This window comes from Delphinus delphis, chromosome 10, assembly GCF_949987515.2.
Source record: "Delphinus delphis chromosome 10, mDelDel1.2, whole genome shotgun sequence".
NCBI classification, from domain to species: Eukaryota; Metazoa; Chordata; class Mammalia; order Artiodactyla; family Delphinidae; genus Delphinus; species Delphinus delphis.
In genome coordinates this window covers 73,338,403-73,805,592 of record NC_082692.2, presented here as the reverse complement: position 1 = coordinate 73,805,592, position 467,190 = coordinate 73,338,403, and the positions used below count along the sequence as shown (strand labels likewise).

General features: G+C 41.4%; 2 protein-coding genes across 6 annotated transcripts; both read left to right on the top strand.

Annotated features, from left to right (window-relative positions):
• The first annotated feature begins 16,655 nt into the window (after positions 1–16,655).
• Positions 16,656–366,525, top strand: CFAP20DC (CFAP20 domain containing). 2 transcript variants are annotated; one of them, XM_060022783.1, is made up of 21 exons: positions 16,656–17,099; positions 19,495–19,584; positions 22,058–22,151; positions 29,257–29,329; positions 110,021–110,135; positions 135,638–135,794; positions 157,491–157,628; positions 187,426–187,562; positions 188,235–188,397; positions 190,011–190,127; positions 191,277–191,396; positions 193,754–194,088; positions 206,380–206,757; positions 229,966–230,169; positions 239,604–239,665; positions 277,144–277,238; positions 351,286–351,334; positions 353,491–353,586; positions 361,908–362,031; positions 363,380–363,438; positions 366,475–366,525. In XM_060022783.1, exons 1-19 carry the CDS (start codon positions 17,079–17,081, stop codon positions 361,972–361,974), a joined length of 2,511 nt encoding a protein of 836 aa, XP_059878766.1. In that variant the 5' UTR covers positions 16,656–17,078; the 3' UTR covers positions 361,975–362,031; positions 363,380–363,438; positions 366,475–366,525. The 2 variants fall into 2 exon arrangements, with proteins under 2 accessions (XP_059878766.1, XP_059878767.1); XM_060022784.1 differs by lacking the exons at positions 188,235–188,397; positions 190,011–190,127; positions 191,277–191,396; ... (7 more) ...; positions 363,380–363,438; positions 366,475–366,525 and having other exon boundaries at positions 193,754–193,951.
• A 15,567-nt stretch (positions 366,526–382,092) lies between these two features.
• FAM107A (family with sequence similarity 107 member A) lies at positions 382,093–461,822 on the top strand. 4 transcript variants are annotated; one of them, XM_060022786.1, is made up of 5 exons: positions 382,094–382,491; positions 423,536–423,599; positions 456,690–456,864; positions 458,695–458,851; positions 459,342–461,822. In XM_060022786.1, the coding sequence occupies exons 1-5, from the start codon at positions 382,468–382,470 to the stop codon at positions 459,447–459,449; spliced, it is 528 nt and encodes a 175-aa protein (XP_059878769.1). In that variant the 5' UTR covers positions 382,094–382,467; the 3' UTR covers positions 459,450–461,822. The 4 variants fall into 4 exon arrangements, with proteins under 4 accessions (XP_059878772.1, XP_059878769.1, XP_059878770.1 ...); XM_060022789.1 differs by lacking the exon at positions 423,536–423,599 and having other exon boundaries at positions 382,093–382,491; XM_060022787.1 differs by lacking the exons at positions 382,094–382,491; positions 423,536–423,599 and adding an exon at positions 425,490–425,691.
• The last annotated feature ends 5,368 nt before the right edge of the window (positions 461,823–467,190 follow it).

Sequence of the window (467,190 nt, the reverse complement as noted above, 5' to 3'; positions counted from 1 at the left end):
CCTAGGGTTCTACCTGTCCTTTTTTTTTTTTATTATTTAAAAAAACTTTTTTTCTTAAAAATTATTTTTTTTAGTTAATAACTTTATTTTACCTTAATTTTATTTTATTTTATCCTCTTTCTTTCTTTCTACTTTTTCTCCTTTTATTCTGAGCCATGTGGATGAAAGGCTCTTGGTGTTGCAGCAGGAGTCAGTGCTGTGCCTCTGAGGTGGGAGAGCCAATTTCAGAACACTGGTCCACAAGAGACCTCCCAGCTCCACGTAATATCACATGGTAAAAATCTCCCAGAGATCTCCATCTCAACACCAACACCCAGCTTCACTCAATGACCAGCAAGCTACAGTGCTGGACACCCTATGCCAAACAACTAGCAAGAGAGGAACACAACCCCACCCAATAGCAGAGAGGCTGCCTAAAATCATAATAAGGCCACAGATAACCCAAAACACACCACCAGACGTGGACCTGCCCACCAGAAAGACAAGATCCAGCGTCATCCACCAGAACACAGGCACTAGTCCCCTCCACCAGGAAGCCTACACAACTCACTGAACCAAATTTAGCTGAACCAAGATAAGCAAAATGAGAAGACAGAAAAACACACAGCAGATGAAGGAGCAAGATAAAAACCCAGCAGACCTAACAAATGAACAGGAAATAGGCAGTCTACCTAAAAAAGAATTCAGAATAATGATAGTAAAGATGATCCAAAATCTTGGAAATAGAATAAACAAAATGCAAGAAACATTTAACAAGGACCTAGAAGAACTAAAGATGAAACAAGCAATGATGAACACCACAATAAATGAAATTAAAAATACTCTAGAAGGGATCAATAGCAGAATAACTGAGGCAGAAGAACGGATAAGTGACCTGGAAGATAGAATAGTGGAAATAACTACTGCAGAGCAGAATAAAGAAACAAGAATGAAAGAACTGAGGACAGTCTCAGAGACCTCTGGGACAACATTAAACGCACCAACATTCGAATTATAGGGGTTCCAGAAGAAGAAGAGAAAAAGAAAGGGACTGAGAAAATATTTGAAGAGATTATAGTTGAAAACATCCCTAATATGGGAAAGGAAATAGTTAATCAAGTCCAGGAAGCACAGAGAGTCCCATACAGGAAAAATCCAAGGAGAAACACGCCAAGACATATTAATCAAACTGTCAAAAACTATATACAAAGAAAACATATTAAAAGCAGCAAGGGGAAAACAACAAATAACATACAAGGGAATCCCCACAATGTTAACACCTGATCTTTCAGCAGAAACTCTGCAAGCCAGAAGCGACTGGCAGGACATATTCAAAGTGATGAAGGAGAAAAACCTACAACCAAGAAAACTCTACACAGCAAGGATCTCATTCAGATTTGATGGAGAAATTAAAACCTTTACAGATGCAAAAGCTGAGAGAGTTCAGCACCACCAAACCAGCTTTACAACAAATGCTAAAGGATCTTTTATAGGCAAGAAACACAAGAGAAGGAAAAGACTTATAATAACAAACCCAAAACAATTAAGAAAATGGGAATAGGAACATACATATCGATAATTACCTTAAAAGTAAATGGATTAAATGTTCCCACCAAAAGATACAGATTGGCTGAATGGATACAAAAACAAGACCCATATATATGCTGTCTAGAAGAGACCCACTTCAGACCTAGAGACACATACAGACTGAAAGTGAGGGGATGGAAAAAGATATTCCACGCAAATGGAAACCAAAAGAAAGCTGGAGTAGCAAGTCTCATATCAGACAAAATAGACTTTAAAATAAAGACTATTAGAAGAGACAAAGAAGGACACTACATAATGATCAAAGGATCAATCCAAGAAGAAGATATAACAATTGTACATATTTATGCACCTAACATAGGAGCACCTCAATACATAAGGCAAATACTAACAGCCATAAAAGGGGAAATCAACAGTAAAACACTCATAGTAGGGGACTTTAACACCCCACTTTCACCAATGGACAGATCATCCAAAATGAATAAGGAAACACAAGCTTTAAATGATACATTAAACAACACGGACTTAACTGATATTTATAGGACATTCCATCCAAAAACAACAGAATACACATTTTTCTCAAGTGCTCATGGAACATTCTCAAGGATAGATCATATCTTGGGTCACAAATCAAGCCTTGGTAGATTTAGGAAAATTGAAATTGTATCAAGTATCTTTTCCGACCACAATGCTACGAGACTAGATATCAATTACAGGAAAAGATCTGTAAAAAATACAAGCACATGTAGGCTAAACAATACACTGCTTCATAACCAAGTGATCACTGAAGAAATCAAAGAGGAAATCAAAAAATACCTAGAAACAAATGACAATGGAGACACGATGACCCAAAACCTATGGGATGAGCAAAAGCAGTTCTAAGAGGGAAGTTTATAGCAATACAATCCTACCTTAAGAAACAGGAAACATCTCGAATAAACATCCTAACCTTGCAACTAAAGCAATTACAGAAAGAAGAACAAAAAACCCCCAAAGTTAGCAGAAGGAAAGAAATCATAAAGATCATATCAGAAATAAATGAAAAAGAAATGAAGGAAATTAGAGCAAAGATCAATAAAACTAAAAGCTGGTTCTTCGAGAAGATAAACAAAATTGATAAACCATTAGCCAGGCTCATCAAGAAAAAAGGGAGAATTTCAAATCAATAGAATTAGAAATGAAAAAGGAGAAGTAACAACTAACCCTGAAGATATACAAAAGATAATGAGAGATTACTACTAGCAACTCTATGCCAATAAAATGGACAACCTGGAAGAAATGGACAAATTCTTAGAAATGCACAACCTGACAAGACTGAATCAGGAAGAAATAGAAAATATGAACAGACCAATCACAAGCACTGAAATTGAAACTGTGATTAAAAATCTTCCAACAAACAAAAGCCCAGGACCAGACGGCTTCACAGGACAATTCTATCAGACATTTAGAGAAGAGCTAACACCTATCCTTCTCAAACTCTTCCAAAATATAGCAGAGGGAGGAACACTCCCAAACTCATTCGACGAGGCCACCATCACCCTGATACCAAAACCAGACAAGGATGTCACAAAGAAAGAAAACTACACGCCAATATCACTGATGAACATAGATGCAAAAATCCTCAACAAAATACTAGCAAACAGAATCCAGCAGCACATTAAAAGGATCATACACCATGATCAAGTGGGGTTTATTCCAGGAATGCAAGGATTCTTCAATATACTCAAATCAATCAATGTGATACACCATATTAACAAATTGAAGGAGAAAAACCATATGGTCATCTGAATAGATGCAGAGAAAGCTTTCGACAAAATTCAACACCCATTCATGATAAAAACCCTCCAGAAAGTAGACATAGAGGGAACTCTCCTCAACATAATAAAGGTCATATATGAGAAACCCACAGCCAACATCGTCCTCAATGGTGAAAAACTGAAAGCATTTCCACTAAGATCAGGAACAAGACAAGGTTGCCCACTATCACCAATCTTATTCAACATAGTTTTGGAAGGTTTAGCCACAGCAATCAGAGAAGAAAAGGAAATAAAAGGAATCCAAATTGGAAAAGAAGAAGTAAAGCTGTCACTGTTTGCAGATGACATGATACTATACACAGAGAATCCTAAAGATGCTACCAGAAAACTAGAGTTAATCAATGAATTTGGTAAAGTAGCAGGATACAAAATTAATGCACAGAAACCTCTGGCATTCCTATTCACTAATGATGAAAAATCTGAAAGTGAAATCAAGAAAACACTCCCATTTACCATTGCAACAAAAAGAATAAAATATCTAGGAATAAACCTACCTCATGAGACAAAAGACCTGTATGCAGAAAATTATAAAACACTGATGAAAGAAATTAAAGATGATACAAATAGATGGAGAGATATACCATGTTCTTGGATTGGAAAAATCAACATTGTGAAAATGACTGTACTACCCAAAGCAATCTACAGATTCAATGCAATCCCTATCAAACTACCACTGGCATTTTTCACAGAACTAGAACAAAAAATTTCACAATTTGTATGGAAACACAAAAGACCCCGAATAGCCAAAGCAATCTTGAGAATGAAAAACGGAGCTGGAGGAATCAGATTCCCTGACTTCAGACTATACTACAAAGCTACAGTAATCAAGGCAGTATGGTACTGGTGCAAAAACAGAACGATAGATCAATGGAACAGGATAGAAACCCCAGAGATAAACCCACGCACATATGGTCACCTTATCTTTGATAAAGGAGGCAGGAATGTACAGTGGAGAAAGGACAGCCTCTTCAATAAGTGGTGCTGGGAAAACTGGACAGGTACATGTAAAAGTATGAGATTAGAACACTCCCTAACACCATACACAAAAATAAGCTCAAAATTGATTAAAGACCTAAATGTAAGGCCAGAAACTATATAACTCTTAGAGGAAAACATAGGCAGAACACTCTATGACATAAATCACAGCAAGATCCTTTTTGACCCACCTCCTAGAGAAATGGAAATAAAAACAAAAATAAACAAATGGGACCTAATGAAACTTAAAAGCTTTTGCACAGCAAAGGAAACCATAAACAAGACCAAAAGACAACCCGCAGAATGGGAGGAAATATTTGCAAATGAAGCAACTGACAAAGGATTAATCTCCAAAATTTATAAGCAGCTCATTCACCTCAATAACAAAAAAATCAAACCACCCAATCCAAAAATGGGCAGAAGACCTAAATAGACATTTCTCCAAAGAAGATATATACAGACTGCCAACAAACACATGAAAGAATGCTCAACATCATTAATCATTAGAGAGATGCAAATCAAAACTACAATGAGGTATCACCTCACACCAGTCAGAATGGCCATCATCAAAAACTCTACAAACAATAAATGCTGGAGAGGGTGTGGAGAAAAGGGTACAGTCTTGCACTGCTGGTGGGAATGTGAATTGGTGCAGCCACTATGGAGAATAGTACGGAGGTTCCTTGGAAAACTACGAATAGAGCTACCATATGACCCAGCAATCCCACTACTGGGCGTATACCCTGAGAAAACCATAATTCAAAAAGAGTCATGTACCAAAATGTTCATTGCAGCTCTATTTACAATAGCCCAGAGATGGAAACAACCTAGGTGTCCATCATCAGATGAATGGATAGGGAAGATGTGGCACATATATACAATGGAATATTACTCAGTCATAAAAATAAATGAAACTGAGCTATTTGTAATGAGGTGGATGGACCTAGAGTCTGTCATACAGAGTGAAGTAAGTCAGAAAGGAAAGACAAATACCGTATGCTTCAAACTCAGGGCTTGACTGGCTTCAGCATTTGAGTGAAAAAGCTTCATTCGTAACCACTGAACACTAGGGCCCAAGTAAGACTCCCCTACGTCCAATCCTGGCAATTGATTGGAATTCACAACAAGCATTCGGTTTGCTTCCTAAGAATGAAAACATACAGTTCTGGATTTACTGGTGTTAATGCCCACCAGCCAAAGATCAGGAACGTACCAGTCGATGAAGAAGTTAGGTTCACAGCTTGTTGCAACAAGGAAAAAAACACACCAATGGGGAACTACAGGCATTTCAGTAAGAGGGGGTTCGAGTTTACAGGATTTGGGCTTACGTTAGCTGATTTGGGGGAGGGTGTAGGGAAGCAAGGCTTTGCTCTGGATTGGATCCTCTGAAGAAGCAGGGGTAATTCAGTAATTGTGAACATTAACAGATCTTATCTACATGACAGGAGAAATGAAATAAAGCATAGCTATAATTGGTAAAGAAAGACCAGTCATTCGTATTAGCCAGAGTAGGGAAATGTTTGGTCATTTGTGTGGGTTAGATAATGTTCATGTTCTTGTTTCTACTTAGACATGATTATGGAGTGGTCTTGTTTTGGTCTTGACCCATCATGGTCACATAGTAGCCTTTTCTGATGTTGGTATTCTGTGAAATGGTTCATTCACAACAACAACAACAACAATCACAAGGCCTAGCTGTGAGTGGCAGGCCAGCTCCCAGAGTCTATGTTTTATTGATGACGACATTAGCTAAAGTAGTTACATTCTAATTTCAACAACTTCAAACACGACAGGTATTCATTGGCAATAGTGGCAACCAAGTAGAATCCTTTATAAAAATGTTGGGTCTGAGGAAAACTGCAGCCAAGTAATCACTTCCAAAGTGATTCCTGGATACTAATATCTTCCCAAAGATTCTAGAAAATACATAGGCATCCAATAACATTGGATTTCCTGTGCCTATGCAGGTGGCGTCACAGAGAGCCTAAGGGTTAATGTGAAACCTGGGACAATCAAATGTGTGATGATGACTCTGATATTTGAACTAAGCATATATACACTGAATCATTTAAAGAATGTTAGAGAAGCTTTGTTTTGTATTAAATTCATTATAGTTAGAATTTTGAAATGTTGATTTGTCTGTTATTTCTAAAAAATTACCATATATATGATGACATTAAAGTGGACATCTGCTTTTGGCTGTCCACCCTCTTCCTTCCTTGTAAGAGAACCCAGAGTTTCCTTTGGGAAACAATCCCTCCCCATTCCCAGTCTGGGTTTGGGTGGGCCCCATTCCCAGTCAATCAACATATCTCATCTCCTTGGTTGCAGTGACTGATTTAAAAACAGACACAATCCAGCCTTAAGCCAATTAGGATGCACGTTTATCTGACCATACTGATTGGTTCAGAGGTAGGCATAGGGTCGCAGATGACACAAATGAAAGTGAACTTCAGGACTTTGGCTCAAAATGCTCTACTTTAAGAATATGAGATTTAAGAATATATTGAGAATGCTACAGCCATCTTGTGAGCCCATGGAGAGCTAGCATAGGGATTGAGCCAACCTAGAGGAAGGAGGGTAGAGAAAGGAATCTTGGCAATGCTGTTTGATCTGGATGCAGGTGGATCTGCTCTGAGTTGCTAAGTTATATGAATCAATAAATAATCAACCATTTATTGTTTGAGCCAGTTTCAGTTTAGTATTCAATCACTTTAAATACAAAGCATGCTGATAGAACGAACATGCAAGCTAGTATCTTCTGATTTGGAAAACTTACTCAAATAAAGCAAAATTTCTATTATACATATAAAATAGCAATACAATAGCAAAATAATAACATGATCACCAAATAAGTTAAAGTACCTTCAAGGTCCAAAATTCTGTTTGCTCTGATGTGTTTTCGCTTGTTTGTTAACATTATGAGCTAGTTCATAAGTAATATCATTGTCATAAAAGGGTACTGATGCAACTTCTTCTCCAATGCTAACAATGACTGAATGACTTTTAAAAGTATATAATAATCTAAATTGTAAAAGAAGAAGTAAAACTGTCACTGTTTGCAGATGGCATGATATTATATATAGAAACTCCTAAAGATGCTACCAGAAAACTACTAGAGCTCATCAATGAATTTGGTAAAGTTGCAGTATACAAAATTTATCCGCAAAAATCTCTTGCATTCTTATACACTAACAATGAAAGACCAGAAAGAGAAATTAAGGAAACAATCCCATTTACCACTGCATCAAAAAGAATAAAATACCTAGGAATAAACCTATTGAAGGAGGCAAAAGATCTGTACTCTGAAAACCAGAAGATGTTCATGAAAGAAATCAAAGATGACACAAACAGATGGAAAGATATAGCATGTTCTTGGATTGGAAGAATCAATAATGTCCAAATGACTATACTACCCAAGGTAGTCTACAGATTCAGTGCAATCCCTATCAAATTACCAATGGCATTTTTCACAGAATGAGAACAAAACATTTTAATATTTGTATGGAAACATGAAAGACCCCAAAGAGCTAAAGCAATCCTGAGAAAGGAAAACGGAGCTAGAGGAATCAGAGTCCCTGACTTCAGACTATACAGCAAAGCTACAGTAATCAAAACAGTATGGTACTGGCACAAAAACAGGCATATAGATCAATGGAACAGGATAGACGGCCCAGAAATAAATCCACTCCCTTATGGTCAATTAATCTATGACAAAGGAGGCAAGAATATGTGATGGAGAAAAGACAGTCTCTTCAATAAGTGGTGCTGGGAAAACTGGACAGCTACATGTAGAAGAATGAATTATAACATTCTCTAACACCACACACAAAAATAAACCCAAAATAGATTAAAGACCTAAATGTAAGGCCAGATACTATAAAACTCTTAGAGGAAAACATAGGCAGAACACTCTTTCACATAAATTGCATCAATATCTTTTTGGACCTCCTGGAGTAATGAAAATAAAAACAAAAATAAACAAATGGGACCTAATTAAACTTAAAAGCTTCTGAACAGCAAAGGAAACCATAAACAAAACAAAAAGACAATGCACAGAATGAGACAAAATATTTGCAAACAAAGTGACCGACAAGGGATTAATCTCCAAAATGTACAAACAGCTTATGCAGTTCTATATCAAAAAAATAAACAATGCAATCAAAAAATGGGCAGAAGGTCTAAATAGACATTTCTTCAAATAAGACATACAGATGGCCAGAAAGCACATGAAAAGATGCTCAACATCACTAATTATCGGAGAAATGCAAATCAAAACTACAATGAGATATCACCTCAGACTGGTCAGAATGGCCATCATCAAAAAGTCTACAAACAATAAATGCTGGAGACGATGTGGAGAAAAAGGAACCCTCCTACACTGTTGGTGGGAATGAAAATTGGTACAACCCCTGTGGAGAACAGTATGGAGGTTCCTTAAAACACTAAAAATAGAGCTATCATATGATCCAGCAATCTCACTCCCAGGCATATATCCGGAGAAAACCATAATTCAAAAAGATATATGCACCTCAATGTTCATTGCAGCACTATTTACAATAACCAAGTCACGGAAACAGCCTAAATGTCCACCGACAGAGGAATGGATAAAGAAGACGTGGAACACATATACAATGAAATGGTACTCTGCCATCAAAAAGAATGAAATAATGCCATTTGCAGCAACATGGATGGACCTAGAGATTATCATTCTAAGTGAAGTAAGTCAGACAAAGACGAATAGCATATGATATCACTCATATGTGGAATATTAAAAAATGATACAAATTAACTTATTTGTAAAACAGAAACATATTCACAGACTTTGAAAGCAGACTTGTGGTTGTCAGCAGGGGGAAACCTGGGAGAGAGGGATAAATTAGGAGTTTCGGATTAACATATACACACTACTGTATATAAAATAGATAATCAACAGGGACCTACTGAATAGCACAGGGAACTCTACTCAATATTCTGTAATAACCTATATGGGAAAAGAGTCTATAAAAGAATGGATACATATATGTATAATTGAATCCCTTAGGTATACATCTGAAACTAACACAACAGTGTAAATCAACTATACTCCAATGTAAAATAAAAATTAAATTTAAGAAAAGTATATAATAATCTGTTTTATAAAACAATAAAATAGACTATTTGTAAACTGTGTTTAAGGTTTTTGATAAAGTATGAAAAAGGTAAGTTTCTGAGAGAATTTATGATTGCAAGTAAGTTTTATCCTCTGTCCTTTGATTTTTTAAATTAATTTATTGCATAATTTTGACCCTTTAAAAGTTCTTGCACTAAACTTTTTATTTTTACCTTCAATTGTAAATTCCCCTATTGTTCCACAAAACTATGACAGAAGGACATTTCTTTAAAGATCAGCACATATACATTTCTATTCATAATATCTGAACAAAAACATCAATTAGCAATGTGGATAACGAGTCTTTAATACTCAATCAAACCACACTAATTTAAGGCTCTAATAGAAAAGATTTTATTTTGCTTTTGTTCCTTTTTGTGGAAAAAAAGTATAATTGTAGCCTTCAAAAGAGTCTGCATACTAAAATATTATTCAAGAATATCAAATTAAATTTCAAATAATCTAACAGGTAATGTAGTAAGAGTCCACCTGCTAGCTTATCTATAAATTATACATTGTCTTTCATTAAAATGGATCATATACTTCTATCTAACCATAATCCTTCCCCCTGTGCTCTAAGTCTCATCACTTTCTCCTTTTCAGGCATCTCACGGTCATTTTTCTGTCTCGTTTGTATCTTCAAAATCCAAGTAACTCCCATTGGGAACAAATTGTAAAAACTCTCTGCAAAATGCCTAACGCTGTAGCTGTTGTAGGTCCTTTACTCCTTTTCACTGTCAAACTTATTAATTGTTGTCTTCATTTGCTATCACCACTTCCTCTCTTGCCAATCACTCCTCAATCTACTGGAATCTGGCTTCTACGTGAATGGCTCTACAAAAGAAATCTTGCAGAGGTCACTGTTGATCTTCGTGTTACTTTTCAAGACTTATTTGACATCTTAGAAGCAGAGACATTTGTTGGCCTATCCCTGTTTAACTGAAAGGCTGTTTTATTTTATATATATATCTATCTTTATAGGAGTATAGGAGTATAATTGCTTTCCAGCGTTGTGTTAGTTTCTGTTGTACAACAAAGTGAATCAGCTATAAGTATACATATATCCCATATCCCCTCCCTCTTGAGCCTCCCTCCCATCCTCCCTATCCCACCACTCTAGGTCATCACAAAGCATCGAGCTGATCTCCTTGTGCTATGCAGCAGCTTCCCACTAGCCATCCATTTTATATTTGGATTTCCCTAATGATTAGTGATACTGAGCAACTTTTCATGCCCTTTATCGGCCATTTGTATATCTTTTTTAGATAAAGGTCTATTCAAATCTTTTGCCCATTTTGAATCAGGTTGTTTTTTGTTGTTACTGTTGTTGTATACATTCTTTGTATATTCTGAATGTATACATTATCAGATACATGATTTCCAAACATTTTCTCCCATTCCATTGGTTGCCTTTCAATGCTGTTGATCATGTCCTTTGAAGCAGAGAAATTTTAAATTTTGATGTAGTCTAACTTGTATTTTGTTTTTGTTATTGCCTGTCCTTTTAGTGTCATATCAAAGAAATCATTGTCAGATCAAATTTCATGAATCTTTTCCCTTTCCCCTACATTTTCTTCCAAAAGCTTTATAGTTTTAAGTTTTATGTTTAGGTCCATTTTGAATTATTTTTTTATATATTATAAAGTAAGGGTCCAACTTCATTCTTTTGCATGTGGATATCCAGTTTTCTATAGCCCTCTTATCACAAATCAACACTAACTGGTTTTAAGTTAGGGATAGTCATGTAAGAAAAACTTGCTACTTAGATCTAACAACTTTCATGACAAAATAAGAGCATTTATGTTATTTTAAAACAAACTGGCATTAAGTATCAACTCACTTCATTTAAACTTTTCAAAGATACATTTTACAAATATGTTCATTTTTTGAAACTTAAGTGCTTGCTATATAAAATTGATTTATTTAGGGAAGTATTCACAGGGAATACATAGGGAAATATTCAACTACTGGAATAGGTTTTTTTTTTCCTGAGAAAATCTTCAGGTAGTAATTTGTTTTGGAAATTTCGAGTTTATGCATGAATTTTGGTTATCTAAAGGTACAGGCAGGAAACAGTCACTGTAGAGTCTCATAGACCAGAAAGAAAAAAAACAAAAAGAAAAAACATTTAAGGAGAAAACCTAGAAACAGTAAAGCCCTCAGAAACTTTCCCCACACCGCACCTTCCTAAAAAATGATATCACTACTCTCAAATCAAAGGTCAAACAGATGACTCAGGTATCACTAATTTTTCTCACCTGCTTGAAACTACAAACTAGGCACCATTTTTAAATTATTCTATCAACTTGGCATTAATGTCATTCATGAAGTTAGTTCATAATGTGGAATAAAATAACTCCCCAAGTATTAAACATTTCTAGATTATTGTGTAGCAAAAAAATTCTGATCATCAAACCAATATCTTTTTTCTTCCCATTATGCCAAATAATTAGATTATGAACTGCAACCAAAATATAAACTTCAAATATATTAAGGTAAATACTGTACATTCTTAGTTCAAAAGAACACTATTTCTTGTCAAATTAATAACCATATTATCTAACTTGAATGACTACATTGTCATACAAAGACTCTGTCACCCTTTAAAACTGTTTCTAGTCTATTCCATTTTAAATACTATCCAATATCCTTTAATAATATTAATACACCGCCGAATTACTTTCTTTGTAGAACAAAGACAAGCACTTTAAAGCTTATAAAGTGACTAAGTCTTAATGTTGCCAAATTAAGTTAAGCAATTTAATGCAATTACTAATTGTACCAGCTTCTTTAAAAATTGTAGCAATTAGAGAAACTGTTTCACTGCCATTTATAATGTACATAAAAAACTTGGCTTAAGCAAAGTTGTTTGAGCAGGCTGGCTTTTTTCGGGGTTTGAGAGTGGGGGTGAGTGGGTGGTGCTGAATTCTAGTAGCCATTCTTGAAGTCATAGCCAAATCCAAGTTTTTGGTCACAGCTTGCATTCACCCACATCAAACAAGACTATTTGGTATTATAAAATCAAATCTCTTCCTACCTCTGCTTTTGAGTTCATATTGTTAAAGTAGGGCACATGCTTATTTCTGCTTTATAGCCACCACTGTCAGTGTTAAGGGTAGTTCTCGCCATAGACAAAACAACTTTGATCTAAGTTGGGCTGCCTTCAGAGTTGTCCTATGCCTGGACAGGCCCGATACCACACTTGCTAATGAAAATCCAACTGTAAGTCTCCTGAACTTGTTATGAGTTAGGAGGATTAGGAGATGACCCAACCCTTGGACAACTGGGCCTTGGACAATCCTTTCTCTCAAGGAATTAAGGAGACTGAAGTAAATTTTACTGCTTCTTTCCAGCATTAAATTGAATAAATAGGTCATTTTTAAAACAAAACACCTGAGTAATAAGACTTACTGATACACTGTGGTTAATCACTTCAACTCTGTAACTAGTTTTTCTATCAATAAATTGAGGTTATTAATATGTTTTCAATTGCTTTTTCCTTGTTTTCTCAACACCAAAACCTATGGCTGTCTTTTAAGAATATATTCATCTTTCACCTCCTCCCACTTTCATGCACTCATTCATTCAATTACTATTTTGTTATGCCAGGTACACAGTTGAAGTAGTATACCAAGCACTAGGGATTCAAGGGTAAACAAAACAGACATGGTCCCTGCTCTCTTGAAATCTACAGTCTATTAGAGATGGCTGATACTATAGACATATAAAATTTCAACAATGATTTCAATAATACTAAGAGCTAAGATGCTATGAGAACATATAAACCGGGGATTTGATCTAGTCAGGGATATCAGAGGATTCCCTTAGAAAGGGACCCTTGATGTAAACTCTATAGGATAAGTAGGCCTTAACCAAAGAAAGAAGGGAGCAGAAGTAATCCCTGCAAGAGATCAGTACAAAGGCCTTACGGTGGAAGCAAACATGTTATACGTGAAGAACTATGAGAAAACTCAATGTTACTAAAATGAAGGGGGCCACATAATGTACAAAGAAACTGGAGAGGAAGACAGGCTCTATAGTCACAAAAGGGTTAGAATTAGGGGACCGATATGATTGAATTTGTGTTTTATAAAGATGACTGACTGCAACGTGGAGATAGATTTGAAAGGTGGCTGACATGGTGTGTAAATTAGGAGGATATTATAGTAGTTCAGAGAAGATTACAGGTAAATCAGGGTAGAGATAACAGTGGAGGGAAGGTAAATAGACTTTCAAATTATTTAGATAAAATGAATAGGTTTGGGTAATGGACTGAGTATGAGGAGTATATTAGCAGTAGATACACTGCTGTGTAAAAAATTACCCTAAATCTTAGCAATTTACAATAATTGTCTCATAACTTCTGTGCGTCAGGAATCAGGGTAGGACTTAGCTGCGTGCCTCTGACCCAGGCTCACTAAGCTGCAGTCAAGGTGTCCACTAGGGATGTAGTCACCTCGAGGTGCAACCAGAGGAGGAGTCACTTCCAAGCCCACTCATGTGGCTGTTGACAAATCTCAACTCCTCACTGACTGTTAGCCAGAGACATCAGTTCCTTACTACCTGCACCTCTCCAAGGGGCTAACACAGCAACTTGCTTCCTTCAGAGTGAGGACTGGGGAAGCTGAGGGATGGGAGGGGGGAAAACCAGAGCAAGCAAGGATATCAGAGTGAAAGGCGGCAAGCAAGAAGGAAATCAGAGTCTTTTTGCAACCTTATCATGGAAATAACATCTCGGAACTTTTGCCATATTGTATTCATAAGGAGTCACTAGGTTCAGTCCATACCCAAGGGGAGAAGATTACACAAAGGGCATGCCTACCAGAAGATGGAGATCATTGGGGGCCATTTTAGAGGCTGCCCATTGCAGCTAGTGAGGAAGCAGGAGGCACTGTGATATTAGTGAGATTGGGAAAGATAGGAAAGGCGCATGTTTGGAGAAGTTTTGTTTTGGACATGGTGAGTTCAAAAGGACAGGTGCCTTTAATCTGATCAACAAATATGTGTTTATAAAATATCTACTATGTGCCAAGCATTACTCTAGGACATGGGAAATAATGATGAACACAGAAGTCCTTGCCTTCATAGAATTTACCTTCTAACAGGTGAAGACAGATGATAAACAAATAAATAAATTCATATAATGATAAGGGGTAGAAAGAAAATAGCATAGGACAAAGGTTCAGGGTTTCTCTTCATCTGTGGTGTCAAAATACGTTCAGAGACTCAAGTATATTGTTAAAAGTCTTAGGATGTTCCCTAGATTCCTCCTGTACTCTCACTGTACTTTTTTCCACTCTTATAGTATTTATGAAAGACTACTTTATATTATAGTGCAAGTCATCCTTTGTGTTGACTTGAATCATCCAAAAATGCTATGCCTCCCCCCCAAAAGATATCTACATCTACCCCCTGGAACATGTGAATGCTTCCTTATTTGGCAAAAAAGGTCTTTGCAATGTAATTAAGGATGTTGAAATACGGAGATTACCCTGAATTATCCAAGTGGGCCCTAAATGCCATCACAACTGTCCTTTTAAGAGACACACAGAGGAAAAGACACACACAGAAGAGGAAGAGGCACTGTGACTATGGAGGCAGAGATTGAAGAGATGCAGCCACAAGTCAAGGGACACCAATAGCCACCAGAGATGGAAGAGGCAAAGGTCAGATTCTCCTACAAACCCTCCAAAGGGGGTGCTACCCTGCTGACACCTTGATTTTGGATTTCCAGCCTCCAGAACTGTGAGAGAATAAATCTGTGTTGTTTTAAGCCACCCAGCTTGTGACAATTTGTTACAGCAGCCACGGGAAACTAATATACCCTCCAATGTTAATTCCTACCACTGGATCCATGGCATTTATCACAAGTTGTAATTATTTGTTTGTTCACTTCTTTATTGTGCCTTGCCCCATGAATATGCAAGCTACACGAAGATGGGGGGGCCTTCCCTATACACCTAGCTCTTAGTATAGTGTCTGGAATATACTGCATTCCTAAGAGTTATCTCTTGAATGGATGGATAAATGTCTCCCATTAGATAATAAGATAGACACCATGTCTACTGACCATAATTCCCAAAGCCCCCAGCAGAGTCTTGCCAAAAACTGTTGTTGAACTAGGTTTGAGCTCTAGAAACCAAGTCTGAATTCTAGATATTCTAGACATATGCAGATACGTACTGCCATTTACAGCTATGTGACAGCCCCACCTCTATCTTGTACACATCCAGTATTAGTGTATTCAAGTGAATTTGTTCCTTATCTTTCCTTCTTAGCCCTGACACGAAGCAGGTCCAGAAAGCATTCATTTTCTCATCCTGTACATGATGCATGATGCCACAACTAAAAATCAACACTGCATCCTTGAGTAAATTCCTAATCAACTCAGAACCTCAGTGATCTCAACTGAAAGGAGACTAACCCTTACTTCACAGGGTTGTGAACCACTTGGCCTATAGCAGGGGCTCCAGGAGTGGTACCTGACTACTGATTAACCCTGAGCCACTGACCTAACTCAGCTTTGAGTTAGGTACGAGCTCCAAACCAGCTCCATCACTTACTGGCCATGCGAGCTTAGGCAAAATATTTTACCTTTCGGAGCCACAGTTTCTTAACCAAAAACGGACGATAATACCTACATTGTAAGAGTGGTTCAGACACAGAACCAGTTAAACTTAAGAGAGCGCCTGGCTCAATAACGTATGTAGTTATTACTTTGGGCAAAAACCTTGGCTTTTTGAAGCGTGCAGTGACCTTCCTTGGGCCTTCTGAAACAGTGAAAGGAGATGGCGGACCCTATCAGTGCCTCAACGAAGCCAAGTTTGGGAACCTTGAGCGAAAGGTTCCATGAGGGTTCCACGATTCCACGACTCCATTTCCTTCAGCAACCTACCAGTTATCAGTGTTTACAACGAAGAGAGACCAAGCCGACGTGACACATTTCCTAGAAGAATCCAGCACCTCTGGTAGCTCTTAAGCCAGGTTAAGTTTAGGCTTTTTTGCGGACACGGGTCACGACTTAACGCGGGCGCTGGTCACAGGTACAGCGTCCCACCCTTTGAGCGAAAGACGGTCAGTTGCCTGGGCAACGCCTACGTCACTGCGTAGTCTCACGTGTCCGTCGGCGTGAAGCTCGGCCAGCGCCACGCGCAGGCGCCTCGTGGAAGCCAATGGGCGCGGTCGGAACGGACGCCCCGCTCGGCCCTCTTCCGAGCGGATTCGGGGGCGGGGTTGGGCGGCGGCGAGAACGCGCCAGCTTTTCTCCGGTGAGCAGGCGGGCGGTTGTCGGAGGTTCAGCGTCTGGGCTCTCTGTCACGTAGGTTACGCACACGCTCAGTCCCCTGGGGCCGCCCGGAGCCCGCCCAGGCAGCTGTCCCCTCCCAGACTCCGGCGTCCCGGAGGCGGGGTCGCGATGATTCGGGTCGGGGGCCCGAGGTGGAGCTGACAAAGGGCGGAGAAGAACCTGGCCGAGTTGGGGCCGACCACGAAGCCCTTCCCCGCCCGTCGGGCCCTGGCTTCCCGCCCGCCGATTTCCAGCCGTCAGGGTCACGCTACTCTCTGGAAGCCCTGAATTCCGGTGCCCCTCAAGCCCCGGGCCCCCGGCGGGAATGTTCAAAAATGAGTACCAGGTAACCGGAAACGGCTCTCCAACCGGTCTAGCTTTGTACTGTTCGGTGAGATAGCTCACGTCCGGGTGAAGAGGAACCCCCCACCCCAAGTAATACTGTCTTTCTCGGGGTAAGAAGGAACTAATGGATAAGTGGTCTTGACCCAAAAAGAGAAAGAAAAGAAAGCAACTGCCGTGTGGGCATATGATTTGACGTTCCCTCTCCAGCTCCGTGCTTCTCAAGGTGTAGGGATTCCCTGTGTTTCTGACTGAAATGCAGCCTTAAACCCCAACCAGATCTCCGGGATCAGAACCTTAAGGGCAGGACCCATAAACCTTGAGTTTTAACAGTACTGAGGCACACTGGTATTTAGGCACAGAAGCTATTTAGCAGAGAGTGAATGCATGAATGGGTTAAGCCAAGAAAGAAAATAAGCACTTTGGCCGTGTGCTGTTTTCTTTTCCCCCCAAATTGGGGGCGGGTCAGTGATTCTCAAAGGCTGTGGTACATTAAGATCATTTGGAGTACTTGTAAAAATACAAGTACTTGTAAAAATACAGATTTCCTGAGCCTCACGTCAAATAGAGTGAATCAGAATCTCTGTTGATGGGGCTAGTTAAATTACCTTTATAGCACCTTTCCCCATTTGATTCTGATGCAGGTGGTCTAAATACCACACTGAGGGAAACTGCTTCTGGGTCTTCCTCAGTCACTTTGAGTATCCTAGAGGGTCTCCAAAGCGCTCCTGCTTTCCTCACTTCACTGGGCACCTCCCTGATCTTCCTTGACCCTAGTCTCCTCCCCTCCCCTCCCACCTCTACCTGAGGTTACACTCTCCGTTTACAGTCTGTCTGCTATCCTAGTACTGCTGTTACGAACAATTTCGTCCCTGTGCCGGAGCAGTCCTCCACTGGTCACCTCTTCGTTGCTTCTACCTTTTCATCAAATACTACCTGCCTTCTTATGAGTGCCCTCAGGGTATTCTGCAGTTCTCTTTCTTCTATTCCGTTTGATGTCATTAAATCTGTTGGAACAATTTTAGAGAGTTTCTCTTGCTTAATATAGGTAAAATATATTGTTATAAAAAAGCAGGTGTCTACTGTGGGAAACAGGTGATAGCAGAAATGGGGGCGGGGGAGGTATTTTTCTATCTCACCAGGTATAAGGATTTTTCTCTTTTAAAAAAAAAAAAAAGAAAAAGCTTCCTCACATTTAAAATTCATAGTGAAATATGACCTGACCCCAGAAGCTATAGTAATTCAATTCCACACACAGTTTGCACATAGTACTGTCTACAGAAGACGGTAAATGTCTTAACTTCAAGTGATTACTTGTTAAAACTCAGAAGCAAAAATATCTTTATATTATTTGGAAAAATTAAAAGCAGGAAATTCTTTATGAAAGTCACACAGATTTGCTCATGTGCTGCTTATAATTTAACAGACCATAAAAGAAAACCATATTTACTCTCATTTCAGGTTTTCAGTTTCTTGCAATAAACTCTTCCTTAGAGACAATCATCTTTAATTCCTCTCTTATAGTTAAAGCATATGGACACTCAGTAATGTGTTTAGTGTTTTTACCTGAGCATGTCCCTCCATGTTCCCAGGTTTATAATAGGGAACACTTAGCATGTCTATGGAAATGATTCCCTATTTTTTTGGTACATATTTTATAGATCACCAAATTAATTTGTATTAAATATATAAAAAGATCTTATAGGAATCCTCAAAATAAGAATCACTCCCTCTCCAAGCCCAGGCTTCTTTTATTGACCCAGTACTAAACTATCCAGTTTGCCCTTTTTTTGAATGATCATTGCTGGTACTAATGAGCCCTTGCTTTGTGCATCACACTTTATTGAGTGTGATGGTTTATGTTTACTATCCTATGTAATCTAACAACCCATTTTACAGATAGAAAATCAAGAGGTTAAGTAACTCCAAAGTCAGATAGTTAATAAATGGCAAACCTGGTATTGGTGCTCAGGTTAGTGTAACTAAAAAGCTTGTAGCCAGAGATAACTATCAGATTTTATTAGCCTGGCTTGACAGTTGAGTTTAAACCCATTAGTGTGTGTTGAATAGAATATTTTGTAAGCATGAACTATACATGTGAAGTAACTGAACCTTACACTGAGAGACTGTAAGGTTTGTATGGCATGGAGTTTATTTAATGTTTATCATGCTTTTAAAAACATTTCTTAAACCATTAATCCAAGGTGACCTGAATCAGAACAGTTGTTGCTTAGATGCAATCAAGATATAAAGTAGGAGTGATAAGAGGGATAATGTTTCCTCTCAAATCTACTTAACTTACAGATGCCTGGAACAATGGGTATAGACTATGTGGTGGATAGTATTTCCTCCTTAGCATTGTCTTTCACTTTAATTTTTAATATTTTTTTTTTCCCTAGGGAGGTGCATTTGTTGAAATCTTTACTGCTCAGGGAAAAAATCCTGGAGCAAAATGGAAGATCCTTGGCAGTCCCTCTGTGATTTGGAAAGTAAGTGTTAGAAATTAGAGCCACCTAAATCCTGGAAAGAAATGAGAGTAAAGATTATAACAAGAAGGGCTTGGTAAGATTTCAGAACCGGTTTTTCTGTTCATTCACTTCAAAACCCTTCCATGATATCATTGGCTGCAGCCCTCACAGACACCCCTCCTTGGCCATTGAAGACCTTGGCACACAGCTCATAACCCATCTCTATATGCCAAGTCCTGCCACTGTTTTAGGTGACTTCAGTTTCTGTGAGGAAAAATCTCCAAACCCTGGGCTTCTCAGCTTCTTGATTTCTTCATCTCTGATGACGTCTTCCACTCTACTTCAGCAGCCTTTCCCACTCTCACACCTTGTACCTTATCATCAAAAATTGCAGGGCCTCTGAAGTTACTGAGAACTTGAGACATCCCTCTCTGAGTCCAGTCTTCGATTCTTAATGTTGCTTGCCTAGTTACTCCCACTGTGTTTGTTCTTCAACCTAATTGAGACTCTTAGGCCATTGACCATTCTACTTTTCTCCCTGTGTTTAGATTTATTTACTTAGTTAACCTACTTACTCACTCATTCTGTCTTCACTCTTTTCTCTCCAGCCCAGAATCCATGTTCCATTATTTCAGTCACTGCCCACTCAAGACCTCGAATGCCCCTGTTCCTTGTCCTTTCATCATGCCTGCCTAGCAAACGCCAACCATTTCTGAATCCCTGATTCTCTCTTTTCTGTGCCTGCATCTGGGCTTCTCAATACCTTTGGAAAAATATCTATAGTCTCTCAGATTGATAATGCTATAAATTCAGTGTCAACAGCCCCGGAAGTTCTCCTGTTCTCTAAAATGGTTCTTTCTCCATTATCTTCAGGTTTCCAGCCACTAACTTCTTACCCCCATCCCCATCCCACACCCAGGACAGACCCTCCTCACTCATTCACCAGAAGACCTCACCCCCCATTTCACAGGGAAAACTGATGTCAGCAGGTAGAAACTACCTCATCTTGCTGCTACCAGATCTAAAAATCTGTATCCTTCCCTGTTCTTTCCTCTTTCTCTTCTCTCTTGTACAGTTGAGAGAAAAACACCTTTCTAGGGACTTTGTTCTATGGATAGTTTTTTTAAACTACTCTTAGTTGAGTGCTTACTATTTGCCAGCCATAGGATTCAGCACATTACATGTTATATAATCCATACAATAACCTTGTATCTCACAAGGTACCCTTAGCCTATATTATAGGCATAGTAAGGTTAAGTGACTTGATCAAAATTTTATAGCTCTTGCTATGAATAAAAGTTAAATGTGGCTGTGAGGATACAGAGCAGAGAGATTAGGTAAGGCTTCCCTGAGGAAATGATACTTGATCTCTGAGAACTAACTAGGCACCAGGTGGAGCTGGTAGAGAGAAGCACATTTCAGACAATGAGAAAAGCAGGTACAAAGTCCTTGCTTTGGAGGAGCTTAGAATTTTTAAGAAACTGCTAGAAGGCTACAGAGGCTAGGATTCAGAGTGAAGGAGAGTGCGAGGCAGGAGATGAGGTTTGAAAAACTGGGCAGGGGCTAGACTACACAAGGATTTGTGGCCATGCTCAAGATTTTGGTAAGCTGTTGAAAGGTTTTAGTATATGCCCAGCTTGTGTGTAGATGAAATAATACACTTGATGTGTATGTTCATTTGGAAGACATAAGAGATGCTATTGTGATGGATATGATACAATTTTATTTAAATGTTAATTCTTAGCAGCCATTAGTTACGATGTATTTCTTAACATATACAAAAAGGAAGAGTGGGAGGATGTATGAAATATTTTATTGTGAAAAAGGAGTCTTTATACTTAAAGATTGGAAATTTGATCCAAGATAAAAAAATAACCATTTACATTAGCACTTTGACTGATGGAAATTAGACTCTCATGTGTAAGTTTTTTATTTCCAAGCTTGTTTGTTTCTGTTCATTTTTTAGGTAACCTTAGTTGTAACACTTTAATTTGTAGTGATTTTAAGTAAATAATGTATAGAACTTCAAGTTAGAGGACTAGTAAAATAAGGCACTGATTAATTCTATATGAGCCATGGCTTGAAACCAAGGAACTTCCAAATTGGATACAACATAGATTAGATGGCTTATTGTACTGTTAACAGAAAGTGATGTTCAGCCTATGCTATTAGACAGAAACACATAGGTTAAAGGAGGGAAAGGGTAACTAAACTCTGGAAACTTTAAATTAGTAACTTGGGAATCCCTGAAGTTGGAGAACTTTTTATCATCTAGAGGAAGAATGTCTTGATACAGTAGAGAATTTGCCAAGTGGCTAAGGGTGGCTTCTATATTCCAGTTCCCAGCAAGTCTCAGTGTAAGAGTATCATCAAGGCCTGAGCTTATTTTAAGTCATTTCAGTGTAGGGCTTTTTCTGTGGGCTTGCTTCTCCAGTTTTATAATAGAAGTCAAATAAAATATGCAGTTACCACTGTTTTCATTTTTGTTCTGTAGGAATTTGATAAAGAAGTTAAAAGTTTTGTGTTTGTCCTGGAAGGCAGCAGCCAAACAAATAAAATTCAGTTACCAAAGGAGAATAAGCAAATCCGTAAGTAAGACTTTTAATATTGAAGCTTAACATTTGATGCTTAACATTACACTTTTAAGTCTCATAAACAGGCCTATTAGTTTGACTTTTACTGGCATCTGTCGATGTAAAGTAATAAGATTTTTTTTAATTTAGAGAGTAACTTTATGCCAGTCTTTTGAAAAGAGATTCTGCTTCATTGTTTATTAGAAATTTACTTATATGTTAAAGAAGATTTAGAAGATTATTCAATTAATTAGACTAGTAATGATATTTATTAAGCACTTACTGTGTGCCAATGACTTTCTAAGCATTTCATATTTTTTAATTTTTTCAGTCCTCACAATAGCTCTTTTACAGATGAACACACTGAGGTTGGTTCCTCATCAAGAGACCATGAGTTCCTAAATTATCGTAAATCAATTTGTGAGAAAAAAAATTTATGTAAAATGCTATATAAGGCATTATTTAGTAAGATATCAACTTATATACCTTTAGAAATATTAGTATCTAATGAGTAAAGATATGAATACGTGATTTAACAAAAACCCCCAAAATAGACTTCAATTCTTATCTACTTTGGAAATGAGGATCAGAGGGTCTAAAGCAGAAGGAACCCTGAGAGATCACCTAAATTTATGATCAGAAGCCCAGTTTTTGGCCACACTGGGGTTAAAATTCAAGGCTCTGCTACCAAATTAGGCTTTGTGTACACTGATGTGATTTAAGAAATATAATTTATCAAAATGCTTAATCATATTTTCATTAAGTGTATCCAATATTTAACTATTATGACTTAGCAAATGTAGGTAACCAGCTGTTTTTTTACATTCATTCTTTACTTCTTCGTTCATTAAGAACATTTATTGAATACCTGTTGTGTACCAGGGACTATGAAAAGACCTATTCTTGATATCTGATTTTCTCCTTTTAATTCGGTTTTCTAAACTTTTATAGGCTGTGTGTTTTATCTACTATTTCAAGCTACTACATGCATATTTTAGATTTCTAAGACATAAACCAAACCATAGGAATTATAGATGGAAGATGATTTATTTTAAAGTGGTATCTTTCTAAATAAAATAAGAAACAGAACCTCAAAGAGAAGGGGTAATCATTGTTAAAATAATTTTTTAAAATTTACTACCATTTTAAAATCATGATTTCCTCATAGTTTGCATTTTTTAATAGCAAAGATTTTTGTCATTTCTGCATAAATTTGTACTGATAAATAAAGTGAACTAAGATGAGCCATGGAAACATGTCTGAAACTGGAGGTTATTCTTTAACAGGAAACATGGTCCATCTTTTTTTAAGAATATTGACTTTGTAAAATAGATATATTTGATTTACAGGAGCATAACTTTATTCTAAACCAGTGTTCTTTTGTTTTTTCTTACTGTTGGCTTCTTCCATATGATGCCGTCAGCATCTATGCATATGATGATGTTATTGACAAAATCAAATCACTTCTAGTAACGTTTCTCAGTTGGCTCTGAGAAAGATTTCTCCTCTACGAAATGCTCAGTGATTAAAGAGAAGCTCCCCTTTCCCACTTTTATCTAAGTTTCTTTTTAGAAATAAAACAAATTTAATGTGTTATAATTGCTTTTTAAAAATGGAAAGATGATAGTTTTAATTGGAAGAAAGGGAAGAATCTTTTAATGTATTTCTTGCACAATGCCCTGTAATTAAAAATTAATCTGGCTTTTCAGTAGCACGTGCAGCCCTGTAACAAATGAAACAGTTTATATAGTCTGTCCTGCACCAATGTTTTTAAGATTATTTGGAATTTTTGATAATGGGAATTTATAGTTATTTTCACTTGTATAAAATGACCTTCTATGTGACATTGTTATGGTTAATTTAAATTTAATGGCATGCCTTGAATAGAGAATTGGCTTTCTGTTAACATTTCTAAATTAAGTTCAGTTACCATTATGTATTCCTATTTTAAGAGTAAACATCCACTTTATTTATGCCAACTTGACATTAGGTACCTTGTATGTGTTTCCTACTATATTAAGTACCTGTGAAGAAAGTCTAATAGTGAAATTCAGTATTTTTAACTTTTCACTTTAAATAGCAATATTTCTGAATTGTACTTGAGCATCTCTAAATATGTCAAAGTTTTTTTTTAAACTCAGCATCTGATCAAATAAAGGAAGGTGTGATACTGGTTATCAGATTGTGTACTTCTCCAGGGCAGGACTCTTGCATCATCTACTTTGTACCCCTAACTTAGTGTGTCATATATAGTTGGTGTTTAGTAATTTTGTTAAACTCGCCGTACTAAGAAACTATAACAATTTAGGTTATAATTTCTCCTGGTAACCATTTGGCATTGATAATGAGACTTGTAAATCATTAGCCAGTTAAATAAATAAATCCATGTTGCTATTAATGCTGGAACATGTTATATACAGTTGCCCATAATGAGAAGCAGCTCTGTTACATGTAAACATCTATCATTTGGATGGTCTCTCCGGGGACTTTCTGTTTGAGGCTCATGTTTGAAACCATTGTTTTCTCTGCCTGTGGCATCTGAATCAAATGGTGTGTCTGTCGGGATCAGCATCCCTGAAGCCCTGTGTTGATCTAAGTTTCAGCTGCTCTGGTGGATGAGGTCATCTTTATGAGGTTCCTCTCAGCCTCCCCCTGCCCCAACTTTTGGTCTTTTTTTCTTTAAATAAACTCATTATGACTTCCTCTTTCTAAAACCCTTCAGTGACTTTGACTTCACTATTCTACTGATACTGCTCTTGTCACAGTCACTAGTACTCTCTCTGTTCCTGAATCCAATGACCAGTTTTCAGCCCTCATCTTGCTTAACTTAACAGCAGCATTGACAAAGGTGACACACTCCTCCTTGATATAGTACTTTCTTCACTCATCTTCCAGGATGCCCATACTCATAGTTTTTTTCCTCCTACTTTGCTGGTCTTTATTCTTAGTCTCCTTTCATGGTTCTTCCTCTTCTCCCTAACACAACTTAATGCTGCAATGCCTCTGGACTCAGTCCTTGACCTTCTTGACCTTGAACTACATTTACTCCTTTGGTTTTGGGCTCTAGCCTCATGGCTTTAAATATCATCTCTGTTATATACTAGCTTACATTTCCATCTCTGACTTGCGTCCCAAACTCCAGATTTGTATATTCAGTTGCTTAGCTGACATTTATACTTGGACAGCTTTACCCTAGAAATTTTTCTTCCTCTTCCTGCAGACTGCCCCATCTCAGTTGTTAGCAATTTGTCTTTCAGTTGCTCAGACCAAAAACTCTTAAATCAGCTTGATTTTTTCCTTTTTTTCATGTAGAAAATCTTATTGGCTCTATCTTTAAATTAGGTTTAGAGTCTGACTACTTCTTGCCACCTCCCTGCTACCACCCTGGTCCAAGCCACCATTATCTCATGCTTGGATTATTGCAGTAGTCTTCTAATTAGTCTCCCTGTTTCTGACTTGCCTCCCTACAGTCTGTCGTCAACTTATCAGCCAGAGTGATTCTGCTGAAAATAGTCCATCTCTCTCAGGGTAAAACCCCAAAATCTTTAGGACCCTGTGGTATCTGCTGCCCTCTTAACTCTCTTTACTTAACTTTAACTCTACCTGCTATTACTATTTCCTTTTTCACTCTGCTCAAACTATACAGGTCTCCTTGCTCCTTTCAACCATAGCCTGGTACCTTAGCACCTTAGCTCTGGTGCACAAGCCGCACCCTCTACCTAGGGCTTTTGTTCCCCAAATAGCTACATGGCTCACTCTCTCCCCCTCTTCAGGCCTTTACCAAATAAAATGTCACCTTCTCAGTGAGGACCCATCCTGATCTATACTTAAATTACAACCTGTGCTTTGTATCCTTTCCCCATTCTTAATCCCCTTTACCCTGCTCTCCCTTTTCCTATAGTAATTATCACCATTTAACATGCTGTTTATGTTCTTTTATTGTTTTTTTCATCATCACCAGAAACTAAGGCCTACCAGCACAGAAATTTAGTCTATTTTGTTCACCTAGAACAGTGCCTGGCACATAGTAGACATTCAGTAAATCTTTGTTGAGTAAACGAGTGAATGGATGAATGGCTTCCCATTGATTTTAGGATGACCTGTATCCTTCACATGGCTTTCAAGGCCCCACATAATTGAGTTCCTGGCTATTTGCCAGACTTATCCCCTGCTACTTTTCCCCTTCTGTCTCTCCTACCAGTCCTTTAGGCCTTTAAGTTCATGCAATCTACTATAGCCTCTTCCATCACATGATGGAGTATTCCCTCTCCCTGCAGTATTTATTCCTCTCCTCTACCCCTATTTTCCTTGCCCAGTCAATCCCTGCTATTCTTCCCAGCTGAATTCCAATGTTACTTCTTCAAGAAAACCTTCACTCATCGTCCTCTTCCTCTCAAGGACCCAGGATTATATGCTTTCATAGCACCCTGACCTTCTCCTTCATGGAACTAGTATATAAGTTCTAAGAGGGTACTAGAATAAGACCATGCCTGTCTTATTCAACACTGAGTCTTGAGCTTCAACACTGAGTCTTGCATATAGTATATGTTCAGTGAATCTTTATTAAATGATAGATCTAATTTAATCTACACAAATGATTCTGTGAGGGGTAAACCTAAATTATCAACTCAGTTTTACACATGAAGAATAAAAAGTCCCAAACAGGTTTTCTGATTTGCCCAAGGTATATGGAATAACACGTGATGAAAGGATAATTGTTCTCTGTGTTGCAGTGGGAAAGGTGCACTTTAGTGTGCTGTTTGTGCTGGGGCTGTGATAGAACCAGGAAATATCTTCAGTCATGATTTATCAGGTCACTTATAAAGGATTACTGTACTGTGGTCTACTCCCAACTCTTTGGACAGTGTAACACTTGCAAAATGTATATTGAGGTATATATATACAACTGTCATTTGTGTAATGAAACAACTGTAAAAACCACTGTTTAAAAATCTAATGGTGTTTTACCAGATAAATGTGTCTTAAAATATTCGAAAGAAGAAAGGATCTGACCCCTTAAAACATAGAGGTAGTTTCTGTCTCAGGCAGAGAAGAGATTATAAAACTGCAGAAACCTGGATATTTCAGTTAAAGGAGTGAATTTTTATGAATTTTATGTACTTGATGGGCGTTTTTGACTAACAATAGTTTCACATTCAGCATTTTAAATGTAGATTTTAAATTCAAATTTTAAATATCATGTAGACATGAGGAGTCAGTTTATATTTACTAGGCCACTGGGGAAAAAATGTTACTGTAGAGTTTATTTAGCATTTCTGACACACAGGATCAGTGTATGTCAAATGTTATTAATGTACTTTTTTCTTTGTCAGATGATCACCATATGGTATTGTACTTATTTTAATCTTAGAAGTGAAGCCTTTTGGAAACCAGGGCTTCTATACGTGAGAGAGTTGAGTTACAAAGCTCTCTTTTGGGGGGCAAACATCTTTCATATCTAAAAGTGTTCATACAAAAATGCCCTATATGTGTAGCTCTTTGTGTTTGAAGAGAACAGTGCTGATTCAGTGAGATTTGTGACATAAATTAGGGACCTTTTGTAAAGAGTGACTTCATTTATCCCAGTGCTCTCTCAGCTCTATTTATGGGGGCCTTTGTGCAATGGAAAAATACTGTAGGTCCAATCAATGGAAGATGCAAGAGAGAGAGAGATTGATTAACGGTGGTTTATTTAAGTTGGCCTCATTTTGGTATCTCATTTTGGTTTTGTAATCCAGAACTCTGTTTGTCTTGTTGGCTTTTCCCATAAATATGGTAGAATCTGATTCCTAGAGAATTTTCTAAGTTCAGAGGCTGTTACCCCTATTTCCATTATGTTGCTTACTCTGCTGTTGGCTCTTTGCAGCCGTTTATAAGCTTAGTATTTTAAGTGAAAGTTACCTTTGTATGTTTGATTTTTAAAATGTTAAGCACATTTGGTCAAATATGGTTTTGTTTCAAAACTAGATTTGGGGTAAAATATAGGAACTGTTTAAGTTGTTCAGGAATGTTGTAAAACATTTTACCATAGGAATTCTAAACCAGAAGATCTTTATATATAGACTACCCAAACATGTACTGTTACTTTAAAAGACTTAAATTTGTTAAGTCTACTAAGTTGGAATAAACAGAAAATAACGTGCATGTTAGACCAGTTGCCTTCCTTGAGGCCTTTCTCCACATATTGGCCTGTACTGTTAGATTTGTAGGAGAGGTTCACAGATATATCGACATTTCCATTTCCTACCCAGTGTCTCACATTGGGAAAAAAGTTCCTAGAAGTCATGTTTTAGGAGGAAGTGATACTAAAACGTTTATTAAGAGCATCATAATTGAGAGATCAAGCAAAAGTTCAAAAGCTAAGAGGAAGGGAATTAAGTGAATGGGTCTGAAGAGGTAATGTGAAATCAGTTGATTTTTGAAGCAGTTGTAGACTTCAGTTATCAAAAGTACCATAGGTCTTTCTCCAAATATTTTTTTAATCCAGGTGAAGCTGGTGATGGGGAATAAAAACTATCAGGTCTTAATTTGTGAGCATTAACTTAATCAAAAATATATTAAATTAGCAAAAGGTACTATAACTGAAAATATGTTCATCTATCTCATTTTAGACACATTTAAAACCATATGAACTAGATATAGCTCATCAAACCTTCAGCTGCAGTTGTCATAATTAGAACTGTTTTTTTGATCTATTGTTTTTCATTCAGTTGTTAAGTACAGTTAAGTACAGTTAAAATAATTGCCACATGCTTTTATAACTGCCTTAATGAGAGTCCGTAGTTCAATTTTATATGTGTCTATTGAATGTGTGCACTTTCTTGCAACCTAATAAAAATAGTAAATAAAAAATTATTATTTTGTAAATTTTCATTAAAATTTCACCAAGCCCACAGATGCGACTTTAAAAGACAGCATTTGTTGTTAGAGTTTGATTTGAGTTCATCATTTTTTTTTGCTTTTATAATGAGATTGTAACTCAGGGGTAGTGCCGTTGCAGTTCTCTGTATTACTGAAATGATAAAAGCTTCAGCTTGTTGATGACATGTGATTGTTTTGTTTATATATACATATAAATGGTTTGGACATATAAATGTATATTTTCCCCCTCTCGTTTTAGTTGGACTGATCCAGAGGTTTCTTGTACTTCAGATTTACATACCCCTGGGACAAGACTTCGCTACTGAATTGCTGTAAGATATACAGAATTTCTTTCAATGTTTTATGTGTATTAGACATTTGATCAATTGAAGCAGTACGAAGAGTCATTAATTACAAGTGGCAGTTTTTGCATTAAAGAGCAGTGACTTATCAAGTCAACATGAAGTAATTAAACTAATTTAATGGTATTTCTCAGATATACTGTAGTCTGGCATTTCCCTGAGGGAAGAAAGCAAATTTCATCTGTTTTAAGAAAATATCAAAGGATTCTGAATTTGACAATAAAGAGCCTATAATTTGAAGAAATAAATAATCCAAAAGTTTGAGATTTTATAGTTCAAATGAGGGGTGATGTTATCTTTTGTACTGTCTGCTATTGGAAACTGTGTTTGGTTTCAAATTAATTGAAATACCTCATTTTAATATTATTTATTTTTTATTTTTTAAATTTTACTGAAGTATAGTTGATTTACAGTGTTTTGTTAGTTTCAGGTGTACAGCAGAGTGATTCAGTTATACATATACATATATTCATTCTTTTTCAGAATCTTCACCCATGTACGTTATTACAATATTGAATAGAGTTCCCTGTGCTATACAGTAGGTCCTTGTTGGTTATGTATTTTAGATATAGTAGTGTGTGTGTATGTTAATCCCAAGCTCCTAATTTATCCCTCCCTCCCACATTTCCCCTTTGGTAACCATAAATTTGTTTTTGAAATCAGTGAGTCTGTTTCTGTTTTGCAAATAAGTTTATTTGTATCATTTTTTAAATTAGCCTCCACATATGAGTGATACCATATGATATTTGTCTTTCTGTCTGACTTACTTCACTTAGTATGACAGTCTCTAGGTCCATCCATGTTGCTACAAATGGCATTATTTCATTCTTTTTTGTGGCTATATTCCATTGTGTATATGCACCACATCTTCTTTATCCATTCATCTGTTGATGGACATTTAGGTTGTTTCCATGTCTTGCCTATTATAAATAGTGCTGCAGTGAACATTGGGGTATATGTATCCTTTCAAATCATGGTTTTCTGTGGATATATGCCCAGGAGTGGGATTGCTAGATCATATGGTAGTTTTATTTTTTTAGTTTGTTAAGGAACCTCCATACTGTCCTCCATAGTGGTGGTACCAGTTTACATTTCAACCAACAGTGTAGGAGGGTTCCCTTTTCTCCACACCCTCTCTAGCATTTATTGTTTGTAGATTTTTGATGATGGCCATTCTGACAGGTGTGAGGTGATATGTCGTTATAGTTTTGATTTGCATTTCTCTGATAATTAGTGAGGTTGAGCATCTTTTTATGTGCTTTTTTGGCCATGTATGTCTTCTTTGGAGAAATGTCTATTTAGATCTTCTGCCCATTTTTGATTAGGTTGTTTGTTTTTTTGATATCGAGCTGCATGAGCTGTTTATATATTTTGGAGATTAATTTCTTGTTGGTCACTTTGTTTGCAAATATTTTCTCCCATTTTGTGGGTTGTCTTTTTGTTTTGTTTATGGTTTCCTTTGCTGTTCAGAAGCTTTTAAGTTTAATTAGACCCCATTTCTTTATTTTTGTTTTTAGTTTCATTACTCTAGGAGGTGGATCCAAAAAGATATTGATGCAATTTATGTCAAAGAGTGTTCTGCCTATGTTTTCCTCTAAGAGTTTTATAATATCTGGCCTTACATTTAGGTCTTTAATCCATTTTGAGTTTATTTTTGTGTATGGTGTTAGGGAGTGTTCTAATTTCATTCTTTTACATGTAGCTGTCCAGTTTTCCCAGCACCACTTATTGAAGAGACTGTCTTTTCTCCAATGTGTATTCTTGCCTCCTTTGTCATAGATTAATTGACCATAAGTGAGTGGATTTATTTCTGGGCTTTCTATCCTGTTGCATTGATCTATATGGCTGTTTTTGTGCCAGTATCATACTGTTTTTATGATTGTAGCTTTGTAGTATAGTCTGAAGTCAGGGAGCCTGTTTCCTCCAGCTCTATTTCTTTCCCTCAAGATTGCTTTAGCTATTTGGGGTCTTTTGTCTTTCCATACAAACTTAAAAATTTTTGTTCTTCTGTGAAAAATGCCATTGGTAATTTGATAGGGATTGCATTGAATCTGTAGGTTGCCTTGGGTAGTGTAGTCATTTTGACAGTATTGATTCTTCCAATCCCGGAACAGGGTGTATCATTCCATCTGTTTGTGTCATCTTCGATTTCTTTCATCCGTGTTTTATAGTTTTCACAGTACAGGTCTTTTGTCTCCTTAGGTAGGTTTATTCCTAGGTACAGTAAGTCCCCTACATATGAACAAGTTCCGTTCCAAGAGTACTTTCGTAAGTCCAATTTGTTTGTAAGTCCAATGAAGTTAGTCTAGGTGCCCAACTAACACAATCATCTATATAGTACTGTACTGTAATAGGTTTATAATACTTTTCACACAAATAACACATAAAAAACAAACACAAACAATAAAGAAAACATTGTTAATCTTACAGTACAGTACCTTGAAAAATACAGTAGTACAGTATAACAGCTGGCATTAGAGGGGCTGGCATCAGGTGAACAGGCAAGAATTACTGACTGGAGGAGGGAGAAGAGGTGGGAGATGGTAGAGCTGAAGGATCATCAGCAATAGGAGATGGAGGGCAAGCTGCAATTTCATTTACACCTGACATTGGTGGCACAGTTTCTGGTTCCTTGCTGGAACCAGATACACATTTGCATCTTTGAAAGTTTGCAGCTTGAAGGTGCATGTGTAGGGGATTTACTGTATTTTATTATTTTTGATGCAGTGGTAAATGGGATTGTTTCCTTAATTTCTCTTTCTGATCTTTCGTTGTTAGTGTGTAGGAATGCAAGAGATTTCTGTGTATTAATTGTGAATCCCGCAACTTTACCAAATTCATTGATGAACTCTAGTAGTTTTCTGGCAGCATTTTTAGGATTTTCTATGTATAGTATCTTAATGTTATTCACTTTAGTTGAGAAATACTGGTCTTTTCTGTTGACATATAGATGTCTTGGGATATATTTGTTTTAAATGGCCTTGCTATGAATTAATTGTTTAGCAAAAATTAGCATATACAAATTTTACTCAGTTGAGCTACCTGTTGTCTGATACAATTCTGAGAATGAAAATAACATTTAATTTGTATATTCATATAGAATGGAATATTGTTTAGGGTCTCAGTAATAAATTTGCATGCTTTCAGTAAAACATTATATTTGGAGTATGCTATTTTCTAATTTTTCTTTGTAACTAATAGCTGTCCAAAGTCAAAGCTTAGGCTTTTATTTTCCCTGCTGGAAGAAGTGACTTTTCCTATTAATGACGTTAATTTTGGACTAGTTACACCGGTGTGAACCAAGGGGAAGGAAGAGCTTTCGTAATAAAATGAGATTAACATAAACTCGAGGTTATTAGTTTCTCTTTGTTTATGTGAATTAAAATATTAATAATGTGTGCATATGTTGGTAAAATATGAATTTTAGCTAATAATATATTTAATTTTGTTTTCTGGAATGATAAAGGATAGATGGAACAATTTATATTTTTATTTTATTCAACTTTAAATCTTACAAACTTCTAAGATTTTCTGTTATCATCTGCTATGGTCACCAAGATTCTTTAAAGTAGTTCTTATAGTAACAAGACCAAAGCAACATTTGATACTCTTATGTATTAGGTTGGCCAAAAAGTTCATTCGGATTTTTCTGTAGATGGTTTGGAAAAGCCCAAACGAACTTTTTGGCCAACACAATATCTTTTTCTAGTTCTGCAGAAAAAGTATTTTCAAGACTCTAAAAACATTCTAAAGTTACAGTGTACCATATTTTGTACCAAGTTTTATTTTCAGTGTAGGGGAAAGTGGTTTCCTACCAAATGGAAGAAGACACATTATATTTTATTTTTAAGCTTGTTAGGTTCCTTAAATAGAAATCCAATCCAACCCTTTTGTTCTCCTGATCTCTACCACCTATACCTTGAAGCCATGGTAGAGGTGCTGGTAATTGGCCTTTTGATCAAAGTTGTGCAAGACACTTTGCTGAACCTTGGGACGTAATCTTTTGCTGAAGAGCACTCTTTTCCTATGCAAAATTAAGCTTTGTTTGTGCCCCCAAACACTTGAGCTTATCACTCTGGCTAGGCAATATACTGTTTTAACTAAGTTAATAATAATTAAAGCTTTAATTATTGAGAAATCAATAGGTATCTTAGGTTTAACTTAGTCTAGCAAGAAAGTTGATATAAGTAAGCCTGACCACCCCTTTGTTACCGTGTGATTAATGCTCTTGAAGGATGGGAAAACATTTTTATGGGTGATGGAACTAACGGTCAGATTTTAAATTCAGTTGACTATAATCCTAGTCTCTTGTTCTCATAGCCACATGGACAAACATTTGTATTTTTCAGATTGTTTTAGTTTTATAGTTTTTGCAGAACAAATGTCTTATGGACAAAAGGTCAAAATTATTAAATAACATGGGTAAAACATTCTCTGTCCTGACAGTGAAATTATCAGATTATGAGAAAATGTATTAACTATGCATTTGAATTTGTTGCTAATAGATAATCAAAATATTTTGCTATTTTAGGAAGTAATGACAGAGACTATGTTTTACAAGAAAGAAGGTAGAGTAATAAGTATTGATTGCCTTTCTAACTACAGCTTTTTCTTTTTCTTAAATGAAAGGGCTTTCTTTCAGAACCCTTAGTGTTTTACTGTGTTTCTGGCAGCATAGCTCCAGGCCATTTTAAATAATACATTTCTCTAACAAGCTTGGAGAGTCACAGAGCAGAAAGATATCTGGCTTTTAAAATTTTTCATTGTCAGAATGGGAGAGGCATTTTGTTTCACAAAGATACACTTACACATCAAGAGTTTTTCATAAGTGGAGTCTTGCCAGCTGTTTTATGAGTTTGATACTCATTTCTTCAACATCTTCCTATGTATCTTATGTTCACTGGATGATTACACTGCTCAGTAGAAGGTCATACATCTGTGAGTTAGTGGATGCCTTAGAACCAGCCACAGCTCTGCTTGAGGAATCACTCATGATTAGTCAGTCAACAAATTATTGAATTCCTGTTACTGTCATACAGTGTGATAGGCATAGGGGAGTCAATCTATGTTGAATCTGTTTACTTCTTCCCACCCTCAGTACCCTCCTAGTCCCAAACCACCATCACATTTCCCTGATTTACTGTTAGAGCATCCGAGTAGATTTCCCAGCTTCTTCGCTTATCCTTTTACAATCCTATCTCCACACTGCAGCTAGAGTGATCATTCTAAAAAACAACTGGAATTTTCACTGTACCAAGGACAAACTCCCAAATCCTTAATGCTCCCATGTGCTCTGGTCTCTCACCTCTCCCTGAGCTCACCAGCTGTCAGCCACACTTGCTTCTTTCCAGCCATATTGGCTTTCCCTTCCTCACACACCAGGTGCGGTCTCCGCTTAGGGTCCTATGCACAAGTGGTTTATATCCCCATTTCTTTACCTTGTTAACTCTTACTCAGTCTTCTCATCTCAGCTTAAGTCTCCCCTCTCCAGAAAGCCCTTCTTTGACTTCCCCCGAATAAATGAGAAGTAAATCTTATGCTCTTTTCTAGCACTGTACTGCTTTCCTTCGTTACAACTATGCCAGTTTGTAATGGTATATTTTGATTATCTGTCATTTTGAGCGGTCTTTGAGTTCCATGATATTCTAGCACCTAACACAATGCCTGGCACAAAAGCTCTGAAATATATATGAGTGGGCAGGAGTGGAATGAGTAAACAGGACCCAATCTCTGTCCACATATAGTTTGCTTTGAGGGTGAAAGATCAGTTAAAAGGCAATTTAAATACATCTTTGTAAATGTTATGATGGCATAAGAGCAAGACATAGGGAACATGTGACGTATTAGGCAGAAGTAAGAGCATAGGCCTCAAACGAGACAGATCCAGAGTCAAATTCTGCTTTACCTCTGTGGGACTTTGGGCAAGTTACTTAACTTGCCTCACCTATGGGATGAGAGTAATAATACCTACCTCACAGATTTGTGATAAGAATTAAATGAGAAAATTAACATAAAGTAATAATGGCTAACATTTATTAAGCACTTATTATATACTGGACATTGTTCTAAGCATTTTGTTTTCACTCAATCCCCAAAACAAGCCTGTATAGTAGTCATAAATATTGCCTCTGTTTTACCATTGAGGAAACTGAAGTCCAGAAAGGTTAAGGAATTCGCCAGAGGTTACAGACTTACTAATAATCTTAGAGCCAGAAATCAAACTTGTAGTCTAAATCTAGAACCTGTGCTCTGCACCACCATACCATGCCGCCATATTTGTAAATTTTCTATCTAATTACACATACGTACATGTATGGTAGGGATATTTAATTTGAATTTTTAGAACAAGATGAATGTGCTCAGCCTTCTACATCTTTAGGGGCTTCCCATAGCACAGTGCTATCATCAGAGTTCCACAGAGGAAAGGTTTTTCTTTCTGAGCTGTTCCTGTTTCTGTAATTACCCATTTAAGAAATAAATGCTTGAAAATTAAAGGAAGAATTTTACTCACATATTTTTTGTTTAATATTTTGCATCATAAATGTGACAATACTTGTATTACACTTTTTTTTTTCCAAAAAAAATGAGAGCTGAGAAACAACTTCATTTCATCTTTGTTGTTTCTTTACTTTGGTCCATGCCTAGGCCTTTTTTTCCTTTAACATATACATATTATATTATTCAAAATCCTGCATCTGTGGGTAAGGCGGCTTCAGAGCTTCATAACCTGACCAGAAATTATCCAAACACATTGCGTTTTGCATATAGAGCAAATGGAGTGTTTACTGTGCTAACACACAGTATGTTTAGCATTAAAGTAACAGAATTCTCTCATACTTCTCTTTCAGTGTAAACCCACAAAAGAAAATATCCTCTCTTGCTTTTTACAAATAAACTCCTCATTTTGACTTGCTTATTTCTTAGTATTAGTTTTCATTTTTAAAGTATTTTAGTGTATCTGTGTCTCACTGTTTGACCTGAAGTTAAATGATTTAATAAACAACAGATTTTTAAGAATTCTTTCATTTTCTGATCTCCTCTGTACTGCTTCATCGTAGCAGTGGGAAGCCAGCCCTGTGTGGGTTGTTAGGTGTTTCAGAGCCTGGGGGCAGAATCTTGTGTACAGGAGGAGCACCAAGAACCTGAGCTCTTGGAAGAGAACCAACTGCATCTTGAAATAGAAATCCGTTTCACTATATTTGATGCTGCCAATCACACTAAATGATTTTGGAATATTACATTTTTGACAGGAATTTCATTCATTTTACTGAATATTGTTGAGCATTAATTCCTTTCTCTATCCTGATTTTGACAATTATCTCGATGAATTCTGAGAGACATTTTGTACTGTTAATGCCTCTAGTGAACTGACATTATTTTTCTCATTTTCACTCAGCTCGACCAGTGCTTTTTCAATATATGGGATGAAAACACTATGAAAGCTGGTGGTGGGCATCGTGTGCTGTTTTGGAGAGGTTGAGATTCTTAGCCTGCAGATCCTAGGGAATATCATTGCCAGAAGGTTTCACGTGTTGAGCCCTCATCTATTTGGAGTACTTCTTTCATTTGGAATCTAATAAAGTAAATTCCTTAAAAAAGAGAGAGATCCTTAAAAGGGTCCCTAGTCCTTAGAAATTTTAATTGATCCTTTGTGATCTCTTCATTGCAGTATTCTGAATTTGAAAATTATATCTGAGTAGAGTTTAATGATTTTAACCTAGAATCCAATCTAGTACTTATGATGCTCATTCCAGAGTTTTTGTCTTGTCCTTTTGCTTTATCCCCTGGTTTTATGCCTTTGGGCTGGACACTGTCTCAGTTTCCTCTTCAGTAAATGGTAATGTGAACATTTTTCTTTTAATTCCAGAGCTAATCGGTGATATTGTTTTTTCTGTAATTTTAGGAGGTTTAGGTTCATATGGATCTTAAAGCTTCCTTTTCCATTTCTATAAAATGGAAAATTGAAACATACCCTTCCTACAAAACAAAGCTTTAGTCTCAGGGTAATTTAATGAAAGTTACTCTTATATCACTTTTTCTGTATTGTTACCAGTGAGCTAGACAAATAGGTCAAAAGAGAAATTTAATAGAAGTGTCAGGTCCTTCTACCCTATTGAATTTTGCTCCTTACCGTCCCTTCTTCGGTGACATCGGAGGCACTAGACTCTTTTGAAACTTTAAACCAAGGAAAGTGAATATGTCCTCACAGCTGCAGACCTGTTCTTTTCACATGTCATTTGTCTTCTTCAGCCACTTTAAAGCCACCAGAGTTGAGAGAATACCTAAATTTAATAACTTCAGGTCAGAATGATATTGGTGAGAGCTTTTGAGATTGTGTCCATTTACCAAGCACAACTCTTCCTTTGGAAAATTTACTTTCTTATCTTTTTGGTCATTTTGATGCCTACCTTTGAAGAAAATAGTGGTTGCTCTATAGCTCTTAGGTTATTTGTAAAGAAGGTTTTATCCAAGCACAAAGTCTTAATCCAATGAAATATTTTATGTCACTGAGTAAATACATCTCTAAACTGTGTTTAGAACTGGTTGAAAATGGCCAGTGATTGCTCTTTTTTAAACTAGTAGTATTATATACTAAAGTGGTAATGACATTGCAAGTTTCATTAACATTTTGAATGCATCTCATGTCTAATTCCAACTTCTATTTTTTTCGTTTTAAAATCATCAGTACTTAAATCTCATTATTTTAATGATATCCAATTAAATGTGCTTGCATAATCAGTATATTTTGTTACATGCATTAGTAAAGGAGCACTTTAAGATACTTTGCATTACTGACTTCCATAATATATTAAATTTGCATGCCTTAAAATAGGTTTTATATGGAAGTTTTAGATAACATATGTGATAGGTGTATAAATCAGAGGCCATAGTCTTTATCTATTAAATAAATGTTCTTTGAGAAATCTTTTCTTCCTGGTTCTTAGTTTGGTTCACTTTACTTTTCTAAATTCTTTTTACAGTACTCTTTAGATAACCTAGATCTGAGAGCTAAATAAGATACTAGCAAAAGAAAAACTGCACATATACAAATATTTGGAAGTGTTCTTCCTCTGTAAAATCATAACAAAAGGCCATACATTTGTTAAAGCACTGTGCAGTTAAATGATTGTCATATCCATTATCAGGGATAAAAAGTCAGGGCCCTGTGACGGCTCAGATTATAAGCCTGAGAGTCAGTGGCTCTGCCATGTATTAGTTTGATGACCTGGGCAAGTTGCTGGGCTCTATGTGTGTTACAGCTTCATCTGTACAGTGAGGATGGTATTTATACCTATTTATTGAGTAATTATGAGGATTAAATTGGATAATGCCAAATGGTAATTGTACAGTAAATATTAATTTATAATTTTTATATCTCTAAATATAGATAAAAGTGCAGGGATATTTAATTTTTAAATTGCTCTTGTGAAACATTTTGGGACAAGTTGGGCATGTTTCCATTTCATGTGAAATTTTCATGGTACTCGTCCCTGAAAAGAGGTAGGAAAGCAGCTTTTTCCTTTGGAGCCTTTTATTTGCCCTGCCAAGTATAAAGTGCATTTCTCTTAGAAACACCTCTACTGGTGACGGTGACTATTTCAAGAATGAGAAAAGTCAAGAGCACTTAGGGAAGGAGAAGTAAATTCTTTTGAATTTTCTCAAAATGTTTATGTGAGTAGGAGTTATATGCAAATAAATGTTTTCAAGATTGGGCTAAAGCTAAGGAATGCCACACTTGGCTCTTAGATGAAAACTGTTTATAAGCCCATAATGGAACTCCCAAAGAACTTTTCTTATAACCAATAGTCCGCCCTTCTTTATTGGAACAGATTAGTGATCTTGCATTTTATATCTATTTCATACTTAAAAAGCTATTACAATAAGCTGTTTGAAACAACAACAGTGGTATGAAATTCTCAGTATAGTTGGAGGTCGGTTGCCTTTGTTAGCAGTAAATAGGAACAGCTGTTCTGTTTGATGCACATAGGTATTACCATGCCCTTTTTTCTGAGGTTAAGTACCATTGATTTATAAGGTGAGAAATAAAATATCTCTTAGAATTATTTAAAGCCAGATATGATTATTGATATACCATATACAGTGATTTGTAATAAATGTATGAATTCACTGTATTTTAGCAATGGATGTGTTAGCATAGATATTTAAAACATTTTAGTGGCTCAAGTTTCTGTTATTATAGGGAATCTACAACTCTTATCCAACTCCCTATTTTTTCTAAATTCATTTTATTGAAGTATAGTTGATTTACAATGTTGTGTTAGTTTCTGGTGTACAGCAGAGTGGTTCAGTTATACATATATAATAGTTTGCATTTGCTAATCCCAAACTCCCAATCCATCTCTCCCCCACCCTCACCTGACCCCCTTGGCAACCACAAGTCTGTTCTCTATGTCTGTGAGTCTGTTTCTTTTTAACAGTTAAGTTCATTTGTGTCATATTTTAGATTCCACATATACGTGCTATCATAAGTATTTGTCTTTCTCTTTCTGACTTACTTCACTTACTATGACAATCTCTAGGTCTATCCATGTTGCTGCAAATGGCATTATTTCATTCTTTTTTATGGCTGAGTAGTGTTCCATTGTATATGTATACCACATTTTCTTTATTCATTCATCTGCCGTTGGACTTTTATGTTGTTTCCATGTCTTGGCTATTGTAAATAGTGCTGCAGTGAACACAGGGGTGCATGTATCTTTTCGAGTTATAATTTTGACTGGATACATGCCCAGGAGTGGGATTGCCCGGTCATACAGCAATTCTATTTTTAGTTTTTTGAGGAACCTCCGTAGTGTTTTCCATAGTGGCTGCACCAATTTACATTCCCACCACCAGTGCAGGGGGTTCCCTTTTCTCTACACTCTCTCCAGCATTTATTGTTTGTAGACTTTTTGATGATGAACATTCTGACCAGTGTGAGGTGGTACCTCACTGTAGTTTTGATTTGCATTTCTCTAATAATTAGCCATTCCAGCTCCCTATTTTTAATAGAAAAAACCCTGAGACCCAGAAAAGGGGCGTTCCTCAGGATACAAGGTTTTTAGAGGCAAAGCCGACACTAAAATTCAGAACTTCTGACTCTAGCATCTTTTGTTGATATCATTGCTGCCTTTTAGTGCTTGAGTTGGAAAAAGCTGACGATATAGTATGATTTTATAATCATGGTTTCTGATAGTTTTAAATAGTGAAGTTATTTCTGCCAGTGCTTTGGACTCTAAGTTGCAAAAAGTTAATTCTGTCACTGTAATCCATATTTCTACTCCTCCCCCACCCCTGTCCTCTAAAATTAATCACCAGAAATAAGTTAAGTTCTTTGTTTGGGTCAGGATTAGAAAGGTCATAACAAATCAAAACAAAACAACTACTTCTTTGAAAGATTATTTCATTGTTAGGGACAGAAATCTATTTAAGTTATGTCAAGGAAAAAGATAAGTATTGGAAAAACATGGAGAGATCATATAGAACCCAACAGCAAAAGTTGTTACAGCACTTTTGAGAGGTGATAGTTGTCAGCAGCTTCTCTCTCTCTCTCTCTCTCTCTCTCTGGAAGCTACTCTGTCATCTCTCATTCTGTTTGTAAGTTTGCTTCATTCTTCTGTTTCATCCTATAAACCAGGTTTTCTAATTGCTTGTCATTGTGCACGTGGGCAAACATAGCTTCCAGTACATCCCTCTGTGACCCTACAACTCCAGTACACATCACTGACAGATCAGGGTCAATCTGTGTATCTTCCAGTTCAAAGATTTGAAAGAACCATCAGGATTGGTCCTTGGCCAGTCATTGGGTTTCAGCTAACTGCTCCTCGTTGTTTTTGTCTTTGGAGGCTGTAAGCTGGAGCCAGTTCCCTAAGAAGTGGGTGTGGGCAGGGCAGGCAGATGGACTGATAGACTTACTGAACTACCTTTGAGTATAGACACTTGGTAGTCACTTTAGAACCTCTTTTTTTCCTCAGTCGCCTGCCAACGACCTCTACACGTATTACTAAGCCTTTCTAGCGGTATTTAGAAGTGAATGGTAGCTAGAATTTTTTATTAGAGTCAAATCTACTTTGATGCAATGATTGTCCTAGGTCATATATTTATTTCATTTACCTGGAATCCTAAGGTTACCTGAATAGTACTGTATAAACTATCTTAGTTAATCGGGGTAGACTTTGCTTTAGTGCAGTCTCACTCAAGGACTAAGTCACATTTCTTTAGTGCTTCTCTAGCTAAACAGTAACACTGATTAGAATGGTTTGGTTTATTGAACATATACAATATGTTAGGCTCGTTTCATACTGTATTTGCCAGATTTGCTAAGGTGGCTTACAACAATTCCATATATTTCTGTCTCACATTGCCTGAGAGCTACAGGTGAGCTGCAGCTCTGATTTCGCTAGAGGTCGACTATGTGTCTTCTCATTCCAGAACCTGGATTGAACAAACAACTCCTGTCTGGAACATGCTGTTCGTGAGGCATAGGCAGAAGTGCAAGAGCCTGAACAGAACCACCCAATCTAATTTAAAGCTTCTCCTCAGATATGTGTGGCACAAGTCACTTCTACTTACATTCATTGGCCAATGCAAGTCATATGGCCACACCTGGAGTCAGTGGGGCAGGGATGTATATACCTCCTACGTAAAAGGGAGATAGTGAATAATTATGAACACTGATATATAATCAAACACACACATGTAATACATTATCTCATTCACTTATCACGATACTCTTAAATGTGAATATCATCACCATTGTACAATTTATTAATTTAACAATTATATTATTGAGCACCTACCATGTCCTGGACACTGAGCTCTTGAGTTAATAAGGGTCAACTGGGGATCCTCACTATCCTATTCTTATATTTCAACAATATGGGCTTATTTTGTGTAAAATGTCGTGACTCCCAGAGATACTCACACTTTGTTGCAAAACAGTGATTCTCAAACTTTTTTTTGTCTCAGGACCCCTTTACATTCTTAAAAATTATTGAAAACCTCAAAGAATTTTTGTTTATATGGGTTATATCTGTTAGTATTTACCATATTAGAAATTAAAACTGAGTAACTTAAAACATATGTACTATTTAGAAATAATAACCCCATTACATGTTAGTGTAACTCTAAATAGCTATAGCATAAAATATCTATGTTTTGCAAAGCAAAAAAACTTAGTCAACAGTGGCATTGTTTTACATTTTTGCAAACCTCTTTAATGTCTGGCTAAATAGAAGACAGGAGTATTCTCATATCTGCTTCTGCATTCACTCTCATGATATATCATGTCACCTCTGGAAAACACTGTATACTTGAGAGAGAGTGAGAGCGAAAGGGACAGATAACATCTTGGTATTGTTCTTAAAATAGTTTTGGCCTCACAGAGCCTCTGAAAGAGTCTTGGAGACCCTCAAGGGTCCCTTAAGCACACTTTGAGAACTCCTATGCTAAAGCGTATTCTGAAAGCAAATACATGACATCCTTACTTAGCGTATTTTCCTGGAGCATCACTCTTCTGTTAATCTATTTTATAAGTTAGATAACTTTGTTAGGTAGGCTCACTGCTATAAGTGATAATCCCAAATCTCAGTGGCTTAACACATTCATTTCTTGTTCATATCTCAATCCAGTGCAGGTCAGTGGTAGGGACTCTACCCCCCAATAGTCATTCAGGGACCTAGGCCCCTTGGGCCTCAGAGTCTTCTAGCAGATCCTCCATATCTGGTCAGCAGACAACAGAAGAGAGAACCTAGAGAATCACATAGGAGGATATATGAAGTCAGATTGCTCTTGCCAGAACTCATACCACCCATAACAGTATTGGAGGCTGAACTGTGTATCTGGTTCTTTGTCTAGAAGAAAAGGAAGCAACAGAGTTTGGCCAGGACATATTGTCCTCTACCAGAATAAGCAATTATGCTTCCACTAAACAAGTTAAAAGAAAACTTTATGATTTCTTTTCACCTTTTTTCCCCTATGACACTTAAGTGGTACATAGTGCAAAACAGTGCTTCCTCATGCTTTGAGAAAAGTTGTAGGGACATGCAATCTAAAATTAATGTTTAAATATTTAAAACTTTTTATTTTGAAATAATTTCAAATGTAAAGCAAAGTTGCAAAAAAAAAAAAAGACTGTACAAAGAACTGCCATATACCTTTTACCCAAATTCACCAGTTATTAAACATTTTGCCACATTTGCTGTTACTTTTTTCTCTGTGTATATACATACATTTAGGAATGTATGTGTGTACATACACAAATTTCCTCCAGATTATTTGAGAGTAAAATGCAGATCTCATACCCGTTTGCCAAACACTTCGATGTCTACTAAGAACAAAGAAATTTACTTACATAACCACAGTACAATTTTCAAAATCAGGACATTGAACATTGATGCAGTACTATTATCTGTGGTACAGACCTGCTGTCCTTTATAACAATTATGTTTTTGGTCCAGTATTACACATTACATTTAGTTTTCATGTGTCTTTAGTCTCCATCATTTTAGAATGGTTCCTCTGTCTTTCTGTGTCTTTCACATCAATGACATTTCTGAAAAGTGCAGACTGCTTATTTTGTAGAATGCCCCTTAATTGAGTTTCTCTGATGGTTTCCTTATGATTAGATTTAGGCTATACATTTTTTGCAGAAATACTATGAGAGAGATGGCATGTCCTTAGTGCAGTTTATCACAAGGCATGTGACTCCGGTATGTTCCATTATAGGTGATGTTACGTTACTATTTTTCTCTTAAAAATTAGTAAGTCATTTGTGGGGACATACTTTGATACTATGTAAATATCTTGGTCCTCATCAAGCTTTCCTTCACTAGTTTAGCAGTTCGCTTCTTACCTGAACTAATTATTACTAAAATGGTTGCAAAATAAAGTGAAATTTTAAGTTGTTTTCCAATTACATGTATAAGAAACGAGTGTGGTAGACATTTGTTTTCTACCTAGCGTACTTTGCCACATTTTTCTCTTCCTAAATTAACCTGTTTTGCTTGGGTATCTCCCCCTGCCTAATGGCAGCCTATGTACTCTAGTAAAACTGATTACAACACAGCCCCTGGTGTGGGCTTTGATTTATAGATCAATTAGCACATTCCATCCATTTACCTACATTTATTGTTTTAGGACTGAGAATCTGACTTACTCTGGCCCAGTCAGAGTGAACTTCAGGAGTCTTGTTTAGGATGCGGGACTAGGAGCACCATTTCCATCTAGCGCCCCTCTTGTGACCAGGAGGATAAAATTGATCCACGTGGCAGAAAGGGAGAAATAGAAAGAAGCTGGATCATTGAGGACTGTTTTGAACCGTTAAATCAGTCAACCTTGAAGCCTGCCCTACATCTGTGGTTTCCAATTATGTGAGCTAATAAATTCCATTTATTAAGTGAGCAAGCTTAGGTTGGGTATTCTATTAACTTTTGACATAAAGAGTACTAACTGATATTCAAATAAATAGTAATGGCTGTTTTACCTTATATTTAAAAAATGGTAAGAAGGATGTATGTATAAAACTTTTTCAACACCCAACAAAAAGAAATGAGTATAAGGGTTTTGTTGTTGTTGTTGTTTGTTTCCTCACCAGCTTGGTGGTAGAACCGTGGCACAGGCTACTAAGGAAGGTTAATGTATCAGACTCTGCAATATATATCCCATGTTCCAAAGAGCACATGAGTTCATTTTAGTAGTAAAGTTATTGATGATTATGGAGAGGGGCTAGATTCATTTGGACTCATTTCAGTTAACCAAACCAACTTGAGTGAATTAAAACACAGTAGTGGGGGCATCAAATGCCAAGTTTGTGGGGTATCATATGAAGTCCAAGGACAGTAATGAGCTGGGCATGGAAACCAGCACTAGAAAGCCTTCAGCACTCACTCTCTTTTTTCATCTCGGCTTCTTCTGTGTTTCTGCTTCATTTCCAGTCTTACCAGGCAATTTCAAATACCTAGAGAGAGAATATGATTGTGTTAGTCTGAGTCAGGCATTCACTCCTATTCAGTTCAGTTGTGCTCATTGGTGTAAAAATGGTTTCAGGAGACCTATCCCAGAGGTCTATGGAGAAGGGTATGGAGGGTATGGAGAAGATTTCAGAGGGCAATTTAGAAAGAGACTCTAAGAGTTGGCTAGTAAAGAAACATTTATGGATGTTACATCCAGCTGAGGGCATAAGTGAAAGCAGGAAAAATTGCTCCATGATACCTTTCTTCTTCCCTCTCAGGACTCCTGTACCTCATTATTAGCCTGTATTTCTCTCATTTGAATTCTCGTTAAGATGCTCGCTAATAAGGTCTTAAGGTCTGGGTTGTAATTATTTCCAGGATTTTTTTTTTTTACTGGGTTGGCCAAAAGGTTCGTTTGCTTTTTTCCATTAAGATTGCCCTAGTAGCCCTTAGTTGTCTTTAACTTCATTCAAAACAGTTTTGTTAGATTGTGTGACAGCTGCCATATCAGCATGCATTTAAAAAAAGACTTATCAAAGTTGGTGAATTTTTGTGTAGCCATTCTAATATTGAAGATGGAAGAAAAAAAGCAACATTTGTGTCCTATTATGCTTTATTATTTCAAGAAAGGTAAAGACGCAACTGAAACGCAAAAAAAAGATTTGTGCAGTGTATGGAGAAGGTGCTGTGACTAATCGAACATGTCAAAAGTGGCTTGCGAAGTTTCGTGCTGGAGATTTCTTGCTGGACGATGATCCGCGGTCAGGTAGACCAGTTGAAGTTGATAGTGATCAAATCGAGACATTAATTGAGAACAATCAACATTATACCACGCAGAAGATGGCTGACATAGTCAGAATATCCAAATCAAGCGTTGAAAGTCATTTGTACCAGCTTGGTTATGTTAATCACTTTCATGTTTGGATTCCACATAAGTTAAGCGAAAAAAACCTTCTTGACCGTATTTCTGCATGCGATTCTCTACTTAAATGTAACGAAAACGTTGTTTTTAAAACAAATTGTTACAGGCGATGAAAAGTGGATACTGTACGATAATGTGGAACAGAAGAGATTGTGGGGCAAGCGAAATGAACCACCACTAACCACACCAAAGGCCGATCTTCATCCAAAGAAGGTGATGTTGTATATATGGTGGGATTGGAAGGGAGTCCTCTATTATTAACTTGTTCCGGAAAACCAAACAATTAACTCCAGCAAGTACTTCTCCCAGTTAGACCAACTGAAAGCAGCACTCAACGAAAAGTGTCCAGAATTAGTCAACAGAAAATGCATCATCTTCCCTCAGGATAGAGCAAGACTGCATGTTTCTTTGATGACCAGGCAAAAACTGTTACAGCTTGGCTGGGAAGTTCTGAATCATCCACCGTACTAGCCAGACATTGCACCTTCGGATTTCCATTTATTTCGGTCTTTACAAAATTCTCTTAATGGAAAAAAATTTCAGTTCCCTGGAAAACTGTAAAAGGCACCTGGAACGGTTCTTTGCTCAAAAAGATGAAGGGCTTCCCTGGTGGCGCAGTGGTTGAGAGTCCGCCTGCCGATGCAGCGGACACGGGTTCGTTCCCCGGTCCGGGAAGATCCCACATGCCGCGGAGCGGCTAGGCCCGTGAGCCATGGCCGCTGAGCCTGCGCGTCTGGAGCCTGTGCTCCGCAACGGGAGGGGCCACAGCAGTGAGAGGCCCGCGTACCACAAAAAAAAAAAAAAAAAAAAGATGAAAAGTTTTGGGAAGATGGAATTATGCAGTTCCTTGAAAAATGGCAGAAGGGTGAATACATTGTTGAATAAAGTTCTTGGTGAAAATAAAAAATGTGTCTTTTATTTTTACTAAAAAACTGAAGGCACTTTTTGGCCAACCTGATACTAAGGCAGTGTTTAACACCAGCAGCGTCAACAACCTGGGAATTTGTTAGAACTACAAATTCTTGGGCCCCACCCCTGAAATACTGAAAGAGAAACTGGGAGCAAGGCCCAGCAGTCCTTGTTTTAACAGATCCTCCAGGTGATGCTGAGGCACTTGAAGTTTGAAAACCACTGCCACCCAAAAGGTGGCCACAACCTGGGATGTGTCTTCTTCCCAGCGTCTCTTCCTAGCTAGGTGCAGTGGTACTGCTTGAATATAGAATCATGGCCAACATTCACTTGTTGCTTCAAAAGAGAAACCTAGTCTCTGGCCTGTAAAGAGTAAAACAGACTCCAATAGCAGAAAGGTTGCCGTCCCCAGTTCTGGAGCCTCCATCTCGTCAGGTTATCCCCAAGAGACCTCCATGTGGCCAGCAGTCTGGGGACATTTTTCTGCCTGTGCACAGAAATATGAATATCTCCTCTCCCTTCTCCACCTCCCTACTCCTCCTCTTGTCTTCTCTTCCTCTCCTTTCTCCCCTTTCTGTCCATCTTCTGTTTCTTCTTCCTCTTCCTCATCCTTCCTCTTTCCTGTCGTTTACTTCTCCTTGCCTTTTTCTCTCCATCTTTCTTTACTCTTGCTCTTTACCTTCTACTTTTTTCTTTTTATTTTTCTTTCTCATTTTTCTCCTTCTTCCTTCTCCTTCTCATTCTCCTCCTGTTCCCTCCTCTCACTTCTACTCCTAATAGGGGCAGACTTACTCAAGAAGAGGTGAACGCCCAAAGGCCATAGGAAGTGATAAATGCCATTTTTCTAGTCCTGGTTGCTCATCCTCAGACACCCAAGGCACCTTGAGGATTATCTGGGGTCTGAGCCTGCCCACTCCTGCACATGTTCCTCAAGACCTCAACTTTATGCCCTTGAGCGCTCAGTCCCCCCAGCCTCCTATCCCACCCCCACCCTGGCCCCAGGAATGAGCTCACACTGTCCTGTGCTGGCAAATGTTTACCATTTACCTCTGGGGTGGAGGTAGGGTATTGAGAAGCCCTGATGTTTAGAGTTTGTTAATCTCTGTCGTGTAAATGCTCCCACCATGACCACTTTCAAGCTACCAACCTGACATCACTGAATGAGGAGCTGCAGAAAGATGCTTACAGGGCCTCTCACAAACCAGTCAAACCTGTTGTAGCATACACTAAGGAGGGCTTTGCTAGCCATGGTCCAGATGCAGTACTACTCCTTCCCTCATCACTGCAGATGTTTTGGGGTTAGCCATTAATGAATGAAGTTGAACCATCAGATGTTTGTTTACTCTTTAACAGATTCATTTTTTAAGACAGCCATTGGAATAATTTAAAACAGTGCAGTATATAATAATTGCCACAACAGTGCTTTTAGTTTAATTAAGTAAAATCAACTGCAAATACTGCCAAAAAAATTGTAGCCCTTTCAATGATTTGTCATTGGATTGTATATAATGTATATATAACATATATAACAAAGTTTGAATTAATGTTCAGTTAAAATGTAGAATATCATCCAGTTGCCCTGTCTTTTTTATTTACATTCTACAGCATCTTTGGTGGATTTTTATAATTTTTAAGTAGGTTCACATTGTGTTTTATGATACATTTCTTCCCGCAGCAGTTTTGCATACAGATGGAAATGTTGGGAATCTAGTTTAAGGCTGATCTTATTTATTTTTTTTATTCTGTTATGTGATTGATCTGGTCAGTGAACAAGAAATTCTTCAAGGCCATCCATCACTCCAGGCAGGAGCTGAGCTAAACCTTCTAACTCACTGCTTCCAGTCAGTCATGCAAGATTCAGGTTATAAATATTGAATGTGCAAACAACTGTTTAAATTAGCTGTCCTATCTATTTTATGCAGTTTTAGTAGAAAAGCAAGCTGATGTATTGTTTAGTGGTAAGAACTGGAAGACAGTGAATACAGTATTATCTTTCCATACATTGTTGAATTAATCCTGTTGGCAAATATTTAAAATAGATCAAATTAACTCTTCTTCCCTTAAATTAAATTAGAAGTAAAGTAACTGAGCATGTAATTTATGTAGCTTTTTGGTTTTTATATTCAAACAGTAGCAAGACTGTTAGTAATTGTAGATGTAGCCATCTGTCATAAATATAGTAGCCAATTGTTAAATGCTTTAGTTCTGTGAATTTTGTTACCTCTTTGCAATAACAAAAATAGCTTAATATTTGGAAAATATTTGGGCAGGAAGGAAAGTAGCATCTGGTTTGCTCTGCCATTCCTGGTAAGCATCTAGAATATTGAATATGTGCAGGTGTTTGTTCTTCTGCTACTTGGAGTTGTAACAAGTATGCATACTTTCACTGGTGTTGATAAATGCAGTAGATAAAATGCCAGCCATTTGTACTGACTTCTAGGAGCCTTTTTCTATGTAATGAATTTAGGTAAACTTCCAAAATTGCTCTCTGAATCTTAAGTTTATTCTTCAAATTATATTATGCTGGGAACATTCTTTCAAATAGACGACATGTATCTAAGCCCACATTAATAGCACACATGAGCTGCTTACCAAAGAGAAGCATTTGTCTCCCTTTAGAGGTACACAAGGGTGTTCAGCAGCTTGTGTCTCTTAGTTCTTGGATTGCAACCTAACAGAAAAGCTGGGCAAGGTTTTATGTTACTTTCTCTGCCAAACACTGCTCGTTGCTTACCCATATCCATTTTTCTCTTGTCAGGATAGCCATGGGCCCGGCTAAATAGACTCACCTTCCTAGATTCCCTTTTAGGTAAAGCTGGCCACATAACCTAGTTGTCACAAATGAAATGCAAGTGGACTTCACTTGGTAGTACTCCTAGGCAAGCTTTTTAAGGTGGACAGGTTCAGCTAACTTGTCCCTTTGCCCTGTGGCACTTTGCTTTTTCCTTGTTTTCTGCCTAAAATATGAATACAATACATGAAAGTACAGCAGCCTTCTTGGGAGCATGAATGCAAAAGCTATTATACTAAAGATGGCACAGTGGAAAAATGGAGAAGATATCTGGGTCTCTGATGGATTTATTGAGCCACTAACCTTCCTGACCTGCCTATCCTTAGACTTGAGTGAGTAAATAATCCTCCTTCTTGTTTAAGCCACTATTTTTCAGGCTTACTTATAGCCTAGCACATTCCTAACTGATACACTTCTTCTCCTGAGTTATCTAAGTTGGAATGAAATTATGCATTGTGTTTTTAAAAACATAATCTACTTTGGAATTATAAAAGTAATTTTTAGATATGTCTTTATGAGGAAATAAATCTAACTAGAGTTGCCATATTAATAAACCTCATTATTGATAAATATAAGAATGGTATTGACTAATGATTTTTGTAATAAAGATCACAATTGCCAGAAAAACATCAGAATTTTCTTAATCTCATCCATCAGATCTTATTTCCCTTTGTCTTTGGTCAATTTCCTATCATATTTTCTTACCCTTTAAGTGCTCATAGTCAGGTGGAGCCTAATTTATAAATATTTATAATGTAGTGTTATAAGTCCTAGAAATATTTGTAACAAATATAAATCTGATTTTATTATTTCCCTGCTCAAAAGCTTTCCTTAATCTTTGATGTGGTATTAAAGGCTGCTTCATTCTGTCTCTCCAATTATCTTGTTTAATCACATCGCCTTCCTTCCTCTCTTCCTTTCTCCCAACATATTCCTCAGCCCTGTGCTGTCTAAAACCACTGGACTATTAGTAGGATTCTAAAACTATCACATACTTTCATTCTTTCATATCTTTCCTTATCCTTTCACTCCTGTGCCCTTTCTTTCATCTCCACTGTTAAATCCCACTCATTTTAAAAAACTGAGTTCAGATGTCTTTCTCTCTGAAGCTATCCCTGACTCTTCTAACTTCACGTTCTGTGCTTTCAGTAACATCCTTTTTATCCTTCTATGATAGCACTTACTAGGTCGGATTATAGTTATTTACAGATCTGTCTTTCCCAGTAGCCTGTTGAGTTCCATGAAGAGACAGACGAGCTATGCTTTATCTTGCACCTCCAGTATCTTAAGTCAGTATCTGGAATGGAGTAAATACTCAGAATTTTTGATATGTTTTTGTAAAAAGAATATTAAAAATTTAAACTTTAAATACCTTTCATTGAGTACTAGTATTATTTACCTTTTTTTTTTTTTAAATTTTGGCTGCGTTGGGTCTTCGTTGCTGCGCACGGGCTTTCTCTGATTGTGGTGAGCGGGGGCTACTTTTCGTTGCGGTGCGTGTGCTTCTCATTGCAGTGGCTTCTCTTGTTGCAGAGCATGGGCTCCAGGCTCGTGGGCTTCAGTAGTTGCGGCACACAGGCTCAGTAGTTGTGGCGCATGGGCTTAGTTGCTCCGCAGCATGTGGGATCTTCCCAGACCAGGGGTCAAACCCGTGTCCCCTGCATTGGCAGGCGGATTCTTAAACACTGCGCCACCAGGGAAGTCCCTACCTGTTTATTAAATGTATCCCTGTGAAGGATGTGCTACTAGTGATTAAAGAATATTCATCAATTACATAACAAATAGTTGTCCATCTGGGTCATCTCTGCATTTGCTTTTATTGACTTTTGACTGACTTTCTTGCCTCTTTGCCTGTAATTTTTGGCTTACATACCACACATTGCATGTTAAGAACAGTAAAGCCTGAAGTAAGTATCCTTTACCTCCAGAAAAGAGCATGTCCCTTCTTTTAGGCTGGTGTGGCTGGGGGCTGAGTCAGTCTGTGGTTGGACTGGGGCCAGGCTTTGTTGCAGCTTCAGTGTGGTTTAGTTTGTTACTAATCTTTTGAGGGCAAGGTCAGATCTTTCCCTTCACCAGGGCTTGAACTCTGACCAGCAGCAAATTTAACAGGTTAATAGAGGCATGGCTTTCCAAACTATGAGAGATCACGCTCTGCTTTATAACCTAGGTCTTTGGGCCACTAAGGAGTTTCTGTTCTCAGTCCTGCCCCTGACTTTCTTTGTCTCCGGAGAACTTTTTCCCGATGCCTGACCCAAGCCTACTGAGGAAGGCTGCCCTACACTCTGTGAAGGCGTAGAATTCCTTTAAAACGTCTCTCTGTTGTCCTGGACACCAGTAGTCTCTGGTACCTGAAATCCCAGAGTGTCTTAGATGAATTTCTCTCCACTTTTCTGTTCCACCCTCTACGTTCAGTATACTACCCCCAGCACTTGGTAAAGACCCATGGGGAAAAGTTGACAGGTAGAAAGAGGCTTGCTTTATAGTGGGGCTTCTTGGAATTCTGATCCATCATTTCAGCCTGCATGCAGCTGTTAAAAATTAGGCTGATTTCTCCTTCCCCACAACCATGGCCAATTCTTTTGTCTTCCTTCTAACCTGCTAGAAATAAGAACAGCCATGGGTCTCTCCTTTCCTGTGAAGGGCTCATTTACTTCTGGAATTTAGTTCATATAGATCTTTTTGCATCCTCAGCTCTCCAATGGATTTTTTTTTTAATGATTTTGTAGTTTATCAGGCTTGTTTTGGTTATTGGAATGAGAGTAACAATCTTTTGCCACGTTCTACATCCTAACCTCCCCCTCCCTCTCTCCCCTTCCACCAATCCATCCATCCATGCTTATGTGTGTGTATATACACAAATATATATTATTTAATGTAGGAATATTTTAAATACTTTTTCATTGATGAATGACAGTGTATCTTGTGTATCATTTTCCTTTCTCTATTTCCCCAAATTATCAAAAGTATTTTCTTACTATTTCTTATATTCTTATCTACATCTACGGCATGTAGAAGGAAATAGTTTCAGTTTTCCTAAGGAAATAAGAAATTCTTTTCACTGAAAATCACATTTGTTTTACCATTTTTGGCGTCTAGGATATTTTACAAATGAGAATTTCCTGGTTCATATTGTCTTTTAGGCTTCATCAAATCTAGAAATGAGAATAATTAATGCTTAAATTTGATTAGTTCACAAATAATGTGGTCTTTTTGACCACAAGGAAGATTAAGAATCAGATGATGAAAACATTCAATTACATTAACATATTGAAACTTTTATGACAAGAGCTAATGAGAATTTTATAACAGTCATTGCCTGTCTAGGAATAGAGTGGTGGGATATTAAACATGATGTTGTCAGTATTATTTCATATCAGTTGAGTTTATCTGAAGTGGCTGAAGTGATATAAAATGACTGAATCTAAACATGAAGTTTATTTCGTATAAAATTTACATGAGGGCTTCCCTGGTGGCGCAGTGATTGGGGGTCCGCCTGCCGATGCGGGGGACACGGGTTCGCGCCCCGGTCTGGGAGGATCCCACATGCAGCGGAGCGGCTGGGCCCGTGAGCCATGGCCTCTGAGCCTGCGCGTCCGGAGCCTGTGCTCCGCAGCGGGAGAGGCCACAGCGGTGAGAGGCCCGCGTACCGCAAAAAAAAAAAAAAAAAAAAAAAAAAAAAAAAAATTTACATGAGAGCAAAATGTAAAAATTATATGAGAGCAAAATTTGTACATGATACATTTTACATATACTATAGTCTCTCAATAGAGTGGTATTTACTACAGAACACACTGTTGTGTAGATGAGTTTGCATCAGTTAGCTCTTTTTGCCTAACCAACCATTCCAAGATTCAGTGGCTTACAAGTATTATGTATTATTTCTCATGCATCTGTGGTGTGGGGTGGAGTCAGCTGATCTTGGCTGGGCTTGCCTGGGCCGCTGTGCTTGAAGCCATACTGGTCAGGTGACCTGCACGCACCCCTCTTATGCTGCAGCAGAAGGGCCCTATCATCTCCCCACAGGGAACAGATAGTAGTGAGGTTGGCCAGATGCCATGATGCCACAGGCTTACGCAGAACAAAGAGAAGCATACGTTGAGTCTGAAACAGGGAAAGATACTCCCACAAGAGGTGACAAGTTCAGTACAGGCTGTGGTGTTCTCTATTTCTTGGTAAGGAAGTATTCCAGGCCCAAGGCCCATTCTTAGGCAGCCAAGCAGAGGTCAAAAGACTACACACATGAGTTTGCCTTTCCCGGCAGGTATGTTTTGCCAAGAGAAGACTGTCAGTTAATTCAGTGGGTCTTTTAAGAGACCTTCTTCTATATTTAGTTTAAGCAAAAAGCAGTTTGTTTGTTTTGCGGTACGCGGGCCTCTCACTGTTGTGGCCTTTCCCATTGCAGAGCACAGGCTCCGGACGCACAGACTCAGCGGCCATGGCTCATGGGCCCAGCCGCTCCACGGCATGTGGGATCTTCCCGGACCGGGGCATGAACCCATGTCCCCTGCATCGGCAGGTGGACTCTCAACCACTGCGCCATCAGGGAAGCCCCAAAAAAAAGCAGTTTTGAAAAGAGCCTTTAGTAATGGGGGCAGTGAAAGTGAAATTAGGAAATATTCATCCGTTGTATGTTCTGTGCTTTGTTTTAATTATAGGCTCCTCTACTTTCTTCTTGCAAGTTCGTTTCACAGCTCTCCTGGAATATGCTATACAATGGTGAAATTAGGATTGACTAATTTTTACCATCATCAGGCATAGTCTATCACTTAGATATATTGATTGCTCAATTTTCATATCTTGTCTAGAAAATAGAAATAGATGTTTTCAGATTTTTGCCCATGGAAAATGAGATTTCATCTGTCTGTATCTGGACTCTACCATTGCCAGCACCATCTCTCTGGTATTCTTTTTTTTATATATAAATTTATTTGTTTTATTTTTTATTTATTTTTGGCTGTGTTGGGTCTTTGTTGCTGCACGCGGGCTTTCTCTAGTTGCAGGGAGCGGGGCCTACTCTTCGTTGAGGTGCGTGGGTTTCTCATTGTGGTGGCTTCTTTCATTGAGGAGCGTGGGCTCTAGGTGCACGGGCTTCGGTAGTTGTGGCTCACGGGCTCTAGAGCGCAGGCTCAGTAGTTGCAGTGCCTGGGCTTAGTTGCTCTGTGGTATGTGGGAATCTTCCCACACCAGGGATCGAACCCGTGTCCCCTGCATTGGCAGGCGGATTCTTAACCACTGCACCACCAGGGAAGTCCCTCTCTGGTAGTTTTAACTTGGATCTTCTATGGGGATACAAGTGGATTGCTTTGGCATATGTCTGAGTGTTGGTTTAAAAATGTAAGGAATGGTACTATAAATATAATCCAACTATACAAGCAGCCTTATAGCTTGCTATTCTGAAACACATCTAACATTTCAAGTATTAACTCTGTGTCTGAATCTGTTAAATAGATGAGGTTACATAACACCTATAAAAACCAACAAGTTTCTGGCCAATAGATCTGTGTAGCAAATTTCATTTCCTTCTTTCCTATTTAGAACTTTTGTAGAACTGTGCTTGCCCTGATCCACTCATTATATCTGTTGTCTTGAGGAAAAAGAGAGAGAAATAAGAAGTAGATTGTTATGATGCATAAAATGAATATCTACCTTCAGATGACCGAGAGTCTTATCTACAGTGTTTCATAATTCTTAAAGCCTTTCAATTTTTTTCCCTTCTTACTGTGCTGCATTTTTAGTGTGAGTAATCAGTGCATTTCCCGCCCCCTCTGAACTCTGGTAACTCTTGAAATGCTTGTAAAATAGGTCTTTTGATTCATCATATAACCACAGGAAAGAACATAAGATTTTCAGTCAGACATTCTGGGTGTCTCACAGCTTTGTCATTAACCAAGACCTTGGGCAAATGATTTAATTTTCTAGGAGCCCCAGTTTCTTTATATGTAAAAGGAGAAAATGCCTACTTAATGTGAGGATTAAGTTTAATGATAAAAAGAAAATGCTTTTCAAGCTATACAAATGTTAGCTCTTGTTAAAAGGAGGTCACAGGTACTCTCCTTTTCATATAAGCTTTAAATGGCAACCTCTTTGGTAACGGAGAAAGGTGAAGAAAAACAGAACCAGTCCCAATTGATAAGCCCAAGAACATGGATTTGGCCTCCCTCATTACACCTAGAGTTCACACCAAGCACATCAGATTTGTGATTGACAGTAGGAATGATAGAATGTAAAATTCAGTAGTTCTCTCTATGGTATTAATTTGTGAGTAACTTGTATTGGTCTTTCTTTATGGTGTTCAGCATGCACATCACTATTTCTTATAACCAAAATTATATAGTAGTATTATCAGTGATAGTTCTGAATACATAAAATTACTAAAGTTGTTTTTAGAATTTTGAATTTTTTGTGAGATTTTAATTAACAGTTGCTCTATAAAATTTATTGAATGAATGAGTGCATGATTTCACAGTTAAAGATACTTCCACAACCTTTTTTTGCTTAAAGCCATTTTAGTTATGCTGGATGTAAAGTACATTGTTAAAAAACATTAATTTTTCCCAATGACCTTTGTTTAGAAATTGGAAAGGTGACCCCTGGGGTAAGATCACATATTCCGTAGGAAGGGTGCTAATGTTTATTCAGCACATGTGTGTGAGAGGCACTCATGTTAGCACAGTCTCAACCACTCGCGAGTAAGAAGTATTTATTAGTTCCCTTTTGTAGATGAGGAAACGGAGGTTCTTAGAGTATCTCTCCCAAGGATTCTGAGCAGATTAACAGAACTGGGATCTCAGCTCAGTTCTGTCAGGCTCTGACAAGCCATGTACTTTTAACTTCATTATTCTGCCTTCTAGGCAAATAGTTAAGATGGTGTCCAGTCACTTGGCTTTAGTAACACTGTGGGTATTTTTAAATGCTAAAAGTTAGTTTTATTTAATACCGAAAGTTATGGTGTTGTTTAATACTTCATTTTTTCTGCTTAGAATATTCTCAGTTTTGGAATCCTTTCTTTACCATAAGTCACCTTTTTGTCCTTCCCCTCAAGCTGCACTAATTGGCTGAGGGCCTGGGGAGCCCCAGACTCCTCTGAGACCAGATAGTAACATCAGGTGCTTCCCCTTCCTCCCTCAGGCCCCTCATCAGAAGTGTGGCCTGGCTAGTTCACTGCTTTCGAGAGATTAGAAGACTTTTTCCTTCAAAGGCCAAACCCCTAAGCATCAGGGTAACTACCCCCTTTTCCCTTGTGTGCTTTCTTGTCAATCCCTGTTGTCCTGTAGAGATGATGTACTGAGCCCAGGGTTTTTGCAAAGAATCTTTGAGTATCAAATGTCAATATTAAGCACATAAGTTCTAATTTACAGTGCCGTGTTAATTATTTTACCATTGATTTAAATCTTCTGGGTCTCCTCTCTTTCCTTTTTTTCTGTTTCTTTCAGCAGGCCTCAGCTCTTTGAATTTACTCTTTTTTCTAACTCTCTTATTTCTTTGATTCCAATATGCATCCTAGTTTTAGTAACATTTAATTTTTTTAAGCCTCTTGGAATTAAGAAAATAGGTGAATTCTTTTTATTCTCTAATTTAAATCCAGTTTTCTCTATTTCTCCCCCATCAGGTTCATTTCACCCCATTTAGCTGTCTCAATGGGTGATGTCCTTTTATGGCTGAGTTTCTAATCAGTGCCTTCAGTTTAGTTCAAAATGATGTTATTTTCCTACTTTATTCACCTAAGCCCCAACTCAGTTGGTGCCTCTTTTGTGTGTGTGTGTGTGTGTGTGTGTGTGTGTGTGTGAGAGAGAGAGAGAGAGAGAGAGAGTGTGTGTGTGTGTGTGTGTTTCTCTATAGTTGTTCCTTGTCCACAGTTTTTTTTTTTTTTGAAGTTGGTGCCTCTTGAACTCTGCCCCAGTAACTCCCCAAATGGGCCTTCCTTTTTGGAGGGACTCAGCACACTGCTCTGTACCCTGGAATAAAACTTCTAATACTGTTCTTCACCTCCTCAAAGCCCTCCAATTTGCCTGTCCCCCTGCCCCACTCTTCTTCCTCCATGTCTATCAGTCTAAATTTTCCAACCCTTCCAGTCTTCTTGGATTCTCCTTGAGTCCCCACTGTCTCATGAACTGACAGGTCCAGAAATGTTTCCAGTTTCCGCCAAAACCTACTTGGAAGACCTCCATCAGTGTTCCCACATCTCCTAGCAAGCATCACAATCCCTCCCTGTCCACCGTGATAAGGATTTCATTTCCAGATCTGATCATCAGGTCATTGTTTCCTCTACTGAAAAAATTAATATAGGGTTAATGTCCTTACTGTTATCACAGCTCAGTTTCTCTGACTCCAGCCAAATTGGATTGCTAAAAGTTTTGACTGGCATTTGAAGCTGAAACATTTCTTCACCCCCTTACCTCCACCTCAGGTTTTATCCACACCCCATTCCTGGCCATTGCAGGGAGCTCATGCAAATGGAGAATAGTGCAGCAATAAGTACATATGGGGCAAAAGGGTGAAGAAGTAAAAATTCAAATGTGGTATTTAAATATTAAATTATAAATTTGGTAACTGATGTTTTAGATACCAAATATCAATAAGTATAAACTTTAGATACCTGATAAGACCTGTTAAAACATTTTCTGAGTTAGCTTTAGTGACTAACCACAGTGTGGTCCTTTTCTGGGAACAGCCCAAAGAGAAAAATATGAGAGGACCAAGGGTCCGTTTAAATGTGTAAGATGTGTATCTCCCAGGCTTGCTTACCATCATTATTGCAGTTCTCCCAGGCTCGATACTTTAGAATGCCTCTGTCTATTCCTCCCGCATTCCATTTAACAAGCACCAGAGGATTTGTGACTCTTGTACATCTAAATAGTCACTAACCATCTTCTGTCTTGTCCCCTCTGTTGACACTGCCAGTGCTCGCTGTTCTAGGTCCCTGTCTCAAGCCTAGAGCAGCCTCCTTACCCAAACCCTGGTTCCTGGTTCATGTTTTTCATGACGATTTGAATGTCTCTTAGTCTTATTGCTTCTTCTCTGGCCCACCAAACTTCAGTGGCTTCTAGTTTTCCACCACATAAAGCAGAAGTTCCACTGACCTTGTTCAAATAACCCATAATCTGTGTTCACACTAATCCTTGCTCCTAACCTTTTACTATTCTAGTAAACTGGGAAGACTCCTAAACTTTATGAGCCTATTTCACTGCTGCCACTGCAGTCTCTACCACCCTTGCAGACTCTGCCATGACCTTGAAGGACTTGCCCTTTGGCAGCTGCCCACCCAAAGAAACACAGCAGCCAAAGTCCCAAGACTTTCGTTATAATGACCTTCAAATTTGTCATTGGTGGATTCTGTGGAAGCCCAACTGAGTGATTGGTACCTGGACTCTGAACCTCTCAGTCCCATGTTTGGAGAGCTACATTTATATACCACCCCTGATTTTGCTTTCTGTGGAATCCAACTTGTCTACTTTTTTGCTGGGCCCCACGTGTCCTCTCCTCAGCGCAGAAGTGAGACCCCACAGGGAGTCCATCTAAACATTGTTATTGAGAAAGTTACTTGTATGTCCCTCTTTCTGTATCTCATTAATGGCCGAATGGCAGAATAAGGAATGTGGGTGTTTGCAATCCTGTGAGGTTAAGTTAGACCTGTTCACCTCCAAGGTTTAAGGTTTGGAGTATGTCCTTAAAAGAACATGTTGGGGGACTTCCCTGGTGGCTCAGTGGTTAAGAATCTGCCTGCCAATGCAAGGGACATGGGTTCAATCCCTGGTCCGGGAAGATCCCACATGCCGCAGAGCAACTAAGCCTGTGCACCACAACTACCAAGCCTGCGCTCTAGAGCCTGCAAGCCACAACTGCTGAGCCCACGTGCCACAACTACTGAAGCCCGCGCACCTAGAGCCCGTGCTCTGCAACAAGAAACGCCACCACAATGAGAAGCCCACGCACCGCAATGAAGAGTAGCCCCCGCTCTCCACAACTACAGAAAGCCCGCGTGCAGCAACGAAGACCCAGTGCAACCAAAAGTAAATAAATAAATAAATAAAATTTATTTTAAAAAAAAGATTGCTTAGAGTATAACCTTTAAAAAAAAAAGAACATGTTGGGCTTCCCTGGTGGTGCAGTGGTTTGGAGTCCACCTGCCGATGCAGGGGACACGGGTTCATGCCCCGGTCTGGGCCCATGAGCCATGGCCGCTGGGCCTGCGCGTCCGGAGCCTGTGCTCCGCAACGGGAGAGGCCACAACAGTGAGAGGCTCGCATACCGCAAAAAAAAAAAAAAAAAACATGTTGCCCCTCACTCTTCCAGGCCCAGGGCCGGGTAGCCCTTTCATTCTCATACTTGGTTCACTTATTGGTAGTGCTTCGTTCATGAGAATATGAGCTTCACAAGGGGAGAGACTATGTTCCATGATCCTTCTGCATTTCCCCACAAAGCCTACAAGCTTGGGGACATCATTATAGGCTGTCAGAGAGAACATGCAGAGATGACTTAGGTACAGCCCCTGTCTTTGGGCATCACATTGTCTCTCAGCTCTAAAATAGAGACAGCTATGTCTGCATCACTGAATTAAGGATTCAAATTTAAGGAGAAGGCAGCATAGTGAAGTAGTAAGAGCGTGCTCTAGAGCCAGACTGACTGGTTTATATCCCGTCTCACTACTTACTGTCTGTGAAAACTTTGAGCTTCAGTTTTCTCATCTATAAGGTGGGAATAATAGTACTTCTTTTACAGAGTTATTGTGAAGATTATAAATGTTAGTACAAGTGTTGGGCACATAGTAAGAATTCAAGAAATGTTAGCTGTTATAAATAACACAGATAAAAGCACCTAGAATTACCTAGAACAGTGCTCCTCAAAGTGCCCATCTGCACTGAGCTAAGGAACTCGGGCCATGAAGTAAGTCAACACTCTCCTTCCTTCTTTGTTAAAACTGAAAAACTCTTGTTAGGAAAAAAGTGTATGCTTGGGGATAAAGATTTACATTCTGGCTCTAGCTGCTTTTCTGCTTTATAAACAGTAACAGTTCACAACCACACCTTTTGTTTCCCTGACCTAGGACATAGCTGGTAGTCAGTAAACTTAATTATGTACTCTAGCCTAAAAAAACCCTCTATTTAAGATGTCTTACTAAGGTAAATGAATAAATTTCCTACTTAAAGAATTTTGTAGATTTGAGGTTCCCAGTATGTCACACATTATAAGTCTATTATACTTAATTTATAGTTTTTCTGTATCTTCAAGTTTACAAATAAGGTAAATCCAAAACTTTTTTTTTTTCTCGTAAAAGTTGTGAATATTTTTCCAGCAGTGAATAGATCATGGGAAGTCTAGAATGGGCTTCTCCAGATAGCATTTTCTTTTGTCATCATGTTAGCATTTATATACAGAGTCAAATATAAAAAACTAAGCACAATTTTTACAGGTAAGAGTTATTTATATAAATTAGTTTAATACTATGGCTATTGTTTACCAAAATAATGTATGTGTTGTTACCTAGAAAGAAATTAATATTATAAGTTAACTTTTTTTGCCTCATTTATAGCAAAGCAATTTAATATGAAACTAGTAATTGTATTACTCTGGGTTCTCCAGTGAAAAACCAATTATATATATATTTTTTTCTTCCAATTTTATTGAGACATTCCTTACACTATGTAAGTGTAAGGTAGACAGCATAATGATTTGACTTACATACATCATGAAATGATTACAATGAGTTTTGTGAATATACATCATCTCATATAGGTAACAACAGTTGAGAAAGAAAAAAATTTTTTTCCCTGTGACAGGAACTCTTAGGATTTACTCTCTTAACAACTTTCATATATAATGTACAGCAGTGTTAATTAAGTCTATCATGTTGTACGTTATATCCCCAGTACTTATTTATCTTATAACTAGAGGTTTGTACCTTTTGACTGTCTTTGTATAATAAAAAATATTATAATATATAATATTTGTGTTAAATAATATATAATAAATGTTATATTTTAATATGTTACATATTATTAAATATAATATTATACATATAAGATTTATTCTAAGGAATTAACTCATAAGATTATGGAGACTAGGAAGTCCCACAATCTGCAGTTGGCAAGCTAGAGACCCAAGAGAGCCCCATGGTACAGTTCCAAGTCTGAGTCCAAAGGTCTAAGAACCAGGAGGTTACATAAGCTTTAGTCTGAGTCTGAGTCCAAGTGTGTGTGAGTCTTAGTTCTAGTCCAAAGGCAGAAGACCCGGGGTCCCAGCTTGAAGACTGTCAGGGAAAAAGAATGGATTCTCCTTTCTTCTGCCTTTCAGGCTTCCAACAGATTAGATGAGGCCCACTCACATCAGGGAGGGCAATCTGCTTTACTCTACAGATTTCAATGTTAATTGCATCCAGAGGCACCCTCACAGACATACTCAGAAAAATGTTCAGCTGGCTATCTGGGCATCCCAGGGCCCAGTCAAGCTGAAGCGTAGCATTAACCATCATAGTAATATGAGACACAGTGCCCCCTGGAACTTATTTGATCCCAATGTACACTTTTTTTGTTAAGATTTTTTTTTTTTGATGTGGACCATTTTTAAAGTCTTTATTGAATTTGTTACAGTATTGCTTCTGTTTTATGTTCTGGTTTTTTGGCCCCAAGGCATGTGGGATCTTAGCTCCCCAACCAGGCATCGAACCTGCACCCCTGCATTGGAAAGTGAAGTCTTAACCACTGGACCACCAGGGAAGTCCCATGACTCCTATATACTCTTAAGGATGAATGTTTTTCCTATTCGGTGTCAATTTACTTAGCCTAGTTTTGGATTTTAATTCCTTATTTTTGAATAAGATTTTTTTTGTTCTCTTTTTAATTTCTACAAGTAGTGTATTTTTATGAGAGGTTATTAACGATCATTTCTGCTGTATTATAATTGAAAACCTAAAGACATATGCCATTGGTTGTTCTGAAAGGTCTTCAATTGCAGGAGAATCCTGTCTCCCAGCTAAAAAATAGATTTGATAGATTATAAATGAAACCTTTTGAGTGATGGGGCAGAGGAAGGCAGGCTTCTTTGTGCAACTGTACCTCTGAATATTCTCAAAATGGCATTGTAAGGGTGTGCGGTGAAGGATGTGGTGGTAACCCTCTGCCATTCCAGAAAAAAAGGAATGTAGGCAGTGCTGGCTGAAGGTTCTCGGGGCATAGAGGAAAAATGTTTCAAAAAACAGAAAAGTACCCTGATGAATAGTACCATAGTGCCACCTACTGCATAGAGAGGCAAAGAGGCAAAATACTGTCAGTCAGAAAGAACCTTCTTCCCCCAACCCCAGGATTTTTTTTTTGGTTTGTTTTTTTAATCTTTTGGTTCTTTACCCAAACAAAGTCATTGAAACTGTGTTTATTTTTCGCTTCCCATCATTCTTTCTCTCCTCTTCCTACAAATTTCATGTTTGAAAGTTTTATGGGTATCATTTCAAAAGCTAGCATTTCAAAGAAAATCTAATAGGAAATTATAGTTTGACGATTTGGTTGAGGTGTCTGGAAATGCATCACATAAGGTACAATTTACATATATATCATTCTTGAATAAAATATGTGTGAGAAAGACCAAGAAGAGGGAAGGCAGTACTGTTATCTGATGAGAAGAGTGCGATTTTAAAGACTTGAATTCTCCAACATTAATTTGCTTGGTGCCTTGGGCAAGTCACTGAACTTCTTTGTGTGCTGCAGTTTCCCCATTTAAAAAATAATGAGGATAATGGTATATGCCTTTTCTCTGCCTCATAAATTTCTTATCAAAATGATAGAAGATCAAGTAATGTCCCACTTATCCAACCATCGTACTTCCAACCTCATCCATCTGTAAAGAATCTCAGAAGCAGGCGGTAAAAGGCCTGTGAGCCAGGAAAGCACTGCACACTTTAAGAAAAGCAAAATCCCTCGGCTTAGAACAGTGTGTAAAAGTAAGCTCAGTGATTTAAAGCTGGTGTATGTGTGTTTGTGTGTGTTTCTTCTCTGGAGTTCTTTCTATAGTTCTTCCTTTTCTGTAGTTACCTAGGAAAACAAAAGTTTTTACAGTGGAAAGGTAGGAGAGGAGGATGAGGCGAGTATAAGTTTCTCCTTAGAAGTTCATCATGAAAGTAACTGGAGAAGAGATTGGAGAAGCCCAGCGGCATTCTAAGGCTAAAACTGAGAGTAAACAACTTTCTGAATTTCAGTTAATCACACTGTATTGGGTTTCTGTTTTACAGGCCTTTAGGAAGAGTTCCATTTTAAAAAAAAGTCTTTAAAGATTTATGATGAAAATCAACATGTATGGGCTATCTAATTTTTTCCTACCTGATGGTGGATACATTCAATATCACTGTATTATCTTAGATATATTTTGCCTTCCTCAATTAAATGGAAAATTACTTCCCCAGGTTTCTTTCCTTATGGTTTCTGATCTGATTTAAATCACTTTCCAAATCACTGTTATCAGTGAAAAAATGTTGCCTGCCATATCAGTAAACAAAGGATGTTGTAGCCATCTAGCCACCACACCACCCCAGACAGTGGGCCCTGAGGGAGCCCAGGATGGAAACAAACGGACTGTCCACTGCCAAGCCCCCAGTCACTGCAGCCACCCCCAAGCAGTGCCACCTAAGGAGACTCAGGCTGAGAGGGCACAAGATACTGGCCCCAGAGAGCTGAGGTGCACATATAAGGAATGATTCCAGTGAGCCCAGACTCTTGCATCTTCCCATGCATAGAAAAGCCCTAAATTCCTTAACTTGAGATGTCTGGTTTTTTTACTTAACAGTAATCTTCTGACGTTCCACTACCTGGTCTTTGTTGCAAAAACTCCTATATAATCCTGGCTCCTCCCTTACCTCTTCAAAGCAGTCCCTCAGAGCTGAGAGGCTGTGTCCTGTGCTTAAGTCCTCGGTTTCGTCTGCTAAATAAAACATAATTCTCAACTTTTAGATTGTGCTTTTATTTTTCAGTAAGACATTGTAAAGCCAAAACAAGGAGTTAGATTCTGGAAAACTGATTTTGAGGGGTAGAGGGTGTATGTCTTACAAAATAAAAATGTAAATTAAATATTTTTCATTGTACTTAGCCTTTTGGAAAAAAGTCTTTCTTTTTTGGGGTAGAACTGAAAACTTAGAGCTCTGGATGGATATTTATATAGTTCTTTTTATGCACTTTAAATGACTAGCATTATATTTTCATGCAGTAAGGGCAACAAATTATATGTTTCATATTAAATGCTTTTATGTAACATCTTCATTAAAATATGTACTAAATTTATAAATGTAAACTTGAACAAATCTTGAAATTCTTTCTGTTTACTGTATGGTGGAGGCAGGCCAAAAGTGACACCCTTGGTGTTCTTGCCAATCTGAGATGAGAAAACCTGATAATTCACATGAGCTTAGTGTAGATCAGGGATTCTCAAACTAATTGAAGTACCAGGTTGTTTTTTTTTCTTTTTTCTTTTATTTTAATTTCCTGTTTATGTAAGACCAATATGTTGTTCAACTGACTATACATAGTACTAGTGCATAGTTAGGGCCACATGTTAATTATGTCCCTTTGACCCCTAAACTGGTTGGTCTATATCCTGTCCAACTAGATGAGTCCAATGATTGCATAATTGGATGTCACAGCAATGTCAAGTTGCTATATGTTTCTGAATATTTTCTCTCAATTTTGATACTTCCTGGTCATGAACTGATAACAACCTGCTTGCAAGCAAGCACCTTGAAATAGCACTGGATAGATTTGTGATTAACCACACACACCCTGGAACCAGACTGCCTAGATTTGAATAACCGGCTTTGCCATTTGCTAGCAGTGAGACCGCAGACACATCATTCAACTTCTTTGTGACTCAGGTTCCTTATTGGTGAAATGGGGATAACAGAGCTAACCCATCTCAGAGTGTTGCCACAAGCATTATATGAACAAAGTACTTAGTCTCTTAACAGTTTGCTTACTACATGTTCAGCACATAGTAATATTAGCACCAGTGATATTGTTACTAAATCACCCAAGCTGAATTTTGAACCTACTTAAAATTTTCATATTTTGCTGATTTATCTAGAATAATTGTTTTGAAACCTAATTTACTTTTAAAGCTTATATTTTAGGCACATATAGACCATGAAAGTAAGTAATCTAAGTCAAGGATATTATTTTAGGAGGATATGATTCATTCATTTAATATGAATGAATGATTCAAACATTAAATACTATTAGATAGTCAGTGAATATGTATTGAACACACTTTTTCATTGGGACATCATTAGGTTCCCAGGAGGTGACCAGTTTGTCACTGAGCTTCTGTTGAGGTCACAGCTGAAGAAATCTGGCTGGAGATGGGTATATCTGTTTTCTTAGTCACAGAGATGTTATTTACAAGTTCCTTCATTTGAACTATTTTACTCGGCCTTGAAAACATTTGTTGGCATGCTTGGTACTGTACCGACTAAAGCAAATGCTAGCTCTTTGAGTTATTTATAATGAAATATCATTAATAGTTCTGCGTTAGTGATGTGCCACTGCCAATGATGAGTTCTCTTCTTCAGTAGGTAACGATGTTTCTTCTGGGAGAAATGATGAGTGTTCCTTTCTTAAGGAAATGACTATAATTTGTTGAGAATGTGGACACAATTGGACTTGACACAGTACAGACCAAAAGGTATAGAAAATATTACAAATGCCTTCCTTTGAAAAAAGACTTTTTCATTTGTTCATTTGTGATTGTGTACCTACATAATTGTTTAGTTTTTTTCTTACATTTACTTGATAAATACTTATTAGTGCTTACTATATACCACATACGGTTCTAGGTGCTGAGAGTATTTTCAATGATCAAGGCAGATAAACCCATGTCCTCCTGAAGTTTACATTCTAGTAGGGAGGCAGGAAAGAAAAGCACATTTTTAAATAGCAAAGCAAAATAAAATAAGGTGTTATGGAGTAAATACACTGAGTAACAAGAAGGTACACTGAAAGGTCTACTTTAGGAAAAGTGGTCAGGATAAGCACTTGTGAGGGAGTAAGAGTTGAACTGCACCCAAAGGGTGAGAGGAGGCAAACCCTGTGAAGAGCTAGGAAGAACATTCTAGCAGGTGGGAAAGCTGTTGTTTACTCTGTGCTGTACCTTGTACCAGGCATTTCAAAGAACTCATCAATACTGGTAGATGCTGTCTTTTCTCCAGCTGTTTATAACCTGTGGTGGAAGAATATAGAAATGACTGCCCCCCAAAAAAGTCATTTCTACTTTAATTTACTATGCCAATATTTCTGCCTCTTTAGAATTGTTAATTTCTTCTTCAACTACCATGTCCTCCCAAGACCTCTCTGAGGGCTGATCAGGACTGCAGTTCAGAGTTCCCCAAGGCATTGTCAGAGCACAGAATGCATTCCATGTGCTCCTGACTTTGTTATCCATCAGTACACTACAGGCATCTCTCAGGCATTTAATTCCATTGAGAGTTTTTCTTGATACAAATTACTTTCAGTTACTGTAAATTTTATACGTTATCCACAGGATTAACCAGTTTTGAAACTCGACTAACACTGTTCTCTGAGGTCATAATTCTTTTCATTTCTGCTGTATCTCATACCTTGTCTTGTCCTTTGCTAATAATGAATCATTATTTCTTATTTATTTCCTATGAATGAATCTCATTTCTTATTTTCACCCAAATTAAGCCATATATGGTAAGCATTAATTTAAAACAATTTTTTTCTGGGTCCAAAAATCCTATTGCTCTTTGAAATTTTCATATAAACTATGGAAATCAGTTTACTTCCATTATTGAAAAATAATCATCTTCTTGTGAAATGTAAACTAAGTTTTGGCTTATTTTCTTGAAAGTAGTATGCAAGTCAAACTTTTCTTTTTTATTTGTACATTAATTTCTGTAGATTTGTGACAGAACAGAGATTTAGATTACAGAATTCCTTGAGTAGAGTGAGAGTGCCTAGAAAAGTTCATTAATGAATCTTGAAAACTTTGGTCATGAACTACTTACAGTGTCCTCTTAGCATACTTAAGTGATACTGAATACCTGTTAAAGACAGGATATGAGTAATGCTGTATCTAGTGAAACTCTAGGAAGAATTTTAAATGTAATCATCATTAACAACAATTTTAAAAACGGCATGTTCTTACTCAGTACTTTGGCTTCCTTGCTATTTTAATTCTATATATTTGCTGTCTTTACATAAGATGTGCCACTATTAACTTGCCAATTACTAATGCCAATTACGATAGAATGACCTGGATTCTGTGTGTCTTATACATCATCAACTAGATTTTTTAACTAGTCTCGATTTTAGTAACAGTGAACTTATAAAAGGAAAAAATAAACATGGTGTAAATTTCAATTTTTGATAGATTTTTGAGTGTTGAAAGTCTTTAAGATGTTCACTGACCTTTCATCATGACTTTCCTTGACTTCTGCAGTTTATCATTAATTTTTTATTGTCTTGTTAAAATGTAATACGCTAACTTCATCTCCTATTATCTAAGTTGGGGAAAAATGGTTTTAAAAACAGAGAATAGGGCTTCCCTGGTGGTGCAGTGGTTGAGAGCCCGCCTGCCGATGCGGGGGACGCGGGTTCGTGCCCCGGTCCGGGAGGATCCCACGTGCCGCGGAGCGGCTGGGCCCGTGAGCCATGGCCGCTGAGCCTGCACATCCGGAGCCTGTGCTCCGCAACGGGAGAGGCCGCAGCAGTGAGAGGCCCGCGTACCGGGAAAAAAAAAAACAGAGAATATAAATATTTTAATAATGATTACTCTCTGAAAAGTTTACTAAAACTCCTGGAAAAAGACATCATAATAACATTTAGAACCGTAGGTACTAATATTCTCTTGGATAATTTTTTTTTCTTCAGGCTTTCATTTCCAAACTAATAATAAAAAATATCTTACTAAAACCGGAAGTAATTTTTAAATGACAAATAATGATTTAGAAACAGAATAAAGGTGGGAAAAATTTAGAAGTAAAGATGTCTAAATATTGTACATTTAAATTTCCCTTTTAAGACCAACTGAAAATACAGAAATATAATAGTGTATAATTGAATGTGATGGATCTCAACTCTAGTGTATATAATAATCATCTGTCAGGCTTTTAGTTGGGGGCGGGGGGTGGTTAATGTGATAATCCTGGAATCTCAACTGGGTGTTCAACAACTGAATTCAGTTCTGACACTGACTCCAGGAGTGAGTGATAGATCCCACATGTTAAGGGCTCAGTCCCACAGGACTGCCACCACTTCAGATGTCCACTGCAGTCAGGTGCCCAGGTCACTCATAATTCTGACCAACTGTCTGTAAACTGGAAGTTTTCATGACACCTCCTGAGATTCAGTAATTGCTAAAATAACTCTAGAACTCAGGAAAGAAAGTGCTGTATTTACTATTACCAGTTTATTGAAAAGGATACAACTCAGGAACAAATGGAAGAGATGCATAGGACAAGGTATGAGGGAGTGGGGTGCAGAGCTTCCAAGCTCTCATGGGACATACCACTGTCCAAGCACCTTGATGTGTTTACTAACCCAGAAACTCTCTGAACCCCATTGTTTAGGGGTTATTATGCAGGTTCTAGTAAGTAGTTACTAGGCTTTCTAGTAACTGGGTACTAGTTGATTAAATCATTGTCCATTTGTGGTAGGAAGTGCTAATCCTTTACCCACATGGTTGGTTCCTCTGGCAACCAGCCCCCATCCTGAAGTATCTAGGGACGCACCAAGAGTCACCTCATTGGCATAAACTCAGGTAAGGTTGAAAGGGGCTTGTTATGAATAACAAACAGAAATGTGCCTATCACTCAGGAAATTCCAAGAGTTTTAGGAGCTCTGTGCCAGGAATCAAGGACAAAAACCAAATATATGTTTCTTACCATACCACAGATAGGCATTGGGATTATTTACAAATATTAGTTTTCCTTCCAGACATATAGTAGAATTTCACTCCCCCCTCCCCTTTTTATTATGTTGGCCATATGACTTGCTTTGACTACTAAAGATGAGAAGTGGCATTGTCACTTTAGGAGGAAGCTTTAGAAATTAGTGTACCAGTCACCATGTTCCCATCTCAGTGCCCTAGTGATTATGGAAGAATATACCATCCTGGGCCCCTGAGTTACTGGAATAATCAGAACGTCTTGCTGCCCCCATAGAACTTTAGTGTGAACAAGAAATAATCTTTTGGTATTACGTTAGGCTTCTAAGATTCGGGGGTTACTTATTACTGTAGCCTAGCCCATCCTGACTGATACAGGGTTTAAAAAATAAAACTCAGTCACAGGTTAAAGTGCTTATTTTCCTAGTTTGCTAAGGTTTGTTATCATTAATGAGTGTTGAATTTTATTGAATACTTTTTTTCCGCATTTGTTGAATTGTTCGTATTTTTTCATTTTAATCTGTTGATGTCATGGATTACTTTACAGATATTCTCATATTTAAACATCTTTCCATTACTGAGATAACCCCTATTGATCATCATGTATGGTATTTTTATACATTGCTAGATTCAGGTTTCTATTTTTTGTTTAGGACTTTTAGATACATGTTCATTAATTAGATTAACTTATAACTCTTTGTTTTCATCCTTATATGGTTTTAGTAACAAGGTTATATTTTATTAGATTGGGGAGCTTTTACTCTTTTTTTCATCTCAAACAATCTGTATTGAGTTCCTTAAAGTTTTGATAGAGCTTGTCATTAAAACATCTGGACCTTGTGCTTTTTGGTGGATGTATTTTTGACGATTGATAACAATTGTTTAGAGGTTATACGTATTTTTAGTTTTCCTATTTCTTTCTTGAGTCAATTTTAGTAATTATTTTAGAAAAGTATAGCTTTGTTTCAAATTCAATAGCATAACGTTGTAAAAGTTATATGAGTTTTATATAGAAATATAGTGTATATTATATGAAGAATAGATAGAGTTTTTTATCCTTTACTGTACCTATACAATGTTAATATGGTATTTTTATTTCTAATATTGTATACTTTTCTAAACCAATCTTTCCAGAAGTTTTCTATTTCATTGGTCTCTTCAAAGAATCAGACTTTGGCTTTAGTTGATGCTCTACTTTCTATTTTGATTATTCTCTTAATTTTTACCTTCTTTCTACTTTTATGAGTATATTATTTTCCTAGGCTTTTGAGTTGAATATTTAATTTAAATATTAATATTTAAGCTAAGAAGCTTAATCTTACTTTTTTTTTTTAAAGAAGATGTTGGGGGTAAGAGTTTATTAATTAATTAATTTATTTTTGCTGTGTTGGGTCTTCGTTTCTGTACGAGGGCTTTCACTAGCTGTGGCAAGTGGGGGCCACTCTTCATCGCGGTGCGTGGGCCTCTCACTATCGCGGCCTCTCTTGTTGTGGAGCACAGGCTCCAGACGCACAGGCTCAGTAGTTGTGGCTCACGGGCCTAGTTGCTCCATGGCATGTGGGATCCTCCCAGACCAGGGCTCGAACCCGTGTCCCCTGCATTAGCAGGCAGATTCTCAACCGCTGTGCCACCAGGGAAGCCCAATCTTACTTTTTACAGGCAATTTAAGGTTTTACATTTAGATGCATATCAAGTTTTTATATGTAGTACTTGAAATCTAATCTTGGCTAGTTTGGAAGTTATATGTTTCATTTCTACTCTTTTAGTGGTCACCTTTAAATTTATAACATTCATATTTGACTTAACATCACTGAAAACAAATGGCTCATCTCCTTACAAAACAAGAGAAAGCTTTGACTCCAGTTGCACCCACCCATCTCGTCTTTTCTTCCTTTCTTTCTTGGTACTCCATTTTGGGTAATTTCCTCAGATCATTAATTCCTTAGCTACATCTAATATGTTGTTTTGCCTGTCCTTTTTTAATGAAGGAAACTTTAATTTCTAGAATCCTGTTTGCTTTTTTTCCAAATCTATTGTATTTGGTATCCTGATTGTTATGGTTATAAACATATGTATTTTATAGTGGTTTTCAGATTGCACTATTATCTCAAGTTCTAAAGAAAATAATCTTTCTATTTGTTGTATTTGCTTTCTCTCGTGGTGTATCATTTCCTCATTTACAACTAACTTTATAATGTGCGTTTATCTTCATAGCAGGGCTGTTTTATCTGTGGGAGCACCTGTAGCATAGGATTGCTGAAGTGTCCCTCTAGAGAAACTTTGCATTTTCTTCTGCTGGGTACTTCAAGGTTTTTACTGATATAGAACCAGTGTTTAAATGTTTTTCTTAGCTTGGGATTTCCCCACTGTAAGGGTGAAATCAGACTAAATTCACATACATGGCTTGAGTTGGGGGTTTTTATTTCTCACAGTAGACTTTTCCTCAACCCAAAACCTGGTGGCCAGAGACAAGCTTTTTTTCTGCATGGATCAGTGAGCAGAGGTTTCTAGAACCCTTCTCACAGAGGGAGGCAGTCGTTTCAGGGTCTGGCTTTATGCAGGAGTCTCAGTTCCAGCTCCGCATTTTATCTAAACATGAGGGCACATCTACTGTCCCCATATAGGTGTTACAGTCCTGGGCCCCTGTCCTTAATTTTAGGCCAGATACCCGCCCCCACCACACACATACACACTTTGGCATCAAGTCATAGTTGATCAGCCCTGGCTTTTATTTCCTCTTCATTCTGACACCTGATCAACATACTCTCTTATCATTTATATTTCAATTTTCTTTTTCCAGACTGTCTACATGTTTGTAGCCAGCAGAGAATACATTAGCTCAATCTATCACATTGATAGAATTCCTTACTTTCTAATAAAGGAAAAATAATGGTTAACCAAAATATAGAAATGTAATGATGGCTTATAGCTGACAGACTGAATCAGGAATGAGAGTGAACTAATTGGAGAAAGCTGCCTAGACATTCTCTCATTTAATGTCTATTCAGAATGTACTAAAAAAGATGCCAGAAACTGTTCTAGACTGTAGAGATACAAAAAGGAATACGATATAATTTCTTTCCTTAGGGAGTTCATAGTGTATCAAAGAGAATAATGTAGAACAAATAGAATGCAGTGATAGAAGTGCTAATAGAAGTGTATGTAATTGCCATGGAGCCTTTAAGTAAAATGCAGTTCTTATTTTTGTATTTGAGAGTTAGAGATGTGTTGATCGAGTAGATGATGTTTCTAAAAGATTTTATAGAACAAGTCAAAACTCAAAAAATGTAAGGAAGGCATTTTAGGACCAGAGCAAGACGTGTAGCAAAACTACTGGGGTGTATTGGTTTGGTTAGAAAATTAGGAGTGGGTGAAGACGTGGTGGCACACAAATCTGGAGAAGTAGGCACAGATTTTTGGACTTTATTCTGTAGGCAAGGGGTTCATGGTTTTTGTAAATTAGGAAGATAACGTTAGTGGTTATCTTTCTAAAGACATGTTAAGCTGCTGAAAGAAAAAACTAGAAGCAGTGAGTCAAGTTTGGAGGCTGTTGCTGTCAGTCAGGCCAGTGATGATGGATTTTGAAAAGCAAGAGTACAAGTGAATAGATCAATGGAACAGGCTAGAAAGCCCAGAGATAAACCCACGCTCATATGGTCACCTTATCTTTGATGAAGGAGGCAAGAGTACACAATGGAGAAGACAGCCTATTCAATAAGTGATGTTGGGAAAACTGGACAGCTACATGTAGAAGAATGAAATTAGAACACTCCCTAACACCATACACAAAAATAAACTCAAAATGGATTAAAGACCTAAATGTAAGGCCAGACACTATAAAACTCTTAAGAGGAAAACATAGGCAGAACACTCTATGACATAAGTCACAGCAAGATCCTTTTTGACCCACCTCCTAGAGAAATGGAAATAAAAACAAAAATAAACAAGAGGGACCTAATGAAACTTAAAAGCTTTTGCACAGCAAAGGAAACCATAAACAAGACAAAAAGACAACCCTCAGAATGGGAGAAAATATTTGCAAATGAAGCAACTGGCAAAGGATTAATCTCCAAAATTTACAAGCAGCTCATGCAGCTCAATAACAAAAAAACAAACAACCCAATCCAAAAATGGGCAGAAGACCTAAATAGACATTTCTCCAAAGAAGACATACAGATTGTCAACAAACACATCAAAGGATGCTCAACATTACTAATCATTAGAGAAATGAATTTTGTGCAAATCAAAAGCACAATGAGGTATCACCTCACAGCTGTCAGAATGGCCATTATCAAAAAATCTACAAACAATAAATTCTGGAGAGGGTGTGGAGAAAAGGGAACCCTCCTACACTGTTGGTGGGAATGTAAATTGATACAGCCACTATGGAGAACAGTATGGAGGTTCCTTAAAAAACTAAAAATAGAACTACCATGTGACCCAGCAATCTCACTACTGGGCATATACCCTAAGAAAACCATAATTCAAAAAGAGTCATGTACCACAATGTTCATTGCAGCTCTATTTACAATAGCCAGGACGTGGAAGCAACCTAAGTGTCCATTGACAGAGGAATGTATAAAGATGTGGCACATATATACAATGGAATATTACTCAGCCATAAAAAGAAACGGAATTGAGTTATTTGTAGTGAGGTGGATGGACCTAGAGTGTCATACAGAGCGAAGTAAGTCAGAAAGAGAAAAACAAATACCGTATGCTAACATGTATATATGGAATCAAAAAAAAAAAAATGGTTCTGATGAACCTAGGAGCAGGACAGGAGTAAAGATGCAGACGTAGAGAATGGACCTGAGGACACAGGCATGGGGAAGGGTAAGCTGGGACGAAGTGAGAGAGTGGCACGGACATATATACACTACTAAATGTAAAAATAGATAGCCAGTGGGAAGCAGCCGCATAGCACAGGGAGATGAGCTCGGCACTCTGTGACCACCTAGAGGGGTGGGATAGGGAGGGTGGGAGGGAGACGCAAGAGGGAGGGTATATGGGGATATATGTATACATATAGCTGATTCACTTTGTTATACAGCAGAAACTAACACAGCATTGTTAAGCAATTATACTCCAATAAACATGTTACATTAAAAAAAGAGTAGAATTGAAGGTGAATAGGCAGGAGCAGTGGATTTCAGAAATGAGGACTCTTGAGAGAAAATTTCAGAGTAGCATAAACAGAGAATGGGAAACCAAAATTTATTAAGCAATAACGCCATGCCAGGCATTTTACCAAGAAGTTCCCTTAACTTTCACAACTCTGGAAGATAGTGATAATTTATAGATGAGAAAACAGGCTCAGAGAAGTTCATGAATAGCCCAGCATCACACCTGCAGAGCCATAACCCAGGGCTGTCCAGCTCCGAAGCTGGTTTTCTTTCTACTCCTTTTGTTGCTTCTCTCTGGGAATTTTTTTTTTTTAATTCTAAGTGTTTTTGTCCATGGAAGTCTGCTTCATATTGTAGTTTTATAAGGTGAAATGATGAACAATTCAAGAGTTTCTAAATAACTAATTTGAAGCTTCAAATTACTTCTCAACTGTAAGCTAATTAAGTCTTGCAAGGCCAGCCCCTCTAAAGCTGAAAATAATTTGGCATCACTATCCACATCATTAGGCGACATCTGTCTTCGCAGTGTGACAGTTCTGCCCCCCTGCATTTTCTGTTAGTGTCAACACGTGGTCTGTGGGGCTCTGGGGCTAAGGGTAATAATTATTCCCAGAAATTTAATATTTCACCAGAAATATTAAATTTCTGGTGAAATTTATCAGAAACTAATTCGGAAGCTGTACTCTCATCACTAAGCCAGTTCGCAATTCAGAAAACAGTGATCACTCAGGGATGTCTGACAAATACAGTGCCACCATAAGTTGAAGAAATAGGAAGCCAATAACAATTATTGATAGTTTATTGCAGGAGAAGTTCTTCTGGACTTTTCAAAAGAAAGGCTTTATATAAGTAGAGAAGATCTGATTATACTAAGCAGGCTGGAATACTATCGCCAACTTTTCCTGCCAAGTGGATTCTTCCTTTCCTCCCCAACAAAACTCAAACAAGCATTTTTCGCCCCCTTTTCCCTTAAAGACTAATGATGGGAACCAAAGGAACACTAAGAGGCACTTATGAAGTTCAGAAATCGCCTGAGCTCACCCCTGAAATAATGCCTTACACAGGTTAAATTAGAATTTTGGGGTCAAAGGTGAAGAGAGTATATGTCATAGTGGTTTAGAAGACAGATGCTAGAGCCAGACTGTCTGCATTTGAACCCTGGTTCAACACTCACTAGCCATGTAATCCTAAGTGATTTACTTACTGCCCCTGCGCCTCAGTTTCTTCATCTATAAAGTGGGAATAATAAGAAGACACATCTCATTGGCTTGTTTGAGGATTAAACAATATACATAAAGAACTTAGAACAGTGCCTGGTACAGAGTAAGTTCTATATAAGTGTTTATTGTTGTTACTATCAATCTTGATATTTATAAGCAATCTTTTCTATTTCGAGGTGTTATGGTGATTATTATTAAACATAGATAATAAAATAGTTGATATCTTATTTCCAGTAAGCAAATTTTTGAGTAGAATAAGAATAGGTAGTCTCTTTTATGCTTATCCATTATGGTGTTTTGCTCTGCTTTTGTTGTATAAATCTTTCAAGTAGAAAAGATTTAAAACTGAACCATAAGCTCTAAAACTGCTTTCTAAATTGAGTATGACTTTTGTGCTTTTTAAAAATGTATTTTCTTTGTTAAATTGGAAACAGTTTAGTGCACCCACATTCCTTCTGCTTTAAGTAATCTATAGAAAATTAAAATGACAAGAAAGGTAGGATAAACCAGATTTATGATTGGCAAAGGAAAGTTGTCAACGGCTTCCATGTAGCAGGTGTAGCTATTTTAATGGATGTACCAGACTGGTCCATAAACCCACCTAGTTGCTATACCGTTCCACAGATGGCGACTTAAACAATTTAATGTCACTAAAATGGTTCTGGTAAAGAATTCTTTAAAACAGACTGCAATGATTTATCATTTGGGGCTGTCTGAAATGCCATCATTATCCTAATGGCCCATGGTCACAACATTTTTCTTCAAATTTTTTTTTCCTCCTTCTGGCTCTCCTGTTTCTGTTCAAAATTCCTTTCATCTGCATATTCTTAATACCACGAATCAGACTTAAGTTTAATTCATATTATCTATCCTCCGCTAGATTTCCTTGCCCTACTCATTTGGCCTTGATTTGAAAAACATCCTGTCTTCTAATCTCATCCTTTGTGAGTTGATTTTAGTAACTTTTAGGATAACCTTATCTTCAAGTTCTGAGGGTTACTTGTTTGTGGGAAGAGGGCAACTTAACAGAGGGATTAACATGTTCAAAGGCGCAGTGTTGAGAGGTGTATGGCATTGAATTTAAGAAGGGACATATACATTTAGCAGGTCCAGAATGTTGTACATGTGCCATGCTTTCACCTACGGTAATGGTAGTGTGGGTAAACATGTCACAAAGGCACCACACTTCCTTGTCGATGTCCGTGGCAGACAATGCTAATCAATCATGACAGCCTTGCAGTTCTTCTTAACAGACCCTCCAGAAAGTTACTACCAGTCTTTTGACATTGGAACTTAAGATGAAACCTATTTGCTATCGGGAGATGATTTTTGCAGGGCATAAAGTTTTCTTCAGATGGAAAACTTCTTTTTTAATTGATTCTCCATAAAAAAAGAAAGAAAAAAAACTGAGGACAAAACATTAAATCTCAACTTCGTGAAGACATTTCTTCAGGGGGGAAATATAATATGGTTCAGAATATCAGACATCTCAAGCAAGCCTTTGGCAAGTGCCAAATTTAGTCAGTTCGTAGTTGAATTTTCTGACACGTGTCGAAAGTGCTCAGACTCGGTACTGTTGCTTACGGTGGGATCAGTATAGGTTAGGTACCAGACTGGAATCAGAGTTGACCTGAATTTCATTCTTGTCAGACTGAGAATCCTTATCTTTTGTGCAAAGATGGATTAACAGGAGTGGCTCATTTCTTCAGAGCTTTGATTATATGCAAGGACTTGGATAAATACTTTGTTATAACCTCAGAGTTCTGGAATATATACAAAATTTAGTCAATAACAGCTGATACATAAAGTGCATAGATGCCTTATTTAGCCTATGCTATGCATTTTACATACATTATCCTCATAAAATTTAATCCTCATATCAATTCTGTAAGGTAGACCCTACTTTTATTCCTAAGTTAAAGGTGAGGAAATTGAAAAGAGGGAACCCTAACTTGCCTAAAGTTTCTAAGTGGAAGAAACATGATTTTGGTCCAGACAGTCTGACTGCAAAGCCTGTTCTCCTTTTTTTGTTATTAACCATTTTTTTAAATTGAAGTACAGGAAGTGTATAATGTGTTAGTTTTAGGTGTATAGCAAAGTGATTCAGTTATATATATATGTATGTATTATTTTTCAGAGTCTTTACCATTATAGATTACAAGACATTAATATGGTTCCCTGTGCTTAAAGCTTGTTCTCTTAACTTCCACACTGCCCCTCCTTCGTTTGCGTTACAGGTTTTGTAGTTCTCTTTGTTTGAAGGATCATTTCATCCAGTCCTGCCTCTGGTTTCAAAGAAGCAAACCCTTTGGTCATGCAGGACCTTCTTGCGTAGTAACTTCTAGAACTTCAGCCCTGGGGTAAGGTACTGATGAATCACAGCCTCACCACCACCACCAGGATAATAAAGAACCGTAGTTAAGGTTAGGCTTGAAGAATATAGCAAGAATGCTTCAGGGCCTGGAATTAGAGTGGATATTTATTATCTAGCCAAGAAGAGGCAAGAACTGATGAGAACTAAAAACCAGAGAAGTACTTTTCCAGTGAAGTCAGCCATGTTTTTCAAAATGTGGTCTTTGGACCACCTGCATCAGAAGTACTATGAAGTCCCAAGTCCAGAAATACCTCCTCCATATTCCTTCGTTCTAATTAACAAAGTAAGACTTTTCTTAACACTCATACATTTGTGGAGCTATCAACTATGAGACAATTAGATTGCTTTTTGTTGAGATTTGTAGTCTGAGAAAATAGGAAAAGGGAAAAGCTTCTGAAGCTTAGAAAGAAGGTGAGAGGTGTGAAGCTCAGAGACAGGAGGTATTAGAATGCAGGGGAGTGGGGAAGCCAGAGGGCTGGCGTACTAACATTGAGAACCTGAAAAGAAGGGCAGGCAGGAAGGTGAATGTAAGGAGAAGCTGCCTCATGTCACTTTTTTTTTTGGTCCCTCCCTACTCCAGCTCAGAACAAAGAGCTGTGCAGGCATCTCTAGACCCTGTCCTCTTGGATTCCATTAATTCTAGGAAGGAACCACTCGTGTCTTTCCCCACTCATTTCCTGAGAGGAGGGGCTGGGGTTTCCCCAGGCAGAATTGCTCTTTGGAAACGCCAGTGGTGGAAGATCACTCTCCTCTCCTTGCATTCACCTTCTCACGTTCTTCTGCAGATTTCTAGCGGGCCTTGCCACCAGTGTGGAGTGGGGAGAGACAAAGGGGAAGCATGAGACAGCTCCTCTTTGCCAACGGCAGTTAGTTTCGTATGTCTCCAGTTTCATACTGTCTCCGCCGGTTTTTAAATCTGCTGCCTCCTTTCATCCCACTTCACTTTTTTGTCTTCACCATTCCAAATATCAGACAAGAAGCTGTAAAACTTTTACCAAGGAATAAACTTTGTCCAGAATTTTTATCTCCCTGATGTCTTGCCACATGCTTAGTAAGCCCTCAAATAAGTACTTGTTTTCGGAGATCACTGTTTGTGACACACAGGCTACCCACAAAGCCAACATGCACAGTTTCCTGGCTAAGTCAGGTCTTACCCCAGTATTTGCTAGGATGACTGGTGTCTTCTTTCAGAAATTGTTCTGTATTTAATGATTACTGTTGCTTATGAAAAATATTTGCTTCAACTGTTTTACCTCCTTTAATTCTGATTGTAGGCCTTCATACATCCACATAGGAATTTTTAGCCAAGAAAGGCTAATGGTTTACGTATTTTGGTTTAATTTAAGTATCAAACAAAGGAAGGGCAGCAAGGGTTTGGTTGAGCATAGGAACAGATTATATTAAAGAGGCAAGCTTCCTGTTTGCACAATAGCCTGGCAAGTTAGGTATTAGCCCCATTTTACAGATGGAGAAACTAATGTTCTTACAACTACTTACTTGCTCAAGTCTCACAGACAGTAAGTAGTAGAACCAGGATTTAAAGCCAAGTTGGCCGGTGTCTGTGGCCTATGGTCACTCCAGTTGCTCTTTCAGGATGCCGGGTGATGACAATAATGGTCCTAATAACATGGACAGCTCTCCTAAGCCGGTGCTGCTGCCCTTGCTCCTTTAGCAAGGATGATGATGTCATCAGGCCTGGTAGCAGCAACACAGTGTCTTGGCAACATTCTTTCTCATCCCCTTCTTAGCCCTCCATTTTCCCTTGATCCTCTATTTCCTCACCTACTTTTACTTCCACTTTTACCTCCTTCTGGAATTAGAATATTTCCTGACTTTCCGTCTCCCACCAGCACTCAAAATTACTTTTAATCTCGGTTAACTGCTTAGATGTTGAGGTGCACTTGGTTGAATGAACCGTAAGTGGAGGTTGCCCATTATAAATGCAGTTGCCTTTAAAAAATAACACGCTAGGGACTTCCCTGGCGGTCCAGTGGTTGGGACTTTGCCTTCCAGTGCAGGGGGTGCGGGTTCGATCCCTGATCAGGGAGCTGGGATCCCACATGCCACGCAGCCAAGAGGGCCAAGGCATGGAACATAAGCAATATTGTAACAAAATTTAGTGGAAAGTTTCAAAATGGTCCACATCAAAAAAAAAAAATTTTTTTAAATAAATAAATAAAAATAATATGTATAAGTGAAGCCAAAGGTTGCTTTTTACAGGTTGTTTCTGCAAAAGCAAATAGGCCCTTGTCATTCATAATGAAGGTTAAAATGCTCTGAAATTTAGGATCAGCTGATGCTCTTCTTTCAGAGGAGGTAAGGGAAGCACTTGAATGTTTAAATATACGATAATGTGCAAGTGTTGTCACCACTGCAAATTGTGCTTTGCAGTTGCCGTCTTAGCACGTCTAAATTTGTTATCTACAGTCCAGTGTTCCTACATTCAAAACTACTTCCTGTTCCTTTGTTCCCTTTCTTCAGTTAAAAGAAAAAAGAAAAAAAAAAGATGTTGAAATGACTAATACTCCAGTACCAAGAGCATCACAGACCAAAACAGGTGCTTTTACGCCATTGCTATATAAACAGCAGTAAAAGAAATGAGTATAAACCTTGCTTTTAAATGATTCAGTTATTCTCTTTTAGACCATTGTGCCATAATAGACATTCCCCTTTTAAGTGAACAAGGAATGGAGCATCTGTTAATGTAGATTTTTACTTTACACAAAAACTTCTTTTTTTAGCTAAAACCATGGCACATGGAAAAATAAAGATTAAGTGGGTTTTTCTAAATGCTGCCTCAATTTAGAATTCATGCAGATGTTTCTATGAACCTATTGTCTCTATACACAGTCTTACAATTTTGCTATATGATTTGGCCAACATTCATTCAGTTAGTATTTCCTGAGTACCTATGTGGCAAGTATCTGTTAGACACATCACCACCACCCTTATATTCCACAGAAGACAGGGAAATAAAACAGATTTTGGTATGTACTCTGAAGGAAACAGGCAAATGATTAAGCAAGGAAGTACCTGCTCCTTGATAGGGTGATACCAATATTTAAGTTAAGACTTGAAGAAGGGTGAATAGCCCTCCTTGGCAAGAGTAGAAGGAAGAGGGAGGGTACCCACAGAAAGAAAAGGCCTGTGCAAATTCCTGTTATAAGCACACACCAAGTATGAAGTTAGAGAGCAGTAAGGAAGGGGGATAGTTATGAATGAGATTGGCATGTATGCTGATTAATCCCCCTCCACCCCTCCAGATCCATGCATTGCCTTCTCTCATGTGCTATGTGTTCTGGGAGGTAGATCCCTCCTGTTCTCCCACATCACACTGTGTTTATCACCCAGGCTCCTATGACCCCAAGGTTTCCCAAGCAACAGGAAGTAGCAGTGGGAGATCGGAGGGCAGGAAGAGAGAAGGCAACGAATTTCTTCCCTTTCCTCCTGCTGATGTCCCCTCCTATTAAGATGCAGTTGTTCTGGCTCCAGTCCTCCCCTCTCCCCTGAAGACCTAGGAATAGTAATGGCTGCCCACTGTTATTATTTTTCCATTTCTGACCATCCTTTGTTTCTTCAACCCTGCCCATACCTCTGTAAGGAGTCATTTCATAATCACCTCTCCATTTGAACCATGTGGTGTGAACTCTGTTTCCTCTGAGGTCCCTGACTATAGAGAATGAGGCCTCATGAGTGAGGAAGAATAGGTAATTTATAGACATTGTAAGCTAGGAATTTAGATTTGTTTTTTCTCAGAGCAGCATAAAGCCACTGAAATATGATGGGATAATTGATCCCCGTTTAAGATGGTCACTCTGGCTGCTCTTGAGGGTATTGGAAGGGAGGATGAGAATGGAAGCAGGGAAGCTAGTTGGAAGGTTGTGTAGGCAAGTAACAGTGGTACCTGAGCCAGAGTGTGATAGCATAGGAAATAGAGAAAGGAGTGGATTCAGTATAGAACTGATAGACTTGCAGAGAGGAACTCTGAATCAAGAGTGACTCTTAACTTTCTGGTTTGAGCCACTAGGGAATGGTGAGGATGGGAAATTTGGGCTCTTTTCTTAATGTGTTCCGTTTGAAATGTCTGTGAAATATCCAGGAAAAGATTCAAGTAGGCAGTTTGGAGTTCAAGAAATGAGTCAGGGCTAGAAGTGTAGATTGAATTGTCAACATAAGGATAACATTTAAAATCAGATGTGGGAGTGGAAATAGTCCCTAAGGGAAACAGTGTTTAAAAAAATAAAGAAGACAACCCGGGAGCTCCCTGATTTAAAGTCTTTAGGAGCTATTTGAATGCACATTTTAGTTCCTCCCAAAATATTTCTTAAATAATATATAAATCCAGCTTTAGAGAAAAAAATGAAAGTATTGAATGCTTCAGAAATCAAGTATGAGAATGCTAGGTATTATACTTCTCCCTATAAAATAAACTTGATATCTAATTGGACGTATTTTTTAAAAGAGCAATATAGTCCTATGCCTTCTAGAAACATAGTTCTCCTGTGAATGTTGGCACAAATATAGCTCATGTGACCACTTTAGCCTTGTGCCGGAAACTTGTCGATTGACAGTAGAACTGAATGAGTTAATTTGCCTCCTCATCTCAAGCTCTTATTTCTAACCAACAGGCTTATGCTCAGGTGGTGAATTCTGCATATTGTCTAGCTTAATTGGGAAATGTGTTTACATTGATAAGCTTCCAGCCTAATTTAAATGAAGAAAGCTTTCTAATTTCACCTTTCATTTACTAGAATTTTTTAAGATAAAAGAATATATAAAAATGGCACCGTGTTACCACTAATGCAATCCATAATAACCAAATCTGTTTGCTTTTTTACTTCGAAACAATCATCAGGCCCTGCATCGAGACATGTCTTGGTGTTTTTCTTCAGGTCTTCTACAAATTTTCATCCCCCTGACTCCAGGGGCCTATAGATTTTATTATATGGCCTTCTAGCTTGTACATTATAGCATCGAACTGTCATCTATAGCATCCATTAGAATGTTATTGACAACGTGTCCACTCGTATTGAACTAAGCACTCGATAAACCACTGTAAGTAAATTGTGCTCTGACCTCAAAGGATAGTCTGTTGATTCCCCACATTGAGTATGGGCCTAGTAGAACGACCTTAGCTACAATTCCCTTGTGGTGCCTGTAAATGTTGCATAACGTCTTTTTTGAGGTCCCCAGAAGTAGAGAATTTTTTAACATTCTTTTTTTTGTATTGTCGTTTGCATAGAATATTTATTTTATTTCAGATAGTTAACCGCTAATCAGTGTTTTGTCCTTCTGGGCTAAAACTCTTTCATTTATAAATTACATGTAATTTATAAATAATTATGTAGTTTATGGGCATAAATTATATGCCCATAATAAGAAAATTTGGAGAATCATTCTTCAAAGGTAACTGCTTTTAATAGTTTTTTTGTAAATACCTTCAGAGATTATGTATGTGTGTGTGTGTGTGTGTGTGTGTGTGTGTGTGTGAGTGATATCACAGTTATTTTTTCCATAAATAGAATCATACCATTCATACTCTCTGGAAACTGGTGTGGTGTGATGACAGTGGGGCTTTCTACTTTATCTGTCTTGGGAATCTTTCTATAATACTATATATTAATCTTATTCTTTTTAGCTGCAATAGGTATCATTGCATGGGTATAGCATAGTATATTTATTCCCTGTGGTGGACCTCTAAATTTCCCATTTCTTCATTTTTCTATTAGTGTTATAATTAACATCCATGTAAGTGTATCTTTATGTACTTTTGAAATCTCCATTTAAAGATATGTGAGATTTTCATGTAAAAAATAGAACAGGAGAATGTATATATTACCTAAAGTGCCAAAATCTTCTATACCTGTAATGATGCATTTAGGAGAGCAGAGGTGAGGAGGGAGAGAAAAATCTAAAAAGTGAATGTTGGAGGTGTTCAGAGATACTTGACAGATATCCCTCTACCCCCTTGTTGGACACTGTCAAATTTTCACTGACTGGCAACTTACAGCAACTTTCTTTTAAGTTTTCAAGACTCTAAATCATTGGAAATCTCTCATAATCATAGTTTGTGCAGTTTTTTTTGTTAGTTTTTTGGGGGGTTTTTTGTGGTACGCGGGCCTCTCACTGTTGTGGCTTCTCCCATTGCGGAGCACAGACTCCGGACGCACAGGCTCAGCGGCCATGGCTCACGGACCCAGCCACTCTGTGGCATGTGGGATCTTCCCGGACCGGGGCACGAACCCGTGTCCCCTGCATCGGCAGGTGGACTCTCAACCACTGTGCCACCAGGGAAGCCCTGTGCAGTATTTTATATTGCTAACTGATCATCCTGACTGCTCTGTGATTTGTGAAAAATGTACTAATTTTAGTGCCAAGTATCTTCTTTATTGTAGTCTTCAGAAAGTGGTCATTTATGATTCAGTTCAACAGAATAATCCGTTACTTGGAACAAATAATGCCCTAACCCTATGTATAAACAAAAGGTTACAGTGCTTGGTGTTGTATTTCCTAAACTACAGGTGAATTCTTTGGCAATTTATGGCAACGTGTACTGATGGGGGGGGGCGGGGGGGTAGGAGAGTGGGTGATGTTAGAGTTCCATAATATTAATTCTCACTTTTTTGTTAGAGATGGTTATTCTTTTAAGTAGACAGTTTATACCCGAACTGTAGCTTCTCTAAGGAAAGTGAATGTTGGTTGAAAACAGATGATCTTGAAGAAAGGGAAGGAGATGACCCAATACATTAGAGCTGACAAATCAATTAGAAGCATACATCTGGAGGAGTAATATTCTGTATTTATAAAACACTTCACAATCGTTTTCTCTCAGCAGATGAACAGACAGATGTTATTATCCCCTAGAATTGAGACTCCAAGAGTTTGACTCTTAATTCCTGTAACCCTTTGTCTTTAATAACGAATGCATAAATATTACTGTAGTAGTTTCCTAAGTCTGCCATAACAAATTTCCACAACTGGATGGCTTAGAGCAATAGAAACTTACCATCTCACAGCTGAAAATCCCAAATCAAGATGTCAGCAGGATTGGTTCCTTCTGAAAGCATTGACCAAGAATCCATGCCATGCCTCTCTGTCTTAGCTTCTGGGACTTGCCAGCAGTCTTTGGCGTTTTTTAGCTTGTAGATGCATCACTCCAATTTCTGCCTCCATCTTCTTCCTGTCTGTGTCTGTGTCCAAATTTCCCTCCTGTTTAGGATACCAATCATTGGATTACAGCCCACTCTAATCCATCACGACTTTATCTTAATTTGATTATATGAACAAAGACCCTATTTTCAAATAAGGTCACAATCACAGGTATGAGGAATTAGGACTTGAACATATCTTTCTGGAGGACACAGTTCATCACCCCAAAATGACTGCAAGTCATTGAATGAATGAAGGAGTACAAGAGTGTCACAAAAAAATTGTCTGCTTCATACTAATGGAATTGAAATAATAGTTCTTATTCTTTTCTCCTAAATTTCCATTTATCCAAAGTCCCATCACCCGTAAGTGATTGAACTAGTAACAGCTTTCTTTTTCATTGAGATATAATTCATATACCATAAAAGTCTCCTTTTCAAAGTGTGTGATTGAGTGGTTTTTAGTATACTTCATAGAGTTGTGCAGCCGTCACCACTATGTAATTTTAGAATGCTTCATCACCCCCCAAAGAACCTCTACCCATTAGTAGTTACTCCCCACTCCTTTTACCCCCAGCCCTTTCTCTTTATAATATCTCTATGCCTATTTTGAACAATTCATGTAAATGAAACCATACAATATGTAGTCTTTCATGCCTAGCTTCTTTCACTTACCATAATGTTTTCAGCGTTTATCCATCCTGTAACATGTATCAGTGATTTATTCCTTTTTATGCCTGAATAATAATCCATTTTATGGATCTACTGTATTTTGTTTATTCACTGTTGAGTCGATGGACAATTGGGTTGTTTCCGCTTTGGGGCTATTATTAATAATGCTTCTGTGAACATTCATGTACTAGTTTTTGTGTAGAGATATATTTTCAGTCCTCTTGGGTATGTACCTAGGAGTGAAATTGCTGGGTCATATAAACTTTGTGTTTTAACTTTTGAGGAATTGCCAAACCATTTCCAAAGCGGCTGTACCACTTTATTTTCCTACCACCAATGTATGAAGGTTCCAATTCCTCCACATCCTCAGCAGCACTTATTATTAGTCTTTTTCTATTATCACAGTAGTTGTGAAATGGTATCTCATGGTTTTGATTTTTATTTCCCTACTGGTTAATAATGTTGCGCATGTTTTCATTTGCTTATTGGCCATTTTTATATCTTCTCCGGAGAAACGTCTATTCAGATTCTTTGTCCATTTTTTAATTGGATTATTTGTCTTTTTATTGTTGAGTTGTATGAGTTCTTTATACATTTTGGACACTAGGCCCTCATCAGATATATGGTTTGTAAAAATTTTCTTTCATCCTTAACTTTCTTGATAGTGCCCTTTGAAGGACAAAAACTTTTAGTTTTTATGAAACCCAGTGTACTGTTTTTCCCTTTGTTGCTTGTGTTTTAGGTGTCATATCGTTTTTGCTCTTAAATTTACACCCTTGATCCATATTTATAAACTAGGAAAAGAAGGGAATTTCCTTCACATATTAAGGCTATCTAGGAAAAACATGTAGCTTATTATACTTAATGGGGAAAGACTGAATGCTTTCCCCCTACAATTAGAAAAAAGGCATGGCTGTTTTCTCTCACCATTTCTATTCATCATTGTATTGGAGATTCTAGTGAATGCAATAACACAAGAAAAAATAAATAATATGACATCCATATTGGAAAGGAAGAGGCAAAACTGTTTTTAATCACAAACAACATGAATGTCTGTGGAAAAGTAAAACATGAGTTCAGCAAGGTTGAGGAATATGAAAATCAATATACAAAAATCAGTTGTACCTCTGTATACTAGCAGAGCAATCTGAAAATGAAATTAAGAGAACAGTTCTACAATAACATCAAAAAGAATAAAATGCTTAGGGATACTTTAACAAAGTTAGTGCAAGATTTGTATACCGAAATTAAAAAACACTGCTGAGAGAAATTAAAGATCTAAATAAATGGACAGCCATTTTATTGGAAGATTCAATATTAAGTTGACAGTTCTCCCCAAACTGACCTAAAGATTCACCAGCAGGTGGGTGGGTGGTTGTTTGTAGAAATTGATGAACCTATCCTAAAGTTTATATGGAAATTCAAAAGAATACTAAAACAGTTTTGTAAAAGAAGAAGAAAGATGGAGAATTCACACTTAACTGATTTCAAAATTTACAATAAAGCTACAGTAATCAAGGCAGTAAGGTATTAGCATGAAGCAAATAAATGAATGAAGCAGCATACAGAATCGAATAATAAAACCTTACATTTATGGTCACTTGGGTTTTCACAGAAGTACTCAGGTAATTCAGTGGGTAAAAGAATAGTCTTTTCAACAAATGGTGCTGAGATATTTGGATATCCACATGCAAAAAAATTTAATTTACAGCCTTACCTCACACAGTATAAAAAAATTTGCTCAAAATGGAATGTAGACCTAAATATAAGAGTTAAAAGTGTAAAACTTCTTCACGACCTAGGGTTGCTACAAAGGCAAAGCCCTTTTTAGTATGACAAAAACATAATAAAAGAAAAAATAATAAATTGGACTTCATAAAAATTTAAAAGTTTGCATTTCAGAAAACACCATTAAGTAAATGAAGACAAGCCACAGACTGGTGAAAATATTTACAAATCATGTATGTGATTAAGTTCTTATATCCAGAATATAAAGATAACTTATTGTTCATTAATATGAAAACATATCACCCAATTTAAAACGTGGTAAAAGATTTGAATAGGCACTTCATAAAAGAAGATGGACACATGGGTAAAAAGCACATAATAATATTCTTAACATCATTTGTCATTAGGAAAATGCAAAGTAAAGCCACAACGAAATACCACCTTATTATCCATCATAATGACTGTCTTCCTGGATATGTACCTAAGTAATATGAAAGCATTATGCCCACACACAGAGTTGAACATGAATGTTTTTAGTACCAATATTTAAATTGGCTAAAGCTAAAGACAGTGTATAGCTTCATCAATTCAGCTGGTGAATGGATAAACAAATGTAACATATCCATATATTGGAATACTATTCTGCAGTAAAAAGTAATGATACATGCTACAATATGGATGAATCCTAAAAACATTATGCTAAATAAAAGAAATCAGATGCAAAAGATTTTGTATATTTTCATCTCATCTATATGAAATATCCAGAAAAGGCAAATGTTTAGAGACCAAAACCAGATTAGTGATAGCCTGGTACTGTAGCTGAGAGCAGGGATTGACTGCGAACGGCATGAGGGATTTTTCTTTCTTTTTTTGAATTTTCTATAACCTACTTTATTATTTTTTATATCTTTATTGGAGTATAATTTCTTTACAATGTTTTGTCAGTTTCTGCTCTACAACGTAGTGAATCAGCTGTAAGTATACATATATCCCCATATCCCCTCCCACCCTCCCTATCCCACCCCTCTAGGTCGTCGCAAAGCCTCGAGCTGATCTCCCTGTGCTATGCAGCTGCTTCCCACTAGCCATCCATTTTACATTTGGTAGTGTATATATGTCAGTGCTACTCTCTCACTTCTTCCCAGCCTAACCTTCCCCCCGTGTCCTCAAGTCCATTCTCTACACCTGTGTCTTTATTCCTGCCCTGCCACTAGGTTCATCAGTACCATTTTTTTAGATTCCATATATGTGCGTTAGCATACGATATTTGTTTTTCTCTTTCTGACTTACTTCACTCTGTATGACAGACTCTAGGTCCATCCGCCTCACTACAAGTAACTCAGTTTTGTTCCTTTTTATGGGTGAGTAATACTCCATTTTATATATGTGCCACATCTTTGTTATCCATTCATCTATCAATGAACACTTAGGTTGCTTCCATGTCCTGGCTACTGTAAATAGTGCTGCAGTGAATGTTTGTGGTACATGTCTCACCCTTTTTTTTTTTCAAAAAAAGTTTTTAATTATAAAAACAATGCACAGCACTCACTGCCCTAGAGGCAGTGATGCCATAAATTCAGTACAATTCCATAATATTTTCACTAATTGTTTCTACTAAATCACGTTCCATTTGCTTTATTCACACAATAATATATTATGGACATTATTTCAGGGTAGTATGTACAAGCTACCCATTTTGTTAGCTGTTGTCTTGTATTTATTGCATTTGTGCCATAACTTACTTAACTCTATTAATGGGCCTTCAGATTGTTTTCAGTTTTTGCTTTTCACAATGGATAAGAGCAAACTCTAATAAGTGCTTTTGAGAATATATGTATAAATCCATACAGATGTTTGTAAAATTTATAAGGATTTATTCCAGGATTTCTCGGTATAGACTTGCTGGGTCAGATGTTATACATTTTTTTAAAAATCTTTATTGGAGTATAATTGCTTTACAATGGTGTGTTAGTTTCTGCTTTATAACAAAATGAATCAGCTGTACATATACATATATCCCCATATCTCTTCCGTCTTGCATGTCCCTCCCTCCCACCCTACCTATCCCACCCCTCTAGGTGGTCACAAAGCACTGAGCTGATCTCCCAGTGCTATGTGGCTGCTTCCCACAAGCTATTGGTAGTATATATATGTCCATGCCACTCTCTCACTTTGTCCCAGCTTACCCTTCCCCCTCCCTGTGTCCTCAAGTCCATTCTCTAGTAGTAGATTTGCATCTTTATTCCCATCCTGCCCCTAGGTTCATCAGAACCTTTTTTTTTTTTTTTAGATTCCATATATATGTGTTAGCATACAGTATTTGTTTTTCTCTTTCTGACTTACTTCACTCTGTATGACAGACTCTAGGTCCATCCACGTCACTACAGGTAACTCAATTTTGTTTCTTTTTATGGCTGAGTAATATTCCATTGTATATATGTGCCACATCTTTATCCATTCATCTGTCGTTGGACACTTAGGTTGCTTCCATATGCTGGCTATTGTAAATAGAGCTGCAATGAACATTGTGGTACATGACTCTTTTTGAATTATGGTTTTCTCAGGGTATATGCCCAGTAGTGGGATTGCTGGGTCATATGGTAGTTCTGTTTTTAGTTTTTTAAGGAACCTCCATACTGTTCTTCATAGTGCTTGAGAGATCTTTTATGCTGATGAGAATATTTGACAACTGAATTCTGCTGTCTGGTGATGGTTGCATAACTCCCTAAATATACTAAAAATGTACGCTGAAAATGGAGAATTTTATCACATGTAAATTATACCTCAATAAAGTTGTTTTTAAGAAGGGAATCAAGTGATATTCAAAGAAAGAGTCCAAGAGCACTAGTTATTAATTTAAAATCACATATGTGAAATACGCATCATAATAAATGTTAACACTAAAAAAGAGCTATATTGTGTTTTAATAAAAATGTGAAAGCATTTTACATGCAGAATTACTTCTCTGTTAAGGAGAAAAGAATCCTCAATGAATTTAAACTTTAGCAGAAGTGATCCAGAAAAAATAATGGAATAAAATTCCCTTTGATGATTGTGAAGCCTAGGAATGAATGTGTAAGGGAGGCCTTGTACATGGAACCACCTTCTGTAAAACTTTAAATTTCAGTACACAGCCATATTAGCTATATACCTAAACATCACTGCACATACTTAAATATGCTATTTTGCAAACTCACTTTTTCCTTGTAATGATACCTAGAGCTATTTGACAGCATCACTGAAGATGTACATTGAAAGTTTGTCCTTCCTAGATCATAACAAGAAAAATAAATACCATTTTGCCTTCTAATACATTAATCAAATCATCAACAAATGATTCTAATGCATTAATCAAATCATCAGAAGTCTGACATCAGTTTTGCAAGTTCATTCTGACCTGAAGTGAACATTCACAAATGGTTGTAAATGATTGAGGACCTTTAAGATGATAGAGGACCTTTAAGATGGCAGAAGAGTGAGATGTGGAGATCACCTTCCTCCCAAAAAGTACATCAGAAATACATCTACATGTGGAACAACTACAGAACACCTACTGATCACTGGCAGAAGACCACAGACTTCCCAAAAGGCAAGAAAATACCCACGTACCTGGCCGTATGGCTGACAGGGTCTTGGTGCTCTGGCCGGTATGAGGCCTGTGCCTTCGAGGTGGGAGAGCCGAGTTTAGGACATTGGACCACCAGAGACCTCCTGGACCCATGTAATATCAATCAGCAAGAGCTCTCCCAGAGATCTCCGTATCAACAATAAGACCCAGCTCCACTCAACGACCAGCAGGCTCCAGTGCTGAACACCCCATGCTAAACAACTAGCCAGACAGAAACCCCACCCATTAGCAGAGAGGCTGCCAGGAATTATAATAAGTTCACAGATACCCCAAAACACACCGCCAGACATGGTCCTGCGCACCAGAAAGACAAGATCCAGCCTCATCCACCAGAACACAGGCACCATTCGCCTCCACCAGGAAGCCTACACAACCCACTGAACCAACCTTACCCACTGGGGGCAGACTCCAAAGACAACGGGAACTACGAACCTGCAGGCTGTGAAAAGGAGACCCCAAACACAGTAAGTTAAGCAAAATGAGAAGACAGAGAAATATACAGCAGTTGAAGGAGCAAAGTAAAAACCCACCAGACCAAACAAATGAAGGGGAAATAGGCAGTCTACTTGAAAAAAGAATTCAGAGTACTGAGAGTAAAGATGATCCAAAATCTTGGAAATAGAATGGAGAAAATACAAGAAACATTTAACAAGGACCTAGAAGAACTAAGGGGTAGACAAACAATGATGAACACAATAAATGAAATTTAAAATTCTCTAGAAGGAATCACTAGCAGAATAACTGAGGCAGAAGAACGGATAAGTGACCTGGAAGATAAAATAGTGGAAATAACTACTACAGAGCAGCATAAAGACAAAAGAATAAAAAGAATTGAGGACAGTCTCAGAGACCTCTGGGACAACATGAAACACACCAACATTCAAATTATAGGGGTCCCAGAAGTAGAAGAGAAAAAGAAGGGAACTGAGAAAATATTTGAAGAGATTATAGTTGAAAACTTCCCTAATATGGGAAAGGAAATAGTCAATTCCAGGAAGCTCAGAGAGTCCCATACAGGATAAATCCTAGGAGATACACGCCAACACACAATTTTTTTTTTAATTTATTTATTTTTTGCTGCGTTCAGTCGTTGTTGCTGTGCACGGGCTTTCTCTAGTTCTGGCGAGTGGGGCTACTCTTTGTTGTGGTGCATGGGCTTCTCATTTTGGTGGCTTCTCTTGTTGCGGAGCACAGGCTCTAGGCGAACAGGCTTCAGTAGTTGTGGCACGTGGGCTCAGTAGTTGTCACTCATGGGCTATAGAGCACAGGCTCAGTAGTTGTGGCACACGGACTTACTTGCTCCGTGGCATGTTTCATCTTGCCAAACCGGGGCTCAAACCTACGTCCCCTGCATTGGCAGGCAGATTCTTAACCACTGCGCAACCAGGGAAGCCCCACCAAGACACATATTATTCAAACTATAAAAATTAAATACAAAGAAAAAATATTAAAAACAGCAAGGGAGAAGCAACAAATAACATACAAAGGAATCCCTATAATGGTAACAGCTGATCGTTCAGCAGAAGCTCTGCAAGCCAGAAAGGAGTGGCAGGACATATTTAAAGTGGTGAAAGGGAAAAACCTACAACCAGAATTACTCTACCCAGCCAGGATCTCATTCACATACGACAGAGAAATTAAAACCTTTACAGACAAGCAAAGGCTAAGAGAATTCAGCACCACTAAACCAGCTTTACAACAAATGCTAAAGGAACTTCTCTAGACAGCTTTTCTCTAGGGAAATCTGGTTCCTTGAGAAGATAAAATTGATAAACAAGAGAAACAAAAGACCTACAGTAACAAACCAAAACAATTAAGAAAATGGTAATAGGCATATACATATCAATAATTACCTTAAATGTAAATGGACTAAATGCTGCAGCCAAAAGACACAGATGGGCTGAATGGATACAAACACAAGACCTGTACATATGCTATCTACAACAAACCCACTTCAGACCTAGGGACACATAGAGACTGAAAGTGAGGGGATAGAAAAAGATATTCCATTCAAATGGAAATCAAAAGAAAGCTGGAGTAGCAATTCTCATATCAGACAAAAGAGACTTTAAAATAAAGACTGTTACAAGAGACAAAGAAGTACACTACATAATTATCAAGGATCAATCCAAGAAGAAGATATAACAATTGTAAATATTTATGCAACCAACGTAGGAGCACCTCAATACATAAGGCAAATGTTAACAATCTTAAAAGAGGAAATCGACAGTAACACAATAATAGTAGAGGACTTTAACAACCCACTTTCACCAATGGACAGATCAACCAAAATGAAAATAAATTAGGAAACACAAGCTTTAAATGGCACATTAAACAAGATGGACTTTATTGATATTTATAGGACATGCCATCCAAAGCAACAGAATACACTTATTTTCTCAAGTGCTGATGGAACATTCTCCAGGATAGATCATATCTTGGGTCACAGATCAAGCCTTGGTAAATTTAAGAAAATTGAAGTCGTGTCAAGTACCTTTTCCGACCACAATGCTATGAGACTAGATATCAATTACAGGAAAAAAACAGTAAAGAAATACAAACACATGGAGGCTAAACAATATGCTACTAAATAACCAAGAGATCACTGAAGAAATCAAAGAGGAAATCAAAAAATACCTAGAAACAAATGACAATGAAAACATGACGGCCCCAAACCTATCGGATGCAGCCAAAACAGGTCTAAGAGGTAAGTTGATAGCAATACAAGCCTACCTCAAGAAACAAGAAAAGTGTCAAATAAACAACCTAACCTTACACCTAATGCAATGAGAGAAAGAAGAACAAAAAAAACCCCAAAGTTAGCAGAAGGAAAGAAATCATAAAGATCAGAGCACAAATAAATGAAAAAGAAATGAACGAAATGATCACAAACATCAGTAAAACTAAAAGCTGGTTCCTTGAGAAGACAAAATTGATAAACCATTAGCCAGACTCATCAAGGGAAAACGGGAGAAGTCTCAAATCAACAGAATTACAAATGAAAAAAGAGAAGTAACAACTAGCACTGAAAAAATAGAACAAATCATGAGAGATAACTACAAGCAAGTACATGCCAATAAAATGGACAACCTGGCAGAGATGGAAAAATTCGTAGAAAACTACAACCTTTTGAGTCTGAACCCGGAAGAAACAGAAAATGAAACAGACCAGTGACAAACACTGAAATTGAAACTGTGATTAAAAATCTTCCAACAAACAATAGCCCAGGGCCAGATGGCTTCACAGGTGAATTCTATCAAACATTTAGAGAAGACTTAATACCTATCCTTCTCAAACTCTTCCAAAATATAGTAGAGGGAGGAACACTCCCAAACTCATTCTACGAGGCCACCATCACCCTGATACCAAAACTAGACAAAGATGTCACAAAGAAGGAAAACTACAGGTCAATATCACTGATGAACATAGATGCAAAAATCCTCAACAAAATACTAGCAAACAGAATCCAGCAGCACATTAAAAGGATCATACACCATGATCAAGTGGGGTTTATCCCAGTAATGCAAGAATTCTTCAGTATACACAAATCAATTAATGTGATGCACCATATTAACAAACTGAAGGATAAAAACCATATGATCATCTCAATAAATGCAGGAAAGGCTTTTGACAAAATTCAACACCCATTTATGGTAAAAACCCTCCAGAAAATAGGCATAGAGAGAACATACCTCAACATAATAAAGGCCATATATGAGAAACCCACAGCCAACATCATTCGCAATGGTGAAAAACTGAAAGCATGTCCACTAAGATCAGGAACAAGACAAGGTTGCCCACTCTCACCACTCTTATTCAACATAGTTTTGGAAGTTTTAGCCACAGCAATCAGAGAAGAAAAGGAAATAAAAGGAATCCAAATCGGAAAAGAAGCTGTCACTGTCTGCAGATGACATGATACTATACATAGAGAATCCTGAAGATGCTACCAGAAAACTACTAGAGCTAATCAGTGAATTTGGCAACATGGCAGGATACAAAATTAATGCACAAAAATCTCTTGCATTCCTTTACACTAATGATGAAAAATCTGAAAGAGAAATTAAGGAAACACTCCCCTTTACCACAACAAGAATAAAATATGTAGGAATAAACCTCCCTAAGGAGACAAAAGACCTGTATGCAGAAAACTATAAGACCCTGGTGAAAGTAATTAAACATGATACAAACAGATGGAGAGATATACCATGTTCTTGGATTGGAGGAATCAACAATGTGAAAATGACTATACTACCCAAAGCAATCTGCAGATTCAGTGCAATCCGTATCAAACTACCAATGGCATTTTTCACAGAAATAGAACAAAAAAATTCACAATTGTATGGAAACACAAAAGACCCCAAATAGCCAAAGCAATCTTGAGAAAGAAAAACGGAGCTGGAGGAATCAGGCTCCCTGACTTCAGACTATACTACAAAGCTACAGTAATCAAGACAGTATGGTACTGGCAGAAAAACAGAAATATAGGTCAATGGAACAGGATAGAAAGCCCAGAGATAAACCCACAATCATATGGTCACCTTATCTTTGATAAAGGAGGCAAGAATATACAATGGAGAAAAGACAGCCTCTTCAATAGTGGTGCTGGGAAAACTGGACAGCTACATGTAAAGGAACGAGATTAGAACACTCCGTAACACCATACACAAAAATAAACTCAAAATGGATTAAAGACCTAAATGTAAGGCCAGACACTATAAAACTCTTAAGAGGAAAACATAGGCAGAACACTCTATGACATAAATCACAGCAAGATCCTTTTTGACCCACCTCCAGAGAAATGGAAATAAAAACAAAAATAAATGGGACCTAATGAAACTTAAAAGCTTTTGCACAGCAAAGGAAACCATAAACAAGACGAAAAGACAACCCTCAGAATGGGAGAAAATATTTGCCAACGAAGCAACTGACAAAGGATTAATCTCCAAAATATACAAGCAGCTCAGGCAGCTCAATATCAAAAAAATAAACAACCCAATCCAAAAATGGGCAGAAGACCTAAATAGACATTTCTCCAAAGAAGATATACAGATTGCCAACAAACACATGAAAGGGTGCTCAACATCACTAATCATTAGAGAAATGCAAATCAAAACTACAGTGAGGTATCACCTCACACCTGTCAGAATGGCTGTCATCAAAAATTCTACAATAATTGCTGGAGAGAGTGTGGAGAAAAGGGAACCCTCTTGCACTGTTAGTGGGAATGTAAATTGGTACAGCCACTACGGAGAACAGTATGGAGGTTCCTTAAAAAACTAAAAATAGCACTACCATATGACCCAGTAATCCCACTACTGGGCATATACCCTGGGAAAACCATAATTTAAAAAGAGTCATGTACCACAGTGTTCATTGCAGCTCTATTTACAATAGCCAGGACATGGAAGGAACCTGAGTGTCAATTGACAGATGAATGGATAAAGAAGATATGGCACATATATTCAATGGAATATTACTCAGCCGTAAAAAGAAATGAAATTGGGGCTTCCCTGGTGGCACAGTGGTTGAGAGTCCACCTGCTGATGCAGGGGACATGGGTTTGTGCCCTGGTCCGGGAAGATCCCACATGCCGCAGAACGGCTAGGCCCGTGAGCCATGGCCACTGAGCCTGCGCGTCCGGAGCCTGTGCTCCACAACGGGAGAGGCCACAACAGTGAGAGGCCCACGTACCGCAAGAAAAAAAAAAAAAGAAAAAGAAATGAAATTGAGTTATTTGTAGTGAGGTGGATGGACCTAGAGTCTGTCATACAGAGTGAAGTAAGTCAGAAAGAGAAAAACAAGTACCATATGCTAACACATATATATGAAATCTAAAAAAAAATTTGTTCTGAAGAACCTAGGGGCAGGACAGGAATAAAGGCGCAGACGTAGAGAATGGACTTGAGGACACAGGGAGGGGGAAGGGTAAGCTGGGAAGAAGTGAGAGAGTGGCATGGACATATATACACTATCAAATGTAAAATAGATAGCCAGTGGAAGCAGCTGCATAGCATAGAGAGATCACCTCAGTGCTTTGTGACCACCCAGAGGGCTGGGAAATGAAGAGTGGGAGAGAGGCACAAGAGGGAGGGAATATGGGTACATGTGTATACGTATAGCTGATTCACTTTGTTATACAGCAGAAACTAACACAATAATGTGAAACAATTATACTCCAATAAAGGTGTTTTTAAAAAATCATTGTATATACAGAAGCAAAGTGAATAGGTAATCTGAATAGATGAGTTTATCTGTGCTCTTGGAAGGTTGCTACCATTTACTCAAATACTCACCGAGGTGCCACTGTGAAAAAAAAATTGTCAAAGATGAAGATAAAAAGGTGAATTGAAAATTGAATTGAAAAGTAATTTTACTTTCAAATGGTTTGCAAATGTAGATGTTAAGTTTGGAATGAATGTCGTTAATGACCATAGCTGGGAGAGTTATACACCTGCTGATCACTAGAATATTATAATAAATGAGATTGATTTTCCTGTTGACTACCCCATTTTTTCTCATCGTGGTCTCATTACTTTTTCTATCACATTGCTGACCCTTAGCTGTAAATGCTCAGTTACAGATATAAGAAAAATGTATTAACCCCTATATGTTTTTTTAAAAAAGAATGTGTCTTTAAGTGTAAGAGGAGTGTTGCAACTGTTGCTTGTCTTTTTCTGCTTTGTTAGGTCACAGGAGGTTTTAGATGGTGAAAATCAACCCTGTATTACAAGAGAAGAGATGTTTTACAAGCAGCCTTCCTTGCAGCAACTAAATTGTCCCCAAAAAAAGCATATAAGCGTAATGAAGCTTTTAAGTAGTCACATATATGCATTTATATTCTCTCTCTCTCATGAATGACTAATTTTAATTTTTTAAAGTAGCAATTCAGCTTACTTTCAGAACCATTTAAGCTTAGTACATGATTTTGTTTTCCCTCCAAAACCAACTACTCTTGATTATGAGATAATGTTTGCATATTTATTTTCACGAAGACAGTAGAATAAAACCTCATCATCATGTGAGTGGCTTAGTCCTCTAATACCTTTGTCCTAAGCTGGGCACATGATCATTTAGAAATTCTTCCAGAAGTCAGAGCCATAATAGTTAGATTTGACTGAGAACTGTTTTGTGCAAACCAACACCTGACCTCCACGAGGGCAGAGTCATGCCATGGACCCATTGTGTGGTTATCAAGCTTTTACAGCCCAGGGGACTCACCTTTCTTAATATATATTTGTTGGATTACATTGGAAGACCTGCTACAGAGAGGAACAGATTTCTGCATAGTCCTCAGGAGTATTGTGTCTGGAATCTCCCAGCTATCTGCATGGTTCCAACCATTTCATTCAACTCTTGCCCAAATGGCACCTTCTTTGGGAAGACTTCCCTAACTACCTCTTCGGAAATAATACTTTCCACCCCATCTCTATCACCTTTTTGTACTTTACTTTTCTTTATAGCCCTTACTGAGAGCTGACATATGTGTACTTGTTTATTTGTTTCTTGTTTATTACTGTCTTCCTCTATTAAAACATGCTTCATGAGGGCAGGGACTTTGTTTTGTTCACTGCGATATCCCCAGTATCTCCTTCTAGGCTTGACACCATGTAGGTGCTTAATAAATAGACATGCAAATATATGATTCCAATAGGGTTTCAACAAAGACAGTTGAGCAGCTGTTTCCCAATTAACTACAAAACTCTGAACCAAGCTCTGTGAGATGCTGTGATAACCAGGATGTGGTCTCAGTCATCAGAGACCTTTCAGGCCAGTAGAAGAAACAGACTGTAGGTAGCAGCCTACAGTGACACCCATATTTTTTCACCAAGACTCACCACGGCAGGATGAAAGATGTCTTGGCTCACAGCCCCACCCATTCCCACTTTCCAGTTTGGAGGTTGGGACATCAGTAGAGGATTATGTTGTCACGTATGGGCCAGTCAAATTTTAGTAATTAGAAAATTAAAGGCCAAAAATACAAAGCATTCAGTAAACAATCCACAGCCCCCCAGGTTGATAATGGTTAGTACTTAGGTAGAGCTTTCTGTGTGCCAGGCACTGTTCTAAACATTTTATGTATATTCACTTATGCAGTCCTCACAACAATCTTGTGAGTACTATTATTTTTCCACATTTTACTGATGAAGAAACTAAGGCACAAAAGGTTAAGTAACTTGCCTATTGTCACAAAGCTAGGAAGTGGTGAAGCCAGAATTTTTACCCAAAAACTCTGGCTTCAAAGTTATTGCTCAGTATTATGGCCTATTTCCCCACTTGTTGGTAATGAGTAGTCTAAAATAATAACAATTTATTATTTTTAAAATATATATACATATATATCAATTCTTGAAAACTACAATCAACTCAAGATGACAACACTTGATGATGAATTTGTAACAAATTGTCCTTCCCCTAAGTTGCAGAAATTCTACTTCTCTTGTGCTTGTACATTTGCATATTAGGAACTTTACAAATTCTTTGTGGAATTTAGAATGAGAGACTGCTTTAAACTCTAAAATGGGCTTTGCAATACCAAATTCTAGTAACCCTTTTAAACTCAAAATGTTACTAGCAAGTGGTAAAACTGAGATATATGAGACCACATGTTATTCACCTGTAAAAACAAAGGAAAAGATTTGCATCCTATCACGGCCTATGAAGTGGACTATATAGTTACTGACCTAAGAGCACCAAGGGGGAATGGAAAGAATTCAGTGTTAGGGGTTGAAAACATGCTGTTGTAAGTTTAAAAAAAAAAAAAAGTGATTATTTTTAATTTACAGATCCAAGACATTTTCAAGGAGGAGGTGACATATCTAATCCAAACTGTGATGGATGAATATAGTTCAAGTGGCATAATGAGGGAAGGGACTTTCCAAGGGAAATGCATAAGCAAAGGCATGAAAATACAAGAGAATGGAGTATGTTTAAGTAGGAGCAAGAATGCTGGTATTGTCATTGTGGCAGCCCACTCCAGTGTCCCACCTTACGTCCTCTGGGTCCACCTCTGGTATCAGCTGCAGCTGCAGTGAGCAGTTTGGTGCAAGCTTGATTGGACAGCATCCCTTATCTAGTGCCACCCAAGGGCTTCTTTGATGCAGTAAAAGCCTGACAGCTTGGAAATACTGGGGAGTTAAGCCCCCCAGAGGCAACTCTTAACCACTGGGGATTGGGAGTCAGTGGATATAGGCTCCCACCTGCCATTCTTCAAATGGATTATCTGGGAAGTGTTCTGTACCTGTCTCCAGATACCCTGGTAGAATGGAGCCCCTGTGGCCTATAGCAGTGTCGGAGCCAGTGCATCCTGATCTTGGCCTTTCCTCTTTTGCTCTCTTCCTCTTCCTGCTCCTTCATTCCTGCTTCATGGAATCACCTAAACTATGGGCACCTATGTCCTTTTCTCAGAATCTACTTTTGAGGGTGTAGTTTTTCAAGAGGCTGCACAACATAACCAGCCATATGAGATAGCTCAAAGGATTGAATTGTCAAACAGACTCAGAAGACTCAGAGATTTTAGCCAGTATTGAAGTACCTGTGAAGCAGAAAGAGATCCAGGACTGCCACTGAAGTCTTCCAGTCCTTTCTCAATGCACTTAGGCCCACACTTAACAGATGACTTCTCTTAAGTAGTACCTGAGATAGTGATTCTGAGAGAATATCACTCACCCAATGGGAGCTGTTACATTTATGGCTTATGTGACATTTTCCAGGGAGCCATGCCCCGTGAGTGCATGAATTCCAGGTTTATTAACCATAAGAAGTCCTAGACAGATCAGGTACATCCAGCAAAAAGTATTTCATTAAGGACTTTCACCCTGATAAATACCATTAGTGTATTTGCCGAAAGATCAGTCATGTTTACAAGGAGCTTTGGCTGGTCCCCTTTCTCTGCTGGAATGCCCTTTAGTAAAGGGGTAGAATGGGGTTCAGGCCTGTTACACACACCCTTTTCTTCCTAGTAAGCATGTTACTTTTCAAAAACGCTAAGCCAGACAACTACCATCCTTTATTCCTCTTGCTTTGTCTTTTTAGATCGATTTCTAGCTCTGCCACGTACTAGCTCTGAGACCTTGAACAAGTGGCGTAGTGTCTCTGAGCCTTTAACTACATTAGTAAGATGTGAATATTAATTCCTATTTCAAAGAGCGGTTGAGGGGAATAAATGAAATAACACTGGTGAAATGATGTACAGGCTCTGGCACATGGTAGGGATTTAGATGTTGCTCTTCCATTTCCCATCCTTTTCTGTTTGTAATTACAGCCTCGGTTTCTCCCCTATGGAGATCTTCTTGGTATCTCATGTTAAGACTCCCAACAACCGAACCCTAGCTTTATTCTGCAACTCCACTCTTTCTCCCACCCCAATTCTGATATTCTCTCCTGATATCTCTGAAATCCCCCTGGTTTGCATCTTGTACTCTCATTATATGATGCGTGACATGGAGAGGAACATGGTGAAAGGTGATATTGAAGTAATGGCTGAGGGTCAGATTTTGGAGGTCCTTGAATAACAAGATAAGGAGCTCTATTTTCAACTTTATTCCTTAGGCTATAGGATGACAAAGCGTGATGTTCAGTCCCCATGGCTGGTCCACATGAAGAATGGACTGAGAGATAAAAGATGAGAGGTAGAGAGACTAGTAAGGGAGAATATTTAAAGCAACAAGTGACCCGAACTAGCATTGTAGCTGTAGAAGCCGAAGGAAGAAACAGATGTGAAACTATTTGGGAAGTGACTTTGACAGGCTGTGACAGCTAATTGGACTGATGAAGCCTAGATGTTAAGGATAGGAAGCAATCAGTTGTTCTCGGTGGCCCTCACTAATAGCTGAGAGGATTATAAGTATATGAGGCCTATGGTGAGACAGTGAAGTGACCTGCAAGAACATGGAAATGAGTAAAGTAAGGTTAGCCTCTGAGCTTTTAATTGTAAGGTAATAGTTCTTGGATCTGAGGGTTTTTTAAACAAATCTAAAGGAAGAATTTGTCAATGGAAAAAAGATGTGCACACGCACACACAGAGAGGCAAATTTGGGCTCTTTTCTTCCAAACACAGTGAAAGGTAAGGGTGTTAGCCATCAGGTATTAAATATTTTTCCCCAGGAGCAAAGATTATGCTACTATGGATATGTTTATAGGCAGTGCCTGCCCCAGAAGAAAATAAGCATGTGGTTAACAATGTAGATGTTGGGATCAATTAGATTTGAGTTTATATCTGTACTCTGATAGATATGTGACTTTAGGAAAGTCACTTAACCATACTAAGCCTTAGTTTCCTCATTGTTAAGCAGAAATAATAGTAGTAGATATCTTGTAGCGTTTATGGGAAGGTTAAGTGAGATAATGCATAGAGCGTGCTTAATACAGTGTTGGCATATAGAAAATACCCAATAAATAATAGATATTTAATAATGATAATAATACCTTTGGGGACTGTACGTATCAGATACTGTAGTCTAAGTCACTTGTTCTGATTATGTACTGAGCAGACAACCTTCTGATACTTTGTAGATTTTTTTCTTTAGTTGAATTACCACATTCCAACAGATTACACTCCAGTCTTGCAAACTTTGAGATCACCCTTTCAGGAGGCTTTACATGGTATAGTGGTTGGAAGGCACACGTTTGTTACCTATTGGAAGATCAGATTCAGAACTGGAATCCAGAATGGAACAGAAAACGGTTCTAAAAGAGTGAAAAGGGGGGAGAAGTGAAAGGATTCATGGTTTTTATCTGATAAACAAGTATTCTATTGAAAATATTTGGCTGTGGTTCTGCAAGTACAGAAACCAGGCACTCTTGTCGCTGTCAAAACATGTCTGACAAATAGTAGTCACTCAGCATAAATGAATGAAAGAACTTAAGCCTGGTATAGTAGTGGACATAGAGTTTTATCACAGAAATGACAATGGATTCTGTAGAGAAAAGTTTTAATACTTGTCTCTGCTACTTACTAGCTGTATGTCTATGGACTAGAAGCTGTCTTGGTTTCTAGAGTCTAGTTTCATCATCTAAAAAATGGAGGATGAATATACTACCTGCAGTGAAGGATTGATGTGAGATTTAATAAGAGAATGTCTATGGAATGTGCTAAAAACAGCTACTTAAGAATAATTATTTTCCCCTATACCCACACTAGAATATGATTTCCATGTTTTAGCTACTTCCATGTCTCTAGTGCCTTGTACTGTGCCACTAAGGAATTGACTGAATGTTAGTTGAATGAACTAATGAATCAGGAGGAAAATTTGAACAGAAGACCTCAAAGTTTAATAGTTTCTAGTGATTGGCTATAGAGTAGGACTGTTCATCTAAGTTGCTAAAATGGAATAGAAGTATTGGTTGTGATTGTGGAAGAGGTTTAGGTTTAGATTAAAACATGTTCTCTTTAGGGCTTCCCTGGTGGTGCAGTGGTTGAGAGTCCACCTGCCACTGCAGGGGACACGGGTTCATGCCCCGGTCTGGGAAGATCCCACATGCCGCAGAGTGGCTGGGCCCATGAGCCATGGCCGCTGAGCCTGCGCGTCCAGAGCCTGTGCTCCACAACGGGAGAGGCCACAGCAGTGACAGGCCCGCGTACCGCAAAAAAAAAAAAAGATACTAAAACTTGTTCTCTTTAAAGTCACCCAGAATGATGACAGAAGAGGAAAATTGTGATTCAGGTGCCATAATTGCCCAGAAATATGAAGAAATGTCCTAAAAAGTAGTAGATGATAGATCAGTATTGACTGGATGTAAAGGGAAGGTAGTTTTTAATGGTTTAAAGTTTTAAAATGTTAGCATCAAAGAAATTCAAGTCCATATAAGCCATTCACCAGTCATATGCTGGGTCATACAATGTCTTATTACTTTTTTCTTAATAAAAAGCAAACTTGGGCTTCCCTGGTGGCACAGTGGTTGAGAGTCCGCCTGCCGATGCAGGGGACACGGGTTCGTGCCCCGCTCCGGGAAGATCCCACATGCCGCGGAGCGGCTAGGCCGTGAGCTGTGGCCGCTGAGCCTGCGCGTCCAGAGCCTGTGCTCCACAACGGGAAGGGCCACCGCAGTGAGAGGCCCGCGTACCGCAAAAAAAAAAAAAAAAAAAAAAAAAAACCTGACATAGATCTTGTAAGAAAATTACACACCAGTGTCCCTCATGAACATAGGTATAAAAATCCTCAACAAAAATGCTAGCACAATTGAAATATATACCAAGAATACAAGGTTGGTTTCACATTTGAAAATCAATTGATATAATTCAACATATGGAAAGAATAAAGGAGAAAAACAATAGGATCATCTCAATCAATGCAGAAAAAGCATTTGACAGAGTTCTACACCTTTTCATGATTAAAAAAAAATTCTCAAAAAGCTAGAAATAGAAGAGAACTTCCTCTGAAAAAAGAAACCTACATCTAACATCATATTTAATAGAAACATAGTGAACGCTTTCCCCCTATGATCAGGAACAATGCAAGATTTTCTACTCTCATCACTTCTGTTTAGTATATGCTGGAGGTCCTAACCAGGGAAGTAATGTAAGAAAAAATAAATAAAAAGTATAAAAATTGAGAAAAGCAAAAGTAAAAGTCTTTGTTTACTGAAGACATGATTGTATATGTAGAAAATTCTCAGGAATCTACCAAACAGTTACTAGAATTCACGAGTGAATTAAGTAAGGTCACAGGAAACAAGGTCTGTATACCAAAAATCAATGGCATTTCTATATACTAGTAGCATTCAACTGGTAAATGAAATTTTAAAATTTATTTTCAGTCATATCAAAAAATAAAATACTTAGAAATAAATTTAACAAAACATATGCAAGACTTCTAAAATGAAAACTATGAAACATTGTGAAACAAATTAAACAAGGCCTAAATAAATAGAGAGATATATCATGTAAGTAGATTGGAAGACTCAATATAGTTCTCCTTAAATTGATCTATGGATTCAACACAATCCAAGTTAAACTCTCAACAGCTTTTTTTTAATCAGAAAATGATAAGTGGATCCTAAAATTTATATGGAAAAGCAAGGGCCAAAAAAACCTTGAACAAAACCAAGTTGAAGAGTTTCTTTACCTAGTTTTAAGACTTACTGTGAATCTGAGTAATCAAAGCAGTATAACATTGGTGTAAGAATGGATAAATGAAACAAATGGATCAATAGAGAGTCCAGAAATAGACACACACGTGCACACACACACACACACACACACACACACACATTTATAGTCAATTGAGTTTCAACAGAGTACCAAGGCATTTCAGTGACTAAAGAAGAGTCTTTAATAAATGGTGCTGGGACAACTGGATAAACATACAGAAAGAAAAGAACCGCACCCAGTACCTCACACAATATAAAGTAATTGATGTGGGATGGATCGTAGATGTAAATGTAAAAACTAAATGTAAAAACTAAAGCTATAAAGATCTGGAAGGAAACAAAGGAAAGTACTTTTGCAACTTTGGACTAGGTGAGGATTTTTTAAGACCACTACTATAAATAATGATCAACTGGACATGATGAAAATTAAAAACTTCTGCTAATTAAAAGTCATCATTAAGCAATAAGCTAATCTAGATAAAGCATATAAGAGTCTTCTGTTTGCTATTCTTGATACTTTCCTCTAGCTTAGAGATTATTTCCAAATAAAAATTTGTTTTGTTTTGGTTTGGTTTTTTTGCGGTACACGGGCCTCTCGCTCTTGTGGCCTCTCCCGTTGTGGAACACAGGCTGCGGACGCGCAGGCTCAGCGGCCATGGCTCACGGGCCCAGCCGCTCCGCGGCATGTGGGATCTTCCCGGACCGGGGCACAAACCCGTGTCCCCTGCATCGGCAGGCGGACTCTCAACCACTGCGCCACCAGGGAAGTCCCCAAATAAAAAGTGTTTAAAAGATACCATTAAGATAACAGGCAAGTAAATACTCACTATAGATATATAGCTATAGATATAGCTATAGATATATCTCACAAAGGACGTGTATCTAAAATATGTAAAGAACTCTTAGAATTATAGTAAGGAAACAACCAATAAAAACTGAGTAAAAGACTTAACAGATATTTCACAAGACATACCAGTAAACACATATAAAAGCATTCAATGTCATTATTCATAAGAGAAATGCAAGTAAAATCACAATGGTATCCATTTTATACCCACTAGAATTGGCTAACATTAAAGTCTGAGGATGTGGAACCACTGCAATCACTTTAGAGAACTGCTTCTATAAAGTTATACATATATCTTCCCCAATGACCCAGAAATCCCATTCCTGATTTTCAAGAGAATGAAAAGACATATCCACAAGAAGACTCTTCAAGCATAGATAGTCACACAGGCTTTATTCATAAAAAACAAATACTGTAAACAAATGTTCATCAACAGGAGAATGAATAAATAAATTGTTGTTTTGCCATACAAGACTCAGCAATTTAAAAAAAGAACTATTGACTCATACTATAACATGGATAACTCTCAAACACTTCATGTTAAGTGAAAGAAGCCAGTCACAAAAGAGTATATTCTACATCAGTCCATTTATAAGAAGTTCACGAACAGACAAAATTCATCTATGGTGATAAAAATCAGGAGTGAGAACTGACTAAAAGGGACCAGGAGGGTACTTTTCTAGGGTAATGGAAATGTTTTATGTTTTATTTGGAGTGGTGATTACATGGGTGTACACATTTACCAAAATACATGAGATTGAACACTAAAATCTGTACATATCAGTTACTCAAATCTTACCCCAATAAATAAAAGAGACCATATCTGTTTATTTTTATGATATCCATTCATCATGCATGGTAGAATGTTGACCCTCTTATAGCTTCCTATTGTGCACAATAAATTTATAAACCCCTTACCTTAGCATAAAGGCCCTGCGTGATTTGGCTCTTACCTCTCCTTTCTACCTCATGTCCCTCCCTTACCTATTAATTCCTAGCCCTGCTGGCTTTACTGTCTGAAGTAGTTCATTTCTTGTTATTTTCTAGTTCAGTCTCTTTTTTGTTTCCTTCATTGCATTTAGGATAACGTGCATTTATTTTGTCTCTTTATACTTTATTCACCTGCCTTTTCCACTAGAATAAAAGCTCCTGGAGGGTAGAGACCTTGACCTTTTCACTGTTGTATTCCCCGATATATTCCCAGGATGTTGCTTGGCTCAGGGAGTATTGTTGAATATGTGAGTGAATGAAGGAATGAATGAATGAATGTTCCTGTTGTTCCATGTGTTGATAAAATGGGACTATACTCAGATGTTCCTCTGTTTGGAGTTCGGTCCTTACCAATTCAAATGAAAATGACATAGTCTTATCCCTCCAAGCAAAGCAAAACTGTGTCTCACGTAAGTTTTTCGTTGTTGCAATCAAACATTTTGTTTGATGCAAGGGAATTTTTTGTTCTCTTTTACTTTCCAGAATCGCTATATAGTCTTTCCTTTTATTTCCTAATCAGAACTTCTTATAGAAGCGACTTAATAGCATCCCTTATGACAATGCCTTCCAGACATATTTGATCCTGAATCCTATTGGTAAAATGTTTGAGCACACTAACCACATGGGTACATTTATTTATTTCAAACATATATAAATATGTTGCTGTACTGTATATGTAATGAAACATACCCAAATATAACATTTTAAAAGGATGGTATGAAAGATGGTTCTAATATTTTCCTCCTCTCCCATGTGCTCATCCCACTTTGAAGACACTACCTTAGGGCAAATATTCTACATTTACTTATACGTGTAAGTGTAAAATTTCAGTAGTGTTAACACTTTTGCACTTTAAACCTTACATCTGACCATGGATTGAAAGGGTTTATTGCTTTTTTTTCCCCCAACATCTTTATTGGAGTATAACTGCTTTACAATGTTGTGTTAGTTGCTGCTGAATAGCAAAGTGAATCAGCTATATGTATACATATATCCCCATATCCCCTCCCTCTTAAGCCTCCCTCCCACCCTCCCTATCCCACCCCTCTAGGTGGTCACAAAGCACCGAGCTGATCTCCCTGTGCTATGCAGCTGCTTCCCACTAGCTAGCTATTTTACATTTGGTAGTGTATATATATGTCAATGCTACTCTCCCACTTAGTCCTAGCTTACCCTTCCCCCTCCCCATATCCTCCAGTCCATTCTCTATGTCTGCGTCTTTATTCCTGTCCTGCTCCTAGGTTCATCAGAACCTTTTTTTTTTTTTTACGATATTGTTTATGCAGGTAGGGTAGAATTTTTAGGTCTGGGGCATATTTGAAATCATGTCACCTAATTTTTGCTGTACTTACTCTTAACATTGTTCAGTGATAGTTTTTCTACAGAAAAAAAATGTATTAGTATTTTAGTGGAAAGAAATAATGAGATTAGAAAAGTGCAAATAGGAGGCAAGGAAGAGCTCTGGAGAAGGCTGTGTTGATTTACACTATAGTTAATTACACTGTAAATATTGGTAGCAGTATATTTGAATGAAATGTCTTCTTGAGGAATTACTAATTTTATAATATTAGCAATTAGTACACCTAGACAAAGTTGCTAAAAAATGGGGGAAATATCACTCTTCTCCAATAAAAAGACAGTTTTTAAGGAAGCATCAATTCTTCAATATAGCAGCATGAGACAGGTTTGGAGATTTTAAGCCTTTTGTGTTACCTCTGAGACCTAAAGGAAGCAGAACATAAAAATGAGCCTCTATCAATTTGAATCAAACCTAATCTTTGTGATCATGGCTGTGGTCTAAATCTATTAAAGATGTTCAAATTCAGTGTCCTTGTTATCACTGCGGGTTGACCTGAGTAGTGAGCAGTAAACTTGTGTATTATAATTCTGGTTCGAAGATATGTGCTTGGAAAGTGAAACCGACAGTCAGCGTTTTGTGTCTGTCTATAAGCAGACTAAGAGTGTATATAAAGTGACAGGTGCATTTTTAGAGAAAGAAGCCCATAATGTTTTCCTATTTAGTAGGTGACAGTATGTCCCAAGATAACACAAGCTTAAGCAGCTGGAACAAGCATGGTTATTAAAGGCTAGCAGTTTCTCAGTTCAAACAAATTGAATTTTTTCATAGGCTGGAAGACTGGAAATATAGGGTAGAGTACTGAAATAAATTAGCATATTAAGTGAATTTATACACTCAGGCTTGTGAACACTTTCAAATTAAGGAAGAAATTTTATTACTTCTTCAAAGAAAAAGGCAATTTTTAAATTCTGTGTTTGATCTCCCTGTTGGAAAGGGCCTATATAATAAATTATATTATTTTGATGATTATCCAAAGAAGTGTGGTTATTATATTGATGGGAATCTTCACTTCTCTCTCTTTTTTCAGAATTACTGATTTAAGGAACATAAAAAGAAGATTGTATTTATCAACAGTCCATAAGGAACTGTCCTCAACCCCTCTTCATGCAAAAATCCCACTCTTCATGATCAAACGCAAAATCGTAAGTGTCATGAATATTGCTTAAAATATTAAATTTATTTCAGCAAATATTAATTCTGGGCCTACTCTGTGTATGAGGCATTCTGTTAAGTTCCATGGTGGTATTAAAAATGAATAGAAATTTATACTCTTCTTTTTCTTCCAGTGAAAGAGCTTAAGATCTACTAGGTGGGAGAATATAATTGTTTGAATATCTAGGGTATCACCAAAACTGTGATTGGAAGCACAGTAGAGAGAGTAAGTGCTATTGGTACAGTGAAAGGGAAAGAAATCCATCTGACTGCAGGACAAGGAAAGGCTTCATGAAGGAGATTGCACTTGGCATGGACTTTGAAGGACTGTAGAATTTCAACAGGTAGAAATGAAAAACCAAGCATTCCAAGCAGAAGGAACAGCATGAGTAGAAGCATAGAGGCTGGAAAGTGGCACATATTTGGAGAACAGAGAATGATTCATCATTGTTGCCAGATTTTTTAAAATAGCCTTAAGGAAACCTCAGTTCTATAATCCAAGAGCCTGATATAGGTTGGGAGATTTGTGTAACCTCTGAGACCTAAAGCAGCATAATATATAAGTAGGTAAGCCGTAGGTTACTGGCTAATAAGTTTGGGCCTGATACGACTGACTAGTCTTTCTCAAATGTTAGTCATTTCAATACTACTCTCATGACTACCATGTTTGTGTACTACCTGTTCCAGTATGTACATAATACTCTCCTTTAAACCAACTCAGCCTTTTTTGACTTAAATAAATTTATTTTAAAAAAAAACTTTATATCACACTTATAAATGGAAAACCAGTATAACTTTCCAGAAATAAAAATTAACCATAACAATAAAGATACTGAAAACAAAACAGTATTTTAAAGTCTAGCTAAGTACTGTTTCCTGTTTAGGGTTCTGTCCTGAGGTCTGCTCTTTATTAACAAGAGTTTATCAAGAGCTAGATACATGTTCAAGCTTTTTCTTGGGCATAATTAGGATTGAAAGAAAACTGATGGATGGAAATTTTTATTCTGTGATCTGTAGTCATTTAATGCCATGCCCATGTACCATCTAAAACCATTTCACAAACGGTGCACGTTCCATATTCTTTGGGAGCCACTTTAGCAGAGAAAAGGAAGCCATTAAAGCTTTTGGTTTGGAGAGGAACATATGGTCAGTTTTATGCTTTGGGAAGATTAATCTGGTAGTGACAATTGGCAATGGCTTAGAGGGGCTGGTAAATGGAGATCGAGAGAACATTTGCCGTACTCCAGATTAGGGTTAATGAGGACTAGGGTGGTAGCAATAGAGGAATGGATGTAAGGTAACATCAGAAGCTTATGGTCCAATGAGCTAAGACATACTTAAACAGACCTTTTCCATATCATGTGGTACATGCTGTGAGAGCAGGACCCACTGTGAACTATGGAGCACCAGGGGAATGATCAGAGAAGGGCTTCTGAAGAAGGGGATGCCTGAGCTAGGCCTTGAAAGGTTATAAGAAGAGAGAAGGCACTAACCAGTTCAAGTTGGGGTGGTATTCCTAGAACAGAAAGAGTAGCATTAAGAGTAGCTGCATGAGATGTGTAGGCACGTAATAATCCAGTGTTGCTGAGGAGAGACCAGAATAGTAGGGAAGTAGTAAGGCTGGAGAAGAAAACAGGGCAACCTCCTGGTAGGGCTTATATTTATAGGCAGGGAGCCTGGACTTTTATCTCATAGGTGATAGGGAGCTTTTGAAGGACTTGCAGCAGGGGGGCATGGTCAGATTTGCATTTTAGATAGAACATCGCTTTGGAGAATGGGTGGGAAAGATGAGAATGGAGGCCAGCAGGACCAGTTAGAAAGTCAGTGCAGTTGTCACAAGAAGGTAAGAGAGCAGCAGTACCTGGCTTCTCCTAGGCACTCAATAATTATGTAAGTGGATGGATGAGTAGATGAATGATATAGGTGTAAGAGAGATGAGTCCTAAAGTTGGGAAATAGAAATCAGAGTGAAGATGAGGAAACAGAGTTGAAAAATAACTAAAAATTTTAATTGAAGATTAATTAAGTGTCAGAAAGGAAGAAAAAGGAAAAGTCAAGGATGGCTCTCAGTTGACTTTCTACTTTGGATGACTGGTGACAGAATCAATACCTAGAAATCCAGGAGAAAGAGCACGGTTAGAAAGGGGAGATGGAAATGTTGATAAAACAGTCTGAGACATTCAGATTGAGAATTTGGGGGGTACATAACGTTAGAGTCCTAGAGAGAGGTATGAGCTGGATATTTGGGCTTCTTCAGCATACAGGTGGCACTTACAGTCATGAGAGTGATGAAATTGCCTGCCTGCAGAGAGAGTAAGAATGGCAACAACAACAACAAAAGAGGCTAGAGGAGGAAATGCAAGGGCCTACCCAAGAGGAAGGGTGGGCAAAGGAAGAAGAATCCATGAAGGAGACAGGGCAACAATGAGAAAGTTATGTGAATCATGAAGCAAAGTACAGTGTGGTGGAAACCAAGGAAGTTTTGGTAAGAGAAAATGTCAAGATGTGAAAGTATTTGGGATGTGGCAATCAGGAGGCCATTAGTAACTTCACTAACAAGTTTTGGTGTATGAGGAAGGAGTCAGGACAGTGGGCCCTGTGAATGGAAGATGGAGACATGAGAGCATCCTGACCATTGCTTTCAGTAGGCTGATCCACTGGGCTTCATGTTCAAGTAGATATAAATAGAGGGGAGGAATCAGAGATAACTTTGAGGTTTTGAGTCTGGAAAACCTGGAGATTGAGCCCAGTAACAGATAGGTGCTGGATTTTGGAATAAATTGATGGTTTCTGTTTGCAGTAGAATTATTTTAATTCATTGTGTACTAAACACTCATAAATGCACAAAGATTAAATGCAAATACTTCAGTTATTAAAATTAAATCATATAAGACGTTAAGGAAATGCCTTAGTCCTTACAAATGAAATTATATTCATCTTCTTATGTTTAGGTATGATTTCCTTATTCATCAAAGATTGTTTAGAGTTCAGTGTTAGGTGGTTTCCAAGAGCTAAACCATATATGAGACTAATACACTGTTCTGTGTGTGGTTAATCAATCAGGTTTGTCATTACCTTGCTTTTGTGGGTTCAGTCACCCTTGTCAGTTAACTAACTCTGAAGTTTCTGGATATCATATGAAAATCTGAACTGATCATTCTGTACATGGCTATAATCTTCACACACACACACACACACACACAGTGTACCCTCCATCCAGTGGCACTTGTGGGAATACAGTATCTGAAAATAAAATATTGTCTGTTAAAAGTAAACCACACAAATATCTTGCTGATATAGGAAGTAAACTTCATTGAACAATCTTTCATATTTAATAAATGAGTCTTTAAGAGGAATATGTGCTAGCAGTGCCAGGTATCTAATGACATGAGAAATGTACTATTTAAACTAAAAAGAAAATAGCTGTAATAGGCCCTGTGGGGCAATGTGTGTTCGCTCATCTATCTACCTCATCTTCTCATCCCCAGTGAGACAGCTCAATAGAAAATATAAAAGAAAGGAGATGCAGGCATGAAAATTACATGTAGCTGTTTTAAAAAAAAACCCTAATGTGAAAAAATCAAACTGGTGTCTATATTTTAGGTGACTTCAGCTCATGCTAAATTTTGAAAAGCAAAATATCTAGAACTTGTCTTGAATCTAGAAAAATTGCTCACGTAATTCAAGGCAGTCCTAAGCAAAGACAAGGTATTTGTTTCTATAGTGTTCCCCATCCCAATGAAATCATCAAATCATAACTACTTGTAGTATGTCCTAATTATTCTATATTTTGTGAAATATAAACATGTAAATAATACATAGGAGTTAAGAACATGGCATCTGAGTTCTGACACTTATAGTTATGTGACCCTGTACAAGTTCCTGTGTTCATTTTCCTCATTTATAAAATGCAGATAATATGAGGCATGCATACTACTAAGGTTCTTGTGGGAATGTACATAAGTTAATAAACATAAGGCTTTTAGAACAGTGCCTGGCATGGACCAAGCTTTAAATAAGGATTATATCTCCTATTTGCTCTTCAGGTGCTACTTCTTCCAGGACATCCTCCATGATTTCCCCTCTGCTGATTGATTAGACATTTTGGGTACAGCACATCATTACCATTCACAAATTCATAATTCTTATAATACTTCTTCACCCTGCACTTTAATCGTCTGTTTACTTACCTGTCTCCCCTTTTAGGCTGTAAGCATGACTCATTTGGTTTTTATCCCTAGTGCCTATGTACATGGCATATAGTAAGTATGCAATAAATGTTTGTTGAACAAATTGACAAGTCTTAATGTGCCTTCTGACTTGGGAGATAAAAGAATGAGTTTATCATGGACAAATTGTATAAGCTTTCTAAATATGCCTGCCTATTCCATAAATGTCCAGGAGTACTCAAGCAAATATTAAGAAACTCGGTTCTAATACTTGCTCTCATTTCCCCTCATTTTCCTCCCAATCCAGGAGATGCTACAGCACCAGAGGGAGGGTCTTTCCTTTCCATTGCTAACATAGTCAATTCCAAATGAGCCCTTATTGAATTAAAGCTGAATCTTGTTTAAGGGAAATTTCTAGAGAGAGCAGCAAAGTGACAGAGAGCCCTCCACCCATTTAAAATGCCATGCCTGGGGTCCTCCCTGGTGTTGGTGTGATGTTGGCCTCAGTTCTCTGCTTTTTGCCAAAGTCCTCTTCACTTCATTCTACTTTTTAAGAGCCATAGATATTTTGGTGATAAACCTCAAAATACAGTATTTTAAAAACACTTCAGTTAACATTTTTAAATCAGGAGATTTCACATAAACTTTCTGACCTCTTTTTTAAAAAAATCAGAAGTTAACATTGAGTCTGCTTTCTTGCACAGCAAGCAATCAGATAGAGCAGAGTGGCAACTGCACACTTTTAATGGAGCTTTAAGCTCTCCTGTGAAGTTCAGTCCTCTCCACTCATAAGGATGTGGGTGCAGTCAGACCCTTCCTGCTTCACTCATTTAAGTGACCTGCCACGGCCCTCTAGGCATATAGTTTGCAACCCCTGATTTAGAGGATAATTGCCAAATGGTCCACTTTGCCTTGGTTCTTTAGCTAAAGCCTTCACATAACCAGAGGCAGCAAATAAAGTTAATATTTTTATAGCCACACCAACATGAATATTTATTTAGAGGCCACTTACTGTTCCAGTTACGATAGAATGTTCAACCTTTCAAATAAAAAAATTTATTTTTCATGTTAATCTTAATTATGATGGATTCATTTTAACATTTAAATTATAAAAATTTATATGTTTAATTTAGGTTTTCAATGACAAGAACAGTTTTAAAAATTAATAACCATCATATTAAACAGTGGGGGTAGCCACTTAGTCAAGACTCACTGAAATCAATCTTACTTCTTCTTTAATATAATTTCAGTCAGTTGGTGATGGTATCAGATGAACATCAATGTCTTGCCAGCAAAGTATGTATTAATGTACAGTGAATTTAATTCCATTTGAATAGGAAGTTCAGGTGTGAGATATTGCTGAGAATGAATCTTTCATTGGAGGTATAACAAAGTAGTATGATAAATTACAATGCCAAATTCTTTTAGTAACCTTTACCACTTAAATACCCAGTGTTTGTCATTTAGATAGATAGAATTACTCTTTAGGAGTTGTACTTTCTTGAACCACAACTCTGACGGAATATGTTATAGATTTTATTAGAAACTGAAAGAGTGGCATACTGTTTTTAAAGTTTCCTCTCAAAGATCATTTTTCCCATAAAGCCAGTGAGTTGGAAATTTTTGGTTCTTAACGGTATTTAATTTCTTAAATGCCATTGAATGAACAGAGAATGGAGGAGGCAGATTTTTTTAGATGTATATTTAAGATATAATTAGAGAATGTCTCTCAATGAAGTCATTCTAACCTAGAATCCACTGTAGTGTCTGTGGTACATATTTGAGGGTTTGTAAACGTTTTCATGTGCATATCATTTAATAATACTTGTTTTTCACTCTCTCTACTCACCTGTCTAATGTGGGTGTTGAAGAGATTTGGGAAAATCTCTTTTCTCTGCTGACCCTGAATGGTTATGTGAAATAGGGACAACTACATAAAAATATTTGTTCTGGAAAATGAATGATTACCCAGCTTTAGGTCACCCTATTTTCAAATCACTTGAACAGGCAGAGTAGTATTAGAGGTAAAATGTGGCCTTGAGAGCTATATTGTAGGGGTTTGAAACCTAGCTGTCACTTCCTGTCTGTGGGCCCTTGGGCAAGTCAGTTATTTCTGTGTGCTTCAGTTTGCTCATTGGTTAGGTCCTGACAATTATAGAACCTACTTCATAGAGGAGTTGTTACTATTAAATGAGTTATTACTTATAATAGTGCCAAGTTCATAGTAAGTGCTTAGTTAGTGTTAGTTGATATTGTTATCATTTTACTATTTTCTCTTGACCTGAATCTATGTTTTTTAATTTGTGAATATGTTATCATAATAAACGTCTGAACTTGCAGTTTATTTCAGTTAACAAATTACCTTTTGAGCCCCTGCTGTAGGCCAAGGTCTGTGCCAAAAGATGTGAATCCGAAGGTGAATGGTGCACAGTCTTCTCATCCATGAGATTATAATAGGCAGAGGAGGCAAACATATAAACAAGTTAATGATGATGGGCAGTGGTTAACACCAAACTAGTCTTAGGAAACAAATGCTGCTAAAGGAAAATATCAGACTTTTCTAGCCAAGTTGGAGTGTGTTATAAGTGGAGATATTTGTGCTAAATTGTGAATACACACAAATAAAAGCATGGAAGTTCATGTCACGTTTGAGCCCTTAACTGGATTGTATAATGGCAATGTACAGAATCACAGTGCTGGAAAAGAAGACTGGATGAAACCATGAAGGGCCTTGAAAGCCATGATAAGAAATTTAAATTTTTAGTCCATTAGAGTTTTCTTTTTAAATTTTAACTTGGAGAAGTTTCACAATATTATCTATATTCTAGAAAATGAGTACAATGTCAGAATAAAAAGAGCTAGAGGCAGAGAGACCAATTAAAAGGCTGTGTGAAGTCCCGGTGAGTCATATTAGCCTGAATTAGTGTAGTAGCAAAGAAGTAGAAGAGGAGAACAGATATAAAAGATACTTCAGGATTTAAATCAGTGAAAAAAAAAGGGAGAAAATGGCACTGAATTAATCTAGGGCTGGAAATTGGCAAAGTACATGTGCTACCAACAAGGGAAATATCCTGTAGGAGCTTAAATGACTGCTTAGATTGCTGTTTCTGCCTATGACAGAATATCTGGTATCAAACTGTCCTTCCTACTGTAAACAAATATAAAATTGGAAAAAATATTTGAAATAAGACTTTTCAACCATTTGGATAGCACGCAACATACTTTTAAAAATGAGAAACAAATGAGATGAGTCCTATGTTCCCAAGCTTTCTGAAGGCCCATTCTGGACTGCAGAGATGGGAGCCCAGACAGAGCATGGCATCTTGCTGAATAGAGAAAGAGATCAGAGTTAAGGATGACTGAGACTGAGGTAGCCAGAATTTGTAGGTTAGTGTATCTGAGAGGAGCTTCAGAAATATGCATCAGGGTCTTCTTGAACCTTTGTGCATGCTTACAGTAGGACCCCATGAAGTAATCACAGACGAGCCCCTGGGGAAAGAACACCTACTAAGCAGCTGTGACACACAGGGCTAGGAGATATTCAAGTACTGGCCAGAGTGAATAGGTATCACTGAACACATACAGGAGAAACTCCAGAAAGACAATATTACTTAGAAATGGAGCTTATCTAGTCCTGGAGAAAAGGTTACCTTAGACCTGACCTAACAAATATAAAAACTCACATCAAAAGATCAAGATGATGTGCAAATAAACTTCCACCTGGAACATCTTTAGGACACTTCTAAGAAAAACAACAAAATCCAAAAGCCCAAAAACATAGTAGCCATAATGTCCAGAATACAATTTTTAAAAAACGGATACTAGATAGGCAAACTGGGTAAACATGATCCATAACCAGGAGAAAAATCACAGGCCTTAAAATAACTATTATAAATATATTAGAGGATTTAAAGGAAACTCTGAACATAATGAGGGAGCAAATTAAGAGACCTCAATGGAAAAAGGAAACTATGGAAAGAAATTTGGAAAAATACAATGTTGAAATGAACGTTTCACTGGATAGACTTAACACTAAGTTAAACACTGGGGAATATCAGTAAAATTGAAGTCAAGAATATAGAAACTCTTCAAACTGAAGCACAGAGAGAAGGGAAAAGCCTGGAAAAAAAATGAATATAGTCTGAATGGCCTGTGAAACAGTATCTGTCAGTCTAATATATGTGTAATTGGAGTACTATAAGGAGAGCAAAAAGAGATTGAGCAGAAGAAACTTTATAGAAATCATGGTTGAAATTTTTCAGATTTTGAAAAATATACACATAGATCCAGTAAGCTCAACAAACTATGAGCTGAGAAACACACAAAAACCACACCAAGATCACACCATGGTATATCATAACTAAAAAAAAAAAAACCCACAAAGATCACACCATGGTATGTCATAATTAAATTGCTAAAAATCAATGATAAAATCTAAACAAGCAGCAAGAAGAGAAAAAATCAATTATACACAAGAGAACAATGATAAACTATATCACCAGCTTTCCATCAGAAGCAATGAAAGTAGGAAGGCAATGAAATAGTGCTAGGGAAAAAAAATGTTTAAACCTGTCAACTTAGAATTCTTTATCTAGTGAAAATATTCTTCAAAAATTGGAGCAAAATAACATTTTCAGACTAAAAAGTTGAGAGAATTCGTTACCAGCAAACCTGCACTACAGAAATATTAAAGGAAGTTATTCAGGCTGAAAAAAATGTGCCAGATAGAAATTTGGATCTAAGTGAGAGAATGAAGAGGACAAGTAATGGTAAATTAATAGGTAAATCTAAAAGGTCTTTATTCATACCATAAATTCTTTCAAAGTATTTGATTGTTGAAAGCAAAAATAACAATGTAGAAGTAAAATATGTGACAATAATAACACAGAGATGGTAGTATACTTTTATGAGGTTCTAATCCAGAAGATATTCTAATATTTATTCAGAGTTAAATTGTTAGAAGTTAAAGATTCATATTGCAAACTTTGGCAACCATAGAAAAAAGTAAAAGAACAACTAATCAACAAATATAGCTAATCAACAAATTGAGGAAATTAATGGGGCACTAAAAATATATTCAATCCAAAATAAAGGAGAGCTAAACAAAGAGCAGATGGGACAGATTGAAAACAAATAAATTGGTAGCCTTAAACTCAAACACATCAGAATAATTACATTAAATGGAAATGGACTAAACACTCCAACAGAAATTGTTATGTTGAATAAAAAGTGAGACAATTATATTCTGTTTATAAGCAGTGCACATTAAATTTAAGGACACAGGTAGGTTAAAAAATTTTTAATACAAAAAGTTTTACCTTGCAAACACAAATTATAAGAAAGCTAGAATGGCTCTCTATTAATATCAGTCAAAGTAGACTGCAGGACAAGGAATATTATGTAACAAGGCATATTTCATAATGATAAGGGGGTCAGTCATGTAGAAGATATAACATCCTACATGTGTACATAGCTTGTAACGGTGCTTGAAAATGCATGAAGCAAAAACTAACAACTGAAGAGAGAAAGATAAAACCACAATTATAGATGACGATTTCAACACTCCCCTCTCAGAAATTGACAGAAAATCAGTAAACTTGAAAAATGCTATCAATCAACCTGACTTATTTGACATTTCTAGGATGTTTAATCTAACAATTGCAGAATAACACTATATTCAAGTATGCATTGAATGTTCACCAAGATATATGGTATTTCAGGCTGTGTTAATCTCAGCAAAGTTAAAAAGACTGAAATCATACAAAGTACATTCTGTGGCTAAATGAAATTAGATGGAAATTAGTAACAAAAATATAACTGAAAAATCCTCAAGTACTTGAAAACAAAGCAACATACTTCTAAATAACCTATAAGTAAAAGAAAACTAACGGAATATTAGCAAATATTTTAACTGATATTTTTACTAATTTTAAATGGTAATGAAAATAAAGCATACTAAAATCTGTGAAATGCATTACAGGCATCTGAAGTGTGCAGAAAGAAATAATCAAGAGAATAAGACAGTGAAATGGAAAATGGGCAATGGAGAAAAACCACTGAAAACAAATTTGGATTTTTGAAACTATTTAGTAAGTGATAAACCTAGACTAGTCAAGAAAAAAAGAACACACACACATTGTCAATATCAAGAATGAATGTAAGGAAAAAGGAAAATAAGGGAATATTATGAACAATTGTATACTAATAAATTTGACAACTTAGATTAAGTGGGAAAATTCTTTTAAAGACACATTACTAAAACTGATACTAAAAGAAATAGAAAATCTGAGTAGCCTTATATCTATTTTTAGAAACTGCATTTGTAATTTAAAACATTCCCACAAAACAGTACAGGTGCAGATGGCTTTATGGGTAAATGTAACCAAACATTTAAGGAAAGAATAATACTGTCTCTCAGATAATAAAGGAGAAGGAACATTTTTCAATTCACTTAATAAAATGCGGCCAGCATAATTCTGATACCAAAACCAGGAAATATATTAATTCCCAAAAGAGAACTATAAATCAGTATCACTCAAGAACATAGACACTTGGATCCTTAATATCATGACCAAGTGGTGTTTATTCCAAGAATTCAAGGTTAGTCTTACACTTGAAAATTAGTCAGTGTAATTTTTCACATTAACAGAATAAAGGGAAAAAGTCATAAAGTCATCTCAATGTATGTAGAAAAATCATGTGATGAAAATTCATTAGCCATTAAAATGAAAACTCACATCAAACTAGTAATAGAAGGAAACTTGTTGAGCCTGATAAAAGGCCTCTATAAAAAACCTACAACTAAATCATACTTAATGGTGAAATACTATCAATACTTACCTCCTAAGTTGGGGAACAAAGCAAAGATATCCACACTGACTGCTTCGATTCAGCATTGCATTAGAGGTCCCAGCAAGTGCAATAAGATAATAAAGAGAAATTTTAAAACATACAGATTGAAAAAGAAGAAATAAAAGTTTCTTTCTTTGCAGACAACATAATCATCTTGTAGAAGATTCTAGAGAGGGCTGCTGCCATGTCCTGCCTGCTGTCTGCTGCACACAGTGGGGTGTTGCTCCGGGACCTTACTTCAGACGTGCAGAGACTCTCCCTGGAGTGTCTCAAATGCATGCAGTGTGCATGAACACTGGACTGGGATCAGTGAGCTGAAAGGTACAGAGCAGCAAGCTAGGCTGGATGAATCCCTCTGGATTGTGGACGGAAAAGACCGTGAGCACTGTTCGTTTTAGAAGGGTCTTCACGCTCTGGCCGGGTGTCAGGCTTGAGCCTCCGAGGTGGGAGAGCCGAGTCCAGGACATTGGACCACCAGAGACCTCCCGGCCCCACATAATGTAAATCAGCAAGAGCTCTCCCAGAGACCTCCATCTCAACACTAAGACCCTGCTCCACCCAACAGCCAGCAAGCTCCAGTGCTGGATGCCCCTTACCAAACAACTAGCAAGAGAGGAACAAAACCCCACCCATTAGCAGAGAGGCTGCCTAAAATCATAATACGTTCACAGACACCGCAAAACACACCACCAGACACGGCCCTGCCCACCAGAGAGACAAGATACAGCCCCACCCACAGGAGCACAGGCACCAGTCCCCTCCACCAGGAAGCCTAAACAAGCCACTGAACCAACCTCACCCACCGGGGGCAGACACCAAGAACAATGGGAACTACAAACCTGCAGCCTGTGAAAAGGAGACCCCAAATGCAGTAAGTTAAACAAAATCAGAAGACAGAGGAATATGCAGCAGATGAAGGAGCAAGGTAAAAACACACCAGACCAAACAAATGAAGAGGAAACAGGCAGTCTACCTGAAAAAGAATTCAGAGTAATGATAGTAGAGATGATCCAAAATCTTGGAAATAGAATGGAGAAAATACAAGAAATGTTTAACAAGGACCTAGAAGAACTAAAGAGCAAACAAACAATGATGAACAACACAATAAATGAAATTAAAAATTCTCTAGAAGGAATCAATAGCAGAATAACTGAGGCAGAACAACGGATAAGTGACCTGGAAGATAAAATAGTGGAAATAACTGCCACAGAACACAATAAAGAAAAAAGAATTGAAAGAGACCTCTGGGACAACATTAAACGCACCAACATTCAAATTATAGGGGTCCCAGAAAAGTAAGGGAAAAAGAAAGGATCTGAGAAAATATTTCAAGAGATTATAGTTGAAAACTTCCCTAACATGGGAAAGGAAATAGTAAATCAAGCCCAGGAAGCGCAGAGAATCCCATACAGGATAAATCCAAGGAGAAACATGCCAAGACACATATTAATCAAACTATCAAAAATTAACTACAAAGGGAAAATATTAAAAGCAGCAAGAGAAAAGCAACAAATAACATACAAGGGAATCCCTATAAGGTTAACAGCTGATCGTTCAGCAGAAACTCTGGAAGCCAGAAGGGAGTGGCAGGACATATTTAAAGTGATGAAAGGGAAAAACCTACCACCAACATTACTCTGCCCAGCAACGATCTCATTCAGAGTTGACAGAGGAATTAAAACCTTTACAGATGAGCAAAAGTTAAGAGAATTCAGCACCAGCAAAACAGCTTTACAACAAATGCTAAAGGAACTTCTCTAGGCAGGAAACACAAGAGAAGAAAAAGACCTACAATAACAAACCCAAAACAATTAAGAAAATGGTAAGAGGAACATACATATCGATAATTACCTTAAATGTAAATGGACTAAATGCTCCAACCAAAAGACACAGACTGGCTGAATGGATACAAAAACAAGACCCATATATATGCTGTCTACAAGGGGCCCACTTTAGACCTAGGGTCACAATCATATAGATTAAAAGTGAGGGAATGGAAGAAGATATTCCATTCAAATGGAAATCAAAAGAAAGCTGGAGTAGCATTTCTCATATCAGGCAAAATAGACTTTAAAATAAAGACTATTATAGGAAACAAAGAAGGACACTACATAATGACCAAGGGATCAATCCAAGAAGAAGATACAACAATTGTAAATATTTATGCACCCAACATAGGAGCACCTCAATACATAACGCAAATGCTAACAGCCATAAAAGGGGAAATCGACAGTAACACAATCATAGTAGGGGACTTTAACACCCCACTTTCACCAATGGACAGATTATCCAAAATGAAAATAAATAAGAAAACACAAGCTTTAAATGACACATTAAGCAAGATGGACTTAATTGATATTTATAGGACATTCCATCCAAAAACAACAGAATACACTTTCTTCTCAACTGTCCGTGGAACGTTCTCCAGGTTAGATCATATCTTGGTTCACAAATCAAGCCTTGGTAAATTTAAGAAAATTGAAGTTGTATCAAGTATCTTTTCTGACCACAATGCTCTGAGACTAGATATCAATTACAGGGATAAAACTGAAAACTACAAACACATGGAGGCTAAACAATATGTTACTAAATAATCAAGAGATGACTGAAGAAATCAAAGAGGAAGTCAAAAAATGCCTAGGAACAAATGATAATGAAAACACAATAACCCAAAACCTATGGGATACAACAAAAGCGGTTCTAACAGGGAAGTTTATAGCAATACAGTCCTACCTCAAGAAATAACAAAAACGTCAGATAAACAGCCTAACCTTACACCTAAAGCAATGAGAGAAAGAACAAAAAAAAACCCCAAAGTTAGCAGAAGGAAAGAAATCATAAAGATCAGATTGGAAATAAATGAAAAAGAAATGAAGGAAACAGTAGCAAAGATCAATAAACGTAAAAGCTGGTTCTTTGAGAAGATAAACAAAATTGATAAACCATTAACCAAACTCATCAAGAAAAAGGAGAAGACTCAAATCAGCAGAATCAGAAATGAAAAAGAAGAAATAACAACTAACACTGAAGAAATACAAAGCATCATGAGAGATTACTACAAGCAATGATATGCCACTAAAATGGACAAGCTGGAAGAAATGGACAAGTTCTTCGAAAACCACAACCTTCCGAGACTGAACCAGGAAGAAGTAGAAAATATAAACAGACCAGTCACAACACTGGTATTGAAACTGTGATTAAAAATCTTCCAACAAACAAAAGCCCAGGACCAGATGGATTCACAGGTGAATTCTATCAAAATTTAGAAAAGAGCTAACATCTTTCCTTCTCAAGCTCTTCCAAAATAGAGTAGAGGGAAGAATACCCCCAAACTCATTCTACCAGGCTACCATCACCCTGATACCAAAACCACACAAAGATGTCCCCCCCAAAAAAAGAAAACTACAGGCCAATATGGTACTGGCACAAAAACAGAAATATAGATCAATGGAACAGGATTGAAAGCCCAGAGATAAACCCATGCTCATATGGTCACCTTATCTTTGATAAGGGAGGCAAGAATATACAATGGAACAAAGACAGCCTCTTCAATAAGTGGTGCTGGGAAAACTGGACAGCTACATGTAAAAGAATGAAATTAGAACACTTCCTAACACCATACACAAAAATAAACTCAAAATAGATTAAAGACCTAAATGTAAGGCCAGACACTATAAAACTCTTAGAGGAAAACATAGAACACTCCATGACATAAATCACAGCAAGATCCTTTTTGACCCCCCTCCTAGAGCAATGGAAATAAAAATAAACAAATGAGACCTAATGAAACTTAAAAGCCTTTGTACAGAAAAGGAAACCATAAACACGATGAAAAGACAGCCCTCAGAATGGGAGAAAATATTTGCCAACGTTGCAACTGACAAAGGATTAATCTCCAAATTATACAAGCAGCTCAGGCAGCTCAATATCCAAAAAACACACAACCCAATCCAAAGTGAGCTGAACACCTAAACTGACAATCTCCAAAGCAGACATACCGGTTGCCAACAAACACTTGAAAAGATGCTCGACATCACTAATCATTAGAGAAATGCAAATCAAAAGCACAATGAGGTATCACCTCACACCTGTCAGAATGGCCATCATCAAAAAATCTACAAACAATAAATGCTGGAGAGGGTGTGGAGAAAAGGGAACCCTCTCGAACTGTTGGTGGGAATGTAAATTGATACAGCCACTATGGAGAACAGTATGGAGGCTCCATAAAAAACTAAAAATAGAACTACCATCTGACCCAGCAATCCCACTACTGGGCATATACCCTGAGAAAACCATAATTCAAAAAGAGTCATCTACCACAATATCATTGCAGCACTATTTACAATAGCCAGGATATGGAAGCAACCTAGGTATCCATCAACAGATGAATGGATAAAGATGTGGCACATATATACAATGGAATATTAGCCATACAAGAAACGAAATTGAGCTATTTGTAGTGAGGTGGATGGGCCTAGAGTCTCATACATAGTGAAGTAAGTCAGAAAGAGAAAAACAAATACCGTATCCTAACACCTATATATGGAATCTAAAAAAAAAAAAAAACTGGTTCTGATGAACCTAGGGATAGGACAGGAATAAAGACACAGACATAGAAAATGCACGGGGAGGGGAAGGGTAAGCTGAGGACATGGGGAGGGGAAGGGTAAGCTGGGACAAAGTGAGAGAGTAGCATTGACATATATATACTACCAAATATAAAATAGATAGCTAGTGGGAATTAGCTGCATAGAACAGGGATTTCAGCTCCGTGCTTTGTGACCACCTAGAGGGGTGGGAAAGGGAGGGTGTGAGGGAGGCACAAGAGGGAGGGGATATGGAGCTATATGTATGCATATAGCTGATTCACTTTGTTTTACAGCAGAAATTAACACAACACTGTAAAGCAATTATACTCCAATAAAGATGTTTTAATAAAAAAGAAAATTCTAAGGAACCGACAAAAACTAAAGAAAACCTAGTAACGTAATTGAGTTTATCAAGGTCACAGAATACAATGGCAGTATACCAAAATCATTTGTTTCTATATATTTCTATACGAAGTTGTAACAGTAAACAATTGAAAATTTTAAATCTTAAAAATATTTACAATACCATGAAAAATATGAAATATTCAGGAATAACAAAATATATGTTAGACCTTTACAGTGAAAGCTATAAAACATTGCTGAGAGAAATTGAAGACCTAAATAAATGGGGGAATGTTGTTTATGAATCAGAAGACTGTATTTGTTAAGCTGCCAGTACTCTGTCAGTAAATCTGTTGGTTCAATCTAATCCCAGTTAGAATCCCAACAGGCTTCTTTTCTTTTTTTTTTTTTTTCAGAAATTAAGAAGATACTTCTGAAATTTACATAGAAATTCAAAGGTCCTAGAATACCCAAAACAATTTTCAAAAAGTAAAATTTATACCTCATGATTTCAAAACTTGGTTTAAGCTTACAGTAATGAAGACATTATGTTCTTGGCATAGATACCAATAAAAAGTTCAGAAGTACACCCACACATGTATTGTCAGTTGATTTTCAACCAAGGCATCAGAGCAATTTTTTGAGAACTAGAACTTCTGAGTATTCATATAGAAGAAAGAAAAATGAACCTCAACCCATACTTCATACCATTCACAAAAATTAATTTGAGATGAATCATATACCTAAATGTAAATACTAAAACTAAAGGGCTACTTTAAGAGATTTCTTAGGACCCAGAAAGCATTAACCATAATAAAAAACTAATTGACAAAATGGGCTTCAATAAAATTTAAAACTTCTCATCAAAAAGATATTATTAAGAAAATGAATAAGCAAGGCACAAACTGGGAGAAAATATTCTTAATACATATAACTGACAAAAGACTTGTATTCAGACTATATCCTACAACTCTATAATAAAAAGACATAACTTTTTAAGGCAAAAATAATTAAACAAAGATTATACATTTGGTTAAATAAGCATATGAAGAAGAGCTCTATACCATCAGTCAGGGAAATTCAGATTTAAAACACAGTTATCACCACTACTTCATTCACTAGAATGGCTAAATTAAAAGAGACGGGAAATACTAAATATTGTTGAGATGTAAAGCAATTTCATAAATTTCTAGTGTAAAGGAAAATGGTATAACCACTTTGGAAATACCTTTAGAAGTTTCTCATAAAGTTAAACATTTACCCTTTGACCCAACAGTTCCACTTCTTCGTGTCTATTCAAGGAAATGAAAATGTGTGTACACAAATTTGAATTTCACAACAGTTTTATTTATGATAGCCGAAATCTTGAAATAACACAAGTGTCCAACAACAGAAGACTGAACAAACAAATTGTGGTCTATTCATAGTGAGCTCCTACTCAGCAAAACAAGAATGAACTACCAGTACATGCAAGAACACTGATGAACCTCAAGTCTTAGCCTAACTCTAAGAAGCCATTTACTGTGATTTCATTTATATAAAGTAATAGAATAGACAAAATTAATCTAAAGCGAAAGAAGTTAGTACTTGCCCTTAAACGGTATGACTGCTGAGATTGATAGGAGAGCTGCACAAAAGATCGGTCTGCAGTGATCGAAATGTTCTGTATCTTGATAGGGTATGGTATACAGATGTATGAAATGGTCAAAACTCATTGAACTGTACCCTCAAAGTCTATGAATTTCACTGTATGAACGTCAAAAAGAGCATATGGTTAACATACATTGAGCATTTACCATATGCTAGGCACTATTAGAAGTGCTTACATATATTTAAACATTGAATCCTAACAACTGTATGAGAGATTTGTCATTATTATCACCATTTTACAAATAAGGAAAGAGAGGCACAGAGAGGACAAGTAACTGCAAAGATTATATAACTAGTAAGTGGTGGAACTGGAATCCAAATCCAGACAGTTTGGCTCCAGGGCCCAAACTCTTGCATCCCTCGGAAGAATATATTTAAAAGGTGTTGTCAGTAGAGGTTAACTGGAAGGAGTTGACAGATAAAGGAATAGAATATAATTCCGAATTTTTAAAGTATTTCAGGGTAATTAAATTAAATCTCAAGATATGGCCACGTGAGTGGATTACAGAGTGAAGAGGAGAGGAAGACTTTAAGAAAAGGTTAAGGGATTTTTAGGGTGTTGAATCAGAAGGTAAGATGAACCTGGTCCCAGTATTTTCCAGGAATGTGTGTATAGGATGGTGCTTGTGTACCTGAGGAGGTAGAAGGAGTGACTGGGGTGTGATGTGAAGCTGAAAGGGTGGAAGAGCCTGTCTCTGCAATGCCTCAGGCTCCAAAGAAGATAGAGATTCCCAGTCAGAAGAGCAAACTCTCTTCTAGTGCCACCCCGCCCCATGGCCTCAAAATAGGGGGCTGTAGAAGCGCAGGTGAACTGCATAAGTGAACTTCAACTCCAGACTTGAAGGGGAAGTAATATCTCAGAGAAAAGCCAGGTTTCAGTTAAGGTAAGGTGTGTAGGACCCTTAGAAGAATATAAAGAATATAGGTACTTTTCAGTAGTAAGAATTTCAAAGGGCACAGTGAAAGGGTGACTTGAGGATTAGCAAGAGAAAGATGGGACAGCTGTTTCAGGAAGAGATAGCTTGCTGGAGGAGGATAGGAACTGGAGGTAGAGATTGATTGCTGAACATGTATAATGATGACACTTCTACAAGGAATTTGCCTTTCCTTGGTTCAGCCATGAGCTACTACCCTGGCAGCCCCAACCTCCAGTCATCAACTCCCCTCTCTCCATATAAGGACTTGTGGTGATTTACTTTTCCTGGAGAAATTGCTTTTAATACACTAGTAATAGGTAATTACTTCCCCTGACCATGTGGAAATTACTATTGCAATCTCTCTGCTTACACCACTTAATAAACACAATATGATGGTGAAAAAGATAGATAAAGTCATTGTAATCAGATTTTCTCTTGAGAAATCAAAGCTAAAGTGAAAAATTATTTTAAAAGGAGCAAGAATAACAGTCCTAAAACCTTGTTTTTTGTTATTTCAGGAGCATGAAAACTCCTGAATGAGGTTCTAAAATTCTGGGAATTCTAGAATGAGGTTCTAAAATTCTGGGAAAAGATGCACTTTAGGATTTCTAGGTTATGAAATTGTAATTTTTTGTTTGTCATTCCTTTTTAGCAAGGCAGTGCTGGCTAGAGCTGTGTACTGTTAGCGACTCAGGCTCTTTACACACAGGCAAAATAAATCCAGTTGTCTTCAGATCTTTCCTACGGTATTGGCAGAGAATAGGGGCACAGGAACTCAAAAGAGTTCTGGGACAACCAAGAGCTTGTTATTGCAAGCTCTTGAATGTGTGTGTGCGCGCGGGAGGGTGTGTGTGCACGTGCATGCATGTGTTTCACCAGTACAATGAAGCCATATGGCCAAAACATTTCAGTAAAAACTAGAAACTGATGCTTTGAATAATGCTTTCACCCTTTGGCAGTCAGTTGTTTCACGTAAAATTCCATGCTGGAACTAAATACCATAAACTCTCGTATCAATCCAAGAAACAGACTAAACAGAACTGTCTCTTCTTTATCAAGATTGCTGTCTTTCCTGTGCTTATTTCTTAAGGACCCATAATTATAAATATTTTAGATCAAGAGCTCTTCCCTGATGGCCTAGAGTTGCACATAGGAATAAAGTGATTAGAGATCAAGAAAAATGTCAAAAAAGGGATTTTAAGAGTGAATGATATCCCCAAGGATAATGAAAATATTTTATAAAGATCAGCTGTAATTCAGATAACCCACCTGTTGATAGTAGAGAGTTCGTACTCTTTTCTAAAACTTCAGAAAATTATCACAGAATTTATATGAATAATGAGTTATTTGTGGAAGCTTATGAAAATTGTAACCTTTATAAATATCAGCTAAACCAAAAAAAAAATTCTATCCACTAAACTAAAAAAAATTTTCTATTTCCTCTAACCAAGGAAGATTTGTGAAAGATATTCCCATCTTTTTCAGGAATTACTCCCATCTGTACTTCTAAGGGATGGATTCACTAAATAACTTACCAGTTCTCACACATTTATGGTGTTTGTCGAATGATGATATAATGAAAGATTGAAAATATTTGTGTAGGCATGTATGTATATGCGTGTCTTCGTATATTCATACACACACATGCATACCATTATTTGTTGAATACTTTCCATGAAGCATGAAGTCCAGGCAGAGGGAATAAAAGCAGTTTGACTGGGATATATAAGAAGTGTATAAATCACACCTACAACACAAGCAACAAAATCAAAAGTAAACAACAACTGGGATTACATCAAACTAAAAAGCTTCTGCACAGCAAAAGAAACCATTAACAAAGTGAAAAGACAACCTATGAAATGGAAAAAATATTTGCAAGCCATATATCTGATAAGGAGTTAATACCAAAAAATATACAAAGAACTCATACAACTCAATAGCAAAAAAACAATCCAGTTAAAATGGACAAAGGACCTGAATAGACCTTCTTCCAAAGAAGACATACAAAAAGCCAACAGGTATATGAAAAAATGCTCAACATCACTAGTCATTAAGTAATTGCAAACTAAAACCACAGTGAGATATAACTCATACCTGTTAGAATGGATATCATCAAAAAGACAAGAGATAAATGTGTATGATTGCAGAGGAAAGGGAACCTTTGTGCTTTGTTGGTGGGATTGTAAATTGGTATAGCCACTATGGAAAACAGTATGGAGGTTCCTCAGAAACTTAAAAATAGAACTACCAAATGATCCAGCAATTCTTCACTTCTGGGAACATAGTCAAAGGAAACAAAAGCACTAACTCAAAAAGATATCTGCACCCCCATATCCATTGTAGCATTATCTACAAGAGCCAAGACATGGAAACAACCTGTGTCCGTCTATAGATGAATAGATAAAGAAGTTGTGGCATATATGTACAATGGAATATTTTTCAGCCATAAAAAAGTGAGAAAATCCTACCATTTGCAACAACATAGATAGACCTTGATGGCATTTTATGCTAAGTGAAGTAAGTCAGATAGAGAAGGATAAGTACTGTATGATCTCACTTATATGTGGACTCTAATGAAAACAAAGCAAAACAAAAACCACCAGACTCATAGAAAAAGAGATCAGATTTGTGGTTACTAGATGTAGTGGGGGGCAGGGGTGAGGGCAGAGCAGGAATTGAAGGTAATCAAAAGGTACAAACTTCTAGTTATAAGGTAACTAAACACTAGGGATGTAACGTACAGCATGGTGACTATAGTTAACACTGCTGATGAGCTATATAGGAAAGTTGTTAAGAGAGTAGATCCTGAGAGTTCTCATCACAAGGAGAAATGTTTTTTTTCTTTCTGTTGTATCTGTATGAGATGATGGATGTTAACTAAATCTATTGTGGTAATCATTTCACAATACATGTAAATCAAATCATCATACTGTACACCTTAAACTTATACAGTGATGTCAATTGTGTCTCAATAAAACTGTGGAAAAAAAGAGAAAAAAATGGGTGTAGAAGGTAAGGGCCTGGTTTCCTGGACTTGCGCTGTTTAAAGGAGGTCAACACCAATTCCCAAGCAGATCTGGCAGATTCTGATTGGGTCTCCAGGTGCAGCCAGCTGGAGGGTTCATCTAAGCAGAGAATAAAGGGGGAGGGTCCTGAGAAAAAATGCCCAACACATTCCCATACCTCCCTGGGCCTGGAAGCCCTTATTAGTTGTTCAAAATGAAACTCAGGTGTCACCTCCAAGCATTTCCTAGATGTAGGAAGACTCAAAATATTTATTTCAAAAAAAAAAGATAATTTAAAAAGCAGTTATTAACTCTAGAAATCTAAAGAAGTTGCATAAGGAAAGGAAAGGTAATCATAGAGCATCACTTGGCTCAGTTGTGTACAATATTTCCATAGTCACAATAAGGAAAACACAGAATATGAACTTTAAAGAAAAGAGAGAAAGAGAAAGAATGAGAGATAATTATCTAGGGAGGATGGAGTCAGGAAAGTTATGTGTATAAGTGAGCTAAAAATCTTATCTACCATAATAGGAAGTCAGCAGATAATGTCTAAAATTGATGAATCAAGAAGTATTATTTTAAAATACAGAGAGGTATTATTTAAAATACAAGAGGTATTATTTTAAAATACAGTATGATTGCATGAGTGGAAAAGTGACAAAGGGCTACATTTTGTATAAAACTTTTGTTAAACCCGTGTCTAACACCTGATAAGCACTTAGCACCTGTGGGGAAGAATGGATGAATGCGATTCCTGATGGGACAAACCAGCTGAAAGATTGGAATTGGGGCATAATGTTAAGTTTTTAAGGAATGGAACCCAAATTTGTAACAACAATAATAACGCTAGTATAATAATGTTAATAATTAGTGTTGGATAGCTGGAAACCCCAGTACCTCCATATAACCTGAGTTTTACCAAGCCATGGTGTTTCACCATATGGCATGCATACTGGATTTGTCCCTTACATTTCACTTCCTATGCTAGCCTTCAAACCAGACCCTCCTCACTTCATGCTTAAATGACTGATGGAGACTAATTGGTGCTTCTGTGCCTCAGTCTGTCTCTACTCTGCCTCAGCCTTCTTCCCAGTACCACTCTACCACCCCAAACATTCCTGCATCAGGGTTAATCCAGACTTCCAATACTCTACTTTTCTCACATTCTCCTTCAAGAACCACAGTGACACTTGACCCTCTGGGATCCAAGTGTCTCTTCTTGATCTTCCAGCTCCTCCAGAACCTGGCCTCACTGCCCTATCCCACATTACTTCCCACACTTACCCAGAGTGCACCATTCCGCTGGTCAAGCCAGTCTCATTGTTACATCACACTCAATCCTATCTCCTACCTTTTATTACAACTGACTCCTTTTTCCCCAAAAGACTAGAGCATTCTCATCACCTGGGAATAAAATGTGACTGTTGAGACATATACAAAGAAAATAATTTTACATATTTAATCAATAATTTACTGCAATCTCTTTTACTTTTCTACTATGGAAACAAGCTCAGGTTCTCCTCCATATTAAAATCAATACTTCTAAATGGAATTTGACTTTTAAAATGACATTATTTCCTTAATTAATATATCTTTTAATTTTGATAAGTTAATAAAATAGACCTTATATAAACTGTGCTTCTAAGCAAATAATGGAGAAGCCTAATATTTTAATCAAAGCAGAGACAATTTTATTTTTATTTATTTTTTCATCTTTATTGGAGTATAATTGCTTTACAATGCTGTGTTAGTTTCTGCTTTATAACAAAGTGAATCAGTTATACATATACATATGTTCCCATATCTCCTCCCTCTTGCGTCTCTCTCCCTCCCACCCTCCCTATCCCACCCCTCTAGGTGGTCACAGAGCACCAAGCTGATCTCCCTGTGCTATGTGGCTGATTCCCACTAGCTATCTATTTTACGTTTGGTAGTGTATAAATGTCCATGCCATTCTCTCACTTTGTCACAGATTACCCTTCCCCCTCCCCATATCCTCAAGTCCATTCTCTAGTAGGTCTGTGTCTTTATTCCCATCTTACCCCTAGGTTCTTCATGACATTTTTTTTCTTAGATTCCATATATATGTGTTAGCATACGGTATTTGTCTTTCTCTTTCTGACTTACTTCACTCTGTATGACAGACTCTAGGTCCATCCACCTCACTACAAATAGCTCAATTTCGTTTCTTTTTATGGCTGAGTAATATTCCATTGTATAAATGTGCCACATCTTCTTTATCCATTCATCCGATGATGGACACTTAGGTTGTTTCCATCTCCTGGCTATTGTAAATAGAGCTGCAATGAACATTTTGGTACATGACTCTTTTTGAATTATGGTTTTCTCAGGGTATATGCCCAGTAGTGGGATTGCTGGGTCATATGGTAGTTCTATTTGTAGTTTTTTAAGGAACCTCCATACTGTTCTCCATAGTGGCTGTACCAATTCACATCACCAGCAGTGCAAGAGTGTTCCCTTTTCTCCACACCCTATCCAGCATTTATTGTTTCTAGATTTTTTGATGATGGCCATTCTGACTGGTGTGAGATGATATCTCATTGTAGTTTTGATTTGCATTTCTCTAATGATTAATGATGTTGAGCATTCTTTCATGTGTTTGTTGACAATCTGTATATCTTCTTTGGAGAAATGTCTATTTAGGTCTTCTGCCCATTTTTGGATTGGATTGTTTGTTTTTTTGTTATTGAGCTGCATGAGCTGCTTGTAAATTTTGGAGATTAATCCTTTGCCGGTTGCTTCATTTGCAAATATTTTCTCCCATTCTGAGGGTTGTCTTTTGGTCTTGTTTATTGTTTCCTTTGCTGTGCAAAAGCTTTTAAGTTTCATTAGGTCCCATTTGTTTATTTTTGTTTTTATTTCCATTACTCTAGGAGGTGGGTCAAAAAGGATCTTGCTGGGATTTATGTCATAGAGTGTTCTGCCTATGTTTTCCTCTAAGAGTTTGATAGTGTCTGGCCTTACATTTAGGTCTTTAATCCATTTTGAGCTTATTTTTGTGTATGGTGTTAGGGAGTGTTCTAATCTCATACTTTTACATGTACCTGCCCAGTTTTCCCAGCACCACTTATTGAAGAGGCTGTCCTTTCTCCACTGTACTTTCCTGCCTCCTTTATCAAAGATAAGGTGACCATATGTGTGTGAGTTTATCTCTGGGCTTTCTGTCCTGTTCCATTGATCTATATTTAGCACAGACAATTTTAAATACTACTTTTCTTTTAACTGCAAAAATCCTTTTTTCTGCTTTTGCCCAGCCGTCTTATATATGTCATAATTTTTTACTAAACGATTATTTGCTCCTTTTCTTTAACTCAGTAAGACCATTTAGAGAATTTATTTGATGAAATATTGAGGGGTCTAATTGTTTAATGGGCAGAAATTAGTCCCTGCAAGAGTACTTTAAAAACTGGCAAATACCTGGCATAATTACAAATTCTTTAGAAGAATCTATTTCTGTAGAATAGGTTAATTGGTTATGAATAAACAGCAATGGCTGCAGTTTAGACCCAGCTTCTAATTTCAGTTTCATCCATGCTTTTTTTTAACAAATATAAGTGGCTAACTGTGATCAAATTAGTCCTCTTGAAGGAATGATTGGCTACTTATCCTTGATTTTCAAGATTTAAGTGGTCTAATGCACCTACAATTAGCTTCCCACTAGCATACTGCCTTCTGATCTAGAGTTACCTCCCTAAGTTGTCAAAGCCTTGTCTCACAATGGGAACTCTTTAGCCAGATGACCAGTGTACAGTTTAGATCATGATGATTTCTTTGGAAGAATCAAGACAATTCTTAAGAAAATCGAAGCCAAAACAGATAGATTTGCCTAAAGGGGAAAATTGGTTTGGGGCTGGTTGATCCAGACGATTGCCTCAATTGTGGACTTTGCATTTCATTTATGTCATTTTACATAGTGCTTACTCCTCTTTCCCTTTTTAATTTTAGTGGTGCAATCTATGCATTGACCTGGTGGCATTTACCAGTGAAATATTCAAAGGAGCAGTTTTCCAGTCACTGGATGGAATTATTGTCTCAGCTAACTGTAAGCTACGGAAGATCTTCACTTTAAAATGCAGGCCTCAAGACACTGCTGATAAAGATGGTATGTTCAAGCTGCTATCAAGATTTTTTAGTTCTTCAGTTTTTAAAAAATTAGACATGCCTTTGAACAGTAAGAGTACATGGTAGTAGTTTTTGAAAATTTATCTTTATTTAATTGTGGAAAGAACACTTAACATGAGATCTATTTCAACAAATTTTAAAGTATACAATATGTTATTGTTGACTGTAAGTACAATGTTGTACAGCAGATCTCTAGAGCTTATTCATCTTGACTGAAATTATATTACTATATTAATTTTCTAATGATCATGTTAAAATAGAAAGATGGTTGAGTTATTCCTCATATTATTTCTAAAGAAACTGGAAATAATACATTAATTACTCATTAAACAATTAATAATTATACTCTGTAGGAAACTGAGCCATCTAGAATTCATAAAGCAGCACAAACTCTCCTGCTAAGATAGTTTTAAACAACTGAAAGTATTGAGAAACTACCGATGCTTCTTTTTGATTTTCGTCTGGGATTATTTTTAACAAAATCAATTCTAGAAGCCCAGGAAACAGGACTGCACATAAGATGGCAAAGGTGATTTCTTAGAAGTTTGCATGTAGACTTTAGATTTGTGCTCCATCTGGATGAGTGCCTATGAAATCCTTCTGTGTTTCATTCTGTGGAACAGGACACTGTAAATTTCATTTGATAATAAAACACAGCAATGCATTTACAGTTCCACAAAAAGATCATAAGCCAGGAAGTATGGCCACTCATATACCACTTAAAGGCTATACAAGTGAAAGATTTCATTTAAAAAAAAATGGCACCCAGCGAATGAAACCTCAAAATTTATAGAAATATAGGTGAATTCTACATCAGATCATAAGAGGTAAATCATAACCTAATTAATACTTTTCATAAATGTAAGGAAAAAGGTGAATCAAAAATTGGCAGATTAGGGCTTCCCTGGTGGCGCAGTGGTTGAGAGTCCGCCTGCCGCTGCTGGGGATGCGGGTTCGTGCCCCGGTCCGGGAAGATCCCACATGCCACGGAGCGGCTGGGCCTGTGAGTCGTGGCCGCTGAGCCTGTGCATCCGGAGCCTGTGCTCCGCAACGGGAGAGGCCACAACAGTGAGAGGCCCGCGTACTGCAAAAAAAAGGAAAAAAAAAATTGGCAGATTAGATACATGTTTTTATCTCTGATTCTCCCTTAAGCTGCAATAAAATTATAACATATAAATCCACCAGGATGAAGAGGAGATAACAACAGATAAAAATGTTCATAAATTCTGTAAGATTGAGGAGTGACAACTGACTTAAAAGAGCAGAGAAAGCTGAAACTTTTAGGTTTTCAGAGAGATTTACCAGTAAGATTCATAATATAGAACCGAACCTCAGGGAGGATAAAGAATTGGCTGTCCTAGGAGAGGGTTCAATATGATGGCATAGGAAGATACTGAACTCACCTCCTTCCACAGACACAAGAAATCTACAACTACATATGGAATAATTGTCTCAGAAAGGACCTGAAAACTGGATTAATAGAGTCTCCACAACAAAGGGTTAAAGGACAGCAGCAAGACAGGTAGGAGAGGCAGAGATAAGTCTGCGCAAGGGAAAAAAACCACACCCCAGCCACAGAAATCCACAAATGGGAGCGATCACAAGGTTATGGATCTTTTCCCTGAGGAGAAGGATATTTGAGCTTCACATCAGGCACCCCAGCCGCTAGGTCCTACACAGGAGAGACAAGACCTCAAAACACCTGGCTTTGAAAACCAATGGGGAATATGTCCAGGAAAACTATAGAACTGCAGGGATCAGAAACCCACTCTTAAAGGGCTCACATGCAGACCCACCAGACCCAAAAACCAGTTGACCCACAGGACACAAACACCAATTGAAAAGCACATGGATCATAGGTGAAGGGGTCCTACTTACTAATCTCGAAGCGTCTGCTGGAGAGGAAGGAACCAGTTGGGACACTCTCCCAGGACTGAAACACTCCCAGGAAAACCCACGTCCCCTGCATTGGCAGGCAGACTCTCAACCAATGCGCCACCAGGGAAGCCCTAATCTGCCAATTTTTGATTCACTTTGCAATCTTGGGCTAGTTTGTAATGTCAGCGCTGGCAAGCACCATTTTGGAATTCTCCCTCTAATCTATTATGCCAGTGGGCCCACCCTGCTGGGAACCCTACCCTTAGGGCTGTGCCTTGGCTGGGCACTGCAGCCAGTCTAGGGACCAGCCCCACCCACCAGTGTACCACTGCAACTCCAAAACTAGAAGGCACACACAGCCCACATAGGGAGGCAGCCATTGAATGCTTGGCTCTGGTGGCCAAGCAGGATTGTGCTTCTGAGACCCACAGGACATGTCCTAAATAAGACCACTCCTTCAAGACTGGGAGAGATAGCTGATTCACCTGATACATAGAAACAAACAGAGAGTAAAGCAAAATAAGGAGACAGAGGAATATGTTCCAATTGAAAGAATAAGACAAGACCTCAGAAAAAGAAATAAATGAAATAGAGATAAGAAGTCTCCTGACAAAGAGTTCAGTGATGATCATAAAGTTGCTTATCAAACTTGGAAGAAGAATGAATCAACACAGTGAGGACTTCAACAAAGAGAAAGTATAAAAAAGTACCAAAGAGAAGTAATAACTGAACTGAAAATACACTAGAGGGGTTCAGCAGCAGACTGGATGAGATAGCAGAATGAATCAGTAAGCTTAAGACAAAGCAATGAAAATCACTCAGACCGACCAGCAAAATGAGAAGAAAAGTTTAAAAGTGAAGATACCTTAAGGGACCTTTGGAACAACATCAAGTGAAATAACATTTGCATTATAGGGATCCCAGAAGGAGAAGAGAAAAAGAGCCCAAACAATTATTTGAAGAAATAGTGGCTGAAAACTTCCCTAATACGAGGAAAGAAGTAGACATCCAGGTCCAGGAAGCATAGAGATCCAAATAAGATGAACCCAAAGAGACACACACACCAAGACACATTATAATTAAAATAGTAAAAGTTAAGGGTAAAGAGAGAATCCTAAAAGCAGCAAGAGAAAAACAACTCGTTACATACTAAAGCCCACAAGGCTCTTAGCAGATTTTTTAGCATAAACTGTACAGGCCAGAAGAGAGTGGCTTGGCATGTTCAAAGTGCTAAAAAGAAAAAAAGTCCAACCGAGAAGTCTTAGCAAGGTTATCATTCAGAATTGAAGGAGAGAGTAAGAGTTTCCAAGATAAACAAAAGCTAAAGGAATTCATCAACACTAAGCCAGCCCTACAATAAATATCAAAGGGACTCCTTTAAGCTGAATAAAAAATAGCACTAATTAATAATAAGAAAATGTATGAAAGTGAAAGTCTCACTAAGAAAAGGTAGATATATAATAAAGGTAGTTGATCAATCACTTATAAAGCAAGCATGAAGATTAAAGGACCAAAATAGTAAAATTATGATCATTAGTTAAGGGAAGCATACAAAAGGATGTCATAAAAGTACAAAACATGGGGCTTCCCTGGTGGCGCAGTGGTTGTGAGTCCGCCTGCCGATGCAGGGGACACAGGTTTGTGCCCCAGTCCGGGAGGATCCCACATGCCGCGGAGCGGCTGGGCCCGTGAGCCACGGCTGCTGAGCCTGCGCGTCTGGAGCCTGTGCTCCGCAACGGGAGAGGCCACAACAGTGAGAGGCCTGCGTACCGCCAAAAAAAAAAAAAAAAAAAAAGTACAAAACATGGGGAGGGGTAGTAAAAAGATAAAGCTGTGGAATGTGTTCAAAATTAAGTTGCCACCAACTTAAAACTGGCTACAGTTTACATAGGATGCTGTATGTGAACCTCACAGTAACCACACACACAAAAACTTTATAGCAAATACACAAAAGAAAATGAGAAATGAATCTAAACACAGCACTAAAGAAAACCTTTGAGACACAAAGGAAGAGAGAAAGAAGAAGAAGGAAACAGAGAGGAACTACAAGAAGAGCCATCTTCTCAATAAACACAGAAAAAGCATTTGATAAAATTCAACATTTATTTATGATAAAGACTCTCAACAAAGTGGGTATGGAGGAAACTACCTCAACATAATAAAGGCCATGTATGACAAGCCCACACCTAACATCACACTCAACAGTGAAAAGATGTAATCTTTTCCTCTAAGATTAAGAACAAGACAAGGATGCCCACTCTCACCACTTTTATTCAACATAGTATTGGAAGTCCTATCAAGACCAGTTAGGCAAGGAAAAGAAATAAATGGCATCCAGATTGGAAAGGAATAAGTTAAACTGTCACTATTTGCGGAAGACATGCTATGATATATAGAAAACCCTAGGGGCTTCCCTGGTGGCGCAGTGGTTGAGAGTCCGCCTGCCGATGCAGGGGACACGGGTTTGTGCCCCGGTCCGGGAAGATCCCACATGCCGCGGAGCAGCTGGACCCGTGAGCCATGGCCGCTGAGCCTGCGCGTCCAGAGCCTGTGTTCCACAACGGGAGAGGCCACAGCAGTGAGAGGCCTGCGTACCGCAAAAAAAAAAAAAAAGAAAGAAAACCCTAAAGACTTCTCTGGAAAAAATGGTGGAATAAATTTAGTAAAGTCACAAGAAACAAAATCAATATACAGAAATTTGTGGCATTTCTATACACTAATAATGATCTGTCAGAAAGAGAAATTAAGGAAACAGTCCCTTTTTACAGTTGCATCAAAAGGAATAAAACACTTACTAATAAATTTAACCAAGGAGGTAAAATATCTGAATACTAAAAACTATAAGACACTGATGAAAGAAATTAGAGAAGACACAAATAAATGGAAAGATATTCTGTGTTCATGGATTAGAAGAATTAATATTGTTAAAAAGTTCATACTACCCAAAGCAATCTGAAGATTCAGTGCAATCCTTATCAGAATTTCAATAGCATATTTCACAGAACTAGACCAAATAATTCTAAAATTTGTATGGAACCACGGAAGATTTCAAATAGCCAGGACAATCTTGAGAAAGAAGAACAAAGCTGGAGGTATCATGCTTCTTGATTTCAAGCTCGACTACAAAGCTCTAGTAATCAAAACAGTATGGTACTACCATAAGAACAGATACACAGATCAATGAAGCAGAATTGAGAGCCCAGAAATAAACCCACACATATGTGGACAATTAATTTACAACAAAGGAGCAAAGAACATACAGTGGAGAAAGGATAGTCTCTTCAGTGAATGGTGCTAGGAAAACTGGATAGCCACATGCAAAATGTAAGTAGACCAGTATTTTACACCATACATTAAAGTTAACTCAAATGGATTAAAGACTTGAATGTAAGACTTGAATCCGTAAAATTCCCAGAAGAAAACATAGTAACCTCATTGACATTGTTCTTAGTGATGTTTTTGTGGAACTGACTCCAAAGGCAAGGGAAACAAAAGCAAAAATAAACAAATGGAACTACATCAAGCTAACAAGCTTCTGCACAGCAAAGGAAATCATCATCGAAATAAAAGGCACCCTACTGAACAGAAGGAGTTATTTGCAAATCATATATCCAGTAAGTGGTTAATATCCAAAATACATAAAGAATACAGGCAAGGGACTTCCCTGGTGTTGCAGTGGTTAAGAATCCACCTGCCAGTGCAGGGGACACAGGTTCGATCCCTGGTCCAGGAAGATCCCACATGCCGTGGAGCATCTAAGCCTGTGTACCACAGTACTGAGCCTGTGCTCTGGAGCCCACAGCCACAACTACTGAGCCCACACACCCTAGAGTCCGTGTGCCACAACTACTGAGCCTGCATGCTGCAATTACTGAGGCCTGCATGCCTAGAGCCTATGCTCTGCAACAAGAGAAGCCACCACAAGGAAAAGCCCGCACAGCACAATGAAGAAACAACACAGCCAAAAAAAAAAAAAAAAAAGAATACAGACAACAACAACAAACCTGATTAAAAAATGGGCAGAGGGTCTGAATAAACATTTTTCCAAAGAAGACATACAGATGGCCAACAGGCACATGAAAAGATGTTCAGCATCACTAATTATTAGGGAAATGCAAATCAAAGCAACAATGAGATACCTCAGATCTCTAAGATTGACCGTTATCAAAAAGACAAGAAATAACAAATGCTGGAAAGGATGTGGAGAAAAAGGAACCCTCATACCCTGTTGGTGGGACTGTAAATCAGTGAAGCCACTATGGAGAACAGCATGGAGAGTCCTCAGATAATTAAGAAGAGAACTACCATATGATCCAGATATTTCACTTCTGGGTACTTATCTGAAGAAAACAAAAACGTTAAGATGTATGCACCCCTATGTTCATTGCAGCATTATTTACAATAGCCAAGATATGGAAACAGCCTAAGTGTCTATTGATGGATGAATAAATAAAGATGTTGTGGTATATAAACACAGTGGAATTCTACTCAGCCACAAAAAAGAACAAAATCCTGCCACTTGCAACAACTGGATGAACCTTGAAGGTATTATGCTAAGTGAAATAAGTCAGATGGAGAAAGACAAATACTGTATGATTTCACTTATATGGGGAATCTAAAAAAACAAAACAAATGAGCAAACAAAATAAAACAAAAATAAACTCCTAGTTACAGAGATCAGATTGGTAATTACCAGAAGGGAAGAATTTGGGGGAGTGGGCAAAATGGGTGAAGGGGGTCAACTCTGTGGTGAAGGGGGTAACTAGACTTGTAGTAGTGATCACTTTATAGTGTATACAGATGTCAAATTATAATGCGGTACCCTTGAAACATATCTTTTTTTTTAAATAAACTATAACAATATTAACACAGCTATCATGTTAAAAAAAAAAAAAAAAGAACTGTCAGCCCTAGGTACTGCTATAGGCAGGGATAAAGGGTATGGCTAAAAACAGGTAGATTGGTTAGAATTCTGTATCGGTTGCTATAGGACCCCAGATCCCCTCTCCAACTCCATATAACCATGCAACAGGACCTTTATCCTCCAGAGACGCTAAAGTAGAGTGCCTGAACTCAGGTACATCGAATATATGGTAGATAGACACCAAAACTAATAGGAAGAAGTAAATAGATAAGTTAGGAATAGATACATGTTTTTCTCAGAGTTAAGAAAATATATTGCATCTATAAAATAATAATTTTTCCTGCTTTACTCCAGTAAACATTTTATTGAAGTATATTATATTATAAACTTTTATATACATATAGAAACATTTATAAATTGTAGGCATACAGCATGAGGAATTACCATAAAGTGAGCACATTTGTTAACCACCACCCAGATCAAGAAATAGAACATTATAAGCAGCCTAGAAGCCCTCTTTATGTCCCATCCCAATCATAGTCATCTTCCTTCTTCTGAGAGGTAACTCTATCCTTACCTCTAACACCACATATTAATATTACCTATTTTTGAACTTTATATAAATGGAATCATATGGTACATACTCTTCCATAAATACATTCTTCCCAGTACACATAGAGATTCATTTATGTTGGTGCTGATCTTCAGTACTGTATAGTATGCCATTGAATGTATATTCCACAATTAATTTTTCCATTTTAGGCTATTTCCAGTAGTGCTGCTTGAATCATTCTACATTTCTCTTGGAGCATCTATGTAGGCATTTCTTTAGCTATTTAGTAAGGAGCTGAATGAATACATACTTTAACATTCTTAATTTCAGTTATTATTTTTTTGATTCTAGAATTTTATTACATTCTTTTTTATAGTTTCCATTCCTCAACTGAAATCCTTTATTTTGTTATCTAATTCCTGAAATATATTAATCGGAGTTATTTTTAAAGGCCATGGCTCATAATTCCAATACGTGACTCTCCTGTGGGTCTGTTTCTATTGCCTGTTTTAGTCTTGGTGTTGTCTCCCGGTATGCCTGGTAAGTTTCAAGTGAACGCTGCACACTTGAAATCAAAAACTATAGAGTTATTTTTAGACTTTGTATTGTATTGTCTTCCTCTGGAGATGTAAAACCAAAAATATAAAATAAAAAGGAAGACGTTCAAAAAACTGAAAATAGGATGGAAATGTTAAGAATATTAGAAGTTAGTACAAGAGGTTAACCATCAGAGTAATAGAATTCCAAGATGAGAGACTAGAGAAAACAGAAATGATGAAATATAAGATTTCCCAAAATTGAAGGCCAGATATTTTCAGTACACATAACTCATCAAAAAAAAGACTCACTATTGTGTAATTTCAGAACAGGAGGGAAAAAAAAAAAGATCCTTTAAGCTTCCAGGATTTTTTTAAATACATACAGTGGTTATATACAAAGGGTTACAAATAAGAATGATGTCTGACTTTATACAGCAATCTTAAATGGTAGAAGACCTTGAAACTATGTCTTCAGAAGCCAAAGGGAAATTATTTAGAAAAATTATTATTTAGAATTCTACACCCATCCAGTCTACCAATTAAATGAGTATAGAATGAAGATATTAGCAGACATGCAAGGTCTCAAAAATTTATTTACATCCTTTCTCAGAAAAGATCCAGAAGACATTCTCCACAAAAATTAAGGAATAAATCAAGAAAAAGGCATATAGGGGGCCCTATAAGAAACAGAAGATTTCATCCAATAGAAAAGCAAAGCAAATTTTCAGAATTATGGTTAAAGGAATTCAAGGCACGACACTTATAAAACACATCTAGAGAACAGTCAGTCCGTATTTTCCCAGAAAAAAATGGAGCTTCCAAGAGGAAAGTCTTCAGGAAAAGAATGTATCTGATAGAGTATGGTGTGTTTGAACAAAATCAATTGTGATTTTACAGTGCTGATGGGGAGTTTGGGAAGAATTAATGTTAGGAATGTAGCAAAACCCATGACAAAACAAAACAGTGATCAACTACAAGGGGAAAAAAATGCACAAGAAAAGATATGTAATCATAGTATATCATGTGGCTAAGATATGCACAACATTTTTTTTAACATCTTTATTGGAGTATAATTGCTTTACAATGGTGTGTTAGTTTCTGCTGTATAACAAAGTGAATCAGCTATACGTATACATATATCTCCATATCTCCTCCCTCTTGCATATCCCTCCCACCCTCCCTATCCCACCCCTCTAGGTCACAAGCACCAAGCTGATCTCCCTGTGCTATGCAGCTGCTTCCCACTAGCTATCCCTTTTACACTTGGTAGTGTATATATGTCCGTGCTACTCTCTCACTTTGTCCCAGCTTACCCTTCCCCCTCCCCGTGTCCTCAAGTCCACATTCTACGCCTGCATCTTTATTCCTGTCCTGCCCTGAGGTTCTTCAGAACCTTTTTTTTTTTTTTTTTAGATTCCATATGTATGTGTTAGCATACGGTATTTGTTTTCCTCTTTCTGACTTACTTCACTCTGTATGACAGGCTCTAGGTCCACCCACCTCACTACAAATAACTCAATTTCGTTCCTTTTTATGGATGAGTAATAGTCCATTGTATATATGTGCCACATTTTCTTTATCTATTCATCTGTCGATGGACACTTAGGTTGCTTCCATGTCAAAAAGACAACCCTCAGAATGGGAGAAAATATTTGCAAACAAAGCAATTTATAAAGGATTAATCTCCAAAATATACAAGCAGCTCATGCAGCTCAATATCAAAACAACCCAATCCAAAAATGGGCAGAAGACCTAAATAGACATTTCTCCAAAGAAGATATACAGATTGCCAACAAACACATGAAAGGATGCTCAACATCACTACTCATTAGAGAAATGCAAATCAGAACTACAATGAGGTATCACCTCACACCAGTCAGAATGGCCATCATCAAAAAATCCACAACACTTTTTTAAACAGTTTTATTTTTTATAGAATTTTTAGATTCACAGCAAAATTGAGTGGAAAGGACAGAGGGTTTCCACATGCTCCTTGTTCCCACGCGTGCAGTCTCCCCATCTATGACCACCCATACCAGAGTGGTACATTCCTTACACTTGAACCTACACTGACACATCATTGTCACCCAATGTCCATAGTTTATATTAGGGTTCACTCAGTGTTGTACATTCTGTGGGTTTTGACAAATGAATAATGACATGTATCCACAATTATAGCATCATACAGAATAGTTTCATTGCCCTAAAAGTCTTCTGTGCTCTACCTGTTCATCCTTCCCTCCCCATTAGTGCTGGCAACCACTGATCTTTGTACTGTCTCCATAGTTTTGGCTTTTCCAGAATGTCACATAGTTGGAATCAAGTAGCATGTAGCTTTCAGAATGACTTTTTCACTTAGTAATACGCATTTAAGGTTCCTGCATGTCTTTTCATAGTTTTATAGCCCATTTCATTTTAGTGCTGAATAATATTCCATTGTCTGGATGTACCACAGTTTACTTATCCATTCATCTCCTGAAGGATATATTGGTTGCTTCCACATTTTGGCAATTATAAATAAAACTGCTATAAACATTCTTGTGTAGGTTTTCAGTATGGACATAAATTTTCAACTCATTTGGGTCAATACCAAGGAGCACGTTGCTGGTTCATATGTTAAGAGTATGTTTAGTTTTGTAAGAAACTGACAAACTGTCTTCCAAAGCAGCTATAACATTTTGTATTCCACCAGAAATGAATGAGAGTCCCTGTTGTTCCACATCCTTGCCCACATTTGGTGTTGTCAGTGTTTTGGATTACTGCCACTCTAAGATGTACAATGGCACGATTTTTTTACACAGTCTTAATAATTAAAACACTGAATAATAACTTATCCCCAAATTATGTAAAATCATGTTTGGGGTATGTGGGGAAGAAAGAGAGGAGAGGAGGTATTATAGTGGTTTAATAATGCTGAATTTTCTTTTTCCAAAATAGGAAATCAGAGATATCATCTAAAACTATTAAGTGCAGAAATGGCAATATAAAGCTACCATTTATAAATACAGAAGTAAATACCGGAAGATTTAGCACATATAAATGAAAGGCTTGGAAATAGTTGCCTCTGCATTGCAGGACTGGTGGATGTGTGAGGTGGGAGGGCAGCAGTTAGGGCATGATGGTATGATTTTTTTTTCTCATAATTTTATAGTACTACTTGAATTTTTTTTAATAAATTTATTTATTTATTTTTGGCTGCATTGGGTCTTCGTTGCTGCGCACGGGCTTTTCTCTAGTTGTGGAGAGTGGGGGCTACTCTTCGTTGCGGTACGTGGGCTTCTCATTGCAGTGGCTTCTCTTGTTGCGGAGCACGGGCTCTAGGTGCGCCGGCTTCAGTAGTTGTGGCACACGGGCCCAGTAGTTGTGGCTCGCGGGCTCTAGAGCACAGGCTCAGTAGTTGTGGCGCACGGGCTTAGTTGCTTCATGGCATGTGGAATCTTCCTGGACCAGGGCTCGGACCCATGTCCCCTGCATAGGCAGGCAGATTCTTAACCACTGCACCACCAGGGAAGTCCCGTACTACCTGAATTTTTGAACAATATATGCGTATTTTGTTTGATAAGTAGATTTTAAGTGAATGGATAATTTATAATTATTTCCAAAGAACAAGAACTGGCATAATTTCTTTCATGTTTTCAGAAGGCCTGAAAAGAAGCCTTATGAATGTGGCATCTCAGATCACCTGAAAGGCTCTGAACAGACTTGGGGAAGTATGCTGTGCTTCAGGGTACTGTGGAGTATAACCCCATTTAGCTGCCAGTATTTAACCTTGTACAAATACTGACCCTATCTCTGTGCTTCAGTTTCCTCATTAGTAAAATGAGGGTAATAATTGTTCCCTTGTTAGATAAATACTATTATTATAGTCTCAGTGAAAGTATAATGTATGTAAATCAAGTACATCTTGGAGAAATTAAATTGATATTGTAGAGCCTAAAGATTTCGATTAATATTTCCACAGTCTATTGCTTTGATCATGTACTAAGTTTGTGGTTTTGTTTGAGTTTTGAATATCTCTGTGCTTTGTTTGCTCAATAATTACTATAAGGTTGTGGTAAAGATACAACCAAATACAAAATATATATGAAAAGACATAAACTATAATATAGTGTGTAGATGCTAAACATTTGTCTGCCTTCTACACATCAGGCACTGGGATGAGCACAGCCCCTGCTTCAAGGAGCTCAGGGTCTCACAGGGAAACTTACATGTATGTGTAATTTATAGTACCTGGTGGAAGTTTGTCTAATGGGCTTGACAGACAGTGAGGGAAGAGGCTGGAGCATTGACCATTTACTGGAGAGAGCCACTTGATGGGGCGCTTGGATTTCACAGATCTGTCAGGTTAAGAAAAACTTGAGTACTAGCATAGTGATGACACCTTTTGAATTTGCCAAATCAGTGCGTTAAAACAAGCAAACAAATAAGAAAAGCTACAGTTATTCTGATTGTTTCACTAAATGCAAGGACATTTACACATACACACGTGAGAAGTTCTAAATTTCAGAATAAAGTCTCACATTTTCACCACAGACCAGTGAATATGACTTTGTGGATCAGTATCTATCTATATCCCAGTGTCTGGTCTATAGTTACCTAGAGAAATAAACTTTCCAAGCTGCCTGCTAAAATAAAAACAAAAATTTTCCAAGTTATGAAAGTGGACAATGAGAAGATAAAGCATTTCAGGCAGAAGAAAGAGCATATATGTATAAAGGCCTGGCATTATGAAACGATCCGATGTGTTCAAGGAACGGGGAGTTCAGTATGGTACATGGCAGAGGTGGGGGGTATGGTATAATATAGTATTGCATTATTAGGCTTCATACTTTGGGTGACATAAAAATGTAGAACAGGCTCCTGTCCTCAGAGTTCACTGTATAATTATAGACAATAGAAAAGTTAACAATATAAGAGTTCATTCTGAAGACAGATAAAAAAGGACAAAGGATTACACAGTATGGGGCAAACTGAGTGTCCGTGGTCAAGGAGGTTGGCAGCAGAAGTAATAATCGTGATGATGATGATGATAGAAGCAGTGGCTGTTATAAACACTTTACATATATGAAGTTAGATTAGATTAATATTTATAACAACTCTACAAGACGGATAGTACTACTATCCCCATTTTATAGATAGGGAAACTGAGGCACAGAGAAGTCAGGATATGTGCCCAGTGTCACATAACTGCTAAGTAGTAGAGACAGGATTTAAACCCTGGCAGTCGGACTCCAGAATTTATACTCCTAATTACTACAGCGCACTGCCTCTCATGGAAGGATAGAAAAGAGGGGAAATTTTAAAAGGAAATATACAAGAGATGTCATGTAATAAGAATTCGAGGATTTGGTAAGTGGCTGTGTTGAGGGTATCTGTATTACAATAAATGATGAATGTCCCTTTATCTTTCTTACTGAAAGAGAGGGGTCATTCTATTCTGCAGAAACAGATTACTCAGTCATAGTGTTGAGACTTTTATCCAAGGAAACTTTTTTTATGTGTTTCTTACATTCCATTCTCAGGTTCAGTTTTAAAATATTATATTAACTGTGTACTTAAGCTCAGTACTGTGTGGTCCTTGGCTTATTTAAACTGCTACCATTTCACTCTAGGACTTCTCAAACTCACCTAAGCTAGGAAATGTTGCCTAATTCCCTTGCTGTTCTCTGTTACACAGTGGAATATAATAGAAAGTGAGTTATTGGAACCTAAAATGGCAATTAACCAGTTTTTTAGTTGCCCAGAGGAATGACTTATGTTGGACAAGTAGTAAAGCATGCTGATTCAATTTAGTTTATTACTTTTATGGTTCCCAAGGGGACATAGACTGGCATTTGCATGACTGAATTATTGATTAACTTGTATCATTCTGCATTTTTTAAAAAACACACTATATGTGTAGATAGATAAGAGAAAGACAAAGGAGAGAAAAGAGAACAGATGAGAGAAAAGAACAAGTAATGATCCATTAAGCATGAACTTATGCTATGCCAATGACAGTTTTACACATCTCCTGACTCCCCAGTCTCCCCAGTTCATTGTTCTCTCTAAAAGATCAGGACTGGGGAGTATGTGTTCTGTGTTTAGAAATGCAAGAAGAGAAGAATTAAAACTATGATTTAAGACTGAGAGTACTTTGAGGGCATAGACTAGATCTCCACTGTTTTTTTTGGGGGGGGGGAGATCTCCACATTTTTATCTCTAGCACATGAGCTGGCACCAGTAACCTGTCATAAATGTTTGATGAATTAATGAAGTAAGGGCTAGCTAATTGTTCAATTATCCATTCATTTACTGTCTCTATACAGTAAACCTTTATTGGGTGTCTAGCAATGTGAAGAAAACCATCTGTTCAGAGGCCACAGAAAAAATTAGAAATGCTGATGTCTTGCCTTGATAGACTGATTGATCAGGAAAGGGCCCTAGAGATATCTAATCCAATGTCTTAATTATACAGATAAGGAAAACAAGGCCCATGGAAATGAGGCATCTTGTGCCAAGGGTACAGAAGGCGGAACTCGACACCAAGCCTCTGACTGTCCTTTTCTCAGTGCTACACAAGTTTACCTTCCACAATAAGTGCAATGATTTAGTGTTTTTAATCATTAACATTCTTGAGTTTTTTTCCCACCTCTTTTCCTCACCAGGTTGAGGTTAGTGCACATCGTATCCGAATCTTGTCAGTTTAAGGCTACATTCCCACTCCTTCCCAAAGAGGAGCTGAACTCAAAATACCCTTGCCTAGCAAACCACTCCAGGGGGAGTAAAGGGGATAAGATCTCAGCATAGCAGAGGTGCCCAGCAGCCAACAGTAGATCCCACAGAAATGGGTCATGAATATCTGTATATCAAGACTCAATTATTCTGATTAAAATACATATTTTATAATTAAGTATTATAAATATTATTTATAATAAAACATTATTTCTCAAAACTTCTAAGGATAACAATTTCATTTACAGTACCATCCAAATAATTAAATACCTAGGAATAAATTTAATCAAGGGCATAAGGACTTGTACACTGAAAACTATGAAACATTGTTAAAACAAATTAAAGAAAACCTACATAAATGGAAAGACATCACACATTCATGCATTGGAAGACATGATATTGTTAAGATTTTCAATATTACCTAAAAAGATCTAGAGATTAAATTCAATCTCTGTCAACATTTCAATGGCCTTTTTTGCAGAAATGGAAAAACTAATCCTCAAATTCATATGGCATTGCAAGAGGACCTGAATACCCAAAAATCCTTGAAAAAGAAGAACAAAGTTGGAGGAGTCATACTTCTCAATTTCAAAACTTACCTCAGTGTTACAGAAACCAAAGGAGTTTGCTGTTAGGACTGACATATAGACCAATGGAGCAGAGTTAAGTCCAGAAATAAATTTATACATCTGATTTTGACAAGGATGCCAAGAGCGTTCAATGGGGAGAGAATAGTCTCTTCAACAAACAGTTCAGGGACAGTTACATATCCACGTCCAAAAAAATGAAGTTGGAACCCTACTTCACACAATATATAAATATTGACTCAAAATGGATCAGTGACCTAAATGTAAGAGGTTAAACCATTAAAGTCTTGGGAAAAAATAGAGATAAATCTTCATGACCTTGGTTTTGGCAATAGATTCTTAGATATGATACCAAAAGCATAGCAACAGGGCTTCCCTGGTGGCGCAGTGGTTGAGAGTCCGCCTGCCGATGCAAGGGACACGGGTTCGTGCCCCAGTCCGGGAGGATCCCACATGCCGCGGAGCGGCTGGGCCCGTGAGCCATGGCCGCTGAGCCTGCGCGTCCGGAGCCTGTGCTCCGCAATGGGAGAGGTCACAACAGTGACAGGCCCGCGTAACGCAAAAAAAAAAAAGCATACCAACAAAATTTTCAAAATAGATATCTTATACTTTATCAAAATTAAAAACTTTGTATATCAAATGACATTATCAAGAAAGTGAAAAGACAGCCTACAGATTGGGAGAAAATATTTGTAAATCATGTATCTGATAGAATATATATTCTGGTTCTTAAATAAAGTGTACATATATATTCTGATGTATTCTAGTATCTGGAATATATAACACAACAACAAAATGACAACCCAATTTTTTAACATGGTCAAAAGACTTAAATATATCTCCAAAAGAGATATACAAAAGAAGATAATACAAATGTCAGGCAACAAACATAAATGCTAAACATCATTGGTCATTAGGGAAATACAAATTAAAACCACGGTGAGTTACCACTTTACACCCACTAAGACGGCTATAATTTTTTTAATGGAAAGTAAGTGTTAGCAAGTGTGGAGAGAAATTGGAACCTTCATACATTGCTGATGGGAATGCAGAATTGTTGTCCCAGTGTGGAAAACATTTTGGCAGTTCCTTAAAAAGTTAAACACAGAATTGCCATATAACCCTGCAATTCCACTCCTAAGTATATACCCCACAAAATGGAAAGCAGATACATGTACATGCATGTTTATAACCGCATTATCTATGATAGCCAAAATGTGGAAACAGACCACATGTCCATCCGTGGATGAATGGTTTAACAAAATTTGGTAAGTACTATTCACACAGACACAAAAGGACACATATTGTTTGATTCCATTTATATGAAATATCCAGAATAGATAAATCTATAGAGACAAGATTGTAGATTTGTGGCTGCCACGGACTGGGGGCCAGAGAGAATGGGGAGATACGCGTTAATGGGTAAGTACATTGTGAGTATACTATATGCCACTGAGTGTTTTATCTTAAAATGCTTAATTTTAGGTTAAAATGAATTTCTCCTCATTTTTTCTAAAAAAGCTTCAATGGAATGATTCATTCAAGATAGCCAAGTTTTTGTGTAGTTCCTTTATTTTATTATTAAAAACAAAACAAAAACACACATACTAAGATGTGGTGGTTTTGTCACCATTGGAATGAAATAATTTACATAAGTATTTGTCTATTATTAATAGTAAACATTTATATAGCACTTGCTGTGTACCAGGCACTATTCTTATCCTCTTGTATACATTAAGCTCATTTAATCGTCACAGTAACCATATGAGGAAAGTGTTATTTTTATATCCATGTTTCACAGATAAGGAGAGCAGGGCACAGCAAGGTAAATTACAATGCTAGGATCATACAACCACTTGGTAGAGCCAGAATGTGAACCCAGGATGCCTTGCTCCAGAATCTGTGCTTTTAACCACAATCATATACTGCTTCTTAAAAATCTTTCCACATTTATACAGTAAACTCCATAAAGCAGGGATTTAAATCCATGTCAGGCCCAGAGAAAATCTGATAGTTGTATGGTAAGTGAATGAATGAACAAGCAAAAAATGAACCAACTTTGTACCAAAATTGTTATAGATTAAATGTGTCCCCCTAGAATTTATATGTGCCCTAATAAAAGAGATCCCAGAAAGCTCCCTCTCCCTTTCCACCATGTGAGGTTTTAGCAGGAAGCCATCTAAGAACCAGGAATAGGACCCTCATCAGACATCAGACCTGCTGGTGCCTTGATCTTGGGCTTCTCAGCCCCTAGAACTATAAGAAATAAATTTATTATTTATAAGCCACTCAGTCTGCAGTATTCTGTTATAGCAGCCCAAACAAAAACAAATATCCTGGCAGTTAGAAACTTTTATGTTTTCTGCTTGGCTCTCACTGGTGTTTCAGAGAGGGGAGATTTGATATAAGTAAGGCTCTGTGCCAGGCACTGCAGATAGGTAAGATGAATATAGTTGAGTCCAGAATCAGTGAACTATACAAAATTGGTACTTACTTAAACTGCAATGAATTATGAGTAGCCTTAAGTGGAAATAGGTCTATAAATCTCACTATTTTATAAGGCATTTCCCCCCAGTAAAATGGGGATGGTGGGTTTTTTTGTTTTTTTGTTTTTTTTCGGGTATGTGGGCCTCTCACTGTTGTGGCCTCTCCCGTTGCGGAGCACAGGCTCCAGACACGCAGGCTCAGCAGCCATGGCTCAGGGGCCTAGCCGCTCCACGGCATGTGGGATCTTCCCAGACTGGGGCACGAACCCATGTCCCCTGCATCGGCAGGCGGACTCTCAACCACTGTGCCACCAGGGAGGCCCGGGATGGTGGTTTTTAATGCATAAAGTGCTGTATATATGTATTTAAATTGATGACTTAATTTTTAAAGCTAGTTAAGATCTTCATCGGGGTATTAAACACCTATAGAATGGTTCATTTTATTATGACTTTATGGCTAAAGAAAGGAGAACAGGGTTAAAAAGTTACTCAAACATTGCAATAATACACTATCTCATACTGGGAGCAAAGACATCAACAGAAACTACCATCTGGTTGTGTTTGGATGCTACATGAGCAAATCTGTCAGCTTTCTCATAGCTTTCTCCTTCATATACTATTGCCATTCTGAACTAACCATTCCAGCCAACATTATGTTCTTTCAGATGTGTTAGCAAAAGCAGTTTAAATTCGATTGTATCATTTTTCAGATGTTAATCAAGCAGTCTGCACCGTTCCATACACAGTTCCTTCCGGAAGATAGAACTTGTCTGAAAGAACAAGGCAGACAGGCCTTGGTCCCTTAATATCTGATTGCCAGCTTGATTTGTTACTTGCCCTCTGGGGAGAAAGATGTGCTATCCAAATAAAATGTGCATGCAGTACTTTTCAGGATATAGCTGAACAAAGAACAACCAGAGAAGAGAAATGGAAGACTGGACAGCTGCATTTAGTCTAGGTTGGCTGTTTAAAAGGGGCTTTTGTTCATGACCATTTATTAAGCAACCCCTTTGAACCAGGTGTTGTAGTAAAGATATCATTGGGATTCTCTCACTATTCTGTTTGGCAGAACTATCTTTCTTCCACTTCCTAGAATGCTCCAAAGTCTTTCTGCCTTCAGAGTCTTCAAAAGCTCTTTCCTCTACCTGAATAACTACTTATCCTTTATGACTCGGCTTAAATGTCTCTTTCCCTAACACGCTGTGATGTTGGATTCCCCCATTGCTTCTTTTATAACGTCTTGAACTTTTCTTTCAGAGCACTTAACACAATTATAATTTAAATATTTGTGGTATAACTTGTTTCATATTCTCTGCTAGGTATAAGCTTCAGTAAGGCCGGCACAGAGTCACTCTGCCTCACCACTGCATTCCCAGCCACTAGATGAAAATGAGGGCCTGGCACATAGTAGAGGCTCAATAAGTATTTACTGAATGATAAAATGAGTAAATGAATGATACAGGCAGACCATGCCCTCTAATACTCACAGTTCAGCACGATTTAATTTTTATTTAGGATCTATGCTGTTTTCAGAATTAATCCTTATTTTTAAATTAAGTTGTAAATGCTTAAAAAATAAAATAACATAACCTAGTAATTGGGCCTGGAGAAGGGGGTTGTTTAGTGGGGAGATGAATTAAGTTCTATTTATGTCTATCAGAACATCCAACTACCAGGTTTAAAGCTCCTTCATAGTTTGGCATCGCAAAAATGAAACTAAGGCCCCTTTCCTCTTTCTCACAAATGAGACTTTCTCTACAAAGTCTCAAAGTTTGACAGTAGTTGCTGAATGATTAGGCTCTATTTTAAAATAATCAGTACTTTTTTTTCTTGGATTTCTTCTTTTATTGAAGGTTTTATACTGCCCACAGTTTCCCTCAATTAATAATCCAATAAATAGTGAGACGTTCTGAGAGCAAAGAGAGAGTAGATACAGAGAAAGGAAAAATGATGCAGAGGGGATTTGAGCCTTTTAATGTGAAATCTGATTTGCATGTCAACCACATTCCTGTAGGATTCAGATTAGAGTTTTGTAATAGTCTCTGCCTTGTTCTATCTTTCATAAAAGCTTATGGAGTTTTGGTTACCAGAATTTGCTGTCTGTCCCTTGTTAGTTGGAAACTCAGCTTTTCTTTTGGATACAGTTCAAACTTTGTGTGGCATTATACATCCACACAAGCCCTATGAGCTAAAGTTTCCATGTTTTCTCTTCATAGGATTCAGAATCTTATTAGCCTACAGAATTCTCTCCTCTATTAATATAAAATCTTAGTTTATCAATATTTGCATTGATGTGGAAATTATCTTTTTCTACCTCAGAGAAGTCTGAAATGACATGTCAGATATACATCTGGAGTTAGTCTACTTATTTTCCAAAAGTTTTCTATTTTGAGAATTCATTTACTCAATTACTTTACTAAATGTTGATGACAAATAAGAAATGAATGGACAAAGAATACCTGAAAACTAAGATTCGTAAACCCAGTGGCATTTGTAGTTACTGGAGCATTAGGATATTTAGAAACCATGACACTGCTGATGAGCATTTAAGTTTTTAGCTAAATGATTCATTTTCCTTTTCAAGATTAGGACATTAAGATCTAATTAGGGAATTGCCATGGCTTGGATGTACAAAACCCTAACATCATTTGCCTTTATAATATATACATGGTTAGAGTTTATACATACCTAAGGATGTTTTTGAGGGATGAATTTGCTTGAATTTTTCTTACTACTCACATTCACGTATACACACACCAGATTTTTCCACTAGATTCTAAAAATAGAAACTCTTTCCTAATAAAAATTAAACACAAATTATTCTGAAGAAGAAAATAAAAACTATGCTTAAGCTAATCGTGAAAAGTTATTTTACATTTTGGTGTATTTCCTTCTAGTCCTTTTGCCATTCATACATTTTATTTAACGATTTTCTAAAATCGTTAAGTTGAGATAGAGTTTTGGATACGTTACTTTCTTTTAACTTCCTGTCTTGAGCCTTTCCCATATCATCAAGCTATCTTCATAAATACAATTTTCTGTGACTCTTTACTGAAAATTCCAGTTGCTTCATTTTTCAGAAATTATAAACACTTATTTACATAGATCTTCATCTGAGTTTCTGATTTGTTTACTTTAGAATAGATTCATAAAGTGAAATTACTGAGTAAAATGCCTTGGACATTTTTAAGGCTTTTGATGTACACAGTAAAATTGCTTTTTGGAATGCTAATAGCAACTTAATTCCTACTTGCTACATATGACAAAGCTTAATATCTTTGCCACAAAATAGATCATATAAATAACTTTTTTAAATGCTATAAAAGTAAAATGGGTTAAGAACATGAACAGAAAATTTACTATAATGAAAACAAATATCCATATAAACATATATGAACAATATTAAATCTCATTGGAAATACAAACTATAATAATGAAAATACTATTTTAATTAAACTATTTTTTTCTTTGAAAGTATTTGAAGGTAGGATGTTAACATTAGGGGAAGCTGGGTAAAGGGTATATTGGAACTGTGTACTACTTTTGTAACTTTTCTGTAAGTCTAAAATTATTTCAAAATAAAAAGTTTAAAAATTGACTCATATAATGGCTCTAGGTGCTTGTTCAGTAATGTCATTGTACTTATTGACCTTGTATAAATGAACCACTGTACTCCCAGAAACCTTTCTTGGAGCATACCTAGCTAGTTCTTCATTCAAGTACCACTCTAGTATTAAAAAACAAATATAAAATTTTCCAGTCAGTGCTCTCATTTATTGCAGAAGTCTCTGAACCTGTTCCATATGTTAAGTACTCTACCTCATTTAATCCTTTCTATAGTCCTAGCAAGTGAACATTAAAATTATCATGCTCATTTTACAGATGAGAAAACCAAGCCTGTAAGGTTGAGTAACTCATCTGAAGTTATACTCTAAAATGTTTAAATTTAATTGATTTCATTTATGAGATATGTCCATTTCACAGAAATGGCTTACATTTGGGGAATGAATGGTAGTCTTTATTTTCAACTGGATATGGTGTTCCCTTTCCAACAGATGAACCTACAGACATCATTCCACGAAGCTGCCAACTAACGACAGATGTTCCACAAGTCACACAGCTGCTAAACATGACTAAACTCCGCCAGACTGAAATAAAATTTGGAGGTCATCCTCTAAGTTCAGCAGAATCAGGTATGTACTCAAGTATCTAAATTATAAGCATGTTTATTTGTAAGACCAAAAAGGGGTTAGGGGTGGGGGGTGGAACAGCCTTGTGACGATGCTTTATAGCTTGAGGTTAAATATTAAGTCACTTTAACATCAACTCAAGTCAGTGATGAGTCATTATTTTAAATTTCTCTTCTAGCAACTAAAATATCTTCTCGATTTTTACACGATAAGTGAAACATCCTGGGTTGTTCCTCTCTATTTCCTGTATGCTTCCACGCCCTGCCAGTTATACCTCCCAGATGTCTCTCAAATCTGATCCTATTGCTACTTTCATTGTTCAGGTTCCCCACTGTTACTCATCTCACCCTCCCAGTTAATCTTCACATTGCTCTCAGATTTCTCTTTCTGATAATAGAAATAGAAATGTGATCGTGTCACTCTTTGATTAAAGACTTTTAATACCTTTCCCATTATCTTAAAGACAGAATGAAAAAACCCTTGGGAACTTACACAAAGCCAACCTCCTCTATTCCAAACTTACTCCACAGTTTCATCTCCAGACCCTTTCTCTCATTTCCCATGTGTTAATTTCTGACCACGCTGGGCTTTCATATGTTTGTATTTTGGGATTGCTGTTTTGTTGGCCTAAAATGGCTTCTTTGCCTTTCTGCCTGGAAAAAACTCCCAATTCATCTTTCTAGATCCAACTCAAATGCTACGTCTTCTATTCTAACAAGCATCGTTCTCCTCTTTTGATGGCATTTTTTGTTTTTTCTTTCTTTTTTTTTTTTCTTGCAGTACTTTTTAATATGTCTTCATTCCCTAATTAAGCGTGACTTCCTCCAAAATGGCACTGAACCTCATTCTTCTATATCCCTAGGATCTAACACAGTGCTTGCCATATATTAGGCCAGGGGCTGCAAACTCATATTACCACAGAAGCCAGTCAGAAAACATAAATGAGTAGAGTGGGCTGGATGCCTGGATCTTTGACCCAGAGAAACATTTTCTAATTCAACAGTGAGCCCTGTTGGGAGTGGAGGGGGGCGGTTAGGGGAGAGGCATGAGATAGTTGCTTCAAAGAAGTTGTTTTCTAGTATTGAAACAGTAATACTAACAGCTGTGCAAATGATACAATACATGGCAGTTGACGCTCAGCCTCTGTGAGAGAGCTGTAGGGAGTGGTGAGAACTACAGCAAAGTGGATTCTCCTTTTCCGTCTAGAAGGGGCACCTGCAGTTCAGTTCTAGCCAAGTTTTGTCTTGCAAGAACATAGGCCCAGCCTTGCCAGATCTTTCATTCTTTTCAAGAGGACCTCAGTATCCCAATGTTTATGATAACTCTCCCAATTTTAAAAGTATTGTCTAAACTCTAAAATTTTTTGAAAACACTCTGTGGGCCAAAGACAAAATATGCCAGGGCTGCCAGTTTTCTACCTTTATAATAGACACCCATAGCTATTGACCAAATGAATGAATAGTACTTACAAATCAAGAAACCTGTTATTCAGGTGAGTGGTTCTCAACTTCCTATATGTTAGAATCACTTGGGACATTTAGAAAATAACTGATATAGAAAAGGAGAGAAGATGGCAGAAGAGTCAGACGTGGAGATCACCTTCCTCCCCACAAATACATCAGAAATACATCTACATGTGGAACAACTTCTACAGAACACCTACTGAATGCTGGCAGAAGACCTCAGACCTCCCAAAAGGCAAGAAACTCCCCATGTACCTGGGTAGGGCAAAAGAAAACAGAAAAAAACAGAGACAAAAGAATAGGGATGGGACCTGTACCAGTGGGAGGGAGCTGTGAAGGAGGAAAGGTTTCCACACACTAGGAAGCCCCTTCGTGGGCGGAGACTGCGGGTGGCGGAGGGGGAAGCTTCGGAGCCGCGGAGGAGAGCACAGCAACAGGGGTGCGGAGGGCAAAGCGGACAGATTCCCGCACAGAGGATCGGTGCCGACTGGCACTCACCAGCCCGAGAGGCTTGTCTGCTCACCCACAAGGGTGGGTGGGGCTGGGAGCTGAGGCTCGGGCTTCGGTCGGAGCCCAGGGAGAGGACTGGGGTTGGCTGCGTGAACACAGCATGCAGGGGGTTAGTGCACCATGGCTAGCTGGGAGGGAGTCCTGGGAAGAGTCTGGACCTGCCGAAGAGGCAAGAGATATTTTCTTCCCTCTTTGTTTCCTGGTGCGCGAGGAGAGGGGATTCAGAGTGCTGCTTAAATGAGTTCCAGAGACGGGCGCGAGTCGCGGCTAACAGCACGGACCCCAGAGACGGGCATGAGATGCTAAGGCTGCTGCTGCCACCACCAAGAAGCCTGTGTGCGAGCACAGGTCACTATCCACACACCCCTTCCAGGGAGGCTGTGCAGCCCACCACTGCCAGCATCCCGGGATCCATGGACAACTTCCCTGCGAGAACGCACGGCGTGCATCAGGCTGGTGCAACGTGACGCCGGCCTCTGCCGCAGCAGGCTCACCACGAACTCCATACCCCTCCCTCCCTGGCCTGGGTGAGCCAGAGCCCCCCAAGCAGCTGCTCCTTTAATCGCATCCTGTCTGAGCGAAGAACAGACGCCCTCCGGCTTCCTACACGCAGAGGCGGGTCCAAATCCAAAGCAGAACCCCGGGAGCTGTGCGAATAAAGAAGAGAAAGGGAAATCCCTCCCAGCAGCCTCAGGAGCAGCGGATTAAATCTCCGTAATCAACTTGATGTACCCTGCATCTGTGGAATACCTGAATACACAACGAATCATCCCAAATTGAGGAGGTGGACTTTGGGAGCAACGATATTTTTTTTTTCCCTTTTTGTCTTTTTGTGAATGTGTATGTGTATGCTTCCATGTGTGGTTTTGTCTCTATAGCTTTGCTTTTACCATTTGTCCTAGGGTTCTGTCTGTCTGGATTATTTTTCTTTTTCTCTTTTTTTTACTATAGTTTTTAGCGCTTATTATCATTGGTGGATTTGTTTTTGGTTTGGTTGCTCTCTTCTTTCCTTTTTTTTTTATTACTTTTTAAAAATTTTTATAATAATTTTTTAATTTAATAATGTTATTGTATTTTATTTTATCTTCTTCTTTCTTTCTTTCTTTCTTTTCTCCCTTTTATTCTAAGACGTGTGGATGACAGGCTCTTGGTTCTCCAGCTAGGTGTCAGGGCTGTGCCTCTGAGGTGGGTGACCCAAGTTCAGGGCACTGGTCCACAAGAGATCTCCCAGCTCCACGTAATATAAAACAGCAAAAATCTCCCAGAGATCTCCATCTCAACGCCAAGACCCAGCTCCACTCAACGACCAGCAAGCTACTGTGCTGGACACCCTATGCCAAACAACTAGCAAGACAGGAACACAACCCCACCCATTAGCAGAGAGGCTTCCTAAAATCATAATAAGGCCACAGACACCCCAAAACAAACCACCAGACGTGGACCTGCCCACTATAAAGACAAGATCCAGGCACTGGTCCCTCCACCAGGAAGCCTATACAACCCACTGAACCAACCTTACCACTTGGGACAGACACCAAAAACAACGGCAACTACAAACCTGCAGCCTGCGAAAAGGAGACCCTAAACACAGTAAGTTAAATGAGAAGACAAACACACAGCAGATGAAGGAGCGAGGTAAAAGCCCACCAGACCTAACAAATAAAGAGGAAATAAAAGTCTACATGAAAAAGAATTCAGAGTACTGAGAGTAAAGATGATCCAAAGTCTTGGAAATAGAGTGGAGAAAATACAAGAAACGTTTAACAAGGACCTAGAAGAATTAAAGAGCAAACAAACAGTGACAAACAACACAATAAATGAAATTTAAAATTATCTAGAAGGGATCAATAGCAGAATAACTGAGGCAGAAGAACGAATAAGTGACCTAGAAGACAAAATAGTGGAAATAACTACTGCAGAGAAGAATAAAGAAAAAAAATGTAAAGAATTAAGGACAGTCTCAGAGACCTCTGGGACAACATTAAACGTACCAACATTAGCATTATAGGGGTCCCAGAAGAAGAAGAGAAAAAGAAAGAGACTGAGAAAATATTTGAAGAGATTATAGTTGAAAACTTCCCTAATATGGGAAAACAAATAGTCAAGTCCAGGAAGCATAGAGACTCCCATACAGGATAAATCCAAGGGGAAATACACCAAGACACATATTAAACTATCAAAAATTAAATACAAAGAAAAAATATTAAAAGCAGCAAGGGAAAAACAACAAATAACATACAAGAGAATCCCCACAAGGTTAACAGCTGATCTTGCAGCAGGAACTCTCCATGCCAGAAGGGAGTGGCAGGACATATTTAAAGTGATGAAGGGCAAAAACCTACAACCAAGATTTCTCTACCCAGCAAGGATATCATTCAGACTTGGTGGAGAAATTAAAACCTTTACAGACAAGCAAAAGCTAAGAGAATTCAGCACCACCAAACCAGCTTTACAACAAATGCTAAAGGAACTTCCCAAGGCAGCAAACACAAGAGAAGGAAAAGACCTACAATAACAAACACCAAACAATTAAGAAAATGGTAATAGGAACATACATATCGATAACTACCTTAAATGTAAATGGATTAAATACTCCAACCAAAAGACATAGACTGGCTGAATGGAAACAAAAACAAGACCCATATATATGCTGTCTACCAGAGACCCACTTCAGACCTTGGGACACATACAGACTGAAAGTGAGGGGATGGAAAAAGATATTCCACGTAAATGGAAGTCAAAGAAAGCTGGAGTAGCAATTCTCATATCAGACAAAATAAGACTTTAAAACAAAGACTATTAAAAGAGACAAAGAAGGACACTACATAATGATCAAGGGATCGATCCAAGAAGAAGATATAACAATTGTAAATATTTATGCATCCAACATAGGAGCACCTCAATATGTAAGGCAAATGCTAAACAGCCATGAAAGGGGAAATCAACAGTAACATAATCATAGTAGGGGACTTTAACACCGCACTTTCACCAATGGACATATCATGTAAAATGAAAATAAATAAGGAAACACAAGCTATAAATGACACATTAAACAAGATGGACTTAATTGATATTTAAAGGACATTCCATCCCAAAACAACAGAATACACATTCTTCTCAAGTGTTCATGGAACATTCCCCAGGATAGATCTTATCTTGGGTCACAAATCAAGCCTTGGTAAATTTAAGAAAATTGAAATCCTACCAAGTATCTCCTCCGAGCACTATGCTATGAGACTAGATATCAATTACAGGAAAAAGACTAAAAAAAACACAAACACATGGAGGCTAAACAATACACTACTTAATGACCAAGAGATCACTGAAGAAATCAAAGAGGAAATCAAAAAATACCTAGAAACAAATGACAGTGAAAACATGACAACCCAAAACCTATGGGATACAGAAAAACAGTTCTAAGAGGGAAGTTTATAGCACTACAGTCCTACCTTAAGAAACAAGAAACATCTCAAATAAACAACCTAACCTTACACCTAAAACAATTAAGAAAGAAGAACAAAAAAAACCCCAAGTTATTAGAAGGTAAGAAATCATAAAGATCAGATCAGAAATAAATGAAAAAGAACTGAAGGAAATGACAGCAAAGATCAATAAAACTAAAAGCTGGTTCTTTGAGAAGATAAACAAAATTGAGAAACCATTAGCCAGACTCATCAAGAAGAAAAGGAAGAAGACTTAAATCAATAGAATTAGAAATGAAAAAGGAGAAGTAACAACTGACACTGCATAAATACAAAGGATCATGAGAGATTACTACAAGCAACTCTATGCCAATAAAGTGGACAACCTGGAAGAAATGGACAAATTCTTAGAAGTGCACAACCTTCCAAGACTAAACTAGGAAGAAACAGAAAATATGAACAGACCAATCACAAGCACTGAAATCGAAACTATGATTAAAAATCTTCCAACAAAGAAAAGCCCAGGACCAGATGGCTTCACAGGCGAATTCTATCAAACATTTAGAGAAGAGCTAACACCCATCCTTCTCAAACTCTTCCAAAATATAGCAGAGGGAGGAACACTCCCAAACTAATTCAATGAGGCCACCATCACCCTGATACCAAAACCACACAAAGATGTCGGAAACAAAGAAAAGTACGGCCAGTATCACTGATGAACATAGATGCAAAAATCTTCAACAAAATACTCACAAACAGAATCCAACAGCACATTAAAAGGATCATACACCATGATCAAGTGGAGTTTATCCCAGGAATGCAAGGATTCTTCAATATATGCAAATGAATCAATGTGATACACCATATTAACAAATTGAAGGAGAAAAACCATATGATCATCCCAATAGATGCAGAAAAAGCTTTCGACAAAATTCAACACCCATTTATGATAAAAACCCTGCAGAAAGTAGGCATAGAGGGAACTTACCTCAACATAATAAAGGCCATATATGACAAACCCACAGCCAACATCGCGTCCTCAGTGGTGAAAAACTGAAACCATTTACACTAAGATCAGGAATAAGACAAGGTTGCCCACTCTCACCACTATTATTCAACATTGTTTTGGAAGTTTTAGCCACAGTAATCAGAGAAGAAAAAGAAATAAAAGGAATCCAAATCGGAAAAGAACAAGTAAAACTGTCACTGTTTGCAGGTGACTTGATGCTATACATAGAAAATCCTAAAGATGCTACCAGAAAACTTCTAGAGCTAATCAATGAATTTGGTAATGTAGCAGGATACAAAATTAATGCACAGAAATCTCTTGCATTCCTATACACTAATGATGAAAAATCTGAAAATGAAATTAAGAAAACACTCCCATTTACCTTTGCAACCAAAAGAATAAAATATCTAGGAATACACCTACCTCAGGAGACAAAGGACCTGTATGCAGAAAATTATCAGACACTGATGAAAGAAATTAAAGATTATACAAGTAGATGGAGAGATATGCCATGTTCTTGAATTGGAAGAATCAACATTGTGAAAATGACTATATTACCCGAAGCAATCTACAGATTCAATGCAATCCCTATCAAACTACCACTGGCATTTTTCACAGAACTAGAACAAAAAATCTCACAATTTGTATGCAAACACAAAATACCCTGAATAGCCAAAGCAATCTTGGGAAAGAAAAATGGAGCTAGAGGAATCAGGCTCTATGATGTCAGACTATACTACAAAGCTACAGTAATCAAGACGGTATGCTACTCGCACAAAAACAGAAATATAGATCAATGGAACAGGATAGAAAGCCCAGAGATAAACCCACGCACATATGGTCACCTTATCTTTGGTAAAGGAGGCAAGAATATACAGTGGAGAAAAGACAGCCTCTTCAATAAATGGTGCTAGGAAAACTGGACAGCTACATGTAAAAGAATGAAATTAGAGCACTCCCTAACACCATACACAAAAATAAACTCAAACTGGATTAAAGTCCTAAATGTGGGCTTCCCTGGTGGCGCAGTGGTTGAGAGTCCGCCTGCCAATGCAGGGGACACGGGTTCGTGCCCTGGTCCGGGAAGATCCCACATGCCGCAGAGCGGCTGGACCCATGAGCCATGGCCGCTGAGCCTGCACATCGGGAGCCTGTGCTCTGCGGCAGGAGAGGCCACAACAGTGAGAGGCCCGCGTACAGCTTAAAAAAAAAAAAAAAAAAAAAACCTAAATGTAAGGCCAGGCACTATTAAACTCTTAGAGGAAAACATAGGCAGGACACTCCATGACATAAATCACAGCAAGATCCTTTCTGACCCACCTGCCAGAGAAATGGAAGTAAAAACAAAAATAAATAAATGGGACCTAATGAAACTTAAAAGCTTTTCACAGCAAAGGAAACCATAAACAAGACAAAAAGACAACCCTCAGAATGGGAGAAAATATTTGCAAATGAAGCAACTGACAAAGGATTAATCTCCAAAATTTACAAGCATGCAGCTCAATATCAAAAAAACAAACAACCCAATCCAAAAATGGGCAGAAGGCCTAAACAGACATTTCTCCAAAGAAGATATACAGATTGCCAACAAACACATGAAAGAATGCTCGACATCATTAATCATTTCAGAAATACAAATCAAAACTACAATGAGATATCATCTCACACCGGTCAGAATGACCATCATCAAAAAATATACAAACAGGGCTTCCCTGGTGGCACAGTGGTTGAGAGTCCGCCTGCCGATGCAGGGGACGTGGGTTCGTGCCCCTGTCCGGGAAGATCCTACATGACACAGAGCGGCTGGGCCCGTTAGCCATGGCCGCTGAGCCTTTGCGTCCGGACCCTGCGCGTCTGGAGCCTGTTCTCCACGATGGGAGAGGCCACAACAATGAGAGGCCCACGTACTGCAAAAAAAAAAAAAAATTTATATATATACATACACACACAAACAGTAAATACTGGAGAAAAGAGAAACCTCTTGCACTGTTGATGGGAATGTAAATTGATGCAGCCACTATGGAGTGCAGTGTGGAGGTTCCTTAAAAAACTAAAAATATTCCCCCTTTCCTCTTTTTGTGAATGTGTATGTGTATGCTTCTGTGTGAGATCTTGTCTGTATAGTCTTGCTTCCACCATTTGTCCTAGGGTTCTATCCGTCCATGTTTTTTTTTTTAATTTTTTTTCTTAATAATTAATTTTAATAACCTTATTACACTTTACCTTCGTTCTTTCTTTCTTTCTTTCCGTCCTTCCTTCCCTCCTTTAGACAACGAATCATCCCAAATTGAGGAGGTGGTCTCTGACAGCAAGATTTAGGATTTTTCCCCATTTACCTCTTTTAGTGAGGGTGTATGTGTATGCTTCTGTGTAAGATTTTGTCTGTATAGCTTTGTTTCCAACATTTGTCCTAAGGTTCTTTCCGTCCCTTTTTTTTTTTTCTAAATAAGAAGTTTTTAATTCAATAACTTTATTATACTTTATTTTATTTTTACTGTATCTTCTTTCTTTCTGTCTTTTTTCCTTCTTTCCCTCCTTCCTTCCTTCCTCCCTCCCTCCCTCCCTCCTTTCTTTCCTTCTTGCCTTCTTTCCTTCTTTGCTTCTTTCTTTCTTTCTTCCTTCCTTCCTACCCTCCTTTCCTTCTTTCTTTCCTCATACTTCTACTAATTCCCTCTACTTTTTCTCCCTTTTATCCTGAGCCTGTGGATGAAAAGCTTTTGGTGCTCCAGCCAGGAGGCAGGGCTCTGCCTCTGAGGTAGGACAGCCAACTTCAGGACACTGATCAACAAGAGACCTCCCAGCTCCACATAATATCAAACGGCGCAAATCTCCCAGAGACCTCCATCTTAACACCAGCACCCAGCTTCACTCAACGACCAGCAAGCCACAGTGCTGGAAAACCTATGCCAAACAACTAGCAAAACAGGAACACAACCCCACCCATTAGCAGAGAGGCTGCCTAAAATCATAATAAGGCCACAGACACCCCCAAACACACCACCAGACGTGAACCTGCCTACTAGAGAGACAAGATCCAGCCTCATCCACCACAACACAGGCACTAGCCCCCTCCACCAGGAAGCCTACACAACCCACTGAACCAACCTTAGCCACTGGAGACAGACATCAAAAACAGGAGGAACTACAAACCTGCAGCCTGCAAAAACGAGACCCCAAACACAGTAAGATAAGCAAAATGAGAAGACAGAAAAACACACAGCAGATGAAGGAGCAAGATAAAAACCCACCAGACCTAACAAATGAAGAGGAAATAGGCAGTCTACCTGAAAGAGAATTCAGAATAATGATAGTAAGGTTGATCCGAAATCTTGGAGATAGAATGGACAATAGATTGGACAAAATGCAAGAATCAGTTAACAAGGACCTAGAAGAACTAAAGATGAAACAAGCAACGATGAACAACACAATAAATGAAATTAAAAGTACTCTAGATGGGATCAATAGCAGAATAACTGAGGCAGAAGAACGGATAAGTGACCTGGAAGATAAAATAGTGGAAATAACTACTGCAGAGCAGAATAAAGAAAAAAGAATGAAAAGAACTGAGGACAGTCTCAGAGACCTCTGGGACAACATTAAACGCACCAACATTCGAATTATAGGGGTTCCAGAAGAAGAAGAGAAAAAGAAAGGGACTGAGAAAATATTTGAAGAGATTATAGTTGAAAACTTCCCTAATATGGGAAAGGAAATAGTTAATCAAGTCCAGGAAGCACAGAGAGTCCCATACAAGATAAATACAAGGAGAAATACGCCAAGACACATATTAATCAAACTGTCAAAAATTAAATACAAAGAAAGCATATTAAAAGCAGCAAGGGAAAAACAACAAATAACACATAAGGGAATCCCCATAAGGTTAACAGCTGATCTCTCAGCAGAAACCCTACAAGCCAGAAGGGAGTGGCAGGACATACTGAAAGTGATGAAGGAGAAAAACCTGCAGCCAAGACTACTCTACCCAGCAAGGATCTCATTCAGATTTGATGGAGAAATTAAAACCTTTACAGACAAGCAAAAGCTGAGAGAGTTCAGCACCACCAAACCAGCTTTACAACAAATGCTAAAGGATCTTCTCTAGGCAAGAAACACAAGAGAAGGAAAAGACCTATAATAACGAACCCAAAACAATTTAGAAAATGGGAATAGGAACATACATATCGATAATTACCTTAAATGTAAATGGACTAAATGCTCCCACCAAAAGACACAGATTAGCTGAATGGATACAAAAACAAGACCCTTATATATGCTGTCTACAAGAGACCCACTTCAGACCTAGAGACACATACAGACTGAAAGTAAGGGGATGGAAAAAGATATTCCATGCAAATGGAAGCCAAAAGAAAGCTGGAGTAGCAATTCTCATATCAGACAAAATAGACTTTAAAATAAGGACTATTAAAAGAGACAAAGAAGGACACTACATAATGATCAAGGGATCGATCCAAGAAGAAGATATAACAATTGTAAATATTTATGCACCCAACAGAGGAGCACCTCAATACATAAGGCAAATACTAACAGCCATAAAAGGGGAAATCGACAGTAACACATTCATAGTAGGGGACTTTAACACCCCACTTTCACCCATGGACAGATCATCCAAAATGAAAATAAATAAGGAAACACAAGCTTTAAATGATACATTAAACAAGATGGACTTAATTGATATTTATAGGACACTCCATCCAAAAACAACAGAATACACATTTTTCTCAAGTGCTCATGGAACATTCTCCAGGATAGATCATATCTTAGGTCACAAATCAAGCCTTGGTAAATTTAAGAAAATTGAAATTGTATCAAGTATCTTTTCTGACCACAACGCCATGAGACTAGATATCAATTACAGGAAAAGATCTGTAAAAAATACAAACACATGGAGGCTAAACAATACACTACTTAATAATGAAGAGATCACTGAAGAAATCAAAGAGGAAATCAAAAAATACCTAGAAACAAATGACAATGGAGACACAACGACCCAAAACCTGTGGGATGCAGCAAAAGCAGTTCTAAGGGGGAAGTTTATAGCAATACAAGCCCACCTTAAGAAGCAGGAAACATCTCGAATAAACAACCTAACCTTGCACCTAAAGCAATTAGAGAAAGAAGAACAAAAAAACCCCAAAGCTAGCAGAAGGAAAGAAATCATAAAAATCAGATCAGAAATAAATGAAAAAGAAATGAAGGAAACAATAGCAAAGATCAATAAAACTAAAAGCTGGTTCTTTGAGAAGATAAACAAAATAGATAAACCACTAGCCAGACTCATCAAGAAAAAAAGGGAGAAGACTCAAATCAATAGAATTAGAAATGAAAAAGGAGAGGTAACAACTGACACTGCAGAGATAAAAGAGATCATGAGAGATTACTACAAACAACTCTATGCCAATAAAATGGACAATCTGGAAGAAATGGACAAATTCTTAGAAATGCACAACCTGCCAAGACTGAATCAGGAAGAAATAGAAAATATGAACAGACCAATCACAAGCACTGAAATTGAAACTGAAATTGAAATCTTTCAACAAAGAAAAGCCCAGGACCAGATGGCTTCACAGGCGAATTCTATCAAACATTTAGAGAAGAGCTAACACCTATCCTTCTCAAACTCTTCCAAAATATAGCAGAGGGAGGACCACTCCCTAACTCCTTCTACGAGGCCACCATCACCTTGATACCATAACCAGACAAGGATGTCACAAAGAAAGAGAACTACAGGCCAATATCACTGATGAACATAGATGCAAAAATCCTCAACAAAATACTAGCAAACAGAATCCAACAGCACATTAAAAGGATCATACACCATGATCAAGTGGGGTTTATTCCAGGAATGCAAGGATTCTTCAATATACGCAAATCTATCAATGTGATAAACCATATTAACAAATTGAAGGAGAAAAACCATATGATCATCTCAATAGATGCAGAGAAAGCTTTCGACAAAATTCAACACCCATTTATGATAAAAACCCTGCAGAAAGTAGGCATAGAGGGAACTTTCCTCAACATAATAAAGGCCATATATGACAAGCCCACAGCAAACATCATCCTCAATGGTGAAAAACTGAAAGCATTTCCACTAAGATCAGGAACAAGACAAGGTTGCCCACTCTCACCACTATTATTCAACATTGTTTTGGAAGTTTTAGCCACAGCAATCAGAGAAGAAAAGGAAATAAAAGGAATCCAAATTGGAAAAGAAGAAGTAAAGCTGTCACTGTTTGCAGATGACATGATCCTATACATAGAGAACTCTAAAGATGCTACCAGAAAACTACTAGAGCTAATCAATGAATTTGGTAAAGTGGCAGGATACAAAATTAATGCACAGAAATCTCTGGCATTCCTATATACTAATGATGAAAAATCTGAAAGTGAAATCAAGAAAACACTCCCATTTACCATTGCAGCAAAAAGAATAAAATATCTAGGAATAAACCTACCTAAGGAGACAAAAGACCTGTATGCAGAAAATTATAAGACACTGATGAAAGAAATTAAAGATGATATAAATCGATGGAGAGATATACCATGTTCTTGGATTGGAAGAATCAACATTGTGAAAATGACTCTACTACCCAAAGCAATCTATAGATTCAATGCAATCCCTATCAAACTACCACTGGCATTTTTCACAGAACTAGAACAAAAAATTTCACAATTTGTATGGAAACACAAAAGACCCCGAATAGCCAAAGCAATCTTGAGAACGAAAGAAGGAACTGGAGGAATCAGGCTCCCTGACTTCAGACTATACTACAAAGCTACAGTCATCAAGACGGTATGGTACTGGCACAAAAACAGAAAGATAGATCAATGGAACAGGATAGAAAGCCCAGAGATAAACCCATGCACATATGGACACCTTATCTTTGATAAAGGTGGCAGTAATGTACAATTGAGAAAGGACAGCCTCTTCAATAAGTGGTGCTGGGAAAACTGGACAGGTACATGTAAAAGTATGAGATTAGATCACTCCCTAACACCATACACAAAAATAAGCTCAAAATGGATTAAAGACCTAAATGTAAGGCCAGAAACTATCAAACTCTTAGAGGAAAACATAGGCAGAACACTCTATGACATAAATCAAAGCAAGATCCTTTCTGACCCACCTCCTAGAGTAATGGAAATAAAAACAAAAATAAACAAATGGGACCTAATGAAACTTCAAAGCTTTTGCACAGCAAAGGAAACCATAAACAAGACCAAAAGACAACCCTCAGAATGGGAGAAAATATTTGCAAATGAAGCAACCGACAAAGGATTAATCTCCAAAATTTACAAGCAGCTCATGCAGCTCAATAACAAGAAAACAAACAACCCAATCCAAAAATGGGCAGAAGACCTAAATAGACATTTCTCCAAAGAAGATATACAGACTGCCAACAAACACATGAAAGAATGCTCAACATCATTAATCATTAGAGAAATGCAAATCAAAACTACAATGAGATATCATCTCACACCAGTCAGAATGGCCATCATCAAAAAATCTAGAAACAATAAATGCTGGAGAGGGTGTGGAGAAAAGGGAACACTCTTGCACTGCTGGTGGGAATGTGAATTGGTTCAGCCACTATGGAGAACAGTATGGAGGTTCCTTAAAAAACTACAAATAGAACTACCATATGACCCAGCAATCCCACTACTGGGCATATACCCTGAGAAAACCAAAATTCAAAAAGAGTCATGTACCAAAATGTTCATTGCAGCTCTATTTACAATAGCCCGGAGATGGAAACAACCTAAGTGCCCGTCATCGGATGAATGGATAAAGAAGATGTGGCACATATATACAATGGAATATTACTCACCCATAAAAAGAAACGAAATTGAGCTATTTGTAATGAGGTGGATAGACCTAGAGTCTGTCATACAGAGTGAAGTAAGTCAGAAAGAAAAAGACAAATACCGTATGCTAACACATATATATGGAATGTAAGAAAAAAATGTCATGAAGAACCTAGGGGTAAAGCAGGAATAAAGACGCAGACCTCTTAGAGAACGGACTTGAGGTTATGGGGAGGGGGAAGGGTGAGCTGTGACAGGGCGAGAGAGAGTCATGGGCATATACATAGTAACAAACGCAGTAAGGTAGATAGCTAGTGGGAAGCAGCCGCATGGCACAGGGATATTGGCTCGGTGCTTTGTGACAGCCTGGAGGGGTGGGATGGGGAGGGTGGGAGGGAGGGAGACGCAACAGGGAAGACATATGGGAACATATGTTTATGTATGACTGATTCACTTTGTTATAAAGCAGAAACTAACACACCATTGTAAAGCAATTATACCCCAATAAAGATGTTAAAAAAAAAAAAAAAAAACTAAAAATAGTACTACCTTACAACCCAGCAATCCCACTACTGAGCATATACCCTGAGAAAACCATAATTCAAAGAGAATCGTGTACCACAATGTTCATTGCAGCTCTGTTTACAATAGCCAGGACATGGAAGCAACCTAAGTGTCTATCAACAGATGAATGGATAAAGAAGATGTGGCACATATATACAATGGAATATTACTCAGCCATAAAAAGAAACAAAATTGAGTTATTTGTAGTGAGGTGGATGGAACTAGAGTCTGTCATACAGAGTGAAGTAAGTCAGAAAGAGAAAAACTAATACCATATGCTAACACATATAAGTGGAATCAAAGAGGAAAAAAAATGGTAATGAAGAACCTAGGGGCAGGATGGGAATAAAGACGCAGACCTACTAGAGAATGGACTTCAGGATATGGGGAGGCAGAAGGGTAAGCTGGAACAAAGTGAGAGAGTGGCATGGACATATATACACTACCAAATTTAAAATAGATAGCTGGTGGGAAGCAGCCTCATAGCACAGGGAGATCAGCTCAGTGCTTTGTGACCACCTAGAGGGGGGGATAGGGAGGGTGGGAGGGAGACGCAAGAGGGAAGAGATATGGGAATATATGTATATGTATAACTGATTCACTTTATTATAAAGCAGAAACTAACACACCATTGTAAAGCAATTATACTCCAATAAAGATGTTAAAAAAATAAAAATAACTGGTATAAAAAACATCTTTTTTCCTAATGTCTATACTTCACCCCCAGAGATTCTGATTTAATTGTCCTAGGCTGGATTTTTTGTTAACTTCTCCAGCAATTCTGACATGCAGCCATGGTTGAGAACCCTTAATGAGAGACTAGATCACTTATCCCCACAAAGGTTTTGTGGGTCAGATGACACTCATACACACTGAAGTAATTCAGAGGACGGTCAAATAGGACAGTTATGGAGGAAGAAGTAGATCTTGAAGCTATTCAATAGATACTCATGTAAGTATTTATAATAAATAAAGATTTATGGAAGTGTAAGATGGTGCAGAAGACTGAGCAAAGACAAGGAGACAGCAAAATGCATGGATGAGTTTCCTGAGGGATCAATAACAGGAATGGCCTCTGAGCAGGAGGGCTGTGTTGAAAGACTATGAGAAGAGTGAGTCTTATATCCCTAAAATAGTCAAATGATAACTTCTTTATTCGGAAGTTGAACTTGACATCAGGCTTCAAGATGAATTTTTAAGTCAAGTGAGACCAGAGATTAAGAATTACAACTAAGATGTCTTTGCAGCCATCTAGGCATAAAATGACTAGTGGTTATGAAAATGGAAAGTGATGACCCTTAGAGAAACCACAGTGGGGAAACTGGCAGGGCTTATTGGTTCTCAGATAACAGATGGGGAAGAGAGAGTGGTCAAAGTTTGAGAGAGGTCAAAGTAGAAAGAGGAGAAAGGAGATAACCATGATGAGATGAATGAGTGGCAAAAACAGACTCACTTTTACTCTCTGTTTATCCAGTATTCATTTATTGTTGGTGTATTTTCTATATGTAAATCCTCATCAGCATCATATGTCCTAAATTGTATATTCCTAGAGAATTGGGACCATTTTATAACTTTTACAGTATAAACCCTGGAAGAGTGTAAATAGTCACTACATTTTTAAACCCTGTATTATGAAATTTCCAAACTTACAGAAAAGTAGAGAGAATACATAATGAACCCCCCCCCATATCCCCATCACCTTCCACAATTCCCAATTTTAGGCAAGAATTTGTGAGAGTCCGCCTGCCGATGCAGGGGACGCGTCTGGAGAATTTGTATATTTAGAATATATACAATCTATGTTCTTTACAGAACCTTTGGAAAATACCTGTATATAAAAGGATGAAAAAGTTTGCACTACCCAGACAGCCACTGTAAATACCTCAGGTCACAGTTCAATCTTAATGGAAGATTCTCCACAGAATACAATGAGTAAGAGTGTTTTCAGTAACCAAACACTCTGTCTGTATCTAATAGTCTGTGATAGCTTTCCATAACAGAAATGACTGAAGAGCCTATCAGGTAACTCTTTACAGTTGTAAATGCTCTTTTTTTCTTCTGTCTCTCTAGCTTAATGTTTTAAGAATTGTGTCTTTAAATGAAACTACAAGTCCATATCCAGATATTTTAAAAGTCTTTCTTTTTAAAGTTCAAGGACACTTATAATGCCAGAGAGTAAAGAGAAATTTGAATAAATATTAAGTGCACCATTAACTCAATATTATAATTAAACAAACTTTTTCATTGGCTGTGTTTGATCCCACCTGATAGAAGAGGATATTAGTGTATATTTTGCAAATTCCGTAAATGGGCTTTCAGCATAAGGATAGTCAACTTGAGTCATATATACAGAAAATTAATAATCACCATCAAAAAGCATATTTCTTCTGTCCTGTGAATCTCAATTATACTTATATTCATTTATAACCCTAGGGTTTATGATTGTTCCTCTGAAGTAAATCTCATTGCACATGTATGGCAGCTAAGATTACATAAACATGGATCGAACTCTGTAGTTCTCTTTCTACAAATACTGTTTTTTGTTTGTTTGTTTGTTTGTTTTTGGCTGCTTTTGGTCTTCGTTGCCGCATGTGGGCTTTCTCTAGTTGCGGCGAGCAGGGGCTACTCTTCGTTGCAGTGTGCGGGCTTCTCATTGCGGTGGCTTCTCTTGTTGTGGAGCACAGGCTCTAGGCACATGGGCTTCAGTAGTTGTGGCTCGTAGGCTCTAGAGCGCAGGCTCAGTAGTTGTGGTGCACAGGCTTAGTTGCTCCCCGGCGTGTGGGATCTTCCCAGACCAGGGCTCGAACCCTTGTCCCCTGCATTGGCAGGCGGATTCTTAACCACTGCACCACCAGGGAAGTCCCTCTACAAATACTTTTCAATTGCTAATTTTGACATTTGTAGGCTTTGAACCTTACTATAAGTGATTATAATAAAAATTACTGTTCTCTCTGTGAGAGATTTTATGTGAAAGGTGTAGCTAATGACTAATGCCCAAGGACAGACTTTTTAATCACGGAAAAGCCAGGAGGTATTTCTTCATTTGAAATATTTGTTTTTGTGTCTTTCTAAAATATGGACTCCCCGTGGTGAGATTTGAATTTGCATGAAAAGTGACTGTGTGTTCTTGAAACTGACTTAACAGTACTCATGTAAATTGTGATATTTTATTATAAATGCACGAATTAAGAGATCTCAGTGATGCTGCTACAGAGGGAAGTAGCTGCTTCCTGTGGATGCTTTCTGGCATGTTCACCCAAGCTAAAAAGGAAACCTTGAAACTTCTGTTTAAAGTGCATTTTTTTGAATGCTGTATAACTTGATCAAGAGCATTTAATGAAATTAATAAAACAGTTGTGTTTCCAAAAAGTCAATGTTACCACACATTTGCACTGTTCACTTTGTCAATTCCCAGTGCATGTCAGTTAATGACTTTTAGTCTGCAGAGGACTGTAGGCTCTGATGATCTTATTTCCATTAATGGGACCCCACTTTAACTGAACTAGTGAATCAGATCTGGTTATTGAAGTTGAGCATGCAGCTACTAATGACAAGTTGCAGTGGTCTACTAAGCACAAATCAAAACTAGTAATTTGCTTTATTGTTACTTTTGTTGTGGTCATCCATTTACAATGCTTGGAGTCAGTCTATTTATCTCTTGTAAAAATTAAAAAAAAAAAAGATACACACACACACACACAGACATGAAACCACCACAATCAGGAGAGCGAGCATATTCATCATTCCCAAAGGTTTCCTCATAATCTTCATAATCCCTTCCTCCCAACCCCATCCTCACTGATCTGCTATCTCTCATTATAGATTAGTTTGCATTTTCTAGAATTTTGTAAATGAGATATAATATATATACCCTTTTTTCTGGCTTCTTTCACTCAGCATAATTATTTTAAAATTCATTTTGAGATAGGCACATGTGGTTTGTAGAAATAATTCATTCCTTTTTATTGCAGAATAGTGCTCCATTGTGTGAAGGTGCCATATTTTGTTTACCCATTTACTTGTTGATGGATAAATAATACTGTTGTGAACAGTTGTATAGAAGTCTTTGAATGGGCATAAGCTTTCATTTGTCTTGGGTAAATGCCTAAGAGGGGATGATTGGATCATATGGTAGCTTTTTAAGAAATGCCAAATTATTTTCCAAAATAGTAGTAATGTTTTATATTCAAACCAGTGGGTATTATTTCCAGTACCAATGAGTGGTATCTCATTGTGGTTTTTGATTTGCATTTCCTTGATAATTACTAATGATGAGCATCTTTATGTTCTTATTTGCCATCCCTGAATCTTCTTTGATGAAGCATCTGTTCAACTCTATTGTCCATTTTTAAACTGGATTCCTTATTTTCATATTACTGAGTTTTGAGAGTTCATTCTATATTCTGGATATAGGTCCTTTTTCAGATATATGAATTGCAAATATTTTTTTCCAGTCTATTGCTTACATTTTATTCTCATAACAGTATCTTTTGAAGAGAAGTTTTTAACTTGATCAAGTCCAGTTTATCAAATTTGCTTCTGTGGATTGTGCTTTTGGTGACATATTTAAGAAATTTTTGCCTAATCCAAGGTTATGAAGATTTTGTCTTATGCCTCCATGTAAAAAAAAAAATTACAGTTTTAGGTTTTACATTTAGGTCTATGATCCACTGAATTAATTTTTGTATATAGTATAAGATATAAATCCACATTTTTGGTTTTGGGGCCTTTTTTTTTTTTTTAATTTGGATATCTAGTTGTTCTAGCCTTTGCTAAAAAGTGTCCTTTTCTCCACAGCATTTCCTTTGCACCTTTGTCAAAAATCAGTTGTCAATATACTTGTGGTTATATTTCTGGTCTCTTTATTCAGACTCTTTATTCTCTTTATTCTGTCTCATTTATCTATTTGCTTTTATGCCAGTATCATGATTTTTATTACTATATGTTTCTAAGTCTTGCATTCAGCTAGTGTGAGCCTTCCAGATTTGTCCTTCTTTTTCAAAAATTATTTTAGCTATTATGGACTCTGTGCATTTTAGTATGAATATTAGAATCAACATGTGAATTTCTGCCAAAAAGCCCTGTTGGGAATTTGATTGGGATTGTGCTGCATTTATAGGTCACAATTTGGGGAGAATTGACATCTGAACAATGTTGATTCTTCCAACTTCTTTTTTTTTAGGTTTTCTTTAATTTCTCTCAGCAATATTTTATAGTTTCAGGGTACAGTTCTTTTATAACTTTCTTCAGATTTATCCCTAAGTATTTTATATCTTTTGATACTACTGATAAGTGGTAAGTTTTAAAATTTCTATTTCCAATTGTTTGTTGCTAGTGTGTAAAATACATTGAAATTTTGTAAATTGATCTAGTATCCTGTAACTTTGCAAAACTTATTTATTACTACTAGTAGCTTTTTGTAGATTCCAGTAGACTTCCTACATAGATGATTATGCTGTGTGTGAACAAAGACAGTTTTACATTACCAATCTGAATGCCTCATTTCTTTTCCTTGCCTGATTGCACTGGCTAAGACCTCCAGTACAAAGTTTAATAGAAGTGGCAAGAAAGGATAGCCCTGTCTTATTCCTGATCTTAGTGGAAAGGTATTGTCTTTAATGATTAAGTATCATGTTAGCTATTGAGATTTTATAGATGTTCTTAATCATGATGAGCAAGTCCCTTTCATCACTAGTTTGCTGACAGTTTTTATCAGGAATGGATGTTGGATTTTGTCAAATGCATCTTCTGTATTTATGAGATCATCATGTTTTTTTTTCTTTTTTAGTCTGTTAATACGGTGAATCACATTGATTGAGTTTTTAATGTGAAACCAACCTTGCATTTCTGGGGAAAACCCTGCTTGGTCCTGACGCAAATATCCTTTTAGTCTATTGTTTGATTCAATTTGTGTTCGTAAGGGATTATTGGACTATAGTTCTCTTTTTTTATAATGACTTTGTCTGCTTTTGGTATCAGGGTGAAGCTGGCCTCATAGAATGAATTGGGAAATATTTCCTCCCCCCTTTCCCCCACTCCTTAAAACTTTTCGGAAGAATTTGTGTTAAATTGGTATTGTGTCTTTCTTAAATGTTTTGTGGAATTTATCAGCGTGAGAAAGTTTTTATAACCTGTAAATTCAATTTCTTTAATAGATAAAGAGTTTTTCAGGTTAACTATTTCTTTTTGAGTAAGCTTTGGTAATTTGTGTCCTACAGGGTATTTGTCCAGTTCGTCTAAGTAGTTGGATGTATTGGCATAAAGCTGTTCATAATGTTGCCTTAATATCTGGAGAATCTATAGTGATACCACTACTATTCCTGATATTAAAAATATGTATCTTTGCTCTGTTTTCCCTGGTCAGTCTAACTAGAGGTTTATCATTCTTACTGATCTTCCCAAAGAACAAGCTTTTGGTTTCATTGATTCTTTCTACTGTTTTTCTATATTGTTTCATTTATTTTCACATTGATCTTTATTATTCCTTTCTTCAGTTGTTTTGGGTTTCATTTGCTCTCTTCTTTCTATCCTTAAGGTGGGAATCAAGGTCAATGATTTCAAACTTTTCTTTTTCTAATATAGCCATTTAGTGCTAGAAATCTCCCCATAAGTGCTGCTTTAGCAACATCCCACAAATTTTGGTATTGTATTTTTATTTCATTCTGTTCTAAATATCTTCTAATTTCATTTTTCATTTTTTCTTTGATTCATGGGTTACTTAGGAGTTAAGTATGTTACTTAGTTCCCAAACATTTGAGATCTTTCTGTTATTGATTTATAATTAATTCCAGTGTGACTTGAGAAAATAATTTATATGAAGTGATGTGTTTTAAATTTGTTGAGACTTGTCCTGAATAGAGTCTATCTCATTAAATGTGCCATATGCTCTTGGTAAGAATGTAAATTTTGCTGTTGTTAGGAGTATTCAATAAATGTCATTTGGATTAAGTTACTTAAAAAAAAAAAAAAAAACCTAGTAATTTGCTTCAAAATTAGGAGGTAGTTTTCCCAAGTGCCCTCCTTTCCACAGCAGCAGTCTTACTGGATTTTTACTTCTTTTTAAATAAGGAGAGACTGACATCCATATCTCCTAACTCAATCGCAAACAGATAAAGGATCTAGCAAAACCATGAAATAGTAATCTAACCATAGTTGGCATTGGTGAGATCTTTATTAGAATTTCTTCTTTGGGTTGTACATTATGAAAGCAAATTTCAAATCAAGCAACAAAATCTGTGAAGTAGAACCTTAAAAAAAGAGAGAGAGAGATTCTGACTTCAGGAAAAAACAAGACATTCTAATTTCTTCTTTCTAAACTCAGATTTTTGGTAATCCTTGTCTTAGGATTGTTGGTTAAAGAAATGCCACAATTAAAAAATGGGCAGAAGACCTGAATAGACATTTTTCTTAAAAAAAAAAAAAAGTTTGTAATTAAAGTACTTTGCATAGGATGTGCACTCTCAAATTAGCCGCAGTTTCCCCCACGTTCTACATGTGCCTGCTTGTCACTTATATGTTACCTGCCCGGCATTCAAGCCACTTCATTTTGTCCCTCCCCTGCTTCCACCACCACTTTCTTCCCTCTGGAAAAGATTATTACAGCATTCTATCCCATTCTTGATTCCTCAGGGACCCCATTAGTCTTCATCAAATGCATTAATTATCATATTCATAAAGTTCTCGTACTTATCCAAATAATCACTATTAGACCCACTTTTCACATAGCAAAACAAAAGTTTTTAATTAGATGGCTTTACAAAACTGCACAGAGAATAAATAGTGGACAAGGAAAGAATCTCCTGCAATGCCCTCCTGGCCGACCAAAGGCAGTATCATGTGTGGTGAAAAGAGGGCAGGCACAAAGAGGGCTTGGGCATTTGGGTTCTGAGACCCTGCTCTGAGTGGACAGATCTCTAAACATCATGAGCCTCAGCTTCTTCATCTGTAGAGGTGGAATAATATCACACAAAGTGACTGGAAATTTCATAAAGATCATGTACACATCATCATATCCGTCATCCTTTAGACCTCAGATTGAATGTCATTTCCCTCACCCTAGAGACTAGATACCAGACCCCTGTTAAACACACTTTGAGCCTTCCCTTCATAGCTCTTACCACAGTTGTAATCATGTAGTTATTTATGACTTACTTGCTGTAATATCTGTCTTCCCCGTGAGACCCAGAGTGCCTTGGAGAAGGTGATGTGTCCACCTTGTTGCCTATCTTATTCCGTACTTAGAGCAGTGGCTGCCCAGACTACGTGCCCAATCACTAATGAAAGAATGTGTGAACGAAGGGATAAATGATTGTGAATGGGCTTCATAAACTGTTAAATGCTATTCAAGATGGAAGGTATTAATAGCATATTTACTCCCTACTAAGCACAGTATTTAGCATGTTACATGCATTGTTTCATATAATCTAACAAAAATGCCTTGACTTAAGTACTATTATTATCTCAGTCTTATGGATGAAGAAAGTGAAGCTTAGAAAGTTTAAATAACTTGTCTAAAATAATATTGCTCTACTAGATCAGTCTTTTTTGTGTTTTTGACATTCCTTATATCAATGCACATATAATAAAATAAAAATTAATCCAATTCAAAATCTGGATTCTGGTAGCAGGTTTAATTCTGATTTGATCATTAGATAATAGATGTAAGTCTTGAGCATGACCCCTGAATGATTACAGTTGAAAATTCAGCAGGTTTTTCTGGTTAAACTTTGAAAACCTTGCAAACTTAAATGACTATAATAGTTAGAATATTGTACCTTGAGACAAAAATGAATGTTTATTATTCTAAACGATAATTAGAGAGTAGACCCTCAGGTTTTATAATCTAACTACAAATTAATGGTAACATCTCTGACCTACACCCAGTTCATTTTCCACAAACTCAAGAAAATGAAACGCCTAGAGCATGACTTTAATCTAATCTTGATTTTTAACCTTATATATATTGATATCAGGTCTTAAAAGAACTCCTTTTAGAATTCAAAAGGCATGCATTTCTGCTTGTAGTTTTCTTTCATTAAGATTTTTCTCATTATAGAAACTTCGTCCCTTTTATGTTTTATTTTAGAAACCAAAGGTCTAAGTTACTTTTCCTTGTAGGTTTTAATTAGGACCCTGTTATCGTGGACACATAGCATGATACATGTTTGTAGACATAATTATGACAATATGATTATAAACAGAATTATTCAAGTGAAACGGACTTTAAGAATGTGTATGTGTTAATTGTGCTAATAAGTTTAAAAAGCCCTGCTAATTAAAGAGATACTAAATAGTGGATTATTGTACACTTTGCTTTGTGAAAAAAAGGTATACTAAAATTTGTAAAATTTAAAAAATAGATTTCAATTTAAACACACAGTGGTAGATTGCTCTTTAAAGAAATCCTATAGTAGATCCTCTTATAAAATACAGAATAACATCTTATTTTCTGTGATTCAAGGAATTACATCATATCAGGTTTAGTTGTAGCTTTAATAGCCATTGACTATCCAAGAGATAAGTCAATGATTCTTGACTGCTAAGCAAGAAATGCCTCTAACAAGTTAAAGGTATTTAGGAATTTTCACTTTTTAAATAGCTATGAACTATTTAATATGTTCATTTTGTTGAAATTATAGCTGGAACTGTGTCAGTATGATTTTTGTAAATAGTCCCCCAAAAGTTTTCCTTTTAATCTTTGATACTGTCCACAATTTTGGTGAGATTTATCCATTGTCTACCATATGCTTTGCTGGGCTCAGCAGATGAGTATACATGCAGTGCCAAAAAATGGTCTTTCTACTCAAAGAAACTTAAATTCTTTGGGGGCAACCTGCATATAGATGAAGAATATGAAAAAACATAAAGGAAACTGACGTAGTACAATGTTTGAACAGAAAGATATGCCCATAAGCCAAATGATTTCTGTGACTGGAAGTTTAAACAAAAAAAAAGAAGAAGAAGAAAAAGGCTTCTAATCTGGTACTGAAAACTCCCATGTAGGCCTATGCCATGTCCCATACATACCTTTAGGGCTCTCAGTGGCTATTTCTTTCTGGGAAAATCCACCTTTGAGAACAAAATCAGTAATCTAGGATTTGTTTTATTTGGTCACAGAAGGTACAAATGATGGGTCTGTAATAGATTTTTCCAGTTGTCCTGGAATTTGAGTGTCATTTCTTTCTATTGCTGATCCTGAGAGACTAACAAAGTTTTGTTGACTCCAAATGGATATTTGTAAATGACTGGAAAAGATGCAGATGCACACATAGCCAAGTCTACTTGCTGGCATTAGGAAATCTCACGTGTAAGCTGAGTAGGCATCTGACTGTGGTGCCACAGCGCTGCAGCTGTTGAAAGCCACACAGTTCATGTAAATATCAATGTCTTGGTCACTGTTGACCCTTCTCTCTCATCCCCCACATCCTGGCAGTTGTCCAGTACAGTCTGCCTCCTCAGTTCACACATAAATGTCTCAGGTGGATTTTTCTTAAAAATAAGTTTTAATAGTAGTTAGAAATATTTAGTCATTTAATCCAGCTTCCCTTCTGACCCATTATACTTTATGATTCATTCAGTTTGCTCAGCAAGGATCTATTGCTCTGTGTCAAGCACTAGGCTAGCAATTCAGGGGTGACAAAGTAGACCACTGAGTTTATATCTACTGAGGTATACATTATTAGAGAATCCCATAAACATATATGAAAGGGTAATTCTGACAGTTTCTGTGAGGGAAAACTTATGGGACTACCTAAACTGGGTACTGTAATCAGAGAGGTCTGGGAACACTAGTCTGAGGAAGTGACACATGAGCTGAAACATAAAGGCCAAGAGGGGAAGGAAGATCCTACACGGGGAACAGCATGTACAAATGCTCTGATAGACAGGAAGAACTGAGGAGGCCAGAGCAGAAAATAGAGGGTATTAAGGTTGAACTGAAGCCAGAACATGCAAGTTTTTGCAGGTAATGTTAAGGGCTTAATCTTAAGAGCAGCAGGGAAGCCATTGAAAAGTTTTAAGTGAGGAAAAGGAATGATTCAATCAGACGTATGTTTATATAAGACTGTTCTGGCTTCATTTTGGAGAGAGCATGGGACAGGGAGCCAGAGTGGAACATGGTGGGTCACTTGAGAGGCTTTGTGATCATCCAGAAGAGGAATGATGTTGCTTAAATTATGGTGCTGGTGGAGGAGGTGGAGACAAGTGGATCTGGATTGGATATGGAGAGGATGGAGGGAGGTGTCAAGGATGACATCTAGAGTCTGACTTTTCAACCGGAATGGTTTATGGTGTCATTCATTAGACCAGGTTTTCAGTTGGAGGTGTCTTCGAGACATTGAGGAGGAGCTGGTCAAGAAGGCCGCTGTATACGAGAGGCTCTCAGAAGAGAGGACTAGGCTAGAAATAGAAATTAGAGAGTCATCTAATATGTGAATCTGACTTATAATATCCAGAATAGCTTTCCAGACTGCTGGTTGAACATCTTCAAAATGACAGAAAATTCACCACCACAACAACCAGACATGCTTTAATTAAGGAAAGATGTTCCTTATGTTAGACTAAAAGTTTCTTTTAATTAATTTTTATTGGCGTATAGTTGCTTTACAATGCTGTGTTAGTTTCTGCTGTACAGCAAAGTGAATCAGCTATACATATATATATACATCCCCTCTTTTTTGGATTTCCTTCCCATTTAGGTCACCACAGGGCACTGAGTAGAGTTCCCTGTACTGTACAGTAGGTTCTCACTAGTTATCTATTTTATACATAGTAATGTGTATATGTCAATCCCAATCTACCAGTTCATCCCACACCCCTCCTTCCCCCCTTGGTATCCATACGTTCGTTCTCTACTTCTGTGTCTCTCTTTCTGCTTTGCAGATAAGTTCATCTGTACCATTTTTCTAGATTCTACATATAAGCGATATATAATATTTGTTTTTCTCTTTCTGACTTACTTCACTCTGTATAACAATCTCTAGGTCTATCCACGTCTTCGCAAATGGCACAATTTCATTCCTTTTTATGGCTGAGTAATGTTCCACTGTATGTACCACATCTTCTTTATCCATTCCTCTGTTGATGGACATTTAGGTTGCTTCCATGTCGTGGCAATTGTAAATAGTGCTGCAGTTAACATTGGGGTTCATGTATCTTTTTGAATTATGGTTTTCTTCGGGTATATGCCCAGGAGTGGGATTGCTAGGTCATATGGTAGTTCTATTTTTAGTTTTTTTAAGGAACCTCCATACTGTTCTCCATAGTGGCTGTAACAATTTACATTCCCACCAACAGTGCAGGAGGGTTCCCTTTTCTCAACGCCCTCTCCAGCATTTATTGTTTGTAGATTTTTTGGATGATGACCAGTCTGACTGGTATGAGGTGATACCTTATTGTAGTCTTGATTTGCATTTCACTAATAATTAGTGATGTTGAGCAGCTTTTCATGTGCTTCTTGGCAATCTGTATGTCTTCTTTGGAGAAATGTCATTTACATCTTCTGCCCATTTTTGGATTGGGTTGTTTGTTTTTTTGATATTGAGCTGCATGACCTGTTTGTATATTTTGGAGATTAATCCTTTGTCCGTTGCTTTGCTTGCAAATATTTTCTTTCATTCTGAGGGTTGTCTTTTCATCTTGTTTATGGTTTCCTTTGCTGTGCCAAAGCTTTTAAGTTTAATTAGGTCCCATTTGTTTATTTTTGTTTTTATTTTCATTACTCTAGTAGGTGGGTCAAAAAAGATCTTGCTACAGTTTATATCAAAGTATGTTCTGCCTATGTTTTCCTCTAAGAGTTTTATAGCATCCTGCCTTACATTTAGGTCGTTAATCCATTATGAGTTTATTTTTGTGTATGGTGTTAGGGAGTGTTCTAATTTCATTCTTTTACATGTAGCTGTCCAGTTTTCCCAGCACCACTTACTGAAGAGACTGTCTTTTCTCCATTGTATAATCTTGCCTCCTTTGTCATAGGTTAGGTGGCCATAGGTGGGTTTATCTCTGGGCTTTCTATCCTGTTCCATTGATCTATATTTCTGTTTTTGTGCCAGTACCACACTGTCTTTGTGCCAGTGCCATACATACTTGTAGCTTTGTAGTATAGCCTGAAGTCGGGGAACCTGATTCCTCCAGCTCAGTTTTTCTTTCTCAAGATTGGTTTGGCTCTTTGGGGTATTTTGTGATTTTTCACAGAATTAGAATAAAAGCTTTCTGAAGTAAATTCTACTCATTAGTTCTGATTCTGCCATTTGGACAAATAAAATCACTACGTAATAGGACTTCAGGAATTTGAAGAAAACTGGAATGGTATTTCTCCCCACCACTTTGCCAGCCACCTTAGATCCTCTGTCCAGCAAAAATTCTTTTAGATCAACTCAGCAGTGTAGCCCTTGCCCATGTCTTCAGCTTCATCTATTACAAACACAGAAACAGACCCCCCAGAACACCTATATACCCACTCAGGTTACTTCCACTCAGGTCTAAATGTTGGGAGCTCCCTAAGCATGATATGTTTTCACAAACTTTTGTGCCTTTTCTCATGACTGTTACATAGGAATGGTTTTTAATTCCACCACTTATAAAATTACAGCTCTCTAGCAGAAGCTAATGAGACCAACTAGCTAACCATAGGAATTTTTTTCAGGAGAATAGATCAGACAAGAAGTTGCCAGTAGCTCATAAATGTCCAGAACTGTAGGACAAATTTGGACTTACTCAGGGCCAACATTGTAATATTCAAGTTGGTCCTGTCTTGCAAGCAGGACATGGCAGAAGGTTTTCTAGGCTGTGGGCCGTGTTCTGAGTTAAGAGCCGTCACTCTCACCTGCTGTTTTAGTCAGAGAAGGCTGCCTGCACTCACACAGAACTCCACAGTCCTAGTCCAGTCAGAGTTCCTTGGGCATCCCTCCATATGGTCTTTCAGAGACTCGGGCTTCTTTCATCTAGTGGCTCCCAGAGGGGTCCTCCACTGGATCTTCTGCATCTTGTCAAGAGATGAGGGAAGAGAGAGCATGGGGCTTATGCAGGAAGTTTTAGGGGCAGGAGATGGTTTACATGTCACACATTCCACTTCTCACGTTCCATTAACCAGAACTCAGTTACATGACCCATATAACTGCAAGGAAGCCGCAGAAATGTAATTTAGCTGTGTGCCCAGAAGGAAAAGGCAGCAGGGTTTGGTGAGCACAGCTTCCTTATCCTTGAGGTGATACCAGTTTGGTCTCTTTTTCCCCAAAACCTTCAGTGATTCCCTGTTGCCTACCGAATTTAGAACAGGCTCTTAGTGACCCGAGCTAAACGGGTGATTTCATTATTCCCCAAGCATACCCTACCCTTTCACTCTTCCATGCCTTTATTCAGGCACTTTCTTCTGCCTTGGGCACCCTACCTCTCTTATTCTTGAAATCTTATCAGTCATTCAAGGTCCATTCAAGAAGTCACTCTTCATTCCCACTGGTCTGCCTTATGTTGTAGTTACCTGTTTACTTGTACTGTCACCTCCCTCCAGACTCCCTGAGGGCAAGCAATGTGTCTTATCCATTTTGCATCACTGACAACCTCTAGGAAATGCCTGGGAGTGCTCAATGAAATATTTGTTCAATGGAGTTAGTTTTATTTAAATTATTTCCTTAAAGAGAAAATGCAGTGTATTTTTCAGTAGCTTTCCTTTCTTTTCTTTTTTCCTATGAGGAAAAACGTTTGTGGTAGTGGTTCTCAGATGATACTGAGCAAAAGAACCACTTGGGAGTTAATCTTAACCACTTGTTAAGATTATAGATTTCTGTTGCCCCCACACACACACAAGATTCTAATTCTATAGATCTGCTAGATCTGATGTTGGACCCCAGGATCTGCATTTTTATAAGTGCCCTGGGAGAGTGGGAGGGTTAAAGCGGGGAAGGATTCACATCATATGACCCCTAGATTGTACTTTCAGAAATATTGCAACATGGTGTGTGTCATTACGCCCATTAATGGACTACTATTCCCTTCCTTTATCAAAACAGATCAGTTCATTAACAGAGGAACAGGTAGCATGCGGAGCGGTAAAAATCAAGATGTTTGTCATATTGCCTTTGGATCCAAAGTTCTTGGACCACCTCCACTCTCTGGCAGAAGAAATAACATGAGGATATTCAGTGAGGTAGGTGCGGGGTTTGAACAGCTTATGTAAGCATGGATGGCATGGGAAGGGAAGGGTTTTTTTCCCAATGCAGAGGGAAAAAAAAGAGGGAGAGAGACTACATGCCAAAAGCAGGGGGCTTGAATAAATTTGGAACAGAAATTCTGGATTTTAAAAGACCTCAAAACTGTTTTCTTTTCATCATGTCAACGCAATTAACATTTTTGAGCATTCTTTTCATTAAATATGTGCACAAAACTTAAAGGCAAATATATGTGAGCACATTTTGTGGTCTCCTTCAAAAAGGAGTTGGATCATCACCAGACACCTTATAATGAACAGATTCTCAAATGTTATATTTTTATTTTTAATTTCCTCTGAATTTCTGACATACAGAGTGATTTTCATTTCAACTCCTACCTACTAAAGATGGAGTGTAGCAAATGAGCACATTTGAATTTGTGTCTATGAGATTTGGTTGTCTTCTGTTTTACCTTACATTATATTTATCTCCTATTTCTTTCTAATTTTCTACCATAATTTCCCTCTCCACCAACTTTTTAATCTTCTCATTTCCTCTAGTTCATTTTTACCTCACTATTTGTCCAGCTATTATTTCTTCTATGTAGATTCTACAAGAAATAAATGCAATTCCTATATTTTAAAATATAGATTAATTCCTTTTCCTTATAGACAGTAAGATCTGTTGGGTCCAAAAATAACCAATCGTGCCAGCAGTCTACAGTAGAGAAGTGTGTTAACAGGGCAGAAATGTCAACCTTGCTGTTATCTGAGTCTGAGGCACAAGGAGATAAAGAAAATATTGGCCACATAAAGCAGACTGTACCTATTCATGGTAAGAATCATGCATAAAGATTGATAGCTAGTGAAAACAGTGAGAAATGTTAAGATAAATCCATAGTTATATTCTTGACTAGATCTTAAGTCCAGAGAATTATCATTTAAAAATGAAAATGGTGGTAGATATTGAAATATGTTTAGAGTTCTTATACCATATATTATCTTCTGGAACCTGTCATTCTGTTTATTCTGTTATTTTACCTTGCTGTAGAACCCTGTATTTTTACTTTCTGATAACAGTGAGAAAATAGTGTAGTATCCTATTATTGCTATGTCTTGGAAACCCCATGTACATTTTAAGTGTTCTTAGTTTTACCTTTTAATTAATCTCTTCCATTTGTAAAGTGCTCTTTATTTTCTCTCATTGGTACAAAAACAACCCTGTTGGTGAAGAAAACTTTTATCCCGTTTTATAGATTGAGAATTCAGGGCTAAGAGAGTAAGTGATTTGCAATTTGTAATCACTGAAAAGAATTGAGACCAGAACCCAAGGCTTACCACTCCCTGTCAGTTTGTCCACTTTAACTGGTCTGACTTTTGTGAACATTGAAAAGGGGAGGCATTTGTGTTCATTTTATTTGATTTAGAAATTAACGATCACTGTTAGAGACTCTATCTCCCATGGAGTGTAAAACTGAGATAAGGAAATAAATAACATAGATATTCAGTCCCAGTTTTACCACTGTCTGTGAGACCTTGATCAAGTTTCTTAAACCCTACGAGCCTCAGTTTCCCCATCTGTAAATGGGGATACAATTACTACTAGCACTAGTAGTAGTAAGAAATAACAGCTGCCTCAAAGGGTCAGTATGAGAATTCAGTGAGAACAGTCAGTCAAGCACATCATATTGTGCCAAGAATTTAAATGTTCAGAAAATATCAAATGCTGCTATGGATATTATTATTATTATTGTTACAGAGTTAAATTACACTTAGGAATTCTTCAAGATTGATCTCAGTTCTGCAGGGTTCTTTTGGAAACTACCCTCTAAGCTCTTGTTGAATCAAACTTAAATCTTTTAAAGGAAAAAATAATTTTTCTGTATTGGCTGTCAGTTTCATTTTTAAATATTTTTTAATATAGCATGTTGCAAGATTAACATTAATCTAATTACTTGTAGCTCTCTATATGGTTATATTACATGAATAAAATGTATTAGTAGTTTATTTTTTCTTTAACACCTTTATTAGAGTATAATTGCTTTACAGTGGTGTGTTACTTTCTGCTTTATAACAAAGAGAATCAGCTATACATATACATATATCCCCATATCTCCTCCCTCTTGCATCTCCCTCCCACCCTCCCTATCCCACCCCTCTAGGTAGTCACAAAGCACCGAGCTGATCTCCCTGTGCTATGCGGCTGCTTCCCACTAGTTCTCTATTTTACATTTGGTAATGAAAGCCTGATACAATTCTAATATTGGAATAGAAATAAACACCTATTTCCTATAAAGGAATAAGTTGTGTTTTTTATACAACTTTACATTTTGTCAAAATGATACATGAACATTCTCATTATAGCTATAATTATATTTACTGAGTTATTTCAAACTATATAGTACTTTCTGTTCTGGCTTTTTGTTCTTTGATATGAAAATGTACCAGCCAATCTGCATATTATGCATCCACATCCCCCTCAAGAACCATCAGCTGATAAGAATAATAACAGGAGAAGATTACAGTTAAAAAGAACCAGCAGAGAAAGGACAGAGACACCCAGCGGTATGGTACTAATTCAATACTATCTTATATCTGTATATTATTCAGAGCAATGGACTCTCTCTCTGCAGGTTGTAAATTTCAAGGGATTATGAACCAGTTCATTTAAAATATAAATATCTGTTCTACAAGGATTATGGAAATCAAATTTTTTACAAAAGAATTGCTCTATAGCCCTAACAGAGATTTGTTGGATTAAATAGACAGTACCACAAAAATAAAGGACTTCCTACTTCTACTCTCAAAGGCTGAATAAGCTTAAATTATTGATTTTTTAAAATGGCCCAAATTTGATAGAAGTTCCTGCCTGCAGACTTCACTAAAATTGAACTTAACTCATAATTTTTCATTTTTCATTTATCTCTCCTCTTTTTAAATTGGGCCCTTTCTAGATTGTTTTTTACATTTGCTGTCTCTCCTTTTGGACTCCTTGCCATCTACTGTAATGTAGGTTAAAGTTTCAACTCTTTGTAACCAGTAAAGCATTAGAGAAATATAGTTGGCTCTTATAGTTATTGCTTAAAATATTAGATTTGAGGCATGTATGTATAGATTTGTATACACATGCATTAGTCTATCCTGAATCAAGCCCAGAATGTACCATGTACGCACCTGTTAGCATAATTTCTCAAAAATGTAGATTTCTTGGGTAGGCCAAAATTCTGCTTGCTAGGTTTCATGTTATCATTATAAAATAGTAGATAGAAAAATTACTTCTGCAATAAGGCCTGTATCCATTTTTCTTAAGGCGCTGAAGAAAAGAGCTCCATTTAAAAGAGTTGAGTTCAGTAAAAATTGTAATTTAAAGAAAACACACTCCATTTTGTATGGAACCAAAGTAAAAAATATAGGACCTTTTAAAAATTATATGGGTTTTGGAATTCCTTTTATTGCGTATTGTAAAACTTAAATTTAAAATGTCCCCATGCAAATATCAAGGAATTTTAAGATGAACCTCTACAAAAATGCAGCTGAGTTCATCTTAAAATACTCTCCTGAAAAAGAAAAAAACTGCATATAATCTGTATTGTCACCTCTTACTTGCTTTTCAATAATCCAATAGAAAAGTATACCACAGTACCATTCTTCAAAAATTAACGTGTATATATATCAAAAGAAGTAATATAGAGGAAAATATTTATTCCAATAAAGGCAATTCTTCAGGAAATAACAGAAATGAACATAAAGCAACTGTCCTCACCAGTGTGTTCCAACAGAGAACAGAGACATTGAACCCCAGCTCTCCAGCACCCCAGTCTCCTGATCAAGCAGGTTAGCATCTTTATTATACCATAATTGCTAACGATTAATAAAATATAAATATGTTAAATATTTCAAACCCAGTCATTTTGAAAAGTCATGATGCAGTCACTTGCTAAAATAATCATTTTTTTCAATCTCTTTTTAACCCCAATTTTATGTCAGACTTTAATGGTTGAAGGAGTATTTTTATTTTCAAGTTTTAATGCACAAGCGGTCCTGTTCAGAATGAAAGTTTAAAACTTTGAGGTTTTCATATAACATTGTCACCCTCCCCGAAGATTATCTATTGTTGCACTTCTCCAATCCTCTTTATAATGGAGACGGTTGGAGAGTAGAGCATTGAACCCATCAACATATCTTGCCTAGCAGGTGTGTGGTACTTTTACAAAGGCAAATTGTTTTTGAGCTAGGGAAAAAGTAAAATAAATGGAAATTGTTTGTAGGTTGTCAGTCTTATTTATGCAGTGTTGAAGCCTTCATTAAAATGTTAGGCGCAATTAGTGTCTCTAGCATAAATCTGACTGTGTAGAAAAACTAATTAGATGTTTAGGTGATCATTCTTGCATTTATCTTGTTTGCTGCAATATTGTGATTACACAGTAATTTACATATTTTCCTAAGAAAACACACCAAATTATTCATTACAATTGATATGGAAATACTTGAGGTAAAACTACACATTCCAAAGAAGCATGTGGTAGTAAGATAATTAGAGTTCTTTTGGTGTAAGAACACTTCTTTTACTTTGACTTTTTGACAGTTAATAATATGTTTGGTGCTAGATGATACAAGTTGTTTAATTGCATAATGAAGATTCCCAGGACCTTTTCCTCCTGTTTTCTTTACGTATCCTTGTACATAATGCAACACATTGGTTTTTGTAATCGTATTCAAGGTTTACTAAGCACCTACTGTGTTCACAAAGCACCTACTAGGTGCTTAGCACCAGGCAAAAGTTTGTTGTCCAAAAGAGGACAACCCAGTGAATCTGTTCATTTCACCTGACCACAGCTAACACTGACTCAGGACCCTCCACATTTTCTGTGAATGTGGTCAGATTGGGTATTGATATATTCAACCTGTTATTGACCATTTACCTACAGAAAATATGAAAGCCTTGTCCCTAATAGATTTTCTCTAAGAAATGTATATTTATTGCCCTTTTTATAGGCAAGTTATGTTATATAATCATAGTCTTAGGTTAAGAAATAGGTGAATACAGTTGAGAAGAATACAATTCTATTTGTGCCATCAATATAATTTTTATTAAAGGTCTTTCTGTTTGCTTTCTGCTTTTGCTTTTGTAGTGTTAGCTTTAAAGTTTCAAGTGAGCAAATCTTAGCTCTTGGTTACTCTTCTTGTGATGATAAATATAGTTCAAGAGTCAGGAGTAAAATGACCACATCTACATTGTGGTTCTGCAGAACACGAATTCTTGTAAGATTTTCACCATTGACACAATGCAGCAAAAAATAAATTAAAAAAAAAAAAAAGAGTAAGTTGAGAAAATGCTCAACTTTTCCTGCTGTCATTCTAAAGAAGAAAGTAAGCCTGCTTTTAATAGTGTTTATTATAGAGATTTGTTTTTTCCAGGTCATAGAATTATAAAGTCTATTTCAATGTTGAATAAAGATTAAAATTTTTTTAAATTTTGATAAAAATATATCTCAGTTGTAGTATATAGTATTTTTAAAGAAAACAATGTGCAAAAAGATTTTCATGTCAAAACATTCTCTCCTAAAATTAAATTAAAATTGAACATAAAGGTCCTTTTCACCAGCAGAATTCACCAGTCACATTAACAAATATTTCTGTGGATTTGCTATTGACAAGTCTAGCAGTTTAATCTATGAATTGTCCTGTACCGATGAGTAGAATGGAGAGGGAAAGACTGTCAGCCTTTTCGTGGTTTTCCTCTCCTGCATGTTTTATAATCTGAACAAGGCCCAGATACTTTGTTTAAAGAGCTTGTTAAGTACTCTGTCCCCCTGAAATTAAAAGAAATTAGTAACTCAAACCCTTTTAAATTTGGAAGATTTTCCCCCTCTGAAATACCAAATTAATGAGGCTGTGCTATAAAGAACTTGCTGCAAGACAGGTGATAATTATTTCAGACTTACAAATTTCCTGGCCAGTGTTTCAACTCAGATGGAGAGGAAGTACAAATGAGTTGCCCGTATCTATAAGCACTATCTGTGGGTTAAATGTTTAGCAGGTTACAAGATGGTGGATAAATTGCCTTCCTTGGCTTTTGCATTATTTGATAAATCTCTGTTTCAACAAGAAGGAATGTTAACCTAACTACCTGCCTAAAATAACACTTGTGGAACACTGCTCTAATTTTTGTCATCTTTTGCAAATGTCAGATGAGTGGATATTTCCTGAAAATGATGACCACATCCCCCATTTGGCCTCCAGCACGCAGTCTCTACTTCTGGATGAAAACTCCTGCAACACCTCACACCTGTGGCTAGAAGCCAGCAAGAAAAATGAACGTGACCAACAGACAGAGGAAACCCAGATTGTTCCAAAGGATATTTTCACTTTTTCATCAAGACCACGATCAGCACCTCATGGAAAGACTCAGAATATGTCCCCAGAGGGGTGCCCATTTATTTTGGATCTAAAAGAGGATACCAGTGTAATAAGGAGAGACACCCAATTGGAGGATGATTTTTACGGTGGTGATAGCACCGAAGAGGTACATTGCTTGATGAGTGAAATAGTTCTAAAGCACAGTTCTGTTGTCTCCAACTAAGCACTAAAACTAGTTGAAATGAAAGAGGGGAAGTCAACTGCTATTTATAAAAATGCAGCAGATTGCAATGTTAGTCAACAGTTGCCTCAGATTGTTATGGTAACTCTAAATTGCTGCCTTTTTTATTAACAGTCAGCCATTTTCATTTTTAATTATGGAAACCAGTTTTTGGTTTGATTTTCTTTTTTCATTTTAACCTTTGCCTCACAGAGTGAGAAATAATATGCAGTTTAGTTATATGATAGCATGTCCAGTAAAATATTGAGAACACATTGTTCTAGATCTCTGGGGAAATTGTGTTGCAGTTGCTAAGCATTCTGAATTGACACTTTTCTGGCTTCCTAACTCCCCTGCCATCTTTTCACCTTAGACCTATTAGGACTCATTATTTTCCATATGGTTCCAGAATTTCAAGAGTTGTGCCAATTAAAGTTTAAGTAATGAATCATGGATTAGTGCTGGGGCTTGCCTTACAGGAGGTTTTCTGTTTGCAATTATTTAGAATACACCTGTATCTCATAAATCAGTAAATTCATAAAAAGTTTTTTAATAACTAATTAAATATCAAACTAGTGTAGTTCTGAAATATTTGTTTAAAACTTAATATAACTTTTTCCCCATATGAAAGGAATTTATTTATGAAATCTCTTTAGCATTGTTCTTTAATAATAGGCATTTATATTTTCTAGAAAAAATAATTATCTTAAAAGCAGATTATAGTCAAGTTTTGGTTTAGTGAAATTATACAAATCATTTATATGTAGAAATTATAGAAATAATCAGAAAAACTTTTTTTGTATACTTAGAAAACTTTTTTTTAACAACTATATCTGATTAAGAATACCCCTTTCAACAGTGGGATATACATTAAGTCCACAGCTCCTACCTTCAGAGCCAGTTGAGAATATGGTGAGATTGTTCAGGCAGTAATTATGTTGTTTTGCAACTTTTAATGAGTTTCTGTAGCAAAGTGCATGAGGAAATACTTTTTTATAACCTCCTTACTTCTGAGTGTGATGAAACTATAGTCATACCAAACATAAACCTACTACAAACCCCTTTATGCATAAATGCATAAACAGTACATTTTAAATGTGCTGTGAACAACTTTATCCCTTTCACCCTACATAAAATTAAGCTATAAAACTGTAAAATGAATATGTCTTCAGCATCTAGTATTGCCCCCATCCCAGCTGTCAATTCTTATACAGTATTAATTGGCTAATCTGATAAATCATACCATTTTGTTAATGGGGTAGGCCCATCCCCTTCCCATGTGTACAGCTTACCTAACTCAAAAGAATTACTGTGATGGGGGCAATGTCATGGCAGGTAGGAAATAATAGTTCTCTGGAAAACTTTTGAGGGAAGTATTATGTAGAAACAGCCCTTTAAATAACACCCCATGAGGAACTTACCTCTCCACCTATATGAAGGAAAAGGCTTGAGAAGAAGCAATAGAGCTTTATGGGAAAATGAAGAATACTAGTTCTGAATATTTTAATTTGCTATCACTTTATGTGCTTTCTTTTGCTACTAGCTACTCTACTTCTGACATCCTTCAACATTTATTGTGCAGACATGTACTTGTTACCAACTACATGAAATTGAAAATTAATTTATCATGCATTTTCAAAGCTCTGATTGGCATAGCTCTCTGGTCACCCCTGTCCCAAGACCATCAGAATATGGCTTGAGTCTGTAGTGGAACGATATCATTGCTAACACCTGCCCTGGCCCACCTTTAGTCAGAGCCTACTAAGAGTGGCAGCCAGAGAGAGGGGCAGAAGCCTTGCCATGTTATGCAAGCTTTGAGGTTTGCTGTTAGAGGCAATAACAAGATACAAACTAAAATACAGATGACTAACAAAAGTGCTAGGCTATATTTAAACAAGTTCTAGAATTTGTAATCCCTTTTTTATCAAATTGGCTTTTTGGGAGCTTTTTGTAAATTCTTTTCCTGTAGGATTATTTCTCCCATTTATTATATAAGTCAAAGGGAAATTAGATTACATACTTTATTTTATTTATTTTTTAAGAATAAGTTTTAATTTAATTTGTCAAAATTACAAAACACTTTCTTTGTTTTGCTCTCAAAATACAGTGAATCTGTCTTCATGTTCTGGATGCTTAGTTTTTTGTTTTTGGGGGGTTTTTTTGTTTTGTTTTGTTTTGTTTTTTGGAGTATAATTGCTTTACAATGTTGTGTTAGTTTCTGCTATACAATGAAGTGTGTCAGCTATATGTATACATATATCCCCTCACTCTTGGACCTCCCTCCCACCCCCCCATCCCACCCATCTACAGATTACATATCTTAAATGTTTACTTACATATAAATCAGTTGAAGAAAATCAGTTGATTTAGGCATTCTTACTATTGTTGCATTATTTTATTTATTTTTAAACTTGCCTTTCATTTCTTTTCTTTTCTTTTAATTAATTTATTTATTTTGGCTGCACCAGGTCTTAGTTGCAGCACTCAGGATCTTCGTTGTGGTGTGCGGGATCTTTTTTTTAGTTGCACCATGCGAACTCTTAGTTGCAGCATGCATGTGGGATCTAGTTCCCTGACCAGGGATCGAACCCGGGCCCCCTGCATTGGGAGCTTGGAGTCTTACCCACTGGACCACATGGGAAGTCCCTAGTTGCATTACTGTAGAATGTTATATCATTAGAGTAACACTATTATAACTGAGGAAAACAATGTCATGCTATAAATAATGGTGGACAGATGAGTAATAATTGCATTACTTATTATGCTTGAAGTTTATAACTTGTAGTTAAAAGACTTTATTTGGTGTTAGACCATTTGAATATTTTTAAAGGGAAGTTAGATGTATTCAGAAGCAAAAAACTAGGCACAATCATGGTATTATGATAGAGAAAAAATACACATATGACAGTAAAGACTAATTAAAATAAGCTTTCAATGATTGTAGTTTAAGTCCCTAATAATCAGTTCACATTTGAGATCTTCATCAGTGTGAGAGCCTTAAAAGTATGATTTTTTTTTGCATATTCTCATCTTAGTCTTGGCTTTACTATATATTTTATTCCCTAGGCAGACATATATACTAATTTTCCTGATACTCAATTAATTTTGAATTTGTACTTCTTATCTGAAAAGCACACTATGGAAATATATCTGGTGGTGAGTTATAAAATAAGACTACCACGTAAAATGAATTATCTAGGAAAGCTGTTAAAACAGAGTACCCTTCATACAATTGCAGCTTCTGAAAGAAAAAAAAAAAGCATGTTACTATTATCATCTCTGTTTTGTATTTTATGCCATTATTCCCAACGTGGCTTTGGGTATATATAGCTGGTTGGTGATTTGAAATACTTAGCTTTATATTAGTATTTTATTACTTCTCTAATTCAATTTTTTATCTAGAAATATAGTCATTTTCTTCCTTTTGTTTTGTTTTGTTTTGTTTTGTAGGTTTTGGCTCTACAGCCAAATAAAGATTTTTCTGTGGAAGCATAATGCCATCTAATTGTCATGTCAGTGTGGTTGGTTGTAATTTGGATGTAGAAATGTAGAAATATTGATAGAAATTATTGTGCGCTCTATGAATCAATATACTGAATTTGGACCTAACAATAGTAGGACACTTAATAATAGCTAGTGCCATTAGGACTTAATAATAATTGGACACTTAATAATAGTTGGTGCCATTAGGCAAAGCATTATATACGCCTACAGGGGAATTAGTTACTACTTGTGACACCATTTTATAGATGAACAGAGTAAGGGTCAGAACAGTGACATAGCTTGTTCAAGGTCATATGGCCGAGCAAGATGAACCTGGAATTGAGCTTGGGCACATTTCCTTAACTCCTTTTTTTTTCTTTGAATTTTCTTTTATTTATTTTTTTATACAGCAGGTTCTTATTAGTTATCCATTTTATACATATTAGTGTATACATGTCAATACCAATCTCCCAATTCATCCCACCACCACCATCACCACCACCACCACTTTCCCCCCTTGGTGTTCATACATTTGTTCTCTGCATCTGTGTCTCAATTTCTGCCCTGCAAAGCAGTTCATCTGTACCTTTTTTCTAGGTTCCACATATATGCATTAATATATGATATTTGTTTTTCTCTTTCTGACTTACTTCACTCTGTGTGACAGTCTCTAGATCCATCCACGTCTCTACAAAGGACGCCCTTTCGTTCCTTTTTTTATGGCTGAGTAATATTCCATTGTATATATGTACCACATCTTCTTTATCTATTCATCTGTCAGTGGGCATTTAGGTTGCTTCCATGTCCTGGCTATTGTAAATAGTGCTGCAGTGAACATTGGGGTGCATGTGTCTTTTTGAATTATGGATTTCTCAGGGTATATGCCCAGTAGTGAGATTGCTGGGTCATATGGTAATTCTATTTTTAGTTTTTTAAGGAACCTCCATACTGTTCTCCATAGTGGCTGTATCAATTTACATTCCCACCACCACCAGTTCAAGAGGGTTCCCTTTTCTCCACACCCTCTCCAGCATTTGTTGTTTGTAGATTTTCTGATGATGCCCATTCTAACTGGTGTGCGGTGATACCTCACTGTAGTTTTGATTTGCATTTCTCTAATAATTAGTGATGTTGAGCAGCTTTTCATGTGCTTCTTGGCTATTGGTATGTCTTCTTAGGAGAAATGTCTATTTAGGTCTTCTGACCATTTTTTGATTGGGTTGTTTGTTTTTTTTTAATATTGAGCTGCATGAGCTGTTTATATATTTTGGAGATTAATGCTTTGTCTGATGATTCATTTGCAAATACTTTCTCCCATTCTGAGGGTTGTCTTTTCATCTTGTTTATGGTTTCCTTTGCTGTGCAAAAGCTTTGAAGTTTCATTAGGTCCCATTTGTTTATTTTTGTTTTTATTTCCATTACTCTGGGAGGTGGGTCAAAAAAGATCTTGCTGTCATTTATGTCAAAGAGTGTTGTTCCTATGTTTTCCTCTAAGAGTTTGATAGTGTCCGGTCTTACATTTAGGTCTAATCCATTTTGAGTTTACTTTTGTGTATGGTGTTAGGGAGTGTTCTAATTTCATTCTTTTACATGTAGCTGTCCAGTCTTCCCAGCACCACTTATTGAAGACACTGTCTTTTCTCCATTGTATATCCTTGCCTCCATTGTCATAAATTAATTGGCCATTGGTGCATGGGTTTATCTCTGGGCTTTCTATCCTGTTCCATTGATCTATATTTCTGTTTTTGTGCCAGTACCATATTGTCTTGATTATTGTGGCTTTGTAGTATAGTCTGAAGTCCAGGAGCCTGATTCCTCTAGCTCCGTTTTTTTCCCTCAAGACTGCTTTGGCTATTCGGGGTCTTTTGTGTCTCCATACAAATTTTAAGATTTTTTGTTCTAGTTCTGTAAAATATGCCATTGGTAATTTGATAGGGATTGCATTTCATTTCAGTTATTGTATTGTTCATCTCTGTTTGTTCTTTAATTCTTCTAGGTGTTTGTTCTTTAATTCTTCTAGGTCTTTGTTAAACATTTCTTGCATCTTCTCAATCTTTGCCTCCATTCTTTGTCCGAGGTCCTGGATCATCTTCACTATCATTATTCTGAATTCTTTTTCTGGAAGGTTGCCTATCTCCACTTCATTTAGGTGTTTTTCTGGGGTTTTATCTTGTTCCTTCATCTGGTACATAGCCCTCTGCCTTTTCATCTTGTCCCTCTTTCTGTGAATGTGGTTTTTGTTCCACAGGCTGCAGGATTGTAGTTCTTGCTTCTGCTGTCTGCCCTCTGGTGGATTCTAGAAATACAGTCATTTTCTCCAAACTCTATCTATGTATCAGATACTAAAGTAGATAGTTGCAAAGCTACGTAATTTTTCTTACGTAACAGTCCAAACTAGAACATTTGAGCCAAAATATTATCCATATTTGAACATGAATTATGTGGACTGACTACTTATAGTGTTCAAATTAGCTAGGAGCGTCTAGATCTTCTCTTCATCTAACTCTGTTAAGGCCTATAAAACAAATTTACGAACAGCAGATTAAAAGGACCATTTTAATCCTTCCTCTCAGCTTTCCTGGTATTGTTGCTTTCAAGGTTTTTTTTTAGCACTCAGTAGTTAAACTATTTCATTACATTGTTTTTTTCCACTCACTCCTACATGCTTGACTAGCAATTCTGAATAACATTCTCACACACATTTATATACACACAATAGAAATGATATTTACTCTACATGAGGCCAGTTATATTTCTGTGTAGCCTTTAAAAAACTTTAAATGTCAATATGTTTGAAAAAAATGGACGAATTCTATTTTGAATGTATTGCTTGCATTTTTATTTCTGTATATCATGAGTTACAACATAACATACTCTCTAAACCTACCAGGCATATTTAATATTTATTTTTATGTGAGTATTTATTTTAGGCTGTTCACATCTACATATCTTTATTGTTATCTTTTGAAGCTTTCTTCTTCCCTGAAAAAGTTGGTTCCTGTAACTTGGCCCTTCATTGTTATAGGCAGGGAGAGAAGGTTATAAAACTCTTGTCTCCTTAGAATAATGTCATACAACTTTGGCTTAAAGATCAATATTTGCAGATAAATATATATTTGGTTATACATAGGAGTTTTCACAAGAAACCTTTGTTTTATCAGTTAAAGAGCATGAAGTCTAACTTATAAGGAAAATATGTTTTTGTCTTGAACAATGAAAGGAGTCTCATCATTTTCCCCAAATATTCACATGATGATGTTTACCCATCCAATACAGTCCCTGTAACTTCTGCTATGATTTGTCTGTGAGGCATCATTGACTACAGGTAAAGATGTTTACAAAAGTAATTTGCCCAAGTCCTTGTAATATCAAGCATGCTGCGAAGTAGTTACTTGTTAGAAACAGTCACATCTTCCTTTCATTTTATTTGGTATTATTTTAATAGTTTCCTATTAAATTCAAGAGGTAGAAGTTAGAAATACTCCTTGGGGATGGTTTTTAGTGAAAACGTTTAAGATACATTTGAATGGTCAATCTTGCTATCATCAAAGAAGAAATGATTTTTTTCATTCTGTTATGACTAATATCTTTAGCTGTATTTGTGCGAATAACTGTGCTCTTTATTTGACAACCAAAGTATATACCTGTATCATCTCTATTGTCCGCTAGTGCTGTTGTTCAGCTAAAAGGTTCTGTCAGTTCACACATTTAATCACTAAAACGTTGGACAAACGTAAAACTCCTGCTGACTCTATCTCAATTACAAATTCAAAACTGCCATCAAAAGTGTGTGTGGAGGGCTTCCCTGGTGGCGCAGTGGTTGAGAGTCCGCCTGCCGATGCAGGGGACACGGGTTCGTGCCCCTGTCCGGGAAGATCCCACATTCCGCGGAGCGGCCGGGCCGTGAGCCATGGCTGCTGAGCCTGCGCGTCCGGAGCCTGTGCTCCGCAAAGGGAGAGGCCACAGCAGTGAGAGGCCCGCGTATCGCAAAAAAAAAAAAAAAAAAAAAAGTGTGTGTGGAATATTGCAGATGTGTTTTGTTCAGAACTTTTAAGAATGTTATGTAGATTTTTTTCTGGGTGGACTGAATTAAAAATCAGTTGAAATATAAATAAACATGATCATCCACTTTTTACAAAGGCTAAAACAGAGTTCTATCCTGACTCACTCAACATTAAAGTTGTAATACAAAGAGCCTGGGTCCCACCTGCTCCAAGTAGGTGGCCCTCCTGAGTGATTAAAATTACAACTCAGCAAGAGCTATTCGTTTTGCACATCCAAAAATTATTGTCCAAGTGCCCATCTGCATGTCCTTTTAAGAAACGTAGTTCAACAGAGGAAGTGCTGGGTCCTTGGGGAAATCATTCTCATCTTCAGCGTACATATGCTGTGCTACAGTTAGTCAGACAAACTCTACTGATGTTCCTGGCACTGGGCATGATTGAATATTTAACAAACAAATGTTTCTGAGCCCAGAAGACCAACAGTTCAAGAGATTTGGACTTTTAAAAAATATATATTAAGTTAAATCAAAAACATTTTGTATTTGTTCTTCTGAGAAACAGATGAACAGATGATTGGAATATGAAAACAGCATAACAAATTCTTTACTACTCTGACCAATTATATTCAATTGCTCTGCAGGTTTTCAGTAGCTAAATGATAAACCAAAGGGGGAAAAGTGGTTATTTTTCAATCAGATTATAGTAAACTTCTTATGCCTGTAACAAATGTATATGTTATTTAGTATAAAATTAATACAAAGACATGTCGAGCCCACATGTGTTATGTATGTGAAAGCAATAAACGTCATCTATACCTATATAATCTATTTTAGTAAGTCAGAAACATTACTAAAAAAAGGAGGAAGGTTTTGCCAGTGCACCACTACTAGTAAATACTATACTATTTTTTATTCTCCATTTATTTCCTCGCTAAAATAGAAGCTGACACAACTCAAATCAACCTGTTAGTCTCGTGTATTGTCTTGCTTTTCCCATTTATCCTAATTCCCCTTTCAAAATCTGGGATAGACCAGAATTAGTGGTTCTGGGGCAGCCAAAATAGGCAAGCCTTTTGTGCTCTGTACAGATTCTCCAGTTATTTGTCTCTTTCATATATTTAAAATAGCATAGAAACATTACTGTGGAAATGCAATACTACGAAGAGAATGAATACGTATTAGGGAACACAGCTCAATCTAACCATTTCTTGACCCATCTCCAAACCAGGGTATATCTTAGGAAAATGTGAGGTGAATGTCCCTGTACATACTCATGAATAGTTCTGTGTGTATAATCACTGCTCATGCCAAGCAAAAAGAAATACACCTGAGTAAACTTACAGAAGGAAGAAAAGTTCTCTGATCCACTTACAGGTGGAAAAAATACACTTCTTATCAAATGTATTGATTTTTAAAGTTTCTTTTAAATGATCTAGCAAACATCAGGCTGTCCGTGCATTCTTCTAAATTCTCATAATAGTACATCTGAAACTTTTTTTTTTTTTTTTTTTTTGGTGGTACGGGGGCCTCTCACTGTTGTGTCCTCACCCGTTGCGGAGCACAGGCTCCGGACACGCAGGCTCAGCGGCCATGGCTCACGGGCCCAGCCGCTCCACGGCATGTGGGATCTTCCCGGACTGGGGCACGAACCCGTGTCCCCTGCATCGGCAGGCGGACTCTCAACCACTGCGCCACCAGGGAAGCCCCATATGAAACTTTTAAATGAAATTTACTACCTTCTACCTTATGAAATTATTACTTTTGTAGGTATCTATCTTTCTGCTATTAGACTTTATGCCTCTCGAGGGCAGTGTCCTTTTTCTTCTTACCTGTATATCTTATATAGTCCCTAGAAAATGCCTTACACATAGTAGGAGCTTAATAACTATTTATTGAACTAACGTTTATTGCAAAAGCTCCTAATTTCTACTTATGTCATATACAAAATGGAATCCCAGAGTGATCCAGAGATTCTGGTCCAAAGAGTTATAATTATACCTTTTCCCCTTAGCCAGCTTGTTTTTAGGGGCAATCTGTTTTAAATCCACCATACATGTGCTTATTTTTTACTGTGAAAATGTGATGGAAACGAATAAGTAGAGGGTATTCTGGTCACAGAAATCCCATTGTCAATTGTATATAACAATTATAGGAAATTAAACTGGAATTTTTTTTTTTTTTAAGTTGGAGAAGATATAGCACTGTCTAGCAACCAGACTGAATTTTTAAAAATCTATCCTAGTTCCACCAGTACCTTCTTAAAACCAAGGTCTGGAAGCTGTTTGTTCTGTTTTCTGTTTACCTTTCTTTAGAAAACTGGCTAAACTTTTATTCTCTTTTTGTCTCTGTGAAACAAAAATTGCAAGTGTCACCACTCCATTACCTAGTAACTCAGAGCGCTAGGCATTTTTCAGGTCTCTTGCACTCTTTCCAGTTTTCTGCCTGAAGGCAGAGTTCTTCAGTCATGTGAACATCCTCAGGGTTCCCAGGATGTGGTGAAGGACAAGCTCACTCAGTAAATGTACAGCAAAGAGAGTTGCGCAGTGCCTGCAGCTCAGGCCTCGCGGTACTGTCACGAGGGCGGAAATATTCTTACCTCTCTTATTTTTCCACTTGGGGCATAAACTAAGGTTTATGGATTGACACCCAATCACCATCTTTTCTTTCCCCTATCTGGGACTCTGAATAAATTTCTCCATCATATATAAAGAAATATACGTATCAGAAGATCAAGCCAGCATAGACAAAGAAAATAAGGCCCAGAATGAATACCAAGAAGAAATGTTTGTAAAAGATCCTTAGACACTCTGCAATTCTTTCTTTACTACAGATAGGCAAGCTACTTCTTAGGAGAGGTTCTTACACCCAAGTGTACCTTTCTTGAGACCACAGTTGTCTGATAATCCCAACTGCTTTCCATAAGAAAGGAAGATCATAACATGACTAGGGTGAAGGATTGCAGACTCCATGTAAAAGCTTTCCAGAGTCACTAAGTACAACATACTCTGCCTTCTACAGAACTCTCAAATCAGTCCAGCCTCCATCATCACCACCACTGAATTAACGCAAGTCACCTCAGCATTTCTAATCATTCCAATTTAATAGTCTCCTAATTGGCCTCCCTTACTACTATCTCCGCAGACACTTCAGACACACCACAAACAATATCCACACAAACTCATTCCCATACCTTCTGTTTTGTGCCGTCATGACATTCTTCTCGTCCATCAAATCACTCAGTGACCCCTTGTCTTTGGGATAAAGTCCCTGGATGGCAGGGATTAACTTTTGGCCTACCATTATATTCCTAGCATCTGCAGCACATAGAGCAATACGTAGCCCGTGATGAGGAAGAAAGGAAGAGAGGCAGAACAATGACAGACACACAGACAGATAGATCCCTTCTAATTGAAAGGTTTGATAAATTCCTCTCTTGTCTTGTGCCCAACCTAAAGCAGACTCTCTCACCGTTAAACATACTTCACTTCTACTGAAATGGAAATTTCACCTTAGATAGTGATCTGTATCTTGAGGTGTATGATGACCAAACATTCAGGAAGAAGCTGAACAGTTCAATCAGTCATTCAAATATTTTGTTTAAAAATCCAAATTTGGGGAGTAACCAGATGTTTGGTTCTGTATAGCTATAAATGAAAGGATAGTGGAATAGCGTACTGAAACAGAAAGTAAGATAGTACAGTCTCAGACATCAAATAATGTCTTTACATGTACTCTGCTTTTGTTGATTTTTTTCTGTTCTGTTTATTATTAAATATATTTATATTTAAATTTATATATAAATATATAATTAAATATATTAAATATATCTGTTTAAATATAACAGATAAGACAAGTTAGAAAAATCTCATGACAAGTATAAGCAATTATCACATTAGTTTTTTCTTTAAATTTATTGTTTTATAGCAGAAAAATATCTACCAACTGAAATAACACTGTTTCTCTTTTTCCTTATTTACCATCATGGCCATTGATTTTTTTGTTTGTAATTCCTCCTTTCTCAGATTTTAAAAATTAAAATTTTTAGGGATAATTCCAGAACTGTACATTAGTAAAATGTTTCTAGCTTTTATTTTCAGCTTTCCAAATAATTATATTTGGTGAGGTTCATGTCTTGTGGAAAAATACTTTCTATAATTGAAATTTTCACGTAAGAAAAATATTTCACAAAACATGCTCTATTATCTATTGCTCTTGAACAGTAAAACTTTCGTACAAAAATATAAGGCAAAAATACTTTGATAGGCCAGTTTGTTTTAAAAGTAGCATTTCCCTACATAAATAAGGTGAATTTTGTAAGTTCCAGTTCTTTCTCCTCTCATGGAGTTAGCTTATCAGGAAGCCAAAGTATACAATTCCTAAGTTTTAGGTAACTTCTTATGGATCCTCTTCTTTTTCATACTTTCTTTGGAATGAATATATTTGAGCAACTATTTCCTAACTGTACTCTTGTTACTCAGTGGTAAAAAACATGCTTTACCAAGACCAGAGGCAAACATAGCAGGGCATCTTAGCAAATGATTTATGCCTGTTTGCATTGCTGTTTTTAGTTTTCTTTTTTTATTGCAGAATAAAATAGTATATATATATATATATATATATATATATATATATGTATATGTATGTGTATTTTGCTTTATTCAGAGAATACATGAACTTGTTAAGAACTTGTACTCAGTAACTTATTCACCACAAGTTTCAGCTCAAAATGATTTCACTTTGTTCCTCTATAGGGTAACCACAGTGTCCAGGGTTCAACCGGCCCAACAACTAGTCCTCCAAGGTTAACTCAGTTAACATTAGAGAGCGTGCTGGGGAAGACTGCCAGGTGGACAAGTAAAGGATATCTAAAAAATGCCTACACAGAAGCAGGAGCATCAGAAAACCAGAATTCCTTGGCGAAGCAGATAGATAAAAAAGACTTTGAAACGAGTTTGGTGCCTACACCATGCCTTTCTCCCCCTGGAAGAAGGAGTGGATCCTCTCCAAAAATTCCACGTCCTGTTATCAAAGCAAAGGACCTACCAGCCCATCAAGTGTCATCTTCAATATACAACATCTCCCTACAGGAAATTTCAGGGGAGAAGTTGAAACCGATTCCTGAAGTATCTGTAAGTGGTTTCATTCTGGTTTACATATGTGGGCAATACACCCTGCTGCGTTCTGTACTGTACCACTTTGCACACATTTGCACCAGTATCTATTTTTCATCATTTGGGTGATCAGTAATGTATTTTCTTTTTTTTTAACATCTTTATTGGAGTATAATTGCTTTACAATGGTGTGTTAGTTTCTGCTTTATAACAAAGTGAATCAGCTATACATGTACGTATATCCCCATATCTCCTCCCTCTTGTGTCTCCCTCCCACCCTCCCTATCTCACCCCTCTAGGTGGTCACAAAGCACTGAGCTGATCTCCCTGTGCTATGCGGTTGCTTCCCACTAGCTATCTATTTTGGTAGTATGTATAAGTCCATGCCACTCTCTCACTTCGTCCCAGCTTACCCTTCCCCCTCCCTGTGTCCTCAAGTCCATTCTCTACATGTGCATCTTTATTCCTGTCCTGCCCATAGTTTCTTCATAACCTTTTTTTTTCTTTAGATTCCATACATATGTGTTACCATACAGTATTTGTTTTTCTCTTTCTGACTTAACTTCACTCTGTATGACAGACTCCAGGTCCATCCACCTCCCTACAAATAACACAATTTCGTATCTTTTTATGGCAGAGTAATAGTCCATTGTATATATGTGCCACATCTTCTTTATCCATTCATCTGTCGATGGACACTTAGGTTGCTTCCATGTCCTGGCTATTGTAAATAGAGCTGCAGTGAACATTGTGGTACATGACTCTTTTTGAATTATGGCTTTCTCAGGGTATATGCCCAGTAGTGGGATTGCTGGGTCATACGGTAGTTCTATTTTTAGCTTTTTAAGGAAACTCCATACTGTTCTGCATAGTGGCTGTATCAGTTTACATTCCCACCAACAGTACAAGAGTAACACTCAGTAATGTATTTTCTTTCCTGTTTAGATGTGTTTTAGCTCAGTAGCAGCAGATGTTAAAAGAGTATCTTGCACATCCCAACAATTACAGAATGCCTCATGTTTTTAATGAGAAAGATAATTATCATGATAGTTATTTTTTATTTCCCAGTTACTTCTCATAATTTGAGTTATCACTGCCTGCAAGTTATAAATGAAGATCTTATTTTTGAGCCAAAGGTTTGCCAGTAAAATTGATAGATTTTCAATAACAATCTACATTAGGAGCCATAAAAACATCGTTATTCTATTCACTTTCTGGTCTCTTTGCAGCCGTTTCCCAAATAATAAATTATATGAGTGAAGGTTAACAGTAAAGCAGTGTCATTGAATAAATCCCTAGGCTAGTTTGGTGGCTATATTCATGTCCATCAGATTGATTTTTTTCCTTCCTGTGTGAGTATTTTTCTTCCTTCAGTTCCCCCATCGCTGTCCTTAGAAACTAGAGAACAAATGAGGCTATGCAGAACAAATGACACTTATATTTCTTTTTTTTAAGCATTAAAGCTTTTTTTAAATTTGTCATGTCCTAAGTATTCTGTGTGTGTTACAGTGTAAAATTTTGGTTCAATTATATTCTAAGCATGTTAGAGTGGATTACCTAGTGCAAATAATAGACATATACATCATTACCATCAACTAATATTTCTTTATTTATTTTTTATTCCTTGGGATTTTGATAGGGGTTGCATTGAATCTGTAGATTGCTTTAGGTAATATGGACATTTTAATGTCCGTATGTTAATTCTTCCAATTCATGAGCACGGAATATCTTTCCATTTATTTGTGTCTTCAACTTCTTTCAACAATGTCTTATACTTTGCAGGTCTTTCACCTCCTTGTTTAAATTTATTCCTAGGTATTTTATTCCTTTTGTTGTGATTGTCAGTGGGATTGTTTTGTTAATTTTTCTTTCTTATAGCTCATTGTTAGCATACAGAAATGCAACAGACTTTTTTGTATGTTGATTTTGTACCCTGCAACTATACCGTATTTGTTTATTATTTCTAATGTTTTTTTGGTGGAGTCTTAAGGATTCTCTCTATATAAAATCATGTCATCTGCAAATAGTGACAGTTTTACTTCTTCCTTTCTAACTGGAATGCCTTTTCTCTCTTTTTATTGCCTAATTGCTCTGGCTAGGACTTCCAATACTGTGTTGAATAAGAGTGGTGAGAGTGGGCATCCTTGGGCATCCTTGTCTTTTTCCTGATTTTAGAGGGATAGCTTTCAATTTTTCACCATTTAGTGTGATGTTAGCTGTGAGTTTGTCATATATGACTTGTACTATGTTGAAGTACGTTCTTTCTATACCTATTTTATTGAGAGATTTTTATCAGAAATGGGTGTTGAATCTGGTCAAATGCTTTTTCTGCATCTACTGAGATGATCATATGCTTTTTTTCCTTTGTTTTATTAATGTGGTATATCCCATTTATTTATTTGTGAATGTTGAGCCATGTTTGCATCCCTGGAATCAGCCCCACTTTATCAAGGAATATGGTCCTTTTAATGTATTGCTGTATTTGGTTGGCTCATATTTTGTTGACGATTTCTGCATCTATGTTCATCAAAGATATTGGTCTGTAATTTTCTTTTTTTGTGTTGAGTTAGTCTGGTTTTGGCATAACGGTAATGTTGGCCTCGTAAAATGAGTTTGGAATCATTCCTTCCTCTTTAATTTTTTGAAGAGTTTGAAAATGATAGGTATTAAATCCTCTTTGAATATTTGACAGAGTTCACCTGTGAAGACATCTCGTCCTGAACTTTTCTTTTGGGGAGGTTTTTGATTAATGTTTCAGTCTTTTTATTAGTGATCAGTCTATTCAGATTTTCTGTTCCTCCATGATTCAGTCTTGGAAGGTTGTATGAAACTCTTATGTCTAAGAGTTTGTCCATTTCTTAGGTTGTTAAATTTGTCAGCATAATATGTCTAATTTGTCTTCATACTATTCTCTTATAATCCTTTGTCTTTCTGTGGTATCTGTTATTTATCCTCTTTCATTTCTGATTTTATTTATCACAGCCTTCTGTCTATTTTTCTTAGTGAGTTTAGCTAAAGGTTTATCAATTTTGTTTATCTTTTCAAAGAACCAGCTCTTAGTTTGACTGACATTTTCTGTTGTCTTTTTTTTTTGAATTTTTTAATTGTATTTTATTTTTTTATACAGCAGGTTCTTATTATTCATCAGTTTTATACACATCAGTGTATACATGTCAATTCCAATCCCCCAGTTCATCACACCACCATCCCCACCCCACCCCCACGGCTTTCCCCCCTTGGTGTCCATACGTTTGTTCTCTACATCTGTGTCCCAAATTCTGCCCTGCAAATCGGTTCATCTGTACCATTTTTCTAGGTTCCACATACATGTTTTAATATACGATATTTGTTTTTCTCTTTCTGACTTACTTCACTCTGTATGACAGTCTCTAGATCCATCCACGTCTCAACAAATGACCCAGTTTCGTTCCTTTTTATGGCTGAGTAATATTCCATTGTATATATGTACCACAACTTCTTTATCCATTCGTCTGTCGATGCGCATTTAGGTTGCTTCCACGACCTGGCTATTTTAAACAGTGCTGCAATGAATATAGCATTGCATGCGCCTTTTTGAATTATGGTTTTCTCTGGATATATGCCCAGTAGTGGGATTGCTGGGTCATATGGTAATTCTATTTCTGGTTTTTTAAGGAACCTCCATACGGTTCTCCATAGTGGCTGTATCAATTTACATTGCCACCAACAGTGTAAGAGGGTTCCCTTTTCTCCACACCCTCTCCAGCATTTGTTGTTTGTAGATTTTCTGATGATGCCCATTCTAAATGGTGTGAGGTGATACCTCATTGTAGTTTTGATTTGCATTTCTCTAATAATTAGTGATGTTGAGCAGCTTTTCATGTGCTTCTTGGCCATCTGTATGTCTTCTTTGGAGAAATGTCTATTTAGGTCTTCTGCCCACTTTTGCATTGGGTCGTTTGTTTCTTTAATGCTGAGCTGCATGAGCTATTTATATATTTTGGAGATTAATCCTTTGTCCGTTGAATCGTTTGCAAATATTTTCTCCCATTCTGAGGGTTGTCTTTTGGTCTTGTTTATGGTTTCCTTTGCTGTGCAAAAGCTTTGAAGGTTCATTAGGTCCCATTTGTTTATTTTTGTTTTTATTTCCAGTACTCTAGGAGGTGGATCAAAAAACATCTTGCTGTGATTTATCTCAAAGAGTGCTCTTCCTATGTTTTCCTCTAAGAGTTTGATAGTGTCTGGTCTTACATTTAGGTCTCGAATCCATTTTGAGTTTATTTTTATGTATGGTGTCAGGGAGTGTTCTAATTTCATTCTTTTACATGTAGCTCTCCAGTTTTCCCAGCACCACTTATTGAAAAGACTGTCTTTTCTCCATTTTATATCCTTGCCTCCTTTGTCATAGATTAGTTGACCATAGGTGCATGGGTTTTTTCTGGGCTTTCTCTCTTGTTCCATTGATCTAAGTTTCTGCTTTTGTGCCAGTACCATATTGTCTTGATTACTGTAGCTTTGTATTATAGTCTGAAGTCAGGGAATCTGATTCCTCCCACTCCGTTTTTTTCCCTCAAGACTGCTTTGGCTCTTCAGGGTCTTTTGTGTCTCCATACAAATTTTAAGATTATTTGCTCTAGTTCCATAAAAAATGCCATTGGTAATTTGATAGGGATTGCATTGAATCTGTAGATTGCTTTGGGTGGTATAATCATTTTCATAATATTGATTCTTCCAATCCAAGAACATGGTATATCTCTCCATCTGTTGGTATCATCTTTAATATCTTTCATCAGTGTCTTATACTTTCCCGCATACAGGTCTTTTGTCTCCCTAGGTAGATTTATTCCTAGGTAGTTTATTCTTTTTGTTGCAATGGTAAATGGGAGTGTTTCCTTAATTTCTCTTTCAGATTTTTCATCATTAGTGTATGGGAATGCAAGAGATTTCTGTGCATTAATTTTGTATCCTGCTACTTTTACCAAATTCATTGATTAGCTCTAGTATTTTTCTGGTAGCATCTTTAGGATTCTCTATGCATCTTTAGGATTCTCTATGCATAGTATCATGTCATCTGCAAACAGTGACAGCTTTGCTTTTTCTTTTCCGATTTGGATTCCTTTTATTTCCTTTTCTGCTCTGATTGCTGTGGCTAAAACTTCCAAAACTATGTTGAATAAGAGTGGTGATAGTGGGCAACCTTGTCTTGTTCCTGATCTTAGTGTAAATGCTTTCAGTTTTTCACCATTGAGGATGATGTTGGCTGTGGGTTTGTCATATATGGCCTTTATTATGTTGAGGAAAGTTCCCTCTGTGCCTACTTTCTGCAGAGTTTTTATCATAAATGGGTGTTGAATTTTGTCGAAAGCTTTCTCTGCATCTATTGAGATGATCATATGGTTTTTCTCCTTCAATTTGTTAATATGGTGTATCACGTTGATTGATTTGCGTATATTGAAGAATCCTTGCATTCCTGGAATAAACTCCACTTATCATGTTGTATGACCCGTTTAATGTGCTATTGGATTCTGTATGCTAGTTTTTTTTTTTTTTTTTTACGGTACGCGGGCCTCTCATTGTTGCAGCCTCTCCCGCTGTGGAGCACAGGCTCCGGACGTACAGGCTCAGCGGCCATGGCTCACGGGCCCAGCTGCTCCGCAGCATGTGGGATCTTCCAGGACCGGAGCACGAACCCACGTCCTCTGCATCATCAGGCGGACTCTCAACCACTGCGCCACCAGGGAAGCCCTGTTTGCTAGTATTTTGTTGAGGATTTTTGCATCTATGTTCATCAGTGATAATGGCCTGTAATTTTCTTTCTTTGTGACATCCTTGTCTGGTTTTGGTATCAGGGTGATGATGGCCTCGTTGAATGAGTTTGGGAGTGTTCCTCCCTCTGCTATATTTTGGAATAGTTTGAGAAGCATAGGTGTTAGCTCTTCTCTAAATGATTGATAGAATTTGCCTGTGAAGCCATCTGGTCCTGGGCTTTTGTTTGTTGGAAGATTTTTAATCACAGTTTCAATTTCAGTGCTTCTGATTGGTCTGTTCATATTTTCTATTTCTTCCTGATTCAGTCTTGGCAGGTTGTGCATTTCTAAGAATTTGTCCATTTCTTCCAGTTTGTCCATTTATTGGCATAGAGCTGCTTGTAGTAATCTCTCATGATCTTTTGTATTTCTGCAGTGTCAGTTGTTACTTCTCCTTTTTCATTTCTAATTCTATTGATTTGAGTCTTCTCCCTTTTTTTCTTGATGAGTCTGGCTAATGGTTTATCAATTTTATCTTCTCAAAGAACCAGCTTTTAGTTTTATTGATCTTTGCTATCGTTTCCTTCATTTCTTTTTCATTTATTTCTGATCTGATTTTTATGATTTCTTTCCTCCTGCTAACTTTGGGGTTCTTTTGTTCTTCTTTCTCTAATTGCTTTAGGTGCAAGGTTAGGTTGTTTATTCGAGATTTTTCCTGTTTCTTCAGGTAGGATTGTATTGCTATAAACTTCCCTCTTAGAACTGCTTTTGCTGCATCCCATAGATTTTGGGTCGTCGTGTCTCCATTGTCATTTGTTTCTAGGTATTTTTTTATTTCCTCTTTGATTTCTTCAGTGATCACTTCGTTATTAAGTAGTGTATTGTTTAGCCTACATGTGTTTGTAATTTTTACAGATCTTTTCCTGTAATTGATATCTAGGCTCATAGCTTTGTGGTCAGAAAAGATACTTGATACAATTTCAATTTTCTTAAATTTACCAAGGCTTGATTTGTGACCCAAGATATGATCTATCCTTGAGAATGTTCCATGAGCACTTGAGAAAAATGTGTATTCTGTTGTTTTGGGATGGAATGTCCTATAAATATCAATTAAGTCCATCTTGTTTAATGTATCATTTAAAGCTTTTGTTTCCTTATTTATTTTCATTTTGGATGATCTGTCCATTGGTGAAAGTGCAGTGTTAAAGTCCCCTACTATGTGTTACTGTTGATTTCCCCTTTTATGGCTGTTAGTATTTGCCTTATGTATTGAGGTGCTCCTATGTTGGGTGCATGAATATTTACAATTGTTATATCTTCTTCTTGGATCAATCCCTTGATCATTATGTAGTGTCCTTCTTTGTCTCTTCTAATAGTCTTTATTTTAAAATCTATTTTGTCTGATATGAGAATTGCTACTCCAGCTTTCTTTTGGTTTTCATTTGCATGAAATATCTTTTTCCATCCCCTTACTTTCAGTCTGTATGTGTCTCTAGGTCTGAAGTGGGTCTCTTGTAGACAGCACATATATGGGTCTTGTTTTTGTATCCATTCAGCCAATCTGTGTCTTTTGGTGGGAGCATTTAGTCCATTTACATTTAAGGTAATTATCGATATGTATGTTCCTATTCCCATTTTCTTAATTGTTTGGGGTTTGTTATTGTAGGTCTTTTCGTTCTCTTATGTTTCTTGCCTAGAGAAGTTCCTTTAGCAGTTGTTGTAGAGCTGGTTTGGTGGTGCTGAACTCTCTCAGCTTTTGCTTGTCTGTAAAGGTTTTAATATCTCCATCAAATCTGAATGAGATCCTTGCTGGGTAGAGTAATCTTGGTTGCAGATTTTTCTCCTTCATCACTTTAACTATGTCCTACCAGTCCCTTCTGGCGTGCAGAGTTTCTGCTGAAAGATCAGCTGTTAACCTTATGGGGATTCCCTTGTGTGTTATTTGTTGTTTTTCCCTTGCTGCTTTTAATATGTTTTCTTTGTATTTAATTTTTGACAGTTTGATTAATATGTGTCTTGGCGTATTTCTCCTTGGATTTATCCTGTATGGGACTCTCTGTGCTTCCTGGACTTCATTAACTATTTCCTTTCCCATATTAGGGAAGTTTTCAACTATAATCTCTTCAAATATTTTCTCAGTCCCTTTCTTTTTCTCTTCTTCTTCTGGAACCCCTATAATTCGAATGTTGGTGCGTTTAATGTTGTCCCAGAGGTCTCTGAGACTGTCCTCAGTTCTTTTCAGTCTTTTTTCTTTATTCTGCTCTGCAGTAGTTATTTCCACTATTTTATCTTCCAGGTCACTTATCCATTCTTCTGCCTCAGTTATTCTGCTATTGATCCCATCTAGAGTATTTTTAATTTCATTTATTGTATTGTTCATCATTGTTTGTTTCATCTTTAGTTCTTCTAGGTCCTTGTTAAATGTTTCTTGCATTTTGTCTATTCTGTTTCCAAGATTTTGGATCATCTTTACTATCATCATTCTGAATTCTTTTTCAGGTAGACTGCATATTTCCTCTTCATTTGTTAGGTCTGGTGAGTTTTTATCTTGCTCCTTCATCTGCTGTGTGTTTTTCTGTCTTCTCATTTTGCTTATGTTACTGTGTTTGGGTTCTCCTTTTTGAAGGCTGCAGGTTCGTAGTTCCCGTTGTTTTTGGTGTCTGTCTCCAGTGGCTAAGGTTGGTTCAGTGGGTTGTGTAGGCTTCCTGGTTGAGGGGACTAGTGCCTGTGTTCTGGTGGATGAAGCTGGATCTTCTCTTTCTCGTGGGCAGGTCCACGTCTGGTGGTGTGTTTTGGGGTGTCTATGGACTTATTATGATTTTAGGCAGCCTTTCTGCTAATGGGTAGGGTTGTGTTCCTGTCTTGCTAGTTGTTTGGCTAGGATGTCCAGCACTGTAGCTTGCTGGTCATTGAGTGAAACTGGGTGCTGGTGTTGAGATGGAGATCCCCGGAGATTTTCGCTGTTTGATATTATGTGGAGCTGGGAGGTCTCTTATGGACCAGTGTCCTGAAGTTGGCTCTCCCACCTCAGAGGCGCAGCACTGACTCCTGACTGCAGCACCAAGAGCCTTTCAGCAACACGCCTCAGAATAAAAGGGAGAAAAAGTAGAAAGAATTAGTAGAAGAAAGAAAGAGAGGGAGGAGAGAGGGAGGAAGGAAGGAGGGAAGGAAGGAAAAAAGAAGATAAAGTAAGATAAAATATAATAAGGTTATTAAAATAAAAAAAAATTATTAAGAAAAAAAATAGACGGATAGAACCCTAGGACAAATGGTGGAAGCAAAGCTATACAGACAAAATCTCACACAGAAGCATACACAGACACACTCATAAAAAGAGGAAAAGGGGGAAAAATCATAAATCTTGCTCTCAAAGTCCACCTCCTCAATTTGGGATGATTCATTGTCTAAACAAGGGAAGGAAGGAAAGAAAGAAAGAAGATAAAGTAAAATAAAATAAAGTTATTAAAATAAAAAGTAATAAGAAAAAAAAATTTTTTTAAAAATGGATGAAAAAGACAAATACCGTATGCTAACACATATATATGGAATTTAAGAAAAAAAAATGTCATGAAGAACCTAGGGGTAAGACAGGAATAAAGACACAGACCTACTGGAGAATGGACTTGAGGATATGGGGAGGGGGAAGGGTGAGCTGTGACAGGGCGAGAGAGAGGCATGGACATATATACACTAACAAACGTAAGGTAGATAGCTAGTGGGAAGCAGCCGCATGGCACAGGGATATCGGCTCGGTGCTTTGTGACCGCCTGGAGGGGTGGGATAGGGAGGGTGGGAGGGAGGGAGACGCAAGAGGGAAGAGATATGGGAACATATGTATATGTATAACTGATTCACTTTGTTATAAAGCAGAAACTAACACACCATTGTAAAGCAATTATACCCCAATAAAGATGTTTAAAAAAAAAAAAAACAGATGGATAGAACCCTCGGAGAAATGGTGAAAGCAAAGCTATACAGACAAAATCTCACACAGAAGCATACACATACACATTCACAAAAAGAGGAAAAGGGGAAAAAATAATAAATCTTGCTCTGAAAGTCCACCTCCTTAATCTGGGATGATTCGTTGTCTATTCATGTATTCCACAGATGCAGGGTACATCCAGTTGATTGTGATTTCCCTTTCTCTTCTTTGTTCGCACAGCTCCAGGGGCTCAGCTTTGGATTTGGCCCCGCCTCTGCGTGTAGGTCGCCGGAGGGCGTCTGTTCTTCACTCAGACAGGACGGGGTTAAAGGAGCCGCTGATTCGGGGGCTCTGGCTCACTCAGGCCGGGGAGAGGGAGGGGCACAGAGTGCGGGGCGGGCCTGCGGCGGCAGAGGCTGGGGTAATGTTGCACCAGCCTGAGGCGCGCCGCGTTCTCCCGGGGGAGTTGTCCCTGGATCCCGGGACCCTGGCAGTGGCGGGCTGCACAGGCTTCCTGGAAGGGGGGTGTGGAGAGTGACCTGTGCTCGCACACAGGCTTCTTGGTGGCGGCAGCAGCAGACTTAGCGTCTCACGCCCGTCTCTGGGGTCTGCGCTTTTAGCCGCAGCTCGCACCCCTCGGTAGCTCCTTTAAGCAGCGTTCTTAATCCCCTCGCCTCGCGCACCAGGAAACAAAGAGGGAAGAAAAAGTCTCTTGCCTCTTCGGCAGGTCCAGACTTTTCCCCGGACTCCCTCCCGCAGCCGTGGTGCACTAACCCCCTGCAGGCTGTGTTCACGCCCCTGCGCGCCAACCGAAGCCTGAGCCTCAGCTCCCAGCCCCGCCCGCTCCGGTGGGGGAGCAGACAAGCCTCTCGGGCTGGTGAGTGCTGGTCGGCGCCGATCCTCTGTGCAGGAGTCTCTTCGCTTTGTCCTCTGCACCCCTGTTGCTGCGCTCTCCTCCATGTCTCCGAAGCTTCCCCCCTGCGCCACCCCCTGTCTCCGCCAGTGAAGGGGCTTCCTAGTGTGTGGAAACTTTTCCTCCTTCACAGCTCCCTCCCACTGGTGCAGGTCCCATCCCTATTCTTTTGTCTCTGTTTTTTCTTTTTTCTTTTACCCTACCCAGGTACGTGGGTGGTTTCTTGCCTTTTGGGAAGTCTGAGGTCTGCCAGCGTTCAGTAGGTGTTCTGTAGGAATTGTTCCACCTGTAGATGTATTTTTTATGTATTTGTGGGGAGGAAGGTGATTTAACATCTTACTCCTCTGCCGTCTTGAAGGTCCCTCCATACAATTGATTTTTAAATTGATTTTGTATCTTGCAATCTTGCTGAACATCTATTAGTTCTAATAGTGTTTTGTGAATTCCTTTGGATTTTCTATATACAAGATCATGTCATTGCAAATAGAGATAGTTCTACTTCCTTTCCAATCTGGATGTTTTTTATTTCTTCTTCTAACTTAATTGCATCCACAAACTGCAGGGTTTTTTTAATAAATTTATTTATTTTATTTATTTATTTTTGGCTTAGTTGGGTCTTCATTGCTGCGTGCAGGCTCTCTCTAGTTGCGGCGAGCGGGGGCTGCTCTTCATTGTGGTGCACAGGCTTCTCATTGTGGTGGCTTCTCTTGCTGCAGAGCACAGGTTCTAGGCACTCAGGCTTCAGTAATTGTGGCACGAGGGCTCTAGACACAGGCTCAGTAGTTGTGGTAGACGGGCTCAGTGGCTCCGAGGCACGTGGGATCTTCCCAGACCAGGGCTCAAACCCGTGTCCCCTGTATTGGCAGGCGGATTCTTAACCACTGCGCCACCAGGGAAGTCCCCACAAATTGGATTTAATTTCAGTAAAAACCTTTTTTTCTTTCAATATATATAAGATTTAATACTTAATAGTGTGGCCCCAGTATTGAATTGTAACACAGGCCTGATGAGCTCAGACAGGCCTAGAAAGATTCTACTGGTATGAATCAAAAGAATTGTGCTTGATGCAAGAAGAAAATTTTGAGAATTCTCCTGGAACTAGAAGTCCATTTAATATTAATATGAATACAGGTGTGAAATTACCTTTGCTGGCTAGCATCATAGTCCCTATATGTAGAGTTCTGATATGTATGGAGGTTCTACCACCTAAGCTAGGTTTCTAAAATAAAGGACCTCCAGGTGATGGAGTATACTTCTTCTGGTTCTACTTCTGAATAAGTAAGAGCACCTCCTCTTCTGTTGACAGCTTATCAGGTCAGGTATTCTCCCAGCTGCTAGCGATACACTGAGCAAGAAAGATGAAGCCTCTCTCCTCAGGGAGCTTATATCTGTTGGAAGACACAGACAACAAATAAACAAGTTCATACAGTGATTATAAACTTTATATGATAAAGACTTGGGAAGCAAAAAAACTGGGTGATATAATAGAGTGGTAGGATGCATAGAATTGTGGGCACTTAACCTAGTATCTGACTGAGTAGGTGGCATTTGAGGTGAGAGCTAAAGTTTAAGATGAAGGCACCCATGCAAAGAACTAGAGGATAATGTTTTAGGCATCAGGAACAGCAGGTACAAAGCTTCTAAAATGGGCATCTTTGAGGAATAAAGGAGGCCCGTGTAGGTCGGACATATGGGCAAGGGGAAAGTAGAGAAGAGGGTGACATCAGAGAGGTGAACAGGCCCAGATCGTGTAAGGTCAGGAAGGACATGGCGAAGAGGGTGGCCTTTATTCCAAATGCAATGGTAAGTCTTTGAAGGTTATTAAGCAAGGCAATGACATTTATATTCAAAAGGTCTCCTCTGGCTGCCTCCAGAATGGATTCAATATGGCAGGCATAGAAGCAGGGAAGGCAATTGAGGCATTACTCTGATAGTTCACAGTGGAGATGAAGAGAAGTAGCAGATTACTGGAATAATGGGGAAGTAGGACTGACAGGATGTAAGAAAGAAGAAACAGGCAGAATCAAAGATGATGCTTAGGTTTAGGACTTGAGTAACCAGACAGATGGTCATGTCATTTACTGGGCTGTGGCAGACTGGATGTATCTGAGCCATCAACCTAGGCATCAAGGTACCACAATCAGGAATTGCAAGTGAACATCCCATTGAAAATCTGTGCTCTCGCAAAGTGCCAACGTGAAGCAACTTTATGACAGAAGAAAAATAAAGGCTCTTACAAAATGAGGTGCAAGGAAATTGTCTTCCTAATCCCCTGATATGGAAGAGTACTAGTAATTTTTAAGGAACGCTTACTGAAATTGATTTGCTAACTGCTTGGTAAACTTCTTTCTTGCAATGTTTTATTCACATCTTAATAGAGTTCTCTATTATTAAGTTCAAATATTTTTAATTAAGAAAGAAGTACAGCCCTCTGGGTAGTATTGCAATCATATAGCTAGCTGGTAATTAAACTTTTCCACATGTATAACTGCATTCAAATAATCTTGAATGAATCATTTTAAACCTGCAGATGTTGTTATGTGCACCTTTAAACAAATAAACAAGACATATATAACAGTCTTTGTGGTTCCAGAAAAAAGTTGGAGTTTTTGAAGAATTGTTATTTTCATAAGAATGACAAAATATGCTACCAATTACAAATTCAGATATTCTCTTTAGAAAAAAAGACATGACTTTTTATAGGAAAAACATTGTAAAATATATGGAACTTTTGAGTTTAATTTTCACATTTCCATTTTTGAAAATCAGAACTGAATTATGGAAAGACACTTTTAAAGATATTTTAGACCATGGTATGATGTGAGCAAATTTTTCTCTTAATCATCAAGTCTTTTTTTTTTTTGGATAATAAAAAAGGATTAGTTTCATCGCCTCCCTGATGAACTTGAGCCCAGTATTGGAGCAGTGAATATCTATCATCATATATTTTTTAAGTTATAAAAGTTTACTATTCAATGCAATTTATGCTCAACAAACTTAGAGAAAAATGAATTTGTAAATTATTTTAGGGTTCTAAAGGCATTATTCCATTACATAAATTTCTGCATTTTCTAGGGTGTATAATACTCTTTGTTCAAAGTGATGCCATCTTTCTCTTTTTGAATTTGCCACTCAAGTATGCCATTTACAGCTGTCTTTCTAACAATACTGCATTGTTTGAAGAATTCATAAATGTCTTTCTCACCCCTGACTTGCTTCAGCTACAATATTCCGTTGTTGTAAAACACCTGTCTCAGGGTCAGGTTGCCTTGTATATTATACATCACCCTGGCCCAATTGGGGAGGTTCACTTAGGGGTGACTCTTCCTCCTTCAGCAGCTTCCACCACAGATGCCCACCGACCTCATGCTGCCCTGATCCTTCCCTTTGCTGCCCTCAAGGCCTTCCCCAAACAGGGCCCTATGTCATGTCTATCCACATTTTCATTCTTCGGAACTGAGAAGTCAGGAGCAGTGGGCACCATGGTTCAGAGCACCAGCTCAAATCAGACAGACCTGATTTGAGTCCTAGCTTTGCTTCTTTTTACTTATGTGACCGTGGACACATTTCTTAACCTCTTTTAGCCTTGGTTATGTCATATGTAAACTTGGAGAAAATAACAATACTTATTCCATAGGGTTGTTGTGAGTATTAAATGAGATAGTATATGTAGAACTAGTATCCCATAGTCCAACAGGATATTTTCTTGTACCTATTTATGAGTAATTAGAATTGTAAACCAGTATGCCTGGCATTCTAAAGCAAACCTTTCAATTTCAATCAAATTCTAGAAACTAATTATTGAGATTGTTCAATAAGTGATAACTATATATGCTTCTTGTCCTCTGCTTATCGTTGAATCCAGTGTTAACATAAGAGTAAATTAATGGGTCACGTCTTCCAGGTAACATATTGATATTTTTTCAAGGATACACTGAAGAGAGAAAAACATTTAGAAGCAGGATGTGATGTCTCTCCAGTCATTCCCCAGAGACCACCCTCAATGTACTTGCCATGTTCCCAGAACTAAATTGTAGGTGTGTAGCTTCATGATTGATGGAGTGAATTGAACTTGGGCAGGACTGACAGCATTTCATAAACCACGCTGTTAACCATGGGAAGAATATTTCATTTATTAAATTGGACATTCCTGCCAATTAATAGTCTTTGGAAAAAGAGTCTGATATTTGATATTTTGTTGAAACTGCACTCTTTCCTTGTCTCTGAAAAAACAAGGTCATTATCTCAGTCTTATCTGTCAATGTACTGCTGGGTATATTGCTGAAGCTATAGAACTTGGTGATTAAATAACATTTGTGTCACCAGTAAAAGTATTTGAATTAAGCATAGAAATTTCCCAGGTGGAACTCACTCCTAGCCCTCTGCCTTCTTTTTGAATAGTTTTCTGTCTGAACTGCTGCTAATACTACAGGGTGGTTTGTTTCTTTCACTTTCTTTGTATCTAGTGTCTAATTTAGTTATCCACCAAGGCAAAATGGTCTAGAATAGATGTATGTTAAAATAATTTAAATGGAATTGTGGTTTAAAATCCAGGTGATGATATGGAATTGCAAGAGTTATTAGGACATTTTGATATCTCCATTTCTGAGTAGTTAGTTATGCAAACAATATGCCAGTTACTCTGATGAAGAGGAGCAGTTTCAAATTCTCAAAAGTTTCAGAAATTGTAGCTAGAAAGTCTTGACAAAAATTAAGAGACTATCAGAAGTATGAATCAATGAAAATACATTAGTGGTTTAACCAACACACTGTGGCATTTCATTGTCAGTTCTCCAGTATTCCAATGCTAAGGTTAGCATCCTACTAATCGAATGTTTATGGAAGAAATCCATCTTCTTTGATGTCTTGTTCTTCCTAATTTTAAAGAGGAGCAAGTCAAATTTGTAATTTTCCTTCTTTCTGTAAGAGGTACTAGGCTATTTTCTAAACACATTGAGATTGAGGTCTTTGATTAAGAACCTCGTTTGTGGCTTTAAGAATTTGGAGTACTTGCCATGTGCCAGGCCCTCTACAAGGTGTCCCATACTATCTCCACTCTCCATTTTCACCCCTCATGAGAGGGCTTACTTATTTGAAAGATAAGGAAGGAGAGAGGTTTAGCTTGTTCACATATAATAAGTAACAAAGCAGAGTATCAAACCCAGGAGATCTGGCCAGAAAAGCCTGTGTACCTTCCACACTGGCCTATCACCCTTAGTTAAAGACCACTGAAAAAAGTCTGTGATCATGTGGCAATTTAACTTCTATTGCCACTTGAAGCTTTGCAGTATTTTAATGTGCAGAAGCATACACAGATGTTGGTATATCTGTTGTTAATGTTTTACAACCAGTTTTATATTCTAAACAGTTCAAACTTACTTAAAAGTTATCATCTTCCCACTCCAGAAGCATCAGTTGGCTTGCCTCTGCTGTTTTCATCTCTATAAGCAGTCTCAGTAATTGTTTTCCTCCTGGTTCTTTAAATAATATTTTAAACTACCACTTATTGAATGGCTACTATGCTTGTCCCATGTATAAGGCTACACTTCACCTTGTAGATGGCATATCCTTGAATATAATATAAAACCTGTTCAATTTGGTTTTACTAGATTCCTTCTAGTCTATTATTCTTAAACTCAGAAGATAGATGCTGGAAAATTACAAATTGTTTATCAGCTCACTTTAAGGTTAATAAGAGATCAGCTATGTTTGTCAGAGAATTCTTTCTGAAAATTAGCAAGCTGACTACCAAGGCAAAATATATGGAAGTATATTTCTTTTTAGGTCATGGATTAAGAGTACTCTATACAAATATAGCACATAAATATAAACATCTTTTTCTTTAAATCTTTTCGTGCCAAGAAAGAGAGAGCCACATATATAAGATAGATAGCTATCGCTTTGCAAGGAATTTTGCCGCTATTGGATTTAATTAGCCAACAATTCTTTACCTGAGACATTTTGAGAGATTATTATTCATGAATAATGAAGTATGGATTGAGTCAAGTGTTGTGAAGTGTCTCCAGGTCACACGCTGAAATGTTTGTGACAGACATTTCAGAGGCAACATTGGGTCTGGTTAAGCCTATGTCCACGTGAATGCCAGGGAGATCAGCTCGGTGCTTTGTGACCACCTAGAGGGACGGGATAGGGAGGGTGGGAGGGAGGGAGACGCAAGAGGGAAGAGATATGGGAACATATGTATATGTATAACTGATTCACTGTTATAAAGCAGAAACTAGCACACCATTGTAAAGCAATTATACTCCAATAAAGATGTTAAAAAAAAAAAACAAAAAAAAACATGATCTAGATTCTGACCGGTTGGTTCTTTTGAATAGCCTGACTCTTAATTTATGCTGTGCAAGTTGACGTAGCATCTCTTAAATTTAGCAAAGGTTTTCAAGTTGTACTGTGGCTTGGTCTTTAAGTTTTGATTTATCTCTTTGTGTGGTGAGGACATGCTGAAAGCTACCGTGTAATTGTGAATGAGTTATGAGCTCAAGTATGTGTCACTTAGAGCTCATGTTTGTGGCTTCTGTCTTCTCTTCATTCCTATTGTTAGTGGGCCTGTGTCCCCAATGAATCAGAGTAAATTCTTGTGTGGGTAAGTAGCTCAAGAATTTGAAACAAGTATTCAAGGAGTGCTAGTTGGAAAAGAGATGCTCTAGAACACTAATTTACCATGAGCTATTAGTATTAAAAATGTCAATATAGGAATTAAACACTGTCTGCAAATAGCAATAGGGAGGAGATTAATCTTCAAATTAAAATGCCGATTAAAGTTTAAAATTAGTTTTGGAAAATGGACTTCCACTTTTCTTGCTGTTGTGTTGAGGTTCAAAAAAACTCACAAAACTTCCTAATTACATCTTTAAAACTCTTAATAATAAATACAAGTTTGAAACTACCATGATACTGACTCCCAGCCACATTTACAAACTGCTTTTTTTCCCCAATTAAGACAGTCCAGAGTAAGGTGCCAATGATTAATGACTAATCACTTCCTAGGAAATCTCTCTTTGACTCTTAGACTTCTTTGCTCCTGTTGGCCACAGAGAAGTGTGCATATCATAAACATATACTTAGACGGATTTTCACAAACTGAACAAACACATGTGACCATCATCTGAATCAAGAAAGAAAACGATGCCAGCACCCCAGAAGCCCCATTGTGCTCCCTCCCTGTCACTATCCTTTTCTGTCACTATGCCCTCACAACCACCCCCTACCTGCCAAGACTAGTTTTACCAGTGTATGGTCTCTTGTGTCTGGGTTCTCTCACTCAGCATTTCATTTGTAAGATTCAATATATCAATCACTTCAATATAGTGTCCTACTGTGTGACTCTCACACCATTTATTTATCCATTCTACTGTTGATGGGCATTTGGGTAGTTTCCATTTGGGAGCTATTAAAATTATGCCTTTTGGTAGAATTCTATATTCTTTAACACGACTTGGGCCACTTCCACAAGGAAGTGGAACCATCTGGTCTTATAAGATTTAGGTTAAATTCTAGGTATTTTCATTCTTGTTACTTTGGAACAGTATTACAAATTTCATTTCTAAAACAGTATGTATAAGTAAATAATGCTTTCTATGAATATAAGCTCCATACTTCTAACTACCCCATGTTTTCCTGCCTGATGCTTAGAATGTGCTTCTATATCACCCTTCCTATCCTTCAAGGCCTGACTTAAAGAACATCTCCTCCATGAAGCCTTGCCTGATCCTACAAGAAGTGACCTCTCTCTTTTCTGAAATGCCAGACTATTTGGTATATCTCCCTTTTCTCACGTTGCCTTCTGTTATAAGAGCCACTATCCCTTTTGTAGCAGTAGCACCTTTTGAGTCTTGGGGTAACTTAAAGGAATACAAAGAGCTGGAAAGTGATTGTTAGAACTTTTATTAAGAGTTTTTACAACATGATGTCTCCTATGCCCTAGCTATCAGGCACTGTCACAATGCAAACCTGATTCAGAAGGAGTCTCGAAGATTTTTATAGGCTCCAGAATGAGAATAACGACCCAGTTTTCTCTCAATTCTGTTACTCTCCCAACCATATAAAATAGAAGGAGGTTCGTCATCTCATCTTATTAACTGGTGTCCATGTCTCACTTTGCCTCTGCACCACCATTGTAAACTCAGTCTTGTGTCACCTACAGTTCAGTAGAATTGGGTCTTATCTGAGGCTCACAAAATTCTATAGGCAGATATTTGATCAATTAAGCTGTTCTGTCTTAAAATCTTTGAGAACACGGATTAGGTGAAGGGCATCAAGTTGAAAGATTATTTTTGTTTGTTGTGTTTTATCATTTTGCTGGAGTTATCCGTTTTCCTTTTAATCATTATCAAAGCTCTGTGTGATTATTAATACTATACCTCAGTATATGTTGCCTTATTGTATACTCATTTCTTTAGAACTCTTAATTGCCCTCCTAGATGAAAGCAGGGGCCACATCATACTTGTCTTTGTAACTTCACTGTCTTAGGCTCCCAGAACTGTCTGAAAAAACATCAATGAAAACAAATGGCCTGAATGCTTTATAAGGGAAGGACTTGCCTGGGAGTCTGAGCACAGCTGAATTATATAGCCTTGAGCCCATTATCTTGCTCCTAAAACAAATCTGATTGATATGTCTCCCCTCTTTCCTACAAGGATATTTTGAGACAAAATTGGGTTATACATAACAGTTTGAGCCTTTAAGAGATAGAATTACATAAAACACTTTGCCTCTCAGGAGTTGCATAATTTAGTTAGATGACATCTTGTTCTGGGTCTACTTTAATGTGAAGACTTTATTGCAAGCCTTCTTTTTTAAAAAAATTAATAAATGATTTAGCCTTTCTGGTGATTTTGAAATGGTTTAAGAGACTGCAAATCAAGAATGTATCAAGGGACTGTTAATTACCTCTCTCTGCCACCAGTTGCTCTATTCATGACCCTAGAGAAAGTTGCTTCTTTCTCTCTGCTCACTTTTGGCTGCCCCTTCCAGGGTATTTTCAGAATACATTTTACTGTTGTATCAAATAAAATCATGGAAATATAGAGTTTTAAGCAAAGTTAGCACCACCAGTTTCCAGCACATAAAAAGGTCTCAGTAAGTATTTGTGGGATAAATTAAGGAATGATCAATCCATTTCCACTGCAGATTACTGCAATATTCCAGGCACGTATTTACTTCCCCAACCTCCGCTTCAATACTTCTGGTGGTGGAGAGAGTTCACTCCCTATGAAGGCCACTCATTCCATTTGTCAACAAATTTAATTACTATCACATGCCACCTTAGACTTCTGTGAGGCTTTTTCTAATTCTACTGGGCAGTTGCATCTTAGTCATATCTCTTGTAGTATTGATCATGATACATTATAATACCCCAACTTATAATACCTGTTAGGTCTCCCTTTCTAGACTGAGCTCCATGAGGACAGAGATATGTCTCATTTTCCTTATACTCCCAGCTCCTAGCATAGTCCAGAATGGATGAAAGGGGCCAAGGAAAATGAGAGGAAAGAATAATAATAACAGGGAGCATATGTATTGATTGCCAACCCAGAGGTCTCCTAAGAGGGATGTACTCACCCCAGAAGAGGTGTATCAAAAAGAATCAGCTGAGCTTCACACTATTTACATTTATTTTTTTAAGTTCAACCATTTTCATTTCTATTTTGTATGTGTGTATGTTTTATACCATACATACTATTTTAATATAGTTGTACATTTGTTTAATTTTATAAATAAACATACATTGGAAGGTACACACTCAAACACGTTCTGATAAAGGCACAAATTGTTAAGTTTGGAGACACTTAGTATAGCTGTTTGTCAGGTACTATGCTAAGCATTTGATATACATTATTTTAGTCCACCAAAAATCCCATGAGGTATACACTATGGTTCCATTTTATAGTTTAAGAAACTAAGGCACAGAGAGATTAGGTGATTTGCCCAATCACATACAGCTGGTAAATGATGAAACCAGGGCCTGGACTCAGATATATGTGGCTTAACCACTGCAGCATTCTCTCTTGTTTTTCTGTCTTAGCATCTAGGGTTGTACCCCAGGCACAGTATAGGCTTGTGGATTAAATAAACAAATAAGATGGCTGAATTAATCATACTAAGTACATATAAAAGCTTTATTCTTAAGAAAAATTTTGAAAATAAAATTTCCTTTTTCATTGTAAAAGCATGTATTGTCAATGCAAGCCAAATAACATACCTATGTGACACGTTAGAATGTTTAGTTCCATTTCTTGACAGAAAAACTGAAGTGAAGGACAGCAAGTCACGTGTTTACTATTGATCCCAAAGTCAAATGGCTAGTCTTGTTTTCACATCTGATTACTGAACTGCTTTTTTTTAATTGAGGTATAATTCATGTACCATAAAGTTCAGGAGTTTTTAGTATATTCACAACATTCTATAACCACCACAGTCTAATTTCAGAACATTTACATCACCCCAGAGAGAAACCCCATACCCATTAGAGATCACTCCCCATTCCCTCTTTCCCCAGTCCCTGGGCAATCACCTGTCTCTCTTCTATCTCTATATATTTGCCTTTTTTGTATATTTCACATAAATGAAATCATACAATCTGTGACCTTTTGCTTCAGGCTGCTTTCACTTAGCATAATGTTTTCAAGGTTCATCCATGTAGTAGCATGTATCTTTATGGCCAATAATACTCCATTCTATGGATAAACTAAAATCCATTCATCAGTTGATGGACATTTGGTTGTTTCCACTTTGGGGCTGTTATGAACAATGCTGCTATGAACATTTGTGTGTAAGTTTTTGTATGCACATATATTGTCATTTCTTTTGCATATATCCCTACAAGTGAATCGTTGGGCCACATGGCCCATGTTTAACATTTTGAGGAACCACCAAGCTGTTTTCCAAAGTGGCTGCACCATTTCATATTCACAGCCAGTGGTGTATGAGGATTACAGTCTCTCCACATCCTCTCCGGCACTTATTACTGTCTATCTTTTGTATTATAACAATCCTAGTGGATGTGAATGGTACCTCATTGTCATGTTGATTTATTTTTTCTCATGACAGTGATGTTGAGCATCTTTTGTTTATTGCTCTCCTATGTCTTTGGAATTTAAATTATTTTTATTTTCTTCTTTTTTAAAGTGTTTTCATTGGAATATAAACTTTGTTTTTCTTCTTGTGATATCTGTTTTGTCCCAAGAACTCTCAAAGCATATTAAATACTCATGAAATCTCTTATTAGAGGTTGCATGACTTCTCAGGGTGCCAAGCTGCTGGAGCCATGAACTGTAAGAATTTAAGTGAGTTTCCACTGGCAACTTTCCAGGAAATTTCCACCTCACATTATTAGATTGCAAGCTTTCATAACCCCCAAGTTATGATGATGATAATGCTTTATTAAAAAGCTTTTAATGTCATAGAAGCACCAAGAATTTTTTTTCCAAATTATATTTTCTTAACTTTTTACATCCCTATGAGGCAGAAAAGAAGGCAGTAGCCATCTCAAAGGGTCTTCCAAGAAAATAAGTGTAGAGATTTGAATATCTTAAAAATTCTAGTATGTCATGGAAAAAAGCTTTTTGAGCATAATCACTGATTCTAGATGTACCAAAATATTTCGAGATTGTTTTCAAGTTATATGCCAGTCCTGGATGTAAATCACACTACTCATTCATATGTGATGCTAACATTTCAGCAGTGTTGAAGTTAATGTTAGCTACCAAATTTGGTTTAAGCCAGAGAGAAAGGAAAGGGCTTGAAAATTCCATATGCCAGTTTCTTCCCTGTACATTGAAATAATACTTATACTAGCCTCTAAAGATTTGTAGTAGGAGTCTTGACAGATTACACATTGAGTGAAGTCCGTGTGAGTATAAGGGTTTATGGTAGCTCCAAGGTCTTTCTGGCTTTCAGACCTTACATGTTCTTATCTTCAGTTCGTATTTTATTTGATGGCTTTTAACAGCATTAGTCATTCTCAATCTTACTGTAAGTTGAATTTATTTGCTCATAATGTTCACACTGATGAAAATGATCAATTCTCTTGTAAACTGGACTTTTTTATGGAAAGTTATTTTTCTTTTTTAGAAACTGCTTTGAATTTTTGTTTATTTAGTCAATCCTCAAATACTGGTTGGGCACCAGATGTGAGAAATACAGTAAGACGGTCATGGTGCTTGCCTTTGTAGCACTCATAGACTACCTGTGGACTCCAGAAGCAGTTACATAACTGCAATTGTGATAGCGCTAAAAATGAACACTCTGAGATTCGGTGAGAGCCCATAATGTGGAGGAACTGATCCAGTTTGGGGTTGTCAGAAAAAGCTTTTCTGAGGAAGTGACACATAATTGGGGCCCTAAAGGATACCTAGGAATTAGCACACAGGGAACTAGCATGTACACAGGCACCAAGACAAACATGAGTTCGATGCTTTTGAGGACCTAAATGAAGTGTGGCTGACACGTCAGGAGGAAAAGACAAGGCGAGGCAGCTGGCACAGGCATCATATAAAGGCATATTAAGGATCTGGGCCTCTGTCCATCGGGAGCCATCGAAGGGGTTAAGGCTGTAGAGTAGCATTTTTTGGTAGCCCATAAAATTAAGAAAGGCCAAGTGACCCTTTGCTGTGTCACTTTCTTCTCTCTTGGTCAGGAATATGACTGGAGAAACTATCAACCCAGCCAGATGAGTGAATCTGAGTTGCAAATGCTAGCAAGCCTACGGCGGCAACAGAACGAAGAGCTGGAGGATACTGGGGCTCCCCATGGCCTGAGCGCATCCCAGCTTGACAACTGTAATGTCAGCATAAGTACCAGCAGCGATGACACAACCACCTGGAACTCCTGCCTGCCACCCGTGAGTCCAGGGTTTTGCATCTTTGTTTACTGCCTTTGTCACAAAGCCCAGCCTTGCCTGGGAAAACTAGGGCCAAATGAGAACACTGCTATGAAATCTATTCTGAAATAGTGTTTTAAGTCTGGGGGCATTGTCTTGTCTTAAATCGTCTTATTTACCTTCAGATAAGGTATGTTCATTGTGTGGTGATATATAAAACCATACATTGAAAGAAAAAGAACAATTTTACTGTAGACTCTGGGTATCTCATTGTATCACCACCTCCTAGCACAAACTCTGGCACATAAAGCAGGCTCAACACTTGTTAAAGAAGTGTCTGTTAAATGAACAAACAGAAAGGAGGAGACTATAGATATATGAAGTGTTGGTTCGTATATGGCAGCAGCAAAGAACCTTCTGTAGAAGTCACTGGATTTATGCTGACTCCTCCCTGTGCCTAAGGGCCATGATAGGCACTGCATATGCTTCAGCAGCTTGTATTTTCCTATATATTCTTACAGTTAAAGCCCTTTCAAATATGACCCATCATTCTCTCTATAGACCAGCAGACTGCCTGAAGCAGGCCAAAGTCTTCCTGTTTTTCAGGTGAAGAAACTAAACTCTGGGCTCAAGCTTCCATACCTGGTCAGTGGTAGAGCCCAGAGCAAAGCCCAGTGTCTTGACTCAGTCCATTCTCCTCTATGATCCTCAAGGATCGTATGGTTTAATTGGAAAGACAAAGCAGAAACATCCACGAACAGTCCTGTGCAACGTAAGAAATGTCATGAGACAGAATAATAAAATCATTATTATAATAATAGTAATTAGAGCTACCATTTCTTTAAGCACTTAAAAACATTTTAAGATCTCCATAGGCCGAAGGAACATTTACCTATAATGCTACATTCAACATCAGATCAAACATATTAAAATGCACTTTTCATCCAACAGTAAATATAACTTTTTTACCGGACAATTTTTGAAAGGAAATATAAAATGGTGCAACTTTGATTCATGCTTATATAAAATTACATAAAGGTTGAGTTTAAGTGTAGTTGATGGTGGATATGTTATGTTTTAAGTATTTAGTTAAATATCAATTTTTCAGTTTTCTTTTTCTATTTTAAAGTAAATTTTTTTCCAGGTCTCCAACTTCTTTGTAGATGTTAGAAATCTCAGAGGCCCTGACACTGAGCCTTGTGTTTCTAACTTACTCCTTACTGCTATCCTATGTGGTAAGCTCTATCGAGTTCCCATTTCCAGATGAGAAAACTGAGGCTCTTGAGTAAAGTGACACAGAACTAGTTTGGCATGACTCTCAATTCTAAGCTTCCAAACACCATGATATGGTGACTTCTCGATCTGTGACTTAATTGTCAAATGAGTGCTACCAATATCTAGCAGAAGTTGAGATTTCTGCTTTGGAGAGAACTTACAGGTCTTCATGGAGGAGGAATTCAAATTGGTTCTAAGTAGATGTGGGGGGAAAAATGATATTAATTTTTCCTCAGGGTTCTTTTTTCCCACCTTGCCCACTTTCCAGGTTTCTCTTGCCTTACTTAGTTGTGCTTTCATTAAACTGAATGATCAAGCATACATAACACCTCAAGCAGCCTTGGTCCCAAAGAGTATCTACCCACCCAGCAAAAATACCCCTGTGTGCTAGTTACTCAGAGTATTCTTATAGCCAGAGCTAAGAACATAAGAGTAAGTTGCAGATTTTTGCCAATGCAGTTTACAATGGAACAGAAATATTCCTTTCTTATAAAATACTTCTTAGCAGTCATTTAAACCAAAAGTAAGAAAGAGAACAGTGGCCTCCTGAAGAAGGTCATTCTGTCATGAAGTAGCTCAGAGACCCAACATTACAAAGAGCAAGCTGAGAAATGATTATTTAAGACTGAAAAGGCTGAACTCTTGGTTGCCCTGGGTACCGTGTCCTCATCACTGTCCTGTTCTGGCAAGGACTGAAGTCCTCATGCATGACGACTACTTTGCTCTAAAAGTTCACAGCCAAAAATAACCATTGGTAATGAACTTAATAACGCCTTTATTTGACCAAATGAGAAATTGAAACCAGTCTATTTTTTTAGACAGAGAAAATCATTGAAAAATCTACCTTTGGTATTCATAAGATATGTTTATTATTACATCAAATTCAGTCTATTTCAATGTTGGAACTATCACCAAATGGAAAAGTGCATTCCTTAATGAACCCTGCATCTTGTTGCTCATATTGAGTTTAAATAGAGCAATTTACAAGAACCACTATGGTGTTTCTGGGAGCTCTTGACCTTCTCTTTAACAGTTGTACCAGAGCAGTGAAAAAGAAGAAATGAAAGAAGGCATAACTTTATCACAGCGATATCCTGCTTTTCTTGTATCACAGTGATGGCGCCATCCTCCATGCTGATCCTCCACACTGACACTTCAACAAGAGATTTGGAAGACATCTCCATTTCTCCCACTCCTTCATTTCCCGTACCCAGTTGGTCTCCAAATCCTGAGAATCCTCTCTCCTTTTTACATCTTAACCCTCCCTATCTAATACCATAGCCCTGGCATTTCATTTCTTATCCAACTTCCTTCAGCAGTTTCCTAATACTAAGGTACCTCCAGTCTAAGCACTGTAGCCTGATGGTTAGGAACATCGACTCTGAAGTCAAATAGCCAAGGTTCAAATCCAAGCTGTGTAACCTTGTAAAGCACTTAGCGCTGTATCTGAGACATAATAAGCAATTAATAAATTAAGATTAGTTGTCATTATTATTCACACTAGTTATCTTTCTAAAGCCCTGATCTGATCTGATCTCTTCCCTGCATGAAGTCCTTTCATAACTCTCCATTGCCTCTTTAGCCTGGCCTACAGGGCCCCCCGTGATCTGAGACCTGCCCCCCTTCTAGGCACTGCTCCCCACCTTTCACTCCATCCTTTAATCCCAGTTGTAATTCCCTAAGGGCACTCTGCACATATCCTTGTACCTGATTATCCCTTAAGACTTAGCTCCAAAGCCTTCTTTAACCCTTCTCCAGGCCTCATTGAGAGACACAGCTTCCTTTCTGCCACAAGAGCCAGGATTATCTCCATGCTAACTCTCACCACAACCTAGCTTATCCATCCCACGTAAATTCACTCCACGTATTTTTTTTGATTGGTACAATATGCTATGGACTCCGAGTTCTGAAAGGAGCAGAACTAATTCTCTCCTTTAACAAGATAACCTCCTCTTTGTGCTTTTGTTTCTCCATCACCTTGAAATGAATTTTTACTTCCCTCATAATCACTACCCATCCCCCACCCAACAAGACTGCTGCATACTCTAGCTACACTGCAGCTTGCCCATCACTGTCATTCCTTTTGTCCACATCATGTCAGTGATGCCATTGCCCATACCCTTTCCTCTGCCTGGAGACCCTCCATCCCTCTTCTCTACACTGAACACTCCTGTTTTCCAAGGCCCGACTCAGATGTCCCAGCTTCATGAAACCCTCCCTCCTGCACAGAATTGTTTTCTTCCTTCTCTGGTTCCCGTTATCTTCAGGCTCAGTGATAGCACTTACCACATCAGGTAACCATTATTAGCGATATCCCTCAGGCCTGGCTGTGATCCCCTTGAAGGCAGGACTGGCACAGAGCAGACACAGGACTGGCACAGGACTGGCAGCCAGCACAGAGCCTGGCATGAGGTCACGCTCAGTAGCTGCTGGTTGTTAGTCGTTGGTTGAATAAATCAATCAATAATATTAAAAGATTCCTTTTTTACTCTAAAGTTAAGGTCGTTTCATCAAAATTCCAAAATAAACATCAGCTGTGCTTTGCTTAAATAAGTCCTGAATGATGCTAGTAATATTTTACATTTAAGATTTGATAGATGGATATTAAATATACACACAAAGAAAAAATCTCCCTCTGGGCAGGACTTGGTGACCAGTAGTTTAGAAAGAAGATTTAGGCAGGTCACATTCAGTTTGGCATCTTTACCTAATGACTTTAGAAACACTGCAGTCAAACCAGGAAGCCAACACAGAGCAAAATGCAGTCTTTAGCAAAATCTATTGTGTTTACTGCAAGCTTTGGTTTCTCAGCTTTCCTCAGCATCTGTACAGTTCAGAGTAATATGTACTATTTAAAAGGTGTTTAGATATAATAAATTAGTCATTTTAAAGTGTAATTAAATGTAACCGTATTTCTCATAGCAAATTGGCTTTTGTAGGCATCTCTTGCTAAATAAATCAAGCCTACTGAGAAAACCATTGGCCTTTGACAGACAGATTTTTCAAAGTTTCCAACTTAGAACCAAATTCAATTAAAACAATACTTTACAACTTCTGTGGAAACCAGGCTACAAGTAATCAATTTTGGAGGGTTCTGTTAGGAGTAGCCCTTGTGAGATTTATTCAAAAACTGGGCTCTAGGCAGCCTTAGGAAGAAAACTAGGAATTAGTTATAATGGATTCTTAAGTGAATTTTATTTTGGTGAAGGATTTTGATTGACAGCATAAAACTATGTCTTGAGGGGTGTGTGTGTGTATGTGTGGTGTGGTTTCTTTTTAGGAAGAGGAATAGTTGTTAATAGAAACAGCTTCAAGTGATGACCAAAAGAATTTAGACTCTACATCAGCCAACCTGGGCTCAAATCCCAGCTCTGCCATTTGCTAGCACAATCACTTATAAAATGGGAATAATAAAGGCCCTTCATTGTGTTGGCATGGTGGGAATTGAATGTGTACATGGAATGCGTGTGCCCAGTGCCTAAGAGAGTAGGCTCACGCTAACTGTAATATGCTGCTCCCCCAAAGATGTTCTCCTCAAAGGGCCACTTGAGTGATCAGAAAAGATTTCTAGGATATTTTCCCTTTTTATGACCACTGAGGGCTGTAAGAATGGGCAGATGTTCTGTTGTGCTTGTTTTGATGTGAACTTAACCATTAGAATTCAGACTGACCCCTCAGAGCTTGACAAATAAACTCATTATTTCAATATTTCATTATTTCTCGGTCCCACCTCTAACCTAGATTCAAGAAAAGTATGCCTCATATGCATGCTACCCTGTCAGCAGATGCCTCAAAGCCATCATTCCTTCAAGTTAACAATTCCCATAACCTAATATCAAGCATGTAAGACTCCTCAGCTTGTTAAAAAAAAAAAAATCCTCACATGTATCCATCAACACGGCACACTGCAGAGCATGATATCTGGAGAAAAACGAGGCAAAATGCACTTAATAGGATTACAAGCATATGGTGAGGTTCTCTAACAAGTTATTTATGGTCTTGATTAACCTTGCAACATTTTTGCCATTTTCATATGTTTTACGTAACAACAGAAAAATATTGCCTTTACCTTTTAACATGGCAGGATTATCTTATCTCCCGTCCTTTAATTTAGCCTTCAATTCTCTCCCTCACCCCAAAATTTCTAGCAGCTTGATTATGGAAAAGCAAAGCTTTTTGTGCTCGGTAGCAGTTAATTTCGCGTGAGTGTAGTTTTTGACACTAGTGCATAGCAACAGCGCCACCAAAAGGACAAGGTCCCAAGTTTCTAGGATCTGTTCCGTTTTTTGGCTCATCAGCATATCAGTGTTTTTTACACGATGATTGCTGGTTGCTATGTGTCCAATATGTAATACATTGGCATTTCAGGCTCTTTATAGGTAATAGGTCTTAATTTGTTCTGGCCTGTAGATTCATTAACTTCTTAGCTCTCTTTGGGTATTAGTTTTCTTTTAATGGTCCTGAACTAAAAGCGTAAGTAGTTGATTGTGCTAAGCTGCAGATAAATCAGATGAGCAGCTGTTCTTTATACCACCACAGAAATAATATACAAAAATTAATATCAGAGTCAGTGTAATATCTGTGCTGTCAGGAGAAAATATTGAAATGTGCAAGTTGTTCTGTGTTTAGGGACTATGAAAGTCACCCCATGAAATAAACTTTTCTCATTCTTAGAGTATTGTCTATTATATCTTATGTTGTCCCAAATTTAGCAATGTGGCAAACTTATTTTCTTTAATTTTAAATATATAGTGACATGTCATAAGAATGAAATCAAATTAATTTAATTTATGGCAAGGAGATAGTCTTATATATATCAAATAAATGTATTTCAGGACTACTTTTTCTTCCTGCCATTAACTGAACTGAGTTTGTCATACTTGTTATTCAGAAACTTAGGTATTCACCACTTTAGGTGAACCCCTGAGCTGGGTTAAGCACTACAGCTTACTGGTTCAGAGGGTAAACTACGGAATCAGACTGCCTGGGTTCAAATTCTGGCCCCACTATTTCCTGACTGACATGACCTTAGGTTAACACCCAGTGTCTGAATTTCCTCCTCTGTTAGATGGAGTTGTTAATCCTATCTATTTCATAAAATTGCTGTGAGGATCAAATGAGATAATACCTATCAAGGTTTTAACACAGAGTAAGTACTCAATAAATATCAGTTACTGCTATTATTATTGTTGTCATAGTTATTTGTAGGAGTTAGTTATTATTCCTTTGCTGCTTCTTATGGAACTCTCTAAATGCGACTGAATTCCAAAATCAATTTTATTTTTTTAACTTGTGCTTTCATGGAATGTTACCTACCTAGAATAGTAGAAATAGGTTTACTGCTGCACAGGTACAGAAATGTATCTATTCCATTCGTGGATGGGGACATCTGGCTTCAGAAGCCCATCTGTTCCCCCTACCTCCACCCCACCATGTTCAGAGAGCTTTTAGAAGCCATTAGGCACATTCCCATTTATTCTTATTTGGGCCTGGGAAAGCAAAATGACATCATTGAGGTGAAAGCTCTGCCCTTTGAAAGCATCACAGCAAAGTTATGGGAGCTGAAATATCTTGAAGGAGCCTTTTAGCTGCATCATTGCCATATCCCTTCCTGTCCCTGAGTCTGATTATGAAATTAGGAGACATGTACAGAGAAAAGGAACTGGGATCACCCAGTTTTGTATTGTACCCACTTCAAAGCAAGACTTGCATCCTTGCCCAACAGAGTCATTAGCAATTAGGGTTTATAAGTCAGTTTACAGCAGTGACATGTATGAGTCAGAATGCTGTGCCATGATTTGCTATTATTCAATTTAAATTGGCTATTGAATGAAATATTTGGGGGTAAAAACTTGGTAATTAGTTTTCAATAGTAAAAACTAAGGAATTGGATATTCAGAGTGAGTTCTACTACCCTACAATTATTTTTAACTGAATTTTTTCATTTACTTTTCTGTCTATTCATGTCAGCAGTCCTTACTACTTCAAAAAGTTTCCACTGATTATTTTTCTGTTTTCTAACACTTAAAAATCACTGTGAATGTGAATCTTTTATTTTAGTGTTCTTTTGTACTGCTTGTTTCATTGGATCTGTTTTATATAAACATGAGCAAACATGAAAGGGCCAGTCTATGTAGTCTATGTAAGAACTCGGTCACAAACCAAATAGGATTCTGTAACCATTTCTGTTCTCCAGAGACTGGAGTAAGTCATTGGGAATAAGGGGGTTAGGGACAGGTATAAAATACAATTATCAGTATAAAATTAAGAAAATGGAAATTTACCTGAACAGCAGGACTGTGATGCATAGAGAGTTATTTAAATGCCTCTAAAAGTAAATAGGCAGAGATCCATTCACTAGAGGCCTGAGTACAGGTGAAATTCTGGACGAATACTAATGAATGTATTATCAGGAGTATTTCTGCACCACTGTGAGTTTGTCTGGAGAACCTGTTAGTCCCCTTGCTTACTAATTCCTTTTTTGCTGTGAAATAATAAAGCCTAAATCATAGAACTAAATTTCACTTGCAAATTGCTGGAAGTCTTATTTCTCCAGTGAGATCAAATATGTCTTATGACATGTTTTTCCTTCCACTGTTCTCCCAGCTGTTTTTTCTTATTACTGAAATGGTGATGCATTGATATTGGTTCAATTACCAAAGTATCTGAGTACATTCAAGTTCATGGGGCATCACAGATAGGCTAAGTGACTGTGATTATTAGACAGGGTGTTTGATTTAAATTAAAGGAACACTTCCAAGAGATTATTTATAGAGGAAGACAGTTTAAAGAATTCCCATCACCCATGTCATTAATATTTTAGGACCCATTAAAATAAGGAATATGTGGAAAATAAGGACTATGTGCCTTTTATGTACAGGCATCATTGCTACGCTGTTTTCTTCAGTTGGGGTCAGCACTATGGGTCCACATTATGGCTGAGAAAACCTTAACGCCAAACCCATTAGGTAAGGAAGTAACAGAAGCCCTCTAAATGCAGTTCAAAAATGTGTACCAAATTCCAAATTGTAAGAAAATGAAAATGTTAAGAATGATTTTCATATTAGAATTACACGGTTGTTAACCACATAAGAAAAATACTTTGAGGTGATATTCAAAAAGAGAATTTCTATCAGATATAATGAAATTTTCTCCCTTTATAGAACAAAGGAAAAACATCAAGTTCCATTGGAGGCAAGTGTTTAAAGCTTGCATGGAATGAAGCTGTTTACCTATGTTTTGAAAAAGGTAGTAACTTAAAGATTTCTTGCGGAGGGGGAAATTCAGATTTCATATTTTTGTCAGGTATTGGCATCACTTTTTTCAGTTCTCTGATTAATGCTTGAGGTTTTATTATACACTCAGGGAAAATGACCACCTTGACCTAAGATGTACATGTGTAATTCCAATAATGAAAATAGAGGACTTCCCTAGTGGCACAGTGGTTAAGAATCCGCCTGCCAATGCAGGGGACACCGGTTCGATCCCTGGCCCGGGAAGATCCCACATGCCACGGAGCAACTAAGCCTGTGTACCACAACTACTGAGCCTGCGCTCTAGAGCCCACGAGCTACAACTATGGAGCCTGCACACCACAACTACTGAAGCCCACGCACCTAGAGCCTGTGCTTCACAACAAGAGAAGCCACTGCAATGAGAAGCCTGTGCACCTCAACGAAGAGTAGCCCCCGCTCGCCGCAACTAGAGAAAGCCCGCACACAGCAATGAAGACCCAAAAAGAAAATAGAAGTTATCCTTGCAAACTTAGTAACATTGAGATATAAATATATATATTCTATATCTCCGGGTCTCCAGGTCATTGCTAATACTTGCTATACAGCATTAGTTCCAGGAGATGTCTTGTTTTGTTTTGTTGTATCTGGAAATAGCAAACTTTGTTAACAGTATAAAACTTCCACAAGGAGGAGGATTCCACACATGAACTTTAATTACGCCATAGATGCTGTCTAATCCAGTGACTGATAACCTGTGTTTTCTTACATATACCGCTTTGTTACTTGCTGGGTCTCCCAAACAGCCTTCGACTTTTTGTAAAATAAACCAGCCCCTTCTTACAGGTTGTTTCTCAGGAAAAAATTACAGTAATGAGAGTGCATGTGAAAGTACCTGTAAAGAGCATTATGCTGATTAGTACCTCACAAATGTTTTGTCTTTTACAGCCTGTCAACCAGGGTCGTCACTATCAGAAAGAAATGAATCCACCTTCTCCTTCTAACCCCCGGTAAGAATCATTAATAAGCTAAATTTTTTTTAAGATTATTTAGGAATTGACTGTGCATTTTTCTTGGTTTCATGAAATTGTTTTCCAAACTTCCAAAGGGCTTCCAAAGTTCTTTTCTATAGATGTTTTAATTCAGCCTACTTTTCTTAATCAGACTATGGTCTCATGGTTAATAGTGTAACTAGGTTTAAATAGCACTTCTGCCTTTTACTAGCTGTGGGACTTTGAGAAAATCATTTAAGTCAACGTAATTCAGGCATAATAATTACCTCGTAGTATTTTGGGGAGGATCATATGGACTAATAATACATGAAAAATCCTTAGCACAGTTCCTGTCACATAGCAAGCTCTCTTTAAGTGTTCATTTATTCAGTATTATTCTATTTTCATAGGTGTTTCATCTTAATAGGTCTTTGAAGTTTAGTACATTTTAGGCATGAATTTTTTTTGTATCACCTGGTGCCTTTACATTCATCAAGATAGCTAATATGAGTTCAAGTGGCCATTCTCTTTTTTCGTAATTTCAAAGTTCGTAATCTCAAAATTATTTTATTATTTCAAAAATGTCATTGACACGTGAGTCATTTGACAATATAGAAGAACCTTATTATATTAGGCTCATTAGAGATAAGTGAATCTGAATTCAAGTTTTGAAATATATGTAGTGTTATATGGCTTTCTAAAAATAGCTAAATAAGCTAGTTTATCAGTATAAGTCAATATCACTTTATTACTGTTTATTAAATACCAAGAATTTACTGAAAATCAGTCTATCTTGGGCTCCACCCACAGGATCTTAGTTATCATAAGATTATAATAACTAATTATCTAATTAGTTATTATAATAACTAATGCACCCCATTATCTAAATGCATCTCATTATCAAGCTCTCTCACCTGAGAGAGACAGGCAGAAGGAATTTGTTAAATAAGAATACAGGGCTGTATCCTGGAAGCCAAGGGCAACCAGGCCTCAGGAGGGATCTGAAACTAGGAACTAGAAAGCAGAGAGGCAGGCAGGCAGTATCCTCACCCCATCTCTGTTTGCTTCTTCCTATCTGCTCAATTCTTCTAAGCACCAGCTTTCTTTACTTCTCAGTCACATATAGCTGTCTTGAGTTTACATATTACATTTCAAAATACATGCTGAGGCTGACAGTCTATGTCTGAATCCCAGTTCCTACTTTCCAGGAGAAAGAATGTGATTGGCCTAGCTTGGGCCAAGTATCCACTTCTGGTCCAATCAGCAATGAAGAGCCAACCAACCAAGCCATGTAAAATTAACATGGCTACCAGGAAACCACATACGTGGTTTACAGGACTTTTAATGGGGTCCAGAATATTCATGACGTAGGTAGAGTAAGTGTTCTTTATTAGTAATCTCTTCTACATGTTTCTGGTCTACATACTTGATCTGGTCATTCTTGCATGTTACCTAGTAGGAGGAATTGTCACTGTCATAATAAATATGATAAGGAGTTGAAAACTGAGATTGTAATTTCAGTGTATATAAAAAGGTGTTTAAACGTTCTTCAAAATAGTTATCTCTTGATATGCGTATATGTCTCTTGCAATCTTGCAGCTCATCTAGATTTGACCAATAAACTCTTTATCTATATATGAATAAGCTTTCAAGGTAATTGGAAATCCAACTTTGGTCCAAATTATAACAGTCACGACTTGTAAGCTGAGTAAATGAAAGTGATGGAAAGTGATGTTAGAAAGTGGAGCATTTTGTTTCAATAAAAGGAAAATGGGGACCTAATTTTCATCCTACTTCTGCTACTAACCCAGTGTATGATCTCAGACAAGCCTCTCAAACTGTTCAGACCTAATAATAAGAACACCCTCATGTGTAAAGGAAACGATTTCAGTTACAACAAGCTCTCTGAGGTCACTTACAGATTTATGATTTTGTGACTTTGATGAGACTCATTATAGACTTTCCATATGAAAACCAGTTCCACTATTAAGGGGAACACTGCCCTATATAGGAAACATACCTCATATTATTCGATTAACTAATTAATGTTTAGATGTGGTAGTATTGGATTTTAAATCTCTTTTAAAATTTGATTCCCAAAGATAGAACATAAGAAAATTCACCAGCTAAACAGACAGCATATTTTATTTAACCAATTAAATGTTCATTCATTTATGAAAAATTAGTCTACATTTTCACATAATAAAATTAAAAGCCAGATTTCAAAGCAAAAAATAAAATGCTGCCAACACCATTTTCCAGCAGGTTATCCACCAGTTTCCTAGAAAATTATTATATGGCTGTTCAGAAAATCTGCAGATTACATGGCTTAGCTCTTGGCTCATAAATCCAGTAGCTTGGAGAATTAGCAGAAAGGCATTATTGGACCATAAATAAAGAAGATGATAAAATTATGAGGTCAGCATGGATCATCATATAAAAATGGGATAAACTGAATCATGTAATACATGTGATTTAATTTAAAATTGAGAGATATGATTCTTCTTAAGAGTTGTATTATATTTCTTATAAATAGTATCCCATGCTTTAGATCCTACAATACAGAACTTTAAAATTAAACTTTGAAGTTAAAAGATACTAATAATGACTATTGAAAAAATAAGAAATGAAAAGGTAAGTCTCTAAGTCTACCCCCTTGGATAAACAAGCATCTCGCCTGAACCTTGTTGAAAGTTTGGTGTGCAGAAGCTCTGAGCAACACATGAGAAGCAGGAAGGCTCTAGATTTCCTGAATTAAGTGTTGTTGTGATCAAAATAATGCAAACATGACGGGGATCGGGGACATGTGTGTGCAGGTCCTCCAAGAGGAGAGTATGATGGTGCCCTTTGGGAGGTGAAATGGCCACGTTAGCGTCAGTGAAATATCTGCAACTACTCCAGAGACCTAAGAACATAAGATTTGTAAATTATATGTACTCATACCCACATATGTACATATTTAGAGAGTCAGCTTTCAGTTAGCTTTATTAATATAACAGAATAACCAGTATCCCCAAGCTTTATTAATATAACAGAATAACCAATATGCCCAGTCTTTTATTTACATTTTATTCTGGAAAGATTTTTATTTCTGTACCATAATTACCTTCTTAGTTTTATATACTGATGAGTAAAGTTAAAGATAGTATGCAGTCCACGAAGCAGACAAATTTGTGTTTTGAAAAGTTATCTCTAGGGTAAAAATGGCTAAAACTCTGCATATATTCATATAGTCGTTTCCTTACAGTAAAAGAGTTCACTTGCACTCATAGGGCAATGCTTGATATTGGACGGAGGGTGGGATACAATGTTAGTCATTTCCTGAGAAGTTTGCAATCTGGGGATTGAAATACACATGGTTCACCAAATCATATTCCCTTGTGTGTCTAGATTTGCAACAAAGCCATTTCCCCTTGCTTTGGTAGGCATGGGGGACGGGGGTGATATTTCCCACTATTTTTGCCTAACATTCTGATGGACACTTAGCATCTCAGTTGCTGGGGCCCTTGCTTCCATTGTTCACCCACACTGCGTCGTGGGGCACTGACAGCTTGTATGACAATGTGCAGAAATGGCTAACATAATCTAATACAATTTAAAGGAGTGTTGGGAGGAGGAAACAATTTCACAGTTCATTCATGTTGAGTAATGTTTCCTAGCATGTAAACTTACATGCTGCCAAACCGAGCAAAATGGATGCCGTTCACAGTCTTCAGTCATTTATTTTAAAATGCCGTCTATTGGTTTGCAGGGTTTAGAGCTGTCCCTTAGGCCCATCTACGTATGTGTTCATGTAGATTCTTTAGAACAGCTCAAGATATTTTTGCTCAGGAACAGGTTTTATAAAGTAAGCTGTGATTACATTCTGGTTGTCTGTTCATATGGATGGAGTCGATAACCAGTCTTGCGTTTCAAATGATGATTACACTTGCTATTTTTATAACTCATTGGTAAATTAAGGGGGGAGGAGGGAAGGTGGTCAAAGGCTCTGTAAGGTTCCAAATGTTTATGGAAATAAACAATATAGAAAATAATTCTAGACTGACCAAACAGTCATGAACGGCATGGTTTTCTTTCTAACCTGTTTGCTTTATGATTTAACATTTATCCATAATTTTTTAAAATATCCTGCAGATTGTGTTAGGGCTTGAATCCTTTGCAGCCTTGCCACATGTTTGTGCGATATGAACATACTTATAACTATCATTATCCGATAAATCCCTGTAGACTTTGACAGATGATTAATAATCACTGACCTCGATTCACACTGGCTCAGCCGGCCTGACCGAGGCGAGCTGGCCTGTCACTGTAACCTACAGGCACTGCTCTGGACTGATCACGGTGGCTTCATTTATCTTTTCTCTCCAACAGTCAGGAGATGAGCTTCTCTTCTATTGCTTAAGGTTTTTTTCCCCCACCAACACAAGAGAGAGAAAATGTATAAACAAAATTAAATACAGAACTTGTATGTCATTTTCATCTTCAAATGATTAAGTTTGGATGATTTTAAAACAAGTCATATTTTTAACAAATATTCCTCCTTAGACCAAAGCACAACAGAGGTTTTCCTGATTAACTGTGCACACAGTTTCTCTAAATGTACTGTTGTTGTTTTCTACTACCTATATTTTGGCATTAAATCTTAATGATTTGTTTGTAAAACCAAAGGCATCAGTTTTTACTTTCATCATTTCTATTGTTAGGTTTACCGAGGAAAAGCTATCCATATTGGTGCCTCTCGTTTCATAATCCCCTTCCCACAAATTCACACCTGCTCATTGTAGGGGAGTGACTTTCCATACTCAGATTCCTCAGGTCTGATATAAGGTCCTTGACTGAGGACCTGTCATGCTGTTTTCCAGGTTCCCTGGGGACAGAATGGTGTCTCTCCTCCCTGTGATGCTCAGCACAGCCTGGCTTGGGTAGGGGCTCCATCAGAATGTGAGCTGAGGGAGGGAGCAGGGAGGTATGCCCACATACCATGGAGAAATGAAAATCTTCATCCTAAATATTAACCAGTTAAGTTTCAAATATTTTCCTACATCCTTGCAAGAGTTTCCCCCTTCCTTTTCTGAAAATGGAAGGACAATGGTATTGCTTTATCCACTACCAGGATAAAATTGTGTTTTGTGAAAGGCCCTTGTTTGGACAGAGTTTAAATCTGATTTTCATGTATGTTCCACTCCCTGCCAACCCAGAGATCCATAGACACTGGTAACCATTAGAATGGCCCTAATCTTTAATATATAATATAATATGTATTATTTATACAATCTCTTTAATAATAGCTTCCAATACCTTCTATATTCTAATGACTCTCAAAATTATATGTCCAATCCTGACCCTCCTCTGAATTTCAGACTCATCTCTCCAAGCTGCCAATTTGACAGATATCCAATCCACTTGGATCTCTAATGTATACCTCAAATCCATTGCCAAACATAACTTGGTTTTCTCTCCCTCTACACACATCTGTTCTTTCTTCAGTTTTCTCCATCTCAAAAATGCCACCATCATCGCCCTTTTACTCAAGTCAGAAACCAAGAGCATTCCCTGGTTTCTCTCTCTAACCCACCCACGTCCAGCCTCGGAAAGTTGTACTGGTACACCCTCCAACCATAGTATATGCCAGGTCCAGCCAGTGCTGTCTCTTTACTGCTACAATCCTAGCCATGTTGCCATCATCCCTCACCTGAACAAATACCATAGCTTTCCACCTGCTTTCTCTGCTCCTTTGGCCCCTACAGTCTATTCTCCACTCAGCAACCAGAGTGGTATTGATACACCTAAACGGACCTGAAGCGTCCCCCCGTGTAAAACTTCCCAAAGGTTTCCCTCTGCTCTTAGGGTCAAGTCGTGCTCCTTATCCTGAATGCCCACCACTCAGACCGTGTTCTGTACCATTGTGCACCTTGCTCACTATGGGTCAAATACCACCGTCCTGCCTCATTTTCTCAGATACTCCAGGCTTGGTTTCACCATAAGAGCTTTGCATGAGATGGCCCCTCCGCCTGGCATTCCCTACCCTAGAAAGGACATAGCAGCCTCTTCCTGTCTTTCAGGTCTCCATCTAAATGTCGTCTCCTCAGAGAGCCCCTTTCTTAGCATCCAACCTGAAGTAGCCCCAGGCAGCCTCATTACATTATCTTTTTCGTTTTTACCATAGTACATTTCACTACCTGATATTTACTTGCTTGTTTCTTGTTGTCTACACACACACACACACACACACACACACACACACACACACACCCCTCCAGAATATGCTAGAATGTAAACTTCATGAACATAGGGCCTTTATCTCTCTTGCTCACTATATCCCTAGCTCCTCAAACAGTGCCAGGCACAAAGGAGACACTCAAGAAATGTGTGCTGAATTCATTAAATCTCACCTCACAAAAATGACTTTTCCTCATCTCTCTACACTAGCTACATCGTTGCGTACTTAACTGTTAGCTGGAACCCAGGAGCACCTGTATACTTTTCTCCCTTGAGGGTGTCTGGAACCTGGCCCTGTTCCCACTTGTAATAAATGAAATCTCTTTCATGAATTTGTTTTAAATGATCCCTCAGAAGATATGCACAATCTAAAGTGTCTGGCAAATGTATCATTTTAAAACTTTAGAGACTTTTGTATTGAATTTGAGAATTTTCTCTGTATTCTTACTGGAAGTTGCTTATCCGTATTTGCCTATTCATGCCCATTTCATGGAGTGAGGGTGCCAACGGCTAGAAATCTGCTTGGGTTGGCACTGCTGTCGAATGTGTACTTACCCTCACCAATTAACAGAATCTGGATAAGCAAATGGAAATGAAGAAAAAAAAGTATATATGTATACAGAGAGAGAAAGAGAGAGGACGAATCTGAGCCTATGGTGCAGGTACCCTCTTGACCCAAGTGACTCCCTGCCCTTCATGCTTCTAGAGGGGTCCTCAGTTCAGTGGTCTAAACTTCACAACAGACTGTAAAAACACCTGTACAAAGAGACTCAGCTGGGCCCCTTTCCTCCCCAGTCTACAGCAAAGGCCAGGCTTTAGCCTGTCTAGCCCTGCCCCAGTGAAAACCCAAGCTAAAGTCACCCTTGGTAGCAAATGGAATCCCTGGGGAATCATCCTGCTTCTCACCTCTGACCACTCTGAACCTAGGCCCCCACCCTACACAACTTTAGGACCACCACTCTCCTTGGGTTTCAGAGGACCCAGCAATTACCAACAGGGTCAGACAGCTGGCAGTCCCTGCCCCATCCCTTCTCCTTCCTCCTCTGCTCTTGGCACTTGGCCTACCCAGCCCATTTTCAGTCCTGGTTTGATCATTTATTCTACCAGGGCCTATTAGCTCAAGAGTGCATACCTGCTCAAATCACCCTGCCCCAGGCCCTAAGTACTTGTCACCCCAGAGAACTGGGTACCACCCCTACCCACTGGACCACTATTTCTTTGTATTCACGCTCTCCACTTGTTCATTCTGGCCCTGGCTGCCTGGGCACCCGCCGGTCCCCTCTGCAGCTTCTCGATTGAGTTGCCTGCGTGCTCTCTGACCAGGTCTGTCCGGCCACTGGGGCTTAGGTCTTCAACCCGAGTCTCCTAATTTTCCAGCTGTACTCCATGAGAGAGTCTTCTGCCTTTAGGGCTGAGGATATACTCATCAATATTTTAGGTATTGTTATGTTTTCCAAAATTACAAATTCACAAAACCCATTTGCACAAGAGTTTCAGAACAACAGATTGCATCTTCTCCTCCCACCTCCCCCAGGCTTCTACGTTCGAAATGATGGGTCCCTGAAGAATCTTAGCACTTTTAACTAGCAAAATGTGGGGCTCCTGCGATTACCCAGGCCTCCCCATTCACTGTTATCCATCCATATGATGAACTCAGATTATCTTTGGCCCAGGGTCCCGTGGAAAGAAGGTAACTACTAAAACAGTTATTTACCATTCCAACTTTTTACAGTTTCAGCTTTTAATTAAAAGATTCAGCTTCCTCTTCTAGAGTAATGAGCACCTTTTAAAAAAAAATCGAAGTACTAATTCTAGTTTCTAACATTCACCTCTATTCTGTCTGAGGGGGAGAAGGGAGGAATGCAGGCTGAGGTCCAGGATAATGACGTGAACCTAAGATATGGAAGACCATGATTATGGTTAGATGGCCACAGCCAGTCACATCCGTAGACTCACTGCCTCACCACTCACTGTGTAACCTAACGCAGAATAGCTTCCCTGGTTGTTTAAACACGAAATGAATGAGAGTGTGTTGCAGTTCATACCTTCAGTAACATTTAGTGAGTATTTTGAAGCACCTACTATGTGCAAAGCACCGTGGAGAGATGACTTTAACATTCCCCCTGCGAGCTTGCAGTCTCCCAGCACAGGCAGTCCACACCCTGCATATCAACAAGGCTGTGTGTGAATGCTTTAAGAAAGGTGCCTCGGGGTGTGGGAGCATGGACCAAGCCTGGCACACAGAAATCACAGCCTTTTCCAAACCCAGTACCCACTCACAAACTCTGCTTTTGTTGGCAGTTGGTTCTACTTCTTCCCTATAATTCTTTTGTTTCTCTTGTTAATGAAAAACATTACATTCTGAAATTGATTAAAGTTAGAACACATCATTTTTCGCTCTAGCAATATATTATGTTTACCGGAGTTTACAGCTTCATATTTTGCTGTTCATTACCTCATAAAAACCCACTCGGTATAATAAATATCATACAAGTCAAACGTCCAGCCTAATTTTAAAATTTCTTGAAGGAGAAAAGGCAAACAACTTTTAGCTCATTTGATTGGATTAACACTAACATTATTGTTCTATTGACTCTTGTCCATTGATTTTTAAAAGCCTTTAGCTCCCTTGCCATTCAGTAAAGACAAATCAGATGCACTTTGGTGCTTAGGACAAGAAAATGCTGTTGGGTATTGGGTGTATGCATGGAAGAAAATTATATATGTGCTGAAACAAGACTGGTTAGAAGGCAGTTTCTCATATTTCACGGTAAACGACTTGTGTGCTTTTGACTTTTGAGGCAATAGTGTCCTTTGTTTTATTATGTGAAAGCTTGGATTAGTAACAAGTGAAGCTAAATGGTGACTTGTAGATAATGAACTTTATGGCTTAAGATGAAAGGAAATTAGCTAGAATTTTACATATTCTCATGTTTTTCAGTTCTTAATTCTCTTTATTTGCAGGACTTATAGACTAATAAGCAACTGAATTAAAGCAAGAAATGAGGGGAGGGTAAAATATCTTCTGTTGAATTAATAGTGAACAGTTTTTAAACAGCAGAACCATTTGTATTATCAAAATAACAAGAAACCTGAGATCTGGCCTGGCCTGAGGTTAATCAAACTCATGATAAAAATGAAGCTCTCAGCTTCAATAAAATCACAGTGTGGCTTTCAATTAAGTAGTGATGTTTATGCTAATGAAGTCCTGTCTTTGAGGGGGGCAATTCATCCTAAACTACTGGATGAATGGCTTTTTTTTTTTTTTTTCCATATCTTTTTCTGCACATCAAGGGTTTGGAGGTAGAAAGAGAGAATCTATTCACTGGCCACTAGTATTGCAAGAAAATTCCATTTTGGTCAGTGTTTTGACTTGGTGAAGGGTGCAATTACTTTGTATTTTACTATTTGCCCTCTTCCGACCTTTTTCACAGTACTTTTATTGAAACCTGAAATTGCCTTCATTTTGGAAATACTATCAAGTCACATTAAGAATCCAGAAAGTTTTGGTTTCTCCTGCTGAAATAATGGAAGAAATGGGAAACAAACAAGAACACCACCCTTGTGGCATTCTCTAAATTTGCTTGTGATATTTTAAATTTCAGTGCTAGCCAAAAAGAAACATACAGCAAGGCATACCGTAAATGAAGATATTATGTATTAGAGAAGGAATGAATCTGTCACTTTGACGGATTGTGAGGCAAAGAGCAGATTAACAGATTACTCATAGTCAGAAGGCAGCTCAGCTTGAAAAATGTGCAGGAAATGATAAGTGCGGGTTTGTGCTGATTTAATGATATTTTTAAACTACAATAACACTGTGGTGGTATAATATAATAAAGCGCTTTGCTTGCATTTTTAAATCATCAACATATTTCCAGTTTGACCTTAAGAAACATTTTGGACCATTCTCTATTAAAATATGTAGCTTTCAAATTAGAAAAAAAAGTACCATCTAAAATATCACAGCAACGACCTTACAGGAAATATTGTTGGCTTTTAAAATCGGTTATTTCCTAAACTAGCATTTATGATACAAATTTTAATTATGTTTCAAGCACCCTAACAGCACATGTACTTTCTCTTTGGGCATTTAAATCACTTACAACAAGAAATTGTTATCTTCTAACAACCATTTCCAGTGAAATGCTTCATAGATGGCACTGATATGCCTTCATATTTCCATTAAAGGTTTTTAGTTTTGTGGTTAAGATCATGGAGTACTTATGAATAAAACTATTATATCTACCCACAGATAGTAGATAAAAGTAGTTCAAATTTGAATTGAGTACTCTGAGTCATAGCAATACATAAGATAAATAACTTGCTTTATTTTATATTATTACAAATATGTGTCAGAAAGCAAAACTTTTTACGAGGTTTATATTTTTATATAAAATAAAATTGGAATTTGAATATCTTACTCTTAGTTAATTTGACAGTGATGGACTGCCATTGTCAAGAATTTGCCGAGTAAAATTTCTATAATGTACTTAAATGGTTTTTACTCTAGCATCTTCATATTCAAAATCTAATGTAAGGCTTCACTTGTTTCATATTATCTTCTCTCAGCTCACCAATGATAGCTTTTTTTACATAATTAGGTACAGTGTAACTTGTAAGGGAGTAAAATATATTTTCTATCTGAACACTTGTATCTAACCCAAGTGCAAATAAATATACCAATATTGCATGCCCAGGGCTTGAATCCCAGATATGATTATGGCTCACGTTATGTTTTACATATATAGTGAAGACTTTCATTCATCATGTTTTGTACATTTCCCCTCTTCTAATGTTAATACTCTCAACTTGGGGTAAATAAAAAAGCTAATGTAAAAAGGTAGTCAGTATTCTTCTTGAAAGAAATTCTGAAATGTATTGAGCAAAAGTTGTTTGCATGATTTCTGGTCTCCTTGCATATTTATGGTCTGCAGTAGTTACTAACACAATTTGCCAGATAGTCCCAGCTGTTTCAACCCCAAGCACATTGTTGGATTGCATTTCTAAGTCCACTTGGTTTTGTGTGGACCCGATTAGCCCAACTAGTTCTAGCCAATGAATTGTGAGAAAGATGGCTTATGTTGTTACTTGGGTGGAACATTTAATTGCAGGAATGAAACCCTCCAGAGTTCTCTTTTCCTCTGACACCTACCAGAAACGTTCAAGATGGTGGTTGTTTTGTCAGCCTGGGTGCTGAATGACCATGATAAACAGAGTTCTCCTGCTCATCTGTTATGGACATTTAACACGAGCAAAAAATAAGCCTTTGTTGTTTTTAAGCCACTGAGATTTGGGGATTGCTTGTTAGCATATACTTTCATATTTGAAGATTTAGAAATTGGTTAAAATTGTTGAGCTCAGTATGTGACTCATTGGCATATAGTAGAATAAGTGGTTTTAGGAAGCGATATAGTATTCTGGTTAAAAGCACAGTCAATGGAATTAAAATGCCAGATCTGTATCCTTTATTTCTCTAAACCTCAATTAGTTTATCTAAAATAGAGGTTATATTTTACTACCTACTTTATAGTGTCATTGTAAGGATTAAATGAGATAATATGTGTAAAGAGTTTGGGGCAGGGACTGGCACATGTATTTTCATTAAATGGTAGAAAGTGGTGGTAAGGATATCATTAGGAATGTTAGGAATAAAGTTTCCCAAAAAATATCACACTTTGAGAGAATCAGACACTCCTAGAGAGTTTGGAGATTATCAAGACGATTTAACCCAACATCTCTTCAAGAGTCATCTCTGCACATTTTTGCCAAGGAAGCAGGCTCAGTGCAACATAAGGCAGTGTTTTTCATTACTGAGCATTCCTTATACTGAGCTGACATAGGCTTCCCTATAACTTCTCCCCACATGATACCCCTTGAAATTTTTGAATATTGCTTTTTTGTTGTTTAATTTTCTCCTCCAGCCTCTAACTTTTCCAGTCTCAAGCCCACTTTGCCATTCCTGATCCTGGCATAGTCTTAATTGCCTTCCTTTGGACGTCTTTGAGTTTTTCAAATTGAGATCCTCTAAATTGAATAAAATCACCGAGTAGTCCGGACTACAGTTTGGCCATTGACTAGAACACTGTGTGTATTACTGTAGCTTGAATCATTTTTTTAGTCCCCATATCCCTCTAGTGGCTTATCTTTGGCTTTTGGTCACCTAAAACTATCACCGTCTTTCTCCTGGACCATTGATGCAGCCTCCTAAGTAGAATCCCAGCATCCACATGTGCTTTTTCACCACAACCCATACCCATTCCCTACAGAGTGGTCAGAGTAACCTTTTCTAAACACACATCTGACTGTGACACCCCCGTATTAAATCCCTTCAACGACTTTCCATTGCTCATAGGGTAAAAATCAAACTCGTTCAATGGCCTGCGAGGCTTGAGTGGCTTGGCCCATGCCTGCTGGGCCAGTCTGATTTCGTACCATTTTCCTTCTGGAGATCTGTGCTTTAGGTACACTGGCCTCCTTTCCTTTTCTCGAATGTGCCTGCCTCAGGGCCTTTGCCTACTGTTCCCTCTTCCTAGAATGCTTTCTCCTACCTTGCCTTCCACCTTGACTGGTTAATACCTGTTCATGCATTAGATTTTCTTTCAAGTGACACTTCCCCTAGGGAACCTTCAAGTCCCTATCCCTGTGTTCTCATAGCACCTTTTAACTTCACAAAACTTATACATTTTTGTGTGATTATCTGACTGATTTTGGTCTCAGGCTCCACCCTGTAAGCTCTAAGAAGGTAGTAACTCTATTTTTGCTCACCATTGCATTTCATGCTAGGATCTGACACAAAACTGGATCTTGGTAAATACTTGTGAAAGAGATATTGCTGTCTGAACCACTTTTCTTGACTATCAAAATCATGCTGAATCTCAAATCTGCCATCTAACCTATTCTCTCTCTCGGCTCAAGGTCTTCCATAAATTTGAAAAGTATGTTCACCGTCCCTGCAGAACATTTATTACAGATATATGTAACATATGTACAAAATATGTACAAAAATAGATCATAGCTGAATATAAAGTCCTTTGGTCCGCCATTAATGATCTTCCACCAGGTTAATATTGATCAACAGCTGATATAACGTGATACGATTATAGGGAAGGAAAAAATCCTTTTTTCTTCTACCCTCATAGATTCTGCCCTGAAAATTAAACTGACAAAAGACAGATTTACAAAAGGAAAGCATACAAATTTTATTTATGTGTGCAGTGCACATACACAGGGGAGAAACTCAGTGATGAGTAACTCAAACGGGTGGTTAGAACTTGGAGCTTTTATGTATATATATCATCTTAACAAAGAACAGTAAATTTGAAGACGAGTGACAAGACAAAGGAAAAGGGGTTTAGGCTTTTAGGAATGGCAAAATGGGAGGGTACATATATGGGGGAAAATAATGGAAGATAAGGCTTTGTTTTAGTAAAGTTTGTTACGTAGATTCTTCTCAGTGCTCTCTCTGGCCTGATAAGAGTCTCTGGTGATTAAGTCATACCCTGTACCAGCAAGGGCACCTTCCTCACAGTAAATTTCATGTCCTACTTTTAAGTAGAAAGGGGGAGATCAGAGAACCCTTCCTGAGTCTGTTGTTTCTCAAATGTCTTGAGCTCAAAATAATCAAAATGCCAAAACAACATCTTTTGGGTGGTATGTTCGGAACCCCTACGTGATGAATCTAAATTATTTAAATTTACAAACAGGCCAATATTGTCATGCTGTTAATACATGATAATTCATTCACTAGCATATGATTTCTGGGATGTTATGATTCACACTCATGTGCAGCTATCCCACATCCTTTGTCCATGGCAGACACTGCTAGTGGGTCACAATCCTCTTGCCCCTGGGCCCCATCATAAACTTAAAATCCTTCTTAGTAAGGTACTCCAGACAATACCATCACTCACAATTAGCATGGGATTTATGATCCATTTGTCTTCTTTGAACTAGAATTTCCATTATTCCTTTAGTCAGCTAGATTATCGAGTGGAATTTATTCCTAGCCTTACCTAACTCTGAAATTATCACCTTACCAATATCTCCTACTCTAAAAGTCATCCTCCATCTTCTGTAAAACCTTCCTTGACTGAAGTGAGATTAGGACTGCTTCTTCTCCACAGCCCTGACTCTGTTCTCCACATCAACCATGATTAAAATCCTACAACATTAAATGACAAGCATGATATATATTTTTTTAATTATTTATTTATTTTTTGGCTATGTTGGGTCTTCGTTGCTGTACGCGGGCCTTCTCTAGTTGCGGCGAGTGGGGGCGACTCTTCCTTGCAGTGCATGGGCTTCTCATTGCGGTGGCTTCTCTTGTTGCGGAGCACGGGCTCTAGGCGCGCGGGCTTCAGTAGTTGTGGCTCGCAGGCTCTAGAGCGCAGGCTTCGTACTTGTGGCACAGGCTTAGTTGCTCCACGGCCTGTGGGATCTTCCCAGATCAGGCCTCGAACCCGTGTCCCCTGCATTGGCAGGCGGATTCTTATTCTATATTTTTAAATTAATTAGCATGAGTTCTGCCTGTAATAATGGCACACTTGGTTGTTTCACACTGAACTTCCTTCTGAGAACAACCAGAAAAGCCAGACAAAATATGAGAATCATCTGATTGAAGCCGTTGGAGAACTTCCAAGGCAGTGAGAATTTACGGAGCCTTGCTCCAAAAGAGAAGGGAAGCCAGGAAAGGCAGCCTGCATGTTATGACACTTTTCTCAGGAAAATTCCACTTCAGAAAGTAGTAGCTGAGAGGCTGAGGAGCTGAACATAGCCTTCAACAGCCTCATGGGCTTGGGGGACAAAACTTGGAATTCAGGACCTATGAAGAGAAGAGGCCATAGTAAGCTCCAAAGTGCTACACCCTAGATCGCAAAATTAACCAGAAATAGACCAGCTCTCTGGAAGACTCAATACACATTTATTCTGAACCATTCTACTTGCTGATAGCCCTCTGACCCTACCCTAGTTGCCTGCCAGAAGCAAAGCAATCACATCTAGAGGAAGAAAACAATTGAAATAGAATGTGAGCCCCATGTATAATTTAAAATTTTCTAGTAACCCATTTAAAAATTTTAAAACAGGTAAAATTAATTTTAATAATGTATTTTATTTAACCCAGTATATTCAAAATATTATCTTTCAGCATGTAATTGTAGAGGAAATCGTTTTCACTACCAGCTTAGGTTTGAGTGATGGGATCAGGCGGCTGTGAATTAACTGACAGCAGATTAACAGGAGAAAAGGTTTATTACACATGCATGTAGAAGCATTCAATAAGGAATGGCTCTCTGAATGGCCAGGGGTAAGGGTTTATATAGCAGCTTAATAAGGGGGCACTCGGGAGTGAGTAGGGCTTCATTGGGAAAGGATTGAAGGATCTGATAAGGCTTTGTTTACACAGTTTTAGTCACTTGAGGTCAGTTGCCTTCTTGACTGGAGACTTTCCCAGAGTTGGGGGTTTGTAGCAGCTGATTCTTGAAAAGCTCTGCTTTAGTCACCTAAGGGAAATTCAGATAAGATTTATTTCTGCATCTGTCCATATGTTTTCAATTTAAAGCAGTCTTTATGCCATTCTGGTTGTTTGTTGTTCCCTTCACAATCAGTATAAAATATTGTATTAATGAAATACCTTACATTCTTTATTTCATATTAAGTCCTTGAAATCCAGTGTGTCTCTATGACATAAATCACAGCAAGATCCTTTTTGACCCACCTCCTAGAGAAATGGAAATAAAAGCAAAAATAAACAAATGGGACCTAATGAAACTTCAAAGCTTTTGCACAGCAAAGGAAACCATAAACAAGATGAAAAGACAACCCTCAGAATGGGAGAAAATATTTGCAAATGAAGCAACTGACAGAGGCTTAACCTCCAAAATTTACAAGCAGCTCATGCAGCTCAATATCAAAAAAACAAACAACCCAATCCAAAAATGGGCCGAAGACCTAAATAGACATTTCTCCAAAGAAGACAAACAGATTGCCAACAAACACATGAAAGGATGCTCAACATCACTAATCATTAGAGAAATGCAAATCAAAACTACAATGAGGGGCTTCCCTGGTGGCGCAGTGGTTGAGAGTCCGCCTGCCGAAGCAGGGGACACGGGTTCGTGCCCCAGTCCGAGAAGATCCCACGTGCCGCGGAGCGGCTGGGCCCATGAGCCATGGCCGCTGAGCCTGCGCGTCCAGAGCCTGTGCTCCACAACGGGAGAGGCCACAACAGTGAGAGGCCCGCGTACCAAAAAAAACTACAATGAGGTATCACCTCACACCAGTCAGAATGGCCATCATCAAAAAACCTACAAACAATAAATGCTGGAGAGGGTGTGGAGAAAAGGGAACCCTCTCTCGCTGTTGATGGGAATGTAAATTGATACAGCCACTATGGAGAACAGTATGGAGGTTCCTTAAACTAAAAATAGAACTACCATATGACCCAGCAATGGCTCTCTGAACAGCCAGGGGTAAGGGTTTATATAGCAGCTCAATAAGGGGGAATTCGGGAGTGAGTAGGGCTTCACTGGGAAAGGATTGAAGGATCTGATAAGGCTTTGTTTACGCAGTTTTAGTCACTTGAGGTCAGTTGCCTCCCACTACTGGGCATATACCCTGAGAAAACTGTAATTCAAAAAGAATCATGTACCACAATGTTCCTTGCAGCACTCTTCACAATAACCAGAACGTGGAAGCAACCTAAGTGTCCATCAACAGATGAATGGATAAGGAAGATGTGGCACATACATACAATGGAATATTACTCAGCCATAAAAAGAAACGAAATTGTGTTATTTATAGTGAGGTGGATGGACCTAGAGTCTGTCATACAGAGTGAAGTAAGTCAGAAAGAGAAAAACAAATACCGTATGCTAACACATATATATGGAATCTGAAAAAAACAATGGTTATGAAGAACCTAGGGGCAGGACAGGAATAAAGACGCAGATGTAGAGAATGGACTTGAGGACACGGGGAAGGGGAAGTTGGGACGAAGTGAGAGAGTGGCATGGACATATATACACTACCAAATGTAAAACCGATAGCTAGTGGGAAGCAGCCACATAGCACAGGGAGATCAGCTCAGTTTTTTGTGACCACCTAGAGGGGTGGGATAGGGAGGGTGGGAGGGAGATGCAAGAGGGAGGAGATATGGGGATATATGTATATGTATAGCTGATTCACTTTGTTATAAAGCAGAAACTAACACAGCATTGTTAAGCAATTATACTCCAATAAAAATGTAAAAAAATAATAATGTAGGATCCACAATAAAAAATAAATAAAAAATAAAATGGCTTAGAAATGTTAAAAAAAAAAAGAAAAAAATCCAGTGTGTGTTTTATATTCACAGCACATTTCAGTTCAGACTAGCTCCATTTCAAGTGCTCAGTAGCCACCTGTGGCTGGTGACTACCATTTTGAGCAATGAAATTCTAGGAAACAACTTTGAAGAGTAGCATCATGACCTTGGAGTAGGAAAAGGTTTTATAAACAGGTCTCAAGTTTCAGTAACCATAAAGGAAAAATTGATAAATTGGACTGTATTAAAAGTAGAAACGTATTAAAGGACACTACTTAAGAAAATAAAAAGGCATGCCACGGAGTGGAAGAAGATATTGCCAACACAGGAGGGGCTCCAGAATATATATGTCTAGAGTATATGAAGAGCAACAAATCAGTAAGAAAAAGGAGGCAATTCAAAAGAAAGCAAAACTGGCCAGGAGACCTGAACAGGCATTTCACAAAAGAAGATATGCAAATAGCCAGTAAACGTAGGAAAATGTGCACAAACTCATTAAAAATCAGAGAAATGCAAATTAAAAATGTCCTGTGATCCCACTACACCCCATCACAATGGCTAGAATATACAATACCAAGTATTTTGGTAAGGTTACCAAGGAACTGGAACTCACACCGCTGGTGGGAGTTTAAATTGATACAACTACCTTGAAAAGCTATTTTGGCAGCATCTCTGTAAGCTGAACATACCATAGATATATAGCCAGTAGAATACATACATATGTGTACTCAAAGACATGCATAAACTGCGGGGACACACTCAGACCCCCCAGAGTTGATAGAAGGGTTATTTTAAAGTGAAAACAGGGCTTCCCTGGTGGCGCAGTGGTTGGGGGTCCGCCTGCCGATGCAGGGGGCGCGGGTTCGTGCCCCGGTCCGGGAGGATCCCACGTGCCACGGAGCGGCTGGGCCCGTGGGCCGTGGCCGTGGCCGCTGGCCCTGCGCGTCCGGAGCCTGTGCTCCGCGGCGGGAGAAGCCACAACGGTGAGAGGCCCATGTACCGCAAAAAAAAAAAAAAAAAAAAAAGTGAAAACATTTGAGCTACAGAGACGAAGAAAGAAATCTTATCTGAACTTCCCTTATCTGACTAAAGCAGAGCCTTCTGAAAATACAGCTGACATTCAGCTGCCATGAAGACAGACTGCCCATTTCCAATAGCATCAAAAAACTTAATAGAACCTTCCGTACTTTCCCACTGAAGCCCTAACCTCCCCCGCAAACTTTAAGTTGGTCTATAAACTTACATCTCTGGCTATTCAGTGAGATACTTATTACTGAACAACTCCCATGTACATGTGTAAATGAACTATGTCTTTTCTCCTGCTAATCTGGCTATTGTCAGTTAATTTGCAGGGCTCCCACCACTGGACCCAAGTTGGAAGAGGAAAAAATTTTCAACATAAACACATTCATGGTAGCCTCAGATTGGAAACAACACAATCTCCTTCAGTAGTAAAAGGCGTAAGTAAACCGAGATGTATTCACACAACAGAATAGTATTTACACTCAAAACCATGGATGAGTTTTATAAATGTAATTTTCAGGGAAAGAGGCCAGACAGCTGAGGAATACATATTGTATGATTTCATTCATACAAAATTCAAAAACAAGCCTATTAAATGATAGTGTTAGAAGTCACCATCGGAGCTACTTTGGGGAAGCAGCGAGTGTAATGAATAGGAGAAGGAGGGAAAGAACCTTCTCTTCTTGGCCCGGGTGGTGCTTATAGTAACTTTCAGATCATACATTGAGCTGTGCATTTATTATTTGTGCACGTTTCTATGTGTATGTTGCACTTTAATAAGATAATTTATTGATAAGAACCATTAGTATAATTCTTAGTCTAATATAGTCAGTTTGCTCTTTCTGGTATTTCAGTGTTTCGGTATCTTCCCGCCTTTTTTACAATTTAGCATGTAAGTTTTCTATAGAACAAGGACCATCTTTAGGTTGAATAGAAGCTGTAACACCATGAATAATTATAATGAGGATGATGGTAGCTTGGCGACAGGAAAGAATTATTACCCTCCTTGGCAAGCCCAATTTACCCACTAGAATGGTCCCAGCAACAAAAGAATTCTGATTATTTCCTCCATATGTTTTAAAAATGGCATTTTACCATCATATCTGATCAAAAGTCCGTTTATCACCCGCATCAGCCTTCTATCACAATTTTTTTCGTTAATTGAAATGTTACAATTAATACACCCTGCAACTGCTGGGAAATAAATCTAGTCAACTTAAGATCCTGCCAGCTTTCTCCAGTTCTTTATTTTCTTGTGCAACCAACCAACACTAGGGGAAAATTAAACTGTCATTCACCTCACAGAGCCTTGTTTTTTAGCATATCATTGTTTTATTTGACTAGTGAACATAGAGGAATAACCAAACTTTGAAAAGAAAATGGAAATCAGTACACAAATATGGCATCTGACACATGTAATGATGAAAATGATACCCTGTAGTTATTCTTTACAAAAGCCCAGAGAGCTAAATTAGAATAATAAATTAAACCCCACTTACTCTTTCTGCACCATTAAGCCCCAATTATTCCGTAGAAAGGTTTAAATGGTTTTATTTTGTATTCTAATTTCAAGGCAATTTTTCTCTAGTTAAAGTTCTAAAAGGCTGCAAAGTTTTATGCTGTTGATTTGCTGAGGGCTTACTTACAAAGCACTTAACACATAGTTGTCTTATAACTCTCTAAAAGGTGTTATATAAGATTGAGAGTGAATCTTTTTCTGTAATTTCAAATAATAATAACTACTAACACTATTACTATTACTACACCTATCACTATTCACTCCATCTCTGTAGCAGGCACTGAGTGGTGAGAGTTTCCATATGCTATATTATACTTTAATCTCTACCACAACCCGGTGTTGTCAGTCCTATAATTCCAATATTCTGAGTGAGGAGACAGAGGCACAGACTTTAACCCAAATATTGCAAGGCTAAAAGGAAATTTAAGTTCAAATCAACTTTAATTATGTGCTGTGTTGGTACCCCAAATATATATCTAATGTCCAACTCCACCCTGGATTGTCAACATGTTTTCTATTGTGATGATGATAGTCATTGCTGTTGCTACAGTCCCACCCTAGCCATTTGTTCATACAGATATGCAGCATAGGAATATGTTAGTGTTCTATTTGGGGACCAACCAAGCCTTGCTGGGTTTTAGGAAATCAATCCTAGAAGTCGAGGTGGTCAATCTAAAGTCATGGAATTTTTCTCTTTGATTCCCCATTGCCTCCCCATTATTCCTTGTACAGTGCTCTGCACATGAAAATGTCTGTGGATTCTCAGCAATAGGATTTCCTTTGTAAATAGGGTTTAAATGTGAATTTAATTTCTTCATCTGAGAGGCCCAATATGCTAGAAACATCCATCTCTGAGGGATGGCCCCAAATCAGACATTCTGTGGTTCCCATTCTCCCTGTGCATTTGGAATCGGTCCATATGCAATAGGTTGGAGTTTTTATGAGAACCTAGCACCTTAACCCTCTGCTAGAGCTGTTGTATGAAATACTCACGAAATCTTCTTTTATTTTTAAATTTTTATAGTACTTTTTGCTATCTGAAATCATTCATTTCTGTAGGGGAGGAAAACTTTTTCCCTCTACCCTCCTAGGTCCTCCTGCAAGTTAGACTGACAAAAGACAAATTAGCAAAACAAAGAGAAAAACAAACAGAAGTTTACTAACATGTGCAGCATACATACACATGGAAGAACTCAGTGATGAGTAACTCAAAGAAGTGGTTAGAACTTGGGCTTATACAGCATCTTAACCAAAGAACAACAAATTTTGTAGAAAAGTGATAAGACAAAGGAAAGAGACTTTGAGCCTCCAAAGGTGGCAAATTTGGGGAGGATAAATATATGGGGGAAACTAATGGAAGATGAGAGGTAGTTAGTAAGGTTTGTTGTATAGAGTCCTCTGGTGCCATCCCTGGCAAGAGTCTAGAGTTGTCGCCAACGATTAAGAATCATCCTAACCCTTCCTGGAAGAGGTAGGTAGAGCAGAGAGTTTTTCTTTTGTCTGCTTCTTCTCATTGCCTTCAGCTCAAAATAATCGTTAGGTCAAGTTGGCATATTTTAGGATGGCATATATTCTGAACCCCTTCACTTATTTATATATTTATTTATTGTCTGTCTCCACCCCTAAACTATAAGCTCCATGTGAGCAGGGACTGTGGCTTGGTCACCACTCTGTTGTCAACACCTAGAACTGAGGTATAAAGTGGCATAGAAAAAAAAAAAAGTGGCATAGAGCAGGCATTCAGATATTTTTTGAATGTCCCCCAACGATAAGAAGATAAAACCTGTTATTTGGAGGGACAGTTGTTTCCCCTGCATCTTCAGTGATGTTTATTTGGAATGAAAAATCCTCATTCTATGTGCCTCCTTCTGCTGTAAAATAATATCTAAGTCTCCCATAGAAATATAGAGGTTTAAAAAAAAAAGAAAAAGAAAGAAATATAGAGGTTCTGAAGGACCTCTAGAGAAATAAACCATAGCTTTATACAATTTTGCTCAGCCTTTATTTTTCTGGTGGGAAAATACACTCAATAGATGTCATTCACCAGTGCATGCTTTAGTAGACATGAGTCAGGACCCTCCTCATAAACCCAACAAAAGCCCAAAAGTGGACTCTGGCCTACCCTGGATCTCAAGCCTGTCCCCATACTGGAAGTGAAGGAAGGCTTATACCCCAAACCACATGAAGTGAGTTGCCCACAGGAAAGAAGAGCTAGGTTCTCAGAAGAGGAAGAAGAAAAGTGTTCAGCCAACCAAAATCAAAGCTACCACAATATGTACTAATGGATAGGCTTTAACTCTTCCAACAGGTCACTTCATACATATTTATTATGTGCCATGTATACTCTTTCTTTTCCACTTCTCTTTAAGAAAAAGTGAATGGGAGTAACATTGAGATTACTTTGAATTATTTTCAGTGTAATTTTTAGGGAAATTACTTACATATCTCCGTAATTAACCTATTTTGGTAACATTACACACAACAAATATCTGGTTGTCACACACTAGTTAGCAGCATTTAGCAGTATTATTAAATTTCAAGCACAAAAAAAGAGAATTTTACCCCCCAAAAGAGTGAGAATTACTGTTTCAACTGATAAAACTCCAGACTGCATTGCAAAGGTCTGCTACACAAAATATAATCATTATTTTATAGTTATAACTATGGTTTTTTAAGAGCAAGAAACAAACCATTAATAAGCCAATCTAATTAATAAGCATTAGACGTCTTGACATTTAAATTGACTTCATGCAAATAAAATAAGCAAATTGAATTTTCTGATTTACTCAACAGGCACTCTATAGATACATTTTGCATTCACCTCTTAAAAACGTAATAAGAGAAATTTCATCTGTGTCTGGTGTGTCTGTTCCTGCCAAATTCCATAACCAACTTGGATGACACTAAGCTGGCACAAAACTCACATCACTTTTTTTGTCTTCATTTTATTATTATGTGATCTTCCCAGGTAGTTGATTTTTTTGTGTCTTAATTGAAGCATTCTGAAGTTACTAGATATTTCTGCTACTTAGATGAAACTTCTGGCATGAAAATATCAAGGGAAAAAATTGAAATATTCATTCCCATGGCCCTCATCATAAAAGAAAGTTTTCACTTTATCCTGACTTGACTTGGAATATTTAGGGAAAATGCTCAGTGTGTAGCCTTAGTTAATGGCACTACAATGTCACACTCCCTGTTTAACATTCAGCTTTGTTAATCAAGAAAGCCAGATTGGCTCTCTGCATGTTGATTAAATTGATTACAGCTGTAGGCCTTGATAGCATTTTTTTTCAAGTGTCTCTAATTAATCAGACAATGCTTGATTAGTTTTTTCTGTTTTGAGGAGATAAGTTGACTTCCTTGAGAATTTTCACCCCAAAAGTATTCCCCTCCAATGAAAGGTAAAGGATAAGTGAGTCACTGCTTAGTTTTCCATGACACTGAGACCTTTTATCTTCCAGCAACTAAAAAAAAAAGAAAAGAGACCCTTTGAAAAGCTGATTAAAACATAATATTAAACTTCTTTTCACACACTCCCATGAATACATCTAGAATGAGGAAAGGCTGTGTGTTCCCGCTGAGCTTTTAACCGGGCCTCCCCTCTATGGTAGAGCATCTTTCATCTTTCCCATTGTAACCATTCTTTGTCAAGTTATATCACTGAATTGTCAGACCTGACGTTGCAAATTTCAGTTCAGAAGCCATTTTGTTTTAATAATCGGGCTTGTGTATGATGTGTTAAAAATAATAAGCCACCACCTATTTTTTTAGTCATATCTATAGCATTAGATAAGGCAGCTGTTGTTTATGCAAATGAAATCTTGACAATTTCCTGGAACTTTACCAACATTTATAAAGACCCAAAATGTTCTGCTTTCATCGCTGAAGTTGATATTTCCAATGGAGAAGGCTGCTAGGATCAGCTCAGATGGTGTGTGTTGGCATTGAGAAAGGCACCCCATTTTCCTCCCTCCTCCTCCATTGGTTGAGGGACCAGTCAATACTCCTGTTTCCAATAAGCACTTGTCATGTAAAGCACTTTTTTATAGATATTTTTAAGCCATGTTTAAGAAAAGTTTTCTTATAGATGCCATCAAATTGGAAGCTCTTGAAGAGCAAGAATCTGCCTTTTAAAAAGAAAGTAGTTTAAAAAAAATTCAACCAGAGTGAGAAAAATTCAACGAGAAAAATAGATCTGAAAAAACAGGTCTTACTCTTCCACCCTCAACTTCACATCCCTACTCCCAGGTTAACAGTTTCTTGTGCATCCTTCAGAAACTTTCTATGCACATACAAGAAAACGTGTTTTGTTTATGTATTTTTTCAACATAAATGGGGTGAGACTCTATACTGTTCTACAACTTGATTTGGGGGTTTTTACTGGATAGATTTTTGGACCTCTTGCTGAATTTGCACATGACGATCAACACATTCTTCATTAACTCCTGGATATTATTTCATTGTTTGGATGTACCATAATTTATTCAGTTAGTTCTCTGCTGACGGGCATTTCAGTGGTTTCCAGCTTTTTGTTACTGTGGACAATGCTGTAGTAAACATCCTTATGCACATATCTTTATGAGCTTGGGCAAGTATGTGTTTACAGTAAGTTTCTAACAATGAGATTACATGGTCAAAGGTAATTTTGATAGATATTACCAAATTGTTCACTAATTTACATTCCTGCAGCCCACACTGAGTATCATCAAACTTTAGAGCTTTTGCCAATTTGCTGTGTGTCAACAATATCTCATTATTTTAATTTGCATTTCTATAATTATATACACAGTCAAATATCTTCCCATATTTGGAGGAGGCAGGACGCATTTGTATGTCTTTTCTTCTGACCTGCCTGTTCATATCTTTGGCTACTTTCCTGGGACCATATCTTGTATTTGTTGAGTACCCTCGTATATCTGATACACTGTTGGGCACATGGATACTCAATAACTATTCGAATTTAACTTATGTAATATATGGGACACACAGAAAGAATCTAAAATATAACTTGCTGGAGTGTAAGATCCTTGAGGTATACTGCCATCTCTAGAGACCTTCACTCTCACAGGATGACAAACACAAGATGTATTCTTAGGAGACTGCTGTATATTACAACCTTAATTTGATACAATGGGAGATGAATTTTTTCAAGGGGCAGGTTCTGTGTTCCTCATATGTATTTTCATACACATGTGGACTAAATTTCCAAAATAAAAATCATTATTTCTTGCCTAGATTATACAACAACAAACTCCTAACTGATTTTTGTGGCCCCTCTCTTATTCCCCACCAATCCATTCTCCACACAGATGCCACTTTGATGTTTCTAAAATGCAAATCCAAGATTCTTCTGGCTTAAAATCCTTCAATAGATCCACCACGCCTTCAGAATAAAGTAGGAACTGCTTAGCTTGCCATATAAGACCGCTGCCTTCTTCAGTAATTGTTAGTATGTCTTCATTCCACACATACATAAACACCCAGTGCCCATCACGTCACACTGCTAGAGGGACCTCAAGCTCTTTACATTTTTCTGCTGCGGTGCATGCTGTTTGTCCCTTTTAGAATATCCTTCTGTCTTTTCTCTATCTTGTGGCCTCATTCTCATCCTTCAGGAGGAATCCTGTCATCACTTTTGCTAAACATAAAAAGCCTTGCCACAGCCCTTCTCCTAACAGTAAAAGGTCCCCTGGGCTTACCTCTATTTAACAATACTTGCTTCACTCTCTTATAAGTGTTCATCTAACAGTCTGTCTCTAGGAGACTGAATTCCTCAAGGATAGGAATCATGTCTTACTCCTCAGTACACAGCACAAAGTCTGCAACACTGCAGGGGCTCAATAAACATATATTCAATGTAAAATTATAAAGCAGCTAAGCTGACAACAGTGTAGAGAAGCCTTTTTCCATGTTGTTTCAAGTAGGTGGGATATTAGCTGTTCACATGTTATAGTGGATTTGATGGCTGATGCCTGGATTTGCGCCTCCAGAGTTAAATTATCTGCTGTATCTAATGAATCGATGTATGTAAAATAATCTCAAGATGGTGTGTCATTAATACTTTCTTAACCTAAGGGAAAATACTGCCAAACAGGAAAAATATTCAGTTCTGCAGACAATGTATAAAGAATATTTAGCAGAGTAAAAGAAGTTAATGATTTTTGTGATTTCTTATAGCATTGAGCCCTTGGAGAGAGCAGTGTCCTCTCTGTTTTACGGGTTTACTTGCAAAGCCATGGGCAGCAGAGGTGATTTCGTAGAGGCCAGAAGAAAGAAAGAATATGATTTTCCTTTTGTATGACTGTTGGCTACGTGTCTCTAAATAAACGTGGATTTATGTGAGATAAAAACACAGTACTTGTTTACATAATGTGTTTCCCAACCTTTGCTACGGAAGAGACACGATCCTATTCCAGATGTCAGCATAAGGTAGACATCCTCTGAGAGTACTTTTATGAAGGGAAAAGAAGAAATGTCTGAGAAGAATAATTCTCATAACATTCTCAACTAGCCGCCTTTTCTGACTCCTCTTATTCCTCCCACTACTCTCAGAGCATGTTCTCCTGACCTCCCCTCTAGCAGGTCTTCCTCAGAGAACTGATCCACGTTCCAGTCTTTTCACTCTCACCTGTTTATCTTTCTCTTATAGCTCTGGCCTTCCTACAAGTATCCATTCATTCATTCAACAAACATTTACTGAGTATCTGTGTCAAGCCCAAGGTGAAGAAGACAGACATGATTGCCTGCCTTAGGGAACTTACAATCTGGGCACAGCTCCTCTTAAGGAGGCCCTCTCTCTTTCTAGATTCTGGTCACTGTTCCTCCCTTGTCCCTTAAGGCTGAGGGTGGGGGGATGGCAAAATCCCTAGGATTCTATAATGTCCCGTGTGGTTCTCCTATACCCGTCCTTACCTTTGTAAGAAGCCCTTTCTTAAACCCTCCTCAAATCATCCTAATTTGAGTGTGCCAAGTGTTTTCTGCTGGAACATTGACTGATATTAAACTTGCAGTAGACTTAGAACTCAGGAAAGGCTTCTCTGAAGTAAAACTGAGCTGAAAGATGGAGAAAGTAAACTAGGTGTCTTAGTCCATTTAGGATGCTATAACTGTATACCATAGACTAGGTGGGTTATGAATAACAGAAATTTATTTCTCACAGTTCTGGAGGCTGAGGTGTCCAAGATCAAAGTCCTGGCAAATTTGGTGTCTTGTGAGAGCCCTCTTCCTGGTTCATAGACAGCTATCGTCTCACTGTGATCTCATATGGGAGAAGAGACAAGGGAGCTCTCTGGGGTCTCTTTTATAAGGGCACTAATCCCATTCATTAGATCTCCACCCTCATGACCTAAGCACCTCCCAAAGTCCCTGCCTCCAGACACCATCATATCGGGAGTTAGATTTCATCATACGAATTTACAGGGGAGGTGATATAAACATTCAGTCTATAGTATCAGGCCATTATGGGAAAAGAGACTAAGGATGTGGCTCTCCATCTGAAGCCTGGGGGTAGAGTGGCAGTGACAGTGAGGGAAAGGCACAAAACTGTGCTGTAAAGATGGTAAGGATCAGAATATGCAAAGCTTTAAGCCAATGCAGAATTTGGGATTTTGCGCTAAGAGCAAATTTTGAAAAGCTCACTCTGGATTCAAGGGAGTCCAGGTTGGCTGGGAGAAAAACAAGGGAGATATTCTAAAAGCATAGATTAGAATGGTGGCAAATGGGTATGGAGCAATGTCAGCATATTCAGGAGCTAAGACTGGGACCTGGTAATGGATCCTAAATATTTCTAACACATCTTCACACAGAGAAACAACCAAGACCTCAGGCTCTTCATGTGCTAAACCAAACTCCTATAACATCTCCCTAATTTCCCAGTTCATTCATTGGTACCAGTACTGTTTTATTCCCAGAACCCAGACTTTAAGCTTCCCCATTCTCTCTTAAGACTGGCTTCTACCATGTGACAGGACATGTGGTCACCAGTGGCATCTGAGTTTCACTTCTTCTGGCTTCCATCTTCATTGTGGGACTATGTTTCTTTTTCAGATCCAGTTTTAGAAGTTGTAGGGAAGCACAGTGATTGGCTCAGATTAGATCAGTTGTCTACCCACGGGCCAGTCAGCTGAGGCTCTGGGCTCATGTAGGAACATGATCATTCCCAGAGTCGTGGTCAGAGGGCGCTGTTCCAAGGAGAAAGGAGAGGAAGGAGTTCTGGACAGACAGTTCCTTACCTCTCTCCTACTGCATCTTGGAGAGAGATTCGAATTGTTCCTTCAAAGCCCCAAGGGGTAACAGTAGGAGAAACAGGTGAGAATGAAAAGGAAATTTTTTTCCTCAACATGAGGAAAAACTTTCTAATAGTCAAAGCTATTGGAAGATGAAATATGGTCTTTGAAAGTAGTAAGTACACAGTCACTGATGGTAATCAAGTATGGACTAGGTAAACACTTGTTGGGAGTGTTGGAGAAGGCCTTCAGAACCAGAACACTGAGAATCTGGTTAGAGAGCTCCTGCAGGAAACGAACCAAAAGTAAACAGAAACATCTTAGTACTTGCTCCAGTCCATACTAAGACACATGCAAAAGAGTTCCCAACATACTGTTTGTGTTTCCAACTTATTGCTTGAGCTCCCTGCTTCAAATGAGAGACGAATCCTATGAAGAAAAGCTATTGAGAGCTCTTATGTTTAAATTTCAAAACAATAGAAACATACATTTTCTTAGTTTTTCATCCTAGTAAACATATTTCTGAACCAGCATGCTGTTTTCTGAGGCAGAAAATTAAAAATTTTCTGTCTTGGCTATAAAGAGGCAAGTGTGTGTCCCCAGGTTGACCCCAAATTGTGTGTGTACCAAGCACATGATGAGAAGACAATAGCATGTTCCTAGCAGGTAGAGAAAGAGTAAGATAGAGGCAAAATGCAAGAGTGGGTTGCAACAGCAGCGTTATTTATTGTCATGGAAACATTCACCTCTGAGTGGCGCTCAGTATTCTGGACTAACAAAGAGACTCAACAGTCATGCATTCAGTAAATATTGAGGAAGTGCGTATTCTGTGCCAGGCACTCTGCTAGGTGCTGGGTAGAGTCAAGTGGGGGAGACTTCATTCACTGAACGATCAAACAAATGAGGATGTAATTATGAACTCAAATAAGAGCTCTTAAAGAGAAGATCACAGTTGCTCTATTAGAAGAAGTAACAAAGGAACTCAGCTAGATTAGAGAGCGAGCGTCCAGGAGGACTTCTCAAGAGGGTGATGCTTGAGCCAAAATGTGAAGGTTGGATATGATTTTACCAGCATAAGGGGTGGGTGGGTAGGAGCAGGGGAGGAGAACATGGTCTAGACAAGGGGGCACAGCCTGGGCAAAAGTCCCATGATGGCAGGGAGCATGGCATATTTCCAGGAATCAAGAGAAGCCCAGTGTGGCTGGAGCATGGTGAGTGAGAGGGAGAACAATGCAAGATGAAGTCGGAAAAACACATAGAGACGAGGCTATGCAGAGCCTCAAAGGCCAAGGTAATAATTCTGGTCTTTCTCCCAAATACGATAGCTTCCCAGTGATATTAAAGGGTTTGAAAAAGAGGTTGACATAATCAGATTAGCATTTTGGCCATAGTGTGAAGAACAGAGAAGTGAAGCCAGAATGAATGACTCTAAGGGGATCAATTCAGAGCTTTTACTGCAGATAACAGGAGGCAAGGTAGTTGCTTGGACTTTGGTGGTGGATGTAGAGATGGTGAGAAAGGTAAATTCATAAGGCATTTCAGAGGAAAATTGACAGGAATTCTCATAAGAGCCTTGAGAATGTTCCACTTCACAGTTCCTTCCTCTAAGACAGGGGTCATTCCCCTACAGCCTATGGGCCAAATTCTGCCCATTGCAGAATTTTTTTTTCTTTTGTAAATAAGATTTTATTGGAACACAGCCACGCCACTTGTTTACGTATCGTTTATGTCTGCTTTCACACTACAGCAGCAGAGCTGAATAGTTGCAGCAGAGACCTGTGGCTTGTACAGCCTAACATGTTTACTGTCTGGGCCTTTACAAAGAACCATGGGTTTTACACTACAAAAACACCTCCGTGATATTCCAAGACGCAGAAGTTCTTAATTCAGTTTCCACAAGTGCACGAATGGGCTTCAGATGATCTCCGACCTCCTAAAATTGAAAGAAAATTTGGTATTCTTGGTCATTTTTCTGGGAAAACAGTTTTCACCAGGTTTTAAAAAGAATCTATGAATTCTCCCCGAAGTGAGCTATTTCCTAGTCCTCTCCCCAGTCTGTTCCCTGGCCCTAGAAGATGTTTAAAACCCAGACTGCTTTCAGTGAATAAGAAATTTACACTGGTACCAAATGATAAATATCAATAAGTATCGTATAGAAATTGCTGCAAGTTTCTGAATTCTAATAGAAGATCTCCTATGTAAGTATTTCACACTGGGCTAGCTCCTCTAACCCAGCCCTTATGATAGCAGGTAGCTCAGTAGCTCAGTGCTCTAAATGAGAGCTATGTAATAATTGTTGTCATGTTTTAGATTTCTCAAATAATTACTCACCCAAATAAATATTTAAATGTATACAAGATTGTAGGCAATTTCCTTACAAGGGAATTCCTTTAGGGAACACACAAATAAGCTGAGCAGCCCATGTCATTTTCTGTTAGCTAGAATGCTTCTTCCATCTGACGATGAGCTCTCTGATTCCCTAGGGTCAGACACACAGCAGTTCAGTAAATGATTACTGTATATGTAGACAGATGATCAAGCTAACTGTTGCTCTCATATCATGCATGTATTTGTATATATGTGTGTATGTGTGTATACATATATGATGTATTTATAGGAAGCACGTTAATGAAATAAATGTGTGTAAAATTCTCTTGTAAGCAAAATCTTGTTTTTAAATGAAGGAACTGAAACCATAGTCTATCTTAAGTGAGAACATTATCCTCAGTTGTAAAAATATCTGAGTCAGCTCTGATTCAGTTAAAGCTCACTGCCTCCCTTCAAAACTCTAACATGCAAGTTGAATGGAAAGAGCATGGTATTTGCGGGGGGCAGGATTTTAATGTTAGATGAATTTGTCCACTGTGAGGATTCACAAGATGGTATTTATCTTTCATCTACATTATATTTTTTATGTGGTATTTGAAGTGAACCCATTGTCTTGACTCTTAAATAAAACACACCTTCTGCTGACAGAGCTCAGCATGTATAGGTGTGCCTGCAAGTCCTTTCTCTTCAGTTCCAAGAGGAGAGGCAGGGGTGGGAGGCCTGCCTGGGTCCACGAGAGAAAGGAGGAGGAAGCAGCCCCTGAGCATGCTCGGAGAGCAAGCCTGACTGAACAGGATGCTTCTCCACCAGAGGAGCTGGAGGTTTTCATTACAGGTAGAGAGAAAAGCATTATAGTCAGAGCTGAGGAAACCAAACAAAATAGAGTAACAAGTGCAAACGACAGGGCAAGTATGCAAATGGGAGAACGAAGAGCAAGAGCAGGTTCCAGAGCACAGGCAGCCGGGGTGAGAAGCAGGCCAAGGAAGTGGCTCACAGCTGAGCTAGGGCTTGACAAGTGTGAATGAGCCTGATCCCCCGTCCCTAGATGTTTGCGGCCTGGGAAGGCATGGGGGTCAAAACATGGCTCAGCATTAAATACCACATGTAAACATGTAAACATGTAAGGTACAGGTGCTAGACTACACATTTCTGGCTTATTAACAAGTCACAAAAAAAACAGATCGCTCTTGAAAAAATGAAATTATTAAATATATATGAAGTAAAATAAAAACAAGAGAAAGAGGAATGTTATATGTTATCACTTATATGTGGAATCTAAAAAATAATACAAATAAATCTATATACAAAACAGAAACAGACTCACAGACACAGAAAACAAACTTACCAAAGGGGAGAGGTAAGGGGAGAGGGATAAATTAGGAGTATATGTATACAACCTACTATACATAAAATAAACAATAAGGTCTTCCTGTATACCACAGGGAACTGTACATTCAGTATCTTGTAATAACCTATAATGGAAAACAATCTGAAAATATATATATTATATATATAACTGAATCACTCTGCTGTACACCTGAAACTAACACAATATTATAAATCAAATATATTTCAATAAAAATAAAATAAATTTTAAAAATACTTAAAACAAAAACAATGTCACCAGGGTGGGAAAATGTTATAACCTGAAGTGTCTCAAGGTATGGTGTGGTCTGTGGACTCATGATCCCAAAAAGATGGAACAGTTCCAGATGCAAAAAGGTGGGCAGTCTACATATTCTACGCTCCTCTCAGGAGATTCACAGTCTGTTAAAGGCTCTCAAAGGTCTTGCAAGAAAACCTACTGGTTGACTTTGTTTAGCCAAATGTTTTCCATATTTCACAGTTAACATGGAAACCCTTTATTTCAAAATATACATTGTTAATGCTTACTTAATAAAAAGCCAAACAAATGAGTTGTTTTGATTAAAGGTTCTTAATTAAATAAAATGTTCTAAATCTTAACATCATTTTTCAAGAGAATTCTGCAGTCATTTTTTTATATCTTTATTGGAGTATAATTGCTTTACAATGTTGTATTAGTTTCTGATGTACAACAAAGTGAATCAGCTATATGTATACATATATCCCCATATCCCCTCCCTCTTGAGCCTCCCTCCCATCCTCCCTATCCCACCCCTCTAGGTCGTCACAAAGCACCGAGCTTATCTCCCTGTGCTATGCAGCAGCTTCCCACTAGCCATCCATTTTACATTTAGTAGTGTATATATGTCAATGCTCCTCTCTCACTTCGTCCCAGCTTCCCCTTCTCTGCCCCGTGTCCTCAAGTCCGTTCTCTACATCTGCATCTTTATTCCTGCCCTGCCATTAGGTTCATCAGTACCGGTTTTTTAGACAATGGAATATTAGCCATAAAAAAGAACGAAATTGAGTTATTTGTAATGAGGTGGATGGACCTAGAGTCTGTCATACAGAGTGAAGTAAGTCAGAAAGAGAAAAACAAATACTGTATGCTAACACACATATATGGAATCTGTAGTCATTTTTACAAGATAAAATTAGATGCATCTTACACCAGAATAAACTCACAACATATACCAGAATAAACTCCAAATGGATCAGAAATCTAAATGTGAAAAATGAAACCATGCAAGTAACTGGAAGAAAAAAAGGGTGAATTTCTATAGAACCTGGTTGTAGGGAGGAACTTCCTAACTCTGGTTTGAAATACAGAGGCAGGGACTTCCCCGGTGGCGCAGTGGTTAAGAATTCACCTGCCAATGCAGGGGACACGGGTTCGATCCCTGGTCCGGGAAGATCCCACGTGTCACAGAGCAGCTAAGCCCGTGTGCCACAACTACTGAGCCTGTACTCTAGAGCCCGCAAGCCACAACTACTGAGCCTGCGTGCCACAACTGCTGAAGCCCGCACACCTAGAGCCTGTGCTCAGCAAGAAGAAAAGCCACCGCAATGAGAAGCCTGCACAACACAACGAAGAGTAGCCCCCACTCGCCGCAACTGGAGAAAAGCCTGCACACAGCAACAAAGACCCAAAAATAAATAGATAAATAAATTTATTTTAAAATATAAATAAATAAATACAGAGGCAATAAAAGAAAAGATTGATGCATCTGACTACAGAAAAATTAAAAACCTGTTGCATGGCAAAAAATATCATAAGCAAACACAGATGACAAAATGAGGAAAAGAGACAAAAAAAAAAAAGACCTGATGGAAGAAGAGCAAAAGACATGAACAGACAGGAAAAAAAAGATATAGATATAAAATACACACATGCATACACATATATACACATATATATTAAATAGCCTTAAACATATGAAGAGTCAACTCTACTCATAATGTTCATGATGAGAAGAAATGCAAATAAATGGATATCAAAACTACTTTTAAGTTATCAGTTATTATCTCTTGGATTGGAAAGCATTAAAAACTTGACAACATAACACTGTGACATGTCTGTAGACAAACCAGCACTCTCAGACATTGCTGGTGGGAATGCTGATGGGTACAACCCTTGTGAAAACAATTGGTCAGTATCTAACAAAACCAAGTGTGCATTTACCTTTTATTCCAGGAATCCCACTTCCAAGAATTTATCTTGAAGGTATATATCCACATATACAAAAATAGATATGCCCAAAGTTATTCATTGTAGCATTAATTGCAATAATCACAAAATATTTAAAACTTGCCCGAACATAGGACAGTGGTGAAATAAATGTATGCCACACTGCGGAGTACTATGCAGCTGTAAAAAAAAAAAAACAAAAAGAATAAGGAAGCTCTCTATGAACTGGTATGAGTGATTTCCTGGATATATTTTAAGTTGAAAAAACGAAAGTGCAAAAGAGTAATTATAGTATACTACCTTTTACATTAGAAAGAAGAGGAATGAAAAAAATAGACGTGTATCTGTTGAATTTTTGCAAAAAGAAACAGAGACACAAGAACTAATGAAATTAATTACCTCTGGAGGAGTGGGTGGGGATGGTGTTGAAATGATGAGGGGGTGGAAACAGACTGGAAGGGATGAAGGAAATCTAACTCTTACTGAATATGCTTTTCTGTAAAAGTTTGACTTTTGAACTGTTAATATTTTACCTACTCAAAACAACAAAAGTAATAAAAATCAAGAATGGGGAGAAAAACTTAATGCAAACAGAAGCAAATGATGCTAACTATATTTCAAATTAAGAATATAACCTCACTGAAGAGGTAGGAAAATGAACTAGCCTAAGTAAATTTTGAACATGGTATTTTAACTAATGAAAAAAAGAACCATAAACAGAGAATCCTAGAGAGTAGGTTTGGGGTGTTTTATTGGTTGTTTTGTTTTGTTTGACACCACTTTTGGCGTGTTCTGTACTTCAGAAAGTAAGTAAATATACTGAGGCTAATGGGAGCCAGGTTCCTCAGTGTCAGAAAGGAAAAAGGAAAGATGAAAATGACTCTGTGGTATTATATTAGTATTAGAGGAAGCAATATGACCTCATGGTTATAGACCAGGGGCCGACAAACATTTCTGTAAAAGGCCAGATCACAAATATTTAACTCTGTCATCATAGCACAAAAGCTGTCATAGACAATATGTAAAAAGGTGAACGTGGCTGTATTCCAATAAAACTTTATTTATGGACACTGAAATGTGAATTATATATAACTTTCATGTGTCATGAAACATTGCTATTTTAATTGTTTTCAACCGTTAAAGTATATAAAAACTATTTTTGGTTTGCAGGCCTTACAAAAACAGGCAGTGGGCCAGACTTGGCCCATGGCCATAGTTTACCAACCCTTGATAGAGAGATGATGATAGATAGATAGATAGATAGATAGCAAATGTGATAAAATGTTTAAATTGGAGAATCTAGGTGAAGGATATATAGGAGTTCTTTGTACTCTTGAAACTTTTCTATAAATCTGAAATTACTTTAAAACAAACAAAAATCACAAAAAGAAAAACTCTGTACTTTCCATAGCTACTGCTGACAAGAAAAACATTAACCAAATCATTGGCCTAAGAAGTAATGTCTTGCCTTTTATAACATCTGCTTTTTCCTGCATGTCCATGGACCATGGTAGATACTACTACTGCCATCGTTTGGAGTTTCTAATTTGTTGCTGGGGTGTCATCATATGATAACATTATTTTTCTCCTGTTCATCTTTGCTCTCCATCTCTCTTGCCGAGTAATGAAGCCACTGGGCTAGTAATTTGTATGTGACCTTGTAATTTTCTATAATGTAGGAATTTTTTGGTCTGCTATAATTAAATGGACTAAGTAAAAGGTGCTTATCAGAAAATGCCCCATTAGCTTGGAAGTCTGTGACAAATCCTTTCTGATGTCCTTAATGTGTTATTATGAAATTCAATTACACAGCAAGTTCACCTTGCTTATTTTACAAGCCATAATCTAGTGATAGCTAAAGTGAGCAGTGAGTGAAAGTATCTTAAAATAATACAAATAGGAATTGGATAATTTTTACATTAAGATCCTTTTTATACAAGAGTAAATGGCTTGCAAAGAAAACTTCTATTGTATAGACTTGAAATCATTCTACAATCCTTGGCTGGTTTAATTCCAGCAGAATCCACTTCCTACCTTGGTTTATCATTGTGGATACAGCCATACTATGATCTTCACTGATAATGAAGATGATAGTGGTCATAGCTGAAATTTTTTGACAGCAGCTCTGTACCCAGATCCATACCAAACGTTTTTCATCCATTTTTTTCATTTCATCTTAACGACAAAACTCTGGAGTAACTATTATTATCTCCTTTTTATACATAAGGCTTAGTGATGTTATAAGCGACTTGGCTAAGTTCTCACATTTCAGAAACATGGTGCCAGGATTGGCCTGGGGAGCCAGTGCTCTTAGTTACTGGTCGGGACTGTCTCCCATTGTAGATAAAGACAGCAGGAAATGCAGAAATTTAGAGAGAAATTTTTTGGTCATGAGGACATATTCCTGTTGAGAAGAATAAGGTCAATGACACAGGCTGCTTATATCAATGCAAGAAATATAATTCACTTTGGAAAATCCTTCACATTCCCCTTCCTGCTCTGTTCCCGTGAAGAAGCTCAATAGCAAGTTTACAGATGAGAAAGGGTTGAAGTAGAACACACAGTGACTCATGCCTTCAGGATGTCACTGACTTATAGCACACCCACCCAGGTATCTGCTAGAGGGAGCAGAGAGACAGGAAAAGAATGGAAAGAAGGAAAGTTAAGAGACTGGGAATGAGGTTGGAAGTTGGAGGCAGAGGGACGGGGAATGCAGGAGGTGCTTTCTGAAGTGGCTTTGCCCCCATTCATACTGGGAGAACTGAAGTATCGAGCCACTCAAGGGCCCAAAGGCCCTCACTCTTCCTTCTTTTGTCCTCCCCTGCCCTAAAGCCCCAAGTGAATGCATACCAGCTCCCACCATCATGGCTGGTCCATGACAGCTCCAAGACTAACTTCTCTTTTGAATCACCAAATGGACTCTTGTCATCCATGACATGTAACTTTGTCAGGCTTTCTTATCCAAAGGTCCTAAGGAGCTTTGTCTCTGCTGCATTTCTTCTTAGTTGTTGAAATAATTTTCTTAGGTGAGAGGAGCTGTGCTATAGTTGACAATCAACAGTAATAAACTTTTGAGAGGAAGAGTCATCATCATTTAGTTGGTGTATTTATGGAACAGCTAGTTAGTTAAGTAATCAACTATGTATTTACAGATTTATAAAACTGAATATTAATTTCTGGACATCTTATTTTCTGAAATATGAAGAAGGGAAAAATGGTTTTTTGTGGAAGCCCCAGGGAGTTAAAAATCCAGGAGAAAGGTAAAATCTCTATATGGAATTACAAACATGTGGTTCATTTATTTTCTTCTTTTCTTTTTAGGGACTGGTTAAATATGCTGAGCCCACCGATTGTTCCTCCCAGTCAACAGCCAGCAGAGCAGCATCAGGATTCTTCCGGAAGCTTGAGTGCTCAAGGTGGGAATATGAAAAACACCAAGCATAAAAAATAAAAATAATTAACTATATATAGAGAAAATCAGTCACTTTGAGATGCCACTTTTTTTTAAAATGCTGATCACAGGCTCACACAGCCAAAATGAGGTAATCTGTGCCTCATTTTATAGGATTATAGGTGCTTTGCAACTAAAAGGAATTTAAAAGAGAAATTGTCCTTGTTCTCCTGAAGGTTAATCCATGGGCAAAATATAGTTTAAGGCGTAAGAGTATGGCTTTGGTGTCAAATTGACCTTCATCTGAATTCCAACTCTAGCAATTCCTGCTGTGTGACTTTTATGAATTTCAGTTTTGTAAAATAAGACTAATAATAGATGGTGCCCACCTGCAAGTTTTTCATGAAGATTCAGTGAGGTATACTGTATATGAAATACTTGGGATAGCGCCTACCAAGTACCAGTTGTTAGTAGTATTATAAAGCAGACCCAATACGCCAGCATCACAGAGATCCATGTTTTCGTTAATACAGAGGTACAGCCGTTTCATTAAAGCAAAGGCTGGCACAGAGCTTTGATGAGTAGTATTAGTAATAGAAAAATTAGAAGGAAGCAGGGATGAAAATTTGCCTGGGGTTCTCTTTGTTGACGAGAGCCAGAAAGATGACCATTTAGTTTCTGGCTGTGAGCAGGGAACGTAACTGTCAGGAGTGTGTAGAGGAGGGACATAAAAGAATCTTCGTCAGACACAGAGGGGCTGAGATGGGAAGGGTGAGGGGAACTCTAAAATGCATAGCTGGAGTGACAGACAACCTCAGAGTGGGACTCCCTGAGATAGCTTTACAAGTTGGATTATAAAGATGGAAGCTCTATATCTACGGTTTAAAAAAAGCGGCGGGGGCGGGGGGGCTTCCCTGGTTGCGCAGCGGTTGAGAGTCCGCCTGCCGATGCGGGGGACACGGGTTCGTGCCCCGGTCCGGGAGGATCCCACATGCCGCGGAGCGGCTTGGCCCTTGAGCCATGGCCGCTGAGCCTGCGCGTCCGGAGCCTGTGCTCCACAACGGGAGAAGCCACAACAGTGAGGGGCCCGCGTACCACAAAAGAAAAAAAAAAAAAAAAGGAACTGAAACCAGTATAAATTACTCCAACAAAGGTGCCAGAGTTTTTTTTCCCTAATTGCCCCAGGGAGAAAGAGGAGCATCCCATTTTTCTTCAGGTATGGAGAGTTCAGAGTGAGAGCTCATATATCTGAGTTGTGCATTTTGGTTGCCCAAGGGATGGAGATGTCGCTGTGATTTACTATCTGAAATAGATGATGCCCCTCAAATTGAGACTTTTTAGGGGTGTACATTTATAATTGCTCATAATAGAAAAACAGAATCTTGCGTGTCAGGAGGAGACCTTGCTGTGAGGGAACAAGTAATGTTTTAAGTATCCTAAATAAGCCGCAGGAGAGTGTGGTCTTTAAACAAAGGCACCCAAGATCTATAGTGGTGATGAGTGGCTGAAAGGATGTCTTAAAGTTGCCATTGCAAAGTGATGTTTTGACAGCAGGGGCTCAATTATGTTGAAGGTAAACAGAACTTGCATGGAGGACAAATTAACAAATTAAATTCCAAGAATTGTAGAAATGTTCTGGCCAATGTTAACCAGCTCTGGCACCCCTTCTCCCTGTCATCCTAGATTTCCATCTGGTATCCCTTTCCCTCTTCTGATAAACTTGGATAGTTTGTAGTTAATGTAAACCAAAACCATCAAAAAGTAGTGTTTCCTATTTGCTTAATCTTTACATGTCATTGGCTTAGTTTTAGACAACGTAGCATACAGTTACCAATATACTGAGCTAGTGTTTCCATCTGTTCTTATAAAGTGTTTGTCAAAGAAAAATAATAGGCTCAAGCATCCAGTGTATACCATCAGAAGGAGAAGGGAGGCGCAGTTGTGGGTAGTCTGGGACTCTTCCTGAGTTTCTGTTGCACAATACCATTAACTCAGCACCTAATATATGCCAGACACTGTGCTCAGTGGTTACATTTAGTCCTCACAAGTAAGTCAGACAGAGAAATACAAGTATCATGATATCACTTATATGTGGAATCTAAAATATGATAGAAATGAACTTTATACAAAACAGAAACAGACTCACAGACATAGAAAACAAATGTATGGCTACTTAAGGGGAAGGTTGGGGGGAGGGATAAATTAGGATTTTGGGATTTGCACATACACACTACTATATATAAAATAGATAAACAACAAGGTCCTACTGTACAGCACAGGGAACTGTATTCACTATCTTGTAATAAACTATAATGGAAAGGAATACGAAAAAGAATATATATATACACATACACATAACTGAATCACCTTGCGGTACACCAGAAACTAACACAACATTGTAAATCATTATACTTAAATTTTTTAAAAAAAGAGAATGTAAAAAAGAAATTTAGTCCTCCCAGCAGTACCATGAGGAAGATACTAATTTTGTATATGCAGTTGTTATTTTTTACAGCTGAAGAAACTGAGGCAGCAAGGTCTTGAATAATTTGCCTAAAGTTAGTCATTGGCAGAGCTGGGATTTAAACCCAAGCAGCCTGGCCCCAGAGCCCAACCACTGTTTTTATTTTTTAATTTTTTTGGCTTTGAACCAAGTAAATAAATTACCTAATAAAAAAATACAATATATAAACCAGGAATTGAAAAATTACTTTTCTGTTGAGAGTTCCAATCGACAGGAAAACAAAACATCTCAAGGGCTAAGTAGCTAAGTCCTTTCAGAAAAAAGAAAAGCAGACCTCTGGTCACCTGTTTCAGGCCTGGACCTGCCTCCCCCAACCCCCAGCCTTGTCACAAATGACTGGTGGCCACACTCCCTCCAGGGGTTGAGTGGCTGAGGGGTGTAGTTGCCGTGTTGACCAGATCTAGGGCAAGGCCAAGGGAGTGAGGGGCTGAATGAAGGGCAAGGTGACTAGAGTGCGGGACTGCCCAGCCTGGGTGGTCGCTGTGCCCACCTTCTCCAAGGCCTCTCGAGACGACCTTATCTGAGTAGGTCAGGCTCTCTCACCTCACCTAGTGCCTTTTCGTCACAGCCTTTTCACAGTTCGTAACTCATGATTCGTTTACTTGTCTATTGCCTTTTTTCCTAGGTAGCCTAAGAGTTTTTAAAAGCAGAGACTGTCAGTTTGCTCACTCCTAGATCCCTAGTACCCTGAAATTTCTGGCATATATTAGATACGCTGGATTCTCATTAGAAGGAAGACAGGAAGGGAGAAAGGGAGGAAAAAGAGGGAGAGAAATGTTATTCAACTGGTCATTTCTTATAACAACCTTGGAAGGAAAAAAACAGGGTAATTCATTGAAATCTGACTTTCAGTTTTTCCCCCAATTCCAATTTTTTGGTATATTAGGCATATTTGTAAAATTCAACAGTGAGAGTATTGAACTTAGACCCACACATTTTAGCAATTAAAACAGTTATAGGTCACCTTATGCGGTGGCTCTTAAACTTTACTTATAAGCAATGAAAACTTTTCTGTCAAGTGAAATCTCATATGGAATCCCAATAAGTAAAGAAGTTAAAAGCAGAACTGCTCTGGGTGGAGTGGGAGTTATGGTCTCAGAACCCTGCTGTGGGGCCCTAATGAACCAGTTAAAAACACTAATGTAATTCATCACCCTCAATTTGACCTTGCCCAAGGTCAAATGCTCAATCAGAGTTACGATTTGGATCCAGTCTTCCTCCGCATCAGTGCCTTTCTGCAGAACCATTGCACTGGGATGTGAAGGTGGTTTTGAAGTCTCGTTCACAGGGCAAGAGGCTCTTCCATCTTCAGACTTCTAGGATAAACATAATAATAGCTAATGTTTATTTCATCTTCCAGTGACCCAGGCCTACATGTGCACTTTAATTCTCAGAATAGCCTACTGAGACATAGGTACTATTATTATCCCCATTTTACACATGGACACTGGTACTTAGAGCAGGGAAGTGATACGATGAACCGCCACATCTCCATCAGAGATGGAGAGGCCGAGATGTATCCATGCAGCTAGAGGCATAACTGCTTTCTCACAGCAGGGAAAGATGGCCTAACCAATACGTAACTCTAGAAAACTTGCCCCAGCCCATACAAAAGTAAATGCATGCATTATACCTGGCCCTAGAGTCCCTTCTTTATTCAGTACAAATTTGTGTCACAGCCCCAGTTTCTACTAGGCCAGAATGTCTCAAGTGTGTGAATTCCATCTGAAATGAACAGCCCAGCTCCCAGCAGAGCCAAGCAGCCAGCAGGAACAGCACTGTACTCCGCACCATTCGACTGAATGGAGAAACGGGCAGCTCTCAGCTGGGCCATGATACATTTGCCAAATATCAATTACCATGGGCACGGGTACCCTTAACACCTACGGAAAATGTGTTTTTCTGGAGACCGTGTGAAATGTAAAAATGGGACGTTAAGCTTTCAGAACTTACTCAAGAAAACTACCAAATTGACCTTTTGAAAATGAACCAGACTTCGCTCAAAGAATAGTTGTCAATTTGTTTTTGACATTTGTTCGTTTACAGCTATGACCCTTAAATTATTCATGCTTACCAGCTCCAAAATGGAATAATAATGCCTCTCTCTTCAGGCCTGTAAACCTTTTTTTGCAGGTTGCATGGATTTTGAGTGAGAAACACACTCAGAAGGGCTTTTGGAGTTGCCAGAGTCTCATAAAAATAACATTCTCATACCTTTTGTACAGCAAAGCCACAGAAGATATTCCTTTATGAACATTAATTAATCTCCCACGAGACATAAATAGGCAGCGGATGCTTATTTTATAAGTGTAATATCCAAATTACTATTCAAGAATTTATGGAAATCTCATGACGCCTCACAGCTAACCAGAGAGAGGGGAATCTGGCCGCCTGTCCTGGGTCCAACAGAGGAATCCTTTCATAGTCCTGTTTCCCGCCGTGCAATTATTTGACATTTACCTAATACCCTGAGTCTAAAAGCAGTCTTCCAAAATCTGTTTTATTAGTTATCGCACCAGACATTGTGCTTCATCGAACAACCGTGGTACCCACAGTGCTTAACATGGAGCCTAGGACATTGTAAACGCTGCATAAATATTTGATGAGTAGAATGAGTGAATCTTCTGCCCATGGGAAACAGGAGGATGATTTGGTCTACTTTTTGGATCTTCCCTGTATCTTGAAGATTTATTCAAAATGCAAAGGAGAACTTTCCCTAAAAAAGCAATATTCACGATCAAAGTAATAATAGAAGCCAGCATTAATAAAGCACATGCTGTGTGCCCAGCGCTGTGTCGAGTTTTCCTGTGCGTTACCTCTCCGTGACTTCTCCTAACACTTACTGGCATAGGGCTGTGCTGTGTCGCCACTGTACGGGTGAGGTTAGGGTCACAGCCTGGGTCACAGCCCCACTGATTGTGGAGCAGAACACTGACCGAGGCCTGTCGCACTGGACTGTCCGCACCCTTAAGCCCCACACTGATAGAACCACAGAATTCCCATTTAGGTCAATAAGAACTACACAGCTGAAGTGTCCAGTGCAGTGTTTTTAATTTAGGTAGTTTTCTTTCTTGAGCCTTTCTGGATAAAATAGTACTCTCCTTAGAATTCTCCTTAGACCCATAGAGCCCCCGCCTCAACTCTCAGCTTGTGAAATGATTTGTTAGCATTTTCAGGCATACCTTTGTGATATTGCACATTCTGTTCCAGACCACCGCAATAAAACAAATATCGCAATAAAATGAGTCTGGTTTCCCAGGGCATATAAAAGTTGTATTTACATTACACTGTTGTCTATGAAGTGTCCAATAGCGTTACATCTTTTAAAAGTGCATACCTTAATTTAAAAATACTTTATTGCTAAAAAATGCATCATCTGAGGGCTTCCCTGGTGGCGCAGTGGTTGAGAGTCCGCCTGCTGATGCAGGGGACACGGGTTCGTGCCCCAGTCCGGGAGGATCCCACATGCCGCGGAGCGGCTGGGCCCATGAGCCATGGCCGCTAAGCCTGCGTGTCCGGAGCCTGTGTTCCACAACGGGAGAGACCACAGCAGTGAGAGGCCCGCGTACCGCAAAAAAAAAAAAAAAAAAGCATCATCTGAGCCTTCAGCAGGTTGTCGTAGTAACATCAATGATCAAAGATCATCATAACAAATATAATAATAATGCAAAAGTTTGAAATATTTTGAGAATTACCAAAATGTGACAGAGACACAAAGTGAGCAAAAGCTGTTGGAAAAATGGTGCCGTTGGACTTGCTCAACGCAGGGTTGCCACAAACCTTCGATTTGTAAAAAGCACAATAAATCGAAGTGCAAAAAAACAAGTTATTACCTGTATGACATTCTTGAATCCAGATTCCTTCCCCTTCCCCTGTGAGGCAAGTAGTTGCCTTTTGGTCTCTGATTAACCTTGGGGCAAGGAAGTATTTTCTTATGCAGCTTTCAGGGTCTGGGGGGGTGTCTTCTCTGCATAGAAGAAGTGATTAAGAGGGGGGCAGTCAGCCCTCTCACTATATAAAGAAATGCCTTCTTTTCAGTCATACTGGAAGTGAACCCTCTAGTAGAGAAGTAAACACACTGATGGGTGTCTGAGGCTCTCTCCTATTCCAGAACCACCCCCCACCTACTTATTCCCCAAATGTACAACAGAGGGGCCTTGGCACAGATGTGGTCCTAGATTCCATTGCTGGAATTGGGATACATTTCCCCCTGGCTGCAGCGTTGCCACCTTGCCTGAAATCAGGCCCTGGAGATCCTATAGGCTTTGTAGGCTTCAGAGCTCAATAGTCTGACTAGGGACCTTCCTTCATGTGCAACAAAAAGCACTCAGAGTGGTAATTCACATATTTACAAGTGCACATATATGTCTTGTGAGGTATTCCCCAGCTTTGCTGCAATACAATTGACATATAACATTATGTTAATTTAAGGTGTACAACGTGATGATTTGATATACAAGCGCACATTTGAATCACATTTGTAAGTAGAGACTAGCTGGAAAGAATGAAATTGCAAGAATTCCTAACTAATCATCCAAATTCTTCAATGTGTTGTTTTAAGTGGCATTTTCCAAGTAAAATATAGCCACGAGATTTTACAAAAGGAGTGATGTACTTATTTCCCAAATGAAACCTGAACTATAATCTTGGAATATCATTTGCCTTCCAAAAAACAATATAGCTTTCTAATAGAAGAAAGTACGTTTTCATCCTTTTTATTCCATTATTGGTCATTTATCTTTCTTCCATTTGAGGGCGCATATTTGCTGAGAAACAAATCTCAACAGTTCACGTTCTCCAGTTTTAGTGCAAGTTAATTTTGCCCTACTGTGATATAAGTTGGTGGAAGAGTTTGCAAGCACCTGGTGCTCAGCAGAATCTTATCTAAAATGTCATCTTTATTGACCTGAAGGCTGACTGTTCCCAGTGGTGATCCGTCACCACTGAATTGTTTGAACAATAGTGTATTAGTATGCGCATAAAGATACAGTCCATCAGTTTTCAAGATCTATAAGAGAGAAAATGCATTCACTTGTAAAAAAAAGACAAAACTCCAGATGGCAGCGTCAGAAAATCGAAAATCAAGTACAGTGTCTTGATTCAGAGACTTTAAATCTGATAAACTGGTGCCACATCATTTATTTTCAAGCTTGAAGACTGAGCTTGTGCATATCGGTTTTCTATTATCTACAGTTAAAATGCGTTAAATATAGATAATTAAGCATTTATATTAATTGACTCAAAAGGTGAACTGGAGGAATTATCTGCTCACACTGATCTAACCAAGGGGAGGGCAGGTAATATTGCTGTGTTTGGTCTGACTCCGTTGGGTTTTCTTCCGTTATTGCCATTAACCAGTTTCAAAGTGGATGAAGCTGAAAGTTTGTAAACAGATTATTATCTGAAAGGCAATTTTATTTCACCAGAAATGGCTTTATTATGTGCAGAAGAGTAAAAATGTAATTTGGACCCCTGTCCCGCTGTTCTTAGTCTGGTAGCAGAGAATGGTTTTATTTGTTAATTTGTCCTTTTAGAGTTTCTGTAGCCAGTCTTTAAATAGAGCAATTTAGCATTTGGGAGAAAAACGAACTCTTCACTATCCAAGAATATAATTGAAAATTACCCCATGCCCATGCACAATAATTACCTTTCAGAACATTTCCCATTGCTTGACATCACAGTGGTAATTGCTTAACAATATTATAATTTCATTACGTAGAGATTACAGTGGCAAAATGATGTAAGTTGGAGGCTTTGAAAATTAAGTTATAATGAAAACAAAACCATCTGTGCAAGTTTAAAGCACTTATTTCAATATAAAGTTATACATAATATCACCCAATTTTTGTATGAATGTCATTGTTGGTAGAGTTCTAAAATTCACCCATTTAAAGCTTTAGTACTAAAACCCACAAAACCTGCGTTAGTCCCATGGTTATAATGCATGAAGTTCCAGTTCTACAGCGATATGTGTTGGAACGACTGCATTTCTATAGCAGTTATTGCTTCAGTTTGCATGCATTATGTAGCCAGACCTCTACTAATGAATTGGATGCACCTTGATCCCTTTGCAGTTGGATGATAAAGACCCATGGCCCATTACAATGGTTATTTTCATTTTGAAAGGCTCCTGACTAGTTGTAAAAATGTATCGAGTTTTCTAATTTAATAACGCCAGCTTAAAATTTTATCTTTTTGGAAAGTACAAGCACAGAATGCACTAAACAATTATACAGCATATAACTCTTATGTGCCAGAGGTCAGAATTTCCCCCAATGTGTTGATGCAGTAAAAACAAGACATTGGATGGCAGATCTTCGAGAAAATTCAACTTATATTTATTTACCTCAGTAATATGTGGTTTTAATATCACACCTGATGGAAAAAATTAGTGTTACTTTTTTGAAAAATACATGATTTTTGATATAAGAACTTTTTATTTAAAGATGAATTAATTATAATATCCTGTATAAAATTAGTAGGGGACTTTGTGTTTCATTCAAACCTTTTTTTTAGTAGTAAAAAATCAAACAGATATAGTTTTGGGGTAGGGAGTGAGGTATAAATGAACATATCCCTCTCGTGTCTAACTCAGATATCTTACGTTTTCCATAATGATTATAACATTTGCTGAGTACTCACTGTGTGTGCACTGAGTGTTATCTTACTTAGTTCTCATAGGTACTATAACAGGTACTATTACTATCCTTACTTTACATATGAGGAAACTGAGGCTGAGTAGTGAATTTTCTCAATGTCCCACAGCTGTGAAATGGCAGAAATGGGATTTGGACCCAGATCTATCTGACTTCATTGTCTAAATGTCATTCTGCCTGTCTCTGTGAAGTCTTTTCTTTATATTTAAGCTTTATCAGTGCTGTTCTGAGTTACTAAAAAAGCTGTAGCCTATAGTTAAGGATTTATTATATTGTTATTATTCTTAATAGTAATAGTAGTGATTATTTATTGAACAACTACCGTGTGCTCTGTGCTATGCATATTACCCAGTGTCCAGCTTAGTCCACAAAGCCCTATGAAATAAGGTTATTCCCATTTTAAAAACGAGCAAACGAAGGTTCAGTGAGGTAGAATAATCTGTAACCAGCCTAAGGGCATGCAGGTGGTGAGCAGCGGCGCTCCCATCCATCCCCAGGCTTGTTGGATTCTAGAGCCCAGGGGTGCTCTTAGCCACTCCCAGTTTAACTCCTCATTAATCTTTACTAGCTGTTTTTGTTTCATGTGTGTATGTCACATGTACAACTAGGCTGTCTCATCCATAACCAGACTGCTCAGTCACGTAGCAAGCACACAGTGGTTACTTATTGATCACCTGATTTTGTTCCGTTGACTGAAGTAGCCCCAATATGAAAGTGTTGATGGATTGAATATCTGAAAGTAAAGGACATGCACACTCTCCTTTGATGTGCAGAAGTGGCCCAGGGGATCATCTTCAATATGAAACAGCCACTTGAAAAGCATTCCCACCCTCTCCTACTTAGAGGAGGAGGACGGAGGCAAGGCCCTAGGGACCACCCTTAAGGTAACAATAGAAAATAAAGGAAAGGCAGCCTGCCTTCTCTGGGTTCCTGTTCTTAATCAGAAACTGTGCAAGGTGCTCAGGTCAGCTACCACTATCAATGTGGCCGTTAGCTGTAAGTCCTGACATATTTCAAGGATGCAAGAAGCCACTGCAGCCGAGAGTCACAAAAACTCATCAAAGGCACCATAGGGATCATTGGATCTGGCCCCCTGTCCTACACAGGGTTCATCTACAAAATCTCATACAAATGATTGCCCCAGTCCCCGCTTCACCCTCCCTAGAGTCCACGTTCCATTTCCTGGTCAGCTGCAGTGTCTAGAAAATTTTTCCTTGTGCTGAGCCAAAATCTGGCTCCTTGTAACTTTCACCCATTGATCCTGTTGCTTTCTCTTGGAGCCCCACAGCATCGTCTTAATTTCCCATTCATTTGCCACCCTTTATATATGTGAAGCCAGAAGGGCTGTTGTCACTTCCATCAAGCTTTCCCTTTTCTGGAGTTAATAAGCTCAGTTCCTTTGGGCCTGTTGAGCTAGTTGCCTCTGCCCCTCCCACAAGGACTGTCTCATCTTTGTCAGTGGTTTTGGAAATATGAAAAATCAAAGTTCTTTTGTTTCCAAAACTGATGTCTTTAAATGTAGGACACCTTTACAATTTTTTACTTTCCATATTTAAATCCCCATAATGTAATAGCTTCCAATTGAATGTGTTACACCAGTAATGTGTTAACAATAAGATCGAGCAGGTATGGTCAAAAGAACACTGAACTGGGAATCTGGAAACCCAGGTTCATCCCTGACTCTGCCTCTAACTCACCAAGCGACCTCAGATGAGCTGTTTAACTTTGCAGACCTTGTTTCCCTCATCCATCAAACAGGCACGATAATTCCTGCCTCTTTCACAGGATCATAACAGTCAAATGAGCTACTGCATGAGAAAGTGCTTTCTAAACCATCGAGGGTTGTACTATTTGAGGTGTTACTAAGCAAGGCAGATGAAATCATTCTTCTGTTAAACCCCACTTTTTAAGAACTGCTGGCACTGCGTGCAACTCACCAGAGAGTCCACTGATTTCTTGTTTCCCCCAGATCACTGCAAACTCCTTGAAAACAGGGCCTCTCTCTTATATCTTCATATCCCCAACACCTGGCTTGGTGCCTGGGGCAGGGAAGGATCACGTTAAATGTTTTGGGGGAGGTGGTTAGAAGAAGGATGGGCAGAGGAATGGCTGTGGTACAGTTTCAAAACCCTACTCCACCATTTTGTCACCACACCCTTGGCCTTAACTCCAGTTTGTCACTGTCCTGACAGTGTCCATGCACCAGCTTAATCTGATTTGGGCTGGGTAAGGTGAGGTCCCACCACCACCACCACTACCACGGCCTTCCCTTCCTCTGGGCAGTGACGCTTAAGATCCCAGCTTTGTTTCACAATCATTGATTCACCCTTTCAAAAAGTACTCAGTATTTACTGAACCTCTGTTCTGTGTCAGCCCTGCCCATGCCCACCATCCCCTCCAGAACTGACCCTGGTGAGCTTGTAGCCCAAAGGTTTGGTTTTCTTTGGTCCTTAGTAGCCTGTGCTAAGGAAGAGAGACAAGTGTTGTCTTAATCGTCTGCTCCTCCCTGAGCCTGCTCTGGTCCTCTCCAGCTGAGGGAGGTCTTGCCCTCCCAGCCTCCAAGCCTATTACATGGATTTTGAGAAGTACTCAGAAGGCACTCGCTTGCTAGTGCTAGTGATGGCATCAAGTACCTAAGTACTGAGCACAACACTGGGCACACACAAGGTGGTCAGGAAATATCTTAGTAAAGCTTTTTTTTTTTTTTCATTCCATGCCATTTGTTGAAAACCAACCAAACCTTGCTAACTTTGCTGATTACTTAGGCGGTAGGTGTTCTCTTCATCCAAACCATCTAAATAGCTGTCACAAGAAAAAAAAATCAAGCCATGTTCATTTTCCCAGCAAATGTGACAGATCTTGCTACCACTAATAAAATTACAGATCATCTGACATTGTTTTCCATTTGTGTTCTATGCTTTGAGTACCATATTTCTAAACATTATTTTAATTCATGTTTATTTGGTAGTCTTTTTAGGTTGTATGAATGGGGATTGAGCTCTTTATTAATTTGCACTGTTTGGCATTTGTGCAGCTCTGGCCCATGAAGAAGTCTAGAGCTGTGATAATCAAATTTTGAATCCTGTTCAAGTATCCCTAATCCTCATAACTCTTTAGTCCTTTGGCCCTCTTCCTTAATCCTTTCTTCTCCCTGCCAGTTCTCCACGCTCGTTTTTCTTGTGCTTTATAGCGAATCTGGCCCCTGTGATCACCGTTTCTTCTCCGTCTTACACTGCAAGTAGAGCGTTATCACATCTGCAGCGCTCCTCCATTCTAGCATTGACATCCTGCCCGCAAAGGACAGTCTCCCAGGAAAGATGATTCCTGCTTCCTTGCCCTTCTCTGTTGCAGTTTAAGAATTACGGGCCAGGCCAACAGCTAACATGACGGTGGTTCCCCTTCCCACAGGTGGAGAAGACCTGAGTGTGGAAGAGGACGAGGAAGTGCTGACTCTGCTGTATGACCCATGTCTGAACTGTTACTTTGATCCCCAGACTGGGAAATACTACGAGTTGGTGTAATGCCTCCTTCCAGGGCAAAGAATGGCCACCCCCGGCGGAGCAGGATAGCAGTTCTGACTGGCATCACAATGCATATGTTGGCCAGGCCCATGGAATCAACAGTAACTAAGAGAAATGAAGTTAGTTTGTACATAGTGTTCAGTGTTAAGACTACCTATGTTCTTTTTGTAGATGGGTGTGATTTTTTGGAACTGTGAAGGAATTAATACAGAGATAAGATTTTAGAACTTTGAATTGGTTCTTATTTGTTGGTTCTCATCCTACATACAATTTTGCTTATTTCATATAATTTTATGTAAACGAATTAAGAGTTATTAATGCAAATTTTTTGTAGTGTTAATCTGTAAATGATGGCTTGATATACAGAAAATGTATTCTTGTTTAAAAGATATCTGGGTACCTTTTATTTTATTACCTATTTGTATTAAAAATAAAGTATGATGGTCAGAAGAATACCTTTTAAACTGATTCTTTTTATTTACCCCACTTTCTTACCAGAATATTCCTAGATGGTATTTACCTTTCCTTAGATTATTAGAAAAAGGATTAACTGTGAAGTAGTCAGACTTTATGACCATATTTTATTGGTACCGACCTTGCTATTTCCATTTCATTATAGTTCATCCAGAGTTTGCCAAAGACCACAACATTGTTAATAACTTAAGCTGCTTAGCTCTGTGCTTTTTTTAAAAATTTTTTACCAATTATCTCTGAATTCTAATAATATGATCCAAATCTAGCTCCATGGATCCAAATTTAATAAGAAGTCACCCATTTGAACACCCCACATACCTCACCACTTCTGTGACTTGGACCTGGAGAAATGGAGGAGGTCTTTAAGAATATGTCACTGTAACTCTACTCACTGCATCACAAGGAAGAAAATCATGTGCTTCCTGAATTCCAGTAGACCAGCCTTGAATTGTATGCCAAGTATATAAATACTGAGCTCAAGGAAGTACTTTTTATATTATATTTATATTATCTACCACAAGGTCATATTTTACACTTTGTTTGTTTAAAAGGAGTAGCTTCAATTTCTGTTGAGATTTCTATAGAAGAATTGAAAAACAGAAATAGATGTGCTTCACACTGCCAATTTTAAACCAAAATGGTAGAGCCAGATTACTTGGAAACTCATTGACTGGGCTATATGGCTTCACTTATCAAATTTTGCTGCGTATGAGAATCTCCTGGGAAGTTTATAAAACTACTTCTATGCCCAGGTTTCACCCCCAGAACATTTGATTTGATTGGTCTTGGGTGCACCCTGGGCGTTAGAAAATTTTAAAACCTCCCCTGGCAATTCAAATGTGTAGTCATGCATGAGAACCACAGTTATAGATTAGATCCAGTGTGATGAGAGGGCACATTTGCCTCATGGCACATGTAGCAGTGAGGAAAAGTTTATATTATTATTAGTTTCCACTTTCAAGACTTGGATTTCTACTATTCTCATCAAATGTGTACTAAACATTATATCTGAAATTGACTATTGCAAATGGATCCTGAAAAAAATAATTCAATTCAATATGGAAATACATCTTAAGATAATTTGGTATCAATTTGGGGATTGATACAGTTTCTTGTTCCATACAATTCAGGATGCAACTTGTAAGTGACATTAAGTCTTAAATCTCTAAATTATTATTTAATTACAGAGCCTAGGAATTATAGGGAAAAAACTATCAGCTGATTTGTGGCATCAAATCAATAATTTAGCTTCCCTGGCAATTATAATTTCTCTCTCTAATTAATTTAATTTTATTTTCTGTTAAAGGAAAAATACTGACAGATGAAAAATACATAGACACTTGCATAATAATTTGCTGTATTGTATTTCTCCATATTTTTAGGTTAGCTTCATTTGAATCCGTCATTTCAACCACATCTTGATTTTTTTTTGAAGTACAAACTGTTTAATAACCAAGGATATGTAGTCACAGACTGTACAACCTGAAGGACGATTAATTAAAAGAACTAATTTTAAAGTTGCCCTTTGGCTTTATTTAAAAATCTGGCTGCTGAAAGTTTCTGGATTGTTCTTTTTTAAAAACTGTCTAACTAAAGCTAGTTTTATTCCAGGTGTCCTCCTGAGACTCTCAATCATCAGTCAAAATGGCCAGAATAATGATTAAGAATCTCCTATCTGCATATGGTTGTACTGTAGGCTTTCTATTTCATACATCATTCATTTTGCATTCCAGAAGAGTTAATCATAAAGAGCATTCTTCTCAAGCAAATCCTATTTTCTCTTTTTCTTCCATTATAATAGTTGTGATAGAATCATCTAATTGGGCCTAGGAAGTACAATCAAGATCATTTCTTTAAACTCTGATTTTATAATTGAGAAAAATGAGATTCAGATTGGGAAGTTAATTATCCAAAGGCAGTTTGCAGAAGGGAGAATGGAATCCATGACTCCTCACTTCCAACCCAGTTCTTTTCCCACCCTGAGGGAATTAAGATGAGGATTCAAGTGACAGTGTTAGGTGGACATCACAGTCACTGTACAGTGGCCGCTAGAGGACACTAGAGCCTGCCAGGAGTTTGGGTTCTCTGTTTTCATTTAGTGTTTTCTCTTTTGTTTGTGTAGATTCTTCCTTCCATATTAGGCCTTTTTATACTTCAAGGATCAGCATTTCCCAAAGTGTTTCAAGAAGCAAATTCCACTCGATGTTAATAAATTTAATGGGAGTGAGGAAGAAGCGCATGGTCAATGTTGGAAAATACTGGAGAAGCAGAAATGGTCATTTGTCTTTACTAGAGAAATTCTCAATGGCTTTAGTAGCCTAGCAAGCATAGGGAATGTCCAAGGAAGAGTAAATATGCTCAACTTTCTCTGTCCTCAGAACCCTTGTTCAGTAGAGCATCTCATGGGGCTGATCCACCCACAGAACCTCCTTTGAGAAATGCTGCAGTAGATCACTTCTCCAGTGCCGATGAGCCCTGACTCCACCAGAGCTCCCAGAAATGTGTCTCCCTGGATTGGTTGGCTGGTTGTGTGAGAGTGTGTGTGTATGTGTGTGTGTGATTTGGCAGTGAGGGTGGGGCTTTTGCTTTTTGTTTTTCTTTTGCCCAGATATTTCACAGACCCCTAACCATACTAGAAGATCACTCCTCAGACTCACTTTTCATCTAAAATAAGGTATGCTGAAGCCTGAACTTTCCTTCAGTCAGAGACTTTGGTCACCTAAGATGAAGAAATTTTCTTTCTCCACTCCCATTTACCATTGCAACAAAAAGAATAAAATACCTAGGAATAAAGCTAACTAGGGAAACAAAAGACCTGTATGCAGAAAACTGTAAGATACTGATGAAAGAAATTAAAGATGATACCAACAGATGGAGAGATATACCATGTTCTTGGATTGGAAGAATCAATATTGTGAAAGTGACTATACTACCCAAAGCAATCTACAGATTCAATGCAATACCTATCAAATTACCAATGGCATTTTTTATGGAACTAGAACAAATCATCTTAAAATTTGTATGGAAACACAAAAGACCCCAAATAGCCAAAGCAGTCTTGAGGAAAAAAAACAGAACTGGAGGAATCAGACTCCCTGACTTCAGACTATACTACAAAGCTACAGTAATCAAGACAATAGGGTACTGGCACAAAAACAGAAACATAGATCAATGGAACAAGATAGAAAGCCTAGAGATAAACCCATGCACCTATGGTCAACTAATCTATGACAAAGGAGGCAAAGATATACAATGGAGAAAAGACAGTGTCTTCAATAAGTGGTGCTGGGAAAACTGGACAGCTACATGTAAAAGAATGAAATTAGAACACTCCCTAATACCATACGCAAAAATAAACTCAAAATGGATTCGAGACCGAAATGTAAGACCAGACACTATCAAACTCTTAGAGGAAAACATAGGAAGAACACTCCTTGACATAAATCACAGCAAGATGTTTTTTGATCCACCTCCTAGAGTAATGGAAGTAAAAACAAAAATAAACAAATGGGACCTAATGAACCTTCAAAGCTTTTTCACAGCAAAGGAAACCATAAACAAGACCAAAAGACAACCCTCAGAATGGGAGAAAATATTCACAAACAAATCAATGGACAAAGGGTTAATCTCCAAAATATATATACAGCTCATGCAGCTCAATATTAAAGAAACAAACAACCCAATCCAAAAATGGGAAGAAGACCTAAATAGACATTTCTCCAAAGAGGACATACAGATGGCAAGAAGCACATGAAAAGCTGCTCAACATCACTAATTATTAGAGAAATGCAAATCAAAACTACAATGAGGTATCACCTCACACCAGTTAGAATGGGCATCATCAGAAAATCTACAAACAACAAATGCTGGGGAGGGTGTGGAGAAAAGGGAACCCTCTTACACTGTTGGTGGGAATGTAAATTGATGCGGCCACTATGGAGAACAGTATGGAGGTTCCTTAAAAGACTACAAATAGAATTACCATATGATCCAGCAATCCCACTACTGGGCATATACCCAGAGAAAACCATAATCCAAAAAGACACGTGCACCCCAATGTTCATTGCAGCACTATTTACAATAGCCAGGTCATGGAAGCAACCTAAATGCCCATCGACAGATGAATGGATAAAGAAGATGTGGTACATATATACAATGGGATATTACTCAACCATAAAAAGGAACGAAATTGAGTCATTTGTTGAGACGTGGATGGATCTAGAGACTGTCATACAGAGTGAAGTAAGTCAGAAAGAGAAAAACAAATATCGTATATTAACACATGTATGTGGAACCTAGAAAAATGGTACAGATGAACCGGTTTGCAGGGCTGAAGTTGAGACACAGATATAGAGAACAAACGTATGGACACCAAGGGGGAAAAGCTGCGGTGGTGTGCTGAATTGGGCGATTGGGATTGACATGTATACACTGATGTGTATAAAATTGATGACTAATAAGAACCTGCCGTATAAGAAAACAAACAACAACAACAAAAAAGCAACTAATGTTAAACTTTCTTTGGGTTATTTGTATGGAAATATGTTAATATAAATGTTTCAGACATTACATTAAAAAAAGAAATTTTCTTTCTCATATTTTAAATTATTCAAATTTATAACTATAGGTTATACAGTTAACTTACAACAAAGGATAAATCTAAGTGAAAGTTCATCATGAATATTGGAGCTTTACATCTTAATGAATATTTTGGTTCTGGTTTGGGTGGTTTTAATATAATTTAGAATCACGTTAAGTCAAAATAATTTGACTTATAAGAATTAAATAACCAATAAACATGGGCCACAGATAACACTAATTTTTACTGCTGACATATTCTTCTGTAGTTAATCACCTGTAATCCTGTGAAGCATTACAGAAGTGAAGTGTGAGAAATGGTATTGATTGGTTTTCATCAGCCTAACTTATCATTGTCAATGTTTATGCTGAACCTGGCAAGATTTAAGCATATAAACTTGCTCCTAATAGTAATAAGTATTGCTGCTATTTTAACCTGTGGATCAGGGGAAATTATCTCTAATTTGTTGTAAAGAATACTTCCAGAGGCATTGGGCAGGGTGGGGGGAGGACCCTCGGGACCTTAATAATTGAGATAAGCACAATACGGAATATTTTACTTAAGAATTCCAGGAGAGGAAATTACTGTTTATTTATTTTTGATAATATGTCACTCTGAAATATAATTTCTATTAGTAATGGAGATTCAATAATCTATAAATAAATCATGAGATGGGATTAAAACCATACCCAGTTTTGCTTTACAGCTTCCTAAACTCAAGATTATCTTAAAGAAAATCAATCAAAATTTCACCCTTTGTTCTTCCAACTGCATGCAAAAGTGATTCAGACATTTCAAACCCTGAAGACATAGAAACCTTTTAGCCAACTCAGTTGAAGAGAGCTTTCCTTTTTCTTTAAAACCTTTAGGTGGTCAAAGAAATTGATAGTGTCCTATTGTGGGCTAATTCTAGTAAGCAGAATATCTTTTTACCCCGAATTTTTGTCTTGTCTTTGAATTTTGATATCTAAATATTTCTAAAATTCATTTAGGTATCTAGATCTCCACAACATTCTTGTAATACCTTTCAATTCACTTATTTCAAAAGGTTTTAATCCTTCTAGGTCAGGTACTTCTCAAGAACATCTGCCATTATCAAAAGAAATTTGACAAGAAAAAAATGGTGGCATTATTTGTTAGCTAAACATAAGAATCTATGGTTGTTTCAAAGTCCACATAAACAGAAAAATGATTCCAGAGATTCCTGTTATAATTTGCTCTGATTAGCAAATACATTTCCCTGGCAATGTCTATAGCCTTAATTTAAAAGTGATATCACTGTTTTCATTTCTCCTATAATTTTTGAGCTCTCTTTCCACGTTTTGCCAGTTGCTGCTTTCAGTCTAATCTGAAAATTCAGCCCTGGCTGCACATTGCATTATCTGGAGACTCTAAAAAATGCTGCTACCTGAGTCCCACCCCAGGGGATTCCTACCTCCTCTAACCTGGGCTGTGACCCATTTAAAAGCAGCCAAGGCTGAGACCTAACCAATTCTCATTTCTCCTTTTTACCTCTCCTGTTTACTTCTGGTGCTGCCAGAATGAGCAGTGTAAAGATTCCCAAGGGCACATGGTGTCAATGGCTTTTGACAATTTCCATCAACAAACTAACCGTCGCTTGATGGAGTTCATCTGTGGGCTTTAGCGCATGACCACTAGAATGGAAGATAAGACTTTTTTGTTTTGCTTTCTTCACTCTGCTTTGTATACATTTCAAGCTAAACTACTCATTCTGCTTCCTGGGTGTCAGATTATATTTTATGTTAATGACCATATCTAGGTTCCAGCTTCCAAATCAACAAAGGGCGGAAGGCTTATCGAGTGACTGTGGGAAAGTGATTGGAGCCTGTGTCTAAAGACGTTGAAATTAGTCATGTACACATGTCTGAGTGTATATTTCATAACTAGAGTCCATCAGTGCACAAAACCATTCATGACTTGGTAGCACTAAGTTAAATACTGTTAAGAAGCCTTGGAGTCTTCCTATTTGTAGTAGCTTTTAGCGAGTCGGATGTATTTTTCTTCCACATAAAAATACCATGTTTTTCCAATCTGAGCAAAGGTATAGAGCAGTAGCTTTCAATGCTCCTGTATGTATGGCATATTTCTCAATATGAGACTACAGAAGAGGCACTAGAAATTAAAAACCTTGCTTAAATCACTCCCTTAAGAGACATAAACCTTTTGTAAAGTCTGTTTTCTACACAGCTGTGAATGCGAGGTGCTTTGGGCTATGAAGAACTTAAGGTAGTTGCTGTACAGTGAGGTGACACGGTGCAAAAAAGAAATGGAAAGGCTGGGAAGGGAAAGTAAGAATGGAGGTTGAGAAACCAGTAAGGCTTCTTACCAAGTCAACGGGGACTTGGAGGACTGTAGGTCCTGGCCCAAGAATCTTTGCAGAGCAAAAGTGGGGTGACACCCGTTTGTAGGGTGATATTGTAGGTTGTTTTTTTCTAAAATTTTAAAGCACAATTTTACCCCAGCAATCTGGAGAATTTGGAGACATCCAAGATGCATATAAATAAACTACCTATGAAAAAGTGCTTAGCACATAATCAGCACTTAGTGTATGTTCACTGTTGTGGTTATTATTTATGTCTGAGCCTAGTGGGCCAAAGGCTTTCAGATTTGGACGTTTTGGCATTATTCCTAGAAGTATGAATGGTACATATATGTAAGTATGTAAGTTAGAATTTCATATTTTGCTATAAGACTCAGCTTTTAAAAGTGTTTTGTCACTACTCTGAAAGAATAGAAGCATCAGCTCCTTGCAATAGGCCATTTAAAAGAAAAAACAACTAACAATTTTCTGAGAATTGAGAAAAGTAAAGCCAATGCTGATTACAGATTTAACACCCAGGGCCATGTAGTTGGAAAATGGACGCTCCAGAAATTCTTCAAAGCTGTATTTATTTAAGATTTGTAACAGTTAGGGTCTGATCCAAATAATTGAATGTATGTTTAAGGTTTTTACTTTTATTCTTCATGGTGTGGTGTAGGATTATTCAAAGCAGTCTTTCTAGCTCAACTCATTTTATCTGTTAATATACATTATATCTGAGGACGTATGAAGAGTATTGGAATAATTAAACTGTATTTGTTTAAACAGAGTCTGCAATCCAAATTTTGTATAATTTCAGTCTGGCTTTCTTCCCCATAGGCTGCATTAATAAGGTTTTCTAATAATTGGATAAGATAACGTGAAGAAGTTATAGAAATAACCATTTTCAACTTTGCCTTTATTCGCTATTTGGAAGGTCAGCCATCCTCTACAAATGTTTCTCCCCAAATTTCTAAGCAGAACTTCGTCCAAAGTTATAGATACTACAGAACAGTTCACCAAAGAAATACCAATGTCTTCAAAACCCATGCTTTTCCACCCCTTTTGGTGGCGTTTGCTGCCTTTGACAACTGAGAAAAGGAGGGAAATTCACAATCCCCTCAGTAGCTGTTTTCACTACGGCTTTCATGCCACGTTGGGTGTTATAAACCCCTAAGGGTGAGAAGCGGTTTTCCTCCTGACTCTCTTTACTCTCCAACTAATTCCAGCACCATCAGGTTTTATTTCCATTTCCAATACCAAGCTGTAAAAAAAAAATTGTGCACGTCAGCCTCTAAAACTATGTGCAATAAACTTCTCGTAATGCTTTCTGACATTATAATTTCATCCACCTGAAGGGATAAAGGGCATTTAAAGCATCTCTTGATTAATCCTAGATCACCCGAGGTTCCGGTGTTGTTCTGCCACATGTTCACATCCCATCTACAGCTTTATCATAACAATTACTGTTTCAGGTTTAAATGCAAAACTCAGTGGTTTTTTAAAATGCATTCTTACCATTTCTACTGATCTGAATTTGACAAATACCATCAGATTATACATCGAAGGAAAAGCTGTCTGTTTTTTTTCATTTAACCTAGTGATTCATTGGGGCAGACTTCGGACTATGACTGCTCAGTAGTTTACTCTGCCCCAGGAGTTCTGTTCTACCATTACCCTGGATGAAAATGACTCTCTTGGCAATTGTCCTTATCATCTCTATTGTCATCACTACAACCATTTATTGAGCTCTCACTGTGTTCCCAAACATCACAGTGAACTGCATGTATACATTTTCTCATTTAACCCTGATAACAGCTCTTTGAAATAGGCATTAGCCCACTTAATAAATTAGGAAACTGAGGCACAGACAGGTTCAGGAACTCTCCTGAGTGATAATACAGGGACCTATTAGGACTGGCTGACATCAAATCTCATGCCTTACCTGTGAGCAGCAATGGTTCTTGTGCTGGCCAGAATCCATGTTGCTTATTAATGGAGGAAAGTGTTCATCATGCCACCTTGCTTCCTGCTTAGATGTTATCCATGGTTGCAGGTTGAAAAATATTTTTTCTGTTTATCTGTTGCACTTCATACTTTAAAAAAAAAAAAGTCTAATTAAAAAAAATTTTAAGTTCATGAGAACTTTACTACATATTTCTAAATACATTTTAAGGTTATTGATATTTTTTCATATTAGGAGCATTCCTTCCTATTATCTACATACTTTGTAAAGGGGAAACGTTAGACATGGGGTGCAGGTATCATTTCAAAAATCTATTTCTTCTCCACAAGGCATCCTTCTTACTCTTCCCTTTCCCCTGGTGTTTCTATAGTAACCTGGCATCCCTCAGCTACCACCTTTTTGTTGGCACTAAAAGATGACTTATAATCAGTCCTACACTTGTTCTGAAATGCGCCTTTCAATTCGTAACACAACAGATAGTGCGTAAGTTTATCTTGAGTTAGACTCACATGTTCAGAGGAGTGAAAATATCAAGAAATGAGGTGCTGTAAGATTTAGCTTTCAGTTTCATAGCTAATAAAAAAGAACCAAGCTGGTTTCTGGGGTCTTGGGAGTCAACCCCGGCCCTTCACACGCATTACCTTCTCCTACTGCTTTGACCATGAAGACTATAACTGACCAGGGATATAGTCACATCCAAGAAAGGAAACTTTCAGAAACTTCTCTTTTCTAAAGTCAATGTTTGGGGGGTTTTTCCTCCTAAAAAGCCTCTAGCTCTCCCATCTGCAAAACAGGATATGACAAGGCTTTTTTGACACATCAGTAATCAAATAAATTCTATACTCAGAGCCTGTCATGGAAGAAGCAGAAGAGCCATTCGAGCTGAGCCTCATGATCACAAAGCCACTCACGTTATCTCCAAGTAGGATCAGACACACCCTCTCAGGGACACTCCACAGCCTCCAGCAGAGAAAATGGTCCTCCTTCATCTTCAAAATGAACTCCTGGGCTTCCCTGGTAGCGCAGTGGTTACGAATTTGCCTGCCAATGCAGGGGACACGGGTTCAAGCCCTGGTCCAGGAAGATCCCACATGTTGTGGAGCAACTAAGCCCATGTGCCACAACTACTGAGCCTGCGCTCTGGAGTTCTTGAGCCACAACTACTAAGCCTGTGTGCCACAACTACTGAGCATGCGTGCCTAGAGCCCATGCTCTGCAACAAGAGAAGCCACTGCAATGAGAAGCCTGCGCACCGCCATGAAGAGTAGCCCCCACTCGCTGCAACTAGAGAAAGCCCGCGCACAGCAGCAAAGACCCAACGCAGCCAAAAATAAATAAATTTAACTAAATAAATTTTTTTAAAAACTGAACTCAGATTACTGAGCCACCTCACTTGCGGTGTATGATGAATTACTTTTTAAAAAATAAACTTTTATGAATACCTCAATTACAATGCATTTGTCATTTGCGAAGTTTAAAAGAGTTGATTGTTCAAATGTAAACATTCCAATTCATCAGACCAGCTCCGTTCATAATTTTTCTCCAGCCATAGCCTCCCCTATCTCAAGCGATGGCAAATCCGCCCTTCTGGTTACTGAGACCCGAAAACTTGGAAGGAACCTTGATTCTTCCCCTTTCTCTCACACTCCACTTTGAGACTGTCAGGAAATCCTACAGACTTTACCCTCAATATATTCAGAATCTGACTGCTTCTCACCAAGCTCATCATTGTCACCCTGGACCAGTACCAGTGTCCTGTCTCATGGTCTCATTGCAGTAGCCTACTCACTGCTCTGCCCGCTTCCCCCATCGCCCCGGCAACCACCACCAATCTATTTCCAACACAGCAGCCAGAGTGAACCCTTAAAAACATATCAGGTCACTCATCTGCTCAAAACCTTCTAACGAATTTCAGCTTCTAATAATAGTTGGAACTAATTTGTTATAGATCAAGACTCTCACTGGGAACAACTGAAAAGCCCCCAGGAAAAAAAAAACTTAGTTAATTTGGGCTGCTATAACTGAATACCATAGACCAGGTGGCTTAAACAAACATTTATTTCTCACAGTTCTAGAAGCTGGAATTCCAAGATCAAGATATTGGTAGATTCAGTGTCTGGTGAGGGCCCTCTTCTAAGCCCATTTGGCTTCACTGGTGGCTTGTTCCAAATATTTAAAAGGAAGAAAGAATATTAATCTTGTGTATACTCTTCCAAGAAATAAAAAGGAACACTTTCTAACTTTATTATGAGGGCAGCATAACCTTGACCTAACCTTGACCTAACCCATGCAAAACCTTCAAGACAGATACCTGGTATTCTTTATATGTTTCATAAACATGCTACTTTGAACTTAGCCTACTTACCAGAATAATCAGTGGCTTTGACCATTTAACCTCACTTCTTGCTTTCTGATTATGCAGCTACGTGCTCATCAAGTTGCAATAACTTGATGCGGTCACTAGTGCTATTCACAAATATTCCGGCTCTCTCTGTACGCTGCATTCTGCTGCCTGCCCTCGGCTGCCCACTGGAAGTGAAGTATGGCTGCAAGATTTGCTTTAGCCAATAAAATGTGAGCAGAAGTGATGTGTGTCACTTCTAGGTGGGAGATTAGAGCTGGCATACTTGGCCACTTGCTTCTTCCCTCTTCCTGGCAACTGCAACATTCAAGGTGTTGGTTTCTCCAGCATCCTGGCTCCTGGAATGAGGAGAATAAAATGGCCGTGGGAAACACAAGCCCAATAGGTCCCAGTCAAGAGCAGCATGTCTTCAAAAGAACTGTGAATGTACCTATGGGCACATGAAGCTGATCGGAATCAAATGGGTAAGAAGCCAATTAAGTTTTTAAGAGGGTTGTATAGCCAGAGAAAGCATGAGCGTGGAATAAAAACGTTTATGACTGTTGAAGATTTAAAACCACTCTCTGAGCTCCAGTCTTCCTCAGGCAGGAAGCAGGTTGAGAAAGCTGTTTGGCCCCCGAGGAGACATGGCCTCCAATGTGTACTTTAGAGGTGGCCAAGGAAATTAAAGGCAAAGGAAAACCTCCCAGAGGATGAAGCCAGGTGGACTGGGGAGCAGCAGAATCCAGACCTAATGAAGGAATATCGCCCACTCCCGGGACAGACGCTGGCCCTCTAATATCGGCCAGCAAAACTCAGAATTGCCATGGCCTAGCCGCTGCTCCACCATCGTGGCACTTATTCTGTCCCTCTTCCACCACTGCTGGGTGTCGTATAAAACTTTTAAATTCATAGATCTCTGGATTAACAGAAGCCAGTTCAGACCTGAGGTAGAGACCATGCCCGTTATCCCAAGGTCCTGCTGTTTAAGCTGGACACCGTGATAGGATGAGACTTGGGGAATGTCTTCCGTGGGGAGAGGGGGAGTGTATTTTGCCTGCAGGTTGGAGTATGGACCAAACATTTGTTGAGCGGAAGGGTGGACTGCGGTTGTCACTAATGCAGCTCACCAATATTTCCAGCTCTTCACCGCCCAGAATGGAAGGGCTGCACTTTCTGTCCCCCCTGGGGTTAGGGGGCACCGAATCATCTCTTCTGATTGATGAGTTGCGAGTGGACATGATGGGTCACTTTCCCACTAGGCATTTTTCTTGCTTCCCTAGCATGGAGATCTGCATCGCTCTGTCAACCTGGGTCCTTGAGAGACTATGAACATGAAGTGAGGGCAAGAAATAAGCCTTTATTGTTTTGAGCTTAGAGTTGAGGGTTGTTTCTGCAGTATAACCTGGTTCTCACTGAGACACTGTTGGAACCAAGAATCTCATCTCTGGAGAAATTCCAGTTATTTACCTTATACAGTTATTCTTCTGAAGGTGTCATGTGCCTTCCTCAGTGAATCCTGAGGCTAAAATGGTATTGAAATCCTCAGATCCCAACGCAAACCCCTAATCAGTGACTCCCTCCCTAACTCTCAAAATCAGCTAAGGAACTTTCATTGATCTGCGCTCCTGATGAATAAAAGAAGTTGTGGACATTGCAGAAAGAAAAGTCTCTCTTTGTGTCTATGATAAAAATATAGATAACAACAACAACAAAAATATAGATAGATAGATAGATAACTATGTTTTAGTCTGAAAGTGGTGAATTTAAAGCAATTATTTGGACTTCTAAGAGTGCTAGAACCTTCCAAACTACAACTGGCATAATTGTCATTGATAATAATATACATGCTTAATAGTTCTGTAGTCCCCTCCAGGATAACAATAGCAGAACCCCTGGTCCTCTCACCCCATCAAAATGTGGTCTAGCTCTTCCTGGGACTCCCTGAATGCCGCTTGCAGGCTCCACAAACCAGCTCAGTTGGCTGCTTGCTGGAGTTGATCCCCAGATCCCATCCATTGCTGCTCCCAGGCTTTTAGTTACTATTCTCACCACCTGCAGGCCAACAAATGAGGTTTGGGGGAGCTCCCAGACCTGAGCAGACCCCCTTGGGGAAGAGGAAGAGCTTCCTGGCCCCCATAGCCCACCCTGACAACCCCCCAGGCCTCTCCACATCAGGGAGCACCTCCTCTCAAAGGGATTAAACCACAGCCTCCTGCACCAAAGAGTTTGTAGCTGTGCTACTTCCCCAAGCCCAGTGACTGTCTGCCCTATATCCACATTAGATACCCCAGAACAACAACAAAAATGGTGCTTCAGAGCCTGTCTCTCCCGTTAGATGTCACCAGCATTTCTTTTGGCTGTAGCCGTCCCTTCTCATAAAACAGGGTTCTCATTAAAGTCTACCCCACTCCGCCACCTTAACCATAATGAAAACGAACAGTCATTGAGATTACCACAGACCACGCATTACTTGCATTATTTAACCCTCACGCTAACCCTAAGGAGACAATACCACTTACACCCCGCTTGGAAAATGCAAAAACTGAGGACCAGAGACAGAATGGGATCGGCCCAAGGTCCCCCAGCTAATGGGGGCCAGAGACCTGCCTGTCACCACAGTCCAATCCTTACCATGGCTCACATCCTATCAAGCAAACAGGACCATAGAATAAATTGCTACTTATCAACACCCACTTTAATCACCAATTTAGGTGCAAGAATGCTCCCCCAATTTAAAGTCAGAAAAGTTTACAAAAAAGAAGGAAAAGGTTCTTGTGAAAAGAGAACCTAAGTACCAGCTTATGTGTTCTTTCACATGATAACTGTTGCTAAATTAGTAAAACTGTTGAAAGCAGAAAGCTGTTTCCATTCCATGAGTTAAGTTTTTCCATTAAAAAGTATAATATTGGATGATTGTGCATTTTGTGTGTGTGAAAGAGAGGGGGAAAGCCTTTACCTCTCTAAAATTGCAAATGTCGGTACCAAGTGTTGCATATTTATTAACCCATCTGGCACTACAGCATTAAATGGAGAGAAGTCTTACTATAAGCAATTTATTCACAGTTACAGCTTTACCACCTGATGTGCAAAATAACAACACCCAGTAAACATTTATTATTGTTCTAAGTAATTTCGATTTTCAATTTAATTCGTAACATTTTTTTGTTTGTTTGTTTGCAGTACGCGGGCCTCTCACTGCCGTGGCCTCTCCCGTTGCGGAGCACGGGCTCCGGACACGCGGGCTCAGCGGCCATGGCTCACGGGCCCAGCCGCTCCGCGGCATGTGGGATCTTCCCGGACCGGGGCACAAACCCATGTCCCCTGTATCGGCAGGCGGACTCTTAACCACTGCGCCACCAGGGAAGCCCCGAATTCATAACATTTTTAAAGACCACAAAAGCGAACATTTGCTTAGCATTGGGTTTTGTTTCCATATTTCAGTTGAAAAGAACAATCACTAGTGTTTGAGGTGATCAAGAAGAGTCTCTCACCAGCATGTGTTTTAGGGAGCACAGCGGTTTGAGGGTTTAGACACCTGATTACATGGTGACGAACGTGACAACGAACGTGGCAGCTGCACCTCACCAAACTTGACCCAGTAGAGATTCGAAAGTTGAGTTGAAATCAGACCCCCTGGTATATCCAGGGCCCTCCTGGGAGGCAGCTGCTGTATTTTGCTAACACTGAATCCAACTGCAGTACCAACGGAGACTGTTTACCTCTCTCGGCAAAATAACAACAGTGTGCAGCAGCTGGAGGATCTTTCAAAAACAACTGATTCCAAACAAACAATTAAATCAGGACTCGGGCAGACAGTCACAGCCAGTGTGTGACTTTCACACCTGGAGAAAGGTAAGAAAGAGCTCTGAGAGAGTGGCCTGTTTACTCAATGTCCCCTGCTGCCTTGGCCCTGCCCGAAATGGGAGGGGTGGGCTTTTGAGTTGGAGATGATATCTCTCAGGTCGTCTGCCCCATCACAAAGCAGAATTAGAGTCCTCTGAGCAGAACCTCTGAGTTCCAGTCTGACCTTAGGTGTCCAGGGAGCTGTAGCTGCCACCCCACTGCCCTTGGCAAAATTGCCCGTCATGTCTCCCTGGACATGTATTCTGTTTCCCTACTGCTGCGTACCAAGCTACCCCAACCCTATGTGGTATAAGACCACAGCCAGGGTACTATGCTCACGGAGTCCGTGGGTCAGAAATTCAGATGGGTCAGCTGGATAGCTTCACTCAGCTTCACAACGTCTAGGGCCTCTGGTAGAAAGGCTCAAAAGGGTGGAAGTGACCAGAAATCTGTGACTTGAATCATCTGCAGGCTTCTTCGTGCACATGTCTGGTGCCCCACGTGGGGCTGGGCTTTAAGTGGAACTTTTTTTTTTTTTTTAAAGATGTTGGGGGTAGGAGTTTATTAATTAATTTATTTATTTTTGCTGTGTTGGGTCTTCGTTTCTGTGCGAGGGCTTTCTCTGGTTGTGGCAAGCGGGGGCCACTCTTCATCGCAGTGCGCGGGCCTCTCACTATCGCGGCCTCTCTTGTTGCGGAGCACAGGCTCCAGACGCGCAGGTTCAGTAGTTGTGGCTCACGGGCCTAGTTGCTCCGTGGCATGTGGGATCCTCCCAGACCAGGGCTTGAACCCGTGTCCCCTGCATTAGCAGGCAGATTCTCCACCACTGCGCCACCAGGGAAGCCCTAAGGGGGACTCTTGACCAGAGCATCTACGTGGGACCTCTCCACATGGCTTGGGCCTTCCCAAGAGGGAACATGCAGGAAGCAAATGCTCCACGAGCCCTGGGTGAAAGCCACACGATCTTTTCTGAGCTAGTCTCACAAGTCACATGGCTCCGCTCCCACTGTATTCTGTTGGTTACAGGTCAGGCCAGCCCAGGTTCAAGGGAGCTGTGGCAAGGTCACACTGCAGAAGAGCAGGAGGGATGGGAGCTATTGTTGCAGCAATCTTAGAAAAATGCCATCAGCCACCACATGACCAGAGCATGGCGGTCTCCACTTGGGACTCCTGCCCTGGTTCTCTGAAAGAAAAGAATTTAGAAATTAATCGCGGCCCCAAGGAAAAAATCCCTTCATTCAATCAACAAACTTCTGTGTGTGTCACGGCTATTAAAGTTTATGTGATATAGTCCCACCCCCACCCCAAGACTCATCTGAGTCACATGACACCTCTCTCTCCAGCCACCCTGACCTGCCTGATGTTTTCTCGTACTTGTGTCTGGGTTCCTCTGCCCCAGGGCCTTTGCCCCTGCTTGCTCCCTCCCCTCTTCAGCATGTTAATGCTCGCACATCCTTCAGATCTCAGCTTAAACATCACTTCTTTGTGAAAAACCTCCCTGAGCTCCCTGACTAGGTCAGACTCCCAGGATAGACACTCATCGCCCTAAGTACCTTATCCCGGCTGTAATTTTGTTTTAATATTTAGTATCTATCTCCTCATCTTGACTGTAAATGAGGTCAGTAACTCTGCTTTTGATGACCATTGTAACCATCCCCTCCCCCAACACACACACAATCACAGAATTCCTGGCCCAAAGAAGGTGCTTAATAAACATTTGTTGGAATAGATTTATATGGTTATTGAGCATCTCAATCCACCTGACACTATGTGAGGGGTAGGAATACAGTAGTTTCTGAGACAGTCCCACATCTGCCACCTTGGAACTCACATCTAGACAGGGAGACAGACGATAAACAAGCCTACGGGATGCATGTGTTGAAAGAAAAGGGCTCTTAGAGAGACAAGTAGGGTACTCAACCTAGCCTAGAATCTGGGAAACCTTTCTTGAGAAAATGAGATTTCCACGAAGCCCTTCTCCCGACCACACACCCCCGCCCCGGTCCTTCCTCCCAGCCAAGCAGGTCTCAGGTTCCTCCTTTCTTTAGGAGCAAATAATTAGTCCTTTGCAATTTACATTTATGATGTGTTGTGGGATGAATCAGTATAAGCCAAGGAAAAAGAAGTATAAATACACTTCTCGGCACAAGTGGGCTGTTTAGTATGACTGTGTGCACTAATTAAGTTGTATGTAACACGGAAAGCACTTTGACATTGTTAAACTTAATGACCCCCTGCTTAAAGAGAAAAGACACATTTACAGTGAAATTATAGTCTGTGCTGTAACGCCTAGCTGGAGCAATGCCTTCCAGTAGATTGTTTCCAAACCCCTCAAAGCACCAGCTTGAAATAACAACGTGCAAGTGGCAGCACTGTCTTTAAGCCATTTCATTGTTTTCAGGAATGTTTCTTTGGCCTCTGCACACCACAGAGCTAAAAGTCAGAGCTGTTGATAAGGTGTGGAGTTATCTTACAGACTCCTGGAGCCCAGAAAGTTTTAGGTGGCCAATGAAGTCTTCAAATTCACCATCTCGGCCATCACCTTCACACGTGAGCTCAATTAATCTTCATGACAACCCTCTAAGTTACTTTTATAGTCCTTTGCTAGATGAGGACACTGAGGCTGGAAGAGCTTAAACGACTTTATTCATTCCTCCATTCATTTCAACAAATAGGTTTTGAATGCCTGCTGTGTATTAGGCCCTGTTCTGAGCACTGGGGTGTCAACAGAGAACAAGAAAGTCAGAGCCCCTGGCCTCAGGATGCTTGCATCCTAGGGGAGCGTCCACATAAACACATGGACCACAGCACAGGGGGAAATGTACTGGAAGAGAACCAGTTAGAGAGGAACTCCCAGGGAAGGGGGCTTCCACTTGAGAGGAAGGTCAGGAAAACCCCTCTGAGGAGACATACGACCAGAGATTTGAATGCTGAGGATGGGGCATCTCTGGGGAAAGGTTTCCAGGTAGAGGAAACAGCTGGTGTACAGCCCTAGAGACGGGGCTGCACTTAGCATGCTTAAGGGCAGGGGGAAGGCCAGAGTGATGGAGAGGGAGAGTGCCCGGTGGTCTCTACCGGGACATGGACTCGATCTGGCTCCGGAGCCCATGGTCCTAACCACCGTGCTTCACAGTCTCATACCCAATAGAAATAACACAGAGAAGCCTGATCTGGTTCTTGGGGAGAGAGAAGCCAAGCCCTGAGTTCCAGCTCTTCTGGGGAGATGCGAGCTCCCAAACCATGAATGTAATGGGGGAAAGAGAGTCGGATGGAAACTGGTCCTTCAGCCCAGCCCCAATCAGGTGAGATTCCATTTTATCAAACAGAGCTATTGAAACAAAGACACCTGAAGGATTGCAGCTGAAAAATCTGGGCAGAGCACAAGATCTTCCATGCCCGCAGGGTGGACTATTTGGTAACGCAAGTCATTATACTTTTCATTCATTCATTCATTTAAATAATATGATGAAGCATCTACTATGTGCCAAGTAGGCCCTGAATCTGGTGCACGAGATACATGCTGTCCCCACCTGCACGGAATTGACAGTGTAAGTAAGACATGGAGTCACTAGAACTCAACTCGCTGGGAACATAATTTTGTCTAACTCAGGATAAAGGGGCACATGGCACAATTAGTTTGCATCAGGAAAACAGTCAAAAAAGCAGCTTTCCCGAGAAGGGCTGGGAGCAGCTGCCCTTAGCCCGGTTTCCAACCTCGTCTCGCCATCCACAGGCTGGTGACTTCAGAGGCCCCACCAACAACTGTCAACAAAGGGAGACGGAACAGGGAGGGCCCTCAAACATATTTTAAGGATTCTTCAATACAATTGTGGAAGAGACAGGAAGTCAAGTTAATCCTTGTTTAACCAGAAAATTAATCAGAACATTGCCCTACCTCCTTGTTTATCAATTAATTGAATTTGTATTAGAAGCCATTGTACCAGGTGTACCAGCACACCCATAAAAAGAGTCATAGTTTCTAAACATTATTTCCTTGAGTAATAGGGATGATACACCATAAGTAGCAAAGCAATGTCTTTTAATCCCCATTCCCACCTCCTCTTGCCAATGCACACCCACTCGTACATACACATACGCATCTAATTACTGCTCCCGAGATCCTGGCTTTCAGTATCACTATCTTGCTGAGAATGCTAAAACTCACCTGAGCCTACTGGCTTGGCTTTGCAGGTGGAAGAGACCAATATTTCTAATTAACATGATCTTTCTTAGCATACCAAGACCAGGCCGGGGATGGGACCAGAGTGTTCCCACATTACCAGGATAGGAAGGACTGGGGATGTGACAGAAAAGAAGTAGCGTACCCACCCCTTCCGTGCAGACAATTGAGGGGGACAAAGGGAACAGATAGAGTGGTCAAGGTGGGGCTTCTCCTCCGGGCCAAGGCCTCAAAATGAGGATGTGTCGTGGCAGGTGGCAGTGCCCCTGGGGCAGGGGCCTTGCCCACTTCACATTCACCGCTGTGGGTGGGATCAGCTCTCGGGCTGATCTGTCCCAATGCCGAGGCGCTAGATGTACAAGAGTGGACACAGGGTACGGACCGGAAGGTCAGGAGGCGTCAGGAGTACGATTTCAGTCATATGATGGGGTCCTGCTGTTTCCACCTTCCAACTGGTGGAAGCCAATTGGGAATCTTGTCAGGGGCAGATGAAATTTGAACAAACTGCATACTTAAACTGAAAAGAGACCATTGAAACCATAGGAGCCTGAGATATTATTAAGTGGCTCCTTTAAGATTCATGCCTCCCCAGCAGAAGGAGGTTATGGGGAAGATCAGGCGGGTTACAGGAAATAAAGAAGTGGTATTTCCTTCCCCATCTGGGGGTAGCATTAGTGAATTTTGTAATCTCGCTACATTTCTTATCATCTCTCCCCCACTCTAGACTGTAGGATCCAAGGGCCCCCAGGCCTTGGCTGTTTTGTTCAACACAGTTGATGCAGTGCCTAACAAGACCAGGCACAAAATTGGCCTTCAATTAAGTAGTGAATGAACATACGAATGAATAACTAAATGAATGCAGCCAACCTTGAATTCCTCTATAACTAATCCAAATGGGAATGGTGGAAATGAGAAGCTATGAGAAGAAAACTTATGAAGTCAGACATCAGTCATAGCCGACATTGGTTGTTCTACCCAATAACCTCCTCCCCTTCATCTTACTCACAACACTCTGGTTTGAGCAGCAGTGTTAGAATACTCCCTCCCCAGATTCCCAAGTTGCTGTAGACGACCAGTTCTGGCTAATGAGGTGTCAGCTGAAGCAAAGAGAGTGGGGCTTCCAGGAAAACTGTTGTTTTCCTGATAACAAGGGACAGACTCAGCTGGCATACACCTTTCTTTCTCTTTTTATTCCCTCTTCTTCCTAACTGAAAAGCAGAAGCAATGCCTGGAGATGCCACAGCCATTTTGCAGCCATGAGGGTGAAAGTCACATGCTGAGGATATCAGAGCGCTTGACTCTTCCTTGAGCAGCTGCACCAGCCCTGGACCACAACCCCCAGAACATATTAGGGCGTGAGAAGAATAATCCTCTTTTTCTGGGTTTACAGATCGCAAACCATCCTTGGAAAGAATTCAGGGTTTTATGAACTTGAGAGGGGGAAATGCTATATCATTTTTACAAACCTCAAACTGAGATTAAGCATTCCCTTCCATTATGAATGTGGGCAACAGACTGGTGTATCTGTGTGTATCAGCCATGCCTGTAGACTTTGTCACTAGAAATCACAGTTGTTTTCATTCAGCATTACAGTTATTGCCTTTATCTTGATTTATCACTTACAGTTATCACTATTTTGAAATTCTGCTGGTCTGTTATTAGACTCACTGCTTGATCTAGTTATTTAATGAATTAGTTTGAAAAGCACATATATTACTATATCCCAACTTTGGAGTTTTAAAAATATTTGATAACTATTTCAATTAATTGGTTTCCTTCACAGTCTTTTATTTTATTTTATTTACTTTATGCATGTAAAAACGTTCTTCCAGAGAATTCTCCTGACTGCCAAAGGAGGTTATGGTTCGAAAAAGGTTCAGAACCCCAATTTTATTGAGTTAAGCACCGTGATCAGGTTTCTTCACGAGCGCACAGTTCCTAACTGATCCCCCAATTTTCCCCAGCTGATTCATGGGCAACTCTGAGTGGTGATGATTTCTGGAACCAAGAGGAGAGACACTGATGGATCAAGAACAACTTTTGCAGCTCATTTCCCTTCGATCTTAATTTTTTCCTGGCCCTAAGCGTCCCCTGTTGAAATGCAGGTGCCCTCGAAGACACTGCAGGAAGGTACACAGTGCCTCTCCCTCCTTCACAAGTCTTCCTACTACTCACAGGACAACAGCCAGCCGATGATGTGGAAAACGGCTTCCTTCTTGTCCGTATGTGATGCCCCAGGGCCAGAAAATTTAAAAATTAATGGAGGCTTCGCCCCACCTGTGCTATCATTCTCAGGCATCACCCCCTTGCCCCGCAGCAACGGTGCAAGACTTACTGGCTGTTTCCGTGCTTTATGGTGGCTGACGTCATACCTTCCTGCTGTCGTGATTTGTACTCTGATGGTTATCCAGCTTGGCATGACCAACCTCTAGACGACCTGTCCTTCATCACAGCTGCCAATTTGCCCAGAGCCATTTGTCCAGACTGCAGCCTCTTGGCTTCTTATGACATGACTCCCGCAGGTCAACTGGGGAGCCAAAAGAAATCACATGTCACATCCACAGGGTGAGCAAAGGTCACCTCTTCTCTGTGGCAACAGAACATCTGCCCCAGGGAGACGAATTGATGATCGCTTCATCCTTTGTAATGCTGAAACTTTTTTCTTTTGTGTTTGGCCATAGAACAGAGCCAGAACCTGAAAAGGAAAAGTCAAAAGATCTCAGACACCAATGGGAAGCCTGGCTTTGGCAGTGGCTGGTTGGCATGGGACCCTGGTAGAGTTAAGGTCATCTGCTGCCCCCAGCCTGGGATCTCAAGACATACGCTGCTTTCATGCTTCTTAAGGGCACAGAGTCCACTGAGTGTTCCTCTCAGAGGCTTCCTGGGCTTGGTATGGTATTTTGCACCTGGTATTAGACTATGAACCTATTAGCTATCTGTTGCTGTATAACAAATTACCCCAAAACTTGGTAGCTTAAAATAGTAAACATTCTTATGGTCAGGAACTCAGGCACAGCTTAGCTAAGGGCCTTTGCTTCACAAGGCTACAATCAAGGTGTCAGCTGGAACTATGGTCTCATCTTAAGTCTTATCTTAAAGCTGGACTGAGGGAAGATCTGCTTCCACACTCACGTGACTGTTGGCAGGATTTTGTTTTTGTTTGTTTGTTCTTTTTTGCTGTACGCGGGCCTCTCACTGCCGTGGCCTCTCCCATTGCGGAGCACAGGCTCCGGACACGCAGGCCCAGCAGCCACGGCCCACGGGCTCAGCCGCTCCACAGCATGTGGGATCCTCCCAGACCAGGGCACAAACCCGTGTCCCCTGCATTGGCAGGCGGATTCCCAACCACTGCGCCACCAGGGAAGCCCCTGTTGGCAGGATTTAGTTGCTCGTGAGCCATTGGACTGAGGTCCTCATTTCTTCACTGGCTATCAGCTGGTTCCTGGCCACATGGGTCTCTTCACAGGACAGCTCACAATGTGGCAGCCAGCTTCTAACAGAGAGAGCAAGTGACAGAGCAGTAGAGGGTGACAAGGTAGAAGCCAGATCTGCAAAGTGACATTCCTCCACTCTTGTTGCATTCTGTGCATCAGAAGCAAGCCACTGGGTCCAGATCACCCTCAAGAGGAGGGGATTACACAGAGCATGAGCGCCAGGGAGCAAGGGTCACTGGGAGCCATCCAAGAAACTGTCCACCACAACAGGGAGTTTGGGGAAACTGTTCATATTTTATGAATGCATTGCATTTTTTTTTTTTTTGACTGTGTTGGGTCTTCGTTTCAGTGTGCGGGCTTCTCATTGTGGTGGCTTCTCTTGTTGAGGAGCACAGGCTCTAGACACGTGGGCTTCAGTAGTTGTGGCTCGAGGGCTCAGTACTTGTGGCTCCCAGGCCCTAGAGTGCAGGCTCAGTAGTTGTGGTGGGTGCACGAGCTCAGTTGCTCCGCAGCATGTGGGATCTTCCCAGACCAGGGCTTGAACCTATGTCCCCTGTATTGGCAAGAGGATTCTTAACCACTGCACCACCAGGGAAGTCCCCTGCATTGCATTTCTGAACCCCATTTTTTGTGCTTCTATATTCAAATTGCATGCATACAGTTGCCTAACACTAGTGTTTCTTAACCTGAAATCCATGAGCACTGGGGGAAGGTTCTAGGCATCTCCTGAAATTGTGAGTCAAATGTCGTCTATAAGTAGATTTTGCCGGGAAGAGGATCTGTAGTTTTCTTTAGATTCCCAAGTGGGATCAAGAATCCAAAAAATAGGGCCACTCCCTGTAACCTTCGTGAGACACCTGTGTTCCCAAAATGCTATCAGATGCTACTGAAGGGCCAACAGAGGAAATGGCCACATAGCAGGTCAGAGCTGGTGGGACTTGGCCAGCCTGCTCAGGGCCATCTCATCCAACAGGTAGAGAAGCAGAGGCCTGTGGAGGGGAGGGGGGTAGGTGAAGGCACTGGGCTAGGGTCCCAGGGGTCCTGACAGGTTTGGAGGCCGTTCCATTTTCACCAGGCTGCTCTTAGTGCTACCCGATCCCACTAAGGAGTGGCACCATGTGTTAGGCGGCCATCGGACACGCGGATTTTTGCCAGCAAGCTGGTATTAATGTTGCTTCAACACGGTGGCCCTACATGAAAAATCCACTCGCAACTCTTTGCTTACACTTTACATTGTTTTTCCTTCAATTTGCTTGACAAACCTTGCTTTTTATTTATGACAGCCATTCACACTCCATCGGACAGGAAATGAAGAGCAGCCACGCAAAAACTCATCCTGTTCACTTTAGGGAGAAAGAGGGGCTGCAGGTGGCTGCTGGGGTCCTTGACGAAGCCGCTTTGGCAAAGGCAGCCCCTCTCCTCAAACCACGTGCGTGGCTGAATCGCCCCGGTCAAGAGCGTGTCTGGCTTTGACTACGCCCTCCGCATACTTAAGATACGTGGCCGTGGGTGAGTCACTTAACCTCCCTGGGCCTCAGTTTCCCTGTCTGCAAAATGAGGATAACAGTTGGACCCCACTTTGCCCCAGGGCAGTGGGGAGTATTAGATCAGGTAGTAGGTATGAAGCACTCAGCCCAGCATGTGGCCCGGAGTAAGCCCTGGAAACACAGGGACTGGCAATGTCCTTCCCCTTTCTGGATTTCTAAAGGCTCAGGAGCCTGGGCGAGATCAAGATAAAGAGCCTGGTGAGGAGTAGAGAACACCTGTTTTTTTCACTCCAGAGTCTGAACTTGTAACCAGGGACATATACCAGAGTATGAGTGGAAAGCCCTGGAGCCCGGGGACGCTGGTTTGAGCCTCTTCTCGCCCACACCCAGTCATGACTCTGACCACGCACTGCACCCTCAAGGCCTCACGTGAGCAGGACCGGCTTGTTCACAGATGCTGGGAGCCACACACCTGCGGCCTGCGCCCTCCACATCCACCTGCAGCAAATGCTGCTCATCAGTGGGGGCACGTGGGACGGACCCGTGAGCAGGAGCCGCTCTCCTGCCTCTCCCAGTTCAAGAGACACCTCGGGACAGAAAGGACAGCATAATCAAACCCCCTGGCAAACGTGCTTCTGACTGACCTTCTGGAAAACACAGGTGATATTTACAAGGAGACAGTCCTCACCCATGAAGGGCTTTCAGCAGGATGTACCTGAGATGTCTGGGTTCCTTATGGCAAACAAATGTGGAATCTGTGGATTTATGGGGCTTGGCCTCCTGGAAGATGTCACTACCCTTTGAACTTACCGGAGTATAACACGGAAATGCTTCGTGACCGGAACGGCTCCCTAACCGGTAAGTGTTGCCCCAACTGGCATTGCTTAGAGAGTTCGTTCGTTTAATCTGGAAGAGGAGAATTACTGTAGCAAGAGGGGGTCTGGGGATGACACCGGTGGTCCCCGGCCTCTCCTGGCTCCGCTCGTACCTGGTGAGAACTTATGTTCTGAAAATTGTCGGTGAATTTGGATACTGGGTAAACTGGGTAAGGCCTCTCGTGCTCTGAGTCACGTTCGGCATTCCCGTCTTTAGTGTTAGCTCAGCACCCTAGGGCTAAAGAGAGTTTGTCAAGGCTATCAAGACGGTGATCTTGGGGTCGGGGCCCTTGTGTCTCTGGGGCGTCGGACCTGACCGTAGTAGGTGCTCGGCAATCATTCCCTGAATGAGTGTTGGTTATTTCATCCTAGGAGTTGACTTTTAGGCCCCTGACTGTTCCACAGAAGCATTCAGCGATTCGCCTCACATAGGGAAGCAGGGGAAGCACTGGGCAAGGGGGAGAAATCACGCAGAACGCTGAGTATTTCCTCAAACCCATTTTGCAAACTGTAAGCCACCACCCAGAACCCGTAGCCAATGTGACGGGGAGATCTGGCTGGTGCCGAAAGCCCTTCTAAAGCAGTCCCAGCGCTCAATAGATTTCTTCCCTGCCCCTGCAATGAGTAATCCATGAATTAGCAAGGATTGACATTGGTGAACAAAGCCATTACAATCCATCAGGTTGAACTTGAGAATTCTGTGGAAATGGCCAATTTTTTTATCATTCAGATTTTTATTAAAATAATAGACATGTAGACATTTTTTGTAAAACAAACCAAAACCTTCACGAATCTTCACCAGATCTTCCCCTTGAGCAGGGTCTAAGCAGTAATCACACTAGTGGATCCATCGGACCACAGGCCTGACCTCTTCACAAATAAATCAACATCAGGGGAATAATATGACCATCCTGAAGGGTGAAGTATGACCCAGCTTGTCTACGTAGCTAAAGTGCTCTCAAGTTACCACTTATATTCCAAAATAGTAACAATAATAATAGCTGACAATCACTGAATGCTAATATAAACTTTACATGTGCCTTCAATCTTAGTAACAACCCTGTGAGGCTGCTTCTATTGTTAGGCCCTTTTTAGAGATGAGAAAACTGAGGCTTTGCAGAGGTTAAGTGTTTTGCTCCAAGTCCGAGAGCTAGGAAGTGGTAGATCTAGCATTTATAAAATGACATCTAGAATTAAGGTAAAATAAATGAAAAGTTAAAACACAACTAATTTAATTGCAGGTAACGTCTTTAGCATAGAAATCTGGCTCAAAGCATGTGAAGAAGGTGGAATTCCCCTGAAAAAAAAAATAGGCATATAAACTACAGGTTTTTGTTGTTGTTGAAGTAGAGTTGATTTACAATGTTGTCTTTGTTTCAAGTGTACAGCAGAGTTATTCTATAACTGAATATAAATGTATAATATAATATATATTATATAAAATATAATATAATATAAATGTATAAATGAATATACATATATTCATTCTTTTTCAGATTCTTTTCCCGTTTAAGTTATTACAGAATACTGAGTAGAATTATTCCCTGTCCTATACAGTAGGTCCTTGTTGGTTATCTATTTTTTTTTTTTTTTTTGCGGTACGCGGGCCTCTCGCTGTTGTGGCCTCTCCCGTTGCGGAGCACAGGCTCCGGACGCGCAGGCTCAGCGGCAACGGCTCATAGGCCCAGCCGCTCCGCGGCATGTGGGATCCTCCCGGACCGGGGCACGAACCCACGTCCCCTGCATCGGCAGGCGGACTCTCAACCACTGCGCCACCAGGGAAGCCCTGGTTATCTATTTTATATATAGTAGCGTGTGTATGTTAAGCCCAAACTGCTAATTTACCCCTCCCCACCCCCACCATGCTTCCCCTTTGGTAACCATAAGTTTGTTTTTGAAATCCGTGAGTCTATTTCTTTTTTGTAAATAAGTTCATTTATATTATTTTTTTAAATTAGATTCCACTTATGAGTGATATCATATGATATTTGTCTTTCTCTGTCTGACTTCACTTAGTATGATAGTCTCTAGGTCCATCCGTGTTGCTGCAAATGGTGTTATTTCTTTCTGTTTTGTGGTTGAGTAATATTCCATTATATGTATGCACCACATCTTCTTTATCCATTACTCTTGTCGATGGACCTTTAGGATGTTTCCATGTCTTGGCTATTGTAAATAGTGCTGCTATGAACATTGGGATGCACGTATCTTGTCGAATTATGGTTTTCTCTGGATATGTGCCCAGGAGTGGGATTGCTGGATCATACAGTAGTTCTATTTTTAGTTTTTTAAGGAACATCTGTACTGTTCTCCATAGTGGCTGTATCAATTTACATTCCCACCAACAGTGCAACAGGGTTCCCTTTTCTCCACACCCTCTCCAGCATTTATTGTTTGTAGACTTTTTGATGATGGCCATTCTGACCGGTGTGAGGTGATACCTCATTGTAGTTTTGATTTGCATTTCTCTGATAATTAGCAATGTCGAGCATCTTTTCATGTGCTTTTTGGAAATGGCCAATTTTTGATGCGTGTGAGCCTCACAGAAATGGAACTTCTATTAAGAAAAGGTCACCAAACTTCTCCTATTAAGGAAAGATACTGAATACCATTCCTTTTCCCTAATGCAAACTAAAAGTTAACATGGGATTTTTTTTCAAGAATCATAAATGGTAAAGAAAACACAGCAGACTTTGTCAGCCCATTTATCTGGGGTCTACACATTTTTAAAGCAGAAGAAGAAAACACCGAACATGTGGCAAAGAGAGAGGAGGCGCAGAAAAAATGAAATTTACATTTATTGGAAAATAATTTTCCTCAGCCTTATAATAATCCATTAACCCCAGAATAAACCCAAAGTTAATGGTAATTATCATTATGCGGCAACGTCTCACATTTTCCAAGGCAAACAAAACCATCATTAAAAACAATGGTGTCGGGGCTTCCCTGGTGGCGCAGTGGTTGGGAGTCCGCCTGCCGATGCAGGGGACACGGGTTCGCGCCCCGGTCCGGGAAGATCCCACATGCCGTGGAGCGGCTGGGCCCGTGAGTCATGGCCGCTGAGCCTGCGCGTCTGGAGCCTGTGCTCCGCAACGGGAGAGGCCACAATAGTGAGAGGCCCGCGTACCGCAAAAAAAAAAAAAAATAGAATGGTGTCTCCTTAAAATTGCTTTAATGCTTATTTTTGGCTAAATAAAATCCATTACCCAGAGAAGGAAATGCCAGTGTTAACTACAAGACTGCTCTTCAGTACAGGGCCTGGGTGGCGTCACACACCTCTTTTAAGAGGAGAAAAGCCCTGAAACTGAATTACTGCTTGGAGATTTTGTGTGGAGTAGGGCATTGGGAAAGGACCTTGTCAGATCATATTCTGTGTGTTTTACAAGGCATCGCCTAGTATACGTTTAAATCTCACAAATTTTATGCTGGGGCACCAAAGGCTCAGAGCTGTGAGCGCTGAGGTGTTAGAGGACAGAGATACAGTGAAATAAATGCTGTCTTTTCTGTCTCTGTCATAATTCTCTCAGCTTATAAATTAACACTACAAAAAGAGATTGTGTGTATGTGACAGAGAGACAGACAGACACAGAGACACAGGGACACACAGAGACAGGGACAGAGAGGAGAGAGAGCAAGGAAGGCAGGAAGGGGAGAGACAGAGAAAGAGAGAGAACAGCCATCACTTGGAAGATAAGAGTTGAAAGGAAGGCCTGCTTTATTTGTTAGTTAATTATCTAGATCAGAGTTTCTCAATCTTGACACAGTTGACATTTGGGCCAGACAGTTCTTTGTCAGGGGGTGTCTGTGGGGCTGTCCTGTGCCTTGTAGGAGGCTTAGCCACATCCCTGACATTTACCTCCTAGAGAAATAGCGGTCACATCACCTGCTTCCCAGTTGTGCTAACCAAAAATGTCTGCAGACTTTGCCAAATGTCCCCAGGGGACAAAATCACCTGTACTGAGAACCACTGATCTAGAGCCAAGATTGGGCCCTCAAGGGTTATCACTGGGTTAGGGACACAAGGAGTAGGAAGGACCCAATGTCTCCGGTGTTCTACGTAGCTGGCTGCACATTCAGTGTCTACCCAGGAAGGAATCTGCTCAGGGCAGTAAATCTGACCAGCAACTACAGGAAACAAAATGCGGTTTCCAGAATCTTTCTACCTGTGCCGTCCTCAAAATTAACTGTTAATGTGCTCTAAGACTATCCTCACGCCCTGCCCACAAAAGGAGATTCAGACTTGGCCCAAAGTATTAGTCAGAGTTCTCTAGAAAAAGAGAACCAACAAGAAGCATGTATAGAGAGAGGGAGAGGTTTATTACAAGGAGTTGAATGATGCATCTGCAGAGGCTTGGTAAGTTCAAAACTTGCAGCGTGTATTGGCAGGCTAGAGACTCAGGGAAGAGTTGCAGTTCAAGTCCAAAGGCAGTCTGCTGGCAGAATTCCTTCCTGCTCAGAGGATGTTCAGCTTTATTCTATGAAGGCCTTCAATTGATTAGATGAGGCCCACCCACATGAAAGAGGATAATCTGTTTCTACCGAAACACACATTTCTGTGTGTGGTTGTTGATGCTCCTGCAGCTTCACCTTGTGAACCACCTGAGAACCCGGTAATGCAATGATGACGGCAGAGGAGAAAAGAACCAGGGTCTATAACGATGTCTTTGAGCCCCCAAGAATCATCCTTCTTGGACTTCTTGCTAATTGAGACACTAATTATTTTTAAGCCAGGTGAGCCTGTATTTTGTTGTTGTTGTTGTTACTCATAGCTCATGTCATTTGGTCTGCAACAACAGAGAAAATATACTTCTGCGACCTAAGAAAGTAGATAATCTAAGAGAAATCTGATGATGACGGTGATGATGATGATGGAGATAGTGATGTGGTGATGGTGCTGCTTTTGCTGGTGATAACGATGGGGGCGCTGGTGGTGATGATGCTGCTGATGTGGCAGTAGCTATGGTGATGATGATGATGGTGTGGTGGCAATGGTGATGATGGTAAAGCTGGTGATAATGATGGGAATGGTGATGTTGAGGTTAACAGCTATCACTTGTTGAATGCTTCCGTTGTACCAGATCTACTTCTTCTGACCAGGTCTCTCAATTGCTTGGGTTGATATAAAGAGAAAATGGGATAACAGATGCAAAAGCTTCTTAAAAGGATTAAACCATCATTGCATTAATAATCCATTTATGAAACACTATACCCTACACTATGCTAAGTGCTTTAAGCAGATATTTTCTCACCACAGTCCTATAATAAAGAGTCAGACTCCATTTTTTATGTTTGACCACTGACAGCTTTCAAGCCCCCACCATTCCCGTTTCCCTTTGTCCCCCTCTGGGCAAGCCAATAAGAAAGCCCAGACACTCCCATCTGCAACAATTTTGGGTTGGGGGAGGCTGGTCATGCCCTCCCCACAGGGCACCCACAAAGTAAACCCTGTGAGATAGGGAGTCTGATTATTCCCATTCTATTGATGAAGAAACAGAGGCCCACATAGCTAGTATATAGCAAAGATAAGATGCTGTCTGACTCCAGAACCTGAGCTTCTGATCAACAAGGCTATATTTTCTCCACTTCTGGGAGTGTTTCAAAAGATGGAACAGAATAATCACTGTGGAAGATGCTTGGAAAATAGCATTTGTTCACTTATTCTTTCAAACATTCAACAAGTAACTAATTGTGCCTCTGCTACATACCAAGCTGGGGCTAGGTTTGGGGGGACAGACACTTGGACAATCAGAGGCCCTTTGATCCAACAAGAACCAAATACTTTTCTGAATGAGGTTATAAGATCCTGGGGAAGGTAGAGGTCAACCTGTGGAAGATGCTCATTTGGCCAAAATGGGCAAGTAGATTGAGAATGAAAGATGAGGGATGGGCCATAGAGAGATAACTACAAACCCAGCAAGCATGAGGCTCTTTGCTAGAGCAGGACACACAACCTGGACCAGGGACGAAACTCATGTTAATGAATCATTATTACCTAATATTGCTGATAAGAAAGTCAGCACCGTAGCTTGAATTGAGAGATGGCCTTGCTACTGTAATTAATGAAACGGTTTAATTTATAAATCAAACACGCATATTAAAAATTCAGAGGGTGGCAATCAATATTTTTCTGCTCCTGCTACATTCATCTAATTTTCTGTAATAGATGGCATTAGGAGACGATTATTAGTAAATTAACAGAATATCCAATTGAAACACTTCGTGAGAGTGTTTGCCATTTCGGAGGGCTTGTTAATGGAAAATGCAAGCCTTGGTTGGATCCTAAGGACGGTGCAGTAATCGACTCCTCATTGAGCAATGGAGAGCTTCCCTTTGAATAGTATGATGACAAATCAACCAGAGCAATTTAGAGAATTAGTAAATGTCTTGAAATACTTTTTTTTTTTTTGAAAGACAAAATGGGTCAGGTCTTGCTTCTTCCCACCTCTGAAGCCTGGGGCCGGTGTTGACCTTGGTCAAGCCAAATGGATGCTGTTTCCCAAGATTTTGAATCTTAAGGCTGTGAAGTCAGGACAGGAGGAGCCCTGGAAGGTGTGTTATCACAGTGACCATAGTGCACACTGTCCACATTGCCCCTGCTGCCTGGCCCTTCAGAAAGCCCTTAGTTCTCACCCATCTCCTAAGCTTGGTTTTCAAACCACTTCTCCGTTCTGAGAACTCTGATGTCCTCCTAATCCATTCCCTTATGCTGAAGATGGCGAGTCCGTTTCTTGCTGGCAACCGGGAATTTTGACTGAGACATAAATAACCCGAGGGAAGAAGTAAGTTGTGCATTAATCAAGTTTCCTGCTCCGGTTAGGCTCTCTGTGTAAGGTAGGAAGAGCTTGCTTTTAGAAATACGGGCGAAGGCAGCAGGAAGCTATCTATTTAGCTTTGATAAATGTGGGGAGTGTGGTTTGGAGGGCACCCGTCTCCATCTGAAATGGGAACAGAAAGAATTATGACCAGAGAGAGGGACGGGAGAGGGGAGTCAATCCATTTAAGCAGAGCAGGTGCAATGAAGTCATTATCCAACAAACAGACAAAGGACAGAAGTGTGCTATTCAGGTTAGTATGATTACCTGGAACCCCTACTTAAAAGAATGATTAGGATGAATGGTAATTATGCACATCTGGTCGTGAATCAAGGTGATACTTCTTCCTGGGCTTGTGTGTCTGGTTTCTGAAACTGTGCTCCTGGGATACGCTTCTCTTGCAGGGCTCCCTCTACAGAGATCCTAAGCAAACTGATGGCACACAGTAGGTGCTCAATAAATGCCCGTTGAAAGAATGAGCAAATTGTGACCCCGGTATTATGCCACTTCTTGTGGAAAGGAAGAGTGGTACAGCCTCTAGAAAATGATCACTCAGCCATTTGAGAACACTTATCATCCATTTAAGGCTGTTCTTTCAGTAATTTATTTCTGTTATAGGTTTTTTTTGTTTAACATCTTCTCTTATAGGTTTTTGTAGCCAGCCTTCATGATGGCCCCCAATGATTCTTTCATGCTGGAATTGATGCCATGTGTAGTCAAGTCCCCTCCCACACTGAATAGGGCTGAAAAGGTCTGACATGTGTAACGAATAGGATATTGCAGAAATGATGGGGCATAACATCCAAGACTACATCATAAATGACATAGCAGTTTCTGCCTTGCTCTCTCTTGGATCACTTGTTCTGGAAGAAACAAGCTGCCATGTTGTGAGAACACTCAAGCAGCCTTATGAGAAGTCTACATGGTGAAGAACTGAAATGTCATACCAACCACCAACATGTATGGGGCAGCCAAGCGAGTGAGCCGTCTTGGAATCAGATCATCCCACCCCAAACAAACCTTCAGGAGACTGCAGCATCATGAGGGACCATGACCTAGAACCACTTAAGTCACTCGTGAATTCCTTATCAAAGGCATGTGTGAAGTAATACATTTTATTGCATTCCCACCAGCTGTGTAGGAGGGCTCCCTCTTCTCCACACAAGTAGGTGTCTTTAGAAACTTAGGATCACCACATGGCCAACCCTATAGTCATCAGGAAATAGCCCTCCTGGATCTGCTTCCTCATGACCCTCCACCTCACTTTCCCAAAGACCCAGCCCCTCACATTCAGCTTCCAGAGTGCATTGTTGGTCCTTCTCTATTTCATCCAGTTCCACCATCAGATGGGGAATGGAGCCTCTGACCCTCAGAATGGAGGAATGGAGAAGAGAAGAAAGAATTTTCTCCAAGTTCTCTGCTCAAAATGGAAAATCAAAAATAAAACTCAGACCCTTCACACGATGAAGATTGACCCCCCTTTCTTTCCTACACATCTCCTGTGAGTTATACGCACTACATGACAAAGGGCTGAGAGGATCCAATGCCTGAAGCCAGATGCCTGGCTCCAAGATGAAAATGATTCCACGCTCCTTGCTCTTCTCTTCTCTGATGAATGCTTTAGCTCAGTGTTTCTCAAGTACACAAAGCCATAGTCCCTTGAGATACTCAGAGAAGGAAAAAAAAATTCTATGAACAAAAAATTGAGAGAATTGCTATATGCTATAGTCCCCTCTTGGAGATCTGCAGCGTATGTCCGTGTCCTACAAAGGAGTCTCTCAGTAAGGAAACCTAGCTAACCCAGGATTTCCCAAATATTCCTGGACACAGAATATTTATTCTTACCTAACATGAAATCCTGCTGAATTAGTGCCCTTTGGGAAACACCGTTTTACCCAAAATGTTGGTTTACTCTCTTTTTCAGTTCAGATTTCATGGCAAAGGCAAGTAAGAAAGCATGAGATAGGGAGTATCAGTGCTACCTAGGCATAGCTCAGATATGGAGTGAGAAAAGCCAGGGTGTTTTGTTTTGGAGTTTTGTTTGTTGGCTTACTTTTTATTTGAAAAAAAAAATTAATACAAGAAATTATAAAAATAGCACAGGGAGTTCCTGTGTACACTTCACATGGCTTAATGATAACATGTAACATAACCACATTATCAACAAGTTGATACAACACTATTAACTAAACTATTATTTGGATTCCACCAGTTTTTACTTGCGTTTTTTATTTTTGGTGTATCGATTTATGAAATTTTATCACATGTATAGATTCGTGCCACCACCACTACAATCAGCATACAGAACTGTGCCACCGCCACAAAGAAACTCCCTCAGCTTCTCCCTTTATAGTCACACCCTCCACCACTCCTACCCCCTGGCAACCATCACTATCATTTTGTCATTTTCAGAGTGTTATATAAATGCGAATATATGTAACGGTTGAGGTTGACTTTTTTCCACTCAGCATCATATCTTTGAGATCCATCCAAGCTGTCGCGTGTGTCAACACTTTATTTCTTTTTATTGTTGAATAATATTCTATTGTGTGGATTTAAGACCATTTGTTTAATCATTCACGTGATGAAGGATATTTGAGCAACTTCCAATTTGGGGCTATTATAAATAAAGCTGCTATAAACATTTGTATATGGATTTTGCGGGAACATAATGTTTTCATTTCCCTGGGATAAATATCCAGGAGTGCAATTGCTAGGTTGCAACGTAAATGTATACTTGACTTTGTAAGAAACTGCTACAGTTTTACAGACTAACTATACCATTTTCATTGGCAGCAGGTGTGTACTAGTGATGCACTTTCTCTGCATCCTTGTCAGCACTTAATACGTCAGGATTTTTTATTGTAGCCATTCCAATAGATATGTCATGGTATCTCATCATGCTTTTAATTTGCATTTTACTAATGGCCAATAATATTGAACATATATTCGTGTGTCTATTTGCTATCTGTTTCCCCATTTGTTGAAATGTCTGTTCAAGTCCTCGGTCCATTCTCTAATGGGATTATTTGTTTCTTTTGAGTTTAAAAAGTTCTCTGTAGGGCTTCCCTGGTGGCGCAGTCATTAAGAATCCGCCTGCCAATGCAGGGGACATGGATTCAAACCCTGGTCCGGGAAGATCCCACATGCCGCGGAGCAACTAAGCCCGTGCGCCGCAACTACTGAGACTGTGCTCTAGAGCCTGCGAGCCACAACTACTGAAGCCCGCACGCCTAGAGCCCGTGCTCCGCAACAAGAGAAGCCACCACGGTGAGAAGCCCGCGCACTGCAGCAAAGAGTAGCCCCCACTCGCTGCAACTAGAGAAAAGCCCGCGTGCAGCAACAAAGACCCAACGCAGCCAAAAATTAATTATTTTTTTTAAAGTTCTCTATATATTCTGGATACAAGTCCTTTGTCAGATATGTGACTTGCAAATGTTTCCCCCATTTTTTTAGCTTGTCTTTTCATCCCTTACCTGGGACTTTTATAGAACAAAGCTTTTAATTTTGATGAAGTCCAATTTTTCAAATTTTTTCTTTTTATGAATTGTGCTTTTGGCGGCACATCTGAGACCTCTTTGCCCTTAGCCCAGGTCACAAAGAGTTTCTTCTCTATTTTCTTCTAGAAGTTTTATAGTTTTACACTTTACATTCAGATCTATAATCCATTTTGAGTTAATTGTTGTACAAGATGAGAGGTTTAGGTCAGGATTCATTTTTTTTGCCTAAAGATGTCCAATTATTTCAACACCTTTTATTTAAAAAGACTATCCTTCTTCCATTTTGCTCCTTCGTCAAAAATCCGTTGGCCATACTTGTGTGTGTCCATTTCTGGACTCTTATGCTCAGCTCATCTATATGTCTACCCTTCCTCCAATACCACAATGCCTCACTGACCATATCTGTACTGTTAGCCCTGTTTGAGTCCCAGTTCCTTCACTTACAGTAATAGTTGGCAGAATAATGCCCCCCAAATGTCCCATAAACTGTGAATATATTAATCTTGTATGGCAAATGGGATTTTGAAGATGAAATTAAGGTTAAGGACCTTGAGATGGAAGAGGATCCATTATCTGAGTGGGCACAGTCTAATCACATGAGTCCTTAAAAAGCAGCTTTCCCAGCTGTAGTCAGAGAAAGAGAGATGAGAAGATCAGAATAAGGATCAGAGACATGTCACATTTCTGACTTTGAAGATGGAGGAAAGGGACCATGAACCAAGGAATGCAGGCAGCCTCTAGAAGGTAAAAAGGCCAAGAAACAGATTCTCCCCAGAGCCTCCAGAAGGAATGCAGCCCTGCCAACACCTTGATTTTAGACCTGTGTTCGATCTCTGACCTACGCAACCGTAAGATAATAACTTTGTGTTGTTTTAAGACACCAAGCTTGTGACAACTGGTTACAGCTCTTGTGGTTTAAAGGAAATATTTTCCAAAAGCCTTTTGTAAAGTGTGAAACATACTGGGCCTGTAAAAAGCCCCCTAATTTAAGCTGTATTTTTGTTAAGATGGAAGCCTGACTTGCAGTAATCACTACAGATAGGCTGAACAAGCGAGCTCTCACTGTGATGGAAAATGGGTTGGGGGATAGCTGACCGTGAGCCTCAGATAGACAGCCTGTGATCAAATCCCCACCCCATTGCTTTCTAGCTGTGGCACTTTGGGCTGTGACACTTCATGTCTCTGTGTCTCCATTTCCTTTTTTGTAAAAAGCAAGAGTTTAATTACATCAGTGCCTCACGTATGCACATTTACGTGAGCATGTGAGCGGCTTCACACAATGCCTAGCACGTAATTTAACTATTTTTCCCGTCTGCATGCAAGCCCCTGTAAATGCTTGATGCTCATCCCCATTAACTCCAACATTGTATCCTGAGATAAACAGAAGCTAACAGACCTGTTACTACCTCTTCTATATATTCTATGGTGCCAAGAGAGTCCCTTGTCCCCCACAGGTCCTAACCGCATGGAGGAACATGTAGATAGGTTTCCAGGCAGGTATAATCAAGCACGAGTCTCAAAACTAACCCTCCTCAGGAAAATAGTAAAAAGGCAGGTAAGAAAACGGGGGTTACAATGTGTAAATCAAATGTAGCCAGCCTCCAACGCGACTCCTAGTGATTTTCACCTCTTGCTACTCACACCCGTGGGTAGTCCCCTCACTTATGGAATAGGACTGCCCTGTGTCACCAATAGGATATTGGAGAAATGATGGCATGTGACCTGCAAAGCTGGGTCAGAAAAGACATGTGGCATCATGTTCCCCTCTCTTGGATCACTGTCTTGGAGGAGCCGGCTGACATGTTGTGGGAAATCTCAAGCAACCCTTCAGAGAGACCCAGAAGGTAAAGAACTAAGGCCTCCAGCCAACAATCAGGCCAAATTGGCCAGACATGTGAGTGAGCTGTCTTAGAACAGAATCGTCCAACCCTAATGAAATCTTCAGATGGCTGTAGCCTCAGCCATCATTTTGACTGTGACCTTGTCTTAGCCCATTTGGGCTGCTATAACAATAACGCCATAGACTGGGTGGTTTATAAATAATAGAAATTTATTTCTCACAATTCTGGAGGTTGGAAGTCCAAGATCAAGGTAGATTTGGTGCCTGGTGAGAGCCCACTTCCTGGTTCACAGATGTCTGTCTTAATGTCCTCAGATGGCAGAAGGGGTGAGGGAGCTCTCTGGGGCCTCCAGAACACTACCTCCTGCTCCACAAGAGTAAAGTTGAGTAATGCAAGTGAAACCACTGTGTCAATCATACAGTGATAAGGGCACTAATCCTATTCATGAGGGCTCCACTTTCATGACCTAAAAGCCCACCTCCAAATATCACATTGGGCATTAGGATTTAATATATGAATTTTATTGGGATTGACAGATACACACTACTATATATAAAATAGATAACTAATAATTACCTACTGTATAGCACAGGGAACTCTACTGAGTACTCTGTAATGGCCTATATGGGAAAAGAATCTAAAAAAGAGTGGATATGTGTATATGTATAACTGATTCACTTTGCTGTACAGCAGAAACTAACACAACACTGTAAATCAACTATACTCCAATAAATTTTTTTAAAAAAACATGAATTTTAGGGGGACACAAACATGCAGTCTGTAGCCAGCCTCTTTTGACCCCCTATGATTCTAAGCCAGAATCACATAGCTAAGCTGCTCCTGAATTCCTGACCCATAGAAACTGTGAGAGACAATCAACATTTATTGTTTTTTTAAGCTAGTAAATTTTGGAGTATTTTGTTACACAGCAATAGATAACTAATGCACCAAGGCTGAGCTACCCGTTAACAAAGCTGTCCGAGCTGGGAGACCAGTGAGCACAAGAACACACACAAAATAGCCCCTAGCCCTCACCATGTACCAACCTCCTTATTACAGGCAGCAGCTGAGATGATTGCATAGAATGTCAATATTGAATCTGAACTTTGAGCATTACAGAGCTGGTTGGGTTCCTGCTTTTTGTGCTCCCCTAGTGGTCAGATCCCAAGATGTACAGTGAGTTTGCATCAAGCACCTTGGACTCAGAGTGGGGTGCCTCAAATGGTGAGGGGCAGAGGGAGGGAGGTGATGCGAACAGCCAAGTGCATTGGCTTTCCTTACCAGTGGCAAAAATGCCTGGAATTTCCTCTACTACTTTCAGCCAGAACACCTGGCCTTTAAGGCCTCCCATCCCTCAGGAAGAGTCTAGCCTGTTTAAAAAAAAAAAAAAGCCACATGAAACCCTCCCCTTGTCCAAACGTCCCTTGTTCTTTCCTGCCTAGTTCTACTTCAGTTCTAGGAACAAAGGTGCAAGTTGGCAGCCAGGGTGGAAAGCTAAGCCTTTGTGAAAGCCTGGATAACCCTCACGTTCTGTTAGAGGTGGGTCGGGTGTGAAGAAAATCCACCCAGCAATAAAACATGTGTGTGGTATAAGGAAATTAGGACAGAAGTGTATTTGGCGATGATTACTCTCTATAACCTGAAACCGTCCAGCTCTATGAACAAGCATCCTCTCAAACATTTGCTTTTATTGTTTACACTTTGTGGGTGTGGGCAGAGATAGAAGGAGCAGAACAGGAAGCAAGAGAACTCTCCCCCAGTTGTGGCATAAGGGGTGGGGTCCCCACCAAGCTCTGGCCAGCCTTGGCCAGCTAGGTAGGAGATGGGGATACACTAAACCACTGACCTGGGGCTGGGAGAGGCAACATCTGTTCATCACCAGACACTGTATTTCATCCCGTGGGGAAACATGAAAAGACAATGGCCCAGTGCTTTGGTGAGCGTTGACTTCATCTTTTCAGAGGGATTTCAAGCCGCAAGATACACTGGTGCCCGTCCTCATGGAGAAAGGCCAGGCAGCCTCATGGGAAGGAAAGAACCTAGGACTGGGAGTGTATGACTTTGGGCAAGTCCTTAGCTTCTCTATACTTTAATCGATAAACATGGGAAAAATAATCCTATATATTGATCATCAACTATGCACCAGGCAGTAGGCTGAATGTAATTTATCTAATCCCCCAAATCCTAAGAGCTAATGAGAAAGTTAAACAACTTGCCCTGGATCCCACTGCTAGCCAATAGTCGAGCTGGGGTTTGGTCCCAGGTCTCTCTGACCCAAAACGGATGCTGCCAATCAGTGGGCTACACTACCTCCTGCTCCACAAGGGTAAAGTTGAGTAATGCAAGTGAAGCCACTGGGTCAATCATACAGTGATAATCAGATATCAGGGCTGGCTGTTGTTATTATTAACTGTAAGAGAGCTACAGAAGCTAAAGTCATAGCTTCTAGCAAGTGACAGTCCAATGGATACAAATGTTTGTAATATACACACAGGAGGGGGGAAAGTAAACTGAAATATTGACAGATGAGTGAAAACTAAAGAGATGTAAGAGGGACTAACGTTAAGCAAAAAGGGACAGTTGAAACATCCATTCAGTTAGGTCCTGTTTACCCATCTGCTGGGATCTCAGCCACTTTTGCTGTTCCCTAAGACATCAAGACTCACAAATGAGTGTTGGCGAATTGTCACACTTAAGCCTTCTGATAGGGACAAAACTTCAATCAATATTTTCTCTAAACAACATTTCTCATCAAGGTACAGAGGCTTAGTTAAACTAACAGGCTATTATCCTGCAACAGAGACTAAAAGGGACCCAGGTCAATGAGTTTACTTAGCTCTCTTTATGGATTTAGGTCAAGGTTGGCCTCTGCAGTGGTTTTCAAGCATTGTTCTAGTGGCCGAGTGTGAACAGAGAGACAGCCAAGAGTGAAGACAGAGCTGGGACAAAAACCAGACATGGAACTAGAGTCATGGTTCTACCACAATAAGTTTTCTGTTCTAGGAACAGAAACAGTCCTCTGAGTTGGTGGTAGGGATCCTTCCAGAGGCAGCTGGAATTTGCTCCCGGAAGCTCTGCAGAGCCCAGATTCTTCCTAAGAGAGAGGAGACATGAACTGTCTTCTCCCAGAAATTCTGCCCCCTGACTCAAATGCTGGAAATGTACTGTCCAGCCATTGCAGTGGGGTTGAGAATTTCAGCAAAATGGAATTCTGAAATATTAGGATCTTGGAGTCATCACCTCTTAGAATCACTGAATTCCGTGAATTCCTCCAGGGCATGGATCATTTCTCACTCAGATTTGCTCCCTCAGTGCCGAGCACAGAGTCTGGCAGAGTAGAGGTAATGAAAGTTTTTTGTAACCCCAATATATTAGGAGCCTCCCTGGCCCAATCTCTGCAGAGTCATGTTCATATAAGAGAGGTCCAGCCTCTAAGGGAAAAGTTTTTAAGAATTTCTCTTTTTATCTGTGTTTCTCAGGGAACCGAAAGGAGAGCTAGTTAATAACCCCCAAGTATTGTTGCCTCTTTGTCCCAGTTTTCTCACACCCAGCAACAGCCTCTCCAGATGGCATGTACCCAGGTCCCTGCACTCCTAGTCTCACAGATATTTTTCTCCTCTCCCTTCCTTACCCTCACCCCCAGCGCTTTATACCATTTCAATTTGGCATCTCCAGCTAAGTCCTTCTCCCTTTATTCTTCCTTTTTTTTTTTTTTTGAATACAAGAAGGAAGGAACTAGTTATTCCTTTGTTTATTCAACCAACAGGTGTTTCTTGAGTGTCTACCATGTTTTAGGCACAATTCTGTACAGTGGGGATATGGCAGTGAGCAAGATAGACATATCACCTGCCCTCAGGGAACTTACATAGTAAATTCCTTTTTTTTTCTTTTTAATTAATTTTTTGAGTATAGCTGATTTACAAAGTTAGTTTTTGCTGTACAGCAAAGTGAATCAGTTATACATATACATATATCCACTCTTTATTTTAGAGTCTTTTCCCATATAGACCATTGCAGAGTGTTTAGTAGAGTTCCCTGTGCTATACAGTAGGTTCTTACTAGCTATCTATTTTATATATAGTAGTGTGTATATGTTAATCCCAATTTCCCAATTTATCCCTCCGCCGACTTTCCCCCTTGGTAACCATAAGTTTGTTTTCTACATCTGCGACTCTATTTTTGTCTTGTAAATAAGTTCATTTATACCATTTTTTTTAGATTCCACATGTAAGCAATATCATGATATTTTTCTCTGTTCCTGCAAATGGCATTATTTCATTCTTTTTTATGGCTAAGTAATATTCCATTGTATATATGTACCACATCTTTATCCATTCATTCATTGATGGACATTTAGGTTGCTTCCCTGTCTTGGCTATTGTAAATAGTGCTGCAATGAACACTGGGGTGCATGTATCTTTTCAGATTATGTTTTTCACAAGATATATGCCCAGGAGTGGGATTGCTGGATCATATGGTAGTTCTAATTTTAGTTTTTTAAGGAATCTCCATACTGTTCTCCATAGTGGCTGTACCAATTTACATTCCCACCCACAGTGTAGGAGGGTTCCCTTTTCTCCACACCCTTTCCAGCATTTATTGTTTGTAGACTTTTTGATGATGGCCATTCTGACCAGTGTGAGGTAATACTTCATTGTAGTTTTGATTTGCATTTCTCTAATAATTAGTGACGTTTAGCATTTTTTCATGTGCCTATTGGCCATCTGTATGCCTTCTTTGGAGAAATGTCTACTTAGGTCTTCTGCCCATTTTTTGATTGGGCTATTTGGTTTTTTGCTATAGAGCTGCACGAGCTGTTTGCATATTTTGGAGACTAATCCCTTGTCAATAGCTTTGTTTGCAAATATTTTCTCTTACTATGTGGGTTGTCTTTTCATTTTGTTTATGGTTTCCTTTGCTGTGCAAAAGCTTCTGAGTTTAATCGGGTCTCATTTGTTTATTCTTTTTATTTTCATTACTCTAGGAGGTGGATCAAAAAAGGTCTTGCTGCAATTTATGTCAGAGAATGTTCTGCCTATGTTTTCCTCTGAGAGTTTTTTAGTATCCAGTCTTACATTTAGGTCTTTAATCCATTGAGTTTATTTTTGTGTATGGTGTTAGAGAATGTTCTAATTTCATTCTTTTACGTGTGGCTGTCCAGTTTTCCCAGCACCACTTATTGAAGAGACTGTCTTTTCTTCGTTGTATAGTCTTGCCTCCTTTGTCATAGATTAGGTGACCATAGGTGAGTGGGTTTATCTTTGGACTTTCTATCCTGTTCCTTTGACCTATATTTCTGTTTTTGTGCCAGTACCATACTGTTTTGATGACTGTAGCTTTGGAGTATAGTCTGAAGTCAGGCAGCCTGATTCCTCCAGCTCTGTTTTTCTTTCTTTTTTTTTTTTTTGCAGTACGCGGGCCTTTCACTGTTGTGGCCTCTCCCGTTGTGGAAACAGGCTCCGGACGCGCAGGCTTAGCGGCCATGGCTCATGGGCCTAGCCGCTCCGCGGCATGTGGGATCTTCCCTGACCGGGGCACGAACCCACGTCCCCTGCATCGACAGGCAGACTCTCAACCACTGCACCACCAGGGAAGCCCCTGTTTTTCTTTTGCTTTGACTATTTGGGGTATTTTGTGTTACCATGCAAATTATAAACTTTTTTGCTCTAATTCTGTAAAAAATGCTATTGGTAATTTGATAAGGATTACATTTAATCTGTAGATTGCTTTGGGTAGTATAGTCATTTTGACAATACTGATTCTTCCACTCCAAGAACATTGTATACCTCTCCATCTGTTTGTGTCATCTTTGATTTCTTGCATCACTATCTTATAGTTGTCTGACTACAGGTCTTTTGCCTCCTTAGGTAGGTTTTCTCATAGGTATTTTATTCTTTTTGATGTGATGGTAAGTGGAATTGTTTCCTTAATTTCTCTTTCTGATCTTTCATTGTTAGTGTATAGGAATGCAAGAGATTTCTGTGTATTAATTTTGTATCCTGCAACTTTACCAAATTCATTGGTGAGTAGTTTTCTGGTCGCATCTTTAGGATTTCCTATGTATAATATTGTGTCATCTGCCAAGCATCACAGTTTTACTTCTTCTTTTCCAATTTGGATTCCTTTTATTTCTTTTTCTTCTCTGATTGCCATGGCTAGGGCTTCCAAAACTCTGTTGAATGAAAGTGGACATCCTTGCCTTTTTCTTGATCTTAGAGGAAATGCTTTTAGCTTTTCACTATTGAGAATGTTGTTAACTGTGGGTTTATCATATATGGCCTTTATTATATTGAGGTAAGTTCCCTCTACTCCCACTTTCTGGAGAGTTTTTATTGTAAATAGGTGTTGAATTTTGTCAAAAACTTTTTCTGCATCTATTGAGATGATCATATGGTTTTTCTTCTTCAATTTGTTAATGTGGTGTATCACACTGATTGATTTACGTATATTGAAGAATCCTTGCGTCCCTGGGATGAACTCCACTTGATCATGGTGTATGCTCCTTTTAGTGTATTGATGGATTCAGTTTGCTAGTATTTTGTTTAGTATTTTGTGATTATTTTCATCAGTGATATTGGCCTGTAATTTTCTTTTTTTGTGACCTCTTTGTCTGTTTTTGGTATCAGGGTGATGGTGGCCTCATAGAATGAGCTTGGGAGTATTCCTTCCTCTGTGATTTTTCAGAAGGATAGGTGTTAACTCTTCTCTAAACGTTTGATAGAATTTGCCTGTGAAGTCATCTGGTCTTGGACTTTCGTTTGTTGGAAGTTGTCCTCTTGTGTTTTGTTTTACTTTTTCAGGCAGTGATTGCAGTATTTCATTCCTAAGTCGCTCAAATCCCCACCCAAACCTCCTCCACCAAGGCCAGGAGAGCTCCGTGGAAAAGACACAGCCTAGCCGAGCCAGTGCTCCAGGTGGCTCCTCAGCCAGGCAAGACTTTAGACCCATTTCTTCCCACTGAGCCCCTAGATTAACTTCCTTCTTCCTGGTGAGATTGTTTAACAGGGCAGGGAGAGTTTATGGCAGGCCTCTTCAAAAGAGGGCAGAGCCAGGGCACCACTAGGAGAAGCTGGCCCATCCGAGGCGCCTGTGAGCTACTTTGTTCCTCCCTCTGGACCTGCTGCATCAAGAGGACCCACCAGGGAGGCCCCAACTCCTTCAAGAACCAAGAGACTGGACTCTGTCAGTAGCTGATCCAGGGTGGTGTTTGGCTGGGTCAGACACCCAAGGCACCAGCCAGGCATCTCACCTTCTCCACTGAAGCAGGAAAGTGGGAGCCGGGAGCCCTCAGGTAAAAATGGAGGTGGTTGGGTAAAAAATGAGGAATGAAAGAGCCTGAGAGAGAAGCATGAAAAGAGAGGAAGAAGAGACTACGTAATCAAAGAGACTTCTGAGATCAGACTCAGGAAGGTAATAGATTTTGTCTGAGGGGCCAAGGCTGATGACTTAATAGTGGACCACGATGAGGATTCTGAGGTTGGTTCAGGCTCAATGCAAAGGTATACCATGATTGATTAGTTACACCTGCCATGAGCATAAGACTGAGATGTGAGGCATGCAAGCCAGGGACTTGATAATCCACATGGAGGGCTTTTTTTTCCTTACCCACAGGGACCCCTTGACATTTATTCATTCATTCATTCATCTATTCATTCAAAAGATACATTTGAGCATCACTATGAGCCACACAAATACTTGAAGAATGAATGAAGAAGGAAGGAATGTTGTTCTTTGCCCCACATCTCATTTTTCTCTGAAAATAATCACCTGGAAAGGTACAACAAAGGTGCATGGTCTTGAGAGATTTTTCTAGCTGGGTAAAGTCAGCCTAGTCCCTTTCACTAAGCCTCAATTTTCTCATCTGTAAAATGGGAGTAATAGTCTGGATCTCCACTATTTTTCCCTGTACTTCTCATTGTCTAGGCGCTTAGGATAATAATCACTAAAGCATAAAATAGCACCTACTATGTACTTAGCCAGGCTCTGTGCTAAGTAGCGTCTATGTAATAACACATTTACTCTTCATATCACCTCTCTGAGGAAGGCGCCATTAGTACTCCCATTTTGCAGATGGGGAACCAAGGCGCTGAGAGATTAAACAGCTTGCCTGGGCAGTGTGGCTGCAAAATTTGTGCTCCCCACCACTATGCAGCCTCAATGATGCATTCTGAGTCCATGGCTAGAAGAGAGCTGGTGCAGGAGTATCCTTCCAGATGATTCCCTCGGTGAGCATTAATTGAACACTTTCTGCCTGTCAGGCACAAGGATATAGTGATTAACAAGACAAGAGCAAAACAGATATGGTTCCAGCTAGAAAGTAAAAGAGAACTTGCACGGATAGTCATTGCAAAACAGTTTTGACATGTGCCATAAAGGAGATAGCCCAGGAATCAGAACAGACTTCTCTGAGATTACATTTGTGGAGGAATGCTCTTGGGGTAGGAGTGGAGGGGAGGGGAATGTTTGGCACACCGCAGGATCTCAGAGAAGCGGGGGAGTGGTGGTGGGAGGTGAGTTCTGCGAGGTGGTCATGCCCGGGCCAAGCACAGCTGTGAGGAGGAATTTGCCTTTGCCCAGTATTTGCTCCCGTCCGTCCATCTGTCTGCCTGCTTTAGTGCATCTGCCAGCCCCCCATACAGGCTGGCCGCTGCCCGCCTGAAGCCACACCACACCAGCCGGTATTAGATGTGCTGGTCTCATCCAGGAGAAGCAGCTGCCACTGGGGTTTCTGTCTTTGGTCACTGTTTACACATCTCTTTCTGAGCTCCACTCCATGTTTACACACAGACCCAGCTCATCCGTTCCAGTAGCAATTTGGGAGGCTGCAGAGCCGAGGGGCACTTCCTGGGCTGGGGGATACTTGAAGCTCTGGTTTGCCAGCACGTCCTTGGGCTGGACTGCTGCTTCTCCTCAGATGACACCAGCCCGTCTAATATGGGCAGCGGCCAGCCTGTCTGTGTGTGGGTGGTAGCCTCCATCCAGCCTGGAGTCCCACAGGGCAGGCACCCTGGCAAGGGGCAGACACATCCTGTGGTTGGTACCAATCTCTTGCTTTGGGAGGCTGTGGGAAGTAGGGGTGGAAGCACTGAGGTTTGCTCCCCGGGGAGGTGGCCTGGGGAGACAAAGATGCAAAAGTCATGGGGAGAGCACGGCCTTTGGAGTTTGAATCCCGGCTCGCCTTTTTTTCAGCTGTTTCCTTGGGCACGGTGCCTCACCTGTCTGAGCCTCCCTTATCTCAGAAAAATGAGGACATTTATAACTTCCTTGGAGGTTTGACCGCTGTGAATTTTGAAAAAGACGATGTAAAGCGCCTATCACGATGCCTGGCACCTAGCAGTTGCAGAATACAGAGTGGAGTTGTTGTCAGAGCTGAGCAGTACCACGTGCCGGGCACTCTGCTTGGTGTTGGGCATTTAAAAATGATTAGGCGCTATCTCAGGAGCTCACAGTCTATCAGATGAAATAATAGCTGGATGACTGAGTGTAAAGGGTCTGGGTGGGGCCCTGGGAGAGAGATGTGCACAGGTTCTATGTGATCAACACCAACAACAGCCATCATCCTAGGTTAGTCGTATTGAGGGTTCACTGTGTGCCTGGAATGGTGTCAAGGGCTTTATGTGGATTATCTCATCTCAGTATAACAACATGGCGTGGTAGGTCTTATTATCCTCATCTTACAGGTGAAGAGCTGAGGCCTAAGGAGGTGGGGTAACCTGGCCAAGGTGGCAGGGCTTGAACGATAGAGAGAGGCTTTGCGCCTGTGCCATCCAGCCCCAGGGTCCGTGCACTCTGCTGCCTCTGTCCCCACGTCCCGCTCTGCACACACACACTGAGGAGAGAGCCACACAGGCCGCAGCAGAGAGATCTCACAAAGGAGGCAGCATTCCACAAAGTACAGGATCCCCAGGAGAGAGGTGAGGGCTGCCCTGGTGGAGGAGGATGACTTCAGGATCAGAGGCCTGGAGGTGGGAGCTGGGAGTCAACAGGAGGCCAAGAAAGAGGCTGGGAGTAGGCACAGCGCCAAGGACCCACATCATTCTGCAGGCACAATGGGCTGTGTGTTAGAGGAATATTCTGGTGAAAATGTCAGGAACAACGTGGCTTCTGGTGGAAAGCCTTCAGGAGACCACAGAGAAAAAGCCAAGTGTCGGCCTGAATTTTTTGGCCTCTGCAGGGGCTGAGGTGTCCAAACCTCAGGAGGGATGGGATAGGATGGGAATTTAATCTGAGTCATTTTCATAGATGTAACTGTGGTTTGAAACAGGAAAATCCTTGTGTGTCAGATAGTACTCTTCCAGGTGCAAGTGAAAAAAAGCAAACTCAAACCAGCCTAACAAAGGACCTGTATTGGCTCACATAATGGAAAAGTCCATACATAACTCTGACTTCAAGCAAGGCTTGATCTAGGGCTCAGATGACATCCCCAGGACTCTATCTCTGGGATCCTTTCCTCCACGTGGCTTTATTCTCAGCAGCATCTCCTCACATGGTGGCAAACATAACCATCAGTATCTCCGGGTCTAAGTAGCCCCAACTCAGAAACCCCAACAGGAAGGCAGCTCCTTTTTCCTGGCAAGTCCATAAAAATCCCTGGGAGAGCTCTGATCTTCCCCATTGGGGTCACCTACCCATTTCTGATCCTATCTCTGTGACCAAGAGATGGAACACATTCATCAGCTACACCTGGACAACATGGCCAGGCCTGGAGCCAGAGGATGGGGTCAGCCCTACCAAGCTGAAGGGTAGGAGTGGGAGGACGGGGTCCCAAAGGTAAATCAGAGCAGTCACCAGAAAAAGAGAGAATGGATGTTGGTCAGGTGACCAAAGCAACAGATGTCTACTAAATCCTAGGTCCAACAACCCCTCCTTCACTTAATTAGTTACTAAGGTAACAGATGGCAATATTGCATGTCATTCTACTTGTGTCACCTTGAGCAAACCATTTAATCTCTCTAAGCCCCAGTTTCCTCATGGGTAAAATGCAGTTAAGGAAAGCATCTGATTTTCATTTCTCTAATAACTAGCGACGTTGAGCATTTTTTCATGTGCCTATTGGCCATCTGTATGTCTTCTTTGGAGAAATGTCTATTTAGATCTTCTGCCCATTTTCTGATTAGGTTGTTTGTTTTTTTGATATGACCTGCATGAACTGTTTGTATATTTTGGAGATTAATCCCTTGTCGTTTGCTTTGGTTTCAAATATTTTCTCCCATTCTGTGGGTTGTCTTTTCATTTTGCTTATGGTTTCCTTTGCTGTGCAGAAGCTTTTAAGTTTAATTAAGTCCCATTTATTTATTTTTGTTTTTATTTTCATTACTCTAGGAGGATCAAAAAAAATATTGCTACGGTTTATGTTAAAGAGTGTTCTGCCTATGTTTTCCTCAAATACTTTTATAGTGTCCAGCCTTACATTTAGGTCTTTAAGCCATTTTGAGTTTATTTCTGTGTATGATGTTAGAGAATGTTCTAATTTCATTCTTTTACGTGTAGCTGTCCAGTTTTCCCAGCACCACTTATTGAAGAGACTGTCTTTTCTCCAATGTGTATTCTTGCCTCCTTTGTCATAGATTAATTGACCGTAGTAGCATGGGTTTATTTCTGTGATTTCCATCCTGTTCCATTGAACTATAGTTCTATTTTTGTGCCAGTACCATAGTGTTTTGATGACTGTAGCTTTGTAGTATAGTCTGAAGTCAGGGAACCTGAATCCTACAGCTCCGTTTTTCTTTCTCAGGATTGCTTTGGCTATTCGGGGTCTTTTGTGTTTGCATACAAATTATCATACTAAGTGAAGTAAGTCAGACAGAGAAAGACAAATATCATATGATATCATTTATATGTGGAATCTAAAAAACTGACACAAAGAACTTATTTCCAAAGCAGAAATAGACTCACTGAGAGAAAAAACAAACTTATGGTTACCAAAGGGGAAGAGGGAGAGGGATAAATTAGGCATTTGGGATCAAATTATACACAGTAAATATAAAGTAAATAACCAGCAAGGACCTACTGTATAGCACAGAGAACTACACTCAATATCTTGTAATAATCTATAAGAGAAAAGAATCTGAAAAAGATATAACTGAATCACTTTGCTGTACACCTGAAACTAACACAACATGGTAAGCCAACTATACGTCAATCAGAAAAAAGAATCTGATTCACAAGATTGTTGGGAAGATTAAATAAAAGGACTCAAAACTGGCAGAGGAATAATAATACTTATTACAATCATTAATTTGATTATTATTAAGATTCTTTCTCCTTCAGACATCTCTGGATCCCACACCTCCCTATGTAAGGCTTATCTCCCAGTGCCTTCCCAACATCCCATTGATGTCATTGTGGAGGCCGCCATCTTGGCTAATCAAAAAGGCCAAGACCCAGCTGCCTCTGACGAAAAGGAATAGAATTACCCACTGAGTCTGAGGTGAATTTTCTCATGCTTGACCTGCTGAAGTGGTTCAGACAGGCCAAGAGCAGGCCTGCCATGGCCCAGAGGACGAACCCAGCAACTCCAGGTAGCCCCACCCTGATTCAGATAGTCCTCTCTGGTGATGCACAGCCAGGCTCTCAGCAAAGAAAAACTCTGGGGGCAGAAACTAGCCCCGCAGGCTATTGTACCCAAGGATGCCCAGCAGCCTGAGGTCACCCTGTCCCCTTGGATGCTGGAGGGGAGGGGAAGAGTCTGCGTGTTTAGCCAGACGACCTCCTCCTTTCTCCCACTGTTCTGTCAGGTCATGGAAGAACCCATTCCCCATTCAGAGCACACTTTTCTGTCATCCTGGAGGGATTTCTGCCTCCTTGGGAGGGAGAGTGGAGGGCACAGGGGGCATCCCCAAGGAAGAGGGCAAGGGGCCTGCTTGATTAACAAATTCCTCCATACCATATGCTTTGGGTGCATTCTTGCATTTAATCTTCACTATATTAGGGAGTGTGATGGCCATGGACAGACAAGGAAATTGAGGCTGAAAGAGGATTGTGTCCATAGTCCCATGGCAGAACCCAGACGGGGCTCCAAAGCCCCTACTCTTAACCGCCATGTTATACAGACGGCAGTGCCCAGGTCAGATGAGGCCTCTGCAAACCTGAGGGTGCAAATACGGCTAGAGCAGCTGTTTACTGGAGGCCTCCTGGGTGCCAGGCACTGAGCAAGGCACCTTCAGGTGATAATCCAGTCAGGTGAACGGGAAGGAAAGTCCCTCTGAAAACCCACACGAGGACCTAGGACAGGCAGCTGAGGCCTCCCTCCAAAGCGAGCAGGGCCCTGAGGAGGGCAGTGGTTGGCAAAGAAGGAGGAGAGATGGAATCTTAGAAACTCCCTCTTATCTCACGGAAGCGTTGTTTCTCCACCACCATGGCTAAGCCAAACCCAGGCTGGCTGAGGCTCAGCAGAGGGAGAGCCAGGGCTAAGAGGGGCTACACCCAGGGCTGGGGTCGGCAAGTCATTACCCACGGCCAGATCCAGTCCCGCACCTGTTTCCATAGATAAAGTTTTATTAGAACATAGCCACATTCATTCACTCATTCAGTTACATACTGTCTACATCCTTTCCCGCTCTGACGGCAGAGTTGTACAGTCATGACTGAGAACATAGGGCACCACAAAGCCCAAAATATTTCCTTTCTCATCCTTCACAGAAGACTGCCAAGCCCTGGTCGAGAGGAGGGCAATCGGTTAAGAGCGTGGATTCCTAGGTTCATCTCTGTCTGCTTTGCCTCTGAGATCTTTTCTTCCTCTGACTCTTACCGTCTGTGAGACCTGACCTCTCTGGGCCTCAGTTTCCTCAAATTCCTCATTGAGCTGCTGTGGGATTAAATTAGTTAAAACAAGGAAGAGTCTCAGAGCAGCACCTGGCATGTGTATTTATCGCCTTATTCTGGGACACACACCAGGAAGTTGGGAGTAAAAGCCCTCAGAGCCCTGCATCTCCTCACATATCCTTGCATCTCTGGCTGCACGGCCCTGCATGGCCCAGTAATTCTACCATTGGCCAGAGCTGGAGAAGACCATTAAAACCAATAAATAAAATTAAAACAGGACATAATGGAAGTAATGGGTTTATTTCCCTCTGAAATAAACATCACTAGAACAAATTGTTCCAGCCACCAGCCTTATTGTTTATGGATTTATTTGCTGTTTGTCTTCCTCTGTATTGGTGACATGATGAATAATTGCCTATAAATACTGAGAGTTTACAGGAAGGACCATTTAGAGAATGAAATGCAGCCTCTGGTTACTGTGATGACCTCACATAGGCCTGGGCCGCAACGGTAAGCATTCAGGACAGCCTTGGGGAGTGACTGGAAACTCAGGGTAGGGACACCCGGGTCCGGTGGGGTTACATGCGTCCGCTGGTTCCAGGCAAGACTCAGCAATGCCGTGACTCACAGGTGTGTGTTGTGCGTGCTTGTGCGAGTGAACCCACGTGGGTGCTCGTATGTCTGTCCAAATGTCTGTCACTTTCAGTCTCTTAGTGTCTCCACTTCTTTTTCGTTCTCTTCATGTCTCTCTACCTCAATCTTTTTTTTTTTAGCAAAAACTTTTTTAAATTTTAATTTTTGGGGAGTGTAGTTGATTTACAATGTTGTGTTAGTTTCAGATGTACCGCAAAGAGATTCAGATATATATATGCATATACTCATTCTTTCTTAGATTATTTTCATATAGGTCATCCTGGAATATTGAGTAGAGTTCCCTGTGCTATACAGTAGGTACTTGTTGGTTATCTAGCTCATATAAAGTAGTGTGTGTATGTTCCTCCCAAGCTCCTGATTTATCCCTCCCCACCACATTTCCCATTGGGTTACCATAAGTTTGTTGTTGGTATCTGTAAATCTGTTTCTGTTTTGTAAATAAGTTCATTTGTATCATTTTTAAAATTAGGTTCACATATGAGTGATATCATATGATATTTGTCTCTCTCTGTCTGACTTACTTCACTTAGTGTGATAATCTCTAGGTCCATCCATGTTGCTGCACACGGCATTATTTCACTCTTTTTATGGCTGAGTAGTGTTCCATTGTGTATATGTGCCACATCTTCTTTACCCATTCCTCTGTCGATGGACCGTTAGGTTGCTGCCATGGCTTGGCTATTGTAAATAGAGCTGCAATGAACACTGGGGTGCATGGATCCTTTTGGATTATGGCTTTCTCCGTATACATGCCCAGGAGTGGGATTGCTGGGTCATAGGGTAGCTCTATTTTCGGTTTTGTGAGGAACTTCCATACTGTTCTCCATAGTGGCTGTACCAATTTACATTCCCACCACCAGGTCTATACCTCAGTCTTCTCTCTTTCTTCCTGAGTCTGTCTCCTCAGGACCCTGTCACTCCCTCTGTAGCATTTCCATCTCCCATACCCACACATGCAGAATTCGTCCCTCTCTTTGAACCCCTGCCCATGCATGAGTGGAACAGAAAGAAGCCCACGGAAGAATAGATAGTTTCCCCACCCCCAACCCCCGCCTTTGGTGATGACATTTAGTCCACAAAATTTCCAGGGATGACGAGCAAAGCGGTGAGGTGGAATTCCAGAAAATGCTTGTTAGATTCTGAAGTCTAACTCCTCCGGACAGAGTTCAACTTTAGAGAAAAATGTGGAGTGCGGGGTCATAAAGAAAATGCCATTTAGCTGGAGGGAGCAACCCCTGTGTGTTTGTTTCATCCTTTATTTTCCCTCCTTTATTTTCTTTCCCAAACGGAAAGCACTCACTTCCTTCTAACAACACTTACTGCACACCTACTACGTGCCTTGACAGTAGCACCACATGGAAGAAGGTGGCACTCGAGAGCCACTGGAGGGGTAGCCAGCCCCCAAATCAGGGCTGCCCACGAAGCATGGCAAGGTGCCATTATGGAAGGCTTCTCAGGGCGCCAGGGAAGGGCCAGGAGCCTGGGCTCAGGGATGGCTTCTAGAAGGAAGTGCTACCTCCTCCAAGCTGAGCTGAGGTTTCATCCCTGGCCCTGTTTAACTCTTCCTGCGCCCCCCCTCATTGCGCTCAGAACAAAGCCCAAGGTCACCAGCCCAGTCCTTAAGGCCCTAATGACTCAGTTCCCTTCCCCCCTTCACTTTGGTCTCTACCATGAGAGTATCATGTTCTGCTTCTCTTCTGAGCCTCTGCACATGCTGTTCCCTCTGCCTGGGACCCCTTCCAGGAGAACTTCAGCTTCCTAGATGTCACTTCCTCCAGGAAGTCTTCTCTGACAGCCCCCCAGACCAGGAGACCTCCTGAAGGAACCCCACCAGAGCACCTGTCCCACTGCCCCATAGCCATCCATGGACTTGTCCCTTCCCCCTTACGCTTGTGTTTCTAGAAGGGGAGAACCTTGTCGGCTCTCTTCTCTCTCCCTGCCCCCTGACCAGCATAGTGATGGCACAGAGGAGATTCTCAGGAAATATTGTAGGATGAATCACTGAGTTGAATTAAAAAAAAAAAAAAAAGTCACAGAAATCCCCAGATATCTCGGGAAGGGCTCAGACCTGCTCAGCTCATGGCAGTGTGGTGTCTCAGGTGTGTCTGTGAGAAGAGGGAGGCTTCGGCCACACCCAGTGTGTTTCCTCTGGTTCCTGCAGGCTGATGCTGTGGGGAGTTCCCAGCTCCTTCTCTACCAGGCAGTGCCCTCCACACTGAGAGGGCCCCACTGCAGGGAACAGGGATCTGGTGCGCCACCCCCGAGATACAGCGGGGAGAAGCCTGAGCCCTCTCGTCACCCGGAACAAGTGCTGCCCTCGCTTCACTAGTGCTGCCCCGGGTAAGGCATCGCAGAAGAGCTGCACAGATGCTCATATCTACCATCCCTGCCCCCAAAGTTCATGTGCTCAAATGAAGGAAAACTTGGGCCTTCAGTGGCATGTAATTGTTGTCCCTGAAGCCAGGACATTTTCTTGGGGTAGAATCATCCTTTGTGGTCGGAAACGATGCTTGATATGATTTCAGTTTTCTTAAATTTACCGAGGCTTGATTTGTGACCCAAGATGCGATCTACCCTGGAGAACATTCATCCTTTGAATTCAAATTAAAATACCTTTTTTTAAATTAATTTTTATTGGAGCATAGTTGCTTTCCAATGTCGTGTTAGTCTCCACTGTACAGCAAAATGAAGCAGCCATACATATACATATATCCCCTCCCTTCTGCACTTCCTTCCCGTTCAGGTCACCACAGTGCATTAAGTAGAGTTCCCTGTGCTGTACGGTAGGTTCTCAATACGTACTTTTCCACAAGTGAAGTCTTATTCCTACACACACGAAACTCCTCCACGCCCGTTGCCCTTCCTCTTTGGGGCGCCGGAGTGCGGGTCAGCCTCGGACCCACCCGCCGCAGTGCCCAGTGTTTTCACCCTCTGCTGTTTGCTGTCAGTGGTGTGAATCCCAGCTCTGCTGCCACAGCTGGGAGACCGTGGGCATGTTACTCACCCTCCTCAAGCCTCAGCTTGCTCCTCTGAGACGTGGAGACAGCAGTGTATCCCTCTCATCGGGTTGCTGTGTGCATTTGGCGAGATAGGTGTGTAAATTCTCACCCTGTGCGGTAAGCACTCAGTAAATGGTAGCTCTTTTTATTATTTTATTTATAATTTATTTATTACAAGCTCAAACAAGTCTTGCTCATGAGATCACCCAGAAAACAGTCTGATCCATCTCTCCTGATAGAGGTTCAGGGAGGGGATCCCGGGGCCTGGGGTTGCAATGAAGAGAACTCAGGAAAACATCTCCCAGGAAGAGGTGGAGGTGTGGCTAGATGAAGGCTCCGCCTCCTGGGCTTGGGATCACGCATGTCGTTGCCCCCAGGCAGCGGTAACATGACGGTCAGGGGGTCTCGCACACAGGTGAGAAGGCCTGGTGGGGGAGGAGAGGCAGAGACCACGCCCACACCCAGGCCACCCACGGGCCAGGCTACTTCTTCGGGAGAGCCTTTGGTCAGAAGCGGGGAGAAGGGTGATGCTGTGGGAAGGCAGGGGGCCCAGGACTGGAAAACCCAAGGGGAGGGAAGGACAGATCAATTTTGTGCTGTGTTGAGCCAGTTTCCTCAGAGGTAGACCCTAAGAAAAAGACACTAGAGAAAGTAGCTTATCTGGGACGTGACTCCAGATGGCCCTGGCAGGGAGCTGGGGAAGTGAGACAGGAAGGGAAGGACACTGTAGAGGGTGTCGTATCCAACAGGCTGCTGTGGGTGAATGAAGCCCAATGCCCCTGCAGGACTCTGGGCAGCAGAGCGGGGCACACCTCAGGGCTGACCTGCTGTACCAGTCAGCTTGGGCTGCATAACCAAGTACACAGGCGGGGTGGCTGAAACCACCGGAATGCATTGTCTCCCGTCCTGGGCTGGAAGCCTGAGATCGAGGTGTCAGCAAGGCCAGTCTTCCTTGGAAGGTACTGAGCAGAGAGCAAGGAGCCTCTCTCTAGCTTCTGATAGTTCCATAGCTTGCGGCAGGGTAGCTCCTGTCTTTCCATGACATTCTCTGTGTGTGTCTCTGTGTTCAAATGTCCCCTTTTTAGAAGGACACCAGTCATATTGGATCAGGGCCCACCCTACTGACCTCGCTTTAACTAATTACACCTGCAACCCATTTCCAAGTCCGTTCATATTCTGAGGTACGGCGGGTGGTTAGTACTTCATATGAATTTGCGGGGACATAATTCCATCACCCGTCTAGGAATGAGCAAGCTAAAGTATTATCCTCACACTCTCAACCATACTAGCTGAGGACTGTTCCTGAGGGCAGGAACTCCCTGGCTCTCCCAGCCTGCCCCCGGATGAGCCAAGAGAAAGCCCTCAGGTGGGGTGTCACAGGATCTTGTGATAGAACACGAAGAGTATGTCCTAGAATGGTGAGTGTCTGCTATTTTCTACTCCAGGAACCCTGTAAGAGAGGAGTGGAAATAGATTGCTTCTGCCTAAGGTGCTACATTGAAAAGGTACTGAGGCCAAGACCATGATTGATTGTTGATGTCTGCCGTGGGCAGTGGAGTACCAAGAGGCAGCATGCATGCCATGTGTTTGCCATTTCTTCTGCCAGGTATAACTAAATGGGTTTTTTCCTGCTTTGTAGGAACTAAGGATCTGGAATTTGAGCAGGACAGGCATGCCTCATTTTATTATGCTTTGCCTCATTGGGCTTTTCAGATACGGCATTTTTTACAAATTGAAGGTTTGTGGGAATCCAGTGTCAAGCAAGTCTATCGGTGCCAGTTTTCCAAAAGCATTTACTCACTTCGTGTGTCACATTTTGGTAATTCTTGAAATACTTCAAACATTTGCCTTATTACTATATGTTTCTGTGATCAGTGATCTATGATGTTACTGTTACAATAAGATTTCGACTTGTTGAAGGCTCAGATGATGGTTAGCATTTTTTAGCAATAGAGCATTTTTTAATTAGGATACGTACCTTGTTTATTTAGACACAATGCCATCGCACACTTAATAGACTACAATATGGTGTAAATACAACTTTAATATGTACTCGCGAACGAAAAATTTTGTGTGACTCGCTTTACTCCAGTATTCGCTTTATTGCGGTGGTCTGGAACTGAACCCACTATATCCCCCAGGTGTGCCTGTAATTTGAGGTGTGGCTCTGGGCAGACAGGAAGAAGCCTGATTGCCAGGAGGTGCTGGAAGAGCTGAAGGACTAAAGCTACCGAAAGCTCAGACATAAAGCTCCAGCCGGTGCTCATTGCAACCTGATTTCTCCAAGCTCTTTATCTGGCCTCAAGTTCACACCCCCTTAGAAATGCCCTGGTAAACAGACCTCGAAGTTGACCTGTGGCCAATGCCCACAACAGGCAAGGTGCCGAGCATGTTCACAGAGCTCAGTGATGAGGTTGGCAAGGTCACCCTCATGTCAAGCCTCAGATCATTCAAGGCCATATAAGCCACGTGAAATACTTTGGCCTTTATCCTGAGCTCAACAGGGACCATAGACCACTTAATCAGGGGAAATACCCACTTATTTCTCCATCAGAGTGCATTCCTCAGCCTTCCCAGCCTGGAGAGAAAGTAACCCTTTCTTCATCTGTCTGTACTCTGGGACAGGTCAAGGTTGAGCTGAAAGGCTCAGAAAACAGGAAACAGGCTCCAGGAAACAGGAAGATGCTGACATCCCAGCTCCTGTAGGGTCATTAAGAAATATCACAAACAAGCTGGCAGAAAGATGCTGTGATGGGATTTTGGTTCCACAGAAACAGTATACATCCGTAAAGGAATCCTGCCATGGTGGTATGCCAGCAGGAAGCAGCAGGGCGAATGGGGCCTGCCCACAGGGAGGAGACCGGGCGGATGCTGTCAGAGCAGCAAACCCCTTCTAGACAGGTGGCCTCCCTACCTGGCATCCTTTTCAGGACAGGTAGATAGCATCGCCCACATTTTATAAAGGAGGAAGCCAAGGCCCAGAGGCGTGTGCCCCAAAACACACAACTGGTAAGTGACAAACCCAGGCCTGTCTAATCCCCAAATCTATCCTCTTTCCTGACTTCACATGCTTTTTGCTGCCTGACTCTTTTAAGACCAAGACCACATGTACTGCCCCTGCTGCTCAGCCTTTGCATTTGCATCTTCCTGTGGGACTTGTCTGTAATAGGAGGTGATGTGTTGCAGTGGCTGAGAAAGGGACTCCAGCAGCCCCAGAATTACAGACATTGAGCTTAGCATCATCAAGGAGAAAAGTGCCTCCGTATCCCCAGTTCCCATAGATCCATCCCAGGAAAAATTCTGATTGGCCTTGCTTGGGTCACCTGCTCCCTCCTGAACCAATCACAAGGAATCACAGTGCTCTGATTGGTTAGCCCATTTTGACAGGTTGGGGTACCATGAAGGGAGTTCTCCCATTCAAGACCACAGGTACATGTTTAATCTTGATTTGGAGGGTCAGGGAAAACTTTCCAGGGGAAGTGACTTCTACACTGAGACTTGAAGGGTGAGTTGGACTGTTCCAGGCAAAGAGGCAGAGGAGCAGTGTTCACACAGAGGGACTAGCAATACCAAAGGCCCAGGGATGCTCCAGGGCACATCGTGCTCACAGCAGTATCTCCATTCCTAGAGCATGCACAGCCTGCCTCCCAACCAGCGCTCAGAGAATGCTTCAGGAATACAATCCACCATTGCTGTGTGACCTTAGACAAATCACTTGCCCTCCCTGAACTTCAGCTTCCTTCTCTACCTGGTGCTTTCATCTTCCTAACCTTCCAGGACTATGCAGGAATCCAATTCATTCAGTCCTCAAATATCTACCAAGCACCTCCTCAGCGCTCAGCGCTGTACCAAGCCTGCAGAAGACAAGGCCTGCTGTGGAAAAGCAAAGTGTGCCTGGGGCTAACGCACAGGGCCAGACCTGAAGCCAGAAATCAGAAGTGGTCCAGGGGGAAGGACAGGAAAAATGGAGAGGCTCATGGACAGTGAGGGTGGACCATGGGCTCTCTGGTCAGGTCGGAGTGGGGCAGTTTTCAGCCATTCGTGCCTTCCACTTCCTACCTCCCCACCTCCATCTCCTACTTCCCACCCTCCCCCCTCCCCCCTCCACCTACCTTGTGACCCAGTTCTGCCCTGGGGCCACCGAGTCTGTGCCCGGGCCAGTCAAGCCAGCAGGCGGGGCAGCAGGATATTTCTTCCTGTGCCTTTGCCTCACAATTTCGTAACCTGAATAACAGGTTGAAGTAACCCCAGAAACAAGGAGGAAGGAAACTGTTTGGGGTTTGGGTAGCTGCAGAGAGAATTGTTGCCTCACCTGCATACCTGTCCCAGGTGCCTTTCTCCCTCCTGCCCCACCTTCAGATCCAGCTCCAGAGCCCCCGCTGGCTGCCAGGGTGAGCGGGCTGGGGACTCAGGAGCGCAGCGAGCTCTGCAAGGGCTGAGGGGGTCACCGGGACTTGGCCAGAAGAGCCCTCACCGCCCCCGCCCCTAAAGCCAGGAGCCCTGCTTGGCAAGGGCACCACGCGAGAGGCTAGCCCCCTGCCCGGGTATGTGTCCCCATCCTGTCTCTCTACTCCCTCTCTCTGAAGCCAGGTGTAAGCCTGTCCTGAGGACTTGTTCTCTGTCCCTCTCGTCCTCCGTTCCTGTCTCTCTGCTCTGTCTTCTTTCTCTCTTTCTGTCTCTGTACCTCTGCCATGTGCCTCTCCCCCTTGTCCTTGTTTTTGTCTCTCTAGTCTCTGTCTCCGTGACACTCTCTCCATGAATATCCATGTCTGTCCGTTCATCTGTCACACCCTGTGCCTGTCTTTCCATCCTGTTCCGCTCCCGGGTCTCCTGGCTTCTCCTCACATGGGGGACCCCACAGGATATCCTTTAAGCCTCATCCAGAGGCCTGGGCTCCTGGACTACCGTAGGTCACATCCTGAGAACATTCAAGAGCACAGTATATTTTTGTATCTAAAAAAAGGTTGGTAACACGAATTTCAGAAATTTAAAGTTCTACAAAATCCCTGTGGGTGGGGCCAGGTGATAGCTCAGCTTCCTCCCCTGGAAGGTCCTAGACGGGGAGGGCCAGGGTGGATGGGGGGATTTTCATCCTTCTCAGATAGAAAAGTGGGTTTGCCTTTGCTGTTGCTGTTGTTGAAACACCGAGGACTGACCCAGCCCGACTGCCTCGGTGCCAGGTGTTGTCCAGGTCTTCTGTCTCCTGTCTGGATCCTCGGCCGTTGGGCTTTGGACACAATGTCTGCTGAGATGGATTCTCAGGATAAAGAGGATTCTGGGGTGGAGAGCTGGAAGAGTGGTGGAAGCAAGTCCCTGCAGTCAGAGACCCTCCAGATGGCTACGGGGGGTGGGGTCTGAGACCCGGGCCGGCGACCATGAGCCCCGCCCTCCCCTCTTCGGAGACTCCAGAGACCTCCTGAGGGTTTTCAGCGCTGCCAAGTCACTGGTACCTGCGGGTGGCACAGCGGAGCGGTGGGACTGAGGCTGACCCTACCCCGGCCCAGGACTCAGGAAGGGGGGAAACTTCGGTTTCAACTCTCCTCCGAGACAAAAGACACTGGCAGGGCTTCCCTGTGGGGATTGGGCAGCCAAGACTTGCATCCAAATTCTGCCCCTGACCCTTGCAAGCTGAATGCCTGTGGGCCTAACAGTGGTGAGTCTTAGCTTACTTACCCCTAAAGTGGGGAGCTATGAGGATTAAAGGTGATAGTGCATGTATGGCACCTGGCGCAAGCTCACCTGTGCTATGTGGGTCCCTATTACTCTTAATTTTGGTCCATCAGCAAAGATCACTTGAGCTTCTGCTCCCTAACGGTTTCACGGGGGCTGGCCAGCTCAATGTCTCTCAGCTGGCTGGAGGACAGAACGATGGATAGATGCATGGGTAGATGGATGGATGGATGGATGGTTGGATGGATGGATGGATGGACGGACAGACAGACAGACGGACAAGTGGATGGATAGATGGACAAATGGATGGATGGATGGACAGATGGATGGATACATGAATGGATGAGTGAATAAATCAATCCTCCAGGGACAGTGGCTGGTAGACTGCATCTTCCTCTGCTTCCTAATCTCTGCATTCAAAAAAGGCATGTTGAACTGAATACAGAATTACAGGGGCAAAAGTGAAGCAGAGGTGGGAGCAGAGAAGGAACAGATGATGGCAGACGATGGGGAACAAAACTGAAAGGACTGCGATCCCCTCAGTTTTAGGTACCCTTTCCTCATCTTCAGTCTTGTTCACTTTCAGACCCTAGATACCAGTTTCCCATTTTATTTTCTTCTCTCCACAGGAACACTGACCCCAAGCCACTCTTCACCTGGACACAATGAGAGTGTCAGGTAGGGCCAGGCTCTGAGGATTCTAAGCCTCAAGGTTGAGATCTGAAACTGGTTTTGGAAACCATTTTCTGCCAGCAGTGTCTGCCCATCCTGGACTCAGAGGTTACTTGGCTTTATTTGTTCTCAACTGGTCAGGCCAGAATTCCAGGAGGAAACCAATACAGGGAGAGCTTGGAAGAGTATAAGAGGTGACTTCCTGCCTCAAGGCTGAAGGACTACAGAAACTTCAGCACCATGGCCCCACCTGGGTGGGATCATGGAGGTTCATCCTATCTTGGAAACACTTCACTGTGGTTGGCTATTACAGACAAAATATTTGCCTCAAGGAGGGCTATTCTAGAATCCTCAAACCACAGGGCTGGGCACAAGGAGAGGCCTTTGCCTTTTGGTCTGCACCCTCATACTGTACCCTCTTTGTACAGGTAGGGAAACTGAGGCACCAAATAGGAAACTGACACAATCCATTTATATTTTCAAACACCAGGAGAAAGGTGAGAGCGAGTTTTATTTATTTATTTTTATTGAAGTATAGTTGATTTACAATGTTGTGTCAATTTCTGCTGTACAGCAACATGATTCAGTTATACATATATCCATTCTTTTTTATATTCTTTTCCATTGTGATTTATCACAGGATATTAAATATAGTTCCCTGAAGAGCATGAATTTTTTTTTTTTAAGATTTATTTATTTGGTTGCACTGGGTCTTAGTTGCGGCTTGCAGGCTCCTTAGTTGAGGCTCACCAGCTCCTTAGTTGCAGCATGCATGTGGGATCTAGTTCCCCGACCAGGGATCGAACCAGGGCCCCCTGCATTGGGAGTGTGGAGTCTTATCCACTGCACCACCAGGGAAGTCCCAAGCACGAGTTTTAGAGTCAGCTTACTTCCCTGGGTTCAGGTCCCCCCTGTCACTTACTAGCCTAGTGACCAGCTCTCCCAGCTGCAGTTTCCTCATCTGTACAATGGGGGTAATCAGTAGCGTACAACACAGAGGGTTACTTCCAGGATGAACTGAAATAATGTGTGTAAATGCCGTTCGCCCAGCACCCGACACAAAATGAGTGCTGTATAATGTGAGCCGATGCCCTAGAAGACGAGGACCCCACAGACCTGACCCCACCCCATGGGATCCAGGGGGCCTTCTCCCCCACCGCAGTAGCTTGAGGCCAGCAGGAGGCCACAGCTGAATTCAGGGCTGAGGAGCAAGGGTGGTGCAGAGAGGGAGGTCACACGAGATCCGGCGTGTTTAGGGTGGTATGGCCATAGATGGAGAGGGAGTTCAGGCAAGGAGCAAGGGAACTTGGCCTGATGGTTACATTTGACTCCCAAGGCTGTGGGACCACCAGAGTCCTTGAGGCGGGAGGAGTGGTACAGCCTTCCCGGAAGAGTGAGGAAAGGGAGAGCGGCCGGGGGCTCTGGTGGTCCATCATTTGTTTGGAGTTGCTCCTCAGTGATGCATGGGGGCATAGGGAGCAATATGGCTGTGAGGCAGGGGAGGCCACGTTGGCTAGGCTGGTGTGTGTTCCTACAGAGAGCACTGTGTGCTATTTGCGGTGGCTTTCAGGGGGAGTGGATGGCAAATACAGGAGACCAACCCCACCCCGCAAGCCACCCTGGAGGCTGCCTAGTGGTGACAACTGTAACATCCTTCCCAACAAGCCATGGGCTCAGCATCAAGGGCATCACCCTGTCCACTCTGTGACTGAGGAACTCCAGCTCAGAGGTGCTGAGCCCCTGCCCGCGGTCACACAGTGGCAGGTGGCCGCCCTGAGCCTTCCTGCCTCCAACGCCGGGGCTCACCTGCCTCCTGCTCTCCTGCCGCAGTTCTCAGGCCTCCCCTCAGCATGCTGATTCCCAGGCCTCACCCCAGAGATGCTCTCTGGAGCGCTAAGTGGAACCCAGGAAGGTGCATTTCTAACCCTCCCTCCCAGCAGCCCTACTTTGGGGAACACTGCCATGCAGCATGGTCATCACGTAGGCTCACGCTAGGCCCGCCATGCAGGCCGTGGACTGGTCCACAGTGTGGGCAGGGTCCGGACCTACAGGATGTGGTCTCACTGAGGGGATTTGGGAAGGACCCACATGTAGTCTTGCTGCCTGGCCTTGCAATGTGGTCTGGTGCTGTGGTCTCATGGCAGCATCTCCTTGCTCTGCAGGTCTGCTTCACCTCCTGGCCCTCATTTTTGGCCTGGTCACCACATGGGTCTTCGTCCGCAGATATATCAACTTCAACATGAAAACCATCCTCCTGGGTGAGTGGAGCTCGCTACTGGGGCAAGGCCTATGGACCAGGGCTAGGGGCCAAGGATCTATTCCATCCCTGGGTGACCCAGGAGGTGGCCAGCCATGGCAAGGTGAGGACTGCCCTTGGGACCCGAGGCGTTCGGGGTGGGAGAAGAGGAACCCCCAGGCTGTCCGGAAGGCTGGGAGCCCATGGAGGCCAGAGAAGTGTCCCAAGGCCCTGGCCAGAACATATGCCTGCATCAAGGGCCATTTTGGAAACATGACCCAAGAAGGAAGGACAGAGGGAAGAAGAAAAGAAGGGAGGGAGAAAACTTCCCGGGCCTTGAGTGCCTTCCACCTGTACTTGCTGTTCCCTCAGCCTGGAACCCTCTTCACTCAGACCTCCCTGTGGCCAGCCCCTTCTCAGCCTTCAAGCCTCTGCTCAAATGTTACCGCCTCAGAGAGGCCTTCCTTTACCACCCCAGCTATACTTGCAACCGCTTTTCTTAGTTTAGAGTCTTTCATGTCAGCCTATTCCCTTCAGAACATCATTATCACCCATCATTAGGTTGTTTATTTATTTGTTTACTTGGTTGTTGCCCAACCCCATCCCATAGAATGTGAGCTTCCTGAGGGCAGAATTTTGCCTTGTGTACATCCATCTCTCTAGCGCCTCAGAGCAGATGCTCAGGAGACATTTGATAAGTGAAAGAAAGAGGGATGGATTGGTGGATGGCTAGATGGATGATGGGTGGATGGGTGGATGATGGGTGGATAGGTGGATGATGGGTGGATGGATGGATGATGGGTGGATGGGTGGATGATGGGTGGATAGGTGGATGATGGGTGGATGGATGGATGATGGGTGGATAGGTGGATGATGGGTGATGGATGGATGATGGGAGGATAGGTGGATGATGGGTGGATGGATGGTGGATGGGTAGATAGGTGGATGATGGGTGGATGGATGGATGATGGGTAGATAGGTGGATGATGGGTGGATAGATGGATGATGGGTGGATGGATGGATGATGGGTGGATAGATGGATGATGGGAGGATAGGTGGATGATGGGTAGATAGGTGGATGATGGGTGGATAGGTGGATGATGAGTGGATGGATGGATGATGGGTGGATGGATGGATGACGGGTGGATAGGTGGATGATGGGTGGATAGGTGGATGATGGGTGGATAGGTGGATGATGGGTGGATGGATGGATGATGGGTAGATAGGTGGATGATGGGTGGATGGATGGATGATGGGTGGATAGGTGGATGATGGGTGGATGGATGGATGATGGTGGATAGGTGGATGATGGGTGGATAGGTGGATGATGGGTGGATAGGTGGATGATGGGTGGATGGATGGATGATGGGTGGATAGGTGGATGATGGGTGGATAGGTGGATGATGGGTGGATGGATGGATGACGAGTAGATAGGTGGATGATGGGTGGATAGGTGGATGATGGGTAGATAGGTGGATGATGGGTGGATGGATGGATGATGGGTGGATGGATGGATGACGGGTAGATAGGTGGATGATGGGTGGATAGGTGGATGATGGGTGGATGGATGGATGATGGGTGGATGGATGGATGATGGGTGGATAGGTGGATGATGGGTGAATGGATGGATGATGGGTAGATAGGTGGATGATGGGTAGATAGGTGGATGATGGGTGGATGGATGGATGATGGGTGGATGGATGGATGACGGGTAGATAGGTGGATGATGGGTGGATGGATGGTGGATGGATGATGGATGCTAGCTGCTCTACATGCATGGTCTCATTTAATCTGCACAAATGACCTAGGGGGTGATTCATGGTATGTTTGTGGAGTGGACTCATGCATGACCTCATGTTGTGGTTTTATGTGTGGTCCGAGAAAAAGAGAAGCTCAGGGAAATTGAGAAACTTACCCAGATGTCCCTTGTAGATGTCAGAACGGGAATGAGAACACAGGTCTCCCAGATCCAAATCCTTTCAAAGGAAGGAGAGAAAGGGAAGGAATTTCTACCTCTGGATTCGTCCTCCTTAAAGACCAAGAACCACCTCCATCAACATAATCAAACATAATAACCTCTAGTGGCCCAGACCAGCTCATGGCTTCACAGCAGTGAGAAGCCAATCACCCTGCCTTTAACACAAACTCCCCACAGTGGAATCTCAGAGGGCCCTTACCTCATGTGCTTCTTGTCGAGCATGGCCCGCGCCCAGGTCAGGATGATTCACGTGGATACATATCTCAGGCCCTACTTTTACAGACTAGAGATTGACTTGGCTGTGCTGCTGGACTCGGAGGAGGTGTGCCAGATGAGCACAGGAGGCTCAGAGCCGGAGGCGAGCTCAGGAGTGAGCTCTAGAGCAGAGAGCCTCAGCTTGGGGTGGCAGAGGGGAGGAATTGAAGGGAGCCCCCAGATGTTTCCCTCTCAGAACTCAACCACCTGGGGTTTGACAAATCAACACTCCCCCCAGCGATCATCAAGCAACTGTTCTGTGTGAGGTCCCAAAGACCCCAGAACGAGGAACACGTGGCCCCAGCTCCAGGCACGTGAGTTAGTTCACATGTCTGGCGTACGTTGTCACATGCAGCTTGCCTTCCAACTCCTATTGCTGACAGTCCTTCAGCTCGACCATCTCCCACCTCCTCTCCCTCCTCCAGTCAGTAACTCTTCTTGCCTGTTCACTCGATGCCAGCCCCTGTATGCCAGCTGTTGTACTGTACTACTGTACTTTGCAAGGTACTGTACTGTAAGACTAAAAATGTTTTCTTTATTTTTTGTGGGTTTTTTTAATGTATTATTTGAGTGAAAAGTATTATAAACCTATTACAGTACAGTACTGTATAGCTGATTGTGTTGGGTACCTGGGCTAACTTTGTTGGACGTACGAACAGATTGGACTTAGGAATGTGCTCTCGGAATGGAACTCATTCATATGTAGGGGACATACTGTATAGAATATACAAAAATGGAAGTGCATTAACATGACCCGAGTCTTGCAAAATGCTTACAGTGGCAGGAAATGTAACCAGTGGGAAAAGCAGCCATCCAAAACCACTAGTGCTCAGGCACGGAAAGGGGAACCTTCATTTACTTCAAACATTCCTGACCTGGTTGCATGCACCCACCTGATGACTTAATGCATTAATATGGAAGCACATATATTACTACAGCACAGAATGTTCTAATGTTTTTATTATTATCTTGATACATAGTTGGTTTCCTTTTTAATCCAATCTATTTTATTTTATGCATTTAATAACTTGCCATCTGGTAGAGTAGGAAGTGCTGAGTGTCTCAAGAGAAGTGGGAATAAATTTACTGTAAGGGGAGTTCATAGGCTTTTCCAAATCACCAGAGGGGTCCATGGCACAGAAATCAGGTGATTAAGGAATTTCTGATTTACCTAATAAATTGGGCAGGCTTCTTTCAGACGGGAGTGACAAACCCAACTGTAAGCGGTTTAAGCAAAATGGGATGTCTTTTGAGTCAGGTCATTGGGAAGCCCATGGCATCAGACTTTAGGTGTGGCTGAATCTAGGGGCCCCGACAAAGGCCCCAGAGTCTGTCTCTGTGTCCCTGGGCTCTGCTCCTTGCTGTTTAACCTCATTCCATGGGCAGCTTTCTCTCCCAGGCAGGCATGGTGGCTACCAGCTCTCTGGATGTTCACCTTGCAGCTCAGCTGCAAGATGCTTCTCTCTCCCCCAGGGCCACATATCAACCCCTAGAAGGGCTCCGTCTCCAGACGAATGTAACGCTATAACTGGCTCAGCCTGGGACACGTGATACCCCTCGGGCCTTGGAGGCAAGGGTAGGGGGACAGCTTCTCAAGGACCAAACGGAAAGTGTGTCAGTGTGGGTGTCCCCCAAAAAGGAGCATTCCCCCGCTCCCCACTGGCATTTCTGTGTCCCCTGGGGGCCGTGTCCTCTAGGACTTAGCACTCAGCTGGTGGGAGACCGGATGTAGAACTGCAGAAATAAGCAGGACGCGGCACAGCTAAGACGTGAAACCTGTTCAGATGTTCGGAGCTGCGGGAGTCGGGAAGGGATGCTCCGGGCCCGAAAAGTGACAGCCACACCATCCTGTCCTTCCCGGGGGCCAGGGCTCTCGGCGCCTCTCACTGGCTCTTCTCCACAGCCGGCGAGAGTGGGTGTGATGGCCCCCACTGCGCAGGCGAGGAGGCCGAGCCCCAGAGGAGAAAACTCACACGTGGTCACACACGGTCAGGCTCCAAGTCCAGTGGGCCTCACAACAGAGGTCTGCTTCTTTTTAACCATGAGAGAGTCCTCTGTGTGCGTGCGTGTGTGTGCACGTGCACGCACATGTGTGTCTATGCACGTGTGTAAGTGTATGTGCATATGTCTGTGTGCATGTGTGCACGCTTTGTGTGTATGGGCATGTGTGTGTGTGTGTGTGTTTGCGCGTGAGAGAGAGAAGTGGTGACAGTGGCAAATTAGGGAGGACTTCCAGACCAGATGGGACTTTCAACTCATTTCAACCCCTGCCACGGGACAGGGACTGCGCCTGGCCAGGCCAACACCTCCCTGAATTCCCTTCTTCCCACTCCCCAGCCCTTAGGGTGAGGTGTTCCAGAGTCTCTAGTCCCAGCCCTGAAGGTTCTAGAAAAACCTTGGTTCCCAGAGTCTGCCCAGCTCACTCTTTCCATGGCCTGATGGTGCCTTCCAAAGCCCCCAGCCCTGTGGCCCCTTCTCAGCCATTCGGACTCATAGCGGGGACTCAACTGTCTCCCTTCCACAGCACCCCCAGCCTGCAGTCTGGACTGCACCCACCCTGCCCCCCTCTCTCATCCCCTGACCCAGCTGGGAGCCCCTAGGATGCAGGCTGTGCTTATTATCATTTCAGTGACCCCAGAATTGGCTTATGTTTCCTGCTCCAAAGTACCAGGGCCATCTTGAGCACCGCAGGGGCCCCCAGAGGCAAACAGAAGGGGCTGCTGATAGTCTAAGGGGGCAGAAGGGCCATATGTGCCAAGAGAGATGGGGCGACATGCCCTGGGCTCCAGGAGGGCCGCCTGCTTCCAATGGAAAGGGGTCAGGGAAGGCTTCAGGGAGGAGGCGGCTATTTAGCTGTGCCTTGTGGAGGAGAGACTGGCCTGTGCAAAGGCCTAGGGGCAGGTATGCTGGGGCTCCAGTGGAGAACTTGGCTGCTGAGTCAGGGACGCAAGTGTGGGGAGTGGAAAGAGCACCAGGAGAGCAGGAGTGCTGAGACGTCTGAACAGTGCAGAGAAGTACAGAGAAGGTGGAAGGAAGGGACAATTATGGTGATGATAATAGTAACAGTGATTGAGTGCCTACTGTGTGCCAGACACTGTATTCAGAACTTCACAGACATCTCATGCAATCCTCACCACAACCCTATGTGGATGCTATAAGTATCCCCATTTTGTAGATGAGGAAACTGAGGCTCAGAGAGGTGAAATCTCTTGGCCAAGGCAATGCAGCTGTAAGTGGCGGGGAGGCAGTCAACCTCCCCATCTAATCCAGAGCCCACCCTCTCAACACCTCCTTACAAGAGACAGCACCTCCGAGTCCCCCTTTCCACACCAACACGGTGGTGACTGAAGGGGGATGCAGCTCGGGGGGAGTGGGACTTCCCCTGACTGAAAAGGGCATGGAGGGGACTTCCCTGGCGGTCCAGTGGTTAAGACTCCATGTTCCCAATGCAGGGGGCGCGGGTTCAATCCCTGGTCAGGGAACTAGATCCCACACGCCACAACTAAAAAAGATCCCGCGTGCCGCAACTAAGACCCAGTGCACCCAAATAAATATTTAAAAAGAACAGAAAAGGGCATGGGAGCCCCTGTGCACTGTGGAATTACAGAGAGCAAAGACTGCACCAACACAAACCATTCACCCCACACCCTGAACCCTGTCTCACCGAAGCCTCCTGAGTCACACTGTGAAGTAGACACTGTCACACAGCATCTTGGTGCTGAACAAACACTCAGACGTCACCTGCTGGGGGGAAGGCAAATCCAAGCACACGTGCTGCCTCTCACCTTCACCGGTTCCCACAGTAGACATCACCAATCAATCCCAACACTCTTTCCCTCCAAGCCCACAGGTAGCCTCAAGGCTTTATCATTAAACCTTTAATAGTAGATCCGTTAACACTGAAGAGGAAAGCTGTTTGACAACCCTGATCTAAACCAACTCCCTCATTTTACAGTTGGCACTTTTAAGCGAAAGGGAGAGATTTCTGGCAAGTCACACAGCAGATTACTGAAGTCGCCCGAGTTCCCTGACGGCAACTCCCCTCCGGTGCTCAGTTCCATGCCCTGAGCAATAGCCTCTTGGGTTCCCAGAGGGGTTGGGCAGCTTAGGAAACCCCTGAAACCCAAACCCACAGAGCAAATCCCCTGCCTCCCAGTGACTGAGACCCCTGGGCCTCCTCCCCGCCTCATCCAGTAGCTTGACCGTGAAGGCTGAATGGTCAGAAAATCAATTTGGGAAAAGCTTGCTAAGCCGGCCTGTTGACATGGGGTTTATCCGACTCAGCCGCTGTTGATTAGGCTCTGGGCAAACTCCAGGGTGGTCCCCGAAGCCTGGCCCAGCCCCTCTGGCAAGGTGAAAACCTCTGGATTCGAAAGTAAACTGGGCTCTCTGGGGGGAGGGGGGCGGAGGTGGAGCCCCAAGGCTCATAGGAGAAGAAGACCCCTCCCAGCCTCACCCTCAACTAGCCACTCTGGGGTGGGGGGGTTCTGTCCAGAGGGAGGGGTAGGGCCGTCGGGTCCACATCTCCAGCCATCCCTCTCCTGAGCCACTAGGGGGTGTCTCCACTCCCGGCCCTCACTCTCTGGTGATGGTGTCCCAGTTGGAGCTCTGGTTACACCCACCAGGCCTGTATGCTGGCGCTCGGGGTGGGGAGCGAGAGCCTAGGATGGGCTTTCTGCTCAGATCCTCAGGGCCGCCCACTCCACCAGGGGAGCCCTGGTGCAGGCTGCATTCGCTCCTAAGTAGGGGCACCATCACCCACTCTGAGGCACCACAGGCTTGCCGAGCCTGGCACTAGTGGGCTGTGCCCCCCAGAGGGACGCTTTTTCCTGATTCCCATTAGGGCTCCCTCTAGGCCCTAATCACCCCCCCAGCTTGGGCTCAGACCCGCCCAAATGCTCTAGGTGTTCATTCAGTGAAGATTTATCGAGTGCCTCCTATATGGCAGGCACAGGAGTTATAGGGATGATTTAACAAGACAGTAAAGACAGAGGGCTTGCCACAGTGCCTAGCAGGCAGCAAGGCCCTGGCGTGTGCCAGCGTCTATTGGGAAGCCTGTGGGTTTGCTCCAAGCACTCTGGCGCGGCTCAGCCAGTCGCCTGGCGTGGGAGCTGAAGGAGAGAAAGGCTGCCTGATCACTGCTCTCCCTTTGCAGGTGAACTTTCTCTAATTCCCTGTTTACCCAGTTCTCCCTCCTGGCACCTTCTGAACTGTCAGGTGGTGTTAAAACAACATGCATGAATATAAGTTAGAACCTGCCAGGCTGAAAGCGTGGGTGACATTTCAGAGGCTGTGCTTGGGGGCGCATCTGCCTCTCCCGCCTTTCACAGGCCTCCAGAGTTCGCCCTGGGAGGGCCATGTGGAGAGGACGCAGGTCTTAATAGCAGCCACGATAATCAGAGGTCCCACATACTGAGTCCTCAGTGGGTTCCAGGGACCGTGCTAAGCCCCGGGAGGGAAGTTCCAGAACTACCTGCCTGGTCCCTTTGAATCTCAGGGTCTGACCCAAAGTAAGTGCTCCGGAAATGAGTGATAAGAAGAATAGCCAATAAGCCCTGAGCATTAACCTGAGTTCATTAATCCCGCACAAGAACCCAGTGGAGAAGTACCATCATTGGCCCATTTCACAGATGAAGGAGCAGATTTGCAAGGAGGTTGAAGACTTGCTCAAGGGAACCTGGCTGGTGAGAAGCGCTCCCACCCACCATGCTGGGCCCCCAGGAGCTTGTCAACAGGGGCCTCTGTGAGCTCAAAAGGCTGCCACGTCTCAAGAGAAAGCTCTCAAGAGAATCCCTTGTGACTCGGGTCATTAACCACCATTCACTGTTCTGCACACAGTCACTGAAGGTCTGCGGGCAGCCAGGAGCTGTGCCAGGGCTGGGGCTGTGACGGGAATCCCAGAAATGAACGCTGAGCGGTCAGACACGCAGCGTCCCGTGTCTTTGATGGGGTTGTTGGAAGCACTGTGGGAGCACAGAAAGGGGCAAATCCGCAGACCTAGGTGGTCAGGGAAGGCATCCCTGGGAGGAGGCCCCCTGTCCCTGCCCCTCTCCTCCTCCTGGGCCCCTTCCTTAGCTGCCGCCACCAAAGCTATTCTGTTCCGTCCGCAGCTTCGCACTCGGTGAAGACCAAGTGTGGCCTCAGCAAATCCTGCCCGGACAACTTCTTTGCGTTTAAAATCACCAGCGGGGCCGCCAACGTCGTGGGCCCCTCCGTGTGCTTTGAAGGCCAAATGTAAGTTTCTGGCGTTTCTTTTCTTTTCTTTCATTAATTCACTCATTAGCAAGTTCAGAGGCCTCAAGGGCGGGCCCTAGAGACCAGCCCACACCTTCGACATGCTTCCTTTTACTCTGGGTGGGTGGGTCACACATGATAATAATCCTAACATCTTGCAAATCGGCCAGCACCTTGCTAGACGCCTTACAGCATCGTCTCCCTCAATCCCCCAGCATTCCTGGAGGTGGAGTGATAATCCTCCCCTTTGTAAAAATGAGGAAACTGAGGCTCAGACAGTGTTACCCAGCTAACCCTTGGTAGAGCCAGGATTTGAACTCAGGTCTGTCTGATAGCCAAGCTGCTGGGTTTCCTATGACGGGGGATGTCTAAGGGGAATGTTCAAGATCAAGGTCCAGGCATCAAGGCCCAGATGCAGCAGGTGCCAGGGCTTCTACCCAGGTGCAGGAGAAAGACTATCTACCAGGCTTTCTAGGTAGTAAAGTCCCTGGGACAGCAAGTTCATCCTACGAAAGAAGCCAGAGACAGGTGGTTTAGTACGGATTCCGAACCTAGATCCAAATCATTTAGGCAAAACAAGGAAACCTACTGGTTCACGTACCCAAAAGGCCAGAGGCAGTGGGCTCCAGCACCAGCTGAATCCAGGGGTTCAGACCAAGTCATCGGGGCTCCCTCTCACACTACCTTCAGCTCTGCTTTCCTCTGTCATTAGATTCGGTTTTCTCTACTGAAAATGGACTTCCTCATGTGGTGAAGGAGGGAGGCCAGCAGCTGGGTTGACATAATAGCCCTGTCTAGGACCCCACTGGGAAGAGCTTTCCCATTTGAATTAACCCTGCAAAAGTCCCGGGGCTGGGGCTCATTGGCTGGCCTGGGTCACATGACCACACTGGCCCAATCACTGTGACCAGGGGCACAGGATACTGGCTTGTCCAGGCCTGGGAGAGAGGTCAGTGCTGAGAACCTCCTGGCCTGAGACGGAGAAGTACACTTTTCCCAGGGATACCAGAGGATGCTGGGCCGCAGTAACACAGCTGGGCTCCACTTGGGGATCCCAGACATGGCAGGACGGGACCAACTTTCTGGGCTCTGCCTTCCACCTAGCCTAGGGACATGGGCTGACCGTGCCTCCAGCACCTCCGAGCCCCAGGCAGGGACCCTCCCTCTTCCCTGGGCAGAGTGTTCTGGTCCCAACGTACTGTGAGAGACTCAGAGAATCCAGCCCACCGCTCGCTTCCAGGAGAAAACAGATGGCCCAAATAATTCCGTGTGTTTCCTGATGCTTCTAGAGTGTTCACTCCACACTCGGGACCAACTGTTGTATTTTGTTTTTCTTCTTTCTCTTCAGGATCATGAGTCCTGTGAAAAACAACGTGGGCAGAGGCCTGAACATCGCCCTGGTGAACGGTGAGTTGCCGATCCACCCCCCGCCGGCCCCCACCACGCTCTGAAGCCTGGCTGGCCTGTGGGAACAGGTCTAAAAGAGCTGGTCTGCCCTGCAGTCATGGCCAGGTCCCTGCCAGGTGCACCCATCTCAGGAGGATACGCTGCTCCTATGAAACGTGACCCTGTCTGGGCTTAAACCAACACACATGAAACCATAGGGGACAATGTGAGATTTCAAGCTGAGTGCACGCCTTCATTCACTCATTCGGCAAAGAGTGACAGCAGCTCCTGTGGGCCAGGCCCCGTATGGAGTTCTGGGGGTCACCTGTGAACTAGAAGGACAGACCATGGCTTGACAAGCCCCTGTGGGCGCCCATGAAGTTCACAAAAAAATCCGAAGGTGGTGAGCACATATGAAGGAAAAGGAAACACAGCTCTGGGCTCGGGACACAGAGCTGGCAGCAGAGGTAGTCGGGGGAGGAGGCTTCCAGAGGGAGGTGATGGTCAGCTGAGGCCTGAGGGATGGTAGGGGTTGACCAGGAGAAAAGAGGAAGGCTCCTTCCAGGCAGGGCAACACTGTGCAGGGCGCAGGGAAAGGAAGAAGGAGGAGAGGGGCTTGGGGGTCCACACAGGCTCTCTCTGGCTATAACATAAAAGCAGGGTGGTGAGAGGTGAGGCTGGGGGACCAGCAGGGCCAGAGGATGAGGGGCTAAGTGTCCTGCTAAGAAGTGTGGACCTGAAGCAGAGCAAAATAGGGAGCCTTGGAAAGGCTTTGAGCAGGGCCTTGGCCCAGCCCTGCCTTCCTGAAACCTCTTCTAGCTTGGAATAGGGAGGCTAGAGGCAGGGAGACCCAGGGAGGCCCACAGTCTCAGTAAGCCTGCATCTCCAGCAGATGATGAACAGGAAGCCAACTGCAGGCCAAGCCAGGAACAGGGACATGTTTCAGGAGGGGGTAGGTTACAGGGGCCGAGAAGGACCAGGTGGTGTGGCCCCAGCCAAGCCCCTCCTGTCTGCCTTCAGCTCTTACATCATCTGGGGAACAGGGGCTATTTGCCTGGATCTAAGAGCTATTCCTGGGACAAAGGTCAGGGCAGATGGAAAAAGGGCACAATGGACACTTGGGAGAAAAAGGGTTCAAGCTTGTGTGCAGTGTGACCACACAACCACACTTAGGAAGTGACAGGGTAGGATTGGAACCCTGGCCCTTTGCTCCTAGAGGACCCATTTCCCGTCTGCCAAGAAAGCCTGCTGCGTCAGGGGAGAGGTCAAAGCCTGGAACAAAGGAGGAGCGTTGCCGGACAGGGGTCAGAGGACAGCTCTGGCCAACTACCTGGGAGTCCAGGAAGGGTGTGGGCCAGGAGGGGCAGGAAGCTGAGGGGGGGCCGCTCCTCCTCCAGAGTCTAGAGGAGAGGGAGGCCTGAGTCCCCCTGCTGCTGGCCCCTTCCAGACGGTCTCAGAGCACCCCCAGCACGCCAGGCCCCAGGAGACTGTAGCAGCCTCACTTACATCAACGGTCCCACCCAGTCTCCACTCACCCCACAGTGGGAAGGGCAGGGAAGGGCTCCAGCTGCAGCCGACCGGGCTGAAACCTGCTGGGCTTCTCTTCCTCCAAATGGACCACCGTGGGAGAAAACGCCTGAATATTTCCCCAGGAGATGGGCTCAGACGGAGGCCTCCTTCCCCATCCCTCGCAAAGCCCAAAGATAAAAACAACCGCTGATGACACGGAGAGCTCATATTTATCGAGCACTTACTGCGTGCTAGCTATTCCACTGATCGTCATCACGATGCTAGAAGGCAGCGATGCTCAGTTTCCCTGTTCTCCAGGTAAAAAAATGGGGGCTCAGAGAGGCTGGGCAACGTGCCCAGGATACACAGCCAATAGAATCATCTAGATTTGAACCTGGCTCTGGCTGACTCCAGGTCTTAATCACTCAGCGAAACTACCCGCTAGACTAGAAATGTGTCCAAGCACATGCGCAGCGCCTACTGCATGCCAGCTGTGGAAAGTCTAACAAATCGCTCTCAGGGCCTCAGGGTCCTCATCTACATAACGAGCCAGAACAACAAAAGGATTGCTACTTCTCAACCTTTTAGAGGGCAGGGATTCCTTTGAGAAACTGTTCAAACTACACCTCCTCCGCCCCCTCCACCCCCCACCCCCGGTTCCAGAAAAATCTGCAAATGCACAGGATCACAAAAGTACTTTCACTGGCTTCAGAGATTCCTTCCCAAGAGCCCCAGGTAAAGTGTCTGGACGGGCTTGGACACTAGTGGTTCCAAGAATTCACGGGGGACTGCAGTGAGAGCCCGCTCCCACCCCGCAGGAGAGCTGCCACTCCCCAGGCCCCTGTCGCCACCCTCTTATCAAATCTACCAACTGAATTGGGGGAGGGGGCAGTGAAGGTGAAACTAGAGCCGCCATCCCCTCTGCAACACCCCCATCCAGTGGCCAAAGGTAAGAATTGCAATTTTCCTCCAGAACACCTGAGTCCCTGTAGGATTTGTACGCCTTGCAAAGCCCACCAAGGCAATCCAGATTACTGGACTCCGGACACTGAGTACACTTCAGCCCACTGAAAATCCCTTTGCCTTCAAGAGTTGGAGCACTCAAATTGCATATTTCCTATTTAGGTGAGAATAGTAATGATGGTTGTAGTTTTTTTAGTTACTATTTTATAGGTAAGATTTATCTCACATGCATATATTTTAAATACATCTCATTTAGTTCCCACAGCCCATGGTACAGATGCAAAAATTGAGGTCAAATGCTAAGTCGTGCATTAGGAAGTGGCAGGGCAGAACACAAACCCAGACTGGTTGGATTCCATTCAGTTCCAGAGACCTTGCACTGTTATGTGCTAGTACCTCTCAGATCAGCCCCATGGTTACTGGGCACCTAATTTAGTCCTACATGCTTTCTACAGGACCTAATTTTGTTCCACTATTATTCTATTCTATTTTTAGACCTTAGACTACAGAGTAGCCACTCTCCACAACATGAAAGACAGAATGACGTGCTACGGCAAATAATCGTTCTGCTCTCTTATCCCTTAGGAACCACAGGAAAGGTGATGACACAGAAATATTTCGACATGTACTCTGGAGGTAGGCACCACTGTTGGCACTGAAGTCGAGGGCGGGCTGAGCTCCTTCCTGTGGCAAGAGGCTATCTGGGTGCCGGGAGTTTGGCTCTTGTTTCCAGGGACCCAATCAGAAGGCGGCACAGTGTGGGGGGGGCCGTCCTGCCGCCTTTGAAACTCCTTTCTGCTGTCTTACTGCGCACTCCCTGATGCAGATCCTGAGGCAAGGATTCCAGTGCGGTGTTTATTTGGAAGGAGGTGATCTCAGGGAATGTCAGTAGGGAGTGGGGGAGTGAGCCGGGGAAAGGAAGGCAGCCAGTGCAGAGCGTTACGGAGCCACGATCGCTGCGGGGAGCCAGTGTAGAACATGTGCCCCTGAGACACCCCGAGGGGCGAGGGAGCCGCGGTGCTCCTACCCCTATTCCTTGGCACTTCCCACGCTTCTGGCCCGCCCCAGGGTACAAAGGAGGATGTGGAGGCCAGAGAAGACCTTCAGGCAAAGAAATGCTGCTGCTGGCAATGGGAGGCCAGGCACGTGTGCACTGAAATGCTGAGGACGAGGGAATGTGGCCCAGTTTGCTCTGCTAGGTAGAAGGTATTTTTTTTAAGCCGCAAGGTTGCTATTGAGCCCAAGGACAGGACAAGGCCTCCCGAGGCCCAGAAAGGACAGCTCTGAGGCGCCAAGCTCTCTGCATCTTTCTGCAGTTGTCTTTTCTTCTCTCTACCTAGACATGCTTTCTGAGCTGCTCTGTACCCATGGACACCCCTTACTCAGGAAGTCACTTTCTCCTTGTCCTTAGCACGGCCCAGCAACAGGGCACCGACTCACCTGGGCTGGAGGCCCGGATACCTAAGTCCCCACCAGCAGCTTGCTCCCCGCCAGGCCACCCGGCAAAGCTGTGGGTGGAGGCAGGACTCTCACGCAGGCTTGAGACATCTTCCAAATTGTGGTGGAATCAGTCCCGGGCCCAATATGCCACTTGCTGCCCAGCCGGCGACCCAGCCCCCCACCAACACAGGAGCCTCAGCAGGAGCAACAAAGCAGCAGGGTGGCCCCTTGCAGGCAGCAGAGGTCTGGGCCCTGCAAAGACTGGCTTCCGCCAGGATAGATGAACTGACCTCAGCCTCCTTCTCGGCGCCCGGCTCGACTCAGTATCCCTCTGTGTCCCCACGATCACAGGGCCAGCTCTAGGCTCGGGCATTAAGGGCGCTGAGCATGAGACCCCTCACCCCAGAAGCTCCTCGCAGAATGGAAGGGCCCTCCTGCTGCCAATCAGCTGTTTTCTTCTATCCTCAATCTCCCACCTTTGCCTCCGTCTCCAGCGAAAACCTACCTCACTGCACCCACCTAAATATGTGAGCCCAGAAGGGGAGAAATCACCAAGCAGCAGAGAGCAGGAAGCCCTCTTGGCTTTACAGACAAAGGAGGGGCTGAAATGGGGGAAATGGAAGTCTGCTGCCCAGATGTCACAGCGGGGGAGGGTGCTCAGAAGGTGACCGGTGACGGCATCCTTAGAGACAGGAGCCGGGACTGTGTCTTGGGCTCAGGGCTTCCCACGACAGCCGTCTTCCAGCCGAGTCCCACCTCACAGATAAGGTCTGCAGGGCCAGAGGACGTGCCCACCTGGAGCCTGTATCAGGGCCCGTGCAGACCTCTTCCAGGTGTGCCCCCCATGCTACAGACACAGCCATAGGACTGAGGGGTGGCCAGGGGACGGCTGCTGCTGGAGGAGAGGGTGGCAATGACAGAGCTTGGACAGGCAGGGTGGGTGTCCACATGCAGGCATGCACAGCCCCTCCTGGTACAGGACAGAGCTGGAGACGGGTGAGGAGAGAGCGGAACAGGCCATGGGCCGAGGGCAGGGACCTTCATTTGTTCTCTGTCCAGGGTGGCCTGGGACCAGGTTATGGTAAAGGTCATCTCTGGAGTCAGAGATTTCAGGTTGGGTGACCTGAGGCAGGTGACATCCCTTGAGCCTTGGTTTTGTCATCTATAAAACAGAGGTAGCCATAGACCTCCACTTCATAAGCTGGATGTGAGAATTAAATGATAGCCTGCAGTAATCGGGGGGGGGGGGCAACCCAGCCTGGCTGGGGGAGGAGCCCAGGGAAGCTTCATCTCCCCTCCCTCTTCCCTCACTCCATCCATGTGATTCGGAAGCAATGAGGTCATCTGTCAAAAAGAAAAGGGAAAAAAATAAAAAGATAAACCAAGTTTTATAATGCCTTACCCTAAACTTGGACGTAACCATGGCTGATGTGGAACAAGAAACAGAAGCTTTTTGAGAATAAGTCGCCCCTTCCCACAGAAGACGAAAAAAAGAAGATGACTTTTCGAAGTGAGAAGATAGTTATCAGAAGGTACACTTCATCTTTTCCAAACATCCACTGTCCATTCCAGACGAGAGCCGGCTCTTGCTATCTGCTGACGGCTCAAACAAATTGATGGTACTTTCAGAGCTCCCACCTTTTGTCTCAAGAGTTCAAGGGCTGCTGTGGTAATTGACTGGAGGCCTCCGTGTTACAGAGCAAGTTGGTGGCTGGCCTTGCTTGGGGGACTCGATTTTTCCTCTGAATTCAAGGGATACCCACAGAATAGTAAGAATCAGGGCAGCTTCATGGGCACGCAGGCTGTGAGCAGAAAAGACACACAGGGCCCCTTGCTTAGAAGAAACTTGATTTGATGCTCTGCCTTCACCATCTTGAAATTATTAATAATTTTTCAACAAAAGGCCCACGTTTTCATCTTGCACTGGGCCCTGCAAATTATGTAGCCAGTCCTGCTAATAATTGTAATTCTGTTATAACGCACTTACTGCAAGCCCAGAGTCATCGTCACATCTGAGCTTTACAGAAATGCTCTGAGCAGGGCTATTAATTATTCTCCTTTGACAGATGTAGCCCCTGCTTTGCCCACCAGGCCAATCTTGCCCATACTTCCTCCACTGTTCAAGAGCCCTCTGTATAAGTTATGCCTTATCCAGAGTACTATTTGCACTGTTTGTGTGTTCCTTTAAATCAGCTCATTCACTTTTTTTTAACCTAAATAAATATATCTTAAAAGGAAATTATATCACTGCCCTAAGTAGAAAGCCATTATCTTTTTTTATGCATGGAAGGTGACCGTAAAAATGAGCACAACAGAAAAGAAATCAGTGTCGTTGAGGCAAGCTACACGCTGACGCCTCCCCAGGTGCTGTCCCCAGACCTGCTCTGTGTTCAATCCAGAGATCTCTCAAGTGCAGGCAGGCGTTAGAGATGAGAATGGAGCCTTGCTCCTCGACGTAAGCTGGAGAGTTGTGGAAGCCCCATGTTCTCTCTCAGTGGCCCGAGATGCCCGGTGGGTGTACCTTCTAACGTCAGCACAGACAGGCTGGGTGCATCTTAAACAGTGTAGAAGGGGCAGCGGAGCTCCTGAGAGGTGACTGTGCTCGGTCCCCTGTGGGGATAGACCTTCAAGGGCCCTTACACCATGGTTCCTACCCCAGCGGCAGAGCAAAATCACCTGGGAAACTTTTAGATTCCAGAACCCACCCCAGACCAGCTGAATGAGGATGGCCTCACCCTGTGCAGATGGAGCTCAGTGTCAGGCTGCCCGGGCGTTCCTGGATCGTTAGGGCCATAGGAGAGGATGAGAACGACCAGCCTTCTTTCTCCTAAATGACCAGCACGTCGTTTTTCCTTCCTCCCACAGATGCTAACCTCCTGGTGAAATTCCTTAAAGGAATTCCAGAGGGCACGCTGGTGCTGGTGGCCTCCTACGATGACCCGGGGACCAAGTAAGTGGGAACCTCCGCCTGCCAGGCCACGGGGAGAAGCGAATCAAACACCTCCAAACTGCAAGTCCTTTTCCTCCTATCCTGCTGGCTCCAGCTTCTGACACCTTCTCCTAAGGAGCCAAGCAGACAAGCGCACAAAGAGACGTTCTGGGGGGTTCAGCACAGCCGTGGTCACAGAGTGAAAAACTGGACACACTCTCCCTGCACAGTGATAGCGAACTGGTGACAGAAATCATGATATATGGCGATATAGGACATATTATTATATATACATAAAAGAGGATATACTGCATCAAAAATGCTGATGCAGAAAATATTTAAGGACACGGAAGAATGTTCACCCTTTAGTATTAAGTTAAAAAAAAGAAGCAGTTTACAAAAGAATTGGTATAATCCCACAGCGCATGAGGGAAAAAAGACATGAAGGAAATATACTAAAATTTTACAGTAATTATGTCAAGGGGGGTGAAACTAAGTAATTTTAGTTACTTTGTAAAGTTCCGTATTTTCCAAGTGAACATCTATTGTATTTGCGAAAAGAAGCAAAACCGTCGTAACGCTTCGCCAGCCCCTCGGATTGGCTTTCGGAGAAGCATCCTGGCCACTCCGCCCTGTTTCTCCTGAGCTCGGGAGAGGCTGCTGCCCTCGCTGGAGGAGGGGTGGAGGGTGAGTCAAGGGCCTGAGACGCTCCCTCTTCTCCTATCCCGAGCTCACTGTCCTCTCTGGTCCCCTGCAGGATGAATGATGAAATCAGGAAGCTCTTCTCCAACTTGGGCAGCACCTACGCAAATCAGCTGGGCTTCCGGGACAGCTGGGTCTTCTTAGGGGCCAGAGACCTCAACAGTAAAAGCCCCTTTGAGGAGGTGAGTTCCTCGCAGCCTCCCTGTCCCAGTGAAGGGGGGGATGGGAGTTGCGGGGGACAATGCCAGGAATGGACAGACAAGGGCTGGGGTGTCCTGGAAAGGACACATGGGGCAATGTGAGGAGGGCCACCCAGCGGTCGCCCACCCCGGAGCTCAGGGCGGCCTGATGGGCTAGTCCCCCAGCAGGACGCAGCCTTGACCAGGTGGGTCATATATAAACGCATAGATCCATAGGTAAGTACCAAAAAGGAGAAGGAAAAGGAGAAAAAAATAAAAAGGATGAAAGGAGATTAAGGCATGGAGGAAAGAGAAAGGAATGTAGAGGTGAAGCTCGCATGATGGGGAGGGGGAGAGTCCAGAGCAGGGAGTGGGATGCCCAGCTTCTGGTCCCCGCTGCGATCCCCTCCTTCCCCCCTGCCTCAGTCTCCCAACCTGTAAAGGGGCAGGTTTGTGCCAGGGGAGCCCCAAGTTCCCTTCTAAGTTCCCTTGGAGAGGGTGAACTTGCACCAAGAAGGGGACACAAGAGGGCCCCCCTGAGTACACGGAGGGAGTTAGGAGGGGTCCATGATCTGGCTACAGTCACTACCCAGGGGTGGCCCGAGCAAAGTGCACCTGAGAGGCATCCAGAGGTGGGGTTTGAGGAGCCCTCACAGGAGGAAGGGGGAGTCAATGACGGTTGGGGGCCCCAAGGAAATGCTGTACCTTCTCCCCCGCACCCCTTGCAGGACAATCGCCATCTGTGCATCCCCAGCTCAGAGCAATTCCAAAACCTGGGAGAACTGGCCAGGCTTCCCCAGCATGAAGTTGGCCAGTCTCTGGTGGTGAGAATGTTCAGCTCTGCCCAGATCCAAGACGGGAAGCTAAGGGTCAATGATTCAGACATATATAGGACCAGTGAGGAAAGGGAACTCTGTCCTGGAGGCAATAGGGAGCCATGGTAGGTTTAAGCGGGAGAGTAAACAGATCAGATTGATAACAAGAAAGACTAGTATTCAGCAAGTGCTTGCTCTGTGCAGGCGTGGCTGAGCAAGTGACCTGCAGGATCTTATTTAACCCACAACAAGGTAGGTACAATGAGCATCCATCCCATCTCACAGACAAGGATCAGAGCCTTGGAGAAGTTTTAACCAGCTTGCTCAGTGATAGGGATGCATTTCTCATCCAGGTCTGCAGTTTCCCCAAGGACTTCCTGTCCTCATACTTTTAGAATGGCCTCCCTGCCTGTGCATGGGGAGCACTGTGAAAGGGGCGCAAGTCAGAAGGCAGGGAGGAAGCCAATGCGATAATCAGACGAGACCTAGCAGCCTGGAGGGGGAGGGGCTGTGGGAGGCAGAAAAGGGACAGTCAAGAAGCCTCGTGCTGAGCTCCAGGGAGGTGGGGGTGAGGCTAGAGTGGGCTGCAAGGGGGTTTGCCTTGTCTGGAAAATGCTGACCTGGTTTGTATGTGTGTGTTTCCAAGAGAATATATTCAGGTAATTAGAAATTACTTTTAAAAAGTAAGGAACAGGGCTTCCCTGGTAGCACACTGGTTGAGAATCTGCCTGCCAATGCAGGGGACACAGGTTTGAACTCTGGTCCGGGAAGATCCCACATGCCGCAGAGCAACTAAGCCCGTGCACCAGAACTACTGAGCCTGTGCTCTAGAGCCCACGAGCCACAACTACTGAGCCCACATGCCGCAACTACTGAAGCCCGCGCGCCTAGAGCCCGTGCTCTGCAACAAGAGAAGCCACTGCGATGAGAAGCCCACACGCTGCAACGAAGAGTAGCCCCCACTCACCACAACTAGAGAAAGCCCACGTGCAGCAATGAAGACCCAACGCAGCCAAAAATAATAATTTTTTTTTTAAAAAAGTAAGGAATAGTGCAAAGTAGCTTGTGCTAAAGGAGAAAAGGAGAGGACCCTCTGTTTATACCCTCTGGGTGAAGGACACAGGGGCAGGGGCCTGGGGCTCCAGAATGTCCCTTTGGAAGGTGTCAGGGGCAGGACTCTCTAGGAAGAGGCAGGGCGGGCGCTGTTCTTCCTTAAAGCGCAGCTTCCAGCCCCAACAAAACTGGGCCAATTACAGCAGAGAGGAGGCACGTAAGTAGAGAAGAGTCGGCACCACCTTTTTTCTGATGTCTGATCAGCTGACTGCACCCCATCACCCAAAAATGAACCAAAGACCCCCGACGTGATTAACACCATTCTGTCTTTTGTTCTCCCACATGGGAAGCAGGGTTTCAGAGAAGCAGCATCTAGAATTTATTTTTCCTTCCTAAGGGTTAGCCACAGTTATCCCACCTGTAGATTTTATCATTTACATTCTTTTTTCCATAAATTAAACCTGAGCATTTTAAACACCATCTTAACTGATTTTATTCTCTTTATACATTTATTATTAATATTAATTAATATTACACAGTGGTTCCACGACTTACCAACTGGGTAGCCATAGGCAGTTACTTTGGTTCTCTGTGCCTCAGTTCCCCCATCTGTAAGGTGAGATGATCACAGCGAGCACTTCTTAGGGCTACTGTGAGGATTAATTACAGAAGGTGCTTTGTGCCTGGCATAGAGCAAGCATTCACGAATTGCTAGAACGCTTCCTTCTTCTATTGAAGTACAGTTGATTTACAACGTTGTGTCAACTTCTGCTGTACAGCAAAGTGATTCAGTTATACATACACATTCTATACCTTCTTTTTTTCATATTCTTTTCCATTATGGTTTATCACAGAATATTGAATATAGTTCCCTGTGCTACACAGTAGGACCTTGCTGTTTATCCATGCGACATATAATAGTTTGCAGCTAGGACGCTCCTTTTTCTTCTTTTTCTTCTTCTTCTTCTTCTTATTATTATTAACATTTGGGACGTCCTGGAGGGGCTAAAGCTCTTCAAGCACCACTCCCCACATGCTTGGAACCAGCGCCCCCTGTCCAGGGCAAACAGGCAGTGACTAGGCTCTGATCTCATCTCTGAAACCTTGGGCAAGTTGCCCTCCCCAGCCTCAGTTTACCCATTTGTGAAATGGGCTGGAAATATCCAACCCTCCCATGCCCCTCATGGGGCAGTGGCGAGGAGGAAGTGAAGCCATTTAGGTTTTAAAGCACAACGCAAATGCAGGCGTGAGTCCTAACATTGTCAATGTCTCTCTTCTGTCTCTCTAGTTCTTAAAGAACAGCCCAGACGTGAATAAATACGACGGCTGGCCGGAGCTGCTGGAGCTGGAGGGCTGTGTGCCCCAGAAGGTATATTAGGGCGGCTGTGGCTCTTCCTGGGCCAGGGCCCAAGGGTGCTCCTGCCCGACTTAGGAGTCAGAGCCCAGGCTCACTGCGAGCCGGACTGACAGGAGGAGACGGCCAGCAGAGGAGGAGACGGGAGAGGGAACAGAAGTGTGGAACGTGCTGAGGGTCCTCCAGTACCCTGCACGCTTCCCCCGTTGGAAACAAAGACCCCCCTGGGTGGAGGCGTCCTACCTGGAGGTGGCCAGCCTCAGAGGGTCCTTCCGGAGCCGGCTGTCTGTGGAGAGAACAGGTGTGCTTTCCTTCAGGGACTGCTGACTGTGGCTCCCAAGGAAGCACAGGACGGACTGCCTGCACCTGAGCACAATTAAATTTTATTTTTGATGATTTTGAACAAACTTTCCCACCCCTTGATGTGCAGCATTTCCCCTGGGGTGGTCTAGACTGAGTCTGCTCGGCCACAAGTTCCAACAGGTTGGTGACGGCTTCAAGCACCTGGTTAAGCAGCTAGAAAGGAGGTCGGCTCCGTGGGGATTACTTTTAGGTGTGGAAGAATCCTTGGCTCCCAGTGTGAGGGGTAAGATCCACAGCAACAGAGACAGCCAGAGGAGCAGACGCGGAGAACACTGTCTTCACCTGCTGCTTGAGTGCGAGCTGGAGAAAATCCAGATCTGGAGAGGGGAAGGAAGCAAGGAGATCTGAGAAAGGCTTCAGGGAAAACATCCTGGCTGTCTCTGTGTGGGTTCCCTCGGGAGCAGCCCTGAGATAAGGATTCGGGTGCAGGTCGTTTATTTGGGAAGTGATTCTAGAAAACACCCATAGCAGATGGGAAAGTAAGACAGAAAAGAGAAGGCAGCCAAGAAGTGGTGTGTTGTCGACTCAGCTACTGCTGGGGGTGAGTGGAACTTAATCCCACGGGGAACCCTTAGGAATCGGTGCAGGACACACACCTCAGAGATCTCAGGCAGAGGGGAGGGAGCTGGGGTACTTATACACCAACTCCCATCGGCCATCGTTGGAGGGCTGCTGGTGTTGGGGCTGATGTGAATTCCTGGGCCCTTCTGGTCTGACCTGTGTGGGAAAGAGCGGCCTTCTTGCCTTTGCAGAGAGTCCTTGGCCGAGAGATGTCAATACCAGCTGCTGGAGGCCACTGAAGTGGTGAGGCCCAAGGGATATGGTGGTAAGACCCAGACTGGGGTCTCTGAGAAGGGCGGGGGGCAGGGGGCAGACCAAATCCTGGGAGAGGCATGGGAGCAGAGAACACAGGTACTCGGGTTCCTGGAGTGTGTACCGGGGAGACTGCAAGGCTCGTGGAGAAGATGTCCAGGCCCCAAGGGCAAACGCCCCGAGCAGGGGGACAGCAGAAGCTGAAGTCCTGTGCACTCCACTGGCGTGGGGCTCACAGTTACCAAGCTCTGGGGACAGGCAGGGCTTCAAACGGGCCAAGAGGGCCTGAGGTAGAGAATGACAGAGTGCGGGAACCTGTGACAGGGGCCATGGCAGGCTGGGACAGGGGCTGCAGTCGTGATCCATGATCACGGCCAGCTCAGAGGGCCTTGAGCAGGCTTGACTGAGGAAGTCAGCAGAAGGCGCCCAGCCAGCCACCTGCCGGTTCCATAGCCCCTCCTCCCCCAAGCACAGTAGCTCACTCTCAGGGGAGAGTTTGCTGGCAGCCCCCCCGCCCCCGACCACTTACACAGACGCCCACATCCATGTACCGCTTGACAGCACTGGGAGCAAATGGATTTGCTCCGATCCTCCCTTTTTGTTCGAAGTGGCAGGACCCTCCTCCCACACCTGACGTGCTGACAAAGGGCTGCCCCTGAACCCCAGTGCCCTTCCTTCCTGACCCCCAGGACCAATTGGTCAATCCTGGGGTGGGGGGAGGGTGCTTCTGAAGGCCCTGGACCCTGACCAAGCCCCTCAGTTTCTCTTAGCTGACTCACTTCCATTCTAATGGGTAGTTACACCTCGCAGGCAGCCTGGCCGGACAGAAAGCCTGGCCCGGCTCTGAGCACTGGCCCTGCTACCCGGTAGCTGGACACGAGCAGGTCACGTCACCTCTCTGAGCCACAGTTCTCCTTTGAGAAATGCGGGGAGGGTATCAGTCTCTCAGGGGCTTGTGGACATTAAATAAGATAAAATAGCCACATCAGCAGAAGTCAAAGAAGAAAATATGTATATAAGATGTTTGGGAAAACATCTGGCCAGATACCCTCTCTGGGGATGAAGGTGCAGGCAGTGTCCATGATTACCACACACGACTTCTGTATTTTGGATTTTTTTTCTTTAAAACAAGCAAAAATACCTTATAAAATTAAAAGAGGACCAAAAAGACTGCTAAAGTGAGTTCATAGCCAGGAACAGGGCTAGGCAGAGCTCTCAGCAGGGGCCACTCTTTAAAAAGGACCACCTGGTTGTGGTACTTTTTTAGAAGCTGCATTGCACAACACTTCAAAGAAGGAAGAAAATGTCAATGCGGGGGCTTCCCTGGTGGCGCAGCGGTTAAGACTCTGCTCCCAGTGCAGTGGGCCCAGGTTTGATCCCTGGTCAGGGAATTAGATCCCACCTGCATGCCACAACTAAGAGTTCACATGCCACAACTAAGAAGCCAGCAAGTTGCAACTGAGAGTCTGCATGCAGCAACTAAAAAAGATCCAGCATGCCACAACTAACGAGCCCACATGCTGCAACTAAGGAGCCCGTGTGCCACAACTAAGGATATGGCAAGCTGCAACTAAGGAGCCCGCCAGCCGCAACTAAGACCCAGGCAACCAATAAATAAATAAAATAAATATTAAAAGAAAAGAAAACGTCAACAGGATGAATCAGGGAATCGGGGAAGGGTCTCCTGGAGACAGGGAGCTTGGAAGGGCAGCACAGCGAGAAGGTTGGTGCCCCACCCATGTCGTCTCTCGCAGCCTGTGCTGAGACTGGTCAGTCTGCACTCTTCTTGGGAGAACTGCCCTTGGGCTACTTGAAATTTCTTTGCTCCCAGGTGCAAAGAAGAGAGGCCAGGGGGCTTTCCTGGTGGCGCAGTGGTTGGGAATCCACCTGCCAATGCAGGGCACATGGGTTCGATCCCTGGTCCGGGAAGATCCCACATGCCGTGGAGTAACTAAGCCCGTGCACCACAACTACTGAGCCTGCGCTCTCGAGCCTGTGAACCACAGCTACTGAGCCTGTGTGCCACAACTACTGAAGCCCGCGAGCCTAGAGCCTGTGTTCCGCAACAAGAGAAACCACCACAATGAGAAGCCTGCGCACTGCAACGAAGAGTAGCCCCTGCTCGCCACAACTAGAGAAAAGCCCGCGTGCAGCAAGGAAGACCAACGCAGCCAAAAATAAATTAATTAATTAAAAAAAAAAAAAAGAAGAGAGGCCAGGAAGCGCCAGAGTTCACATCAGCCCGGGATGGTCCATAGCTAATGACTGCCTGGCTGGGAATGTGAAAGCCCAGCTTCTGGTCTTGGGGCAGGACAACCATGAGGCGTAATTTATACTCCAGAGTTCCCTGGGGACTCAAATTGAAGCTGGGACTTTGCCTGGAAGCGTCCCTTTGCTCAGTTGCTTCCACTTCCCCATCCTCTGCTCCCCCACTCCCTTACTTGTGTCCCCCCAGGGGCCAGTCCTTAATAAATCACCTGCATGAGATCCTCATCCCAAAGTCAGCTTCTGGGGGACCCATCCTAGGAGAGGCAGTGGGCGTGGCCAGCTGGATGGGACTGAGCACAGGCCTGGACTGAGAGACAAGACCACCCTGCCTGCAGGCAATGTCCTTAAATGTCACTTCTCGAGGCCACCCCGGGCCTCGCTGGGGTGAGCATCACAAAGTGGCCAACACCCGTCAGACTCTCAACGTCATCTCAGGGCACTGTGGCCACTGTAGGGACCCCCAGGTCAGTTTGAGATTAGGGCAGGACAGAGAGTCCAAAAGCAACAGCTGTAGAGAGTTGAGTCTGTAACGCTGAGTCTATTACCCACTAAGAGTCAGTTTCCTCACTCAGCAAAAAGTTATTGCTCACCTGCTATGTGTCAGGAACTGGGTACTTACCGGGGATACCTTGGTGAAGAAAACCAGGCACGGCTCCTGCTCGTAGCCTAGGAGGCACACAGATCGAGAGGCAATGTGGCTTGATAAGGACTACGTTAGGGGAAAGATTGCAGGAGCAGGGAAGGCACCCTGGAGGAGGCAGCAACCACGGTGAGGCTTGGGGTGTGTCAGAGTTCACCAGGCAGAGGGGAGGGAGGGGTATGCCAGGTGAAGCAAGAGCATGAACCAGGCCTGCAAGGGGCAGAGGGTGGGACCTAAGGGCTGAGCGGCAGAGCAGAGCCCAAAGGGCCCGTGGGCTTGGCCAAAGGGTCTCAGACTTTGCCCAGGAGCCCTGGGGACACAGTGAGAGATTTAAGCTGGGGTCGGCATGATCGGATATGCAGTTTTTAAGAAATTCCTCCTGGCTGATGTATGGAGAAGGGAGTGGAGGAAGGAAGGCCAGTGAGGAAGCTGCTGTATCATCCAGGGAGAGAGAGTGGTGGCTTGGCCAGGAGACAGGATGGAAAAAGGGGACCAGTCTCAGGGATATTCAGGAAATAAAATGGACAAGACTTGGGAACTGACTTTCTCATCATCGGGGTGGACAAGCCTTCAGGAATCTCTGCAAGGTACTCATGACCTCGGAATTTGGGTCTTATATCTCCCTACCCCCTGCCCACCAACATGCCACTGCTCTCCCGCCGGAGTGAGGATGGGGCCGTGAGGGGAGGGGGTGTATCTGTTCCCCAAGCCACAGAGAGGTCTTTCCAGTAGCTGTAATTCTGATCCCCGCCAGTAGGTGGCAGCCCAAGATAGAAAGGGAAGGGTGGTAAGATTTCCCTGCGGTCACCCAGTTCTTGGGAAAGGTGTGCTTAGTGGACTGGTTACCTGGGACTTACCAATGGGCAGTGGACTTAACACCACTATCATTAGCAGCGTCACAATAGTAGTACCTGACTTCTATGGAGAATTGCTGTTGTCCAAATATGCTCTGCACAGAGCTTTACATGAATTACCTCATTTCATCCTCACAGCCCCTTGGGATGGGGATCCTTGTTATTCCTTTTACACATGAGGAAAATGAGGTTCAGAGAGGTCAAGTGACTTGTCCAAAGTCACACAGCCAAGGAGCCTCAGAATAAAGATTGGAATTCCAGTCTATCTCTATCACTATAGGAAACAGACTTCTCTTCAGAAACACTTGCCCTAAAACTACTCGAAGGTAAACAGTGTTTCCTGTCCCCCTGTACCCTTCCCCTTTGACTCCCCCTCCCCTTCCTCCTCCTCCCGCATGCCTCTGAAGACATTTGAAAACTGCTCAGAACTTCTGAGTTAAGAGTCTTTGGGAATGGTGGAGAGGGCTGGGTTTGAGAGGTTTGGAACTCCTCTTTTCAAAACTCTCCCACCTTTTGCAGTTCTTGCTTGTCTCCACAAGGTTGTGGGTCAGGAAGGAGCAGAAGTTTATCCCCGTTTTGCAGATGAAGAAAGAGAAGCTAAGAGCTGTGCCCAGGCCACACAGTGAGACCAGGCAAAGCTGGATCTGGAACAGCTAATCTTGACCCTTCACCACCAACTGTCATTCCATAAATCATGTGTGTCTGTGTACCAAGCATCTCCCCGGTGTCAGGCCCTGAGCTGGGCTCCGGGGCCACAATCCTCATTCCTCCTACGCATGGCACGGGGTCCAAAGGTTGCATTTCAGACCCACATCCTGCCAGGAGCCGGGCTTCAGACCTTCAGCCCATCAAGGCCTCCAGTCAGGCAGGATTTCAGTGTGGCTCGTAAGCCATATTTCAGCAGGACTCCAAGCAGATGGGGAAAAATTAATAAATGTATAAAATTCCTTTTCTCTCTTCCCATCCCACCAAGAGCCGAGCCAGTGGATAATTATGGGATGGCTGACAAAGGAGTTTGATCTTCAGGGCTGACTTACGGCATTTTTCCTGCTCTGGCTGACTGCTAATTTTGTCACTGCTCTTTCCAATTTTGTGGGTGCTCTGCTTACTGCAGGAAATCAGAAACTGTACCCAGCCATGACTGGAACAGGGAGAAAAGGAACGGGGAGCAACTGAGGCAGGGGCTGGACCAGGAGAAGCAGCAGAAGGAAGAAACCACACTTCTGCTTGGCTGGAGGGGGCAAAGGTGTTGGGGGAAATACAGCAACAACAATAAGAGTATTGATGATTGCCATACAGGGAGCACTCGCGGTGAGTCAGGGCTGTGTTAAGCATTCTACATACTTAGACTATTTCATCTAATCCTCCATCATTTATTTATCTGCTCCACCAGTATTTACTGAGTGACTGCAACATGCCAAGCGCTATTCTAGACCCAGGGGGTAAACTGATGAACAAGACAGACCAGGTCCCAGCCTTCGTGGAGCTGCCATTCAGGTAGGGAAAACAAACAATAAACACAGAAATAGGATCATTTCAGTTTCTGACAAGTGCTATAATAAATAATAAACAGAGAGCCCAGGAGGCCACTTTGTAATAGGGAATCAGGGAAGGCTTCTCTGAGGAGGTGATAATTGAGCCTGAAGGATAAAGAGGAAAGAATCATGCGAAGATCAAAAACTGGAGTCAGGGAGAGATGGGATACATTTCAGGCAGAGAGAGCAGCAAGTGCAAAGGTCCTGAGGTGAAGGGGAAAGTGGTAAGACCAGGAACTGTCGGGGAGATAGGGGTGTGGGAAACGAAGTCCAAGAGGCAAGCAACACTTGATAAATCAGACCTCATGGACCAGGGGGGAGTCCATTCTATGGGCAAAGTTGGATCTAGAATACCTAATCCTTGACTCTTCACCACCAACTGCCATTTCATAAATCGTCTGTGTCATAAATCATCACTGCACCAGGCACTGTGCTGGAAGAAAGGGAATGGTGCCAGGGTTTCCTCACCCGCCCAGCTCCTGGGAAAGGGTATTGTGCTTAATCAAACTGGTTACCCGGGACTTGGCGGTGGGCAGTGAGTTAATCACTGGAAGTATTAACAGCATAATAACAGCAGCATCTAAAGTCTATAGAGAATTGTTGTCGTCCGAATCCTCTGCTCAGAGCTTTACGTGAATTACCTCATTTCACCCTCACAGCCCCACTGGGTGGGACCACTGTCAGTCCGCTTTGGTCAAGAGGAAGATGTATAAAGCAGGGAGTGATGGGATCTGATTTAAGCTGTAACAAGACGAGGGCTTCAGCTGCACCCACCTTCCCTTCTAGCCCCCAGAGCAGCCCCGTGCCCTGTGGTTATCTGACCCCACGCACACAGGTGAACCTGTGGCTCAGAGGTCAAATCACGTGAGGAACAGAGCTGTGACTCCAGCCTGAATCTTGCTCCAGGCTGGCGACAAGCAGAGGGAAAGGGGTGGAAGTGAGGAGGAGGGTGACTGCGGGGGGATGCTGAGAGCTTGGCTCCCAGCCTGGAAGCCGGCCTCCAGGTATTTTCCTGGCCCGAGCCCAGACCAGCCGCCCTGCCTGGACAGCCGCCCCGGTGAATGAAGGGTTCTGCTCGCAGCGTCTCTGCTCGGGGAGAGCCCCGGCCCCGAGTGTCTTCTGAGATCTATTATTAATGGGGCTGAGCAGCCTGAAGGTCACATCCCCACACAAGCCCGCCCGATCCCCCGCCCCGGCCGCCCCACGCAGCCTCCACCGTCTGGGCCAGTCTGCTGGCGAGAAGGTCAAGGCCTGCCCGCCGGGCCGCCAGAGGTCACCCGCCTGCCGAGCTGCCGGCTACAGAGGGCAGAGGACCGCTCTGCTTCTCCCCAACCCCGACTGCCTCAGTGTCCCCTCCTGCGAGGGGCGGGGGTGCAGGAGAAGCCCTGAGAAGCCACAGGGACCCCAGGAGGGCATGTGGCCGCCCGGGGACACCGGGCCCCTCGGTCAGGATCAATCACCCTAAGCCTGTCTGAGGAGCTGCCGGCTTAGAGCAGCTGTGAAAGCCGCCTTTGTGCCTGAGAAGAATGAGCCGCCGGAGGACGGGGGGCGCTGGCCCAGGGAACCCCTCGGGCCCCGGCTCCTGAGACAGCACCGCAGTGAGGACCCCCAGGCCTGGCGCCCTCTTCGTGCCATGGGAGCTGCCCAGGGGAAGAAGGTAGGAGCCCCTGAGGGTCCTGCTGGGGCCCTGGACACGGGAAGGGAGGCTGCGTGAGCCAGGTGGGAGCCCTCACCCACCGCCCGCCGGCTCCCCGGAGCCTCAGCCGGGCACTGCCCACCGGCCTCCCTCCCTGAGCTCACAGCTAAGATTCGCATCTAGAAACCTGGCTGAGGCTCAGGGCAAGGCTGGAGTCGGATCTCTCCATCTCTGAAACAGACCTGGGCTGCCCAGCCCTCCCTGGTCTTCTACACACACACCTCTTTACTGCCCTGCATACAGGCTCCCTGACGCCCCTCCCCGAGCGCCAGGGGAACCTGGCCCAGGTGGGTGCAGGAGCAAGAGAAAAAATAACTATACTTGTAATTAAGTTGGCCAACCAATTGCTACTGATTTCTGTAACTCAGCTCCTCGTCTGTGAAGTGAGGACAATAGTAGCCACGACCTCAGAGGCTTGTCGTGAGAATTAAAAGAACCATGGAAAGTGTTTGAAAGAGTGCCTAGCACATAGGGGGCTATATACAAGCTCTACTCTGTTGTTGATAGAATTCTCTTCATATTATTATCCATCACCTTCTGAGTCTGGGATCTCCACTGGGAAGGGGGTGGCTATAGATAACACAGCCAGTGCGGCATTTCTGAAAATAAGGTCTGTAGACCCCCTACCTCAGCGTTTAAGATTGGGGGGGAGGCTTGTTTAACAGTCGCCTTCTCAGGGCACACCCAGACCTCCCAGGTCCGAGCCTCTGGGGAGGGAGGGGGAATCTGAGTTTACTCACCGGCTCCCGGGGGATTCTGGTACATGCTCACAGCCTATACTGGCCGGGACTGCGATCCCAGATCCCAGCTCTTCCTCCTAATAACTGCGGTGAGGAACTAAGCCCCTCTGGATCCCAGCTTCTCACCTGGAAAGTGGGGCTGGTACCCGTCTCATGGGAGGTTCCGTGAGATAATGCCGGTAAAGTACTTATCGTGCTGCCTGACACCCAGAGGGCCCGATACACGGAGGCTCTAGTCCTCGGCCAACTCGTGATGACCTATTCCGTTAAAGGCAGGGAACTAAGGCTCAGAGGCAAGACGTGATTTCTTAGCCAGGGTCATGCAGCTAGTGGGACAAAGGGCAGGATTTGAATTCCCTTCTGCTTGACTCCAAACTTTCTGCCAACCCAGCGCATCCCACATTTTTTAAATTTGAAGAAAAACACATCGTGGACGTCGTGGAGGAAGCACTCTGGACCTCAGTTTCTCCATTTGCAAAATGGGAGTGTTGGGCTAGATAACCCCTAGGGACCTCCTAGTGCTGGCCTCTGCTTCCCACCTCCCATTGTTTCACATGCGGAGTCGGGCCTGGAATCTGCTGCCTTCCCTCAGCATTCCCGGCAGCCTTACCCTAAAAGCTTGATATTCTGGGGCCGTCACTCCCCGCCCTCGCTACCCCCCTGCAATGCTCACTCTTGCCTGCAGGGGTAAGTGTGGGTCACCTGCCGTCAGGGCAGGTCGATGATCTGACACAGCCCCTGGGAGTCCCAGAGCTGCCTTCCCAGCCAAGCCTTGAGCCCTGGCCCCAGCCAATCCCCTCTTTCAGGAACACTCTTCCTCTCCCAGAGGAGAATGAGCTCAGTCTCTAGATCCTATCTGTGCTGAATATGAAGGCGGGGAGTCATCTTGCAAGCCAGCTTCCCAGGCCTAGAAAAGACCCTAACAAGGTCTAGCCCAGGAATGGGAAAGTATAGCTCACGTACTACCTCTCCCTATTTCTTCATCCGTGGCAGACATCACAGTCCATCCCTGCACACCTTCCCACTAAGTCTAGACAGCTTCAGAGTCCTCAACACAGCATCCCACTCCCATACCGGTCAGTCAGAACTCGTCCCAGGTTGAAAGCCAAACCTATTCCTGGGCCAAGCCCTTCTCCTGCCCAGGGATAGCCCTCCCGGGGAGAAGGCGGCAGGGCACAGTGACTGGGAACAGGATCTGTAGAGTCAGACAGGCCTGAGTCAGTCCCTCCACATCCTCTGTAACCTTGAACAAGTCAATGCACCTCTCTGAGTCTCAGATTCTTCCTTAGTAAACAAAAGATAATAATCCTCAGATTATCGTAAAACCTAAATGATGTCATGCCTGGGACAAAACAGGCACTCAGTCCATGTTGTCTCTCCCTGAATTGGATCCTCGCGTACCTGCGTCCTCTTCTGAGCCTCACAACTCTTCCTTTGAGCCAATGAGGGCATCAATATCAAACCCAATGGCAGATGTAAAAGCTGAAATCCAGCAAACGTGCTTCCCCCAGAGGGTCAGTGGTGAGCCAGCCTGGAGCAAAGGCTGTGAGCAAGCCCAGGCCAGGCCCCCTCTGGAGAGTCCTCCATCTGTGGACCAACCCCGCCCAACCCCCAACATGCCCACCTCTCTCTCTTTCTGGAAGCAACAGCGCCACGGGTCTTTGTGTGATGTGTAACAGGCCTGCTATGTGGAATATAATCCTCATCACCCATGCCTTTATTCTCCCACTGGCTTGTCCCGTAAAGTTCACCCTAGTGTCCTCAGGAGATCCCCAGACCCCCTCCCATAGTTATGGCTTAATCATAGTCACAACATAACAGCTCTGGAAAACCCTTGGTGATGTGGCCCAATCCCCTCCCCGTTGAACAGCTGGGAAGACTGAGGCCAGAGAGAGGAAGGACTTGCACAGGGCCATGCAGCCAGGACCAGGGCATTTCTGCAATGCCTGGCAGCTCCAGAGAGGCCATGGAGCTCCTTCCCCAGCACCACGAAGAGGGGATGGAGCTGCACCTTGGAGATGACTCCTGCCCACTAAATGCACTCTCTCCTGGTACCTAACTCTGTCCACTGCATCTCCATTCTCTCCGGCCCCAGCCTTCCGCAGTAGACTATTAAGTGGGTACCTGCTGCCCTGTGCTGGGAACTGAGCCAGGGATGGAAAGGGATGGTCCCTGCCCTCACAGCCTTCTCTGTTAGTTGGGGAGACTGACAGGCAGGCAAATAATGATAGGTGGGAACAGCCCAGGTGACAGTAGAGATGGGGCTGACTGGTCAGATGAGCATCAAGACCACCTCCAGCTGCAGCATGGGGACTGGGTGTGAGGACTCCAGGTTGGAGGTGGCTGCTGAAACCCCCATAACTTGGATTTCACTTACAATGCTGTCTGCTGCAAGGAGTGGAAAACCCAACCCCACCTGGTCGAAACAATAAGGAAATGTATTGGGTTCCCTAAGTGGAAATCCAATGGCTCAGTAATGTTTCAAGGACTTTTTCTAGAAACCCACAGCCAAGGTTTTCTTGAATTTCATTGGCTCAAATTGTCACATGCCCATTCCTAAAGCAGCCCTTTCCCCCTGGGGAATGCCAAGGGCATTGGCTTCGCCTGGAATCCTGAACCTGCTGCTGGCAAATGATGGAAGTGGGACCCTATGATTGGTTGAGCCAACGAGAGACCCCTTGGGGCTGGAGATCAATCCCCCAATGTCATCCCCCCAAAACTCAATGTGAGAGGGGAAGATGGATGCTGGGCATTTGATCATAGTGCCCCACCCAGAGGGAGAGGTGATGGTGGTGTCTCTGACCATGGTGTAAACAGAGAGAATGGGAAGAAATTGAAAAGTTTGAGGGTGAGGCAGAAAGAGTGCTGGACCAAGAGTCAAAACACAGACGTTGCTGCTTCTGTTCATCCTGGGCAAGTTACGAACTTCCCTTGAACTCAGCAGTTTTTAATCTACAAAGTAGGTACCCAAGCCACACTCAGGATTTTTGCAATGATCAAATGAAGGCATTTTCAATACATGGAAGCAATGTATCTAACTGTTTGGAACATTCCAGAAGCTGCAAACATTGGCCAGTTGGGCATGCATTGATTCTAGAGAGATGAGTGCAGGCAACATGTCCTGGATGGAGCCTTGTTTTAAGTCCTTGCGACAGTGAGGTGGCAGGTCCTTGGGCATCAAGGGGTCCAGGAAAAGCAACTCCCACAGGCCTCAGACACCCCTTGAGGGCTAGGACACTTAGCACTCTCTGAAATATTCCTCCAAACTCAGCACCACCCAGGGTTTTCACTTCCCTGAACGACTCTGTTGATGTTGCCAAGATGCTCAGTGCTTTGCATTCATCTTCATTAGAAGAAAGTTTCCTTGGCTGAAACAAAAGGGAAAAAATATGGGAGAGATGGCTAAATTTGATAAATGGCCTGGAAGGGAGTGTTCATTCTCATAGAGCCCAAAAGGCACACATCTGGCAGGGCTCCACTGGCTCCCCAAACACTTATCCCCACCAGTGATGGAGGGGTCCCCCCAGCCCCGGCCCCAGGGAGGGTTCCTGCTCACCAGCCCCCAGCTGAGCAGGGCAGGGGGACCGTGTTAGGAGGCCCTCGCCATCCGCACTAACCCATCACCCCCTCTCTGCCCACCGCCTCAGACTGCTTCTGTGAGTGGGAAGGAGGCCAAGCGCCCCACTCCTCAGCACCGTGGGGAGTCCACCACTGGCTTCCCAAAGGACTCGGAGTGGGAGGCTTGAGGACAAGAGAAGAAGGTTGTCGGGAGGCCCTCTCCTCACCCCCACCAAAACAGAGGTCTGCTCCTCGCTGAGCCCTCACCTCCCAGCATCCCTCCAGCCTCTCAGGCTCCACTCACACCAGCGGCTGCCTGGAAGGCACTCCCAGCTGCTATCCACACATCCAGCCCTTCCCTGAGCTCCCGGTCCAGCACCTGCCCACCTGCTCTTGTAAGTGTTCTTAGGGCCGGTGTGTGTTGAGTTCCGACTGCACACCTGACAGACATTCCATCACAAGGTGTGAAGGAAGATGAGGCGAAGGGATAGCAGTTTCTGAGCACCGACCCTGCCAGCCCCTATGCTGGGTGCTTTCACATGCTTCCCTTCAGCCCTCCCAGCCCAGCAAGGCAGAGGCTGCCATGCCCATGTCATGGCTGAGCGACACTCAAGGATTCATCGTTCTGGGCAGCAGAAAGGGGCATTTGAAGGCAGGCGGAGTGACCTTTGGAAGCAGGAAAAGGGCACAGTTTTACTGTCCCCCAGGGCCACCTAATGGAGCTTTAATTCTCCTCTGCCCCTGGCTTCCCCAAGCTGGGTTCAAGAATTGCCTGAACAGATATACGGGTTGGGCACTGCACAAAAGTAATGAGTGTATGGGTTCGTAGGGATGGAAATCCATCTCCCCCTCTGCCTTTGGAGGTTTGTGCACAGGCCCTGGTTAGGTCTGCCGAGAGGCAGGAGTGTTGTAATTATACAGTGCCATCACTTAAAGCCCTTCAATCACCTTTTCCAAGACTGAAACTTTCCCTGTGTGTCTTTACGGCTGGAAGTCCAGCTGGGGTGGGGAAGACATTGAAGGAGAAAGAAAGAAAGATGCCAGCTCAGGTGACACTTCTTCTAGGAAGCCTTCCCTGCATGGACCTCAAATGTCCACACAGGACAAGGGGCTTAGATAAGCAGGGAAAGGGGTAAGCTTGTCTCAGAACTGCATTTGCATAACTAGGTCCGCATGTTTTACTAAATCTGGAGGATTAGCAGGGGTAGCTGGGAAGGGGCCAGGGAGATCAGAAGAGAATAAAGCTCCTACGGGGACCCCATTGCACCACCGCTCTCCTGTGGACTAGGACAAACCCATTAGGCTCTCAAAGCTCTCTCTACTGCGCTGACCGCTGTTGCAATTTCATACTTAGTTCTATGATTTATCCCTGAGGGAAGGGAGATTGAGTGTAATGTTTGACTCCCCACTGTGTCCCCAGTACCTAGCACATAGTAGATGCTCAACAAACTGAGGAAGGAAGGGAAGGAGAGAGGGAGTCTGGGTCCTCATGGAAGTGACTTGAGGGTGAGGTTGAGGGCCAAGCTCACGGAGGATCCACACAGAACCTCAGGCTAGTGGGAAGGACACGGCCTGGGTCCCTCCGCTCTTCCCACACGTCCCCTCCTTTCCTTCCAATGGTTTTAAGTCTCTGACCCAAATTCCCGGATTCCCCATCCCACTTCCACCTGCCCACCACACACACACACGCACACGCACACACATACACACACACACACACAGACCTTCCACCTGCACAGTTTCCTGGCCAAATGCAAAATCCCTCATTGATTGTTCATCATTCACTCAACAAATGTTGACTGGGTCCCAGGGTCCCAGGCACCAGAGACAGACCAGTGAACAGGACTCAGGCCCTGCCCTAGGGGTGCACAACCCAGCAGGAGAGAAATGAGTCACCAGCAATGACAGGGCCGGTGCCGGGTGCTCTGATGAGGGGAACACAGAGGACCCAGGGCACAGGAGGGGGGCCGCAAAGAGAGGGGAGCAGTCAGGGAAGCTCCTGGCTGGCCTTTAGATTCCTCCCACATGCACCAAAGCTAAGGGCTTGCGAAAACTTCACACAGCACAGCTGGACCTTGGTCTACGCCTGCAGGAGGGACTGAACCCACCCCGAATGGTTCAGAAGCCTAAGGAGTCCCAATTCCTCTCAGGCCTCCAAACTTCTCATCTGTACAACAGGCACTTCCTGAAGAAGAATAAGAAAGTTTTCCAATAACTGAGCTCCCACAGAATCCTCACAACAGAGGTACGGATGCCCTTATTTCACCAAGGCAAAGATCCAGATACAGGGAGGGTGAATTCACTGCTCGCGTTCACACAGCCAGCAAGCGCCAGAGCTGGGACTTGAACCCAGGTCCTCTGGCTCTTCAGCCCACGTTCTCCTCGACTTGTTTTTTTGCGCGTCAGGATGAAACTGCACCTCCAGCCAGAATGAATCTTCACCTTGCGGGTAGAGTTACTAGCCGGTGGTTGCTCCAGTCCCGCTGGGAGCAGCAGCAGAAGGGCCTTAAAGTTCAGAAGAGTTTAATTTCCATGGTGAAAGGGCTTGGAGGTGGGGCAGGAGGGACCAAATCAAAAGGCAGCTTTTGAGAAGGCAGAAGCCCAGAAGCAGCTCCCTCGCTGGGGCCCAGGGATCTGCTTTCAGAACACTGTGTCTCCCCAGCTGACATGAACGAGGGGCTTTGTTCAAGCGAGAGATCAGATCTCAGGCCTGGGGCAGAGGGAAAGGGCAAGGAGCTGGAGCTTTTCTTCTTCATCTAAAGTCCGAGGGGAGCCAAAAACAATCAGCGAGGCCGCCCCAGGGAAGCCAAGAGAGGCTGGCTTGGACTTGGTGACATCCTGCTCCCAAGGAAACTCAGGACGGGCCCGGGGGCATCCCACAAGGGATGTCATGCCCAGAGCCTGCGGAACTCAGCCAGAAGCCAGGAGGTGCCCGCTGTTTTGAGGGATCACCCCACAGGCGTTCCTTATGCACTTGAGCTCTTGGGAACACCTTAGGGGCATTTTGGGGAGTACGATGGGGCAAACCTTCATGGGGAGTCCTGCCATCAGGTCAGCATTTGTAAGGGTCCCATGGAGACTCTAATCACAGGCACTGGGAAGTGACGTATTGGTTTCCTAGGGCTGGGTGGCTGAAAACAACAGAAATGTGTTCTCTCACAGTCCTGGAGGCTGGAAGCCTGAAATCAAGGTGCCGGCAGAGCCGTGCTTCCTCTGAAGGCTCTGCAGGAGACTCCGTTCTCTGCCTTCTGGCCTCGGTTGTAGACGCATCACTCCAGAGTCTGCTGCCCTTGTCACGTGGCGTTCTCCTCGTGTGTCTGTCTGTGTCTCTTCTCCTCTTCCTGAAAGGACACTAGTTGTATCAGCTCAGGGCCCACCCTCATTTTAACTTGATTACGTCTTCAAAGACCCTGTTTCCAAATAAGGTGACATTCACAGGTACAGGAGCTAGGGTTTCAACATATCTTTCGGGGGGAAACAATTCAACCCATACCTGTGACCCTCACCTCACTGGACCCCTGGACCCCTTCTTAGCCACCTGAAGTTACATGTCACTCTAGCTGGAGCCTGTTCACTCTCTCCTGGCTGCTCTTCCAGAGACTGCAGTTCATTTTAGAGCCCATTCATTGCAGTGGCTTCCCACGTGGGAGACCCAGAGCAATCTATTTTGATTCAGAATCTGATCCTCTGTTCTGAGCAAAACTCTTCATGAGCAGTTACAGGGAAATCCACAACCACCGGGCCCTCTGTGGCCTCGCTCCGGCCTGGCCTCCTGAGATGCTGGCTCTCACTCACTCCGCTTCAGCCACACTGCACTGCCCATGTTTCTCCAACAAGCCAAGCTCTTCCCCACCTCAGAGCCTCTGTCTCTGCTGTTCCCTCCACCTCCTTCAGGTTTCATCGCACAGAGGCTGTCCCTGACCCCTCCAGCTAAACTACCCCTATCGTGGTCCCCAGTCCTACAGTCGCTTCACAGAACTTACTTGGCTATTTCTTTAACTGTTTCATATCAGGCTTTCCCAAGCAGGATGTCAGCTCCATGAGGGCAGGAACCTTCCGTCACTCCCTCTGGTTGCTAGGTGACATACACGAGGCATGAGTGAATGAATGAATGAATAAATGAATCCATAGCTACCATGCAGGGAACTCACGAATATTTCCTGAGTATCCACTCTGAGCCAGAGGCTGCCTCAGGCCCGGGGTGTGAAGGAGAGCCCAGTCCAGTCCCAGGGCCACGGTCGGCCCAGGGGGACAGAGAGTACGGGCCGCGCTGAATGGTTGACCAACAAGAATTAGAAAAAGGAGCCCTTCACACAGGCCTTCACCATCCACTGCCATAAAATTGAAAATTCAAATGGTACCGTCTACCATCCTACAGTTGGATGTGAACATGGAGATGGCCCCAGGGACCACTGCCTCCTCCTGATGTCTTAGCACCCCACTCCCACCACCATAAGCGCTCTACCTCTAACAGCCCTGCAGCAGAGGAAGAAAGAGCAGGACCTCAAAACGATGGAGATGTAGTTTCTGACACCCAGCAAGCTTGGGACTTGCATTGGTACTCAAAGTCCATGAGGGGATCAAGAAGAAACTCTCAGGCTCGCAGGGAGGAGTGTCCTGGGACCTCCCACTCCCAGGAACATCGCTGACGAGAGCAAGTGTGGCACGTGGCCTTGCTCATCTCAGCGCATCGCATCAGTTGGCCCAGCCAGGCCTGATCTGGGAGCGACAGGCTTCCTATGTTCAGAAGCCCCTGTTTGGGGAACCATACCCAGATACTCTAAATCCTTAGGCCTGGGAGTTCTTTCAAGCAGGACCTTCCCGAGCACACCCAGCCTCAGCCCTTGCCCTCAGGAGTCCCCAGGTGAGGTCACACCTGAGATCAGTTCTTTTCTTTCTTCCAGAATCCCTCTTGGGTCCTTTTATATAACTGGATTCAGTCTTTCCTGGGACGATAGTATGGAATGAACTGGTCCTTGCATAATATCTGTCACATTCTTCCTCAGAGATGAGTTTTGGATAGGTAAACAAAATTTTTTATTATAATTGTTAAGTTTTAAAAATCATTTTGATTAAATATTAAGTAACAGCAAAAGATTTTTGGGAAACATGCATATATGAGGTATAACAAAGCATGACCCACAAACACTCGTGTATCTAACCACTAGCTAAAGAAAAAAGCGGCCAGCCATTACCCGGGAAGACCCCGGGCCTCTGCCCATGCTTCCCCTGCTTTCCCCTCTCAGAGGACACCTCTTTCCCTCCCAGACATCATCCCAGAATCCCTAGGTTCTAGACTGTTGAGATTCCAGCTTTGCATAAATGGGATGGGCGTATTTGTCTGTAATCTGTTTTTTTCACTTACCGTATGTTCCTGAGATTGATGCCCTTTGCTGTGTGCATCTGTAAGGTATTTGCCAGGTTGTATAGTGTGTCATTGTTTAAATATGCCACAATCATCTAGCCACACTGCTGTTGGTGGACACTTGCCTTGTTCCCAGAACATCTGCCATTACAAAAAGTGTTCCTGTGAACTTTCTTGCATATCTCAGTGTGCCCATATGTCTCTCAGGTGTGGAACTAGAAGTAGGGTCACTGAATCTAAGGGCACATACATTCTCACCTGCCAAAACTTTACCTCTACCTTTAGGGTCTCCGCTGGGCCTGAGAATTAAATCAACCCAAAAAAGAATAACAGGAAAAAAGTGTAAGGATTTTACACGTACGTGGGAGTCCCCATAGGAAAATGAAGACTCCAGAAGTGGATAGGTCCAAGTGCTTATATACCTGGTTGAACAAAGAATAGCAATTGTGGAAAAGTAACTGAAATAAATGGGGGAGGGGTGGCACTAAAGGAAAATAAGAGTTATTTTAACAAGATCTGTTTGTACAGATTTCTCTTGCCCTCAATTCCTTGTCTCTGGTGATAAGAATGTTTCTTTCCTCCTGGTATAAGAAAGGCATCTTTCACAAGGGAGTTTTATCTCCTGCTTTCGGGAAGAAAAGGAGAGGTCAGAGGGCCCTTCTCACATCTGCTGTTTTTCAAGTGTCTTTAGCTCAAAATAATCCTTATGCCAAAGTAGCATATTTGGGGGGCATATTCTGCACGCTTTGCATGTTTACAAAATAAAGCCAAGGTGGTTATAGCAAATTACACTCCTACCAGCAGTATATAAGTGTTCAGTTACCCCCCCCATCTTTACCAATATTTTCTATTTTTCACGCTTTTTAATTTTTGTGAACCTGGTGGGTGTATACTGGTATCTCATTATTGCTTTCCTTTTAAAAAACAGCAAGTTTGATTTAAAAGATATATTTAGAAAGCTATAAATTTTTTTCAAGCACTCATGAGCATTTACAAACATTGACCACATTCTAGATTACAAAAGAAGTCCAGATACCAAAGAATCATACGCATCAGAGTACACATCTACAATATCTTTAGACCTGAATGATAATGAAAATACTATATATCAAAATGTGTGGGATGCAGGCAAAATAGAATTGAAGGGGAAGTTTATAGTTTTAAGTGTAGACAGAAAAGAAGGCTGATATTTAATGAGCTAAATGTCAAAGTTAAGCAGTTGGTAAAATAACAACAGAACCAATCCAGAGAACGTGGAAGTCATGAGAAAATAAAAATAAGAGCAGAAACTAAAGAAGTGGAAAACAAATATATGATAATGAAGATCAATACGGCCAAAAGCTGGTTCTTTAAAAAAGACAGTAGAGAATGATATGGCTGACTTTATGCCCGTACATCTTTAAACTTTCTAGAAACATCTAAAACATATTGTTGAACAAAATTGGCTTAAGGAGAAATAAAAAACCTGAATAGTTAATAACACTTAAAGAAATTAAATCAGGAGTTAATCTTCCACAAAGACACCATCAGCCCATCAGTTTTATAGGGGAGTTCTATTAAACTTTAAAGCTATTCATCAGTTTGGTTTTATACAAAGTCATCTAGGCAATAGCAAATGAGGGAGGGAGATGGTGGCCATGGCCTGCCCACCTGCCGAACATGGTGGGGCTCCAGGGCCTTTTGCTTCAGACGTGTAAGATCCCCTACCCAAGAAGCCTTTGATGTCTCTGTCACTGTCTCTGGGCTCTCTCTTCAGTCTCAAGGCTGGGCAACTACAAGGCTCGAAGGCCTGCGAGGTGCAGCCCAACGATTGGTGAGCCAGCCAGGGAGCCGAGACAATTCCCGTGAGCACGCGAGATGTGGGGAAATAAAAACAAAGACAACGGGAAGTTGCGGGGGGTGATCCCGAGGAGGCCGTCCCCTAGCCTGTAGGGCCCTGTGGCAGCTGACCACCATGGGAAATGTCTTTCTCTTCCATCACAGTGATGATCTCCTATTAACCTCAGAGTCTCTTTCCAGTTTAAAAGTAGCAGCCCCGTACTCGTGGCTCATCTGACTGCACGAGGGATGGCTGGTACATACAGACAAAACCCAAGGACCTGGATTATCTATCAGATATTTGGGTGTTATTTGGTTGGGTAAGACAAGCATACTCCCAACCCACCACCCCTAAACAACTACAGCCACAAGCTTTAGGGATATTAACTCAGGGATAGGCTTGTGAATTGGACGTGGCCAGTTACCCCGAAGGGGTTGGTTGGGGCCTGTGACAATGGCAAAATAATAAGAGTACCGCTGGGCTCCTGGTCCCACCTGTGGAAGGGGCAGAGCAATGATACAGTATAACGGAAAACAGCTATACGCCGTCTGTGATGTGTTACAACAGGTGGAAGACGTTACAAAAGGTCTACCCAAGTCGTCCAGCAATGCCCAAAACCACCATTGGGGGTCTAGAACAGCTGTGCCCGATATAAAGGACCCCCATGGACATTGAAAGTGACCAAGAAACCCACTTTACCATCCATGAAGTTCAGGCACAGGCCAATAAAAGTGACATACGCTGGCATTGCCACCTACCCTACAACCCCACTGCTGCTGGGCTAATTGAAAGGATGAATGGACTGCTTAAACGACAGCTGAGATGGGAAACCCGTTCTCTCCACACGTGGACACATCCCAGGAGCAATGGTCCCAGTGCCTGCCCTTGCTGCAGGATCTACCCCCAGGCGAATACATAAAATGGCCCTGGGATGGGCAGGTAAACCCCTGGTGGTTTGGGTTTGCTGCCCCATGAGGAGTAAGATTAGAAAGGCGCTTACAGATTTCACCTGTCTTCTACCCCGGCCACAAATAAGACTACTAAGGTAATTAATCTGAGCCCCCTACGGGAGAAAGGCAACATTCTATCAACCCCGTGGTCAGTCGTTTTACCACCGCTTCGGTATCTGGCACTGGCTGTGGGACCTGAGGGTGGACAGGTGGTATGGAACCGTAGGCCAGGACAAAACCACTGGCAGGGGTGGTGTTATCTCAGAATGCTGCTAGTGCTTGTATTTTGCTTAATGGTCTTGATCTTCCCTGCATTGCACCTCTTAAACATCTTACATTTTGTCCCTAGTCTGAGCAACTGGGCGACAGTGGTGGCCTCACTGCTATGATTGCTGGGTCTACAGCGAGATGCCGCTGTCATCCTCCTTTGGACTTGCATGAAAACTTGACTCAGTAAGCGCTTGACTCCAAAGTCTGCCCACCCCTTGGACTCTGTATTGCATTTGTTTTGTAATTGTATTTGGCTGCATTGCACCTCTACATACCCGACCCCAGGGATTGTAGGAGGAAGGCCAAGGTGGTAAGGGTCGTGCAGGGTATGTAGGGGTGAAGTGTACGGTCAGACCACTCGAGATGGCTGTTCTCTTGCTCTCTGTGCATCCCCCGTTCGACCAGCCCCGGCTTCACCTACACCTGCTCACGTGAACGTGCTTAGCTCGTGATTGATCTAATCCTTAGGCCAGAACGGCTCCTCCTGCTCGCTTATTAAAGGGAAACATCTGCCCTCGTGATGCTCGTTAACCCGAGGGGCTGTGCGGGATATGTCCCAGCTGCTGGTTTCCCTGGTAACTGATGAACTAACCTGACCGTCAATTCCCCTATAAATGTGAGCCGCCTTCTTCCCTGAATAGCAAAGATGGCTGCCGTGACCTGCCTGCGTGCGTTACAGGCTGGAGTGTGGCTCCAGGACCTTTTGCTTCAGACATGTAAGACCCCCTACACAATAAGCCTTCGATGTCTCTGTCACTGTCTCCAGGCTCTTTCTTCACGCTCTCGAGGCTGGCCAACTACAAGGCTTGCAGGCCTGCGGGGTGTAGCCCACCGCCCTCCCTCCTTCCCTCTCCCCACTGGTAATCACTAGTTGGTTTTTTGCATCTGTGAGTCTGTTTCTGTTTTGCTATATACATTTATTTTTTAGATTCCACATATAAGTGACATTATCGTGTTTGTCTTTTTTTTTTAGTCTTATTTTTGGCTGTGTTGGGTCTTCATTGCTGAACGCGGGCTTTTCTCCGGTTGTGGCGAGCGGGGGCTACTCTTCGTTGTGGTGCGCAGGCTTCTCATTGCAGTGGCTTCTCCTGTTGCGGAGCACGGGCCCTAGGCACACGGACTTGAGTAGTTGTGGCTCGCGGGCTCTAGAGCGCAGGCTCAGTAGTTGTGGTGCACGGGCTTAGTTGCTCTGCGGCATGTGGGATCTTCCCGGACCAGGGCTTGAACCCATGTCTCCTGCACTGGCAGGCGGATTCTTAACGTCTGCGCCACCAGGGAAGCCCAAAGCGTTTGTCTTTTTCCATCTGACTTATTTCACTAAGCATGGTGCTGTCTAGGTCCATCCACGTTGCTGCAAATAGCTGAACTGCATTCTTTTTTACAGCTGAGAAATATTCCATTGTGTATATATACCCCACACCATAATCCATGTGTCTGTGAATGAGTACTTGGGTTGCTCCCATCTACTGGCTATTGTAAATGGTGCTGCTAGGAACATTGGGGTGCATTTACCTTTTCGAATTAGTGTCTTCATTTTTTCCACATACACACCCAGGAGTGGGGTTGCTCAATCATACAGTTGTTATATTTTTAGTTTTGAGGAGCCCCCATGCTGTCTTCCATAATGACTGAACCAATTTACATTTCTACCAACAGTGTATGAGGGGAGGGTTCGCTTTTCTCCGTGTCCTTGCCCACATTTGTTATTCGTTGACTTTGATGATGGCCATTCTGGCAGGTGTGGGGTGTTATCTCATTGTGCTTTTGATTTGCATTTCTCTGATGATTAGTGATGTTGCGAGTCTCTTCATGTGCCCATTGGCTAGCTGTATATTGTCTCTGGAAAAAAATGTTTAGGTCTTCTGTTCATTATTTGACTGGGTTGTTTGCTTTTTGGGTGTTGAGTTGTATGAACTGTTGTACATTTTAGATGCTGACCCCTTGTTGGTCGTGTCGTTTGTGGGTATTTTCTCCTATTCAGTGGGTTGTGTTCGTTTTGTTGATGATTTCCTTTGCTGTGCAGGGGCTTTTGAGTTTGGTTCGGTGTAACTGGTTTGTTTTTGCTTTTGTCTCTTTTGCCTTGGGAGACCAGGGGAATATTGCTGTGGTCGTGTCAGGTGGTGTTCTGACTGTGTTCTCTCCTGGGAGTTTTGTGGTTTAGGTCTTGCTTTTGGGTCTGTAGTTCATTTTGAGTTTATTTGTGTTTGTGGTATGAGGGAATATTCTGGTCTCTGTTCTGCATGTGGCTGTCCAGTTTTCCCAGCATTACTTAGTAAGGCGGCTGTCTTGCTCGTGTCCATTGTATATTCTTGCCTCCTTCAGTTTTTCCTCTTTAAAAATGCGTCTTTGATAAATAGTGATCGTTTCAAAATCTACAACTTTTTAGTTGTTTGAAAAGTTTTTAAGTATGTTTGAGCTTTTGAAATGTCTTTTAGTGTAAAAAAACAAACAAAAACAGACACACACACACAAAAAAACCCCATGAGGGAACACACCCCACTTCATTTTATGGTAAAATAATTTTGATATCAAAGTTCACTAAGGACAGTAAAAGAAAAGTAAATTAAAGGCCAATCCACTCATACACTGACACAAAAAATATCCTAAGCAGGGCTCCAAAATCCCACAGCCGGGGCCTGGTGGCACTGGAATTATTTTGAGCCCATGTGCTACAGACATCTCCTCTCTGTGGGTCTAGACTGGGCCCGAGCAGGTAAGGGACTCGGGCCTGAAATGACCACGGGCTCCCTCTCTGAATCTTGCCATTCCAGAGCCAGGCCAGAGTCAGTGGAAAGTTCCAGTGGCAGTTTTTCCAGAGATGCCTCACCCAGGTGAACACTGGAGAGAGAGAGAGAAATGTCTCAGGGTGACCTTGCTGGCCCAGTCCTGCCCACTGGCACTGTGAGCCCAGGCCTGCATCCCAGGGGCGGCAGACACCTGCAGGAGCTGCGCCAGAGGCTGTCTGGGTCAGATGTGACATGCAGACCTTGGACTGGCCGTAAGGGCTGAAGCTTCCTGCCTTCTGCCCTGCAAAGGCTCCGGCGTCCCAGGGCAAGGACGGGGCAGCCATGGGAGGCCAGGCTCCTTGGGAGGGCAGTGTAAGGACAGTCTCCTGCAGAGAGCGGGCCTCCCCCAAGTTTACCCCCTCACAGGGAGGGAATGGCCTGAGGGTGCCCAACCCTGGGAGGTGGGGCAAGGGCATCCGGGAAGGCTTCCCAGAGAAGGTGCTGTCTAAACAGAGCCCTGGAGGAGTGAGCGGGCCAAGGGGAGGGTGACAAGGTTCCAGGCGAAGAGACAGAGGCAGAAGCTGGGTAGGGCCAGGGCGGGGGTGAGTGCTGTAGGAGCGAGGACGGTGGAGGCCACAGGGTGACAGGCCCGGGGAAGCAGGCCAAGGAGCTGGGCGTGCAAGTCTGAGGTTAGCCTGGTGGAGACAGTGTTAGCGCCGCCTTAGGGGCCTGCGCCATGGAGTCAGGAGGACCTCGGCTGATTCCTGGCTGCCCTGCTCACTAGCTTTGTGACCCTGGCTACCTCCTTGACCTCAGCTTTCCCACATGTGAAATGGGTTCATAACAGAACCTACGGAACACAGCACTTGGCATACTGTAAGGGCTCAACAAAGGGCTACTATTTCTGTTTCGTTATTTTATCGGATCAGAGTCGGTCGGCTCCCCTGGGCGGGCTGGCGATGTGGAGCTGCCACCATCAGCAGTATGTGTCCTCCGAAGAGATAACTGAAGCCCAGGGGTGGAGGCGGTGATGGGGGCAGGGGGGAGAGCAACAGAAACGGACTCCTGTGCTCCACGGATGGCCGAGGAGTCAGAGGAGGGTCCAGCAGATGTGCTTCCTATGGGGGAACAGACTGCACACGGCTGCTAGTGCGGTCAGATAAACTGACTCCCAGCAGTGCATAAAGATGGGTGACAGTAAACATGAGGGGAAGGAAATACTTGAATTGGGGTTTTTAGTTCTCTTTGTATTCCAAACTTTCCACAACACTCCATCTTTATCACTTTAAAAAGTGGACTTTGCTCCTCTAATTTAAAATTTTTCTTATTTAATACTCAAATACTGTATTATAGAAAAATCATAAAGTACAGAAAAGACAAAGAAAGAAAATCACCCATTATTCTTCTGTCCAGTATAACTACTGCTGACACGTGGTGCGAATCCTTTCAGACTCTGTAGCTCACGTTGTCACCTGTGTTATAAGCAAGCTCTCTTAGGACTTGCTGTCCAGACTGCACAATAGATCACACCTGTCCTTTCCCGTCAGTTCCTTTCTCATGGGCTCATCATGTTCTGCTAATAGGGACCTGCCGCAATGTGCCTGACCAATCCTTGATTTGGGGGTATTTATTTTGTGTACTACCACATCCTATTAGATGTATTTTTGTGCATACCGTTTATCCTTTCCTTGGGATAAATTCCACTTTTAGGCCCATGGGTGGGTTTCTGTGAAGTAGCGTACAAAATACTATGTGTACATGAGGATGTGCAGACTCTCTAAGAAGAGGCAGCATGGCCATGTCAGGTCCTTAAGGGAGCACATTTCCCAGAGACAAGAATCTCAGCTGCAGAAAATATAATCTGCAGAATGTGACTTGTCTCATTCTTCATTCTCATACAGAGCAGTTTGGCAACTGGGACCCATAGGGCTTTAAACAACTTCATTTCATGGAAATAATATCCCATTTAATTAGTAATTATTATGTGCCAGGTACCATCTCACAACAACCCCATGAAGTCAGCATTACTGTTATCCCCATTTTACAGATGGGAAACTGAGCTCAGAGAGGTTAGGTGCCTGGCTCAAGGTCACACAGCAGGTCAGCAGTGAACCTAGGAATCAGACCCAGGCAGGCAGCCGTCTCAAAGCCCACTCTCTGAGCCATGGACTTGCCCCAGCATCACTGCCCAGTGTGGCAGTGCTTCCCAGAGCCAGGAAGCAAGCCCTGAAGCAGCAGTTCCCTCGCTTCTCTAGATCAACCTGTCATGGCTCTCTGGGCTGAGTTTCTACCAGGTACCCGCCCGTAAAGAGAGGCTGCGGAAAGTTAAGATCTGCCTGGTTGAAGACTATCTGCCTGATCCAGGTGGGCGAATGTTATCATGGCCTGACTGGTCCTGTTGAAACCACACTAGCTACCCCTCTACCTGCTCAGAACAGCACCCTCTCTGGGAGTACAAGGTTGGCTGTCAAAATTCTGCTGATCTCAGACCAGGAGGGGCAAGTAGAGTGGATGGAGCGGATGCTGGGGGTCTTTGGGCAGAGCCACGTGCTGTTCAGCCACCTCTTTTCACGTTGGGGCTCGTGTATGCAGCAGCCCAGACTGAGGACAGCGTTGTCGGGCACAAAGCAACCAAGCCCAAATGCTGGGCAAAGGCCCAAGTTTCCTTGAGCGAAAGGAGCCCCAGTTCTGCCTGCCACGCAGGGGCCCTTGGAATTTCAGTAAGTCCTCTGGGAACAATATCAGTGATAACTTATTAGCAGTTGGATTTACTGAGCACTTACTATGCCCCACACCTAAACGGGTGACAGGGCTAGGAGATGTCAGAGTAGGGATCTACACAAAGGCAGCCTAAATCCAGAGCCCACAGCTTTCTCCCCCTAACCCTCAGCAAACTCAAGGAACTTGAAAGTTCCAAACTGGGGCTTCTGCCACCAGGCGGCGAGCTCCCGGGGGCAGGGACCGGGACCTCCTCACCCCAACAGACTGAGCCTCCTGGATGAGGGATCCTGCATTGGATAAACCTGGGATAAAGTCCCTGTTTGCCACCTGCCAGCTGTGTGGGCTTGGGAGAGTTACTTAACACCTCTGAGCCTTAGTCTCCTCATCCGTGAATGGGGACTAGAGATAACCATTTAGTGTGGTGTCTGTAGGCAGCAGTGAGATGATTCTGCAGAGCATCTGGCCCCCAGTGCTGTGCCTGATAAAAGGAAGTGGCTGTCGTTAGTGCTGTCGTGACTTCCATCCTGCAAGTGATTCAGCTGCTGTTTCCTCAAGTTCAGTACAAATCAGTCTCCACAAGGGAACGGGCTCAGGCTGTCTAGCTCCCAACTAGGAATAATAACGATGTAATAGTCATAGAGGCAGCTAAGATATATTGACCACCCACTGCGTGTCAGGTGCCATTTCTCAGCGCTTCACATATTAACTAGTCAAGACACAGCCCCGGGAGAGGGCAGCAACTTCCCACATTGACCCTCCAGGGAGGAGAGTCAGGGGTCAACAAGCCAGGCCCAGGCCAGCCTGTCTGTGCATCAGGCTTGGGGGATGTCCTGCCAGGACACTCCAGGCCTCACATCTGTGTCTGAGTCCTGCAAAATGGCTTTCCCTCCCACCAACCCCTCAGGTGGCTCAGGGTTGGGGGTTGTCTGCAGAGGGCTGTAGAGCAGAACGTCGGGGGGTGTTGAGGTAACCTGCTTCTAAGCCACCCCATGGCCTGGGGCAGTGCTCGATAAATACTGGTTGACTAATATTTGTTGACTGCAAGCGAGGGTTCCATTTCTAGAGCACAGGGGCTCAGGGATTGGGCTCTACCCGTCATTTTTTTACATATGCATAGAAAGAAAGACTGGAAGGATATATACCAAATGTTAACCCTGATTATCTTAATTAGGGGTGATGGGATATAATGGTCATTGTGTGTGGTGGTTTTTTTTTTTTTTGCACTTTCTACATTGTTGACAATGAGCAAGTGTTAATTTTATGCTCAGAAGAAAGTAAAACATTTCTGTAAGTTTAGGACTCACCCCATTTTACAGAAGAAATGAAGTCCCAGAAGGGCTAGGCCATTTGCCCAAGGTCACACAGCAAGAAGCAAGAAGGACATGGTGGTCTCTCCTTTTCCCATGACCGTGTCCTGAAAACAGCCCAATCCTGCCAGTTCCCCCAGCTTGTGAGAGAGTCCCCTGAGAGAGCTAGGGAACCCTGCAGATCTCAGGAACGTGGCCAGTGGAAAAAACGCATGTAAGCCCCCATTCCAGCTCCACGGACTCACTGGTTATTCATAAATAAAAGAATGCCCAGGCTATTCTGGGCACCTGTAATTTTCTACTTGAATAACCAGGGAAGTGGCTGCCTGCCCGCTTCTCTGCCCTGCTCATGGCGCCAGATCGGGGGAAACGCGATCTCCCCTGGCGTAATGGGATCTGGGGCCAGGCCTTGCTGCTGATTTCCTTGCCCTTGCCCCGTTCCAGAAAGCCCTGTTGTCCCCCAGACCCCTCACGGGGGTCTGGGGAGAATCCAAGCCAGGTTTGGATGCTGTGGACTGGGTGGTTCCTTGCAGGTGTGGGAGGCAAATCCCAGCTCTGCCACTTGGCAGCTGTGGGACGTTGGGCAAGTGACTCAACCTCTCTGAGCCCGAGTTTCTTCATCTGTACAATGGGGATAATGATAACACCTTGCACGTTTGGTACAGGTGAGGTGCCTGGCTCTTTGGGTAGTTGTTGTTGGGCTGCTATTGTTACTCCAGGTATGAGGAAGGGGATGTCTGGGAAAGAGACCCGCGTGGGATTCTCGGGTGGTCATCTTGCTCTACTGTTGACCAGCTCTGTGTTCTTAGATAAGTAAATCCCCTTAATTGTTTGAAGCAAAATTATCTTTTCTATATATCAAAGTAATCATGATAAGTACTAAAAATTTAGAAAAATGAAGAAAATTAAGCATAACTCTTAACTGCTATTTATTGAGCATCTACTGTGTTCCAGGCTGGCCCCGTGCTGGGTGCTTTGCGTGCGTTAGCTCTAATTCTCCCAATTCTGCACCTGTTCATAAAGGAAAAAGCTAGGGGCTTGGAGCAGTGATGTGACTCACGTTAAGGTCACACTGCTGGCAGGTGAGGCAGAAATAAAACTCAGATCTCTCTCCAAATTCCATTCTACTGATTTTCTATTGTAGTGTAACAAATTACCACAAAATCGGCAGCTTCAGACAGCACACGTTTATCACAGTTTCCACGGGCTGGAGTCGTGGCCTGCCTTAGCTGCATCCTCTGCTCAGAGACTCACAAGGGGTTGGTCAGGCTGGGCTCTCATCTGCAGGCTTGATTGGGGAAGGATCTGCTTCTGAGCTCATTCAGGTTGTTAGCAGAATTCATTTCCTGTGGTTGTAGGACAGAGGGCCCCAGATGTTTGCTGGTTGTTGATTGGAGGCTCTCCTCAGGTCCTTGAGGCCACCCACAGTTCTAGAGGCTGCCAGCAGTTCTGGCCATGTGGGCATCTCAACATGTCTGCTCACTTCATCGAGTCAGCAAGGAGAATCTCTTTGTCAGTGCGTGCTAGCGAGACACACACACACACACACAGTACCCTAATTATGAGAGTGACATGCCATCACCTTTGCCACAGTCTATTGTTAGAATCAAGTCACAGGTCCCACCCACACTCGGAGGGAGGGGATTACACCAAGGTGTGAACACAGGAGATGGGATATCTCATGTTTGAATTTTCCTCACCCATTTCCTCAACCCCACCCTCCAGGAGAAAACTCAGAGCTGGCAACTGTGAAGTTACTTTCACATTGCCAACATCTAGTCATATGCTGGACCAAGAAAAGTGGCCTTTGTGGGACAATGGCTCATGACATTTAAGAAACACCTGAACCCCAACCCTTAGTACCACGGTCCCGAGGCAGAGCAGAAACGGACAGGACGTAGTGCTGTCTCGGAAAACTTATCAGACGGTTGGAAAAATGTACCAGCCAAGTGCTCTTTTGGTTGCAGGAGCCCTGAGTTAAAAGGGAAGAAGAGAGAATTTATCAGCTCTTATAGCAGAAAGTCCAGGAGTAATGGCTTCAGGCAAGGCTGGATCCAGGGTTTTAAATTAGGTCTTCAAAACCTAGTTCCTCTCTTCCCCATGGCTTCATTCTCCTTTGGTTGATCCCATTTCGGGGCCAGTCCCCCCTCATAGAAAGTCGGAGCTGCAGGCTTATATCATTCTTATAGCTAGAAGGGATACACAGGTATGGGGGAGAGCGTGGCTTGTGACAAGAAGTTGTGGGAAATGAAATTGAGACAGGAGGTTGAAATGTAGAAGGACGGAAAGGCAAACAGAAAGACTAGCCTTGACTCTGTGGTCCAACATTTTCCAGTGTGTTCCACAAGATTTTAGTAGGATTCGATGAGCTAAGGGTTTTAGGGCCAGCAATCTGGGTTAAGTCTGGTTAAACAAGTGTCTTTCCTGCGGTGCCGCTACATGTTCACGCTTCCAGCTGTGCATCTTCGAGAGCAGAGCTGTGGGCTCCAGCATTCCCTAAGGTGCAGGTCTTCATTCTGCATTTTGAGAAGTGCCGCTGTGGGCCACAGGGAGCCACTGAAGGCAGTAGAGCAAGAAAGGAAGTCAGCAAAAGTGTTCTGGGAAGAAAACAGTGGAAGCCCCCTTGGAGATGACTATACTCATCCGTGTGAAGGGTGAGGATCAGCCAGACCAGGGGGTCAGTGGCAGAAACAGGAATAAGGTACACGGTGAGAAATGGGACATAGGGGAATGTATCAATGGGCTCAGAAAACACTGTTTTGGTGATGGTGACAGTGAAATTTAGTTTTGATTTTAGCTTTCCCACTGAAAGCAGGGGTAGTACTGGGACAAAACATGGGCTCTGGAGTCCAGAAAACTAGTTTCTGGCTCTAGTGCTCTGCCATTTGGGAAAGTTACTGCACCCATCGGAACCGTGGTTTCCTCACTTGTTAAATGAGGATGTCAAGTCCTTTTTCTCAGGGTCCTCGTGAGCATTCCAAGATAAACGTAGGGAGACAGTGTTCAGCTGTGAGTTGGACTTCTACTTCTGGTCATGATGGAGAACCTGGCACCAGACCAACACAAAATATTGTAACACTTGACAAAATAAAAGGCAACTGTTCTCAGGCAGTAGACCACAGGCACTGTGATTCTGAGGGAAGGGAAACTCACAAGGTGAGTCCCTCATCCCGTGGACTTTCATTCTGGGACGGCTTCCCAAGCACGGCACAGTGCAAGGGAACCCACACAGAGCACAGCAGTCCCTCTGAGTGCAGGAGGCATTGAGCAGAGTTTGGGACCACTGGGGCAACAAAAGGAGGAATGTGCCGGACAAGACACTGGAGAGGAGGGAGCTGCATAGCCAGGGTACCTCAGAAGTCTTTAAGGGTCTCCCAGGACCCACAAGTCCTTGCCCAAAGGCTGGGCTCTGCATGCACAGAGTGGGACTACCCAGGGTTTACCAGAGGGCAGCTGGTAGGGGGTTGAGACCACACTGAGATACTACAGGTCAAGCAGTGCTGCGGGACATTGGAGAGACCTTAATCCCAGGCATCAAGCTGAGACATGAGAGAGGCCAAGCCCTAGAAGTGAGGATCATACTCTAGTATAAAAGCTGCTCTAAACCAGCCCGAACAGAGCCTAAAGCCAAATCTTTCAAGATCCTCAGAGGAGGGAGTTTGGAGGCAAGTCCTTTCAAGTTAGGGAGGCTTGGGAAATAGCTCGGGCTTTGCCCCTCCCTAACAAAGCATAAAACCACACCCACGGGACTTCAAAGTGTTCAACCAGTGATTGAGCTGCCTGCTAAAACCAAATGTAACACTCTTCAGAAGAAGAAAACAGAACCCAGAGTCCCTACAACACATCACACATGCATGTGCACAACGTCCAGTAAGCAAAGTTGTCTAGACGTACAAAAGAAAAAGCAAGCAGTAGACACTGATCCCGAGACACTCCAGAAGTCAGATTTAGCAGATGAAGACCCTGAAGCACCTATTCCAGGGTTTGGCACACAGTAGATGCCCAGTAAATGCAGCTGCTCTTCTCCACTTGAGCAAAGGAATCATTTGGCCCCCAGAAAGCTTTGAAACCCAAGGGTTAATCAAGGGAAATGTACCAAGTCTTCATATACTGAGTTCCTTCTGTGTCACCACACAGGGCTTGGGGTGGGAGGGCTGCCTCGTGCAGTAATGAGAGAGATGAGTTGTGACCCCGCCACTAACTCAGTGTGTGAGTCCCTCAATGCCCTGTGCCTCAGTTTCCCCAGTCGTATAATGGGCAGGGCAGGCAGGTCATCTCAAAGGGCCCTTTCTCTCCAGGATTCTGAGTTTGTCTGGCACAGGACCTGTTTTCAGCCAGGATGCACTCTGAACTAGGGCCTGGAAGAACCAGGTAGAGAAGGAATTGGATCTATTCCTAATACCTTGGGGGAAACACGTGCTGGGATATCTCTCCCAGGTGCAATAACTTGGGGCTGTGGGCAGAGCCTGGGCTCATTTTCCAAAGACATTTCTTGAGAAACGTCTCCTAGCAACCAGCTCTACTGATACACAAGCTTCAGGGACCTCAGCAGGAACACAAAGGCTTTTTGTGGCTCCCTTCTTCAAAAGCCCAGGTTAGAACTGCTTATCGGCCAAGATGCTAATGTGAAGCACAGGGAACAGATGGTGGGGGCACTTGGTGGGGCAGGGGATATAGGGAGAGTACCCACCCACAGCCTCAGTCCCCTTTCCCTCTATGAAATTAGCAGCAGTCTAGTTTTAAGGCTCAGAGCTAGGACTTCAGATCTGAGTTCAAAACCTGCTTCCATCTCTTATTAGCTGGGTAACCTTGGGCAAGTTACTTAACCTCTCTGAGCCACAGTTTCCCCATCTGTAAAATGGGGATGATGATAATAATATGTAGGAGGTTAGTGATCACCCACATCCCCTTTACTGGCCCAGCATACCCATCCCCCAGCTGCTGTGAGCATTGGCTGCTGACAGCTGCACTCTTCTCAAAACAATTGCCCCTGGCTGATGGGAGGTACCTCACCCGGAGATACTTGGGAGGTTGACCCCATCTCCCTGGTTATCCTTGCCCATTGGCCTCAGCTAATGACAAACTGATATGGGGGGATAAAAGCCCAGTGTCCTTGTCTCAAAGTAGGATGATGCTGTGGTATCATGTACAGTCCAGAACTCTCCATGGGGTCAGGCTGAGACTAGACTTGAGCTGAACCAACAACTTTGCTTAACTTCTCCTGCCCTTACTCTTTTACAGACTTCCCATGAGAACTCTCCCTCAACAAATCACTTACACAAAGTCCCCATTTCAGGCTCTCCTGGGAAATCCAAAGACATGAGAGTACCTATGTCTTAGGCCACTGTGAGGATCCAGTGAGAGAATGTGTGTGAAGTACCAGCCAATGTCTGGCACGCAGTATGTGCTCAATAAATGGACATCATCATTCTCTTCCTCTTATGTTTATTATTGTAATTAAAGACAGTCCTGGGATCAGAGGGGGTTTCTAATGTGGACAAGAGCTGGGGACCATCTTGGTATGGTGGGATAATTGCATTCAGATTGGCTAATACACTTAGAGCAGAGTTATTAGCTTTCTTTGTTTCCTAAGCTAATATTAACAATTTATTTGTTCTGTTATAAAAACAACACAAGTTGATTGCAAAAACAAACAAACAAAACCCTCAAGGAAGCAGAGAATTACAAAAACAAATTAATGAGTAAATAAAATTCCCTACCAGTTGAGTTTAATCACTGAGGACATATTCATTCATATCCTTCCAAACATTTTCCACATAAATTCACATAATATACATATATAGATACACACATATACAAATATCTAAACATGCAAACATATCATACTGATATGTGTGTACATATATAACACTAAACCTATAACCTAACAGTGCATATGTAATAAGATACACTTAACCAATTTTGTTATCAAAAAATGGTAATCACAAATACTATTCTACAACCTGTTTTTTTCCCACTTGATTTTCACATATAGGAAGTGGGTATCTTCCATGTTAGTAAACACAGATCCACAGCATCAATTTTAGCCACAGATTGTTACATTTTATGGGGATAACACAGCTTATTTAACCAGTCCCCTATCTAGACATTTACCTCGTTGCCAATTTTTTTTTTTACTGGTATGAACAGTGCTGGTAAATGCAAATCCTTGACCGTGTTTCTTTGCGCATGTGTTCAGTTACTAAAAACAATTCCTACGAATGGAATGGTACAGCTGTTGGGAAGCACGTGTTTCCCTGCAGGAGGACTGTACTATAGCTCCCTGCAGGAGTGTACCAGCGCGGCCATTTCCCCACGTTAGGTATCTAGCAATCTCCAACACTAGGTATCATTTTGTTTTAATTTTTGCCAATCTGATAGGTGAAAAACAATACTCCATTGTTGCTTGCGTGTGCATTTCTTGGGTTTCTGGAGAGGCCAAGTATCTTTTCTTACGTCTGTGGGCCATTTGGATTTCACTGGCTGACATGTGCCATTGTCCAGTCCTTGGCGAGGCCCTTGTGGGTGCCTCCTCTCTCTCTCCTTCCCCACCCCAAGCCACAGGCTCAGTGGCTCCCCTGGAGTGTGATCTCGTAAGCAGCAAAGCCCTGCTTGCTACAGGATTGGCCTCCCAGGGAAGTTGAGTCCTCATCCTCAGATCCCCCAGCCAGCCGGAGGTGGGATTAGTGGGGTCCAGTTCCTTGACCTCCAGGTGCCCCCTCACAAAGTCCCCTCTCTTGGCCCTGTCCACATCCCTGTGCCAAGGCAATTTTAGAAACCAGATCTGCTTAAAGAAAAAATCTTTTCTCAAATTCCAAACCCACCCAGCAAATGCATTCCAGGGGTGATTATTAGCATGACTTGAGTCTTTTCAGAACATTCCTTTAGAGTCCAGTGCTCCTGGGAGGTTTAAAATGAGATTGCACATATGCCAAGGTCTATCACCATTGAAAATACCCCAACTGTTAACCTAGGGATTCTACTGGTAAAAATGCTCACATGTGTAAAATGCTCACAACAGCAAAATAAGTGGTAACATCCTAAATGTGCACCAGTAAGGACCTGCAAAAAGAGTTACAAATGACATTTACCAGGAAACATCGTGCAAACAGTAAAATAATGCAGTGAAACTGAATGTGCTTGTGTGGAAAGATGCCCTCAAGACGTGGTAAAGTGAGAAAAGCAAGTTACAGAAGAGTGTGTTTCATGTTTGCATTTTTCAAAAGGAGAGATCAGGGTTGTTGTAGATGTTTATGGAAGTGGAGACGATTCCTGGGTGGGCGGGTAGGAAACTACTTAGAACAGTTTCCATTTAGGAGGGAGATTTGGTATTAAAATATTTGGAGACTTTTAGGTCACACTTTATACCCATCTGCACTGTTTAAATTATTAGCATGCATATGCTCTACCTTTATATAATGAAAAAACTTAAAAGTTTAAAAGTGAGCCTATGATCAATAATAATAGTTGTGATGATAGTACGACTGTTAAATAGCTTATCGAATGCCAGTTATGTGCCAGGTACTGTGTATTCTCTCATTCACTCTTAAAACCAGCCCTATTTTGATACCCATTTTATACATGAGGAAACTGAGTCCTAGGTTAAGAGGCTTGTTAAGGCTACATCTGATTACAAAGCCCTGACTCTTTCCTCAGGGTGTGGTTCTTGTGCCCTGAGACCTCATTGTGTGTGGGCTTTGTCAGGACCTCTGCAAGTGGGTCCCTCCTGGTGGGCTGGATGGTTTCCCAAAGGGGCAGCTGCTCTGTTATCTATGCCTGTGCTCTGCAGCTCTTCTCCTTCCCCCACCTCACTCCTTAGAGTTGGACTGTCTAATGTAGGTTACCTAAATTAATGAAAATAAGACTAAAACTTCATTTCCACGATGGCACTAGTCACATTTCACGTGGTAAACAGCCACGTGCGACTAGTGGCTACCATACTATCAGCACAGGTATGGAACATTTCCATCACTGTATAAGATTGTACTGGATAGCACTGTCTTATCACAGGTTTAGAGTCAGGTAGACCTGGGCTCAGCCCTGCTCCTCCACTTACTAACGGGGTGAGCTGAGCAAGTTATCTAACCTTTCTGAGCCTCAGTGTTCTCATCTGTAAAATAGGATGGCAATATAGCTACCTCACTGGGCTGTTGCAGGGACTGAGCTCATGCCTGTTGCCCGGTTAGCCCAAGCCCTGTCACATGAGCAGCTTAAAGGGTACTGAGGAAGGCAGAACTCTGCAGTCAGACAGTTGCATGACCTTGGGCAGATCACCTTGCTGCTCTGAGCCCCTGCCTCCTTGCCTATAAAACAGGGTGGATGGCACCTACCCTGAAAGGCTGTTGTGAGCGTTAGCACATATAGTCAGTGCCCAGGGAAAGGCAAGGCCCTTCTCCCCTTTCTGAAAAGGGGGTTCTTCTGTCAGGTAAAGCATTCTCATGAGACCTGGAAATAAAATATTCCAGAAGAAGGAATCCAGAGGCCAATGTACCAACAAAGGAAGGTTCAACCCTCAAAATAAAATGATCATGGGATGCTGTTTTGTCAGCTATCAGATTAGGGAAGGGAGGAAATAGTTTGAACTTTTTATTGAAAAATACATAGAGAAACTGCACTATCATAAGTATACCACTCAATGAACTTGGAGAAACTGAAAATACCTGTGTAACCGCTACTCAGATCAAGAAACAGAATGTCAACAGCACCCCAAAAGCCCCCTCGTACCCCTCCCAACCACTGTCACCCCCCATAAAGGTAACCACGATCCTACCTTCTAATACTATAGGTTAGTTTTTAGTACACAAACATAGATTCATAACACCTAGAGTTAGTGTGGGTGAGACCATCCAGTAATCTCAGACACTGATGATGGGCATTTGAAATGGTACAGACATTCTGGAGGTGGTACCAAACCAAAATTTGGGTCCACCTGCCAGCTCGCGCAGTAAAGCCAATCTACTGACGCTGGGTTGTGGTGAAGGAAAGTGTAGTGTTTATTTTAAGGTACCATACAAGGAATCTGGAACAGCTAACACTCAGAAAGCCCAAACCCTCTGATGGGTTTCACTGAAGGATCTTTAAAGGCAAAGTGGGGTGGGGAGGGGGGCGGTCCCAGGGTATGTGATCAGCGTGTGCCCAGTTCTCTGACTGCTTGATGATGAGGTAAGAGGGAGGTGTCACAGGAGTCAACATTATCAATCCTTCGGCTCTGTAGATCTGGGGGCTATGTGCTCATTGTCATTAGGTAGTTAATTTCTTCGATTTGGTGGGGGGTTTTAGCATCTGTAAACAACTCAGGAAATGTGCATCAGAGACTATCATCTAGGAACTTCAGAGAGGAGCTAAAGCTGAGGATATGGGCGGGTGGGGAGTCTGTCTTAGGAAGGCCCCACAGGGTCCTGCTGGGTTACAATTCCCCCCTTTTCTTTGATACTCCTCAATCCTGAGGAGGGGAATGGGGCGATGACTGCTATGTCTACTTCCTGCTGAACAGGGGTGAAGTCAATTTTTCAGGATTAGAGAAGAGAAAGTCAGTGACTTCCATTTCAACGAATTCTAGAGTCCCAAGCTTAGCATCAATATTTTATTTTGAAAACATTATCTCTGTTTTTGATGGCTTTGTCATAGCACCCAGACATTTGAAAATTAGTAGACATATCACAATTAGGGTAATGATCAAAATGCACCCTCGTAGTATTTCCCAAAGGAGTCTTCGTGTTCCATATGGCAACCAGGACAATAAGTTATGGAGTGCGTCCTCTCTACAAATATCTTGTAACCAAGCAGCCTTTTGAATTATTCTGTTTACCTGGGTTTCAGTTTTTCCAGGGGTATTAATATATACCTAAAGAATCTAGTGCCTTCTGCTGGGAATCTATAGCTTGAGCTCTCTTGTCACTCCTATGCTCAAAGTTAAGTGAAAAGTTTCATGGTTGTAAGAGGAGACCTTCAGACAATAAGGTTGCAGTTGGCAGCAGCTAGCAAATATTGTTTTGAGAATGACTGGTGGTGTCCTTAAATCCTATACAGTTCAGAAAATTCAAGTTCTCAGCAATACACAAACATGTCTGAAATCACAGCCACAATGGCCACCTAGCTTTATCTTGGATGTCGGAACAAAAGTTATTCTATTTTGACTTTTAAATGCATTCTTCTCCTCAGTGGCCAAACCAGATGTACAAAGTGTGTTTAATAAGCCACAAAATAGGCTACTCCGGTCAGTAAAGTTTAAGTTAAACCACGTATAAGCCAGAATGACATCCCCATACCTCAATATATGAAGATTTTTCCCTCATTTCCCCTTTTGATTGCAGATCTTTTTTTTTCTTTTTTTAATTTGAAGCAAGTTTTATTTATTTTTGAAAATTAATTTTTATTGGAGTATAGTTGCTTTACAACGTTGTGTTAGTTTCTCCTGTACAACAAAGTGAATCAGCTATATGTATACATATATCCCCTCTTTTTTGGATTTCCTTCCCATTTAGGTCACCACAGAGCATTGAGTAGAGTTCCCTGAGTTATACAGTAGGTTCTCATTAGTTATCTATTTTATACATAGCATCAACAGTGTATATATGTCAATCCCAATCTCCCAATTCATCCCACCACCACCCCTTCCCCCTTGGTATCCATACGTTTGTTCTCTACATCTATGTCTCTATTTCTGCTTTGCAAATAAGATCATCTATACCATTTTTCTAGATTCCACATATATGTGTTAATATATATTTGTTTTTCTCTTTCTGACTTCATTCTGTATGACACTCTTCTCTTTCTGACTTACTTTGCTCTGTATGACAGTCTCTAGGTCCATCCGTGTATCTACAAATGACCCAATTTCATTCCTTTTTATGGCTGAGTAATATTCCATTGTATATACGTACCACATCTTCTTTATCCATTCCTCTGTTGATGGACATTTAGTTGCTTCCATGTCCTGGCTATTGTAAGTAGTGCTCCAATGAACACTGGGGTGCATGTGTCTTTTTGAATTGTTTTTCTCTGGGTATATGTTCAGGAGTGGGATTGCTGGATCATATGTTAGTTCTATTTTTAGTTTTTTAAGGAACCTCCATACTGTTCTTCATAGTGGCTGTATCAATTTACATTCCCACCAACAGTGCAAGAGGGTTCCCTTTTCTCCACACCCTCTCCAGCATTTATTGTTTGTAAATTTTTTGATGAACCCCATTCTGATCGGTGTGAGGTGGTACCTCATTGTAGTTTTTATTTGCATTTCTCTAATAATTAGCGACGTTGAGCGTCTTTTCATGTGTTTGTTGGCCATTGGACTGCAAATCTCTTGATAGACCAAAGTATTTGGCCCCTGATGCCATGGTGGCCCACGCCTGCCCTGGGTCCATCACGTCCCTCAGTGATAGGCCTTGCTAGGCCTACTTTTTGTTTACATATATTTGCCCAGTTATCCACGTTGCGGGGGGGGGGGAACTAATCAGACATAGTAAATAGCTCAGAGGTATGTTAACAGGGGAATATTACACAGGCTATACATTTTATCAATCATACCCAATTGTCACACAAGCATTGTACATGTGCCTTCAGCAATAGACTTAAAGCAAGCCGTGTTACACATCATGAGTAGTTATACTCTGTGACAACTCTACTTCCCCTGATAAACACTGAGGACAACAGTGTGGTTAAAAGTAAAACAATAACTTTCAGTGTTGATAGGGAGACAAACATTTGGTAAACAGTTCAATTAGATTGGTATGATAGGTCTTACAGGCCTGGTCCAGACTCCTGGGTCAGCTGCTCACCACTGCTGTCTTCTTCTCATCCTGGTGTGGATGTCTGTTGGGGTCAACAGTCCCCTTGGCAGACCAGTGCAATGCAGAGGCTCTTCTCAAGTGGGAAAATACGAGTCCAAGAGTGAATTCCATTTAGCTTCACTGCACATGAGCTAGTTAAAAATACCTGACAAGGGTCCTGTTATCTAGGTTGGAGAGAGTCCTTTATGATTTCCCTTCCAGCATGCACAATCCCCTAGCTGCAAATCATGGGGCATCCAATACTCATCCAAAGATAGACTGCTGTGATGAGCTTCAGGAACAAACTTAGAGTAGCCTCTTAGTAACTCAACCAAACTTTACAATAATAAAGCAACAAAGAGCCATCTGGGAAGTGAGTCTTAGGTAGTAAATACTGACCTCAATTAATAAAACTAGAATATAATGTCCATTGAAACATAATCTTTTTCTAAAATTACCCTCATTTTTATCAATATGGCCGAGTTAAAAATACTTTGTTTACAAAATAAGTCTGGTTAATTGATCACATAGGCTCTTTTATATTGGCTGTGCTGGAACTTTTCATAAGGAATTTCAGATTGAACTTTTAAAAGGCCAGGAAAGCCACACCAAGGGCTTGTCATATATTTTATCTTACAGATTTGGGTGAATTCCTCCCTTTCCAAGGTCCCAAAAACACTTTGAGATTCTTGCACCCATTAGGAGGTGGCCTTCCTTATTTACCTGATAAAGCTTCTGGGAACCTAAAGAGTTTTCCAATTTCTGGAGGAATAAGGTAGAGAGAAAAGATAAATGTTTCAATTCTACTTACAAAGGTATAATTGACCAAGTTGCTACAAGTCATAATTAGCTTAAGGGGAAAGGTCTCCTACATTTGGAAAACACATTAAAAGCCAGTAATATTTCAGACAAAACCAAAAAATTATAACCACATTCTTGAGTTTACCTAATCCCATGTAACTAATCCTTTTTGCTAGGTTTTATGAAATCAGAGTTTCCATTAGACTTTTTAAGTTTCTTACCCAAGTTCAGCAGTATGATCTGTAAGTTATCAGAAATGTGTACTCATGAGAAAGTCCTTTCTATGAATCTTCTTGAAGATGAAGCATTTTTGCAAAGCATCAGCTTGACCGTCTGTGAATAACGATACTTAAAAAGACAGGGTTAAAGATCTGATGACAATGTTATTCACAAAAGAAGCATAAACAAGTTGCTGTGACATATAGTATTTTAAGGTAACTAGGTTTATGACTGATAACATTATACCAGGACATATCCAAATTTCATAAACTTTATATGATTTCTAGAATGTCTATATTAATAACATTTACCTATAAAGTATAATATGAGGAGGTTTATCAGTCATTTGACAATGCTTTCTGTGTAATTTAACATACCAAAGAATCCTAGTTAGTTTAATATTTCTCTCTGAGATGACTTAGGGGCCCTCTGAAGCATCCCAAAGTTAGCTGAGGTCAAAAGAACTTTAGTTAGAATTTGATAGGAAGTTTGTCAAAAACATCAAAAAGTTTCAAAACACTTGGTCAAATAGGATCAAAGGTCACTGTGAATATTTATTCACTTAACCGAAGTGACAGAAGATTTCAAAAGCAGGTACAGATCACTTAAAGGCAAGAAAATTCATACAATCTGTTACCAAAAGTGACATTCTAAGAAAACTTTGTTCTCTTAACTGAGAGAAACCAAATCTAGTCCTGCACCAGCCTACTTTTAATAACAACATCCATTTACCTAATTAAATTTAATCTAATCCCAGTCCGACCATGCACAAAACTCCTTTTTCAGGGCTCCCTTTCTACAAACCTTCCATAACTTTCTGTACCCATATTAGCTTGTCCCTTATTTTTACATCCAGAAACAACCAGCTCTAAAATAAAATTACCTTTTTTTCCCCTTTGACAAAAATGTATTTTCATTTTTCACACCTTCTTTAACTGAAAGTATACATCCTACCTTCCTGGAATACTGAAATATTTCCTTTATTATTTTAGTAGCTTTCATTACATTTATTATAATTTAAAATCTTAATCTCTAGCAAACACCAAGAAGCAAGCAATTTTTAAAAATGTTATTTCCAGTGTACTTTTTTAAAAAATTAATTAATTAATTTTTGGCTGTATTGGGTCTTCATTGCTGCGCGTGGACTTTCTCTAGTTGTGGTCAGTGGGGGCTACTCTTCATTGCGGTGCGTGGGCTTCTTATTGCGGTGGCTTCTCTTGTTGTGGAGCATGGGCTCTAGGCGTGTGGGCTTCAGTAGTTGTGGCGTGTGGGCTCAGTAATTGTGGCTCGCGGGCTCTAGAGTGCAGGCTCAGTAGTTGTGGTGCACGGGCTTAGTTGCTCCGTGGCATATGGGATCTTCCCAGACCAGGGCTCTAACCCATCCCCTGCATTGGCAGGCGGATTCTTAACCACTGTGCCACCAAGAAACAAGCAATTTTGAACTGTCATACCAGCACTTCCTGGTCGGAACTTACGAACATATTCCATAACCTCTATTTGAAATGACCTAGATGTTCAATGAATTAACGAACAATGAATGTTCATTATTTAACTTAACTTAGCAAAACTTAGGTTACCGAAAGTCTGGAGAAAGTATTTTAGATAGACATACCTACAACATAATTATTCCTAAAAAGAAAAAGTTCACCTGAAAACTCTTAACTCATTTACCTTTATAACTTATGAAACTCACAGCAAGTTAATATTCTGACAAACTCTGTAACAAAAATAACATGAACTTATTGGCCATTAGTAAACCTAGGAACAATAAAAGTAAGACATGTCTGTATTGATTAAATGAACAAGTTTAAGCTAGCTTTAATATCAGATACTAATTTCATATTGAATATTTCCTAGATCATGTGAAACTGAAACTTTTTCTGGCCAGTTTCTGTTATAGTTAGAAGTATTTAATTTGTAAGAGTTTACTAAGTCAATTAAATGAGCTCATTTACAAGTTAATTTTTACATAAAGACAGAACCAGAGATCTCACAGTTTTTCCGCCTCAGATTAAAAATACCTCTCTTTTTTCCCTTCAGTCTCAGGGACTACAGAAGATCAGATAAATTCCTGAGAGTCCAGGCAGAACATTTACATTTTAAAGGCTTAGGGAGAGAAATGCAAGTTCCTCATAGAAAACAAGCTTCCCCTAACTGCATATGCAAAAACCCGTCATCATGGCCATTTTCAGGGATTTTTTTCCCTCCGTTTCCAAATACTCAATTCAGTTTAAACAAAGAACAGTCATCGACAATAATACATCTTATTCACTCACATGCACATGCCTCACTTTCAGAGGAATATGAATCAGCATTCAAGTTACTAGACCCTTTAATGAAGGTCAAAACCACAGGATTTGGACTCAGGTACCAAAATACTCATGCACACACACCCAAGATAAAAGTCAAAGCAATTCCAAAAGGCTCACTTTCATATAATAGCAGAGCCATTAGGGGCCATTGTTCTCTAGATCTCAGGGAGTACTGAGGTCAAACAGAGTTACAATTAAAAAAAATCATTTTCTTTCATTTATGGGAGCATAGCTGAAGGTCTTCCAGTTTTGCAAAATCCACCCTAGGGGCACTATGAGATAGAATAGTTATGATCATCCATACTTAATTATTCATGGCAGGTGTTCTCAACTCTCAAGCAAACCAACCAAAGCAATGCAGAATAGTCTCTCAGGATCACAGTTCTTTAGCCCCAGAAAGGGAGATTCCCAACCGATGCCCCATCAGTCAGAGACAAAGCCAAATGACTGTGCTTGAGTCCGAAGGGGAGAACCCCAGCCAATGCCCCGTCAGAGATGAAGCCAAAATGACCAAGCCTTAGTCCAGAAGGGAAAATCCCAACAAATACTCTGCCGTACGCAAAACCAATGCAATAGGGAAGAACGCCCTGGTGTTGCCATACGCGAGCCCCATGACTTACCAAAGATGTCTCAACCCGGCTGGCGGCAAGTGCTCAGGTCTGTCCCTGAGACACAGGTGCTCAGGCAGCTGCTGGACAGGACCCGGGAGCCACCTGTCAGGGCACGATATGCCACAGGGGAGACATCCACTCAGGACTACGGCCCCACATGGGTGCCACAATTGTTACTGAACCAAAACTTGGGTCTGCTCACCAGCTCGCAGTAAAGCCAATCTACTGATCCCAGGCTGTGGTGAGAGAAAGTGCAATGTTTCTTATAAGGTGCCGTACAAGGAGTCCAGGACAGCTAATGCTCAAAAAGCCCGAACTCTCTGATGGGTTTCACCAAAACATTTTTAAAAGCAAGGTGAGGGAGGGGAGTCCCAGGGTATGTGATTTGCTCATGCGCAGTTCTCTGACTGGTTGATGGTGAGCTATCAGGGTGGTGTCACAGGAGTTAACATCATCAATCCTTAGGCTCCAGTAGGTCTGGGGGCTACAAGCTCATGGTCATCAAGTAGTTAATTCCTTCCGTTTGGTGGGGGGTTTTAGCATCTGTAAAACAACTCAGGGAATGTGCATCAGATACTATTATCTAGGTACGTCAGAGAGGAGCTAAAGCAGAGGATGAGGGGGGAGGGAATCTGTTCCAGGAAGTCCCCATAGGGTCCTGCTCGGTACAGGGGTAGTTTGGTAGCATCTGCTAAAATTTAAAATATATGTACCCTTCGGCCCAGCATTTCTACGTCACAGTGTCCGCCCTAGGGAAACACATCCATGCACATAGAGGCAAGCACAAGGATATTTGGAGCAGAATTATTTGCAATAGGGCCAAACTGGAAACAACCTAAATGTTCAACTAAAGGGGATTTGTTTTAAAAAAAAAAATTAGGGCATCATGCTGTATTGTATGCTGCGGTAGGTAAAAGAGGAAAGTGGCTCTACATATATTAAAATAGAAATATCTACAAGACATATTGTAGAGCTTAAAAAGCAAGCTGCAGAAAAATGACCCAAACACACATGCGGCGTCAAAAACAGTGATAACTCTGGGGAAGGGGTGACATTGAGGCTGAGAGGGGATAGAAAGGAGAAATGTTTTAAATTTATATGCATTGGGTTGTTCCAAATGTTTAAAGCAGCAATGGATTTATATATTGCGGGAACTATCTTACAAGCTTTTAAGGCAAATTAAACAGCCCACCTGCCAAGTGCAGGTGAGGAGAGGAAGGTACTGGCCCAGTACCTCAGCCTGGTTCCAGGAGGGCAGTGCTCTGGGTCTCTGAGGCCTGAGGGGCTGGAATGAATGGACAGTGAAGAGACCCTGGAGGCTGCCTTTGATGGAACCCAACACCAGTGTGATGTAAATGGACCCCTGGAAAGGAACAGGTCCCAGGGTTTCACACCTTCTCCAAACAGTGCCCAGCACTTTAAAGGAAGGATGGCTGGCTTTGATTCTCTCTGTCCCTGGGGATGGAAGCGAGAAGCAGCAGGTGTCGCCTCACACAGCTCGGTGGCTTTTAGACAGTGAGGCAGAGGCTCGTGGGGTGTGGGGCGTGCTGTGAGCCCTGTGTTTATGGGCTCAGGAATGGGGAACGGGAGGAGGGTGGGTAGGAGCCAAGGGTCACGTTAAAAATACTCCACCTTTGGGGCTTCCCTGGTGTCGCAGTGGTTAAGAGTCCACCTGCCGATGCAGGGGACACGGGTTCGTGCCCCGGTCCGGGAGGATCCCACATGCCGCGGAGCGGCTGGGCCCGTGAGCCATGGCCGCTGAGCCTGCGCGTCCGGAGCCTGTGCTCCGCAACGGGAGAGGCCACAACAGTGAGAGGCCCGTGTACCGCAAAGAAAAAATACTCCACCTTTAAGAATCAGATTGGTGGGGAGGCTGCTCCAGCTGAATCCACGCAGAAGGGTTCCTTAACCTCTCTGAGCCTCAGTTTCCTTTTCTGTAAAGTGGGTTGCAGGCTCTTGCCCACACCCCGCCCCCCCGATTTGTGAATGTGGCTAAGGCCGCAGGCTCCCGAGTCAGACTGCCTCCAGTCTAATTGCAATGCTGCCACTGCCAGCTGTGTATCTTAACCTGTCCAAGGCTGCAGCTTCCTTCCTGATCCACAAAACAGGACCCCAACTCTTCCCTAATCTCAAAGGACTATGCATGATGAGATTTAAGTGAGACCACATCGGTAAAGTCTTAACACAGTGCTCAGCTCTAGGACGTGCGCAAACATTTGCCACAGTCATTAAGGTGGTTTTTCTTTACTAAGCACCTGTGTGCCAGGAAATGTCCTGAGCATCGAAGATACACGCCTGAATAAGTCACAGTCCGTGTTCTCATGGTGTTTCCAGTTTAATGGGGGCTAAATAAAGACATGCAGAGACACACCTCACTGTGATTCACTCCAGGCTACAAGGACAAATACTCTGAGGTCCTACCCTCATCTCTCCTAAAGTCAGAATTCAGGCTCTTCTATGTTTCTCTAAGATGCCATTTTGGCAGTTTGCCCCCTCCTCTCCCCCTCCAGTCCAAAGGCAATACATCAGCAAAGATCCAGGCGGCTTTGCCTTGGCAAGTGGAGCGTTTTCTTGGTCCCCGAACTCCAGTCACTTCAGGGAGAGGACTCTTCTGGGGTCACTGAGTTTTACTGAACACAAGTTGGCCTGACTGCCAACAAATCTTTCATGCAAGGGGGGTTGGCGGGCGTGCAAGGGACAATTCTTTGAACTCCAAGTCCAGGGAGCTGCTCCTTAGGAGAGTCTGGCTTTGTAATGCTAACGTTGCCCTTGGGACCCAGCCTCACTTCCCTGGTGTGTGTGGGGAGATGTGAGAAGAAGCTCAGATCCCCCTCCAGGCCTCTGGAGCATGTCCTTTTTCTTTGTCCCAGAATTTTCTTCTACAGATGAGGTTACTTGTCCTCTTACTCTTTTTGTTTAAACCATGAAAGAGGCTTGGCCAAATCCCAGACACCCTCCCTTTTCTATGCCCTCCTTGGTGGCAGAGCTCAAAACTGGAGCACGCCGGGGGAAACATCAGGACCCCAGGCCCTTCTGTCCACCCCGAGTAATCCCTGGGCAGGCAGCAGGGGGCCTCCCTCATTCCAGCCCTGATTAACTCACTGTGGAATCACCCACTTTCCTCATAGAGCCCGGGGTTCCCAGTGTGGGTGCATTCATTCATTCACTCATTCACTTCATTCGTTCTTTTAATAAATCATTACTGGGCATCCAGTCCAAGCCCAGCTTTGGATCAGGCCCTGGGGAGACAGCTGTGAACAGGTTCCAGCTCCCCCTCAAGGCGAGTACAGTCTGGTGGAGGAGACAGGGCTCAAACAATCACAACTGAGTGGTGACTATTAATATAAGGGCAGTCTGGGGTGCTGTGGGATCATGTATGTGATCAAGGGGGACTTCCTTGAGGAAGTGGCATTTCAGCAGAGACTTAAAGGATAAAAAGGAATAGCCAGGCAGAGTTGGGGAGTGCCCCCTGGGTAGAGGGGCAGCTTCTGAAAAAGTGGGGAAGTTAGAGACAGCATGGCTTTCAGGGAGCCCAAGTGGTTCCCGGTGGCTGGAGTGTGGGGTGTGAGGGAGGCGGCCCCGTTTCCTCGCTGACCTTCCCTCCTATCATGGTCCCTGCGTTCCCTCCACTCCCGCCACTCTGGCCACCTTGCTGTTCCCTGAACTTCTGGCACACTCCAGCCTCAGGACTCTTGCTCTAGCTGTTTCCTCTGTCTGCGACCTGCTTCCCCAAGACACTTGTGTTGCTAACTCCCCGGCTTCCTACAAGTCTGTGCTCGCATCTCGCCTTCTCAATGAGGCCCCCCCAGCAGTCATTTATTACCGCGCACTGCCCCCATTGACCACTTCCCACTCCTCTCCAACTCTAACTTTCCTTCTTTCCACGTACCTATCACCTTTTAACACACCATCTACTTATTCATTATGCTCATTGTCTATCTCCCTCGCTAGAATGTCAGCTCCACAAGGTCAAGGACCTTTGTCTATTTTCACTGAGGCATCCCAAGTCCTTGAACATGTGGAGGAGCAAATAAATGGGATTTGAGAGGCTGGCAGGGAGGGGACAGGCTGCAGAGGCCTTGAAGGTCAGGGGGAAGGCAGGTGAGTTTGATTCCAAGTGCAAAGGGAAGGAACAAAGTGTGGTTTGAGTAGGGCCGGATAGAGTCTGTGTTACATTTTAAAAGCTTGCTCTGGAATCTGTGAGGAGAATGGTTTGAAGGAGGGCAAGCTACTGCAGACATTCAGGCATGGGGTGGGGAGGCACGTGGGCTAGGGTGGGGGCATTGGAAGAAGTGGGTGGGTTGAAGAGATCCCAGGAGGCAGCTGGGTGAGCTGAGGACTATGGCGTTGCAGGAAGACAGGGCAGGGCAAACCCCAGACTCCTGCCTGAGCCGCAGGGCTGGAATGGGGCCACTTGCTGAGATGGGAGGACAGAGGGGGAACAGGTTGGGGGCTGGAGTGGTCAAGAATTCCATTTGGGCTCTGGTGAGTTGGGCCTATTAGACTTTCAAGGGGAGATGTCAAGTAGCCTGTTGGACAAAGTTTAAATAAGCTCAGAGTGAAAGTCTGAATTCGAAATAAACATTTGGGAATCATTGGCTTAGAGTTGTTTTTCAAGTCATGACAGAGTAGAGGGAGAAGAAAAGGTGCCTAAGAAATGACACTGACCCTGAAGCCTTCTGAAATTGCTCTTGAAGCATGAGGAGTTTGCCAGGAAGGCAGGGAAAAGGCAATCCAGGTAGAAGAAACAGTGTGGATGAGATCTCGCCTACCAGAACGTGGCTCTCCGTACTCTTCAAAACTGTCAAGTTCATCAAAAGCAAAGAAAGTCTGAGAAACTGTCACAGACAAGAGGAGCCTAAGGAAATAAGATAACTAAATGTAATGTGGTATCTTGGATAGATCCTAGAACAGAAAAAGAATATTAGGTAAAAACTAAGGACATCTGAATAAGGTCTGGACTTTAGTTAATAATAATGTTATAAGCGATATCATATGATATCGCTTGTATGTGGAATCTATAAAAAGGGGGTACAAATGAACTTATCTACAAAACAAAGAGTTACAGATGTAGAAAACAAACTTATGGTTACCAGGAGGTAAGCAGGGGTGGGATAAATTGGGAGATTGGGATTGACATATATACACTACTATATATAAAAATAGATAACTAATAAGGACCTTCTGTATAGCACAGGGAACTCTACTCAATATTCTGTAATTGGGAAAAGAATCTAAAAAAGAGTGGATATACGTATATGTATAACTGACTCACTTTGCTGTACACCTGAAACTAACACAAGATTGTAAATCGACTATACTCCAATAAAAGTAAAAAAAAAAAAAATAGGCATCCTCACACCCAGTCAGACTCAATAAAGTGATTTCCATCATGAATTGGGGGGAATTCAAAAAAATAATGATGTTTTTAGTTAATAATTAGTTAACAGTTTAATAATTAGTTTAATTAGAAAAGATATGCCATACTATGTACATGTACATCTACATATATGTAGGATTTTAATAAGAGAGAAATAACAGAAGTTGGATGCAGAGTATAAGGAACTCTCTCTACTATCTTCTCGATTTTTCTCTAAATCTAAAACTGTTCTAAAAAATAGTCATTTAAAAAAAAGAGCATGAGCCTCACAAATGATGCACACACACACACACACACACGCACACACACACTCACACTCACACTCCAAGGACTATAGTACTTTGTTTCTCTGGAGAGGACTTTGACCCTGGCCAGGGTCACTCTGAATATCTCTTCACTCCTCCCCCTGGCAAGGAACAGAGGGTCCTCACCTCCACCTACTTTCTTTCTGTTCACAGAAAGAATACTCTCCTGGGGCCATATTTCATAATGAAAATGAGAAGCAGAGACTAAATGGATCAGGTAAGTCAGACCCGCCTAGAATTCCTTGGGGATGCAACCAGAGTTAATCTTTTGGTAATGCTCTGTCAAAGCACATTCCTCAGTCATAATTTTCCTAAACCCGCACCTTGTTCAATAGCTGGCTTGGTTTTCCTCCTGCAGTAAAAGCTTTGGCACCATCTGGGTTCAAATTCCTTCTCCACTACTAACTAGTTATGTGATCTTGGGCAAGCCACTTGAGCCTTATTTTCCTCATCTCTAGAAGGGGCATAACCATGCTTGATCAAAGAGTGGGTTAAATGAGATGAATGGTACATTAGATATAATTTCATCCTTTGAAGAATGGATATGAGATAGTGAATGCCAAATGTCTGGCATGGTGCCTGGCACTCGTGGTGGCTGGTTGTTGATAAGAAACATGATCAGTCTGGCCAAGGACCGAGATATCCAAAGATCAAAGTGTGTCACTTTGGTCCTTGGGATTCTGTGTGATGACAGGGACCTCTGAGTCAGAGCAGAAGCTGGGCCTGGGCAGTGCTCAAGGGAGAGCCAGAGACAACTTGGTTGGCAGCTGGCCTAGGTGGCACCAAGGCTGGAGAGGACACAGAGGCAGAGGGAGGTGGTACTGTGTGGCCAAGGCCCCGGCAGCCAGCTCAAGACTGATCCACAGACACAGCCTTAAACAGAGGCCATCCAGTACCCTGGACAGCTCCGGGGGGCGCTGGCGGTGTGTGTGGAGAGCAGTCTATAGATTTCAGGGGCATTGGTTTTATGGGTGGAGAACTGAACTGGGTGTTGATTCCTCTAACTAGCTCTTTGAGCATGAGCAAGCCACCTCACCTCCCTGAGTCTCAACTACATCATCTCTAAGGTGGTATCTTGGATGGGATTCCTACATTCATGTTAACATACTTACCTTTCAGTGTTTTCGTGAAGAGTAAATAAGATAACGGAGCGGCAACAGAGTGGCCCATTTCTGAGGTCAGACCATCTGAGTTTGTATGACAGCTCCACACTGTGTGACCTCAGATAAACTGCTTAACCTCTCTGAGCCTGTTTCCTCTTCTGTAAATTGGAAAACTAACAGGCCCTAATTCATAGGATTGTGAAGATGAAACCAAATAGGACATAAAGCACATGAACATTAGTTTTTGTTTTAGAAGAAACTTAGCACAGCACCAGACACAGGGTAGATAATCAAAGTTGTTGTTTTCTTATATTTTCCAAACTATCTGCTTGACTTTGCCCCTCCACCTTTAGACTCTTGGTTGGTCCTCCCATTTCTGGATGTTAAAGGAATTTCACAAAGCCAGAGAAATCAGTCTTGTGGAATCCCACGGGCTTCCCATCCTAACTTTCTTCCCCCAGCAAAGCCCCCGCTTCTCAGTGTCACCCACCACAGGATGCCTTGGAACACTTTTCAAAAAAATACCAATATATAGTGTTCTGTGCTAGCCACTGTGCTTAGAGATAGAGATAATGTGTTGGTTACCCTCATACCTGAGAGATGAGTACCATGGTTATCCCCATTTTACAGATGAGAAAACTGAGGCTCTGTGAGAATAGATAACTAAATCGTAGGGTCACACAGCTATTAATTAGTGGCGCTGGACCTGATCCCAGGGGTGGCACTTCAGAACCCCACACCCGCTTGTAGCATTCAACAAGGCCAGCGGCCAGGGAAATAGAGAAGAGTAGGTAGGAGACCGAGGCTGGAAATCAGGACACCGGGTTCTCACCTTGGCCCTGGAACCCTGAAGCTAGGAGTCCTCATGCCAGACGCTTATCCGCGCCCAGTCTGCTGCCTGGGCAGGGATACCTACCTGGTCCCTGCCCCCTGTCCCTCCCCCGCGGGCGCCTCTGGGCCTGGCCCTCTGGCAGCCACTGTAACCTGATCCGCGGCGGGGTTTGGTTCTCGGGCAGCGTCACCGTCACGGAGGCGCTCCGACCCGGGACTGCGCTCCGACCCGGGACTGCACTCCGCGGTGCGCTCCCAGCCTGCAGTGCCGGCTCCGCAGACCCGTGCACCGGCGCATGGCACAGAGGCTGAGCGAGCGGGTCCGGGGGCCCAGCGAGGCCACCGGCCTCTACCGGGCCGTGCTGCTCAGGTCCGGTAAGTGGGGGCAAGTCTACCCGGCCCCCCGCCTCCGGGAGAGCGCGAGGAGGGCATGGCGGGAGCACTGCCCTCAGCCCCTGGCTAGCAGGGCGCCTCGGTCCTTCTTTACTGGTCTGCTTTCCTCCTTTCCTTTCCTTCCATCCTCCGTTCTTTCATTCTTTTTAATTACTTTTTTTCTTCTTTCCTTACTTTCATTCCTTCCTACATTCGTCCTTTTGGGGATCTACCCTTATTAGATATATTGCTTTATTCCTTTATATGAACTTGCGGTGCGCGCGCACATACGCACACTCAGTGTTCCCTGACTACGAAAGTCCCGCAAGCTTCCACCTCCTGGCCAGCCCCTTAAGCAGAGACTCACACAAAGTGGGGGAAGGAGGCATTGGTAGGCGTGGGAGAACGGACATGGGTAAGACTGGTAGCGCGCGGTGGGGCGTAAAGAAGCTCAAGCCCGCTGGTGAAGGACTTCCAATGTCCAGTGAGGGGAAAGGGCGAGGGGGGAACAAGTTACAGGAAGGTGAGGAACAGGGTTTTCTATAGGTATGCATTTAAGGAGAAAACGATTTGGAAAGAAACACCTGGTGATTGTTTTCGAGGATGCGAGTTGGATAAGTGTTTTTTTAATTTGTCTTTTTACTCATTTGCAGTAAGCACATACTACTTTTCTACTCTGGACAATAGTTTATTTAGGAAAATGAAACGAAAGTAATATAGGGCCAGTGTGAAAATAATTTGGTACGTACAGGGATGTAGAAAGAAGAAAAATCATGCCCGCAGTAAGCATCTGGGGTGTTTCCTTCCGGACTCTGTGCTTGGAGAGAGACGTTCAGAGGGGGTGAAAATCGGTCTCCTGCCGGCTCCCTGCCAGCTGGGGGTGTGTGATTAGAAAACCTCAAGGGCCTTGGGCTCCCGAGGCAAGCTAACCTCTGCCTTGGGCAAGGAACCTACCCCACCCGGTAGTCCTGCCCACTGACGCCTGCAGCCGAAAGCGCTAGGCGAGCCGGAGCCGCTGGCCGCGGGCCTGCAGGAGCGGCGCTCGCCCGCCGCCCGCACGTAGTCGGCTCTGGGACCGATTGGCGTTTCTTCCTTAGGTTGGCCCCGCCCCGGGAGATCCTGCCGCGGAGTTACTGCTTGGGAGCTTTGAAACAACGGTTCTCTAAGTCCAAAAGCACGGTCTAGGCAAGACTTCAGGACTGGCGGCGCCTTCCTGGAGCGGGGTATCTTAAACCTTGGCTGAGCCAGGGCAGGCAGGAAGCGAGGAGTTCGATAATTCGAGAGGCTGATTTCAAACCTCAGCTCCAGAAATGTCCCTACAAAACACCCTTCCTAGGTGTCCCTATCCAGTTCCTTTCTTCTCACTAAGATGAGAATAGGGGATCTCTAACCTGAAGATCCTGTGTTCCCTCTAACCTGGAACTGCAGCTGTGAGGCTCCCTCAAACAGTCACATTTTCCACTCGCAACACAGCCAGAATAGCAGACATACCAGAGTCGTTCCAGGGGCCACATGCTTGCCCGGCAACTGTACCACACACAGCTGTAAGTCAGGAAGGCAGCAGAGGCTGGTTACTGGGGCCTCATGGAGGGACCGCTTGCACTGTGCTACTGACTCAGTCTTCACAATCCTTCAAAGTCACTGCTGATTGTCATCCCCATTTCATAGATGAGGACACTGAGGCTCAGAGAGCTCAAGCAGCATGCCCAGGGTCCTGCTACAGGAACTCTTCTATCCCACTAACATGAAGAAAGCACGTTCAAACTTTGGTCCATCTATGCGAAGTCTGCCCGTCTTCTGAGAATAGTAATAATGGCAAATGATTGCTGGTCACTAGCTATTGCCACTCTCTCTGACAAATACTGTAGATCTGTCTTGTCATCAACTTCATTCATTTATTCATTTAACCAATATTTGTTGACCACTGTTATGCACTAAGCCCTATGCGAGGCACAGGGATGTGCTGATAAATTAAATCGATAAGTCCCTCCTCTCAGGGAGGTAAGTACTATTAACCTCTATTTTAAAACATGAGGAAACGGAGCCTCAGAAGGTAACTTGACTTGTCTAAGGTCACACAGCCAGTCAAGGGTGGAGCTGAGATCCAAACCCAGGGCCATGTGCCTCTGGAGCCACTACTCTGGCTGTCTCACACAAGGAAGAGCAAGAAGTAAGAGTGGCGTGAGGAGCCAGCTGGGCCATTTATTGAAAGAGGCAAGAGCCTCCTTCTTTTAGAAGCCCCCAAGGATGGGATTATAGAATCAAACCCAAGACGGCAGCCATGTTCGTTTACAATAGCCTGGAAGCATGCAACAAGTAATATAATGCTTCTAGAAAATTTTTCATTCCACGTTATTTTAAAATAATTTCTTAGTATTAAAGTAATACATGTTCACCATGAATGTTCTGGAAAATGGAGACTGAAGAGGGGGAAGCCTTACCCGTAATCGCACTCACCATGAGCACCACTGGTAACATCAGGGGAGGGCTCCTTCCAGTTTTGCTGTGCGAGACTTGTGTGGGGTTGTGTGGTTCACATTGCTGAGACTGTACTGACTCTAATTTTTAATCCCCTTTTTTTTTCACTTGCATAAAAATCTTACTGTTTTTAAATGGGTTACTGAGATAACAGCTACCACTTTGGAACACTGACGCTGTGGCAGGCACTGTGTGAAGGGCTTCCCGTGTCATACCTCCTTTATTCCTCAAAAGAATGCCCCATTTTAGAGACGAGGAAACAGGAAGTTGAAGGTCACCTAGCTACCCAACAGTGGAGCCAGGATCGGTATCTGGGTTGACACCAGAGCCCATGTTCTTAACCACTAAGATGGAAGGGTCACCTCTGGGGAATAACTCATGCTTGGCCATGCCTGGTAAGCTATGCAGTGCTGTAGTAAAGGTCCACCTGAGGCTCGTTTCCTACCTGGAGCTCAGCCCAGGTTCCTGCTAGGGAGGGAAGCATCTCTCTGCAGCATGGACTGAGGGACACCTCCGAGATGCCTGTGGGCATCAGCAACTGTGCTTCTCTGCACCCAGAAGGGTGGTCATAGCTTCCACTGCTGCCTGCCAAGTAGGGATGCCAGATAAAATAGTTAAATTTGAATCTCAGATACACAATGAATATTATTTTAGTGTGTGTCTCAAATATTATATGGGTATGCTTATGCTAAAAAACTATTTGTTGCTTATCTGAAGTTCAAATTTAACTGGACATGCTGATTTTTTTTTTTTTTTACCCATATATACACTCTTTTTTATATTCTTTTCCATTATGGTTTATCCCAGGAGATTGGATATAGTTCCCTGTACTATACAGTAGGACCTTGTTTATCCATTCTATATGTAGTAGTTTGCATCTACTAACCCCAAACTACCAGTCCATCCCTCCCTCTCCACCCCTCCCACTTGGCAACCACAAGTCTGTTCTCTATGTCTGTGAGTCTGTTTCTGTTTTGTAGATAGGTTCATTTGTGTCATATTTTACGTTCCACATATAAGTGATATCATATGGTATTTGTCTTTCTCTTTCTGACTTACTTCACTTAGTATGATCATCTCTAGTTGCATCCGTGTTGCTGCAAATGGCATTATTTTGTTCTTTTTATGGCTAAGTAGTATTCCATTGTATATATGTACCACATCTTCTTTATCCATTCATCTGTTGATGGACATTTAGGTTGTTTCCAGGTCCTGGCTACTGTGAATAGTGCTGCTATGAATATAGGGATACATGTATCTTTTTGAATTATAGTTTTGTTTGGATATATGCCCAGGAGTGGGATTGCTGAATCATATGGTATTCTATTTTTAGTTTCCTGAGGAACCTCCATACTATTTTCCATAGTAGCTGCACCAACTTACATTCCCACCAACAGGGCAAGAGGGTTCCCTTTTCTCCACACCCTCTCCAGCATTTGTTATTTGTAGGCTTTTTGATGATGGCCATTCTGACCAGTGTGAGGTGATACCTCATTGTAGATTTGATTTGCATTTCTCTAATAATTAGTGACGTTGCACATCTTTTCATGTGCCTACTGGCCATCTGTATGTCTTCTTTGGAGAAATGTCTTAGATCTTCTGCCCATTTTTCAACTGGGTTGTTTATTTTGTTGTTGTTTTATGAGCTGTTTGTATATTTTGGAGATTAAGCCTTTGACAGCTGCATCACTGGCAAATATTTTCTCCCATTCTGTAGGTTGTCTTTCCCTTTTTTTATGGTTTCCTTTGCTGTGCAAAAGCTTTGAAGTTTAATTAGGTCCCTCATTTGTTTAGTTTTGTCTTTATTTCTATTGCTTTGCGAGACTGGCCTAAGAAAACATTGGTACGATTTGTGTCAGAGAATGTTTTGCGTATGCTCTCTTCTAGTTGTTTTACCGTGTCATGTCTTATGTTTAAGTCTTTAAGCCATTTTGAGTTTATTTTTGTGCATGGTGTGAGGGCGTGTTCTAACTTCATTGATTTACATGCAGGGACATGCTGCATTTTTGTTAGCTACATCTGGCAACCCCACTGCCAGGCATTATGGAAGTTTGCTTGGCTTGACAAGCCATGGTCTGCCCAGGTTCCCCTCTACACACACCCACTCACATACTCACATCCCTTTCCCCGTGCCTCGATCTACTGTCCATATTTTGTCTAGCTACAAGTGAATTCAAATATGCTGGAGGTCGGGGGCACCCCAGGGTCCTTCTGCAGCTAAGAGACCAGATTAACCATGCCTGACTGCAGCTGGGTTGAGAGCCAGCTTTCTGAAATAAGACTCTTGGTTCTTCCCCACTCCCTTGCACTTTCCTGTTTCCATGCTTGAAATCCCTCCACCGGGTAAATTCTTCCTGGTTCGAACTCGTTGTAAAGGCAACGCTCATTCCTTTTATAAACTCTCCACGGATCCCATGACAAGTTTTCTTGCCAGTACAGCTTCTCCTGCCATGTCCTTTGAAAAGAGCATGTTGGGGGTGGGGGAAGGTTGGATCCTAAGGCTATTTTGTGGGTGGCTTCTCAGAAACCTCATTGAGGCCTTGAAAAGGGGCCTTGGAGATTTAGACTGAATACAGGGCTGAGGAGGAAGTTTGGAGTTGCCATGGAAACTTTTTGTCTGATGTTTGTAGGCCCAGATAAGCTGCTGCAGGTGCCTGTCAGCTGGGAGAAAGGGGGAGCAAAAATTAAAGGAAAAGAGGTTTTGGGAGTTTTTTAATGCAAGCTGCAGCCCTAGCCCACTATAGCTACAGGAAAATTCCTCAGCTTCCACACATGAATGCCTCTCCTGGTCTTCACTACCCCCTTCTTTTTAGCTCCTCTAGCTCCCAAGAAAACGAACTTCAGAGGGACAGGAGGGGAGTGTGGGACAGGTGTGCTCAGCCTCCAGGATCCCCTTTCATTCCTCCAGGGGCTGAGCAAAAATTCGGATCCTCAGGCCCCTGCAGTCCAGAGTCCTTCCTTATGGGAGAATGAGAGGGCCTCCGTCAAAAGCCACAGAGACCAGGGCAGGAGGCAGGACCTGGGGTTGAATTTGGCCATTACCTGGAGTAAACTCTTAAAAGCCTCATTTGACCAAAAGGCCTCTATTTTCCAATATGCAAAATGTACATGACTGAACCAGATGTGACTTTTAACTATGGTTGGTTGGAAAAGGTTGCTCTTTCCCATATTTTTCACCTTTATTGTTTTGTTCTGATAACAAAAGAAATGTATGCTTTTTTTTTTTTAAGCTACAAACGTTACAGAAATATTGGGACAAAGGATAAAGGCCTGTAATGTTCTGCTGTAGAATAGTGGTGCTCAGACTCCTAAATGTAAGCAGATCCCCTGGGGACATGTTAAAATTCCAGACTCCTAGGCCCCTCCCTCACAGATTCTAATACAGCGATCCAGAAACATGACCCAGTAATTCCATTTTAACCCTCATTCCGACTGAAGGCTAGTAATGACATTTGAGATACGTTGGTCTAGAACTGACTTCCATTAACAGTTCAGTGTATACGCCTCCAGATTGGTTCTCTATGCATATACTAACTTTTTTATCTTGGAAAAAAAAGGGTAGAGGAATCAGACTATATATGATTTTGCTCTTTGATTTTTCACCAAACATGTAGAAGACATCTTTTTAGGGTAATAAATAGATGTGCTATTGATGGCATCCCATTATGGGCCGTAGCATAATTTCTTACTGATGGGGTATGGCTTGAGAAATGGTGGCTTGACCTCATATACAGTTACACGCACACACACGTGCTCACACACGTGCACAGACACAGCAAGATGATGCTGTCACAAGCTCAGGGACATCAACATCTTTGGTGTCTGCAAGTCAATACTAATTATTGAGCACCTTGCTACTGGGACAGGAATACTAAGAGGAATAAGGTGAGGCCCCGGCCCTCAGGCTGGTGGTCTGGTGGGTGAGGCTGGTGGGTTTGTGCACAGGTTGGACCATGAGAAGAGCTTTAGTGGAAGAAGTACAGTGAGTCCCAGCTGCCTGGGGAAAATGGCACCCAACCTTGCGGGGTTCCTGCCCAGCTCTCCTTGGTTCTCAATTGCTCTGGGGCTGCCATCAGAATCTTCCAAGAAAGGGAACACAAAGTGGGGATGGAGGACATGGCTGGTATGAGGACTGAGAGTCTGCTTCTCTGGAGTGAGAGCGACTGTGGGGTCTGTCTGCCTCAGGCGGTGAGCAGAGTCCTCCCGCCCAAGGATCCGTCTTGTTCCACCACCTGTCACAGGACACTGGGATTGGTTCAGACAAGCCACTGTGGGCCCTGGGACATGCCCCAAGTACTAGTCATTTGCACAGCAGGACAACACGTGGGTGGGGATCAGAGGCAGTGAAGAGTGCTTGACAAGAATTCGGTTGCGGTCTTCCACCATCAGAATTCAGTGAAGTTAAGCCACAGCAGGATGGGGAGCTGCGGGAGGCACCATTCAAAGTACGTTAAGAGAAACAATTAGGAAGGAGAAACAACTCGAGGATTTGGGACCCTGCAAATTGAAGTGGCTCCAGAATGGGGGGCTTGGCCACAGCTCCCAGGTGATGCAGACCTGCCTGCCCCTTCTTCCTTCCATCTCCCTCATACCCCGCACTCCACCCCACCGGCCTCCTTCCATCATGCCCAGCTCCTTCCCTCGCTGGGGCCTTTCCACTAGCTCTTCCCACTCTCTGGAATGCTCTCCTCCTCACCATTCCAGCCTCCCTAAAATGTCGCCTCCCCACTGTCCACCCTACCTAAGTTCCCAGTCCCTCCCTTGCGCCTTGCCCAGTCTTGCTTTCATCACAGTGTTCATTGCAGCTCTACATTTTCTTGTCCGTCTCCTTATTTTTCTGTCTGAACCCCACCTTGAAAGTAGGTTACCTGACCACAGGGATACTGTCTCATTTACACTGGGAACAGTGCCAGGAACACAGTAGGTACTCAATAAATGTTGGTTAAATGAATAACATAGGCCAGAGAGGATCAAAACTGCATTTTTAGAGTTTATTTACAATACTGTGTTAGTTTTAGGTGTACAGCAAAGTGATTCAGTTATACATATAATATGGCTGAATACATGTACACATAAATCTGTTCTTTTTCAGATTCTTTTCCATTATAAGTTATTATAAGATATTGAATGTAGTTCCATGTGCTATACAGTAAATCCTTATTGTTTATCCATTTTAAATATAGTAGTGTGTATCTCTTAATCCCATACTCCTAATTTGTCCCCCCACCCCACCTCATTCTTTGGTAACCATAATTTTCTTTTGTGTGTCTGTGAGTCTGTTTCTGTTATGTAAATAAGTCCATTTGTATTACTTTTTAGATTCCACATTTAACCCAACAATATTGGGTTGCCCAAAAAGCTCATTTGGGTTTTCTGTAACATCATAGGAAAAACCCAAATGAACTTTTTGGCCAACCCAAATATAATACTGCTCTTTCCCTGTCTGACTTACTTCACTTAGTATGATAATCTCTAGGACCATCCATGTGGCTGCAAATGGCAACATTTCACTTTTTTTTTTTTTTTTTTAATTTTTATTGGAGTACAGATGATTTGCAATGTTGTGTTACTTTCGGGTGTACAGCAAAGTGAATCAGTTATACATACGCATATATCCACTCTTTTTTTTTTTTAGATTCTTTTCCCATATAGGCCATCGCAGACTATTGAGAAGAGTTCCCTGTGCTATACAGCAGGTTCTTATTAGTTATCTATTTTATGTATAGTAGTGTGTATATGTCAATCCCAAGCTCCCAGTTTATCCCTCCCACCCCCATCCCCTGGTAACCATGTTTGTTTTCTACATTTGTGACTCTACTTCTGTTTTGTATATAAGTTTGTTTGTACCCTTTTTCTTAGGTTCCACATATAAGTGGTATCATATATTTGTCTTTCTGTGTCTGACTTACTTCACTCAGTATGACAAACTCTAGGTCCATCCATGTTCCTGCAAATGGTATTATTTCATTCTTTTTTTATGGCTGAGTAGTATTCCATTGTCTATATGTACCACATCTTCTTTATCCATTTCTCTGTCAATGGACATTTAGGTTGTTTCCATGTCTCGGCTGCTGTAAATAGTGCTGCAGTGAACACTGGGGTGCGTGCATCTTTTTGAATTATGGTTTTCTATGGATGTATGCCCAGGAGTGGGATTGCTAGATCATACGGTATTTCTATTTTTAGTTTTTCAAAGAACCTCCATACTGTTCTCCATAGTGGCTGTATCAATTTACATTCCCCCCAACAGTGTAGGAGGGTTTCCTTTTCTCCACACCCTCTCCAGCATTTATTGTTTGTAGACTTTTTGATGGTGGCCACTCTGACCGGTGTGAAGTGATGGCTCATTGTAGTTTTGATTTGCATTTCTCTAAAAATTAGTGATGTTGAGCATCTTTTCATGTGCTTTTTGGCCATCTGTATATCTTTTTCGGAGAAATGTCTACTGAGATCTTCTGCCCATTTTATGATCGGGTTGTTTGTTTTTTTGACATAGAGCTGCATGAACTGTTTGTATATTTTGGACACTAATACCTTGTTGGTTGCTTTGTTTGCAAATATTTTCTCCCATTCTGTGGGTTGTCTTTTTCATTTTGTTTATGGTTTCCTTTGCTGTGCAGAAGCTTTTAAGTTTAATTAGGTCCCATTTGTTTATTTTTGTTTTTATTGTCATTACTCCAGGAGGTGGATCAAAAATGATATTGCTGTGATTTCTGGCAAAGAGTGTTCTGCCTATGTTTTCCTCTAAGAGTTTGATAGTATCCAGCCTTACATTTAGGTCTTTGATCCATTCTGAATTTATTTTCGTGTATGGTGTTATGTTCTAATTTCATTCTTTTCATGTAGCTGTCTAGTTTTCCCAGCACCACTTGTTGAAGAGACTGTCTTTTCTCCACTGTATATTCTTGCCTCCTTTGAAGTAGATTAATTGACCATAGGTGCATGGGGCTTATTTCTGGGCTTTCTGTCCTGTTCCACTGATCTACATTTCTGGATTTTTTGCCAGTACCATAAAATTTTGATAATTGTAGCTTTGTGGTATAGTCTGAAGTCAGGGCACCTGATTCCTCTAGCTCTGTTTTTCTTTCTCAAGATTTCTTTGGCTATTCAGGGTCTCTTTTGTCTCCACACAAGTTAAAAAGTTTTTTGTTCTAGTTCTCTGAAAAATGCCATGGTAATTTGATAGGGATTGCACCAAATCTGTAGATTGCCTTGGGTAGTACAGTCATTTTGACAATATTGAGTCTTCCAATCCAGAAACACAGGATATCCTTCCATCGATTTGTGTCATCTTTGATTTCTTTCATCAATGTCATATAGTTTTCAGAGTACAGGTCTTTTGTCTCCTTACGTAGCTTTATTCCTAGGTATTTTATTCTTTTTGATGTGATTGTAAATGGGATTGTTTCCTTAATTTTTCTTTCTGATCTTTTGTTGTTACTGTATAGGAATGCAAGAGATTTCTGTGTATTAATTTTGTACCCTGCAACTTTACCAAATTCACTGATGAGCTCTAGTACTTTTCTGGTAGCATCTTTAGGATTTTCTAAATAGTAAATAGTATCATGTCATCTGCAAACAGTGGCAATTTTATTTCTTCTTTTCCAATTTGGATTCCTTTTGTTTCTTTTTCTTCTCTGATTGCCATGGCTATGACTTCCAAAACTATGTTGAATAAATGTGGTGACAGTGGACATCCTTGTCTTGTTCCTGACCTTAAGGAAATGCTTTCAGCTTTCCACCAATGAGAAGGATGTTAGCTGTGGGTCTGCAATATATGGCCTTTATTATGTTGAGGTAACTTCCCTCTATTCCAACTTTTTTTTTTATCATTAATGGGTGTTGAACTTTGTCAAAAGCTTTTTCTGCATCTATTGAGATGATCATACGGTTTTTATTCTTCAGTTTCTTAATGTGGTGTATGTACCACACTGATTGATTTTCAGATATTGAAGAATCCTTGCAACCCTGCGATAAATCCCACTTGATCATGGTGTATGATCCTTTTAATGTGTTGTTGGATTTGGTTTGCTAGTATTTTGTTGAGGATTCTTGAGTGTATGTTCATCAGTGATATCTTTGTGTGGTTTTGCTATCAGGGTGATGGTGGCCTCATAGAATGAGTTTGGGAGTGTTCCTCTGCAATTTTTTTGGAAGAGTTTTAGAAGGATAGGTGTTAACTATTCTCTAAATGTTTGATAGAATTTGCCTGTGATGAAGCCACCTGGTCCTGGATTTTGTTTGTTGGAAGTTTGTAAGTCACTGTTTCAAGTTCAGTACTTGTGATTGGTCTGTTCATATTTTCTATTTCTTCCTGGTTCAGTCTTGGAAGGTTGTATCTTTCTAAGAATTTGTCCATTTCTTCTAGGTTGTCCGTTTTATTGGCATATAGTTGCTTGTAGTAGTCCCTTATGATCCTTTGTATTTCTGTGGTGTCAGTTGCAACTTCTCCTTATTGATTTCTAATTTTATTGATTTTTTTCTTGATGAGTCTGGCTGAAAGTTTATCAATTTTCTTTATCTTCTCAAAGAACCAGCTTTTGGTTTCATTGATCTTTTCTATTGTTTTCTTTATCTCTATTTCATTTATTTCTGCTCTGATGTTTATGATTTCTTTCCTTCTACTAACTTTGGGTTTTGTTTGTTCTTCTTTTTTTAGTTGCTTTAGGTGTAAGGTTAGGTTGTTTGTTTGAGATTTTTCTTATTTCCTGAGGTAAGATTGTATTGATATAAACTTCCCTCTTAGAATTGATTTTGTTGCTTCCCATAGGTTTTGGATCATCATGCTTTCATTTTCATTTGTCTCTAGGTATTTTTTTATTTCCTCTTTATTTCTTCAGTGATCCATTCGTTGTTTAGTAGCATGTTGTTTTGCCTCCATGTGTTTATGTTTTTTACAGTTTTTCTTCCGGTAATTGATTTCTAATCTCAAAGCATTGTGGCTGGAAAAGATGCTTGATATGAGTTCAATTTTCTTAAATTTACTGAGACTTGCTTTGTGGCCCAGCATGTGATCAATCCTGGAGATCATTCCATGTGCACTTGGGAAGAATGTGTATTCTTCACCTTTTGGATGGAATGTTCTATAAATATCAATTATGTCCATCTGGTCTAATGTGTCATTTAAGGCCTATGTGTCCTTATTGATTGTCTGGATGATCTGTTCATTGATGTAAGTGGGTTATTAAAGTCCCCCACTATTATTGTGTTACTGTCAATTTCTCCTTTTATGGCTGTTAGCATTTGCCTTATATATTGTGGTGCTCCTGTGTTGGGTGCATATATGTTTACAAATTGTTATATCTTCTTCTTGGATTGATCCCTTGATCGTTTTGTAGTGTCCTTCCTTGTCTCATGTAACAGTCTTTATTTTAAAGTCTGTTTTGTCTGATATGAGTATTGCTACTCCAGCTCTCTTTTGATTTCCATTTGCATGGAATACCTTTTTCCATCCCCTCACTTTTAGTCTGTATGTGTCCCTAGATATGAAGTGGGTATGTTGTAGACAGCATATACACAGGCTTTGTTTTTGTATCCATTCCACTAGTCTACGTCTTTTGGTTGGAGCATTTAATCCCTTTACATTTAAGGTAATTATCGATATGTATGTTCTTATAGCCATTTTGTTAATTGTTCTGGACTTATTTTTGTAGGTCTTTTTTCTCCCTCTTTTATTCTCTTGTGATTTGATGACTATCTTTAGTGTTGTGTTTGGATTGCTTTTTCTTTTTGTGTGTGTGTATCTCTTGTAGATTTTTGGTTTGTGTTTACCATGAGCTTTTTTTTTTTTTTTACCATGAGCTTTTGATATAGCAGTCTCTCTCTCCTTCTCTCCCTCTCTCCCTCTCTCTCTCTCTCTATACAATTTCTCTGCTGTCTCATTTTGTCAAACTTTGTGTTTGTGGTCTCCTTTCCAGCCTGCAGGATCGTAGTTCCTCTTGCTGCTGGTGTCTGGCCCCTGGTGTGTGAGGTTGGCGCAGGGGCTTCCTGCAAGCTTCCTGGTAGGAGGGACTGGTGCCTGCCCACTGGTGGGTGGAGCTGGGTCTTGTCCCTCTTGTGGGCAGGACTGTGTCAAAGGGTATGTTTAGTGGTGCCTGTGAGCTCAGTACAACTTTAAGCAGCCTGTCTACTGATGGGTGGGGCTGTGTTACCCCCCTGCTGGTGGTTTGGCCTGAGGCATCCCAACACTGGAGCCTGCAGGTTGTTGGGTGAGGCCAGGTCTCAGTGCCAAAACGGCAACCTCTGGGAGAGCTCGTGCTGATTAATATTCCTTTGGCCTCTGCCACCAGTGTCCTTGCCCCCACAGTGAGCCACAGCCAACCCCCGCCTCCCCAAGAGACACTCCAAGACCCACAGGTAGGTCTAGCACAGGGGCCAGTGAAGTCACTGCTTTGTGCTGGGTCCCAGTGCACATAAAATCTTGTGTGCGCCCTCCGAGAGTGGAGTCTGTGTTTTCCCCAGTCCTGTGGAGCTCCTGCATTCAAGTCCTGTTGGCCTTCAAAGCCAAATGCTCTGGGGGCTCCTCCTCCCAGTGCCAGACCCTCAGGCTGGGGAGCCTGACATGGGGCTCAGAACTCTCACTCCTGTGGGTGAACCTCTGAAATATAATTGTTTTTCAGTTTGTGGGTTGCCCACCTGATAGGCATGGGATTTCATTATATCACGGAAGTGCCCCTTCTACTGTCTTATTGTGGCTGCTTCTTTGTCCTTGGATGTAACATATGTGTTTTGGTAGGTTCCAGTCTTTTTTGTCAATGGTTGTTCAGCAGTTTTTTGTGATTTTGGTGTTTTCATGAGAGGAGGTGAGCTCAACTCCTTCTACTCCACCATCTTGTCTGGAATCGAGGGGCTGCTTTTAGTTTGGATGCTTGATGCCTCTTTCCTCAGTGTGTGCTGGCTGTTATCCCCTTGATATGGGGTGTGTAGGTGCAGCGGCCCCATGCACACTCCCGGTACAGTGGAGGTGGTGATTGGCACCTGTGTGCAGGTCTCCCAGAGGTGTCAGTGGCCTGCATGCCCCTGGGACAGTAGGGGCAGCAGCTGGCACCCACTCCCATGCCTCCCAGCAGTAACGATGGCCCACACACTCCTGAGACAGCAGAGGCAGTGGCTGACGCCTCTTTGCCACCCGTGCACACTCCCCAGACGGCAAGGGCAGTGACTAGTGCCTGCTTCTGGGTCTCCTAGCACCTGCTCTGGCTCTTCTAGCGGCGGTGGCAGCAGCCCGTGCCCTCCCAGGACAGCAGGAACAGTGACCAAAGCCCACTTGCAGGTCTCTTAGCAGCGGCCATGGCCATGCCCACCTCTGGAACCCACCACACAGGTGGTGGCAGCTTGCACCCACCTCCAGAGCTCAGGTAGGTAGTGTCCTATTGCCTGAGAGAGTGATCACAGGGAAAGAAGCTCCTATGGCAGTCCTGCCCCCGTTCTCACATGCCCTCCATCATGATGGCTTGCCTCTCTGGAGGGCCCAGGCTTCTTCCGAGTGCACCCTCAGTTTCCACACTCCAGCCTCTTCAGGCTGTCTCCATGCAGCCAACCCCAGTCCTCTCCCTGAGTCTGACCTCCAAAGCCCAAGCTTCAGCACCCAAACCCTGCCCACAGCGGCAGACAAGTGTCTCAGGCTGCGGGGCGCAGGGCAGTGATACTGACCATCTGTGCAGGTCACTCTCCATCTTGCCTTCCACAAACCGGTTGCTGTGCTCTCCTCCGAGGCTCCCCCTCCATCCAGGTTGATCTCCCCGCTGGTGAGGGGACGTCCCAGGGTACGGGAACATTTCCTCCTTCTCAGCTCCCTCCCTGGGGCACAGGTCCCATTCCGATTCCTTTCCCTCTTTTTTTTTTTTTGTTTCTTTTTTCTTTTGTCCTACCTGGCTACATAGAGGTTTTCTTGCACTTTCGGAAGTCAGAGATCTTCTGCCAGCATTCAGTAGATGTTCTGTGCGAATCATTCCGCTTGTAGATGTATTTTTTTTTTTTTTTCCAGTACGCGGGCCTCTCACTGCCGTGGCCTCTCCCGTTGCAGAGCACAGGCTCCGGACGCACAGGCTCAGCGGCCATGGCTCACGGGCCCAGCCGCTCTGCGGCATGCGGGATCCTCCTGGACCGGGGCACGAACCTGTGTCCCCTGCATCGGCAGGCGGACTCTCAACCAGTGCACCACCAGGGAAGCCCTTGTAGATGTATATTTGATGTATCTGTGGGAATACATTAGCTCCACGTCCTACTCCTCTGCCATCTTGATTCTGCTTTTCTTTTTCCTCAGGAGACTAATCTAAGAAAATACTGCTACAATTTATGTCAGAGAACATTTTGTCTGTTTTTTTCTGTGAGTTTTTTGGTGTTTTATGGTGTCATGTCTTGTGTTTAAGTCTTTAAGCTTGAGTTTATTTTTGTGCATGGTGTGAGGGAGTGTTCTAACTTCATAGCTTTACGTGCGGCTGTCCAGCTATCCCAACACCACTTGCTGAAGAGACTGTCATCTCCCCATTGTATATTCTTGCCTCTTTTGTTGAAGATTAATTGTCCATAGGTGTGTGGGTTTATTTCTGCGCTCTCTATTCTGTTCCATGGATCCATACGTCTGTTTTTGTGCCAATAGCATGCTGTTTTGATTATTGCAGCTTTGTAGTATTGGGAGAGTTATGCCTCCAGCTTTGTTCTTTTTCCTCAGGAGTGTTTTGGCAATTCTGGGTCTTTTGCTGTTTCATATACATTTTAGGATTATTTGTTCTTGTTCTGTGAAAAATGTCATGGGTAATTTGATATGGATCACATCAAATCTGTAGACTGCTGGACTTCCCTGGTGGGCCAGTGGTTAAGACTCTGCACTTCCACTGCAGGGGGCATGGGGTCAATCCCTGGTCAGGGAACTAAGATCCCTCATATGCAGTGCGGCTAAAAAATAGAAAAAAAAAATCTGTAGATCGCTTTGGGTAGTATGGACATTTTAAGAATATTAATTCTACTAATCCAAGAGCATGGGACATATTTCCATTTCTTTGAATCATCTTGATTCCCTTTATTAATGTTTTATAGTTCTAAGCCTATAAGTCTTTCACCTCCTTGGTTAGGTTTGTTCCCAGGTCTCTTTTTATTTTATGCGATTTTAAATTAGATTTTTTTAATCTTTCCCTTTCTGATATTTCATTGTTAGTGTAAAGAAATTCAACAGGTTTCTGTATGTTAATCTTGTCTCCTGTTACCTTGATGAATTCATTTATCAGTTCTAATAGTTTTTGTGTGGAGTATTTAGGGTTTTCTATATAGAGTATCAAGTCATCTGCATATAACGACAATTTTATCTCTTCCCTTCTGATATGAATACCTTTTATTTCTTTTTCTCATCAGAGTGTCATGGCTAGAACTTCTAATACTGTGTTGAATAGAAGTGGTGAGAGTGGGCATCCTTCTCTTGTTCCAGAATTTAATGGGAAAGCTTTCAGCTTTTCACTGTTGAGTATTATATCGGCTGTGGGTTTGTCATAAATGGCTTTTATTATTGAGATATGTTCCCTCTATACCCACTTTGGCGAGAGTTTTTACCATGAATGGATGTTCAATTTTATCAAATGCTTTTTCTGCATCTATTGAAATGATCATATGGTTTTTGTCTTTCGTTGATATGGTGTACCACATTGATTGATTTGTATATGTTGAACCATCCTTGTGACTCTGGAGTGAATCCAGCTTGATAGTGGTGTATGGTCCTTTTTATGTGTTGTTGAATTCAGTTTGCTAATATATTTATAGAAGCAAAATTGCATTTTTAATGCCTGCATTCATACTTGATGTATGTCCTGGGCCTAATCACTTCCCAGCCAACCAAGGCTCTTCACGAGGCAGTAAAGGTGGGAAGAGGGCCAAGTTTAACTGGTAGATGCCAGCTTCCTTGCTAGAGGATTAAGAATGACAGCAAAAGCCAGAAAACACTTCCACGTTTTCAGGTGAACACTGATTCTGAAATTAGGAGAATCCCTTTGTTATCTGTAAGTACCCATGTTGGCCTTCAGCATCTACACACCTTCTTTATTTTCAGACTCACACATTGACTTATTGAACCAAGATCTATGGAACACAGATTCTGCCAAGCACAGTGCTGCATGCTGGGGCCCTGCCCTCTGATCACACTGAGTCCAGCTCTCTCTGTAGGAAGAGTCCTACTTGCTGAGCATTGACTACATGCTTTCACAAATGTCATATCGTCTGTGTTTCCTCTCAATCACCCTGTTCTCCACATTTGACAAACACAGAAACCAAGGCTCAGGGGTGTTAACTGGCTGCCAAAGGGGCTGGTGCCCAAGCTGAGCAGGGAATTACACGAGGACCAGCCTGGCCCAGAGCCGGTCAGCTTCTACTGCCCCGCTCTCTCCTGTGCAACGTCCTGTTGGCTCCTGTCTGATGTTCAGATGAAGTTCAGGGTAACGTGTAAATAACATGGATGGAGTTTCTGGCCCATAAGTGGATGCCCTGGACCTGACCCAGCATAGTTTCCCCTCCTTTTGCACTGAGAGCCATTTTCTCCTGAAGAGTTGAACACTGCGGCAGGAAGCTTGGCTCCCTCTCCATCAGGGAAATACCAGAATGCATTCTTGCTGACTCTCCCATTAGAAACAAGGGAAATGCCTCTACATGAGCTAGGTCGCTCAGAACAAAGCTTGGCGCGTTCTTATTCCTCAACAGTCTGACAAAATCAGTATTTATTTGTGCCTCCCCGGCATGTGGCCTGGACACGGTGTTCCACATCAGGGAAGTGGCCAAGTACCAAGTGCAATACCCGTTACTATAGTAACAGTTCCTTTTTATTGATACCAGAATAAACAGGAATGTGGAGCTGCCTCACTTGGTGGCACGTTTCATCCCCAGGGCTTTAGGAACCGCCCTTGGAGGCGGCCCTCCTTGCTAGTCTGGAACTCTGGTGGAGTGAGGACCCAGCAACACTGCGCCCGAGTTCCCTTCCCAATGGCACAGGCACAGCTGAGAAGTAAGACGGTTTCTTTTCTTTTTCACCTGCTGCTGAGCTGGGTGCAGTGCAGGGAGGAGGTGTGGGGGATGGAGGGCAGCCTCGGAGCACCAGGTGGGCTGTCAGGGGAGCAGAGCTCTTTGAGCCCAGGTACCTGTGCTATGTCCTCTCTCTGTAAAATGACTTGGTGGTGCCCCCTGGCACCCTGGGTTTGGGAAAAGGATAGGAGATGAAGTGCAGGGAGTGCCCAGATTCAGCCCACCATTCTGGTTGATCTCTTTCTTCTAAATGCTCAGATGACTCTGAATTCATGCATGATGTGACCTCACCTAAGTCTATTTTCATACAGTACAGCAGTTGTAATTCTCTTAAGAACTGATAGATAAAATGCCAGAGTGTTGCGGGTGGCACAGTGGAGAGAAAACTGGTCAAGCAGCTTGGCTCAGACTCTAGAGCCTTTCTTTGCTGGCTGTGGGATCTGGGAAAATTACATGACCCCTTGGAGCCTCAGCTTCTTCATCTGTAAAAAGGGGTCTCAAGAGTACCCATCTCCTCAGTCTATTGTAAGGATTTCATGAAATACGGCTGCAATGCTGAGCACAGTACATGGCACGTGGTGAGTGCACGGCAACGTGTTACCTGCTTGCCTTCCTGGTGGATTTGGCTTTAGCACTTTGCAGTATGAGGCGAGGCTGGTATTGGGCCAAAAATCAGAGCTTATAGGATTGGGTGTGTCACTTTTTTGAACTGCTACCAAACCCAGTGGTTTCCCAGTTGTGAGCCAGCCCCAGTACCTGTGTCTCTGGTCAACCTGGATCCTGAGTGGCTCTTAGCTCTGTTGGTGCTAAGTCCTGCCGGGATCTCCCCCTGGAGGCATTTGCCAAGTGGAGTGGCTGGCATCATGCCACTGGTGGGCCAGCACGAATATCTGATCTGCTGACACTGTTCCCTGGCTAGCTGCACAATACTCCCCACCAGCCTCGCTAGCGACCTTCCATGTCCAGCCTGGGACTCTGCTATGGAATTGACTTGAAACCCTGAATGCCCACCCAGACCTTCTCACAAACTAGGGGGTCACAGTGGACCCAAGCCAACAGGTTCAGGAAGTTTGTCTCGAGTCAGTTTCTCATGGTGTGGGGAGGTTGCATCCCAGTGAACAAGCAGCTCTGACAGGGGCTTGTGGGCATTGGCCACAGGCAGCTGGAGATGTGGAGCAGGTTCCCAGATACCCTGTTCTTTGGTTGCTGGCCAGTGAAATACAAATGGGTACTTTCCCCACTGGGAGGAAAAAAGCAAGAAGGGTTAGGAAATCCTGTGGCCACGCTTGTCACTTTTACTGAATGCCTCTTTTCTTTGGTCACTAGTTATTTTAAAAGGATCTCTTCTCCTCTGCCCCTCCACCCCATGAAATGTTGAACCAAGAAGATCCCTGCTTGTGTTCTAAACGCAGCAGCTTGAACAGTAATAAGGAACAAGGGCAGGGGGAGGGAGGGCAGAGGAATGAAGACTTTGACCAACACCCTCGGGAGGAAACACCATCAGCTGGGCCCCCTCCTAACAGAAACCAGCCATGGGCAGACAGGCCTGTGGATTCTGGCTTAAACCCAAAGCAGCTGGCGCCTGGCTGGGGCTCCCCAGTGAGAGGGCGAGGAGTACTCCAGTTACCGCCCTCCATTTTCTCATCTATATAATGGGCTCACACTGCCTCTTTATTGGGGTTTCTCAAGTGTGCAGAGAGAAAAGGGATGTAAACCTGCTTTGTTGACTGAAAGATGCATTGCACCTAGAAGACAATGGAGTGGTAGAAAGAGCACTGAATCTGGGGTCTAAAGGTTCTGGCTTTGCCATTTATTTTGTGTATCTTTGGACAAGTATCTTGGCCTCTCTGAGCCTCAGTTTTCTCATTTAGAAAATGGGAATAATAAAACAGTACCACTGGCTGCCTCCTGGGGTGATTGTGAGATCCAGATGCAGGTGAGTGAGCCTTCATCAAATGTCAAGTGCTCAACACAGGTCCCCTCAGGACAGGAGGAGTATCACTGCCAGGCACTGGGCTAACCATATCTTGCGCATTATATCATTTCACCCTCCAAACAGCCCTGTGAATAGATTCTACCATTATTCCCACTGTAAAGGGGCTCAGAGAGGTTAAGCTATTTGCCCAACGTCACACAGCTAGGAAGGGGGTACCATGATGATTCAAACGCAGTCTGACGCCTCCAAAACATCTGCCTAAACCACTTTGCTTTACTGCCTCATGTGTCATTTGTTATAATTGATGCCATCAAAGACAAAACCAGAACCACCAGGGCAGGGGAAAGGCAGATAAAGGGGACACTAAGCCTTAGCTTAGGGTCCCATAGCCATCCTCAGGATGAACTGGGACCTAGGTCTCCATCAGCACTACTTCCCTTCTGTCTCTCCTTATTGCTCTCCTGTGGCCAGCAGGGCACCAGTGTTTGGTTTCAAAGTTGCCACCCTAGCATTAGCCACATAGTTCATCAGCCCCAGTGGCCTGATGAACTCACCCTGGGAGAAATTAGTGATCCTAGCTGAGCCTTGTCTGGCACTGGGCTGACATGTGTGGAGCCTCTGGGGAGGAGCTGTAGGACCTCCAGGGTCATCAGAAGAGCCATGTGCCTCTTGGCAATCTGATGTTTTCTTTGGAGAAATGTCTATTTATGTCTTCTGCCCATTTTTTGATGGGCTTGTTTGTTTTTCTGATATTGAGCTGCATGGGCTGTTTGTAAATTCTGGATATTAATCCCTTATCAGTTGCATGGTTTGCAAATGTTTTCTCCCATTCTGTGGGTTGTCTTTTTGTTTTGTTTATGGTTTGCTTTGTTGTGCAAAAGCTTTTAACTTTAATTAGGTCCCATTTGTTTCTTTTTTTTGTCATTACTCTAAAAGACGGATTGAAAAAGATATTGCTATGATTTATGTCAAAGAGTGTTCTGCCTATGTTTTCCTGTAAGAGTTATAGTATCTAGTCTTACCTTTAGGTCTTTAATGCATTTTGAGTTTATTTTTGTGTATGGTATTAGGGAGTATTCTAATTTCATTCTTTTACATGTAGCTGTCCAGTTTTCCCAGCACTATTTATTAATGTCTTTTCGCCATTGTAAATTCTTGCCTCCTTTGTTGTAGATTAGTTGACCATATGTATGTGGGTTTATTTCTGGGCTTTCTATCCTGTTCCATTGATCTATATTTGTTTTTGTGCCAGTACCATGCTGTTTTAATTATTGTAGGCTTGTAGTATAGTCTGATTCCTCCAGCTCAACTTTTCTTTCTCAGGATTTCTTAGGCTGTTGGGGGTCTTTTGTGTTTCGATATAAATTTTAGAATTTTTTGTCCCAGTTTGGTGAAAAATGCTATTGGTAATTTGATAGGGATTACACTGAATTTGTAAATTGCCATGGGTGGGAATGTTAATTTCTCTTTCTGATCTTTCGTTGTTAGTGTACAGATGCAAGAGATTTCTGTGCATTAATTTTTTTTTTTTTTTGCGGTACACCGGCCTCCCACCGCCGTGGCCCCTCCTGTCGCAGAGCACAGGCTCTGGACACGCAGGCCCAGCGGCCATGGCTCATGGGCCCAGGCGCCCCACGGCACGTGGGATCCTCCCGGACCAGGGCACAAACCCGTGCCCCCCACATCGGCAGGCGCACTCCCAACCACTGCGCCACCAGGGAAGCCCTGTGCATTAATTTTGTATCCTGAACGTATTGATGACCTCTAGTAGTTTTCTGGTAGCATCTTTAGGACTTTCTGTGTAGAGTCTCATGTCACCTTGCAAACAGTAACACTTTTACTTCTTCTTTTCCAATTTGGATTCCTTTTATTTCTTTTTCTTTTCTGATTGCCACAGCTAGGACTTCCAAAACTATGTTAACTAAAAGTGGCGAGAGTGGACATCCTTGTCTTGTTCCTGATCTTAGAGGAAATGCTTTCAGTTTTTCACCATTGAGAATGATGCTTGCTGTGGGTTTGTCATACATGGCCTTTATTATGTTGAGGGAGGTTCCCTCTGTGCCCACTTTCTAGAGTTTTTTATCATAAATGGGTGTTGAATTTTGTCAAAAGCTTTTTCTGCATCTATTGAGATGATCGTATGTTTTTTATTCTTCAGTTTGTTAATATTGGTGTATCACACTGATTATTTTCAGATACTGAAGAACCCTTGCATCCCTGGGATAAAACCTACTTGATCAAGGTGTATGATCCTTTTAATGTGTTATTGGATTCAGTTTGCTAGTATTTTGTTGAGGATTTTTATGTCTATGTTCATCAGTGATATTGGCCTGTAATTTTCTTTTTTTGGGATATCTTTGGTTTTGGCATCAGGGTGATGGTGGCCTTGTAGAATGAGCTTGGGAGTGTTCCTTCCTCTGCAGCTTTCTGGAAGAGTTTCAGAAGGATAGGTGTTAGCTCTTCTCTAAATGTTTGATAGAATTCGCCTGTGAAGCCATCTGGTCCTAGACTTTTGTTTGTTGGAAGATTTTTAATCACAGTTTCAATTTCAGTACTTGTGATTGGTCTGTTCATATTTTCTATTTCTTCCTGGTTCAATCTTGGAAGGTTGTACCTTTCTAAGAATTTGTCCATTTCTTCTAAGTTGTTCATTTTGTTGGCATATAGTTGCTTGTAGTAGTCCCTCATGATCCTTTGTATTTCTGTGGTGTCAGTTGTAACTTCTCCTTATTGATTTCTAATTTTATTGATTTGAGTCTTCTCCCTTTTTTTCTTGATGAGTCTGGCTAAAGGTTTGTAAGTTTTGTTTATCTTCTCAAACAACCAGCTTTTAATTTCATTGATGTTTTCTATTGTTTTCTTCATCTCTATTTCATTCATTTCTGCTCTGATCTTTATGATTTCTTTCCTTCTACTAACTTTGGGTTTTGTTTGTTCTTCTTTCTTTAGTTGCTTTAGGTGTAAGGTTAGGTTGTTTATTTGAGATTTTTCCTGTTTCTTGAGGTAGGACTGTATTGCTATAAACATCCCTCTTAGAACTGCTTTTGCTGTAACCCATAGGTTTTGGATTGTCATGTTTTCATTGTCATTTGTCTCTAGGTATTTTTTTATTTCCTCTTTAATTTCTTCAGTGATCAATTGATGATTTAGTAACATATTGTTTAGCCTCCATGTGTTTGTTTTTTTACAGTTTTTTCCCTGTAATTGATTTCTAATACAATAATTAGTTTTCTAATTTATTAGAATGATTTTTAATTTCATAGCATTGCAGTTGGAAAACCTACTTGATATAATTTCATTTTCTTAAAATACCAAGGATTGATTTGTGATCCAAGATGTGATCTATCCTGGAGAATGTTCCGTGTGCACTTGAGAAGAAAGTGTATTCTACTGCTTTCGGATGGAAAGCCCTATATATGTCAATTAACTCTATCTGATCTAATGTGTCATTTAAGGCCTGTGTGTCCTTATTAATTTTCTGTCTGGATGATACATCCATTTGTTTAAGTGGGGTATTATTAAAGCCCCCTGCTATTATTGTATTACTGCTGATTTCCCCATTTATGGCTGTTAGCATTTGCCTTATATATTGAGGTGCTCCTAAATTGGGTGCATATACATTTACAATTGTTATATCTTCTTCTTGGACTGATCCCTTGATCATTATGTAGTGTCCTTCCTTGTCTCTTGTAACACTCTTTATTTTAAAGTCTATTTTGTCTGATATGAGTACTGCTACTCCAGCTTTCTTTTGATTTCCATTTGCATGGAATGTCTTTTTCCATCCCCTCATTTTCAGTCTGTATGTGTCCCTAGATCTGAAGTGGGTCTCTTGTAGACAGCATATATATGGGTCTTGTTTTTGTATCCATTCAGCCAGTCTGTGTCTTTTGGTTGGAGCATTTAATCCATTTACATTTAAGGTAATTATCAATATGTATGTTCTTATTACCATTTTCTTAATTGTTTTGGGTTTGTTTTTGTAGGTCTTTTTTCTTCCCTTCTTCTTTTGTTCTCTTGTGGTTTGATGACCATCTTGAGTGTTGTGTTTGGGTTGCTTTTGTGTGTGTGTGTGTGTGTGTATCTATTATAGTTTTTTGGTTTGCATTTCCCATGAGGTTTTGATAAAGCAGTCTATATATACACATACATACACACAAGGTTGTTTTAAGTTGCTGGTCTCTTAATTTCAAATGTAATTCCCATTTCCTGCATTTGTACTCTCTTCTCACAGTTACTGGTTTTGATATCATACTTGTATATAGACGATTTCCTGCTTTTACTGTATTTTTGCCTTTACCATTGAGCTTTCCCATTTGTGATTTTCTTTTTTTAGTTGTGGCCTCTCTCCCCTACCCCCAGAGAAGTTCTTTTAGCATTTGTTGTAATGCTGGTTTGGTGGTGCTGAATTCTCTTAACTTGTCTGTAAAGCTTTTGATTTCTCCGTCAAATCTGAATGAGAGCCTTGCTGGGTAGAGTTTTCTTGGCTGTGGGCTCTTCCCTTTCATCACTTTAAATAAATACATCCTGCCACTCCCTCTGGCCTGCAGAGTTTATTGGGAAAAACAACAAATGCCACACAAAGGAATTCCTATAACATTATCAGTTGATACTGATATTTTTTCTTTGTATTTAATTTTTGTTACTTTGATTAATATGTGTCTCGGCATGTTCCTCCTTGGGTTTATCCTGTGTGGAACTCTATGCGCTTCCTGGACTTGGGTATTTCCTTTCCCATGTTAGGGAAGTTTTCGACTATAATCTCTTCAGATATTTCCTCTGGCCCTTTCTCTTTTTCTTCTTCTTCTTGGACCCCTATAATTTGAATGTTGTTGCATTTAATGTTGTCCCAGAGGCCTCTGAGACTTTCCTCATTTCTTTTCATTCTTTATTCTGTTCTGTGGCAGTGATTTCCTCCATTGTGTCTTCCAGCTCACTTATCTGGTCTTCTGCCTCAGTTATTCTGCTATTGATTCCTTCTAGTGTATTTTTCATTTCACTTATTGTGTTGTCATCACTGATTGTTCTTTAGTTCTAGGTCTTTTTTAAACATTTCTTGTATCTTCTTGATCTGTGCCTCCATTCTTTTTCCAAGATCTTGGATCATCTTTACTGTCATTACTCTGAATTCTTTTTCAGGTAGATTGCCTATCTCCTCTTCATTTAGTTCTTATAGGTTTTTATCTTGCACCTTCATCTGCAACATATTTCTTTATTGTCTCATTTTGTCTAACTTACTGTGTTTGTGGTCTCCTTTATGCAGGCTGCAGGATCATAGTTCCTCTTGCTTCTGGTGTCTGCCCCCTGGTTGGTGAGGTTGGTCCTGAGGCTTGTGCCATTATCCCCTTGATAGGGGGTTTGACTGGTGTTCTGGTGACCAGAGCCTGCCCTGGCTATTGCGTGAGGCCTCCCCTTTGCTCTGTGGTTGTCACTGCCCTGTCAGGGGCAGAGTCTGCTCCCTAGTTGTTGGAGTAGAGGCCCGTAAATCTGTTTCTTAGCTGTGTCTCTGATCTGCAGTGTGAGGTGAATGGGACTGGAGAACTCCCAATGGTAGAGAAGCCACTGCGTAGTCCTCCTCTGGAGCTGTTCACCTGTGAACGTGCTCTGTTGTGTCCCCTTTCGCCTGTTGTACAGGCTCACGAAGTACACTTGCTGGCACTGCTCTCGGTCCCACCTTAACTGCGGGTATGCCAGCAATTGGCCTGTTGACTCTTAGACGTTGTTTTCACCAGGCCACTGGTGCAGGTCCACTGAGGTCAGGTCCCAGGACTGCAGTAGTCGTGCACCTGGACCCGCGGTGGGAGCTGTGGAGGCAGCTCAGACTCTGGCCTGGCCCAGCCCCCAAGTGTACGTGCCCACAGAGCCCACAGCTGCTAAAGTCAGACCCGTCCCAGCTGCAGGAGCCCTTGCTGTCCTTTCTGATGTTTCGCAGGTGCTGAATTTAGGAAGCCGTCAGTGAACGTGTATCTGCATGGTTCACACAGCCACGAGGAGAGATTTCAGCTCTTCTTCCTTAGTCACAGGGCCCCTGGCCCCTTAGTCACACAGCGCTCAGCTGTGGTTTCAGCACGGCCTCTGTGTGTGTCCCCCCCACCAGAGTCCGCTCCAGAGTGTGCCGCAGCACACGAGCCCATCGGGCAGGAAGGAGCCGAGGCAGCGCTCAGGGAGAGCAGGCTGCCCAGGGCAGGAGCTCCTCAGTCCTATCCCCTCAGGCTGTCTTCTCACGGCCAACAGCAGTCCCCTCCCTAGGTCTGCTCTCCAAACCCCACGTTCCAGCCCCCGTGAGCACCGGTGGACACCTATCTCAGGCTGGGGCATGCAGGGCTGTGGCACAGACCATCTGTGTAGGTCTCTCCCTGTCCTGACAGCCAGAGACTGGTTGCTGGGCTCTCCTCCGAGCCCCCCAAGGCTCCCCTTCTGTCCCAGCTGATCTCCCTGCCGGTGAGGGGCCTTCCCCAGATGCAGCAACCTCTCCTCACCTTCAGCTCCCCACCAGGGGCACAGGTCCCATCCTGCTTCCTCTCCTCTTCCTTTTCCCTTCTTCTTTTGTTTGTCCTACCCGGTTATGTGGGGATCTTTCTTATCCCTTTAGGTGTCTGGGGTCCTCTGCTAGTGTTCATCAGGTGCTCTGTGAGACTTGTTCCATTTGTAGATGTATTCTTTTTTTTTGCGGTACGCGGGCCTCTCCCGTTGTGGAGCACAGGCTCCGGACGCGCAGGCTCAGTGGCCATGGCTCATGGGCCCAGCTGCTCCGTGGCATATGTGGGATCCTCCCAGACCGGGGCACGAACCCACGTCCCCTGCATCGGCAGGCGGAGTCCCAACTACTGCGCCACCAGGGAAGCCCTGTACGTGTATTCTTGATGTGTCTGTGGGGAGAGATGAATTCCATGGCCTCCTCTGCCATCTTGGAAAGTCCTCTCCCATGATGTGATGTGACATCCGGCAGCTCCAAATATCTGGGTCTCGGTCGCCATCCAGGATGCTGGTACAGTCACCCAGCATTCTTTTGTTGACGGTTGTTCAGCAGTTAGTTGTGACTTTGGTGTTTCCATGAGAGGAGGTGAGCTCATGTCCTTCTACTCTGCCATCTTATCTCCACCCCCTTGGGGAGTTTTTTAAAATCCCAAAGGCCAAGCTGTCTCCCAGGCCAATTAAATCAGAATCCCAGGGTAGGACTCAGACATTGGTATTTTTTAAACTCCCTCTGATGATGTCAGTATGCAGCCAGGGTTAAAATCCACTGATTTAACTAGTACAGTTTTTAAGGAGAATGCTCCATCCAAGACTAGAAGTTGGATATTTTAATCGTGCTTATTAATAACGGCTAACGAGGTGGCCCCACTCAGTTTCATCTATAGGAGTGAGGCCCTGGAGTTGTTCAGTGCACAACCTGCCTCACTGTATGTGGCAGCTCTAGTAGCCGGCACTTATCGAGTGCTCGACTCAGTGCTAGGCACTAACTTGCCAAGCACCATGCAAGTATCACCTCCTTTGTTTTGTAACAACCTCATGAAGAAGCGTGCTGATAAAGAGCAGCTGTCACACCTCCTCAACGCTGCTGTTCTAGAGGAAGCAGCCGCACACAATAAGTAATGAGTGGGTATGGCTTTGTTCCAAAGGGGTTGGATTTGACCCAAAGACTATAGTTTTTGGACTCCTGCTGCAGAGGATAGGTACACTTGCCCATGGCTAGGAACGGGCTGAGCCAGCATTCAACCCAGGTTCTAATGGCTCCAACATTATTCTGCCTTTCTTTGACAACCAGTGAAGGATATTCATTAGCTACTCAACTTTCTCTTCAACTGGTCTTCTTCCCTGCCAGCTCTTCCTTGGGGCGTTCACCTTTTTCTTTTCAGAGATGACCTTACGCTCACCTTACCTCACATCTTTGCCCCATCACGGCCACCTCCCCCAAAGTCTCGGATCTCTGAGGACACCCCAGCAGCCTGAGAGACCTGGCCAGAGCAGCCCTGAGAATGGACCCCTCCTCTGCTCAGGGGGCCCAGCTGATCCCCAAGAGAGCCCGATTTTCCTGGCCTAGCTCCTGTGCTTTGTTGAGCAGCCTCTTTTATTCCAACACCTATGTGAGGCTCTTCTACATGGAGGCCTCTTTTAATTAAATTAAAGGCAGGAAGGTTGGCTCAGCAGCTGTCTAAACCCTGGGGGCCACACGCACACGTCCATGGATCTCACACATGTTTTGCTGGAGTTTAGAACCCTAACTGGCAACAGCAGCAGTTTTCCCAAGTTGCAGCTCTGAGCTGAAGAACCAGCCACATCCTTCAGGATTCCTGCCTCAGTGACCACACCACCCTGGTCTCAGCAAAACATCATCTCCCACACCTCACCACTGATTTTTTTTTTTTTTTTTTTAAATATGCCTAGAGCAGATCCTTGAACCAGAGCTGCAAATTGATTGGACCTGGGGTGCAGGACTGGCTACATAATTTGCAGGGCCCCCTTGTAAGCACGATCCTGTGTGGTCCCTGCTGGGCTGAGGACTGGCCCCGGGGCGGCCAACTCATTGGCTCGCGGATGACCTTTGAAATGAAGGTCCGCAGCCTGGCCAGTCAGATGTTTCTCCTCGAATTTAATGGGAAAGACAGAGGCTGCCCATTGGAAGTAAAAGAAACCAAAGTCATATCAAAAATTCTCAAAACCTGCTCACAGTTTTCCCCCCACACAGCAGTGAGAATGACCTTCTTAAAATCAAATCAGAGGCGATCTTTCCCCAACTTGAAACCACCCGTCCACCCTCACTCCATGCTCTGGGTCACTCCCTCACGCCACTGCAGACACACTATGCCTTTTTGTTTTCTGAACAGACGTAGCTTGTTCAAGGTACGTGAGTCACCCATGCTGTTCCCACCCATGCTGTTCCCTCTGCCCCACACAGGCTCCCTCTTCCTTCTCAACCGTCACATCTTAAAGGTCACCTCCCAGAGAGGCCCTCTTGCTGCACCTGGCTGAAGGAGGGTCCTCCTGTTAGTCTCTATCCTAGCGCCGCCCGCCACCCCCCCAATTCCCTGAGCAGGCTCCTTGCGATTTGCAATCATTTATTTTTGTTGGTTTGTGTACATGTTTGCTGTCTGCCTCCCTAGCAGAATGTCAGCTCTGTGGGAGTGGGAGCCTTGCCTGTTTAGTTCATCTCTGTCTACCACCATACCTGGCAGATTATAGAAACTCTAACATATGGTAGGATGAATGAATAATTGTATGATTGTGTACTTTCTCAATGGCCATTCCTGTTATGCAGGAGCTCTTGGTTTTGTGGACCTGTTTTGTATCTGGCCACACTTGAATTTTCTCATTAGTTCCAAGAGCTTTTCTGTTAATCCATTTGGGAATTCTGGGTGCATATAGTGATATCTTATGCAAATATTAATTCTGCCCTCTCCTTTCCTAAAGTTATATAATTTATTTCTGTTTCCTAACTCATTGCTTTGGCAACATACAGTTAGTTGTTTTAAAGATGGTGTGACTGATAAAAAATTCTGAAGCTTTGGAAGGTTTGGGGGCACACAGGAATTAAGGGCAGGACGACTAGCCAAGGAGCTGAAGCAATTAGTGTGGTGTGATAATGGGCTGGGAAAGATGAGAGCTGAGCACATAGGAAGAAAAGAGTGTAGCTAAGAATTACTCAGATAAAGGACTGGTGAGACTTGGTAATGGGAAAAGGCAGTGGAAGGGGGAAAAATTCCCCAAACTCCAATCTGAATCAAGATATTCTAACACACTGGCTCCCAAACAACTTAATCCCAGACTAAGAAAATATCCACATTTTTAAAGGAGGAGGGGGTTGATATAGCCAACTGTTTGTTTTTAACTAACTACTAAACCCTACCACAATCATTTTTTAAGGACCAAAAAATTAAGAAAGATATAACCTGAAAAACAAATAGCCTTCTGAAAAAAGAAAATTAATTAGAATTCTCATTTTAGAAGTTTTGAGAATGGGAATTCAAGAAAGAAAATTAGCAACCATGTCTCTAGGCTCTGACACTTAATTATTATATTTTGGATGTAGCAAGATTAACACTTTTCTCAGTTTACACAGCATCTTTACAAATGGGGTCTCAATCCTCCTCACAGCACCCGGCAGTAGGTAATAAGAGAAATGCCAAACATTTCTGGTGTGTCTGGTGTGCTACCATTTGCAAAGCATCATCTCCCCTTTGATGCCCACATTCCCTAACATGTCACCTTGCAATCTGCACCCCATCAAACCCCCTCCTCCTGTGTTTTCCAACCCCACTGACCTATTACCCACTTCCAGGTTCTTGCACAGACCACCATCCCTGTCTAGTTTACTTGGAGAACTCCTGTTCATCAAGCAGAAAATGGCTTTCATCCTCTTCCCAGTGGGAGGGAAGAAGTGAGGGTCTGTCCACAGGCAACATGGTGGTTGGTGGTTTTTAAGAGGGGGACTAGAGCCTGACGTATGCAGTGGGAACACAGCCCCTCAGTTGCATCATGGAAACCACATGCCTTAAAGCACTGGTTCCCCAAGACCAACCTCCCTGAGCATCAGTTTTCTCATCTGTACAACCTCAAAGCTTTTATTTTAAATTGCCAACAAATATTTATTGAGTGCCTACTATATAACAGACCAGACACTGCCAACGCCTAGCGTATAGTAGAGGCTCAACCTCAGAAAAGTGGGACTCATGAAGGGAGCAGAGCCAAGGCCTAAATTTTCACTCTAAATACTACATGCAGCTACTGGCCAGTCTGTGTCACCCTCTTGAGACTTTTTCTTAAAAATCCCCACCCTCGGGCTTCCCGGGTGGCTCAGTGGTTGAGAGTCCACCTGCCGATGCAGGGGACACGGGTTCGGGCCCCGGTCCAGGAAAATCCCACATGCTGGGGAGCAGCTGGGCCCGTGAGCCAGGGCCGCTGAGCCTGCGCGTCCGGAGCCTGTGCTCCGCAACGGGAGAGGCCACGACAATGACAGGCCCGCGTACCGCAAAAAAAAAAAAAAAAAAAAATCCCCACTCCCACTCTCAACCCTTTGTAAGTAGACATGGCAGTCCTGGGATTTCATACCCTCCTCTTTGGTCTGGAGAAAGTGAAAAGCTGGACATGTCCATGAGGAAATTTGGAACTACAGATAGGGAAGTTGGACAATAAGGGGTGATATTTTCTTTTGATCACTGCATTTATCCAAATTATCCTTAACAAGTACATATTGCTCTTTTTAAATATCTTTTCTTTTTCTGATACAAGCTCAATGAGAAACAGAATTCCTTTTATAGGAGGGAAAAGTTTTCAAAGTCAGGCCAAAAACATTTGCATGCGTCAACCCATATACTTTGTGACCCCACTTTTAGGGGTCAAGAAAAGTAGCACTTTTCTATACCCCACTTTACAGCCATCATCTCCAGTCCTTACAACCCTGTGCACAGGCTCAATTATCTTCACTTCACAAATGAGGAAACCAAGGCTCGGAAAGGCAAGTCGCTTGCCCAGGGCCGCACAGTGAGCTGAGATCCATCTAACGCCAAAGCCCTTGCCCTTCAGCTGTGCCCAGGAGAATGGGTGAGACTGGGCCCAGCTCTGACCAACTCCCCTGTCACTTCTACAGCCTCCATGTACTCGGAGATCCAGAGGGAGCGGGCGGACATCGGAGGCCTGATGGCCCGGCAGGAATACAGAGAGTGGAACCCGGAGCTCATCAAGCCCAAGAAGCTGCTGAACCCCGTGAAGGCCTCCCGGAGCCACCAGGAGCTGCACCGAGAGCTGCTCATGAATCACAGGAGGTGGGAGTGGAGTTCGGCTGCCTAGTCTGGCAAGCACCCCCTCAGGCCTGCTGAGGCGCGGGGAGGTGCCCCTCACGAAAGGCAGGCCTGGTAGTCATCCTGGGGCTCCTAGAGGCTGAGGAGGTCAAAGGGCGCCCCACATGGTCACCAGCAGACACTGGGAAGGTCCAAAGGCCCTGTTCTCCCACCCAGCTACCTACCTGTAGCTGCCCTCCAGGTGCATTTACCATGTGCGAGGCACCGTGCCCAGACTTGGGGCTACAAGAAGGAATGGGACCCAGTTCCTGCCCTCACAGAGGAGATAGATGCATACCAGGTGGTAGGATGGGTGCTTGGATGGGGCCATAAATGGGCCTGCGACCCCAGAGGAGCCGCCAGGCAGTGTTCCAAGATACTATCACTTCCTCCATGAGGTCAAGGCCCGAAGGGTGGGCACAAGTCAGCCAGCTTAGGAGGGGGACATTGGCCGGTAGAAGCAAGTATGTTCCCAGCAGATGGATAAGCATGTGCGAACGGACAGGAGACAGGAGTAGCTCAGAGTGGCTGGAGCAAAGATTGTAAGGTAGGCCAGAAGAGACATGTGGACCTGTGAAGGGTCTCAAGCAGGGGTGTCACAGTCGTGGAGGGGGTATGAGTGGAGCAAGGAGGCCAGGAGCATGCAATGAGCAAGGCAGGCTTGGGGCATCAGGGCTGAGACTGGATTATTGAGAGAGATTGTGGGGAAGGGGAGAGGGAGGCTGAGCTTTCCGCCCCTCCGAGGCCAGAGCACCAGGACGAAGGCCGCAGTGCCTTTGAAGCTCCCTCTACTGGCCGTTTTTGGTATTGGCGCTGGCTGTGATTTTCATTCTTGTTTTCAGTTGTGCGCAACATCCCTTCCTCAGATCTCACTTTGCCTCCTCCGTGTTGTGCCCACCCCCACCTCCTAGTCACAGCAGTCTCTCTGTATCCACAGAGGGTTGGTTCTGGAACCCCCCACAGAACCCCAAATCCACAGATGCTCCAGTCCCTTATGTATTTAAAATGGCCTAGTACAGCCAGCCCTCCGTATCCCCGGAGTCAGCCAACCACCGATCTGATCCGCGGAAACAAAGGGCTGACTGTGTATTATGAGTATTTTCTCAGGTTGCCTTTTAGAGTCATCCCGTTTAAAATCACCACAATTAAACAAAAGCCTAAAGACAAATCAGGGGAAATATTTGCTATATAAATGATAAAAATACATATGTACCTCTTATAAATTCATAAGGAGAAAATGATAGGTATGGTTAGGTCGCAAAAGAAGAAATGCAAGTAGCTGGCAAACATCTCCAAGGCTGGTCCATGTGACTAGCAATCAAAGAAACAAAGGAAAACCAGATATTTTTTGCCTACCAGATTCTCAAATACAAAAAGATCGGATAGTGACAATAGGGAGAAACAGATGCTCTTGTATACTGTTGACGGAAGTATAAAGTGGATAATCTTTTCTAAGGAACAAGACGGGAATATGTATCCAAAATCTTTTAAAAGCGCCTGACCCAGCAGCTCTACCTCTAGAAACTCATCCTGAGAAAATAACCAGTAATATCATAAAACCTGGCCTCTGAACTTACACAGGCGTAGGTGCAAATCCTCATTCAGTCCCTTCACAGCTGTGACTTGGACACGTGTCTTAAATCCTAGGAGCCTCGCTTCCCTTCCCTGTATAATGGGACAGTAATGGTTTCACCTCCCCGGGCTAGCAGGAGGATTGCACGATGTAATGGTATAGGTTGATGTCTGTGCAGGGTGTAGCCCTGGGTGGGGAGAAGTTGGGGGTCTCCTAACAAACACCTCCTCCCACCACCCCAGGGGCCTGGGCGTGGACAGCAAGCCGGAGCTGCAACGTGTCCTGGAGCACCGCCGGCGGAACCAGCTCATCAAGAAGAAGAAGGAGGAACTGGAGGCCAAGCGCTTGCAGTGCCCCTTTGAGCAGGAGCTCCTGAAACGGCAGCAGAGGCTGAGCCAGGTGGGTGGGGGCCCCCAGACCCGGCCCACGCCTCCTCCAAGACTGTCCTGGCCCAGGGAGGAGCTCCGCATGCGGCCACAGCTGACCATGAGGTTGAGCAAAATGGGGACTGCACCAGGAGTCCACCCCTGGCCTGAGTCCTCACTCTGCCACTCCCTTTGCTGTGTGACTTTGGGCCAGTGGCTTCCTCTCTCTGAACCTCAGTTTCCTCATGGGCCCAATGTATTGCATGCTGATTCTGATTGCCTTCTCTCAACTGCCCCGTGAGCTCGGTGGAGTTCCCATTTTAGAAACGAGGTTAGCAATCTGAACCAGGCTTCACGGGGAGAAAACAGTCTCATGCTCTGTTCCCCCCAGCTACCAGGCTGGGGGCAAAACTGATCCCCATTCTGTTTCCCCAGAGAGGACCCTTGGTCCAAACCCAGTGGCTTTTGAGAATGGGAATTCCCCTAGCCCACCCACTTCACATCTCTGTTTCTCTCTCCTTCAGCTGGAAAAACCACCAGAAAAGGAAGAGGACCATGCCCCCGAATTTATTAAAGTCAGGGAAAACCTGCGGAGAATCACCACCCTGACCCGTGAAGAGAGAGCGCTTTAGAGCCAGCTGCTGGAGCTCCAGCGCCCCCTGCAGCCCGCCCCTGGTCCCCACACCTTCCTGCAGCCCTGCTGTAGCCGGCAGCCCTGGGCCCCTGGTATTGACACATCTGTGATGGTCACACTCGCTTCTGTAAAATGCGTTGTCTCAGAGGGCCGCCCTCCCCCCAACCCCCCGAAGATGGGGGCTCCTGAGCTCCCAGCCTTTTCGTTCTGAGTACTCATCCCTCCTGCTCCAAGAAGAAGCCACTGCTGGGAAAACTTTCACCAGGCACTTCTCCCTGAGGGGGCTTCTGAGCTCTGCCAAGATTTTTCTGGCAGAGTTGAGAAGGGACAGGGGCATCTCTGGCTGGACAGGCCGTCCGTTCTGCCCAGGCCCCATGGGGCCCTGCTTCTCTGGGCAGCCCAGCTCCCAGGTCTCCAAGAACTTCCCTGCCTGGGGTGGTCTCTGCAGCCCGGTGTGGGGCAGCTCAGCAGAGCATCCCGGGATGCCGGCTCTGCAAGCCGCCTGAGGGGAGGACGGGTCTGTCTAACGACGACAGCTTCTTTCTCAGACTCTGCCAGCCTTTCCCCACCCCCATGCCTTTATCTTCTCCTCTCCACAGCCCCACCCTCTCCAGGCCCTGTAACCACACCTAGCCAGGGCTGCAGCCCTTCCGCTACTGGACGGCTAGAACAGTGCTTCTCAAACTTCACAGTGCCTATAAATTACTGGGGATCTTGCTAAAAGACCGGCTTTTGGGTCAGTAGATTTGGGGTGCGGGCTGAGATTCTCATTGCTAAGAAGCTCCTAGACTGCTGGGCTGAGGCCCACACTGTACCCGGCAAGGCTGGAGCGTCCAGGGGTGGTCAATGAGGCCATCTCTGCCCCACAGCGCCCACGGCCCTCTGCCCTGGAGATTCCCACCTGCCACCACAGCCCCCAAGGGCTCCTTATTTTCCACCCACCCCAGGGACCTCAGGCCTGGGAAGGCTCTTGCCTAGCAAATTGTGTTATGTGACCAGAAATGTATGTAATCGCCAATCTGCATTTCTTACCACACTGATGCAATTCTAGCCAAAGACTCCCACAAAACTTTTCTTTTAAACCTTTTCCCGAAGCCTATGAAGAGCAAATTATAACGTGATTTCCAATAGGCTTCTGAAAATATAAAAAATGGTTTGAAGACCCTACAGCCACCCTTCCAAACCGGTCCCGTTGAGTCCCCATTTCCAGCCTCTGCACCTGGGACCCACCCCTATTTGGTTTCCATCACCTGGGCCAGCTTCAGTGAATTCACCCATTCTTCCTCAAAACGCCCTTCCCAACGCGAGACCAAATGTTTCAGCCTTTTGCTCCTATCCCATATTTAAAGATTTAGAGACTAAACCGGGCCTGTTTCTTTTTCCCCTGAAGTCCCTGCCTCTGGCTTTGTAAACCCATCATCCAAGGTAGCAGGGCAGTGCTAGAAAAGCATTTCCTTTCACACCCCAAGACTGGCACAGAGCTACCAGAAAGAGCTACCGCTGGGATGCCCTTTGATACTTGGACCAAAGGTGGGAGGAAAGGGATCATCCTGGTCTTAGGCCTAACTGGGTGGCTGGAGAGGGACTAAAGACATCATCCTTTTCCTGTGGGGGGCGGCGGCTCTAAAAGTCTCTCAAATGTGACAGTCTCAGTGAGAAGATGGTAATACTGTTTTAAATGTCTGCCAGGTGAGAGAATGCTAAAAATGCACAGTCCCTAAATAAAGGCCACCCCTTCCCCAAAGAAGCTGTCCCCTGTGGGGTGTTCAGACAGGGAAAGCAAGACTGAGTATCTAGGATGAAGTAGGCCCCTTCAAGGGGATGCTTGGGATTTCACTCTGTGGGCCCCATAGGTGCTCCACAGAGGTGGCAAATCATGGAGACAAAGCCCCAGAAGTAGAAGGAAACTCAAGTACCATGTCGTCCATGGAGCCATGGCAGACACCCTTGATCACTCCCCAGTGGTCAGCCCCAACTCCTTCTCTCCAGCCATCTCCCATTGTAGAGGCTGTAAATACAGAGTCTCACTGTTACAGCCTCCTTTACAACTTGGGGTGACCATGTGACCAGGTATGGCCAGTGAAATTTAAGACAAAGTCTGCAGGGGCTCCTAGGAAAGCTTATGTTTTTCTGATAAAAGAGACAGACTGGGTAACAACTCCCTGCTCCTCCCTTCTTCCTACCTTGATGATGGGATGCCTGGAGCCACAGCAGCCATCTTGCTACAATGAGAAAATGGCCAAGAGAATTTTAGAAACATTGACCTGTCATCACCTGACCAAGCCAATGCCAGCAGCCATCCTCCTCCAGAATTCTTGTAAATAAAAATAAAACCCTCTTGTTTAAGCCATTGCTGGTTGTTCTCTGTTCCCTGCAGCCAAAAGCATTCCTAGCTGACACAGAAGGCCAACCCTGCTGCCCAGAATTAACTGCAGACTGTACTGAAAAGCCAAATTCCTCTTTGCCATCAGAAACCTACTGGATCAGGATCCCCAGCAACAGTGCCTGGGATCTGTTTGTCTACACTTTTTCCATATAGCCTACACGGCACCAGTCTGAGAACCGGTATTTGGGCATCGCTAATTCACACGTCATTCAGTAAGCATTTGTTGAGTGTCTGCTCTGTGCCAGGAAACATGCCACGTGCTGGGGGCACAGTGGGAAATAAAACATCGGGATTATTGCAGTGGCCTCCTCCTACTGTTCTCCCTGCTTCTGCCCCTGCCCCCTACAGCCTATTCTCAACAGAGCAGTCAAAATGTTAAGATGTTAAAAATCCCGTTAACATCTAAGGCAGATCTGTCACTCGTCTGGCTCCCAACAGAGTCGTTCCTGTGACCGAGAAGGTCCTATACGTCCAGCTCTCTTAACCTCGGCCCTACTTCCCACTGCTCTCCTCTTCCTCACGCAGCTCCAGCCAGCCCAGCCTCACACCCACCAGGCATGCGCCCCCCGCCCCCCAGCCTTTTCACCTGCTATTTCCTGGCCAGGAGTGTTCTTCCCTCACAGAGCCGCACAGTTCACTCCCTCGCTTTCTTCAGGTCTTTTTCATGCTCTTTCTAAACCAGGTCCCCTTGGTCGCCCCTCCTAAAATCTCAGCATCACCTACACTCTTCCTATCCCTTCTTTCCCTGCCTTATTTTTCCTCCCTACCACTTATCACCGTCTAACATATATTTTACTTATTTATCTCGTGTGTCTCTCCTAACGATAATGTCAGCTCCATGAGGGCAGAGATTTTTGTCTGTCTTGTTTACGGCTGAATCCCAAATGGCCTTCCTCCTTCCTCCTTCCCTGCCAGCAAGTGGCCTAGCCTGTGCCATGCTGGCATCTAGGCCCCAGGGAAAAGAATCCCAGCCCCATCCCACTCACGGTTTTGAGAAAAGGCATTTGGCCACTTGGGGCATAGGGCACATAGCAGGTGCTTACTAAATGTTTGTTGAATGAATGAGTGAATGAGAAGCCCCTTCTCCCTCTTCTTCTTTCTGCAATACATCCAGCCTCTTCCCAGGTTCAGCCCCTCATCACCATCACTCACTTGGATCCTTCCTCCACAATGTCGACCCTGGCCCAGAGGTGTCAATTTGGTCCAGAAGCTTTCCTTTGGCCTCTTGGGCTTTTGTTAGTGTTCCTGGGCCCTACTAGCACTTGTGCCTTCAGAACTCGTATTGGAGCTGCATGGCTCCTCCACACCACGTTCCAGGCATCCAGAGAGTTAGCTCATCCCTGAAGGCAGCGGTCAGGCCATCACCCAGTCCTGGAGACCCTGGAGAAGGACAAGGCTGCAGCAGTAGCTCTGATGGCAGACCCTGCCCTAAATGGGAGCCGACAGCAGCAAGCCCTGTTCTCACTGAGGCCACACTCTCACACTCAGCAGACCACAAGCCCTGTTCTCACTGAGGCCACACTCTCACACTCAGCAGACCACAAGTCCTGGTCTGGGGGTGGAGACACCCTCTTCAAAGGCAAACCAGCACTAAATACAAAACCTGGGAGAGAGACAGAAGAACTCAGGAGAAGGGACACTCCCTCCCTGGTTCTGCAGTGTGTGCTCCAAGGGAGCTTTTGCAGGCCAACCTCACCACACTTGAGATTATCCAAATTCCAAGCCTCATGAAAAGAGGGACTCCTTCTGACTCTGCTGATCTTTACCACTCCCAGCCAGGACGGACTCTGCACATAGTACGTGTTCAAAAAAGTTGTGAATGGGTATCAGTAATGATCACGGCATTTATGGAGAGCCAGCAATGTCACCACTCATAACAATTTGGTATCATCCTCCCCATTTTGCAGATGAAGAAACCAAGGCTCGGGTAAACTAAAGGACTTGCCAGAAGTCACAAAACAATTCCTGGGGAGAGATGAGATTCACACAGAGCCATCTGTCGTCAAAGCCTACATTTTTTCCACCAGAGCCAGGCTGTGCTCTTAGAAAGGGCTCCTAGGGGGTCCCTATGCCATCCTAACCTTTTGACACAAGATTCAGGAACATATCTCACCTTCCTTTTGACCATCTGAACTTGAGAGATTTGGCTAACATAAACATAGATGCAGGCCATCATAGACTGACATGAGTCCTGGGGTGAGGAATATCTACACACTATAGACATGGCCCCATCCCCAATATCATACCCCCACCCCCAAAGCCAACCAGTCTCTGGGGCCAACCAACGGGTTAAGATCTACCATCACGGGGACTTCCCTGGTGGCACAGTGGTTAAGAATCCGCCTGCCAATGCAGGGGACACGGGTTCAAGCCCTGGTCCAGGAAGATCCCACATGCCGCGGAGCAACAAAGCCCATGCGCCACAACTACTGAGCCTGCGCTCTAGAGTCCACAAGCCACAACTACAGAGCCCGTGTGCCACAACTACTGAAGCCTGTGCACCACAGCGAAGAGTAGCCCCTGCTCACCACAACTAGAGAAAGCATGCAGCACCGAAGACCCAACGCAACCAAAAATAAATTAATTAATTTTAAAAATCTACCATCACAGCCTGCCCCCTTGCAGAACTGTACCTGCGGCTGAGCAGTGGCCTAAACCATTTGATGTTCCATTGCTCCCAAAGACCCATCAAACCCAACCACGCTGCTCCCACCAGGGCCTTGTTTTACGGTGCCCCCTTTTGCTGGGCCTCATGAGAACAGCGCCCCTCCATCCCAGCGGTTGCTGTCCTCATCTCAGCCCATCACAGTTATTTGAGTTGATGATCGGCTGGCACTCGCCAGAGAGGACACGGGGCTGGGCTTGTTTTCCAAATCTGGCCCTCTCATTAAGTGTGCCCATCCACTTCCCAGAAAGGACCTGCAAAGAGAGATGAGCAGGATTGCCCAGGGAGGGACCCTGGCAGCTCTCCTGGGCTGCCTGGCAACAGCTAAGCTAGCTGGGGTTCCCCGCTCCAAGGAAGGGCTTCCCATGGGACCAAGGCAGCTAGCTCACGCTTTTGTGTGCCTGAACTAAACTGTTCATTTCCCCCTGCAAGGTCAGTCCCAGGCTTTCCCTGTAAAGAGTTAATTCTGTGCCTGGATCTGGATTCAAGCCCCACCTCTGCCAATCGCTCCTTGTCACAAGTCTGGGCAACTTGCTGAACGACAGTTTCCACATCCGTGACATAGGTAATGATATCTGCTCTTACTGAACATTTAGTGTCTGTGCCAGGGACTGGCCTAAACACTTTGTATGAATTCTCTCGTTTCAGCCCCCAGGACTGTCATTACCTCCATTTTACAGATGGAGCGCCTGAGGTTTAAAGAGGCAAAGCTACTGCCCAAAAGCACACAGCCAGCAGGTGGCAAAAGCGAGATGTGAACTCACATCCACCTGGCCGGAGCCTGCGCGTTTATATTGGCGTATCTGCATTTGCTGATGGAGGCTCAGGAGAAAGTTTTGCAAAGCACCCACGTTCAAGCCTTCCCATCTGTTGCCGGAAATATTCTGCAAGCCTGCTGAGGCCAAATGGCCATCTACCTTCCTCCTTCCTCCTTCTCTGCCAGCAGGTGGCCCGGCCCAAGCTAATCTGGTAAGGCAGAGTGGGCCCCAGGGACATTCACGGCTTTGAGAGAAGCCAGTGGCCAAATGGGACACAGGAGTCCACATGCCTGCTCTTGGCCCAGGAAGCTCAGGGAAGGAGCAGGAAGGAGAGAAACACGCATTAAGCACCTACTATATGCCTGGTAGGTCCTGGAACATGAGAGAACAGACACAGAGCACCTAGCCCAGGGCCTGGCACATTTCAAGGGATGAAAGTTCCCTCTCCCCACCTCTCTCTCCCCTTGTTAGGATATCGTGACAGGTAGCACAGCATGGCTGTTAAGAGCCCAGGCCACAAAGTCAGGCAGACTTTAGACTTGGGGGTTGGGTAGGGGATCTGGCTCTGCCACTCACCAGATGGGTGACCTTCGAAAAGTTACTTAACATCTCTGAGTTTCTCATCTGTTAAACGAAGGTTCCAGTAGTACCAGCCTTACAGACTGTTGAGGGCTGAATTAACAAATATAAAATATTTGTTAGGCACGGGCACATGGCCAGCACTCAGTAAAAGTTAATTATTGTTTTCCCTTTCCTTGGTAGTTTCATTCTGTCTGTCATATCTGTCACTGCGGACCCCTCCAAGCTCTATTTCCACTCATTTACTTCTCTTAGTCCCTAAGCTTGTCTGGCATCCACCCCTCCCTCATGGCTGGCCACCCCAAGACACTCTGCCCTTCTCCCAGTCCCTTTTGTGGGGGAGGTGTCGCCCATACCTTCTCACACCCCAACCTAAATTGACGGACATTCTGAAAACAACACCTCACCAGTACTCCTCAAAGTATCAAGGTCATAAAGACACAGAAAGACTGAGGAACTGTACCAATTGGAGGAGACAGGACAATTAAATGCAGTGTGGGATCCTGGAATGGATCCTGAACCAGGAAAAAGATATTAGTGGGAAAACTGGCAAAGCTCAACGTGCAGTGAATGACTAGCTCTGCAGGATTTCAAACCCTGCACGTTCCAAAGAAAGCACTGGCCCTTGATAGCTCCTGGGAGCCAACCTCTAAACTCTTAGAATATCCTGCCTGAAAAGAGTACCTCTGTCCACCTGGGCCCTTGGGCCACGCCAGGCAGTTTACACCAACAATGTGATGTACGTGGGGTCACGGGTCATGCTGTATCAGTGTGGCTTCTGGAGCGGCTGGAGACTGAGTAACTAAGGTCAGCCACACCAGCATCCCAGGGCTCTATGACTCACGCCCTATAACCCTGGACGCCAAGGCTGGGGTGAGCTTCCCTGGTTATAGGTACAGTGTGCGTGTTGCCACACAGAGAGAATTAAATGCTGTCCATACAACTCCACTGGGAGAGGACGGACAACTGGAAGGTCGTGCCCGGTCTCTCCTGGACTCCACTATGTCTTTTCCTTTGCTGATTCTAATCTGTATCCTTTCGCAGTGATAAACCATGATCATGAGTGTATCAGCTTTTCTGAGTTCTGTGAGTACTTCAGGCAAGTCACTGAACCTGAAGTTCATCTTGGGGACCTTCCAACACACTCAAATAAGTTCTGAAGATTAGTTAATAGTAGTATGTCATGATAATTTCTTGCTCTCACTAACCGCACCACAGTTATGTAAGATGTCAACACTGGAGGTGGCTGGGTGAAAGGCGTACAGAAACTACTACTATTTTTTGCAACCTTCTGAAAGTCTAAAGTTATTTTGAAATAGAAAGTCAAAAACAAAGAATAGGAAGACATGAG

Coding starts and splice junctions, on each gene's coding strand:
- CFAP20DC (XM_060022783.1), top strand. CDS start 17,079: ATGTTCAAAAATGAGTACCAG. Junction 19,585..22,057: donor GTCCCTCTGTGATTTGGAAA/GTAAGTGTTAGA, acceptor TTTGTTCTGTAG/GAATTTGATAAAGAAGTTAA. Junction 351,335..353,490: donor GGACACAATGAGAGTGTCAG/GTAGGGCCAGGC, acceptor CTTGCTCTGCAG/GTCTGCTTCACCTCCTGGCC.
- FAM107A (XM_060022786.1), top strand. CDS start 382,468: ATGGGAGCTGCCCAGGGGAAGAAG. Junction 382,492..423,535: donor GAGCTGCCCAGGGGAAGAAG/GTAGGAGCCCCT, acceptor TTCTGTTCACAG/AAAGAATACTCTCCTGGGGC. Junction 423,600..456,689: donor GCAGAGACTAAATGGATCAG/GTAAGTCAGACC, acceptor TCACTTCTACAG/CCTCCATGTACTCGGAGATC.